At 40.4% G+C, this 491,109-nt stretch overlaps 5 protein-coding genes, 1 long non-coding RNA gene, 1 other non-coding gene and 4 pseudogenes across 15 annotated transcripts; 7 read left to right on the top strand and 4 right to left on the bottom strand.

Moving 5' to 3' along the window:
• Positions 1-24,117: 24,117 nt before the first annotated feature.
• LOC135269272 (histone H2A-beta, sperm-like) lies at positions 24,118-24,718 on the bottom strand (annotated as a pseudogene).
• Positions 24,719-24,789: 71 nt separating this feature from the next.
• LOC105721457 (histone H2B type 1-A-like) lies at positions 24,790-25,173 on the top strand. The gene has a single exon (XM_012458514.2). The coding sequence runs from the start codon at positions 24,790-24,792 to the stop codon at positions 25,171-25,173; it is 384 nt and encodes a 127-aa protein (XP_012313937.2).
• A 3,958-nt stretch (positions 25,174-29,131) lies between these two features.
• On the bottom strand, positions 29,132-29,515 carry LOC105721458 (histone H2B type 1-A). The gene has a single exon (XM_012458515.3). It carries the CDS (start codon positions 29,513-29,515, stop codon positions 29,132-29,134), a length of 384 nt encoding a protein of 127 aa, XP_012313938.1.
• A 386-nt stretch (positions 29,516-29,901) lies between these two features.
• LOC105721456 (histone H2A type 1-A) lies at positions 29,902-30,297 on the top strand. The gene has a single exon (XM_012458513.2). The coding sequence runs from the start codon at positions 29,902-29,904 to the stop codon at positions 30,295-30,297; it is 396 nt and encodes a 131-aa protein (XP_012313936.1).
• A 21,503-nt stretch (positions 30,298-51,800) lies between these two features.
• Positions 51,801-52,290, top strand: LOC105721443 (large ribosomal subunit protein eL21-like; annotated as a pseudogene).
• Positions 52,291-77,163: 24,873 nt separating this feature from the next.
• Positions 77,164-419,334, top strand: CARMIL1 (capping protein regulator and myosin 1 linker 1). 9 transcript variants are annotated; one of them, XM_064363056.1, is made up of 39 exons: positions 77,425-77,633; positions 83,023-83,120; positions 224,925-224,975; positions 230,422-230,481; positions 238,791-238,912; positions 252,669-252,766; positions 253,111-253,181; positions 253,403-253,476; positions 266,449-266,524; positions 271,888-271,976; positions 273,757-273,851; positions 282,338-282,424; positions 288,530-288,633; positions 292,191-292,268; positions 292,404-292,480; positions 295,455-295,559; positions 300,504-300,573; positions 310,154-310,235; positions 310,992-311,091; positions 311,193-311,247; positions 316,117-316,289; positions 317,883-317,951; positions 320,774-320,867; positions 328,643-328,741; positions 333,619-333,747; positions 335,522-335,653; positions 347,117-347,292; positions 350,255-350,342; positions 353,513-353,662; positions 372,423-372,440; positions 376,405-376,471; positions 376,724-376,920; positions 388,505-388,617; positions 399,594-400,026; positions 404,046-404,127; positions 405,286-405,480; positions 408,910-409,041; positions 411,648-411,797; positions 418,278-419,334. In XM_064363056.1, exons 1-39 carry the CDS (start codon positions 77,594-77,596, stop codon positions 418,412-418,414), a joined length of 4,266 nt encoding a protein of 1,421 aa, XP_064219126.1. In that variant the 5' UTR covers positions 77,425-77,593; the 3' UTR covers positions 418,415-419,334. The 9 variants fall into 9 exon arrangements, with proteins under 9 accessions (XP_064219129.1, XP_064219128.1, XP_064219126.1 ...); XM_064363054.1 differs by having other exon boundaries at positions 405,268-405,480; XM_064363061.1 differs by lacking the exon at positions 411,648-411,797 and adding an exon at positions 411,285-411,309 and having other exon boundaries at positions 405,268-405,480; positions 418,278-418,314.
• LOC105721477 (GTPase NRas-like) lies at positions 90,646-91,238 on the bottom strand (annotated as a pseudogene).
• LOC135269329 (U6 spliceosomal RNA) lies at positions 187,359-187,462 on the top strand. Its single transcript, XR_010337633.1, has one exon. It is a non-coding gene; the product is annotated as a U6 spliceosomal RNA (small nuclear RNA).
• On the top strand, positions 238,590-238,710 carry LOC135269298 (small nucleolar RNA U13; annotated as a pseudogene).
• A 21,106-nt stretch (positions 419,335-440,440) lies between the features above and the next one.
• On the top strand, positions 440,441-488,486 carry SCGN (secretagogin, EF-hand calcium binding protein). The gene is made up of 11 exons (XM_012458536.2): positions 440,441-440,719; positions 441,636-441,706; positions 449,538-449,630; positions 452,863-452,952; positions 457,341-457,397; positions 457,821-457,898; positions 469,027-469,082; positions 476,550-476,595; positions 476,850-476,909; positions 478,456-478,524; positions 487,917-488,486. The coding sequence occupies exons 1-11, from the start codon at positions 440,638-440,640 to the stop codon at positions 488,043-488,045; spliced, it is 831 nt and encodes a 276-aa protein (XP_012313959.2). The 5' UTR covers positions 440,441-440,637; the 3' UTR covers positions 488,046-488,486.
• Positions 468,948-484,887, bottom strand: LOC105721476 (uncharacterized). Its single transcript, XR_001108337.2, has 2 exons — positions 484,779-484,887; positions 468,948-469,673 (listed from the first exon to the last, which is right to left on the bottom strand). It is a non-coding gene; the product is annotated as an uncharacterized LOC105721476 (long non-coding RNA).
• Positions 488,487-491,109: the final 2,623 nt, after the last annotated feature.

Below are 491,109 nucleotides of genomic sequence, written 5' to 3'. Positions count from 1 at the left end.
TTCTCTGGTTTCTAATGTTGGTGTGCCCAAGACTCTGTCCTTGAACTTCCTCCCTATCTAAACTCACTCCCAAGGAGATCCCAGCAAGTCCCCTTTCCTTACATGCCCAATTCTGACCTCTTCTCTGGGCTGCAGCTTCCTCCACTTCTCCTTGAATATCCATTAGGTATCTCAGTCTTATGACCGAAAGCAGAACTCCTGAATCTCCCTCCAACCCTACTCCAGCCCCAAGATACCCCATCTTGGTTAATGGCATCACCATTACCCTGTTAATCTTGCCAAAAACAGCCTTCATTCTATACCTTCCCTCAACATTCATCTCAACAGCATGTTCTAGCAGCTCCACCTTCATCTCTTTCCATTATTATTTCCTCCATTCTTATTACATTCCTCTATCACCAGGGTAAATAAAATGATTATTTACCTGGCCCCACTGTTTCCACTCTCTCTCTTTTAATCCATCTACACATAGTGGGCGAAATGTTGGAAATGTACATATGATCATGTTACTTACTGGTGTAAAAGTCTTCCAGAGCCTTCCCAGAGAACTTAGGACAAAACAGAGAAAATTGACCTTCCTGAAGGTGCTCCAATACCCTATATCACCTTAGACATGCCAACCTTACTGACCTCTGCCCTGCTGCTATTCCCTCACTAAATTCCAACCACTTCTGCATTCTCCCAGAAGTTCAAGGCCTTTACACTTGCAGTTCCTCCTGTCAGTGACGCCCAACTCCGCAAGTTGATTTCAAGTGTTTTATCAATGTTATTAGAAAAGTAAAACACTTGAAAACATATTTTCCAAGAAGCCTCTAATATGGTCTTGATTTTGTGTCAGCGTAGGCTAACTTGTGTATTTGTGTCCTAGTTTTAATAATTTTTTTTATTTTTAAAAACTAAAAATAGATCAAAGCTGATAGAATAAGGGTATAAAGAAAATATTTTTGTACAGTAGTACAATGTGTTTGTGTTTCAACTTGTTATTACAAGAGTCAACAAGTTCAAAAACATCTGAAAGTTTATAAAGTAACAATGAAATAGTAAGCTAGAATTTATTATTGAAGAAAAAGACAAATTTTTTTATAAACTTAGTGTAGCTTAACTGCAGTGTTTACAAAGTCTACAGCAGTGTACAGGCATGTCCTGGGCCTTCACATTCACTCACTGCCTCACCCAGAGTAACTTCCAGTCCTGCAAGCTCCATTTATGATAAGTGTCCCAGACGTACTACTTTTTAATCTTTTTACTGTACTTTTTCTATGTTTAGATATGTTCAGATTCTCAAATATCACTCTGTTTTAATTGCCTGCCATATTCAGTACAGTAACATGGTACAGGTTTGTAGCCTAGGAGCAATAGGCTAGACCATGTAACCTAGGTGTACAGCAGGCTGTACCATCTAGGTCTGTGTAAGTGTGCTCTATGGCATCCACACAACAATTGCCGAACAGCACATTTCTCAGAACTTATTCCCATCGCTAAGCATCGCTTGATTGTGTTATAGCCAATAAACAGCACATGCTCTGTGGGGAGAAGCAGCAGTAGATGTGGCAGGCACTATTAATTGGCCAACTCAAACTACAGTTCCAAATTTCTGTGCCCTAGCTTGTATCTACTATAAGGAATATAGAAACAAAAATTTCATTGTTGTGGCTTCCTTGAAACAAATGGGGCCTACACATTTCTGGCCACTGATGCATAAAAAGAAGTAGACCTGTGTCTCATCTTTTTTTCTTTTTTCTTTTTCCCTGGCTTAACAGTGGATATCAGATCTAGAGGTGTGGCAAGTGTCTGATGCTCATGAGACAAGAGTCAAGATGAAAGCTAAGAAACCGCGGATGGCTGTCTCAGTCAGGATAAGCTAAGTTACATTGCGATAACAAATGACCCCAAAATCTCAGTTGCTTATAAAAACAAAGTTTTATGTACTGTTCATAATTCATGACCATTGTGTCTTGGCAATACCTTCTCACCATGTTTTCCTCACTTCAGGGCCCAGTTTGACAAATCAGGCTTTATTTGGAACACAGATGGTCTTGTGGAAGAAGTAAAAGAGAAATCATGGTGAGCCAAGTGCTGGCTCTTAAAGATTTTGCCTAGGTATGACCTCCACTCTTATTTCATTGGGCAGAGCAAGTCAGATGGCCAAACCCAACAGAACTAAGATAGAGAAATATAATTCATTCCATTCTCTGTTTAATAAATGGTGTTGGGAAAACTGGCTAGCAGTGTGCAGAAAGTAGAAACTGGACCCCTTCCTGACACCTTACACTAAAATTAACTCCACATGGATTAAAGACTTAAACCTAAGACCTAACACCATAAAAACTCTAGAAGAAAACCTAGGCAAAACCATTCAGGACATAGGCATAGGCAAGGACTTCATGACTAAAACACCAAAAGCATTGTCAACAAAAGCCAAAATAGACAAATGGGACCTAATCAAAGTCCACAGCTTCTGCACAGCAAAAGAAACAGTCATTAGAGTGAATCGGCAACCAACAGAATGGGAAATAATTTTTGCAATTTATCCATCTGACAAAGGGCTAATATCCAGAATCTACAAAGAACTAAAATAGATTTAAAAGAAAAAAACAAACAAACCCATCCAAAAGTGGGTGAAGGATATGAACAGACACTTTTCAAAAGAAGACATATACGAGGCCAACAAACATGAAAAAATGCTCATCATCACTGGTCATTAGAGAAATGCAAATCAAAACCACATTGAGATACCACCTCACACCAGTTAGAATGGCGATCATTAAAAAATCTGGAGATAACAGAGGCTGGAGAGGATGTGGAGAAATAGGAACACTTTTACACTGTTGGTGGGAGTGTAAACTAGTTCAACCATTGTGGAAGGCAGTGTGGCGATTCCTCAAGGACCTAAAAATAGAAATTCCATTTGACCCAGCAATCCCATTACTGGGTATATACCCAAAGGATTATAAATCATTCTATTATAAAGTCACGTACACACCTATGTTCATAGTGGCTCTGTTTACAATAACAAAGACCTGGAACCAACCCAAATGCCCATCGACAATAGACTGGACAAGGAAAATGTGGCACAGATACTCCATGGAATACTATGCACTCATAAAAAATGATGAGTTCATGTCCTTTGTAGGGACATGGATGAATCTAGAAACCATCATTCTCATCAAACTGACACAATAACAGAAAATCAAACAACACTGCATGTTCTCACTCACAGGCAGGTGTTGAACAATGAGAACACATGGACACAGGGAGGGGCGCATCACACACTGGAGTCTTTTGGGGGAGTCCAAGGGAGGGACAGAGGGGGGTGGGGAAGTTTGGGAGGGATAACATGGGGAGAATTACCAGATGTAGGTGACAAGGGGATAGAGGCAGCAAACCACATTGCCATGTGTGTACCTATGCAACAATCCTGCATGATCTGCACATGTACCCCAGATACCCTAAAATACAGTTAAAAAAAGGGGAAAAAAAGAAAATGTGGCACATATACACCATGGAATACCATGCAGCCATAAGAAAGGATAAGTTCATGTCCTTTACAGGGACATGGATGAATCTGGAAATCATCATTCTCAGCAAGCTGACAGAAGAACAGAAAACAAACACCACATGTTCTCACTCATTAGTGGGTGTTGAACAATGAGAACACATGGACACAAGGAGGGGAACATCACACACTGGAGCCTGGGGGGTGGGTGACTAGGGGAGGAATAGCAGGGGGTGGGGGGATTGGGGAGGGATAGCATTAGGAGAAATACCTAATGTAGATGACGGGGCAATGGATGCAGCAAACCACCATGGCACGTGTATACCTATGTAACAAACATGCACATTCTGCACCTGTACCCCAGAGCTTAAAGTATAATAAATAAATTTTTAAAAATAAAAAAATATATATAATTCTTTCCAAGGGAGGGCCAGGGAAATTTTTTGAACAGTAATATAAGCTATCATTGTCCAATCTTCAGTTCAGAATTATTTAGCTAACTATCCTTTCTGCACAAAAAATATACTTACTTCCATCCCATGAAAAGCCAACTCTAAGTCTCATTTAATTGCAGCTTCAGGTCTGATGCTGACAATTTTATGATATTATCTCATCAGGTTGAATATGGCTTTTCTTGCTCCAGAAACTCATAAACTAACAAGACAAGGCGTCTGCTTCCCCTACACACCCATGCACACCCAATGGGTCATGCTAGGACACAGAAAAGATAACTGCAGATAGAAGAACCACACAGTGCTTGTAGTTCCAAGAAATGTGAAATCATGAGGGTAGATATTGCAGTCTTCCTCCTATCTACCCACATGAGATAGTCCCTAATTAATCTGTGGCTCTGCACACCATGAGTAATTACCCCAGGATATTATTTTTTATGGGTCTTGGCTCCATGCTCTGGCCAGTCCTTCCTTTTCACCCTCTCCCCCAAAAGTGGCATAACCCTTGATGAGTCACAGCCTCCTTTATCCAGGTTAGTAGTCCTGTCCTATTATGTCACTTGAAATCTTAACCAGTTTCCTATGTAAGTACTTACTTGTGCCAATAGTTATACCCACTGCTCTTTTTGAGATTTGATATTCTCTCTTTCTCTCTCTCTCTCTCTCTGACTTGAGTTAATTTGAGCCTATCAGGCTTCAATAGAAAAGCCATCACCTTTGCTTTATTATTTTGAGCCATTTGCCAACTGAAGTTATTTACAGAACATTATCTTAGTCCATTCAGATATTTGTTTAACAATTTATGGATGGTTACCACCTTGATTTGATACTTGCACAAGGCCAAGCTTTAAAAGGACTTTCTTGCTTAAATCATTTCTCAGTTTTATCTTTAACTGTTTGTAGCTGAGAAATAGTGTCTTTCAACTCAGTATGTCTAGAGTTTTTAGTTTCTCTCAATTTCCTTCATTCTGATTTTCAAACCAGCTAATTACTTTTTGAGATTATGTCTTGTTTTATAACACTTTGTGAAACATAGTCAATAGTAAATCACACAGTTTACATTGATTACGCCAAGAACTTCACCAAAAATAATAAGCTCAATAGGGAAATTACCTATAAATTGATTTCTAAAGTTTTCTAAATGTTTCACCTGTGAAATTTGAGTACTACTGCCCTTCTAAACTCTAATAACGGTTTCTTTTTTGCTCCTATCCCATACCTGAAGCCAATGCCCAAGAAAAGGCAGTGCCTTGTTTTATTTTGTTTTTAGTCTATGGCAACACCCTATGCTATGCCTTGCATTAATTTCTGTTTTGGTTAGAAAAGGCAAAGTTATGCTGTGGTAAGAGATGAAGACTTAATTATTAGTGGCATACAATGTAATTTTATTTCCTGCTTTAAGATACATATTTAACACAAGCCAGCAGCAGCTCTGATCCACAACATCTTCATGTTGATACCAGGCATATGGGCCACTTGCATCTGAAACATTGCTGACAGTCTCACCACACAGAAAAGAGAGAATATGTGGGAAAATTTATGACTGGAAACATGTTATTTTTGATTAAATTACATTGATCAAAGTAAGTCACATGATCCAGATGTACATTAATGCAGCCAAGAAGCATGATCCTCCCCGCGAGGAAGGCAGCAAGTATATTTGAATGATATTCTACCATGGGATCGGGTAGAAAAATAAAAAAACTTGGGTCCTTCTGGCTTTATTGAACTGGTATACCAGTTCTGAACTGCCTATAAATTGGAAAAATAAAATTCTATTTGTTTAAGCCATTACCTGTATACAGTTCAAGAACTAAGCAGTGTCTAATTTGGTAGTAAACTCACTTGTATTGAGTTTTATTTTCAATGACTTCATTTTTTTAGATTTTATTTGTCCCCTCCCGTTTTTCCCCTTTTCTATCTAGTCTTTATAAATAGTTTATTGGTGTTTTATGTATCTCTTTTCCTAGTTTCTATAATTTCTTACGATATTTTATTATCTGAAAATCTGGGGAAAGATGTCCAATCATTTTGTGTTCTCCTGACTCTTGCTCACATGAGATTGTTTCAGATGTATTGTGTAGTTTCAGATTGTCAGCTCATATTTAATGAGTTTTACTTCAGCTAACCCTGCCATGGATTGAGAGATGGTTTCTCCAGAGAGATTTTGTGTTTCCCTCTGTTCAGTAACACCAACCTTTTGTGTTCCTGACTGTCATGGACATGGTACTGACATTTCACCATCAAACAAGACATTGGGGTTTAGGTTAAGGTATATTTGGCCATATATTAAGAATAATGGGCCGGGCGCGGTGGCTCAAGCCTGTAATCCCAGCACTTTGGGAGGCCGAGGCGGGTGGATCACGAGGTCAAGAGATCGAGACCATCCTGGTCAACATGGTGAAACCCCGTCTCTACTAATACAAAAAATTAGCTGGGCACGGTGGCGCGTGCCTGTAATCCCAGCTACTCAGGAGGCTGAGGCAGGAGAATTGCCTGAACCCAGGAGGCGGAGACTGCGGTGAGCCGAGATCGCGCCATTGCGCTCCAGCCTGGGTATCAAGAGCGAAACTCCGTCTCAAAAAAAAAAAAAAAAAAAAAAAAAAAAAAAAAAAAAAAAAAAAAAAAAAAAAAAAGAATAATGTTATTCTTGTTTTACTAAGCATTTAAAAATAGGTAACAAATATACACATATGCCCATCTAGCAAATTTTGAATTTTTTGAATTCACTTTTTTGAGTCTTTTGGCTTGGAATTATAAATTCCATATTATAGATTTCCAAATGTCAATATATCCTTGGCATGTTAGTCAATTTGGGCTGCTATAACAGAATACCATAGACTGGGTGGCTTAAACGGCAGAAATGTATTTCTCACAATTCTGAAGTCCAAGAAGCGCAAAATAGCGCCGGACTCAGTATCTGATGAGGGCCCACTTCCTGATTTGCAAACAGCTGTCTTCTCCAACTGCAGAAAGTTGTATCCTCCAGTGGTGAAGAATGGAGAAAGCATGCTTTCATATCTCTTCTTATAAGGGCACTAATCCCATTCATGAGCAATCCAGCCTCATGACCTAATCACCTCCTAATCTCATCACATTAGGGGTTAGGATTTTAACATATGAATTTGAGGGAGACTCAAACATTCTGTCCATAACAGTAGGTTTCTTGGAAGAATATTTCTGGCTAGAAGATACTGGAAGAATTTGTGCAGCTTTGGAGGTGTAGTGTTATTTGCTGGCTGATACTAATATTCTAGAGTCATACTCTCCAACCAGACAGTTGAACTGGAGGCTGCAAGTTTACATACCTCCTTTCATTGTTTCTAATCCAACTAGCATTTAAGTCTACTCTTATATTGTTGAAATGGAAACCCTAAAATAAGATTTCCCCATGGATCTACCATGATCTACATATTTATTCTTCTTTCTCAGGAACTGTGTTGTTATCAGAATGCCAGAACAATTGCACTTTGCTCCTTTACCCTAGAATAGCTCCCTGAATGCCCTAACCCAAAAGAATGGCAATGTTGCTGCAGAAATATACTGGGTTGGTTGCTCTGCTACCTGTAGGAGGTGCCAAAGTAGACTCACTTTGATATTGGCGTCCTCTCTGCAGCCTTAAACATCTTGAGTTTCTCTTTTGGTGATATTCTTGGTGAACTGCTTTGAGAGGCCCCTATCATTACGATCAAAGATACTTTTTAGCATACTGTGAACTTATAAAATAAAAGTTGTGACAAAGTATCTCTTTTTATTGTCAGTCTATAGCTGACGAATCAGTCAGTTGCTTTGTTGGCTCTGTTTCCTATTTTGTGACTAAAAGAAGTTGCGTTGTGTCTTATAACCTAACCTCCCGAGTGGCATACCATTAATTCTGCCCTACTGTTTTTCACTGGTTACTCAGCTCAACCCTTGTTGATATTTATCTAATATTCCACCACAAGGCATATGGTGGTGATAAAAATTTGATTTTTTTTTTTGCAGGTTTCTGATTCTAATGGCAATAAAACTATCTTACTACTGAACTTAGGATGCTGGGCCTTCTTTTGGGATGTATCCATTCAACAGTTTTTAGAATTTATCCCATTATTCCCAGTTTTAATAAACTGGGAATATGAGTTTTTACCCATATCTAGCATTTGTAATGCATTTTAGCAGCTATTGTCAGGAACGTAATATTTTATCTCTATTGACTTACTTGGTTAATTACCTTTATAAATGTTGTTATACTGGAATCCTGGACATCCAGGCATTCTGAAGAGGAGCTCCATGAGGCAGTCATCAAAAATTCCACCTGAAAATAAGCTGTTTAAGGATCATCAAAACCAAAGATTTTTCAGAGCAACTAAGTTTTAAAAATAAGAGCTGTGATTAACTATGGTTTCCATATTTATATGCTACTGGTTTCCATATTTATATGCTTTCCATATGTATATGTTATTTATGAATCATACAGTTAATCTGATAAGACAGTTAATATAGATAAGACATGATGTTTTGTTGTTTGCATCATGTCTTATCTATATTTTTGTTGAATTTATTCATTTTTGATTCATTTTTGTTGAATTTATTATTTGAAGCTGCAGAAAACACTTTTCACTAGATTGGTAACAGGTAATACTATTTATTGTTAGGATTGCAAAATCTGGTTATGAGTTATTCTCTGTCTTTTAAGTCAAATAAGTGAATTTACTTCCAAGTATATCTTTAAAGACTTCTGAAGCAATCTTGTGCAATGGCACTTTTTCTAGAAAGTCTATGAGGATTTGTTGGCTGAACTTTACAGATGAAACATGATGGAACCAATTTTTCATATAAGGGAGAAGCTCTAAAGAGACAACTAATAAATGCCCTGACGATGCCCTCGTGATTTTGGTCCCTCAGACCTTTCAGCCACAATATCAGAGTATTGTAAATAATGGACTAGTGCCTTCTAGAAAGAGGCCAGATCATCTGTTTTTGTTACTTTGATGATTCATTATTCTGCAAGTCTGAAATAGAAAGACCTGAAGCCTAAGAAAAGGCCTCCAACTTAGGAAAGTCTGTAGCGCAAAGACTGAGCAAGTTTTACTTTTTCTCTATCTTTTTTAGTGAAGGGAAAAGGTGTTCTTGTCATGATCTGGCCTTACTCTCATCAGGAAACATGTTTGAATTTTAGACCAAAGACCAAGTAAATGTTAATATATTACAAATACTCCTTTCTCTCTCATTGTCCTCTGTACATGTATTTCATCTGGAGGCCTTTCTCAAATGTATAGTTTGTAGATAGTTATGTGCCGGTACGTTTTTCACAACTGTTTCTAAGAGAAAAGTGAATATACACATATACACACGCAAAACATTTACACAACTATATCCATACATATATATGTTAATAAAATCCATGGAACCACTTGCAGGCTAATGTAAAAACGTCTGTTAAAATTTCTGTATATGATTTGAGAAATAAATTTTAAGCTAAACTGCTTTCTTGATTTTCAATTTAGTCCCGTAACTTTAGAAGAATTATTATTTCTTTAAAAATTTTATCCATTTTTATAATTTTATTACCAACAATAGTGTCACAAAATCAGAATGAAAACTGCTTGATTACTATCTGTTTGATCACAGAAGTCACTCACACATTAACTAATGGGTGTAGTCCTGACATAAATGTTGGTTATGTTCTTTTATTTCATGTTTCAAAAAAAAAATTGAAGGAAATGAAAGTATGTCAAATCTTTGCTCAGATATCAGTGGCATGTGCAGCTACTTGCTGAATTGGATAATAGTTTTCAAATACTGAAATAATATTTCCTTAATATTTGGGGCTATTCAGAATGTAATAGTTACAGATATGTCACACTTTTAAGTTTAATCTATATTATTAATATTTTCTTGAAGATTTTCTTACGTCAAGACAATCAACAATAAAGTCCTAGTTTATAGTGTTTGTTGATTTCATGGTGTGAGAATGTCCACCAGGCTGATTTCCAACTACCCACACGTTGGTGAATGCAGAGCTGGAAAGAGATGCACAATAGCATACCATTAAATAGCATTTCTACCATTCAAATAGAATTGAAACAAATAACCTCAAGAGCATGGAGAGCAAATAGTAAAATATACTGTATTTTTGCCTTTCTAATTTTAACTTTATTGTAATTTTATATAATTTAATTTTTAATAATGGTGGTGTTTAACAACCAGCTTGCAAAATTCCTGCAATTTTAACACTTGGTCCTTGTGTGTAAGTCTACATTGGTGACTGCTTATAGAGATTAAGATTAAGCCTCTTAAGTGACTACTTAAGAGAATCTCAAATTTCTGCCTCAAGCAAACTAGAAAGGTATGTTTCCTCATGCTTCACCACTTCCCCATTACAATCCATCGACATTGATGCCACCAGTTTCTTGATTACTCACACTTCTGACCATTTCACTCCTGTACTCAGAAGCCCTGGATGTCTACTTTAATCAGAGGTTCCAATCTCCTTGGCATGCCACACAGAGGTTTGTGTCAACTGACCTCAACCTGCCATCCAGTCATATCTCCCCACTGTATGTCCATGTTCTCTAGTCATATTAGATTAGTCTTTATTACTCACAGAAGCCATGGCTGGCCACGCCCTAGTGCCTTTGATGACTCTCTTCTATCTCCCTCAAAGGACCTTGCCCTTTTTTCTGCATGGCACTTAGTGACACCCTTTTCCAGAGCTGACTCAAACATTCTTCTCCTTGGGAAACTTTTCTCACCCTCTTCTCCCTCCAGTGAGAACCATACACTCCACCCAGTAGTTCTCATGAACTTTTGTATATATATCTGCTATAGCAACAGCTTTCTTTCACACTTATGATTTTCTCAAAGTATCTGGTTTATTTGTCCATTTTATTACACATAAACTCCTTGAAACATTACCTAATTTTCCCAGGCCAGAAGCAGTAGCTGTCACATGTGCGTGCTCAGTAGCACTTGTTTAATGTGGATGACATTTAAGACCTTAAGTATACTGGCATTGCAAGCATAAACCAAGTAATTTCACAATATATTTTTTCTTAATAAACTACATAATTTAATTTTATATTATTCTGTTTAGGACTTCTGCATCTACTCTAGTGGTTGAGATTAGCCTCAGGTTGTCTTGCGTTTCCTTCATCTAGTTTTGATTTCATGGTAACACTAGCTCATAGAATTACATAGAAGATGCTATTTTTCTATGCTTTGAATTGGTTTACAAAACCCAGAAAGTTTTTTTTTTTAAGTTTCTGGAAGAAATAGAAGTCATCTCATAAAGAATGTATCATCAGAGAACTGTATTCAAAAGTTGTTGGAAATAATCTATTCTCTGTGTAGTTATGTTACCAATACAAAATACAATTTGTTTCATTCATTTCAGTTTGCTTTCAGTGTCAGAGTTTGCTTATTTTCCTTGTGATTTAATTTTATTTCTTGAATCTGTAAATCATTAACATGGTTTAAATTGTTCCTCCTCTTTACAAAAAAGTAGTACTTAAAAAAAATACAGTTTTTTCACCTTTTTAAAAAAAACTTCAAATATATCATGGAGATTTCTGTAGCAACACATGAAGATGATTCTCATTCATTTTCATGGCTTCCCAGGTGTTCTACTGTGAGTCTGTTCCAGACATTACTCAACTTTTCCCCTGTGGATAGACCTTAACATTATTTCCAATTTTTTATATTAGAAATAATTTGCATGTACAATCTTGTACATCTTTTGTTGTTTCATATATGTGGATTTTCAGGGTAGATTATTAGAATTCCTAGGTCCATGGTTAAGGCATACATTATTTTGTTAGGTTTTACTAAATTCCCCACAAAATGTATACTTTATGTTTTTATTTTATTATTTTTTGAGAACTGGGGTTTTCCTCTGTTGCCTAGTGCAGTGGCAGGATCACAGCTAACTACAGCCTTGAACTCCTGGGCTCAAGGAATTCTCCCACTTCAGCCTCTTGAGTAGCTAGGACTACAGGTGTGTGCCACCATACCCAGCTAATTTCCTACCATATGTGTTATACCATTGTACACTTCCACCAGCAGCTGTATGAGTGAGCCTATTTCTCTTCCAGCCTTGGCTTCCCAGGTAACTAGGATTATAGGCACATGCCACCACACGGAGCTATTTTTTTTTTTAAACAGCATTTCAGTATGTTCAGCAGGCTGGTCCTCAACTCCTGGTCTAAAGCCATCCTTCCTCCTTGACCTCCCTAAGTGAAGGGATTATAGGCATGAGTCACCATGTCCCAGTAGGTTTTGATTTTATAACAAAAGTTTCCTGCCCAGGTTCCTAATCAGGCCCACTTATGCAAATAAAGAATTTAAATCTTCACTTAGTTCTGATTGGTCAATGTAACTGAGTTCTGATTAGTCAATACAGTCAAGCTCTGATACAGCTGAACTCTGATTGGCTACAAAAGCTGAACATTGATTGGTTGGCTTCCAAGTCAAGAAGTCTGTCAGATGATTCTTTCACCCTTGGGAGTGGTTTCAGAGAGGCTGTGGCTATAGTTTTATCTCGGCACCAACAGTGACTGGTTTGGCCTGAATACAGAAAGGGAGGTTTGTAATAATTTTATAACAGTTTTCTGAGAACACAGAGTACTTGAACACTCCCTCACCCAGCTATGGCCCTTTGGTTCTGTTTGACGTTTAAGAGCCTCAGTTTGTTACAGGGAGTCCATTTTGTCTGTTGGCCAAGTGCATACTTTAACAATGTGATATTTTGAATACTTTTTTTGTTGTTTTTGAGACAGAGTCTCACTCTGTTGTGGCATGATCTCCACTCACTGCAACCTCTCCCTCCCAGGTTCAAAGGATTCTCATGCCTCAGCCACTCGAGTAGCTGGGATTACAGGAGTGCACAACCATGCTGGGCTAATTTTTTTAATTTTGTATTTTTGTACTTTTGTTGTTCTTGTTGTTGAGACAGTCTTGCTCTGTCACCCAGACTGGAGTGCAGTGGCATGATCTGGACTCATGGCAACCTCCACCTCATGGGTTCAAGCGATTCTCCTGCCTCAGCCTCCCAAGTAGCTGGGATTACAGGCGTCCATCACCACACCCAGTTAGTTTTTGTATTTTCAGTAAAGGCAGGATTTCACCATGTTGGCCAGGCTAGTCTCATACTCCTGACCTTAGATGATCCACCTGCCTCAGCCTCCTAAAGTGCTGGAATTACAGGTGTGAGCCACAGTGCCCAGCCATATTTTGTATACTTTAACAATGTGATATTTTGATACATGCATTCAATGTGTAATGATCAAATCAGGGTAATTAGGATATCCATCACCTCAAATGTTTATCATTTCTTTGTGTTGGGAACATTACAAATCTTCTAGCTATTTTGAAGTATGTAATAAGTGATTGCTAACTATAGTCACCCTACTGTGCTATCAAACACTAGAACTTATTCCTTCTATTTTCTACCCATTAACCAATCTCACTTCATTCCCCACCACCTCCCCAATGTAGGAAATGAAAATAAATGAAAGGGTCCTTTTCAAAGTTTTCCTCTTAGTTCATTATGAATAAATAACAGTTTCTTCAAAGGTTAATTTATTTTAAAGCTTTTGCTAATAATCTTTAAGTAGCTATTAGTCATAATAAAGAAACAAGTGCATCCCATTTTCTTAGTTCTTACACTTTAACCCAGATATTTGCCCTGACATGCCTGGACAAGACCAGGCAAATCTTAGGTCATGGCTTATTCTCCTTCCTTATTTGGAAATGTTTTTGTTTCTCTAAGCATTCCTCAAGTCACTTCCTCTTTTCCTTTGCTCTCTTCTGCCTTTACTTGTTCAGAAAATTTCCAAGTTTTAGAAAATTTCCAACTTTTTAGTCAATCGGGTCAAGCATAGAATGTGGGGTCCCGCCGGGCGCAGTGGCTCACGCCTATAATCCCAGCACTTTGGGAGGCTGAGGCGGGTGGATCACTAGGTCAAGAGATCGAGACCATCCTGGTCGACATGGTGAAACCCCGTCTCTACTAAAAATACAAAACATCAGCTGGACACGGTGGCGTGTGCCCGTAATCCCAGCTACTCAGGAGGCTGAGACAGGAGAATTGCCTGAACCCAGGAGGCGGAGGTTGTGGTGAGCCGAGATCGCGCCATTGCACTCCAGCCTGGGTAACAAGAGCGAAACTCCGTCTCAAAAAAAAAAAAAAAAAAGAATGTGGGGTTCCATTCTGGCCAATGGAAACTGGACACAGTAGTAGGGCGACTGCATCAGGTTATGAAAGTTATAAATGTCCCTGTCTCCTTGTTCAGGTGTGCTCTCATGGCAAGACAGCTGGCGAGTTGCACCCTTCCTGCAGGAAGTAAACTAGCCTTGCTGAGTAGTCCATTGTCTCGGTGTGGATTTTTCCCGATGTTACAAACCCATTTCCAACACCAACCTTTCACAGTCGCTGGTAAATATAATTTTACTTTCTATGTCCATGAGATCAACTTTTTTAACTCCCACATGTGACTGATAACATGAGATATTTTTGTATGTCTGTCTTATTTCACTTAACATCCTCCTGGTTCATCCATGTTGTTGCTAATGACCAGACTTCCTTTTTTAAGGCTGAACAGTATTTCACTGTGTATATATAGCGTATTTTTAAAATCCAGTCATCCACTGATGGACATTTAGGTTGATTCCATATCTTGGCTATTGTGAGTAATGCTATAATTAACATAGAAGTGCAGATATCTTATACATTTTCTTAGTGTGTTAGAATTGAGATTCATTTTTTGAGCCATTTCATTTGCAGAATTATCTTTATAAAAATCTGAGAATAAACTCACTTTTCTGCGAAAGGAGCTCGTCAATAACATCAGTATCTTGCATCCATATAGTCCATTCTTTGGTGGTTAAGTTTTTTGCAACTTGTATTTTCTTGTAATTTTAAACCATCCCCATGGTTATTTATTCTTTTCCTAATGAAGTTAGAAGTTCAGTATAACTGTTTTAATCCAACAAATAATATATATTAATCAATAATTTCTAATATTTGAGAAACCCAAAATTTTTTTTAAAATGACTTTATAGATGCTTAACATTGTTATACCTTGTTATAAACATCCAGGTGTGTTGTCTGTTTGTTTTTTTGCATTGTCTGGAGAATGTGGCTCATATGTTAGTTTTCCAAGTAACTGAGGTTTAGGATCATTGTCTTCCCTTATGTCAGTCAGTTCCTGCTCCAGCCTGTGACTTTACATTTCTCTTCAAAAAATTTTAATTTATTTGTATAATGTTATTTGATCCCAAATTTCTCCAGCTCTGGCTTTTTTACATAGTAACTAATGGATATGAGTTATACTGTAACTTCATAGCTAAAAGGGACTGGTTTTCTTTAACTTTTTGCTTTGAAATAATTATAGATTCATAGGAAGTAGCGAGGCTAGTATACAGAGGTGCCCTGTATCCTTCATTAATTTTATCCCAGTGGCCATATTTTAATTACTATAGCACAATATCAAAACCAGGCATGTGACATTGGTACAATGTGTGAATAGTTCCATGTAATTTTATCATGTGTAGATTTGTATAACCATCACCACAATCAAAGTACAGAACAATTCCAGCATCACAAAGGTCTCCTTAATGGTACACCTTGATAACCACATCTCATGCTATCCCTGCCACCTCACCATCCCAAACCCCTGGCAACCATTAAATTATTCTTCATCCCTATGACTTTATTTTGAAATGTTATATAAATGAAATCATACAGTATGTAATCTTTTGATATTTGCTTTATTTTCACTCAACTTCCTGGGAGTCCATTTCACTTGTTCTGTTTACCAATAGCTTTTCTTTTTGGTTGCTGAGTAATATTTCAGGTTATAAATATACCACAGTGTGTTTAAACATTCATTCATTAAAGGACAATTTAATTGTTTCTAATGTTTAACTATTAAAAAACAATCTGCTATGGATATATCCATAAAGATTTTTGTGTGACTATAACATTTTAGACTGAAGGTTTGTGTCCCTTAGTTCATTTATTCCTGTCCCCTTAATTCATATGTTCAAATTCTAACTTCCAGTGTGATGGTATTAAGAGGTGGAGTTTTGGGAATGTAATTATGTCATAAGTGTAGAGCCCTCATGAAAGAGATTAGTGCCCTTATGAAAAGAGAATCCAGAAAGCTTGCTTTCTATCTCTCTTCCCTGTTTGCCATATGAGGATACAAGAAGGCTATCCACAAACCAGGAAGAATGCCGTCACCAGTGACCAGATCTGCTAGCCCCCTGATCTTAGACTTCGCAGATTTCAGATCTGTGAAAAATACTTTTGTTTATTTAAGTCACTCACTCTATAGCATTTTTGTTGTAGCAGCCCAAACTGACTAAAGCACATACATTTTCATTTCTTTGGATGAATGTTCCATAGTGGGTGTGGGAAGTAAAAAAGTTCCTCTTTAAAGTTTTCTTTCTTGTTAAAGAATAAGTGTGTTAAAGAATAAGAATTCTTGTTAAAGAACAACTTTGTTAAGCCCTATCCTACGTAGCTGTTAGACATGCCATGCTTACAGGCACGTAGTACATTCTCTGTCCTTGTTAACCAAGGTATCTGTGCTGGACATGCTGACAGGCATGTCCCAGCTCTCCATTGCTTTTACTTGTTTAGAAAAGTTTTAAGATTGTGAGGTGTGGCTCCAGCCAATGGAGATCAGACACAGCAGTAAGGACGACCCCAAATGCATAGCAGATAAATTTGTGTGTTTTCCTTTGTTCATTGTACTCTTATTGGCAAGATGGCTAGCAAGAGTACCCTTCCTGCAGTCCAGGAAGTAAAAATTGTGTTGCTAAAGGCACCTTTCTCTCAATGCTAATTTTGCTTTGCAGAATCAAGCAGCTATTTCTAACAGTGGGAATACTAGATCACATAGTATGTATACGTTTTGACTTTTCACAAACTGCAAAATATTTCCCAAGGTGATCTGTCCATTTTATAGTTTTACCAGCACTGTATGGGAGATCAAATTTTTCCATATTCATGCCATCATTTGATGTTGACAATTTTTTTTTTTAGTTGCCCAGTAGGTGTGTAGTGATATCTCATCCTAGTCTTAATTTATACTTTCCTAATAAGCATTAATGTTAAACATCTCCTCATGTGTTTATTTGTCTTTTTAGTCTCCTTGGCAGTGAAATGTCTCTTCATGAATGTTGTCCATTTTTTACTGGGATAGTTTGGTTTTTTACTGTTGAGATTTGAAAATTCTTTATATTAATATAGATCAAGTATTTTGTCATATATATGGTTTGCGAATATATTCTGTAAGTCTGCAGCTTGTCTTTTTTTCTTCATGGAGACTTTCACAGAACAAAACCTTTCACTTTTTTTTCTTTTCCGGATTGTTTTGATTTCACATCTAAGAACTTTTTGTATACTTCTAGAATCAAAAGACTTTTCTCCTAGATATTTTTTCTAAAAGGTTTATAGTTTTACATTTTTCATGTTTAAATGTATTATCTATATGACTTAATTTTGTGCAAGGTGTAAGGTTTAAGTAAGGATACATATTTTTGCCTATTGCTCTAGCATCAGCTATTGAGAAAGCATCTTTCCTTCATTAAATTGCTTTTTAATCTTTGTCAAAACTCAGTTGATCATACTTGTGTAGGGCTGTGTGTTCTCTCTTCTATTCCATTCATCTATCCTGTCATTACTACATAGTATTGATTACTATATTATATAATAAGTACTGAATTTGGTTACAGTGATCCCTACCACTTTATTCTTTTTCAAAATAATTTTAGATATTCTAGTTCCTTTATCTGACACTTTTTAAAAAGATTTCTTGTGATTTTTCACATAAACAATCATGTCATGTCATGTCATCTGTGAATATAGGGAGTTTTATTTTCTCCCAAATCCCTATGCCTTTATTTTTCTTGCCTTATTGTACTAGCAAATACTTCCAATATACAGTTGAATTTAATTTTGAGTGAACATTTTGCCTTTCTCCTGATCTTAGATACTAATCTAGAATCTGAGTAGACTCTGTATGGCTAGGATTAAGGAGAATCAGAAGAAATATGTTAGAAATAAAACACTTTATATAATGTAGGACTTATATTTCTCTGAAGTAACAAGGGTAGAGAAGACTCTTTTGAAGGAATTCCTAATTTTGCTATCATAATTTTTAAGGGAGAAATTGTCAGTGACCTGTAACATGGTTATATTTCATTGGAAGGCAGTCACTTATATTTCCAAAATCACATTATTTGGGTGCCATATGATGGGCATATATTACTGGTTGTAATAGCAGTTTTAACCACCCAATGAGTTATTTTTGCCTGCTGTCCAGATAAAGCCAATTTATCAATACAAGGAAATTGCAATAGAGAAACTGTTTAATACATGTAAAGTAGACTAGAAGGGAAACCAGAGTTTTATTATTACTCTGGTCTAACCTCCCTGAAAATTTGGAGGCTAGGGTTTCTCAAAGGTAGTTTGGCAAGCAGGAGGCTAGGGAATGGGTGCAGCTGATTGGCTGAGGATACAATCATAGAGGTGGGGAAAATGGTCTTCCTGAAGCTGAGTCCACTTCTGAGTGGTGGCCATAGGTGGGACCAGTTGAGTTGGGTCACAGGTCTGGTGGGGACATCCAGTCATGAAAAAGCCTGAAAAGTCATCTCAAAAAGCTAATCTTAGATTCTACACTAATGACATTATTCACAAATTTGAGAAGTTGTACATCTCGTCACCTATAGAATAATGGCTGGTAATGGAATAATGTTTTAACTACAAATTCAGACCTTTCTCATCCTTCTAACCTGGTAGGCTTTCATCAATTTTACAAAGGTGGTTTAGTTTCTTGGGAAGGGCTATTATAATTTAAACTATAAACTAAATTTCTCCCAAAGTTAGCTTGGACTGTACCCAGAAATGACCCAGGGCAGCTTGGAGGTTATTAGGTAAGATCTAACAAGATCTAGCAAGATAAAATTGGTTAGGTCAGATTTCTTCCACTGTCATAATTTTCTCACTGCTATAATTTTTGCAAAGGTGATTTCACAATGAGTTCAGCTGGATCATGTAATTTTGTACAACTTAAGATGGAAAAGATAATAAGGATTAATTTTATTTTTACTGTATAGAAGGACCTTGAGAACAAATTTAGTTAAATATGGTCCAGTTCTGATAAATTTCAGGATTTCAAAAGAATCTTAGTATAACAGGAGAAACAGAATCAGACCTGCCCATCCCACTGGTTTGATATGGGTTCTTAATAGCAGAAGGAAAGAATGGGTTAATGACCTCATGGAAGGGAGTTAAAATGTTCTGAGGATCCAAAAATCTTCTCAAAGTACCAGCCATACCCCTTTTTTGGCTTTAAATTTGTCTTTTAATTCCTTTATAGTATTAGAGGAAAAAGAAAAATTCCATCTTTTAGCTTAATTTCATGCTTCTTCCTTATTCTTCATTTATCCCTTATGGCACACCCTTGATTAAGAACAAGGCCATTTAATCTCATCAAAAAGAATACTGGGATATGGGGCCATGGTTAAAGACCAAACACATTTAATTGACTATGATTTTGAGATGGGGTTTTTATTGTGTCAAGTTGAAAATTTTTGTTTAGATTTGTCAGACAGGTGTGCTTACAAAAGAAACTCATTGAGATAAATTAAGGGGGAAAGGGTGGAGCCCATTAACAGTTCTCTTCTGGGGTAACCATAGACTAGAAAAAAAAGCTGCTGAGACTGAAATCCTCAGAGTGTGGAATCTAAGATATACAGACATTCCTCCTACCACCCCACCCCACCACCTATTTCAACAGCCACAGAAATATTTATTTCTGATGTCACCTTTTTTTTTAAAGTGCTCCAAGAGCAAGAGATTCAGCCACTGCCAGCTCTGGATTAACTTTCTAAAATTTTCTATTTGTCCTTCATCCTTGTTAATGTGTCTCTTCAATCCCCAGGTCTGAAAATATCAGGAAAGATTCTTACTGGCTCAGCTTGTGTGGTGCTCCCACCCTTTGAACCAATCATGGTACTCCAGTGAGTGCAGTTCCTTTATTGACTAAACCTGAGTGCAGAATGGACTGCCCTGATTGACCATTTCCATCATCCCAATCTTGTTCTGAAGAGCAAATCATGAACCATTTGTGAAATAGAACACACAAGAAAACCACAGAACGCAATACAATAATTCAGAAAGTAATCTCAGAATGCTTCCACCATAGCATATTGTTCCTGGAAACTTTTGTTTTAGCTCTTGGTATATGCATGTTTCCCTAACTGTGACTTTGGTCATGCAATAAAAGGTATTTCTTAATGTTTGTTGTAGTTAAAAAAAAAAAAAAAAAAAAAAGTGAAAAAGCTTTTAGCTCTACTGCACAGTTTGGGTACTTGAATTCTGTCAAGGCTGATGATTCCAGATTAGGCGTTTGTAATATGTTACAGCAGTAAGACAGTTCCCTTGTTTGATCTTTTGCAGAACAGACTGCATTAGAGCCTGATCGCTCACTTAATCCCTCTGCTCCTCATTCACCCACTTTAGAGAGTAATCAGATGTACTTATTTCCCTTCTGGGCTTTAACACCAAGTATTATGTGTCCTTGCTCATTCTCAATTTCATTTGTCTTTTATCCCCCTACATTCCCCTCCCTTTCACAGCATAATAACAGTAGAATATTGTCATTTCCTTTGGTAAATGTTTACTATGGCTTTCTGAATTTGCAAATTAAAAACAGCTAACACTCACCAAAAATGTTCTGTTTTACTTATTAAAATCCCTTCTCATATAATACAGTTTTCATGAACTGAGGATGACAGATTAATGCCATCATTTTGAATCAGCTGCAAGTACTATATTGAACATAAATGAGTTACTGAAATGATATGTTTTGAAACTTAATCACAGTTCCTTCTCTGAAAGGGTGGATGGCTCTGAGGAGAACTGTTGATTTCCAATATATTATTTCTCAGTTAATTGTGAGGCATTACCCTGCAGACGTTACTTACACCTGATTTTATTTTCTTTCTACTAGTGTAGGAGAATCTTTGTAATATCCTGCCCCCACTTTTTTTTTGAGATGGAGTCTCGCTCTGTCACCAGGCTAGAATGCAGTGGCACAATCTCAGCTCACTGCAATCTCCACTTCCCCGGTTCAAGTGATTCTCCTGCCTCAGCCTCTTGAGTAGTTGGGACTACAGGAACGCACCACCACGCCCAGCTAATTTTTGTATTTTTAGTAGAGACAGTGTTTCACCATGCTGGCCAGGATGGTCTCCATCTACTGACCTCGTGATCTGCCCTCCTCAGCTCCCCTAATTGCTGGGATTACAGGTTCGAGACACCACGCCCAGCCTTTAATACACTTTTTAAACATTTGTCTAATCATCAAGAACTTTTTCAAGACTTGTCTAATCATCAAGAACATTATTAAATAACAGTGATTTTAAAAGTCCTCTAATAATAACTACTAGTATTCCACTAAGACATAAAGATTATCCATCGAAACATATTAACAAATGCCTTTTAAGCATCTACTCCGTTTAAGATTTATTTTTCCTTTAGTCAATAGGTTTGCATTTTACTCCACTGATAGATGGATCCTGGTTTATCACTGTTGACTTTTTAATTGGCTACCAGAGTTGGTTGTTTATATTTAATGGAAGATGTGTGTATACTTACCTATAACAGAATGTGCTGAACTTAGTAGCATGAATGGGTGCTGAATAATGAGAACATGGACACAGGGAGGGGAACATCAAACACCGGAGCCTGCCGAGGAGTGGGGAGGGTAGGGGAGGGATAGCAGGGGGTGGGGGGATTGGGAAAGGATAACATTAGGAGAAACACCTAATGTAGATGATAGGGGAGGAATGCAGCAAACCACCACGGCACGTGTATACCTATATAACAAACATGCACATTCTGCACATGTACTCCAGAACTTAAAATATAATAAATACATAAAATTTATAAAGAATATATTTTCTTAAATATTAAAAAAAGATTTCTGTAATAATTTGAAACCATTTCATTAGCTATAGATTTATCCTTTTCTTAAATGTCTAAAAAGGAGCTGATATTTGAAGATGTTAGCTCATTGGTGACCTCATTTTTTTCTCCATTTATCTTAGTACTCACTCTTTTCTAGGTTTAATTTAGGCAGTTTCTATTTTTACAGAAACTCTTACACTTCTTCACTATTTTCAAATATGTCAACATAGGTTTTTTAAAACTATGTCCTTGAAACCTTAAAACAATCCCTAAATATTTCTATCTAAATTAAGTTCCCAGGAAGTTTAATAATTGTTTTCAACAAATAGCTCTTCTATCTATTTAATTCTATAGGTTTAGGTAATAATTTTCTGGACACAAGCATTATGAATAAAATAATTTTTGGCTGGGGGAAGAGGCTCACACTTGTAATCCCAGCACTTTGGGAGCCCCAGGTGGGCAAATCACCTGAGATCAGGAGTTCCAGATCAGCCTGACCAACATGGTGAAACCCCATCTCTACTAAAAATACAAAATTAGCCAGGTGTGGTGGCAGGCACCTGTAATCCCAGCTACTTGGGAGGCTGAGTCAGGAGAATTGCTTGAACCTGAGAGGTGGAGGTTGCAGTGAGCCGAGAAGGCACCATTGCACCAAAATGAAACTCTGTCTTAAAAAAATTTTTTTTAACTTTGTGCATTTTAAAGGGATTTTTGTAGCTATAAATGTGCAGATTTTGGTTTTGCTTCGTGTTTGGAGAATTTTGGTAAGTTCATTTTTGTACTGTAATTTTGTATTTGGCTGCTTTACTCTTTTTCATTGTGCTGTGGGTATGTACTAACAGGCAGTATACTAAAGGAGCAACAAGATATTCTAACTCATTTTCAATGGTTAGAATTCAGTGCCTACTACTTCTGAGAATTGATGAAAGAGAGCTGCCTTGTCACAGTACTCTGTATTTCATCATCAAAATGATATGAGGCCAGGTGCAGTGGCTCACGCCTATTATCCCAGCACTTTGGGACCCCGAGGCAGGCAGATCACCTGAGATCAGGAGTTCAAAACCAGCCTAGCCAACATGGCGAAACCCCGTATCTACTGAAAATACAAAAATTAGCCAGGTGTGGTGGTGGGCGCCTGTAATCCCAGCTACTAGGGAGGCTGAGGCAGAATTACTTGAACCAAGGAGACAGAAGTTGCAGTGAGCCGAGATTGTGCCACTGCACTCCAGCCTGGGTGACAGGGCAAGACTCTGACACCCACACGCACACACACACATGGTATTAGGCTTTGGTTTGAGATATAACCCACATGCTAAAATATTAATATTTTTATCTTTATACTCACAAACTTAAGTATTTGTATCATAGTGTGTCCTTTATATTTCAAACCAAAGCCTAATTATAGGTTTGTATCTTAGTGTGTGAGTTATAAACCTTATAAACATAAACTTTAACATAGCGTATTAAGCACTTTAACATAAATAAGGTATCAAGTATCTGTATGTACCTTTTATCTTTTCGTTTATTAACATGGCATGACTACGGTCTTCTAGACATACAATCATCCTAGAATTCCTGGAAGGAAATTATTTGGTAGAGGAAAACATATAGCCTAGGAATATGTTTAGATATGCCCATTCCTTGACTGACGTCATTACAGGCATACTCTCCCAGCAAGAGTCATGCTGAAAGCTGCAAGTTTACAAACCTTCTTCCTTCGCTTCTTTTACTCTAATTCGACACCCTAACTAAAATACAACCCCCGAAATAAGATTTTCCATCTTCACATTGTTTTTCTCAGGAATTACATAGGTTGACACAATAATGTCCTAATTTGTTCATTTTCCCAAGAAAGATGGCATTTCCCCTTCCAGGAGCCTGCTAAGATGATTGCCCTGCCTGCCTGAAATAGGTGCTGAAACAATTTCACCCAAAAACATCAAGTTCCGCGTTCAATACAAACGAGCATTAAAGGAAACTACTTCGGATATTCCGATAACCAGAACTGTTGAATCCTGTTTAGGAAAGCTGTAGTCAATTAAGTTTATTATTGGAGAAACAGCATTTTGTAATCCTTTTGTAAACTAGCTCTTTCTCAGAAATTGAGTGGCTCTGAAAAGAGCCTTTGATTTCAGCTTCGGGCTTTTTTTTTTTTCTTCTAGACATTAGACATTCAAACCACTCGCTGGCCTTTACAACTTGCGTAGTTACTCACACTGGTCTTTGTGGTAGTGGCTCCCAACCTTCTGGGACAGCAGCACAGCTTGTCGAGCAAGACGCCACCCTAAGCCGTCGTCACTCGGCCCAGAAGCTCGTTGAGCTCCTCCTAGTCGTTGCGGATGACCAGCTGAGGATGGCGAGGGACGATGCGGGTCTTCTTGTCGAGGACCGCGTTGCCTGCCAACTCTAGGATGTCGGCGGCCAGATACTCCAGCATCGCTGCTGGGTACATCTGCGCGCCGGCCCTGACCCGCTCGGCATGGTTGCCCTTGCTGAGCAGCCGGTGGACCCCGCCCACGGGGAACTGTAGGCCCTCTCTGAACGAACGGGATTTAGCTCCAGCGCGTGCCTTTCCCTCCAGCTTCCCTCGTCTAAGACATAGCTCAAAAATAAAATTTACAACGGAAAAAGCCGTTAAAACGGATCCTCAACGTATTTCTAGTCTGATGGCAGATTGTGGCTTATTATCTGATTGATTGGCTGATGCCCTCTATCCAATCAGAGAACCTTACTGCTATGGCCTTATTTAGGTACACACTCTATTATCCAATCAGATGTTGGATGTAAATGACGTACGTTGAGCGCCATGCCTATAAATACCACAATTCGCCCCCGTCAAACGTCAGTTACTGATCTCCCACAGAACTTGTAAAGTAAACATGTCAGAACTTACTTCAGAGGGCACTACCATTTCCAAAAAGGGCTTCAAAAAGGCCGTGGTTGAAACTCAAAAGAAGGAAGGCAAAAAGCGCAAGAAAAGCCGCAAAGACAACTATTCTATTTACATCTACAAGGTGCTGAAGCAGGTTCACCCCGACACTGGAATCTCTTCCAAGGCTATGAGTATTATGAATTATTTTGTTGCTGACAATTTTGAGCGCATTGCCAATGAGGCTTCCTGCCTGGCGCATTATGACGAGCTCGCAACCATCACCTCCAGGGAGATCCAGACGGCTGTGCGCCTGCTGCTGCCCGGGGAACTAGCCAAACACGCGATGTCAGAGGGCACCAAGGCCGTCACCAAGTACACCAGCTCCAAGTAAAACATGATCTAACCAGCAGATGTGCTCCACAAACCAAAGGCTCTTTTAAGAGCCACTGTAAAGTTTCTAATAGGGCTGTAGGCTGTTTTATGAGTATGCCTCATTGCTAGACTGATAGATTAGGCAAACACCGTTATCTTTAATTCTAAACTTAGCATTAACTATCTGCAGCAGTTTTGGTGAAAGCTAGTCTCACAGCTGAAGCAATTCAAAGGGAGCTCCCACAATCCTGGGTTCATGGGATATTCTTCCTGTGGTCACTGCTATGGGGAAATAAGGCTTGTTTTCTATTTCAAACCCTGTATGATGACAGCAAAAGAGGCCTGGAGCTCCCCACTTAGGGAAGTCTGGCATTGAGCATTAGGCTGTTTGCTTTCTCTTGACTTTGGCCACAGTGTGTGCATAACATCCACCAAGTCCGGGTGGATCTGTTTTAGCGCCTTGTAGATGTAAACGGAATAGCTCTCTTTGCAGCATCTCGTGCTTTTCAGACTCCTTCTTTCCTCACATATTATAAAAAAGTGATCAAGCTAACTGCCCTTGAACTGCCAGGATTTGAGGTCCGAAGTCCAAGGCTTCTGCCTCTCTTGTGAACTCCAGAAAGTCAACTGTTTATTCAATGTAACAGTTCTTATCTTGCTTAGCCATTTAAGAAATCTCTCCCCAGGGATTTCCAGTCAATCCCAACAGAAGTGTTCTTGAACTGTGTTCCAGATAACCATGAGTATCACCCTATTTGCATGGTTGTCCAAGCCCGAAATGTATTTTTTCCCTGATAGTCTAACCTCCATCCACTTCAATCTCTCAATATATGGTAATTTTACTTCCTACATATTTCTGTTGTCTGATTATTCACCATCTCCACTGCTACTATTTGTCTCTGCATATGCATGATGTCTCACCTGGATTACAGTTTCTAATCAGTATCGCTGCTCTTAATCTTGCCTCTGTAAAATTCACTCTCCACCCAACTATTTTCATTTTTTAAATTGACAAATAAAAATTATGTACTGTGTACAACATGTTTTGAAATATGTATACATTCTGGAATGGTTAAATTAATCTAATTAACATATGTGTTACCCCACATACTTGTTATGAAAACATTTAAAATCTACTCTTTATAATTTTCAAGGATACAATATATTGTTACCAACTATAATCACCATATTGTACAATAGAGCTCTTGAACTTACTCCTCCTAAGTGAAATTTCATAACCTTTGACCAATATCGTCCCACACTACTCCCCAACTGCAGCCCCTGGTAACCACCATTCTGCACTCTACTTCTAAGAGTTCAACTTTTTAATAAAAATTCCACTTATGAGATCATACAGTATTTGTCTTTCTGTGCCTCACTCATTTCACTTAACAACCTCCAGGTTCATTCATGTTCCTACAAATGGCAGGATTCTTTTTCTTTTGTAAGACTGAATAGTCTTCTGTTATGCATATATGCCACATTTTCCTTATCCATTCATCTGCTGATGGACATTTGGATTCTTTCTATATCTTGTCTATTGAGAATAATTCTGCAATGACAATGAATACAGATATCTCTTTGAGAAACTGATTTTATATTCTTTCAGTATATACCTAGTAGGATTGCTGGATTATATGGTAGTTCTTTTTTTAATTTTTTGAGGAAATTCTGTACTGTTTTCCATAATGTATGCACTAAAATATTACCATTTTAGATCTTATTTGAAGCACAAATATATCACACATTTTAAAAAAATTTTGAAAACTCTTTCAATCTGGTATTTTATTAATAGTACTAAATTTATATTTTATTGAATGTATTTAGAAATTTATATTAACATGTGTATAGGATTAGCTAGACTTGCAAAGAAATCCATAGTGCATTCAAAGTTTTTAATTTTGGAGCTTTTTGGATTACGGATGCTCAACCTGTATTGCAAATATGTAAAATCCAAGAAAATATACCAGGAAACCAATAGGAAAATAAATCAATTCAGTGAGGTAGTAGGATATTTAGAAAATAATGCACAGAAAGCAGTCTTACATATATAACAAAAAATATTTTAAAAATGAATAGTTACCACCTCATTTACAATAACAAAACAAAATACCCAGAACTATATTCAACTTTTTAAAATGCCAAATATATATTAAAGTGGGTGATCAGTTCACACCAATCCTGTGGTCTTCTGTAGGTGAGTGACTCAGGCAGCACCTGAACTAGGCTCGGTTCTAGAAAATGGACCTGAGAGGAATGGGATCCTCTGGGAAGACCCCAAGACCCAGAAGAATAGACTGACTTTTCCTGCCTTTACTTTATCCTATCCTCTCTGGGTGAACACTTGGAATTGTGTGACCAGCATGACGTCAAAGTCAGAGTAAAGAGAACAGACACAAGACTGCGGCAGTGGAGCCAGGGCTGTGATCATCCTATTAGTGGAACTTCTCTGCCTTTTAAGTATTCTGTTTGGTGGTATTGCTTATTATCTCAACAAGTCCAGCTAGCGTTTCCTGTTATTTAGAGCCAAAAATACATCTGATATAAAAGCTACATGAGGTTTGGTCTAAAAAGAGTTTTTGCTTGTATTCCTACTTACTGATTGCCCAGACATTCCTAAAAGTCCTTGGGTAATCAGGGTAGCCTATTGACAGTGGTCACAAACTTCACAAGTTTATTTGGCAGCTGTGTGATACCTGCTGTTTTCCAGGGTGTTAGAAAAGCAGGAATCCCCAATTATATATGATCCCATCACCAATACAAGGTGGGCAAAGATGCCCCTTCCCCGACCACTTGTCATCTCCTTGGAAGATGTCCCAGCTAAAGCATGCAGAGGTTGTGTAGGGGCTGTCTTACTGTGCACAAAAGTGTGGAAGCACTTATTTTAATGGGTCTTGCTGTACATTGATATATCCTATTAAATGGTACTGTTTCAAAAAAGCATATACGCATCCAAAATTTCACTGAAAGGTAAGTTAAACAAACATGAGTTAAATTGAGAATTCCAGCTAACCACAGGTTTCCAGGTAGTATTTGATCCGTTTTCAAGGCAGCTCCTATCAGTTGAATGCCTGTCAGCTCTTACAAATGTAGTCCAAAATCCAGTAACACAATGAAACTATTATAAACTGAAGAAAATTAAATACTTTAAATTCGTTTCAATCCTGCTAACCAGACTGGTGTGTTCTCCAGAGTTCCCCAAATCATTTCCACAGCTTGACTTACCTACGACACAAAAACGAACTCCCTCCCAACTATTCCTTTTGTAGGGTCTCAAAATTTGGAATAACCGTGCAAGTTGTCTACATCGCTGTGCTGTGCACCTTTACATATGGACTGCTAACCTTAAACTTACCAGTGTCAGCACGCGGCTTAGACAAAACTACCAGTCTTTTAACTAGTTGACCTACCTGCCCCACCCACTTTTTGAGACGCAGTCACTCGTGCTAGATTACAGTAGAGCTATCTTTGCTCACTGTAACCTCTGCCTCTCGGGTTCAAGCAATTCTTTTGCTTCAACCTCCCGAGTAGCTGGGATTACAGGCACTTAACATACTTTCAGTAGAGATGGAGTTTTACCATGTTGTTACAGGCTAGTCTCAAACTCCTGACCTCATAATCCGCCCGCCTGGGTCTCCCAAAGTGCTGAGATTAGAGACCTAAATCACACTCCCCCCACCCCGTCCGCCTTTCAAGACGGAGTCTCACTGTTGCCCCGAATGGAGTAGCAACGTCGACCTTAACTCCCACCTCCCACGCTTAAATGATTCTGCCTGAGTCTCCGAAGTGGCAGAGTATAGACCCCCACCACTATGCTCAACTAATCGGCCTCAAATGATCCACCAGCCACACGGCCCCCTCCAAAGTTAATGCCGGGATAAGCATGAGCCACTGCCCAGCTATGTAAATGCACAGTTCTTTCAAGGTATTTTAAGTGGCTCTGAAAAGAGCCTTTGGGTTCCGTTTACTAGGCAGACTTATTTGGAGCTGGTGTACTTAGTGACAGCCTTGGTGCCTTCAGACACGGCATGTTTAGCCAGCTCTCCCGGCAGGAGCAGACGCACTGCTGTCTGTATCTCTCTGGAAGTAATGGTGGCGCGCTTGGTGTAGTGAGCTAAGCGTGATGCCTCGCTCGCTATACGCTCAAAGATATCAGTGACGAAAGAATTCATAATGCTCATAGCTTTGGAAGATATGCCAGTATCCGGATGGACCTGCTTCAGCACCTTGTAGATGTAAATAGAGTAGCTCTCCTTTCGGGTCTTCCTCCGCTTTTTGCTCTCCTTTTTCTGTGTTTTCACAGCAGCCTTTTTGAAGCCTTTCTTGGATATGGGGGCTCCTTTAGAAGATACCTCCGGCATACTTTACTGCTTACTTCTGGACCGTTAACGGCTTCCCAAGTCTTAAACAGCTCTTTTAACGTGCTACAGTTCTTTTACTGTTACGGCTCTTTTCTCCACAACACCGTTGCGCCAAAGCACGTCCAGTAAACGGACAACTACTGAGACGCAAAACTGCGGTATTTATAGGCACGGTCCTCAACGGGCGTGTTGGGTATTCAAAATCTGATTGGACAATGGGAAGTGGCGTGAATGCAAATAAGGCGTTTCTAGTAAGACTCTCTGATTGGGTAGAACGGTCATTAGCCAATCAGAGAGCAAAGTCCAACCTCAGTTAGACTATAAATAGGGCCAGTGGTGACCAGGGGTACTTTGTTTTTCCGTTGCTGCGGTTTGGTCCCGAAGAAATGTCTGGACGCGGAAAGCAGGGAGAAACAGTACGAGCCAAGGCTAAATCTCGCTCTTCTAGGGCGGGCTTGCAGTTTCCTGTAGGTCGGATTCACCGCCTGCTTCGCAAGGGTAATTATGCAGAGCGAATAGGAGCGGGCGCGCCAGTATACTTGGCGGCAGTGTTGGAGTATCTAACTGCAGAAATTCTTGAACTGGCTGGTAATGCGTCTCGCGATAACAAAAAAACTCGCATTATTCCCCGACACTTGCAGCTAGCTATCCGCAATGACGAGGAGCTCAATAAGCTGTTGGGGGGCGTGACGATTGCACAGGGTGGAGTCCTGCCCAACATTCAAGCAGTACTGCTGCCCAAGAAAACTGAGAGTCACCGACATAAATCTCAAAGAAAGTAATTTATCTGGATTCTGTTTGGTACATTTGTGACCTAAGTCAAAACAAAAGGCTCTTTTCAGAGCCACCTACTATCTCAGAAAAGGCTGTGCACTACTAAACATACATTACTGCTGTCCTTAAGCAACCGTCTTAGCAAGCGCCTGCCAGAAGCAATACCTGTCAAAGCGCACTTCCGCATTGTTTGAGGGAATTTCTCTGGAGCACTGGGTCAACCATTAGTTTGTTGTTTAGGGGTACTTTAGCTTTAGAATTACGCAGACCTAACCATGTGTGGTGGCTCTCAGTTGCCAAAACTTGCACTTGAGGTCGAAGTGGAGGATCCCTTAAATCTAGTTTTAACTAACATAGTCGGGACTCTGTCCCCACAGAAATTAGACGGGCATGGTGGCGCAGGCCTGTAGTCCCAGTTTCTTGTGAAGTTGCGGTGGGAGGAGTTGTTTGATGTTGGGGGACGGCAGTCACATAAGGCAAGATTGTGTCACTGCACTCCAGTCTGGATGACATGAGCGAGGCTATATTTCAAAAACAAGTTAATGTCAGTTAAGGGTTATGTATGGAAGTGAAGATTGGATTGTAAGCAGGAGAGGTGTGTAACCTTCCAGTTTTAAGTTCAGAAAACATCAGCCTGGCTGGTTAAAGTGCATTTTAGAAAATTTCAAATAGGCAGTCTCAGGAAGTATACTTATTGGTATGTAAGTAAAATAAGTTAATAAAATTTGGGTAAACATATTTGATACCTGTGGCTTCATGGCATTTCGTTAAAGAATAGAATTCTTAAAATGTAAGAATGTTAAGAAACTATACCATATGTGATGGTGAGATACTAGAGTCAGGCAGGAATGAGACTAAAAGGCCTAACATAATTTGAGGTTTAGAAATTTGGGACAGTAAAAGCTTCAAAAGTTCTGACTACTAAAAAGAGGCACAATTGTGTTAGCTTTTTGTGCTGTAAACACCAAGAGAAATTGAAACGCAAAACCCATTTAGGAACGCTGCCAAATAACTAAAAATTACTGTATGGTATTCAACAGTTGACCTTACCTCAAAAAGAAAAGTCACTGCTAAACACTTGATATCTACACAGAATAAGGCATATATAGAAGCAAGTATGGAGAAAATTATAAAGTTCTATAAAATAAAACATGCCGAGTAAGGACAATCAAGTTCAAAGTCAATCTTGAATTAACCTGCATAAAGATTGAATAAGGGATGCAATTCGCAAGGCAAAAACAAGATTTTTGAAAACAGAAATGGCAACTATATGTTGAATAAAACTGGGTAATATTTAAAACATGGCAAATGTGAAACAAAATCAGGATATATAAGACAAATCTATACAGATGATTCCAAGTAATTACTGTAGATACTTCAAGTGGCACTTAACTCCCCAGACTTGCCAAAGCACAGAGTATAGAAAGGCCGAGGAGGAGGGACTTGACTTTACAGGAGAGAACCTGTGTGTTCTTTTACTCCAAATGCACAAAATAATATTTTCATGTCCAGTTCTAATACAAACCTATTAAAATTATATTAAACTAAATATTTAGATACAATAAGATGTATGAAAAATTGTAAATACATGTTAAAGGAGACATGTCCCTTGACTTCTGAAAACAATTTACTTATGTAAGTTTCTGATTTTCCTTATAGAATTTTCACACATTTCATATAATTTATCTCCAGGTCTTCTTTTTTATTACTGCATTTTGGGGAAATATTTAGGTTTTTTTAATTATGTTTTCTTATTGACCATGTTTTACAGACAGAATATTTTTTTATTTTTGGACTGTTTTGTATTTCCTTCCTTATTAAATTCTGTCATTTCTGTTCATCTTTTTTCCTCTGTGGTTTTCCAGGTAGGCAGAAAAACTCATCGAATTTCTCCCTGTTGTTTTAAATAGTTGACTTTCTTGTCTAAATGCATTGCCTAATGGTTATGAGTGATAATAAATAAAATGGTGATATTGACCTTTTTTTTTTTTTTTGAGACAGAGTCTTCCTCTGTCGCCCAGGCTGGAGGGCAGTGGCCCCATCTCGGTTCAGTGGAACTTTCGCCTCCTGGGTTCAAGTGATTCTCCTATCTCATCCTCCTGAGTAACTGGGATTAAAGTCGTGTATCATGACGTCTGGCTAATGTTTGTATTTTTAGTGGACACGGAGTTTCACCATGTTGGCCAGGCTGGTTTCGAACTCCTGACCACACACCTCGGCCTCACCAAAGTCCTGGGATTACTGGGTGGGGACGAGGGCTACAGGCACCGGCTCCGGGGACCTGGGGCTGCCTCAGCAGGCCTCCACAGGGCAGCCCCAGGGCTTCATGGGGAGAAAGCGAGCTGATAGTCTGGGGATTGCTGAAAAGGCAGGGAGGCCCAGAGGCGGCTTGGGAGGGGCTGGGGGCCCAAAGCCCCCAGCAAGGCGGCTCTCAGGCCCTCTCTTCCCTCCAGAAGCCGGTCAGACCTGGCCCCTGCCTAGCTCCAGAGTTTCGGGCCCGCACCATGTGGGGGTGAGTGCCTTGGGCGCTGGCCCAGGGGGCCAAGGGCTGCCGGGGCGGGCCAACACGGGGAGGCCGCGGACCTCTGGGGAAGCGCCAGGCCGGCGGGAGAGAGCAAGCTGATAGGGGATGGCTGGGCGGCAGGGAGGCCAGAGGCGGCTTGGGAGGGACCGGGGACCCAAAGCCCCCAGCAAGCCAGCTCTCCTAGGTTCTCTCTCCTCTCGAGGGCCCGGCCAGACCCGGCCCCTGTCTAGCTCCGAGGCTCCGAGCCCGCTCCGAGTTGGGGCGAGGGTTTCAGGCGCCGGCCGAGGAGGTTTGGGGCTGCCGCGGCGGGCCTCCACGGGGCGGCCCCGGGCCCCAAGGGAAGAAGCAGTGAGGCGAGAGAGAGTGAGCTGATAGAGAACGGCTGGGGCGGTAGGGAGGCCTAGAGGCGGCTTTGGAGAGGGTTGGGGGCCCAAAGCCCCAAGCAAGTCGGCTCTCCCAGGCCCTTTCTCCCCTCCAGAAGCCGGCCAGGCGCGGCCCCTGCCTAGCTCTGGAGCTTCGCTCCGGGCCCGCTCCGTATGGGGGTGAGGTCATTAGGCGCCCGCCCAGGGGACCTGGGGCTGCCGCGCGGGCCTCCACGGGCTGCCCAGAGCCCCAGGGGAAGCGGCAGGCCGGCAGGAGAGAGGGAGATGAAAAGGGATGGCTGGGGAGGCAGGGAGGCGCGCAGGCGGCTTGGTAGGCGCGCGGGGGCCTAAAGCGCCCAGCAAGCTGGCTCTCCGGGTTTTCTCTCTCAAGGGGGCTGGCCAGACTCCGCCCCTGCCTAGCTCCGACGCTCCGGTCCTGCTCCGGGTGGGGGCGAGGTCTCCAGGCACCGGGCGAAGGGGCTGGGGCTTCCGCGGCGAGCCTCCACGGGGCGGCCCCGGGTCCCAGGGGAAGCAACAGGCCTGCGGGACAAGGCGAGCTGATAGGCAGGGGCTAGCTGGGGAAACGGGAAGGCCCACGGGCGGCGTGGAAGGAGCCCAGGAGAAGCCGGCCAGACCCGCTCCCCGCCCCCTCCCCGCGCCTAGCTCCGGAGCTTCGAGCCAACTCCTTGTAGGGGAGAGAACCTTAGGCACCCGCCCAGGAGGCTTGGGGTTGCCGCGGCGGGCTCCCACGGAGCAGCCCCGGGCCTCGGGGAAGCGGCAGGCGGGCGGGAGAGAGCGAGTTGACAGTCAGGTGGTGGCTGGGGAGGCAGGGAGACCCGCAGGCGGGTTGGGAGCCGCCCATCATCACAGGCGTTAGCAACCATACCCGTCCGACTTATTTTTTATTATAACCAGGCGAATATGACACTTTCTAATGCCTATGATGGTTTTTTTTTTTTTTTTTTTTTTTGAGACAGAGTTTCGCTCTTGTTACCCAGGCTGGAGTGCAATGGCACGATCTCGGCTCACTGCAACCTCCGCCTCCTGGGTTCAGGCAATTCTCCTGCTTCAGCCTCCTGAGTAGCTGGGATTACAGGCACGCGCCACCATGCCCAGCTAATTTTTTGTATTTTTAGTAGAGACGAGGTTTCACCATGTTGACCAGGATGGTCTCGATCTCTTGACCTTGTGATCCACCCGCCTCGGCCTCCCAAAGTGCTGGGATTACAGGCGCCTATGCCGGTTTTAATGTGATATATGTAATTCCAAGACTGGTGAGAGTTGTTAATTAAAAATTAATATTGGCTATTAACAATAACAGTTTAGCAACAACTGGGACAAATATGTGCTATTTTTTTCTTTTACTTTTTATTAATAATCACATTGAAGGAATTCAGAACACACCACTCCAAAATATGTCACTCTGACATATTAACTATTTGGAGTTAAAGACACTTGAAAAACAGCAGGTGCATGAACACTCGGACATTTCTTTTGTTTCTTAAAAGCACGAAATGAAAGATGCCCTCCCTGTACCAGAGGGAAAGTATTATTCTCATCAAGGACAGAAAATTAAGGCCAAAGAAAATCTGTACAAGTAAACCTTGTTACACCAACCCTTATCTCTCTAATCACTTCTCCACCTAATTAATTACCCTAATGCAAGCCCCTTTGCCTGTCACATTTTCACAACTTACTGCACTTTGTCAAATTCTTCATATAAGTGTTCCATTCTTTGTCTTTGGGTCTTCGTTTCCTTATGAAGTCTCCTGTGCCACATAAAACTTGCATTCAATAAATCGTATATGCTTTTCTCCTGTTGACCTGTGTTACATCAGTTTAATTCTCAAGCCCAGCCAAAATATCCTGAGGGTAGAAGTAAAGTTTTGCTTCACCACTACAACATTATGGATTTCTCATCAGCAATCACAGAAGTCATAGAACGACGGAATAATATCTTTGAAGTTCTAAAGCAAAATAGCTATCAGTTTAAAATTCTGTGCTCAGATGAACTTTTTTTATGTAAGGGTGAAATAATTTTTGGACAAAGACCAGAAAGTTTTGCCACTCACAGATCCATCCTAGAAGAATTAATGCTAAAGAATGTGCTGAATTAAAAAGATTGAACTCAGAAGAAAGATTGAGATGCAGGAAGCAATATTGCCAAAGGAAGAGGTAAAAGTATAAGTCCATCTAAATGAATATACTAGTTGTAAAAAAGAAAAAAAAACCTCACAATCATACTTGTTAAAATATTAAGAAAAAAAATGAACCAAAAACACTAGACAGTAGTTACAGAAGATGAAATGGGCTGAAACAAACTAAAGCATTTTGATGTCCTTGTATTGTTTATAAGGAGGATATACATGCCGATTGTTATATTTTCTTAAGTCAGGTGTATATTTTATGATGTTAAATGTAACCACTAAAATAATAATATTCAGAAAAAAGGGATAATAACAAAAAATCAGAGTCCAAGTGGAAAGCAGGAAATCATAAAAGGACTGGCATGACAACTTAGAATGCGAAGTAAAATATAAAAAATTAATCCAAATACCAAAATGAAGGTTAATCGATTAAATTTCCCATTTAAAAGACAGTATTTGACTAGGAGTAAAAAAACACAGCTATACCTTGATTATAAAATACCTAAAATTTATTGGCACAGAACATTTAGAAGAAAAAGAATAGAAAAAATATATTCCAGACAAAACTGTTCCCCCAAATAAATTGTTTTGCAAAATTAATAGCAGAGATAATATGTAATGAAAAAATAATTTGAAAATTAAAAGCAGAAAAATTATCTAGGTAGATACACTGTTCTTCATTGTGTTAACACCCAAAAATAGATTTATAGAAAACAAACAACAGAAATATATGAGAAAGAATACATTCACAACTATAGTTTATATTTTAGTATGTCTGTCTTGGAAAAAGGTAATCATGCCTACCACATATTGGAATGTTAAAAACACACTAAAGCATAATTCATGAGTTAAGTAGCAAAACCATAAACCTCTGTCTCTGTCTCAGTCTACTACTATGCCTCTGTTTCTCTCTGTCTCTAAAATGTATAATATTGTCATTGTCATCTATATGCTTAACAGTCCTAAAGAGACCTATGAGTCCTCTTCCCTAAAATTTATTTATTTAAAATAATTTTTCTTTTTTTGAGATATGGAGTTTCACTCTGTTGCTCAGGCTGGAGCACAGCCACGCTATCTCAGCTCACTGCAACTTCTGCCTCCTGGATTCAAGCCATTCTTCTGCCTCAACTTCCCAAGTAGCTGGGACTACAGGCATGAGCCACTATGCTCAGCTTTTGTATTTTTAATAGACACGGGGTTTTACTATATGTTGTTCAGGCTGGTCTCAGGTGATCTGCCTGCCTCGGCCTCTCAAAAGGATTACAGGCGTGAGCCACTGCGCCTCGCCCTCTTCCCTAAACTTTACAGTCAAAGATTTATTACTTGTTCCACAAAAATTGAGAGCTTACAAAGTACCAGGCACAGTTGTAATCCTTTTACTCTTATAAACAATGCTAAAACAAACATCTACATGCATACGTTGTCTTCTTTCTCCTGCAGTGTTTCTTTGATAGATATTTCCAGCATTGAAGAGACAGTGATGTACAAATCAGATGAGATCCTGTCCTCCTAGAGCCCAAGTTCCTCATTCTCACTCACCACCCACATACCCAGCATCTTCAAGTCTTACATACATAACACCTCTCCCTTTGCCATTTCTCTGATTAACATCTCTCATCTGCTCCCTCTATCCGTCTTGAACCCATTGTGCTTTAATTCACCTGTGTCATTATGAGTTGTATAACTTTTCTAGAGTGTTCTTCTTGCCCTTCTTCATTTAATTCATTTCTATGTGACCTTCAAGGATACGCTCATACATTATGTCATTTGTGAAGCTTTTCTTGACCATTCCCCCCCACCTTAAGAGTCATTTAGATGTCCCTCTGGTTACCTGGTTACACATATTCCATTTAAAGTTGTTATTGTTTATGCCTGTCTCTTCTATTAAATATAAGGCTTTTTATATTTATAAAACTATAAAGCTTTTTATGAGAATGTTTTAATTGTTTAGCCGAATTTCACAGTGCCTAAAACACAGAAGACACCAATTAATGACTGGTTGAATACATAAATACACTTTTTTCTGAGTTCCAGTTGCTTACTTTTTAGTATTTAAATGATAGTAGCAATATAGAAAATTGAAAGTAGAAAGGCATCAATCATTTCCCATTTTGACATATTTATTCTATTTTTGTATTTTTTCCACCAACCTTTTGCTTATAGAGAACATTTTTCTCTTTCAATACCATGTTTTTTTAAAATACATTGTAGCATTAGATTTTTAAGTGGTTATATAATTTTGTAATTCTTATTTTTTAATTCTCAATTTTAATAGCTGCATCAAGACATACACTGAGCACTTACTTTGTACCACACATTTTGATCTTGTTTAATCCTCAAAACAATCCTATAGCTCGGCACTACTATTATAACCATTTCACTGATGAATAGATTAAACTTCTTTGGAGCAACAGAGCTAGCACGAGCCAGCATTTCAACTCAGACAGTCTGACTCTAAAACCCACCTTAACTGCTACTATACTAGAGTGATTGTACCATAATTTAGTTAAATATGTCATCTTTCATTGTTGGGGCTATTTTGTGGGGGATACTTTCTTTCTTTCTTTCTTTTGAGACAGAGTCTCATTCTGTCACCCAGGCTAGAGAGCAGTGGCACAACCTCCTGCTCACTGCAACCTCTGCCTCCTGGGTTCAAACAATTCTCCAATTCTCCTGCCTTAGCCTCCCTAATAGCTGGAATTACAGGTCCGTGCCACCATGCTGGCTAATTTTTGTATTTTTAGTAGAGATAGGGTTTCACCATGTTGGCCAGGTTGATCTCAAACTTCTGACCTCAAGTGATCCACTTGCCTCAGCCTCCCAAAGTGCTGGGATTACAGGCATGAGTCACCAGGCCAGGGCGGGTTGATCATTGTTATCTACTTAGGCTGCTTCCAATATTTTATTATTACAATCAATGCTGTAATGAACATCTATGCAAAAAATAGCTTTCCCTCCTTCTGAAGTATTTGTTTAAACCATTCCTAGATATGGGAAGATTGGGTCAAAGAATACATAGATTTTATGGCTTTTTCTGCATATTGTTACTATTCCAGATTATTGCACCAGAGGCCATTAGCAATGCATGAGAGTATTTCTATTTTATTTTGCCCTCACAGAATTTGGTGTTATTTAAAGAAAAATGTGTTTGGTAGAGTACAGGGTAACTACATTATTTTAGTTTGCACTTCTTTTCATCAAAGTGAGACTGAACATTTCCATTTATATGTGTCTGTGTACATATCTACCATACATCGCTTATCAACAGGGATACACATTCTAAGAAATTTATTGTTAGGTGATTTCCTTGTGGTGAACATCAGAATGTACTTATACATACTTAGATGGTAGAGGCTGCTACATACCTAGGCTATAGGGTATAGCCTATTGCTCCTGGGTTTCTGTACAGCATGTTACTGTGGTGAACACTGTGGGTGACTGTAACATAATAGTAAGTATTTGAATATCTAAACATAGAAAAGGTACAGTAAATATATGGTGTTATATGGGACCACCGTTATATATGTGGTCTGGCATTGAGCAAAACATTGTTATGTAGCTCATGACTGCATATATGTTTGTTTTTGCCGGGTACTTCCCGTAAGGTCTGTTCTCGCCAAGTTTAAAGTGAAGAAACTGAGGCCAGCACAAGAAGATCTGATGCGAAGGAATTTATTCAGGCTCCCAGACAAGGTTCTGCAGCCCGACAGGAGGGACTGGAGAAGTCGCGCAGACGTCTCTCAGGCACGGGGTTTTATAGGGAGTGGAGGCGTTTGATTGGCTGTGCCCAAGGTGAGTGGGACAAAATGGAGGGGAGTGGGACCCGGATGGAACAAAATGGAGGGGAGTGGTGCCCAGATAGGACAAAATACTAGGCAGGAAGACAAAATGGCAGGCATGGGATGGGGCCTGGAGAAGACAAAATGGCAGGTACGGAGTGGGGCTTGGATGGGACAAAATGGTATCAGGTAGGTCCTGATGGGGCTTTTTTCCCAGGGGGCGGGGAGGAGGTGTGTCCGAGCTCCCGGCGAGGGAAGGAGGCGTGTCCGAGCTCCCGGCGAGGGGAGGAGGCGTGTCCGAAATCCCTGCGAGGGGAGGGGGTGTGTCGAAACTCCCCGCGAGGGGAGGGGGTGTGTCCGAACTCCCTGCAAGGCAGCCAGCCTTACACTTCCATCTTCAGAAATGTCTCTGGGTCCATACAAAATAATTTAAACAACAAATTCAAAGTAGTTGTTTTGTAACATTATAAAACTTGAGTTACATTACGCCTTTGCATAGAATATTTGCAAAATCTGAATAAAGCAATTTTATAATGTCAATGAGAGCCAGCTGAATTTTTTAAACTTCCTCTTAGAGAAAGCTCTCATTAATTTAAAATGTAGTCACACATGAGCTCCTTTAAAAGTCAAATATAATCTAAGCTAACACCAGGGGGAGCCCAGTAGTCGTTCCGTGTGAAAATAAATCTGACTTAATACTATTTCTGAAGTGACACTGGAGAAAATGTACAGTGAAATTATGAATACTGCATTTAATAGATCTATGGAGGAAAAAAAGAAATATGTGCTTAAAATATCCATTCAGACTTCAACCTTTTAGTAAACTGAAAAAAAAATGAGAATGATGATTCCGTGAACAACAGTAATAGAACACCCACAAATGACTGTACAGAGCTTGTTTCGATTGTTATTTCTGCCTCCTGTCAGCATAGGAATCAGACAGGCATGCTTCAGAACCCAGCTCTGCTACTTCTAAGCTGAGTGCTCTTGAACCAGTTACTTAATCTCTCTGCCTCGGTCTCTTCACCTGTACGTGGTAATACCTACCTCACGGGGTAATTGTGAAGACGAAACTGAGATCACATCAATAAAGCGTCCAGCACATAGGACAGGCTCAGATATGTTAGTTCATTTCTTCATCTAAAGCAGTGATTCTCAACCAAAGGTGCTTTTGCTACCAATGGATATTTAGCAATGTCGGGAAGCGTTTCTGGTTGTCACAACTGGTGGCAGGCATCTCGTGGTCAAGGCCAGGGATGCTGCGAAACATCTTAATTGGGACAACTCTGCAAATCAAAAAATTATCTGCTCCAAAATGCTAAAAGTGCCAGGGTTGAAAATTCTTTATCTATCTAGAGAAATCTAACATCATCATTAACACTCCTTTGCTGAGAGTCTATTCAATGTTGGCTTCAATTTGAGTTTCTGGAAATATGAAATATAAAGATCTTGCCATGCAGGGGATTACAGTCTAATAGTGGGACTATAGCTTATCACAGTCTGCGAGTTTGGGAATCGGAAAGCGTAAGGAAAGTGTAGAGAACACTCTCTTTTTTCAGTTTAAAGTAAGCACCTTCAGCACCCCCATCTCTGTGAGCAAAATGTTGCAGAGTACCCTGGATGTCCTTTGGCTGTCTCCACGCTAATGGAGCAGTCCAGAGTTTCCTTCCTAGGGTTTGCTATCCCTTAATTGAGTCTTGCTTGAGAAAGATGTGCTAGTCACTTCTCAGCACTTCTTATTGAAGTGCTGGCCTCTGCTCTGCCCTTTCCTGCAGAATGGGACTATGTGAGGGTAGCTCTCACCTCCTGACCCTCAGCGCATTCTTCCCCTCAGCCCTGGGGAGTTTCCTGTGGTTAGCTATGGAAGAGAGTGAGAGCCACTTCTGCCCACCACACATGGCCGGTGGCTCATGAGAGAAAAGGCTTTTGAGTCAGAAGTCCTGTGAGAGTACTGGCTCTGCTTCTTTATTCTTGAGGAGCCTGAGGAAAGTCTCGACATTTCCGGCCTCCACTTGCTCCTTTAAAGCACAAAAGGAGGAATCTCTCATGAGGTTTGTATGAACTTTATTTGGTGCTTTGCAAGTATAAATCATAATTCCCCTCTGCTTTGCTTGTTGAGTCCTGCCTGCTCAAAAGTTCTGTGACCAAGCTCTGTATTTGCCACAAAATTACGCTAGTGTGGCCTCATGTTGATAGCTAGAGGCAGGTGGAATCATGCTTAAAAGCACCTACTGTGTGTCCATTCTGAATTCATCACTTTGTGCCCATTGTTTAAGACACAAGTACGGAGAAGCACTCTAAGGGAGGCTGTGGGGCTGAGTGAGCTGAATGCCTGGGAGCTCACTTGCTGGCTCCTCCACTGCCCATGCTTGTCATCAGCCAGCTAGGGAGCTCGGTTCTGAATACACTACTTTACTAGTTTCATGTTTGTCTAGAAAGAAACCAAACACCTATACCATGTATCCAAAATACATAACATTTGTAGTTATGACTGTTCTGTCAGATCAGAAACTTACTGGAAATGTTTAATGAAACAGGAATCCCAGTAGGGCTAATTTTATGGATGGTCTTCTGTGTGGTTTCTAAAAGAAATTGTGGGTGATACAATTTAAAATTATGTGTAGTGTTGTGCAACAATTACTACAAAGGAAGCCAATTGGTAGACGATCAGAGAAGGCCAGCAGAGGCAAGTTTTGGACTCCCTGCCTGTGGAGGGGAACAAGATCTGAGTCGGTCTGACTCCACGCCCACCCACGCCCGCAGGGAAAGAGCACCCTTGAATTTGACCTATTACTCCTACAGCAGATGGTGAGAGGAAATGTACAGGCATTTTACATAAACATGCATCTTAAAATGAAATTTGGAGTAAAATAAACATGCACTTGGAGAGGACGTTCTCTTCTTGCCACATCTCATGATTGACTCCACTGAAGTAAATCCTGTGTCCCAGGCAGCAGCTGAAGAACTGAGGGAAAGGCCACTACACCTTTCAAACATTAACTCACGAGTTGTGATGGGTCATCTGGTACTGCAATCCCTCCAATAGACTGTATTTCTCCTTGCCTAGCTTGGTGCCTCGCTGAAGGAAGCCATTATGGTGTCCCCACTTCCCCCCAGGGAGGAGTCATCAATTATGTTTGGGTCTTCTCTCCTCTCTGCTTCCACTCATATAGAAGTGTAAAAAGCATAATAAGACAGCAGAAAATAAAAATAAGATATGGAACTAACACATGCATCCACTGAACCACGGAGCTAGGTAACTACCTACACTAATCCTTCCAAGGATTCAGTGCGTAGTTATTTCTATTTTACCTCTATTTTACGGGTCAGGAAACCAAGAGGGATTTTTTTTTCCTATGAGCCCTGTTGAATTGCATACTCTCCAAATTCATATCTTGAAGTCCTAACCCTCAGTACCTCAGAATATGACCTATCTGTAAATGGGATCATTGCCAATGTAATTAGGTAAGATGAAGTCATACTGGCATAGGATGAGCCCCTAATCCAATATGAATGGTGTCCTTACAAAAAGAGGAAACTTGGATACAGAGCCAGACATGCAAACAGGAGGTGCCATGTGAAGATGAAGGCAGAGACCAGTGTAGCACTTTTACTAGCCAAGGAACACCAAAGATTGCCAGCAAACCACCAGAAACTGGGAGAGAGACATGAAACAGCTTCTCCCTCACAGCTCTCAGAGGGAAACAGCCCTGCTAACACCTTACTCTCAGATTTTCAGCCTCCAGAGCTGTAAAATGATAAATTTCTGTGTTTAGAGCCACCTAGTTTGTGATACTTTCTTAGGGAAGTTCTAGGAAACTAATACAGTCCCCTGGTGAGTTCTTAGCAAAGCTAGGATTTGGGTTCAGCCCTTCTGATTCTCGATCTAATGCTGTTTTCTTCATAGAGCAGCTGTCTTATTTCCTGAGGGGAACTGACCACTTCCATCTGATTATCAGAGACTGAATCCTGGAAGAAGTGAACTTTGAGCTGTGCTTAAAGGTGAGAATGTTTTGATATGTGAAAAAGAGAGTGGAGAGTGAGGATCACACCAAGAGTGAGGAAGGCTCCAGGCAAGTTAAGGCTAGAACAGAGAACCATATAAGGAAGTATCTGGTTAAAACTTGCATATGCTGAGTACTAGCAATATGGCCTTGCAGTGGTTTATAAATCTGCTGGAGATAAAAGTTGTGGCCAATACAAAGTCATTTAAGATTTCTGTGAACCTGAGCGTGCCAGTAATCAAAGGGTCAGGCTTTCATAAAACCAAGTTTTTTCTTCGTCTTCCTGATAAAGGCAGGATGGGAAGTAGAGAGGGAGAAGTTCCATTAAATATATCAAATAGCCCAGTCCTACTGCTAGCAGACACTCTCCTGATTCAGTTACTTGAATCTTTGACTATTACGAGAGATCTTCTGTGTCTGGAAGACCTTTTTGTGTACCCAGTTAAGGTAAAAATATTAGGCAAAACATTTGAAAATGAAGTTTTCTTGTCCAAAACAGCCAAAGGGTAAATTTTCAGACAGTGTTTAACGAATTGGCACAAGTGAATAATTTTGGTTAAACCGATCCTTGGGATATCCAAGCCTAAGCTTGCAGATGGGGCTGGCTGGTTTGGTCCTTTAAGAGATTGCAGCAACGACTTGTTGTATCTCAACAATAAGCCCAGAAAATGCTTATTCAAATGGAGATAAAAACGTGACGCAGCCAGCTACAAAACTTTGTTCATTTATCTGCGTTGGACTCTACGGTTTTTATATTGAGAATCTACATCTGTTAAAGGTCATCCCCAACTCTTGAGCATGTGAACCAGGCCTGCCAGCCCCCTGGTGACAAGCATATTTGATCTAATTGCAGGCTGCTCTCTTTGCCAGCTCTTTTTTATGGAACAAGTGCTGGCTGTTTTACCCCTGCCTTAGTTTGGAGTTGCACAAATGCTGTAATCCTGATGCAGCAGCTGAGAATGGCTCTCAGAAAATCACTCTGCAACACAGTATCATTAGCAATATTAACGCTTGCCTGTGGATTATTATCATTGTGCATGTAATAATCAATGCTGAGTCAGAATGGCACAGATTTATAATACAAGACAAAATGTGCACCAAGAACGGGTTCCACACAAACTATCCTTCCCTCTCCCTCCTCCCACCTGTGTACAACATTCCCTCACTCAATTTTGCTACCATCTGCACTCAAATAACTGGGGGAGTACAATTTTGCTTCCATGTCTAGAAGAAAATGGGCATTATATTTTGACAGATGAGGAAGAGCTGTTTGAGACTATTCGTTCTCAGGTTCTTGTTTGCTATGCTTGGGTCACAGGGAGCCCTCATGTGACACACGGCAGTCTCCCCTCCAACAGCTTGCTATTTCCCTGGATTTCTGTTATGAAGTTAGGTCCAATTCCACTGCTCTGGGACCCAGAGGTCTTTCTTTCTTATTCTAACTGAAGAAATTTTTATTTTTATTTATTTTGTTTTACTTTTTGGTTGACAGTGAGGAGTCCACGTTGCCCTCCTGGTTCTCTAAGATCTTCTGACTTTCCCCCAAGTCTTCTCTATTCTATATCTTCTCCACAGATGAAGTTCTTAGGAACAACCTGGGAGACTTGCTGACCAGGGCCATGAACTTCCAAAGGCACAATGGGGAGAATTCAAGCTGGTCATATTTTATTTGTTATTTTTTGTTTGTTTGGGGAAGTGGGGCCTCAGCTGTATCAATCAATCAAAAGCAAACTCGAATCTTTCATTTGCCTAAACAGACCTGACTAGGAACTTGGGTGGGGACTTTTGCTATAAAACCTGTATTAATGTATACAAGCCCCATGAAGCATGTTAGTGCATAAAAGCAACTTTCATCTCTGAATCTTCTCTAGGGCAGTTACAATTTTGCAGTGGTGGTTTCAATATGTTAGATATAGTGAACTCCAAGTTTCTCTTCAAAGAATCAGTATGTCAGTATGTTCAGCTGTCTTATTCTTTAATCCACTAAAGTTTAACTTCCTTGTAGTTCCAGTAAACAACATTTTCCACCAGTTCTAATCAGTAGTTCACATCTGTTCCCCTGGTCCCCCACCCCATCCTGACTCATCCTGGTCACCTGCTCTGGTCACCTGCTTTAACCCCTGCTTACCTGCTCTAACCTGCCCATAACCATCTTTCCCACAAAACTACCCACCCCATCACTCCGGCTCCTACCCCTGCTCCCTTTAAAATAGCCAATCAGAATTAGACTAGATTGTGTGGTCTAACCCTAGCCAATAGGGGAACAACACAGCAGTAGGGGCAACCTCTGTCAGGGTCTAAGTACCCTTTCCCCTCCTTGTCCAGGTGTGCACTCACCATGTTTTATCTGCGAGCCACACCCTTCTGTAGAAGTAAATTTCCTTGCTGAGGAAATTTATATTTGAGTGCTACTTCTTTTGCGGTATTGAAAATTCTACTTATAACAAATAGCACATAGCCAGTAAGTGGTGAGCTCAAAAATTTAACTAGGTTCAGATACTTTCCTTCTCATTTTTTTTCTATTGCATGATTTTTTTCCTATTACATGTTCTTTCTGATTTGAAATAGCCTAGAGCTTTTCTAACTTTGAATGCGTTTGTTTGGTCCAAATGACTTGCATCTACCTTGTTAATACATACAGGCCCCCTGAAGAATTTTAGTGCAGAAAAGCTACTTTCAGATCTGAATCTCCTTTAGGGCAACAGTTGTTAACAAGTAATTTTAAAGAATAGTATCTGTAATTAAAGTACAAAATGAAAATTTTGCTTACTTTTTCATCAGCAGATATTTCCATGGCATTGATACTGCCAGCTTTGCTAATTTACAAGCTATTGTTTTCACTAATAATGATATTTTCTTGTTCTGCAGACAACCATAAGCATGCATGCATGAGAGAGATAGAGAGCAGAACAGTCCATGTTTTAATATTCTCAAGTACTTTTTTTTTCTTCCTTGAAATAACCTTTTTTAGCAAGTGAAGGGAACTACAAAATTGTTTTCTACTTCTGTCTTAGAAGGAGTCAAAACTATAAAGGATTTTTCCAAATATGTCCTGACTTCTTCATGTTCTCAAAGACAGTTTGATTAAATGAGGATATTTACTCGACTTTTTTTTTTTTTTTAATTTTAGAGCATTAGAACCTCTTCATGAGGTTGTCTCATGATATTGCCTAGCCTTTATCAGCCAACAGCCAGCCTATCCCAAGATAACTGAGGCAGCCTAGCCAGAAAAAACACAGTGACCCAGCTAGCCCCCAGCTGATCTTGGACATGTGAGCAAGAAACGCTTTCTGTTGTGCTACTGGGGTTTTGTGATTGTTTGTTACACAGCACACACTAATTGATACAGCCCTCACTCCACCTTCCCCTCCACCCAAACTGCAGTGGCCCTAGGAGTATGGGCAGTAAACTTGTAGCTTATCCAGAATACTGATAAAGGGTAGGGAAAAGTCCACCTGGAATTTATAATTTAGCCAGCATGTTTTACAGTGGGACTCTACCATGTGACTGGCCAGTTGAGAGTTGAACACATTTCTATACTCAATTTCTATTTCTATCAGATGATTGAGAAATGTCGTGCCTTCCTTTACAGTTCCCTTCTCATCCTTGACACTTGTGGGAAGTAAAAAAAATTCCTCTTCAAAATTTCCTTTCTTGTTTAAGAAAAATTCATAAGTGTTAGAAATAATAGTTTGTTTTAAACAGTTTCTTCAAAAGTCTTCTTGCTTTTTGCTAGAAGACCTATCCTGTGTAGCTGTTAGACATGCTTACAGGTACATAGTACATTCTATGTCCTTGTACTTCAACCAAGATATCTGTGCTGGACGTGCTCACAGGCTGTCCCAGCTCTCAGCCTATGCCCCTTCCTTATTTGGACTTCCTTTTTTTGCTCTCCATTGCCTTTATCTGTTTAGAAAAGTTTCAAGTTATTAGCCAGTCAGGTGTTAGTTTAGATTGTGAGGTCTGTCTCCAGCCAGTGGAGATCAGACACAGCAGTAAGGACAACCCCAAATGCGTAAGAAATAAATGTATCTACTTCCTTTGTTCATAGTACTCTCAGAGCAAGATTGCTAACGGGAGTGCCCTTTCTGCTGGAAGTGAAAACAACTGTTTTGCTGAGAGATCCTTTGTCCCAGTACTAATTTTTCTTTGCAGCACCAAGAAGAAAAATTTTATACATAACAATACTCTTCTTTCTTTTCTGAAGAGCTGGACAAAGGAACACATACAGAAACCAGAGGAAGCAGTTATTTTATGCAGTGTGATGTTGGGAACTCTAAGATGCATCTGTGTCCCCTAAAATCTTTCTTACTGACCTGTGTTTTAGAAAGATCCACTTCTTTGGAAGAAAGCATTGTTTTCAAAAAAAAAAGTAACAAAAGAAAACTACAATACTAGTATACCCACCAAAAGGTGATTCATTAGGTTATTAATCCTTCAACATGGATTGTAATCAAGAATATAGTTAGAACTAGGCCGGACGCGGTGGCTCACGCCTGTAATCCCAGCACTTTGGGAGGCTGAGGCGGGTGGATCACGAGGTCAAGAGATCGAGACCATCCTGGTCAACATGGTGAAACCCCGTCTCTACTAAAAATACAAAAAATTAGCTGGGCATGGTGGTGCGTGCCCGTAATCCCAGCTACTCAGGAGGCTGAGGCAGGAGAATTGCCTGAACCCAGGAGGCGGAGGTTGCGGTGAGCCGAGATCGTGCCATTGCACTCCAGCCTGGGTAACAAGAGCGAAACTCCGTCTCAAAAAAAAAAAAAAAAAAAGAATATAGTTAGAACTGGAAGAAACCTTAGAAATCAATAATCTGGCCTTTCATTTTACATAAGAAATGTAATCCTGGGAGAGTAAGGTGACTCTGTCTGAGATAAAATGGCTTAAGCTGGAATTAACATTCAGGATTCCAGACCCCAGGTTCAATACCTCTTCCACCAGTGTGTTTATCAGGGGAAAGCTTCCATCCCCTCATAGAAGAAGACGCTGTATATATCAGATAGTCTCACTAGATGTTAACTTACCAAGCAACACTAACTACCAAGTGCTGCCCATTTAAAATTGAGCAGCCTTGTGGACCACTCATACACAGTGATTTATTCAGGGAAACATCAATCTGACAGCCAAAAAAAACTTGAAAATTTAAATCATTATTAAACTATTTTAATAAACATCAAAGGAGATTGCCCTAAGTAAAACCCAGTGAACTTTCTTAAACTTCTATTTCCCCATCTTCCTTATAACGCTCACACATGGCTGCCTCCATCCTCTCCTTCCTCTTTTGAGACTGTCCCAAACTTTCCCCAATTTCCAGGCCACACTGTGGTTCATTTATCCTCTTTTCTCTCCTCATTTGGATCTATCCCTCTCCTAGTGACTCAGGTGGCCTTCTTTCTTTGCGTCTGCAGTTCTTTCTCTACCCAATACTCTTATTCTGCATAAAAAGGCTTGGGAATCTAGTGAACAAAATAAACTCAGTGGGTAGGGGTGGGAGAGAAGCTACATATACACAGGACATAAAAGTGCCAGCGCAGGCCTTTGTGTCTTTGATGCTGCGCTGCGCTAATTCCCCAGAAGAGTGCTGATGTGTTGTATCTGCTAAATACATAAATATTTGCTTAATAAGGAAATGTCGCACATGTAATGAAGCATGCCTGCTTCAAGGGCCACAGGAGGAGCAAAGGAAACAAAAGCTGTAAATTTGTAATCCAAGACATGTAGATATAATTGCAGCAAAGTCGCTGGTGTCAAGGAGGAGATCTTACAGTCTAGCAAAAGAAACTGTGCAAAGATTTGGCTTTGATCCTGTTGATTGCAAATAATGAAGTCAAATTAGTAGTGAAGGATCATATTTTCACTACCATGAAGTTTTTCTGTACTAGATGGCAGGCAAGCCATTGATTATTGTGTCTCTTTTTATGGTGGGTATAAGAAAAAGGATGTTTCCTTGACTCTAATCTGGAGTTCAAAAAAAAGAAATGAAGTTTATCATTTCATGCTCTAACAATTAGTGAACACAGTTATTAAAGGAATTATGCAAGGTACAGGCTATAAATCCCTGGAAATTATTTCCTTTTGAAAATGATTACCTCACCTCGGTTGCAATGCCATCTTCATTTTTACATACAAAAAATTAAGTTGAGGCTGGGCGCGGTGGCTCATGCCTGTAATCCCAGCACTTTGGGAGGCCGAGGCGGGTGGATCACTAGGTCAAGAGATCGAGACCATCCTGGTCAACATGGTGAAACCCCGTCTCTACTAAAAATACAAAAAATTAGCTGGGCATGGTGGTGCGTGCCTGTAATCCCAGCTACTCAGGAGGCTGAGGCAGGAGAATTGCCTGAACCCAGGAGGCGGAGGTTGCGGTGAGCCGAGATTCTGCCATTGCACTCCAGCCTGGGTAACAAGAGCGAAACTCCGTCTCAAAAAAAAAAAAAAAATTAAGTTGAGAAAATGTTTAAAACTAATTAGATTCCAGGAAAGCCAATTAGGCAAGCACTAATTCTATACTTAAATGAAGATAATGGCTAGATTATTATGACAAGGTAAAGATGGAGAATGGAAGAGGAGGAATCACAGCAGAAGAAATGCCATAAAATGCATCAGGTTTCTTGAAGGTCAGTTCCCCACGGTCAACGTTCTCACAGCTCCATTGTCAGTCTCCATAGACAATTGGGAGTTTTTCCTTGTAATTTAACACAATGGAATAGAGTCAGGACAGACCTATTTCTCTTGCCTAAAAGACATCTCTAAATTGCTGGAATGCTACTTCTAAAATAGTGAATAATCTGATCTCCCCTTTGGGTATAATTTTTAATTCATTCCTGTTCACTTTTAGTAATTTTTTGTTTGTACTGTTAATGATCTTAAAATGTCATTGCACTTTTTTTTTTGAGTTGCGTAATGCTGATATAGAAGGGAAGCGCACTGTCCCTTTAAATGATGCCAAAGGGGGAAAGGAAGTGCTGCGTAGAGGAGGGCGTGGTCTTTAGCTAGGGCTCCACCCCTGGGCCTGGGCCCGCGGACCTAGGTGAAGACAGGCATCATTTTTTCCTGCCCAAATGCTGCGTTTCCCAGGACCACTTTGGCCTGCCACGCCCCCACCCTGTGCCTATAACCGGCCTCCCCACCCTACCTCTTGGGGGGGGGGGGAGGGGGAGGGGGAGGGGGAGGGGGAGGGGCGAGGGGCGAGGGGCGAGGGGCGAGGGCTAACCTGAGGTCAGGCATTTAAGACTAGCTTGACCAACATGGTGAAATTTCATCTCTACTAGAAAAAAAATTAGCTGGGTCGGGTGGCGAGGGGGTGTAATACCAGCTATTTGGGAGGCGGAGGCAGGAGAATCACTTGAACCCGGGAGATTGCGCCACTGCAGTTCAGCCTCAAACACGAGGCAAATTCCGTCTCAAAACAAAGAAAAAAAACCCAGTACCATAGAAAGCGGGGACACAGACAGCTGGTCTTCCAGAGGATCACGTTGCTGGAACGCATCAACAGAAACCCGCACGTCTCCTGCAAGTTATCTACTGGCAGAAGGAGCCAGAGTTTGGCCAGGGCAGTCTGAGGAGAACCGGGCTGTTCAGCACGCCCTGACTGCAGGGGAAGGCTTTACCACTCCATTCCCTTCTGTCATTTTCCACCCGCTGAGTTCTACTGAAAACCTTGTATTCATTCTCCAAGCCCACCTACCCATACACCAAGGCAAGAACCTGGGAGACAGACAGTTCTCTGTCCTTAAAGTAGATGGCTTAATTGGGCTGGTTAACATAAGTCGCCTATAGACTCAAGACTACAACGGCAGCACTATGTAACACGCCCACTGGGGCTTCAGGAGGTGTAAATATTCACCCTTTAGGCTCTGCCACGGGGTCACAGCCCCACAACCTGTCCCTCTGTATACTCGCCTAGAGGGTTGAGCAGTGGGGCACTGAAGAATTGAGTCACTTCCCCACAGCATGCCCTGCGAGAGGGACAAGAGAGCTTCTTTAATTTCAATACTAGTTCTTCCACCATCTTTTTGGAAGAAAAAAAATATATCTTTTAACCTCTACTGTCCCAAAATACGGAAAGTAAAATAAATTGCCACAAAGACAGTTTCTGAGATTATTATGTAATACATGAAAGACAGCTATTTAGGCTGGGCGTGGTGCCTCATGCCTGTACTCCCAGCACTTCGAGAGGCCGAGTTGGGCGGATCATCTGAGGTAAAAAATGGCGAAACCCTGTCTCTACTAAAACTACAAAAAATTAGCCAGGTGTGGTGGTGGGCGCCTGTAATCCCAGCTATGCGGCAGGCTGAGACAGGAGACTCACTTGAAGCTGGGAGGCAGAGGTTGCAGTGAGCCGAGATCATGCCACTGTACTCCAGCTATGGAAATTTGAACTGTATTTATGCAAAAAAATATATATCCAAGATCGTATTGGGGGCCAATTCTAATGGTGATGTTTGCTATTGTTGTCTTTTGATATCTCTTTAATTCGGCAGAAAACTTACCTGCTCATGATGGTTAGTGATATGTGCCTCAGCAGCAGCAGCAGCAGCAGATGCAATTACAAAGTCGAGACACTAAATAATATAACCTTCACAATGTCCATCATCTAATCCAAGATTCTCATGCAGAGAAGCCAGAAAATGTGACGCAAAAACAAAATCAGCCTTTGGCCAGACCCATCATCTTCCAGTAATTTGCCAAAATGACGAATACAAAGGGAAAGAGGAAAGCCACGGAATACATGCTTTCCAGGCCTTTGAGAAAACAGGGAGTTGTTCCTTTGGCCACATATATGCAAATCTTTAGGAAAGGTGATACTGTAGACATCAAGGGAATGGGTACTGTTCAAAAAGGAACGGCCCACAAGTGTGATCATGGCAAAACGGGAAGAGTCTACAATGTCACCCAGGGTGCTGTTGGCATTGTTGTAAACAACTAAGTTAAAGACAAGATTCTTACCAAGAGAATTCATGTGTGTATTAAGCACATTAAGCACTCTAAGAGCAGAGGTAGCTTCCTGAAATGCGGGAAGGAAAATAATTAGAAAAAGAAAGAAGCCAAAGAGAAAGGCCCCTGGGCTTAACGGAAGCTCCAGCCTGCTCCACCCAGGGAAGCACTGTGTGGGAGCTAATGGGAAGGAGCCTGAGCTTCTGGAACCCATTCCCTATGAATTCATGCATAATAGATGTTAAGTAAAATAAAAGACCTCTGGACTGTAAAAAAAAAAAAAAAAAAAAGAAAGAAACCATGTAACCAGTAGAGGGGTGTGTGTGTGTGGTGTTGTGTGTGGCTAGGGAAGAAAAAACAAAAAACAGGCCAACATTTATAATCAAAATATTATTTGAGGAAGATGCAATGGGAGGAGACAAGAAAGGCACACGTAGGTTACTTATTCTGATTGTTGGTTTGGATGATGTTTATTATTACATGGTATTGTGAATAGAACAAGGATGATGGCGTATTAACACCCAAAAGTCATGGTTAACACAATTCTGTGCATCTGACGTGCAGGAGAGCAGGGTGGGAAGTAAAAAGGAAGAGTAGACAAGAACACAGCATTATGAAGACTCTGGGGCAGAATACAATGTAACTTTCTAGAGCATAAAGAAAGGCCAATGTGAGCAAGGCTGGAACTGGAGGACATTATGTTAAGTGCAATAAGCCAGGAACAGAAAGTTAAACACCACATGTTCTCACTCATATGTGGAAGCTAAAAAAATGTTGGTCTCATAGAAGCAAAAAGTAGGACAGAGGATACAGAGGCTGGGGAGGGTAGAGGGAAGGGCGGGTCAGGGGCAGGACAGGGAGAGATTTGTTAAAGGACAAAATTACAGCTAGATAGAAGGAGTAAGTTCTAGTGTTCTATACCACTGTGGATAATATATAGTTTCAAATAGCTAGAGGAGGAGGAGGAGAAGGAATGTTCCCAACCCAAGAAATGATTATTGTTTCAGATGATGGATATGCTAATTACCCTGATCTGATCACCACACATTAAGTTTCAGAACATCACTATATACCCCCATGAATGTGTACAATTATTATTTGTCAGTTTAAAAGTTTTTTTTTTTTTTGAGATGAAGTTTTGCTCTTGTTACCCAGGCTGGAGTGCAATGGCGCGATCTCGGCTCACCGCAACCTCCGTCTCCTGGGTTCAGGCAATTCTCCTGCCTCAGCCTCCTGAGTAGCTGGGATTACAGGCACGCACCACCATGCCCGGCTAATTTTTTGTATTCTTAGTAGAGACAGGGTTTCACCATGTTGACCAGGATGGTCTCGATTTCTTGACCTCGTGATCCACCCGCCTCGGCCTCCCAAAGTGCTGGGATTACAGGCGTGAGCCACCGCGCCCGGCTAAAAGTTTTTAAAAGATTAAAATTTTTTAAAAAGAAAAAAATTTTTCTCATGCCTATAATCCCAGAACTTTGGGAGGCCAAGGTGGGCAGATCACAAGGTCAGGAGTTTAAGAAGCCTAGCAAACATAGTGAAACCCCCATCTCTACTAAAGATACACACACAAAAAATTCAGCTGGCCATGGTGGTGGGTGCCTATAGTCCCAGCTACTTGGGAGGTTGAGGAAGGAGAATTGCTTGAACCCGGGAGGCAGAGGTTGCAGAGAGCTACGATCGAACCACTGCACTCCAGCCTGGACAACAGAGCAAGACTCTGTCACCAAAAAAAAAAAAAAAAAAAAAAAAGAAAGAAAAAGAAAAAAAGGCAATATGCCTGACACATGGAAAATCAGCAAGATGTATCTCTCAGGGTGAACTCTCACTGACCCATACCATAGAGACTGTTACTTAAGCATTTATTAAATCATGATGTGAAATCTAATAGTCGTAAAGTCCGGAATGTTTAACCACTTAACATGGGTGAGGGTAGAGAAGTCACATAGTAGGACTCAGTAAATGTTAGTTCACATCCCCTTTATAACTGTAAAGTTCTGCAAAGGCAGTACTATTGTTTATTTTCATAAGGAGAAATAACAGAGAACAAGCATGATATCATGAAAAAAACACTTCAAGGAGGAGTTCTAGCTTTTCCAATAACTAGCTGTTTGATATTAGGCAAATTATTCTCTCTGGGATCCATCTGTAGCAACTGGAGTTTAGTATATGGGAAATTTCCAAGTGAGTTCCACAAAATACTAATACCCCTTAGGATGTTAATAGGAGATGAATGAGAAAGAATCTGTGATCAGGTGCTATTTGGGAAATGGACTGAATGTGTCCGCCCCAAATTCATATTTTGAAGCCCTCATCTCCTGTGTAGCTGTATTTGGAGATGGAGCTGCTAAGGAAGTATTTAAGGTAGAATTAGGTCATAAGGGTGCAGAATTGATACAATTGGATTAGTGTCATTAATAGAAGCGACATAGGAAGAGCACCCATCACTCTCTCCAAGCCCATCTTCCAAGGAAAGACCACGTGAAGACAAACAAGAAGAAAGCTATGTGCAAGCCAAGAAGAGAGCCTTCACTGGAAACTAATTGGTCAGCACCTCGATCTTGAGATCTTGGACTTCCAACCTCCAGATGGTAAGAAAAGTAATTTTTGTTGTTTAAGCCTTCCAGCCCATGGTATTTTTTTCTGGCAGCCCAAGCTGCCATATACAGTTTTACATATAACTCTTCTCAAAGATTTCTAATGCACAGTAGCATATTAAATACTCTGAGAAGTTCTACAGTGAAAAAACAAAAAACAAGGGAAATTTATCTAATATATTGTTTCTGGAACTTATTTATCTATAAAACACGTTTTAAAAATCACCATCTTTCCAAACAGGGCTTGGGAAACACTAGCCAGGATTTTTCAGGTCTTTTTCAGTTCTGAAACTAGGATTTCTTCTAAAGCCTATACAGTGTAACTGATAAAGTTAAATTTAAACACAAGAGGGAGACTCCACTTATAAACCATGTTATAGCAATGAAATGCAAAGCTTAGTGTAAATGTACAGGCACACAGTGAACGAAGTAAACACTTGAAAAACAGCATCATAGGCCGGGTGCGTGTCTTACACCTATGATCTCAGCACTTTGGGAGGTTGAGGTGGGTGGATCACCTGAGACCAGGAGTTTTAGACCAGCCTGGCCAACATGGTAAAACCCTGTCTCTCCTAAAAATACAAAAATTAGCCAGGTGTGGTGGCGCGCACTTGTAATTTCAGCTACTCAGGAGGCTGAGACAGAAGAATCGCTTGACCCCAGGAGCCTGAAGTTGCAGTTTGCCAAGACTGTACCACTTCACTCCAGCCTGAGCAACACAGCAAGACTCCCATTTCAAAAAAGAAAAAAGAAAAGTAGCATTATTGCTTTGTGTGGAGATAGCTTCTGTGTTCTTTCAGGACAACTTGAGAACTTGTACCAACAAAAACTCTCCTGGGATCTCTATTCCATAAGTACTGAGTGCCTACCAGATGTTAGGCACTGTTCTAAACATTAGCATGATAGATGGCATCATGCAACAACAATATGTTTCAGAGCAGAGCTCTCATTGCAAACACTAATTTGTACAGATTCTTAGCTACAGCATGAGCAAAAGCGTAGCAACTTGGCTAGCTACCAGCAGATGACAGTAGAAGTCACGTCTTGACTGGCATTTTAGATTAGGAAGGTGTAGAAGCACCACAACCCATAATCAGAACTACTCTGTGGTGCCAATGTGTGACTTAGGGACAGTTATCTAATCCATCTGGGGTGAAGCTTCCCTAATAAAATACTGGAGATGATAAAACACCTACCTCTTAAGTTGTCTTGAGAGTTACATGAGATAAAACATTTAAAGTGCTTTATCTTCAACATGAAGGAAGGGTTCATAAATGTTAGTTACTACTTAGTATGGTTGATACTGTTCTCATGCTATTTGACAAAATGTCAGTTTGCCAAAAGAGGAATAGAACCAGATGGATAAAAATAGGATTGCTTCACAGAGCAATAACAATATCAGCAATAAAGGAAAAGAAAATCTAAATACCTAAAAATATAACAAAGGGTGCAATACGATCTTAAGGTAATCATTAGAAAGAAAGCAAAAAAACTGAGCAGGTTTTTAAATTACTACTTGTTCCACAGGTCACTTTTAACGTTATCTTAGTTGTCTGATAACTCCCTACCTGCTCTAACTCAACATAACTGTGAATTATTTGTAAATTTCCTATTCATCAAAATGTAGCAGATTTGCAAACAGAGTTTCAGGCTAGATAGCCACGGGAATCATGGGCCTATTAGAAACCTTTTTTCTTAAGCTTATTGTTTATTGGACAAAGGAGAAGTTGTTTCAAGACTAGGATCTCCGGAATGACTGAACTAAAATGAGCCAGAATTTAGAATTTAGAAACCTCAGAGCCAGATTACCTCATTTCTTGAAAATATTTGGAAGAAAAACACTAGGGAACTGAGCTGCAATGGGGAGGTGGGTAAAAGGGCTAAAATCTTCTTATATACACTTGAGAACTGTTTGAACATCAAAGATTCCCAAAACAGAGACAAATTATTTCTAGGGATAATCTAAATATGCAAATATTACCATGTATTGAATGAATTTGTCCATATGGGAACGATTATGATGCTTCAGGGCATGGATGATTTCACTACAATCTCAAGAGTTCAGTTAAAGAGGAAAACCGTTTCCATTTGCAATCCAAAACATCCCACACTTTTCCCAAGTAACAAACAGTGATGTCTCACAAGATAGGTTACCGTTTTTAGGAGATCTCCACAGCCTGAACTGATGAGCAACTGAACAGTAATAATCTCATTTTTATGACAATTCATGTGATGACATTGAACAAGGGGAAAATAGAAGATAAGCAATGCCGATGAAATGTGTCTGTGGCTTAGAATCATTCAATGGCTATTATTGCTATTTTTACCGCTTATGTGGCCAGATTTTTTAAATGGAAAATTTGGAAGGATTTCTCAAACTGCTATTTTTTTTTCTCCAGAATATGTACTTTTATTTTTAGCATCTTTTTATTATTATTATTATACTTTAAGTTCTGGGATACATGTGCAGAATGTGCAGGTTTGTTACTTAGGCATACACGTGCCATGGTGGTTTGCTGCACCCATTAATCCATCATCCACATTAGGTATTTCTCCTAAAACTTTCATTCCCCTATCCCCTCACCCCTCGACAGGCCCCAGTGTATGATGTTCCCCTCCCTGTGTCCATATGTTCTCATTGTTCAACACCCACTTATGAGTAAGAACATGTGGTGTTTGCTTTTCTGTTCTTGTGTTAGTTTGCTGAGAATGATGGTTTCCAGCTTCATACATGTCCCTGCAAAGGACATGAACTCATCCTTTTTGTGGCTGCCTAGTATTCCATGGTGTATATATGCTACATTTTCTTTATCCAGTCTATCATTGATGGGCATTTGGGTTGGTTCCAAGTCTTTACTATTGTGAACAGTGCTGCAGTAAACATACATACATGTGCATGTGTCCTTATAGTAGAATGATTTATAATCCTTTAGGTATATCCCCAGTAATGGGATTGCTGGGTCAAATGGTATTTTTCGTTCTAGATCCTTGATGAATCGCCACACTATCTTCCACAATGGTTGAACTAATTTACACTCCCACCAACAGTGTAAAAGTGTTCCTATTTCTCCACATCCTTTCCAGCATCTGTTGTTTCCTGACTCTTTAATGATCGCCATTCTAACTGGCGTGAGATAGTATCTCAATGTGGTTTTGATTTGCATTTCTCTAATGAGCAGTGATGATGAGCTTTTTTTCATATGTTTACTGGCTGCATAAATGTCTTCTTTTGAGAAGTGTCTGTTCATATCCTTCACCCACTTTTTGATGGGGTTGTTTATTTCTTGTAAATTCTTTGTAGATGTCAGATTGATAGATTGCAAAAATTTTCTCTCATTCTGTGGGTTGCCTGTTCACTCTGATGATAGTTTCTTTTGCTGTGCAGAAGCTCTTTAGTTTAATTAGATCCTATTTGTCTATTTTGGCTTCTGCTACCATTGGTTTTGGTGTTTTAGTCATGAAGTCTTTGTCCATGCCTATGTCCTGAATGGTATTGCCTAGGTTTTCTTCTAGGGTTTTATGGTTTTATGTCTTAAGTTTAAGTCTTTCATCTATCTGGAGTTAATTTTTGTATAAGGTGTAAGGAGGGGTTCCAGTTTCAGCTTTCTGCATATGGCTAGCCAGTTTTCCCAACACCATTTATTGAATAGGGAATCCTTTCCCCATTGCTTGTTTTTGTCAGGTCAAACTGCTATTTTCTTTTATTTTAGCTTGATTTATTTATTGCCCCCACTTCAGAAATTACTTCTTGAAATTGCCCCAGATATCAGGTCCCAGAGGAGAGAAGCAAATAACAAAGGTTAATCCTGAGTATATAGATACTAATAAAATAGAAAAGGAATGTGAAAAATAATTGCATTCACTAATAAAAGTAGTTTAGTATTCTTTTTGTGATTGATCAATATGCCAAAAATACAAAACACACACACACAAAAGTTCAGTAAAACAAAATGAAAACAAATATAGACCATTATTCAGCTCCACAGCACAATGATTTGCTGTAATTTCTCTTAATTACTTCTCTCCACATTTTATGCTAACTTTATTGTGGTAGCAGAATTATAAAATCACCCCTCAAGGAGTCCTACGCTTTTATATTCCCTTCTCTAGAGCATGGAAGGGACCTGTAACTATGATGGGATCTTTCACGATTTGGTTGTGTTATATATTGTACAGTTGATTTTAAGAAAGAGAGACTAGGGTTGGGGGCAAAGGGAGGGAGAGCATTAGGACAAATACCTGATGCATGCGTGGCTTAAAACGTAAATGACAGGTTGATGAGTGCAGCAAACCACCATGGCACATGTATACTTATGTAACAAACCTGCATGTTCTGCACATGTGTCCCAGAACCTAAAGTATAGTAAATAAATGGAAGGAAGGAAGGAAGGGAAGGAGGGAAGGAAAGAAGAGAGAAAGAGAGAAAAGAGAGAAAGAGGGCCAGGCGCGGTGGCTCACGCCTATAATCCCAGCACTTTGGGAGGCCGAGGTGGGTGGATCACGAGGTCAAGAGATCGAGACCATCCTGGTCAACAAGGTGAAACCCCATCTCTACTAAAAAATACAAAAATTAGCTGGGCATGGTAGTGCACGCCTGTAGTCCCAGCTACTCGGGAGGCTGAGGCAGGAGAATTGCTTGAACCCTGGAGGCGGAGGTTGCGGTGAGCCGAGATCGCGCCATTGCACTCCAGCCTGTGTAACAAGGGCGAAACTCTGTCTCAAAAAAAAAAAAAAAGAGAGAGAGAGAAAGAGAAAGAAAGAAAGAGAGACAGAGAAAGAAAGAAAGAGAAAGAAGAAAGAAAGAAAAAGAAGGGAAAGAGAGGGGAGGGGAGGGGAGGCGGAAAGGGGAAGGAAAGGAAAAGAAAAAGGATAGGTGGGCTCAGTGGCTCATGCCTGCAATCCCGGCACTCTGGGAAGCTGAGGCAGGCAGACTGCTTGAGTCCAGGAGTTTGAGACCAGCCTGGGCAACTTAGTGAAACCCTGTCTTTACTAAAAATACAATTAAGTTAGCCAGGCATAATGATGTGTGCCTGTAATCCCAGCTACTCAGGAGGCTGAGATGGGAGAATCACCTGAGCCTAGGAGGTTGAGGATTGCACCACTGCATTCTGGTCTGGGCAACCAGAGTGAGACCTTGTGTCAAAAAAAGAGAGAGAGAGAAGGAGAGACTATACTTGGTGGTCCTGACCTGTCCAGGTGGGCCTTTAAAAAGGGCAAATCTCTTTCTGGTAAAAGAGGTTAGAAGTATGAGAGGAATTTGATGCAAGAGAGATTCTAGCTTTGCTCACTTTGCAAATGGAGAGGGGCCACATGCCAAGGAAAGTAATCTAGCCCTTAAGCTGAGAACAGGCCCTGAGTGACAGCCAGCAAGGAAACAGAGAGTTCAGTTCCATAACCACAAGGAACTAAATTCTGTCGACATCCTGAATGAAGTAGAAAGCAGATTCTTAATAACCTACAGAAATAAAATTTCTGGTAATATATATATAAATCTGAGCATTATTTTATCTTTCCTGATTTCCAAAAATAGAATCCCCATGGAATGTGGAGATAGACAAAATGTATGTATTCTATTACCACAAGTATGCGCTCTTTTGTATCTAGATTTCTTTTTCATAGCATAATGTTTTTGAGAGTCATCCATATTGCCATATATAATATTAGTTCATCTTATTGCGGACTATTTCTCTCTTATTTATTTATTGAGATAGGATCTCACTCTTTCACCCAAGTGGAAGTACAGTGGTGGGATCATGGCTTACTGTAGCGTCAACCTTCTGGACTCAGGTGATTCTTCCACCTTAGATTCCCAGGTAAGTAAGACTACAGGCACGCACCACCATACCCAGCTAATATTTTATTTTTTGTAGAGACAGGCTTTTGCCATGTTCCCCAGGCTGGTCTTCAACTCCTGGGCTGAAGTGATCTGCTCATCTCAGTCTCCCAAAGTGCTGGGATTACAGGTGTGAGCCACCATGCCCCACCGAGTATTTATTTTAATGTATGAATATGCTGAATCTGTTTATCCATTTATCTGCTGTGTGCATTTTGCTTCAGTCCAGTTTTTGGCTATTACAAATAAAAGTGCTGTAAACATTCATACATAAGTCTTTGTGTGAACATATGTTTTTATTTCACTTAGGTAAATATATAAAAGCAAATTGCAAAGTTGTATGTTAAGTATCTGCTTAACTTTGTAAGAAACTGCCAACATTATTTCCAAAGTAATTGTATTATTTTATATTCCTACCATCAATTGCATGGGAGTTCCAGTTACTCTGCATCTTCACCAACACTTAATATTGTCAGCATTCTACATTTTAGCTGTTCTGGTGAATGTAGTCGTACCTCACTATGGTTTAGTTTTTTGTTGTTGTTTGATTGGTTTATTTTGAGACACAATCACCTCTGTCACCCAAACTAGAGTGCAGTGGCCCAATCATAGCTCACTGCAGCCTCAAACTCTTGGGCTCAATCATCCTTCTGCCTCAGTTTTCCACGTAGCTACGACCGGAAGCACACCACCACACCCAGCTAATTTTTGTTTGTTTGTTTGAGACATGGTCTCGCTCTGTTGTCCAGGCTGGAGTGCAGTGGCACGATCTTGGCTCATTGCAACCTCTGCCACCCAGGTGCACTTCAGCCTCCCAAATAGCTGAGACTACAGGTGAGCAATATCACACCCAGCTAATTTTTTAAATTTTTTGTAGAGATGGGGGCTTGGCCATGTTGCCCAGGCTGGTCTTGAACTCCTGGGCTCAAGTGATCTGCTCACCTCAGCCTTTCAAACTCAACATGATTTTAATTAGCATTTCTATGATGACTAATGGTATTGAGCCCCTTCTCATATTCTCATTGGTCATCTGTATATTTTCTTTGGTGAAATGCCTGTTTAAATGTTTTTCTTATTGTTATAATTGAGTCATAAGAATTCTTTGTATATTCCATATACCATTTTTTTTTGTCAAATACGTGTTATTGAGAAAATGTTTTCCTTTTTCATTTTCTTAACAGTGGAATTCAAGGGCAGCAGTTTTTAATTTTGATGGAGTTTGATTTATCAGTTTTTTCCTTTTTTGACTTGTGCTTTATGAATGCAATCCAAGAAAATTTTGTATACCCCAAACCACAAAGGCTTTCTACCAAGTTTAGAGTAAATCTTTAAACTTTGGAAGGCCGAGGCAGGAGGATTGCTTGAGGCCAGGAATTTGAGACCAGCCTGGGCAACATAATGAGACCTTATCTCTACAAAAAATAAAAATAAAATTCATTAGCCAGGTGTGGTAGCACACATTTGTGGTTCTTGCTACTTAGGAACCCAAGGCAGGAGTGTCACTTGAACCCAGGAGGCTGCAGTGAGCTATGAAGGCACCCCTGTACTCTAGCCTGGGTGATAGAGTAAGACTCTGTCTCAATACATACATACATACATACATACACACACACACACACACATATATACAATAAAACGCCAATGTCACATAACATTTTTTTTAATTTTATAGAGATGGAGTCTCGTTTTGTTGCCCTAGCTGGTCTCAAACTCCTGGACTCAAGTGATCCTCCTACCTCAGCCTCCCAAAGCGTTAGAATTACAGGTGTGAACCGCTGCACCCCACCCCAATATCACATATCTTAATTGTAACAGGTTTATAGTAAGTCTCAAATTCAGATAGTATAAGTTCTATAACTTTGTTCTTTTTCAAAATTGCTTTGACTATTTTAACTCCTTTAGGTTTTCTATTCTTTTATCTTCCTTCCTTTCTCTCTCCCTCTTTTTTTTTCTTTCTTTCTTTCTATTTGACACCTCTCACAAATACAATGTTTGTTTTTGAGACAGGATCTTGCTCTGTCACCCAGACTGGAGTACAACAACATGATCCTGGATCAATGCAGTCTCAAGCTCCCGGGCTCAAGCAATCCTCCCACCTCAGCGTCCTGAGTAGCTGGGACTACAGGTGCATGCCACCATGCCTGGCTATTTTTTTTTTTTAATGTTTTGTAGAGAGGGGGTCCTACTTTATTATCCAGGCTGGATCCTTTGGATTTTCATATGAATTTTAGAATAATCTTAATTTCCACAGAAAATCCTCTTTACATTTTTACTGGGATTTCATTCATGTCTGTAGTGCAATTTAAGAATTGATAACTTAACCATATTGATTGAGTCTTCCAATTCATGGAAATTGATATATGGTATAATTATTTAGCTCTTCATTACATTGTTTTAGCAATGTTTTGTAGTTTTCACTGTACATCTTGCATCTATTTTATTAAATTCATCACCAGATTAAATACTTTGATGTTATTATAAATGATATTTTAAAAATTCCAGTTACCAATTTTTCATTGCTGGTATGTGAAAATCCAATTTATTGTCTATTGACCCATGTCCTGCATCTTTGCTAGACTCATTTATTATTTCTAGTAGCTTTTTTGGTAGTTTGCTTAGGATTTTCTATGTATACAGTCATGCCATCTTCAAATAAGACAGTTTTCTTCTTTTCTGCCCATTATGTCTTTCATTTCTTATTATTGCCTTATTAGAATGGCTAAGACTTCTAGCATAATATTGAGAATAAATAGGAAGAGTAGATGCTCTTGTCTTGGTTCTGATTTAAGGGGGAAAACATAAGGGGGACTGAATACTTTCACCATTAAATATAACATTAGTTATAGGTTTTTCATAGATTCAATATATTAAGTTGAGAAAATTCCCTTCTATTCCTAATTAATGGGAGTTTTTATTATGAATGGGTGTTAAATTTTGTCTTATGGTTGTTTTTGTGTGGACATCTATAGAGATAGTTGATGTGATTGTTTTTTCTTTTCTTTATAGAAAGGTTTTTATTTTCAAATTCAATTTATTTAGTAGATATAGGGCTTTTCAGATTTTTCTATTTCTTCTTGAGTCACTTTTGACATTTTTATCTTTCAAGGGATGTGAGGTTTCATTTAACCTGTCAAATTTATCAGCATAAAGTTCTTCACAATGTGCCCAATATTATCCTTTTTAATATTTGTAATCATGCCCCCTCTCATTCCTAATATTGCTCATTTGTGTCTTCTCTCTTTTGGTCTTGATCAGTCCACCAAGTGTGGCATAAAATTCAATAATGTTTTTGCAAAGCCCCAAATTAGGTTTTACTAATTTTTAAAATGATGTGTCCAACTTCAATTTCATTGATTTCTGCTCTGACCTGGATTATTTTCTTTCTATTATTTACTTTGAATTTTGTTTTCTCTTCTTTTTCCAGCTTCTCAAAGTCTCCACTAGATTCCCAGAATGAGAGCAGATGGCTTCCCACCTGGGCTAGTCAGAACTCAAGTCTCTCTCTGCCTGGGTGAGCTCTAGAAGTAGTTCACCTGACAACTCTCCAGTGGTTTTTGCCTGCCCTGTGGAGTTTCACCCTATGCCTGTCTGGCCAAGTACACAGCAAAGACTCAAAGAGACCTCTCTGCAGATTTCTGGAACTATTTTTAGCACCGCTCCCTCCTTCCTGGAACTCTACCTCACAACATTCAGCCCCCTTGGCCTCTCTGATCCCTACACCTCTTTGACTCAGTAGATTCTGTTTAGCATCACCCTCTTTGCATCAACAATCTGGTTATTTCCAGGAAGAAATGAGGGGCAAGTGGTCACCTTGTTTGTTTCAACTTCTTTTTTTTTTTTTTTTTTTGAGACAGAGTTTCGCTCTTGTTACCCAGGCTGGAGTGCAATGGCGCGATCTCGGCTCACCGCAACCTCCGCCTCCTGGGTTCAGGCAATTCTCCTGCCTCAGCCTCCTGAGTAGCTGGGATTACAGGCACGCACCACCATGCCCAGCTAATTTTTTGTATTTTTAGTAGAGACGGGGTTTCACCATGTTGACCAGGATGGTCTCGATCTCTTGACCTTGTGATCCACCCACCTCGGCCTCCCAAAGTGCTGGGATTACAGGCGTGAGCCACCGCGCCCGGCCCCTGTTTCAACTTCTTTTAGTAATTAAAGTCCTGTCCTACCTGATGTCCAGTGTTTGAAAAATAAGAGTTTTTAATGTTCTGTATCTTTTTCTGGGATTTGGTGGGAGAGAATGTCCAATCCTTGTTACTCCATTGCAGCCAGAGGCAGAATTTGTCTCACTACAGATTTCTGAAGTTTTCTTTCACTTCCATGCTCTTTTGTGTCCCTTGTTGGGGTTTGTTTGTTTTGGTCTCTGGCTTTCCTGGTAGAGGAAAAAAGGAAAAATTTTCTTTTTTTTCCTCAAATGTCAGTGTGCCTTTGATGTCTATATTTAACAGTGAGGCATAAGAAAGCTGATCTGAAGCTTACACGAATGGGCAGGGCTTGTCAACTGGTGGGTCTCAATTGAGGGGGACAGGTGGGGACTTCACCTATTCATTGGCCTGTCCCCATAGGTCAGTATCTCATAGGTTTTTCATTTAAAGATGATTAATAACATAGGATAGGAATTCTCCAATTCTCTGACTGGGATTATAAACCCTGCTGCTAGACTTCTGATAACTAAACAGAGAAAGAATTTTTGAGGATTTATATTTAGGAATTTTTTCCTTTCCATATGGTATGCCTTCTCACTTTCACCCTCTGCTGTTCCAAGACTAGGTCTTTTTTGGTTTAACCTCTCTGAAGAGTTAACTTCCCATTAGAGGCAGCTGTGCAGGGAGTGCGGTAGACTGGCTGTGTGAGGTAGGGGAGGGAATCTATGGAGTGTTAGAGCTTTGAAAGGCTTTCCCAATCCCCCTTCATTCTGTACTTCCACATTTAGAGATAACTTGTATATCTAGTTCCTGAGATTTTTCTCGGATTCTGATATAGAAATTAGCTTGCTTTTTCTTCCCTCTCTCCCTGGAGGGTTAGAGTTTATCTTTCACTAGTCTGCTAAGTCAGCTACCATTCATCTATTAGCTTTCTCTGTTCCAAAATGTTGAATTTTCTTGTTCACTACCATCTCCTATTTTCTTTGTCCTCTGGCTTTATACATTTTTATATAAATTATTAGTTTTCTTTTTTTTTTGAAAAGTTAAAAACTCCCTAATTATTATTATCCTTTTTTTTTTTAAGACAGAGTCTCGCTTTCTCACCATACCGCAGTGCAGTGCGCGATTTCAGCTCACTGCAACCTCTGCCTCCCGGGTTCCAGTGATTCTCCTGCCTCAGCCTCCCCAATAGCTGGGACTACAGGCGCGTGCCCACACACCCGGTTAATTTTTGTATTTTCAGTAGAAACGGGGTTTCACCATGTTGTCCAGGATGGTCTCAATCTCCTGACCTTGTGATCCACCCACATCGGCGGATCTCCCAAAGTGCTGAGATTACAGGTGTCAGCCACTGTGCCCGGCCCTTAATTCTTAATTCCTGGTACGGCTTCCACAATTTACAGGGCCATATACCTGATGTGATGAAAAGAAAAAGAAAAAGTTACAACAGATTAAAGACCTCAGGAATGTACATCTAATTGACACTACATTGCATTAATCAATAGCTGTACTTTTTGCAAACTGTGGCTATGACAGTCCTGAACAAGAAGGGTTTTCTGTTTAAGCCACAGTAACTTTTCCAACTATGGATCATTGTTCCTTCTATGGCAGATTTTTCCAATTTCTCTAATGCATTTGGGACACCTGTCTCAAAGAAACCTGCTGCTTTCCTGGTAACTCCTCACTCTCTGTCCTACTACGAACTGAAGCCCTTTCCGGCTGTTATTAGAACCTTCTGCTATCATATCCACCACTTCTACCATCAGATCCATAACCACCACCATAGGTACTGCCTGAGCTTCTTCCACCCAGAAAGCCTCCTTTCATGGGTCCATAATTTGATTGCTGTTGTCCACTATAATTTCCAAAATCATTATAGCTCCCACCACCACCAGTTACCATCGTCAAAATGTCCTCCTTCATTGCAACCATCACATCCTCCACCAATGCCACTGTATCTACCACCTTGTTTTTCTCATGTCCTGGTCTACCACCACCATAGCCCCTATTCCGCTATAATCAGGACCACCACCATAGTTGCCACCATCACTCTCAAATCCATCGTATTCACCATCACCTCCTCCACAACTACCTCTACTGCCACCACCTCAACCCCCATAGTTTCTTTTCCACCAAAGTTTTCACCACAGCCAAATTACCTCCACTGAATCCAGAGTTTCCTCTGTGACAATTACAAATTTATCAACTGTATTATGATCCTAAAAAGTTTTGGCAAGTCCAGGTGCAGTGGCTCCTGCCTCCCACACACTTTAGGGGCCAAGGTGGGAGGATTGCTTGATTCCTGGAGTTTGAGACCAGCCTGAGCAACATAAGGAGACCCCATCTCTACCAAAAACTTTAAAAATCAGCTGGGTGTAATGGCGCATGTCTTCGGTTCCAGATACTCGGAAGGCTGAGGTGGGAGGATTACTTGAGCCCATGAGGTTGAGGCTGCAGTGAGCTATGATCAGGCCACTATACTCCAGCCTGGGTGACAAAGCAAGATCCTGTCTCAAAATAAAAAATAGATAAAAGTAAATTTTAAAAAAGCAAATCCCCTCTTTTTTCCACTCTGCCTGTCTTCCATAACAGCTATGGTTTCAGTAGTGCCATACTTTTCTTTCTTCTTTCTTTCTTTCTCTTTCTTTCTTCTTTCTCTCTCTTTCTCTTTCCTTCTTTCCTTCTTTTCTTTCTTTTCTTGAGACAGGGTCTCACTCTGTCACCCAGCCTGGAGTGTAGTGGTGTAATCTTTGTTCATTGCACCCTATACCTCCTGGGCTCAACTAATCCTCCCACCTCAGCCTCTCAAGTACCTGGGACCACAGGCACGTGCCACTATGTGCGGTTAATTTTTGCTTTTGGCTTTTTTTTTTTTTTTTTTTTGTAGAGACGGGGTTTCACTATGTTTCCCACTCTGGCCCCAAACTCCTGGGCTCAAGCAATCCACCCACTTTGGCCTCCCAAAGCTTTTGGAATTATAAACATGAGGCACTGCACCTGCCCTGGCCTTGCCATACTTCTCAAAGTACTGTCTCAAATTATATTCTTCTCTATCTTCCTTAATATCACAAAGGTTTTCTTCACGCTTAGAAGGGCACCAGGCTGTATGGAATCTTTTCTAGAAACAGCTCTCTTTGGGTCCAGTGCACACCTGTCAGCCTTGTGTGGTTGAGCACACATTGCTGTATCCGCCTCTTCAATACAAGAGTAAGTCACAAAACCAAAGCCTCTGGAATGTGTTGTTTGGGAGTCTTTCATTATCACGCAGTCTGTGAGTGTGTGCCATTTTTCAAAATGTTCTCTGAAACTATTGTCTGTAGTTTCAAAGCTCAGAACCCCAGTAAACAGTTTGCTCAAGTGCTCTGGTTCCTTTGGATCATGTGCTTCCGTTTTGAGCCTGGACTCGCCTTTTCCAAATTGTGTTAAATATGGGACTGAGAGGAAGAGCAGTCTTCCTTTTTAAGAATAGTTTTAGGTCTACAGAAAAATCGAGCAGAGAGTTTCCACATGCTTCCAACCCAGGCGGTGTCCCCTATTATTGTTTTGCATCGTGTGGTACCCTTGTTACAAGTAATGAGCGAGTAATAATATTCATATAATATTATTAAAGTCTAAAATCTACATTAGAGACTTGATGCATGGTTTATTCTCCTCTCATTAGAAAGTGGCAGAAATAATGTAAAGCATTAAATCTTCCAAGGTTAACAGAAAGTCTTCTGTGTAGGTCTTTAGCTATTTCTCTACCTTTCTGTCATCCCCAAAGTTCTAGAGTCATCTGTATTCCCTTTTTCCCTTCATCTTTTCCATCTCCTAATCATGTTTCAACCCATTGCGCTTTATCTTCTCTGTCATTCTACTAAAATGTATCTGTCCACAGAAAACAATACCTCCTTTATTACTAAGTTCAAGTAACACATTATTATTTCTTATCAAATTTGACTTTGGAGCACCACAGGACACTATTAATCCTTTCTCCCTTTTTGAAATATTTTTTTTCTTTATTTCCTAACTTGACATCTTACCTTCCTGATTCCCAGCTACTCTAATGATTGATCCTATACTTTCTCTACATTAGCCATTAGCCATTTTATTTCTCTGTTTTTCTCTCTACTTTAGCTGTTCTCTAAATGGTCCTCAATGATCCCCACCTCTTGGTATTCACATTCTTGTGTGTCACCTTCCTCCACTGACCTGGGTTGATCCATGTGTCCAGTAAAATAGAACAGAAGTGATGGTATGTCATTTTCACGATTAAGTTATAAAAGATGTTGCGGCCAGGTGCGATGGCTCACGCCTGTAATCCCAGAACTTTGGGAGGCCAAGGCAGGAGGATCACGAGGTCAAGAGATTGCGACCATCCTGGCCAACATGTTGAAACCCCATCTCTACTAAAAATACAAAATTAGCCAGCAGTGGTGTCAAGCACCGATAGTCCCAGCTACTCGGGACACTGAGGCAGGATAATCACTTAAAGCCAAGAGGCAGATGTTGCAGTGAGCCAAGATCGTGCCACTGCACTCCAGCTTGGTGACAGAGCAAGACTCTGTCTCAAATAACAACAACAAAAAGTTGTTTTTAATTTTTTATCTTGGTCTTGCTCTCTTTCTTCTCTAGACTGCTCCATGAGGGTTACATGAAGTGGCCACATAATTTACTATTATAACCTCTGGCAAATACTAAGTGCTCAACTCATATTTGCCAAGTCAATTTATATAAGAACCTTGCCATATTTTAGTGCTTCTTCTCTCCCCCTCCTATGAATTTCTTTCTTTTTCTTTTATTATACTTTAAGCTCTGGGGTACATGTGCACAATGTGCAGGCTTGTTACATAGGTATATACGTGCCATGGTGGTTAGCAGCATCCATCACCCCATCATCTACATTAGTTATTTCTACTAATGCTATCCCTCCCCTGACCCCCACGCCCTGCTATCCCTCCCCTATGCCCCCACACCCCAACAGGCCCTGGTGTGTGATGTTCCTCTCCTTATGTCCATGTGTTCTCATTTTTCAACACCCACTTGTGAGTGAGAACATGTGGTGTTTGGTTTTCTATTCTGGTATCAGTTTGCTGAGAATGATGGTTTCCAGTTTTATGTCCCTGCAAAGGACATGAACTCATCCTTTTTTATGGCTGCATAGTATTCCATGGTGTATATGTGCCACATTTTCTTTATTCAATCTATCAGTGATGGGCATTTTTGCTGGTTCCAAGTCTTTGTTATTGTGAACAGTGCTGTAATAAACATGTGTGCATGTGTTTTTACAATAGAATGATTTATAATACTTTAGGTATATACCCAGTAATAGGATTGCTGGGTCAAATGGTATTTCTATTCCTAGATCCTTGAGGAATCGCCACACTGTCTTCCACAATGGTTGAACTAATTTATAATTCCACCAACAGTGTAAAAGCATTCCTATTTCTCCACATCCTCTCAGCATCTTTTGTCTCCTGATTTTTTAATGATCGCCATTCTAACTGGTGTGAGGTGGTATCTCATGTGGTTTTGGTTTGCATTTCTCTAATGACCAGTGATGATGAGCTTTTTTCATGTTTGTTGGCTGCATAAATGTCTTCTTTTGAAAAGTGTCTATTCATGTATCCTCCGCCCACTTTTTGATGGGGTTGCTTGTTTTATTCTTGTGAATTTGTTTAAGTTCCTTGCAGATTCTGCATATTAGCCCTTTGTCAGATGGGTAGATTACAATATTTTTTACCCATTCTGTTGGTTGCTGGTTCACTCTAATGATAGTTTCTTTTGCTATGCAGAAGCTCTTTAGTTTAATTAGATCCCATTTGTCTATTTTGGCTTATGTTGCCATTGCTTGTAGTGTTTTAGTCATGAAGCCCTTGCCCATGCCTCTGCCCTGAATGGTATTGCCTAGGTTTTCATCTAGAGTTTTTATGGTGTAACGTCTTATGTTTAAATCTTTAATCCATCTGTAGTTAATTTTTGTATAAGGTATTAAGGAGGGATCCAGTTTTAGCTTTCTGCATATGGCTAGCCAGTTTCCCAACATCATTTATTAAATAGGGAATCCTTTCCCCATTGCTAGTTTTTATCAGGTCTGTCAAAGATCAAATGGTTGTAGATGTGTGGCATTATTTCTGAGGCCTCTGTTCTGTTCCATTGATCTATATCTGTTTTGGTACCAGTACCATACTGTTTAGATTACTGTAGACTTGTAGTATAGTTTGAAGTCAGGTAGCATGATGCCTCCAGCCTTTTTTTTTTTTTTTTTTTTTGCTTAGGATTGTCTTGCCTATGCAGACTCTTTTTTGGTTCCATATGAAGTTTAAGGTGTTTTTTATTTTTCCAGTTCTGTGAAGAAAATAACGGTAGCTTGATGCGGATAGCACTCAATCTATAAATCACTTTGGGCACTATGGCCATTTTCAGTTTTTTCCTAACCATGAGTATGGAATGTTTTTCCATTTGTTCATGCTCTCTCTTATTTCTTTGAGCAGTGGTTTGTAGTTCTCCTTGAAGAGGTCCTTTACATCCCTTGTTAGTTGTATTCCTAGGTATTTTATTCTCTTAGTAGCAATTGTGAATGCGAGTTCACTCATAATTTGGCTCTCTCCCTCCCTGGTGTTGGTATATAGGAATGCCAGCAATTTTTGCACATTGATTTTGTATCCTGAGACTTTACTGAAGTTGCTTATCAGCTTAAGGAGATTTTGGGCTGAGACGAAGGGGCCTTCTAAATATACAATCATGTCATCTGCAAATAGAGACAATTTGTCTTCCTCTTTTCCTTATTGAACACACTTTCTTTTTCTTGCCTGATTGCCCTTGCCAGAACTTCCAATAGTATACTGAATAGGAGTGGTGAGAGAGGGCATTCTTGTCTTGTGCTGGTTTTCAAAGGCAATGCTTCCAGTTTTTGCCCATTCAGTGTGGTATTGGCTGTGGGTCTGTCATAAATAGCTTTTATTATTTTGAGATACATTCCATCGAAACCTAGTTTACTGAGAGTTTTTAGCATAAAGCGCTGTTGAATTTTGTCAAAGGCCTTCTCTGCATCTATTGAGATGATCATGTGGTTTTTGTCTTTGGTTCTGTTTATGTGATGGATTACATTTATAGATTTGCGTATGTTGAACCAGTCTTGCATTCCAGGGATGAGCTGACTTAATTGCGGTGGGTAAGCTTTTTGATGTGCTGTTGGATTTGATTTGCCAGTATTTTATTGAAGATTTTTGCATCAATGTTCATAATGGATATTGGCCTGAAATTTTCTTTGTTAGTTGTGTATCTGCCAGGTTTTGGTATCAGGATGATATTGGTCTCATAAAATGAGTTAGGGAGGAATTTCTCTTTTTGTATTGTTTAGAATAGTTTCAGAAGGAATGCTACCATTCGTATTCAGGGATTCGACTTCTTCCTGGTTTAGTCTTGGGAGGGTGTAAGTGTCCAGGAATTTATCCATTTCTTCTAGATTTACTGGTTTATTTCCATAGAGGTGTTTGTAGTATTTTCTAATGGTAGTTTGTATTTCTGTGGGATTAGTGGTGATATCTCTTTTATCATTTTTTTTATTGCATTGATTTGATTCTTCTCTCTTTTCTTCCTAACAATATTAACCTTAAATATAAATGGGCTAAACGTCCCACTCAAAAGACACAGACTGGATAAATAATGAAATGAAGGCAGAAATAAAGATGTTCTTTGAAACCAATGAGAATGAAGACACAACATACCAGGCCATACATACCATACCATATAAAAGGGCTTGGCTCAATTGAGCCTTTTAAGGGCGTTTTCCCTCACCTACTATGTGGCTGGCACTGGGCTAGTTGCAGGGCAGTCAAAGCTCATCTTGATCATCCTCCTAGAGGAGCTCCTTGTGGGCCAGTGAGGCCAAACCCTGGTCATCTGTATGCTTCCAAGGGAACCTAGCCTAGGAGCCTACAGAGGAGCATAAAAACTATAGTAAAATGGGCTGAGTGTGGTATCTTATGCCTGTAATCCTAGCACTTTGGGAGGTCAAAGCAGGCAGAACACTTGAAGTCAGAAGTTTGAGACCAGGCTGGCCAACATGGTGAAAGCCTGTCTCTTGCTAAAAATACAAAAATTAGCTGGGTGTGGTGGCATGCGCCTGTAGTCCCTGCTACTCTACTTGGGAGGCTGAGGCAGGAGAATCGCTTGAGCCCGGGAGGCAGAAGTTGCAGTGAGCCAAGAATGTGCCACTGTACTTCAGCCTGGGCGACGGAGCAAGACTGTCTCAAACCAAACCAAATGAAACCAAAACTATAGTAAAATGAACATTTACCTGGAAATCTCAAATTCTAAGTTCAGTCTTTGACTCTTAAAGTTCTGACTTTGGGCAAGTCACTCCACAAATGTGAACTTACTTCCTCATTGTGATAAAGATATAGTAACTACACTTTTTACCTAAGGAGTCACTGGGTAGTTCAGATGTGTCGAACCCTTATTTCCTCACTTGTCATAGGTAACTTCTTTTCAGATGCATCATGGATTTCATAATATATTTTGCATTTGTGTTGGGGATGGGCTGTGAGAACCATGATTTTAAAACTGTCTATACCAATTATAAAATGCATTCAGATTTCATTAACTTTAAAATGAGAAAATGTTTCTTTGAATGAAGACAATACGTTATCTATTGAAGTGTTCAAATGTTCTGAAGATGGAATACCATTGAAAACTGGGAGCTCTGATTATGGCACATTCAAACAGATGTGTTCTGAATTACTGAGTCGATTTTCCTCCTTTTTGTTCAGTCATATGTGTTAAGGATTCATTCTGTTTTATTGTTATGAAACATTTCAAACACATGTGAAAGTGAAAGCAGTGAATTCCCATGTATCTGATATCCAGCTGCAACAAAAATCAAGAGGGCCATTCTGATTTCATCTATTTCCCTACTCAATACTCTCCACCCCCCAACATCCCCGTGGGCTATTTTCAAGCAAATATTAGGTCTCATATAATTTCATTTGTAAATACTTTTTCATTTTTTTGAGATGGAATTTTGCTCTTGTTGCCCAAGCTGGAGTGCAATGGTGTGATCTCAGCTCACTGCAACCTCTGCCTCCTGAGTTCAAGTGATTCTCCTGCCTCAGTCTCCAGAGTAGCTGGGATTACAAGCGTGCGCCAACACGCCCAGCTAACTTTGTATTTTTTTTTTTTTTTTTTTGAGACGGAGTTTCGCTCTTGATACCCAGGCTGGAGTGCAATGGCGCGATCTCGGCTCACCGCAACCTCCGCCTCCTGGGTGCAGGCAATTCTCCTGCCTCAGCCTCCTGAGTAGCTGGGATTACAGGCACGCGCCACCGTGCCCAGCTAATTTTTTGTATTAGTAGAGACGGGGTTTCACCATGTTGACCAGGATGGTCTTGATCTCTTCACCTCGTGATCCACCCGCCTCGGCCTCCCAAAGTGCTGGGATTACAGGCTTGAGCCACCGCGCCCGGCCTCTAACTTTGTATTTTTAATAGAGATGGGGTTTATCCATGTTGGTCTCCTGACCTCAGGTGATCTGCCTGCCTCGGCCCCCCAAAATGCTGGGAGTACAGGCCAGCCCATTTGTAAATAGCTTAAAGGAGCGTTGTTTAATAGCCATTTACCTTCTATTGTCTTCCAGTCAGAGATAAACCAAGTTTTCTTAGAGGTGTTGTCAAGCTTAGTTCACATTGCATGCTCTCCTGAATGATCTTTATTAACCAAGTTGAAAAATACACTTTCTTAAGAAGGCCCCTTCACCAATGGTTACTGGGGGTGGGAGGTTAGTCTTAAATTCATTGCTTGGGGAGTAAAATGCTGGTGGGTTCCACATTTCTGAATACCTTTCCATTTTATACCAGTTCTCAATGCAGTAGACAGGATCAGAAACTGACCTAACTAAGTTTGTGAGTTTTTTTTGTTACAATGCCGATTTCTTCTTATCTTTTTTGTTTGCTTTGTCTTCATGGGTTTAATCATTATATGATGTAAGTTTAATGATAGTATGTTGGGTCATTTTAGAGACAGTATTTTCTGCAAACTTATTCATTCAGAGAGTGTTTTCGGATCTTAATGCATTACAAAATTTACTATATAGATGTGAATATATGCTCATGAATTAAAGATAAAAATCCATGGATAACTTCAAAATAACGTTGCCACTCAGTATATGTTAAATGTATTGTCACTATGTTTAACATTTTACAGATTCAAATGCAGTAGAGATTTTCTGAAAAAGTTTTCTCCTACTGACAGCTTTCAGATAAACCATACTAGTTGTATGGTTTAAACACAGCCACATGTAAACACTTACTTAGAAGAAGCTATGGCTAATTACATAAGTAATGCCAATCAGTTTCATGTAGCAGTTTGATCACTCTTTTATTCAAGACTATATAAGCAGGGATGAATTTAAGGAAGTTGGAGGGATGGTGGAGGGAGAAAAGGTTGTTTCTGAGGCAGTAGGAGAGGTAGACAGATTCAGCCAACAAGCACACATTTCAGAATGCAAACTGCATTCTCCAAGCTGGCACCATGGTTTTACCGGGCTGGGGATGTTTCCTGTTTGTTGGGTTTACCGCTTTATAAACAGTGCTCCTTGGAGTTCTCTGCTTGCTCTTCTGAAACACATTGGAGTTCTGCAACCAGAAGTAAATGACTTTGATTTCCAAAATCAGTCAGTCTTTTTTTCAGTGTTGTGATAGGAGGTTCATTTTAATTCACTTCAGAGACACAGGAGCCAATCAGGATCCTGTTGCAGTGAAAATGATTCTTTTACTGAAACCCCAGCTTCCTTTAAAAGAAGCCAAAGAGTACTGAATTACAGAACTGCCATACAGCCCTTCCTTTATTCTTTCCATCACCCAGGCCGCAGGAAAAAAAAATCTTTTGTTTTTATTTTCACAAGTAATCACATGGTTTGGAAACTTAAGGGTATTTCTGAAACTTCATTGGGATGTGCCAGAAAAGCCCTCTTTAACACACAGGGTTGAATGACAGTTTTGAGATGTTAATTTCCATTTATTGCAGAAAAAAGATATTTAATGCATCAAGGAAACGTCTAGCTTCAAGAAATTGCCCACTTTTGAAACAAATGGTTGGAGGCCTGAGGTCCAAAGCTCTAAAATCGTTAACAAATGTTTATTGAACACCTACTTTGCACTAGGCTGTTGAAGAGGTTCAAAAGTCTAAGATAAATTCCTGCTTTCAACTCACCTACAGTGTGGCTGGGCAGAAAAATCAAAACTCAGGGGACAATGAAAGCGTTAGTAAAACTAGACAAATACACAAGTAATGAAACAAGACACTGTATGGATGGGCTTAGAACAGTGTGTTTCAGGCAATATATATTCTAGAGGCTTAGGGATCACAGTGATCTGAAAATCCCTGGAAAATATTCACGAAGAAGGTAGACACTGGGATGGGTTTGAAAACACAGATGAGAATCAGATAACCTTAAGAGGAAGGAGGAACGAAACAGAGTCTGGTTGTAATAAAGTGGAGGGTGGGAGAGGTAAGGAGGGCGGGAAGGGGCCAGATTGGCAAATCCTTAGTGGTAAGGCCCGGCTGTGGGGCTGAAGATGATTCTAGGGGATCCAAGGTCAATAGCAGTGTGTAAAATTAGATTGCCACGTGTTTGGGATTCCCTTTCCTTTCCTCCCTTTCTGTGCTTTCAAAGCAGAACCTGACAGTCTGGGACATTCCCAGCCCTAGGCTAAAAATCCGCGATTGAGGCACAGTGTTCTTGGCCCTGAAGTTGAGCCTCCGGGGATGAAGCTCAGGGAAGTCACAGGGACTTTGGGCCCAGGTAGGATCAGACCTATCTGCAGGCTTAGTTAGCTCTCAGTGATTCAAGTTCGGCTTCCCGAATATGCCCCGAGGATAAAAGAGATCTTTTCGAACGAAAGGCATTTTCCAAGGCCTTCTCAATTGGAACGTCTGAGATTGCAAACTACGGCTGCAGAGCACAAGCTGAACACACACACACACAAGTGTTTTCTCACCATATGATTAGTGTTCACAGGTTTCGTCTAGCTCGCCAAAAATGAAGAAGAGCGCTGATGAAATGACATGTCACCGGGAGGGTTGAAAAAGGAAACGTGCGTGAGAGGTCTCAGAAAGAACCAGCTTCCGTGCAGACGGCTCTGCAGAATCTGCAGTCTCCCGTGCTCTGCGTCCCTCGGCCCGCCTCGAGGTGGGGACTAGGACTTGGGAAGCGCGGCTCACCCAGATCTCCTCCCTTGCAGCCAGCAGATGGCTCCCGGGCTCTCTCGCGCGCTCTGCTCGCTCGCCCCCTCTCCTCACACAGGGCTTTTGCGGTTTGGGAGGGAGGCTGCGAGGAGGGGCGCGGTGCCCGCTGCCGCCGCCACCGCAGCACCGCGCAGTGTCTCTCCTAGGGGTGCGCCCCGCGCCGGGGACCGCGCGGTCGGGCTCCGGAGGCTGGCTCTCGCGAGGTGAGGAGGAAACGCAGGAGGAGAAGGAGAAGAAGAAGGGCCGGAGCTGCCCCCGCCCAGCCGGATCACGTCGGGAGCGCAAGGAAAGCCTCCTCCCCCGCGCGCCGCTTTCCCCGCCCTCTCCATGCCTCCCGCTTTCACCTAGGGCGGTAGGTGCGGCGCGGAGACTGGGCGGGAGCTGCGCCGGCCGAGCCCCGCCGGGGACCTGCGAGCCGGGAGGAGGAGCCGGCGCCGCAGCCGCCCCACGCCCCGAGCCCGCCCGTGATCCCGTGCGCTCCTCATTGCGCCGCCGGGAACTGCGAGGAGGCGGCATGTAGCAGCAGCAGCAAATCCGCCTGGCATTTGCAACTCTTTTTTTTTTTTTTTTTTTTTTTTTTGTGGGGCGGGGGGCGCGCGGCAAAATTGTATCTCCGACCCCCTTTTCTTGCCCACTTCCATTTGCAAGCTGCATCTGCCTCTCTCAAAACATTGAGGAGTTCGGAGAAGGGCAGGGGGCCGTACATCAGAGTTGGACCTGCAATACGCCCCGCGCCTAGAGGGCAACCATGACCGAGGAGAGCTCTGATGTTCCCAGGGAGTTGATAGGTAAGATTCGCGCGGTGGTTGGATTTCCATCTTCCTCTGCGAACTCCTCACCTCCGCCACCCTTCCCACCTTCCCGCAGGTTCCGAGAAGTCTGGGCGCCCCTTAGGGCGGAGTGGTGTTGAGCAGGGTCACTGGGGGCGCCGGGAAGTTTGTTCCCATCCGACCGCTTCTAGAGCCAAGTGCAGCGAGGGAAGGCGTCGGGGAGGAATCGGGAGTCCTCCTAGGGGGGTCTCGGCTGTGAGCCTTAGGCACCTCCTCCCGCCCAGACGCGGGGGTCCGGGTTGGCGGAAGAAGGGGGCGGACACCTTACAATTGCGAGTTCTGCTAGCGAAGGGAGTCCTTTACGGCGCCCGGCCCACTGCCCCAAACTCGGGAAAGTCCGGGAAAGCTTACGGGAAGGACAGCTGGCTAGCGCACAGTAGGTCGTCTCCGGCACGTGTCAGGCACCTTCCTGAAAATGCCCCGCGGGAGGTGATCCTCTGACACGCAGACTGCGGGGAGTGGGCGCCAGTCTGGTAAAATGGGCCTGGCAAGGCGTGGCTTGTTGTAGCCAGCTGGGAGCGAAAGGGTTACAGGTCTGACGCAGACTCGGGCCAGGAAATTGAGGGTTAATGATAAAAGCTTTATTTTAATAATGATTAACCTACCGATTTTCCTTACCGGGGATCTCTTAGGGAACCTGTGTGTGGTACCCCGTGAAAGGTGACCCTTTGTTTGAGTCCCTTAAGGGTTATTTTTTTTTTTTTTTTGGTGGTGGTGGGGGCAGGGCTGGTTAAGTCTTGAGGTTTAACTTAATTATCTGGAGGGTTAAAATGGCAGAGCTGAAATAGGATGGGAGAGTATTCTGAAAAACCTAGCGTTTAAGCATGTGTATGTGTGTAGCATGTTATATTGTAATAAGGTGTGTGTGTCCGTGTGCAGATGTGTTTTGAGCCCTAGTGACCTACATTCCCTACTGTACCATTCTTGGCACACAGCACAGCGTACTGCTCACAAAGATGATGTTTAATCGGTGCTGACAACAAGAGGAAGTTCTGAGCACCCATTCATCTCCCTTTGTGGAATTGGCGCCTCTGTTGTTCCTTTTAGCTAATAATACTTTGGAGGAATTTGTGTATGCCCTTTCGTTGGTGACTGTTAACTCAGCAGGTAAAACTTAATGTAAAGAGGCTGTTGCTAGGTTTGTATGGAAGCCTCTACTTCTGCTGAATTACAGACAGACAAACCTGATCTTTTACCAGAATCTATAGTATGAAGTTGTTCACAGACGCGGGCGCGCGCGCACACACACACACACACCCACCCACCCATCATCTCTCTCCTCAACCTTGTGGAGTCTGCTCCTGAGATAAAAGTAGCAGCCTTTGCTGGAGTGAGTGACCCATCCGGTTCTGGGAGGCTGAGACCTTTCCAACACCCCAAGTAAAGCCCAGAGGCTCTGAAAATGCCTCCAGAAGTCCTGAGAATGAGTTTAGGCAAGGACTTTCCTGGCTGGGGGATGAGGATGGCTAAAGTGGGTGGCAGATTTTTATGTAAGGAATTGTCCTTGAGTCTGGAAATGGAAAGTGTAGGTAATTACTTAAAAAGAAAGAGTGAAAGATAGGGTGGAAATAAGGTGTCTGGTTTGTATTCATGATTCTCAAAAGGAATAGTTTGTATATTTTACAAGTTGAATTTGACCTTTACCTTGAAGTGGAAGTTTTGTTTTTAGTAAGTATTGCGTATGTCATATATCTTACAACCGAGTGACGTATTATGCCCGATATGATTTTTCTGGGTCTTTCAGTAGTCAGGTTAGTCTGGGATAGAGTAAATTCCTGCACCTGTTTTCCTCTCTAATTTCAAATGCTCACAAAAATTCTGCTTTGATCAATTCAAAATGGCGACCACACGGAAACCTCTATATTCCCTCAAGATACATAAAAAGTGTTACAGACTTTTCGTGAAAAATTTAAATGCAGAGTAGAATAAGAAGAATATACGTCAGTCCTATTACCGCTTAAAGGTAGTTATTTTAGATCTTTGGATAGATGGTTTTCTAGTCTGTTTGCGTGTGTGTATGTTCTTAAGTCAATTTCAGATGCCCATTTCCCACAATTCTTTTTTAGGGGAGGGAGGAGTAGCCCGTGCTTGTTTTGAGTTCTGATAAGATAGGAGCTGTGTAAAGAACTTGAAGTGCAGTGAGCTCTTCCACATGTGCCCTTGCCCCAAACATTCCATCTCCTTGGTGGTGCTTGAGCAGGCTGTGCTTTCTCAGGCAGTTCTTTATGTGTAGAGTCTTTTTCTCCCCTTCTTCACTCCTCTTATCTCAGTGGCCCTAAACTTTCGCAATGGCGTTCCCAAGAAGAAAATTTTGATTACCCTTTAATAAACATATATGTTAAACTACATACTGCATTTAGTGTGTATAATCTAAAACACAACTGAAACACATTGTAAGAAGTGAAAATCCTATTTTCTTCTTTCATCTCAATGGATTGTATTGTACACTCCACTTTGGAAACCACTGGTCTTATTTCCTATGCCTTCAAGATTTAGCTCAGGGATCCCCTCCTCCCTGAAAGCTTCCTATGCTTCCGAATTCATGATCCTCTGCATTGTGTCTTAATTTGTTTAATGGCATCTCTCTGTGACCTCCACTAGATTGCAAACTCCTGTGAAAAGCAAGGACCATCTCTAGCTAGCATCTCCTAGAGTACCTGGCACGCAAGAGATACTCCTATGTACCTTCATTTGTTGAAGGTGTGAATAGACCAAAATGATTGTAATACAGAATACAGAGGTATGGGAGCTATAGAGGAGGGGACTGTGTTTTTGGAGGATAAGTAAGAATATAACCAGGAGGACGAGAGGGAAAGGGCATCCTAGGAAAGAGAATAATAGATACACAATCCTAGGGGTATACAAGGTGAAGATGTTAGAGAGAATTTGATCTTTAGGTATGTGCTGAGAAATAACAATGAAAAAAAATGTGAAAGACCTTGAATGACATGCTGAGTTTTCGGTTTATTAAAAAATGACCGCAATTCATGGACTGGGAGAGACATGATGAGTCTCACGGTTTTGGAAGAGTCACTCTGGTTGTGGAGGTGACAGCGGGCTGATGGCTTAGAGCCCGAAGTGGTCAGGAGCTGTAAAGAAGGTAGATTATAGGAGACTGACTTCCTGTTTAAAAGGACGAGTTAGAGATCAGCAGTTTCCAGCCTCATTAGTGTAAGGTTTGTTCTCACCGAGTTTAAAACGAAGAAACTGAGGCCAGCACAAGAAGAGTCAATGCGAAGGGTTTATTCAGGCTCCCAGGTGAGGTTTTGCGGTCCAAGAGGAGGGGCCGGAAAAGTTGCAGGTCTCCTCTCAAGCACGGGGTTTTATAGGGAGTGAAGGAGCTCGATTGGTTGTGGGAGAGCAGGGTGTGGGTAAAGCAGGACTACTATTGGGTAAGGTTACAAGCCTTTGTTTGCATACAGGACTTGGCTGCTATTGGTTAGAATTACTTGGCTGCTATTGGCTAGAAAGACTCAGCTGCTATTGGCTAGAAAGACTTGGCTGCTATTGGCTAGAATTACAAGACCTCGTTTGCATACTGGGCTCTTTAAGGGAAGGCCAGGCTGTGCAAGAAGGGGAGAAGGGAACCTGCCCGAGCTTGCCAGATCACGTCTGGGCTTGTCCGAGCATGTCTGAGCTTTCGGGAGGGGAAAAAAAGTGAGGGTGGTGTGCCTCCGAGCTCCCGGAGAGGCAACCGGCCTTACAATTAGTGTCTAGAGTAGGAGATAATGAGTTTGATTTCAGACCTTTTCATTTTGAGGTTCTCACGGGAGTCCTAGGAAGACTTTCACTACTATCTAAAATGTCAAGTCTCTCTGGATTTCTCCTTCTGTTGCCCTTTGACCACTCTTCGTGGGTATTGTGCTGTGATTTGGAAGGACAGATGGCTGGGAGTACCCTTTTCTGGTTAAATCATTTGATACAGTTCTGGTTTATTTTTATTTTTTGAGACAGAGTCTCACCCTGTCACCCAGGCTGGAGTGCAGTGACTCAATCTAGGCTCACTGCAACCTCTGCCTCATGGGTTCAAGCAGTGTTTGTGCTCCAGCCTCCCATCTAGTTGGGATTACAGGCATGTACACCACGCCCGGCCAATTTCTGTTTTTGTATTTTTAGTAGAGACGGGGTTTCTCCATGTTGGCCAGGCTAGTCTCGAACTCCTAGCCTCAAGTGGTCCGCCTGCCTCAGACTCCCAAACTGCTTATAGTCGTGAGCCAGCATGCCTGGCCCAGTTCTGTTGTGTTTTGTTTTGCCGTATTCCCCAACTATCATGTCAAGACTTACTCAAAGAGAATGCTGATATTTGCATGGCACTGTGGTGAACCCAGAGGCTGCTGGGCACCAGAGGTAACCAGCCAAGGGTAGAGGGAGTTTATGAATTCCTGTTGTGTTCTGCATGCAATGTAGTGCTTCATCATACTGCCCAACTTTGCTGTTTGCTGTTTTTTGTTTTTTCTTGTATATGTATCTTATTTTCCAAACAGGGTTATGTTATGCCTTCGACGGGCTGGTGTTATGTCAGGCTTTTATGTTTGCCTCAGCATCTCAATGCACAGTACAAGGTACAAAGGTACAAAGGAGGTGTTTATTAAATACTTAATGGCTGATAACCGTCAGACGTTAAAGCAAGTGAAAAAAGACAAACGCCTGGGCATGGTGGCTCATGCCTGTCATCTTGAGGCTCTGGCAGGTGGATCACTTGAGGTGAGGAGTTCAAGACCAGCCTGACCAACATGGTGAAACCCCGTTTCTACTAAATGCAAAAAATTGGTCAGGCACGGTGGTACTTGCCTGTAGTCCCAGCTGTTAGGAAAGCTGAGGCAGAAGAGTCGCTTGAACCCGGGATGAGGAGGTTGTACTGAGCTGAGATCTCACCACTGCTGCAGCCTGGGTGACAGCGTGAGACTCTGTTTCAAAAAAAAAAAAAAAATAGCCGGGCGCGGTGGCTCACGCCTGTAAGCCCAGCACTTTGGGAGGCCAAGGCGGGTGGATCACGAGGTCAAGAGATCGAGACCATCCTGGTCAACATGGTGAAACCCCGTCTCTACTAAAAAAAAAATAATAATACAAAAAATTAGCTGGGCACAGTGGCGCACGCCTGTAATCCCAGCTACTCAGGAGGCTGACGCAGAATTGCGTGAACTCAGGAGGCAGAGGTTGCGGTGAGCCGAGATCGCGCCATTGCACTCCAGCCTGGGTAACAAGAGCGAAACTCCGCCTTGAAAAAAAAAAGAAAAAAAAGTAAAAACAACCAGATATACTCCTCCAAATCAAATGCTTACTCCTCCCCAATGTTTTTTTTTTTTTTCTTACTAATAGTATAATGAAACTATTCCTTTTTTTCCAGAAAGCATAAAGGATGTTATTGGCAGAAAGATAAAAATTTCAGTGAAGAAGAAAGTAAAGTTGGAAGTTAAGGGAGACAAAGTTGAAAACAAAGTGCTGGTAAGTCTTTTATTTTTATTAAAATGTTTGGAAATGAAGGTGTCTTTTCCCTTCATTGTTTAGATTACTTAACTTTCATGCAGCATTAGTTCTGTGTTTTATATGTTGTTCCAAAGTTCTGATGACCACCATTCTGTCTTAGGTTAATTGGGATATTTCTTTGTCAAAAGTTAAAAATAGGGTAATTTAAATTTTAAAGATCAAAGGCTTTTAGATTGTATTTCTCAAAGTTGTAATTGTCACCTATATTTAGATAATCTCCTAGAGCCTGTTTTCATAGTATTGGAAGTTCGATGTTAAATGGAACTTGTTAATAAGTGGTGGCTGATCCTATGACTTTATTCATAAAGTCTTATGGAGGAGTTTAAAAGTTCATCTCGGGTTGGTTTAATGATTTAATTAGATTTTCTGAGATGTTATCTGTGAGTCCATCTAAGGGGTGATGAGCTAACGAAACATTGTAATTTTATGTAGGGTGTTGGTGCTTTGGAGGGAAGCTCTTGCTGAAGGCAGTGTCTGCTAGTGTTGTGACTGGACTTGGGTTCCCTCCAGTTTTTGAGAGGAGATGCTGGAGGGCTGAGGGATTGGGCCCTGCTGCACAAAACCTCTTAGAGAGGTGTCAGTGATGGAGTTGTATCTTTAGAGAGGTGAAAAACGTTTTGTGGTATTTAATGGTTTCTAGGCAGAGATTGTGGCAAATCTAAATTTAAGCTTAGGTGGAAAGAATATTTTGATGGAGAGAATATTCTGTTTAACTTTTTATCATAGTTCTTTTCTTTTTTTTTTTTTGAGATGGAGTCTCACTCTCTTTCCCAGGCTGGAGTGCAGTGGTGTCACTGCAACCTCTGCTGCCTGGGTTCAAGGAATTCTTCGGCATCAGTCTCCTAAGTAGCTGGGATTAGAGGCGCCTGCCACCACGCCCGGCTACATTTTTGTATTTTTAGTAGAGACCATTTTTAGTTTCACCATCTTGGCCAGGCTGGTCTTGAATTTTTGACTTCGTGATCCGCCTGCCTTGGCTTCCCAAAGTGCTGGGATTACAGGCGTGAACCCTTGCGCCCGGCCATACCATTGATATTTTCAAACATATGCAAAAATCAGAGAATAGTGTATCAAACCCTGTGTACTTGTCCTTCCCAGCTTCAACCATTTACAGCATTTTACTAATATTAACTATCTTCCCCATGGCTTTTTTTTCCCCTCCTGGAGAATTTTAAAACAAATCCCAGGTATATGTTTTTGAAAGAGAATACTTTTTTTATTTTTTTTTTAAAGGTGGGGTTTCACCATGTTGGCCAGGCTGGTCTCAAACTCCTGACCTCGAGTGATCCGCCCACCTTGGTCTCCCAAAGTGCTGGGATTACAGGTGTGAGCCACCACGCCCAGCCAAGAGAATCCGTTTTTAATTTTTTAAAGTTTTCTTGAGACAGGATCTCAGTCTGTTGCTCAGGTTGGAGTGCAGTGTTGTGATCTCAGCTCACTGCAGCCTCAACCTCCCGAGCTCAAGCAATCCTCCCACCTCAGCCTACTGAGTAGTCGAGACTACAGGTGTGAGCCACCATGCCCAGCTAATTCGGTTTATTTTTTGTAGAGGCAGGGTCTCTCTGTATTGCCCAGGCTGGTCTCAAACTCCTGGACTCATGCGATCGCCTGCTTCGGCCTCCCACAATGCTGGGATTATAGGCGTGAGCCACTGTGTCTGGCCTGAAAAAGAATATTTTAAATGTTCCATTTCTTCAGTTAAAGTTGCCACAGAATTTGAAGTGTCTTTCTGATAACATCTGTCTTGAGAATCTTCTAAAATATCTAACCCCAGGATATTTGACTGTTAGTAAGGATTATGCTTGTGATGGATGACTTCTATTTCTGTGTTGTGTGTGTATACAAGTTGAGATGGTAAAGGCATTGAAGTGGGAAAACTTGAATGGCCTTTGCCCTGCAACAAAATGTGCTAATGTAAACGACATGATTAAGCTATCAATAGAATAAATGATTGGTGCCATTGTTCTGTTTTATTTAGCTTCAATAAAGATGAAATTTCCTGATGCTTTGCGTGATGTTGTTCAACCATGATTGTGTTATTTTTTTGGAAGTGGTAGTGTGGAGAAGAAATATTGTTTCTTTCATTTGCTTTTTTATAAATTAAAATAAGTTTCTAATGTCGTAGTAACTTTATAAGATGAATCAACTTGTCTGCATCTTAAACATCAAGTAGTGGTTGCTATGACGATCTAAAAAAATGGGGCTTGGTATTGTTTGATATGGAAATTATTATGATACTAAGAACAAACCCTTGTTTTGAGTACAATTTACCATGTTAAAATTTCAAAGACAGATTTAAATGTCCAATATAAAATAAACACTATTTAAAAATAGTTATGATTAGTACTTAATTGTAAGTTTTTTTGGGGCTCATCTAACAGCTGGAATTGATTAAAGTTGTAACCAAATTAAAAATGTATTTGAGTTTAAGCATTTATCTCCGCAAATATGGAATCTAAGCAGTTTCTAGGAGCATGGCCGGAACTCGCTGTGGCTGTTACTTACTGGCGTGGGCAGGAATTATTAATAGAAATACTCAAGGTCTGGCTTTTTCTGACAGGCTTCAAATTAGAGCAAGAAGACGTAGGAAGTAACTTTGAAGTTGTGGATTTCCGTGTTTCTGAGTTTAGAAAAATTGAGTTACTTCATTGTCAGCCTACTAAAATGGGTTGTGAATGAATCGGCTGAGTATCTGCGGTGCACTTTTTCCAGTTGTGCTTTTGTTCTTTTACCCCCATTGTCCACTATTCACTCCTTTCCTTCTTATAAAAGTGGGAGTGTGCTGTATGTTACTTGCTTCTTTCTTCTTACACTTTGAGACTTTGTACTGTTTATAGCTTATCTTTTGTAGAGGGTTTATCTTCATCTTCCTTCCTATAATCATAATAGCTCATATTTTTTAAATACTGTTTTTGAAGGCTCATCAAGTGAAGCAGTGGGAGTGGAGGAAGAGCAAAGAAATCTGTAATGAGTTGTGCTCAATTAGTTCGAGACACCCCTACACTCAGACTGGCCATGAGCATAATAGCTAATATTTATTAAACACTAGCCAAGTGCTAGGACTGTTCTGAGTACTCAGTTATGCATTGCCTTATTATATCCCCACTACAACGTTATGAGGTAGGCACTTTTTACATGTCCATTTTATAGATGAGGAAATTGAGATTTGGAGAGGCCAAAGTAAATTGCTTCACATCATTTGGCTAGTTAATAATAGCTGGGATTCAAACCCAGCTCTGCCTCACTCAGAGCCCCTCTGCTTTGCCTTTGGGGTCAGAAAGAAAGCAGCCGTTACCTTGTTCCATGGTTGCTGACTTCAAACAGTGATAGGCGAGATTTGGACTTTAGAGTTTCTGTCTTTGATTGATTTATACATTAGTTTTATACTTTTTGAGCTCCTGCTGTCTCAGGCACATGGTATATACAAAACAGTCAATCTTTGACTTCATAGGACTCCAAGCTTACAGTCTAGTAGGGGAGGTAAACAAGTGGCCAGGCAGTGGTTTGAGATGCGCTATGTGAGGATGAATGGGGGCTTCAGGAGCATGGAGAGGAACTTCCAACTCAGGCCTGAGAATCAGGGAAGACTTCCAGAAGGCAGGGAAGCTTAAGCTGGCATTCACTGGATGAGTAGGAGTTAGCCAAGGGAAGACAGTGGAGTCATGTTCTGGACAAAGGGAACGGAATATGCCTAGAAGCCTGAGAGAGCTCAGCATGCTAGAGAAACATATTAAGGTACAGCTGGGGCAACACACAGCAGGGTGGAGAATGGGCAGGTGTAAAGCCTGAGTCCTTTCTTTGCAGTCGGGCTAGCAGGTGGAAGTTGAAACTGGTTAAACAGGTCTCTTCTTGCCACCTGCATATAATGAAACATTAGGGCTCAATGGTTAAGGGCTCGGGTTTGGGGTTCACAGTGCTGCTCAGCGACTTTATGACAATGTTAAGAATCAGTTTTTTTCCTCTAATGAAACCTATGTTATAACAGTATCTATTGGTATGTGGTTGCTTTGCTTATTAAGTGAAATTTATTTAAATACTGCATAGCACAGTGGCTGCATGAGGCGCACACCTAACAAACGATAAGGCAAGAGGAACAAAGGGGTCCTGCATTCTGTTTCTCCATGGTACAGAAAATGCCAATGCTTCTGAAGCCCAGCTATCCGCTGCCTCCATTGACGGGTTGAGGTCAGTTTACCATCAGGCCAAGAAACTTTATTCATAGTTTGTGACATCTATTTAGCAGGATAGTGGGCAATGGCCTGGATCCAAAATTCTTAAGATATGCTCTGCTGAAATGAAATGAGAAATGCTAGATGTTCTGGAGCAAGAGTGTTTTATACTTAAATAAATTTGGCAATCAGTGTTAAAGATAAATCAGCTTCTTTACTGCATGACTGTTCAGAGCCATTAATACACCCCTGTGCACTGTCAATTTCTAAGAATTGGATAAAGTATTCTGTCTTTTCCAAACTTATTTGGCCAGAGACCCTAATGACAATCGGCTCAGAAGGAACAGGCCAGAGATTATGCCTCCTGGGACAGTTAAGAAAAGATAGAACAGGCTTGAATAGGCTATCCATCATTAGGAGTGTTCTCCTGAGGAATGGTCCTTTAGCCCGTGTTTTAAATTTTTTTTTATTTTTAATTTTTTAAGCCAATAACTTCTAGTATTTATTTTTTAAACATCATTTAACAAGAAAAACAACCAAATTAAAAAGAGTAAGGTTGGATTAATTTACAATAAAGTCAGCAACTTAAAATATCTGCTCTTCCATTTAGGGCCAAGGAAGCCAATAGTTCCTGTTTAAACAGCAGAATTGCATGATTATTTTTATGTATGTTACATGGCACAAAAAAATAAGTCTTAAAACTTCCACTGATGACCTCCCCTCCCTCCAGAGTAGAGTTCATACAGTTGGATCTTAGGTCAGCACTCAGGCTTTTAAAAATCATCTTACATTTTGAAGTACAATACAACTACTCTGGTAACAAGGATACTTTTAACTTTTAAAACTATTCTTATAGAAAACAAATACCTTAGATAATTGTGTGGCACATTAGACTGCTCAAAGAAACAGCAAAGATGAAAAATAATGTACAAGAATTACAGTCCCTTCTTTATAGAAACCATCCAAATACAAGATTTTTTCTAGTTTACCTTGCTTCTTATAATTAATTAGCAGAGATCATTTACAAGAAGCAGAATGCACTGGTTTTTGGTTTTTGGTTCTTGGTTGTAGCTGCCAGCTTAGGAGTTCATGACTGTGAATATAAAGCAAGTATGACTATGCTCACAAGTTCTGGAATGGGAAAAAACCCAGATACCTTTAAAGTGTTTCTCTATGCTTGCTTTCAAGTCATGACAAAAAAATTCCCAGCAGTTTAAAGGATGGTGAAAGACTAAACAGGGGACCCAGTAAAATAGAGGTTAATTTTACCTATATTACACTCCTATAGTAAAAATTGTAATAAGTATGCTATTGTATTTAAGTAACATTCTATAGTAAGCTGTTGGAGCAAATACAGCATTTAACAGGTTCATTTACGTACCAGGCATAGTAGCCTTTAGACAGAACATCTTATTTTCACACTCTTGAACATATAACCTTTAAAAAAAACTAAAAGGAATATGTAGTTTATGACAGCTGGCCAGGCACTTAATTTGGGGAAAGAGAAGGATTTTCAGGTAAACTAGAATTATTTTCAGCAATCACAAACATAGCCTAAAAACCACATTTTATACCACATTGAAGTTATTCAGCTTTTAAGTTTGACACTCTATTTGCCAAAAATTCACACTTATGTGTAACTTTTTTTTTTCTTTTTTTTTTTTGAGATTGAGTCTCACTCTGTCACTTAGGCTGGAGTAAAGTGGCGGGATCTCTTCTTACTGCAACCTTCACCTATGGGGTTCAAGCCATCCTTTTTCCTCAGTCTCTCAAGTAGCTGGGATTACAGGTGCGGGCCATCATGCCTGGCTAATTGTAACTTCTTAAGAAGCTATTCAAAGACATACTCAAGTCTGAATTTTGGCCCCATTTAGAAACTTCTGTGCTTAGAACATGCTTAAAAAACTTTAAGTACATACATACAAGGGCTGTTGGTACAAGAGGCCAAGATGAGTAACTATTTTTCTTCCTAATTTGACATCAAATTTAATAGATTTTTAAGAAAAAGAATCACACTGCCAGTCACAGACATTAAAAAAAAAAAAACGTCGAGTTACAGAAATTAAAAAAAAAAATGACTGAGGTGATAAGCCTCAGGAAAATTACAGAGTAACACTGCTCCAGGAGGGGCACAAATAGGAAAGCAGAATTTCTATTTACAAATGATGACAGTACTGTGAAAACTTTGAGAATTAGTAGTAAGGAGCACAACTCTCCAGGTTCATTATACTCTGGGCACAGTATATGTTTCTTCTTAATTTCAAGGTAATATGACATTTGCGTAATAAATGAAAATTAGTAACATAGAAGATGGAGGGCTGGGCGCGGTTGGCTCACGCCTGTAATCCCAGCACTTTGGGAGGCCGAGGCGAGCCGAACACAAGGTCAGGAGATCAAGACGATCCTGGCCAACATAGTGAAACCCCGTCTCTACTAAAAATACAAAAATTAGTTGGGTGTAGTGGCGCACGCCTGTAGTCCCAGCTACTTGGGAGGCTGAGGCAGAAGAATCGCTTGAACCCAGGAGGTGGAGTTGGCAGTGAGCAGAGATTGCGCCACTGCACTCCAGCCTGGCAACAGAGTAAGACTGTGTCTCAAAAAAAAAAAAAAAAAAAAAGAATATGAAGGACCTCAGTAAGTATTTAAATATTAGAAGACAGGAACAAAGTGGCCATTTTGGAATTAGTCTTTTACCAAAAGTTATCCAGGTGTATTTTTTATGAGAATTACCAGCATATTATCTGCAAATGAAAATGCCAAGCCTCCAGATCCTCATAACTATCAATTATATATTTTTTGTTTTGAGCAAACTTAGCAGCATAGACAGATTTATCAACATCTCACTTTAAACCCTTCGGAGAACATTATGAATAAAGAAAATTTAAAATATTTTTCAGCGGAGACATCCTCATTCTGAAATGAGAATATTGGCTTAATTTAGAGTTTCTACATGGCTTAAAAGGAAAAGAAAAAAAAAAAAGATTTAAATACGTGATACCGAGTTTTCCAGTTATGATAAAGAGCTTGTGCTAACTTACCTCTTTCTTTGCAGGGCTAACTGCAGGTACCCACAAAATTACTAGCTGGAGTTACTGTGCAATGAGCAAATGTGGAAGAATTTCTTTCTCATGTGATCCCACCATAGAGGGTGGGATCATGCTTTACTTAGCTGAAATAATCAAGCCCCTCTTGCTGTTGGGGGAGGTGTAGAGGGTGGGGTGAGAAGGGTTAGGGTTAGGATACCGTGATATACAGTGAAAATGTAATTTGTTAATATACTATATTTGAGGTTTGAAAATCACTGATCGCAGCTACTAAATAACAATGCACCAAAGTTTTACAATATTTGAACACCTGCGAATGTATCCTTGAGTCCCATCATCAGTGCTGTTGAGGTTTTTCATTTGGTACTGGTGTACTTCCCTTAGCAGTGTGTAAAAAGCATCTTCAACACCCTGTCTGGTCTTGGCTGAGGTTTCAGTGAATGGAATATTGTAACTCTTGGCCAGTTTGTGGGCTTGTTTTGTATCAACCGTACTTGTTGGCAAATCACACTTGCTTCCCACTAGCACTATAGGTACATAATCTCAGTCTTTCACTCGCTTAATCTGCTCCCTGTAGAGGTTAATATCCACAAACGACTTGCTGTTATTGTTGGTAAATACACAGAGGAAGCCTTCGACTGTCCCCATGTATTGGTCTCTCACGGCACTGGACTCTTCCTGTCTAGCTGTATCGAGAATGTCCAGCAGACAGGTTTCACCATCTGTAACCACCTGTTTTCTCTTAGAATCCTCTATGGTGGGATCATATTCATCTACAAAAACTGGTTCTGGATTAGCTGGATTGTCAGTGCGCTTTTCCCAACACCAGATGCTCCAAGTACCACCAGTTTGTACTCAGTCATTTCACTCCTACAAGAACCTTAAGCTCTGCTGCCTTTGCTGTGGACAGATTTAGGACCAAAATCAAAGCAAGAGCCGGGAAAAATGTTGGAGACTTGGGAACCGCCATGAACAGCCCCCACAAGGGAGCGGCCTAGCCCATGTTCTTAAAATCCAAGTTGTGAGTAGTTCCACTCTGGGCCACATTGGTTTGACATCTCCTGTGTTGTTGTAATACCTTTCTCTGTTGTCTTTAGAAACTGACTCTGTGTTTCTTAGACTCTTATTCCCTTCTCCCATTTGCTAAATGAATCTTCACCCAATTTTTGTAGTACTCGGAGTGTAAAAAATGTATTTTAACTTACATAGTTTTTAAAAATTAAAAATTTTCATTTTTAGATAATTGTAGATTTGTCTGGAGTTGTATCAGATAATACAGAGAGGATCTCTTATACCCTTTACTTTTTCCATTTTGCAAAGTTGTAGTATAATGTCATAACCAGGATAATGACATTGATTGATGCTGCAAAATGCAGATTTGCTTCACCATAAGGACTTCTAACATTGCCTTTTTATAGCTCTACCTAGCACTCCCCACTTCTCTGACCCCTGGTAGCCGCTCATCTGTTCCCCATTTCTATAGTTTTGTCATTTTAAGAACGTTATGTGAATTTACTCATCTAGTGCATGTCTTTTTGGGATAGGCTGTTCTTGCTCAGCAGAATTCCCTGGATCTTCGTCCAAGCTGTATCAGGTGTTTCCTTCTTAGCTGAGGAGTACTTCATGATATGGACGTACCATGTTTGGTTTGCGCATTGACTAGTTGATGGACAGATTAGTTGTTTCTAGTTTTTGGCTATTAGGAATAAAACTGATATAAACAGATTTTTTAGGGAACATACTTCTTCATTTCTCTGTGATAAATGCCAAGGAGTGCAGTTGCTACTTTGTATGGGAATTGCATGTTTACTTTTATAAGAAACTGGCAAACTGTTTCCCAGAGTGGCTGTACCATTATATGGTTCTACCAGCAATGTGTGAGTGATCTAGTTTCTCTAAATCTTTGGCAGCATTTGGCATTGTCTGGACGTTTTTTTTTTTCCTGAGACTGGGTGTCACTTTATCACCCAAGCTGGAATACAGTGGCATGAACACAGCTCACTGTAGCTTCAACCTCCCAGGCTTAAGTAATCCTCCCACATCAGCCTCCCAAGTAGCTGGGACTACAGGCATGTGCCACCACACCCAGCTAATTTTTATATTTTTTGTAGAGATGGTGTTTTGTCATGTTGCCCAGGCTGCTTTTGAACTCCTGGGTTCAAGCGAGCCTTCTGCCTTGGCCTCCCAAAGTGCTGGGAATTTTTTTTTTTTTTTTTTTGGAGAACTAATAGTGAAGGAAAAACAATGTCCAGAGGGAGCAAGAGCCCTGATGACCTCTTGTTCCTCACACTTCTGCTGCTGCTTGTTGGCGGGAGAGGAGCGTGGCAGTCCTCTCTCTCTCCAGGATGGTGGTCCTGAAGCGTGTGGAAGGTCATTCCTAGTCTCCACTTTACTTTTTTCTGTTTGATTTGGAATTGGGTTACATCATCTTTGCCAACCCCTTATCCTTCCACACCCTTCATAAAATGGGTCAGAAGCCGGACTTCCTTTCTTATTAAACTGAGCAGGGAAGGGAAGTGGCATACAAATTGAATCATTCTGTTTTATTTGTTATTCTCTTTAAAACGACCCATTTGGTGTCCATGTGTTTTCTTTGAAAAGTTAGTCTGAAATCCACCCCACACACACACCTTTTTTTGAGACAGGGTCTCACTGAGTTGCACAAGCTGGAAGGCAGTGGCACAATCACAATCACAAGCCTTGCTCAGGTGATCCTCCCAGTTCAGCCTCTTGAGTAGCTGGGACTACAGGCACATGCCACCACGCCTCCCTCATTAATTATTATTTTTTATAGAGACAGTCTCACTATGTTGCCCAGGCTGGTCTTGAACTTTGACTCAAGCAATTCTCCCACCTCAGCCTCCCAAAGTGCTGGGATTATAGGCGTGAGCCTACGAGCCAGGACTGAAATCCCTTTAACATCTTTTTTTCTTAGCTATTTATTTATGGCTTTTGAACATCTTAATTAGGCTTGATTGGAATAACTATAAGTTAACTTAAAAAATGTTGAAAGGCATAGGGGTATTATTTTGGGTGACATGTATCCCTAAATATTTTGGTGGTAGTGCGGTCTTTCATTAACAAAGTGTAATCTCTATTTCACCTGCTTGTTTTTTAAGAGGACGTGAAAAAAGAAATATCTCTTATACAGAGTTTTGGAAGTGTCTGACCTACTTAATCAGTTACAAATTATCTTCAATCTCAGATATTCTGCAATATGGAAACTGGTTCTTTTACAGTGGGCCATGCTCATTTTGCATGGCTAGTGTGTTTAATGCTTTTCTAGTTCCGCAGTCTCTAGTACCTAACTGAATTCAGCAGCATGCCCTGTGCCATAGTCACTTTTCAGACAGCATTCATGCTGGAATTTGTGTTGCGCAGCTTTTTTAAGGGAACATGAGCCTTGGCCAGTGGTTTTCAGACTTAAACATTTGGTAGTGCCATTTAAAACAGTTATTCTTTTTCATGGAACCCATAATATAGTGATGTTTTGGGATTGTATTTTGGGAGTTCATAGTTAAACCTATAATAGTGTAAACCTAATCACTGATTTCAGTGAGGCAGTTTTGACGAACACAAATTAGAAATAGAAGGGGAGATTTGATTTTTGTCCTGGTTGCATGGAATGCAGAGACTCCCTATTCACCAGTTAAGCAGGACGAATATCACAGTTTAAAATAGCTAGTCTTGCAATCTTGGGATGCTTTCCAAGTAAATAGAGATGGCAGAAGAAGCTTTATTCTGAGATCTGCGCAAAAGTGGGTTATCCTGGCAGCACAGTGTACCTCGTAGCTGTTCTCTGATATGTAAAATTCGGTGTAACACATCTGAGTGTGTGTGTTGGTGTTTTATTATGGTAGTTAAAATAGTCATAAGACAAATGCATATAAAATGCCTGTAGACTGCAATGTCTTCCGAAGAATGCTGTCAGAAAGTCATTATTCTATGCCCCAGCTTTACATGCCTCAGTGAGAGGCTCTTGTACCAGTCGTTGGGTAATTTGAACAGCTCCCTTTGTGGTACCATTAGGAGTCTCAACTTTTAAGGATCACTTACAATTCTGTGCATAGGCGATTTTCAAAGCACCTGGGTGAAGTTACATGGCTCCAGAAAATTGAGCTTTAGAAAACAGCAACAACATTTAAACGATCTTTGGGAATGAGTAATCACAGAACATGTATTGTTGCCAAGGATCCTGGCAAAAATTCGAGGAACTGCAAATTAAAAGAAGCCATATTTGAGCACTTCACAATTTACCTGAACTGAACACTGGAGTCAGTTCCTACCTGTTTCCACTCATCTCTGCGTAGGGGCTGGGGGCAGGCTCTGGCCCGGTGCATGCATTTTCAGGAGGCAGTTCTGGCGGACTTGTGCCTGTTACCTGAGCTCCATTTGCATTCTACTCTCTCCTTATCTGCAACTGCCCCAGTTTCTTCTGTAGTTAGGATAGGCGAGTCAGATGACCTTGGGCAAGGAAGCTGTTGAACATATACCAGGCTTGGTGTAACTTTTCGTTGTTCTATAAAGATACTCTTTTTCCAGTCTGGGATTTGGCCACCCCTGGGCTAAGGCAGTTAGGTATACCCTGGAGAGGGGAGGAAGGTAAGGGAGGAGGGAGAGTGGGAGCGTAGCATGAAAGGGACATTGTGGACATTAAGGAGCCAGGAAATCTACTCAGAATACGGAATGAATAGGGAGAACTCTTGTTTTTCGTAGTTATAAAATAGTTACAGAGAAAATAAAGACTTTAGGAAAAGGTTACTGTAGCAACTTTAGGTTTCATTTAATTAGAAACAATGTTAATATCTATTGTTAAAAGAGATTTAAAATGCAGCTAAAATCTGAAGGCTAAAAGATTTTTGTTCCTTTTCTTATCCCCTCTGCTTTCTAAAATGCTTTTTTTAAAAAATAGAATATGGGATTTTGGATTGGTATATATGGGGTATATTACTGTCTAAATCTTTACATTACTGTGTTTTATTTATTTTTCTCTCTCAATAGACCACTTTTCCCTGCTCTTTGAGGAAAGAGGGGCAAAGAGGGGAAAGAAGGATGCTTGGAGAGAGTGTGTGTGTGTGGGGGGGAGGCAGTAGCAGTGGGTAAAAGAGTGTTCACTTTCATTCACTGGGTTCTTTTCCTCATCTTGCTTCTTAGGAGGAGGCTTCCCTCCCTCCCTCCCTCCCTCCTGTCTGTCATCCAAAAGCTGGAGTGCAGTGGTTCAAACACAGCTCACTGCAGCATTGATACTCTGGGCTGAAGAGATCGTCCTGTGTCAGCCTCTCGGGAGCTGGACTACAGGCACATGCCACCATGCCTAACTGTTTGTTTTTTTGTAGAGATGCAGCTTTGTTGTGCAGGCTGGTCTCACTGGGCTCAAGCAGTCATTCCACCTTAGCCTCCCAGAGTGGGATTACATATGTGAGCTGGTGTTTCTTTTCTTTTCCTTTTCTTTTTCCTTTCCTTTCTCCTTCTCCTCCCCCTTCCCCTTCGACAGGGCCTCACTTTGTCACCCAAACTGGTATGCAGTGGCATGATCTCAGCTCATTGCAACCTCTGCCACCCAGGCTCAGCTCATTGCAGCCTCCCACTTCAGCCTCCCAAGTAGCTAGGACTACAGGCACGGGCCACCATGCTGACTAATTTTTGTATTTTTTTTTTGTAGAGATGGGGTTTCACCATGTTGCTCAAGAGGGTCTTGAACTCCTGAGCTCAAGTCCTCCACCTCCCTTGGCCTCCCAAAGTGCTGGAATTATGGGCGTGAGCCCCTCTGCCCAACCCGAGTTTTCCTGTTTTTTTGAAAGCGTTATCACTTGATGAACTTTGGCCAGCAAGTGTCTTGTTTTCTTTAGATATGTGTAGATGTACAGGACATCCTCTTAGAGGTAGGAAGCAGGCACGTACATATGCCTTGAGCTGTACTTACAGCCTCTCCAGCCTTTGGCAAGGGTTTGAGACAAATGTGCTTAGTTCCTGCTAAAGAGGCAGTGTGTCTATTTCTGCTGATTGCTGGGCCCTGGGGTCTCAGGAGACATTTATGGACATTGACTGGGATTAGTAGGTGTATCCATCAGATAGGATCTGGTGTAGACAGATTGACTCTGGGGAAATTTATTCAGACCTTGCCCTCATTGATTGCTGTCTAGAGGATCTTGGGGCTAGAGGACTCTTGGTAGCCATCTAACCATGTGTCTTAACCTAGGAGAAGTTTCTTCTATAGCACCTCTGACAGCTAGGTATCTGCTTTTTACTTCATTATTTCCAGTGACGAGAAAAGAGCCCCTCAAAGCCCTGTCTTCATTTGGCCTGGGATCTGCTTCTCACCCTCCACTTCTTCTTGCGTAGTCTACTGGAATGTCACAGAACAATTTTTCTCCCTCCTACCCATGAGTGCAGTTCAAGTATTTGAAGAAGCTTATCATACTTTTCTTTGGTTTCAGAGTCCTTCAGCTAAATAGGCTCACTTCCTGGGATCTCAGTCCTTGGAGGATGTTGTTTTCAGACTTACCACTATTCTGATCACCTTGCTTTGGAATCACCCTTGCTTTGTCTATGAACCTTTTCAACAACTATAGGTGTTTGGGGATCACACATGCTTGGCAAACACCCTTGAACTGAATTAAGTAGACTTTCTCAGTCTTCAGTGGGCTCCTATGGATTGTGCCTTTTGAGGAGGGTATGGAGCCTGTAGCATCACAGATTCTGTGCTCCTCCAGGCAGGGTGGGGAACATCAGTCCAGGTGCAAACTGTCTGGTGAAGAATACCACCTACACATTGCTTTGGCAAAAAGTTTTGTGATTGTTGTTTTAAATTTTGGAAGTATCTCTGAATTTACATTACTAAAACAGTTATAAAACATAGGAAAGAAAAAGCAAACATTACCTAATCCTATCAATTTAGATATAATCATTGGAAAAAAATAGTATTTTCCATATTTTTCTGTGCTAATTTACATATAAATATATATATATTTAAAAATGGAATCCTGAATATTTTGTGATATACTTTTAAAATTTAATTTTTGGGGTCAAAGCTTTCTATGACAGTAATTTATATCAGCTTGATTTTCTGTGTGGTACTCCATTTACCATGTAGGAGAGTACTGTAATTTATCTAATCGTGTCCCTTATTGTCAGATAATTTAGGTTATTTCCGATATTTTGCCTTATAAATGTCCATATCTTCATATTTATTTCTCCTGGATAAAATCCTGGTGGTGGAATCATTGCCATCATTGCCTAATAGGCATTTTGAAGGATGCATATTTTTACCTGATTGTTATTCAGGAAGTCTAAATAGAGAATAAATCCTCCACCTTGTCAATTTCACTGTCTTAAACAAGAGTCCACTTGGCAGAATGGCTTTTTCTCTTTGCTCGGATCCTGGTATTTCTTAGACCAGTGCTCCTTGGACCCTAGCTCCTGAGGCAAACCTTTTTCATATAATTTAGGATTCTTTCAGCTCTGCCCGTGTGGACATGCTGTCTTCTACTACAGTATGTTTGCTGGAATGAGAAAGTCCTGTGACTTCATTTATGGTTTCAGAGTCACAGTTCCCAAGTATCATTGTCTTGGCAGAATCAGCCAAGGATCCCCCCCCTTTTTTTTTTTTTTTGACAATCATACAAAATCCTTTTTTAAAAAAATGTTCAAAAGGGCTCCTTCTACTCAAAAAGGCTGGGTATCACCAATGACAATTTTTCACAGAGTTTAGCCACATGAATGCCATAGGAAAAGCCGTTAATAACAACCATGACACCAGCTGGCATTTGTAGAAGGCACCTTCTTTTCCAGGCTGTGCTAAGTGCTTTTATGGGCTCCAGGTCTGGTTGCCCTTCTCTGGACCCCGGTCCTCTTCTGCCTGTCACTCTTCTAGGGCACTGAGACATCTTTGTCTTATTTTAGGATTGTTTGTGGATATGTGCAAACTTATCCAGGGTCAGGGAGAGGGTTGAGCCTCCTCAATTGTTTGGTAAATGGTTGTGAAGGGACAGAGGTCTGTTCGTTTTTACCTTTGTGTAGTTTATAAATGGAAGATTCAGAAAAGGGCATAGGAGTTGGTCCACACTGCCTCCCAGGCCTTCCTCATTTGGCTCGCGGTGGCTCCCACAGAGTCGCAGGCCTCCCCACAGGCAAGCTGGCCTTGACCTCTCCTGGCTTCATCTTCTGTCCTCTTTCTTGTGTTTTCTCTCCTCTCGTCCCTCTTCTTTCCTTCTGTGTCTCTTCTCCTGTGCGTGGATCGACCAACAGACGCTGTGGAAGTTTCCAGAAAGCGCAGGGTATTGATTAGTTCTCAGCACGGGTGCCCCAGGAAGTGGGGACTGAACATGGGTCCCAAGGAACATGCTGGAAGACGGCCCTGCAGAGCGGGGCCAGCGTGGACCAAGGTGGGAGCGGGTCTGGCGTCCGCAGGGCAGGCTGGGTCCGGGGCGGGCCTCCAACCCGGGGCCGCTGCTCTGTCTCCCTCCCTCTCCACGGCCAGAGCCTGGCACAGAGAGGTATAGGTAGGTGTGAGCCTATATTATATGATCCTGATCTTTGCCCTTGCCATGAGACTTTCTTACCTTGGGTCTTTGAGGACTCTCATAAATGGTAGTTGAGTAGATTGGCCAATGATAAGGTGCATGACACTTTCATTAGAGGAAATGTAATTAACAAGAACCATAAGCTAATATGCTTGTAGAACTAGTCCAATGTCCTAGAAGATAATTTAGTATCATAATGAAAGGAGACATTGCTTTTCTTCCCAGACAATTCTGAAGGCAGTTAATTTCATCTGTATAGCTAACAACAATTTCTCAAGTCTTACGGTCCTTCCCCACTCCACTAGAAGCTTCAGAGTAGTCCTTCCCATTCTCATATACTGTCCCCACTTCCTGATCCTTTCACTGTCTCTCTGCCCAGGGAGAGGGGTGCCCAGGTGATGAGGACCAGTGGTCTCTCTTCTGCCATGAGGAGCTCCTTGTGGAGCGCTGTCCTCCTTGCTGAGGCCCCCTAGAGTTCAGCCTGCCTTTCTCTATCCTTTCAAAGCTACCATCGTGTACCATGTTGCTTGTGGCTGCCGTTCTTCCAGACTGACAGCTAGGATGACATTCCCCAGAGACCTCCTTATTTTCAGTCTCAGAAAACAAGCACAGAGGACTTCCTTAGTTACCCTGTGGAACAGACAAAGAAAATCAAGAGACCTCGACGTGGTGAAGCAACTGAGAACCTTGCCAGGTTCTTTTAAGGCAATCTGTCTGCTCTCGTGGCTACTTCACGGAGCGCAGCCACACTTAGTTGCAGAATCTGAGCTAAGGTGTGGCCAGGAGAAGTCCAGGCCAGTGGATGTTATCAGTGGTCATTTTTTTGTTTCCTGAGTCCATCTGTCCTAAATTAGCTGTCACTGGCAACCAAAGAAAAGATCTTATCTGTCCTAGGCATGACCTGAAGAGAAGCAGCTGTGCTTTGTTTTTTGCTAAGTCTTGGACAGTTCAGTTCAGCACTTAAGAGTATTCCAGCTTCTTATAAGAATCTGTCTGTCTGTCTGTCTGTCTGTCTGTCTGTCTGTCTGTCTGTCTCTCTCTCTCTCTCTCTCTCTCTCTCTCTCTCTCAAGCATTTTAAAAAATGGCCTCTTGCTGTGTTGTTCAGGCTGGTCTCCAACTCTTGGACTCAAACATTCCTCCCGTCTCGGCGTCTTGATAACTGAGACTACAGGCACAGGCCACCATGCCCGGCCTCAGCTCCTTTTCTTTTAAATTTCTTGGTCCAATTTGTATTCTTTGCCAGCATCCTTGGGACAGAACAAATGTTGCATTTTGGGAAACATTTTGTACAACTTTGTTCACTGAATCACAGTCACTGCTTGTGCTGTCGATAATCAAAACTAGGCTGCACAGAGTGACATAGTTAAATATTTGGCTTGGGTGTACAGATGTTTCCCTTCAAGTATCTTGAGTGTCCTGCTCCTTATCAGAATTTTATCTCCCCCAAATTCATTGTTTGTAAATTAACTGTGAAGTTCTGGGAGTGATTTCCTTTTCAACAGTTTGCCTTTCTAGAAAAAAACTTTGGGGTTTAAATAGCACTTAACCCTCTATCATTTTACTCTCTCTGAAGAGATCTCTCTGGGGAACATGTTGGGTCTTCTCTGTTCAATATTTTTCTCTTTCTTGACAAGGCCTGGATGCAAGAAGTTGGTCCAGTTTTTCCTGTCCAGGTTTGCTTGTTAATAAAGCATCTGGAGCAAAGGAAAGGCTATTAGCACCTTGTCACTTAGAGTTTCTTAAGCAGTGTTCCATTTATGTGTTCTTGCTACAGAGATTTAATGAAAGTGGTATCTGTCTTTATACCTGACATATGCAGGTTGTCCGCAGAACTGAACAAGTGATGTCCGCATCACTGTATATGCAGGAAGGCTTCATGCTCAGTTCCTTTTTTCTGTGTTCTCTGGGAGTAGGCAACTCTTTATTCATCAGAGTAGGGCTTTACGTTTTAATATTCTGGAGAGAGATGCTTGTGGTAATGTATTTAGCCTTAAATTCAGGAATGGCTTCTTTTTTCAGTGTCTTCACATTTTATACCTCCCATTTTCTGTGTTAGTAGGTAAGTCTGCCTACATTTGAATTTGGAAATGGCATTTGCTAACATTTAACCTTGGGCATTTAACTTCTCTGTGCCTTACTGTCTCCATCTGTAAAATGGGTGTAGTAACAAACTACTTTGTAGTTTTGTTTTGAAAATTAAGTGGGATATTAGATATAAAATGTTTTGTAATAGTGCCTGGCACATGGTAAGTCATCAGTAAGTCTTAGCTGTTATTGTCAGGGGTAGTGTAGTGATAATGCCAAATGCTTTGATTATAAGAATCTGATTGTATATTTGAGTCACAGATTATTTAGAGATAGTTTATATTAATATTTCAAAAGAAAGACCTCAACTTTGCATGTATTCCTGGCCCTGTACAAGGTACATGTTGTAATGTTTTCTCTGCTCAGAGCTATTTTAAGCCAGTACAGACTGTCTACAGAAACGGGTTTAGAATGTTTTTTTTCACTCTGCTGCTCTTAAAGAGGGTACACTGCTCTTGAGAAATCTTTTTTTTAAGAAAAGGTTCAAGTTCAGTATTGAGAAATTTGTCTCTGAAGACAGCACTGTGCATTTTCTATGGATATCCGTTTTTCATCTTGCTTTCATTGCAGATCTGAATGTATTCAGATACCTGCTCAAGCTCCTCTTTCACTTTCCAGTTACCTGGATTTAAAAAAAAGAAACTGTCAGTAGTTGTCACCTGTTCATTCACTTAGGGCCTTCTTGGTCCTTTTGTGGCGATGCCGTCTGTTCTGTTGCCTCACTCGGATTGCTTCCTCTTGGATTTCAGTCATGATTGCTTTTGTTTTATATCCAGTCCTTAATTCGGGGGTGCTTTACCTCAGTTCACTGGCTTGTGTGGTTCTGTGTCTCCATAGTCAGGAGGATTCCTGAGTATGCTGGATTCTTTTTTTTTTTTTTTTCTCTTGAGAAAGAGTCGTGCACCTGGCCCGTGCTGGATTCTTCATCTGCAGGCTGTGCTGGACCTTCACTTTCTAACCAGCCTTGAGGGTATCTCAGCCTCAGCACTGTTGACATTTTGGTCAAAACAATTGTTGTGGGGGCTGTCCTGTGCATGGCGGCATGTTTACTAGCCTCCATGGCCCCCGCCCACTAGATCCCGCACCATCACCCACTCCTCCCACAGTTGGGACAATTAAAAATGTCTCCAGAGGCTGAGTGTGGGGGCCCACACCTGTAATCCCAGCACTTTGGGAGGCCGAGGCGGGCAGATCACCTGAGGTCAGGAGTTTGAGACCAGCCTGGCCAATATGGTGAATCCTCGTCTCTACTAAAAATACAAAAATTAGCTGGACGTGTTGGTGGGCATCTGTAATCCCAGCTACTCAGGAGGCTAAAGCATGAAAATCGCTTAAACCTGGGAGGCAGAGGTTGCAGTGAGCTGAGATTGTGCCACTGTACTTCAGCCTGTGAGACAGAGGGAGACTCCTTCTCAAAAACCAAAAAATAAACAAAAAAATCTCCAGATATTGTCAAATGTCCTCTGGATTATAGAATTTCCCCCTGCTGAGAACCATTGGTTTAGATCAGTGGGTTTCAACTGTCAGAGAGCCGGTGTGTGTCTTATATTTAGCTTCCAGAGTTATGTATGAGTCTCAAAATTTGCAATTCTATGATACAACTATTGATTTATTTTTGAAATATTTAGATACCTAAATCTCTATGTAACAAAAGTAACAAATCCCACCACATAGAAATTTGTCTTGTTTTAAGATACCTAATATGTCAGACCAGTGGTTCTCAATATCTAGTCCTGAGTAAGAGCAACATTAACATCACCTGGTAACTTATTAAAAATGCAAAAGCAGGCCGAGTGTAGTGTAATCCCATGCCTGTAATCCCAGCACTTTGGGAGGCTGAGGAGGGCTGATCACTTGAGGCCAGAAGATCGAAACGAGCCTGGCCAACATGTCAAACCCCTGTCTCTGCTAAAAATACCAAAAAAAAAAAAAAAAAAACGGGGCATAGAGGCACACCCCTGTCTGTAATCCCAGCTTCTCGGGAGGCTGAGGCATGAGAATCGCTTGATCCTGGGAGGTGGAGGTTACAGTGAGCTCAGATCATGCCACTGCATTCCAGCGTGGGCGGCAGAGTGAGACTCTTTCTCCAAAAACAACCCAAAAAACAAAAAACAAATCAAAGCATAGGGGACCTAACCAGACCTACTAAATCAGAAACTCTGGCAGAGGAGCCCTTCCATCTGTTTTAACAAGCCCTTAAGGTCATTTCGATGCACACAGAAGTATGAAAAACACTTGGTTAGTTACTTAGGTAACTAGGTAACTAAGTATATTACTGAGTTACTCAGGTAATTAAGTTTTCTCCAGTCAGAGACCCTTAAAATAAACCTTTTTGAGAAATAAGTATAACTGGCTATATACAGAGCTTTGAAATCTGCTTAGGAAAATGACTTTTACCAGACAGGTCATGTTAGGTGTCTGCTAGTTAAGTTGGCTTCCCTGCAAGAGCCTGCCGTATCCACAGCTTTCTTTATAGGATTTCCTTTTGTCCGTATCCCCGCATGCAGCTCCACATTTTGGCTTTAACTGCTTGAACTAGGCTTGCTTATGCCTGATTCCCAATAAGCATGTATAGGCTAACCAGCAGCCTATATTGAGCAGAGATTCTTCCTCTTGGGAGTTTGAGACAGAGAGAGACACAGAAATGGGTAGACAGCAAAAGGCATGAGGCAGTGAAAGCCCTTAGTTAAGCAGAAGGCATGAGGAGATAAAGAGGCTCCTGATGAGCCAGTGCTAACAAGAACAATAGAAGTGGGAATTGGGTGACAGCACAGGATGGCTGTTCTGCAGTGCGTGATTTTAGAATCGAGGTTGAGTCAAACTACTTAAACTAATATGTCTAACTATAGTATGTTTTAATTTTCTAGAAGGCCCAACTGGGCAGCTGCTCGTAGGGGTTCCTGTTTTATACTTCCCTGTTTTGCTTGCTTGTCTAGGGAGCCTCATATTAGATCACCATTAACTGAGACAATTTCCTAATATGTCTATTCCTTGTTGCCTTGATGAGCCCATTGAATATATACCTGTACTAGAAGACCAAGTGGTTTAAAGTGGGTTGCAGGTGAGTTACATGGCATGCTGCTTCCTTAAAGCAGTGACTCTCAGCCTGGCCGTGCCTCAGAAACACCTGGGAAGCCTCTGCCTCTTTATTTACAAACACACTGTATGCGCCCTTGAAATCTATATTACAGGAGAGAATGGGAGATAGAAGCCTTTCCTTTCAGCTTGTTGATGGGTTGACTTTCCCAAAAGAAAGCTGCGTAGAGTATTGCAGAAAACCTCAGGCGCTGCTTCATTCAGTTCTTTAGATCAGACCAAATAAGCCAGCTCACCATATATATTCCAGAGATGTGTTGCTTTGCCTCCAATAACACTTTCTCTTAGCATTTCCTGTTAGAGCCTCTGGGTACCATTTCTTTTGAGGGAGATGCTAACAGTTTGAAAAGCCTTTAAAAAACCATTAAAAATACATGCAATAGAGGGTTGAAATCAACCTTGTGAATGATGTTCTGAAACTTCAGTAAGTCTAAAGAAATTTTTCTATTTTGAATGATTGCTATTGACCCTGTCCAGTTGGTCAGTGCTTCCCTTGTCCTGCTTGTCACCTCTTCTTCCTGTCTTTCCTTTTAGAACCAGGGAAATTATGCAAGTACCTTCATGCAGTAAATCCACTGGAGTCTTTGACACAAATCAATCCAGAGGGAAATGAGTGAAGATATGAATGCTTTACAATGTTGCTCAGATGGTTGGCTGAGTTCCATAGGGTAATAGATTCTGGGAATGTGGTCCAGTGCTTGTTTTCAAAGCCAGCTTAAAAGATTTGGGCCTGACTGAGAGCATAATCGGGATTCTCTTATTCTTCAACCTGGTATCCTTGAGGAGACTGTAAACTACTTGAGAGTCCAGGACTGTTTACCTATTGTACTTTTATATTAAGTACCTCTACCCACTGGGCGCGGTGGTTCACGCCTGTAATCCTAGCACTTTGGGAGGCTGAGGCGGGCAGATCACGAGGTCAGGAGTTGAAGACCAGCTTGGCCAACATGGTGAAACCCCATCTTTACTAAAAATACAAAAATTAGCCGGGCATGGTGGCACATGCCTGTAATCCCAGCTACTCAGGAGGCTGAGGCAGGAAAACTGCTTCCACTGGGACCTGGGAGGCAGAGGTTGCAGTAGGCTAAGACCGAGCCACGGCACTCCAGCCTGGGCTACAAAGCAAGACTCTGTCTTGAAGATAAAGATGAAGAAGAAGAAGAAAGAAGACGAAGAGGAGGAGGAGGAATAAAAGAAGAAAGAAGAAGAGGAAAAGTACCTCTGAAAGCAATCTCTTTGTGATGTACACAGAATATTTACCCAGTAAGTCTCTCAACCTAGAGTACAAATTTTAAGCCCAAACTATTTTCCTCAGGAGCCCGGCAAGTCTCTTTACTCAGCAGCCTTATCTGACGTAGCCCATCTTTAATTTAGCTTTGTGCAAGATGCAGGGATCAATAACAGCGATGCTGGGAGGAAAGGAGAATGGCCAGCTGCAAACAGCCGCTCATCTCGGCACTTGAACTGAACTCTGCCTTGGTCAGACTGATTAGTGCAGTCTGGAGAGCCATTAAATGCTCTCTGACTAGTTCATATGAGCTCTGCTTCCTATTACCCTCAACAGCTAACCCAGGAGATTACAGATACTTGAGGAGAAAGGGTGTCCTGTCTCCTGTTGTGGTACCGAGTAGCGTTGGTACCACTGTCTCAGGAATGTGAATCACAGTGCAAATGAGCTGCCTCTCTTGTTTCCGAGAGAGTGATTTGTTTTCTGTTTGCGAAGGCTTGGTCTCCTCATTTAGATGAGAGAGAAATTGCATGTACTCTCAGCTTTTGGCTGGTGATAGGCTTCTCCTTTGTTAGTTTTTCCCCATTGTGAGATTTGTTTACAATTGAATGAAAAGATTCGTTTTCTTAGGCTTTCAGTGATGACACTTCATTTCTTCCGTGTGATAAGATTATACTGCATGATTTTATTTTATTATTTTTAAAAAGTAAGGCTGTCACCTAACATTTCCTCTACAGTTGGGTAAAAAACTAGAAAGCATCTCATTTCCTATTGGTTCCATGAGCAGCCCTTTTTAGCATACAAATCAGAAGCCTTGTGCAGCTCTAAAACTATTTCCTAAATTGGGGAGGTAACAGACCCTGTTCCCGAAGTTAGGAATAGGTGTGCTGGGTGAGAACTGCTCTGTGATCAAGGCCTTTGACCCTGCACTTTCCGAACTTAAGTTTCTGCGTTTCTCTATTCTTAGAACCTTTGGTGTTCTTATGCTAAGCATATGTTGTACATTTCTTGAAGTGTCAATTATCATCTCACAGGACACTGGTGTTCCAGGGAACTTGGAGAAAAGCTGACAAGTTATTTTAGTGTTTTATCATTTACACAAAGGAATTGTGTTTTAGAATATGCCATATCTGCTTTAACGCTTTACAGATTAGCCAACTGGAAAAATATATGTCAAATACTGGGTGCACAAGACACGATCACCCAACCTACTTTTGGGAAGATTACTAAAACATTCCATTTAACAATCATTCAGCACCATCTGTTTGTAAAGGACACGTGTTTTAAAGGAAGAAGGTGGTGACTTGGGAATGGATTGGAGTAACACCAGAGAAGTCCTTTGTCCAGGGAACTTCTTCATTGGGTTTGACTTGAGAAGAACAAGTCGGATAAGGTTAATCTCCTCATTATAAATGTCTAAGGTGATTTCAGATCATTCTTTTTTACAAGTCTGGTGAAATGGTGTTGGGAAAGCTTCCTTAAATCATTTACTGTTGTTGATTGCATGCAGTTTATATTAGGGGCCTGCCTTCTCCACAGGTGCTGAGCTGCACTCACACATGGAGGGGCCATTGCAGAGAAAAGGACGTAGATTTATTATCTATGGTCCTCAACTACAGAGGAATGAGTATTGGCTTGAAACACAGAATAATCTTCCTAACAGAGCTGCCCACTCATAGAATGTGCTTATTTGTGAGGGTGGGGGATTGAATTCCTTGCAGCTGGGTAAGTTCAATTAAAGATTGCTTGTCCTCTTAAATACGATGTCCCCTAGAACAGCTGTCCCCAGCCTTTTTGGTACCAGGGACTAGTTTTGTGGAAGACAGCTTTTCCAGAGACCAGGTGGTGGGGGGATGGTTTCAGGATGAAACTGTTCCACCTCAGATCATCAGGCATTAGATTCTCATAAGGAGCGTGCAGCATAGATCCCTACCATTTGCATTTCACAGTAGGGTTCACGCTCCTGTGAGAATCTAATGCCTCTGCTGATCTGACAGGAGGCGGAGCTGAGGTGGTAATGTTTGCTTACCCACTGCTCACCTCCTGCTGTGCGGCCTGGTTCCTAACAGGCCACAGCCTGGAACTGATCCGCAGCCCAGGGTTGGGGACATCTGCTATAGAGCATTCAAGTTGGAAGATATGTCCTTTGGTCTAAGAATCTGAAATTTACAGTGTTCCTTGCTCATATATCAAATGATGTATTTTAGCTAGAGCTTACTAAATGTCACAACTTTACTGTCAAGAACTTAAAACTTCTATTAGTGAGGCCAGGACAGAGCAGTTGGTAAGGACAGTTGTGTCCCACAGTGACTGTTTGGATTGGTTCTATGTTCTAGGATTGAGTACATATCATTTTCATAAGGTTAAAATCCAATTAGGAGGTCTGTCCCTTTGGCTGTAGGCTAGGTTTGTTACTTTTTAGTTTCAGTAGAGATGTGAGAAGCTTTTTTGAACATGTTTAACAAGGTTTGATTTTTGTATTTCTGAATATAACTCTGAGAATTCTCTCCCTGCTGTCCCGGTGGCAGAAGACAATGGACTTTGTCTGCTTGTCTCTTTGGGGACAGATACATGGGGATTTAAAGAACCATTCTAGTTTCAGGAACTTGAGAATCAGGAGTCCTGAGAGTTAGTGCTAATGCTTTAAAACGTTCTTAGTTCTGCAATTTTAGTTAATAGTGTGGGGCTGAAAAAGCGTTTTTCCGGGAATATTGTGAGAGTAAGAGCTTTTAAAATTATAGGAGAAAGGGGCATGGCTGTTTCGGTTAATAATACATGAAGAGTTTTCTCTTTTCAGAGTCTTCCTTTCTTTGGTTTTCAAAAGGTAAGACAATCCATGGGTTTTTTTAGTTTGTTTTTCAGGTGAATTGTGGAGTTTTCCTCTAAATAGTATCTTTGCGCTAACTGACATGACAAATAGCAAGTTGATGAGGCAGTTAATTCACACTCTTCCTTCTCTGATATGGCCTGCAGTTGTAAGAATTGTTGTCTCATCCTCAGCTTTTGAACTCTTAAATTTTAGTGAGTCACATGCATCCCATGGAAACTATGGGTGATTTCTTCTGAAGTTTTTTGTAAGTGGTCCCTGCTAGCTGATGGTGCACAAAATAAAGCAATACAACGTTTCTCTTCTGTGTACTGGGAGGGAACTGCCATCCTTTATAAATATGTAGCTGATACATAGATTACTGGCCTAAGAGCTGCCCGGTGGGGAAAGTCAGGCCTGTGCCTGCCTCTACCACTGAAGACATGTTCATCAAGCCACTGTATGTTTCAGCCATTAAAAATACCCCTTTTATCATTTAAAAATAATTGCCATTAAGTATACGTAACATAAAATTTACCATTTTAACCGTTATTAATAAATATGTGTTCATTGGCATTAAACATATTCACAATGTTATGCAACCTATCCGTTTCCAGAACTTTTTCATCCCAAACAGAAACTGTATCAGTTAAACACGGACTCCTCATTCCACCTCCTCACTGCCCCTGACAGTCACTAATCTACTTCCTGTTTCCGTGGAAACAGAAAATATCCCTATTTGGGAAGTTTTATATAAATGGAATTATATAATACATGCCTTTTGTGTCTGGCTTGTGTCATTTAGCAGATGAGTCCCCAGCCCCAGGGCCAGAGATTGGTACTGGTCCGTGGCCTTTTAGGAACCTGGGTCACACAGCTCGAGGTGAGCGGCAGGTAAGTGAGCATTACCACCTGAGTTCCACCTTCTGTCAGATCAGCGGTAGCATCAGATTCTTACGGGTACGAGAACCTTGTTGTGAACTGTGCATGCAGGAGGTCTAGGTTGCATGCTCCCTGTGAGAATCTAACTGATGCCTGATGATCTGAGGTGGAACATTTTCATCCCAAAACATCCCTCCTACCACAGCTTCTACTGAAAAGTTGTCTTCCAGGAAACCAGTCCTTGGTGCTAACAAGGTTGGTGACTGCTGATTTACATGTTTTCAGGGTTCCTCTATGTTGTAGCATGTGTCGGAACTTCATTCCTTTTTAATCCTGAATAATATTCTGTTGTATGCATATACCAGTTTTTTAAAAAGTCATTTGTGCTTCATTGGACATTTGAATTGTTTTTCCTCTTTGGCTACTGTGAGTGGTGGTGTGAGCATTGCTGTCTTGCTGAACATTGCTGTATCTGACCTCCTGTTTCAGTTCTTTTAAGTATATACCGAGGAGTGGAATTGCTGGATCGTATGCCATTTCTGTGTTTAACCACCTGTTCCCTGCAGTGCCTTGGTCATTTTTTTTTTTCTTCTGAGAAGTCTTGTTCTTGTCACCCAGGCTGGAATGCAATGGTGTGATCTCAGCTTACTGCAACCTCTGCCTCCCTGGTTCAAGTGATTCTCCTGCCTCAACCTCCTGAGTAACTGGGATTACAGGTGACTGCCATCAGGCCCAGCCAGTTTTTTTTTTTATTTTTAGTAGAGGCGGGATTTCACCATGTTGGCCAGGCTGGTCTCGAACTCCTGACCTCAGGTGATCCGCCTGCCTTGGTCTCCCAAAGTGCTGGGATTACAGGCATGAGCCACCACGTCTAGCTGCCCTGGTCATTTTGAAACTGGGCAGTAATACCTGTGCTTGTAAGAGTATTCACAAATACAGTCTATTAACTTTTCTAATTTAAAGGTTGGAACTTTGTCATGGAACTTATTATTCCTCTTTCCCAAATGTCTGTTGTTTGGGTACCTGTGTTCCCTACTTTACTACAAGTTCCTTGACCTGATCTGCATTCTCCTTCTTTGTCCACCTTCTTTGTACCTTATACAGCAATAAATGTTTGTTGATAAATTGGTTAGATGTACAACATATTCTAAAGTATTATTTTTAAAGAAGACATCTGTTTACAAGAAGCACATTGGAATTATTTCCAGGTTTTGTTTTGCTAAAGTTAAGATCTGATATTATTTGTTAATTTCTCTTGGTTATGGAATGAAAAGTATTCCTGCTATTAAAAATAAATGTTAGATGAAGGGAGTAAACAGAGAAGTATTTAGACATTGGGGAAAGGCTTCCACTGGGAGCTGAAATATTGTGGGAAGAGAGTTGCTATTGTTAGAGTAGTTCTGTGCCATGTTAGTCTTTGTTTTGTTTAGACATTGCTTTTTTGGGAGCCCACTCTGCAGGCATCTAAATCTGAAGTTTAAGCCTCTTTTTTGATAAATGAGGGATAGGTGAAAGATGGGTTATTTTGGTTGTTGGTTTTGTTTTTAATAGACAACCAGAATTTTTACCTCTTGGGTCACTTACTTATAGCAAGCATGTGTTGTTATGGCAGGTGGCTGTGTATGTTGGCATTCAAACAGACACTGATAAGACTTTATTTAGAGATGGAGTTTCGCTCTTGTTGCCCAGGCTGGAGTGCAATGGCGTGATTTGGCAACCTCTGTCTCCTGGGTTCAAGTGATTCTCCTGCCTCAGCGTCCTGAGTAGCTGGGATTATAGGCATGCACCACCACGCCCAGCTAATTTTGTATTTTTAGTAGAGATGGGGTTTCTCCATGTTGGGCAGGGTGGTCTCAAACTCCTGACCTCAGGTGATCTGCCTGCCTCGGCCTCCCAAAACTTGGAGATTACAGGCGTGAAGCACCACGCCTGACCAATCATAAGATTTTAAACATGGTAGCCATTCAGTTGTGCTTAGGCTAAAAAATGGCTGTGTGCAGATTAAGCTACATGTTTCACATGGATATAAAGTTCTGCTTTTACTAACAAACATAAAAGTGCATTGCTTTTGTGTTTTTAGTTTCTCTGAGCCCTTATTTCTTGTCTCTTTCAGTGGTTGGCTGTTGTCCATAGCTGAGCTGAAACTCCGTGCGGGAATTAAGCTTAAAATATCAGTTTGAGGTTGTAGTCAGCTGCGGAGTATGATAAAATTTTGAGCAACACAGTTTTCAACAGCACTCCTTTGTCACTGTGCCTGAGAAAGCTTTTATTAACAGAATTTCATGTGAGGTTCCATGAGACAGACCATTGTACAACCATATTTTTTAAGCAGTTTAATAGGGAAACATAATATTTTTCTTGCTTTAAAAAAAATCCTTCAGTTTATAATTATCAGGAGTATTGGATATCTTGTAAGGGAAGGTGGAAATTCACCTAGTAAAAAGGGAATCTTAGTTTTCTTTCTTTGAATGGTTAACATGGGGATGCCCTAAGGTGGAAGCTTTATGTGACTGAGACAGCTCAGTCATTGTCATAGACATCCACTCATTGTCATAGAATCAATTATTAATTCAGCAAATACTTATGGAGCCTTTGCGATGCATGTGGGCTTTGTGCTAGAAGCCAGGGATAAGATCAGTTCTGCACCTGCTTCCTGCAACTTAGTCTACTTTCCAGGTCTTCCCTAGGTTTTTCTTCATTTTTATTTTTAAAATGGAGACAGGGGCTCACTGTGTTGCCCAGGCTGGTCTTGAACTTCTGGGCTCAAGTGATCCTCCTTCCTCAGCCTCCTAAAGTGCTGAGATTACAGGTATGAGCGTAGCCTCTCTCTCTCTTATTTTTGAGACTGAGTCTCGCTCTGTCACCCAGACTGCAGTGCAGTGGCCCGATCTCTGCTCAATGCAAACTCTGCCTCCCAGGTTCAAGCAATTCTCTTACCTCAGTCTCCCGAGTAGCTTGGATTACAGACACCTGCCACTACACTCAGCTAATTTTTGCATTTTTAGTAGAGACTGGGCTTCACCACCTTGGCCAGGCTGGTCTCGAACTCCTGATCTCAGGCAATCTGCCCGCCTCGGCTTCCCAAAGTGCCAGGATTACAAGCGTGACCCACCTCTCTCTTAAAAACAACTTTATTAAAGATGTACTTCATGCCAGGCATGGTGGCTCACATCTGTAATCACAGCACTTGAAAGTCAATTGAACCCAGGAGGCGGAGGTTGCAGTGAGTTGAGATTGTGAGTTGCACTCCAGCTTGGGTGACAGAGCAAGACACCATCTCAGAAAAAAAAGTAATTCACATACCATACATTTCACCTGTTTAAAGTGTACAACTCAGTGGCTATTAGTATATTCACAGAGTTGTGCATCTATTACAGAATCAATTTTAGAGCCTTTTTTTTTAACCCCAAAAAGAAACCTCTTTCCTTTAACGGTTATCCTCAGTCTGCCTATCATTCTCAGCCCTTGGCAATACCTAATCTACTTTCTGTCTCTGGAGTGACCTATTCTAGATATTTTACATAAATGGAATTAATGGAATTATATAATATGTGGCCTTCGTGTCTGGCTTATGTCCTTTAGCATAATATTTTCAAGGTTCCTCCATGTTGTAGCATGGGCTGAACTTCATTTTATTTTAATGGCTGAATGATATTCCATTGTATGAATATACCACATCTTTTTTTTTTTTTTAAGACAGTCTTACTCTGTCGCCCAGGCTGGAGTGCAGTGGTGTGATCTCGGCTCACTGCAACCTCTGCCTCCCTGGTTCAAGCGATTCTCCTGCCTCAGCATCCAGAGTAGCTGGGGTTATAGGCTCCCACCACTGTGCCTGGTTAATTTTTCTGTTTTTAGTAGAGACGGAATTGCACCATCTGGGCCAGGTGGATCTCAAATTCCTGACCTCATGATCCACCTGCCTCAGCCTCCCAGAGTGCTGGGATCATAGGCGTGAGCCACTACGCCCAGCCACAACTTTTTTTTTTTTTTAAATCTATTCCTTCATTAATAGGAGTAGTGGGTTGTTTCCACCTTCTGGCTATGTGAATAATGCTCTTGTGAGCATTCACACAAGTTTTCGTGTGGGCATATGTGCTCTGGTCCCCTAGATCCAGGCCTACCACAGAAAAATGTAGAAAGATCATATACCATGTAGAGCTAATTAAGGAGTCAGGGAAGGCTGCCCCTGAGGCCACCATATCCAAGCTGCAGCTTGAAAGAAAGGTTGTATAGAAGTTTTTCAAACTATAGCTGATCGATCACATATTAGTAGGTTGTGAATTCAATTTAGTGAATTATGGCCAGCATTTTTTAGGAGGTGAGCTAAAATAGAATAGTAGATATTAGAGGACATTCCATGTGGTAAGGATAAATATTGCTGCGTGAAATTTATTTTCACTAGTTATATGAGAGCATATAGCAAATCATAATGTAAGAGATATTTTATATTTTGGGTTGCAGTCAGAAAAATAGGAAAGCCATTGCTCTAGGCGTTTTTGAGAAGGAGATTATTAATCTGGAGCTTTAAATATGGTTCCACAAGAAGATGGAGAGAGATAGGACCAGGAGAGAGGAGAACCTAGAAAGCTGAAGATCTTTTGAAAACTTAAAGTTATGTGATTTGTACACTTTTAAAATGATTCATTTATTCAACAAATACTAAAATATCTACCATAGGCCTAGATTGCACTAAGTTCTGGGAGCATATGTAAATAAGATTTGTGTGATTTCTGTTCTTTTGCGATCTGGCAGGGAAGATGTTAAATCAATTAAAATGGCTTCTATAAAAGATGGTGGGTTGAGGCTGGGCATGGTGACTCACACCTGTAATCCCAGCATCCTGGTAGGCTGAGGCGGACTGAGGTCAGGAGTTTGAGACCAGCCTGGCCAACATGGTGAAATCCCATCTCTACTAAAAATACAAAAATGAGCCGGGTGTGGTAGCGGGCACCTGTAATCCCAGCTACTCTGGAGGCTGAGGTCAGAGAATCACTTGAACCTGGGAGGCAGAGGTTGCAGTGAACCAAAATCACGCCACTGCACTTCAGCCTGGGTGACAGCGCAAGACTCTGTCTCAAAAAACAAAACAAAACAAAAAGTAAAAACATAGTGGGTTGTGACATACATATCTTTAGTTTTTTTCAAAGTGTCTCTACAATGAGAAAGCAGTGGGCTAAAAAAGACATAGGCACCTCAAAGATAGGAGAATAGAAAAGGAGATCACAGCAGTTAATTGCCATCAACATGTTTTTGGAAGGAGTCACTGACGTGTGGCTAACCGGAGAAAGCTGAACTCTAAGGATCTCAAAAAGGATATCAGTAAGTGAGCCAGTTCGCTCCATAAAAGTCCAGAGAAGTCCAGGAATTGGAAGCCCCAGGTCTTGCATCAGCTGTAGGCTATAGAGCGGAAAAGAAGAGCATTAGATGAAGAGCTGTAAAAGCAGTTAAGCTGCAGTGCCCACCCCCACCCATCAGATCCAGGTGCCTGCCCCTCCTCCCATTCTGAAGGTTCTATTGTGAAAGCTGTAAATCATTAGCCATCCACCCCTGTGGGCGTGTCATGATCTTAGACGGGCAGGGGTTATATAGTTTGAAAGTTACCTCCAAGGCGATTTTGAAATGGGATTCTCCCATCCCACTCTTGTTTACCAGCCACTGATTTTGTCCACCGGAGGCATTAGCTGTCTATCAAACTGCTGGGACATTATTTTTCTCTTAGTCAATAAAAGTAGTTTGACATCCATCACATATATCATGTGCTAGGTCTTGTGGGAGGCAACCGTGACAACAAAAGGGTGAAATAGTGTCCTGTGCTCGTGGAACTTCAAATCTAGTTGTTGCTGATTATATACATTCTAAATTAAACACTTGCAAAATAAGACATCTTGTCAAGGTGAAGGGTTAAAAACCTTTCTGTCTCATCCTGTCCATATCTCCTCTCACCCCCTTCCATCTGGGTGTGCTCCAATAAACTTCAGAGCACCCAAGATTAATAGAACTCCTGGCAGCAGCCTCACTGAGGGCTGGGCTTCTGTGTGTCATAAACTTGCTGAAATTTTGTTTGACTGCTTTGGTACAGGAGTGTATATTCCCCAAGACAAGAGACCTGAGACCTTTTCTCTGGTTAAGATACCAAGGGTGGGCCGGGTGCGGTGGCTCATGCCTATAATCCCAGCACTTTGGGAGGCCGAGGCGGGTGGATCACGAGGTCAAGAGATCGAGACCATCCTGGTCGACATGGTGAAGCTGTCTCTACTAAAAATACAAAAATTAGCTGGGCATGGTGGCGCATGCCTGTAGTCCCAGCTACTCGGGAGGCTGAGGCAGGAGAATTGCTTGAACCCAGGAGGCGGAGGTTGCGGTGACCCGAGATCGAGCCATTGCACTCCAGCCTGGGTAACAAGAGTGAAACTCCGTCTCAAAAAAAAAAAAAAAAGATACTAAGGGTGATTTCCAAATTTTAGGCATCCTTCCACTTGTTCCACCAAAAAATTTTTTTTTCTTCTGGGAAAATAGCCAGGATGATTGCAAAACATAAGCTTCTAAAAAGGCAAAACTCCATGGATGTAAGAAAGTAAATTTTCTTCAGGGCCACACCCATAATAACTCTGAAATTTTCATTTAATCCCTAACTTATTTTTTGTTGTTTTTGTTTTTTTAAACTCAAATGTGCAAGTCTCTTTAATTGAGGTCACTTATTTGGTTGGGAGATTAATATTCTGATGTGGAAACTTTCCTTTTAGAGTTTATATTGTTTTATTCCTTTGGTCATTCAGTATTACTATTGGGGTAGCTTTTGGAATTCTCCATCCCCCGCTTTCAAATTCCTTTTGTCTTTTTTGTTTATTTGCTTTCTCCTGAGAAATTAGTGAAAACAGTTGGAAATGTTGTCAGGTTGTAGGAGATTTGCATTATTTAAGGAACAGCTGGGTGATCTCTGTAATGTCCCACCTCTGTTCTGCCAATGCCTGAAATTTCCTTTGCATGACTCAGTTAAAAAAAAAAAAGCCAGAGGAGGGGAATGAGTGGAGAGGAGAAGAAACGCTTGTTTCCCTTTCTGAGTGGAAAAAGCTTTTATGAAGGTTTTCATTTAATCATGCTTCTGTCCTCTAGGGGATAGCAGCATGTGATGAACTCAGAGAAACTCTCCTCCTAAATTGGCCAGTAAGAAGTCCGCAAACAGTGTGGATGAGCTGAGCTTACCTCCCACAATGTTTTCTGAAAATAAAAAATTTCCCCCCGCATAGTAAACACAGTTATCTTTACGAGTGTGAGAATGATTAAGAAGAAAACAAACCAAGCTTAGATTTGCAAGATGAGTGACTTGAAGTTTTACCTGCAGAGAAATACTGTTTCTTCCTCCTTTGACTGTGTCCTCGCCAGCGCCTGCCTGCCCTGGAGGAATGGGTTTTTTCTTCGGATAAATAGGAATTGCTGGCTCCTCCACCCGACTTGTCCACAGGCCTGGCTGTTTCCCTGGTGCACCTTCCCTGCTCGAGTTGCTGTTCTTATCATTTTATATTTTTGTGCCAGTCTAGATTTGGTCCTATAAGGCTGCAGATATATAGTGGGCAGAAAGATGTGGGGATGAGGGCACTGAGCTTACAGCCTATTTGGAGGGACTCTGAGCAGCATGAGGATGAGGGGCAGGGCCAGGGCCACAGCTGACTAGTTAGCAGTCAGGCAAATAGTGGAGGACAGAGACCTTCCTGTGTGTATGAATAGTGCCAGCATTTTAAAGATCTTTACCCAGGGAAGGCTATTTTTTTATGTTTTTAAATTTTTTAAATTGTTATTTGGGAGAAACCAGAAATCATGTACTTAAAAAAATTGTCTGCGTTAAACTTATAAATAAATGTGTTTTAGAGCTCACTTATCTGGAGGTTGGCTCATTCCGTTCCCTCTCTGACATCTTGCCTTTCAACTTTTTTTCACTTCTCAGAGTGGGCATGAGAAACCACAGGATGTAGAAACATGAAGTCAGTTTTGCTAAAGCAGGCTCTTGTGAGACTTGGAGGGGAAGAGGTGATGAAAACTAGCGAGTCCAGTGAGAGTTTAAAATTATGTGTTCAATTATTGATTCAATGTTTATATTCAGTCTTTTTCTAATTAAAGTGGGTAAGACATTTGAATATAGGGAGATAAAGGTGCTAGGTTAAAGGACATAGAAAATCCTGGAGCAAGTCTGAGCTCTAAACTCTTGGGCAAGCCTTTCTGCCTGAATTTTGAAGCCCACATAAAAAAAGATTATATATGTATATACACACACACACTACATATACATATATATGTATACAAACACACATGCATATATGTATTCACAATGATAATTCAGCTAGTTTTTGCTCTCCCTATCAGTATGTCATATCCATATTGTTTCCTGCTACATTGAGCTGTTTCCTTAATGAGACCGTCTCCATCTTTCAGCTATTTACCAACAGCGGAGTATATACTTGGCTTTATTGCAGGACCTGGCTATGATATAGCTATGTGTACTGTGTATAGATGCTTCCAAATAACTTATATTTTTATGATGGTTAGATTTTGCCTACGTATTTAAGGTTTTGCTTGTATATACTAATTTGCTTCCGAGTCAGAAAAATCGCAGTAAACTCTGAGCGGGGACTGAAAAACTTTCACTGAATTAGAGGACACTATAGTAGGAATGGAACAGCCTGTGCCACTGCTTTGTGAGAAAGCAGTGGAGAAAAATAGAATAGCTCCTATTTATTAAAAGCTTCCTATATGTCTGTGCTGTATGTATTATCTGTTTTAATCCTCACAGTAACTGTGTCAGGTGGGTCCTAATCTTTCTTTTACAGATGAGGAAAGCTAAGGCAGAGCCTTTAGGTGCTGCTAAAGTTGCAGAACATGGGAGACAGAGTGTGGACGAGGCTGTGTGTCTCACATTATAAGGACAGTGCTCATTTCCATTGCATTAAAGAAAATATCCTAGTCTGTCCTGTTTAATCCTAGGAACCCTGTGGTGTGGAGAGGTTTTCCCTTACATATCAATTCGAAGCCTTGGCTTTGATCCTTTGTTTTGGTAGGCATCTTCTCTTCTCATTTACTGTTCACTGTGTGAGGATGATAGGCCTCCCGAGTTATAAACATCCGTCTTGCAAACATAGCAGCTTGAGCACTCCCTCCGATGTCTACCATAAGGGCTCCGCATATGCCCACCCATGGCGACAGGTGCCAGACTGGGGCCTGAGCAGGGCACTGGCTCTCCGCAGCCTCCTCCATACCACTGCTTGCTTTTTTTCTGTCTCATCTCTTTCCCCCACCTGCCATTGCTTTTTGTGTTTCCCTCCAGGCAGATTAGTTAATTCCACCTCAGATATTCTCTTACTCTTTGTATGATAAAATGCATTCTTAGTTTCACACTAAGAAACTAAGTTTTTTTATGTTTTTTAATTGAAGGTACCCTTTCCCACAAATTGGGAATTGGCAGGATTTGATTCATTGGTATTCTAGGCTGCTATTTTTCCTTTCACTGTGCTCACCCAGAACCAGATCCAGCAGAATTAAAAACTAATAGGCACTGTCTAGTCCCTTGCTACTCAGATTGTGGCCGAGGACCAGCATCATTGGCATTACCTGGTGTTTGTTAGAATTGCAAAATCTCAGCCCCTCCCAGACCGACAGAACCAGGTCCTGTAGTCTAACAAGATCTGCAGGTGCTTATTTGCACATTACACTTAAGAAACACTGTAAGCCTACTCTATTTCTGTCCTTTTCTTCCTAGGCTAAATGTTGTGACTTGGTCACAGCTGAAAACCTTCAATTAGCAATGATGTTGGTGCTGATGAGGTCTGTAGATGACATTAAACTGAGAAATGTTTCTTGATATTAAACTGATAAATGCTTCTAATGACCAGGAAGATAGAATTGAAACTAGCCTTAATTAATTGAAGTGATTATTCTAAAACAGGCTAAAATTGTATCAGGAACACTGCCTTCCTGGCAAAGAACTGCAGGTGTGAGGAGTGGGCACAGACGCAGCACTTAGGTGTATTACGTTTGTGTAGAAATGCCGTCCTTTGAGTCCTCAAGCCTCACGGACAGCTGTTTCCCAGGGACTGTCAAGGTCTCAGTTTTGAATTGCCTTAGTGATTTTGGATGAGATGGTTTATGTTCCAGAGGACTTTTTATTGATTATTATTTTTTTCGAGACTGAGTCTCACTCTGTTGCCCAGGCTGGAGTGCAGTGGCATGATCTCTGCTCGATGCAACCTCTGCCTCCCAGGTTCAAGCGATTCTCCTGCCTCAGCCTCTTGAGTCGCCAGAATTACAGGAATGCGCCAGCCACTGCACCTGGCTAATTTTTGTATTTTTGGTAGGGACAGGGTTTCACCATGTTGGCCAGGGTAGTTTTGAACTCCTGACCTCAGGTGATCTGCCCACTTCGGCCTCCCAAAGTGCTGGAATTAAAGATATGAGCCACCACATCCAGCATGATGATGATTATTTTTTAAGACTAGTCAAGTATAGTAGTGAGAAGAGGGAAGAGAAGAACAAGAAGTTCTGTTTGTAACAATCAATCGAGATAATTCACAGCCTGCAGACTAGCCAGAGGGCCAATTGTTAAATCCTCATTATCCTGCTATCCTTCTGTCACGTTAGGTTACTAGAAAGCAGTGCACCTGGAGATGTGGCACTCTGGTCCTAGAGCTGTCTTTCTAAAGTAGCATTTAGCATTGAGCCTTTAGTTTTTAATGAGGAAGTTGAGCAGAGAGGGAACGTTTGAGGACTGTGTTACGACAATTTTAAAACTAAAAGCAGTTACTGAGGAGACTGAGCATGTTGTTTATTCTCCAATGCTCAGTTCCATGGGAGAAATGGATTTTTTTCCTAAATTCTTTTTTTTTTTTTTTTTTTTTTTTGAGACAGGGTCTCACTTTGTTGCCCAGGCTGGAGGGCTATGGCTCACTGCAGCCTTGACCTCCTGGGTTCAAACAGTTCTCCCATCTCAGCCTTCTGGGTAGCTGGGACTACAGGTGTGCATTACCATGCTTAGCTAATTATTAATTCATTTTTTTTGGAGATGAGGTCTCTAAAATAAATAAATAAATAAATAAGCTAAGACTTCTGACTATGTTGCCCAGTCTTGAACTCCTGGACTCAAGCAGTCCTCCTGCCGTGACCTCCGAAAGTCCCAAAGTATTGGGATTACAGGCGTGAGCCACTGCACCCTACCCGAAATGCTTTTATTTAGTGAAAGACTTAACATAATTTTATTTCCATACTCTTTTCATCTTCCAGGAAATTCCTAGGCTTTTTTTTAACTATATATTGGAAACTTTCCTTTATTTAGGGCTTTTTTTTTTTTTTTTAATAGAGATGGGGTGTCTCATTATCACCCAGGCTAGAATGCAGTGGCACCATCATAGCTCGCTGCAGGCTCCAACTCCTACAATCAACCCTTACCTCAATTCTCCTGACTAGGTGGGACTACAGGCACTCACCACCATACTGGGGTTTTTATATATATATATAATTTTCTGTAGAGAGGTGGTAGAGAAGTGGTCTTGCTGTGTCACCCAGGCTGATCTAGAACTCGTGACCTCAAGTCACCCTCCCTCCTTAGCCTCCCAAAGTGCTGGGATTACAGACAGGAGCCACTGCACCTGGCCTGTTTAGGGCTTCTAATTCACTTTCCTTTTCCTTCTTGCCTAATTCTTGTGTTTTTTAGAATCTGCATTTTATTTTAAGTCATCTCAAATTCCCTTTGGAAGTAGTGAGGAAGTAAGTGCTAACCTTGTTTAGAAACCGTAAAGCGTATTAGATTCGTTTCTGTTTTATTAACTCGACCTTGCGTGAGCATCAACCATATGCAGGGCTCTTGGGCTTGGAATGTGCCAGACCAAGCGGTCTCTAATTTTCTTCTCTCTGAACTGAAGGGCTGAGGAAGTTGTAGGCAGGAGTGAGGTCTGCTTGGGAGGGTTGCCTTGACAGCTGTGCGCGCAGTGGGGTGGAATGGGAGCAGCAGGGCATCCGTTTGGCAGCTGCCTTGGTGGGCTCAGACTACAGCATCCATGGTGAAGTGGGAAAGGAGAGGGTCGGGAAGGGAAAGACTGGTTTGGGCAACTGTGAGGAACAGGGATGAATATATGTGACCCAGGTTATCAGGCCTTGGTGTTGCTTTGAGAACAATCCTCTCCAGTTTTTGAGATTTTTTCCTTGTGTCTGGGGAGCTTGATAAACGAAGCCTTGGACCTTTGTTGTTTTGATCTTTCTGAGCTCTTTGTCTCAGTCCTACTGTGGGAAATGTGAAGTGGCTGCAGAAGGCTCCTAACCTGTTCTTGTTCCCTTTTCTCTGCCTCCTACGTCAAGTTCTCTACCACTAGAGGGGAGGTGGGCTGAACTTCCTTAGCAAGATCTCTTTCATTTTTTGGGAGTCCCATTTTCTAATACAACTCCAGACCCATCAACCACTCAGGAGACCCCACGTGGGAATCGTGTTCCCTTTGCCAGGGAGATGCTCCTGGGAGTCGCGTTAGGAAGGCGAGTCAGGAACAGATGGCTGTACTGGGGGCCTGGATGTCGGCCCAGCCTCATCTCCTCAAAGCCATTGTTTGCCCTGGTTTGTGAGGTGCTCAACAGCGGGGCCAGGTGCAATCAGAGAAGAATGAAATGCTCTTTTTCTTTGGACCTGAAATGGGACCCTATATTTAGTGTAGCCTCACTCAGTGACTACCAGAATTTGAAAATAGTGTTTTTCTGAGGCTGGGCTCATTGACTTCCATGAGCTCTTACTAGATGTTTACTCATGAATTAGGCAATTTAATGTGGGTATAGGAGGGCAAATCGAATGAGAAGGAGCTACCCTGTTTAAAATCACTAAGGGGATAGACTGTTCTTAAAGGGTCCTACTCGAGCCTACAGAAGCCTTCCTTAGCTTACATGTTCATTCATTAGACTAATAGTCAATTATTCTGATTTATTAAGAGAAATCCTTTACTCTGGGTATCACATGGCTGACTTCTTGTTCTGACTTTCTTTGAATGTTTGCAAGTAATAAAGTATCTTTTTTATGATTGAGACTTATTTAGTATAATAATATTTAACATTAGTATTTAATAATCTTAGGAAAATAATTTGGGTAAGGTTTTGCTGTGTATTGTAGCATGCATTCTTCTAAGCCATGCCCTTTGATATTAAAAGTTGTGCCAGTTTCAAACGGCATTTCCTTAACAGGAAAGAGTCTATAAATCTGGCAGTAGCTAGTGAAGGGAGAATGGTAGTCTTTTCAGTAGGGGAGAGTAGTGCGCACATAGAGTTAGTATCTGTTTTTTAGACTAACTGTCCTAATCTAGAGCCCATTAATCTCATGAAAGGTTTACATGCACGTTTAATATACCTTTTTCTTGGACTCATAACTTTTATTACATTTTCAAAGGAGCAGATGACCCCTAGAAGCTAGGAACTTCTGCAGAATATCTTCTTGAGTGAGATAACATTGTTGCAATTTAAGAAATGCTGAATCTCTACATATTTTCACTTTTCTTTTTTTTTTTGAGATGGAGTCTTGCTCTGTCGCCCAGGCTGGAGTGCAGTTGTGCGATCTTGGCTCACTGCAACCTCCGCCTCCCAGGTTCAAGAGATTCTCCTGCCTCAGCCCATTTTCACTTCTTTAAAGAAATATATTGTTATAGCTCCCTGAAAGTGGGTTAGTTAAGTACTGTTTACCCTGACTATCAAGGAAACGTACTTGCACATGTTATTTTCAGACACTTGCACATGTTATTTTCAGACACTAGTCAGTGAAGATTAGTTAATGAGAACTAGTCGATGAACATGGTCAATCTTGCTAAAAGACTCAAAATGTGCTGGAGTGTGGTGTTAATTGTGGTAGTTTATGACATTTTTCTGAAGAGAAAAAACATTCCAGCAAGGTAAATAAGATAGTATATTCTCTGTCTTCTTCCTCCTGGCCACCTTTCTATGTACATTAGAAACAGGTTTTGGAGGAGGAATGGGCATCATTGGGCGATTTCTGATGGGGTTACAGAAAGCAGTACCTGGCTTATTGGCTGCATCCACCAAAGCAAAGACCTCGACTTGCAGAAGAGGATATATTGTTTGTTTGTTTGTTTGTTTGTTTGTTTGTTTGGGGATTGTGATTTCTCAGGTTTGTTCATTTGCATGAGTGGCTGAATAATATAATGGAGACTTCAGAAGTAAGGAAAATGACTGTCACTGAAATGTCTTGTTACCTTTATGTGAACTAAATGGAAAACAAATGTTTACTAGCTAAGGCTGTTGAGTGCTTATCATTTGCCAGGAACTGCTTCTGAGCTTTTCACATATAATAACTCATTTTATCCTCCCCCTGCCCCAACAAATTGTGTGGTTTTAGTTGGCCTTTGTGAAGTATGAAAAGGAAACAAATCAGTGACCTCTTCCTGCAGGCTGGTCAGATGTTTGAGATAACATTCCTTAGCATTCTTTTTTTTTTTTGAGACGGAGTCTCGCTGTTGTCACCCAAGCTGGAGCGCAATAGCGTGACCACTGCTTCCCTGGTTCAAGCGATTCTCTTGCTTCGGCCTCCCGAGTAGCTGAGATTACAGGCATGTGCTACCATGCTCAGCTAATTTTTGTATTTTTAGTAGAGACGGGGTTTCACCATGTTGTCCAGGCTGGTCTCGAACTCCTGACCTCAGGTGATCCACCCACCTCGGCCTCCCAAAGTGCTAGGATTACAGGGGTGAGCCATCTCACCTGGCCCATTCTGTAGCATTCTTGATGGAAGTGGTGATTTTGTTGACAGCTGCTTCTCAGTTGCTCTGGAGTACAGGTGGGAGGGTGAACTTCGGCTTTTCCAAAGGTTTAGGGAAAGACTTTAAAGATCTACACCAGCAGTGTCCAGTCTTTCAGCTTCCATGGGCCACACTGTAAGAAGAATAATTATCTTGGGCCACAAATAAAATACACTAAGACTAATGATAGCTAGTGATCTAAAAAAAATGCAAAAAAATCTCATAATGTTTTAAGAAAGTTTATGAATTTGTGTTGGACCACATTTATAGCCATCCTGGGCTGTATGTGGCCCATAGGCCATGGATTGGACAAGCTTTATCTAGACCTTTCTGAACTACTCATCTGCCTCCCCCAGCCCCCACCCCCAACCCACACACAGAATTCTCCACACATTGGTTGTCTGGCCTCTGCTTAAATAGCTGAGTACCTGTCTTCTGCGAAACTACCCTTTGAGGGGAGATTTATAGCACCTTGTAGTATAGTATATGATATTTGGGTAGTAAAATGTGACCATTTAATAGTTTTCAATCTTTATTGAGCACCCACCCACAGGGTTGCAGGAATATAGGAGGTTCTGTGGCAAAACAAGAATAGAGTCTTTGCATTTGACTTGTTCTCAGACTTGAGGGACAGACAGGTAAAGTAGGTGTTCTGGTAGGCGCTGCTGGAGGCCACGCAGCATGTTTCCATAGCCCAGAGGAGGGTCCGACTTAGCCTTGAGGGGCAAGAAAGGTTTTGAGGGAAGTTGGCCTCTGAGTACATTAATGGCGAATGCATACTGTTATTATAAAGCTCAGAATGTTACAGCCTCTGATATTTTACATAAATAGAAAGGTTAAGGAATTTTCCAGATAAAAAAACAAAAATACCATCTAAAAATGATAACTGACTGAATCAACAAAATGCAGGAAATTTGAATATTTGGTACTGTTTTGAACCTTTCATTCTTTTAATTAATTTTATTTGTTTATGTATTTCAGTTGTTTTTTAAAGCGACTGGGTCACGCTGTGTTGCCTAGGCTGCCTTAGAGCTCCTGGGCTCCAGTGATCCTCCTGCCTCAGCCTTTCAAGTAGCTGTGGTACAGCATATGCCACCATGCCTGGCTCTCATTCAGTTAACTTTAAGGAAATCTAGTACACTCTGTCACCCAGGCAGGAGTGCAGTGGCATGATCTCAGCTCACCGCATCCTCCACCTCCTGGGTTCAAACGCTAGCCATGCCTTCCTCCTGATTAGCTGAGATTACTGGTACTCTCCACCATACCTGGCTAATTTTTGTATTTTTAGTAAAAACATGGTTTTGCCATGTTGGTCAGGTTAGTCTCGAACTCCTGACCTCAAGTGATGTGCCTGCCTCGGCCTCCCAAAGTGCTGGGATTATAGGCATAACCTACCACGCCTGGCCTCCAATGCTTTTATACAAAGGAATAAATAGAGTGCTTATTAAAGTGCTCTGGATCACACATTTACACACGCATACATGCACATACATAGACACCAATGCACACACTGTTTAGGTAACATGAATGTGTGTGGCTGTCAGTAAGTGCTGCATTTTCCTGAGCTTGTAAACTTCCCTTTACTAACTGGTCTCCATATTGTGACCCCCTGAAAAATGCTACCTACACACTGCAGTGGTACATTCTTTAGTCCAGCTGTAATTGGATCAAAGGAGTTACCGGGTTCATAGTCTTGGACTGAAGCTCTCTAAAGAGCAGAGTTTCTGTGATGTTCAGGTAGCTTACTGTTACCCTGTAAGATCCATTTTTACATTTCTTTGCCCTTCCTTCTCAGTATTCACAGGACCAATTCAAGTGTGAAGCCGGGATCTCATCTTTTAACAGAGTGTCATTCCACACAGTCCAAGGCATGATTCTTTGTGTCTAGGTTGCTCCATTTAGCTTCAAAGGCAGCATGATGATTTATGGTCCATGTGTATCAGGGAAGACTCAAAGGAGAGCTAGAATTGTGATGGTTGGATTAACTCATTCTTTCCACGTGCACCCTTTCCTCCCTACTCTTGGTTGTTCTGCAGATATTCCAAGTAATTCCAGCTTCATTTGGAAGGTTTCTCTCTCAGTAGTCTGCTGTCTAGGTAGTTCTCGAATTCCAACAGATAGACGCACAGACACAAAAATCTGCTTTTCAGTGACTTTTACTTCTTGCGACTTTTTAGTGACTTGTATCTTGTGTGCCTGACCTGGTTCAACATCTGGAAAAGTGTTGGTAGAAAAGAATATTCTCAGTGAGAAGGGAAAGGAGCAAGTAAAACAATGTGAACTAAAGGCCTGGCATAGTGGCTCGTGCCTGTAATCCCAGCACTTTGGGAGGCCTAGGTAGGAGAATTGCTTGAGGTCAGGAGTTTGAGATCAGCCTAGGCAACAGAGCGAGACCCTCCCTCTAACAACAAAAAAAAGGGCAAAAAAAGCCCCAAAATTAGTCAGGCATGGTGGCACATGTCTGTAGGCCCAGCTACTCGGGAGGCTGAGGCGGGAGGATTGCTTGGGCCCTGGAGGTTGAGGCTGCCATGAGCTATGATCATACCACTGCACTCCAGCCTAAAAAGCTTGATTATTTGTCTTAGTTGAAGCTGTCCTTAAAGAATTTACAAATGGTTGCAAGCATTTCTGAAAATCATAGAAGTATGGTTTCTATGGTTCCGGGTTACTTTATCCAGTAAAGTAACATGACAGCTTATTTTATGGATAGTCACTAGATTGTAAACCTTCGCATTCATCATCTTCACGTTCCGACTGTGCAAAGCACAGTTTGCTCATTTGTTTCATTGTTTCCCCTTTCAACTATAGTTTTCACATGTAAATGATCAAATTATAGAAGCTTAAAATATAGTTTAGGATTTAGGGTACTTTGATTTTCTAGCTCATAAAATAAGGATGGAGGAGCAGTGATCAGTTATGATAACTGACTATTATGGCAGAGGGAAAAAGGGCACAGAGAAAAGAGATAGAAGAGAAACCTATCTGGCTGGCTTCCCAAGTCCAGATACTCCATCTGGGAGCCCATGGCTCAGATCATACTCCAGGTAATCATGAATTGTGTGGGAGTTAACCCTGTTTAATGCCCCGCAAAGGCACAGACCTGTAGGATCACCTTCTCCTGTCTGCACCTGCCACAGAGGGTTGCAGATCCCATGCTAGGTGTGCACAGGAGACTTGAGTATGTCCCTGGAGGGACACTCTGCTGCAGTTACTTTACTTACAGAGCTGGGGAGGCCCTGAGTGGTGTCAGAGTCCACAATGTGAGAGTCCACAATGCAAAGCAGTAATTATGTTAAAGAATCTGACACCTCAGGATTCAGCAAGTTTTTTTTTTTTGGGGGGCTTAAATATGAATGCCTATTCAGGCATTCATATTTATAGGAGCAAAGCTCTCTTAGATATTAAACACCCTCATCAGAAGAAAATGAGAAGCAAATTCCTGATATCAGGAAATAGCAGCAAATTTTTGCAGAATGCTTACGCCTGGCACAGCAATCCTAAGAATGTTGTTCAGTTTTAAAGCTTTTCCTCTCATACTGAGCTGAATGTAGCTTGTCCTTCATTTATTTAACAAATATTTGAGTGCCTACTGTGAGTTAAGCACTTTCTCGGTGTTGAGAGTCAAGTAACAAGTAAAGCAAATCCCCAGGCTCTGGGGAGATGGACGGTAAACATCTGGTAAAGTATCTGGTAGTCATAGAGCCGGGAGGATAGGAGATGGAGTAGCGTGATGGGTACTGTTGGAAATAATGTGCCAGGGAACCGGGGATGTTTAGCAGAGAGCTGATGTGAGGGAGAAGGCATTCAGGTGAGGGCACAGGGGTGTGTGTAGACCCTAATGTGCAAGTGTGCTTGGCGTGGTCGTGGAAGTGAACTCTAAAAGGACCACTGGGCAGAAGTGGAAGAGCTAGGGTAGGGAGGTGGGGCTGAGGGTGACCAGAGGCGAGGCCGCGCAAGGCCTCTTAGCTTTCTCAGTGGTCCCCCCTTCACCTGCTTGCTTGCTTTCTGCTGTGGCAACATTAGTTCTAGTGTAATGAATATTAGCGGGAAAATAGAAAGTTCTATATAAAACTTACTTCTGGAAACTGAAGGATTCTTGCTTAGACCTCAGCTGTTGATGGGTGATAGATAAAAGGCCCTTTTCTCACTCCCTGAGCTGCGCCCTCAGATGAGCTTTCTATATCCATGTGGTAGAGAATTCATTGAAACTTAAATACTTGCCATTACATGAGGCAGAAGTATATATTCTATGAAAGGGTGTTGACATATTGTCACATACCATGAGCTGCTTAATCTGGGAGTATTTGTAAAAGTGTCATCCAGTGTGAAGGCTGCTATTTAACTATCTTTAAAAAATACTGGAAAAGACAATTTGCTTACACATTTTAGGGTTTTGCTGTAAGTCTGTTTTTGTGGAAATGATTTGTGTTCAGTAGCATTTTTTCCCCCACAGCTCTCATTTGGCATTGTTTTGACTTGTTTTGAAGATAATTTGCTTGGCTTAAAGGGAATTATTCAAATAATCTGAGAAGTTTTAAGTATTACCTTAGCTAGAAATGAGGTTATTGCCTCTACTGAAAAGTCCATTATTTATTCATTCATTCATCCATTTGTACAACAAAAATTATTCAGCATGTAATGTGTAGCAGACAGTGTGCTGAGGATACAGCAGAGGTACCAGATACGGCTTGATTAGTCTTGCTAGGCAGCAAGAGACAAACGTATGCATACACATACACACTGATTATGGTGAGGGCTAAAACTTGTGGAAAAGAGTGTAGCGATAGGGAATTTGGAGTGGGCTGGGGAGCTGTGTAGGATAGTTAGATGAGACATTTTAAAGAAAATAACACTTAAGATGAGGCCTGAAGGAAAACAGAGCCCGATCCATTTGAAGAATGAGGGGAAGGAGTTTCCAGGCAGATTCAACAGATTGTGCAAAGGCCCTGAGGAAGTGTGTGGTTTTAGGGGAGCTGAGGAACAGTGAGGCAAGAGCATCAGGGGATATTGAGGAAGTCATGCTGGGTTACATATACTGGTCAGTAAGGAGCTTGGATTTGATTTTAATAGGGAAGTAACATAACCTGCTATGTTTCAAATGATTACTGAGGCTTCTACTTAGAGAATTAGAGTGTTAACAGTGGGGGTGAGAAGTCAGGCTTGGTCTAGGGCAGTGTTTCCTCAATGTGTGGTCTCAGGATCAGCCCTATCAGAATGACCTGGAAACCTGTAACAAATGCAAACTCCCAGTCTTGTTGTGGACTTGCTGATTCAGAAACTGGAGGTGGGGCTCAGCAATCTGCTTCAACAAGTCCTTTGGATGATCTGATGTACAGAAAAGTTTGAGAACCGCTGGTCTAGGGATTGCTGGAGGGGATGGTAAGCGGTAGATGGATTCTGGATGTGTTTTGAATGTAGGAATGATAGGACTTGTATATGGGAGCTGAGGAAAAAGGAGAAATCAGTGATTAGTTTGAGCACCTGGGTAGATAAGGACCTTATCATTATTATTCTTATTAGTTTTTTTGAGACGGAGTCTCACTCTTTCGCCCAGGCTGGAGTGCAGTGGCACAATCTTGGCTCACTGCACCCTGGTAAGGAGCTTATTTATTTGTGATGAGGGAGACTGGTGGGGCAGCAAAAGGACTTAACTGTTGAACACATTCAGTTTGGAGTGTTCATGTAATGTCCAAGTGAAGATGTTGGCCTGTTAATGGCAAAATGAGCCTACAGCCCAGAGGGACGATATAGTTTCAAATATGGCTCAGAGGAAAGATATCGTTTTCAGAAAGGAATTTGGGACTTGCTAGTATATGGGGAGTATGTAAAGCAATTGAAATATAGCGCAAGAGTGGGCAAAGGACGGAACTGGAAGGAACTCTTGACATTCACAGGAGCGAGAGCCAGCAAAAGAATGGAAAGAATGGCCAGGGAGAAGAGTGGAATACCAGGAAAATGTGGTTTCATGGTGGAATATTTCAAGAACAGAGCGATCAGTGCACTTAATTCATATGATGAAGCCGAGATTTGCAGCATAGAGATCACTAGCTAGGCATTCTATTTGGACTGTCAGTGAAATTGAAATAAGAAGTCCAGACGCGACTTGATTTACATCACGGGTTTTAGATTAGGAGAAACCAGAGAAACACAGCCCCAATTTTCTATTTACTAGTTTTCCAAACAGCGAGTTTTCATTGATTTCACTGGCTCCCCTCTGGCTGCTACTTGCTGTGCACAAACAAACTCTGAATGAGCATTTTGTAGTCCTGAAAAGGAGTAGCATATGGGCTTCGACAGCCGGTCATGTTTTCTTTTATTACTATATTTAAAGCAACATTCAAGATTTTAAAAAAAAATTCCTGGCAACTAGCATATCAGGCTGCAGTAAAATCATTCCTGGCTATTGATACGGGCTACTTTGTGCCTCATGTCATGGTATTGAATCCAACTTCTTGGGACTGACTGTCTTTTAATCTGTCACTCAGCAAATTTATATTGGTGAGGAAGAAGAACAAAAAGATTTATAGCTTGCGTATCTCTTCAAGCTTCTGTTTAATATGGTCAATATTTTAGAATTTTGTACTTTTAACATTTTGGGTCATAAGCTATAGAACATGGGGGCTTGGGAGGATATGTGTATGGGGAGAGGAATGAATATTTGACATTATTTATGTTGGAACCACTGAGCTGGGGTCTTTAGGTTTATTGTTTCATTTAATTCTCACTCTGAGGTGGGTGGTATTTCCCCCATTAGTAGATAAGGAAATAAGCTAGTAAAGAAAATTCATATTTAAATCCGGATCTAAAATAGACCCTTATTCTGTGCCAAGCTCTTGGGGGAAGAGTGTGTGTGGAGGAGGAGTTGTGGGGACTCACAGAGCAGTGGCCAGGCAAGCCAGAGGTACAGCAAAGGGTAAAGGACTAACAAGGTACTTTAAAGGAGACTGAATCGTGGCAAGGCTTTTAAATTTGGTTTTGTTGGCAAGTACTGAATGGAACAGAAAGACTCTGTACATGCTCAGTGTAGGGCTTGGTTCTTCAAGACTGGCTAGGAGTTTTGTAGATAGTGCCTTGAATCTTGCATTAAAGTCACTACAGACCCTGAGCTCTGTGGACATTTCATTAAAAGTTTCCTTTCTACTCGGATGTATTTTTTTTTGTTTTTTGCTTCTTGCGTGCAAGCTTGATTTATCTACTATTCCTTATAGAGCTACAAGGCCTCGTTTCTTTTCTATAGAAGTTATATTTCTCTGAGTTCAGATGTCACGTTTTCATAAACTTGGGAACGTCATCTCTTTCTCTTCCAGAGTTATCTTCCATCATTCAGGGTTTGGAGGTGCTTTTCTCAGAGCCTCCATTTGCCTTCACCTCTTTCTGCCTGGCACCTTGTAAAAACAGTGATTGTGGTAATTAAATTGAGATAGGAGGAATATATATAATTATTATGTACTCATAATAAAAATTAAAAAAAAATGAAATGAGAGGGGGAAAAAAGTCTCCTGGATTGATGAGCTTGGCAAAGCTTCATGTTAGTTGACATGAACGCTTTAATCCAGCTGCTCCTGAGCCCGGGACATCAAATCTTGGGCTCTAAAATGAGTGCCAGTCTTAGGAGGGTCATATGTATTTCCAGTCACAAAAGATCTTTCTGTCATGTGGGAGAAGACAAAAGTATTTAAGAATCAGTGGCCATTTAAAATGATAATGAGCAACTTAGGCCTAAAGACAGATGTCACAAGCTGGTGGCTTGTGGCCTGCTCTACTGTGCTTTAAATATACAGCATTAAAAAAAAATGATGTTGGTTCCCAGTATTTATAAATTGGGAGATATCAGCCATAAATCTACATCCATCCTCCTTTTTTTTGAAAAAAAAGTCAGACCTGGGAACGCTAGGTCTGTGTCTGTGCTTATCAGGAGTAGGAAGAGCTGGGTTGTGATCAGGCTCTTTGAGCAGCGGCAAGCTCTCTCCAGTTTTCTGCCATCCCAGAAGCACCCTAGTGTTTCTCATTGGCCCTGCCCATGTTGACTGCCATTTGTCATTGTCCTTGAGGCTGTCGTTTTTTCCACAGAGCCGGCTTTGCTCTTTGACAAAGCTGCTTTGGCCTCCTAATACATTTGAGTTCACTGACCCTTAACCTAAATGATCAGGACATGGCACATTCAGAAGTTTGTATTATCCTATAAAAACACACGAGCAAAGTCTTTCTGTCTGCTGAGGGACATTGATGGTATTCAGACCAAGATATGGGTGAGAGGAAGCACATATTTAAATGGAGTGCATCAGGGATCTTTTGGAGAAGTTAAACAAGAATTCTTATCACCCCTTCAGTCACACCTAAATGCACATTTCTTCTTGCCTCAGAAGCAAGAAGAAAATTTTTCAAAGATACCCAGAGTATCTGACCTGTTGTTTTATTGTGTTTTGAGAGATAGAGTTGAGGAAAACAATGAAAAGATAACAGGGATATCTTTTCCTCCAAAGCGTTGTTCAGGTGATTCAGCAAATGAGAAGATATTTGCAAAGTTTCCGTTCCCAGTCTGGGCATCAGCTCATTATCATTAGTCTCTGATAGGAGTTTTTAATGATCAACTTGTGCAAAACACATGATCCTATTCAGCATCAGGGATTCATTGTTGAAAGAACACATTGAGGTACACTGTTGTAGGTCAGGAAATTAAAGGTAGGGAGTTGAGGGCAAGCAGGAGAAGAGAGTTTCATTCTGGAGTTAGTTCGGTGAACATCAGTGGAATGCCCCTGATGTGTCAGGCTTTACGCTGCTACTAGAGGCAGGAAGCTAAATAAGACAAAGAGAACATGCAGACTTGAACAGTCTGGTGTGTTAAGAGGTATGCCCACGGTGCTGTGCGATGATAGACTGGCAGTGGCCCAGTGCAGGGATAGAGGGATGTTCCATGGTGATGACTGAGTTTAGCCTTAAGGCCCGAGTGAGCCGGGCAGGCAATGACGACAAGAAGGAGAGGAATTTAAAGTGTGAAGTTCAGTTTAAGGAACAGAGAGAGACGATGCAGGGAGGCCTAAGATATGGAAGGCTTTGATGAAGATTTTGGGGAGCCAGGGAAGAAGGAGAGAGATGATCAGATTTCTATTTTGATTACAATTTGGTAACTGGATTACAGTGTGGCAGAAACTGGAGGGTAGGAGACCAGGAAGGTTTCAGCCAAGTTAGAAAATCCTTTTTGGTTTTAGAAAACAGTGAGGGGCTGGGCATGGTGGCTTATGCCTGTAATCTTAGCACTTTGGGAGGCTGAGGCAGGAGGATCGCTTGAGCTCAGGAGTTTGAGACCAACCTGGGCAACATAGTGAGACCCCCTAGTCTCTATTAAAAAAAAAGACAGATGAGGATGGGATCTGGAATGGCACAAGCCATGATTTACCCTCATGAGGTGAGATACTTTTTGGAAGTGGTGACTGTTATTTTGAAGAACCAGCTTAGATGCTCCATTATAGAATTAGACTGAGGAAGTTTGATCAGTTTTATGATTTTGCTGCTTTACATTTATATTTCAGGAGGTTTTTTTTTTTTTAATGTATTTTTTTGGTGGGGGAGGAGGAGGGAGAAGGAGAAAGGAACTTACTGTCACATAATTTTGCTAAAAGTTTCCCAGAAGTGAAACATGTTTATCAAGATAAATTGTAGAAAGAAGTTTATTTGCTTATAATATTGTTTCTGTGGGAAATCACTCTTCAACAAGAAGCAGCAAACTTCCTAGGAGGCACTTGGTATACTCTTCTGTCCTTAGGAAGTTGAGGATTGAAGTATCTCCCTTGCTTGCACTCTGGGACTAGTTGATTCTAAGCCTCCTTCCAGCCTCCTGCTGTGAAAACAGCTTTTCTTCTGTTTATTTTCATATAGGAGCTGCACAATTGAAATGTTCTGTGTTAGGCCAGGACCTCAGTAGCAGGTGGGGGGAAAAGCCCTGCACAGCATTTACTCAGAAAGGAATGAACATTCTTGGGGCCCTGCCTTCATGATAGATGCTCCACTGAAGCCATAGCCTGTGATAGGCTAAAGAGATTTTTGTGGGTACTAAGTTCTATTAAAATTTAGTTCAGGCTGTCATCATTGTTCTCCAGGAAACCTTCAGTACCCTTTTAATTAGCCCCTCCCAGGCTGTGACCTCACGCTGATCCATTGTCTATACAGCTGCAGGAGTGATTTTCTGAACTGCACATCCAAGTGTATCATTCCTCCACTTAAAATCCTTCAACAGTTCCCCAGGGCTAACCCATGGGAGTCAGAAGGCAAGAAGGTGAGTTTCTCATCCTGTAGCCTGTGTCTTTCTACTCTGCCTCACCACCCCCTGCAGGGCCCCGGAGGCATCCATCCCCCAAGGGAGTCAAAGTTCAGTTCTTGCTGTTAGATCTCTAGAAAGCTACCTGGCTGGACCCCATTATTCTATCCTCCCTGAAACCCACTTACTTTAATTTTTGTTGCTTGCCTCTGGCTTTTACAAAGTTGATATGAGAAGCCAATTGTGAAGTACAGGTCCATCTTGTTTGTTAAAGGAATCATAAGTCTGTTTTGCAATTCAGGGCTTCTTTGAGGACCTATGAATAATTGTTAAATGAATAGCTCATATTCTAAATTGCTTTTAGCATTTAGTACCAGGAAAAAAAAAACTTTTCTCATTTAAAAATCTTTTATGCTTCCTTTAAAAAATCAATTTATTAAAATAATAGGGTGTTTGGTTTTTTAAAAAAAGAAAATTTATATTTTTATTTATTTTTTTAGAGGTGGGGGGGTGGTCTCACTATGTTGTCTAGGCTGACCTTGAACTCCTGGACTCCAAGTGATCCTCTTACCTTAGCCTCCTGAATCACTGGGACTATTGTGTATTTGCTTTTTAACTTTTGTTGCCAGGAGCCTCAAATGTGAAGATTTATAATAATAGTCATAAAAACAGTGATTGAACTGGAAATCTGCTGTTTTTGTCTGTCCAGCCTAGGAGCCCTTTCCCCATTTACTCATTTGTTTACAAATATTAGTGGTTGTCAAGTGCTGGGCACTGAGAATGCTGTAGTGAATAAGATGGATAGGCAAAAATGGAAGTGGTTAGACTGTGCTCATTCACGTATGAGATAATGGTGGCTTGAGTGAGTGTTGGCAGTGAAGGTGTAGAGAATGAGTGGCTTCAGAATATATTTTTAAGGTAGAATCAAGTGAATTTGCTGATGATCAAAAGTGGGGAGTGAGGGAAAAAGAGGAATCCAGGGCGATTCCCAGGTTTTGATCAGGTATGTGATACTGACTTCTGCTGAAGCTGAGGGAGGAACAAGTTGAGGAAGAAGGGATGGAGAGCTGAAAACATTTGGGACATGTTAATTTGAAATAGTTGTTACATATCCAGATGGAAATTGACGTCATTTAGGTCTTCCAGAGCTCAGGGTAAGAGATTCTTTCTCCATTCTGTAGCACCACTCACCATGCACACATGCACACACACACACATGCACACTTCTTTTAGGGAACTTCTCATGTCCACAGCAACCATGTGATTCTGCTATGGTTCAGCTTCTTCAGCCACAGAAGTCCTGATGCTTCTGTGCCTGCCGGCCTTTGTGCTGTAGTCTTCTGGCCACAGTAATTAGTCCAGGGGGTGGACATATAACCCAAGAGTCCTTCACTGGGGTTTAGGGAAACACTGCCCAGAAGAGAGAGGTCCTCTCTTTCTGCTGGAGAGACTAAATGGTTTATACTCAGAGAGATGCCTGTGCTGTGATTCCTGCTATGTGGAGGAAGCCCATATGAATAGTACAGAGTGATGCCCTTGCCCACAAAAGCAGAGATTCTCCAGAAATGTGGAAAGATCCTTCCCTGCGGTTTGCTACACTGTATCCCTTGGAATGCCAGTGTTCAAAGGTGTTAAGTGAATAAAACTTCTTTGGTTAAATAAATTTAAAGAAATTTCTTGACAGCAGAACTTCTCAGAGTGAGTCTTTAATAATGAATATATGGCTGGGCATGGTGGCTTATGCCTGTAATCCTAGCACTTTGGGAGCCTGATGTGAGTGGTTTGCTTGGGCCCAGGAGTTCTAGACCAGCCTGGGCAACATCACAAGACCCCATCTCTGCAAAAAAATACAAAAAAACTAGTTGGGTGTGATGGGTGCACCTGTAGTCCCAGCTACTTGGGAGGCTGAGGCAGGGGCATCGCTTGAGCCTGGAAGGTTGAGGCTGCTGTGAGCCAAGATTGTGCCACTGCACTCCAGCCTGAGTGACAGAACAAGACACTGTGTAAATAAATAAATAAATAAATAAGAATATGCTTTTTTGCTTCTTTAAGAGAAGGATTAGCATACAGTGTCCCCCGAATCTATTTGACAGTGGAGGTTTTTTGTTGGTTTTAAATGAGACATCTGTAAGTATCTTTTAGTGGGAACCCAGCTTGAAATATTGCTTGAAATGCTATACCAGTTGTCATTTTTGTGGTAGTGGTGGTGGGGATGGGTGGGTTGTTTTTTATTTATGGGAAAACTGGTAGGCTCCATATAACTGTCATTACTTCCTGATATTTTATAGGTTATTAAGGAGACAAAAACCTTTTTTCTTCTCCTTGTATTTTAACATGTTAGTACCGCATATTGTCTATGCTTAGGTATGAATTTTGGCTCAGAGACTTGCTCAGCATCACACCAATGATGAGTTTCAGAAGTGATCCTAGAATGTACTTTCCCTGTATTCTTTCTCGACTCTGCTGGTGTCTTGTGAGTGCATGTGGATGTGTGGGCAGGACAACACTCAAAGTGGTTATTCTTTCCTCAAAGACTCAGCTGAACACACCCCTGCTGGCTGATGTAGCTCAGGGTTGAGTAGTGATTCTGTGTTAGAGATGAGAAATTTGTTAGGAGATCTTGCAGCTCGTAGTGGCTACTTCACGGAGAGGTGTCCAGAACAGAGTCAGGGGGCCCTCTGATTCTGGACACACAGAGTACCTCAGTTTCCCCACCCTTATAACATTCACTTATACTAATTAATTACTTAGAGAGAGTGAATGTATTATAGTTATGTGAACTTGTACTCCCTGGCTGTCTCTCTTCTCATGCCTTGGTGATTTGTGGTGAGGATAAATTGCTTTTTGACTTTTATAAATTCTGTTTTCTTCTACCAACTGCTAACCATTAACATCTCAATCAAATGGGGAATTTGCAGTTACCAGCTTACATAATCTCCATGCCCACACCGCTTGCTTCTCTCCCTGTTACCCAGATCCTTGATGATAATTGTAGATTTTATCATTTAAAACCTTTTCAACCAGGTACTTGATATAATAGTTCTTATTAATAATTTAATTTTAAAATTAAATAATTTATCATTTTATTATTTAGTCATTTGCTGACTTGGTAGATATTTATCTTGTGATTGCTTTGAAAAAAGTCTTAGTTCTGAGATGAACCTTTAACAGCCCCGTTCTGTGACAGTCTACTAAGCACAGTGTTAACCTGAGGTCTTTGGAAAGGCCAGCTTCTCACAGAACTAAGGGGATGTGATTTGCTAGCAAGTCTTTAGATGGCCAGTCTTGACTACATCTGATCAAAGTTGGGAAGTGAGCTGTTGGAGATGGTGACATCTTCTGAAGCATGAACAGTAACAGTCTGAAACCATAGGCTCTTCAGACCTCTTCTGTCATTTCATCTTTGCTACAGTCCTTGGAAATAGCCTGTCTTTACAAAGGGTTCTATATAGGTTAAGATACTCGTCTGAGGTCATGCAAATAAGAGCTGGTCTGGAAGAAAAACTCAGTTTCCTGTCTCTTCTGTTCACTTCACTGCCCTGCATGGGCTTATGCTTTTTTCTTTCAATGAAGTCTTTCTGGGAATCATATGAGCTGATCTCTGGGTGTGTGTTTTAAATTGCAACTTGTGTTGCAACCTGTAGTTCTCGTTCTTATATATTACTCAGGCCTTCTCTGTAGATGGGTAGTTAATCCGTGAAAATCTGGAAAAGCACGCAGCTCTGTTGATTTAATTTTGTTACAAGATAAGGAATGCATAATCACTCTGGGTTCCTGGCTTTAAATTATAAGGATGTGTTAAATTATGAAAATGAAATGAGGTTTCTGAAAATTCTGTATTCTGGAAAATGCTATTAAGCAATTTCCATTTTAGTGCAATGTATATTTAAAAAAATATATTTTCTGAGTATAGTTGTACTGTTATTTTTAATCTCCTTGTGATTTTCCTGAAGCTGTGCTTAAATGTGAACAATTGTTTAAATTAAACCAATAAAGGAGAGAAATAGAATGAGACATTTTGCATGTTTTACTAATTCTGACTTGTCCCTAATTTGTGGTATTCAGACAAATGGTATTCAGAGGCTGTTTGTACAAGAAGAGTTCTTTCTTTTTTTTTTTGAGACAGAGTCTCTTACTGTCACCTGGGCGGGAGTGCAATGGTGCGATCTCGGCTCACTGCAACCTCCAGCTCCAGAGTTCACGTGATTCTCCACCTTAGCCCCTGAGTAGCTGGGATTACGGGCGCGCACCACCATGCCCGGCTAATTTTTTGTTGTTGTTGTATATTTAGTAGAGACCGGGTTTCACTATGTTGGCCAGGCTAGTCTCAAACTTCTGACCTCATGATCTGCCCCCCTTGGCCTCCTAAAGTTCTGGGATTACAGGCGTGAGCCACCGCACCCGGCCTGGGTTCTTACAGTCCATTTCTAGACTGATTGTAGAGAATGCAGTACCTGAGTGGCCAGGTGAGCTGTGCTCCCTGTTGGGTGGTAGGGTGGGAGCTAAAGTCTTGAGTCCACGCTCAGTGCGCTTTCGCTTGCCCTGTGCTGTCATCCATATTTTTGCTTATTGTCTCTAGTTTCTGTATCCTTTGCAGGCATTGAAACTCGCCTTATATGGAAATGTCCACGTCTTTCATAGGAAGAGTGTGTGTGTCTAAGTCAATCGCTGCTGGTGGGCTCTCTGCCTGCTGTTACTGTGCTGGGCAGTCTCGGCCATTTGGCCACTTCAGTTTAGACCCTAGATTGTTTCCCAACTTGCTTCCTAGTTCATCCAACTTCAACCCGTCTTCCATATTCACAGGAGAAAAAACAAAAACAACAAAAACCTTCAGTGTGTCTCCCTATCCCCAGCTTTCAGGTACTGCTTTCTGCCCCCGCCCCTGTTTCTAGCTGTTTCTCCTGTCCTGCTTGCACGCACCTTTCATTCTGGCATTAGGAACTACTAGCTGTCTTGACAGTGGCAAGTTTGATCCCTCCATGCTTGTAGGTTGTTGCACCATCCTGTGACCAGAATACCTTCCTCTCCTCATTTCAGACTTTAGGACTCAGCTTCTGTGTATGCTTCCCTAGGAAGTCCTTCCAGTGACTCCAGCGACAGACTCTACTCACCACTCTCCCCTGTGAGCAGCTTAAGGCAGTATGGTAGCAAAGAGTGTGGGCTCTGGTCCCAGGTTGCCTGGGTTCGAACCCAGATCCCAGCTGTATGACTTTGGACTAGTCAGTTAACTTCTTTGGGCTTCAGCTCTCATCTCTGATTAATAATATTTAAGGTTATTTCTGGGATTAAATGAGTTAATGCTTGTAAATCATTCGTGAAAGTGCACATACAAACATCCCGTTGCTCACAATCTAGTGTTGTTAGCCTTTAAGCCTGAAAAACCAGTCTGATTTGATTTTTGCACCCTAAGGTCCCTTTTATAGTACACAGGACATGGTTGGCACTCAATAAATGTTGCTTACATGAATAAGTGAAACAAAAAGTCAGTGATCACAGAGCTATATTTTCGTGTTTGTTAAGTTATGCCCTGCTTTGTTCCAGAAAATGATTTATTTCAATTAGGGTGTTAGATGTATCCTTTATAGAGCAATGTTTGTATTTGTAAACTTTAAAATCTATATCCTCCTTAGAGTCAGAAGCCATTTGGAATTTCATTTTGAAATTCTCTTTCCCGAACATTTGTGGTTTTGGCATAGTTGCTCTTTAAGACAGTGTTTAGATTGAACATAAATATATTGTGTTTAAACTGTATGCCTGCTTGAATAAATGAAGGACTTACTTGTCAGGGCAGGTATTATGTTGGAATATGATGTCATGAGGCTTAAGGAAACTAATGCTTATCATTTATTTGTTCTTAAAAAACGTGGAGCTATCCAAATGCGTTTCTCTACTTCCTTATTGCCCTACAGTTCTCCTTTCTTCTAAGTTAATAAGTATCTTATTGCAAATCAGCCTCATATCTGTTCAAAATTCAAATATTGATGGTTCAGTTTCCAGTATTTTCTCCCACGTATTCACACTCAGTATTATTTCCTGAGGGTTGTGTAAGACCTATTTAACATTTGTGAACTGTGAGACTTCTTTGCACATTTCTGTTTCTTTAGTTGTATTATGATAATCGGGCACATTCTTCTGACCTTGATGATCTCACCTCTGTATAACATAAGGATGTTGAAATCTAGACCAACTCTGAAAAACTGAATGTCAAGTTAATTGTCTTATCACACAATGGTATAACCAGCCAACATCCTCTAAAAGGTCCCATGTCCGTAATGGCATCATTGACATCTGAACTGTGTGGTCTTGTTCTCTGAAAGGTGCTATAGAGAAGACACAAGTGTGACGGGCATTTGTGATGGTTGTGGGTCAGAGGCTTCTCAAGTGGAGTGAATGAGGCCAGCCAGGAATGAAGACAATGCAGTGAATGATTCTTTTGTTGCATAGTGAAATGAAGTACTAGATAATGTTCTCTTGACAAGGAATCATGTTTGGTCAGAGTGCATGTGATATAGTGAAGAGTTTTTGCAGACTCTTCATTTAGCAACAGATATTTTGGCTCAATGAAAGATAGGAAAAACATTAATAAAAAGATATGAAAAACATTAATAAAAAGGTGTTAGTGGCTGGGCTTGGTGGCTCATACCTGTAATCTGGTTTTAGGAACTAACTAGCTGGTTCTGACTAGCATATGAGGGTGGGGTTAGGTTTTCCCTATCTTCCTTTTTCTTCCAGGCGGGCGGACCACCTGAGGTCAAGGGTTGAAGACCAGCCTGGCCAACATGACGAAATTCCATCTGTACTAAAAATACAAACATTTGCCAGGCATGTTGGCACACGTATGTAATTCCAGCTACTTGGGAGGCTGAGGCAGGAGAATCGCTTGAACCCAGGAGGCAGAGGTTGCAGTGAGCCAAGATTGCACCACCAGCCTGGGCAACAGAGCAAGACTCTGTCTCAAAAAATAAAATAAAATGGTGTTAGTCTAAAAAAAAAGGGTACTGTATGTTGTAGTTACAAATAGTCATTAAACGTGACAAGAGTACAGTGCTCCACTTGCTGTGACAGTGCACTGCTAAGCTCTGTCCCCAAAACGTTTGCCCCTTGGTAGACTCTGTCTTACACAGGTTACTTGTCAGATCAGAGTCCTCATTTTCTGCGCATAAGTTGGAAATAGCATGCGGATTATTCCACAGATTGTCCTAGTGGTTCTTTTGTAAGTTTTACTAAAAAAAGCTGGTCCTACTTTTTAAAATTTTATTTCCTGGCTGGTTTTGTTAGGATAATTTACACTTTTGGTAGTAGTTTTGCCATTATGTCATTACTTATGAACAAATGTAAATTGTTGCATTTACTTTATAGAGCCAGCTCAGAAAATTTCATTTCAATGATAAGGAGGCCCATTGATTCAGTTATAACAAACTATTTTTTTTCTTTTTTTATTTTGTTCTCTTTCTCTAGAGATAAACTGTTTTGATGAATGAGTTTGTTCTGTTTGTGGAAGGATTTTACACTTAAATGTCGCTTCTTGGGTTGTGCTATTTTTGTGCTTTGGAAGTTATATAAAATGAAAAGAAACAGTACATAAGTTTTACTGCTGAAAGTTGAAGGATGATCCCATTGTTTCAGAATTTGAGTCTCTGCCAGCATGAATCCTCCCACAGAGAGCCCCTAAAGGCTATATTATTGTTTTGATGAAATTTATACATTCTATGAATGAAAAAAATATATAGAATTTCCTTTTCATGATTTTTTTTCTTATTTTGTTTCCCATTTGTGTCCCCATCAATATAAAATAAAACGACCACAACAAACTCAAGGAAGTGAAAATCAAGAAATTGTTACTTGTGTTATGGACAGGTGAGTAGCGTCACCTCTCGTGTGCACACCCACTGTCTTCAATGAGCCTAGCCTGGGAAGGAAAGTATTTTCCTGTGCTTAGCTATTTTAATCTTCTTGGGAAGTCATTTGAATATGTGAGTTCTGGACATTGTAGATAACTAGCTGCTTCCAGCTAGTGTATGAGGGTGGGGTTAGGTGTTCCCTGTCTTCCTTCTTCTTCCGTAGTGAGATTTGTGGAGGGCCAATTAGAGTCTTCCTTGACACAAGGTTATTCCTTCATGTAGCATACGGGAAGGACGTCTTTTTCTTTGTGTGAATTCTGCCGGATCCTTTTCTGGATTGACTTTGATTCCTATCATGGAGTCTGTCCAGTTTTTAGTGTTCTGCCTTGTTTGGTGGGTATTCCGGTAGTAGGTATCTCAGATATTCTTCCTTGAGTATAAAAGTATCTCCCAGCAGTGTGGGTTAGGCACATTTGTGGTCATTTTGGCTGTGATGGCCAGTACTGGCAAGGACACCAAGAGAAGCTTCAGCTCTCAGCAGGGTCAGGTTGCCTCTGGCTGGGAAGAGGGTGTCCAGATGCAGCGATGCTGGGGTAGACGCAGGGAGGGATGCTGGTATAGATGCAGGGGTGCTGGCGTAGATGCAGGGATGCTGGTGTAGACGCAGGGGTGCTGGCCTAGATGCAGGGGTGCTGGCATAGACGCAGGGGTGCTGGCAGGGATGCTGGCGTAGATGCAGGGGTGCTGGCGTAGATGCAGGGATGCTGGCTTAGACGCAGAGCTGCTGGCCTGGATGCAGGGTACTGGCGTAGATGCAGGGATGCTGGCGTAGATGCAGGGGTGCCGGGGGTGCTGGTGTAGATGCAGGGGTGCTGGCATAGATGCAGGGGTGCTGGCGTAGATGCAGGGGTGCTGGCGTGGATTCAGGGATGCTGGCGTAGATGTAGGGCTGCTGGCGTAGATGCAGGGGTGCTGGCGTAGTGCAGGGGTGCTGGCGTAGTGCAGGGGTGCTGGTGTAGATGCAGGGCAGTGATTAAAGGCTTTGAAGTTTGAATCCCAGCCCTGCTCAGTGTGACCTTGGGCAAGCAGTACTTACCCATATTAAGCCTCAATAATCTGTGCCATTGGGGCCTTTATAAAGATTAATGAGGTGTAATAGAAAAGACTCTTCACATAGTCATTTTCTGGCATGTGCTCAGTACACGGTGGAGATTGTGGTGATTTTATTGACATAGAATTGGCTGTAGATGCCCCTCCCACTTTCCAAGATCCCAACATCCTGCCCAGTCTGCCTGCATTGTTGTCCAGCATAAAGAAATCATTGATTTTGTAATTTATTTGGCTCCTTATTACTTTTCCCTCCTTGTAAATTCATTGTCCATATCCTTAAGACATTTTCTTTAGCCTTACCCTAGTCAGAGACTATTTTCTAAATAGAAATAAAAGAGAAATTTGAGCATCTGAATCTGACCCTCTCCCCAATAAACCCAATAGGGCAGACCTTCATTTAGAGTGGCATTTATTTTTCCGGCCACATGGTAAAGAAGTAGAGGGTTCTCCTTACTTCCAAATTTAATTTCCATTAAAATTTTCAGTGTTCAGGGTATAGCTTAATGTCTTTTGAAATGATTGCTATTTTTGAACCAATGTTTTTGTCACAAAGTTTTGAGTGTACAATATTTCTTATTTGACAACCCTCAACTTGTAGGAGTTTCTAAATGGCTAAGAACAATATGATTAGAATGTATTGCTTTTGGCTGGAGACCAGGAATATTGGATCGTTGGTTTAGGGTCTGACACTTAAAGAGGCCAGCCAACAGAAATGTAATGCTCAGATATGCCAATGCATGTCGCTTTGTTCCATAACTTCAGATTGAACCCAAATCCCTGGCCACCTATCTTTGAGATGTATGCTGTTGGCCACAAGAGCATTAGTTACTCTCACCAAGGGACTGGGAAGATCAGCAGACCCTGAACTACGTGCTATGAGGAGAAATTCAAATGCCCCAGTGTGCAGGATGGTGGGTCAGTAGAAGCAGCCTCAAAAAGAAATGCTGGAGAAGGCTGTCAAGGAAGGCTTTGTTTTTTTTTAAAGTTGTATAAGAATTGCCAAGCAACAGATCAGAGTCCAGAAGTCAGGAGAGGAGTTAGGAAATTTTCAGATATTTAAACTCTGACCATGTAATAAGTGATTCCCTTGTGGAAGATAAGAGGTAAGTTCGGAAAGGAAGGAGTGTAACAATGTGGCAGTTTTCTAATGAACTTAGGTCTTAAAAGGAAACACACACAGCATAGAAGGTTCACAATCAAGAGGGACCAGCCATGATCTTAGCTCCTGTTAACAAACAGCGCGTCAGGTAGTGTTCTAAGCACTCCACATCCTTGTTTGATCTCATGAGAACTTTATGAAGTAGGTGCTATTATTATTGCCTTTTTACAGAGGAGTAAACGGAAGCTCTGGGCTTTTAGGTATTTGCTGTCCTTCACACACAGCTAGTTAAGTAACTGTGCTGGGATTTAAGTTGAGATAGTCAGATTCTAGAGAGGTCTGAGACTTGCAGAAGATGCCAGGGACAATAAAAAAGGTTGTTGAAAGAAGTGTTCAGATGCCTCTGAGAAGGAAAAGAATATATTTGCATCTGAGCAGAACTGATGGTGGCTGTGGGTAGTCATGGAGCATAGCCTTTCAACTCCTCTTATCTCGGCTGGGTGTGGTAGCTCACGCCTGTAATCCTAGCACTTTGGGAATCTGAGGTGAGCAGATTACCTGAGGTCAGGAGTTCGAGACCAGCCTGGCCAACATGGTGAAACCTAGTCTCTACTAAAAATGTAAAAAATAGCTGGGCATGGTGGTGCACACCTGTAGTCCCAGATGCTTGGGAGGCTGAGGCAGAAGAATGGCTTGAACCTGGGAGGCAGAGGTTGTAGTGAGCCGAGATTATGCCACTGCACTCCAGCCTGGGCAACAGAGCAAGACTCCATCTCAAAAAAAAAAAAAAAGAAAGAAAACTCAGAATGTCAAAAATATGTTGGAGAAGTAATAAGACAGACCTCATTTTTCTAAATAAATTAAGCCTCTTAGCCCAACAGAATTTCTCCACAAGCTTCTGAGAACATTTAGATCCAGACTGTTCAACCAAGTCCATGATGATCTGTGAGGAAGAACGGAGAACAGAAACAACACTGGAAAGGCGGAGGAGGGGGGCACATGTGCACTTTGGTGAGGAAAAGGTTGGGATGCATTGTTGGAAAGAAGGTGCTGTCTTTAAATATTTAGGGCCTACTGAGGCTAGTTGTTGAAAGCGGCAGTGAGTGTGTTCATTAGCTAGTGGGCAGCCCACATTTAGAAGAACTCAGGTGTAAAATGGGCGAGTCTTCGGCGTGGGAATGGTTCAGATGGAATGGGAACGTCGGGGTGATTTGATCATTAAGATTTCCTCTGAGAATGCAGCTTAGTATCTTTGAAACCAGGCCAGAGATTTATTTGGATCTTTGGTTTTCCATTTGTGAAGAGGTCATTTAATCTCATTTCCAGATGAAGAAATCTGGGTTCAGAGAGAACGGGAGTGACTTTCCCAAAGCCACTGAGCTGTCTGGTGACCAAGGCAGGCTGGATGCTCACCTGCTCCCTTGCTGCTCTCCTCTTACTGCAGCTCACCTGTGGATGGGCCCTCGGGAGCCTTAGGAGGCAGCACTGATTCTGGGATAGACCTACCTGGGTTTAAATGCCAGCTCTGACACTTCAGTTTGTAACCTTGTTACATTATTATGATTAGTAAAAAGGGAGTGCTTAGCATATAAGAAGGGCTAAGTGTCCGTTCTTGCCTCTCTAGGTAGGCTTGAAATCCTTCTTTATTTTATGTACTTATTATTAAGTTTTCTACCACCTCCCAACTCATGACCAGAAAGTTTCATTTTCACCTTATTTTTCTCTTTGGGTGATTTTTATAAGGGTATTTCTTACAGTTTCTCTATATTTAAATACTTTATACCATCTAGGGCATTTGCGCAAAGGATTCAACTACAGGGCTTTTAGAAATCCTTTCCAGCCCTAAAATTATCAGATTTAATTGTTTTTGAAAAAGGTGCCTTCTACCTTCCTCCTCCTCCAGCTGCACGTGTAGTTTACTGGTTACTGTGGTAACCACACTGTAATGATCCTGTCAGGAAATAGGATGCAACTATCTGTCTAATCTTATTTTCCAGACACAAAACAAGCACACAGTTTCCTTCTAAGAATCCTTCTAAAGCGCTCCAGCCTAAGCACTGTTCCTTCTTGTTCTGATGCTTTTTAAGATTGCACTTGGAGAAGAACGCACCTCACTGGGTGTTTCCTCAGTGTGCAATGTTTTATAATACCCAGAGATCAATGCATCACTCTAAAGCTCTGTGTGCTTTCATGTACTCTCCTGAAGTTGATGAAATTTCGGGGAGTTTGAATTGTAATATTAAAAAATGCAGAATAGTGGATTAGAGAGGATTTAAATTTATTTTGCTCATCGAGGATTGAAGGTAATTGCTAGGAGAGTTAGCTAAAAATTGGTATTTTTGCTTCTTTTTTTTGGACAAGCCAAATTTTATGAACGTCCCTCTGCTAATCCATGAACAAGGGATAAGTCTGTTCCTCTTCAGCCTCCCTCTCTTCCTCAGCCACTCACCTTCCTTAGCAGAGGTCTAGTGGGATCCCTGTGATGCTCCTGGCAAGGACCCTCTGCACTCCCAGCCCCTCCACCAGTCTCTGCTTGACCATCAGAAGCAATCTCATCACACTTCTTATTCCCATTTATGTCATAGGAAGGCAGGACTCCCACATTATCCCTCACTCCCCTCTCCTGGTCCTCATTTGCCTGTTTACTTCTGCTTTTCTTTCTTTTCTTTTCTTTTTTTGAGACGGAGTTTCGCTCTTGTTACCCAGGCTGGAGTGCAATGGCACGATCTCGGCTCACCGCAACCTCCGCCTCCTGGGTTCAAGCAATTCTCCTGCCTCAGCCTCCTGAGTAACTGGGACTACAGGCGCGCACCACCATGCCCAGCTAATTTTTTTTTGTATTTTTAGTAGAGACAGGGTTTCACCTTGTTGAATAGGATGGTCTCGATCTCTTGATCTTGTTATCCACCCGCCTTGGCCTCCCAAAGTGCTGGGTGCTCCCACTGCGCCCGGCCTACTTCAGCTTTTCTAATCCTGCCTTCCTCCCCTAGGGAACTCATGAAGCCCTTCACTGTGTAGTTTGTGTGCCCACCGTCGGTCATCAGCCGAATCCCCCACTTCCTCACCTTGTCTGGAGCGTGCCTTTTTCCCCTTGTTTTATTGGACACTTGGGTCTCTCTGGCTGTAGTGCCTGTGCTTCAGCCCTCTCAAGTGGTCACCCTTTTCTCACCTTTCCTGTGCACCCTGGGTAGAGCTGGGGTAGCATCCTCTGTGCTGTTTTCATACTGCTGCTCCTCCTCCTCCTGAAGCGCCTCCTCTTCTGACTTTCAGGTCTCTGCATAGCCCACTTTGCCTCCTTGTCACAAGTCCTCTGCTCCTCCACGAATGGCTTCCTCTCATTCTTTGAACTTTTTTTTTTTTTTCTGGTTCACTGTCCCTGTCTCCAACACTACTCCTGTGAGTTCTCCAGGATTTCAGTCCTTGTGTTCACTCCATCCCACAGTCATGTTTTAATCCTCTCATCACCAGTAACTTAAGTGCCTCCATCACTCACTTTCAAACGTCCCACTCTTATCACCATTTCCTCTTTTCTGGCAAGCCTCGTGTGGTAACTCCAACCTCTGTAATCCATTGACCCACCAGGATTTTCAGTCTGTTGAATCCATCACCTCTTCACGGCTCCACACTCGGGCCGTGTCCTCACTTTGCCCTTTCCCCAGTTTGAAGTCCACAATCAACCACTGTAATCTCTTCCATGGCATAGATCCTCATCACCCTTGACCCCTCATACTTGGTCATTCTCACTTGACTAAATCACAGTTCTGGTTAAATCCTTCTCTGTCTCAGCCTGTTCTACGCTTGCACCCATGAGGCCAAATGTGCTTGGAGAAAACCACACCACCCTAAGGGTTGTCTCTAAGCCCATCACAGATCTTAAGTGGGCCCTTGCTACTTGGTAGTCTCATGGTGTTTCCGGCATCTCTTAATTCCCACCACTCTCTCAGACAACTATTGCGTGTTTTCTCCTTGCTCTTCAAACATCCATGGTCTCCTTACTCTTAGCTGTTTCCTTTTTCACCAGAAACCCTAGAAATAATCAGTAGAGAATGCCACGTGTTTCCACCAGCTCACCCACCACCTGCCTGCGTCTGTGCTCCCACCTCTTTGGGCATGACATTCTATCTCCATTCACATATACCTTCTCAAGGACATTGCTTCATGAAATTTTCCCTCTTCCCTATAGCATCAGTTTTCTTCTTTCTACCAAATTCCCACTGGCACATGAGTTATTATTTTTCTCATTAGGTAAAAACATCCTCTCTTGACTCTCATTTCTCCTCCAGCTACTTGCCAGTTTCTTTTCTTGCTTTTACTGCAGAATGTTTGAATGAGTCCTCTGTGTTCATTAGGTCCAACATCTCCACTCTCATTCTATCCTGAGCCCATCACAGTTGAGTTTGCACCCTAACTCATCATACTTCATTGGCACTGTGCTTTTTGGGGTCACTGGTTGTAAGGTTTGTTCTCACCGAGCTTAAAGAAAAGAAACTGAGGCCAGCACAAGAAGATCCAATGTGAAGGAATTTATTCAGGCTCCTGGGTGAGGTTCTGTGGTCCGACAGGACGGGCCAGAGAAGTCGCATGGACTCCTCTCAGACATGGGGTTTTTATAGGGAGTGGAGGTGTTCGATTGGTTGTGGGAGAGCAGGACTTCTATTGGGTAAAGTTACAAGCCTTCATCTAAGACTTGGCTTGTTGTTGGTTGGAATTACTCAGCTGCTATTGGCTGGAAAGACTTGGCTGCTATTGGTTGTTAAGACTCAACTGCTATTGGTCAATAAGACTTGACTGCTATTGGTTGGCAAGAGGCTAGGGTTACAAGACCTTGTTTGCATACTGGGCTCTTTAAGGGAAGGCCAGGCTGTGCGAGCCTGGGAGAAGGGAACATGCCTGAGCATGTCTGAGCTTGCCCGAGCTTTCGAAGAAAAGTGGGAGTATGTGCGTCCGTGCCCCCGGCGAGGCAACAGGCCTTACACTGGTGACATTCCCTTGCTGAGGCCCATGGTCAGGTCCCACTCCCTTCTTACTTCATTTACCAGCAGCATTTAACACAGTAATTTCCCTCCATGAAATACATTCTTTTTTGTTGTTGTTGTTGAGATGGCAGTTTGCGCCGTTGCTCTGGCTGGAGTGCAGTCGCATGATCTCGGCTCAGTGTAACCTCGCCTCCCGGGTTCAGGCGATTCTCCTGCCTCAGCCGCCTGATTAGCTGGGATTACAGGCATGTGCCACCATACCCAGCTAATTTTTGTATTTTTAATAGAGATGGGGTTTCACCATGTTGGTCAGTCTGGTCTCAAACTCCTCCTGACCTTATGATCCACCCGCCTCAGCCTCCCAAAGTGCTGGGATTACACATGTGAGCCACCACCCCCGGCTGAAATACCTTCTTTACAGGACTGCTTGGACACACATGCCCTCATTTTTTTGGTTTTCCTGGTCTTTCTCAGTATCTTTTGCTAATTCCTCATCTCTCCAAACTCTAAACAGTGTTTCAGGGTACTTGTTCCTGATCTGTATCTACACTCAGCACTTTAAAGATCACCTGTATGATGACTTCCACATTCATGTTTGTAGCCTGTATCTCTCCCTTGAACTCCAGACCCCTTTATCTGGCTGTCTGCTGGATATCTCTCCTGGGATGTGTGTAACAGGCATTTCAAACATAACATGGCCGGTCTCCAATCTGCTTGCTCCACAGTCATTCCCATCTCCATTAATAGCATCCTGCTGTTCCACATACTTAAGGGAAGACATATGGTGCCATTCTTTTCCTTTATTTATTTTTTGAGACAGAGTCTCACTCTGTCACCCAGGCTTGAGTGCAGTGGCGTGATGTCCACTCACTGCAACCTCCACCTCCCAGGTTCATGCAGCTATCGTGCCTCAGCCTCCTGAGTAGCTGGGATTGCAGGCATGTGCCACCATGTACAGGTAATTTTTGTCTATTTAATACAGATGGGGTTTTGCCATGTTGACCAGACTGGTCTCGAACTCCTGATCTCAAGTGATCTACCCACCTCAGCCTCTCAAAGTGCTGGGATTACAGGTGTGAGCCACTGCGCCTCTCCTGGTGTCATTCTTGATTTCTCTTTCTCAGATACCCCATCAGCAAATCCTATCGGCTCTACATTTGAAATATATCCAGAGTCAATTTCTTATCATGTGTACTGCCATCACCCTGGTCTAAGCTGCTATAGATTTTCACCTGGATTAGGAGAGTATCCTTCTAACTGGTCTTTCAGCTCCCAGCCTTATCCCCTTCAGTCTGTTATCAACTGTGTGCAGATTATGTCACTGTTCTTCCCATCTCATTCAGAGTAAAAGCTGCAGTGATTACCATGACTGACAAGCTGTGGTGTGCCCCAGCCTTCCATTACCCTCTGGCTTCATCTGCTGCTTCCTGCCCACTTGCTTCCTTGCTTCCCCCTCTCTGGTCTTGCTGTTTCTTGATGACTTCTGAGTGTACCTCACAGCTCTTTGCATGTGTTCTTCCCTCTGCCTGGAATTCCCTTTCACTTCCTGCCCTTTATGCATGTCTTCATGATCCCTTATCCCACTGCCTCACTTCCTGCAGGTCTTTCTTCAGATTTTCAGTGAGGACTTCCCTGGTCACCCATGTGAACTTTCCACACCCCTGCCGACACTTTCTCTCTCCCTTGCCTAATTTACTATTCCTTAGTATTGAGTGTAACCTAATCGAGTATATGTTTTATTTATCTTATTCCTTGCCTCTTTTCTCTTGTACTGGAGTGTTAGTTCCATGAGGCCGGGGATGTTTGTTCTGCTCACTGCTTATCCCCAGGACTAGGACACAGTTTGTGTTGTGGTACGGCGTCACAAGTATTTGTGTAAGAGAAAAAGAACTGTTTTTGCTCTAGGCACATTTTGGCTTAAAGTCACTGTAAATCTGCTTGCCACAAAGCACTAATAAAGCTAATTATTTTATGTCATGTTCCCCCTTAAAGTATATTTATTTTACATGTCAGATTAATTTAAAAGCATAATATTAGGCATGACAGAATGCAAATAGAGAAGTGTTCCTACAGCTTTTCTTGCCGCTTTAAGTGATCCCCATTCATGGTAGAGTTCTCTCTACGTGCATTTCAAATTATGTCAACTTATTTGTTTAAATTTATCTTGCCTTATTAGAAAAACAAGATTTAAGGGGGCTGGGTGGAAATGTGATGATGTAAGGATGGTGTGACCTCACGTGCTGTGTCAAATGTGGGTGATCGGAGTAGACTGTACATTATTGATGTCAGTAATCTCCTCTCTAGGAGGCACAGATATCTGTCTGCTGTGCAGTTTGCAGCGCTCCATGCCAAAGCTTTTGTATTGATTACTTCAGTTCTGCTTCTCTTGTTTGGGAAATAACGTCTCCAGTCCTCTAAATGTAAGCTAATTTATATTACAAGGCAAAAAGCAATTGAGTGGCAATTTCTCAAACTCGAGTTAATCACAACTACCTAAATGTAGTCGTGTGATATTTTACTAACAGCCCAGTGATCCCATCCCCACTGGCTACTGCGTATAACTGCAGAGCGAAGGACGGAACTCATGGTGGTGCACTCTGGGCTTTCTCTTAGTCTTTTCTGGGCTCCCTTAGTCTTATCGTTAACCAGAGTGAAAGAAGTTTCAGAGCAATTCATATTTCTGTTTCCTAGTAAGTTTTCAAAAACATTTAAAAATATGCTATGAAGTTAACATTTTTGAGTGGGGTGGGGTATGGTTCTCTGAGTTTTTGAAAAGTCATTTTACTTGGAAATAATTTCAGATATATGAAAGAATGGCAACGGTAGTTTAGAAAGTTCCCATGTACCCTTTACCCAGCTTTCCCTAATGTTAACATCTTATTTAACTGTAGTTAATTGATTAAAATTGAGAAATCAACAGTGGTACAGTACCGTTAACTACACTACAGACTTTATGTGAATTTTAACCAGTTTTTCCACTAACGTCCTTTTTCCATTTCAGGTTCTTATCCAGGATATCATGTTTTAGTTATTCATTTGTCTTTTAGTCTTACAGTCAGTAGCACCACTTTCAAACTTATATGGATAGAGAAAGGGGGTTAAGTTAATGCTGTGGTGAAGTCATGAGTGTGTATAGTAAGTCCTTGCTAAACGTCATCAATGGGGTCTTGGAAACTGTGACTTTAAGCGAAACATCATGTAAGGAAACCAGTTTGACTATAGGCTCATTGATATAAACAACAGTTAAGTTTCTACTGCAGTTTTCTTTTGTTTTTTTTTTTGTTTTTTTTTTGAGACAGAGTCTTGCTTTGTCACCCAGGCTGGAGTGCAGTGGCACAGTCTCGGCTCACTGCAACTTCCACCTCCCAGGTTCAAGCAGTTCTCCTGTCTCAGTCTTCCGAGTAGCTGGGACTACAGGCTTGTGCCACCATGCCCGGCTAATTTTTGTATTTTTATTAGAGACGGGGTTTCACCATATTGGTCAGGCTGGTCTCGAATTCTTGACCTTGTGATCTGCCCACCTTGGCTTCCCAAAGTGCTGGGATTACAGGCTTGAGCCACCATGTCCAGCCTCTACTGCAGATTCCTAGTTACAAAAGATCATCAAACTTCTATATAAACATAGCACATTTTTTTATTTTTTGAGATGGAGTTTTGCTCTAGGCTGGAGTGCAATGGTGTGATCTTGGCCCACTCCAACCTCCGCTTCCCGAATTCAATCAATTCTCCTGCCTCTGTCTGCCGAGTAGCTGGGGTTACAGGCATGAGTCACCACACCCAGCTAATTTTGTATTTTTGGTAGAGATGGGTTTTACCATGTTGGACAGGCTAGTTTCAAACTCCTGGCCTCTTGTGATCTGCCCGCCTTGGGCTCCCAAAGTGCTGGAATTACTGGTGTAAGCCACTGTGCCTGGCCATTAAAAGCACTTCTAATCTTAAACATAGAAATAAATGTGAGTTTTACATACACTTAAGAAAGAGCAATAAAAACAAGATAATTACCCAGTTTTTGGTGAATTAGTGAGTGATAGCAGTCATCTTGGTGATGGGTTAAATCGAGTAGATGTTTGCAAAGTGAAAATGGTAAAGAGTCTTCCCTACCATCGTGTGTTTTAAAAACAAGTATATTAAGCTTGCTGTGTGGTTTTGTACCTCATCTTTATTGTTGTGTATTTGTGTGATTATTGTCTACTTGGTGAATCTAAATTTGACAACAATTTGTATTCCTTCCTTCTTCCTTCATTTTTCCACCTGCTTGTTTTAGTTCAGGCTTGAGGGTGGCTGGAGCCTCTCCTGGCAGGCAGGGTACAAGAAGAGAACCAACTCTGCACAGGAACCCACTGCAGGGTGCACACACACACACATGCACACGCACATTCTGTCTCAGTCAGACTGGGGCAGTTAGGCATGCCAATGAACTTTATGTGCATGGCTTTGCAATGTACAAGGAAACTAGAAACCTGGAAAACCTCACTCAAGGGTGGGAAAAACATGTAAATTTAACATCAGAGAGTGATCCCAGTCAGGACTTGATTTTTTTTCTCATCAGTGTCATTAATCAAATGAAATGATATTATTCAAGGATCTGCTGTACAGGTTTAAGGCAGGTAGACTGTTGGGGCTGGGAGGCGTTCTGATCCAGGGGCTATTGATGGGTGACCCTGTGGGGCTCATATAGTGTTGGACATATGATTTGAATTTGCCAAAATTTAATGACTAAAAGGTTTTCTAGAAAAATTTGTGTTTTTGGTTTCTCTTTAAAAGATTGGTAGTTCCTGCAGCCTGAGGTCTGTGTTCACCAGCAGGGATGATCACGTGGCCCTGAGGGGGCCCTTCACCATGGGCAAGGATCCCACCCTTCCAATACTGCTCTGATGGAAACCAGACTTCTCATTTCATAGATGCCTCAGGGGATCAGCACAGTGACAGAAAGCCACCTCACCTTGTCTGGGCTTTCCCTGTTCCTCTCAGTCTCAGAGAGAGCTGGGCGGGCACAGTTTTGTCTTCTTTGGGCAGCAAAGATGATAGCTGAAAGAGGATGCAGTATTAACTCCCCTCCAGGCCTCAGCCCACTCTTAGTATTTTTGCTTGTGTCCCTCCAACACTAGAGTTTGCAGACTGGTGCCTGGGGACTGCATTTGCTTTGTAGTCACTTCCTGTTTACCTGTATGTGGGTATCTAAAATATTGTGAGTTACTGATGGTAAAAATCAAGTGGTAGGCTTGAGAATCCAGATTTGTGACTTATTTTGAGAAATGAGATGACCTGCAGCACTAGGGCCACCATCTCACCAGGCAGGGGCTCCTGGGCTAGGGTCAGGGCTGCCTCCTCAGATGAGCACAGCCTCATTTGGTCCTTTATTCTCATTTTTGGGACCTACCCGGGTTCCTGTGGGCATTTGAGTTTGCAGTGTTTGCCTCAAGTTATTAGGTTGAAAATCAGAGAAGCCCCAGGAGTTTCCTGTTTATGTTTCTTGATAACAGTTATTCTTACAGGAGTTATTGAAATAATTCCTTTAAAGTTCTTGAGGAGAGAAGAAATTTGGAACATGGACTTGTAGTAGAATCTGAGATGAGGTTTGCCAAAAGGCAGCCATCTGCTTTTTGTCTTCTGTGCCCCCACTGGCCCCCCTGGATGTGCTGTCAGTTCCCTTCATGTAAGCTAAGGTTTAGTGATAGACAGGTATTAGCTTAGAGTATTCCCCCTTTTGGGGCATTTTTGTTTAAACACAACTCAAAGCACACTATATTTAAACAATTGAGTGGAAGCTACCATGGTGGAATTTCAGGCATTCATTAGATGGTATTCCTGAAATTTCACCCCAGAAGTGTGTAAGCATAGAAATGAGAGTGGAGCGCTCCCTCTTTGGATCATTATAGAAAACATGGAACAGATTCCTAAAGGTGTGTTGTTTGTGTATGTAACTCTTAAGGGTCTAGATCTGTGTGGCCTTGTATGGTAACTGCTAGTCACAAATGGCCACCGAGCAATTGAAATATGCTAGTCTACATTGAGTTGGGCTGTGAGTCTAAAAATACACACCAGATTTCAAAGACCTACTGTGAAAGAAAGGATGTAAAATGTCTCATTAATATTTTTTTATGTTGATTACATGCTTCAAGGATAATGTTTTGGATATAAGAGGTTAAATATTAAATATTACTAAAGGCGCTTTCGTCTTTTTAAAAAATGTGGCTACAAGAAAATTTAAACATCTATACACAGCACACATTCTATTTCTTTGGGACAGAGCTGCTCTAGATTCTATAGTATTTGATGGTGAGAAAGGGTGAGCAGCCTGTTGTCTAGACCTTGGTCAAGCAAAATACAAAGAACAAAAGTGGAGAGACTGCACATGGCAAATTGTCTTGACACATCTTGCCTTTAATAAAGTGTGTACTGAACTGCTCATCTCAGGGCTTTTGGTGCCTTTAGATGGATGCGAGGTTGCCTTTTCATTTCGTTAGTTGCATTCAGGGTGTGGCAGTGCTACTCAGTGGTTCAGAGCAAGAGACTTGGAGTTAAACAGTTGCTACTTGGAATTCCAGCTCAGCCACTTGACCTTGAGTCAATTATTTTAACCGCTCTGAGCCTTGTCCTCCTCTGTAAGTAATGGACAATGATGATCCACCCCATTGCGTGATGATTAAGGAAAATAATATAAATGTAACATGCCCAGTGTTACGATTATTATTCCTGATGGTATGAAAATAAAATAATCTTATTCAGCTCTTCTGTGTGCTAGGAGTAAGTCTGCCCCCGGAATCGGGAAACGGCTCCTGTTTGCTTCTGTGATGTGATCCTGGGTCTATCACGAACCATTTATAATAAATGAATTTTTTTTTATTCACTAGTTTCATGGCATAGGTTTTTATTATATGAGTCTCTTTTTGTTGTCAATGTTCAATATTTATCAAAAGCCAGCAAGGACTAAATGTTTAAGAAAATAGGCCGGGCGCGGTGCCTCACGCCTGTAATCCCAGCACTTTGGGAGGCCGAGGCGGATGGATCACGAGGTCAAGAGATCAAGACCATCCTGGTCAACATGGTGAAACCCCATCTCTACTAAAAAATACAAAAAATTAGCTGGGCATGGTGGCGTGTGCCTGTAATCCCAGCTACTCAGGAGGCTGAGGCAGGAGAATTGCCTGAACCCAGGAGGCGGAGGTTGCAGTGAGCCGAGATCGCGCCATTGCACTCCAGCCTGGGTAACAAGAGCGAAACTTCGTCTCAAAAAAAAAAAAAGAAAGAAAGAAAGAAAATAATTGGCACCTTGAATTTTCACAGAAGTTTAAAACATGTGGCCGAGCGCGGTGGCTCACGCCTGTAATCCCAGCACTTTGGGAGGCCGAGGCGGGTGGATCACGAGGTCAAGAGATCGAGACCATCCTGGTCAACAAGGCGAAACCCCGTCTCTACTAAAAATACAAAAAATTAGCTGGGCATGGTGGCGCGTGCCTGTAATCCCAGCTACTCAGGAGGCTGAGGCAGGAGAATTGCCTGAACCCAGGAGGCGGAGGTTGCGGTGAGCCGAGATCGCGCCATTGCACTCCAGCCTGGGTAACAAGAGCGGAACTCCGTCTCAAAAAAAAAAAAAAAAAAAAGTATTGGATACAGTAAAAAAACAAAAAAAAGTATTCATGTATAGGTGACTACATAAATGACTCCAGATAACAGGAACTGGACAGTTGAGGATCGGGGCAGTCACTGAAACCACGCCATGGGGGCATCAGCCTATCATCTTGCTCTTTCTCTTTGTGGTTTTCCGGCACTGTGGGGCACTTTTTTTTTTTAAGATAAGGCTAAACTTTGATTATGTGTCTTCAGGCTTTTATTATGTGCTTGTGGAACTTATTAAACTTAGCATATGACTGATGCATATAACTCAGGGGAGCATCTGTGCAAGTTAACTACTAGAGAAATCTTGACAGGAAAAATAGGATACCAGGAAGATAGTTTTGAATGGCCTTTATCTTCGTCCCTTGATCATAAAATAGTTGGGACCTGGAAGCTGGGAACCTGGGACTCAGAAGGCCCACTGGTGGCCTGCTCACATGTAAGAGTGCACAGATTGGTAAATGTTTTTTGAAGCTTATTTATTTTTTCTGTGTCTGTGAAAGATACTACATGAATCATTCTCTGCTTCATCATGTCTCTTGTGCTAATAGAAGGTAAGTCTTGTATTTCCTACTTCTTGCCACTTTGCTTGGCAGTGACTTAGTAATTAAGAAAACTGTCTTGCTACAGTAGCTCTTTCTTACCTATGGATAGTCTTGTTATATCCAAATCAATCTGTTAGTGTATGTAAGAATGCTTTGTGAGCTAAAATCACTTAATAACTACGGTCTTATTACTAACCTGGCCCTGGCTGCTGGCCAGTAGCTCACTTGATTTCATGAAGCTCACTTGATTTCATCCACAAGTTCCAGTCAGCGCCTCCTGCCACCATCTCTTGTAGGAGTAGATGGTGCCTCTGTGTGGCTTCTCCTGCCACCCTGCCTAGATCTCACCTGGTATCTTGTGGCCATCACAAGCCTGGCTTTACCCACCAATTACAGGTTCTGGCTGTCCTGCTCAGGATACGACAGCTGCTCCCTAGCAAGAATTCTCTGATTCCTGACAGATGACCCCTCTTCCTGAATTATGATTATGTTAAATAATATGATATATAAGTGTAATAATAGAAGCTAACAACTGATTGCTTACTGTATGCCAGATACTCTTATAATTAATTTGCTCTCTTTTGAGTCTCTCAACAATCCTAAGACATAGATGTTATTATCTCTATTATTCAGATGATGAAACTGAGGTGCAGACAGGTTAAATGCTGTCCCAAAGTCTCAGGTTAGAATCCAGGTCTATCGGAGAGTAGATCTTGAGGTTTTAAGTGTGCTTATTTTCTGATCTTTGTTTATATTGTTTTCCTGCTCTCTTGCCATGTGTCTAAATATTTCTAGTCTTCAAACACAAGCTCTACCTCTGAAGTGACATTTTCATTAAGTACTCTGAGCTACACGTTATGTGCTTACTCCCATTGATCTGAGCCAGCTGAAGGATGTCTTGCTTGTCTCTATGGCTTAGCTAGTCTTTTATAGTGTCTTTTTTTTCTGATTGTTTCTTGTGCATCATTCTTGATTTTCCAAATTTTATTGTTAGTATTTGTAAGATGAAGGCACTTTGTACATTTCTCTTACATTCTTCAACATACTTAGCATGGTAGTAAGCTCATTAATTAAGAAAAATTTAAGAAACAGACATAGAGAATTTGCTACTGACACTGTTGATTGACTGACCCTGCCCCATTCACCACCCTTTTCATTTTAGCTTCTGGAGTGATTAGCCTAAGAGTGTTTCTTCATTAGAAGCAGTTTTGCCCTGTAGGGGATATTTGGCAGTGTCTGGAGACAGACATTTTTTATTTTCACAACTAGGAATGGGGTGCCACTGGCATCCAGGGGGTAGAGGCCAGGGATGCTGATAATGCACAGATAAAAATAGATAATCCACAGATAAAAATATTGTCTGGTTCCAAATGTCAGTAGCGCCCAGGCTGAGAAACTCTGGACTAGAAGTGGCAATATCAAATGTTCTGGCCAATTAAATATAAGTGGAAGGGTCTGCTTTGGCTTTCTTCTTTTTTTTTTTTCTTTTCTGGGACAATATTTTGCTCTGTCACTGAGGCTAGGTTGCAGTGATACGATTATAGCTGACTGCAGCCTCCGGTTCCTGAACTCAAGTGATCCTCCTGCCTCAGCTTCTGAGTAGCTGGGACTGCAGTTGTGTACCACCACACTTTCCTTATTTAATTTTTTTATTTGTAGAGACAAGATCTTCCTATTGCTAAACAAGGTCTTGAACTCCTGGCCTCAAGTGATTCTCCCTCCTAGGCCTCCCAAAATGCTGGGATTACAGGACTGAGCCACCATGCTTGGCCTGGCTTTCTAGGAAAACTATGCTTTCAGGAGACAGGATTCCCTCTTGAGGTTTTCAGCTTCTTCTGCTTTCAACATGAGCTTGAACTTGGAGGTAGAATATCCATGCATCTCGTGACCTAAAGGGAGCAAACAGGAAGATAAAAGTTAGCATGCTAAGGGTGGTGACATGAAAAGGTAAAAAAAGTTTGAGCTTTCTTTTACTTGTAGCCAAACACATTCCTGAGCTAATAGCCTGCAGAAACTTGAGTTGGGAAGGAATGAAGCCCAGCCTGATTTCGTCGAAGACTTCTCCAACCTTTCTGGTGACATAATCCACTGCCTAGGGACGGAGTCTAATCTTGTTGCAGATCTATCGCCATTCAGCAGTTCTCCCTGACCATGAGTGAAATTTGACTCCCGAAGATTCTGCTCATGGACCCAGTCTGCTGACCTTGGAGTCATATGGACGGGCACTCCCACACTTTCATAGATGTCAGTGCAGAGTCGTCCTGATCAAGCTGATGAGTCTACAGACAGACACCCTTGTTCAAATATTCTGGAGCATGTACATCTAGAACCAAATATTGTCTTCCTGGGCAGCTCTTCAGTGCTACAGTCCAAAGGCAAGGCCATCAGTAAAATAAAAAGATGTAACCTCTGGGACCCCGAAGCTCTTTGGTTTCCTACATAGGACTTTAGAGTCAACATAAATATACTAGATGCTTCTGATAGTATAACCACATGAATGAGCCAAGAAAGAACTCTCAGTGGCTTGACAGCCCTTATTTTTCCCTCTGTGTCTTGGGTAAGACACCAGGAATACTGCTTTCCTCTTGATTACCTTTATTTTCAATCCAGTTTACAAATAACTAAGTGCCTCCAAACCTCTCAGAGTAAGGACGGGCAAGGTGGCTCATGTCTGTAATCCCAGCACTTTGGGAGGCTGAGGTTGGAGGATCACATTAGGCCAGGAGTTTAAGACTAGCTTGGGAAACATAAGGAGAGTCTGTCTCTACAAAAGAAAAAAAAAAAAGTTAATTGTGTGTGGTGGCATGCCCCTGAGGTCCCAGCTGCTCTGGAGGCTGAGGTGGGAGGAGGATCACTTGAACCCAGCAGTTTAAGCCTATAGTGAGCTATGATTACAGCAATTTAAACCAGCCTGGGTGACAGAGCAAGACCCTGTCTGTAAAACAAACCCGCAAACCTCTCAGAATAAATGTATGAGAGCTGTTTCTGCTAAATATCTTTCTTTTAATTAAAAAAAATTTATTCTGGTTAAAAAAAAAGACACCAAAAAACCACATGAAATTTGTCACCTGAACCATTTTAAAGTGTGTAGTTCAGTAAAGTATATTCACATTGCTGTGCCATAGATCTCTAGAACCTTTCCTTCTTGTCTGCTGACTATCTTTTATGGCAGTGTGGGGTAAGCCATGGCTCCACGTACTTGTTCATTCACTGCTTGCCCTACTGCTTACACTCCTCCCACAAATGCCCCAGCTTATAGTAGGAGGAGGAGGTTCCTTTGGCCGGACTTTCCTCCTTCTAAGACTTCTGTGTCAGCCGTTCAATGAGTTTGCTCAAGTTCTTTTACAGTCCTCATTATTTCATTAGGTGAATGCTTAAATAGAGGTGGGTTTGAAAAACCGGAGATTTGGTTTAAAAGGGAGGGAATGTCAGGAAGCAGCAAGGCTTCTGGGTGGTTAGGGTGTAAACCTCACCAAGTAACTCAGCTGAAAATATTTTCCCAATTCAGTACAGGGTCCCCCATGGAAAGATGTACAAGGTTGTTTTTCCTGACACTTCTCCCTTCCAAATGGCCCATATGTTAGTGCTCTTAGTTCTTCATGCCCTCTAGCAGCCAAGTTCTTATTGTGGGGAACTACACCACAGGTGTTGGGTACTGTTTAATTTTGAGTTAATTGAGCTTTTTGCTGCTAGAGTCTTGTGTGGTATTTTCTTGAATTCATGAATTAGTCATTAATTTGTGTTTAGCAGGCAGGCACCCTGGCAGTCTGTGGTCTGTGCAGCAGACCTTCTTTTGGACGGAGGCTCTTTGTGCAGTCTTTAATGAATGACAGTGGGAAAAACAGAATCCTCTTCAGGGTCCCTTAAACGGTAGCCTTTTCTTTACTTCCAGCTCTTACCTTGCAGGTGGGTATGGGTCTTAACTTCAGAATGACTTTTAGTGGGGTTGACTATTAGGGTGAGATGGAGACTGTGTTCTGAGGCTCCGGAGAAGTGATTGTGGGTTTGTGTGTGTGTGTGTGTGTGCGCGCGCGCGTGTGTGTGTGGCACTCTATAAGGTTGAGGAAATTCCGTGATTTGAATGAGTTTTTCTCAGAAGGGCTCACCTCTAAAATACACTTAATTAGATAACTGGAGTTTCCTACATAGATGGTTGTCGTCAGATTCTGTTTTCTTGCTACAATTTGGAAAGCATTTGAAATTTCAGATTTGTGAATTTATACCGCAGAAATTCAAAACAGTCTAAAAGTACATAGATGCTCATGCCTGTAATCCCAGCACTTTGGGAGGCTGAGGCGGGTGGGTCACTTGAGACCAGGAGTTCAAGACCAGCCTGACCAACATGGCGAAACCTCATCTCTACTAAAAATACAAAAAAATTAGCCGAGTGTGTTGGTGCATGCCTGTAATCTCAACTATTCAGAAGGCTGAGGCATGAGAATCGTTTGAACCTGGGATGCAGAGGTTGCAGTGAGCCAAGATTGTACCACTGCACTCCAACCTAGGGGACAGAGTGTGATTCTGTCTCGAAAAGAAAACAAACAAAAAAAATAGATATTTATGGAGTCATGATTCAAATTCTTTAATTTTAATAAGGCTTGAGAAGCTGCAGTTTCCTCCATCGTGAGTAGGGATAAGCTTCTCAGTGTAAGCAACCTGTAGTTCTGAGATTAATGAAAGAAGAAGCTTGAACTACTTTCTTAAGTTAAAACTGCCTTTCAACAAGTAGATGGTCAAGTAAGTTGGCATAACTATTTCAACTTTAATCAATAATAATGCATTATGGCAGGTACATTACTTTTTAATTTATGATTGTTTCAGTTTTCTAGGTGTGATTGTCTAAGAGTTTGAAGTCATACATTTTAAGATTTTGTGTCAGTGAAGGATGAACCTTTTCAGTTACCACTGAGCTGGTTGTAAGCATTTAGCCTGACAGTTTGGGCTGACTTATCTTTCTTGCTAGTTTTGTCCATATAAGGAGTACCACAGAAGTGCCTCACACACATTTTGAAATAACTTTTTTTGTGGGTGAGAAAAATTATACTGATTAAGAAAAAACTTATCTAATGCATGGGCCAACGATTTCTGAGCAAAATTGTGAGCGCAGTTTGTCTTGTGTCTTGGTTGTGGTCTTAAAAGCACTAGCAGACAGTGTTATGTGGACTGTAGTATTTCTTCCACAGAGTAACAGCTAGATTTCATTTCTGGGTGAAGCATTGTAATTGTCTTATACATTTGTTTCTGGCCATGTTAAACAGACAGCAGAAAAGAAGTGGGAATATACAGGAAGGAGAAGTGTTACTTTAATGTGATGCATATATATAGTTTTCTATTGTTTTGGGGGATGGGGTTAGAGAACATGCTATAGATAAAGAAGAATCAAAATTAGAAAATTAAGATGTTTCCTATTATATTTAAGCATTGCAATACTTATAAAGCATAAGGTGTATACAAAGTGGTCATTATGAACTTTCTTCACCCAGGTCAAGCAATGTCTCTAAGGGGGAAAAATAATTTGGTGAATTCCCATACTCCATGAAAGTTAGGGGATATAGAGCCATTTTATTATAAAGAAGTGATGTATTGCTGAAGTGAGTACTAAGTAGCAAACAGTGGAAATGCGTACCATGCATTTCTGAGAAATAATGCCTGGAAATGCACTGCAAAACAGGTGGACTTGATGTATATGCGTTTATGTAATATGACTCAAGGAGGATTCAAATATGAGAATAGCTATCCTGTGAACGAAGGCATTGCACTGTAGAAATATCTTGCTATAACGATTTTATTATATGGTCATTGTGGCCAAGAATACTGATTATTTAGCTCAGTGTTGGAAGCTAAATATGAAGTACCATCATTCTGTGTACAGTGTATTCTGTGGTGGTTGTGCATTTATTATTGGGATCACAGCTTGTCCTTTTTCTGCCAAGATGGACACTGGGTACCATGGTCACAGGCTTCTTGAGTGCTGTTAATGGAAGGCTCTCTCTTGGATTGCTCTGCTGGGCAGAGGTCTGTGAATGCCACTGTAGCTAAGACTCTCCCATTCTGGCCAGGAAAGGAAGCCGGAAGGACTTGGACCCTCTTATTTATGCTGACACCCATTCAGCCCTGCTGTTGGAAGCCTTTAATGTTCTCTTCAGTGAGCTGGTGTTTCAGAACCTCATGACAGGGCAGGCTGATTTCTCAGATGCACACTTCTCTGATGTCTGGCTTCCCCTAGCGCACTGAGGCTTGCTCTGCCTGTTGATGAGGCTCTCCTGGCAGATTTGACACTGGACCCAGGAGGGCAGAAGCATCAGCCGTTAAGCTGGTCCAGGGCTCAAAGATAAATAAGAAGACACCCAGCAGAGCAAAACTTCGAGGCAGGCACAGAACCACTTGGCTCAGTGTAGCATTTAGGGCATGTGGGTTTGTGTTTGGAATTTGAGAGGAGGCACTCTGATGATCCAGCAGCCTTTGCGCTCCACTGGCATGCTAATTTTTTTCCTAATATTGGGATTGCATTCCCTTGACTATTACAACGGAGAAACTGAAAGGAGAATCATTTCCTGTGGGTGCACTGATGTGCACAGTGGGTGGAACCGGGAAGGCAAGTCGGAGGCATTTTTCTCATTTCTGAGTCTGTGAGTCTGGCTTTTCCCTTAGGGGTATTTTGGCCAATTGTTACAGTGTGTCCCACTGTGTAAATTGCAGGTTTGGCCAAGTCTGGCTGAATGATTTAGTCTTTTGCAAAAACTAAAGCACTTTATTAAAAAAAAAAAAAAAGTTTCACCTTTTTTTTTTGGACATGGCATTATTGGCCTAAATGATGTTGGGCATGTTAACAGACTAAAAGGGCGAACTTTTTTCTGCAGTTTGGCAGGGCCTGTCACTTCACAGGTGGTGTATCAATGTCCAAATGGGGGCTGCCAGATAAGACATCATTCAGGCTCCCTGAGGGTGGGGGAGTAGGCGTGGCACAATGCAGTCATTGTTCATTGTCTTTCCACTTACAGTATTGTAAAACCTGCACTGCATTAACAGTCCTATTAATAGAACATTGGATTAGGAAGAACACTTAGGCTTTTCCCTCCTTCCATCAGTTTTAAAAGGAATTTAGAAAAATCACCATTTCTTCTATGTAGGAGTGGGGGAGGGAAAGAAGGAAGCAAAGAGAGACTGACTTTGCCTTTGAAATAGAGAAGAGAGCACCTTGCAGTGAGGAGTGGGAGTTTAAAAAGATAGCCAGGCTCCTTGTAAGAAAACTTTTCCTAGACAGTTATTCAGCAGGCAGATTTTTAATTTTCTTATCTCCAGCTTGTTTAGTCTGTGGGGACTTTGATTTCTGAAAGCCCATTGGGATCGCTGCTAAACCTTACATACATTTTTTGTTGTGCTAAATTCAGTTCAACTACCAGAGATTTTTTTTGCCAAAATATTTTTTTCTCTGCCATGTTTTTTGGCCAATGAGAGGAGAAGGCTGGGGTAGCCAAGGCAAATGCTGTTCAAATTATTGTGCCCAAGAGGAGAGATTTGGCCCTGTGATACTGCAGGGGGACTGTTGAGAAAGAGTAGCAGGGACATTGGGAAGTGGGCAGCCTGGCCTTCCCAACTCATGTCTTAGCTAATTTGAAATGTTGTGATTAGTCCTGCCCTTATTCATTCTGAGGAATGGATATGCTGACAGCCATATGCATGTGATTTTAGGATCACTCAGTTTTACCAGCATGCTAGGGAAGCATGGCTCTCCCAGTTAAGTTGAGGTTTTATCTGAAACCCTTTTTTGTTTTCAAACATGTTGAAATGTTCCTAAAGATGTCTGAGTATGCTTTGTGGGATGTGCTTGGCAAGTATGCTTTCTTACCTTTGAGTGTTTGAGAATTTTCTTTCATTATGTTAGGGACTTATGATAAAGTCTTCCTTTCTGGAGCTTTATGTAGAAGATATATATAATTGAGAAGATTTTGAAGTTTTCCTCAAATCTTGTTTGTGTTTAAGAAAATTTTATCTTATTCATTATTCTGATTAATTTTTCTTTTAAAAGTGGCAACATTTTGCAGTCGGTTTACGGTTTTACAAGATAGACTATGGGTTATTCATCTACATAGTAACAGTATCTTTGGTCCTGATGGACCTGTGAATTGCATGAAACTAATTTTCCTTTTCTTCTTCTATTTCTAGGGGAAAGTCTTTACGTTTCTCCCTCTGCACACTCCTCCCACCCCACCCTTCCAAGCGTGATCTTTGACTTCCAAAATTCATTTATATGACTTTAGTCTTAAGTCATCTTTATGAAAATGACTTATCTTTAACTTACTATCTGTTTTAGGAATAGTTGCAGGGTTTTTTTTTTTTTTTTTTTTTTTTTTTGTATGAAAGCCTTTGCATCCTGCTAAAGGAATTTCAGGATTTATAGTTATAAGTAGGGATATTTTTAGTCATGAGCTTTGCTATGGTTTGAATGTGTCTGCTAAATTTCATGTGTTGGAAACTTAATCTCCAAATCCATATGTTGGTTGCATTTGGAGGTGGGGCCTATGGGACATAATAAGGGTTAAATAAGAGGTCATGGGGGGGTTCCCATTGATAGTACAGGTAGCTTTATGAGAAGAGAGACCTGAGCTAGCATGCTCTTGCTCTCTCACCACATGATGCTCTCTGCTATGTTATGACATAATAGGAAGGCCCTCACCAGATGTGGCCCCTTGAGTTTGGACTTTTCAGCCTCCAGAACTGTAAGAAATACATTTCTTTTTCAGGATGCATAAGACAGAGCAAAAAATAAAAATTTAAAAAAAATTTAAAAAAGAAAGATAAAATATTTTTTAAAATTCTTTAAAAAAAATAAATTACACAGTCTGTGATACTGTGTTATAACAACAGAAAATGAACTCAGGCCTGTTCCCAGAACCCTTATAATCACATTAGCTTGTGAATGGCAGTTCCACTATGAGCAGCTCCCCCTCAGGCCAGATACTACGGGCATAAGTAGAAAACCTTGGCACCTGAAAGTTTCTGACAGGCTTTCAGAAAGTTCCAGAAAGGAGTGCCTTTGTTTTCTTCACTAAGTAAGAGACTAAAAAAATTAGTGAAAGTCACTTTCCCTAATGCCTCCAGTTGTCATCCTGGAATCGTACTTTTATTGACTCCAACTCAGCAAACATTTATGGAAGACCAGCTGTGTGTAGTTAAAACCACTACATGAGCTGTGGAAAAGCCCATTTGTTTCTCTTCTAAAGTACATTATGGGGCTGGGTGCGGTGGCTCATACCTGTAATCCCAGCACTTTGGAAGACCAAGGCAGGCACATCACCTGAGGTCAGGAGTTTGAGACCAGCCTGGCCAACATGGTAAAACCCCGTCTCTACTAAAAATACAAAAATTAGCTGGGCATAATGGTGCATGCCTGTAGTCCCAGCTACTCTGGAGGCTGAGGCAGGAGAATTGCTTGAACCTGGGAGGCGGAGGTTACAGTGAGCCAAGATCGGGCCACTGCACTCCAGCCTGGGTGACAGAGTAAGACTCTGTCTCCAACAACAATAAAAAAAGAAAGAAAAGAAAGCAAGCATATAATGGGTGAAGAAATGAGGTAGTGAGTACCTGACCAATGTAGAATGACTTTTAAAATTCCACACCTGGGAGCATTTCTCAGGATGCCAGTAGATATTAAAAATTATTTTTGACCAAGTAAATTTGGAGAAAGATGGGGTAGGTGAATTTGGATGGGGATTTTCTTTTTTATTGGTGGGTCCAAAGGGGGATGGTATATGCAGCATTTCCCACATTTATTTGACCAGGGGACATTTATTGATTTATTTGGGAGCATCTCAGGGGATTAGTGTTCCACGGAGAACACAGACAGAGGCTGCTCTAGACCACGGAAGATTTTCTTTCTTCTCTCTCTTTTAGAGGGCTCTTTTATTTTGGTGCATACTTACAGAGACAGCAAACTCTGTAAGTTTCTCGATTGGTTACATAAAAAGTGTTTGCATTTTCCTTGGATATTAGTGAGGTTTTGAAGGGCCAGGATAGGGAGCACCGAGTGAGCTTTTACTTGGTGCCAGTACATTGCTGAGCATTTCCTCTAGAATCTCATTAGTGGGAAGTAGGAATTAGCACTTCTGATTTTTAAGTGAGATAACTTGGCCAATATGCCATTTATGGATCACTTCTAACATGCCAGACATTTTAAGGTGAAGAGATTTTAAAAATCACATGTAGTTTTATACATAGATTCATATACAGTTGTAAGTTATACAGAATGATTTTGTGTCCCTTTCACCCAGTTTCTCCCAATGGTAACATGTTGCAAAACAGTATTACAATGTCACAGTCAGGCAATTAACACTGATACAGTCATGAAAACTTTAACACTTTTTAGATTTCTGTCTTTCTTTTTTTTTGGGGGGTGGGGGTGGGGGAGACAGGGTCTCACTCTGTTGCCCAGGCTGGAGTGCAGTGTTAATAGCATGGTTCACTGCGGCCGTGACCTCCTGGGCTCAAGTGATCCTCCCTCCTCAGCCTCCCATGTAGCTAGCTGTGACTGCAGGCATGCCCTACCATGCCTGTAATTTAAAAAAAATTTTGTAGAGATGAGGTCTCACTGTGTTGCCTAGGCTGGTCTTGAACTCCTGGGCTCAAGTGACCCTCCTGCCTGGTCTCCCAAAGTGTCAGGATTACAGGCATGAGCTACCATGCCCTGCCACTTTTTAGATTTCATGGGTTTTACATATTTTCTTCCTGTTTGTGTATATGTACATTTAATTCTGTGCAATTTCTCACATGTGAAAATTTGTGTGACCACCACTGCAGTCAAGATGCAGAACAGTTCCATCACAAGGGTTCCAAATGGTGTGCCTTTATAACATAGTCGGCTTTCTTCTTCCCCCTCACATCCCTAACCCCTGACAGCCACTAATTCTTCATCTCTGCAATGTTGTCATGTTAAGTAGTCTCTATAAACGCAACTATACAACATGTAACCTTTTGAGATTGGCTTTTTACCATCCTAGCTACTTTTAATCCACTGTTTCCAATTTTTACAGCAATCCTACAAGGTGGGATTATGAATTCTTTCTAGTAGATGAGGAAGTGAAACCCCGGAAGAGTACAGTATCATGTCCAAGGCTATACCACTAGTGGACCAGGAGGCGAGGGGGAGGCCCAAGCACCCCTGATTCTCAGCCTTGACTCCTTTCACTCAGCCTTGGCCTTTCCCCATCTGGATTCCCAGTGTTCACATTCATTTTTACCGACACAGTTCTCCTTTTCTCTTCCCCTGTACTCAGAATAAAGTCTCTTTTGTTTTTTATAAATCTTAAATTTTAAGAAAGAAGCTTGGATCACATTATTATTTAGGAAGTGCAAAGATTGGATATTTTTTCTGTCCAGCTCGATTTTGGTCTTGTTACCATTTTCAGTGTTTTCTGTGCTGAGCTCCTTCAGCACCTTGATGCTGCCACAAATGTTGAGGATGGTTGTAGTGGCAGAGATTCTTGCACATCATTTCTTGAATCCATATGTAGGCATCTTGGGCTTGCAGCCCACCCGAGTGCTGTATTCAGCCTACTAGCTTTGGTTGCTCTGGTGCTAAACATACTCCCAGCACCTTTGGGATTTAACTCCCTACAGACAAGAAGCTGTCAGAGCACTGAGGGACAGTGGGAAAACAAAATACATACATTTCTATTTATCACAGTAGTACCAGATGCTGTATATTTAAGAAAAAACTTTCAGTATTCCAATATTGGAGAAGCATTACTCCCCACACCCCATTTTTTTTAAGACAGAGTTTGGCTCCGTCACCCAGACCGGAGTATTGTGATGCAATCTCAGCTCACTGCAACCTTCACTTCTGGGCTCAAGTGATTCTCTTGCCTCAACCTCCTGAGTAGCTGGGACTACAGGCATGAGCCACTGCACCTGGCTCATTTGTCTATTTTTAGTAGAGATGGGGTTTCGCCATGCTGCCTACACTGGCCTTGAACTCTTGAGTGCAAGTGATCCGTCTGCCTTGGATTCCCAAAATGCTACCATGCCTGGCCATAAGCCTTTTGAAATCTCGCTGTGAGATGTAGTTTTTAAGAAGATTAGGAAACAGTAAAATGTGTAGATTTTTGTTGATCATCGAACCTCCCAGACATTCTCTTCTTACAGCGTCCATTTATGAATGTATACATGTATTATGTATTTAGAGACGGTGTCTTGTTACGTTGCTCAGGCAGGAGTACAGTGGCACTGTCACAGCTCACTGAAATCTCGAACTCTTGGGTTCATGCAGTCCTCCCATTTCAGCCTCCCAAATAGCTAGGATTACAAGTGTGTACTACCATGCCTGGCTAATTAAAAAAAAAAAAAAATTGTAGAGATGTGGTCTCACTGTGTTGCCCAGGCTGATCTTAAACTCCTAGCCTCAAGCCATCCTTTTATCTTGGCCTCTCGGAGTGCTGGGGTTACAGACATGGACCACCATGCCTGGCCTTTTAGTGTCTTTGAACTAGTTGTTCCCTCTGTCTGGAAAACTTTCCTGAGATTTCCTTGCAGTTTGGGGCACTTCCTCACCTCACCTTCTTCAGATCTCTGTACAGTGTTACCTTTTTTCTCTGTCTTTCCCTGACATTTAAAATTATAACACCTCACCCTCATCCCATCCTTCTTAGTTTTTCTCCATCACACTTTGATCAGCTTTGAACATGCCCCTGTGTCCCTTTACGTGTCTGTGCATTGTTTTCCCTTTCCGAGAATGTGAACCTCCTGAAGCCAGGGATTTTTGCCTGTTTTGCTCACTGCCGTATATCCAGTCCTTTAGAATAGTGCCTGGCACATGCTAGATCTCATCATACATTACGTAAATAAATGAAAGTTTTCAAAGATAAAGATTCGTTTGAATTAAGTTAACCAACAGCACCCTCTTACAGGACACAAGAGAATAATCATGTCTGTACAGGTCAGCCCCTGGTAAGATGCTCATTTAAAAATGGTTGCGTCAGTTTAATACAAGTGTGCTCTTTTCTTGCCTACTTAAAACATATTTCTAACTATGACTTTTCCTTTGGAAGATGATTGACTTTGGGGGAGCTCTTTCAGAGGTAAAAGAAGTTAACTTGCATATCTTCTAGAAATGTTTATACTTCTGCACAACTGAAGCACGAGTCCAGTGTTTGCATAACCACCTGTGTAATTACTCTTATTAACATTCCAGTATGTATTTGCTGAGCTATAGTCTTCCATTTTGCAATAAAAATATTTTCACATGTTGGCTGCTACTGTGAAAATTGGTTTCTCTCCTATGTTTGGAAAGCTTGTGCTGCAGTTTTGATGTGGGGGGTATGGTCTAGTGCTGCATAACATTTGCTTTTTTGGTGGAAGGGGGATCCGTGATATAAACTCTCGGTTTCAGTTTCTCTCTTTGGAGCTGTTTTTGTTAGTGCTAAGAATACTGAGGGTATCCCTATATATGATAGTTAAAAAACATACATAGCAGGCTGGGCACTGTGGCTCATGCCTGTAATCTCAGCACTTTGGGAGACCAAGGTGGGCGGATCACAAGGTCAGGAGTTCGAGACCAGCCTGGCCAACATGGTGAAACCCTGTCTCTACTAAAAATCCAAAAAATTAGTTGGGCATGGTGGCGGGCGCCTGTAATCCCAGCTACTCAGAAGGCTGAGGCAGGAGAATCTCTTGAACCTGGGAGGTGGAGGTTGCAGTGAGCTGAGATCTCGCCAGTGCACTCCAGCCTGGGCAACAGAGTAAGACTCCGTATCAGAGTGTGACTCCATCTCAACAAACGAACGAACAAAGCAAGGTTGTCATTGACAAAGTTGGGTCAAGTGGGATGGAAGCTGCTGAGTGGGGTGAAGACCTGGCCTTCTTGGGGCTGATTTGTGGTTGGAGAGTGGTTTGGAGGGTGGCTGCCGCTGAGGAGCAGGAAGTGGGGGCTGCTGCTGTGTCTGGAAGGACCTCCTAGGGGAGAGCTAGCAAACCAGCACCATCAGTGCCCTCAGAACACTCAGCTGTTTGTGGTGTGGCTGTGTGTGCCCTTGCTGGTGCATAGTCCTGTTAAGGCTTGAAGAGGAAGGTAAGGAGGGTAAGACTAAGAGAGGGAAGAGTTAAGGAAACAGACTGTTAATGCAGTAAGGAAGTAATTCATATTTTGGGATAGGCTTCCATGTGTGAACACTTGACTTCCAAACAACCCACGCTTACCTTCATTATCCACAGACCACCTCTCCTGTGCTACATTCATTCAGACTCCCCACCGCCCACCCCAGGCAGATTCTCGCTCTGTCGCCCAGGCTGGAGTGCAGTAGTGCAATCTTGGGTCACTGCAACTTCTGTCTCCCAGATTCAAGTGATTCTCCTGCCTCAGCCTCCTGAGTACCTGGGATTACAGACACGTGGCACCACGCCTAGCTAATTTTTGTATTTTTAGTAGAGACGGAGTTTCACCATGTTGGCCAGGCTGGTTCCAAACTCCTGACCTCAAGTGATCTGCCCGCCTTGACCTCCCAAAGTGCTGGGATTACAGGCATGAGCCACTGTGCCCAGCTGCATTCAGACTTTTCCATGTCAGCTGAACTATCAGGAAAATTCTGAGCACAACTCTGAGAGAAATTCACATTTCAAATCAGTTGGTTGCCAAAAACAGAGAATCCTGATCCTCACTGGAGCTGACTAGAACACCTTGTCTTTGTTAATTAAAGGTATGGCTACATTTAAATAGCTAATAGAGGTCAGACACGACTTATTTAGTTTCTGAGACTAGTTGTTAGCTCTCCTTTTCCCAAGGGAAATAAGCTCAGCTGAATTACTTAAATCACACTTTTTCCATTTCTTGAAATGATTTCCATTTCCCTGCCCTAGAAAAAGTAGGCGGCTGCAGAGAGGTTGTGACAGAACTATAAAGCTATTTGGGTTAAATTAGCCCAGTACATCACTCTTAGAGCACATTGAACAGACAGCTAACACCTCCTAATAATCACCAGCTGCATACAGATCAATGTTTTCAAATGAAACCAAAGGTGTGCATTCAATTTAGGGAGACAAAGTAGACACGACTCAGGAATCTCATAGAACCCCAGATGAGTAGATATAAGCAGTAACATAAGAGTCACCTGATTGGTAGTTCTGTGAATCTCCCTAAAAATCTCTACTGAAATGTTTAAGTCCTGTGCTCTCTACTCTGGACTCCTCTATCCTTCAGAAATGGTTAAAATATCTAGATGTGGAATTAATGAGATTACATGTCTGCACTCTTTATGTATTTTAATGTGATGAATGGCTTCATGTATGTATATTGTTCTGTGTCCCAGACTCATGTTTTTTGACTCAAATGTTCAATTGGTTAAAATATGTTGTATTGATCAATATGTTATATAGAATGATGTACTTTATTGATTTACTGGAAAGAATTACAATGGAGCAACTCTGTTTAGGAAGGTTTGTTTTTGCCATTTCAGCAAGGAAAATTTGCCAGTTACTTTGGCTGAATTTAAAACCCCTTACATGATTAGATCACATGTCTTTCTAATTCTGCTGTAATAGAGGAGTGTAAGTAACTAAGTTTATCTGAACTTTTAGGAGTCTCCCTTGAGGCTCAAATTAGTCTGGTGTCTCCACAGGGCCTTTGTTAAAGGCTGGATTTAAATATTGGGTGGATCTGTCTTGGATCCTGTTCTAGGCAGTGCTTCTTGGAAGTCCCAGACAGGGAACTCATCATAACCTGGTTTTACCCCGTAGCATGGTCCTGTGCCATCACACCACTAGAGCAAGGCTCAGTGTCTCAAGCTTTAGTTTTATTTTCAACCCATTGATCACTCTTGCAGTCAGTTTAACAGTTGAATGCAAGGGTGTATTTTCTTTTTTTGTTTGTTTGTTTTGTTTTGAAGCTAGTTCAGAAATTACCACAGCTGCTTCTCAGTTAATCAGATGCTTAAGACTCACTCTTGTTTCCACACTGCTTGGCTGCTACATTTTTATAACACCACAGCTGTCTGGGTCCAGCTCGTGCCCCCCACCCCGCTTACCACTTCCTCACTTACTATGTATCCAGGTGGCAGACTCCCAAGTAAACTGCTGACTTTCCTCCCCTGCAGAAATGCTGGGCCTTTGGTTCACAGTAGCCTCTTTCATCAGGAGAACTCTCTTAGGCTAGGAACCAACCTTGGAGTACTGTTGCTCTCAGAAGTGCCGACGTTTGCCTCTGGAGCTAGCTGGCTTTGTACATTTGGGTGTTGAATTTTCCCCTTGACTTGGAAACTTTTGCAAAGAACCTGAAAGGTGCTTTCAGATTAAGCAGCTGTGGCTCCCCATCCCAGCCACCCGCCTTGTTTTTAAAGCTGAAAGTCTTATTTGAAGTGATGAGAGGAGGTAGGTAGGTTGCAGGCCAGGTTTTCCTGTTTGTGAATGGTGTTGCTTACCTTGGCCAATTCCTCTTCCTCATGATGGTGCTTCTAGTCTCCGCCTTTTGCCAAGTGTGTACCATCCACTGGGAGCTGTTTTCCCTTGTCCTTTAAAGCTTATCCGACTCTATCTCCAGTGCTCTTCTAGCAAGCTGTTACAGTAAGCATAAAAACAAGCGCATTAAACAAAGAATAAAATGCCAAGTTTCTATCTCCTTGCCAACCTCATTAGAAAACAGTGATAAAGTGTGTATGCGTATAATTACAGTAATTAAACATTTGAAACCACCTCAATAGGGGACATCTTAATGCTTTTTTGTGTGTGATATTTTCATTTCAGAACTGGACTCTGGGTGGCTTCTGTTTTATTCAAGACCTTCATCTTTATGGGGGTAGGAGGAGGAAGGTGGCTTTTGACCACAGCGCCAAGCTTCTGCAAAAGTAGCTTTATTACAAGTGTATTAGCAGGGAACAGAGCAACCTTTCCATCACTGTGTTTATTTTTGAGGGTGTGTAGCCAGTTGTCAAATAAAAAGACATGAGTGGCCTGGCTAGTAAAGACATGTGGAAAATAATCATAAACTGCCTGCGTGATGTGCTTGCTCTTAGTAGTAAAGGACAGGAATAGTTTGTCTTTTGTACTGCCGGATGGAGTCATACAGCCACAGCATTTGTGTGGGATGACAGAATATCACCATGGGGTTTGTGTGCCTCATAGCTCTTCCACACTGAGAGCTGTTCTCATTTAGGAAGTGGAAAGACTAAAGAGCCAACTGTAGGTTGAACCAGGAGTTTTATTCACTAAGTAGATGTTTTTAGTTGAAATGTGTATACATGTATATATAAAATTTCAATAGCTTTTGAGGTACAAATGGTTTTTGGTTACATGGACAAGTTGTATAGTGGTAAAGTCTGAGACTTTAGTGCACCCATCATCTGTGTAGCATAGATTGCATCCAGTATGTAGTTTTTTATCCCTCATCTCCCTCCTCCCCTCCCTCTTCTGTGTCACCAGAGTTCGTTCAATGACTCTGCATGCTTTTGTGCACTCACAGTTTAGCTCCCATTTGTAACTGAGAACATACGGTATTTGGTTTTCTATTCCTGAGTTACTTCACGTAGAATAATGGCCTCCAGCTTCATCCAAATTGCTGTGAAAGATACTTCATTCTGTTTTATGTCTGAGTAGTACTCCATAGTGCATAGACTATATTTTCTTTATCCACGCATCAGTTGATGGGCACTTAGGTTGGTTCTCTTTCTTCGCAATTGTGAATGGTGCTGTGATAAACCTATGTGTGCACATGTCTTTTTGATAGAATGACCTCTTTTCCTTTGAGTAGATGCCCAGTAGTGGGACTGCTGGATGGAATGGTAGATTTACTTTCAGTTCTTTAAGGAATCTTCAAACTGTTTTCTACAGAGGTTGTCTCATTTACATTCCCACCAGCAGTATATAAGTAAATGTTCCCTTTTTACCACATCCATGCCAGCATCTATTGTATTTTAATTTTTTAGTAATGGTCCTTCTGACTGAACTTAAGGTGGTGTCTTGTGATTTTAATTTGCCCTTCCTTTGTGATCAGTGATGTTGAACATTGTTTTGTGTATTTGTTGACCATTTGTATGTCTTCTCTTGAGAAATGTCTGTTCATGTCATTTGCCAACTTTTGGATGGGATTTTTTTTTTCTTGCTAATTTATTTGAGTTACTGTAGATTGAGGATATTAGTTATTTGTTGGATACATAGTTTGCAAATATTTTCTTCTACTCTGTGGATTGTCTGTTTACTTTGATGATGATTTGACGTGCAGAAGCTTTTTAGTTTAATTAGGTTCCATTTGTTTATTTTTGTCTTGTTGCATTTGCTTTTGGGGTCTTAGTCATAAATTCGCTACCTAGACCAACATTCAGAAGTTTTTCCTAGGCTGTCTACTAGAATTTTTATGGTTTCAGCTCTTAGATATAAGTATTTGATCCATTTTGAGATGATTTTTGTATATGGTGAGAGATAGGGACCCATTTTCAGTCTTATACATGTGGCTATCCAGTTTTTTCAGCACCATTTATTGAATAGGGAGTCCTTTCTTCAATCTATGTTTTTGTATACTTTGTCGAAGATCTGTTGTGGTTGTAAGTATTCGATTTTATTACTGTGTGCTCTGTTCTGTTATATTGGTCTATGTATCTACTGTTATACTAATACCATGCTGTTTGGTTAACTATAACCTTGTAGTATAATTTGAAATTAGGTAATGTGATGCCTTCATGTTTGTTCTTTTTGCTTAGTATTGCTTTGGGTATTTGGGTTCTTTTTCGTTCCGTATGAATTGTTTTTTCTAATTCTATAAAAAAGATGTAGATATTTTGGTAGGAATTGCATTGAATCTCTAGATTGCTTTTGGTAGTGCGGTCACTTTATATTGATTCTTCCAATTCATGAGCATGGGATATTTTTTCCATTTGTGTCATCTATGATTTCCTTCAGCAGTATTTTGTCATTCTCCTTGAAGAGATTTTTCACCTTCTTGGTTAAGTATATTCCTAGGTAATTGATTTTATTTTATTTTTGCGACTGATTTGTGTACATTGATTTTGTAACCTGAGACTTCACTGAGTTCATTTATCAAATCTAGGAGTCTTTTGGAGGAGTTTTTAGGGTTTTCTAGGTATACAATCATACCATTGGCAAACAGACATGGTGTAACTTACTCTTTCCAGTTTGGATGCCCTTTATTTTTTCTGTTGCCTGATTGCTGTGGCTAGGGCTTCTGGTGCTTTGTTGAATAGAAGTGGTGAAAGTGGGCATTCTTGGCTCCTTCCAGTTCTGAAGGGCAATGGTTTCAGCTTTTCCCCTTCAGTATGATGTTGGCTGTGGATCTGTCATATATAGCTTTTATTATTTTGAAGTATGTTCCTGTTATCCCTAGTTTGTTGATAATTTTTATCATAAAGCGTGGCTGGATTTTATTGAATGCTTTTTCTGCATCTATTGAGATCAACAGATTTTTGCTTTTTTAAAATTCTGTTTATGTATGTATAAATGATGTATCACATTTATTGACTTGCACATGTTAAACCATCCTTGCATACTGGATGAAACCCACTTGATCATGAATTACCTTTTTGATGTGCTGTTGGATTCAGTTTGCTAGTATTTTGTTGAGGATTTTTGTATCTGTGTTGATTCAAGGATATTGTTCTGTAGTTTTCTTTTCTTTTTTCTTTTTTTTTGTTATGTCCTTTCCTAGTTTTGGTATCAGGGTGATATTGGTGTCATAGAATGAGTTATAGAGGATGCCCTCTTTCTAAATCTTTTGGAAAAGTTTCAGCAGATTGGTACCAGTTATTCTTTGAATGTCTGGTACAATTCAGCTGTGAATCTATCTGGCCCTAAGCTTTTCTTTTTTCTTTTCTTTTTTTTTTTCCAATTTTAAAATTACTGATTCAATCTTGCTACTTGTGGTTGGTCTGTTCAGGATTTCTATTTCTTCCTTATTCAAGTTAGAAGGATTGTATGTTTCCAGGAATTTGTCCATTTCCTCTAGATTTTCTAGATTGTGTGCACGAAGGTGTTTCTGGTAATCTTGAGTGATCTTTTATATTTCTGTTGCTTACAGTGTCTCCATTTTCATTTCTAATTGTGTTTACTTGAATCTTTTCCTGGTTAATCTAGCTAATCATCATCGATTTTATCTTTTCAAGAAACTAAGTTTTTGTTTCCTTGATCTTTTGTATTTTTTTGTTTGTTTCAGTTTCATTTAGTTCTGCTCTAATGAGAAACTCTTTGTTATTTCTTTCATTCTGCCAGCTTTGGTTGGTTCTTTTTTCTCTAGTTCCTTGAGGTATTAGATTGTCAGTTTGTGATCTTTCTTACTTTTTGGTGGAGGCATTTAGTGCTATAAACTTAACTCATAGCACTGCTCTTGCTGTATCCCGGAGGTTTTGATGATGTGTGTCACTATTATCATTCATTTTGAAATATTTCTTAATAGTCATTTTGATTTCGTTGTTAACCTAAAAGTCATTCAGGAGTAGGTTGTTTAATGTTTGTGTATTTATATAGTTTTGACAATTCCTTTTGGAGATGATTTCTACTTTTATTCCACTGTGGTCTGAGAAGATACTTGGTATGATTTTGATTTTTTAAAATTTATTGACACTTATTTTGTGGCCTATCATATGGTGGGTCTTGGAGAATGGTCTATGTTCTGATGAGAAGAATGTATATTCTGCAGTTCTTGGGTGGGATTTTGTGTGAATATATTAGTTTCATTTGTTCTAGAGTGTAGTTTAAGCTTGATATTTCTTAGCTGAGTTTCTTCCTTGATGATCTGTGTAGTGTTGTCAGTGGAGTATTGAAGTCTGCCACTATTATTGTGTTGCTAATTTTTTTCTTAGGTCCAATAGTAACTGTTTTATGAGTGTGGAGTCCTAGACTTAGGTACATATATATCTAGGATTATAATACCATCTTGTTTGATTGATCCTTTTATTATTATATAATTTTTTTTGTTGTTCTTGTTACTGTTTTAAAGTCTGTTTTATCTGATGTAAGAATAGCTTTTCCTTCTCACTTTTGGTTCTCATTTACATGGAATATCTTTTTCCACCTCTTTACCTGGAGTCTGTAAGAATCCTTTCATGTTAGGTGATTTTCTTGAAGATAGCAGATAGTTGATTTGTGACTTTTTATCCATTCTGCCAAAGTGTATCTTTTAAATGGAGTATTTAATCTCAAGATGCAAGGTACTGTTCAGTTATGTTGATTGTAACCTAGGTACTTGATTTTCTTCATTGTATTATTCTTTGATAAGTCTTGTAAGTTTTATGCTTTCTAGAGGTTCTATTCTGGTGCATGTCAATCTTTTGATTCAAGATTAGTAACTTCTTTTAGCATTTCTCGTAGGGCTGGTCTGGTAGTGACAAATTCCCTCAGCATTTGCTTCTCTGAAAAAGACTCCTTCATTTATAAAATTTAGCCTTGCTGGATAAAAAAATTCTTGGCCGACAGTTACTCTGTTTGAGGCAGCTAAAGATGGGACTCCAATCCCTTCTGTATTGTAAGGTTTCTGCTGAGAAGTCTGCTGTTAGTCTGGTATGTTTTCCCCTGTAGGTTACCTGATACTTTTATCTCACTGCTCTTAGAATTCTTTCCTTCACGTTTACTTTAGATAGCCTACTGTATGCCTTGGTGATGTCCTTTTTGCATTGAATCTCCCAGGAGTTATTTATGCTTCTTGCATTTGGATACCTAAATCTCCAGCAAGGCCAGGGAAATTTTTGTCACTTATTTTCCCAAATAAGTTTTCCAAACTTTTTGCTTTCTCTTCTCCCTTAGTAACACCACTGATTCTAAGGCTTGACTGTTTTACATAATCTCATATTTCTTGGAGACTTTGTTAATTTAATTCTTTTTTCTTTTTTCTGATTGGGTTAATTTGAAAGGCTTATCTTCAAGCTCTGAAATTATTTTTTCTACTTGGTCTAGACTAGTGTTTAAACTTTCTGCTACATTGTGCAATTTCCTAAGTGTATCTTTAATTTCCAGAAGTTCTGATTGGTTTTTCTTCAGAATATCTATCTCTTTAGAAAATTTTTTGTTCATATCCCGAATTGTTTTTTCAATTTCTTTATGCTGGTTTTCACCTCTCTCTTGTATTTCCTTGAATAGATTTAATAATCCACCTTTTGAATAATTTATCTGGTATTCAAAGATTTTGTCTTGGTTTGGATCCATTGCAGAAGAGCTAGTGTGGTCTTTTGGGGTTGTTATAGAACCCTGTTTTGTCATATTGCCAGAATTATTATTTTTTGAGATGGATTATTATTATTTTTTGAGATGGAGTTTTGTTCTTGCCGCCCAGGCTGGAGTGCAATGGCACGATCTTGGCTTACTGCAACCACTGCCTCCTGGGTTCAAGGGATTGTCCTGCCTCAGCCTCACTAGTAGCTGGGATTACAGTGCCCACCACCATGCCCAGCTAATATTTTTATTGGGGGGGTGTATACAGGTATTCATTTTAATAATCTTTATTGTTTGACAATTTTTATAAAAAAATTTTGGGGACAATAAGGTATGGCCCTGGAATATGACTGTGGCACTCTAAATTATAAATTAACAAAAAGAACTTAGCCATAAGGCAAGCTCCTGAAAAATTTCCTATTTAAAATCTGTGGTTCTCAAACTAGGGCAATTTTGGAAGGTGTCTAAAAAGCTGTGGGAGCATTCTTGACCATCTCTATAACTCTCAGTAAGGGCAGGGTGTTATTGGCACACAGGGCACGGTCCAGGGAAGCTACTGCAACCACGCAGCCTCTCCTCAGGACTTACCTTTCTATACTAAATGTTAGAAGAATACCAATTTAAAATGAAAATCTTCTCTTCGTATCTCTTCCTTAATTTGCTTGTAGCACATCTCCAAATGGACTGTGACCCACTTCTCGAAAGTGTGTTACATCTCCCACTTCCCAGTGCAGTGCACCACGCAGGTCTGGCCAGTCTCGTCGGGAGGTGGTTTCCACCTGCACTCCCACGGCAGCAGCGGAGGCGGGGCAGGGGGCGGGGCGGACAGCTCGAGGGGCGGAGTTGACTGACAGCGAACTGGCAGTGGTTCCGCAGCTCTGCCTAGTCCCTCGGCGCATTGTCTGCGCACGCGCACGCCCCTGCACGCGCACGCCCCTGCACGCGCACGCCCCTTCACGCCCAGCCCTGCGTGCGCACCTCATGGCGCGCACGTCCCGGAGGCCCAGGCATCCGGAAGGGGCTAATTTTTTTATTTGCTTTTTGTTTGTTTGTTTGTTTTTTCGGAGACGGAGTTTTGCTCTTGTTACCCAGACTGGAGTGCAATGGCGCGATCTTGGCTCACCGCAACCTCTGCCTCCTGGTTTCAAGCAATTCTCCTGCCTCAGCCTCCTGAGTAGCTGGGATTACAGGCACGCGCCACCATGCCCAGCTAATTTTTGTGTTTTAGCAGAGATGGGATTTCACCACATTGGCCAGGCTGATCTCGAACTTTCGACCTCAGGTGATCCACCCGCCTCAGCCTCTCAAAGTGCTGGGATTACAGGCGTTGTGAACCACCGCACCTGGCTGCCAGAATTATTTTTCTAGTTCCTTCTCATTTGGGAAGGCTATGCTAATTATTCTTAAATTTATTTTTGATTTGACTTAAAAACATTTTTTTCGCCCTTAAGGATGTGACTTTAATGTTTATAGTGTATTGTAGTCTAATTCAGCTCTTGGTGCTTTCAGGGGTGAAGACTGTGTATGAGTTCCTTGGTTATAGAGAGTCTTTTTGTATGATAGCTTCTCAGATGCTGGTTGTAGTAGCATAGTGCTTGGTATGTGAGCAGGTTCACTGTCTTCCCTCGGGTTGGAATTGCAGAGGTCTCTTGAAGCTTATCTCACCCCCAAGTGGTGTGTACTTTTTAATTAATTTATTTTCCCCCCAGAACTTTATTTAATGAGTTGAGCAGCTTAGGCTTCAGGCCAGTAGGAGAGATATCCATGGGTAAAAATCGGTTGTGGCTAAAGCAAGTTGGTAAATGCAATACTTAGTGGTGGGCAGAGGTCCCAGCCTTGATAGAAGCAGCTGGGGCAGCTCTCAGTGAAATGCACTGAGGTCTTTGCAAGGGGAAGGGAAGAAGCCACCTCAGCTTTCCTGTTAGGCCAGCAGGAAAGTGATCCACCTCCCAGTTACACTCCTGATCCAGAGTTCCAGCTATTCAGATCAGACAGGCACCTCTTTTCTGCAGGAATGTTGATGTTCAACATGGAAAGGGATTGTGACTGTACTCTTCATCCAAGCTTGACCGTAGGGGACGTGCATTCTGTGTGGATGCAGTCACCCTGAAGTATTCCAGAAAGGCTGTCTACAGGTGCATCCACGCTGAGCTCCTATGGGGGAAGCCTCAGCTGTGTCGATGGATGGTGGATGACAGGGAGAAGAAATCAACTTCTCCAAGACCCTTCATGAGCACCAGGGCTGACTGGCTGTTGGGTTAGAGCCACAGACTTTTTCTGCTGAGCCAAGCACTGCAGCTGTGCCCCTGCTAAAAGAAACTTCCCAGAAATGAAAAGCTCTGGGACTCAAGGCCTGCCATCTTGATTATTTTGTTTCATGGAGTGCTCCCTTCATGTCATGCACTCCTTCTTCCCCTAGGAGTAGAAGTCCCTGAAATCCAGACTACTGTGGATGCAGCTGTTATTTGGGTCTAGCTGCCTAGTGGGGCTGCCACACTCCAGGGTGGTGCTGGGGATGTCTCCTAGGGATCCAGTGATGTGACCTGTTCTCAGATCTCCCAGCAGTGGGTACCAGCACCAGTTCTGATGAGGATGGAAGGGGAGTGCTGTGAGATTCCTTGGTTATAAAAAAAACTTTAGTGTTTTGGTTTTCTCAAATACTGGTTGTAGTGGTAGATGAACTGGTCACATGGACAGACCTGGGACCTCTTGGTTAGCCAGGATGATGCAGGCAATGGTGATTGCTGAGGTCACGTATAAGTTGTCTCCTTCCTGCGGGCTATGTTCTTCTGCCTGAAGGTGTTATAATGGCCTGTGTCAGTTGGCCTCTAACCAGGAGGTGGTGCTTGGAAAACAGCACCAGCCGTGATGGTGGTACGATTTGCACTTGCCTTATGTATCCAGGGAAGGTACTCTGGTCTCTCAGGCAATTGGTGGGGCCATAGAGCTCCCAAAAGTTTCTGTCCTTTGTGTTAAGCTACCAGGATAGGTGGAAAGGCAAAGCCATGTGGGGGCTGGGTCAGACAAGTCTGTGCTCTGGCTCTCCATATGCAGGCAAAAGCAGCAGTCCCAGTGGGGATCAGAGGGCAGCTCTCTGGCTGCTGGTGTACATTCAAGGGAAGAGCAAAGCCGCTTCTGCTGCACAGAGAGTCTGCATGGAGACTGGAGAAAAGCAGGTCGCAGTAAGCTCTACCCAGTTTTCATGCACTTGGCAAGGCAGGTCTCACAACCACAGTGTTCCATGAACAGCAGCTAGCTGGGTTCCAGGCAGCTGGCACTCAGAACTCAAAACTGCCCTAGGCCATTAGCCTTTGCATGGCTTTCAAGCCACATTTCCGTTGGTCTGCCCACACAGCAGGGGCACCCAGCTCCTGTGCTGTCTTATGGCTGCAGCACTTTTACTTGCCCCTCAGTTCTGGCCAAGGGAACTTGTTCCCACTCAAGATTATATTTGGAATTTCGGTTGAGCTTCTCTCAACATGTGATTGCTGCCTGAGTTAGCTGGCTGACTTCCACAAGGTCCCCTGTGAAGTAAGATCAGCAGTGGCTTCCCTGTGTTCCTGCTGGAGACTGGGAGTGCACTGAAAGCATGTCCACTGCTGCTGCTTCTCATGTACTCCCCACGGCTCACTCGATCAGCTCTAGTGCTGGGTAGGGTTGAGGGCTTCCCTTGTGGCCTGGATTGCCAGGTTCTGCAGTAGGAGTGTACATCCCAGAGGCAGTTTATTCTCCTCTCATACTCTGGGGACTTAGAGTTTTCCATCTGCCTCATAGTAAATTCCTGTGTTTCTTCTTGGAAAAAAAAATTCACAGCGTGAGTCTTTCCACACTGTTTTGTCTTTCCAAGGGGTGGAGGCATGCTCACAGTGCCTCCAATCCACTATCTTGGGATTTAAAAAAAAAAAAAAAAAAAAAGCAGGTTTTATCGGATACTTTTGGTGTGAGAGTTAGTGTACAGTTTAGGGACATTATTCTTCAAATCAGACAGACCTTGGTCAGAGTCCTGACTCAGCCATTTTCTGGTTGTATGGCCTAAGGCAATTTTAAAACTTTGTCTCAGTTTCCTCGTTTGTAAAACTAAAAAAAGTGGCGGTCACACATATCCATAAGATTATTTGAGACTTAAATAAGATAATGCATGCAAACCATTTAGCACAAAGTTTGACTCAGTAGGTGCTATTTGGTGTTAGTGCCATTATTAGCTTTGTATTAAAGAACTACATATTGTCTTATCTTCTAGGAGCTTACAGTCAAGTAGGGCCATAACATACATGTTGAGGAAAGAAAGAGGGAATATTAGCCTGCTGTGATGTGGTGGGAGAGACTTTCTGGAGGAGTTGGGATTGGGGCCACTGTGTTGTACAATGCCAGGGAGCACCATTTACTTCATCTTTGAGAATGGGTCCCTCTCTTGGAATTTTGAATGTGACCATGAAGGATGTATAGAATTTGGATAGATGGAAGATGAAGGGGTTTGGGCTTGGGTTTGGTAGGCATAAACAAGATTGTTTCAGAGGATGGCGAGACCTCCTAGCTGTTCAGAGAGCTTTTCGCATTGAGCAGAGGTAGTCAGGCTGTGTGTCTCGAGGTGGCTCTGGGGCTTTGCTGCTTCTTTCTGTGCACTGAAAGGTGGATGGAATGAACCTTCTGGTGAAATGGGTACAAGTCAGGGTGAAGTGCCTTTGATCCCTTCACATGGTCTTCCTTGTGTCTCCTCAAGGGCTGAGATTGCTGTATTTCCAAAAGGGCACTTTTTTGTGAATAGCCTTTTAGCCTGGTTAAGTAAACCAAAAGGCTCACTTACTTTTTCTGCCATTTCTTTTTCTTTAACGTTACTCTGAACTCATTTTGTTAAATACCACGTTTACTCAGTATGTGGAGTGATCAGGATGTTGTGTGTGTGACCCTGTACTTGGTTCTACTTTGTATAGCCTTACATTTCTTTTGAACTTCTTTATGCACTTTTTTCTTTCCTTTTCTTACCTCTGTGGCATTTATTCTGCTCTTTAAGGACTCTCAAAGCAGAGTAGATCATGGCATAAATTAGGTGGCAAGAAAAGATTTTATCATTAGGCTTCTATTCTTTTGAAACTGTGTCTTTGGTAGATTTTAATTGTGAGGATGTCAATAAAGCCATATGGACCTAAAGTGAATAGCATATCCAGTTATCTTGTAAATAACTTTAGCTTAGTAAATCTCCCAAGTTATTTTAAAAACACAGTATTTTATTGGATATTTAGTATTATATGATACTCTAAAGCAGAAGTCAGCAAATTTTTGCTCTTAAAGGGCCAGATAGCAAATATTTTATGCTTTTGGGCTGATTCTGTTATAGATATTTAGTTCTGCCATGGTAGTTTGAAAGTAGCCATAGAAAATATACAAACTGATGGATGTGGTTATTTTGCAGTAAAACTTTATTTACAACAATTGATAGTGGGTCAGGTTTGGCTCTCTGGAGTAGTTTGCTGACACTTGTCCTCAAGGAAAGATTTTGTTGGATTGGGAAGGTAAATGGAAAACTAAAATTACATGATTTACAAAATTTCCAGATAAGAAACTCTATGAAAAACTAAAAAAAACTTTTATCTCCTATTGTTTGAATTAGATTTCATGTTTGATAATGAATTTGTAAATAAACCCAAATACCTTTATCAATAGTTCTTCCCTTTTTTAAGTGTAAGACCGACAGCCTCTCTTTATTAATCAACCATTTATTGTTTTCTTTGCACCAGGAACTGTGTAGGTCATTGGAAATTTACAAATAACTTAGACACATACTTTTCCTTTAAGGAGCCACAGTCTAGACGGTGTACTCTTTTTTGCCAGATGTGGGCTCATGCTTTGGACCACATGAAATACTTGGTCTAAAGTAGCAAGAAAGCTGCATTGCAAAAGGGACTTTTAGGGGGTACACTCATCTTTCTTTCTGTTTCTACTGTATGTGTGTTTGGACAGCTATATTTTTGTTTCTCTTTATTTTTGTATTATTAGAGAAAGTCTGCCAGAATTTATAAATGGTGAAAATATTTTGATAACTTAGTTGCCAGAATTCCTAGTCTTGATTCCAGAGATTGTGTTTTCCTGACCTTTGAAATTTTAGCTTAGTCACCTTTATTAAGTTTGTGAATTTCTTGAAGTTCTGCCTACTAAATTATAAAAAAGCACCACCAGACTGCAGAAGGTTATATCTTAATAGTATTGAAATAGGCAGTTATAAAAAATTGTGTCAACTAAGTCTAACAGCTCTTCTAGAATGTTTTCCTTGAGACCTAAGCCATTCTGGCCCTTGCATGTTGGGTGGGTCTGGGATCTGTTTCTCCTCACAACACTTCTAACAGAAATGGCTGGATTTTTTCCACACCAACAACCAGTTCTTCGATTTTGACACTACCCAGAGTTAGCACAGACCCCACAGGTTATGGGCTTAGACCCACCGGACTCCTCCACATTAAATGCCAGTTTTAAGTCCAGACCTCCTATACGTCTGACCAAGAGATGGTAAATCTTGAGTTTCTATGAGCCCCACTCTTTGGATTCAGTAATTCCCTATAAAGACTCACAGAACTCACGAAGTCACTTTACTTCCTATTACTGGTTAATTGCAAAGGTCACAACTCAGGAACAGGCAAATGCAGGACATGCAGAGGGCAAGGTATAGGGGAAGGGCAGGTCCTCTCTAGATGCCACCCGCCCAGTACCTCATGTGTTCACCAACCAAGAAACTCTCCAAACTCTGTAACGTAGGGGTGTTACGGAGCTTCCATGACATCGTCATGGTTGACTAAATCACTGGTCATTGTGATTAGTTCAGTCTCCATCCCTTCTTCCTTCCCCAGAGGTGGGGCAGGGGCTGCAAGTTCATTCCTCCAATTTCATGGTTGATTCCTCTGGCAACCACCAGCCCTCATCCTGAAGCTCTCTAGGGGCTCACCAAGAGTCATCTCATTTGCCTAAACTCAGGTGTGACTGAAAATGGGCTTATTATGAACAAGAGACACTTTTCTCATTCCTATCACCCAGGAGATTCAAAGGTTTTAGAAACTCTGTGCTAGGAACTGGGGATGAAGACCTTATTTTTATTTTTTGAGATGGCATCTCGCTCTGTCACCCAGGCTGGAGTTGAGTGGCTCAATCTCAGCTCACTACAGCCTCCACCTCCCTGGTTAAACCGATTGTTGTGCCTCAGCCTCCCGAGTAGCTGGGATTACGGGCGTGCGTCACCACGTTGGTTAATTTTTGTATTTTTAGTAGAGATGGAGTTTCCCATGTTGGCCAGGCTGGTCTTAAACTCCTGACCCCAAGTGATCCACCTGCCTTGGCTTCCCAAAGTGCTTGGATTACAGAAGTGAGCCACCATACCTGGCCTTATATTTCTTATTATAAAATCACAGTGGAGTTGGATGGGGCGAGGGAGGGCAGTGTATGAAGGAAAGAGGCTCTAAAGTCCACACGAGGGTAGAATGTGGACTTCTCTGGCTCTGAGGAAGTGGGATGGGTTGAGTACCATGGGGTGATTTGATTGGACATGTTCTGGTGAGTCTGGTAGTGGGTGCCTCAGGAGCCATGAGGACATTTAAATGTGACAGTGTCACAGAAGAGATAGAAGATTGTTCCGTAACTTGGGTAGTGGCATGAGAGAGTGGGTCTGGTGTTGGGAATTAAGGTAGGCTCAGATTGTGGTTTTTGAGGATGCCAAGAAAGGTCTTTATAAGGTTTGAGATGTACATAGATGTAGAAGGAAGAATCGTGCCTTTCTAAAGTTCCTTTTAAGTGAAAAACAAAAATATTTTAAAGATATAAATAATTTTCATAAGTATATAACAATCCACAGAGAAGAGTGTAATCTCTTTCTGGCAACATTAATTGAAACACTTTATGACAGGTTGGATGAAATTTGTGTTTAAATATATTGGTATCAGTATTTTGGCATTTTCCTTTCAGTAAGATAATCTTGATAACCTTGATTTCTTGCTTTTTGTGTCCTGATTACCTTGAAATTAACATCTTGAAATAAAAAAACTGTGGTCCTCACTTTGGTAGTACTTATACTAAAACTGGAGCAATAAAGACATTAACATGTCTCCTGTGCAAGGATGACACACAAATTTGTGAAATGTTTCATATTTTTTTAAAACAAAACTATGGCTTCTGTGTTTTTAAAACTTTGTATTATGCAAAACTCCTTGAGAATAAATCATTTCGGGAATTTTAAATACATATAAACATAGAATAGGACAATAAACTTTCAATCTATGTATGTGTGTATATATATATAAAATTATTTTTTTTTGAGATGAAGTCTTGCTCTGTCACACAGGCTGAGGTGCAGTGATGTGATCTCTGCTCACTGCAACCTCCGCCTCCCGGGTTGAAGCGATTCTCCCTGCCTCAGCCTCCTGAGTAGCTGGGATTACAGGTATGTGCCACCATGCCCAGCTAATTTTTGTATTTTTGGTAGAGAGAGGGTTTCACCATATTGGCCAGGCTGGTCTGGAACTCCTGACCTCAAGCAATCCACCTGCTTTGGCCTCCCAAAGTGCTGGAATTATAGGCAGGAGCCACTGCACCTGGCTGGTTTTTAAGACTGCATTTCAGAATGTTTGTTTTCAAGAAAGAAAGTCCAGTTGCCCCAGTGCTTTATTTGAGGACAGAGCCTGAAGCACAGGAGAATAGCATCGGGGAGGGCGGGGGGAACATTACTGGCACCATTGCCGACACAGCCTAGCTGTAGCAACAGCACATTTCTTCGGTTTTGTCCCCACTGATGCTCAGATTTCTCTGTGGCCAGCGATAACCAGCACCTGTGTCAAAGGTGGCTGCCTCCATTAAGACACAAACCAAAACTTCTAATTGTATGGTAGCTTCTGCAGTACCAGTCAGGTGTGCAACAGGTACTTAGGTGTGATTTGCTTTTTCTTCTACCACAAGAGTGGCTTTGGACTCGTATGTCTGTTGGGTGATGGTTGAGGTTGCTTTGAGCCAGTCTTCTCCCCTGGTCCACTCAGTGGAAACTGTGTATGCCCACATGGCACTGTTTTTCTTAGCGCTGGCTGAAAGCCATTGCTGTTTTTAGAATTTGCTTTCAGAATGCTACCTATGGGGCAGAGAACCTAGAATGTATAGCTTCTACCTAATCACTTCATTCTCGGGGAATTTAAGCCTCACTGCCTTGAGACATGAAGCAAAAGTTTCCGCAGGTACCATCTTACATGATGACCGTAAATTCTGTGATCATTGCTAATAATAGAGAATATTTCATTCGAGTCACTTAAATATATTTTCTTTTCCTCTCGGCAGGCCTAACATCATCATCCTCAAATGCACGGTTGCCTGTGAATTTCCTTTTGGATAGATGTAATACTATTTACTTTTGCTCATCCATTCATCTATCCAAGCATCCAGTAAACATTTATCGAGGACCCACTATTTGTTGAGTACTCTTCTAGATGCTGGAGGGACAACGATTAATAGATTATCTTTCTTTACAGAGTTCATATTTAGTGAGAGAGGAAAGCTGGACGTTAAAGCAGGTAGTAATGTGGTGAGCTAAGTGCAGCTATAAAGATACGTACAACTTATCAAGACAACAGTTATCTAAGGCATCCAGTTCACAAAAGGTAGGAGAGAACACCCTGGAGGCATGGCGAGTTTCAGTGTTACTGCCATATATTCAAGGCCAAGAACTGAGTGGTGAGAGAATGAGCTGGAGATGTAACAAAAGTGCTCTGTGACAGAGTTTGAACTTTAGTTTGCTGATGAGGTGTGGGGAAGTCTGTGAACAGGAGTGACATGATTATTTTTGTGTTCTAGAAGAATTCCTCTGGTGGCTCTGTGCAATGTGGTTTTCAGAGAGGAGGACTGGAGACAAAGTAGATAAGTGAGAATGCTGAGGGGCCTAATGATTCATTCATGCATTTCATTTAGTAAACATTTATTGAGCACTTACTTTGGACCATGCCCTGTTCAAGTCATTTGGATTTTATTTTCACATAAACAAAAGAGATAAATAGTAGTAGCTTTTTTGGGATAAACTGATAACAAATAAACCACAGTGTTTGCTTTGATCATGACAAACTTTTGAAAACATGTTTTCCAGAGGAATATATTGATTTGGTGGTATTTTTATCTTGGATTTGGATCAGTCAGCAGTAACATAAAAAATGGCCTCTTTCATGGTGCAAATTAGTAAGGCCTATTTAATTTCAGCTCTTGAGTTTTTCTAAGACTGATTATTTCAGTCTGTAGATTATTCTGAGCCTTAGACTCTCATTTTCTGCTAATTAGCACCTCAAAGAATGGAGAGGAAGGAAGAGAGAGACTTCAATCTGACTTGCCTCTTGTTAGAAGGTTTGGGAAAGAAGGTGATGAAGTTAATATTTGGTTTTCAAAATCAGGTTACAGATTGTTTTGAGGCTTATACTTGCCGGAAGTTCTTGCTCTCTCAACCATAGCTAATGTGCTGTCTGGATGTATATCTGAGTGTGTATGCCTCATGCACAGTGAAGGGTGGGATTCACTTTGGAAATTTGGTATGAGCAAATAGCCTAAGAATTAATACCTTTAATTATTTTACCAATCACATTGGTCATTTGCAGTATCAAAGCAGTTACCTTGGTATGCTCTAAGGACATGGAATTAATTTTGTTGTTTATGCTCTTTTTTTTTTTGTGGTGAAGGGGGAATCTTGCTCTGTTACCTAGGCTGGAGTGCAATGGCTCAATCTTGGCTCATTGCCTCCTCTGCCTCACAGGTTCAAGTGATTCTCCTGCCTCACCTCCCAGGTAGCTGGGATTACAGGTGTCTGTCATCACATCCAGCTAATTTTCTCTATTTTTAGTAGAGATGGGGTTTCACCATGTTGGTAAAACTCCTGACTTCAAGTGATCCACCTACCTCGGCCTTCCAAAGTGCTGGGATTACAGGCCTGAGCCACCATGCCTGGCCTGTTGTTTATAATCTGATATCTTGCAACTTGAACTTTGTTAGTATAGTTTAGAAGTAGGAACTTTAAAATGAAAACAACTGCTCCCCAGGACATTGAAGAAATAACTGTACCTACTTCATAGGGTTGTTAGGAGGGTTAAATGAGTTAATAGAAGCAAGGACGAAGGTCCAGCACATAGTAAATGTTACATAAACAGCTGTCATTTTTATTGATTTTACTTTTGAAAGTCAATTAGAATTTGCATGAAAGTAATAAGCAATAGGTGAAAATCATAATAATACTAGATTATAAGGTATTACGAAGCTGGCCGTGGTGGCTCATGCCTGTAATCCTAGCACTTTGAGAGGCGTAAGCCGGCAGATCACCTGAGGTCAGGAGTTCTACACCAGCCTGGCCAACAACATGGTGAAACCCCATCTCTATAAGAGTACAAAAATTAGCTGTGCATGATGGCAGGTGCCTATAATCTCAGCTACTTGGGAGCCTGAGGCAGGAGAATCACTTGAATCCGGGAGGCGGAGGTTGCAGTAACACTCTATGATGTCACCTTTTACTTCACTAACAACACGTTTAACCTACAGACTATACACATTTTTAAGTGCTCCGATTCAAGGAAAGTTGGAACTGTTTATAGTTATAGGCCTACATTTGAAAAATATTTGTCATTAACTGAGGAATAGGCAAATCCAGCATTTGGGCCTTAACTTTTCTTCGATAGTTCTCCACATCATAGCCTGAAGAGCATATACAGAGAAATAAAAGTCGACGAATCAGTGGATAGCTGAATCTGTTGAACACTATGCTCAGTTTCTAGTTCAAGACAAATGAAACATAAACATAAATTGATCTGAATTTTCTAAGTGAAGAATTCTACCGTTCCTTAAAAGATTTATAAACTTTTAAATAGCAATATATATTCTGCGATTCAGCAGCTTTTCGTTCTGTGATTTTGAAGACCATCTTTTGAAGATGCAGAATTTAGACTTCCTACTTGGGGGCATTTCTTCAATTCAGTGAGCCAATCATGAGATTCACCCAATGGAGATATTAAACACAATGAGAGTGAGGGAGGAAACTGAAAGTGCTTTGTTCTTTGGTTGCAGTGACTTCTAATTGAAGCAAACCAGCTCTACATGTGGATGCTCATGACTTTATAATGACAATTAAAATATTTTCAGTAGAAGACTGAGGCCTCAGGGAAAAGCATGTATGAAATGGAGAATAATCACCAGATGTGATTATGGGCCCCTTTTCTTCGTGGGTAATGATTTCTTTGCCTCTGGCTGTGAGTTGGCAAATGGACTCTGTCATTGTGGGTATCTATTGGAAGAAAGAAAAGGAACAGAGCTATGAGACAAACAGTTCATATGAAAAAAAGAGAAAAGGCTCCTGTGCAGATAGGCAAGTGGAAGTAACACTCACTGTGTGGGGCCTCCAGACCTGGGTGAACATGCTGTGATTGCAGCATTACGCCTGCAGTGTGCCCACAGGTGTTCCGGAGGTTTTGAAACCCATTTGATGTAGAGGCATTTTTTTGATATCCTCAAGTTGATAAATGTTGGATTTGGCATCGTTATTCTCTCTATAGCAGGAGAGTAAAGGCTGGATAGTATTGAAAGGCCCGTGTTTCTTTTGGTGATGTCTGCCTTAGTTAAAACAGCTACTGTTATGTGGTAGAAATGAAGGTATTTAGCACAGACAACAGTTTTATTATGTTTTCTCTTTTAGATGTGGATTTCTCTCTCTTTTTTTTTTTAAGAGACAAGGTCTTGCTCTGTCACCAGGGCTGGAGTGCAATGGCATGATGCTGGTTCACTGCAGCTTCCAGCTCCTGGGCTCCATCAGTCCTTTCACTCCAACCTCTCAAAGTGCAGCAGCTGGGACTACAGATACTGGACACCACACCCAGCAAATTTTTACAACTTGTTTTGTAAAGATGGAGAGGCCTCTCTTTGTTGCCCAGGCTGGTCTTGAATTCATGGCCTCGAGCAATCTTCCTGTCTCCAGAAGTGCTGAGATTACAGACAGGAGCTAAGACACCTGGCCTCTACTTAACTGGCACTACCGAGAAAGTAGGAATGACTGCCCTGAGGGGAATTAGTTTTCACTCCTTACTGCTGGGGATTTCCTCCCTCCCTTACTGGAGAAGCCCACATTTCCATGTTTATACAAATTGAGTGCTCATTATGCATTTCCAAGTGTCGGCCGCTGTGCTTGTCTCATCCATAGATACTGTGCCAGCAGAAAATGGAATGGTTTTAATTGAGAAGACGTGAGGAGGACTTCTATCTCTTAATTGGAGTCTGTAAGCAAACTTCAAAAGAATCTGTGTTTCAGCTTCTTGTTGTTTTAGAAATTATAATACTGTCCATTATATGTTTTGCATAACTTTAAATCTTCTTTTAGTCAATTCGTATTTTTTTTTTTTTTTTTTTGAGATGGGGGGGTCTTGCTGTGTTTCCCAGGCTGGCCTTGAACTCCTGGGCTCAAGCTATTCTCTTGCCTCAGCCTCCCAAGAAGGTGGGGCTACAGGCATGTGACATAGTCAAATTGTTTTCCAGAAGTGTTAGCTGCTTGAGATTTTAGGCAGATTGGAAGTTGTTGATCACTTCTTTTCTTCAAAGTATAAAATGGAATAATTGCTGGAATGAGATGTCAGTGTTTTTTATTCTAGACACTGTGAAATATGACTAATGATGTTAGGAATACTTTTTTTTTTTTTTTCCGCTCTTGTTACCCAGGCTGGAGTGCAATGGCGCGATCTCGGCTCACCGCAACCTCCGCCTCCTGGGTTCAGGCAATTCTCCTGCCTCAGCCTCCTGAGTAGCTGGGATTACAGGCACGTGCCATCATGCCCAGCTAATTTTTTTTTTTTTTTTTTTTTTTTTTTAGTAGAGATGGGGTTTCACCATATTGACCAGGATGGTCTCGAGCTCTTGACCTAGTGATCCACCTGCCTCGGCCTCCCAAAGTGCTGGGATTACAGGCGTGAGCCACCGTGCCCAGCGATGTTAGGAATACTTGAGTCAGCCTGTGAAAAGGAAAAGGCAGTGAGTTGTTTCTGCTCAGCGATCAGAGCCAATTAAGCAGGGGAAGGCAAGCTAATGCTGGTGTGGGCCACAGCAGTGAAGGTTCTGTCTGCCTTGTTCTGTGTGTGTAGGACTCATAATAATTACAAGAGACATGCAGTATCAGCAGAATGCAGTTTAGGAATGAAGAAGAATCAGGTGACGCTGAGTTTCCTGCCCAGGAAAATTTTCTGTGTGAGACTAGCCACTGGTGTTGAACTATGTGCTAGGAAGCATTTTACTCTGTTGTTATACATTATGAACCAATCATCTGTTTACGATTTTTCTGGTGGCAGTTGCCTAGATTAAGAGAAAAAAGAAAAAAACAGACTTTAAAACATTGCAAAAGTAAAGTATTGCAAAAATAATGATACTTTCCTAGATGCACTATGAACTTCTTTGTCAAATTAGTTATGATAGGCAGGTCACTGCTCTTTCACATGTGCTATTTTGAGATGTCATTCTTTGGTGCTATAATGATTGATATTACTAATATATGTAAGTAAATTTGTTGCTAGGCTTCCCTTAAGCCTCAGGAATATGGCTATTTTTGACATTTCCTGGCAATTTTTTAAAAATAATTTTTTCTAGACATGTGTACACACATATATATTAATACACACACACACACACACACACACACACACACATACACATATATATTTGAGACAGGGTCTCTGTTGCCCAGGCTGGAGGGCAGTGGCACAGTCTTGGCTCATTGCAGCCTCCACCTCTTGGGCCCAAGTGATCCTCCCACCTCAGCATCCCAAGTAGCAACAGCTACAGGCACGTGCCACGAAGCCAGGCTATTTTTGCATTTTTTGTAGAGATGGGGATTTACCACATTGCCCAGGCTGGGCTCCAACTTCTGGGCTCAAGCAGTCTGCCTGCCTCAGCCTCCCGAAGTGGTGGGATTACAGGCTTGAGTCACTGCACCCTGCCTAGATTTTTTATATATGTTTTAAAAACAACCTAGGCAACTCTTTAAAAAGTCACACTTTCTGGCTTTTTAAAAATTTTTATTTTTTTTTGCAACAATCTTGCTCTGTCAGCCCAGGCTGGAGTGCAGAGGTATGATCTCTGCTCACTGCATCCTCTTCCTCCTGGGTTCAAGTGATTCTCTTGCCCCAGGCTCCCCAGTAGCTGGGATTACGGGTGTGTACCACTACCTGTAATCAGCCTGGCTAATTTTTGTATTTTTAGTAGAGACGGGGTTTTACCATGTTGGTCGGCTGGTCTCAAACTCCTGACTTCAAGGTCTCCTAAAGTACTAGAATTACCCCTGTTTGGCCTCCCAAAGTGCTAGAATTACAGATGTGAGCCACTGTGCCTAGCCACTTTCTGGCTTTTAGTATTTGTGTGTTTTTAAGCTTGCGAAAGAACTTTAAAAGTTGGTCACGTGATTTGATTTGAAAGCTAAAATAATTTGAATGCTCTACTTCGTAAGAGGTAGTTAATTTGAAGGTAGCTACTCTACAAGAAGTATTATTTTTCAATAATGTTCACTAATTATTCACAGATATTTCACTAATCCACTAATACCGTCATAATAGCGTAAATGGCTGGGTGGGGGCATTTTCCATAGGACATTGTTCTATACATGTCGTCTTTCCAGGAAACATTGATAATTACACTGCTGTACTTGGATGTGGATCCCAACCTGGATAGTCAAAGCTAAAAGGCTACCAGGCTGTCTCTCCTAGGATAGGGGGTGATGATGTATGGGCTAGACAATAGCTGACGGGAGCCCTAAGGATCTTCTGAGGTTGAGTCTCAGGTTTTTTCTCTTTTCTTTCTGTCACAGTTTTCTCTATGGTATCGAGATCTTGCAGAAGATGCTGGGTTGAGGTTGGTCTGGAATTTGACTTTCTTCTTCAGTGGCCTTGTCAGCAATCATTAGAGAGTTCTGTTCAGTGTGATAGCCACTAGCCACATGTGGCTGTTTAAATTTAATAAATTAATGACGGTGAGATAGAATTAAAATACTATTTAAGTTACAGATTCCTTAGTTGCACTAGCTATATTGGCAGGGCTTAATACACTGCATATGGCTAGGGGTGACTGTAGCAGGTCCCATGTTCCCTTGGACACTGACATCTATCGGGGTGCGGTGGCTTGTCCAAGGTCACATGGCTAGTCAGTGCAAATCAAGCGTTTGGACTAGTTGAGCAGTTACTCTTTTACATCATGCAGGCTTTCAGTTTTGGGTGTTACGACTTGAACTAAAAATGTGTCCCTGGCATGCCACATTCTTCCAAACTGTGAGAAACTCAACGACAGAGTTAGAAATTAGTTATTACTACATAATTTTAGTTTTACAAATATCTGTGATTCATCTTAGGGTGGCTTTTTTGTGTGTGTCTGCATGTGCGCGCGTGTGTGTGTATCACATGTGGTGTGGTGGGCGTTTGCCACCTGTGCCATACATTGCTAACCTGATATATATGATGCCCACCTCATAGATGTATATGGGATTTAGAAACTGCAGGTTATTGCAGTTGGACAGGACTTCTGAAGGTATCTAGCTTACCTTGAATGTATATATAATGCTCCTGGCAAGGCTGTTGATGGCGAGAGCTCTGCCTTATAAGATAGTTCACTTTTTTCCACAACTTCAAATTGATCATTTTCTTTATATCAAGCAAAAATGTTTCTTCCTATGATTTCTACACATTGTTCCCAGTTGGCTCACAGGAAAACGTTTATTCCCTCTGACATATGCAGCCCTGCCAACATTTGAAGACTGTTTTCCTGTCATTCTTAGTCTTTTCTCCTATAAGAGAAGCAGACGTAGTTCCGTCAGCTTTTCCTTGTGTGACATGTTTTGCAAACTGCTCACCACCCTGCTTGCTTCTGCCTGGACCGACTCCAGGGCATGGCTCAGATCTGTGTAAGTTTCATGTGAATGGATGTCATGCTAGATACATTTGGAAAATCTGAATAAGTCTTTTTTGAGGGAAAAAATGGCTACCAGTATCCACATGTAGGAAATACATTGATTTTATTTTCTTTGGTAAGAGAAATTGTAGTCTGTAATGTGTTATTTTTATAATTAGAAACTATTATATACCATTTTAATAAAAGTAATGGTCCTCTTTATAATCACAATTTGGTTAGAGTTTGGGTCTAGTGGGTGGAAAAAAACCCACAACAATGTTCCTTATAAAAATGGAGGGAGCTCCCTCCATTTTTCCCTCCCTTCATTCCATCCATGCAGCAATCTTTGTGGGCCTGTTATTTGTCAATAACTATGGCACTGGGGCCACAATGATGAAGAAGAGAGTGGTTTCTTCCATGGTGAGAGGCACGAAATGGTGTTAATTATTCTGGCAGTGGGAACGCTGCAGTAGAACTCTGTTCAGATCTCCACAGTAACTTATGAATTACATGATCCTCAGTAGGTCTTTCATTCTGTTCTTGTTTTTCAGTTTCTGAAATGGCAGTGATACTTGGAGTAGCTTCCTTAGATTGTTGTAAGACAGAAACAGAATAATAGGTGAGATTTCTATAAAGGTCATGGTTAGGTTGGACGTAGTGGCTCATGTCTCTAATCCCAGCACTTGCGGATGCTGAAGCAGGATGATGACTTGAAGCCAGGAGTTTGAGACCAATTGTGGCAACATAACAAGACCTGCTCTACAAATTTTTTAGTTTTTTTTTAATTAGCTGGATGTAGTGGTACACACGTGTAGTCCTAGCTACTTGAGAGGCGGAGGCAGGAGAATCGCTTGAACCCATGAGTTGGAGGCCGCAGTGAGCTGTGATTGAACCATGCATTCCAGCCTGGGCAACAGAGTGAAACCCCATCTCTTAAAAGGAAAAAAAATCATAGTTATGTTGCTATTGTTATTGATGAATAATACTTTTGTGGGGAGATAGTGTGGCTGATCTTCTATGCTAAGTTCCCTTTTCTTTTTCACCTATTTCTCTCCTTTATGCATTTTTTTTGCCATTTTCTTATGAAATTTTTCTAACACACAGACAAGTTGAAAGAGTGTTAGAGTGAGCACCCACATACCACCACTTAGTTGCTACCATTTACATTTTACTTGCCTTACACAATATCTGTTCATGTCTCAGTCATTGCCCACTGTTTACAAACTTGTATTTACAGAGAAAGATGCATGGTAGTTATTTTCTCTGGGAAACGGAGCCCTTCCTACTACGATTGTGTTCATCTTCTCAGTGGTGATGATGACAGTTGTGATGATAACACAGTAGCCAGCACAAAGCAGCACACTGTTAACTCACTCAATCTTCGTAACACCAGAACACAAGTGCTAAAATTAATTTCTATTTTACAGAAGCCGAAACTGAGGCACAGAGAGGTTAAATCATCTACCCAATATCACACAGTTGGTGAGGGGCTAAGTCAGAAATCTGGTAATCACTTGAGTAAGCCTCATTTGTTTGCTTTTGATCTGTAAAATCAATGAAGAAGAAAAAAAGACACCATTTAGGAATAGGAAAAATAACCACTGCAGCTGTTTGTGATTCAGGTTGGTTTAATGACTACCCTGTGGCAATTGTTGTACCAAGTGCTGGGTTTGTGCAGGTGGTTGAGTCAGGGTCTCTCCTCTTAAGCCAGTCTAATGGACAGAGCACTATGAGTTGTTGGATTGATGTTTTAATATAAATAACCTTACAGGAATTGTTAGAAATGAAGGGTTTCGGTAAAGGAGAGTTACCTATCTAACTTTACTTAAACCTTTATTCTATCATACACTGAGCGAAAAAAGAAAAAAGTAAATTTAAATGAATTAAATTTTTGTAAAAAAGAAAGAAACCTTTATACATTAACAGTTACTATTTTTGGGTAACTATTCTTTACCCAGCTTCTGTGAGAAGATTAATTATTCTAGCAAATGAGTACTACCTATTTGGAAATGTCTTACTGTTTACTGATTTCTTTCCTTTTGCCTTAGCAGAGAAAAATAATTTGGGAAAAATGCACCCAAGAAACCTTAAAATATATTCTGATTAATGGTAACTCTTAGATTATTTATGGCAAGGTATATATCTAATTACATTTCACAAGGCACTTTAAAAAATATTGTCCCTTCAATTTTTTCCCCTTTATTTCTCTCCATGATTTTGTCTAAATTTACCAGCACATCACACACAAAAAAAGAGACAATTAAAACCCTCCTGGGGACTAGGAGCTCACTGAATTGGCCTGCATCATTGTGAGCTCGGACATATTTCTGTGCGTTGCTGTCCCCAAGCCTGTGTGCCGTAAGAATATGCATTGTTGGGACACGGGGACACGGTGCAAGGAGAGACGTCCTAGAGAGGATGTAGAGGATGCAGAAACAAGTGACTGCTGTGGCATCGTTAGTCAGCGTGGGTTGAGTGATGGAGTAAGTGAAGCATCTTCTGTTACAAATGCTTGACACCGCTGCTTAAGCATTGCAAGTGAGTCTTAGCATTCCTCTAAATTTGCTGTTATAAATGACAATTTTACACAGATGATGGAGGAAATGAGAAAACCGCATTTGTCTCCCTGTTGAGGTAAGACATAAGCAAGTGGAAAGGTGGTTTCCAGCTGGGGGATGGAGCCTGTTGTTCATGCTGTTGTGTGTTGACTTGTCCACCTGGATGGCTCCTAGGATCATGGGGGGTCTTTGTGGCTTCTATATGTCATGGATTCTGCATGGAGTTTCTGTGCCTTGCCCTCTTCCCGGTCTTTTCTGCGCTGTGGTTATTTCTCTACTGCCACTGCAGGTTGGCTCTCAAGCTTTTCCTTATTTGAGATTCATCCCCTTCAGGGCATGTGGACTCTGTGAAAAACCTGAGCAGGTTTATTCTGACAGCACTGCCTGGAGGGCTTGCCCCATTTCTTTCCAGGAAAATTTAAAATTAATCTGCTTTTTTTTTTTAAGACTGTCTATTCTATAATTTCATAAGCCACAATGTTATAAATACATCTAAATTTAATAGTAGAATTATAACATTGCTTTCAAAATTTCTTACTGGGTCAGAGAATTATAGAGCTGAAAGAGACCTTCACCAGAGCAAAACTATTCTGGGAAAATAAATTTCATGTTTTAATCTTAAGTAGTTTCACTAACTCATGGTAACTTCGTTTGTTTTTTTGTATTAATAACGTTTTCTGTCAGCAGAAAAGTAAACTTTTCTACAATTTTTTTTTCTACAATGGAAGTTGTGGCTGTAGCTGCTAAGCAAAGTATGTTTTTACACACACTTTTCCACTGGTTAAGAACACTTTTCTACTTCTAAAAATGCCACGGAATAATAATGGAGCCACAGTGTCCTTAGAGATGAGCGTTTTCACTCTGTGCAGAGATGCAGAAATGGGGTCAGAGAAGACAAGGGGCTCGCCCAACACTGAATGGCTGTTTAAAGGCAGAGTGAGGATGAGAACTTGTCTTCTGATTGCCCATTCAGTGTCTTATGTAACACATGGGGCCATTTATTTTAAGCCATCTTGTCCCCAGCTGATTAAGAATTTTCATGTGCAACCTAGCTCATGAGAGCTGCATCATGGAGGAGGTTGCAGTTCAGCAAACACTTGTTGAGGGGGGATACCAAGATGAAGATGATTAAGACGTTGCCCTGCCCTCAGGGGGCTAACACACCAGAAAAGTGTTTGCAGACACATTTACATTTAAGTACAGCAAATAACTAAGCATTCTTAAAGTTCCTTCTAGCTCAGTCATTTGAATTTCTTTTCCCAAAAAATCCCCAACTCCACAAAAACAAGTCCCTCTTGGTTAAATCCTCATACAAAGTGAAGTACTGGTGTCTGCCAAGAGGGCCTTGCAGGCTGATGGGCTAATTGTGGTCCAAATCCCATTTCAAGAGGGCGTCTTCAAGCAGGTGGTCACAATAAAAAAAAAAAATTTCTTTTGAGACAAAGTCTTGCACTGTCATCTGGGCTGGAGTACAGTGGCATAATCTCGGCTCACTGCAACCTCCACTTCCCGAGTTCAAGTGATTCTCCTGCCTCAGCCTCCCGAGTAGCTGGGATTACAGGCACACACCACCATGCCTGACTAATTTTTTGTATTTTTAGTAAAGGCAGGGTTTCACTATGTTGGCCAGACTGGTCTCAAACTCCCGACTTCGTGATCCACCTGCCTCATCCTCCGAAAGTGCTGGGATTACAGGTGTGAACCACTACACCCAGCAGAATAAAAATCTTGATTGCTTTGGTAAATGGCAGCAAGTAGACCATGGGGACAACAGTCAATAGGAATGAGGACATCTGGTGCATGGGCTGGGGCAGATAGGGCGTCTGAAGAGGTAGAGGGTAAGCAATGAAAGTTGTTTTCATAGCTGCCAGACAAAGGGTATTTGTACGTGCAGTTTTTTCACTGGTTATCTAAGGAACCTGCCGTCACAGTGTCTGTGAAGAGACCATTATTTGACACATGAGGGTTTTCAATCAAGTGAACAGCGTGGTATTCACAGGGCTGCTTAGGGAAGTGCTGTTATCTGGATAAAGGATGGTGGTGTCTGGATTAACTCTAGTATAGTTTCTAGTATAGCTAAACAAAGGATGTTTTTACACGCACTTGGGACATCATCTTTTTTTCACTAATGCATTCCTAGGGATTCCTTCACTCAGCTTAGTTTTCTCGGAGAATCCATGACATGTGAAATCTTAATTTTAGACATCTAAAATTAGGCAAATAAGCCTTTTAACATATAGATTTAAACTACATTAGGTTTTTCTATTTTTATTGAAATAGCGCACATCCTCTGTGTTGATGTGTGTGTGTGTGTGTGTGTGTGTGTGCAGCAAGAGGAGATGCTCACATCTTTTCTGGATCATTTAATATTGATGTTATTTAGTGCAAATTTGAAGGTTTTAAGAATATTAGAGGGGAAAAGATTACATTTTCTAAACAATTAGAAAAGGGGCCATGTCTCTGAATGTTAGATTTTACTGCAAAAGGAAACAACTGGGTAAAGAACTATTTAAAAATTAATGAAAAAGATAATTGTAATTTTTTTCTGATATGGGTGGAATTTTGTACTTCCTGTAGTGAGTGAAACCCAGTGATATCATGACTAGGACCTCAGCCACCAAGAGCTCTCAACTAGGGATAATTCATTTGTTTGTGTTCAGAATTCACAACTATGATAAACCTCTTTGATGACCAGCGGCAAAGGAACATCATCAGTCATGAAAACTCACAAATAGAGAAATCAGCAAGTATATTAAAATAAAGCATATTTATCTTCTCCCCCAAAGGCCTCACATACAGGTGTGTCATGAGTGTCCTTGATTCTAGTTAATCCCTTTCTCTGTGTAAAGTGCTTGGCGGTGACAAATCAGTGTGGGTTTCAGTTACCAACTAGCCTGTTAGTCAGTGGGAAGAAGTTTGTTTTTCAAAGCTTGATGTTAGCAAGTCCAGTTTATGTGAAATCATATGCAGAGGACACAGGCTGGCTGTATTCTGGTTATAGGAATAGAAGATTTGGCTCAGACAACTGTCTTCTTTGTACCGGACACTGCGCTGCCTGAAGTGTGGCATGAACAAGCCCTTCAGAGGCATGCAAATTATTGCTCCCCACGAGAAGACTTTTGTGAGTAAATAATGTAACTGAGGATATGAGTGAGCCTCAAGAGCTGGTCTAGGGTATTGATGAGAAGCATTAACAGGGAGAGGCTCACTTCATGGGGTGCTACAGGAAATTTGGCTTTTGAAACATAATTGAGGGTTCAAATTCTAACTCTTATCAGTGTTGTTGGGACAAGTTAAATTACTATAAACCTCTCTAAGTCTTGGTTTCCTCATCTATTAACAAGAGAATCATGGTACATTTCTCACAGGGTTAAGTGTGATAAGGTAAGTGCCTTGCCACTCCTGGTTTACAGCAGATTTCAAAAACATCCCCCTTCATTTCTTCCCTGCTCACAGATGGTTCAGAAAAGGAAGAGCTATTATGAACTGATGTGTAGAGAGAAGACATCTATCTGGAAGGATACCTTTTGATAGTTGTAAGTGATCTAGGATAAACAGCCAATGGTTGTGGTTAGAAAAAGGCCTTAGGCCCCTGGTTTTGCAGGTATAATACAGATGGTAGGGGCTGCACAGCTGCTAGGACAGCCATTGCAAGTGTGTCTGCTCAGGATCCTGAACTTCCCATTGTCTGGCTCTGCCAGAATGTGGTTATCTACCTGCCCAGGTGAGGATGGAACCCTTGCATTAGAGAAGGCTCTCAACAGCCATAGTCTCTTTGACTGGGGAAGCTAATAGGAGACCCAAATGTTCTAAGTCTGTTGCGGATGGTTGTACCTTTGGTGACTGGATATGAGGCAGATTTCTGGGAATGGTTACAAATTCATCAAGTTTTACCAAAATATTAGAGGCATTGAAACCATATATCAAACTAAGCCTTAAAGCATTCAGAAAATGTAACAGGCGGACTTCTAAGAAGTGAAAAATGCAAGTTTTGCTTAACTTACTGAATTAAAAAATGACAGTAATGAATGTGGAGGGATGATGTGGATAGAACCTGTTCTGTGTGGGGCCTTCATGTAATCGCTAGAGAACATGTACATCAAATTATGCCTGGAAGAAATTTTATTTCCAATTTCAGTTGATTTACTGATATGTTAAAGGAATTAAAAAATATTTAGCTTGGGCTTTCAGAGAGCTGTTATTAATGTTTGAACTATGGATGTTATTTTAATTATCATTAGATGACTACTATCTATTGAGCTGTTGTTAGCTAGGCTCTGTGCTAAAAAGTTTTTACATACATCCTCATATTTAATCTTCATGACACTTAGGAGGTAGATACTGTATTGTGTGTGTTTACAGCCAAGGGTAAGGTATAGGGGAACTGATAATTCGCCCCAAATCACATAGCTAGGAAACAGTGGAGCTGGCCCAGGCGTGTCTGTCTTGAGAAGTGCTGTACCATCCACCTTACAATTATATCTGTAGGAATTATCTGACTTGCAGAATCCATGTAGTACATCTGTGCAGCTTCCATTTCTGTCCTTAGCCTCAATTCCTGTTTTTAGTTCTCTATCTTTACCTTAAGATCTCCATGTAAATCATGCTAACCTAGCACAAACCGTGGTGCACCCACGTGGCGTTTTCAGGGAAAAGGGGTAAGGCCTGTAAAGGAGAGTCCACACGCAGTGCCTGGATCTCTCCATGCCCATTCTGATGGCTTCATCTTCTGTGCTTTAGATGAATGTGCATCTTCCTGGATGCTTTTCCTTCCTGTATGATTTGGAAGAGTTAGAATCCGTCTTCCCACCATAAGTTTCCCAGGGAATTAGAGGGACTTTTTAAGCATAATGATGGAATTTTTACTAATCACATTTTATTATAAAATGCTGTGGAGATTAGAAATAAATAGATTATATCTGTCCCCCAACCAGCTGTGCTTAATGGCAATGGCCAAAATAATGTTCAGAATTAACACTGAGAACTTTTTTTTTTATTGCATTTTAGGTTTTGGGGTACATGTGAAGAACATGCAAGATTGTTGCATAGGTGCATACGTGGCAGTGTGATTTGCTGCCTTCCTCACCTTCACCTCTAACACTGGGAATTTTTTGAATTCATGTCCCAAAGCTCTTTTAAAAACTTGTAACTTGGGGAACTAAAAGTCACTTTAGAAGAAATGGGTTTTTCTCTAATAGTGGCCATTAGAATGATTACCCAAGTGATGTCACACAGCTGATGGCCTTCTTTGGGCAGGTAGCCTATAGCAGAGGGAAGTCTGCCTTTTTCTGTGTTAGCACTTCAAGACCCCTTTGCCCCTAGAATCATCACTGTCATCATGAAACATACATGGAGCCTCTGCCTGTTGTTTGAATGTCTCCTCTCACTAAGAGGAACTGTCAGTTCATACTTGCCCATTCTTATTGAGGGGACCAGGCTAACCAAGCCACCCTTAAGAAATCTTTCTAAATTCCAAGCAGCAAAAGAATTTTTAAAAATTTTTAAATAGCTAACATGCTTATTTTAGTTGAGATTTATGATCTAGCTCTAGTTTTACAGTTTTTCTACGTATTGTATGGTACTTTTATCTCCATATATAATATATTCAATATATTTATGCTTATTTCACAGGAACTAACATTTATACAGTTTTGAATTATTTTAACAATTTACATTTGTTTCACCTTTGCTTTTATAACATTGTTATGTCTCAGCTCTTAATAATGTTGTTCAGGGATTGCTAATTTTAATATCCCCAATGGAAGAAATGTTTTATATATACAATACATACAATGTATATGTCTATATACATATATACACATAAAATGTACGTGTATATAGATACATATAAAATGTGTATATGACATTGTGTGTGTATATATATTGGAGTAAAAAGCAAAGACAGCTCCTACGTTTGCTTATACAAGGCATAGGAACTCAAGCTCACTTGCTTATAAAGTGAACAAAATTATGCAAGTGTTACAGTCTTCCTGGGACTCAGTTTCCTCATTCTCAGAGAAGGAGTTTAACTGATGAATTCAAGGATAAACTCTAAACTCATTGAATTGCCCTATTAATCTCTTGGGTCATGCAATTCAGTGATATGACTAGGGTTAGCCTGAGCGTTTCAAAGGAAGATTAATGAAAGCTCATTCTCCAGCTGTTGGGTTAGGAGATTATTCACAAATGTTGCCCTGTCATTTGAATGTGGTAGGGTTTGCTGATGAATAAATGAACCCCATTATACTGACAGTCACCTCACTAATCGATCCTAACTAAAGCACCTTATCCTCTTCACCTTCCGGTTGTGTAGCCAGCATCTTGCCAGACCTCAGGGACGTTGGTGGGACATGTGGAACGTCTGAGACAGAGGGCCAGCAGGACAGACAGTGCCATCAACTCTATTTGTTCCTCAGTCTGCATTTCTCAGACCTGGCTCTCAGCCTACTGAATTTGACAATCAAGGATTTGCATGTAGGTTTTTTCTCATTTTCAATTAATTTCCCTTTTTATACCTTCCTAATTTCTCTTCTTCTTTTCTGACTAAGCTATATATTTAACCGCTCTTTCATTCATGGTGATCTTGGGAGGGAAAAAAAAGAGGTAACTGATGTCAGAGAGTGCTTTGAACTTAGAACAGGGGTGTAGTTCAATTATAATAAGACTCTTCTATCTTTATTTTTATGTGACATTTAAAATGTTAGCATTGAATACGCATTAAGGAAGAAAATCCCATTTTAAATGGCAGTGTTAGAATGATGGCTTGTAAGATACTGGAATTGCTTGCAAAAAACAAGAAAATGTATTCAAAAACTGTTAAAACCAAGCCAGCTACTGTTTCTTTTCTCAAAGAATATATGCAGGAATAGGAGAATTAGGTGATAACTCTAGGGCATAATAAAAAAAAACAAGAACACGTGCTTTCTGATCTTGCCAATCTATTTTTTACTTATTTTATAATTCAATTTTAGGAAGAAAGTATAATGTATGATTCATGAATGTTTTACATTTTAATTATTAAATAGCTAACATACTTTAGATTTATGATATAGTTCTAGTTTTACAGTTTTCTTACATGTTTCATGATACTTTTATCTCCATATATAATATATTTAGTATATTTATGCTTATTTCACAGGAACTGACATTTATACAGTTTTGAATTATTTTAACAGTTTACATGTGTTTCACTTTTGCTTTCATAACATTGTTATGTCTCAGCTCTTAATTAATAATGTTGTTCAGGGATGCAGTTGCTAATTTTAATAGCCCCCATGGAAGAGGTGTAGTAATTTTTTCTTCTTCTAGAGCTGTATGGTCCAGTATGGTTGCCACTACCCATAATAGCTATATTAATTTAAATTAAATAAAAAATTTACTCAGTCACACTTAAGTGCTTAGTAGCTACGTCGTGGCTGGTGGCTCCTGTATCTGAATGTTGCAGTTACAGAATATTTCCAGAAAGTTCTGTGAGAGAACACCGTTCTAGGGGAATGGAGAAAAAGTAAAAGGATGTTCCCATTGTCCCTTTTCCCAAAGTTGCTTTTTAGAATTTAAATAGAATCTCTGGTTATATGTTACATGTATGATATTTACAGTATACAGTTGAAATTATTAAAGCATGAGGATGGTGGTTCGGCAGGAGAGCACAACTCCAAAAGATCATTTTTTCCTCTACTGAGGACAGAGACAATTTGATAATCTTCAGAATAACACTTGGAAAATTCTGGAACCAATTCTTTGCTCTCAAGTTGAATTTCTTCCATAAGAGGTTTTTTTTTTTTTCCTTTACCCGGGTAACATAGTACCTAGACCAATCCAGGAGTCACTGAAATTGAATTTGCTATGTAATTATTTCATGGGTGTGAACCAAACTGTTACCTTTAGCAAAATAACTAGTTTTCTCTTATATTTCAAACTCACTTCATCAGCAAAGCCAGTGGGCCCCATCATCAGTGTGTATCTGGTCTGACCAGCTCCAGCGCCCTGCTAACCCCTGTAGCTTAACCATCACCATCTCTCACAACCTATTGTCCTTAGCCCCTGCCTGGCTGCCTGCTTCCACTCTCCTTTTCTCACCCACTTTCAGTCTGCTAGCAACATGGCAGTCAGAGATTGGCCTTCAGGGCAATTATCAGTCAGAATAAAGTATGGACAACGGCCTGTGAAGCCTCACAGACCTCCTGGCTGCCCTCACCCCCACCTTATCTCCCCTTTGACCTCCCCTGTGCTTACTCCCTTCAAGCAGCAGCTCTTCTTTATTTTTCAATTGCTGCAGGAATGCCCTTGCCTCAGGGCATCTACATTCACTTTTCCCTCTGCCTGGACCATGCTTATCCCAGACAGCCATGTGGTTTATTCTGTTACTGCCTTTCATTCTTTTCCAACCTCACTTCATAATTAGGTCTCACCAAGCTGTTTTAAAAATACCACCCACCTAACCCATCACTCCTCTCCATAACCCCCAGGCATCAGGCACTCTCTGTTCTCTTTTTGTACTACATTTTTCTCCATGGCACTTTACCTCCGTAGAGATACCATATGTTTTACTTATTTATTTGTGTATCATCTCCTTTGAGTGGAATATAAGCTGCTTGAAGGCAGAGCTTTATGTCTTTTTATCCTTGGTGCCTAGCACAAGATAGGCACTCAGTAATTACTGGCTGAAAGAATTACTCAAATATTTAACGACAGTATTTGGAAACCAAGAGTGCTAATCTAATTGAAATTCATTTTAGCAAGAGATGGAGAGTCAGGAAGACACATCCTCTGGTGTAACCTTGCCTCACCCGACTTCTAAGATTACTCTGGTTTCAGGCTCTGCTTTCTGCCTGGCTCAGCAAGGGGCCTCCATTTCTCTCCTGCCTGCATTTGAGAAGCCACATAGAGTGGAGGTAGTTTGAACCAGGGATTTGGGGAGTTGTCTGTGGACAACTTCTGAGAGAGAGAGGGAAGTTGGGGCTTCCCGAATCCACTGGTCCCTTTGCTGGCTGGCCAGTCCTTTGCCGCCATGCCAGCATACTCAAAGGAGGCAAAAAAGGATCTTACGGGTTTTGGAGCTGGGCTGCCTTGGGCATATGTTTGTTTGGATGGAGTAGGGATTGTAGGTGAAGGATCCACCTGGAGTTTGCTGCCTTGGGAGGGGAGGTGATGAGCTTTAAAAATAATAGAGGCTGGGTGTGGTGGCTCATGCCTATAATCCCAGCACTTTGGGATGCTGAGGTGGGCAGATCACCTGAGGTCAGGAGTTCGAGACCAGCCTGGCCAATGTGGTAAAATCCCATTTCTACTAAAAATACAAAAATTAGCCAGGTGTGGTGGCACACACCTGTAGTCCCAGCTACTAAGGAAGCTGATTCAGGAGAATTGCTTGAACGCGGGAGGCGGAGGTTGCAGTGAGCTGAGATTGTACGATTGCACTCCAGCTTGGGTGACAGAGCAAGACTGTCTCAAAAAATAAAAAATAATAATACTAGTTGAGTGTTCCCTGCTTCACGCTAGGAAGTGGTTAATGCCAGACTGGGGCACCTGGCCTGTTTCTGGCAAAGTGCAGGGGAGGGGAAAGGTTGGAGAGGGATCTGTAGCAACGAAGACAGAGGAATCACTTACAGTTTGCTGGTTCCCACTGAGGCAGGGAGGAGGAGGCACAGCTGTGCAGAGAGCCCGAGTTGCTAATTTCTACATTAAAAGGTGTAGCAGCGGCAGTGTTTATGACTAAACCCGTCAACTTTTTGCTTCCTCCCGTTGTATGAAGGCTGGGTTTGGCTTAAAAAGCTCTGCCTGAAATTTCAGTTTATTTTCAAACTTTGAGATGTTTGGCAAAGCACTGGATGGAGTTATTTCAGTAAATGAATGATGTTTCTGTGTTGCCTGAGTGAAACACTAGCTCATCTCATTTACCTGAAGCTTTGAAAACGAAAATATTCTCTATTTTTAAAAATAGCGTTGCTCCCTTGAGCATGTCCTTTCTGTGTGCCCTGGCTTTAGCAGATGGGCTGCCTTATGTTTCAGTTGTTTATTCATTGCCACTAAAATAATATATGATGATTTGTATATCTCATATAAGGTCTGCCTCATCGGTACCCTAACCCACCCTTCACAAATTATTTAGTTTTGTGGATTTAACCCTGTAGCCCTGTTGGCACAGTCAAGAGCATAATCAAGATCCGGAAAGTCATCAGATACCTGAAATCCTTTACTAAAGTGGATTTTGCTTACCTTACATACATTGTTAGAAATGATATTCCCAGACCGTAATAGCTGCAGAATTGTGGAACTGGAACCTTTTCTTTCTGTAATGAATTTGTGAGAGAAGTTCTTTGAACACAGTAGGCAAGAGGCAGAGATGTCAGCACTTGGCACTTCTGTGCCTTTCCTCTACTAGGCTATCTCTTTATCGTTCTATTTTTATTTTGGCAGGTGAGTTGGGAATTCGCTAGTAGATCTGTTTTAAGTCGGTAAGCTGCAAACAATGGATTTTTAGGTACTTCCCTTGTAGGATATGGCTGTTAAATAGGAAGGATGTGTAAATTATGTGGTGGGCAGCAGGAGAAAACAGGCAGAACAGAATTATTATAATCAGATTCACAGACTGTAGCAACTTTATACCTTCTAAAACCCTGAATTTTCAGAGGTGGAAACAGGGTGAGAAAGAGCAGTAAAGCTTGTTGCATTAATTCACTCAACAGATATTTGAGCACTTACTTTGTGCCAGGAACATACCGGGCACTAGAAAATAGAGCTTTGAATAGGACAGATGTGGTCCCTGCTCCCAGGCATCTTGCAGTCTAATGGGACTGGTAGATATTAGATATGTAATTCCACTGTTAATTAAAACTGTGATAAGTATTCAGAAGATAATGTGCAGATATGGTGGGAGTATATCACAGGGAGACCCAGTGTAGTCTGGACTTTCTTAGGGAAGTCCTTTAGGCTGGGACCTGAAGGATGAGTAGGCATGAGCCAGGTGAAGGTAGAGCAAGGGGGAAAGGAGAGCACCTAAAGCAGAGGTGAGGCAGGAGCCCTCCTCTTGGGAACCAACAGAAGGCCAATGAGGCTGGAGTTGGAGGCAGGGGCCAGTGGAGTGGTGCAGAGCCGCAGAAGAGCTTAAGCAGAGAAGGGACATGACAGTGTTTGGGTTCTTAAAAGATCACATTCAGATCCTACATGAGCAGGTGATTTGAGGGGCGAGTGGATGTGTTAGCAGGCTATTGCAGGTGGCCCAGGAGCAAGATGGTGGTGGCTTGGAATAGTATCATAGTCGTAGAGGTGGAGAGAAGTGAATGGACGTAAGAGGTGTTTAGAGAGGTAGACTGCACTGAACTTGGAGAATGACTGAGATAGGAAGTGAAGGGGACAAGCTTGGATTTCTGGCCTCAGAAACTATGTGGATGACTATTCTTGTTTCTGAGCCAGAACTCTTGTGGAAAGGGCAGATTTTGAAAAAAAAAAAAGATCATGGTTTAGTTGTTGACATGCTGAGTTTAGGGGTTGGAGTGACATACAAGTGAAGTTAAATTAATAGATCTGATGATAGAAGGGAAATCTGTGCTGTGCATAAACTCGGGAATCATCTGGGATGGACTGAAGTTGTGAGAGAGAATGAATGGTAGCAGGGAGTGGGGAATGGACATGTAACTAGGAATAACCAGAGAGGCTGGTTGAAAATGTATGGAAATGAGAACATCAAGCATGAAGGGCTGTGCCCAGTGCTAAGGAGAAATCTGGTTAGAAAATGCACGGATTTAGCAACCAAGATTGGCACCTCAAGCAGGAGCAATTTCAGTGGAGTTATGGGGACAGAAGCCAATTTTGAACACTAGATGAGTAGATTTGAGGCAGGTAGATGAGGACACTGAGTACAGATGTCTTTTTTGAGAGGTTGGGCCCAAAGGATGGAGACAGAGGGGACCTGCAAGAGGTGTGTAGGATCCAGGCATGTAGCTCTAGGTCTAAACATTTCTATGTTTGGATATTTAGAGATGGAAGGGAAAGCATATTTAGTGGCCTAAGTTTCCTGCAAAGACAGGTGGGAGGTAATCCAGATCCCACATGAAGGGATGGGCGTTTATTTCCAGCACTTCAGAAGGAGAGGAGGAGGGGATGGATGCAGCAGCAGGTGCAGGCAGGTGTGGAGATTTGGAGTGGGATGGTAAGTGATACCCTTCTGATAATTTCTGTATCTCTGTGAAGTAGGAGGGAAAGTCATCTTCCCAGATGAAAGGCATAGAATCAGCTTGCTGGTTAGATCAGTTCTCCAGCTGTGCTTGGCAGCTCCCACTGCAAGCATGGAACAGGCAGCTAGGTAAGTTCAGCCAAGGTTGAGGTTTTACTCTGTGAGAGTAATAAAAGGACAAGAAACACGAAGCCTAAGGGCATTAACACATGGAGGAGTGATTTCAGCGGGGTTTCAGTGGGATGAGGATAGGTTAGTGCTGATGGAGAATGACCTGGCCGCGTTGTGGGGGACAATGAACAGGGTGGGGGCGGTGCCTGAATAGGGGTACTAGCTATGAGTGCTTCTCTAACTGTAATGCTAATGTAAATCACCTGGGGATTTTAATAAAATGCAGATTCTGATTCAGCAGGTCTGGGCTGAGGCCTCAGATTGTGCATTTCTGACAAGTTCCTAAGTCATGCCAGTCTCTCCCGCTCCTGGATCACAGTTTGAGAAGAAATTAAAGAGTGTGAAGGCCAAGTGTAGTGGTGCATGCCTGTAATCCAAATTAAAGGGTTGTGGGGGCCAGGTGTAGTGGTGCATGAATGTAATCCAAATACTTTATGAGGACCAGGTGGGAGGATCACTTGAGCTGAGGAGTTTGAGACCAGCTTGGGCAATGTAGAAGTTACCTCTATAAAAATTTTAAAAATTAGCTGGGTGTGGTGGGTCATGCCTGTAGTTCTAGCTACCTGAAAAGCTAAGGCAGGAGGATCGCTTGAGCCTGGGAGGTCGAGGCTGCAGTGAGCCGAGACTGCACCACCACACTCCATGTACTCCACCTTGGGTGGAGAGCAAGATCTCATCTGTTAAAAAAAAAAATTGTGGGTGGAGAGGGGGATGCCTGAATTGGAAATCCTTTGAAATAGTATAATTTCAAGCAATAACTAACATGGCCTAGGGTATGACAGAATGAACAAGAAGGCCCAAGAATTAAAAGTCTTCCTGATCATCCTGTCTTTAGGGATGCAAGATGAATGATGACTTGCTCTGACTATTGCCAACACTTTTCTGAGCACCTTGTGTGTATTACCTTCTTTAATCCTTATGAAAACCTCCAGTGAGGTGTGTATTGTGATCTCATATTTTGCAGGTGAGGAAAGTAAGGCACACAGAGGTCTTTCTCAGGATCATTCATGCTTATAAGTGGTAGAGCCAGAATTCAAACTGGGGTGGTAGAGTTTCAGAGCCTAGCGCTCTGTGCAATTGGATGCTATATTGTACCCTGATGAGAGAATTTGGGGCTATATAGAAAGTGTGAGGTGGGAGGATCATTTGATCCCAGGAGTTTGAGACCAGCCTTGGCGATATAGCAAGACCCCCATCTCTACATAAAATAGAAACAACAACAAAAAAAAGATTTAGAGCCAGGTATTAGCATCACCTATTAATGAAGTTCAGCATATCTAAGACAGTGCTAGGCATGGTACTGCTAGAATTTTTACATGTTATCCCATTTAACCCCCACAACTGTCCATCAGAGTCTATTTTATATCCGGTCTACAGGTAAGAAAAATAAGATTCAGGAGGTTAGGTAGTTGATAATGGAGGAGTTGGTAATTAATTGGATCTAAACTGGTCTGGATTCAAAGCCCATTCTTCCATTATACCAAAATTTATCACGTCACCGTATAGAAATGGAAATTCTCTTCTAGTTCTTAAATAGGTTATAGTTACCATGAGAGTAATCTCCCCCTTGCACTGACTCAAGCCACATGCTGAAGATGATGTTATGAACAAGGCTGAGACCAGGAGACGAGGCTCCTAGGCTCAGCTCTGTTTCTCACTAGCAAGTTTGCACACTGTCTCTGTAGGTCTCAGACTTTTAACCCTGTAAATCATTTTGAGAGCTATATTCTATAAGTTTGAGGACAGTTATTACGGCTCCTTTTATATTAGTATCTGCTGTATGCTCGGCACTTGATAGGTTTTCTCTAGTACTTACACTAAGATTCAGATTGTCTCCAATTTAGAAGAGAAGCATCTCCAGTTTAGAAGCTGAGGCCTGAAGATCTCAAGCAACCTGCCTAATACCTCCACAAAATGGCAAAGCTGAGATTTCTCCTGAAGTGTCTCTGACTCTAAAGCTCATGTTCTTGCCATGTTACCAGCTGCGTCACCCTCATCTATAGCCGCATGGTGGATCCTGCTTACAGGTGCATAGGGTGCTTATGCTAGTGTTTATCAAACTTTCAAAACCCGGACCCAGAGTAAGACATGCATCTTACATTGATTTCGAGAAGTGTGCACACACATTTGCTTGTGAGTGCCATGTGCATACTGACATCACTCAAACAAGTTTTATAAAGTTTCCGTTTTCTACTCGCTGTGCCTTGACTTTCTTTTCCTTTTCACTTTAGTCTGTTATATTCTCATTAAACGCTAATGAACTGATTTAACCACCCACCAATGGGTTGTACCCCTCGTTTGAAAAGCACTGCTCTAAATTATATACCTACCTTAATTTCTTGATAAGATTCCTCCAGATCTTCTATTCTCCTTCTTTCCTTATTTTTTAATATCTGAATTTAATGAAGACTGTCTCTCTGATTATTTATGTAATGGTGTTAGATCTAAATCAACCTCCCCCGCCATATGCCAACCACTTTGCTGCAAAGTGGGAAACTATAACTTTGTTCTGAAAGAAGGAAAGAAAACGTGTATTTTTTCATTGGATGAACATGCTAATACAACGAGGGAGGGAGAAAGAAGTGACATTTGTGTTTCCTTGGCTTGAGAAGATGATAAGGTAAGGCGGGGAAGCACAGACAAGTTGAAATGATGTAGGTTGGGGAGGGATTGCAGCAAGAGACTTACAGCTGAAAGAAAAGTGAAACTGATTTCTGGTTCCAACTCTGCCATTTAGTATTTGTTGGCTCTGTTCGTGTGCCAGGTATTTGTATTTTGCATATATCATCTCAGATGAGGACACAGAGGCATGGGAGGCCAAGTTTCCTGTCCAAGGTTGTTGCGTGACTGGTAGTGAGTGGTCCTGTGGGAATTCAGACCCAGCCACCCTGGAGCCAGTGCTCACTGGCACTAGGCCATAGCTACCACTGGTCTCAGTTTTTGAGCAATTCCATGTGGTCTTTATTGGGTACCAGGCCCAGGAAGGGGAGTTTTACCCCCTAGATTTTGAATCTTGAGAGAGATCATGCTAGGGTGTAAGATTGGAGTCAGTCATTCCACAAGGGCAGCCAGAGGAACTCCTTGTTAGTCCCTGCTTCTCCCATCTGTAGAGTTGATTTGGTTTCTGTCTCTATTGAGGTCTGGTTGTTCTTTTGATTATAAGAACTCAATTTCCTTTGAGTAAATTTATTTTTGCTTAAAATTCTGTGGCTCGAAACCAAGAATGAACCCTAATAGGCACAGAGGAACAACTTAACTCTTCCTGATCTGTTTCCTCATCTGTAAAATAAAGGAAAAGGGCGCACACATCCCCTGCTCCCTCTGAGCTCTCTCATCTTTAGCTAGAATTGGGTTCTAGCGATTCTCAAATGGATGTGTTCTAAAAGAGGCTGGCTGACCCTGTGTTGGGGAGGCAGAAGTTTTAATAATTAATTAGGTTAATATGAACTGTGTAGTTATAGTTTTTCTTTATTCCCTGAATAACTGTGATTGTTATTTGTGAATTTATTTAAAACATAAATATGACAGTGATGATCAGATGAGGTCTCTTAACCACACATGCCCTATGCAGACCTGTGAGTCCCTTGGTCTCTGCTCACCCAATAGTTGCAGGCCTGGGTAGGAGTTCTGTCACGTGTGAATTCCTTAACACAAAACCCTCATGGACCCTGTGGGCCTGGAGCTTGGGCCTCATGCTAAGAATTATCATCCTGTGCCCATTCATGTTTGTGTGTCACTGCTAAAGTGCTGTCATTAAAGAAGATGTGTCATCACTCTGACTTTGAGATACTTTGTTCTAACAGCATCACTATGGGAGATTCCAGACTTCTGTATCAGCTGGTGCTTTGAAAAGAGGATCTGATACGTACTGGCCCCTTTGCTCACCTATAGGGAAAATTAGACATGTTTGTTTTATGCTTTGATAACACCTTACAACTTGCAGTAGTGGGATTTTGGGAAGAACGAAGTGACTGTGTCTGGCATGCTGTATGTAAACATTCCATTTCTACATAATGTGAAAAGAAATGAATTAGGTGAAAAGAAATGAATTTGCACAGGTGTTAGAGAACATAGATTTCCTCTGAAACAAGACATCCAAATAGAAAACTGAACTCAGTGACTTCTTGCTCCCCTATAGAAGGAGCATCTGTTTGTCCAGGGAGCAGAGTCCTAAGGGGGAATTAATTCCTGTCAGCAAATATTTACTGGGGACTTGTCATTCCTAGAAGTCTACACAAAGGGAAGAGTGGGAAGGAGAATCCCAGAGAGAAGAATCCCAGAGATGGCCTAAGTCATGGACTCAGAGTGTAGGGAGGTAACTTTGAGACCTATTCCAACCCAACCTCTTATTTTAAATTTGGGTAAAGTAAGGTCTACAGAAACTGTACCTTGTTCATGGTCAGGCCCCTTGGCTAACTTGAGGCCAGACTCAGGCTAAATCTGGATACCTCTCTTCTTGTTCTAATACCATTATGGACATAAAATTTTATTATGATATTAAAATATAAATAACAGTAACAGACACCATCTAGCACTTCTCAGGTGCCAGCACTCTTCTTAGCACTTAAGGCATATTAACTCATTTAACCCGCATCATTCCATGAAGTTTAGATGATATTTCTCTCATTTTTAAAGAGAACAGGGCCTGGTGTGGTGGCTTGATGGCTCCTGCCTGTAATCCCAGTCCTTTGGGAGGCCGAGCTGGGAGGATTGCTTGAGGCTACAATTTTGGGACCAGCCTGGGCAGCATAGCAATACTCTATCCTGTAAAAAATTTAAAACTTGCTGGGCATGGTGGCACATGCTTGTAGTCCCAGCTACTCAGGAGGCTGAGGCCAGAGGATTACTTGAGCCCAAGAGGTTGAGGCTCCAGCGAGCCCTGATCATTCCACTGTACTCTAGCCTGGGTGACAGAGTGAGACCCTGTATCTTAAAGAAAAAAAAGGAGGAAATTGAGGCACAGAAAAGGTTTAGTAATTTGCTTTGAGCCATGTATCTAATAAATAGTGAAGCTTGGTTTCAAACCCAGGCAGTTTAATTCCACAGTTTGTTCTCTAAACCACTAGACCAGGGGTCAACAACGATATCTTGGGCTTTGTGAGCCGTAAAACTGCTGTGTGAAGGCAGCCAGAGACAGTACGTTACACAGACGGGTATGGTCGTGTCCCAACAAAACGATATCAGAAATACTTCTGCGGGGCGGGGGTTGGGGGCGGCGGGTAGTGGGAAGAGGCTGGTTTGGCTTTTAAGCTGTAGTTTGCAAACCATACACTAGACCTTATTGGGGCACATCCATTAATGACAAGGTGTCCCATAGCTGCCCATGAAGAGTGAAGCCCTCATTCATTCATTCATTCATTCATTTGATGGAGTTTCACTCTTGTTGCCCAGACTGGAATTCAATGGCACAATCTTGGCTCACTGCAACCTCCACCTCACAAGTTCAAGTGATTCTCCTGCCTCACATTCCCAAGCAGCTGGGATTACAGGCATGCGCCACCACACCTGGTTAATTTTGTATTTTTAGTAGAGATGGGGTTTCTCCATGTTGGTCAGGCTGGTCTAGAACTCCCTACCTTAGGTGATCTGCCTGCCTCGGCCTCCTAAAGTGCTGGGGTTACAGGCGTGAGCCACTGCACCCGTCTGAAGCTCAATTTTAAAAAGGAATTGAGGTCAGGAATTACATTAAAATGTGGTACTTTTTGGTGTTCCTTTTGGGTGAAGTGTCTTCCTGCTAGAAAGGATGGTGTTCATCATAGCTGAGTCTGGTGTTAGGCTAAGACCTAGGAGAGAGGTTTTATTCTCTTCAGTTTTCTGGATGACCTTGTATAAGTCCCTTATCATCTGCCACTTACAACTCTCTGCAGTGGTGATAACAAACTCATCACCCGCCCTTCTCCCTCACCTAGGTATGTGTCTTGGATTAATGAGGTTTTATCTGTAATGCACTTATGCACTTAGAGCTGGGAGTTTGGAAGGGGACAGTATTAAGAGCGGGGAATGACGGCATTCATCATTTAGTTTGCTTGCAAATTAGAGAGTACTTCAGGGGTACAAGACCATTTGTTGAATGTTGGGCACGTAGAGCCCAATTTTAAGGAAAAGGCACTCCTGGTAATCTGCATGAGAGAATGTGGATTTAGAGAGCATGAGTTGATGGATTGCCTGTGCTGCAGTAAGCTTTAGGCAATGAAGTTATTTTAGATGGCAAAACAAGTATTTATTTCAGTTTCTAATAAGTGTGCAATGAGCAGATTCCATAGTTGACCTCCATATCATCTCCATAAGAAAATGTAGTCTTCTCTGCTAAATTGTGAAGCTTAACAGTAAGGAGGACTTTCATAAATGTTTCTAAGTGAAATTGCGAAGTTAAAAGTTGAACCAGGAAGCCTCAGGGAACTGGCTGCTGCTTGCATTTCAATGAAAGGGAGAGGAAACTCATTACAGAGGTTGAAAATGTGGTTTGCATGTTAAGGCTGTAGTGGAAAAATGGGACTTCCCAGGGGAGGTGGGAGGGAAGTTGTAGCTTACCCTTTGTGGTGAAGGTTCCTCTGCTAAGCACATATACTCCTTCTGATGCACGCTATTTTTTTTTTTTTAACTTTGCAAGAAAATTTTTCTCCTTCAAGCCCACAGATGTGTGTTGAACAGAAAATTTCATCCTAGTTTCAGGCTGGGAAAAATTTCAATATCGCTGGGCACGGTGGCTCACGCCTGTAATCCCAGCACTTCGGGAGGCCAAGGCGGGCGGATCATGAGGTCGGGAGTTCGAGACCAGGCTGACCAACATGGTGAAACGCTGTCTCTACTAAAACTACAAAAAATTAGCTGGGCATGGTGGCACGCACCTGTAATCCCAGCTACTAAGGAGGCTGAGGCAGGAGAATTGCTTGAACCCGGGAGGCGGAGGTTGCAGTGAGCTGAGATCACGCTGTTGCACTCCAGCCTGGGTGACAGTGAGACTCTGTCTCAAAAAAAAAAAAAAAAAAAAAAAAATTCAGTATCTTTGTGGGGTTTTTTTGTTGCTCTTTTGACCAAAACAATTATTTAAAAATTCAATGGGTGTAATCTAACTTTGCAAATCTAAATCTAAAATACTGTTAAGTTAAAGAAGAGCTGGTATTTAGCAAAGATATAGGTTCTGGGGTACAGCTTTATCTGCATTTGTATCTTATTTAATCTACACAATAGTAATAGTCCTGTAGAGGAATATTCTTGTTTGATCACCTCTTGTATGGGCACCCTTGCTAATCTGTAATTCTGTAATCTCTAACTCTCTAGAGATCAACAAAAGCCTGTCAGGTTTAAGTGGCAGAGTCAGAATCTGAATAGAAGTCTTTCTGATTCCAAAATTCAAGCTAGTAGATTGACCCCCAGTCCCAGTTTTCTGGGATGCAGGATTCTCAGCCCTGAAACTGGAAAGGTCTTGTACAAACAGAAAGAGCTGGACACCCTACAAGCAGGATGCCTCCTGTCCCAAGCACTGAAAAAGGATTCATTATCAGAAAACACTTTCTGGCAAGTCACAGAGGATGTGTCCTGTGCAGCCACCCCGACCCTGCTAGAAACCACGTGTGTGCACTAAAAATCCTCTGAAGATATAAATCCCAGGGCAGTTTTGGAACCAAACAGCCTGGGAGACTGAGTTGACTAGGGTTTCTAGTATGAATGTAGCCTCATTAATTGGCTTAGTTTGTGTTGATAAAACAAGAGTCACAGTCTGGCTTGTAACAGTAGTATTTGTAATTTTCACTCTTGCTTTAAAATGTTGCTGCCGTGTTGTGCTCACAAGTGGGTACAGTCTTAGGAAAGACTGGGTCAGCTTTGGAAGATTTCATCTATTCCACCTCCCATCTCCTTCCACATTTTCTGCGAACTCCCTGTGCCTCTGGAGACCTTTGCTGACCACCGGAAATGGGGACCATCCTGCACAAAGCTTCCGTGGCTTAGCAGTCTTCCTTCAAAGCCTGGGCTCCCTTATGGATGTGTTTCTTTTCAGACAAATTATTTTGATCTGTATCCAACTTCTGAAGAACACTGTGTACTTCCACCGCCTGTAAAATACCTTTAAAGAAAGGGACTTGACCCAGAGGGGTACAGATTGTGAACCCTATTATTGCTGGGTTAAGGCAGAAATGATCATTAGATCCTTATGTAACCTATCGTTACAAAGTTGATCTTTACTCAAAAGGTGAGTCCACATGACCATTCTGGTTTCTTTTTTTCCCTCTTTTTATTTTTTATTTTTCTTATTTTTAGAGATGAGGTCTTGCTGTGTCACTTAGGCTGGAGTGCAGTGGCACCATCATAGCTCACTGTAACCTCCAACTCTTGGGCTCCAGATCCTCCCACCACAGCCTCCCGAGTAGTTGGAACTACAGGTGTGAGCCACCACGCCCAGCTCTCCGCTTGTTTTAAATATTCTGACCCTAGTTCATACCCTGTCAGTGGCCTCTAGAAACCTCTTGTGGTGATTGTTCTGGAGAGGGCAGGTCACCTGACCCCCCCACACCGCTGGCTGGTAGTGGGAGAGTTATTCCCTAAAGGGCAACAATTGTCAAAGGGAGGAATGGCCAGCTGATTCCTTGTGCTAGTTATTGCTGTTGTATTTCAGTTGTTTGGGTGCATGTTTGAGATTAGTTTTTAAGACTAATTAATGGCCGGGTGCGGTGGCTCATGCCTGTAATCCCAGCACTTTGGGAGGCCGAGATGGGTGGATCACGAGGTCAAGAGATTGAGACCATCCTGGTCAACATGGTGAAACCCCGTCTCTACTAAAAATACAAAAATTAGCTGGGCATGGTGGCGCTCGCCTGTAGTCCCAGCCACTCTGGAGGCTGAGGCAGGAGAATTGCTTGAACCCAGGAGGCGGAGGTTGCGGTGAGCCGAGATCGCGCCATTGCACTCCAGCCTGGGTAACAAGAGCGAAACTCCGTCTCAAAAAAAAAAAGAAAAGACTTATTAATTAGATTCTCACAGGGGACCTTGTAATCACTTAATTACCAGTGTGCTCATTGTGTAATGATGTCAAAAAGTATGTGATTATTTTGGGTTCATATTTTGTTCAAGTTTTTCTGTGACTGTGTTACAAATGAAATACTTTTCCAGAATGCAGTCTTTCTTCTGTGATGGGTGTCTATTGTCTTGCAAAAGGAATAAATAAAATGACAAGCTCTCAATTGATTCTCATAGAGAAAAGGCTGGGGAATGGAGGGCAGAATGAAGGCAAGGGAGGAGGGCACCAGCGGAGGGAAAGGAGATGAAGCAAGATGGGGTGGGGTATGGGGGACAGTGGCAGCAGTAGCAGAGAGGGGCGTCAGAGGAGGGGAGGGGATCCAGTGAAGAGAGGCACAGATGGACTGAGCGGTGCACGTAGAATCATGCAGACAGGTACAGAACAGAGAGGAGAGAGACATTCAGACAGAGAGACAGAGACTAACAGAAGATGGGGTGCATAGAAAGAGACAGAAGGAGACACACAGACCAGTAGGGATTGGTCCTTTTCCTTATGATAGCCAAACATCTCTCATTGTACTGCTGGTCCTTTTACCTATTTGCTTCTTTCTGGCTGTAAAGGTCCATGACTCATCTATGTTTCCATGTGTGTGGACTATTGAGGAATCTAGTTTTTGGAAAGTTGAGATTTGACAGCCAGTATAAGTCATTAGGAACACCGTCTCTGGAGCCAGACCATCCAGGTTCAAGTCCCAACCCTGCCACCTCCTTGCTGGGTGACCTGCACAAATTACAGAATCTGTATGTGCCTGTTTCTTCATCTTAACATGGAGATTATAATAGTGTTTTCCTCATAGGGTGCTGTGAAGATTAAATATGGTAACATACCCAAACCTATGAGAACAGTGTACCCAACAAATACTGGCAGTTATTACTATGTTTGTGAGAGGATCCTGGATTCCTTTGAAGGAAAGTTCACAGAGTTAAACATATTTTATGAATACTGAGGAGGCTACAGGTTCCTGTCTGTGGCTCTTGGCCTTGGACCTTGTTGCTAATAGGAGGTGAAAGTAGAGAGTTAATAGACTGAGAGTGAGGAGTTGCAGCTCCTAGTTCCAGCTTAGCCACCTGCTAGCTGTGAGTCGACGAGTTTCTCTGGACCTGCTGTCAGGTGATATACAAACTCAGGGAATTTTAGGTCTTTGACCATGTGATATTGGGACCTTTCTGCCTGTGAGTTTTATGATTTTTTGGTTATTTTACCTGTATGCAGAGGTTTTGAGGACCTAAGCTTTTTGGAAAGATTGCGGATTGATCATACCAGTACCCCTGGAAGAGAGAGAAATGTGTGTGCCGCTTTGTAAATACTAAAAAGGGCGACACGGTGAGAATAGGGGACTGGCTTCCTGTAGCCATGCTTGTGATCATGGCTGTCAGTATTTTTGTCTTGTTTCTTTTTCTTTTCCGCTATGGGGAATGAGCAATATTTGAAAGAGGGGTCATATCCTGGGGCTGAACTGGAGTAGAAGGTGCTAGATGCACTGTGGAGCTTAGTTCAGGGAAGGTGAGTATTTCATCCTTTAAGATGAGCTCTAAACTTGTATCCTGCTCCCCAGGCCCAGGCAAATGGCCGTGCAGGCCAAGCCTGTCTCTGGTGCCTTTTATCTCCCTTTCCCCATTCCTCTTCATTACTGTCATGCTTCTTTTGACAGTCTGATGCCATTTATCCAACCCTGTGTGTCTTTTGCAACAAAATGATCTCTTGCCCTTTTGCAAAAGGCCTGCAAACTCTTAATTCCCTGAGTACTGCAGTATTAGCCAAAGAGTAACCAGTGCTGATGACAGAAGAGTTCAGTTCTCCAGGGCATACTTGGATTTAAAAAGAGCATTTTAGAAACTAACTTGGAATGTTGAAAAAGGTACTCCGAGCTGGGAGCTTTGTGGGTCTCTCCCAGTCACGGCTGCCCTGGGCTGTCCCTTCCTACCTTCACTGTAACTGATCTTCCAGGGGCTAGAATGCAAGGAGGCAGGATTAGGTGGTAACATGTAAATATAGCCTGGTGGTTAAGAACATCAGTTTTGGTGTTAATGAAGCTGTGAGATTTAAATTATACTCTTCTTAAGTACCTTTTATACTCTGATGCTTTTATAAATGATTTCTGCTCTAATTGAATGACCTTGAAGTGAGTTACATTGCTGAGTCTCAGTTTATTCATTTGTAAAATGGGAGTAATCACATCAAGCATAGTTGTTGTGAGGATTAAGTATGTCACTCTACTCAAGGTGTTCACCTATTCATGGTACATAGAAAATGCTCGACAACGGGTAGCAGCGACTCAGGGACAGCTTTATGGCCTGCAGCCTGTACAGTTGCACAGGACACGTCTGACAGGGGCTAGAGCACAAGGACCCTAACCTTAACCCTAACACTAACCCTAACCCACCAGGGGCTAGAGCACAGGGAGGTGCGATTGAGTAGTAACGTGTAGATACAGTGCAGTGGTTAAGGACACAGGCTTTGGCGTTAACAGGTAGATACAGCTGGAAAGTGGCAGAGCCAAAATCTGAATGTAAGTCTTTCTGATTCCAAAATTCAAGCTAGTAGATTGACCAACAGTCCCAGTTTCGCGGTATGCAGGATTCTTAGCCCTGAAACTGGAAACATCTTGAGCAAACAAAAAGAGTTGAACACCCTACAAGCAGGATGCCATGCCTTCCGCCCCAAGCATGTGAATTCTGTTTCTCCCGTAAAATGACCTTGAAGTGAGTGACGTCACTTCCCTACACTGGGTTAATACCTTATTGTTATCATCTTGAAATTCTTAATCGTAGTTGAACAATGTCCCTACAAATTATGCAGCCAGTCCTGCTACCTGGCTACACTTGACCTGCACGCACTCATCCTGGACGTACTTCGTCCCTTCCCTTTCCTTTCTACTACCTGTTGCTACGTCCCATTCCCTTGCCCCCAAGGCCTTAGGAGGGTGTAAAAATAAGGATAAATTCCTCAGGGAAAATCTGCGGTTTGGTTCACAGCATATGGAATATTCAAAGATAGACATCATCTGTTGCCTACACTTTTATGAGACTGACACGCTGCCGTGGCATTGAGAAGACACTTGCTGCCTACACTTTTAGAAGTCATTTACGAGTGCTTTCTAGAGCACACCAACTCTAAAATCAGGTCGTGAAAATGATACCAGGTAAAAGTATCCTGATCCTGTGAATAACCGTGACTGTGGCATCTGGGTGAAAGGTCTTGAAATGGGCTGTGTCTTTTCCCTCAACTTTCCCCACCTGCTCTTACCACACTTTCCCAGCCAGTGTCAGATTACTTCTCTTTTCATCTGTCTCATAAATACTTCTGGCTTGAGTTATCCCCTACAGTGATGACATATGATTATTCAAAAAGGATTTTATAGAAAATGTACTGTTTCTATTTGGAGTTGAGAGACTAGGGAAGGGCCACAGGGGCATAGCCTTGATTCACTTTCTGTACTCAGATTAGCCGTTCTTGCCCTGGGTTGTGTCTGGGTAAAGCTGTTTGACTTTGGATAAGTCCTTTAGCAACCTGAGGTCCCAGTGTTTTTGACTTTCTACAGTTTTGCTCTAATCTAGCATTCTTAAACTAGCACGTAAGCATAACTTGCTAAATACAGGCTTTAGTGACAAGGAAGTTATTTGGAAAATGAAAAAAGGGCAGTTCTCCCATCAGGACTTGAGAAACCTTGTAGTTTTCTTTCTTTTCTTTTTTTTTTTCCTTCCCTTTTTGAGACGAAGTCTCACTCTGTCGCCCAGGCGGGAGTGCAGTGGTGCAATCTCTGCTCAACCGCGACCTCCACCTCCTGGGTCCAAGCAGTTCTTCTACCTCAGCCTCCCGAGTATCTAGGACCACAGGCATGTGCCACCACGCCCAGCTAATTTTTTGTATTTTTAGTAGAGGCGGGGTTTCACGATGTTAGCCAGGATGGTCTCAATCTCCTGACCTTGTGATCTGCCTGCCTGCTTCTGCCTCCCAAAGTGCTGAGATTACAGGTGTGAGCTACTGTGCCCGGCCCCAGAGTTTTCTTTCTTTATTGAAAAGACTTATGAGGCCTGCCTGAATCTCAAAGTTGCAGAGTGGAAAGTTTTGCAGTAAGCCTTGTGGATGTACCATCCTGGCTCAAGATCTGAACTTCTAGCTCAGCCCCTTTGTATTCACGTAGGCCTCTGCTAGGTAAATGGAACCTATAGGCATATGGGACCCCACAGGCTGTATGTATGTTCTTAGCTGAGTGTCAAAAAGGAAACTTCCATAAATGTTCTAAGACTGAGAGAGGGACAGCTGAGAAGCAAAGTTAGGGATGAGTTTTTGGAAGCTTAGCCTGATTTCGATCTGTGCATTATTTAAATGTTAGCTACAGTACAAAGAATGGAAAGCGAGAGGGCAAATGTGGGTGGTGGTTGTAATTTGGGAAGTGCAAATGAGTACTTAGTTCTTGTTTTTTTCCATTGAATTGACTGTTGATATAGTGAGACTTGTGACTCTGTATTTTACTATCACAGAGACCTGTTTTAGTTAATCTGAATAACCTGTTGGGTTTTTGGGCTGCTGCCTGACTTCCCCTCTAGAGATTTCACCTGCGATTCATTCTGAAAGAACTTTGATACAGGGACTCTTTAAGTTAAAACTCGTTTTATGAGACCAAGAAGCTGTCCCAGGTCTTAATTCTTCTTACATGACAGGAGCCAAGCCTGTGGCCTTCTGCGGCTTTGGTATCATTAAACCCCCGTAGAAGCACCAAAGCCCACTGGGCCCACTTTTTGGTGCTTAAACTGATGCTGCTGCTTCTGTCTTACAGGTGCTTACGTCATGCCGAGCCTTCCTGGTAACAGCGCGAATCCCCACCAAGGTAAGTGTGGATGAAGTCCTCCTTTCAGCACTCACGCGCACTCATTGCAGACACACACACACACACACACACACACACACTTATGCATTCTTACATGTGTGCATGCACAGACACTCACATACTGCAACACAGCACACACATACCTCACTTACATAGACTTCTGATTTCAGCTGTTTTCAGATTTCTCTTAGCACTTTCAAGTTTTCCTTCCTTCTTCCCAGAAGCACCTAAAGGTAACGACAAACATTTTTTTTTCTCCTTTGTTCCTTCTCTTTTTTGTAAAGGCATCCCAAGAAAATCAGTGACGGATTTTGTGCTCCATGTCCCAGTTATTTTTCTCTTTCGACTAGGGCTTGATCTCCACTTTAAGTCTACTTCTTATTTCCTTCGGACCAGTACTGGCAGATTTTTCTAAGACTTTAGTCATGTGGGAAATAACTGTCATAACTTTAAAGAGTACACTACCAGAAATGTAACCATCTCAGCTGTTCTCCATCTACTCTGATGTTGCTTATAAAAAATAACAAGGCACCACTCTGCTCTCTAAAGGAGATATATTACATTTTTCGTGAGATGGCCTTCATGATTTGGTGCAAAATTTGAACGGATAGTTTGTGAATTAATCACAATAATGACTTCTTTTATGTTAACTAAAAGGGGTTTATCATTTTTATAGGATATGGACTGAATGGTCATAAGAAATTGGGATTTTTTTTCTGAAAAGGTGATAACATTTACTGGAGTATTGTTTTAGTAAATAATCCTTAACAGAATCTTATGAGAGCCTTAAGTCTTATTATTATCTTTTTTATTGTTGAGAAAACTGAGGCACAAGGAGGTTCAGTAACTTGACCAAGGTTAAACTTCCACTCATATGTGGCACATGTGTGATTCTAATCCGGAGAGGCTGGCTGCAAAGCCTCTGCTTAACAACACTGCTTCCCCTGACCACATACACAGGAAAACGGGTAAGGTCTGGTAGAAACTTTCAGCCTTATTGTGCTATGCTGTTTGGGCTGCAGTGTTATTTGCTCATTAGTCCTTTCTTGTTTCTTAAAATTTAACATTAGCCACTGTTTTGTAAATTCTGACTTATGTGCCAAGTTAGGGCGCTATAATGTTTCTGGTACAAGTGAAATGGATCTTTTGGGACTTCTAGTCTTACAATTTGCATTATTTGCACTGACTTTTGGGGAGATGCCACTGGCCCAAACCCCTTTAGAGAATATAAAGTGAGCCTGTATGTTTATTATGTTTTATAAATAAATTACTATGTCAATGAAGTTGGACTAAACTATGTGTATGTTAAAATACCTGAAGGCATGATATGAGGAAGTTAATTAGACATTATCCCACTGGTGAGAAATTAATTACAGAAGGAAATTTTATGGGTTAGGAAAATATTCAAGCACTCTATTAATAGAAGACTGCTAAATAATATGTATACCCTACCGCGTTGTGACACAGGGGAAGTGTGTTACCTTTTGTGAAGTCACCTGCCTGCCTTTTGCTGGATGACCTTATTCTGCCCCCTCCTTGCTCTGCCCCTGAGGAAAGGCTTGCGTCCGTCCCATGATACACATAATGTTTCACAGCCAGCCTGGCCAGGGTAGTTTGAACATGGGTTCTGGTTGCTGATATGTCAGCATCAGAAATAAAGGAAGGCAGATTTTCTTCCACAGTGATCTGCTTGCAGCTTTCCCCCTTAGAGAAGGCTGGTTTTCATGTGCCAGCTTAAGACTTGACTGAGAAATAAAACCAATGTCAATGATAATAATTTTCTGGAGAAATAATTATATTTAGAACATTAGCGTAGGCTGGGTGTGGTGGCTGACGCCTGTAATCCCAGCACTTTGGGAGGCCAAGGCAGGCAGATCACAAGGTCAGGAGTTCGAGGCCAGCCTGACCAACCTGGCGAAGTCTCCTCTCTACTAAAAATAAAGAAATTAGCTGGGCATGGTGGCATGTGCCTGTAATCCCAGCTACTTGGGAGGCTGAAGCATAGAATCACTTGAACCTGGGAGGCAGAGGTTACAGTGAGCCGAGATCACAGTACTGCACTCCAGCCTGGGCGACAGAGTGAAACTCTGTCTCAAAAAAATAAAAATAAAAACAAAAAAGTGCATTATTGTAAAACGCTGACTGTGACATAGACGTCTTCTCTTTTCTTTGGTGGCTGATTAATTAAACATGTTTTCTTTTGTCATTTTATTGTGAAATGTATAACATATATAGTCAAATGCACAAAACAGAGATACACATCTCAGTAATTAACTACAAAGCAAGTACTTCTGCAGCCACACCCAGATGAAGAAATAGAACTGTGCCTTCACCCCAGAAGGCCCCAACTTTTCTTTCAAGGGGTGGGTCATTATGAGATCAAGGAAGGGTTTGCAGAGAGGACAGGCTGAAAAATCACCCATCAACCAGGCAAATAAGTTTTTATACTGGTCAAAAGGCTTAGCGGTTTGAAAGACCACAGTGCATTTGGGGAGCTGGAGTGTGGACTGAGGGTTGTGGAGGAGGTGGTGGTGGGAGGGAAACAACTCAGAAAGATGGACCTGGCCGAGGCCTGGCTGAGGAGCTGAAGTGTGGACTGCTGCCTGGGGAAGAGTGGGAGTTACTTAAGGACAGTCTCTTGGTCACGTTTACATCTGCTCTGTTGCCGGTGGGATGGACACTGTCTCGCTAGGGTTTGGGTGTGAGGTGAGCAGGTGATTGGTGGAAAAGCTATTGACAGTCTGGGTTCAGTTTTTCGTCTTATCTGATAATTCACTAATTTCTGTTGTGAATTATCACTAATTTCTGTTGTATAATTTCTAACTAAAAAATGTCCTCAGGTCTTCATGCAGCCTACATCGGTCTCAGCTTCCTAACTAGCCTTCCTGCCTCTTCTTGCCCATAAATGTAACCCAGTGACAACTGTCTTTGTGTGGTTTGGAGTAGATGATGGGTTGTGGGGACTAGGAGCAAAGCCCTAATAAAAATAGCCATAGATGAGATAAGAGAATGATTTGAATCTTGCTGTGATGTCTTTCAGTGTTTTAGAGACTTCCTTTCTCACTGTTAATAATAACCTGGACCTTTGACTAATCACAGGCTCGGCCAGACACCCTAATTGATTTGCTCCTTTTAGTTTCTTCCTAAATTCTTTTTCTGCTGCGTGAATTTCCCTCTACACTCCTTGTTTGTTTGAGGGACTTGAAGTCATTCCTCAGGGCCTAGATGAAATGTCACCACTCTTTCCTCGCTCCCCAGCACTGTTACTGCTACTCCAGAGACAGCACGCAGGTACAGTAGAAGCATCTTAATTGACCTCCAGCTAATCTGCCTGAGCTAAATTGACCAAAGGTGGCCCTGGATGCTGACTGATGCTAGCTCTCTTCCTGGCTGTTAGCCTGTAAGAGAGGAAACCTGTTCACACCTATTCACACCTGCTCCCACCCACTGAATGAGATGCTCATTGAGGGTCATGGGTTTATTCCTAAACCTGTTTAAGGTAGTCATAATAGCAAATATTTTTAATGAAAGCTATTTTATGCAGCAATGAAATATGAGTGCAAAAGAAGAGTATCTATGACATATTGAACATTGATGAAAGTGAATTACTGAAATTGCTGTCTTAAAGACTGGACAACTTTATTGTTGGGGGAGGGGTGGTGAGGAGTATAATAATCTAGAAAACGTTTGCCCTCATACTGCTTTGCAAGTATTTTGCAGTTCTGCTTTTTTGTTTTTGTTTTTGTTTTTGTTTTAAATAGAGCACCGGTCTCGCTATATTGCCCAGGCAGGTCTCGAACTCCTGGGCTCAGGCTATCCTCCCGCCTCTGCCTCCCTAAGAGCTGGGATTAGAAGCATGAGCCACAGTGCCCAGCCAGTTCTGCATTTTTAAAGAGACTTAAATTGGAAGCAGGAAGCCATGCTTGTGGGTATGGCTTATGCAGAAAGGCCATTGGAGGGCCAGCCAGTGGGCTTAACTGAAAGAAAAACTTTGGCGCAATATTAAAGGGTAATGAATATCTGTTCATAAGCTTTAAATTAAAATAATGAGGGAAGGTATGTATACTTTTTAGAAAATAATTTCCTGCTTTAAACGACTTTTCAAAACCAAATTATGTATACGTCTTGATAATGATAGGCAAGAAAACTTCAACTCTAATTGAATGCTTTTAAACACGTGCCTTAAATGCTGCATTTAACTCTTGGAGGACGAAACACATGTCTCATTCCTGTGTGTGTTTCCAATACTGGCACATAGTGGGCTTTTGATAAGTGACTGTCAGTTGATCAAGTGAATAATGAAATGAGTTGTTTTTCTACCTCCACAGCTCATCAGTATACTTTGAGATGTTTAACTGGAGATTCAGGGGTTTTCTACTCTAAAATGTATCCTACCAAGGTATCATGGTACAACATACCACTGGGGAGCAGAAATAAATCTCTCGTGGGTTTGGTTCTGGGTGTGTTCTTTTATCATTATATTTCTAGGTTTAACGCGGGAGGGTAAAACACATTGACCCAACTCGTTCTCTGAATGTCTCTAGCTTCTTGCCCTGTGATTATTTGCTGTAATGGGAAAAACCGGGAAGAAAGAATAGTGGCTGTTTATCAGGAAAAATAGGTAAAGAGTGAAAGACTGGAGATATTTTAAAGAAAGAACTGCTGATGATTATAGGAGACGGGAGGTCACTTGTTAAAATAGAGAGGAAACAAATCATCATTTATCTACATGCAGAGACAGGACTTTTGTTTAACTCTGATTTCATTTAAGCACAATTTAAAATTCTGAAGTATTGTATTTGTGGAAATATGGATTTAATTTGGATAAATATAGATTTATTTCTCTAAATCCATTCAAACTATGAATTGTTATGGAAGACAGTAGTAGGATGGATGACTCTGATAAGTGGTCAGAGTGTAACAAATAACTAAAGGTTTAGAAAGAAGGGAAAAACAACATTGACTTTATCCTGATAGGACTTTCTGAGGCAAAATTTTGAAGTGAAAAAGGGAAAAACGTGTTTAGATGGTTTCTTCCATACATTCATTTTTCAATGAATAAATAGTGGATAAGTGCAAAAACTTTTTAGGTTCATGCAAAAGTAATCACGTTTTTTGCTATTACTTTTAATGGCAAAACTACAATTACTTTGATACCAGCTTCTACTATTAGGTTTGTCCCAGGATGAAATTTTAAAAGTCAGGCATGCAGCTTCCTTTCTTTTCTTGTTAGTAAAGTAAGTAATACTTTTTCTGAAATTTGATAAGTCATCTCCATCTTGTGGAATGAATGGAGATATTAAACCAAGTTGCTTTCAGAAGATACCCAATGTCTTATTTGCTCTTGGGGTGTTTCTAGTTGTAGCATTTTTTTTTAAACCTTGAATTATATGTTTTGAAACCCTCATTACAGGTCTTTTCTTTCCTCTTTTCCCCTCAATTGCAGCTCGAGTTAACCTTCAGCTACTTGGAGATTCATGGCGTCGTTTGCAGCAAGTCAGCTCAGGTGAGTGTAAACAACAGAGCTCTCACTGCAAGGTCACCATCTTTCTTGGATTCCTGGAACCCTAAAATGTTCCGTGAGACAATGTGGATAAAAAAAGTCAGGGAAGATTAAATTTTCGGAATGAGAGACTTAACACTGGCTGTGTGGACAGGAGTTGGGAATTCGTTCTCATAAGGAAAACACTCAGTTTGTGAAGAATTAATTAGCTCTTCTCTTAACTAACAATGTAAAGGTGAGAATACTGTTCCTTAGAGAGTATATAAGACATGCTTTAACACTAAAATGTCATAGCAATTAAATGGTACTATATCTAGGCCTTAGTGGGAATATAGTGATAAATGCATTCTTTGGAGTTAATAAAATGCAGGTTAAAAAATAGTTTTATTGGGCTTTAACTGCAATAAATTAAAGTGTACAATTTGCTAAGTGTCGACACATGTATGACTCTCTTGGCCCTCCTCTCCATCTGCAGTCAACATGCAAGTATCTGCTTTTGGTTGCTGTAGTTGGCATTTTAAAGAATTTTATATGAATGGTGTCATACAATGTATACTCCTTCCTGTCTGCCCTGTTTCAGTCAGTTTAATTATTACTATGATTTCAATTTTTAATTTTGTTTTTAGTTCTGGGAGTGCAAGTTTATTACATGGGTAAACGTGTGCCATGGTGGTTTGCTGCACCTATTTACCCATCACTTAGGTATCAAGCCCAGCATGCATTAGCTGTTTTTCCTAATCCTCTCTCTCCGCCACCTCCAGTTTCATTATTTTGAGATTGATTTATTTTGTTGCATGTTTCAATAGTTTATTCTTTTTGTTGCTGACTAGTGTTCAATTGGGTGGCTTTATTACAGTTTGTTTATCCATTCACCTGATGATGGGCATTTGGGTTTTTTCCCATTTTGGCTGTGATGAATAAAGCTGCTATGAATATTTAACTACAAGTTTTTGATTGGACATGTATGTTCATTTCCCATGTGTAATTACCTAGAATGGCTGAGTCAAATGGTAGTTACATGTTTAACTTTTGGAGAAACTGTCACACTTTTCCACAGTGGTTGTACCATTTTACGTTGCCACCAGCAGCATATGAGAGTTCTGGTCAGTCTTTTTAATGTTACCCATTCAACAGGTATGTAGTGTTTTTTCATTGTGGTTTTAATTCACATTTTCCTGATGACAGAACATGTTGAGGATCTTTTCATCTGTTTATTTGCCAGCATGATCTTCTTTTGCCATTATAAAAATTGGGCTGTTTTGTTATTGAATTTTGAGAGTTTAAAAATATATATATTCTGGATACAAAGCCTTTGTCAGATAGTTTCTCTTAGTCTGTGGCTTGTCTTTTCATTCCCTTAACAGTTCTTTCAAAGAGCAGAAGTTTTAAATGTTGATGAAGTTCAATTTATCAATATTTCTTTTATGAATTGTGCTTTTAGTATCATACTGAATAAATCTTTGCTTAACTCAAAGTCACAGAATGTTCTTTATCTTCCAGGAGTGTTGCAGCTTTAGGTTACATGTGTGGGCCTATGATCCATTTTGAAGTAATTTTTGTATATAAACCTATGTATAGATTAAATTTTTTTTTAGTTTATCTTTTTTTCCCCTCATATGTATAGTATATTCACTTGTTCCAGTAACATTTGTTAAAAAGACTATTGTTTCCTTGCTGAGCTTATTTTCACCTTTGTGGAAATTCAGTAGTCCGTGTAAGTGTGAATCTGTTTCTGAACTCTGAGCCTGTCTCCTTGGTCTATTTGTTTATCTTCATGCCAGTCTCATACTCTCTTTATTATTGTGGCTTGTTTACAACAAAATTTGAAATCAGATAGTGTTAGTCCTCCAGCGTTTTGCTGCTTTTTCAAAATTGTTGTAGTGATTCTAAGTCCTTTGCAATTCCATATGAATTTTAGAAACACCTGTTTATACGAAAAGCTTGCTGAAATTTTGGCTGATATTAAAATGAAATTTTAAATCAATTTGAGGAAGAACTGGCATCTTAGTAATGTATAGTCTTCTAACCTAAGAAGACTATATTATTTCTCCATTTGTTTGGGTCTTTTTCAATTTTTCCGAGTCTATTTTGTTGTGGCTTTCAGTGTTCAGGTCTTATACATCTTTAAATTTATTCCTAAGTGTTTAATATTTTTTGATGCTAGTGTAAACTGTGTTATTTTTTTAAATTTCAGTTTTTAGTAGTCTCTTGCTGGTATTAGAAATATAATCAATTTTTGCATATTGACCTTATATCCTGCTATCTTGCTATACTCTCATATTCTAATGGCTTTTAAAAATAGATTTCATCATTTTTTACAAAAGTGATGTCGTTTGTGAATATGGATAGGTACCTTTTATTTTTAATATGGGTGACTTTTATTTCTTTGTCTAGTCTTACTGCTGTTGGGATATTCCTCCATTACTATCATACTCCTACATATTTTGCTGGGTATGCCAAGAATTGAGTGCTGTGACTGCTCTTTGCCCAGGCTATTTTCCAGGGTTATAATTGCAGTGAGCATCCTTGTGGGATGGTGGAATAGTTCACTGTTGAACAAAGAACAAGTTTGCTTACTTCTTACCATGAAAATAGTAGATTTCCAAAATCCAAGGATTCCTTTCTTGTAAGCAGCCTCTACTGTGTGTGCAGGCATCCATCGGAATCCCTTCATGTTGCCCTGTGGGACTTTCAGGGCAGGGAAATCTACGCAAATATGGTGTACATGCCTTTTGTTGTGCCATGAATCATGAAATCCTAGGTCTCTGACCCAGGCGTCTCCTGTCTTCTGCAGCATCAATGAAACAGTGATAGGCTAACTTACTGGCTTACACGTAGGGTAAAATCTCAGACCATGACAATTCTTCTGGTACCTGCAAGACAGTACTAAATGAAAGTGGCAAGAGCAGATCTTCTTGCCTTATTCCTAGTCTTTGAGGGAAAGCATTCATTATTTCACCACTAAGTGTGACGTTAGGTGTAGGTTGTTTAAATAGATGCCCTTTATCTGGTTTAGGAAGTTTCTTTCATTTTTAGCTTGCTGAGGGTTTTTATCAGGAATTAGTGTTGAATTTTGGCAAATGTTTTTTCTATTGAGATTATCATATGGTTTTCTTTTTTTTTAAGCTTCTTAAAATGGTGAATTATATTCATTAGTTTTTAAAATACCAATCTTTCACTCCTGAGATAAATCCCATTTGTCCATGATATATTGTTCTTTTTTCTTTCTTTCTTTCTTTTTGCCTTTTTTGAGATGTTGTCTTGCTCTGTCACCAGGCTGGAGTGCAGTGGCACAATCCTGGCTCATTGTAGCCTCCGCCTCCTGGCTTCAAGCGAGTCTCCTGCCTGAGCCTCTTGAGTAGCTAGGATTACAGGCATGCACTACCATGCCCAGCTAATTTTTGTATTTTTAGTAGAGATGGGGTTTCACCATGTTGGCCAGGATGGTCTTGATCTCCTGACCTTGCAATCCAGCCGCCTTGGCCTCCCAAAGTGCTGGGATTACAGGCGTGAACCATGATATATTATTATTTTTACATATTTTTGAATTCTATGTGTTATAATTTTGTGAAGAGTGTTTTGCATTGACTTCTGTGGGAGTTACTGGTTTGTCATTTTTTTGGTGAATGTTTTTGGCTGGCTTCTCTATTAGAGAACCATGGATTTATAGAATGATTAGGAAGTAGTTCCTCCTCTTAAATTTTTTTTTGTTTAGATAGTATTAATTTTTTTCTTAAATGTTTAGTTGGATTTACTGGTGAAGTTATTTGCCTTGAGTTTTCTCAAAGAGAAGGTTTTTTTTGTGTTGTGTGTGTGTGTGTGAGACAGGGTCTCGCTGTCTTGCTCAAGCTGGAGTGTAGTGGCACAATCTTGGTTCACAACCTTGGCTTCTCAGGCCAAAGCGATCCTCCCACCTGATCCTCTCAAGTAGCTGGGACTACAGGCTTGTATCACCACACCCAGCTAATTTTTGTATTTTTTTCTAGAGACAGAGTTTCTCTGCATTACTCATCATGAACTTCTAAGCTGAGCTCAAGTGATCTACCCTCTTCAGCCTCCCAAAGTGCTGGGATTACAGGCATGACCCACTGTGCCTGACCTGGGAAGGTTTTAAACTGCAAATTCTGTTAATATTTCTTAATGACATAGATGCATTTATATTTCTCTTCTTGAATGAGCTTTGGTAGCTTGTGTCTTTTAAGATACTTAGGTAAGTTGTTGCATTTATTGATATAAAGTGGTTAATAGTATCCACTTGTTATACTTTAAATACTTGTAGAATATCATTCCCAATATTGGTAATTTGGTTATCTCTTTCTCTTTCCATTTCAGTCAGGTTAGAGATCTACCAATTTTTTTGATCTTTTCAAACAACTTGCTTTTTGGTTTCATTTATTTTCTTTTTGATTTCATTGATTTTCTGTTTTCCTGTTTCATTGACTTTTGCTCTAGCCTTTATCCTTCTACTTTTTGTTTTAGCTTTTAAAACTACAAAGAGTGTGTGTGTGTGTGTGTGTGTGTGTGTGTAGTTTGTTGATAATGTTCTTAACAGTTGTTAAAATTGTCATCAAGATTTTTGAGATTGCATACAAACTGTTGGAACTTTTCCACAGTTCATCTCAGAGCAATGTTTTATCTTATGTGTTTATCATTCTCCAGAAACTGGAGTTTGAAAGAAAAATCACAGCACCATATGTTTGCCCAAATGGTCAAACATATGCAAGAGTGAATGATCACTCGTGAATGATGACTTAATGACATAACCAGGGTCTTCTTGCTGATCTTAATTCAGGAATGTTTATGTTTGTGATTTGAGAGTTGGGATGGGAGCAGAAGGGCATTAGCGAAATGTTAATGCCAAGGTTACGTTCATAATATAATTTCACTATGATATTTAATTATGAGGAAGGGTGTTGATGCAGCAAGACTAATTTTCCCATGTGGCTGCCACAATCGATCTTACCACGCTTGTAGTATGCCTGCCGTTCAGAGGAACTGTGTGTAAAGTCGTCTGCCTCAGCCCCATGGAGCGATTCTTTCAGTGTCTGTACCAAAAGAACAGCTTTACAACAGTGCTTCAGTTTAACTTTGTCCCACAGTGTGGACCTTTGAGATGAAATTATAGTGAACATTGGTACTGCTTCTGTAAATGGCCTAACATTTCAGAGACTGGCAATACCAGTAACCTAATGGTATTGAAAATTTGCTGTGTTTTAGAACTTCCCGTGATGGTTTTTAAAAGTATACCTCAGCAGTACCCTTCTCTCTGTCACATCACACCTCCTCATCCTCCTCATATACACACAACATACACACAGGACAGTTATGATTCTGTACGTCTGTGGTGGACGGTTTTTTTTTTAAAACAAGTACACCATTTGATTCTGTGGCATCCCAGAGGTTAAGAACCAGTGACCTGTGTAACCTCCGGTTCCTTGAAGTCTCTAGTTTTGATTTCCTTTTATGTAAAATCATAAGGATGGAACTGTTAGCAGTGGCACTCAATCTAGCCTTGATTAAGAATTTGTTCCTTATGTGCTCTGGGATTTATTAATTCATCTGTCCTTGCTATTTTTTCATTATAATTTAATTATAGTTTGTAAATTCAGATAAAATTCTTGAGACATACCTACAGCATTTTGTGTGAGAGTGGGTGATTGTTCTATTGAGTTGGTGAAATGTGACTTTTACTATTGCTGTTTTCTCCTTTCTTCAGAAATATGGGAAACCTTTGTCTTATTTTAGAAGACTCAACACCACAGTATTTTCTGGTGTTCGAGTTCTCTTGCCCTCATGATTTTTAAATGGAGGCCAGCAGTTATGTAGTTTTATAGTTATACAATTTTTGGAACATTTCTTGTACAACCGAATACCTGCTATGATTTTTTAAAAAGAATTATAGGGTTAATTGTTTGCTATGTCACAGAATGATATTTAAACCACCTTTTGCCCATGGCTATTTCTGATAGAGGAAAGAAAAACACCTCGCAGGTCTGTTGGCTGGGGTTTAGTAAAACATGCTGCCCTTAGAGTTTAGTCAGGTTGTTCGACCTTAAAAAAGGCAGTGGAGTAGGGTGGGAAATTGGAATCATATGTAAGTTACTACGGCTTATATCACTGATTATTGTTTTAAATGTAGATTAGATGTCATGGGTTACATCCTGTTAGGTGTCTAAGGAAAACGTGTTTCAAACATTCTGTTCCTCCCCAGCTGAAGTGGGAGGAAAAAGGGTATTCAATAGGGAGCTCTTTTTTCTTTTTTGATGAGGTGACTTATTGTGTTGGTTCCACCTCCATCACTTCTTTGCAGTCTTTACATTATGCAGAGGTGGTGACATCTTACACAGGGTTGTATGAGCGCTTGCTTGTAAGGTTGAATTGGAGGGCTCATTTCTTCCTCCACCTGTCACCTTTTTTTCCTTCTCTGTCATTCTATTCAATCCTGTGCAATTAAAGATGATTAGGTGTTAAGATGAAGTGGAATTAGAATAAGCTAATTACTAATTATTTGCACCCAAATTGTGAACTGAATAGATGCGCTAGATGTGAAGAATTTAAAAGTACTCCTGGAGAGAAAAATATAATTACCCATGGTGGGAAGGTTGAGGGTGGGGTGCAGAGTACAGACACAATGGCACATCTGAAGTGTCTGGCTTTTAAAAACATATGCACATATATGTGCACATGAAAAATAAGAGCCTAATTGCACCAAGTAGATTTAGTCTTACTTGAGACATCTTATAGACTACTGGGTTGGTTAGCCTCCAGGTACAATAATGCTTGCTGCCTTTTGCAGGGGAATATCTGTTGAATCAGCTTTTAGAAGACAAACGCAGGCTTTGCCTATAGAATTTTAAAGGCTTTACCTTTCGTTTCTTGAGGAATGTGCTGAAAAATAGGACTTTTAATTTTTTTTATATGCACCTAACTAGCACAGAAGTGGTATTTATTAAATACTTGTTGACAGATTGTTTTAGAGGTTTTTATGAAAAAGTAACACCTTAAATGCTTACATTAGTTATGTCCTTTTCTTTGATCTCATCGTTTTGGCATCCCTTATATTTTCCTTTTAACATAAATATGTTGAAAGACTTTACAGTATTATTTTCGGTTTGGGCTAATTTTAGGAAAATCTAAGGCAAAAATCTAAAAATTGCTTTGTTAATACAATTGGGTAGTTTCACTTTATAAGCAGTGTTCTCCCATCATATTTTTGTATAGATAAAGTAAGAACAGGAAGTAAATGTGTGAGGGTATTTTGATGTAGTGATAATCTAAGAGGATTGTACTTTATGTGATTTTTTTGGGGAGGGAGTGGGAAGATGGGTTTTTGCTGTGCTGCCTAGGCTGATCTTGAACTCCTAGACTCAAGTGATCCTCCTGCCTTGGCCTCCTGAGTAGCTGGGATCACAGGCATGCACCACCGCGCCACCTTTTTTTAAGCAGTTGAAGTTCTTATTTGTAATGTGTACATCTCCAACCTCTTGTCCTTTTTGTTCACAAGTTAATTGATACTTACATAAAGGACTAGCAGTCTCAATCTTAACATTTTTTGACATATTATTTTGGACATCTCCAGCAATTAATTATAGGAATGAGTCTTAGCTAACATGTTAGTAGAACCTAACACCAAACATTTTATTAACATGTTACTTTGGTATTTCAAGTATCCCCTCTTCTTAGAAAGATCTAAACTTTTATAAGCATTTCTCTTTTGCTCCCAAGCAAAAGGTTTTAACGTTTTATTTGAACATATCATAAGGTTTCTTGTTTTTAAAACGTTTGTGTGTGTGTGTTAAAGGTAGCTTTTAGATTGCCTATGGGTACTTACAGAAAGATATAGTCGGACTTACACTAGATAGCAGGGATTTGACAACTTTGTAAGACTGCAGCTCAGGACAAAATGTTGTTAAAAGAAGAAGTCATATTTGAATGTGGAAATTCAATCTCTGTCATATGGCAGTTAATTTGAATCTTCCAGCTTTGCTCTTAGAAATATTTGCTTCAGTTCCTAAATATTTCTGACAATACCTCCACCCTCTACCCAAACACTTCTTTGAGGCTTAAGAGTATCATTTTAAGAAAGTGTTTCTTCAAAAGCTAATATTGTGATCCCCTTGTAGTTCATGAGCTACTGGTTGGGAGTTCATGCATGCATGTGAGATGTGCTACCCTCGAACCTTGTTAAAAGAAAAGGAAGTTAATATTGTATTAGTCTATATCTGTGTGACGGTGTAGTTTACAATATTTTACATAATTAAAATGAAAGGAATTGGACTCATTCCTAAGAAGTATCCCACCCGTTCTTGCAGATGGTTGTGGAAACTGAGAAGGGCAGCATCTCCATGAAGATGGCGTCGCCTGAGGACGTGAGTGAGGTGCTGGCTCACATAGGCACCTGCCTGAGGAAGATATTTCCTGGCCTCTCTCCATTGTGAGTTTCCCTGGGCAGAGTGAGGAGAGCTAAGAACCTGTTTGCCCCCAAAATGACAAATACTAAAACGCCTTCTTTTTATCCTTTCATGTAGTTTGTCTCTCAGACTTTCTTGTCTTAAACATTAAATATCAAAACCCTCACTCAAAACCCTTGTGTTTTGGTCTGAGGATTTCTACAGGGCTGTGTCTTACTCTTTAAAGAGCTTGAGTGGTGAAGGATTTGGCAGTCCTTTAACTTGTACGCGTAAGACTAAAACAGCAACCTTTTAAATATAACTCCACGTTTACGTGAGTGTGAATTTTACTCACAGCTATTACCAGAATGCCCGGGGCTGCACACTTTGTGTAGAGGCACCGAGAATAATGCTGATGAAGAGAGTGCTTTGTTTTCTTCGCTTTTTTCGTTTCTGTAACAAGAAACCTAAAAAAATTGAATGTAAAAATCGCTTTCTTTCATTGTCTTCTTACATATTCTGAAGTACCCATTAGGTATATTAGTAAGTTTTGTTCATCCATGCCCTTATATTTTTTGTTAAGCTTTTAACGTCAGGATTATGGGCTTGGATATCTGAGTTTGTACTTGGGGAATGTGTGGGTTGTTGGTATGGAGGAATTAGATTGGCTGAGGTGAAAGGCAGAGATATGCTTATGTCTGAAAGCTCCCTAAAATGATAGTTATGGTCAAAATGCCCTCCTGATGGAAGAAAGGATTCACGGATGGCAGAAAGTTTCCCTCCCATTGCTCCACAGCAGGCGGAAGTGTATAGAGGGGAGGTCTGGAGGCCCTCGTAGGCAAGTGTGCATGGTAGCTGTATACTTTGCATGGTAGAGGTGGGAGGGGAATTTTGGGAACGGGTGTCCTTTATAGAACATGTTCCTCCTGCAAGTCCTGCCTGCAAATTGAGAGACAAAGCAGCAGGAAAACCTAGGCTTCGTGACATTTAAACCTTATGGATGCCTGAAAGTGGCTCAGTGGGGACAGGCACTCCCCTTCAGGCCTTGGCCTTAGGAGGCCTGCTGGGTTCTCTTTACAGCCCTTCTCAGGGCTCCCTCCCTTCCCCACGTGGTGGGAGGCCCTGTGCTTGCTGGTTGTTCACCTTGGGCTCCCTCCTCTCTGAAGCTTAAGTCTTGTGCTTCTCTGATAATCAGGGTAGCTGGTTGCTGGGGGAGCTAAGTGTCCCTGGCCTCATCTCGGTGGAGTGGAGACAGCGAGCTGGGGTTTGCCTCTGACCCCTGCTTGGCTAGAGTTTCAGGTGTGAGGTGTCTTCCAGGCAAGCTCTCCTGGTTTGTAATCACACACACAGGCGGTTCTGGAGAAGAGATGTGGGTGGCAGTGGGTGGTAGGATGGGGTAAGAAGTGAATCCGTGGTGGCAGTGGGAATTGCCAAGAAGCATAACCTTCTTAGGAATGGTTTCCACATCATCCTTAAAGCTGCCAGAGAACTAGTAGGGGTAGTCATGAGTTTGCAATAGCTGCAACCCATTTTCCTTAAACTACATTTCAGTAATGTGGCTTTGTACATGTGTTTCTTTATAATGTGCTCTCTTTCCTTCCAAATTAACGCTGATGAAATAATGAAATTATTGAGCACAACCTTACTTGGCAAGAGTTTATAATACCTTGAACTTGAAAGACACTTCAGAACAATACTTAGAATCTATTTTCTTTAAAAGGCAGCCTTCTTTGTTTAGTATTCTAGGATTTAACCATTTTTATTTTTGGTTTGGATTCTTCCATTTTTCTCTTTCCAGAGAACATTGAGTAAGAATAGTATTTTATATATCTTCAATTTAACTTCTTGCTAAAATCTTCAGGTGAATATTAAACAAGTATTAATCATCTCTGTTTCTAGGAAGAAAATGCCCATGTGAATGTTGATTCCTAAATCTGTGACCTCTGCGGTTCCCAGGTCTTCACGCCCACCTGCCAGCTGCCTGCTGGTCATGTCCACAAGGACAGCCCCAGGCACCTCACACTCGTGGTCCACACTGAACTCCTCACTTTCCCCCTAAAACTCGCTTATATTCTGTATTTCTATCTCAAAAAAAAGCTGAGCCATGTTCATCTCTTGGTCCTTACTCTCATATTCGATTGGTTGCTACGCTTTTAAAAATATTTCTTAGTATCTCGTGGTCTGGTTCTTTCTCCTTGCCTTCATTTCTGCTGCCACAGTCACTTCCTCCCGTGCAGCGTCTTTCTAGTTAGTCTCTCCGCCTCTAGTTCTTCCCTTGCAAGTGATCCTCCATACTGTCATCAGTTATCTTTTTGTAATTCAAACAGTATCTGTTCCTTGCCTAAGCTCTCAAATGGCTGGCTTTCTTGATAAATTGTAAGTTGTATACCTTTGCCCAAAAGACCACTGCTTTCCTATTCCTGAACACAATCAGGCTCTTTCATATTTTCAACACCTTTATGTTAGCTCTAATCTTGACAGATTCCAAAAGATTTAACTCAGGTATCTTCTCATCTGTAAAGAGTCTTTATTCACGTTCCCATAGAACTTTGAATTGCTTCCCGTACTAGTACATATCATACTGTGTTGTAATTGCTTGTTTATACGCTTTTGTATTCCATGAGTATTACTGAGTTTCTACTATACGCTAGGCATAGTGATAAGTGTTGAGGTCCAGCAGTGAGCATGGTCCCTGCCCACATGGAACTTATATTTTAACTTGGGGCAACAACCCCCCACGCCCGCAAGAAGTAAATACATAAATGAAGTAGAGTACCTTTGAGTAAGTGCATGAGAGAAATAGATGAGACTAATACAGAGTGAACTGCTGTCTCCAAAGGCCTCCCTGTGGCCATGATAATGTCAACAGACCTAGTGGAAGAGAAGTCTGCCCTATAAAAGTGGGGGCAAAGAATATTATCTTCCCAGGGCTTTTGTTCATGCCATTTCTCCTGCCTAGAAAGGGGTTGGTGTCTCTGAGGAACTGAAAGATATCCACTTTGGCTGGGGTATAATGAAGAACAAAGATGGAAAGCGTTGAGGAATGATGCACGAGGAGGCTGGCACCATCACCGGCCTGTTGTTGTAGAACCTCATGGGCAAGAGGCTGGAATTCAGTAGCATTCTCCTGGGAAGCCGCTAGAACCTCGTGGGCAAGAGGTTGGAATTCAGTAATATTTTCCTGGGAAGCCACTGTAACATTCTAGGGGTGGGACATGAATCTTCAGATATTTTATGATTTTTTTTTTTCTACAAGAGAGAATGGTCTGGGAGGGGCAGGAGTAGAAGTAGAAAGCGAATTTGGACCCTTGTAGTCATCTAGGCAAGAGGTGACTGTGGTCAGGAGAAAGGTGACAGCACGAGGGACTGAGATAAGAGAGGGCAGATGCCAACTTCATTTTGGATACAGGACTTGCTGATGGATTAGGTATGGCTCCTTGGATTGTGGTTTAGTAACTTGGTGACCAAAGTGACCTTTCAGAGAGACAGAGAAGGCCTGGGGTAGGTAGGGGACAATTTTTTTTTGGGGGGGATGGCATCCATAGCCACTCTGTTTTAGGCATGTGGAGTTTGAAATCTATGTGTCTAGGGCCTCCAAGACCTCCACAGACTTCTCCTCTAAGCTCCATCTAGGTGAGGCTGTCAGGTAGGCAGATAGGTGAGGCCGGCGCTTGGAGAAGGGGTCCGGAGATGGAGCGGAGGTCAGCGCCATGAACACAAGATGGTCTTCACTGCATGGCAGTTGATAACATCACCCAGACAAAGATGTGGACCTCGTAGAGGAGGCATACTGGGAATGAGCTCAATACCTAGAGGTCAAGCAAACTAGGAAGAGCCACAGATGGAGTTGGGTAAGGACTGGCTGTCCAGGTAGGAAGAAAACCAGTGAAAAACCAGGGCCTGGGAAGGAGCGGCAGAATGATGCTGGGGCTGAACAAGCTGCAGGCAGAGCGGTGTCCAGTGGGTTGGTGGATACCATAGGCACCTTGATGAGAGCAGGTCTAGGGGTCTGGTTGGGAGGCGCAGACTGCTGTGGTTGAAGGATGAACTCAGAAGTGAGAAAGTGGGTGTGGCATGTGTGGACAACTTCATAGAGAAGGTCAGCTGTCCAGGGGAACTGACAAATTGTATGTAGCTAGTGCACTCTGAGGAATTATGGGGGATTTATGTTTGTATTTAAAATGGGAGGTAAAAGCATATGCTTAAACCATATGGCTGTAACAACGGGGATGATCAGTAGAAAGAGAGATTTGTTGCTGGAAACTGCCCTGATAAATAAATCAGCAATATCCTTGAGAAGGTGAGAGGCAAAGCCCAAAACACACCTGTCTTTCCTTCTAAGCTGGGAGCTGCTTAAACAAGGACTGTGTTTGTATTAATCGTAAATCCCTAGTTCTTGGCACATAGCAGACACTGACTGAGATTCTGGATGAGCACATACACTTCACACTTAATCCGTGCCCAGTACCTTGTTGGATGATGTGCCATGGGGCATGGAGAAGTCAGAAGACAGCAGCCCTGCCTTCAAATCGTGGACTCACTAGCTGAAGTAACCTGAAGCAGAAGGGACAGGAGATGAATGAGCACAGGATGGCTTTGCAGAGAAGATCTACTGCAAATGGAGAGAATTCAGAGGAGAGAGTAGGGAAAGGAGAGGCAGTTCACGTGAAGGGACCAACTGGGGAGAAGGTGCAGGTTCAGAAAATGCCTGGCAGAGAATAATCACCTAAATGTATCTGACTTGCACTTCTCTTTCCTACCCAACACACACAGTTAGCTTGTCACAATAAGCTGAATATTTTCTGGTTTTTAAGTTATGCCTTTACTCTTGAAGTTCCTTAGATTGCCTTACGGAAACATACAATTATATTGGTATTGGTTGTTGTGAGTAGAGAGGGTGGGGAAGTGGGTAAACTTTTCTTTTCTCCATACGCCTTAGGTCAAAGCTATCAGTCAGAAGAATATTTGCTTTACATAAATAATGCACAACAGAACATGCAAAATTAAATATGTTTCCAGTGATGTCATGTATCCCATTCATGATAAATTGGAGACTATGAAAGTGTATTTAGAATCTTTAGACCTTGTGTGACTCATTTGTCCTATCAAATTTATTTCCTGAACCTGTCATGGGGACCCTCATCTCCTTCCTTGCTTAGGGGACTTCTTGGGGGGACTGATGAACAGAAAAGAATCTCATGTGCAGGTATAAGGAACCAGGTGAATCAGGAGGAGTTAGAGCCAGGAAAATTATCAGTCTGGGTAATCAGTTCTTGAATACTCTACATTTGACTCTATATAAATGAACCAATGCCTCCAAAGATCTGAATTTCTGATTTTACTGAAATATAATTATGAAAATAACATCCAGCATCTGAATCAACTATATGAAAACATACAGCCTGGGCAACATAGTGAGACCTCATTTCTACTAAGAAATTTTAAAAATTAGCTGGGTATGGTGGTACACACCTGTAGTCCCAACTAATGGGAAGGATCACTTGAGCCCAGGAGTTTGAACTTGCAGTGAGCTATGACCACACCACACCACACTACATTCCAGCCTGGGTGACAGAGTAAGACCCCATCTCAAAACAAACAAACATACACACACACACACACACACACACACACACACACACACACACACACTATAATCAACCCTCTTATAGTCAAGAGAATGCAGTTTGGAAGCAAATGGAGGATTTAAATTACAATTTGTAGTATTAACATGTCGTATTTTCTTCCCATCTCCTGTCTCCAAATATATGTTAGGATGTTTCTCTCTCCTTCCCTTCTAAAATGACATTTTCTGCTTATTAAATATGGAAAGTTTAGTTCAGAATATAGAGAACATGTAAAGAATAAAGAAGAAAAATCATCCCAACTCAAATCACTTGTTAACGTGGGTTTTGTTAACATTCCCATCTGTGCTGTAGACTGTCCTTGGAGGCCTCACCTCTCAAGACAGTGACAGCCTTAGGAGGTGAACTAGGGAAGGGTTTAGAGCCTCAGTGTTGCCATCTGTTTTCTCAGGGTGGTGTGATGGCAGTTCCCTTTTGGAAGCCGTTCTGTTTTATGGCCTTCAGCTTTTCTACTCTCAAGAACTTTTGCCGTTCTCTGAAACAAAGCTAGATTTTTAAAAATATTAAATGAAGTTTAAATACAGGTATGGGGTATGAAAATGTGAAGTTACTATGAAGAAAGGCGATGAAATAGGATTTTATATATAAACAAGAGAAAGCTGGTTGCCATGTTTAGGTTGTCTCTTCACTTTGCAAAGCAGTAGGTAGCCTTTTGCTGTGGTGCGGTTTGCAGCAGTAAAGCATGTGCTGCTCTGGAGACAGTTACCGTGTTGCATAGGCTGAGCATTGGAATTGAATTTTAAAGAAATCAATTACTTTAAGTAGATTAAAATAATGTATAATTTTTTTGTGTCAGTAGTTTATCAGGAGATTTGCAGGGAGAAAGAGCTGATGTGTTTGCCATCCAGTTTGCTGTTTCTTGCTGCCACATGTAACTATTTTCTGAGTCTTGTGAACATTAAATGCATATAATGCAAATGTTGAATCAACTCCAGTGCTGCCTGCACACGAGAGACATGTCTTGCTTATCTGTTCTGTTTTAGGATTTTGATTTACCTTTTACGGTACTTTATTTGGACAACAGATCCTTTGTCTGTCTGTCTCTGTGACACTGCATGTGTGTGTGATAATGAGCCCATTATCACTCCACTGCACTCCAGCCTGGGCAACAAAAGTAAAACTCTGTCTCAAAAAAAAAAAAAAAGAAAAAGAAAAAGAAAAACAATCTTTTATTGTCATTTCAACCATGTTCACAATATCTGCATGTGTGTGTTAGCAGGTGCCCTGTAACACATATGCTGATAGGGCTCCTTGCTCTCATTTAACTACAGCCAGAAAACAACTTCTGTAGAGTGGATTCTCCTCTCACTCAGTCTTTCTGTGCACAGCGTTAGCATAGATAAGAAACAGTTCCCACCTTCTGGAAATTTAGTTCCTACAACTCTATCTCATATGGAAATGAATAAACTTGTTTCATGAGACTCCTTTAGCTCCTGAAATCTCAGTTAATAAAAGAAAAATGAGAACTGTAAAGAAGCGGAGCTACTTGAAAACGCTTCGCCGGACACGTCTGCAGGTCTGCTGTAGCTGTTGCCTCTGTTACTCTGATTGATTTCCCCTTAACCCTGAGTGTGAATGTCCACTGTTGTTTTTCAGGGAAAACTGAGGCTCTGGTTTCCAAATCTACCGTCAAGATTAATTTATTTTTTTCTGTACATATAGACTACCAGTTTCCTGTTTTTAATCCCACCAGCTTCCAGTCAAAGATCTTTGCCCTATTTTCTTCCTGTGTTTGAGTAGCTAAACGCTATCCTATGTATCATCAAAAGAGCATGCCCTGTAGTTTTTGTGGAAACAACGCAAGAAGTGATCCTAGATGAGGTCAGACAAAAGTCCAGCTTTCTGTGTCCAAGGTTTACCTAATTGAGTTGAATAATGGCTGAGCCTACTTCTAACAGCCTTGCTGTTTCTTTGCATAATATCTGCTTCATTGTCTTGATGTAGACAGAATATAATGCCATTAAAATGCCAGATGAATGCCAGATGATTGAACCAAGATGAACCATTCCGAATCACCAGATTCTGTAATATCACTTTAATTATAATGTCTTCTCAAACGTGGTTACCCCCAAATTAAGGACTTTTATTAGAATAATGGTACTTAATCACAGGTTCCTTTGAGTAAAATAGATGACAATCATGGTACACTTGTAGATCTTGTGTATTTACACAGATTTTGAAGAAGTTAATGACATCTGACGTGAATTAGGTAAACAGGCATAGCTTGGAGATACTGTGGGTTTGGTTCCAGTCTATTGCAATAAAGTGAGTCAATAATTTTTTGGTTTCTCAGTGCATGTAAAAGTTATGTTTACTATACTGTAGTTTATTAAGTATGCAACAGCATTATGTCTAGAAGAATGTACATACCTTAATTGAAAAATACTTTGTTGCTAAAAATGCTAACCATCATCTCAGCCTTTAGTGAATTGTAATGTTTTTTACTGGAGAAGGTTCTGCTTGCATTGATGCTGATGGCTGCTGCAACTATCAGGGTGGTGGTAGCTAAAGGCTGGGGTGGCTGTGGCAGTTTCTTAAAATAAGACAACAGTGACGTTTGCCACATCAGTTGACCTCTTCTTTCATGAGAGATTTCTTGGTGATGTGCAGTGCTGTTTGATAGCATTTTACTCACAGTAGAACTTGTTTTGAAATTGGAGTCAGTTGTCTTCAACCCTACCGCTGCTTTATCAGCTAAGTTTATGAAATACTCTAAATCATTTGTTGTGACTAAAGGGACATAAAAAAAAAAAAACAAGGAGGCTGGGTGTGGTGGATCACGCCTCTAATCCCAGCACTTTGGGAGGCCAAGGCTAGCGGATCACCTGAGGTCAGGAGTTCGAGACCAGCCTGATTAACATGGAGAAACCTCATCTTTACTAAAAATACAAAATTAGCTGGGCATGGTAGTGCATGCTTGTAATCCCAGCTACTTGGGAGGCTGAGGCAGGACAATCTCTTGAATCCAGGAGGCAAAGTTTGTCGTGAGCCCATGATCACTCCACTGCACTCCAGCCTGGGCAACAAAAGCAAAACTCTGTCTCAAAAAGAAAAAAAAGAAAAGGAAAAACAGTCTTTTATTGTCATTTCAACCATGTTCACAATATCTTTACCAGAAGTAGATTCCATCTCAGGAAACCTCTTTCTTTGTTCATCCTTAATAAGCAATTTCTCATTTGTTAAAAGTTTTTTTTGTATGAGTTTATAGCAATTCATTCACATCTTCAGGCTGTACTTTTAATTCGAATTCTCTTGCTGTTTTCACCACATCTGCAGTTACTTCCTCCACTAAAGTCTTGAACCCTTCAAGGTCATCCGTGGAGTATGACCTTGCATATTTTTTGAAACTCCTGTTGATGTCGATATTTTGACCTCTTCTCACGAGTCATGAATGTTCTCAGTGGCATCTATAATGGTGATTTTTTTCTGAAGGTTTTCAATTTACTTTGCCCAGATGTATAGAGGAATCCCTATCTATGGCTGCTTACATAGCCTTACAAAATATATTTCTTAATAATAAGACTTGAAAGTCAAATCTGTTCCTGGGTCCATGGGCTATAGAATGGATATTATATTAGCAGCATGAAAACAACGTTGATTTTTTTGTACTTCTCCATCAGAACTCTTGGATGACCAGGTGCATTCTTAATGAGCAGTAACATTTTGATAGGAATCTGTTTTTCTGAGGAGTAGGTCTCAACAGTGGGCTTAAAATATTCAATAAACCATGCTGTACACAGATCTGCTATCACCCAGGCTTTCTTGTTCTATTGTGGAGTGCAAGCAGGGAGATTTAGCATCATTCTTAAGAGCCTGGGGCTTTTGGAATGGTACATGAGCATTGATGGGCCTTAACTTAGAGTCACCAGTTGCATTAGCTACTAACAAGAGAGGCAGCCTGTTCCATGAAGCTTTGAAGCCTAACATTGACTTCTCCTGCCTAGCTAAGAAAGTCCTAGATGGCATCTTCTTCCAATATGATGCTGTTTATCTACATTGAAAATCATTTGTTTAGTATAGCCATCTTCATCGATGATCTTAGCTCTATCTTCTGGCTAACTTGCTTTAGCGCTTCTCCTTCTGCTTCATAGTGTACTTTTATGTTATGGAGACAACTTCTTTCCTTAAACCTCATGAGCCAACCTTTGGTAGCTTCCAACTTCAGCTTCCTCCCCTCTCTCAGCCTTCATAGAATTGAAGAGAGTTAAGGCCTTGTTCTGGATTAGGCTTTGGCATATGGAATGTAATGACTAGTTTGATCTTCCATCCAGACCACTAAAACTTTCTACATCTCAGCAATAAAGCTGTTTCGCTTTCTCATCATTCACGTCTTCATGGGAGTAACACTTTTAACTTCCTTCAAGAACTTTATCTTTGCATTTGCAATTTTGCTGATTTTTTGTCGAAAAAGGCCTAACTGTCAGCCTGTCTCAGCTTTCCCTGTGCCTTCCTCACTAAGCTTAATTGTTTCTAGCTTTTGATTTAAAGTAAGAGATGTGTGACTCTTCCTTTCACTTGAACACCTAGAGGCCTTTGTGGGGTTATTAATTGGCCTAATTTCAACATTGATGTATCTCAAGTAATAGGGAGCCTTGGTGAAAGGGAGAGAGAGAGAGAGACAGGAATGGCTGTCAGTGGAACAGTGAGATCACACACACTTTTTTTTTTTTTTTTTCAAGACAGGGTTTCACCATGTTGGCCAGGCTGGTCTTGAACTCCTGACCTCAGGTGATCTGCCCGCCTCGGCCTCCCAAAGTGGTGAGATTACAGGCGTGAGCCATCGTGCCCGGCCTTTATTTATTTATTTATTTATTTATTTTTATAAACACACACACTTTTAATTAGCTAAGTTTGCTGTCTTATATGGGTGTGATTCATGGTACCCCAAAATAGCTACAACAGTAACGTCAGAGATCACTGATCACCTCAGCAAAACAGATACAATAATAATGAAAAGGTTTGAGATATTGTGAGAATTACCAGAATGTGGCACAGATAAAGAAGGGAGCACATGCTGTTTGAAATATGGCACTGATAGACTTGCCCAATGCAAGGTTGCCACAAAGCTTCAATTGGCAAAAAATGCAGTACCTGTGAGGCACTCACAATACCTGTGACTGTCATGTAATAAAATGAGGTATGTCTGCGCCTGATTACGCCTTAGTCATAAAACTTACAAAGATGTAGGAGGAATATTTTCCATGCTAACAGAATGTTTGTATTTAAATAATTTGGTATGAATTTGAGCTTTTCTCCAGGAGTAGAACAACCCAACCAGGCAGCCTCTCAGGCCCTTGCATATTTTATATGGAATCCATCCATTGAATCAGAAAATGTAAATAACTGGGAACATTTTCTTCCACTGTCTACAAGGTGATTGAAATTCGTAAGAATGACTGAGAGTATTGTATGTAGCAGAGTGCCTTGAAATCATTAAAGATGAAACTATATTCAATATGAGTTAATATATTTATTTTACCACCTTGTACCCAAGTCCTGTCATGGTTCTGGGTGACTGATCCCCTGACACCATTCCTCAAGGCTCATGGCCTCTCCACCTCTACCTCATTTTATCAATTGCCTTTGTAGCCACGTCCTCGACCTTGTCATCTCCTGGAACAGCTTCTTCCATGGTGAAAAAACAGTTTAGCCTTCCCCCTCTAACCACAGCCTTTCATGTCCTCTCCCGTGGAAGTACCAGTATTTGGACTTTGTCAAGGCCTCCAGACTGGGAATGGCTCAGCTTTTCTTCTGCCATCCCCATCCTGCCTTCCCTTCCATTCTTAACTGCTCAGCCCACAGCATCCATGACTTCACCTAGGCCTTGTCAATATCCTCTGCTCCTTCTGTCCCCACCGTTTTTCTGACATACTCACCTGGAAATCCTGCATCCTGCTGCTAGCCAGCTGCCCACTTCTCCATACACATTTGGCTGCTGATGGCTGCGGAGAAAATCCCACAGCTATCTAGCCCTGAAACGCCAAGAATTCACGACCTTCGCTCTCAGCTGGACTCTTAACAGTCTCAGAAAGTTCTTTTTTATTTCTCAAGCTGTGTTTTCTATTTCTCAGTTTTGTAGAAAATTGAGAACGAATACCTACACAGTCAGACATTTGTTCACAGTGCCCATCTAATCATCACATCTCCTCTGTTTACAGTTTGCCATGGCTCCTCATTGCCCCGAGTATAAAATCTAAATCCTTTTATTTGACCTTTGAGACTCATCATGGCCTGGAATTTTCTTAGCTCCCCAGATTCTTCTGTTACTCCTCTCCTTATCACACATTATTTGCCAACTGTTTTGAAGTAGATTGGGTTTCTGGTAAGCGTGGGCTTTCTCATCTCTGGGGGTGTGCTGCTCCTTTATCTGAAACGCTTTCCTGGCCCCTAGCTCACACCTCCTCCCACCGTGCTTCACCTGATTGTCTCTTTTTGCCCTCCTGTGGGTCTTAGCAAAGATGTATTTTATACCAAAGAACATTTCCAAACTCCCTATGTCGCACCCCTTCTCCTCACCGGGGAATAAGCTCAGCGCCACTTCTTTGCCTTCCACCCTGAACTTTCCTTGTGACAGTTCTCTTCCACTAGTGCCTGGTGATTTGTCTGTTTCTCACAATAGACTGCTCACTTTGTGAGGGCAGGGGCAGTGTCTGTCTTTACTCACGGCTGTATGCCTAGTACCTGGTTTTGGGTCTTGGCACTCTGTAGATCCTTCTTAAAAATTTTTTGAGTAAATCAATCGATTGGTAAACTATTCATTAAATGATTACTATGTGATAACTCACGACAGTATCAGTTAACATCTATTGACATTACCACAGACAAGGGATTCTTTTTTTTTTTTTTTTTTTTTGAGACTGTCTCCCTCTGTCACCTAGGCTGGAGTGCAGTGGTACAATCTCACTGCAGCCTCTGCCTCCCGTGCTGAAGCATTTCTCCCACCTCAGCCTCCAGAGTGGCTGGGATGACAGGCACATATTACCACACCTGGCTAATTTTTGTACTTTTTGTGTAGATGGTGTTTCACCATGTTGCCCAGGCTGGCCTTAAATTCCTAGTCTCAAATAGTCACCTGCCTTGGCCTCCCAAAGTGCTGAGATTACAGGCTCTGTCCTGGGGGTTATTCTAATAACTTTATTAATACTGTTTTTTTTTTTTTTCTCACAGTAACCCTATGGGATAGCATCTCAGAAACTGACAAAATCAGAAACGTATCAGTTCCTGAATAAGGAAACCTTGGAATGGTTGGCTGTCATTTTTTTTTTTTTTTTTTTTTTTTTGTCTTTTTTTTGAGATGGGGTTTTGCTCTTGCTGCCCAGGCTGGAGTGCAATGGCACTATCTTGGCTCACTACAACCTCCGCCTCCCGGGTTCAATGGATTCTCCTGCTGCAGCCTCCTGAGTAGCTAGGATTATAGGCACCTCCCACCACGCCCAGCTAATTTTTGTATTTTTAGTAGAGACAGAGTTTCACTATGTTGGCTAGGCTGGTCTTGAACTCCTGACCTCAGGAGATCCACCCACCTCAGCCTCCCAAAGTGCTGGGATTACAGGCATGAGCCACTGTGCCCGGCTGCTTGGCTGTACTTTTAACCACTTCTCTGTCTTGTCTCTGCATGTGTGGGCGAGTACTTTGTTAGGTTCTGAGGAGGAGGATGGGGGTTGTGAGGAGTCGCACATGTTTCCTGCCTCAGAAGAACCATGGCCCAGGGGAAGACACAGCAAAAGGAACAACTATTCCAGTATGACTTGATCAGTTTCTTGATTGACATCTGTGCAGGGCACTATAGAAGGACAGAAGAGATTTTTTACTTCTTTGTACATTATCATTATTAACTTGTGTGTATAAGTAATTTATATTTGGTATACACATAAGCTGGAATATACTTTTCAAACTACTGTAACAAAATCTAACACTATAAAACTATAACATGGAGACTATATTGCCAAATTCCTTCATCTACAAAGGAAAGTTAAAGAGATTTATCGTTAAGTTTTCTAGATTTCCAGGTCTCTAGTACTCAAAAAATAAAATTATATTTACTGAAATTGAAGTGACATTCATCTTTGTTTTAAAAAAAGGAATGTGACGAAATATATTGATATGTGCAGTTGAAAAACATGATTTGTGAAATGTGTTGTTGTTGATCTTATAGGAGAATCATGAAAAAAGTCTGCATGGAGCCATCTGAGCGCCTGGCTAGTCTCCAGTCTCTGTGGGACAGCCAGACTGTGGCTGAGCAGGGCCCCTGTGGTGAGCATGCATTTTAAAACTGAAATGTGAATAGCTGGATGGGTATCCCCCTGCCAGGAAGTTAAGTCTATTCCTAGTGTGCTACTGTAAAGGTGCAATTAGTTTCAAGGTGTAATTAGCAGTGCACAGACTTTAGATTGGTGGACAAAAGTCCTATATTTAAGCTGTATTGCATCCTGCTGTATACTTACTATAGAACAGGGAGGAGAATCGTTGCTGCTTTTCCCCCTGAAAAGGAAAAGGATAATCAGCATTGTGAACATCGGCCATATTTTAAGCTTTTAAATTTTAATGTAAAAATCAATTTACCAAAAGCCTGTCAGTGTTTTTGTTGTATGTTTCAGGTGGATTTTCTCAGATGTATGCCTGTGTTTGTGACTGGCTTGGATTTTCATACAGGGAAGAAGTACAGTGGGTAAGAATATCTGTGTACATGTGCGTGAGCACACACGCTCCTGGAGAATATTCTAATATTTGGCTGGCTTAGTTTTGTTTTCTTCCCCTTCATTTATTTTTCACTTAAAATATTTCTCAGATTACATAAAAACCTACCATTGTCATTATCTAATTCTGTCTCTCTTGCATCCTTGATCATCTGCATGGACTGATTACATGACTGAATTATATTTCAAATAGGATGTGGATACAATTTATCTTACCCAAGATACCAGGGAATTGAATTTACAAGATTTTAGTCATCTTGACCACAGGTAAGCCACTTCTTTCTTTCCTTTCTTCTACTCCTGTTTTTTTTTCAGAGCTGCAGTTCTTCGTTGGCACTTAAGGCTGTACATTATCTCCAAAGAATCATTTTATAAGAGAAATCAGGAGAATCTAAGAATCTCTGGATTTTGCCTTTTAAGTTACAGTTTCAAATGTGTTTATCACTGTGGATGACGTTTGGAGGTGCATGTGTGTATCCAAACTCCAGAGTTCATAGTTAGAAAATGTGCTGAATTTTACCATAAAAACCGTATAATTCTTAGGTTCTTATATCGGCCTACAAAAGTCTGTTTACCCTATCAATAAAATTTAGTATTGTTTTACCTAATTGCCATTTAGAATGTTTTTTCAAGGGTGAACTTTTATACTGAAATTCTAAGATATGACTTTTAGTTCAGAGTTTCTTTATGAATTGGGCATTGGTAGGGTGTATATGTGTATGTTGGTGAAAATCAATTTGCTAATATCTGCCTTGTGATAGTGCTAATAAAGTCATGAAACCTGTTACAAGTTATTAGAGAGACTTTTAGGTTTAAGATCTTGACTTGAACATATTTAGGACTATGGCTTGTGAGATTCAGGCCTCAGAGAAAAGCTTCATTTGGTTCCCACATGTCTTAGCAAGAGTAGACCTGGCAAATTTATTTTGTTCTGTAACAGAGTCGAGCCTGGCCCTGTTCCAGAATGTCTGGTAATTTATCCTGGCCTATCTCAATCTCCTTAGCCCTGGATGTGCTGCTACTTATTGTAGGTAGGGAGGGATCATCCCTACTTAATAAACTTCAGCCCAATAAATCTTTTCTCTGATTGGAATTGAGAGAGAAATTTGTGATTCCAGCTCTATCTTTTCTGCCATTTAGACAACGGGAATGTCACAGAGGATTGCTGTTGCCTGTATGTCATCTCAGCACCAGCATCTTGCTCCCCAAAATACCGTTTTGAATTATTTTTCCACCCACCTGGCAGGAAATCCGGAATTGCAGTGTGGTCCCTGAAGAGTTCTAGCCATCTGAATCTTCCTCTTGTACAGCAGCAGAAGAAAAAAGACAGACATTTGTTACCTGTCACTGCTGATCTTATCAGAAGGTTTTTTTAAGTACTTCAAAGCTGTTGAGCTCATAGGAGCAGATAAAAGTTTTCCAAAATTCAAATTTTTGCTTGAAGGATATAATTTTACAACTTGACTATTTGGGAAAAAAACCATATTATCAAGTGAAGTGATATCTTGAAGTGATCAGATTGCTTCTTAGATTTTAGAGGGAATGTCTACCAAATCCCAAATCTGAATAACTATACGTTGTACTTTTTTCATGATAGTTCATTGAAAAAAAGAAGCTGGTTCTGCTTAAAAATGCAACTGTCACACAAACACTTTACTTTGAGACAATGATCGCTTTGATATATAGAGGAGCATACTTCTCATTTTGAGGATACTTCTTATTTTGTTACACGGGATATTAAAATGTTTGTACTCAAGGACTAAAATTTAATAAAATGAGTAATTTTTACCGCTTCACCGAGAACATTCTAAAATGAAATTGATGTTTGTTTAAAACACTAGGAGCTTGTGTCAGTGAAGATCCCGCCTTGGCTTGTGCTGAGGTGCTAGCAGTTTTCCCCACCATTGCTTTTATACCTTCCATCCAGAGGCTGACGCAGTGAAAGGATAAGTTTGTTGTAGTGTTGTCATGAAAACAATTTGAACCTGTGAACCTCCTGAATGAATCTCAGGGTCCCCTGAGGGTCCAAGAATCATCCTTGGAGAACATGTGGCCTATGGGAGTGGAGAGACTGTAGGGCACTTAGAGGCATCGTTTTGGATTTACTTTATTATGCCATAAAGATTTTTATACCGTTGATAGGTATGTATAGGGTCAGTGCCACACTTTTCACCCAATCCACCATGTTTAATTTGGTCTCATCTACCAGCTGACCCACCATGTTTAATTAATCTCTCAGCAAAGGGAAACTATATTTAAATAAGCCACTAAATACAGTTACCTGAAATGTATAGCATGGTATTCAAAAATGAGAAATTTGTCAAACCTTTTAGAATTTTTCTAAAAGGATTTTCTAATTCCTTGGTTGGAGAATTTTCAGTTCATCAGTCAAGACTGCATTAGTGGGGTAGACCCCAATCATCTACTTTTCTTGCTTAATTAAGGAGTTAGAAGGACATTTGTCATTATTGGGACTCTAGATGAATATTTGGAAACCTTTTTTTTTTTTTTTTTTTGTCAAGGACCAGATGGTAAATATTTTAGACTTCATGAGCCAGACAGTTGCTTTTGCAGTTATACAATTCCACTGTGGTAGCTTGAAAGCAGGCCTAGGCAATACATGAATGATTAGTGCTGTGTTCCAATAAAACTTTATTTGCACAAATAGGTGTTGTGGGCTGTAGTTTGCTGATACCTGCTCTAGATCAGCCACCTCAAAGAAAAATCCAAGATGGGCTACAAAAAAGTAGTAGAACTTTATATTTATTATTGACTCATTTTAATATTTCTTCTTGTTTTATAATCTGTGTGTAAATATTACTATTGTAGTCTTTGCAGTACAATAACTATTAAATAATAGATAGTACTCAAAAAATTTTTTTACTGTTTTTTACTAGTCTTACTACTAAAATTAGAGCCTGGTTGTATATAAAGAGAGTGTTCTCAGTCCTTTTAGATGGGTTTTATTGATAGTATTTTGCTAATTGAGTTACAACAAACTTTATTGGCTGAATATTTCTATGTAGTAGAAGCTTGGATATGCTAATGCATGAAGGAATCAGTCGGCACTGAAATAGTATAGTTGTCTGGTAGGGTTCATTGTGGCATAACTTGATGTGAGGTGTGGGTCATTCTCCTACCTCTGCTGGTATTTTTCTCATTGAGTGCGAGTTATGGAGAGGAGGAGTTAGACAATTTGGAGGTGTCAGAGAAGACATTAAATGGACTGTGTGTTGGGCTGGAGTTTGTTAGCAAATATGGGCAATCATAGTCATATGTATACCTGAATTTTCCCATGATGACAGTTGGTTCCTGGCTTCCCTGTTTGCACATATTTGACCATATGTTCCCTATTTGAACATAATTCAGATACAAGCAAGCAACCTTGTTTGTGATTTATATTTATTTATTTATTTATTTTATAGTGTCAAATGGTTATACTTTTTATATCAATGATATTTGTCAATTATATTTTATTAGAGTTTTTGTGGGGTTTTTTATGATTTTTATTTATTAAAATGAGACTCTACATGCATTTATATGTAGAGATCTGTGAACTTCATATTACAGCTAGACTTCTTTCCAGAAAGCTGTGCCTGTTTCAGAGTCAGTAAGAAAGCTCTCTTGATTGGCCATCATTCAAAACTTCATTTTTTCATGCCACTTTTTCTCGCCATTATATTTAGTCTTCATACTTAGAAACATCCATTTGTAACAGTCCTTAAAAGCATTAGTTAGTGCTTCTGGAAAGGAAGTTCAGTGAGGACTAGCCTGTGTGTGTCTTCCTATTGCTGTGTGATGTGATACTCTAGAGTCAAACCATTGTCCAAGAATGAAGGGTGTTTAAGGGACAGTGATCTGCTCTAGAGGAGCAAATCAGAAACCTGGAAGGGAGAGAGGATTGTTTCTAGAAAGCCGTCAGATTTCTCAAATATTTTCTACCACCATGCTCAGGTTGGCAGTTACAGCTTTAATGCCATTCTTAACCCCATTTTGCTTCAAGCCATGGCTAAATTCTGTCTGGATTTTCATACAGTTCCATTTGTTTCTTTTAGTTTACTTATCCAGGTCATTATTTTCCTCTGCCTAGAGGTTTGTAACTACCGTTTTCCCAGGACCAGTTCAGATTCATAGTGGGGGATTTGAGTCATGGGAGAGGCACTGATGTTAATGTTACAGGTCTAAGAGGAAACATGGCTTTGGCAGCTTGCTCATCTGAGAGCACACAGATGGGACCAACCAACTGTTTGTGTGGGACCCCCATCACCACACATGGGACATAGTTTTAGAAGGTACAGGTGTGGTGACAGGACAGTGCCTTGGTCACTGTTCTATTACCAAGAGCCCCTACTACTGTCCTCACCCCTCTGATTGGCCTAGGATCTGCTCTTCTTCAGACATAGGCCGAGTGTTAGGACACTGTGTCCTTATATCATGTGATCTGTAGCCTCTGGAGCCGAAGGATGTAGAGGCACGTGCATCGTCCTGTCCTGGGGCTGCTTTATCATATATCCAGCATGCTGTTCTCTTTTCATTGTGAACTTGGCTTCCTATTTCTATATATCTTGCTACCTCGCTAAAACCTGTAAGATCTATCTAGGTGCTTGAAGGTAATTTACAAGCAATTTGAAGGTTGTGATGATGTTTTCTTATTTACTATGGTTCTATCAGAATGGAATCTAGGACCAGTCACACTGTTATTGCTGAATAAGCATTCAGAAGTAAGAATGACAGTGATCGTGCTACATCTAGCCAGTTAGTCTCTGGAGGACAGTAATTAGGAAGTACTTGGAAAAATGCCCACTCCAGTTGTTATTTATAAAATGTCCAGTTGGCATTTTATTTAAGTATATTCTTTCCGTTCTGTTTTAGGTTATCAGTGGGCCAAAAAAGAAGAAAGCACAGATTGAAAATTTGTTAGAAATTTTTCATGGATTTCTCAAAGATCTGTGAGCTGACATGTTAAAAACAATTTAATTACACTGTAATTTGGAGTGGTAGGGAATTATGAAGGTAGAGGTAATGGTGCCAAGGAAAAGAAAATATATAGCTTTAACTACATCAATTTCTCTTGTACCTGGAAGATTTTTAAGAGGAGCTAATCTCATCAATTCTTTGTAGACTCAATGACATGCATCATTGAGCTTCAACTTGGCTCATAAGAGTCCAGGCAGCAGATTCATGCTTTTGTGTTGTCATATTTCTTACTGATCAAGGTGACATTCTTGAGTGTGATACTATCAGGAAAGACTTGTGAGTGTGGATTATGTTTGGCAAGGTTATCCTAAGGACACTGCTATCATTCTTTTCTAATCAAAGCTCCATTTATTTATTCCTTGTCTCATCTTAAAAAGCATTGCTGTTTGGAGGGTGGAATCAGGTGTGAACAGCATTGGCTTCTATTTCGATTCCTGCATTTGTCTCAATGGTTCTGTAGAACAATGGTCCTCAACCTGATGAACTCTATGGGATGAATAAGATGATGATATGTTGGGGATGTGATGCTAATGGTAGAACTTGTTTTTGTCTGTTTTTTTCTCATTTTTCTTGTTTTTTCCTCATTTTTATTTATGAGTGTATGTTTTATACTGCGCTTAATATTAAGCTGTGGTGCTATAGTACATGGATATGATCTATAGATTAACACATTTTTTAGAGAGGGAAATACTCAAAATTCTTTGCTTTTGGGAATAAATGATCAAAAAATGTAGAGACCACTCATTTAGACCTAGGCATGTCCTTGTCTGCAAACTGTTTTAGGTGTTTACATCCTTCGTAGTGTTGGTGAGTGGTTGCACTAATAATTTAATAATATACAAGACATGTCTCTATGTAAGTTAGGATGGCAGGAAGGGATAGCTAATTTGTGGCATTCTTAACTTTTTAAAGCTCTCCAAATCCCATTTTCAAAATAGATGGAATGGAGAAAAGTCTAAATTATTCCCAGAAAGGCTATCAAATGAATATGTCCTGAAGTGAGAGTGCTGGGCTCTGAGTTTTACCAGCCTTTCCACAAGCGTGCATAATCCATTGTCTGCATGCATGGAGCATGAAGAGTGGCAGGGCTGCATTCTTGCATTAAAACACTTCCTTTGAGCCTGTAAATGTTTGTAAGATTTATTAGGGGGAAATCTTCACTCCGTGGTATGTAGATATGCTAAAAATAATCATGGTGTTCATTGAATTACTGCTCTCTCTCTGTGTGCTTTTCTCACATTGCAGGTTGTGGGGCTTGCTAGATGTCCTTCAAATCCATCAGTATTTTTGTTCTTTAACACTTTCCTGGTGTATTTAACACTGTCTATTTAAAAGTCACAGTGTTTTTAAAATTTCAGGGAGATGGCAGGCAGGAGAAAGGGACTAAGGACGGAAATTTGGACTGATAATAACTAGGAAAATTAAAATCTTATAAAATGTCACGCATTTCAGAAAGATGGAATCAGAACTAGGTTATCTAGGTTTAATAGGATATTTAGAACCTAGAGTAGCAAAGAATTTGGCAAGAGATCTAGACTCTCAATCCCTTGACAACTTCTTTGTTTTTGCATTTTAACTTTTTATTACAAAATAGCCCCCATGTATTAGCAGTTTATTTTTGATGTTCAAAAAAAAGAGGACTGTACAATTGTCACTTTAGAATGCATCTTGATAGCCTTCTAGAAACACAAAAAATTAGCTGGGCATGGTGGCACATGCCTGTAATCCCAGCTACTCCGAAGGCTGAGGTAGGAGAATCCCTTGAACTTGGAAGGTAGAGGTTGCAGTGAGCCGAGATTGCGCCACTGTACTCCAGGCTGGGTAACAGATCAAGACTCTGTCTCAAAAAAAGAGCCGGGCACAGTGGCACATGCCTGTAGCCCCAGCTACTCGGGAGGCTGAGGTGGGAGGATCGCTTGAGCCCCGGAGTTCTGAGCTGTAGTGTGCTATGCCATTGGGTGTCCGCACTAAGTTCACATCAATACGGTGACCTCCTGTGAGTGGGGAACCACCAGGTTGCCTAAGGAGGGGTGAACCAGCCCAGGTCGAAAACGGAGCAGGTCAAAACTCCCGCCTTGACCTCCTGGGCTCAGTTGACTTCCCGCTTCATCCTCTTCAGTAGCTGGGGCTACAGGCATGCACCACCGTGCCTGGCTAATTTTTATTTTTTTAAATTTTTTAACATTTATGATTTATTTGTAAAGATGGGATTTCACCATGTTGCCCAGGCTGGTCTTGAAAACTCCTGTGTAAAAGCTATCCACCTGCCTCCGCTTCCCAAGATTCTGGGGTTACAGGTGTTAGCCACCACACCTGACCTGGATCCCAACATTTTTTATACTCCCCAACCAGTAATTAGTTTAATAACGAAACCAAAAAAGCTCTATGTGTAGTAAATTTACATCAGGAAAAAGGTTAGTGAATATTAATCGTCTCATCTCTCTTCAGTGTCTTGTAAGAAATGACTGTGCCACGTGGCTCTAAAAGATGTTAATACTGGATCTTTCTCCTTGGGGTTCATAGTCTTAAGATGTTTTTGCTACCATTTTAAAGAAATGGTAGAAGTAATGTTTGGAAATGTACAGGAGAATGCTATGTTGCCATGTTGCCAGGACTCAAGAGAGGGTACCCTCAACTGTTACAACTCCTTTTAAGGCTGACTTTACTTTTCAGATCAAAGGTTATATTATAATTAGGAGTTTCTTGAGCTGTCAAAGCAAAACACAGTGGGGGATGCACAAGAAATGTCATGGACTGAAGATGGTGAAAAGCTGTTACAACTTCCTACCAAGAGAAATCAGTTAATATGACAATGGCTGATGTTTGGAAACCCTTCCTCTTATGTCAGTTAACTGCATCAGCACTTAGTGAAAACATGAGGAAGGGTCAGTCCTGCCATAAACTCCATCAGGGAAAATCAGGTAGTCCTTTGCAGTGAGTTGGTATCAGCACAGCAGTAGGGACATCCATGCAAATGTCAGATTAAATATTTATTTGTGATCTGCTTATGTGCTCACTTATTACTGTGTCCTAAGAAAGCCATCCAGGAAAATGAACTCTCAGAAGTGAGATTAGTTACATACTGTCTTGTGTATTTTGTTATTTCTGCTAAAATGAGACCTCATCAGAATCTTGATTATTACTGGCTCCATAATTTGTTTATTTTATGCAAACTTGTTTGTTCCATGCAGGCCTGAGTTTCCTTGATCTTTGGAATTCATGTTTGTTCTGGCTGTCATGGTGGCTTGATGCCCAGAGGGTAATGAATTCTAGGGGTCCTGATTGTCACTCTAGACTAGACCTTGCCTCTTACATAAAGCATTTGCCGAAGTACTTCCTGGGCACTTGGTCTTATAGTGCAAGCCCCTCATTCTCAGCATATTGCAACCAGGCTGAGAAGTATTAAGCATCTGAGAAACTGAGGTTTTACATGTTGGTATGATACCTAAGGTATGAACATTCCATAATTTATCCATTCTACCGAATGTTGGTCAGACATTTTGGTTAGTGAATTGTCTATTATCTGCAATGCTGCTGAGGCTATCCTTATACCTGTCTCCTTAGAGAAAATTGTGCAGATAGGTACCAGGATGCAAATCACTGTAAATTGAACCTCTATGTTCACCATTTAACACAAGAAATAGGCTACTGCCTCACCTTAAAAGACTTAACATATATCAATTTTCAATCACGGTTCCCTCCTTCTCCGCCTTCACCACCCAGTTATAATAATGACACCAGTAATTCTTTTGCTCCTTTATAGTTTTATCACAAAAGTATGCCTATTCTGATCGGCATTGCATTACAGCTATAAATCATTTTGGAAAGAATTCTTTTGCCTTGGCCCTCGTTCTAGCCTCTAAACCCACCTTCTGCCTTAACTCCTCCCATGTATCTCATACATCATGTCTGCATTGCAGAGACTGTTTCCCTGCCTCTGATACTTCCCACTGATACTGCAGAAATTAACTTTCTGAAACGTTTCTGTTTAAAAGCTTTCTATGACTACCTTGCATGCATGCTATCATGCCCCCTAACTGTAGCTTTCAGGTCTTACTTCTAGGTGCTAAGTGTTCTGGTTATCTACTGGTATATAACAAAGTACCTCAAACCTAATGGCCATAGCAAGAACAGTCAGGAGACGCAATGAAGGCTTCCTCATTCCTGTGTCTGGTGCCTGATGCTGGCTGTCTGCTGAGAATGTGGCCTGGACTTCCTCCCAGCAAGGCAGCACTGGGTTCCATGGGTGAGCTTGCCGTAAGAGAGAGCTGGGTAGAAGCTGTATTACCTTTTCTAATCTAGCCCTGACAGTCCTGTAGTTTGAAGGCCATCTGTTGTTTTTAGTTTCTGATAATCATGAATGTAGCTCTTAAAAATAAATAATTATCTACATTTTTATGTGAACATAAATTTTGATTTTTCTTGGGTGATTTCCTAGAAGTGGGATTGCTGGGTCAGATGTCAGGTATCTGTTAAACCTAATAAGATGCTGTCAACCTGTTTTCTACACTGAGTGTATCATTTTGCATTCTCATCGGCCATATTTGAGAGTTCCAGTTGCTCTGTGTCCTTATCAGCACTTGGTATTGCCAGGTTTTTTTCCTCTTTTTTAAACCATGCATCTCTGTTTGGTTTTTCTCTTAATGTATTTTTCTTATGGCTAATAATTCTGAGCATCCTTTCCTGTGCTTATTTGCTATGCATATATTTTATTTAGTGAAGTGTCTGTTTAGATCTTTTGCTTATTTAAAAAATTGGGGTGATTTTTAATTTTTTAAAGTTCTTTATGCATTTTGGATATAATTCCTTTTTCAGAAATGGGATTTGTAAATATTTTCTGTCAGCATGTGGCTTGTCTTTTTCTTAACATCTTTTGTGGATCAAAAGATTTTAATTTTGAATGAAGTCCAGTTCATCAGTTTTTTTCTTTTCCTATCGTGCTTCCTGGAGACCTAAAAACTCTTAGACTAAGCCATACCTTACTCTGTTGCCCATTTCTTCTGCTTAGAATATGTGTCTCATCCTACTCCTTCATCTCTGAGGGCTCAGTAACATCCTCTTTCACAATTTGCTTGTCTTGATTAGCACCCCTTTTGTATGCACACATAGTATTTTGTATTCCCCCACCTCACTAGGGCTTGTTTCACTGTATTATAGCTGTTTTTCCTTCCTGAGTCTCCTGCTAGACTGTGTCGGGCCATCAGTCTTACAGGGCGATGGGTGACCATTTTCTGTGTTCATGTTTGCATCAGGCCCAGTGATTGATATAGGATGGCTGGCATTTGTTGAACATAAGAATGGATGGAATTGCTGGATATGCTCAGGTTCGGTTCCCATGCTGTTATACATGCTATTCCTAATTTCTTAAAATACTCTGTTCCTGTCTTCCTGGCTGGTTGGTTTCCTTCTGATCTTTTAAGCGGGTGACCCATTTCCCCATTTACTTCAGGCTGAATTACTTGCTGTCCTACTGTGCTCTTAGGGCTTTTTCTTTGTTTTTTCAACATTCCCCCCATTGTACTACAGATGGTTGAGTCGGGGTTTTTCTTTACCACTGGAGTGCGGAAGAGGAATAAGAGCTACACTTCTTTTTCATCTCTTAGCTCTCAGAACCTAATAACCGTGTACCTAGTCCTAAGGACTAAATAAATATTTACTGAGTATGATATGCGACTGTCTCTTTCTAGTTGTTTTTTAACATTACAAAGCCTGTGCATTAACATAATTTAGAGAAACATGGTAGGCAAACCATGCCAATATGCTTAGTCTCCATTGTCCTCGTGAATAATTTTTTCTAGAGCAAAAGGTTGTTTATGTCATTTGAAGATTTAATTTTGTAAAATGGATTATGAATATTAATCACAGAAAAATTTAAAAACTAAGAATTTTGTTAGAAGAAATTAATATCACCTTTAATGCTAGCACGGTATCCTTATGACATTTGGCTATATTTCTTTCTTTTCTAAAAAAAAAGTGCTTATTTGCTAGCATTTATATCTTATTTTATATGTAGATTTTATTACAGTTGTTGATTATATCACACAAATGTACACTTTAGAATCCTGTATGTCTTAAAAATGTAATATTGTACCATAAGCATTTTTGATGTTAAGTGTTGTATGTAGAGATGATGCTGTTTTACCCATTCATTCATGTGAAACCTGTTTCTGTAAAATGATGTGCCTTTAAGTTCCTGAAAATGACTTCATCTATGACAAAAGACAGTTATACTTCAAATCAGATCATGTGACAGAACAGAATACACGTTCTGAAGTGTGGTTACTCCTTGATATTAAATCCACAAAAAAGATGAGATGAGACTGCTTTGCCATAGTTCTGAATGTTGAAATATGAAAGAGAACTCTCAGCGTGGGCTTTGGGGGCAGTCTGCAATAAGACGGAATTCACCCGTGGAGAAGCTACAGGCTGCAATTAGGCAGTAGGGGGAGATGCAGGGAGCTGTTGTGAGCAGAGAGCATGTCGTCAGTGGCGGACGAAGAGAGTGAAGACTAGAAAGCAACTGTTGAAAGAGTTGTTGTTCTCCTTTTTAATCTAAAACTTAAAAAAAAATTTAAACTTAGGGAAAGTTAGTAAAGAGGCTTGTCAGTAGAAAACCTGGGATGTGGAAACACGTGACTCAATCTGCCTGTTTCTCTGGATTTTTTTTTTTTTCTGTTACCTATGGGCACTCATCTTTTGAAAGCATGTCTGTTGAAACTTGCACACGTGGTGCCTCAGAGCCAGGGTTCTGACTGTCGTTCTGTCCCTTTGGCCTAGTTTCACTTTATTTTCTGAGCATCTGCTCCTTCATCTGTAAGATGTAAACAGCAGTAACTCCTGGGGTTGTTTTGAGATTTAAATGAGCGAGTCTGTGCAGAGTGCCTAGCATAGGACCATCACCCACAGCTATGAGATACTATTTCGTCTCAGGCCTCTTTCCACCTTCTGCCTTTCTTTTCTATTTCAGTAAAAATTTGAGTATCTGCCACTTGTCCTGCACTGAGTATAAAACTGATATGGCCTCACTAAAGCTAAAAAACTGAAGTACACAAAGTCTTGATTTTCAGAGAACTCAACAGTTGAGGGTGGTAGAGAACTGATGCTTAAAGCAACAAACTATAAGACAAAATAAATAAGTGCTGAATAGAGAGGTGGGATTTGACCAGGGGAGGACTTAAGGAGGTGAGAATGTGTGATAGTGGCATTTAAGGACACGTAGATTTTCTTAACTAAACAGAGCAGTAAAAGATTATTCTAAATGTGAAATTGCACAATCATGTTAGATGAGTAACGAGTTGTCAGCTTTTTGTCTTGAGCATGGGATGAGTTGTGGGAGCTTAGGCTGCAAAATTGGAGTGGAGGCAGATCTCTCAGGCAAATAGCTTCACTCCATGGTCAGAGAGCTGATATGAAACCTAAGACAAAAATGCACCTGGGCTATCTTATGGATGTAACCACTACTAGAGCTAATAAAAACACGACCAAATGGTTGCAAAATACTTGCTAAGCATTGGGAATCCATCCAGTGCCACTCACTGTCTGGGTGGGCAGTACCTTGCTTGCAGTATGAACTCCTCTGACTAGAGAATACTATATGAGATAATTGATGGTTGAAGAATTTAGGAAGGAGGCCAGGCATTGTGGCTTACACCTGTAATCCCAGCACTTTGCCGGGGCCGAGGTGGGTGGATGCTTTGAACCCGAGAGTTTGAGACCAACCTGGACAACATGGTGAAACCCCATCTGTACAAAAATTAGCCAGGTGTAGTGGCATGGGCCTGTAGTCCCAGCTACTTGGGAGGCTGAGGTGGGAGAATCACCTGAGCCTGGAAAGTCAAGGCTACAGTGAGCCATGATCACATCACTGCACTCCACCCTGGGTGACAGAATGAGACCGTGTCTCAAAAAAAGAAAAAAAAAAGATTTTTTGAAGGAGAGGTGTAAAGAAATAGGACTTGTTATTGGCATGGAGTTAAAGATATGATTTCTCTCAGAGCAAGGGGTTTCTTCAAGCAAATTCTGATACCAGCCTCTTTTCCTTTGGAAATAGAGTCCCTAGAGGCAATTTGCTTCAACTTTTGGGAACTTTGAAGGTCTGTCTTTGAGAACTTAGTTGTTGTCTAGTGGCCAGAATAGCACTAGATGTTGTGTTTGTGAATAATAGAAATTAACAAGTGAACTTGGATGTCATGGATTAAAAATGAAGCGTCAGCACGGCTCCTGTAAGAACACTTTCACGCACTTTGTTTTTTCTGCTTCCAGGGACCTAATACCCATCATTGCTGCCCTGGAATACAACCAGTGGTTCACAAAGCTGTCCTCCAAGGATCTAAAACTGGTAAGTAATCAAACATGCGGCAGATGTTGCTTGGCTTTGCTGAATTTCAAAACCGAATAATTGTCAAAAAAAACAAGAAAAACCCCAACACTATTTTTTTTTTTACTATACTGATAAACTGTATATATTTTATTTCTTGAGGAGATATTTTTCTTTAAATGATTTGCATAACATTTAGCAACTTTTGTAATATGAGATGCTTCCAAGTATATCCTCATGTATTCAGCTGCTTCAGGCAATTTAAGAAGATAAAAAGATAGATTTAGTGTAGCCTTTAGTACAAACTCATTCAGTTGACAAAAACTGTTAAAGTTATGTTTGCGCAGCTGCAAATAGCAGATTTTATACTCTTGTCTTACATTCTGTCTCCACAAAGTTTCCCTTCCTAAGAATTTAGGAAAACATTAACAGGTAGAGTTCCTCTGGTTGAGTAATGATAGTTAGGTTGATTTTCTAGATGGGTTTTTGGGTAGATTTATGTGAAAGCAAAGTGAAATTAAAGTGAAATCTGTTAGTTTTCATAAGGTATGAAGAAGAAAGCTATTTGATCTATTTTATTAGTGGAAATAAGATGCTGTGTTGTGGTTTTTACCAGTTCATATCAGTCCTATAGACAGATGCTTATCCATAAATTTACTCTCTGGTGTTTGTTATGGGATAAGAAAGAATTTATATGTTTTCCTGGAGACTCTTATGTTTAAGCCTCCAACTTTCAGAGGTCATAGAGTGTGGGGTTTAAGATTTTCATGGTGAATACATCAGACTTGGATTGAGACATGGATGTGTAGGAGATGGAGGGCTGAAACTGGCCAGTGGGCAGGTGACTTGGTGCTCTGAATTTGTCTGGGGTAGGGGTGGCTTAAAACATTATGTGTATGAAAATGGACTAAACTCATTTGAGGTCCCTTACGAGCTAATTTGGTAAAGGAAAATGCATGGACTTGGAATCAGAAACCTCGGTTTCAGATTCTGATTTTTATTACAAGGCTGTGTTACCTTAGATAACTTACCTGACCTTCCAGGGCCTCAGCTTCCTGCATTCCTGTTACTGTGAGCTAGTTGCAACCATTTCTTATTCATCTCTAGCCAGTGCTTATCAGAGTGTGTGGCTCCTAGTAGCTATTTAATAAAAATTGGTTTAATAAGTAGATGTCTAATAAGTTATCAAAGAGGTTGAGAAATGAACAAATACGTGAGTATGAATTATGTGAACTATATTATTCAAAGAAGAGTTATGTCTGAGCAGTCATGATGGAGTGACGGTTGGCATGATTGGGAGCCAGGTGAGCCCTCTGGGAGTAGACAGGTAGCTGCCTAAGAATAGAAGTCCCTTGTTTGCTGCTTGCTGGAATGGGGCCATTTCTAGGACTGAGTCAGCAAAGAGTACAGGTGGGAAAGGGAAGCCATTGGAGGAACGAGAAGGAGATTAGTCCAGGGATTGTGGGATCAGAGAGAACAATAGTTTGCTACCACGTTAGTTTTTCTGGCTCATTCAAACAGTCACATAAGCTTTTGAGTTTCAAAATGGGGTCTCAAGAGGGTTTCAAGAAGGTTGCGGATATCTCGCTTTTGGAGATTGTCCCAACCTGCAATTACAGGAAGGTGTCCAGGCAATTGCTGTTGCCATTCTGTCTTTATTTCTCCCAGGTATCATCTCCTTTCAGCTGTCTTAGATGTTTAAGACATAAAATATGCACCTAATCATTTCAGTCCTGGCAAAACAAAGCATGTAAGTGCTTGTATGCTTTCTTGGTTGTCCTGGGATGGAGGGAAGTGGAGTGACAGGATTTGAGGACTGCTCATTCTGCTTTTCTGTTAACTGAGATTTAAACACAAAAATATAGTTTGCATATATTTTTAATATTTGGTATTTTAAAAGGAAAAATTATCTTTGTGGATATTACTCCACGTCTTTAGAAAGAATACTAAATTCTTTGTTTTTCACCCAAAGTTAAAAAGAAACGATTCTTACCCTTTTGATGGGTACTGTAGTCTCAGAGCACTATCTAACACTGGGTTTATTCAAAGGAAAGGACAGTGTGAAAAAGCACTTCTTCGGATTTTGGTAAACATGAAGTGCATGGCAAAAAATAAGTGGCTGCTTCTCAAGTTATATTAGCTCCTTGGGTTAAGATTGTTCCTAGCCCGATGAAAGCCTCCTGTGCCAAGGTGCTGCAAAAAAATAGGACTTGATGTCGATCTTTGTGAAGCAACTATTAGCACCTAATTAGCAGTCTATTTCTAACTTGAATAAAAGATTAAAAAAAACCAAAAGATGGTACCGAATATGCGAATAGGACCATGTTTTTGGCCAACATTCTTGATTCATTAAAAAAGCAGTAGAATTGGGGTCTTGCTCAGCTTCTTCTGCTTTGCAACTCAGGCACATTGGCAAGCATCGTCGCATGTTTTTTTAGTCTTTAGGGAATGACACTGTGGTACCAGATAATGTAAATGGTTTCTTTCAGTTCTAAAGTTCCCTGTTAAAAAAAGAATTTTATTGTAGTCTGCACTATTCATTTATTACTCTATACTGATTATAGTTTTTGTTGTTTACATTCAATTTTTAACTGAATACAAGCTCTTGGAGAGCTGTTGCATCCAGTTTTTAAAAAATTTCCTAAATCCATGCACGTAGTGCTGCACATGCTGTAGACGTTTGGAAAATGTTGTTGGAATTATCACATACCTAGTAGCGAGGTTTGAGTGTGTCTCCCTTTAAAAGTTTCATTTCCATATATTCATCCCTGTAGAAAATGATGCTTTCAGGGTAGTTGGTACTCCATAAAAATTAGTAGAATTACTTTAATCATGAATGATTTGTTATGCATCTCCCCTACTGGCATTTTAAAAGTTGGACACACTTTCATACATTTTCTTTAATAAATTTATATTACACTATTTTTACCCGAGTGGGCTCTAAATCTTCAAAGCATTATGGTAAATTACTTTTCCGACTGCACTGCAAGGTAGCTCAGAAATGGTAATGATCCCAAGAATTATTTTGGGTAATTAGAATAATCTCTGCAAAAACATTATCTAAGTCATCACTTTTTATCATGACAACACAGAATAAGATGCATTCCCTTGTATGTACATTGTGAGATAAAGAATTATACTGATATGGGGGTTACCATTTTGAATATCATCAGTGTCAGCATAATGTAAATTGCAGGCATTGGGTCAATTGGAATTAATTTTTTCTCTTTCCTTCTTAATCAGTGGAACACGTTAGAAACCCAGGAATAGTGTGAAAGTGGCATTATAGGCTGAATGGAATCAAACAGTAAACAAAAATTATGACAACCTTACATGCTGTGGGACTTGGGGTGTTTCCGAGTTAGGTTTTCTTAAAAATACTTGGGTAGAGAACTTCTGCCGCATTTCAGACTCTGTTTCAATTATGGTTAATCCAGTTGGGTATTTGTGATCTAATAAGTCAAAGAAATGTAAGGAAAGAAAGTGCTTTGATATTATATGCCATGGCACACAGCACATGCCTTCTTTCTCTCACTTTTTTTTTTTTTTTTCAAATATCTTGAAGTATTTAGTACACCCTAGGTTGCAAGGAGAATTTTTAAATCACTTTGTATGTGTGTGTGTTTGTGTGTGCATGTGTGTGAGTGCACTTGTGAAACAGGGTCTCACTCTGTTGCCCAGGCTGGGATGCAGTGGTTTGATGATAGCTCACTGCAGCCTTGACCTCTTAGGCTCAAGTGATCCTCCCACCTCAGCCTTCTGAGTAGCTGGGACTAGACGTGAGCCACTACCCCACTCCTGCTACTTTTTGTATACTTTGTAGAGATGGAATTTCACTATGTTGCCAAGGCTGGTCTTGAACTCGTAAGCTCAAGCAGTCTGCCTTCCTCAGTTTCCCAAAGTTCTGGGATTATAGGCGTAAGCCACTGGACCTGGCCTAAAATCAGTTTTTAATGTATAAGTAATATTAAGTTTAAGAACTACTTTAAATTAGTTTTGGAATGAAGCAGGTCACAAATAAATAGAAAAGTAGTAATATTTTAAAGAAAAAAATATGCACAATTCTACCACCAGGGAACAACTGCTTTTTCATCATCCCCTCAAAATTTTGTTCTGTTTTATTCATTTTAATTGCAATCTTGTTTAACATAGAGGCATAATAGTTATGTAATTACATAATGTTTTTCCAAAAACATAATGTTTATTAACATGAGACAATTATTTATTAAACTCTTTCCTATCATTAGGTCATTTCCCACTTTATCCTGTTTATGTTCCAGCAGGAACATCCCAGTACCAGCTAGCATTCATCAAGAACATATTGAGCCTTCCTCTTGAAGTTCATGACATCTTTAAATTTTTTTTTTTTTTTAAGGTGGGGTTTCACCACGTTGGTCAGGCTGGTCTTGAACTCCTGTCCTCAGGTGATCCGCCGCCTTGGCCTCCAAAGTGCTTGGATTACAGGCATGAGCCACCACGTCTGGCCACCTCTTTAAATCTTAATTTTCTTATCTATCAAAGTGGAATAATAATCTTTAATGGTTTTACAATGAAGTACACATAGAGGGCTTAACTCAGTGCCTAGCACATGGTGAGAACTCAGCAAAGATGTTTTCATCATTAGCATCATCACTAACACCTGATCTTCAGTTCTGTGTTTTGAACGTCACTTTCTTTGGGAAGTCCTCTTAGTTTCATGAGCCTGGATTAGGTACACGTCTGTGTATGCATAGCACTACCAAAATGGCCTTTTTATTATTTTATTATAATTGTGCATTTTTATCCTATTTCGTTCAGGCTACTATTACAAAATGCCATAGTTGGGTAGCTTATAAACAACAGGTTTATTTCCCACAGTCCTGGAGGCAGAGAAGTCCAAGATCAAGGCTCCAGCAGATGTGGTGTCTGGTGAGGGCACTCTTTCTTGTTCACAGGTGGTGTCTTTTAGCTGTGTCTTTACTTGGTGGAAGGGGCAAGATAGCTCTGGGGCCTCTTTTACAAAAGCACTGATTTCTTCATGAGGGCTCTACCATCATGACCTAGTCAGTTCCCAAAGGTACTAATTGCTGATACGATCACATTGGGGATTAGGTTTTTAACTCTGAATTTTGGCGGAGCGGGGAGCACAAACTCTGACCATAGCATTCCTCTTGCCTGTTTCTACTGCTGGTTGGCACACTCCTGAAGGCAAGGATTTTCTCCTTGATATTATTATATTGCCAGGGTGTTCATCACGGTGGTGCATAGTAGTTGATGCTCTTTCAAGGTTTATTGAATGAGTGAATGTTTCACTTAATTAAAACTTTGCATTGCATGGATTTATAACAATAAAGTTTTTCTTCTTTAGAGCTATGGAATAGTCAAAAGAATGTTTTCTGTTACAGTCCACTGATGTCTGTGAACAGATCTTGAGGGTGGTGAGTAGGTCCAATCGACTGGAAGAATTGGTGTTGGAAAATGCTGGACTTAGAACGTGAGTATCTTCCTAAATCTATGAATATGTTCCTTTAAAATCCTGTGCCATTTGCTCTTCTAAGTAATTCATAGTTTTGTTTGTTTTTAAGTTGGGCAGATCACATATAGGGCAATATTTTTCCTTCTGGGAAAAAAAAAATCCCTATGATTTTCATCATCACGAAGGCTAAGAATTTGGTAACGTCTCTTGATACTGTATCAATTGATTTTTTTTTTTTTTTTTTTGATACTGAGTCTCACTCTGTTGCTGGGTTGGAGCGCAATGACACAATCTTGGCTCGCTGCAACCTCCACCTTCCAGGTTCAAGCGATTCTCATGCCTCAGCCTCCCAAGTAGCTGGGACTACAGGTGTTCACCACCATGCCTGGCTAATTTTTGTATTTTTAGTAGAGATGGGGTTTCACCATGTTGGCCAGGGTGATCTCTATTTCCTGACCTTGTGATCTGCCTACCTCAGCCTCCCAAAGTGCTGGGATTACAGGTGTGAGCCACTGCACCCGGCCATGTGCAGGGTTTTTTTGGTCTGTTTTTTGTTTTTTAAAGACAGAGTCTCTGTTGCCTAGACTGGAGTGAAGTGGTGTAATCTAGGCTCACTAAAACCTCCAGCTCCTGGGTTCAGGTGATTCTCCTACCTCAGCCTCTCAAGTAGCTGGGATTACAGGCATGCACCACCACACCTGGCTAATTTTTGTATTTTTAATAGAGACAGGATTTCACTATGTTGGCCAGGCTGATCTTGAGCTCCTGATCTCAAGTGATCCGCCCACCTCGGCCTCCCAAAGTGCTGGGATTACAGATATAAGCCACTGCATCTGGCTCACTTGATATTTTTGAGAGCACACAGTGTAGTTGTGAAGAGCATGGATCCTCGAGCCAGATGCCTCATGGCCTTGCACAAGTTGTTTAAGCTTTCTGTGCCTTAGTCTCTTCAGTTTTAAAATGGAGATAATAATAGTGCCTCCTCTATAGAATTAAAATTGTGAGGGTAAATGAATTAATATATAAAGTACTTGGCAAAGTGCCTTTTACTCTGTCAATGGTATATGCAGGTTTTATTATTATCATTACTGGTGGACATAGTGATAACATATTTCATATGACTTTACTGCTTTGCTTTCATCAGTTTTAGTCATTTTTCTCCCTTTTCAGGTTACACTTGCATAGTCTTTATCTAATGGTTTAGTAGTCACTACCTAAGCCTACTGTTAGGAGCACAGTAGAATCTAGTAGAATAAAGGTTTTACTGCTGCTAAGTGAGGAGGGTTGACAGTTTCATAATCATAGCACTTAGTACATTATTTCAAGTTAAACATAACTAAAACTGGTTTTAATTTTTGCCAAAATGTAGTGCTAGCAGTTGTAACCTTTAAACTCAATAATTAGTGTAATCAGTTTTGCGTTCACAGTTGCACAAAATGAGGAATAAGATACAGTGAATACTATAATTTTCATGAAAAGCAGGTTCAATCCAGGACTTTTTTTTAAATTATTGAGGGTCCAGGAAGTACCATTATAGCATGCAACAGAGTGTCTTTAAAGGGGCAATTGTATATTTTCTTTTTGCTTTTGGCTAATCAGAATGAGCAAAATTCTGGCTGTGGCTTTATAAATTCTCTAATGAGGTGTTAATGGGTATTAACAAATATATGATATATAGACTAATATTGTAAGGGAGGTTTCTCTATATAGATTCACTCTGTTCTAAGCTTTAAGTGTTCCGTTTGAATGGTTTTACATTTTGTGTTATTAATCTTATTATTTTTTTTTTTACGTGCAGAGATTTTGCACAAAAACTGGCCAGTGCTCTAGCGCATAATCCCAACTCAGGACTCCACACGATTAACCTTGCTGGCAACCCGCTGGAGGATAGAGGTACTGCAGAGTTCTCATTATCATTGATGCCAGAATTGTAAGAGGATTAGAGGATTTTAATTTAGCCGTGCCTGAAGAGTAGTATCAAGCTAAGTTGTGATGATAAGTGCTGTTGGTGTTTCTTCTGGCTTCCAGTTCTTTCCACCCTTTCTTATAAATACTTATGTTAAAATTGCATGATCTGCTTAACCTTTTTTGAAGTGAAACAAAAGAACAGGAAAGTATTATTTTGTATATATTTTATTAGTTATATATTCCTGCATAACAAATTGCCACATTCTCGGCAGCTTAAAATGATACAAATTGATTCTCTCATGGTGTCCTTGGCTCAGGAGTCTGCGTCCAGGTTAGCTGGGTTCTGCGCCCTGGGTGTCTCTCTCAAGACAAAGCAAGTTGTCAGCAGGGGCTGTGCTCTCATCTGTGACCTGGAGTTCCCTTAAGTTCACTGGTTGTTGGTGGAATTAATTTCCCTGGAGCTATAGGCTTGAGGCCCCCAATTTCTTGCTAGCTGCCAGTGGGTACCATTCCCAGCTCCTGGAGGCTGTGCTTCTAGAAGGGTCCTTGCCATGTGACCCCCTTATCTCACAACATAGCAGTTTGCTTTGTGTCTGAGGCCAGCTGGAGCACATCTCTCTGATACTTTAGTGTCTTTTACACAGTTCACCTGACTAGATCAGGCCCACCCATGACAATTTCCCTGTTTTTCATGAACTCAGAGTCAAGTGATTAGTAACCTAATCATGGCAGGGCTGCCCCATTACTGTTGACCCTTGAACAATACAGGAGTGAGGGGCACTGACCCCAAGCAATCAAAAATCCACATGTAACTTTTGACTCCCTCAAAACTTAACTACTAATAGCATTGTTGACGGAAGCCTTGCCGATAACCAGTTGACTAACAGGTATTTTGTGTGTTATATGTATCATATGTTGTATTCTTAAAGTAAGCTAAAGAAAATAAAACTTTATTAAGAAAACCATAAGAAAGAGAAAATATATTTCCTATTCATTAAGTGGAAGTAGATCATCATAAAGGTCTTTTTCTTGGTCACCTTCACATTGACTAGGCTGAGGAGGAGGAGGAAGAAAAGGAGGCCTTAATCTTGCTCTCTCAGCAGCGGCAGAGGTGGAGAAACATCTACGCATAAGTGGACCAATGCAGTTGCAACCTGTGTTGTTCGAGAGTCAGCAGTATATTTACTGCTCCCCACCCCCATGTTCAAGGAAATTATACAGGGCGGATATACCAGGGGGTGAGAATCTTGGGGACTATCTTAGAATTCTCTGTACCAGTATTATATTTTAATATTTAACAAGATTTGAGTGTTAGAATAGGGAGAGGATGAGGACTAGAGTTCATGAAGAGTCTGAAAGTTTTATTAAAAGTGTTTTGATGGGTAGAGAGAGGAGTCAGTAGGTTTAGAAAGGGAAACTCAAAAATTTGAATTCTTAGTAGAATATTGATGGACAAGGTTTAGGAACTAATTGGTTTATCTCTAGTGGGACTATTTTGTTTTCATTTTCTGTTGCAAACGTTTTCCAGATTTATTGAATAAGGCCTTTCACCTTTCAGTGTTATACTTGATGAGCATTAATTATTAAACTGAGCTGAAGATACTGATATAGATGTTCAGGTTTTCTTTTTGTCTTTAATGTGATCATTGTTCTGGGCTGACAAAGATAGCTAAGTTGTATTCAAGCAAAAATCTCCAGGGTAACTTGTCATCATGTAAAGAAGTGAATCTACAGGAAGGCTGAGACTCAATTAGAAAACTAGATCACACAAAAAACACCCTCATATAATAAGCCAAAGCCGAAATTAATGGATGAATAGTACTGGAATAGTAGTTTCTTTAAGATATACTCAATTTTTAGGAAAAGCAAATGTTTCTCTATTAGTCAGATACTACAGAGAGGTGAATGTGACAAAGTAGAAATCATGGAGAGCACAGTTTTATAGACGGGAGGGCTATTTTGGTTTTGTTTTTTAAGATGGGAGAGAATCGATCATATTTATTGACTGACAGGAGGAAACTCTGTAGAGGGAGGTAGTTGTTTGAGGAAGGTTCTTAAGCAAATGAAATCCAAAGTTCAGATGGACCAGGAAGGGGCCACTTCTCTGTGTTTAGGGAAATGCAAATTAAAACCACAGTGAGGTACCATTTCATAAGCAGGAGTGTGGCAATAATCAAAGTAAGTCTTGGAAAGGGTGTGAGGAAATAGCAATTCCCACATTGCTGGTGAGAGTGTTAAATGGTGCAGCCACATGCAAAACCAGTTAGACAGTTCTTAAAAAGTTAAACTCAAATCTGCCATATAACCCAGCAATTCCACTCCTAGGTGTATCACCGAAGAGAAAGGAGACTTATACCCACACAGAGACTTACATCCACAAAGGAGACTTACTAGTTCGTAGCAGTGCTAGTTATAATAGGCAAATAGTAGAAACAGCCCCAATGTTGGTCAGTGGAGAGTGGTTCCGTTAATAAATGTGGTATAGATAATATGTACACTGGAATACTACTCAAAATAGAGTGGAGTTCTAACTCATGCGCCAGCACGGACGAATCTCAGAAACACTGTTACTCGAAAGATGCCCAACCTAAAAGACCACACGTTGTTTGGAGGGTGGGAAGGGGAAGAAGGAATTGGAGGCCCTTTGTTTTCTGTCTCATTGTTTACCTCATGTTCTCTGAGGTGCAGCCGCATTGCACACCTTGTCACCGCAGGTGCCGTTTCTTCTGTCTTGCCCTCACTTTGGAGCTCCTGTGTAAACTTCCGTAACAGCACTAACTTCATTCCGCTCACATGGTAACTAGAGGTGGACGTTCCTTCCCCCAGGCTTCAGCGGCTTGCTTCCTCTCATCCTCACTCCCTGGCTTTCTGTCTCCCCTTCCCTCTTTCCTAAGATGCACAGCATCTAATGTAAGACTTTGTCCACAATCCAAAAATGTTTTCTTTAAGTTGAATTTGCTTTTATTTAACCTTAATTCTCTTGTATAGTTTTTTTATTTGCACTTGAAAATTATGGTAAAGTGTATAGAGATTTCTTTTGTATACGGTCAGACCATGTGTTCAAAGGTGGTGTTTGCCTGCTTTTCCCTCTGCTTTCCTGCTTCTGAGACCTGACTTTGTGTCTTTTCATCTAGCTGCAGCGCGTTTACCAGCATTGTCATCAGGAGTCATTCCAAGGATAGCCTTGAATGTTCCTGGCAACTCTCCAGTGTGGTTTCTGCTCACATACCCTCAAATTTTGACACCCTGAAAATATGTTCACAGGCCAAGACTCTTCTCATTTCTGCCCTTCTAGATTCATTCATTGCTGTATTCGCCAGTGCTTACAGACAGCTGCCAACACTTGTACCTCCCACCTTTCTTTACTCTTTGGGATAAGCCTCCTGAATACAAATTCTTTATTGTTTTTTTTTTTCATTCAGGCTACATACCTAAAGATGATTGGGAGCTTTTCTGCTCATGGATGGAAATTCCACAAGAAATCTAATTGAGTGTAAAATATTTATTGAAATTTCAGTCTAGAGAAAACTTTTAGTAATTTTTGTTCCCAGGCTTTTCAGTGATGGTATTTTGTGTTTGAAACTAATAGAAAGGGTGAAGAAGGAGTCTGTAATTGAGTTATACAGTATATAAAAAGACCAAGCTGGGGACTATTATTTGTAAGAAAGCTCCAAGAAATGTAAGGGGCTGGGTACAGTGGCTCACACCTGTAATCCCAGCACTTTGAGGGGCTGAGAAGGGCGAATCACCTGAGGTCAGGAGATTGAGACCATCCTGGCCAATATGGTGAAACCCCATCTCTACTAAAAATACAAAAATTAGCTGGGCTTGGTGGCGCATGCCTCTGTCATTCTAGCTACTCAGAAGACTGAGGCAGGAGAATTGCTTGAACTAGGGAGTCGGAGGTCGCAGTGAGCCGAGATCCTGCCACTGCACTCCAGCCTGGGTGACAGAGCGAGACTCCACCTCAAAAAAAAAAAAGGGAGATAAGATCTTAACAGTTAAGTGGCCAAGAATTCTGAGGAATTTAAACAGTAAATGGAATGTGGTTTTGTACCTAAACCTTATACTCAGGGGCATATTTGGAAACTTTCAAAGAGTTTATGATATGAATGTTGATGCAGCAAATCTCTTATTTTCACATCTATGTAGCGGACAGACCTGCAGTCTTCCGATTGCTGAGGGGCTTGTGGTAAAGGAGACTGGAGTATGACTTAGTAAGCACAGGTATAATGTGTGCAATGCTTCAAGTGCTGATGCCCTCCTGCTCTCCTTCTGCAGGAGCCACACGAGATGAACAGACCACACACGTACATAAGCTGTGCCTATCCTTGTTGCAAGGCCATGTCTGTTCCCAGCTTGCTCTTGGTCTTCATCTAACACAGTGTTTTTCAGGCTGTGGGTCACGACCCATTAGCTGGCCATGAAATCAGTTTAGTAGTTCTCGACAAGAATTGTTTTTTTTTTTAAAGCAGTGGTACAGAATAGAAAACGTCAGAGTACATTGTTCAGGGGAAAGTTTGGTTTTAGTTTTCTAATACTAATATGAGTGTGTACATTTATGCTTTACTTCTCTAAGCATTACGGATTCTGTGTTCTGTTCTTCCTAGTTATCCGTCCCAATTACCTTAGTTTTTATGATTTCAGTCTTTTCAGAAATGTCTCTCCTCACTTCGTCTCCTTGCATTTTTTGTTTGTTTTTTGAGAGAACGCCTCTTTCTGTTGCCCAGGCTGGAGTATGGTGGTGCAGTAACAGCTCGCTGCAACCTCGATTTCCTGGGCTCAAGCCATCCTCGCCCCTCAGCCTCCCAAGTAGCTGGGATCACAGGTGTGCACCACCACACCTGGCTAAGTTTTAAATTTCTTTTGTAGTGACATGGTCTTACTATGTTCCCCAGGCTCCTCCCCTTGCTTTATTTCAGATTTGATTATTTCATTGACAGACCATTTAGAATCCCACCTCTAATGTTTTTTTTGACCTGAAGTATGCTGATGTTTTTTCCCAGCTCTTTGGTGGTGGCTCTGATTTGATCTTCTAAGTAAGACAAGAGAGATATAGATTCTAGGATTGCTGCTTACTTTTCTTGGTGTTTTATATCTCATGTCTCTCAGTGTATATCAGTGAGTTCTGGAGTCAAAATACATGGGTTTAATTCCATCCGGGCTTCACAGCTTTCTAGCTAAGTGGCCTTGAGCAAATTACCTACCTCCTCCAAACTTCAGCTTCTTCTTTATCTTAAAAATAGATAGTCATAGTACCTACCAAATAAGAATATTCTAAGGATTAAGTGAGATAATTGATATTTTTGTGGTTAAACAGGTAAAGTAATGTTTAAAAATGGCATAGATTTAGATTTTAGGGCATTCAAAAATTAGATGTGTTGACTCAGTTTTTTCCAGTATCCCTATATTCTTTTTATTTATTTATTTATTTATTTTGGACATGGAGTTTTCACTCTAGTTGTCCAGGCTGGAGTGCAATGGGGTAATCTCAGCTTACCGCAACCTCTGCCTCCTCAATTCAAATGATTCTCCTGTCTCAGCCTCCTAAGTAGCTGGGATTACAGGCATCTGCCACCACGCCCGGCTAATTTTGTATTTTTTAATAGAGACGGGGTTTCTCCATGTTGGCCAGGCTGGTCTCAAACTCCCAATCTCAGGTGATCCACCCACCTCAGCCTTCCACAGTGCTAAGATTACAGACGTGAGTCATGGTGCCCAGCCTCCCTATATTCTTACATTCTTGATTCCAAGTCTTTTTCTCTTGGCCTTATTTTTGAAACAGAAATACTTCTTTTGCTTCTCTTTGTGGGGACATTTTTTAGTAATAAATTTGTTTCCTTGAATAGATAGCAAACTATTGAGATTATTTACTTCTCCTTAAATTAATTTTGGTCTGCCATGTTTTTTTATAAGGGATTTGTTTCTTTCTATTAAAATGATAGTTTTTTGACTTACCGATTTGTTTATACCCTCCAATTAAAATACAGTGCCTGTAGGATCTTTACAAAGATAAAGATCCTGTTTTCATTTGATTTTGACATTTTGATCTCTTTCTCTCTCTCATTTATTTATTTTACCAGTCTTGCTGGAGTTTACTGATTTTGTTAGTATTTTTAAAGAACCAACTTTGTTAAAATTTACTTATTTTTACAGCTGCTATTTATTTAATTGGATTCTTCTCTTTTCTTTATTTTTTTCCTTCCTTCTGTTTACAGAGGTGAGTGAGGATTAATTTGCTATTTTTGGAGATGGATAATTAGGTAATTATTTTCCAGTTTTTCATCTTTTTAAAAATTATTTTCCAGTTCTATTGATTTCTCTCTAGCCATGGCTCTAGTTAGATCCCCAAATTTTTAATACTATAGTTTTTAGATTTAACTCAAAATATTTTTCAAATTCCCATTGTGTTTTTTTTTTTTTTTTTCCTGAACTCTTGTTATTTAGAAATATATTGCTTAAGTTATTTGGGGATTTTCTAATTATCTTATTGCTATAATTTCTGTTTGAACTGTTATGGTGGTAGCAGAGAACATACTGATATTCTGTGTATGAATTCATAGTACTAAGGAACATTTTATTATTTGTTGAGACTTGCTTTATGGCTCAGTATATGATCCCTTTTGGAAAATATTCAGTGTACACTTTGAAGAAACGTATTCTGTAGTTACTGGGTAGAGCGTTTTAAATATATCAATCATTTATTTTTTCATTATGCTCTTAATATTCTCTGTATCTTTACTTTTTCTGTTCATTTATTAGCTACTAATAGAAGTGTGTTAGAAAACTTCCATCATTATATTTGTGTGTGTGTTTGTGTAATATATGTGTTTTCCTTTTGTTACTGTCAGATTTACTTTATTTTCAGATGAGGTTAATCAGAACATCGATTTAGGGTAATTGTATCTTGTTAATGAAATCTTCCATTTATCTTTAGTCATCTTCTAAAATTTAAATTGTCTTATTGCAGCTACATCAGGTGTTTGTGGCATATCTTTTTTCATGTTTTTATGTTCACTTCTGAGTACATGTATCTATAGGTGAATCTCTTGAAAACATTTGATATTTTTATTCAAATAAATCATCTTTGACTCATATTTGAGTCTGTATATTTTTTAAATGATATAAATAAGTTTTAATTAAATATTCATATTTAATAAATCTGTATTTAATATTGAAATATTTGGGTGAAAATCTGTATTTCTGTTTGTTTCCATTTTTTTCTTTGTCCCTTTTTCCCTCTCTTTTTTTGCCTTTTGGATTAAGTTTTAACAGTTTTTCGGTCTTCCTCCCTCCTCCCATCAACTTGTTAGTAACTTTTTTTTTTCTTACAAGAATATATCAGCTAAATATCAAGCCTGCCCTTTTCTTGTAATTTACAAAATGGATTAGCACATTCAAGTCTCTGGAAAGACTCAAATAAAAACTTGTTTAACATGATTGAATCTAGTGATTTTCAAACTTCTTTGACTGTGGAAACACACTGGGGACATAGAGGCTCCCAAAACACCCACTATTCTTGGGGAGCCACCCATGTAGAGGCTTAGTCAAGCCGCATGACTTCCATGTTGTTTCTTCCAAGTTGTGATTAGATTTGTTGATAATTTGGGTTATATAATAGGGCAGCAACCAGCACAGTAATTTCTTATTGCTCCCTGAAGCTTGAGATTAGTCTAAGGGAACAGAAATTAATATTGTTTAAGGAGCCTTCTCAAGAACATGCGCCTGGGGAAATGTTGGCTAGTCTACAGCAGGAGGTCGGTTGAAGGACCTGTATGCAGGTCATACATTTATCTGTTACTTATTTCCTCCCAGAAAACAGTCTATGCTCACTGCAGTCCTTGGATGAGTGGCTGGTGTTTCCAATCTCCCACTCTGGCCATTAAATTTAGAAGATACTTGATTTTAAATACTGTAACGTTCTGGTGCCTTACACAAAGTTAAAAAATCTACGTTTAAGAAGTTAAAACATGCTCTGAAGCTCTGTATGAGGTTGTTAGCTGTAAGCCAATTAAGTATAGGAATCCATCTACCGTTATCAGAATAGTTAATATACTCCATTCTTCTTGACAATAATTAAATAGCATACATCTGCTCATCTAGAAGAGAGATCAGCTCATTAAGACAGAGGTTAAAAAGAAAAGGGGTTAACAATTATCCTTTCCAAGAGGATTTGCATTTTAAATAGAACTATGAGAAAAAAGAGTGACACTTGGCTCTAAGAAAAATATCTCCAATGGAAAAGTTTCAGATACTATACGCTTAATAAAACAATATTCCCCTTCTCTTACCCTGTAGGTAGGACAGAAAGAAAAGGGGGTTTGGGGGTGAATGGTTAGAAAACGGAGTGTGATGTTAGAAAGAAAAATATGATATCTTCAGTCAGAATCAAAATTAAGTTTTCATGCATTGTAAAAAATATAATTCTGAGAACCTGAAAATTCTAATAATCTCTTTTTTTCCCTTCTCAGGTGTGTCCTCTTTAAGTATTCAATTTGCCAAACTCCCAAAGGGATTAAAGCATTTAAATTTATCTAAAACCTCATTATCACCTAAAGGTACAGTATTTCTTATTTACCTAACAGTGTTTCTGAAATATTTCTGCTGCACCTTCTACCTTAGAATTATTTGTTCTGTACTTACATTTAAAAATATATGTATTACATTACTCTAGCATTACTCTGGCGGATAAAGACATTATGTAATTCAGTTTCTCATGCTCTGAAGCGAAGTGCTTTCAGAGGAGATAATAATTTTGATATGTACATCTGGTCTTTAACTTTTAAAACTTTGAGTCAGGGAACACTCCCCTGGCTGCCTCTACCCTCCTGCTTCACATTTCTAGATGCACCTGGTTGTGTTTCTCTTGGTTCAACAAGCTGGCCTTTCTAACTGTCAGATAGACTATCTGCTCTACAGAAAACTGTTGGGCCTAACTGCGGGTCATCACTGTAGCACCACTCCTTGTATTTCTGTCTTTATTGATTTCCTTATCTTATCCTCAGATCAATTCCTAACTTCACTCACCTTCATTTTTTCCAATTACTCATCAAATCCTGTCAATTCTATTATTATTTTGCCACAGCAGCACCTCAATAATAATATTAGAATTTATCCTACATTCATTGTACCTTTGTATATCTTCACATTTTGCCCTGGATGCCTGAAAAAAAAATTCTTTTATCCCCAAATATTCTCAGAGAGCTTCAGTTTGTTTTGATAAAACTGTTTATCTGTGATATACTCTGCTGAGATGTGTTCCCTCTTCCCAAGGCCACAACAGAATCAATGACTCTTCCTTTATATTACTTCAAGATCACGTATGTAACATTATTGTATAAATATTGTGTGTTTCTTGCTACACTGAGGCTCTTGTGGCCTGTGCGTCTCTCATCTTTCTGTCTGCAGCACCTGGCACCTGCCTGCACTACCATTTAACAAAAGTTTCTTGAACCTTTTGCGATTTCTTAAGAAAGTCGCTGTCTTTTGGAAGCAGCCTGTGTAGTGGATGAAAGTATCACTTCTATAGTCAGATCGCCTAAGGTTGAATGCTGACTTTTCTACTTATTTATGAATATGCTTTTGTTCCCAGGTGCCTCGTTTGTAGGACAGAAATAGCAGTATTTCTGCACAGGTAGTTAGGGTTAAATGATTTAACATACATACAGTATGGTTTCTGTCACAAAGTGCTTAATAAATGCTAGTAGCAACTGTTACGTCACCCCCACCAGTACCAGCATCACTGCCATCACCATCATCATAATTATCATCATCCTGAGCTGTCTTATGTCTTTATATGCCTCAGTTTCTACCTGGAGCAACCTTAGTGTCCATACCTGGAATGTCTCTTGAATTACTGTGCATCCTGTGAGATTCAACTTCTAGTTCTCTCTCTTTTTTTTTTTGGAGACAGGGTCTCACTTTGTCACTCAGACTGGAGTACAGTGATACAATCTTGGCTCCCTGCAGCCTCTACTTCTTGGGCTCAAGCGATCCTCCTGCCTCCGCCCCCAAGTAGCAGGGACCACAAGCATGCGTCACCACACCCAGTTAATTTTTGTATTTTTTTGTAGAGACGGGGTTTCGCTATGTTCCCAGGCTGATCTTGAGCTCCTAAGCTCAAGTGATCTGTCTGCCTCCGCCTCCCAAAGTGCTAGGATTACAGGCATGAGCCACTGCGCCCAGCTGTTTCTGTCTTACTTTCTCTTTGAAGCCTTCTCAAACAAACCCCCTTACCATATCCTGAATAACTAGATGCTCCTTTCTCTGTGTTCCATAGCTCTTTGTAAATTCCTCTGTCTTAGTGTGTGTCCATTGCATTTGATTGTCCCTTAGCCTGTACATTTCTGGACAGTAAGGGCTTCACCTCATTCATTGCTGTGTCCTGGAACTTCTTAGTGTTTCACTGAATGTGCCTTGGATAAATGAGTGAAGCAAAGCCACCTCTTGATGATTGTATATCCATGCCATCATACATTATTCTGAATATGCAGTTAAATTAAGAATGGTTTGAAATTGGAATTAGTTCCATAAGTACCATGATTTTATGTGCACACGTTTATACACACATATTTAAGATTAAGGCATGAAAATAAATTACCAAAGGGATTTCCCCAGGAATCAGTATTTTCAGATCTAGTGCCTGAAACCGTGTAAAGATCTTACAGCTAAGTTTAACTCCTTTACGTTATCACTGTTCCACTTTAGCAAATCCATTTTATAGAAACCCTTTTGTGATAATTACCATTGTAGTACACATTTATGGTAAAGATTTAGAAGATGCTAAAAAGTGTAAATAAGAAGGCAAACCCACTCTGAATCCCCTTCTTCCTTAGTCATTTGTATTTCTTTTAGAGAAATCACTAAGTTTATATCTTTTGTTAGTGTTAATCTTTTTAAAAAATTTGTATGACTTCTATACATATTTAAAGCATTATTTATTGTGTGCTCCATAGGTCGACAAAGGTGGTTTTTAAAAGCCTGATTATATGAATTGCATCTGTAATTCTAGCCACTCAGGAGGCTGAGGTGGGAGGATACTTGAGCCCAGGAGTTTTAGGTTGCGGTGAGCTGTCACAGTGCCACTGCACTTCAGCCTGGGTGACAGAGCAAGAACCTCTTTGGAAAACAAAACAAAAAAACCTGATTATATTAATAATCCTTGATCATATTTATTTTAATTCATTTGTTCATTACTATATAACAAACAAAAGGATGTAGTGATCGTTTATCCTTCTGAGGGCAAGCTTGGTTCTGAGGACCCTCAGTGCCACCTTTTCTTGATGCCCCTGTCCTTTTAGTATGGTAACAGTGGGAAGGTCCCACGGGCACAGCTGGACTTCTCCATCTACCTCCTTATGACGAGGACAGCCCCTCATTGCCTGTACCCTTTACAGAAAAGGGTCCCCGCATTTATCTCTTACCTGCAATAAATTATGTTTATATTAAAATATGTGTTTTAAGAATTAGCATTGTTTTATAACATGACTTGAAATTTTTATTTTATTTTATTTTTGATTTTGATGAGCTCTTGCTCTGTTGCTCAGGCTGGAGTGCAGTTGCAGTATCTTGGCTCACTGCAATCTCTGCCTCACAGGTTCAAGCAATTCTTTTGCGTCAGCCTCCTGAGTAGCTGGGATTACAGGCTCCCAATATCACACCCAAGCTAATTTTTCTATTTTTAGTAGAGAAGAGGTTTGTATTTTTACTAGAGAGGAGTTCCTGACATCAGATGATCCACCTGCCTCAGCCTCTCAAAGTGCCTGAGATTATAGGCATGAGCCCCCACTCCCAGCCTGAAGAATTTCAAATTGCCCTAAGACAAAGATATCTTGAAATGTTTATTTTTTTTTTTAAATCGACTTCTTGACATGATTTTACATAGGATCTGAAAGGGTCACAGATTTAAAATGACTTGAGTTACATTGCAGTGTTAAGCTTCTGCTGAATTTGACTAGCATTTATATTCATGGATGGATAATTCAAGGCAGATTAAAAAAAAAATCTCCCCATGGCATCGCCACTGCCTCCAAATACCCTTTCTTTATCTCAGCTGTTAGCTAACTGATAGTTTTCTGGATTTCCAGCGAATGTCCTGCTGGTTGCCAGATTATGTCAAGGCAGAGCCATCTGGTACCACCTTTTTCCAGCTGTAAATGCTGCAATAGTAAGAGAGAGAATGGTCAAAATCACTAGACAGAATCAAGAAAGGCATGTAAATGTGTTTAGTTAGGGCTGTATGAGCCTTACATATTTATTTATTTTTTAGATTTATACTTGTATAATTCTCCACTCTTTGTGGGCTTATTAACACAGGCCTCATGTGAACATGGGCTCAGGGGGCAGGAGAGGAAATCCTTCGTGCTGTTTCAGTAGCATGAAGCTGAGCTGATAACATGATTCTCTCTCGAGTCTATTCAGATGTTGGACAACTGCCAAGCGCCGGCACTTGTCAAGGAGCATTTTGCTGTCAGGACTAATTTAGCCTTCTAATTTTGGAATTTATTTATTAGTTTTGTTATACCTCACTAAGGAAATGATTTTACAAATGATTTCTTGGTGAGAATCTGGCATTAGTGGTATGTTTTGGACTCAGTTGTTCCATTAAGAAATACGTTAATGCTAATATCAGGGCAAACTAAAGGAAGTTGGTTCTTTAAACAGTTATAGAAAATAATCTCCAGAAAACAACCTTTGTTAATAGGCCACTGTGTGTTTCTCTTCTGTAACACAGTTAATCAAATCTCCTCCTCTACTGCCTGCTCTTTTTCTTGCCCCATTGATAGCTGTTGCCTCACTGGATAGTGATTATTCAGCTGTCTCTGTCTCCCACTCCACTGGTCTTCAGCGAGTCAGATGGTATCTCTGAAGACTCTGCCTGGTACACAGTAGGCTTTCAGTAAACGTTTATTGAAATGAGTATTCCTTCTGTAGCACTGACATTTCATAATTTTGGAATTTATTAGTTTTGTTATACCTCACTAAGGAAACGATTTTACAAATGATTTTCTTGATGAGAATCCTTGCAGCCCTTGCATATCTGAGGACTTTGGTTTACAAATTGATATTCCTCCACCAATGATTCTTAGTGAATAACATAGGATATGGAGTTTTTCCCTAACGGTCTTTGTGATTTTTGAGGGTAAAAAAATGATCTTATTTATATTTATCTCCAAATCCCCAGCATTTTGTTAGCATTTAGTAAATGGTGAGTTGACAACCAAGAAGTTCTTTGCACTTAAATATTTTATTTTCAAAGTCTCGGTCTCCTGTATACTCACCCAGATGTGCACTCACCCTTGAGAAATGGCTCAGTAGCCTTTATCAGGCACACACTAGAATCAGTTGATTATAACTCTGAAGCTGGAGGGGAAGACAGTGGCCCCTTTATCACTCCTACACTGAACGTTCTAAGCTCACAGCAGGGAGGTGCTCCAGTGGGAGGTTGCATCTGCACCCCACAGCTCTTGTATGTCCTGCTGCTATGACCAGAACTGGCTCTTACTGGCAGACTTGACCTTGGTCCCTCTTCTGCATGAAGGGTCTGCCCAAGTGTGGAGGCGAAAGAAAACCTTTTCCTGATTCTCTTTCGAGTAGTAGACTTACTTTAGTCTCAGTTTTGATATGTTGGGAGTTTTGAGAAATTTTGCTGAGAAATAAGACAAAATAATTTCTAAAAGTATACCCAATTTAGAAATAGCCGTATTTCTATAATGTATAATTTGGAACCATGGACTTTTGGCAGACACATGAGGAGCTTTGCTATCTCTCACATTCCCATTGTGCTAAGAAAGATCATCCATGCTGTGGTGAGTGATTGAGTCTCGGTGAATGAATGATTAGATACTTCTGGGCTCCCATGTTATAGTGACGTACCTCAAAGAGCTCCTGTTCCCATCTGAAAAGAAGTGGCCCCCTAGACAGCTGTGACCAGCGGGCCTCTCAGTGACTGTTAGCCATCTATGAGAGAACTTAATTCTCTTGACACAGAATAAGCAGCCTCTCATATTCACTCTTCGTTTTCTGAGGTGGATTTGTCAGCTTAGTTCAGTTTATGTTAACTTGAGCCATCTATGTATGTGAAGAGTTTAGAGTGTTAATAATAATTTTCCTTATGATTGCATCTTAGGTGGTGTACAGATCATCTCCTCATTCTTTGTGAAATCCATTTTAATTCAAATTTTTTCCTTGAATATAATACATTTAAGAAGAGCTGTATACTTCTCTTTTTAACTTCCCAATACTTTAAATAGCCTACATTATCTGAATTCGGACATGCATTGTTTAAACACCATGTACTAAGTCAAGAATCACCTAGCAGGATTAAGAGAAGTATAAACATTACCAGTTAGATCACTTTCATCATTCTTAGGCTTCAGATTAAAATCCTTTCTGTCCTTGGACACATCAGAAGACGTGGAGCAAAGGGAAGCCGATTCATTACTTCTTCTGATTCAGTGAGGCGGTTTTGCCTTTGACCAACCTGTTCTTCCTAAGGGTGTGTCAAAAGGAGACACAGTCATAGCATCACCTTTCGGGGACGGTGCTTATGGTTAGCCTGAGTCCTGCAATTTAATGGAACTGCTGGGCCGTTTATAGAAACAGAAGCCTCAGATTTTGTTTCCTGGAGTGGAACCTGAGCCTGGATTTTCTTGCTGTTGCAGGGGTGAACAGCCTTTCTCAGTCACTCAGTGCCAATCCATTGACCGCCTCTACCCTCGTCCACCTCGACCTCTCAGGGAACGTCCTTCGTGGAGATGACCTCTCCGTAAGTTCTCCTTTCTTTACTCCATCTTTGAAGGACCTGTGTTTAGTAAGCCTGGAATAATTCTAAACGTGACTTTGCAGCACATTTCCCTGCCTCTCTCTTTAGCATTACACCTTTGAATCATTTATTTTTTTATTTTTTATTTTTCGAGACGGAGTTTCGCTCTTGTTACCCAGGCTGGAGTGCAATGGCGCGATCTCAGCTCACCGCAACCTCCGCCTCCTGGGTTCAGGCAATTCTCCTGCCTCAGCCTCCTGAGTAGCTGGGATTACAGGCCCGCGCCACCATGCCCAGCTAATTTTTTGTATTTTTAGTAGAGATTTCACCATGTTGACCAGGATGGTCTCGATCTCTTGACCTCGTGATCCACCCGCCTTGGCTTCCCAAAGTGCTGGGATTACAGGCGTGAGCCACCGCACCCAGCCTGAATCATTTATTTATGACTTATGAAGCGTTTTACTGAAAGTTCCAGAGCCTTCCTTAATTAAATCTCATATATCACCCAGTTATTTTTTTTTTTCTCATTTAATGATGCTGAAGTTTAGAGTTTTTTGGAAGTAATGCTGCTGAAGAATTTTTTTTTCTTCATTTAAAAATATTAGCTTACAGGGGCTGGATGTGGTGGCTCACACCTGTAATACCAGCACTTTGGGAGGCTGAGGCATGTGGATCACAAGGTCAGGAGATCGAGACTAGCCTGGCTAACATGGTGAAACACCCATCTCTACTAATACAAAAAATAACCAGACATGGTGGTGGGCACCTGCAGTCCCAGCTACTCGGGTGGCTGAGGCAGGAGAAGCACCTGAACCAGGGAGATGGAAGTTGCAGTGAGCCCAGATCATGCGACTCCACTCCAGCCTAGGTGACAGAGCGAGATCCCATCTCAAAAAAACAGAAAACATTAGCTTACAGGTTTAAATTGTCTGGTAAGGAAGATTAGGAAGATGAACTGAAGTTTCTCATTATTATTATTGTTACTGGGAAGATTGATGGTTATTTTTATAGTTTACAGTTGAAAGGGAGTATTGGGTTAAGCCTGAGTCCTCCTCTGTTCCATGAATAAAATAGGGAGAAGAGTGGTGTGCATATAACCTGGGGCCGCTTCTTCAGAGTTTGAGTGTGAAGGCAAAAACGACTTCCTCAATTATAATAAGATTTTTAATGTAACTGAATCAATAATGTAATATTTGGCAGATCTTTGACACAGTGGCTCAGGCATGATCTCATTTCATGTGTGGCAAATGGTCCCCTCTGGTCACCAAGATAGAATTTAGAAGAAATGTTTCTTTAACAACAGGTCTACAGTCAGCCGCCATCTTTGGAGGGCCTTAATTTGCATTCCACAGCTTTGCCACAGGGCTGGAAAACACTGTGAAATTTATTCTTGTTTCTCTTGTTTTAGTTTACCTGTAAGGCAGGGAATACAAATGAAGCCCTTTTTGTTTTTGTTTTTTTTCCTTTTCCTCTCCCTTGCACTTAAAATTATTTAAATAATACTTGATTCCTGATGTGCCAAGATTTTTTTTCAATCCATTTTTCAGTTTCAGGTGTTACCTTCACTGATGGTTCATAAATCTGTTCTCTCCCAAGATAAAACGGGGAGACCAGTGTGAAACCACCAAAATAATACTGTGGCAAAGTAGAAGAAGAGAGGGAAGGATAAAAGGAGAAGCTAAGGATTAATAAGACTTAGCTAGGAAGATTAATAGTCACCTAAGACCACAGAATAGCTCAAGATTTCTGTTTCTGGCCAGAGTGGATCCTGTTGTAGCTTGCTTCTGGAGAGTGGCACCATGAGGCTTGAGTGAGAGTGGGCTGGAAACGAGAGTGGGCAGGAAAGGCGAAAGTTCTAAGAGCCTGGCGGCAGGTGCGGGGGCTCACCTGACCCTGTGCCCTCAGGGAAAGCAGCCTAGTAGGGCCTGGCCTCTTTGGAGAAGTGTGGCCAAATAGTCTTGTCACCATTTTATGGTGATAAGAGCTCCCCCAGCTGGTGGTTGGGAGCAAAGCCACACTAAACTTAAAAGTCTCTTGAGATTTTCTGCCAGGCAAGAGAGTTAGAGGATCTTCAAGTGAGAACAGAATGACTTTTCTGAATCTGAAATTTTCATAACAAAATCTGTTCTATGGCCGGGCACAGTGACTCACACCTAGAATTCTAGCACTTTTGGAGGCTAAGGCAGGTGGATTGCTGGAGTGCTGGAGTTTGTGACCAGCCTGGACAACATGGTGAAACCCTGTCTCTAAAAAACACAAAAATTAGCTGAGCGTGGTGTCACACACCTGTAGTCTCAGATACTCAGGAGGTTGAGGCAGGAGGATGGCTTGAGCCTGAGAGGCAGAGGTTGCAGTGAGCTGAGATCACACTGATGCAGACCGTGTTTTCTGAGATCACACTGATGCAGACTGTGTTTTCCTCTTCTTCTTCTTTTTTTTTTTTTTTGAGACAGAGTTTTGCACTTGTTGGCCAGGCTGGTTTTGAACTCCTGACCTCAGGTGACCCAACCGCCTTGGCCTCCCAAAGTGTAGGGATTACAGGCGTGAGCCACCGCACCCGGCCAACCCTGTTTTTAAAAAATCAATAAATAATAAAAATAAAAGTCATTCTATGTGTATGGCTGTTTTAAAGTGTTTACAGGCTATTGTTTTGGCTCTTCTGAATTCTTTGATAAGATTCTTTTGAAGTACCATGTAGCCAAACTGCCACACATAGTAAATGTTAGCAAGGGCATACTCAGTAAAAGCTTGTTGGTTTTTGCAAGTATTCGGTGGCATCTGGTGAAGCAGAGGAGAATTTAAGCTGTTTGCCTGGTGGCAGGGCGCTTGGACTCAGTTTGTTATGGATGGACTCTGGCAGTTGCTACACATACAGGGTAATTCCAGAATAACATCTTCGTTGATGTTCAGCATCTCAGTTAAACTGGTGTGTTGATCAGTTTCATTATTTTGATCACCCTGAATGAGAGGACTGGGGAAGTTTAGGCATTGTGACCCCCTGAAACCTGAAGTTTCTTAGCTGTTAATGCGATTTTTTAAAAAAAGCACTCATATTGCTGCCAAGCCATTCTTGTTAGCTTTGAGAAGTAACTAAGGGTAGAAAAATCATTATGTTGGACAGAAAAGAGGATAGCCTGAGACCATCCTATGGTTCAAATTCAAATTTGTAGTTCTGTGAACACTTTCAAAAGTGATTAGCATTTTGATAGAGTGACTGCAGTTCAGGTGGTATTTTAATCTCAGGAGTTAAAATTAATTAGCACTGTTCTAAAATCGTATAATAAAAATTGAGCTAATCAGGAAAACTAAGTCATGTATCACAAAAAGGGGGTTTGGTTTTCAAGATTCTATTTGACCTTTTTTACTCAAACATAATTTTAACTTCTTGGGATTTTCACTGTCAGGGAAGATAATGGAATGACGAAAATTCTGGTAATCCTCTTGGGAAGAGCAGAGAATGATCTGAGAAATTCTGGCAACTTCCTTTTAAAACATTAACTTGCATTGTGTATATATGTGTGTTTCTAGAATCCTAACATTTCTCTTTTTTTTTTTTCAAGCACATGTACAATTTTTTGGCCCAGCCAAATGCCATTGCTCATCTGGATTTATCCAATACAGAATGTTCCCTGGACATGGTAAATTTTTAAAAAAAATTATTGCTCTGAGGGGTTTCAGAAGAGCTATTTAGATGGGATGTGGGGGACCTCTAATTAAATACTCCTTTGGACCTAGAAATATTTAAAAATAAGAGTGCCGTATTTCTTTTTCAGGTCTGTGGAGCTCTTCTCCGTGGATGCCTTCAATATTTAGCTGTGCTCAATCTGTCCAGAACCGTCTTCTCTCACCGGTATAGATTCATTTTTGCTCTCATTGTCATCTAGAAGTATCTTTTCTGAGAAAAAGTTGTAGTGATAAGGAAAACGGAGTTATAAAAGGTGAATACTGTACATGAATGAAGCCAGCCTTAAGCATTATTTATGAATATTAGACCTTGAATGTTCAAGTTTTTGTTTTATAATTTTAAATGTAGGTTGTTCTTATCAATAATTCCAGCTTGCCTACATCAACTCTGTGATAACGCAGTATTTCTCATGTGTGGTCAGGCACTCTGTCTTAATATGGGAAAAACCCTTTTAGAAACTTTTATAGGTATTTCACGTGGATGAACTTGGAAGTAAGTATAAACTACTATTGGAGAGCAGAGAGCATAGTTATCTCAAAGCTCATGTGTTTTCATTTGTAGAAGTAATGGAAGGCCAGGTGAATACTTCTCTAATACACTCCTGACTGTAATTGTTTGCAGAATAAGGCAGTAGGTTCGAAGCAGCAAGGATTCACAAATAGTAGCAACTTAGAATGAAAAGAGACTATAGTGGAATTATCAGAGGAATTATGAAAAGTCCATGGATTATATGGGTACAGAATCTGGGACCATCTAAAGAATTAATACAGCTCAACACTTAGCATTTATAATTATGACCATACATTATAAATAATATTTTAGTTATACATTTTTTAATAACATGCAGTATTGCTTAATATTCGAAATATTTTTATTTTAATTGGTTTTTAAAGGCCTTATATATTTAAAAGGATAACCCTCACTTATTTGGAAAATTTGGTTTTGTGGCATGCTTTATTCCATAATTGTGCCTTACCAGTCAATTACTTTGTATCTCAAATTTTTTTTATTACTTCAATAGAGATTAAATCTTTACAGTAGCAGAAATATGCCACAAATACCTCCATAGATTAAGATTAGGGAGTGTGAAGCCTGAAAATATAGCGATGGGAAAAGTTGAATTTTCCATGATAACTTTATTTTGGGGAACATTTGAGAATATTAATTGAAACCTAGTCAACTCAAATATTTGAAGGCAGCTTATAAAGCCATGTTTTGGTGGAGCAGTAATTGACTGGGGAACTGGGTTACAAGATGAAAGCACAGACTATAAAGGTTTTTGTATAATCAGCACTTTTGAGTTCACAATACTGTGAATTCTGTGATAACTGGTCTTCAGTAGAGCTGTTAAGCTTATAGAACAGAATTGCGCTAACAGATTGTCTTATCTTCCACATGAAAGGTTGTGATTAAACTGTTTAATACCTAGTATCTTACCTAGGTATAGTTGTAGAAAGCCCTTAGTAATTTTGTTGAAATTACTGCATTTACATTGAGGTGTGGATTGTCAGCCAGGCTATTCATTCTTTTATTCATAGATAATTTCATAAGTGTCCATCGGGGTAAGTTAGATTGTTCCACAGTAACAGTGACCCCTTTTCCCCAATGTCCATGGATTTCAGCAACAGTGGTTTTCTGACATGTCTGTTGTGTGCTGGCATATAACCTTCACTCCGGGAGGCAGAGCAGCCTCTATCTAGAACATTCTCTGTCATATAGCAGAGAAAAAGAGATCATGGCAGTGCATATACTGGCTCCCAAGGCTTCTCTCTGGAAGGCATACACATCATTTCTGCTCATGTCGCCCTGGCTAAAAAGAGTCACATGGCCAAGCCTGCTGTTCATGTAGTGAGGAAGCATCATCCTCCTTTAAAAAGGGGCAGTGAATACTTGGAAACATTGGAAGAGTCAACACTAAGACAGAATAGCAGGAGGAGAAATATATTTAGAGTAAGTTAACAGTATTTTCTCAGCAAAAAGTGAACAGGAATGTACAAGCTTAATTTGTTCCACTACAGGGAAACAGAGTTGTTTGAGATGTCTTATATCACAAAGTCTACCAGAATTCTCTTTCCTCTTATTTTTCATCTTCTCAGATAGAAATTTTGGTTATTTAGACTTTTCTTCTCAAAGAGCCTTCAATTATCCTGTTGTAAAACATTTTTTAAAATCTGCCAAATATTGACAGATTTTCCCAGATCTCTGTACATTAAATATTATTGAGTATTATGTGGTTGAACTAAACCACTAGGATGCCCTCTGCTCCGAGATTCCATGAGTCCCTCCACAGAATATGAATAACTATCATTAAGTGACTGTTTACTTCGCATCAGCCTAAGTGCTTTACATATGCTGACTTATTCGATCGTTTCATCATTTCTATTAGGTAGAGCAGAATACGCAAAGTGTTCAGATTCCATCTCGGACTCTTGAATCCTATTTTTCTTAAACCCTTATCGTGTAGTGTTGATGCTACCTTATTATTGAGCCATATGATTTGATCCACATACTTTCCTCTGTAATAGCAAGGGGACGTGTTCGGAGGTTATAGCCATTTCATTTTGTAGTTTTGTCTTTAACTGTTCTAATACTTGGCCTGAAATAATTAGGTTTGTTGTATGGACGTAGTAGCTGAACAGGCTATTTGTAATGCAGGCGTCATGCCATTTGGACTTTCTGTGCTGTTTTAGCTCAGCATCACATCACAGTCTTGTTGCATGTGAAACCTGCTACATCTAAAAACATCGCCAAATGCAGGTATTCATCTCTAGCATTTTGTGCCACCCAGTGGGAAAGCTTTTAAATTGGTGAGAAATACACATCTTCTCTGACTTCCTATTTTTAAAAATTCTAAACATGGAGTTTCCTGAAGATCAAGAGGTAAAACACAGTGAATTCATTGGCTGTGAAGAATAGCAATGAATTGTTTTATGGACTAAATATTTCTTCACCTCCCTTAAGTGGTTCCTTTAATGATATTGGATTTATGACTTTAGGTTTTGGACATTTTTTCATTTCTATTTAGTTTTAAATTAATACTGAAAATATGACTGATTTATAGATTTCACAGTGTCTGAGTAATCAATGAAGATGTTTGATGAAGGTGTAACCACTTGTATGACTCTTGTGTTTTTTTTAGAAAAGGAAAAGAAGTACCTCCATCTTTCAAGCAATTTTTTAGTAGTTCTCTGGCTTTGATGCACATCAACCTTTCCGGCACAAAACTGTCTCCTGAGCCCTTAAAGTGAGTGGTTAATTCACTTTCTCCAGAGCATTTAAAGTTCAACTTGTTTTCACAGATGTGCTTGAGGGAAGGGAGAAAGATATATAATCCAAAGACAAAAAACACAGATGAGAATGCCTTTTTACTCTGGGGCAGAAAAATAAATTAAAATTGTAAAAAATACATTGTGCACTATTGATATTATTGCATCTTCTGAGAAAAAACATCTTTTGGTTTGTGACCTTGGCAGGAGTTACTGATCTACAGAGGTTGTACTCCCAGGTACTTACTATGGCTTTTATTTTAATCTCTGTTCATTGAATTTCAGGCATATTTGTGTGAGAGTGTGTGTGTGTGTGTGTGTGTGTGTGTGTTTTAATCAGCATTTACTCTGAATCTTTCTACTAATAGTAATAAACTCTAAACACATTGTATGTATGCAACCAAATGAATTTTCAGCTGCTTTGGTTTCTGAATTACTGAGGTTAGTATGGGCTACTTGGCACTTTTATTTGACAGCCTGCTTATGGGTTAATATCCCTAGTGTAGGTGTAGTGGTGAAGTTAAACTTGTTAGCTAAATGGAATTTTAGAATAATTTATTATCCTTAAGATTTCTGTTCACTATTGCCAGAAAGAGTCAAAAGTTTAGTGTACAAGTTCAGTGAATTTGACTGTAGGGTCAAATTCTCTGAGTCTAAAGAAGGCATTTTCTGGCTGGGCACAGTGGCTCGTGTTTGTAATCCCAGCACTTTGGGAGGCTGAGGCGGGTGGATCACCTGAGGTCAGGAGTTTAAGACTAGCCTGGCCACCATAGTGAAACTCTCTCTGTACTAAAAATACAAAAATTAGCCGGCAGTGGCGGTGGGCGCCTGTAATCACAGCTACTCAGGAGGCTGAGGCAGGAGAATCGCTTGAACCCGGGAAGTGGAAGCTGCAGCGAGCTGAGATTTGGTCACTACACTCCAGACTGGGCAAAAGAGTGGGAGTCTGTCTCAAAAAAAAAAAGAAGGTATTTTCTATTTTCAAGCAGTTATGATTACAAAAGTTGTCAGATATGCTCAAATGTATACATGGATTTCTCCCTTCCCCAGCTGACTGTAAATCAGCATTTAATTTTTTCCCTTGTAATGTGTATAAAGTGTTAAAGTTAATGTCTGTATTCATCTTACTAGAAAATTAAGGTTCATTTAATTTATAAATTACCTTTTTCTTTTTTATTTCTGTTTTGAGAGGTATGAAGTTCTTGATTTCATATAGTACCAAAATGACCCAGACAATGGATGCCTTTAAAAAAGTAGATCCAGTCAAGTGCTTATAAAAAGTCTGATGTTATGTTACAGAAGGCTTAAAAAATGTTGAGTTAACATATTAGGGAATCTCTAAATCTTAACAGCCACAAGTAATAAACATCTCATGATTTGGCTCTTTGTATGGATATTAAGAAGGCTATCAGAATAGTGTTCTGGTTTTATTATAATGGCCCTCATTTACTTATTCATTTAAGTAATATTTACCGAGCATCTACAGTGTGCTAGATACTGTGATGCCACAGTAGTAAGCAAAACCAGAGAGGGTCCTCATTCTGGTGATGTATCAGCAGGAAATTAGCACATTCAAAATAGTTTTCTATTTTTAATTCTTTCAGTATTGTTGAATTTTGCATAGTATAGAATAGCATTTCCTTGGTTAATGTAACTGATTTTATGGAACATTTCACATTGCAACAAGGCTGGACTTACTGTGCTTTGTTGTACGTACATACTGTACATGTTGTGCTTCAAAGATACTTTGTTAAATCTTGGACCTGATGTTGTTGATGTGAATGCTTGATAGCATTAAATCAGTAGTCTCTTCAGCTCTGTGTTTTAATCAGTAAAAATTTTAATACAGGGAGAAAGGCTTCATGGCTGAAGATTGTGTAAATAAAATTCTGTGTATACATTTAATGTGATACAATTAATTATTTGATAAGACAACACAAAACTGAAGTTCTCAGGTTTACGTGTGAGAGGGTGAGGATGAAAAGGAATTTGCACAGTACTACCCTAAACTAGAAACTGCACTGGGTGCTTACATATGGCCTGTCCCCTTTAATGTTGATGACAGTGATGAGAAGTTGGTATCATTACTCTCATTTTACAGTTGAGGATATTGAGGCTTAGAGAAGCTAAGTAATTTGCTTTAAATCACTGTTGGAGGTTGGGTTTCCTGGGACGCCTACTTTGAGATGGAGATTAGCAAGTAGGATATTTATAAGGACATTCTCTTGGGATTACCACTTGTAGAGAGGGATGGGGGCTAAGCAGGATCAGACAGAAGGGAGAAGCTGCTTTGGGAAGCTCTTCCAGTGACGAGGAAGAACCCAGAGTGGGTTCTGGGCAGTGCCTTGCAGTGTCCACTGCTCCCAGCCAGCTGTCATGGGCTCAGCAGTGTTTCCTACCTCATTCTGCCTTCAACTGCACCGAGAGGGGCAGAAACCCTTGTTTCTTGAAGGATTAGTAGCTATAAGAGAATAAACTAAAGCAATACAATTTCTTTAGAGAGAATGCTTTAAATTTGGACTTAACAATATTTTTTCCCATAAGTTTTCCTTCTATTTGAGATTCTTTTACAAGCAAATTGGGGAAGTAGAGTGTTTTGCGGGTGGGGTTGGGGGAAGCAAGGCAAAGAATACGACTGCTTACCTCATTATCGCAATTTTCCTTTGAGGCCTTTTTTGGTCCATGTTAATGTATTTCAAGGGCATTTAGAGAACATGGTGATGCTGTTCTTTGGTGTTTTCTAAAATTGCCAGAATAGCCTGGTTCACGTGTGTCCCAGGGATGCTCCTTGCTCCAGCATCACTCAGAGTGCAGCAGGAGTTCCTCCTTACTGCTCATTCTTGGTCTTTTGTTTTCCCTCCCCCAAGCCTTTCTTCTTGGACATCCCCTTTCTCCCTGCCATGTGGGACCCCTTCTCCATGACCCCATCCTTCTGGCTGAGTATTTTTCATAAACCTGTCGAATGTGCTACCCTGAAATGATAACTAGTGCCACTGATCTAGAGCTGTAAGAATTAAATACAAATTGTTCTCTTAAGCAATTTTGCAGTAGTGATGGAGGATCTAGAAGATGATTGTTAAGGCAGTCTTGCCATCACTAGGTTAAAATAAACAACATATTTTGCTATGAATGTTTCCCCAGTGCCCACTATGCTTTATTGTGTTTGTTTGTTTTATTTTACTAGAGGCAGTCTCTGTGTGTTATTCATTTTTACTAGTCTCATAAGTTGTTGCCTCCTAATCATTGGCCTTCTATAGTTAAATGTCTTAAAGCATATCATTTGTTTTCTTGGCCTTAATTCACACATGAGAAAAGTAGGGAGTCTTTTCCTTCAATCTCTAAGCATCATAAAAATGCAGTGTTGAAATACGTGTCTAAGTCCTAGAAACTTAGCATAATAAAAGGGACCTCTTTGGTAATATCCTAACTCTCATTTTACTGATGAGAACTTGAGACACACACGAAAAGTGATGTGCTTAAGGTCATTCAACCATTAGTCGCTGGGCTGGGATGTGAGGACTGGCCTTTTGGTTTTCAGTCCCCAGAGCTCTCAGTGACTCAGTACTGCCCTCGTGAAAGAAAGGGGACATACGTAATTTTTAGGAAAAGAGAAGCAATTTAATAAGTAATTCAACAAGTACATAGATGAGATATACCCAGCCTTTCTCACAGGACAGTGTTTTAGAATAAGGTGAACTAGTGAACAATTTAAAAAGTGAAAAGGAAGGCATTCACCTTCATCCTCCTGACGGGGTCAGGGAGTGAGGGGAGGGAGGTCTTCATAGCTGGAGGCAGCCAAGCCCCTCTGTGTTCCAGTCCACTGCTGGAGTTCTCTCTTAGTAGATAAAGCCAGAGAATCACTAGCAGAGAAGATTTCAGGGACTTGGGCATAACATAATTCCCTACCTTCCCACCTCACTCTTACCCTAGAATATTTTTGAGTATGCTAAGTGGAGGTCGTTTCCCTGGGAACGTGGAAACCAGGTAGTCACCCCCAGTTACTGAATGCCTGGGTCTCACTTTTCTAGCACTTAACCCTGGGAGCCTTGTGTTAGAGTCATTGCCACACGTATCTGCTTTCCTTGCTTGAGAGCAGGAACCATCTTATGCTCGTCTCTGTGTTTTTCACAAAGTCTGATTTAGGGTCTTCTGTCCACTTAGTGTAGTTTAGTGGTTGTGTGTGCATGTGTAAATTTTCTGTTTCAAGCTTGCTTCATGGTGTTGGATTTTATAGGACTGACTTGTAAAAGTGGATCCAAGTGATTAGTCTAATCTCCTCAGTTTGCAGATGAGAAAATTCCTTTTCAGAGTGGTGATATGACTTGTCCCAGCTCAGCAGGTAGTTGGCAGCATCCTGGACCCAAGACATGTGCCTTGTTTTATACCCTTGGCCACCTGCTACTGTAGGTCGTTTAATAAACTCATTTAGATATAATTTCACATACTTTCACATCCTGGAATGCTTCGGAGTCTGACTTCCTCACTTACATATTCCTTAGGGAAAACTAGCTTTACTTTGCAACTCTAATAACAATTGCTTAATAATATTCTAAACATTATTAAAGCTGTTCTCAAGCAGATGCAGGTGGGAGTTTATCTGTGATGAGCACAATTTAATTTCAGTATGCAATTAGGTGTGCTGTTGGTTTATTTGCATAGGAATGACAATCCTGCCAGGTTTTACATTTATGATGGGCTCAAGCTGCCTGTCAGGCAGAAGAATGCTGCAGAGTCAGTTTTTTACCATTGTTGTGAGGCAGAAATGCAGTTGGCATTTTAAAAAAGTAAGAGGGTGCTTGGTGCTTGATCTGTGATTCAGAACAGGCATTCTTCCTTGTCTAGGCTTTATTCAGTGTGCTTACACTTTTTCTGTTGGGCGATGTGTGGAATGTGTATCTAATGTGTATGTTTCCTCCCCTTAGGGCGCTGTTATTGGGCCTGGCTTGTAATCATAACTTGAAGGGGGTTTCTCTGGATCTCAGCAACTGTGAGGTAAGAACACCCTTAGATTATATACTGGAATAGGTAATAGCCTCAACCGCCTTGTCTTTTTTGTGGACAAAGTGTGATAGTCTGATTCCACGAGTGTGAATGAAGCAGAAAAATACATTATACAAGAAACGAGAAAGCTTTTTCAAGTATGTTTTTAATGATTTTGGTTTTGTTGTTGTTCTATTCTTGGTGCTGGATGGCTGAGTATTTTACAATGAAGCCTTGAGATAGAAAACCATAGACTCGCTTTGCCTTCATGAAAAGGAAACGTACAGCATTTGTTGCAGGGGACAAATGTGTACAACCTAACTTGGATTTTGTAGAGCATGAAAGAGAATGGATGTCGTATCTTTAATTTTACTTTTTAATATCTTGATTTAAAACAAGAAAATCAATATACCTCCAGAAAGTATAGCAGTTTCAAACACTTCCTTTCAAAGAGCTCGTAGAGAAGAATTGAGACCAAAGTGTCCATATTTTACAGGGCATCTAAACTTTTACTATCTTGAAGCCTTTAGTTTGTGTGACTAGTAATAAAATACCGGCGTACAAACTATGTGGCCTGTTCAGAGCCCGACTTAAAACGTCAAGCTTTATCTCTTCTTCTCAGGAAGGGAGGTGGAAGTGTCCTCATTCCTGTTCCCCAGCCTCACTCACTGTTTTCTCTTCCCCAGCACTCCTACCGGGTCTGTCTTCCTCCCCAAGACCTCCCTCTCTTAGATGAATTAGCTCACCTGCAATCTCCTGCATACGTGCAGCAGCCTCCTCGGCTATGCTGTCCTGGTTAATATCACTAAATCTCAGTTTCAGTGCCTGCAAAATGGAGATAATAGTACCTCTCCCAATGGGTTGTTATGAAGTTTAAAGGAGCTCCTTTTGAAAAGTGCTTCTTAGGGTATCTGGGAGCCAGAAAACTTGTTTGCTCTTGCTGTTTTCCTGTCTGTCTGCCAGTGTCTTCCCTGACTGCTTTAGCGCTTTGTGATCTTGTTCTTTTCTAATTGTCTAGCACTTAATGATAATAGCATGCACTAGGACACTAAAGTGCCAGTAATACCTTGCACAGTTATTAAATTAACTCCTGTATGCTTGGATGTAACTTCCTGGAGGGCAGTATTTATGTCATACTTTATTTTGTATTTCCCTTATCTCCTAGCAAAGTGCCGGGCACCAAGCCAATACTAAATATTGAATGAGATTAATACTTTGCCTCTGTGAAAGTTCTAGATATGGACAAGTCTGAAGTTGTACCATATAAATTGTTAGTGTAGTGTTTTTCACTAGTTCCAAGCTGGAGTGAACACCAATTATATGATTTACTAGTCTTGTTGTTTTGAAAAAAGCAAAGCAAAAAAAAAAAAAAAAAAAAGACACATTTCAAAAAAAAAACCAAACCCAAACAATAGAATCCTAAAAAACTAACTTTGCATTGTGGAATTTTCTTTTTTATTCTTTTGTTCTTTTCTTTTTTTTTTTTTGAGACGGAGTCTTACTCTGTTGCCCAGGCTGGAGTACAGTCGTGCAATCTTGGCTCACTGCAACCTCTGCCTCCCGGGTTCAAGCGATTCTCCTGCCTCAGTCTCTCCCCAGTAGCTGGGACTACAGGCATGTGCCACCACACCCAGCTGCATTGTGGAATTTTCATATGCAAATTAATGATTTTTCATTTATAAAAACAGACTATAAAGTAGAAACCAAATCTAGTAATATGAATTAATTATTTGTTTACCAGCACTTTACTGAGGGGCATGCCAGTGATAATTTTATTTTTAATTGAGGGAGGAGCGAGAGATGAAGGTGTGGAATAGGTTATTATGTTAAAAAAAAAAGTGTCAACTTGACTGCTCTGTCAGTCAAGCTACTAAATTAGCAGTAACTTCTAATATGGTTTTACCATCCTGATTAAATCATGACTGCCAGCAGTCTAGCATCTTTTATTCAGTTCTGTGATGAAGCTGAATGGGCATACGTGATCATCTGGTTCCTTAATTATAGGTAAACTGAGGTCTAAAGAAGTGGAAATAATCTAACTCGCCAGTGGCAGATCCACAATGAAAATCCTCTGTCCTGATTCTCTGTTGCTAATAGTAATATTGATTAGACAACTAAGTATGGCTGGGCATTTTCTTCTCAAATAAATTGATAGGGGCCATGTGTCCAAAGACTGCTATAAACCTTGTTCCTTAAACTAGCCTTTGTGATCTATTGGGAATGACTTTCAGATAGTTATAGTAGATGAACCATATAAAACTGATATTTTGCCTGTCAAAAATTATAGACAGTTGGCAGTTTCATAAAGTTCAAACTAATTACTAGTAGACTTTATCTTTTATAATCTTCTTTTTAATGAAGGCAGGAATTCAGGTCAAATGCTTAATCGATGCATCATCATTGATGATAGGATTGAACAATATTACGACAATTTCGACTTCATTTTGGACTTTCACTTATGCATTATATGATAAATTAATGCTGCCAACATGGAGAAGTCTTAAAAATATTGTAGTACCATTTTCCCCCACCGCCTTATAACTTGAATCACAGTACTGGTGACCACATTTATAAAGTCACATGTTATGTTGCTGCTCATGAAAGTTGGTAACATACAAAATTATTTTTCTAAACTATGTTATAGTGTTTTATCATATTTTGTTCCTTAGGCCTAGATGTCCACATTTAAGTAGATTTCAGTTTGCTTCTCTTCATGATATGCTAAATCTCCCCCCAAAAGTGTTTGGGTTTCAAATATAATTCATGCTAGAATGCTTGACACTTTGAGTGTGAACTGTTTGAGTCTTTAATCATCTGTATTTGATATTGCACAGTTTATGTAATCCCCTCAGAAAGAAGCTCTTACTATCATGGAAGTTTAAAATCATGGATATGTATATTTTCTTTCTACCTGTTCTCTGTTTAGCTACAAACCCTCTCCCCTCTTAGCTATACCATCAAAATCATAGCACCTTCAGCCCTTAACTTTCCCCGATGATCAGATAAATCTAGTCTTAAAATCCAAAAGGTGGTGAGAAATGAAATTTCTCCTGGATACCATTGTCATCTTGGGAGGTTACTTTTCTGAGGATGACTTACTCAGGATGAGGGGCTGGGAGACCCGGGACAAGTCAAGGTCCACAGCATCCTGCTGGCAGGTGTTGAGAGTCGTGCTGGCAGGTGTCGTCCCACAGTTTCTGATGTGGGCTCTGTAAGAGCTCAGAGCTTCCTGTGGGTGCCCCTCACACAAGTCCACCCCAGCCAGGGAAACAGGAACTATTGTGAGATACCTTGAAGTCTTCTGATATTTATATATAGGTGATTTACTTTAACATAAAACATCTACTGTATAGAATTTTTGATCCACAGTTATTTCTTCTCCTAGTAGGGAGAATAAATCCAGTGATTAATTTAAAAATCAGGTTAATATGAGTGTTGAAATCCAGTGATTAATTTAAAAATCAGGTTCGTATGAGTGTTGTAGAGGATAAATGAAGGTAAAAGATGGTGGTTGAGATTATTGGAAGGAGAGAGGAAAATAGCCTTAAAGTAGAAAGTGAAAGTGTCTGAATAGGGAGCTTAGGATAACTTAAGGAAATTATTTTTGATTTTGCTATATGCTGGTTTCTTTACTGTTCATTCTCACCTCTCCTAATGAGTTGCCTTGTAGTTCTTAGGGTATTCTTTATTCCCCTGAAATAGGCATTTCACACTCGTTAATTTGAATGAGAGAGGAGATTTATACTTCATACTATTAAATAAAAGTTCCCAGTAGGTATTTAGAACTTCTGGAGTTGCTTTCCTACAATACAAACATCATCGTTATTCAGAAAATTAAATCTAAAACATTGGTCTATATTCTTTTGAATCTGTGATAGCTAAGGTAATAAGCACTGAAATTAACCTTACATTTACAGATAACTTCTGTACTTATAGGAAGAAACTTCTGTGTTTCTTAAGGCATTTTGCATTAATTATATCATCACCTCTCTCTCTTTCCCTTGGTCTTTTAGTACTGAAAAGGAGTCTCTTTTGTATGTGAAAATGACTCAGAGTAGTTATGGGAGGCAGAAGAGTGGGCCAAGGGTGAGGACTTTGGAATCAAAAGGCCCCCTTTGAAACCTGGCTCAGTCACTTGGCTCATTAGGTGACTCACCTTCTTTCAGCCTTTGTTGCTCATCTACTGAATGGAGAGAATAGTTTTCAGGGCTAGTGTCTAGTACAACATGACTATGCCAGCCCAGCATACGTGAGCCATCATCTGGGGAGTAGAAGGTTTGCGATGGAAGAACTTTATTTGGAATGTCAGAATTGACAGCATAGGTCACTATTACCCTTCTGAAAATGTTTATTTTTAGAAGCTTTATAAATATTCAATCTTTACCAAAACATTTTTGGGAATTGCCTTCAAAGCTGTTTTACCTCTTTCAAGAAGAATTACTCTCCTCCGCTTATTGGTAAGACAAATTCTTCTTGAAACCTGATTTTGTGACACAAGACCGTATTATACTTCACGGCCAGATTAGCTTCAGAATAGCCTGTGGCTGATCCTTATTCATTCTCACAGGGTAAGGATTTAATATCAGTACAGATGTTCAGAGAAATGCCCTGTAGGTTAGTTCCAAAGAGCTTCAGAACCATTTATATGGCAGTTGCGATGTTGGCATTCATGAGTATTCTTCCCATGTATCCGTGTATCTGAAAGGAGGCAATGGATCTACACATGCTTTTTTTCTTTTTTTCTTGAGATGAGGTCTTGTTCTGTCACCCAGGTTGGAGTGCAGTGGTACAATCTTGGCTCACTGCAACCTGCATCTCCCAGGTTCAGCTATTCTCCTGCTTCAGCTTCCTGAGTAGCTGGGATGACAGGCATATGCCACTGGGTCCAGCTAATTTTTTTTATTATTAGCAGAGATGGGGTTTCAGCATGTTGGTCTTGAACTCCTGATCTCAAGTAATCTCTGCCTACCTTGGTCTCCCAAAGTGCTGGGATTACAGGTGTGAGCTGCCATATGCATTCTTGTCTGTTTTTTAAAATCTTAGAACTTCATAGTTATACATTAAGGGAAGAATTGGTAAATGCTGGGACTAAATTCTTCAAACTTAGTCTCCTTCCAAGTGAGAGACAAAAATCTCTAATACTTCAGAGATGATGCAAAGGCTAATTAATTATAGCTGTGGCCTTTGCTGCAGGCTTGGCTGTGGGAATTAATTTCTTTAAGTGAAAACTTTTCTGAAGATGCTCCTACAGTTTATTGCAATTGATGATGAATAGAAAAAAGAGCACCAAATACAGACATTTGTAATGAGTTTTGCAGCAATGAAATAGAAACTTTTGAGGCAGTTTTATTCCGTTTGATATTCATTCAACCAACCTTGAGGCGAGCATCATTGTAGTCCTCCTCACCTACCACTTCCCTGTCAGGCCGGGTATGGAATGCAGAATTGCCAATGTTTCACATGACAGGATGCATGTATGAAAGCAATGAATATCGGCACCTATTTCCACTTTGAAAATGACTGTGTTTGCCTGGGCACAGTGGCTCATGCCTGTCATCCCAGCACTTTGGGAGGCCAAGACAGGCAGACCACTTGAGATCAGGAGTTCAGGACCAGCCTGGCTAACATAGCAAGACCCGTCTCTACTAAAAATACAAAAAGCAGGCAGGCATGGTGGTGCACACCTGTAATCCCAGCTACTTGAAAGGCTGAGGCAGGAGAATCGCTTGAACCTGGAAGGTAGAGATTGCAGCGAGTCGAGATCACGCTATGGCACTCCAGCCTGGGAGACAGTGAGACTCTGTCTCAAACAAAAAAACAAAAAGAAAGAAAACGAGTGTGTTTATATACATCCTTCTTAGGTACTAGATTGTTACTTGGCATCAAATCCTGCTAGAATGTGGACATTATGAACTGGATGTTGTCCAGTGATTTCTTCTGTCCTTGGAGAAACCTACACTATTCAGTTTTATCTATGAAAATTTCCCAGGATAAAAATTAATTTAAAAAAATTACTATTGGAACCCCTATGAAAGAATAGTAGATAATTTGGGGGTCATTTTATATTTTTGCCATATCTTTTTAAATGAAAAATGATATAAAGGAAGGAAAGTAGATTATCAGAAGTTTCTTCTTGATTTTAATTTTCCTTCCTGTCCTTATCCCCATTATGAATATTTGAGTGTTAGATATAACTTTTTGCCTAGAATTATGAGTAAGATCAGAAATGTTCCACCTTCATTGAGAGGATACTAATCCCTTGAAAGAAATGTGATTTTATTTTTAACAGTTCAAAAAGTATTCAACATTTTATTCACATTTACTTCTTTGATCTTGCTTTCTTTTAAATAATGCTAGTGTGTGGGATCCAAATAAGGGTAATTTAAAAACCAGTTTTACATGCACACATGCAGACAGCCTCTAATTATGCAAATTCATTTAAAAGGATTTTCATTTACAGTAATGAAAAAGCTTTTACTGTTTTAGGAAAGCTTTAGCTTTGGGGGAATTTTAGACATTTAATAACCTGTGACTTCAACTGAATCTTCTTGGTAACTAAAGCTCAGTTATTTTCTTATCTAAATTTTTGTTTTGGGAGCAAATTTTAGAAGTATTTTTTTCTGGCTCTTTGCTTTTTTATATTGAGTACTGATAGAGACCTTAGCTGCTGCTTTATTCTTGCTGTGCTTACTGCTGATAACATTTTTTTGTTTTTTCTCCTTGGGCTTTCATTAGCTTGGCCATTGTGTAAGTACTTTATGAATTAATTAGAATATATTGATACATTTGATTATTTTTTAAGCATTAAAAAGTATGTTTTATGTGTATATACTACAAATATTACCAGTAAGGAGTATGTAAAATCTAATTAAATACTTAAATGTTACCTATATTTTCTTTTTTTTTTTTTTTTTTTGAGACGGAGTTTTCGCTCTTGATACCCAGGCTGGAGTGCAATGGCGCGATCTCGGCTCACCGCAACCTCTGCCTCCTGGGTTCAGGCAATTCTCCTGCCTCAGCCTCCTGAGTAGCTGGGATTACAGGCACGCGCCACCGTGCCCAGCTAATTTTTTGTATTAGTAGAGACGGGGTTTCACCATGTTGACCAGGATGGTCTCGATCTCTTGACCTCGTGATCCACCCGCCTCGGCCTCCCAAAGTGCTGGAATTACAGGCTTGAGCCACCGCGCCCGGCCTATTTTCTATTTCTATAAATGGAATATTTTTATGTTACAATGATACAACATGGAAATTTACTCAGCCGGGCGTGGTGGCTCACACCTGTAATCGCAACACTTTGGGAGGCCTAGGTGGGTGGATCACCTGAGGTTGGGAGTTCGAGACCAGCTTGGCCAACATGGAGAAATGCTGTCTCTACTAAAAATACAAAAATTAGGCGGGCATGGTGGCGCATGCCTGTAATCACAGCTACTCAGGAGGCTGAGGCAGGAGAATCACTGGAACCCGGGAGGTGGAGGTTGCAGTGACCCAAGATCATGCCATTGTACTCCAGCTTGGGCGACAGGAGCGATACTCTGTCTCAAAAAAAAAAAAAAAAAAAATTCTCAGCAAGTAAATCAATATCAGCAAATAAGAAATTGTAAAGACTTATGCATTTATGTTTATCTTCTGAAAAGCATGCTTTTTTCATGCTCTAAAAATCAAATTTTTTTTGAGAAGTGTTTGCTTAAGTGAGTTCTTAGTATATGTATACATTAACTTATTCAGATATAAACAAGCTATGACCTGGAGCTGTGCTTTTCAAAACTGTCTGTAGCAAATAAACTATTTTTTGGTTTGTTTTTAAAAATTCCAACCTATCATAAACCAATACATTTATAAAACATAGTAAGAATAAAATACAAGAAAGATTTAGGGAGATACATGCAAGCCCCCAATTTTTATGATTAGATGCAACAGACCTAAAATTTTTACTACTGAGGTTTCTAAAAATGTTTATACTCAATTTCTGTACTTACTAATTTTGAGTAACAAGGTGCTGGGGAAGACATAGAGGTGGCATCATGAGACAGGCTGTGTAGGGTGTTTAGGTAAGCTGGAGAGCTCCTGAGGAAACAAGCAGGGGTAGTGAAATGGGCCCGGCACACATTCCTGAAGTAGCTTCACACACAGGTTAGAAGCCCTTCAGCTGTGGGGTTGGTACTGTTTTTCCTGAAGTATGTAGACCAGTCTCTTGGAGAGGTCTGCCTCTCTGTAATACTCTACTTCAGAGCTCACCTTAGAGTAATCTGTCACTGTATAAAGTAGAAATGGCCAAGTGTGGTGGCACGTGCCTGTAATTCCAGCTACTTGGGAGGCTGAGGTGGGAGGATTGTTTGAACCTAGGAGTTCAAGACCAGCCTGAGCAACACAGTGAAACTCTGTCTCAAAAAAGTAGAAATGACTGAATGTAAACATACCAACTGAGATTCTCCCAAATAAAGAGCAGTCTCAAAGATCTGTGCAGAACTCCACTTACCACGCAAGAAGCCAGAGAATTTGGCAAGCTTTTATCCAAGGAACCAGCAAAATACTGCATCCAAAATAGGGAAATGAAGGTTCCTCTAATTCTTACACCAAAACTTAGACAGGTGGAAAATAGCACCTCATATTATAAGTTTATTGTCAAAATTCTTATTTTCCTACATGAGGAAAGGTTTTGCCATGTTCCTTGGTTCATAGTAGGTTTCCAATAAATGGTAGTTTTTTTTTCCTCATTAGATAGTAAGTTTACTGAGCATATGGGCCACAGCTGAGGAAATTTTGCATCCTTCACAACCCCTTACACAGAGTAAGAGTTCAACAGATATTTGCTGAATGGAAAATACAGAGATATTATGACTGCTATAAAATATGCTTTGGTTTCATAGGAAAAGATGAAAAGTACTGTATTGGGTTTTTCAGGTTATCTTTCTCTTTTAAGTAAAATAGCAAATGAGGTGAGAATAATCATTTGCACTTAGTTTTGCTCTAAAAGAATCATAATAATATTTTCTATTAATTCAACATTTTTTTCCCTCCGTGGCTCGAAGGTTTTGTACAACTGATTTTGCAATCATCTTTAGTTAGCTAATATCTGCCTTATTAGTGAGAACGCACACTCATTTCTGTAGAACAGGTAGGGATAGGTCCTTCCTGAAATGTTTGACAATCAAAGTAAGTCTTCATTGTCTCCTTTGGTGTGGTGGAGAGTTTTTCTATCTTGGGATCAGTAACAGTCAAATAAAACAGTAACTCTCATGTGTAAAGGAATTTATTAGATTTCCAAAAGTCAGAAATGAAGAAGTTCTTCTGGGTTGGTATGTATTGCTTTGCTAGTAGTAGCCCGGGTGGTGGTCATCTTGTTTCTCCATGTTTTTTCCTAATGGTTTTAGGATTTAACGTTGGATCACATGGTGTAGGAAACCGCAGCAATGGCTAGTGATAGGCTGTTTTCCCTTTGATATAATAGCTTCTTTGGAGTTGATAAGCTTTCACTTTCTCTGTGGTACTAAGCTTATTTTAAGACTGACTATCTTTCCTATTTTTATTTTTTTATTACACCTCCAGTAGAGTGAAGACTTTACTTTGTGTTTGGTTTGTGTTTCTCTAGCTGAGATCAGGAGGTGCTCAAGTATTAGAAGGTTGCATTGCTGAAATACACAACATCACCAGCTTAGACATCTCCGACAATGGTAAGTCAGGTATCAGAAAAGAAATGAAAATGAAATATTTTTTGAAGCAAGTTAATAAGGGGTAAATAATCTACCCAAATCCAGACAATACCTTAATAAAAATATTATTCTATTTCTTGACTAATAGGGCTTTTAAATTTAACAATAGGATTTATTTATAAAATAAATCTGTGCCACAGTCTTACTAAGTTGATTCCATGGGTAACTATGCAAAGCCTGTGCCATAAAACAACTCACTTATAAAAATATCACCAGTAGATGACAAAGTTCTGAGCCCAACTTTGTGCATCCTTGCTGATAATAATAAAATTGTACTCTTGTTTATATTCAGAAGTTTATTTCATGAGCTTCCTTTCTGCTGATTGTAGTATCATGTTAGTATGAACCTGTGAAATTTGCATAGACAACTTTAACTCCACTTACCCCCCAGTGAACAGTTTGTTGGAATCTTCTTTCACAGAGAGATGAAACTTACGGCCGTTATTCATTCCCATTTCCTGCTGACTTGGCTTAGCCCCTGATTGTATTAAGAGATTTAGATAAGTCTTTGTAGAGAATGAGTTTATCCCTGTGAAATAATAGGACATGAAAAGAGAGCAAAGAGTGCCTTTGAAAATAAAAGATTAGAATCCCAGGGCCCTCAGGAAGGTAAAGGAAGTCATCAAACTACATGTCACCTTTGCTTAATTGTGTTCCAGCTGAGAATTAATTTATACACATGTGTTTTGATTCTCTACTTACTCTGATTCTTTCCAGGTTTAGAATCTGACCTCTCTACCTTAATAGTCTGGCTCAGTAAAAACAGATCAATACAACACCTGGCGTTAGGCAAAAATTTTAATAATATGAAATCCAAGTAAGAGTTTTGAATTTTTTTATATGACAATGATGAAAATAACCAGCCTCCTGAAAGCTTTTGATTTGATTCCACTGTCCACATCTTTAAAATCTCTTTAGAAATCTGACACCTGTATTGGACAACTTAGTACAGATGATTCAAGATGAAGAATCAGTGAGTATTATGTTAAACATTTTGGACTAAAATCTTGTGTTTGTTGCCATTCTTACTGATTATTTCTACTGGATTAGTGCTGAAGTGCTTTCAGATAGTTTTATCAATGTGTATGTTTTCTATTATATTTTAAAAAATAGAATAAATATACTTTAGTAAAGTTACGGGAGGTATTCAAAAACTCACTTTTTTACTTCTTTAACTCACTGACAATTAAAGGAAGATTGTAACTAATAGGTAAAAAGAAGTATAAGTTGACTTCTCAGCCTGTCTTCTAATTGGCCTTGCTACTTCCTAACTTCAGCTAATAAACTAATCTTAGGCATGAATTTTTATAATCTAGTTGACTTTATGACCTTATATAATGCTGAGAAATATCCTATTGCTAATTTGAATTTCATCTAATAATTATGCAGAATTATAGGAGACAAGGAAATTTTCTTCCATCTTCAGTTGCTTCTTGAAGTCTAATAGCACTCTGTATTTTTAATCCCCTTTAGTGGCTTCTGACCAAGATTTAGTTCAGGGTAAAGAAGTTTAATTTCAAGTAGTATCTTATTTTGCTGCCCTTTAAAATGCATTAGGTGCAAAAAAAGTTATTTTACGGACAAAGTAAGAAGCACTGTACTGTGAATGCATTTAATTTAGAGCGGGTGTGTTACACCTTATACTTACTGATGCTCTTAAAATTTCATCCCTTTCTTCTCAAAGTCCTCTTTGGTCACCAGACTCAGCTTTTCCAGTTCCTAAAACTCACCTCAATTTGTATTCCTACTATGAAGAGTCACATTATTCATGTTTTGTAATAGCTGCTTTTGTAGGTCATGAGGGTGATTTTTATATGAATCACGTGGAGTATGTCACATTTTGAAAAAGTACCATTTTCTCTTCTCAATTTATACCAGGGAATAGCAAATTCGATTACAGCTGTAAGCTGACTTTTCTGTGAAAGCTAAGAGGCCAGGAGGGATGGACACTGGGCTTTTCCTCACCTCCCCTTGCCTCCACTCTTTGGCGTGACTCTGAGCTGATGGGCAGGAGAAAATTCTGTTCTCTTTTCTCTTCATTGTGAATGTAATTTTCAACCTGTGGGCTAGAAAATGAATCTCATTATTATTTAATGAATTCAGCACTTCTCCTTACCCTCATTTGCTAATAAACCCCACATTCTGTTGCTCTTATGCTGGGTTATTGAAATTAGGGGTATAATTAGAATGTAATTTAGACTTCTCAGAGTTTATGCTGTTTGCTTTACATATTAATTTGACTTTACATCACTCTGCCTTGTTTGAGTTTCTGATTTTCCAGTATTGGCCCAGTTTTAACAGATTAGGGAAACTAATATTACAGAATTATACTTACTATTCACCCCAAAATGTTTGTTTCTTAACACATATTTTAGGAAAACGTTTATTTTCATGAAAAGTATATAAATTTTATATTTTGCTTATTATGTGAGTTTCTTCAAACTGTATCTATAATTCTGGAAGTCTGTTACCTAAAGATGATGGTTAAAATATACCTAAAACCGTATTTGCAGATGATAAAGTTTGCTATGTGAATACGAATTCTGTCAACTTACAGATTTGAATAGGGTGTCTCTTGTAATGATATACAATGAAAAGCTTTTTATGTTCTTGCCATTGAAAAATAGATGGCTTTTTCAGAAAGCAATTACCTTCTATTTTTTCTACTTTTAAATGGTAATATGCAAAACAATTTGAAATGATTAGGAGATGAGTCTTGTGATGATAAAAATTTTACCAATACGTCGTACAATTGGGATCATTTTTTAAATTTATTTATGAGTTTTACACATGAAAAGGTAATCTCTTTGCTTTTTACATTCTGACCTTGTGTTTACAGAGCTTGTTCTTTGACTAGCCTATGGAATACCTTATTCACCCAGTATTGTACATTCTGTTCAGTTGAAAAACCTAGAAGCCGGTGGGTTCCAGTGTCACCTTTAGCTATAGACAGTGGTTTTCAGGCTGCTACACCCAGTGTCGTGAGAGAGTCATATAGAGAAGCTAAGATGACAGGGCGTTTTGTTCTGAAGTGTTACATATGAACTCATATTGTAACCAGTAGAACAGAATGTGTTTCTCCTGGGAGTGCCTGTAGCCAGGAGACAGATTCTCGGATTAAGCATGTTCAGCTATGAAAAAGAAATAGTAAGATTTCAAACAATAATGTTACACGGAAGTACAATAAATCAAGAACGGATGACCTTATAAATATGCATGCAATTCAGGCTGTTCTGTTCGCATTAATGACTCTGCCTATTATTTTTAAGTATTAACTGGGGTGTATTAGAATTTGAATATAGTCCTGGAATTGACGTTTGATGGGTTGGAGAGTTGGCAGTTTTCCAGTATTAGGAAGAAGCTATATCATTTTCGTAGTAATTGAATCGAGATTATTGAAATGATGAGACATGTGATTACATCTTTTTATTAAAGCATACTGTGTTTGTTTTTTATTTTAAACATTAAGTTTCCTGAGCCTGGAGTATTTTTAGTTGTCGTTTCCACTCACCTGTGTGAAAATTGAAGAAACCATGCTAAAGCCACTTGGGTCTAAATGTATGCAGACTTTTTTGGCCCAGGTTTTAATTGCCTTAGCACTTACCAGGCCATTAACTGTTATAAATTTGCTTCTGATTAATACAGCATTACCTTTTGATTTGACCATAAATGTATTAAGTTTGAAAGCCGTGGTAAATTTGGACGGTAAGGACACTAGTACACTTACTGTCTCTTGGTACCAACCATTTGCACAATGATGCCTTGTTGATGTCTGAGTCTTGAAACTATCAACACCCTTGTTCTGTCTCCTGTAGCCCTTTGGTAGATGAACCTCTCACAGGTGTTGCTTTGGAAATCAATGTTAAGTGGTTAAGTGGACACAGATAAACCCCAGGCTGTGTGTAGGGGCTGTCATTTAGACCACCCAGGCACACTTTGAGAGCTCCAATCCTCCGGTCCTTTGTGGAACTTGGTCGTAGATTAACCCAGAAGCCACCTCTATCACTACTTCCTGTAATATGGGGGCTACTTATGCCATAACCATATGATAATTTGTTCAGTGTGGCTAGGACAATATAGAGCACTCCACGCAATCCTGGAGATGACTAGATCTCCCAGGGAAGTCTGAATTCTGACATTTAGAGCCACATTGGTTCAGCCTGGTCTACCTGGAATTCTTACCCCACTTCAGTAAGTTATGACTTAAATCAAGGAATGCAGACTCAAATGCCCACAGGGCTAGGAAGGCAACGTAAACTAGGAAAGTGAATTTGGTGTAAATAGGAAGCTCTATTAATTTATTATTATTATTCTTTGGTCAGATACGGTGCAGAACAAACAAAACCTGCAGGCTGAGTGGCTTTCAGTATCTGGTTTAAATGGACAATGAGTGGGCTGATTTGGATTCACTGTACAGCTTATGGTCAAATAAAAAGGTCACACAAGGCCTGGCATGGTGGCTCACGCCTGTAATCCCAGCACTTCGGGAGACTGAGCTGGATGATCACTTGAGGTCAGGAGTTTGAGACCAGCCTGGCCAATACGGTGAAACCCGGTTTCTACTAAAGATACAAAAACTAGCTGGGAATGGTAGCCGATGCCTGTAATTCCAGCTACACGGGAGGCTGAGGCAAGAGAATTGCTTGAACCTAGGAGGCGGAGGTTGCATTGAGCCAAGATCACACCACTGCACTCCAGCCTGGGTGACAGAGCAAGACCTTGTGTCTTCCCCCCCGCAACAAAAGCCATACAGGTTTAACTTAAAAAAGGAATTATTTTCTGATTGATACTTAACAGATAAACTTAAGGCCAGGTGTGGTGACTCGTGCCTGTAATTCCAGCACTTTAGGAAGCCATGGTGAGAGGATTGCTTGAGCCTGGGAGCTCAAGACCAGGCTGGACAACATAGTGAGACCCTGTCTCCACAAAAAATATTTTAAAATGAGCTGAATGTGGTGTTGCACACTTGTAGTTCCAGCTACTTAGGAGGCTGAGGTAGGAGGATGGCTTGAGCCTAAGACGTCAAGGCTGCAGTGAGTGGTTATTGCCCCACTGCCCTTTAGTCTGTGCATTCTACACAAAGTGAGACCCTATCTCAAAAAAAACAACAACAAAAAAAACTAAAACTAAAAGAGTGATCAAGAAGATCTGGGATAAGCTAATTGGGAGATGTGGTATAGATTTAGAAGCATGAAATCTGGAACCAGTACCTCTGAATTAGAATCCTAGTTCAGGTGCTTGTTAACAGTGTAACCTTGGTTGAGTCCCTTAATTTTTCTGTTTGTTGGTTTGGGAAATGGGGTAATAGTAGCATCTAAGTCATGGGTCATGGGAAGATTAAGTGAATTAATACACATAAAAAGCTTAAATGGTGGTTAGACATAGTCATTCTTCAGTAATTGTCAGCTATTAGTCTGGCTGGCTTTTATCTTGCATTTATCCTCTATTAGTATTTTAAGGTGCTATTTCACCTTATGTAAAAATAAAATGGGTATAAAGGGTGATCATATTAAAGCTGAGAAATTTCTGTTATGTTTTTATTTATTTCATCCTATCCTCCACTTAAAGCTGGCATTTGTCAGCCTCCATGTCTTTCCCTGGCTTTGCTCAAAAGAAAAGTGATAGGTATTACGCATTAAAACACAAGTTCTCCATCTTTTACTCCAGCGGTCCATTTTGTGCCAGAACCTTCGGTTTCTATCTGTGAGTGTCTTTTAAGTAGCACTTCTAAAATCAGACATGTGCAGTGGGTCCGTCCCTGTCATTCTCCATGAAATGGGTCGTGGAGAGTGGGTGCTGCTTTGATGAGACTGCTGAGTGCCGTGTGTCATTTGCTCCACAGCCTCTGCAGTCCTTGTCCCTGGCTGACTCGAAACTCAAGACTGAGGTCACCATCATCATCAATGCCCTGGGAAGCAACACCTCCCTGACCAAAGTGGACATTAGTGGGAACGGAATGGGGGACATGGGAGCAAAGATGCTGGCCAAAGCCCTGCAGATCAACACCAAGCTCAGGTAGGCAGATCCCGCCCTCCCTGCACATGAGGGAGGCTTGTGGCAGTTTCTGAACTGCAGGCATTGCAGAGCTGCTGGGCCCAAGGGGACCTGAGCTTCCCTTGAGGCCAGCTGAGGAGAAGAGGTGACAGTGTCAAGACTTCTGTCAGAATAATGAGAGGGCGTTCCCAAGTTTAGACAAAGTGATTCCTTCAGTCTGTTGTCTTACAGTTCTGTTGCCAAGTAGAACCTGACTGAGAACTGTCACGATTTCCTATTTGACATCAGCATTGACAGCTGGCCAATGTATGGGTAAAGGCATTGAGAATTGTGCCACTGCACTCCAGACTGTGCATTCTGCACAAAGCGAGACCCTGTCTAAAAAAAAAAGTTAAAATTAAACGGTGATGATCAAAAATATCTGGGTTAAGGTAACAGGGAAATGTTTTGTAGGCAGCACTAAGTGAGCAGAGCCCATGCTTTGCTGTGAGCCCAAGGTCTTAACCCCCTTGCTCATCCCGGCCAATATAAAGACTTAAAAACAAGGGGCACAAAAGGTCCGCTGGTTCAAAACCAGGCTCACACTGGGTGCTAGCTGTTTATTCCATGTTTCCTAAGCGTGGCTTTTCTTAAGGACTAGCTCCACTGTCTCCCTGTTGCCATCCATCATTCAGACAGATTGGAGTTGCTACCTAGGTCAGCAGTCTGGTGCATGAAGAGTTAATTCACATTGCTCCTCAGGGGCTCTTTCATGATGTTTTTATATTGTCTGGCATAAAAGTTGAGTTTTCTGTCTAAACTGAAGCCAAAAGCCAAAATCTGCAGCAGTTTCTTTGAAGGTCAGTGTGTGTGTAAATAAGGTCATCGAGATCAGGAAGGGAAGGTGGTGAGAGTTGTGAGGCTGGGATCATCCAGACAGATAAAAGTTATTTTATGTGTCAGGGTGAATTGAAAAATCCTAAATACGTCCCAAGTATACACATTCTGAAGGTAAAATAATATTTTTCTCCCCAAATAGATTTTGTGTTTAAAAAGCAAACAATCTCCTGTTTATAGTAAGTGACATTTTGCCAGCAGAGTGAGGAAATTCCTGGATTACCAATTAAGCCATGTCAGGGAAATAATGAAAACGCAAGGAACTGTGACAGATTCACTGTAGTGTTTTAGAAACACTAGTGTTTTACTGTTTAGGGGGAAAAAAACTCTCAGTAGCTGAAATTCTTTATATTGGGCATGGAACTGGTTAGTATCTTTTGTAAATAGCTTCCACCTCAGACATAAATACCAGAATACTATTGGGAGAATATCAGAGAAATCAGAATTTAGAGTGTTCTGTCTAGTGAAAGTTAGATAACATGATAGTAAGTTAATTTATGTGCCATTGCTTTTAAGCAGTTTTTCCACGCTACTTGCCTGGTAAATGTGTTACGAATATGATATTGGGGGAGGTGCTTATCCTCGTTTGGTTAGAAATAAAGATGAACATTATTCCTTGCTCACTGAAATAAGTATCTAGACAGTCAGTGCTGTCTATGAGAGATTTATATTCAGTGTGAGAATCCTTTTCTCTATTCCCAAGTGTCTGATCACTTATGTGATTTGGTTTTCAAACAGGACAGTAATATGGGACAAGAACAACATCACTGCCCAAGGCTTTCAGGATATAGCTGTTGCCATGGAAAAGTAAGTTTGAATTAGGATTCCTTTCTAGGAAAATACCAAAAAGACCCCAGTGGTGCATGTGTTATCTGGGGGGTAATGGAAGCAACTGTTCATTGGGGAATCAGAAGATCTGGGTCTGAATTTAATCTACTGCTGACCAGCTATGGGTTCTTGGAAGACACCGAATTTCTCCTGGTGGGAGTTTCCTTGTGTATGAAATGAGGGCTCAGATGCCTGTTCTGCCAGAGACACCACACTGTCGTGACAATTAAATAAGATCACAGGAAAGGGGCCATGTGACACTTGCCTGTTTCCTTTCCCCTCTGTGGTTTCACAGTCTACACTGGGTCTTGTTCTTTTGCTTTGTGACACCTTTGAATTCGCTGCTAAGAAGGAACCTGAGGTCCAGAAAATAAAGGTGAAATTGATCAATGGTAAGCCCGGGGCCAAGTTGTCTCATTACTTTGAAAGGCTTTCTTCATTACTTCAGTAACTAAACCCTGCAAGTATTATTTATTGTTGAATTTATATTCCCAGGAAGCTAAATGAGAAAATAATAATGCTACACATAGTAGAAAGTAATACTAGGAATGTGGTTCTTTCTGGGCTTTTCCATCCTCATGTTATATTATAAAGGCAGAAATGGACAAAGCAGATGTATAGCATTAAAAATGAGAGTCTATAAAATGTGGGTGAAAAATTAGGGTCCGATAGTATAGAAGCTGTTTCCCTGGGAAAGAGGAGGAAATGCTCACTATTTTGTGTCTTTCCGGATTCCTCGTATATATACGTGAGGCCTCCCAGGAGGGCCTCTCATGCCTGGTATGGTGTTGTGGTACAACCCTAGACTGGGAATCAGGAGTCCTTCATTCAGTCTTCAGCTCTGTCACCCACAAGCTTGTGACCTTGATCAAGGCATTTTACCTCTGATTAATTCCTTTTTCATAAAGTGAGAGGATGAGGATAAATGATCTCTAAGTCCCTTCCGTTTCTAAATCCTGTTGCTCTGCTTTAGACAGGAGTTCAAAGTTACTGCTGCTAGAAAATCACAAAGACTCATCTCTCAGCCCCTTCTTTGTACTGACCCCAGGCCATCACCAAATAGGGGTAAGGCAGCTTAGACCATCGGTTTAGCACGTCCACTGCATGATTACAGAACCCCCTATGGTTACTCCTGTTGCACCGCAAACCCCAAATGGAGACATTTGTTTACACTGAGCTGCATCTGGATGCTAACAGCACAGTTGCCACCCTGATGTTATAGACTGCCAGCCCAGACTGGTGTTTGGAAGAAGCCAGGAGCGTGCACGACCAGTACTCAGCATTTCCAGATTGCCTGTTGGACTCCCTTGATCACAGTCAGTTATGTATGCTCTGCTCCAAGATGCCAGTGCTTCAAAATCACATTTGGTTTAAATAAACTGTGCTGGTCTGTAACACGATAAAAATTAGATGAGGGAAAGGAAAATTGTCAAGGCCGTGAAAAAGACATACTGTCTCTTAATTTCATTTGACTGGATTTTCTGAAAGCAAACAAAAACAATTTTGCTAAAATAAATCTAAGATAAAAGTTAAAGCTACAGAAATTCCAGGTTTCTCTTTGATTATTTTACATGAAGCCACCCTGTAAGTTGGGTCTGGGTGAATTTTTTTTTCCCATTAGATAATGCCCATCTAGACTGCTACTATTATTAAGAAGATGGTTTTCTTTATTATTTCTTCATTATTAGTACCTTATTTTAGGAGTTAGTTGGTAATTTATTATTCCGGTAGATCTTGTCACGTAAATATGCCTGAGAAGCACACTGTGAGTGCTGCTGATAATTAAGAGTCCTTAAACAAGGCAGCTGACCATGCAGTTTTAATGTGCCAGTTGCCACCAAGTAGCCCAAGGTGAAATTGATCTCTTCCTGAGCACCGTGTTGTAGAAATGGACAGATGCATTTTGGGATGGAGGACAGAAGTCATCTCTAATACTGGAGTTTGTGGTAGATGAACAGGTGTTAATGGCCATCTGAGCACATAGTAGTTTGCAGGTAGGTCAGGATCAAAGACCAGGAACTAGATTCAGAGTTCTATGTGTTTTCCTCACACAAAAATGGCTCTCTCCTGCATGTTTGTGTTTAGTAGGCCTGCCAGTAGCAATGGGATAATATACAGCAGTCAACAGTTGCTTCATTTGGTTTCTAGAGCCTGGTGGATGGCAGCTCTTGAACTCAAGCTGAAAGGACCTGCAGAGGTCAGAGTGTTTAGCCAGGCAGCAGACCCTTTCCCAGCAGCTTTAAAAGAGACCATCTCTCTTGTATATTGGACATCTTCGTTTACTGGAGCCCAGAAACTTTAGACTATTTTGTGGATGCTGATGGCTTGCTTTGCAAGGAAATGTTTTGTTTTTATTTCTGTTTTTTCCTCTACAAGTTTGGATCTGGTCACCACACATCAGCACTGTGAGGACCCAGGTACAGTCAGGTATATCGGTTACTAAAACCCATGTAGCAAGTTGACGTTGGACTTTCCTTAGGCTTTCTCTCAATTCATCTTTTCAATCCCAGTGTGAAAACTCTGTCCTTGATGGAATCCAAAACTAAAAACAAAACAACAAAATTGCATTCCTCCACGTTGTGTCAGTTTTTTAGGTGGTGTGAATTAATGAGGTTGCCTGAGGTATTGCACGTGTGGTTATCACAAAGGATAATCTGCAGTCTAGGGACCCAAATGGTCTGGTGGTTTGGAATTTTCTAAGCCTTTCTTGCAGCTATCCTTTTGGATTTTAAAAAAACAATGCTGAGTTAAGGTAATAGGAAGTTATTTTTAATAAGTACATTATTTTCTCCTTTTCCTAGGAACTACACGTTAAGATTTATGCCAATTCCTATGTATGATGCTTCTCAAGCCCTGAAAACAAACCCTGAAAAAACAGAAGAGGCTCTCCAAAAGGTACTAAAGAATCAGTAGCTTAATCACAAGAAATTCACATTTGAATTGTGGTCATGTTCCTGAATGTATAAACAGTACTTTGTTATTTTACTTTTTTTTCTTTCACATTGTTTTGTGTTCTTATGACTACAGCTGGCGTAATACATGACTGAGGGAGGAGAAAACTAAGGGACTAAAACTTGTCATGCAGTTTAGGTGGAATAAAATAACATCCTTACAACTTCAACATGCCAGAGCTTACGAATAGTTAACTTCCCGGATTGCTGTTGGAGGAAGTTGTGGAAGTGACTATCAGTTGACACAACTTCCCTCCCCTTCATTCTTAACAGATGGAACCCTCTCTTCTTTTTTCATCAAGAAATTTAGAGTATTATTGAGCTCTCACTTTACCATCCTTATCTATAAATGTAGGTAAATCCACACCCATTCCTGCCTCTGTACTGGCAAACTCCGAGGTATCTACCACTTCAAAGCCCAGCCATTCCCTGGTGCATTTGACCTTCTTGTTCTTCCCTGTGCTGGAAACCTCTGAATCATTCCCTGCCCTCCCGTATCTTCATCCTTCTCTTTCTCTGGCTACCTTTCTCTCCATTTGAGATGTGCTCAGATATTTCCCATCTGAAGAAGCCTGTTCTGCTCACACTGTTACTTGATGAATCTTTGAACTTTTCCTCCCCCTTTGTTCTTTCTCCTTGGTGATGTCATCGAAAAGACCACCAGGATGGCTAAATTTAGAAAGGATAGCTTTATCAATGATACTGGTTTGCAAACCGGGAAGAGACAGTCTCTGGTGTGTGCTCAATGTGCTCCCGTCTTAAGGGAAAGGCAGGTTGGATTTTATGCCTCACAAGGCCTGCATCACCCAATCCAGTTATACATATGCAGCAGGTGTAGGGGGAAGCTATACATGTTCATGAGGGGAGCAGAGTGCATGTGCAATGGATAAAAATGTAACATACCTCTCATATTCACTTTGGGGTGAAGTTTTAGCATTAAAATGAGGGTGACTGTGATTATGTTAAAAGGTGAACTATAGTACACAAAGACAGCTTGTGTGCAGCCTCTGTACACTGGCTGAAACTGGTTTAAGGTTTGCAGTTACTTATCAAAAAAGAGTTATACTGGTCCGAGTTGTAAATCAGAGTAGAAGGAGTGTGATAGCTCCTGTTGTTAGGGAGTTTCGAGCTGTAGGAATTTAGAAATTTCCCTTGCCACCTGGCCCTGAACCCTTACCCCCGGAGGTGACTTTGTTTCCTTAACCTTAGGGTCCATCTTGGTTGATGGAGTCTCAGATCACAGTGCTACCACCTTCCATCCAGTCTCCCAAAATTGACTTTTTTCTCTCATTTCTTCCGTAGCTAATCAATCACCAAGTCTGCCATCCTGTAGCATAAATCCCTTCACTAGCTTTCCTTCCCTCTGTTCCCATTACGGATACCTTTCTTCAAGGCTCATCATCTCTTACCAGGATCATTGTCACATTTGCCTCCTCTTGTCAGTTTTCCATGTTGCAGTAAAAAATAGCCATCCTATTTTGGGGTAAATCTGAGCAGACTAAAATTTTCACTCTATCCCCTCCTAGTAGCTTTCAGAACAAATAAAGCTGGGTCTCCTTAACACACCAGGAAATTCTGTCCAGGATCTGACTCCTGTTCACTTCCCACTTCATCTTTGGCCAACTCTTTGTTTTGGCCTGTCTCAGGGAACTCATTAAAAGTGCAAATTATTGAGCCTCAGAAACTGAGGTAGGACTTAGCATTTGTGTTTTCACAAGCTCTCATGGTGTTTATAAAGTTTTAAGAATCTCTGCTATATTCCAGACATCCTTTCTCTTTCCTGACTGCCATGCAGGTCTGTTGAGATTGAAATCCAGTGTCAGCTCAACCAGGAAAACCTCTCAGAGGCCCTTTCCTTCCCTAGGTGTGTGGTCTTGTTAGGATTTCCCATGCTCCTCTCTGTCATTGGCCTTGTGACATTGATTTAAGTTACCTGGCTACATGTTTTTTTTCTCCTAATAGACTATGAGTTATTTGAAGGCAAAGCTTATGTATTTTTTCATCTTGTTTATTCCCACAGCTAGCACAGTGCCCGGCATATATGATTGGATACTTCATTAATTGATTGATTGATTGATTGGTTGACACAGTCTCGCTCTGTTGCCCAAGCTAGAGTACAGTAGTGCAGTCATGGCTCACTGCAGCCTCAACCACCTTTCCTCAGGTGATCCTCCCATCTAAAGCAGGACTACAGGCATATGCCACTGTGCCCAGCTCATTTTTAAAATTTTTTATAGAGATGAGTTCTCACTATGTTGTCCAAGCTGGTCTCAAACTCCTGTGCTCAAGCAGTCCTCCTGCCTTGGCTGCCCAAAGTGTTGGGGTTGTAGGTGTGAGCCACCATGCCTGGTCACTTGAATACTTTTTAGGCATATATTGAATAGAAGAGAATACGATTAGAGATGAGGGAAGGAAAAGCTGTGGTATGGCAAAAGAAATCAAGATTTCAATTTAGAATATCTGACTTAAAATTAAACTCTTCCCATAACCTTCAATAAGTTATTCAATTTTTCTGAACTTCTTTTTTTCAACTATGTAAGTAGGAAAAATAAAACTATGTAATAACTATGTTTAGCTGACAATATATAATTCTTACTGGGTGTCTGGCACTATTTTAAATGTATCACATAAATTAATACATGTAATCTTTAAAAGAAATGATGCAGAAGGTTCTGTTATTGCAGATACGGAAAACAAAGAGCAGGAAGACTAATTTGTCTAAGGTGACCACGAGGATCCAGTGACACAGTATATGTAAAAAGGAGTTTGTGAAAAGCTACATAAAAATATTAGATGTCTTTATAGTTTCCAATAGGATACTAATCAGCTTTGAATAAAAGACATGTTTCTAGAGACACCAGGTTTCTGGTTTCAGATTTAATCTCTCAAGAACTTGAAAGTTATCAGTCCCATCCTTACAACAAAAAATCTGAACAAACAGAAAATCAATGACTTTTCTTAGATCTATCAAAGAACTGAAGCCACAAGGAAAACTATCACCCTGGAAACTGGAGAGTGGAGAGAAAGGAAAGTACAGAGAATCACAGTGAATCATAGCCAAGATCAGCTTGCCAGGAGCAGAAGCTAGTAGAATGATAACTTACAGGAGCACTTAAACAATAAGTGATGAATTGCTAGAGGCTTAGCATAGACTAGCTTAGAGCTAAAAACTCCCAGGGGTTCAGTTTTAGGGAAGTCCCCACCCTTTCATGGGTTTTACTTCCATGAGTCACACCAGGCTATCACAGTAAAGATTGGAGAAAAAAAAATTTTTTTTCTGGCTGGGGGAAGGGGAAAATAACCAGTTTGAAACACACCCAGAGCATTCTGTTCTAAATAACAAAGGTCTACCAGCCAGAGAAACTACTTTGGTGGGGTCTTATTTGAATAGGGGAAACACAATTAACCCAGCCCTCTCTAGCCTTTCTGTCTCACATAAGGGGTAGGGCTAAAAAGGATAAGAACTGTTTTTGAAGGCCATAGCCCAGGGACCAGGATTGCTTAAAAAAAAAAAGACTAATTATAATGATTATAAAATGCTTCTCCTTCCTAACACCTTATCACCAAGTTAAGTAAAATAACAGTGGATTACAACCCAGCAAACTGCAAGACACAGACTGTAATCAAAGAGTTTCTAGGGAAACCCCAAACAACAGGGGATACAAAACCAAGGACACTAGAGGACATCGAAACCTCTGGCATATACTGCTAAAACAAATATTCAACAGAGCCTAGCTCTTAGCCAGTTAATGTATAAAACCTCACACTAAAAGGCTACTGACTTTAGTTTGTATTACCAGATACATCATTTTCAGCTTTCAGCGAAAAATTGCAAAGCATGCTAAAAAGCAACAATAAAGCACAGTGTGAAAGAGACAAAACAAGCATCAGAATGAGACATATATGATACCAATTTTGGAATTATCAGAGCCTTTAAAATAACCATGATTAACTTGTTAAGGGTTCTAGTGGAAAAAACAGATAACAGTCAAGAACAGATGGGTAATGTAAGCAGGAGATGAAAGTTCTTAAGAAAAACTAAAAATACTAAAGATAAAAAACCTGTAACAGAAATGAAGAATGCCTTTGATGAGGTTATTGGTAGACTGGACATGGTTGAGGGAAGAATCTTTGAGCTCTAGGATTCTTCAATAGAAACTTCCCAAATTGAATTGCAAAAAGAAAAGAACAGACTATCCCAGAACTGTGGGGTAATTATAGAAGATGAAACTTGCAAATAATGGGAATACCAAAAGGAAAACACAGAAAGGAACAAAAGAAACATCTAAAGTAATAATGGCTGATAATTTTCTGAAATTCGAACAGACACTAAACCACAAATCCAGAAAGCTCAGAGAATACCAAGTAGAATAAATACCAAAAAAGCACACATAGGCATAGCATATTCAAAATGTGGAAAACCAAAGACAAAGAGAAAATCTTTAGAGAACTTAGACTAAAAAACACCTGTGTATTGAGAAACCAGGATAAGAATTACATCACTCTTTTTGTCAGAAACCATGTAAGCAAAAAGAGAAAGGAGTGAAATAAAGTGTTGATACAAAACACCCCCAGCGGCCTAGAATTCTATATCTAGGAAAATTATCCTTCAAAAGTCACGCAGAAATAAAGACTTTCTAGGATAAACAAAAACTGAGGAAATATATCACTAGTAGATCTGTCTTGCAAGAAATGTTAAAAGTTCTTCAGGGAGAAGGAAAATGATATAGATTAGAAATTGGATCTGCATAAAGAAAGAAAGAGCATCAGAGGGAATAAAAGAAGGTAACATTCTGTGTTTCTTAGTTGATATACTAGATGACTAGTTTTTAAAGTCATAATAATCACAGTATACTGGGTGAATGTGGTATAAAGGATAGAAAGGGAATTGACAATATTCTGTTACAAAGTACCTGCACTACTTATGAAGCGATATAGCGTTATTTGAAAATAGACTTGGATTATTTATAAATGCATATTGCAAACACTAAGACAAGTACTAAGAAGTTTTTTAAAAGGAGTATAATTGATAAACTAGGAGAGAAGAGAGATTTGACCATACAAAATGCTTAATTAAAACCAGAGACAGTGGAAAAAAAGGGAAGATAAAAGAAACAAAGACCAAACGTAATAAATAGAAAACAGTTACAAACATGATAGCTATGAATCCTCCCATATCAAGACACAATTGACAGGTCAGGAAATTGAAAGTAGGTACAGAAAATGAACACTCAGCACAAAGTATGCAAATATGTTAACTGTCACATTTGTGCTTTGTTAACAAAAAGTTGGTGACTTTAAAGCTTATATTTCCTTGTTTCTCTTCTCTCCCTTCCCCTCTCCTTCTCCTGTCCTTCTCCCTTCTTCTCTTCTCCTTTTCCTCTCATCTTCTTTTCCTCTCCTCTCCTTCTCTTCTGTTCTTTTTCTGAGACAGGGTCTCATCTGTCACCCAGGCCAGAGTGCAGTGGCACAGTCATGGTTCACTGTAGCCTCGCACTCCTGAGCTCAAGTGATCCTCCCACTTCAGCCTCCTGAGTGGCTAGAACTACAGGAGTGAGCCATCGTTCCTGGGGGAGTTTTAAATTTTTTTGTAGAGATGAGGTCTTGCTATGTTGTCCAGGCTGGTCTCAAATTCCTGGGCTCAAAGGATCCTCTTGCCTCAGCCTCCCAACGTGTTGGGATTCAAGCATGAGCCACACACCCAGCCTATAGGTTTTTCTTGTAAAACTTGCTGTGTTCTTATATATTCAAGTTTTTATTTTAACAGGTAGATTTTTATCTTCTGGGAAAAAATAGGACTATTTACTTTTACTCTATTGAATTAGAAAATATGGTGATTCAATACTCAATATATTAAAAAAAAAAAACCCACAAGATTCTTTACTAAAACATAGATTTTGTTTGTTTTTGCTTCTTGTGCTGCTGTTGTTTTCAGCAGTGAGACCAGAGATGTCTAACTAGCTCTGGATTATCTCCCGGCTTGCTCTCAGCTGTCTAGGGGAGCCCGGTAAACATGATAATGACCCCTTTGGTCCTTCAGGAGGCGGGTTTTCTGTCCTTAGTCTGAAATGGTGCGTGCAAGCAAAGTTTACCCTATTACTCTAAGATGCAAATAATTTCGGTGGTGGTATATACAGGCCTGATATTAAAATCACCTGAAAATTATTACAGTTTCTTCCTTTTGAGCTCGTTTTTAGAAACAAGCTTTAGAGTATTACGTTTCTTTAAAAAATTCCTTCCTGGCTTAAGTCTGTAAAGCACCACTGGTGCATCTGGGGAAATGTCTGGAAGGCATGAGCCATCCTTGGATGCACCGCCTGTGTGTGAGATGAGCCTTCTGAAAAACCAAACTTGTCTCGGATCCAGCTACATTCAGTGCTGCAGTGAGGCCAAGTATGTAATAACTAATAGAGCAAAAAGACTGGAAGCTGGGTGGTAGTGTGTGCCTGTCACATGTTTCAGGCAAGAATCTTTTCAGCAAAATATTCTGCACTGATAGTAATGTCACCTTGGAAAGAGATGACTTCTTGGGAAGCAACAAGAGAAAGTAATAGAATATAATATCAAGGCATTAATGTGTCACTTTAATGATGTTTCATTTCAGGTATCTTTTCGTTTTTATAATTTCTTCATTTATGTTTAATGGAAAGGTACATTTTGTTCTCCTTTATATTTTCAAGGGATGATAGTAATTATAGTCTGTATTTTAATAATTTCAAATTGATATTAAGTAGTAGTCATTTAAGCATATGGAAAATGAAAATTAAAATGTAATAATACTTAGAGCTTCACAGTTGTTAGAAGTTCTTAACCAGGGAACTGCTGTGACAAATTAAAAGCCAAATGGTTAAGTGATGTTATTAAAAAGAAACAAAAAGAACATATTAAAAAAAAAGATGACAAAATTTACCAACCTCAGAATATTCCTGAAAAAACATTTTTATAGGTATTCATCATTCTTAATACTTAACCTTGCATTTTTGTTAAATGTATATTTATTGCGTATTGTTATTCTTGAATGCTTTATTTTAATCTAGTTATCATTTGCACCTTTGAATTTTTCATAGGATATAATCTATGTTTAAAAATACAGAAATCCATTTTTTATTTGCTATAATTTTAATAATTCAGTCCTGTTTTTGAGAAGATATGGAAGTCTGATGGGTTAATGAAATTGGTATGTATCTTTGAGTTGTACCAGCCTGTATCCTTCAAATTTTGTAGCTCTTCTTTCTGTCTCTCTCTCTTTTTATGTTAAAATAAAGAATTTTTCTAAGTGCTGATACATTCTACAACTGGAATAAGGCTATAAGAGATTCAGAGAGCACCATCCTTATTCCTTGGGGATATTTATTTAACTTCTGAACTGTTGGGTGGTCATGCGAGAGAAGGATTGAGATTGTGTGCTGAAAGTGATGAAAAGTCACAAAGTGGGGTTTCTAACCCTACAGGCAATTAAAAACTTGCTTATCTTTTTCAGTTACTGAGTTACATGCAAATTACTCCAGTTACCTGCAAGTTGAATCTCTCACTAAAAACACAGTAGTCACAGTAAAAGCCAGTTTTCTCCATCCCGTGTGTTTTGTGGCGTCCAGGCACTGGCAGGCTGTGTGGATTTGCGCTTCGGTTTTTAAGTTCAACAACTGACTGTTTCACTTACACTTTATTCTCTGCTGCGTTGAAATGTGTTCTTGAGGGATACCTGTGCTTTATTTCCAGATAGAAAACTACCTGCTACGCAATCACGAGACTAGAAAATACCTTCAAGAGCAGGCCTACCGCCTGCAGCAGGGTATTGTCACCAGCACCACCCAGCAGGTAAGCCAGCCAGTGCCTGGGACTTCTCCTATTCTTAACTGACCTCTGAGAGCAAAGGACTTCTAGCATTTGAATCATTTCCAGTGGGACAGTAAGAACTATTTTCTGAAAATGACAACAAATCTAAGTAGAGTTTGAGGGAAGATGTTGAAGGAAGAAAAGGTAGGCTAATTCTTATGCTAAATATGCATGTTTATTGTCAATCAGCAGTTGCCAGTAAGGTGTATTTTAGGTTTCTATGCAAATATTAGGAACTTTTGATTATAATTGATGATAAAGTCTGAAAGTGATCGAATTTGCTGCTTTGGAGACATTCTGTACCTTTCTCTTTATTCCTTCACACCTCCATGGGTAGAACACAGATTCCCAGATTTTGTGTTCACAATGGCAGGTTTATTAAAAAAAAGGAAACAAATTTCAAGATTCTTTTGAATAATTAAAAGTTTGATGAATATTAACACTGCTAAAGAGAAACTGAGGTGTTTTTCTCTTTTACTGCATTCCTCTTCTCTACCCAGCTTTAGCGGGGAAACGGAATTATAATAATAAAAAAAGTGAAATATTTCTCTTCAAAAAATTAACTTAAAACCAAAATTCACAAGCTATTTGAGGAAAACAATTTGTGTGTCAAAGAGCAAGATGAACAAAGGAATTGAGCTCAGATAATGCAGAGGACAGCAGAGAACTTTAAAAAAATTGTCATTGTAAGTTCACTGGAACAGAGAATGATAGGTGAATAAAATCAGAAGAGGCGGCTATGAACAGGAGTAGTCAGAGGATAAGAAATAATGCTTAGCAATTAAAATTGTGATACTCTAATACAGAATTAAATAAACTGATAGGACACAAACTAAGGTTCTATTTTAACTCTCTCATCTGTGTAACTCCTGGATCTAACCATTCAGTCCCTGTTTCTTTCCAGAGTTCCTGTCTTCCCAATTACTTTTTCAGCATCTCCACCCCTTTGGCATTCTGAGAGATCATTGTTTAAGACCAGATTCATCCTTTTGAACCCTTGATTTTGCCATTTCTTTCAGGGACACCATCATCCACTGAGGGTTGAACCTTTGGAGCCATCTTGAACTCCAGTGCCCACTATACCCTCATTGGCTGCAAAAGATACTTCTTTTGTTTCTATTTATACTAGCAGTCCTCTTGCTAAGAGGACTAACTCCCTTCCACATTTTTTTTATACAAGAACTACTTTTTTCATCTTGCATGACTCTTCCTGCTTTCCGTAGCCCATGTCCTTTGTATCAGGGAAGCTGAGCCACCAGGAGTGTTTATGGGGTAAGGGATTTCTGGAGCTTACAGTTGTGGGGAAGAGCTGGGTGCTCTGTGCCTTGGACACTATGTTCAACCTCTTTGCCTGCACTGGAGTGCTAACAGTGTCCTTCCTTTACCCATCGTTACAATCTGATCTCCCATTGTGAAGCACCTCTGTTCATAACCAGGAGATAGGAGTCACAGTGTCTGGATGTACCACTGCTTGGGTTCATTATTTTGCTCAGCAATCTCTTCTGTTTTCTCAATCTGTAGAAATCTTTCAGGACTCAGCTGAAAAAAAAAAAAAAATGTTATTTTTGACCTCAGCTAGGTATGATTCTTCTTTTGGCTAAAAATTTTTTAAAGCTTTTATCTTTTGTCATTGAATAAACAGTTGTAAATGTCTATGATATGGCAAGCACTATCATAAGGAGTAGGGATTCAGCAGTGAAGGAAATAAAACGCTCATGTCCTTGTGGATATTATGTAGCACTTTATATCTGTGTTACTGTTAGCTGTGAATATTTCTTCCCACTTCTGTGTTTTTAAGTTGCTTGATGACAAAGGGTCATCTTTTTCAAGACTAGCTCCTCTGTGCCAGGTGTTCAGTAATTTCTCTTGAATGGAATGAAGAAACAGATGTGGAGAATGATAAAATTTTCTGTGAATAAGCTATTTGCTGGAACTAAGAACAGTTGTATCAACTTGTGAGCAACCGCAGATGGCATTTATTGCTAATGGTTGTCATTCTTACACAACATGGGTTCAATAGCGCAGTATATTTTAAAAAGCCTAGGTAGTCACCAGCAAGTGTGATACGAGTTAGTGGTGTGACGTGGTTGCTAAAGAAGCCATTTTGACTTGTACCGTACTAACGAAGGTATGCTTTCTACAGTAAGGAAGATGATAGCTGTGTTCAGCTCAGCTCTGTGCTTACCAGTCCACTCTTGTGTTACAGTTCATTTCACTGAGGAGGGTGGACTTCATGAGGGTCTAGGTAGAACACAGAATGCAGAAGTGACCTGTGGAAAAGGAGGTCAAGGACTGCGCAACTGTGTCAGTGTAGGCATGGGAAAAGGAGATGGGACTGTTAAACCTGAAGAAAAGATTCAGGAAGAAAAGATAGGTGTGTTTAAATACGTGCAAGACTGTCACTGGAAGAGAGCGTATGATTGTTCAGGGTGTTCTCAAGGGGAAGATATGGGACCTGCAGGAAGGTTGTAAGAAGACAGATTAACACTCAAAACCATGTCCAGGAATGACAGGGTGCATTTTCTTGGAAGGAATTGAGCTTCATAAACTACGGCAGTCAACACCTTTTCTGTGTTGCTTTACAGAAACTGAATGCTATAGACTTGGGTTGAAGTAGAGGTTAAACAGCCCTAACACAACCATCTTCTATGAGGTCTTCTGACAGGATAATCCAAGAGATTGTAGCCTTTCATATTGCAGCTCTTTATTTTTCATATTTATCTTCTTGAGGGATGAATTATCAACCAATCAACCTCTTGATTTAACTTTTTTAAAAATTTTCCATTTGTACTCTGTGTAATCATTCCATGTCATCTTAAATAGTTTACCTTTTCTGAGCTTTGAGCTCTTTCACAGTAAAGCATCCGAATGTGGTCTGTTGAGCTATGCTCTGAAGAATTTGGGAGACCTGAGATTTTATGTCTTCTTTGAATTGAAGAAGTTAATTTTAATTTTTCTTTTGGATGATATTTTAAAATGTTCTACTTAAAGACCATTTTTGGTGAGTTCATGTAAACCCTCTCCTTGGTGAATGCTTAAGGGCATACATTTCAAGTGTCTCTTTGGTCTCTATCAATGACAATCAGCCCTATGGTGCTTCATTCACGTGCCTCTCACATCAGCCTTTTGCGGCCCCAACTGTATATCAGTTTCTTTCTTAGTGTGTGGTTTATTTGTCTCTTGAAATTAGGCATCCATTCTTGGTTAAGATATGAATTATTGATGAGCATTTTTGCTTCAGGAAGCACAGATCAATACAGTAGTTAGAACAGTTATGATTTGTATCAATTAGGATTTTAAAAAACTTATAGTTAGCTCTGTGCAGGGCATTGTATAATACAGAAAAATATGACTTCTGCCTACAGTCATAGGCAGGAATCATAACTTTCTTATCTTAGATTTGAGGGATTTTAGGCAGAGAGAGAATTTGATGTGAGAAGCAATATTCGTATAACTTCCCTTTCCTATAGGGATCTCAAGATATTAACTTGTGTAGCCTCAATATATTTTACAGCAATAGGAGCTGTTTTTATTGTACATAAACTTTGGCATTACTGGCCCTTTATCAGTAATAGGTGCTTTGAGAGATGTTATTTTGCTGAATTGTCTTCATAACACTCTAGTAAAGAAGGTGCGGCAGATATTACGAACCTGATTTTACAAAGGAAAAGGGAAGAGAGATTGTAGTGCTGCAGCAAATAGACATGGACTCTGTCATCAGACCTGAAGTCTCTGAATAGTGTGTAAAGTCTCTATCATTTTGAAATTGATGGGGAAAGAAGGACAGACTTTAACTTCCTATAGTTGTGATATCAAATAATTCAAAATCGAGAAGTGTGAATTTAACTTAAAAAGAATATCGTTTGTGTCTTCTACCAAATGAATTACCACATGGAAGGGGACTCTTGACATGTAAGGTCTTTGAAGAATGAATAATTTTTTTAAGAACATGAAATAAGTAGACAACCTACAGCTCTGCTGAAAATGTTGGAGACACTTTTACAACCACACTGTGGTTATCCTTTTCTTCAGACTTCTTGGCCTCCTTCATGCTTTTTTGTATAAGTACAAATATAGAAGAATATAATCTTAACTTTCTGTAGTATTTTTTGTCTACCAAAGGGATCTGCCATCTCCCATTGGGTTTTGTATTTTGTATCCCTAAAGCAATTGAGAATAATTTAGGTGCAATTAACTTGGCAGAGGAGACATCTTATTGTAATAGAAAGTAGATGATATTGACTTTCTTATTACCTGTGTTAATATAATAAAACCTCAACTTGCTTTTGTTTTTTGGTGGCTCTTAATTTACAAAGAAAAATACTTGATGTAATTGAATCAATTTTTAAAATACCAGTTTCTAAGGGATGTTCCGGTTTCTATAATATTGAGACCAACTGGCTGTTGGGCATCATTTTTTAGTCATTGCAACAGTCGAAGTGTTGCACATTCTTTGTGTTTCCTCAGTACCTAATTCTGTGTCTAACGCATGGAGGGTGCTCACTAAAAGTTAATGAAGGAGTTAGTATCTAGCAAAATGTCACTGAGTGCAGTTCTGAATCATCAAGAAGTGTTCACTTTTGTTCTACTGCTGCATTTCCTAAGGCAGGAAAGGGAACTGAAGTGCCTTCAGTTTTTTTCTGGGGTTAAAGTTGCCAAAGGTTAGTTGCATGAATAAAGTAAATTAATAATTGCTTATAAGCGGCATTCTTAACCATTCCAGTTAGAAGGGTTTGATTTTTTCATCTTCGTGCCTTCTGTGGTTTGCTGAAGTTTTTTTTCGTGCTCGTCTGTGTTTCCTTCTATCTGAATATCTGCTGGGCTGACCTGGATGCTTGCCTTTTTCTGGTTTGGAGCAGATGATTGACAGAATATGTGTGAAAGTACAGGATCATCTCAACTCCTTACGAAATTGTGGGGGAGATGCTATCCAGGAAGATTTAAAATCAGCAGAGCGGCTCATGCGTGATGCTAAGAACTCTAAAACGGTGAGTTTCACTTCAGGCAGTGTGAGAGTCTGTATAATAAAAACGTTTTATAAAATTTAGTTTTAGAAACTAGTTTCAACTTTCTTTATCTCTCTACCTAATTCCGAGTTTACTAGCAAATGGCAAAGTGAACTGAATTAGCCTTGACCTCCTTTCTGTACCTGTGCTGATGACCCATAATCAAGATACAGAATAAAAAGCAAAGGGCCAGTGTGATTTTCAGAGGGTATGATTGGGCCTCAGTAACTGAGAGGGAGCTGTAATTTAAATGCGTAACAACTCCTTTAAAGTGATTCTGTTTCTAAGCTGATAACATGAAACTCCCCTCTGTTATCTCTAAACTAAAACTTCTCTCACAGACTTTGGTTCCCAAAGTGTGACTTAGTAGAGCAAGGACTTAACTGTGCGTCAGGAAAAGGGGGATCTAGTTTTGGTTCTGCTGTTAGAATCACACAATCACTGAATGTCATGAAAGGAGCCTGTATATCAATCAGATACTCCTGTGATACAATAAGAAATGTATTTTGGCCTTTGTTCCCAGTTCCTGGTATGGAGCTTCTAAAACCCTTGTAATTTCCTGAGTGATCGGGATGATAGGAGCATCTTCTGTTATAACATTTGGTCTTTGTTCCTGGTTCCTGACAAAGAGCTTCTAAAACCCCTGTAATTTCCTGAGTGACAGAGATGATAAAAGCATCTTTTGTTATTAATAAAAAGCCCCTCTCACCACACCAGAGTTTATCCTAATGAGATGACTCTTCCTGAGCCCTTAGATAGCTGCAGGATAGGGGAGGTTGCCAGAGGAACCAGCCATGTGATTAGTGAACTGAATCTGTCACCCCACCCCCAGGCCCCCCGGAAATACAGAGGGGCTGGAGACTGAATGGACACCAATGGCCAGTGATTTAATCAATCGTGTCTATGTAATGGGTCCTCCATAAAATCTCTAAATAGTAGGCTTCAGAGAACTTTTGGGTTGATGAACTCATCAGTGTGCTGGGAGGGCCGTGTACCCCGACAGGGCATGGAAGCTCCCCTGACCTCACACTTTACCCTGTACATCTTCTGTTTGGCTACTGCTGAGCTGTATCTTTTATAGTAAGCCAGTGATCATAATTAAAATGCTTTGCTGAGTTCTCTAAGTCATTTTAGCAAATTTGGGAAGCTGAGGAAGGATTCGTGGGAACCCCTTGAATTTATAGCTGGTTGGTTAGAAGTACCAGTAACAACCTGGGACCTGGGACTGGCGTCTGAATCGGGCGTAGTCTGGTGGGACTGAGTCTCTCACTTTTGGGATCTGAGGCAAACTCCGGGTAGACAGTGTCAGAACTGAATTGAATAGATTTGTAGGATACGCATTTGGAGTATGCAGAAAACTGGAGAGTTACCTGGTCTGGCAAACACCTACACTTTTGATGACAGAAGTGTTGTGAGTAAGTGACTCAACTTTCATACCCCAGATGAGGACATTAAGATGTGAGAGGGTAGTGTATTATTCCTGTGGTTTCAAAGCTGCTTAGTGACAGAAGTGGTCAATGTGAAAGTCTCCTAGTACCCAGTCTAGTGTTTCTTAGGGTTGCTGTGACTCATTGAATAAAAATGAATGCCCATAGTCATGACCTCAGTTAATTAATCTGTGCAGAGAGCCTTTGACTGAGAAGAGATTATCTTTAACAGTATTTCTTCACCCTTCTCATTCACTCTGCAATGACTTTGATGCTTATTAAAATATTTACTCGATTATAAAGAGGTTATTTTTACATTTTTCTTACAGTTGTTACCAAATTTATACCATGTTGGTGGTGCATCTTGCACGGGAACCAGTAGCTTATTATCCAGTCCCATTCAGGACACCCTGGAATCAATGGCTGGAGAAGTTACAAGAGTAGTAGATGAGCAACTAAAGGTTTGTGGGGTTTGTTATTTGGGAACTGAAATTGTTGAGATTTAACTGTGTATGATAGCATTTCATTCCATAGCGGTCTGTGTTTTATAGATTTGTATGTGTGCATGCTGCAAAGATGCACTTGTAGTAAAAATCGAATACTGTGTCTTTTCCAGCTTCATTATAAAATTTGGAAAGACTTCTTACATAAAGAATTTCATTTTTGACAGTAAACCTCTAAATATACCTAACAGATGATGGGTTGCCACTGATAAAGGAATGACTGCTTTCTACTTAGCGGGTAGAAAGAGAAGTTCGCTTCAGGAAGAAGTACCTCCTGTTGTTAACATCTCATTTAGAGAATGGGAAAGATGATGGTCACTACATTGACAGTGTCTAAATGCTGCTTATGCGGGGAGTCTGCCACTAGGCAAATAGATAATAATCCTTGTAAGGAGCTGCTTCAAAGACTAAGGAAAGGTATTTAAATGTAATTACAAGGTACCTAAGGTTGCAGAGACCTGCCTATAGATTGACTGAAAAAAGGTAAAAAAAGAAAAAGTCACTGAACTCTTATGGGAATAGAGTAATCTAAGACCAGCTTTTGTTTAAAGTAACTTCAAGAAACAGCTACACTAGATAAATTTCACATTCAGAAAGTTTTCATCACTTCCAATCTGCCTATCAAAGGTGCATTTAAAAACTGTGTCTAAATTTCTATAATTATTTAGCCTGTTTTCTTCTGAGAACACAACTGCTGCAGCATATAGGGAGTTTGGAGTGCAACTCATTAATGATGAGTTTGCAGCATGTTAATGACTCTCTTTGAAAATTAAGTTAATGAAGGAGAAAATGTGGGATTTTCTTTTTAAGGAGTTTAAGTCCCTGTCTTCCTGTGCGTGTAATACAGAAGGACTCTGTGTGTCATGTTTATTTTATTTAATCATGGTTGTTTTGAATCCATTCTGAGCAGAGACAGATGGGCAGAAAAAGGACTGTGGATGGTAGAGTTCTGCTAGACCATTTGTTACCTAATAGAACTTGTTTTATCCTCCATGGCACAAACATATTTAAAACAAAATCGGCTTTGTTGTTTATTTTTAACTGTAAAAAATGAAACTTACTCTTCCTGAAATGTTTGAACAATACTAACATGTAGAAAAAAAAGAAAGTAAAAATCTCCTGAAATCCCAGAGATGGTGTCTCTGTTAATATCTTAGTGAATTTCTCGACATTCTGTGCCTATATACACAGTTTCTTGTGTAAGTTATCATACTATACATACTGGATGGTAACCCTTTTCTGTTTGGTACAATGTCATGAATGCAATTCTAGGTTGATGAATAATCTTTTTTTTTTCTTTTATAATTTTTTTTTTTTTTTTTTAAAGACAGGATTTCACCATATTGGTCAGGCTGGTCTTGAACTCCTGACCTCCGGTGATCCACACACCTCAGCCTCCCAAAGAGCTGGGATTACAGGCGTGAGCCACCACGCCCTGCTCAATGAATAATCATTTTTAATGGCTCCGTGGTATTCCGTTGCATAGCTGTATCAGTGTAATTTATTTTACAATCTCTGATTAATTTGGTTAGGGTAAATTTCTATAATTGACCCATTGTTATGTTAAATAGTATTATAGTTTCATATGTATTCACACGCTGCTATTCACTGGTGCAGGCAATTGCTGATTTTGCCACATCTTCAACAATACTAAGTTTATCAACCTTTTAATGTTTTTCAATGTAATGGGAAAAAAAGTTTCATTGTGTCTTTTTGTTTGTGTGTTGGTTGGTTTATTGAGACAGAGTCTAGCTCTGTCACCCAGGCTGGAGTGCAGTGGTGCGATCTCAGCTCACTGTAACCTCTGCCTCCCAGGTTCAAGCGCCTCTCATGACTCAGCCTCCCAAGTAGCTGGGACTATAGGCACTGCCCACCAGGCCAAGCTAATTTTTGTATTTTTTAATAGAGACAGGGTTTTACCGTATTGGCCAGGCTGGTCTCAAACTCCTGACCTCAAGTGATCTGCCTGCCTCAGCCTCCCAAGTGCTGGGATTACAGGCATGAGCCACCGCGCCCGGCCTTATTGTGTCTTTTGGATTTCTTCAACGACTCAGTGAAGCATCAAGTAATTTCATTCTCCCTTTGTATTTCTTCTTCTGTAAATTATGTATTCATATCTATTGCCTAATTTGTTTCATTAAAGTATTTGTAAGAACTTATTCCATACTGATAATTGGCTAGAATTTAAATGGGCATAAAACACTTGTGAGAGAAGCTTCCCTATTAAATAGCTTCAAACTGTTAATTGTCATTTCAGAAATGCTCTACAGGAAAAATCATCCCGTATACCTTTGCTGTTCATTTTCTTCTCATTGCATGGAATTGTTGAAATGGACTCTTGCCAGTCTTTCTTAAGAGAGAGTAGAAGGAAAATTTCTGAAGTAAAATACATTTGAACTTTTAAAAGCCTAAAATAATATAAATATATTTAGGATCCAAAGTATCTTCTGTAAATAGGCATTTCATACAATTTTTTGACGTTGATTTCTCTGACCCCTTTTTAAACATCACCAGAGTTCTCCATTCATCATTGCCTCCTTATCTGCAAGTATCATAGTGTGCTTTTCTCTCATTCTCACTATTTCTAAGGTCCCCAACCTCCAAATGGCCTTTCTCCCCACCATCCCCCCACCTTTTCCTGTTCCCTACTCACTTGTTTTTATTATTCTCAATCTTTCTGAGTTTCAAGTTTCTTTTTCTTTGGGGGCGTCTGGAATGAATCAGAGACAGTCCTCAACCAAAATTTCTTAATTAAATGTATTTTAAAATTTTCTTTCAACTCGGTGCACCTTTCATTTTTGATACTTTTAATAGACTTCTTTATATTTTTTTCCAGTTTACATGACAAGTGGACAGACAGCCTTTTACTATTTTTAAGAAATTACCATTTGTCTATTTATATAAGCTATGAAATGCATTGATTTTCTTAAAATTATGTAGGGAAAATGTATTTTTAATATAACCGGTATTAAGTTTTAGATTAAACTATTGTGGTTGTTATTGAATTCACTACTATATCAAATTTTCCTGTTTAAACATTTTCCTTTTTCTGTTTCCCACATTCTCTAAACTTAACATGTTACACTCACAAGCACTAAAGTCGATGGATTATCTTGTTTAAATGTTATTTTGTAAAAATAAGTTTTTATTAAAGGGAGTGGTAGAATACAAAGGGAAACTAGCAGGCCTAGATTCGCGACCTGGGTTTCTTGAGACGTGCTCTAAGCAAGTTGCCTACATTTTCGGATCAAGTTTCCTTCTGCGAGATTATCTTGGCCTCATGATAATCAGGGGATTTACTTCAGCTTTAATATTTGGTCCTTCTGTACCATGGCCAGTCAGAGACATTTTGAATATTGGATGAGAATAAGTTCAAATCGCTCTTTAAGCCATCTTTCTAATTATTTCAGAAAGCAAAATAAATGGCTAGATAAGCCAGCCTTCTTAGTATACTTCCTGGAGGAAAATAAAGCAGTAACACTGGAGAAATGCCTTCTTTGAAGGAGGTGATGTTTTCTCTAGGCTGGCCTTGCTTTAGTATTTCGGAATGACAGCACGCCTCCTGTTTTCCCTCTCTTGATCCTAACATTTGTTCCTGGAGTAATAGTAGAGGAGCAAGTAGGATTTGAATGTTTTAACATAAGGAAACATTCATTTTTCCCTTCTGGCCTTAAAGTCTAGGGTGTTTGTGTTGGCCTAGGAAATTCTTGATTTCATTCAAGGCTTAAATGGTAAAATACTTCACTGGTAAATTTCAGTTTTACTTAGGTTATGAAGCCTGAGGGGTTTAGGTGGCATTTTTTCAACTATTAACTCATTTTGGCCAGAAGAATTCTCTGAGTTTTCCTTTTTCTAGACTTTATATTTTCCAAAGCAAAAGAAAGGAAGATTTCAGGGCATTTTAGTATAGAAGTTGTATTTGCTTGTAATGAACTGCAAATCATTGGCTCATTGCAAGAATCTAAGAGCATAGCTGCCATGTTAAGGATATTAATCCAATTCACCTTACAAATATTAAACAGCTTTCCTAAGTACCATTAGTTATTTTTACGGTTAAGAACTATAGACCCTCATAACTGTCACTAGAGAGAGATACAGGCAAAATGATATTGGATTGTCATATTTCAAAAACATGGTCGGTTCATTGCAAGTTGTCTGAAGGTAGTCAAACAGAGAGACTAACAAAATGAAGACGATATAAGAAAAGTTAGGAAATATGTGAGAAATTTAACATAAGCCTAATTTAGATTTCCCCCAAAAAAGAAAATAGAGACTAGGGGAAGGCAACATTTGAAGAGATGGCAGCTGGGAATTTCAGAGATGAATTAAAGACCAGAGTCTTCCGATGCAGGAAGCCCAGTGAAACCTAAAGCAGGATAGATAAAAGCAAACTTACATCTAGAATGATTGTAATAAAAAGTGAAGAACACTGAAGATAAGTATCTTAAAAGGAGGCCAGAGTTATTTGGTGGTAGGGGTCAGGGAGAGGTTCTTTTTTATTACTCAAAAAAAGACATATTAAGACTGACAGCTCACTTCTCAGTAGTTAATGGAATCCAAAAGACAATGAAATAGTATCTTTAAACTTTAGAGAGAACCTAAAGTATCAATCTAGAATTATACACCTAGTGGACCTAGTTTTTATGAATGAAGATGAGAGCATTTTCATCAATGCAAAAACTGAGGTCATTTGCTGTCACTACACTACACATACACACACACACACACAGACACACACACACATATATAAAACAGACACTAAGGATATGCTTTAGAACAAAGAAAAATTATCTAAAAAGGGAGTCTGAGCTACAAGAAGACTAACGAGCAGGGAAGGTTCAAATATGAGTAAATAGTAACTTTACATGAAACAGTGACATTAATGTTTAACACCCTATAAAATAAAAAGCAAATACGGAAAGTGAGTATATAAGTTAGTAGAAAGAGAGTTAAAGCAGTCCAAGGTCCTAGTTTTATTCTAGAGAAGTGTTAAGAACTCAGCATTAGACCTGCATGGTCCATTGTGTTACCCATTACGACATGTAGCCATTAAAATTACAATTAATCAAAAATCAGTTTCTCAGTTTCAAGGGCTTAGTAGCCACATGTGGCTAATGGCTCCCTCATTAGACAACACAGATATTCACATCATATCAAAGTTCTATTGGACTGTGTTGCTTTACGCATGAAGTAAAATATGCATATTAAAATTTGTAGTATAATCACTAAAACAGAGGCTCTAAACTAAAAGTTATACTGCATTTCTAGAAGAGTATTAGAATATGTTGGGTTATTTTTGGTGTCTTAGTGACTGATTTGGGCAGGTGACATTGATCCTAAATATCCTGCAATACAAAGTTGAATTCCAAGCCAGAAGAATTGATCCCACCCAAATGGCAATAGAAGAGGTATCACTAGAAAGAAAACAGGTCCATGAATGATGACAAATGGTCCAGTTTTCTAGAACTACATAACAATTTCAAGTGTATAAGCATCTAATCATATGGCTTCATATATAAATGAATGAATCAGTGGACAAAATTACAAAGAAAAGTGGACGAATTTGCCATTTTTGGCTCTGCCATTGTGGTAGAGCTTTTTTTTTTTTTTTTTTTTTTTTTTTTGTATTTTTAGTAGAGACGGGGTTTCACCATGTTGACCAGGATGGTCTTGATCTCTTGACCTCGTGATCTACCCACCTCGGCCTCCCAAAGTGCTGGGATTACAGGCGTAGAGCTCTTTTAAAATAACTATCCATAATTGATAGATCAAGCAGAACAATGATGAACAACAATGATCTGAACAACAAAAATCTCAATTGTGATCTAATGCAACTATATAATCAGTGCACAACAAAAGGAGAATGTCAAATTTTTTTTAGGTGTTCATGGAATATTTATGAAGAATTCTCATGAAGTCATAAAGGTCATCTGCACAATTTCAAAGACCATATTCTCTGGTCTCAATTCAAATAAGTTAGAAATTAATAACAAAAGATAACTAGAAAAAGACCCCACATATTTATAAATTTAAAAATTACTTCTAACTCATCAAAGGGGATGGCATAATGTAAATTAGAGGATATAAGGAATTGACAGTAATGTAAATAGTAATATAAGACCCTGTAGGATGCAACTAAACCAGTACGTAGGGTGAGATACATAATTTTAGCTACCAATGTTGGAAGTGAGGAGAGGCTGAAAACTAATGAGCTAAGCATAGATAATTTAAGAAGTTAGCAGTGAGGGTCATGATGCCTACAACATGCTTTCAAGTATTTCAGAGAGAGGGAGAAACAAATATTCCAAATTATTAGCAACTGGTAAATTTTAGGAGTAGGATGTAGATGCTTATTGTCCTATTTTTTTTTTTCAATCTTTATAGGTCTAGATTTTTTTTTTTAATGGGGAATTCCTTATTCCTGAATTCCTTTAAATTCAGGAATAAGGCAGATATGTTTATTATCATCACTTCTATTCAACTTTATACTGAAGGTCTTAGGCAGTGCAATATAACAAGCAAAAGAAGAAATGTAAAAATTAAAAAGGAAGAAAAATTAACAGAATTTGCAGATTTTATGATGGCCTACATTAAAAAAAAACCCAAAGAATCTGCAAGTAAGTTATTTAATTTGTGTGATAAGGTTTCTAGATGTAGAGCAGTATGTAAAAGATTAGGCCAGGCGTGGTGGCTCCCACCTGTAATCCCAGCACTTGGGAGACTGAGGCTGGAAGACCACTTGAACCAAGGAATTTGAGACCAGACTGAACAACACAGCAAGCCCTTGTCTCTACAAAAATTTTAAAAATTAGTTGGACATCGTGGCCCGTGCCTATAGTCCCAGCTCTTCAAGGTGTGGGTGAGCTATGATTGCGCCACTGCACTCCAGCCTGGGTGGTGGAATGAGATCCTGTATCAAAAAAAAAAAAATTGTGTTTCTCTATGTCAGCAACAATTAGTTAGAAAATGTTGTTAAAAATAGTCACCATCTGAAAATGTCATTAAAAACACAGTCACCATCTTAAATAGTAGCGGAGGGCCTGGCGTGGTGGCTCACACCTATAATCCCAGCACTTTGGGAGGCTGAGTGGAGTGGATTGCTTGAGGTCAGGAGCTTAAGACCCCAGCCTGGCCAACATGGCAAAACCCCATCTCTATTAAAAAATTACAAAAAAGTTAGCCAGATATGGTGGCAGGTGCCTGTAATCCCAGCTGCTCGGAAGGCTCAGTCAGGAGAAAAGCTTGAACCTCAGAGGTGGAGGTTACAGTGAACTGACATCACGCCACTGCATTTCATCCTGGGCAACAGTGAGACTTAATCTCAAAATAATAATAATAAAATAGTAACAGAAAAATCTAAAGCACCTAGGAAATAATTCACAGAAATCTCTAACGCCTCACTGGAGAAAGTTTATTGAGAGACTTTAAAGAAATTCTAAAACAAAAATATATGACATGTTTATGGGTAGGAAAAGTTATTGTTACAGTTGTCAGTTTTTCCCCAAGTTTGTCTGTTATTTGATAATTATAGTAGACATTCTGATAAGTTTTTAATAGAACTAGACGAAGCGGATTCTAAACATATGGAAAAGCAGTACTCAAGAAGAGCCCAGACACATGTAAAGAAGAACAAGAAGGTTGGTAGTCTCATTCTGCTACATGTTAAGACTTAGGATAATTAGAACAATATGCAGAGGTAGATGAACCAAAAAAACAGATCCCAGAAATGGAGCCATTCATATATTCAAATGTTAGAAATGACACAGGTAGCACTGAAGTTTAGTACAGAAGAGATCGACTATACAGTACCCATACTCAGCAAGTCCTTGGACCTGTAATACTTTTTAAATGTTTTTTTTTTTTTTTTTTTTTTTTGAGACGGAGTTTCGCTCTTGATACCCAGGCTGGAGCGCAATGGCGCGATCTCGGCTCACCGCAACCTCCGCCTCCTGGGTTCAGGCAATTCTCCTGCCTCAGCCTCCTGAGTAGCTGGGATTACAGGCACGCGCCACCGTGCCCAGCTAATTTTTTGTATTAGTAGAGACGGGGTTTCACCATGTTGACCAGGATGGTCTCGATCTCTTGACCTCGTGATCCACCCGCCTCGGCCTCCCAAAGTGCTGGGATTACAGGCTTGAGCCACCGCGCCCGGCCTTAAATGTTTTAAGAAACATGCCAGGCCCTGAGGATGTAAGGTGGGACTTCACAATTGCCACCAGGTTCAAACTCTGTTTCTGGAGTCTGATAACTCTAGCTCTCTGAACTTCCAGGATTCTATTAAAATCGCATATAAATTTTTCTGAATGAGTGTTTAGATTCTCAAAGGAGTGTCTTGACCCAAAAATGGGTAAAAGTCACTAACTTCTTGAGCATTTTATTTTATTTTTGATCACTGAGGTTCCCACAGTTACGGCATTACAAAAGAGTGCACGTCATCAAATAGAGGTTGGAGTGTGAAGAGAGTAGGGGAAGAAGGTCTTCTGAAAGAAAATTACTGAGCTGAGTATAGAGGAGTAGAGATGTTTTATCCTGGCTCAGGGGGGAAAATGGAGGAATCTAGGCCAAGAAAACAGTGCACAAAGCATGGAAACAGAGCCTGGATCATAGGAAAACTGCAACTATGATTGGATTATGAATAGTTACAAAGGAAATACAGAGATATGGCGAGAAATGGGCTGGCAAGCTCAGCATCTACCAGCTACTTCAGGGATTTTTATTCTGTGCTAAAGAGTGATAATTTTGACATATTTCTGCTTTTGAGGAAGTATCTAGGAATAAATCTAGCATGTTTGGAGATAGATGTGGTGGAAGGGGTTGAGGCAGGTAGAGTCTAGTGAGACGTACACATTTCTCACCTAGTTGGGTACCATTCTTCACAGTAAAGCACTTAGCAAGAAAGGTTGATTTTTGCTGTTGTCGCTGTTACTGTTTGAGTGGAGAGGGGAGGACAGCATGTTGCAGCTGACCTTTCCATGGCAGAATATTCAGGTAGAAAGGTTTCCTAGGCTGTATTGTATGTGTATTATATCATATGTATCGTATAGGTGATTGTAGGTAAACATTTGGTTGAGACTCATTGGAATACAGTTTGAAGCCATTGGAAGGATGGATGTTGAACAGGATCTGGCGTGCAGAGCTCCATGGGGCATGAAGGAAAGGCTGCCATCCTCTCTCATCTCTCTCCCAGCCCTGCCACTACAAAGTTCACCCTGGCAGCCTTAGATACTGTTTACCTAAGAGAACAAGGGAACAAACTTATAGGTAATGAAGCAGAGACGAAAGGTACATTCCTTTGGACACTGATGGGGGCCATTAGATGAGGATGGATAGAGTAGGAGGCAAGAGTAGGAAACAGAAGACATGAGTCCCCATCTCACCAACTCCAGGGACCAGCTGAGCGACCTCAAACAAGTCACTCAACTCCTGTGAGCCCAGTGCCCTCATCTAGTCTCCCTTCACCTGCAGAGTTGTTATGTAGATCAAAGGAAATCCTGGATGAAGTTACTTTTACAGTGCTGTATTGTACTGTTGGGATAGCGGTGGTAGTAAGGAACTAACTGCAAAATATTTATTGAATTAATTGAATGCCTGAGGCAGGCTGAAATTCCTTTTTATAGGGTCAAAGTTATGTGATCATGGAGCAGAAAGAGACCTTAAATAATTTTACAGATCAGAATGCAGAGATCTGCAAAGATTATTCACTGAACACGACTCATTTACCATTCCACAGAAATTTCATGCCAGAGTTTACATTGGAAGCCAGGCCTCTTTTCTTTAGGTCTGGAGTTCGTTCGAACTGAATTAGCAGTGTCATACAGGGGGACCTTTCAGAAAGTGACTGCTATGTTGAAGGACATGACAGAATTAAAACAGAGTATTGATACCTGAGGTTGTTCATATCAGGAGTGCCGGACCATCATTCCATCTAGAAGAAAATATGCTTATTTCAGTGTCAAAGAGGAAACTAGTTTGCCTTAAACTGACTTATTTGTATCTCTTGCAGATGGTTGGTATAGGAGCTTTCTTGGAAAATATACTAATTCGGTGATTATTCTACCAGAATTATAATGGGGACAGAGCACTGTCAAAATAGGAAAGGCTTTTGGAAACTTTTCACATGGCTGCCTCCCTCCCGGTTTTCCACATGATCCTTATAAACAACCTGCTACTCTACTGCTTATCCTGCACTGCGATGAGAAATTTTACTGGTGGGATAGTGCTTTGCATTTTAATATGTGAGCAGACAGACCACTGTATTAGTCTTTCGATAATAGTGCTTCATTGCTTTGTTCACACTGGGCCATTAATAGGATCCGAACTTCACTTTCAAAAACTGTGTTTCTTATTAAGAACAGTCTTTGAAATCAGATTAATAATAATGTCTGTGATATATTGAGCTTTTAATACCTGCAATATACTGAGCTTTTACTGTGTGCTACACACTCTTCGGAACACGTTATAAACACATGTAATATTTTTTATCCTCAATAATCCTGAGGTGAAAACTTTTTTATTGTCATTTTTTGGGCAAGGAAAGTAAAATGGAGAGGTCAGTAACTTTGTCCAGTGTCACTCAGCTAGATTTCAAATTTAGGTCTCACACTAGCACTGGTGCCTTTTCCACACTTTGCAGCCATATCACCCATCTCAGACAAATTATTTAACTTCCCTTAGCTCAGTTCTTCAGTGGTGATCACATGAAGAGCTGCCCTACCCATCTTCACAGGCGTTGGAAGGATAAAATGTGCAGAAACACGTTTCAACTCTAAAGTGCTGTATGAATATGTTTTGACTGGTATTATTACTGCAGTCTCTAAAGTGCTGTTAATGTTTCTGTTATTTTTCATGTTGTTTATTGTTGTCATAATAATTAATATCGTACCTAACACTAAAGTGTTTCTTTTAAGAGTAAAGTTGATAGTCGTTTCTGTGATTTTTCTGCTACGGCCACTTTGATAGAGCAATTGAATGGTTCACTCTAATTTGGGGTTTCTGTGATTTGCAAAATCTCAAAAGCATTCAAATCTATTTTCTAGGGATATCTGTGACTTTATTTTCTAGTACCAGGGAAAACAATTTCTTGTGGTAAGTGGGTGTATAAAGTCTTGATATTTGTAATTTTTAATCTAATTACTGGCTTGGTGTTAAGTACAGCTGCCACACCATAGCACTTCAGATGCCAGCGTGAAGCTTGCCTGGTTCTGCCAAGTGTCTGATTTAAAGTGATTACCAGAGATCAATGATCATCCAGCAGTCGCAAGTCACCCCGGGACAGCTCTGAATTCTTGGCTGCGCTCTGGGAATCCATTGTGCCCCTGTTCTCTGAGGGCGCCGTGTCACATAGAACCACCTTTCAGTTTTATGGCGGGCGCCTCGGCTGCAGTGTCATCATCCCTCCCCTTCACTTGTGCTGCATTGCAGGCGTTGCTTGAGTCCATGGTTGATGCTGCCGAGAATCTTTGTCCCAATGTGATGAAAAAAGCCCACATTCGGCAAGACTTGATTCATGCCAGCACCGAAAAGATTTCTATTCCACGTACCTTTGTTAAAAATGTCCTGTTGGAGCAGTCTGGAATTGATATCCTTAACAAAATTAGGTAGGTTTATAATGTTAATAAACCTAGGAGCTGCAGTTTCTGTGAATGCAGTTGAGGCAGCTGTAAAGAGGGTTATTGTTGGCTATATCCATATATAATGTGTTTAGGCATGTTTAACAGGCAGAAACTGTATATAAATAAAACTGTGCATAAATCCATAGGTTTTATACATTTCCAAAATAAGGCGATCACGTATATGCCTGCATTACTTAAGGATATAGAATTATGTGCTCTGTTTAAGGGTTTTATATTTAAAAGGGGGTACATGTTTGTAATCCCTGTTTTCTGTTTCTGAAGTTTGTCTGTCACCTTTATAAATCACTAGCTTGAAGATTTGAGATCAGTCTGCTTTTTACCACCATACACTGAACAAATGCACAGCCTATAAATAGGCAGAGGCCCACCTTGACTTTACCATATTTTCCTTCTGGGTTTTTTTGGTGGTTCTGTGTATTAATGGTGTCTTTGCAGTATTTACATAGATTTCTGTTTGGAAAAGTTTGAAAAATATGACAAGATATAAATATATAGAAGCCGTGATTACTGATAGACTTTTCTGAATTTTTACATGGAGACTCTTGGTCCGTCACCAGAGTTACATTATAGCTCAGCTAATTCTCATAATGTTTCAGATAACTAAAAACTTAAGTTCAGAAACATTTTTAAATTTTCCCTTTTAACCATTTTTGAATATTGATAAAGATTTAGATGTAGCAGAAATAATAGCTCCTGTCTATAGAGCTGGGGCTGGTGCTAACACACAGTGATGTAGCTAAATGACAATCCATGAGAAAAATGAGTCGAAAACAAAATAAACCATAAACTGTATTATCATTAACTAGATATCAAAGGCTTATGACTTTAAATCCAGATGATAGAACTTTGAGAATTTAGAAATTCTGCAGTAACTGAATAATCTCAGGTCTGGTTCTTTGGGTTTTTTTTGTTTGTTTGGTTGGTTTTTAATTTATTTTACTAAGCCCCTAATTCCTACTCAGCTGACCTGTAAGACAATTGGAAGGACTTGAGGAATTTTTAAAAAGACTTCTAGAGGGTTTATGGGACCCCACAGATTAGTGACTTTATGAACTCTAGCTCTTCACTAGGTATGCTTACATATTCTTATAACTTGTGGTTTCAGAATTTTTTGTCAGAGGTGCCTAAATATTGAGGAGAAAATAATGATTCCATTCCATTCTAGAAATTTGAAGTGTGTAACTTGAAATCCTTAATAAAACCTGTATTTAATTTTATTAAAATTAATAATGTATTGGTCACTATTCCTTCATAATAATGGTTTCAGCCACTAATAGATCATATTCTGATAGATTTGCTTGAGTATCAAATTCTGTCAAATAGGATAATTTCCTTTGAAAATGGGCAAATTCTGCAAGTTGAGCAGTATAGAACACACATCAATGAATCAATTTTATGTCCATTAACTCCTCTTACAATGCATTATACTGAACACTGATAGAATGAAATGTATGCATACATTCTTACAATATACATGTTTGCATGAGCAGGTTAAGTTGACTCTTTTCCTCTAAAAGTTTTGCAAACTGGAAGCTTAACCAGTAAGGAAGTATAGTATTCAATAGCAAAATGATAGAATGATCCTGAGATATTAAAAAATAAGTACATTTTTAAGACGCTATCCTTTTTGTTGCTACAATTTGGAATAGATAAACCGCTCCTCCCCACTTTCAGAGAGAAGGAGAGAAAGAGAAACTATTGAACCTATAGTTTTATGAGGAAGTATAATTTCCAAGCATGCCTAAAGAGAAGCAGAGGAAGTAGTTAAATTTCAGGTGACTCTGAAAGTTTGGGGTGGGACTCAGTAACCTGTATTTTCATATGAGACCTGGGTGAATCTTATCAGTAGATACCTCTGGGGAATAGTGAAGTATCAGAAAAAGCAAATAGGTAGTAATTCCCTGTTTCAGGGGCAGAATTTAAAGAAATGTATTTTGATCTTTAGCCCATGATAAATCCTGTTAAGCCAAAGAATAGTAAGTACTTCTATTCAGAAATCTCCCTGGGCAGAGAAATCTCCATGCAAATTACTGCCTTTAGGTTGGCAAGATTTTTTCCATGTTACACAAATACATTTTCAACGTTAGCTTATGAGACGGTATTGGAATCCAGGTATGTATTTCTCTCACATATTTAAATGTATTGTACTTAATGTACATTTGTACATATCTGCATTAAGATACTCAAGACTGAGAACACACATGGAAGTTGAATTCTTGGGAATACCCCCCGATTGCTAAAATGCAAACAAAAATACCAGCCATCTGACAGAACCTTAGTGACTGAGTCTGTTTATTAGTAAAAACAACAAACCACTTTTCTGCTGTGTGGACAACTTTCTGAGGTCTGGCAACAGGCACTAGAACTGAAAATTTTAGCGACCTCTCTTCATAAAAGATAAGGGTAGGTGATTTTGTAATATTCAAAGTAGCATGGCCAGTCAAAGCAGAAGCAGGTATGGTATCATTTGATTGGTGAAAAGCTTGTTAAAAGGGTTGGTGATATGCATACTAAAAGCAGTAACTAAGACTTAACAACCAGACTAGGTTTGTTTTAATTCACTCCAGCCCAGGTTTGTTTTCCTTTATGTCAATGGGTGAATTGTTCCTCCCCACATGGGACATGTGGTTCCCATTAACTTCGTCTTTATCCAGATGTTTTTCATTTCCAGCATTAAATCTTGAGTTTTGAAATTGCAGAGCGAGGTTGAAATTGGTAAAGAAAGTCTATTACTTGTGTGTTTATGGCAGTGTTTAAGGTTTATTTTTGGAAATCCTTAGTCCTGTTCACACATTCTGATATTCCACTTTCAAAGACAGAAGTGGAATCACAGTTGACCTTATCAGTATAGCAGCAAAGGTGAATGATTTTTTTTCTCCCCTTGCACAAATTAAAATGCTACTCTGTCCTTTTGATTTTCACATAGTGAAGTAAAGTTGACAGTGGCCTCCTTCCTGTCTGATCGAATTGTGGACGAAATCCTGGATGCACTCTCACATTGCCATCATAAACTGGTGAGTGCTGTGCACATCCCAAGCAGGACCTCCTGCTTCATCTCTGCTATGAGGCAGGATGGCTTCCAGTGTGGGGATGTGATTTGTTTTGTACATTTCACACCATTACAGCTTTATGGTTTGTGATCTTGATTTTCCTTTCTCTTCTATGTTGCTTCTAGCCATTCTGGAGCATGTTAAAACTGCTAGAGGGAATGGCAGGGGAAAGCAGAAGTGATTGTATCCAGAAATCTTATTGTTCATTTATAATAAAGGTCAAAAGTTTCGGGAAGAGATGTTGAGACTGAGGTGTGAAATTCACATTTTAATTGTCATTGCTCATTTTGTTGCTCTCTAATATGATTATTTGATAATGGACTGTTCTAAAAACAAGGGAGAAAATAAAAAATATTTGAATTCCAAAGAAAGTGCAAGAATAAAATGGGCATAATTTAGTGATGGATAGTTGCTGACTGTCCAACGATTGCCTTGGATATAACCAAGGTGAAAAAATATTTCCTTCATCTAGAGACTGGTTCTGCATCAAGGTAGGGGACTTTACCTCCCAATATCAGTGCATATGAAAAAGGGTATCAGAAACTCAGTGTTTCACAAACTTCAGGAAGTCCTTTGAGGCACAGATGAAGCTTTTGTAACTGGTTATATCTTACGTCTCAATATGATGCAGTGTAGGAAAGTTATAACAATGTTTCCTGCAAGAAAATAAGTTCTGTCGCTCAGGTTAGAGTGCAACGGCATGATCTCGGCTCTGCAGCCTCCTCCTCCTGAGTTAAAGCGATTCTCCTGCCTCAGCCTCCCGAGTAGCTGGGACTACAGGTGCACACTGCCACACCCGGCTAATTTTTTGTATCTTAGTAGGGACAGGGTTTCACCATATTGCCCAGGCTGGTCTCAAACTCCTGGGCTCAGGTAGGTCCGCCTGCCTGGGCCTCCCAAAGTGGCGGGATTACAGCCATGAGCCACCACGCCTGGCCTCTGTCTTAAAAAAAAAAAAAAAAAAAAATTCTTCAATGTTTTCTTAACTGTGTGGGATGGAGATAGCAGTTTTATGGCATTGAATTGTTGGGTGACACTAGAGAATCCTGGAATGAGAGGAGCAGGAACGGCTTCAACATGAAGCAGACAAAATGCGTGTTTTGAAAAATTCACTGGAGAAAAATGTGTAAGACTGTCTTCTAAAAATCTGAAAGACAAGACAGACATCTCTGGTAGCACTACTCAAATGCTGCCTGTGGACCCGAGGTGGCCCACTAGGGGATGCTTCCCCAGAGGAAGCATCCAGTAGCTTCTTGAGCAGTTTGACATGGCCACAGTATCCAAACACATGTCATTTTTCCAATTTTTCTTTTTTACTATATTTTAACAGTACATTGGTTTGTGCTAAATTGGAAATATGAAAAACCAGTTTATCACCACATTGAATGTAAGAAACACTGTTCTCTATTTCCTGGCACGGTGAAGAGCTGCATTATTGTTTAGAGGTCTTAATTGAGCCTTTTCTTTTTCTAAATAAGTCCAAACAAAATCAATAGAGCATCCACCTATTTATTTAGAGATGGAGTCTTGCTTGCTCTGTCACCCAGGCCAGAGTGCAGTGGCACAATCTCAGCTGTCTGCAACCTCCACCTCCCAGGTTCAAGTGATTCTTCCACCTCAGCCTCCTGAGTAACTGGGACTACAGGGGTGTACCACCATGCGCAGATGACTTTTGTATTTTTGGTAGAGGTGGGGTTTCACCATGCATGTTGGCCAGGCTGGTCTCAAACTCCTGACCTCAAGTGACTGCCTCGGCCTCCCAAAGTGTTGGGATTACAGGTGTGAGCCACCGCGCCTGGCGTAGAGCATTCTTTTAAAATAAACTGTTTTTAGAAACAGTTTACTGATACCAGAGCTCCAGGAATGGCCTTAAAATGCTTACTTACGGCACAAATACTAGCTACGGTACTAACAGAAATCTGCACGTGAGTACTACACTGAAAGTTTGCATTTTTCACTTTTTTGTTTTGTTCTTTCTTAAAGAACTTACTCAGAAAAAATTGATTATTTTTTAAATGAGAAACAAATTTACTGAATGCCCTTTTGGTTAAAGCTTCATTTGAATGTTAATAGTGCTGCTTTAGATTATAAGGAAAGAGATTACGTGCCATGTGAAGGAAATACTGTCTTCAATATGAAACTTTGTTTACAATGACTTTCAGATACCATTTGCTCCAACGTAAGTTTGTCAGTGTTCTCAAAGCTTCCATGGACTTGCCAACTGGTTCTCATTGTTTCAAAAGAATTAAATCTAAGTTCCTGGTGTCAAATCAGCTCAGCACTGAAGTTTATTAATTTCAGCCAAGCTTATTCTACTTCTTATTTAATTTTATGTTTACCTCAAGTATAACACTGGAAATTAAGAAAGCATATCAAATATGGTATTCATTATATGAAAACAGTGAAAGCTAGCGGTAATTAAAATTTTGCCAGTAATATCCTTCCTTTCAGACCTTTAAGAGTAATGAAAGGTTAGGCGCAGTGGCTCATGCCTGTAATCCCAGCACTTTGGGAGGCCGAGGTGGGCGGATTGCGAGGTCAAGAGATCAAGACCATCCTGGCGAGCACGGTGAAACCCTGTCTCTACTAAAAATACAAAAAAATTAGCCAGGTGTGGTGGCGCGTGCCTGTAGGCCTAGCTACTCAGGAGGCTGAGGCAGGAGAATCGCTAGAACCCGGGAGGTGGAGGTTGCAGTGAGCCGAGATCACACCACTGCACTCCAACCTGGGCAACAGAGCAAGGCTCTGTCTCAAAAAAAATAATAATAATAAAAAATAATGAAAGTTGGAATTGTTTTATTACTCTATTACTCTCAGATACTTTTTAAGTACCAGATATAGAAGGAAATTTCTTCAAAGGAGATATCAAATAAAATTAATAAAAAGAACAGTACCAAGTTGTCTCTTTATTTACCAAAAGAGATTTATAATTTATTGCTTAAAACACGCTGTCCTCCAAAGAAAGATAATAAAAGAAGTTACAGTACTTTGAATATATTAAGAATTGTTCTTAGCACTCGCCAACGTTGTGCTCCACTGCGCCATCTTGTGGAAGACGGCTTCAGGAATTCAGGTAGCCAGCACTTCCCGTCTCTCTGCTTTAATTTCTCCTTGTACACGTCTCGACCTTCTAGGCTGACCATTTCAGCAGACGTGGCAAGACGGTTCCTCAACAAGAATCCTTAGAGATCGAGCTGGCTGAGGAGAAGCCAGTTAAACGCTCCATCATCACAGTGGAGGAGCTAACAGAGATAGAGCGTTTGGAAGATCTGGATACCTGTATGGTAAGACATCCTCTGACGTCACCGTTACCCTGTTCACTGGACTGTGCCATTGTTTTAAAAAATAAACAAACAAACAAATCTAACCTTTTGAAATCAGACTAAACAAAACACTCTTTCACGCCCAGACAATTCTTTCAGAAACATCCTGAAGAGGCTGCTAGTGAAGTGAACAAAGCTGAAGTTTCAGCCCCCTTAAGACCCTGTAGCCACAGTGGGGAAATTATTAATTAGGAGAAATAGGTTAAAAAACTCTTAAAAGTTTTCGTGACAGGGAAATATCTTCAAATGAAATTATAAATAAGCCATTAAAAATGTGGGGAAAGACTTTTTCAAATCAAAAATGTATATATATATATGTATAGGGTGACTCGTGGTCTTACCAGTTTTCTTTTGTTACACAATTTTTTGACAAACCCTTAAATTTGGGCTTCCGTTTAGATGAGATTCTGTTTCATTAATCTGATTGGATGTACTTTAGAAGATAGAATGCACACTGTAATGTTTACCTAACTGGGGGCCTTAATTCCTTACCCATTTTTTAACTTTGCCGTAGCATATCCATCTGGCCCTGTAACTAGACTATTTAGGTTGTTAATACCTTTTCACTCTGAGGAAAATTTTATCTGAATTCTATTATTTTAAAAATTTATACTGATCAGCATAGCTACTTCTCAGTTTACCATGAAACAACTGTATGTGCCCGTGTCATCCTCTGTGTTCAATATGTTTATGTTTTACTAAAATGTTTACTTCTTAGTAATTCCTGATCATCTGAGAAGGTGGTGGTAAGACTAAGTTTTGCTTACTTATATGTCCAAATGTTTCTACATTAGCTTTTAATTTTAGTAATTTTTAGATGAAGCCATTGTTAAGGAATAGTAGTTGTTTTAACTTTGAAAACCAAGGATCTGATATGGCCAATATTACTTTTCTAGCCTGGGAGAGAATGTAGTATGTTAAGAAGTTTATTTATTTATAAGCCACTGTTACATGTTTTAAAGTCTGTGAATAATTTGAGTGTTCTCCATGGAAAGTCCTGTCCTTTACAAGGAGAACAGCAAAGAAAGCCTAATGTATAATCCAAGATTTCGAACAACATTCTAATGATACTAAATAAAGCTGAAAAATAATTTTCTATATAATTATATAAATCTGCAGGTGTATTTAATCTGTGTGGAGGAAATTGTCTAGTTTTTAAAAACTTGGTTGTCCAGCTCATTGTAAAATTTGTATTTTGTAAGTAGGTTGAGTTTGTTTGCATTTTGAGGCGTTAGAAGTTGGACACTGTGTTATCATAGGATAATTGTTCTGGAAAGCTCTTAAACTAGCCTAAAAGCACTGTGTTATCATAGCATAATTGTTCTGGAAAGCCCTTAGACCTAGCCCTAAAAGAAAATGAATAATAGGAAATAGATTTGAATTAAAAATTTGAAATTCACTCCACATATCACGTTTCCTGCCAGATTTATTTGGTCACGTGTAAATTGGAAAAGGAAACACAAGCTAGTGAAATGTGTTTTATCGGGTTTATAGATGATATGGTTTGGAATGAGGAAATGTTGGGTTATGAAAGATCGGCTCAGCTGCTGTAACAGTGGTTTTAAGTTGTGTAAGCTTTGTTTGGAAGTAAGGTTTTTTGTTTAATTAATTTGGTTTAGTTTTGTGAAAGGAAGAAAAAGGTGGTTTTTTGTTTTGTTTTGTTTTTTAAGTGAGTGAGATGAGGGTGGGGGAAAGGGAAAATTTTTAAAAATGCAGTTGGAAGACTACCATGAGAAGCTAAGGAACAGCCCTGTAGCAACAGGCACAGCCCCCATGAGGCAGCTTCCATTATGAAAAAATTCACGTTGCCATGATGTCTAAAGAGGAAGGAGGAGATGTAGATCTCTTTGAACCCAACTCTCAGGACAAGCCAAGTTGGGAGAGTAGACTTTACCTGGCTTAAACGGCCCAGGAGGTAAGCAGGGAGGGCCATTCCTGAGACGAACACATGTTGAGTCCTGCGGTGAGGAGCAGGGCCCTGGGTGTTGAGGGAGTGACAGAGAAACACAAGACTGAGCTCTTCATCAAAAAACGAATGAGGAGTTATAATTGCACTAGAGGAGGTGTAAGGGCATAGTAGGTGTAGAAATTTACATTAATTTGAGTTTTAACATTTACCTTCCTGCAGTTGGAAACAATAATCCATACAATTGACTTTGAAAGAAATTCATCACTTAGCAACTGTTAAAACATTTGCTTTGACTAAGCGAAGGCCAAAGTAAGAATGACTGAGGGATTTCCTGGGACCTGTTATCTACTGGGGGATAACTGAGCTGCTAATTAAACTTAATTTTATAAAGTTAAAGAAAAAGGCTGTTCTTTTCAAACAGAGTGTCAGAAAAGGGATTTTTTTTTTTCAATAAGATAAATGGTGTTTTAACTAGAAGAAACTAAGAGATAATCTAGTTCCAGTGGTAGGATGTAGTGGGGAGGAAGAGGATAAAAACTATTAAAATAACCTGCATTGTTTTTCAGCCTGTATCTACTCTCTTAGCCCCAGAGAGTCTGACATCTCCTTAACACTAGGGCAGAAGATCAGATGGTTTAAAAAGCCGCCTTCTTCATGTATTTAATACTTATATAATACCTGTGATGTGCTAGGCACTATTCTGAGCTCTTTATGACTGTTAACCAGTTCAATCTTCATAGCAACCTGAATAATTAGGTCTTATTAATATCTTCTGTTTAATAAAGAGGAAACTGAAGGAGAGAAAAGTAAGTAGCCCAAGGTTAACCCAAGGCAGGTAGTTTGCTGCCAGAGTATACATTTAACCAGTCTGCTATAATGAGTATATGGATTTCTTCTATGGTATTTCTTATAATCAGGATTAAAATTCGCATTCAATTTAGTTATACTGCATTGATTTCTGTAAAATAGGTGCTTACTAGTGCCAGATAAAATGAACATGTGAACAGAAACACGAGTAAAAGGCATAGTGTCGTATAATCATAATGGAAGGCTGTAGTTTTTAAACGTTGTTGGAAACAGTTGTGTCACGTATCTCCTGTGCTCAGTTGTTACTCAGTTGTTAGCAATGGAGTCGCCCACTTTGGGCTTCCCTGGGACCTCCTGTGCCTCTCTGTGTTATTTTGTTGGTGACGATGATTAATTAGTTTTCCTGTATCCTGCTTATCATTTCATACCACGTGCTTTATATGTCATGCTGAAACATGTATTTCTTTAGAATCTTTATTGTTCGTAGACCATCTGTTGTTCTGCAGTTGGGTGCTTTTAGGAAATCAGTATTCTGAACTGTGTCTTTGGACTGTGGTGTCTCTTTGGTCCTTGGGTATTGAAGGATGCAGTTTTAGTTCTACTGATTAGTTATCTCTAGATATTTAATTTGTCACCATATATAGTATACCATCTTTAAAAAAATAGCAGAAGTTTGGGATTTAAGTCGTAGGCCAAGTGAGTGAAGAGCCAGTGTCTGCTCCTTAGGCATAACCAGCTCACTAATTGTATATAACTCTTTCGATTATTTTAATGAGCACCATACCAGTTTTAAATCAAAAGATACTCATGCAGAGGAGTAATTTGTCTGCTTATTGCTATTTCCTAGGAAAGGAATCTTAAAAGGCTTGAATTATTACAGCATGCATCTTTGTGAATCCTGTCTTCAGTGATAAAATAGCAATTATTTTCCTTAACAAATTCAACTTCAAATTTCAATATATATTTTTTAAGTTTTTTAATACAGACTAAAATTCAGCAAAAGACTATTTGACTTGGTCAATGTACTATCTTTTAGAAGAAATTTAAACAAATTGACTCACTGTTAAGTACCAACAGTTATTAATCTATTCACCGTGTTACCAGGCACAGACTGTTGAGTCAGTATCTCTCATTTAAAATAGTTTACAGTAGTATTAAGTATGTGCAAGGGGTTGTTCAAGTCGTAATTGTTAATTTTCTCTTGTAAATTTATTCTGTAATATCTTTTTCTTATTGATAAGACTTTTGAAAACCGACAGTTAACTTTTTAACCAGTAGAAAGCAACTGACTAAATCCCCTTTATTTCCAGATTCTAAATTTAAAAACTGTGGCGCACTCCCTGAGTCCAGCTAAAATGGTCATAATAATTGTTTTATTTGTTATTACTATTATTTCTTTCCTCGGAGATCCTGTTCTAATGTAACAATATTTGTTGCAGTCCTTTGTCAAAATGCCAGGAACACATGTCCCATCCCTGAAGAGTTCATTGTTGCCTCAAGATCCAGAGGTCATCTTTTAATTTTTAACTGGCATGAATACCACTATCAGAGGCCCTATTCTAGGGAGCTTCCAGAGATCTGACCCATACATCTTTTTTAGAGAATTAAAACAAGGCCTAAGGTACATTCTGACTGACCTCACAGGCCACCCAAGAGAGATTTCTCCCTTGTTGCAGTCATTTCTAGAAAGAGAAGAACCCTACAGCTTTGCTCTGGAGATGACAGAACAGGCTTCATCCCCTGCTCCTACTCCCTTAGGAGTTTAAAACTGGGAGTCCTAAAGTTCCCAGTAGGTGCTAATCTCCTAAGGGAGAAGATGGGACATACTAAATAAATTCCTCCACAAAATAACTTCAAACATGAACCAGTTGTGACTAGTCAGGGTATTCGAAAACCAGCACCCACACTGGGCATCTGACTTGTTAATTGGAAATGGTGAGTCTTAATGAACTCAATTTTGACATGTAATTATCATTATAAAAGGTAACTTTGTAATCATAAACTAAACATGAACTATATTAAATGCCTCTAGTGACCTGTAGATTTATGAAACAGAAACCATTCCATTGATTAGTTCTGTGTGTGTGTGTGTGTGTGTGTGTGTGTGTGTGTGTATGTATAACATAGGAGTATACTTCTCTTAAGAAGAAAAAAAGTTTAAATGAAGTCTAAACAAATTAAGTTATTTACAAGCAGCCACAGATTTAATGACTCCTAGGTATAGTACAGTAGAGCCAGTAGTAAGTGAAATAATTTCTCTAAAGTGAGTCTCACTTTTCCTCCCTTAGAAACCTCATGCTTTTCAATGTACCATGATGACTTTTGGGTCAACAACATTTCTCTTAAGTCAAAAATCCTCCAAATTATCACTGTTTTCCGATTGGAATCAGAGATCAAATCCCTGCAGGGTGAAAGGATTTCTTTTTAATTTCTGACTTAAACAATATTCAAATTGGAGAAAATAGTGTTTTTAGATACTAAGGACGTATCTCTTGTCTGTATATATGTATGTGAGAGAACCTGTCTAAAGAGGAAGGAAATGGGAAGTCCTGAAAGAGGATTTGTTTACTTAGGAGTTGGGGAAAAGAAACATCTGGAAGAACGTGGCTGCTGGCTCTCTACAGAGCCCAGGAGACAAGGCAGTTGTACTTGATGTTGAAGTTTTATGTAGCAGTGAGCTATCAGAATATCCCTTGAGCAAAGAATAGGTTAGATGGCCATTCATTTTTTCAACAAATGTTTATTGTTCATTCATTGTGTACCAGGTATTCTTGACTTCTTGCTAGGAATGGAAGGTAAAAGAACCGTTGTATCACCTAGCAGGCTTGCTATGTTGAGGGGCAGAAGTGGCAAGCTAGTTTTGGTGGATCATAGAACTGCCATCTCTGTAAATCCCACACTTGAATTTGCTTGGATGCTTGAAGCTCTGAGTCTACCACTGACATGAGGTCGTCAAGGAAGGCTTGAATTCGAACAGGTTACATCTTCAAACCCTTGGTCACAACATGTTAGTGAGTCATGAAAATCAGTATGATGGTTGCAACCAGGATTTAAAAAAAAGAAAAATGATCTGACATAAAACCAAGCATGAAATACTTTGTGTCATATTAAGTGTCCTAAGTATCATGTTATACAAAATGTATCCATAAGTATCATATTATACCAAATGTTTGAGTTATACATACATGTATGTGGATATTGAGGTGTGATGTAACATGTATGTCTTACAAATAAAAAAAATTGAGAAACTTTCATCTATAATAACTCTCTCTACCTGCTGTGTTTCAGCCTTCTGAAAATATTAGGCTCACAGCAGCTCATGCATTGATCTTATTCTTTCTTCACTGCACAGTTCAGGTCCAGAAAGGGCCTGAGCAGAGATGCAGGAGGAGAAGAGGATTTGGTACCCTGGAGAGTCTCTGCTTCACAGGAGCGTCGTGTTTTCCATTGTTTTGGGCTCCCATGGAATCATGTTTACTGAAGTGTGCTTTTGCCTTATGTCCTTGATATTCATGAAGGACCACTTTAATAAATAGCCTTATGAAATTTGTTACCATATGTACTCTTCACTGTCTGTACCACTATTGTTGTCACTCTGTTTTATCTTAAAGGGCAGTTGTTACAGCTATATCCAGGTGAGGCTGCAGATCTTTATCAAGAGTAGTAGACGTTCTAGTAGTTTGCCTTCCGTCTTAATGGACACGATGGATTGTGCCGTAACTGTGTCTCACATTGGTATTGTCAGTTGAGAGGCTCAGAACTGAATGTGCATTTGACCTATGAAAAGCATGCAGTGCCTGAATAAGTATAGTTTGTTGTATTATCATTCTGGCTTCATTTTTTTCCTGCATTGCTTTGATTTACTCATTTAAAAAAAAAAAGCTGTTAAATATGGGCCTCGGGTCATTTTCAGACTGAGGTGGTTATACAGTAGTAAAGTGAAAAATTAGACATGCTGGGAAACTGCTCTGATAGAGAGGTAGGCAGGTTGCCGCGGAAGCACAGAGAAGTGGTATCCAGCTTACCCCGGGGGAGGGGTGTTGTCAAGGAAGGCTTCCTGGATGAACGGTCTATGCATCATGCCTGGCACATACGAGGCCCTGAGTAGCTGCTGGTACAGTGAGAGGCGGCTGGAGGAAAATGAGTAAGTAAATTTAGTAGGGAGAGTAGCATAGAGCTCTGGAGTGAAGGCAGAACAGTGCAGTTTGAGGAGCTAGTATAGTATTGTGGTGTAACAGGAATAAAGGGTAGGAGAGAGGGTTAGGTGGGGAGGCTGGAAGGGAAGGCATGAGCCTTATCCCCTAGAGCCTTGTAGATCTCACTTAAGGGTTTGTTTGTTATTTACGTGGTTTTTTTTTTTTTAAGGAGCAAGCAGCCGCCAAAAGTGAGGAGGCTGTAAGATGAGCTAGGTTTTGCAGAAACAGTAGTGACTTCCGTTTTGTTCATTGAGATTGAGGTATTCACAAGGCCCTGGTTGAGATGTCCAAGAGTAGCTCTGGGGCTCAGTAGGCAAGTCTGAGTCAGGAGTCAGCCATGCCCAGGTCAAGCCGCAGTACGGATGTGCTCACCAGACTGCCTTCCCTGAAGTGATTGTTGCCTTTCCAGCTCCATCAGCCCTGTTCTTTTTTCACATTCATGATACCTATCTCAATGTACCTTCAACTATAGATACATATATTCAACTTCTACTCGACATCCCCAATTAGCTGTTCAAAAAGTGTCTCAGACATAGTATGTCCCAAATAGAATCACTGAGTTCCCCCTTTCCCTCCCGAAGGCGTCACCATCCAACTTTATGACTTTCTATTTCAACCCGTTTGTTCCCAATTCTGCCTGTCAGCCTCTCCATCTCTCTAGTTCTTTCACTGTCCAAATCTGTCTTCCCTCCCTCCTCCAAGGCATGTTTCGTTCTTGCCTGGACTGTTGAAGCAGGCTTGTAACTCACACTCCTGCCTTCACTGTTGCTTCTGCAGTCAATCCGTCCCCTACTCAATATCCAGAGGAGTTTTCTAAATGGAAAGCAGATCAGCATCTAAGGTATCAAAGCCTCTGTTAGCTTCCCGTTGTACCCAGAAAAAGGCTCGTGGTGCATAAGGTCCTACATGGTCCACCTTCTGTCTCTGTCTCCTCATCTGATTCTAGATGGAGGCTTTCTTGCTTTTCCCTAGAACTTGTCCAGGCTCCCATCTCAGCTGTCGTTCCTTCAGCTTGGAATGTTCTACACCAACTTGTCCCATGGCGGTCGTCTTCTCACTGTTTAAGTCACAATTCCAATGTTTCTCTCTCAGAAGTTGCCCTTGATCCACTGAGCCAAAGAAGCCTTCCAGTCACCTTTCAAATTATCCTATATTATCTTAGCACTTACCAGGACTTAAAGTGATCTTACTTACTCTTGAAGGTATAAGCTTCTGGCGGGCTGGGACTTTGTGCTGTCGACCACATATCCCCAGTATCTAGAGCAGTGCGTGGCACAAAATTGCTCAGTAAAGTTCGTTTCCCTTCTCCTGGCTTTGAATTATAATCACCTGCATGGTTTTTCTTTGCATCCTTCTTGAAAGAACAGGACTTATGTGTTACTGATTTCTATATAGCTAATGCCATCAATAAATATCAGTAGTAGCAGATTAATCTGGGAGCTATAGAAAATAATTCTTTGCATGAAAAAGTTGTCTTTAAACCGATGAGGGTCGATTAATGAGAACATTATAGATTACCAAGGTCAGCAAGTTGCCTAGGAGAAACAGATTAAAACTCCCCTCGTACTGTGGCTGGTGCTTTGTCATAGCAGCCAGGTGTGATAGCTATTTTAACCCATTTTTCAGATGAGACTCTTAGAAGTCAGGGATTTTTTTTTTTTTTTTTTTTTTTTTTGAGACGGAGTTTCGCTCTTGTTACCCAGGCTGGAGTGCAATGGTGTGATCTCGGCTCACTGCAACCTCCACCTCCTGGGTTCAGGCAATTCTCCTGCCTCAGCCTCCCGAGTAGCTGGGATTACAGGCGTGAGCCACCGTGCCCAGCCTAAGTCAGGGATGTTAACACACTTTCCTCCATGACATTACTAATAAGGACTGGCTGCGGCTGAGAGCTCAACTCCACATGATCTGACTCTCATTCTCTCTCTCTGGAATTCGTGGTCTTCCGGCTGGCCAGAATCACAGGAAACGAAGACCTGGGGGAGATTTGTGGTGGGAAAGAGCCTTTGCACTGAGGGCTTACACGGAGTGTTCGGTGTCTAGTATCTTTACTTCCTCTAATTCATTCTTTATAGAGGTTTATTCTTATTCTCAGCGGAACTGGGGGAGATGCTAACCTGTGGTAGCAAATCCATACTTCCTCCAGTTATGGAGCAAGCAATGGCTTGAATTGTAGGTGCCTGAACTGATGGAAACAGCAGAAAGATCTGGGGTAGAGGACTCTGCTTCTGGAATCTGCCCATATGCATAACACACATGATCCTTCCGCATTCAGCCCCTGAGGTTTACCAGGCTGCGCTTCTTGCCCTGACTTTGAATTTGATAGTTTTCCTTCCTGCCTGATAGAATCTTAGGTTTAACCAAATATTCCCTGAGATTAAAGACTTTCTGAGGAGAGAAGAAGTAGAGCGGAATTACTTGGGCTGAAATTTGGGAATGACAAAAAGAAGTGGCTTAAATGTCGGTGGAGGGAGGGAGAAAACTAGGGCATGACTCACTCCACGTGGTGCTTGTGACCGTCTAAGGTTAGCTCACAGCAGGTAAATTAAGTGATTCTAAATTTCTAACTGTACTGTTACAGTTTAGAAGCATCAGTTAAAGTTGGGATGAGTTAAGCTTCATTCTTTAGCTCACGTGTAGACATTCAGAGAGTGAAGTGGGCCTGTCAGATTCTCTGTTTCCCTAAATGTGCTTCAGAGGAAACCTCTTGTCACTACTGGAATTTATATTTAAGATTTCTCCCATCTCTCAGGACTGAGGCCAAATCTTTATCACAAGCCTATCCCTTAAAAAAAAAATCAAAATATAAAATAAATGGTTTTTAGCTTTGGCCTTTGATGTATATGTTGAAGAAAATCACATTGACTTTCATTCTGAAAAAAATCACACTTGGAAACTAGACCAAAAAATTACTTCCATGCTCCAAATATAACTGCAAGGGATTTCTTTTATAAATTCTTGTCTAGATTATGTAGCCTTATATAAATGGATTTCTTGGATTTATATGTGTTTCTGACTTCTTCTAGAAGCTACTTTAGGTAGCAGATTTAGTAATTAATAGAAATTAAATAGATAAAGTGGAGTGAACAGAGTTGAGAGGAAGGAAAGCCTGAGGGAGTTATAATATAGCAAACTTAAGGGTCAGTGCCCAGGCTACAACCAAAGGGTGCTCTATTCTGCTTGCTGGCCAAGAGCGGAGCCTTAACCTGGAAACTAGTGCTGCAAGTTTTAGATCTAACGTTTGATTATCCAGACTGGGATATGTGATCATTTCCCATGTCCAGACGGAAGACTGTCTAGCCAGAGCCGAGCTGTAGGGTGGGTACGTGCAAATCAAGACAGGGTTTTTCTATGAAAGCAGCTTTAAATCCACTTCAGCCCTTGAGCCAAGTACTCAGTGGCAATCCCCAAATGCCAAACTCAATTCAGCATGGCCAAAATAACTTTTTTCTGAAAAAGATTTCAGAGTATTCTTCATCGTGGCCATGAAAACCTTCGTAATGCTTCTCGTCGTGCACTGCGTGGCCTCTTTCGCTCTAGGTGACTGAATGAATTGGCCACCTGTATGCAGTTATTTGATATTGAAACTTTCAGTGTTGGAGAATGTCAGTGGGAGATGCTTATGGGGTTTGTTACAGTTAACATTAAATCAGACAACAGCTAAGAGACTGCACTCATTATGCTCCGAAAGCCGGTTTTGTTTTGTTCTAAAATAATGCCCTAGTGGCATATAAGTCATATGTTTGATAGAAAATGTACCAAACTTTTCATTATACCTTGGCTGTAAATCGATAATTCATTTTAAAACGAAATCAAAGCCACAAAAAATCAAAAGCAGTGAATGATATTGCATGTTGTTTTCGACAGATGTTCTCATAGGTAGAATAGAGTGCCTGATGATCCGAAGTTATAAAAAAATAGCTATCAGAATAATTGGTCTGTGATTTAGAGAGAGATAGCTCAAGAATTCACTCTTTTGAGAATCTCTTTAGAATTCATTGAGAAGGGATGTTGATTAAAAGGAGTTAAACTGAGCATGATGAAAATCTTGGTTTCCAAGCTGGAGCAGGTTTCAGAGTTTCCCTGAAGCTCTGTTTGAGGTTGAAGAGTTGGGATTTTAGGACCCAGTCTCAGTAAAGCTTGGAGAGCCAGTTGCTCTGTGATTTAAACGTATGGGAAACCAGATCTGCTGGTGACTGATCGATAACCACAGCTCTGTAACTGGGATCCTGAGTCGCCGTGCCCTAGGATCACTCTCCATTCTTTTTACCTGGCACCCTGTAGTTTGTTTGCCTCAAGTTTGTTAAAGCAGTAAAATGAATTGTATTTAACCTGGTGTTTGTTGGTGGCAGGATTGTTGTTAACTTAATTTTTGTCATTGTTATAAAGCTGATATTTTATGAAGGGGGCAAAGGTGTTACCTGAAGAATTTAGGCTAATTTTAATTATTCATGTTGATATCACTGAACTGTGATGTCCATTCTAAAGGAGAGTATTTAAATCTTCCCTTAAATTCCTAATTTTTGTCTTGCATTTTAACATGCGTTTTCCAAGATTCCAACTTAAAATATCTCGTTTAATACTCATTGGGGTTTCCCCCTTTATTATTTTCATAATAAATAAAATATTAAAATGCTATTCAAGTTTTTATGACCATTGAATTAACATTGTGCTTAAGAGTACAATAAAGTAATTAAAGAATTTTCCCACTTGTTAAAAAATCATAACGCTACAGGATATGTACCTGACCTTGTAGTAATAAGCCTCATGCTTCCGTGCCCAGCAGGAGTCATACAGGTTGCAGTGGCAAGATATTTGCTTGAAATCAGTGCCAGAGAATTCCATTCTTTGGACTGCTCGTAAGACAAATGTATTAAATTTTATTCACTTTTTAAGGAGAACATTCAAATATGAAATTTCACTTTTGTGTCAGTTGCAAGATGATTTAAGAGGAATAAAAAGTGAAATCTTTACTGTTTCCTGGAGAAACGTGACCAAGTTAAGAAGATAAATATTTTTGTTGTATAAAAAAATTATGCAGATCTGGAAAATAAGGAAACAAACCATTTTAATTTCAAAGTAGTTCTCTGTCATGATCTTTACAATAGTGTGCCGTCAGTGCTGCTCCCTAAATATTTTTGTTTTAACGTCATGACGCCAGTTTAACTTTTATGTGAAATGAGACTCTGGATATAAAAGTTAATGAGTGTCGCGTGAATGGCTGGATTTAATGTTGTGTTTAGTAGGAAATGTGGCACATCACTAAATCTCTACATATCGTTTCTCCTTTTGTCCATCGATTTATTGCCTCTTTCTCTGAGTTATGACTTCCCTATACCTTTTCTTCCTAGGCTTGCAAAGGAAGACTTTATGCTGTCCAACAGTCATCTTAGGAAGAATTAGGTATCTCTTTTTCTCAGTGAGATTTATACCATCTCAGACTTTTAAAAATGGAAATGCACAAAAATTACTTTTTTAAAAACTACAGATGTGATGATACTGTTTGACTAGATATTGAGGGTATAAGTCAGTTAAAAATTACAGTTTTCTTCTTGAGCTGAAAATCTAGTAGTAAGTATTTAGTTTTTGTGATCTAGATCATTAAACAGGGAAGGTAGGTCTAGGATATTTTGTATCAAAAGCAATGATTGGCTCTACATCCAATGGGATCATTTCAAAGCTCAGAAAATCCAGTTGAAATAATGTCACTGAGACATTCTGAGCACCAAAAAAGAATAATGACTAGTAGTTTAAGATACATTGAAATAATGAAGAGATCCATGCGTTCATAGTAATACTCAGAAAACGTCGAGATGCCAATACACAGGATTTGAAGAAAGAAGATGTTTCTCTTTTCAGAGAAATGGCAACTAATAAATACAAGAATAATGAAAGAAGTAGCAAGGTATAATTTTGCAGTTCTGGTCATATCCATTAATTCAGGCAAGGATTACCGATAGTTGCTTTAAAACCCACATGAATTAAAAGTATCACCTCATAAAGTTACTATTAATTACCAAAGGAATGAGTACTTTACAAAGGAGCTCATTTGGAAAGTCCCCATTTTAATCACGGGATCAAACTCAGCCTTACCAGTGGTGGAACAAGCTGACATCGGTGCCAATCGTTGTGATTCAGTCAGTAGCTTAGTTTACAGCATCCCCTGTGTGACATTCATGCTAAAAATGTTTCCCTGAATCTAGTTACGAGGAAACCATCAGACAAACGTAGAATGTGAGGCAGTCTATAAAATAATTGGCCTGGATTCATCGAGAAAGTCAGTATTATGAAAAAGAAAGGTGGGGATGGGAGTGCAGAGGGAGGATGTACTAGGTGAAGGAGACTGAAGAGACATGACCATGTATAATGAGTATGTTCTCTAGGAAGATCCCAAAAGGGGAGGGGATGTTTTAAGGCACTTGAGGGGCAGTTGGGGACATCTGAATATGGACTATAGTGTGTATATTAGATATTATCCAATTGTTGTTAATTTTCTTAGATGTTGATAATAATGTATGGTTATATAGTAAAAATATAATCCTTAGGATATTCGTGCAGAAGTATTTAAGGGAGAAATGTCAAGATGTCAGCAACCTTTAAATGGTTCAGAATTTTTTTTCTGTGTTTGTGTTAGATGAGAATGAAGGAAATGAAGTAATTTTTTGTGATAAAACATTAACAATCGGTGAATCTAAGTGAAGAATATACTTCTATTTGTTAGACTGTCTTTGTCCTTTAAATTTTGCTAAATGAATATGCTCAAAATAAATGGTTGGGGAAAAAGGGAGGTTGTATGCATTCGAAAAGTGTATTGTTTAGGGAGGTGGACATTATGACCCGGCACGGCGGCTCATGCCTGTAATCCCAGCACTTTAGGGGGCCAAGGCAAGAGGATTGCTTGAACTCAGGAATTGGAGAGCAGCCTGGGCAACAAGGCAAAACCTCGTCTCTACAAAAAATACAGAGTTTAGCCAGGCGTGGTGGTGCACATCTGTAGTCCCAGCTATTCAGGAGACTGAGGTTGGAGGATGGCCTGAACCCGGGAGGTGGAGGTTGGACAGTGAGCTGAGATTGAGCCACTGCACTCCAGCCTGGGTGATAGAGCCAGATGAACCTCTAGGGTCTGTGAGGAAGCTTTTGTCCATGTAACATGAAATAGGAAAAATACAGACATCAGAATAAATTTTTCATGACAATAAATGTGTCTAAAGGACTACTGTTTATAATAAGTATATCCTCACTATTTTATCTTTGTGCCTAAATGCACTTTTCGGCAACAGTGGTTCGTACTAGTAATACTTTGTTTTTAAACAAGTCTATAGAATCTGAATGTGAGGAGTGCACTGGATTAAAGCAGTGTGATTCAGTTCATTCATTCAAACACATACTTCTTGAAGGCCCATTATAAGCCAAGCCTTCTGTGGGCTCGGGGATCCAGAGGTGAACAAGACAGAAATCCTGGCTTAGGTTTTCCACCCAAGAGATGTTCATTTTATCTTCCCCAGGGTTTACCAGGGGTAGCAGGATGGGGAGGGGTACATAAAGGAAACCTTTTGAGTCACTCTCTAGGCATCCCCCGTGTCACCCAGGTTTATCCTGTGTAGTCCCATGTATCTATCATGTATTTTTCCAGGGTTACCCAGGGGTAGCAGGACAGGGAGGGGTACGTAAAGGAGATCTTTTGAGTCACTCTCTAGGCATCCCCGTGTCACCCAGATTTATCCTGTATAGTCCCCATGTATCTATCATGTATTTTTGACACACTGCTTAAGATGTTTCAAAAAGTGTTGTGCTATATATTACATGAAAACAATTTTCATCTCAGTAAAATTAAAAAAAGCAGAATTTTTCATGTTAAAAGATGCTACAGTAAATTTATTGGCCATTAGCTTGTAAAAAGAATATATCTCTGCCTACATACCCCCTCTTTCCTTTCTAAACTCATTTTAAAAAATAAACATACTTGACGAGGTAACTGTAGTTGAAATTCTGGTAGGTTTGCTGCTTTTTCTTCTGGAGACTGAGGGAGGACTGATGAGATAGTGGCCAAAAGGCTCCTCTGCCAGTTTTTTTGCTAGCAATAAGAAAATGCAAAAAAAGCAAAAAACAAACCCTTTTTTGCTTAGAAATAAACCCTTCACTTCCTTATTTTTCTAACTGGCTTTTTTCCCCTTCACCCATTCGGTCCAGTTTTGACTACTATATCTCCATCTCTGTTCTGTATTAAAAGGAGGTCTAAAATAACTGGCAAAACATTTGTGTTTTTCTGATACAGTGAATTCTATTAAGGTTAATATTAATATTTTTAAAAAACATTCCTTATGTGTGAGGTTCATGATAAAGAACATGGAGAGGGAGAATGTGGCACTGGGTTTTTATTTAATTTGAATTCTTGGGCTCTGGAAAACGGTAGCTTCTGAATGTCAGGAAACCAGCTATTTTTTAACACTTCCATGGGGCAGCACTAATGCTTATCAAACACTTACACATACAGAGCAACTCAGAGTTACTTTAAGAAACATTAAAGTTTCTTTCCATGTGTCATAGTTGGTCACTTTCCACCCCCAAGCTATTACGATCTGGTTGGCACCTTTGTCATTGTTATCCATCAGGAGGTAGCAAAGGTGGTGGAAGTATATGGTCATTCACATAGGCTCCTATTAGAGTGTCTGCAGAGTAGTAAGTCCAGATAATCGGTCATTACCATGACCAGAGTGATTTATTTAAGTATTCCTAAGTAAACTTTTGGGGGCATTCCTAAGAGATTATAAAAATTACTCACAAATGCCAAATATCTGTGTTCCTAAGAAGAGCCACCTGATAACATGTTAGAATCTTTGCCAGTGTACACTGGAACACACACACTAGAGTGCAAGAGGTCTTCTGTCTTACGCACTGCTGGACCCACCCTCTCCAAGAATGCCTGAAGCACAGTAGGTGCCTGGTAGCATTTGTTGAATCTTGAGTAATACAAGGCATCACAGATAATGTAATAGCATCATTTGACCCCTACTAACAGTCTCACTCCTTCCCCCTTTCTCCAGAGGTACTCTCGTGATTTCAGTTGGACACTTCCTGTTTGTTTTTTGTGTTCAAACATACATGTATTCATGAAGTGTTTAGTATTGTATGTTTTCGAGTTTACATAAATGGCATCATACCACGTGTATCTTTTTTGAAACTTGCTTTTTTTCACTCAGTATTATATTTTGAGATTTGTTCATGTTGCTACATGTAGTTTTTATTTTTTAACTGATTTTCCTTCATTTAAATATACTTCATTTTAGTGTCACATAAAACACCATGGAATACTATGCAGCCATAAAAAAGGATGAGTTCATGTCCTTTGCAGGGACATGGATGAAACTGGAAACCATCATTCTCAGCAAACTAACACAAGAACAGAAAACCAAACACTGCATGTTCTCATAAGTGCATGTTGAACAATGATAACACACTGACACAGGGAGGGGAACATCACACACTGGGGCCTCGGGGGTGGGGCACTGGGGGAGGAATAGCAGGGGTCGGGGGATTGGGGAGGGATAGCATTAGGAGAAATACCTAATGTAGATAACAGGGCGATGGATGCAGCAAACCACCATGGCACACGTATACTTATGTAACCTGCACGTTCTGCACATGTCCTCCAGAACTTAAATTATAATAAATAAATTATATATATATATATGCATGCCTCATTTTAGTTATTCATTCCTCTACTGATTGACTTTTCAATTGTTGTCACTCTTTTGCTTTTATAAATCTACTTCTTATTAATGGTCCTCCTCCTTATTACTCTGTCTTTGGGAATAGAAGAATTTTAAAAATAATATTAACCTCTCATAATCACAGCTAATTTTTGAAGCACTGGGAGGCCACTGATTGTCACTGTTTTCCAGACACTGTGCTAAGCACTTTGTATTTATTATCTTATTTAATCCTCACATTTTATTTTACAAACTAGAAAACTAGAAGCCGACTTTGCAAAACCATCGGTCAAAGTCCCATAACCCAGTAAGTGGCAGGTGCAGGATTCAAGCCCAGTTCTTGGATGCCAAAGCCGTGAGCATGAGACAGACTCCTTCCCTTGTCCTAATGGGAGGATGTTGAAGTCAGTATAGCCTAAATGACTTCCAAAAACTAGACAACAGTAGTGGAGTGAACTAATGATCTTTGTTCTGTCAAACAGTTGAAATGCCTGTTGCCATGCTTTCCTTCTTCACAGAAACATCTTTTGCTTGCCTGTCATTTTAGGAGGTGAACCGATTGAAAGGTTTCTCACCATCACTTATAATGATCTTTAGGTGGATAATTGGGACAGACCACTTGTCTTGTAGAATTAACCTTTCACAAAGAGAAAGAAAGTAAAAAGTCATCTGTGGGACTTAAGCATCTGCCGTAACGCTCTTATGTATGTATTCATAGTCGTGCCTTTAAGAAAGCTGCTGAGGGGATGTGTGTTAGGAGAGGGCAGGAGCTTTTGTTTTGGGCAATTGAAGAAAATATACTTTATATTTTTACTTTTTCTCCTTTCATCCAGCAAGGATGTTTTCATGCTAATTTGATGGGTCGTAGAATGAGTTATATTTGAAGTAAATTGTCTAATCAAGTATGAAATCAGAGATGTGAAGAATGAGAAGTTTTCAGGACTTTGCCAATGGAAGCCTTTCTGATAGGCACACAATATTGATGCCAGTGGTGGTGATGGTTATGCGGAATGTTTTTACTTATGTGCTGCCTTTACTTTAAATAGATACAAATCATTTACAATCACAAAGAGAGGAACCCTATATTTCCTTTGCATTTTATATTGAAAATGATTGACATGAAAAATAAAGAACTTGGGAAAAGAAAAAAAGTCAGCCCCGCCCCAGGTGGAGGGAGTAGGTGGCCTTCCTCAGGAGGTTTGGAAAGGATTCCTCAACCCCTGACACTTTGCTTTCACAAATACTGACATTCTACAACTGGACTTCTTTGTTTTTTATAAATGTACAGAATAAGAAGAGGATGTCCTGACAGAATTTAATGATGACCAATGGAGTTTTAGAAATTATTTAGAATTTTTTTTTTCATCTAAGGTGAATGGAGAAGGAAAAATTTAAAAAGAAAAAAATTATTTAGAGATGTAATGTAAAATGTAAGGTGACCTAAATTCCCAATAAGTTATAAGGTATCATCAATATTGAATTACACTGTGGGTAGGTAACTTATGCTGAATCCTGGCATTAGATCTTTTCCTGAAAAGTTTTAATGACTGAAGAGGCAAAGAATTCAAAGCTGCTGCTCCTAAAATGCATTGGGAGCACAGAATGATGTAAATGGCCTCAGAACAGATGCCTGTGCATACCCGCAGGTACATTGTCCGCACTTAGTTCTTGAGACTGGTCCTGTGGTCCAAGAGCCAAGACTTGCGTGGGGTTCTTTAATAACCATCTGCTGCTCTGTCCATTATGTGTTTTGGGGCTGATAAAGTCATTATTCCCCAAATGAGATTAATGTCTTGTGGGGTTGGTAAATATCACTTTTCACACACCTAACAAAAGAAATAATATCTGTAGGTTAGGAGTTTCTGAAATTTTTCAAGCTGTAATTGTGCTTCTGCTTTGTAAAAAGCTGGATTGGATGTCTTAAGCCATTAATATGTTAGCCTCATTCCTGCCTTATTCCTCTGCTGTGAAGGCTTTTTATGTGCTTTAGCGTCTCTGTTCCTTTCTTTGTGAGTGGTATCCCTCTCCCGCCCTTTTCTAGTAATGCTGTTGCTTTATCTCTCTTCCATTCATATTTTTTTCTTTCTTTTTGCTGCATGGAGACTCTCTGCTGTACCAGTGTAAGTATTTCTCGGTGGCTCTGCGGTTTCTGGCTGTACTGCTTTATATTCTTGTGCTCCATTTGCTTCTGTGCTGCTGGCTGGTCTCCCAGGAGACTGTAGTGTCGTCGTCCATCTGCAGATCCTGAATGAAATAGGCAACAATTTAGAGACAAGATTGGATTTCACAAGATGGTTCAGCTAGCAAAACAGGCGATGAATTTAAAATATCTCCAGCCATGTGCCTGAAAGCAAGCAGAGTGTTGATGAAGAGGATACAAACATTCAGGAGGAGACAAGTGCTTATTCCACTCATGTAATAATAATAAAGACACGATTGCCTTTAAGGTTTTTTCTTGATTCTTGTCGTATTACTTGTTTGGGGCCCAGGGTTGTAGAAAATCCACATTATGATTTGCTTCTTGTATTGGAAGAACTTTCCTAATCTTTTTCCCAACTGCTTTTGTTATTATTATTTTTTTCTTTCTACAGCCTTGGTGGTGAGGGGAAGGTAATTATTAGATTCTTGAGCTTGGAGCAAGAGTGTTATTTATTATTATTTGTGCCTATTTGGCAAAAACAAAGCACCGCTTTTTTCTATAGTGTCATAAACAATTTCACTGTTTTTTTTTTTTAATGTATGTTTAGTAATTACATGTTAAAAGTGGGCTTGACAGGAAAAAAATGTTACATTGTTTTAAGGTTCCAGGATGAGTCTTTAACTTGTTGTAAAAGTAGACATATCTCAGTTGAGTTGTATGCAGAATCGTTTAAAATTCGCTATAAAAATTTGATCAAGTGAGTACAATTTCAGAGTAATGAAGATGTTGATGCTGCTTTTAGATTCTCAGAAAACAGAGCTATGGCATTTCTGTTCACAGTGTCTGCCACAGTGGGGATTTATTGATGATTTGTGATGTTAGGGCAAGAAAGAAGTCTGTGTTTAAGATTTTCCCTCTAAAATTACCTTTAAAACAAAAGTTTAACACATTTTTCCTCATATTTCTTTAGGATATGGGCATTGAAAATTATACTTTATTGATTACAAGATGCATTTTTTAAGATAAGTTAGTTTCGTCTAGGCCTCAAGTTGACAGTGTTAACCGTTGATTGATGAGAGGTCCATTTGCAGTGTGTACCTCTTCTTTTTCAAATGCCCACCCCCTTCATCTGATGGACAGTTTGTGATTTCCCTGACTCAGAAAGTACTTAGGCATTAACAGATGTCAGGGGAAGGTCAATAAGGACTGAGGAACAGTCTGAAAAAATTGATCCTTTCATTTTGGTACAAAAAGCGAAGAGAGCTAACAGTGTTAAAGATGATGGTAAAGTCAGATTGTTTTTCTTTTTCTGGGATGTAATTCATCAACCCAACAGTTGTGGAGAGAAGGAGAAAGGAGTGTGAATAAACCAAATTTCCAGAAAAACATTAAATATTTTCTCCTAAATATACACTTAGGTGGATAATTATAGTACATTTTTATATTTCCTCTTGCTTTAGGTTTTTATGTAATGGCATTGTAGAAATAAGCCAATAAAATGAAGGCAGTTCACATTTTCTGTAAAACTAAGGAAGAATTACTTCCAAAGAAAACTAAGAAAAATAAGAGAGAAATAAAACTTTTTTTTTTTTTTTTGTCTCTGTTGTTATACTTAAATCCCATAAGGGAAAGATACAGAAACTGGGTTGCAATCTTAATATCACTTGCAGAAACTAGCCTGATTGCAATTTCTCTTCTAGCAAAACTCCACTGGCTCTGTGGGAGGACTTCAGAACTAAAAGATAGGACAAGTATAGTTTTATGGGAAATGTAATTAGAAGTTGTTTGCCCTTGTAAAAAGCACACGAAGTAAAGGAAAGCAGTGAAATATATTAGAGTGAGTTTTTCTGATAGTCAAACTTTGTATCTTGGGCTTTGGAGCACTGGAAAACAGAACCAAGAGGAGAAAACTGGCTCCCCTTTGAGTGATATCAACCGTCACAATATCCTGATGATTTTGTGTGTTTCTTAAATTGAGCTGAATGACCTAGTCACAGATGGACATCAGTTTGTAAATGTGATTCTTTCTGTATGTATGTTATATTGTTTCTTTTACATATAGTACATATTTTTTATGTTTAAAATTATAATTTTATATTTTATATAATTGTAGTATATTTGAAATGTCATAATTTTTATATATTTTACATGTATTTGGTATCTATTATAAAGGCTTTCATGATAGGGAAACTTAAACCAGACTATTTTTGCCCATGAATATACTTTCTGTAAAATCTAATCAAGAGTCGGGGGTAAAAAAAGATATCTTCAGTCAATGCATTTTTAAACATCTTTTCTCTTTATCTGTCACTATCTGAATGAAATTGGCTAAAAGTTACATCTGAAGCTGCTTCTTGATTATTTTATCTACCGTTGTTGTGCACAAGATGGATAGAATACTGAAGAACTTGTTGCAACCGAACACAGCATGTATTTTGATAGCTTGTATCTCCTGAGAATTAATTATTTTCAGAGATTTTACTTGTGAATAGACCAGGCAGGGAACTAACTTCTTCAGCCAACTGCAAGGCTAACTTTGAGGAGAACTGCCTTCAAACTGGATTCCTTTCCAGTTGCATGGAGTTAGCTGAGTTTTTATTAAACCTGCAAAGCCAGTTACTTTATAAATAGATACTCCTCGGATTGTCTGCCTTTAACAAATCCTTGAATAAAGCTAAATCAGCCATTTTCATTTTGTATGTCAGGAAAACCAGTCTGGATTTCAATATAATTGCTCATCATTTTTTTTCTCTCCCTTTTCTCTCAATGATAAATAATGACAAAATGATACTATTATTAAAACTGGCATAATTGTCAAAACTATAGATTTGTTTGCTTTAAAGATCAGTATCAGCCAGTTTCTCCTTGGAGGTAAAGAATGTTTTTCAATCATGTAGGTTTTCTTTTGAGGAAGCATTAGATGAAAGCCTATTAAATGAAGTGAAAGTATGCAAACTAAATTCTTTCAGTTACATCATCTCTTCATTTATACACATACCAGTTTCCCGATATCAAACCAGTGAAAACATACCTAACATCCATCCATCCATATGTGGGTCTTGAATGGTGTAGGAGGAAGGAAGCCATCCTGACCCTGTTCACTGGGTTCTGGCCCTGGCTCTGCTCCTTCTGACAACAGGAATGTTAGCCTTTGTCACTTTTGTGACTTGGTTTCATCCTTGGAGTTTACTTGTGTAGATGATGACAAAGGTTCCCTCCATCTTTGACATTTGTGTGATCCTATTGAGGGAGAAGATAGTGCCTTTCTGAGGGTTGACTTTGCACCATAAACAGTCAACACCAATGCCAGGAAAGTGCTCTTCAGTTTCAGTCTTCGGTTTGAGTTTGGGTTTCATTTTTTAGAGGATTAACAAGATCAAAGACATTTCACTGAGAAGTGCCAGCAGATACAGATGTTTGAATCCTAGCACGTTTTCCTGGTCTTTGCCCTTGATGTAAAGATTAAAATCTTGGTGGCAAAATGTGAAATAAGAGATTGAAACTACTTAAAACATTGACGTGACACAGAAAGAGGTCAGGGTTGCTTATATTGATGTCACTGTGACAATGATCAGTGAATAATAGTGTTTTTGATTTTTTGTTACTGATTTTTACAGTCTTTGATTTTTATTTTTGCATCCATTTTAACATCCTCATGTACAGCTTGGACTTAATTTATTGTTCTTTTCAGCTGTTTAAATGGAATTTAACTGGTTAGGGCTGAGGGAACAAACGAAAGAGGTTAACTGTTATCATTTGAGAAATTGTAAATCATTTAGAAATAGATCTTTTCAGTCAGGCTTTCAGTCATCCTCTAAAGCAGGGAAACAACTACTGAGTTAAACAATCTATCAGAATGTTTCTGAAGTTTGAAAGATGAGTTTTCTGTGGCTACCTGCCTAAGTCGTGGTGTTTTTTTTTTTTTTTTTTAATTTTATTGCTAGATGACTCCTAAATCCAAAAGGAAGAGTATCCATAGCCGAATGCTGCGGCCTGTCTCGAGGGCCTTTGGTGAGTATTTTGCTGCTGCCAGTCATTTCCTTGGAACTGTGAAGCACCCTCAGCAAGAACCTTAGACCATTTTAGGCATGTTCCTTATGGATGCGCTGTGTGGGTAAATACTGAGAAAGAGTTAAGTGATCTGTGAATGGGTGTTTGCTGCTCCATGCTAGACTTAAAACTACTTGTAGGAATTTTTTATCCATCTCTATGCATTAAGCTTTGGCCGTGGGCTTTTTTGGTTTTGTTTTTGTTTAATTTTAGAAATGGAGTTTGATCTCGATAAAGCTCTGGAAGAGGTACCAATTCACATCGAAGACCCGCCCCTCCCATCCCTCAGACAGGAGAAGCGGAGCTCGGGATTTATCTCTGAGTTGCCCTCCGAAGAGGGGAAGAAGCTGGAACACTTTACCAAGTTAAGGCCAAAAAGGAATAAGAAGCAACAACCCACCCAAGCTGCGGTAAGTGGGCTCGAGAGGCCTCATCGCTCCCTCACCCTTTTCTTCTCTGGGGAAGGTTGGAGGTTCTTGCTGAAGTGCTTTGCACAAACACTAAAGCTATGGGTAAGGAGACTGGAACCACTTTGCACATGCAAAGTATCTCAACTTGGTGCTCGACAGTTTTGGAGAATGAACAGATTGTGTCACTTAAAGAAAAAATAAATAAAACAACATAGTTTTGGACAAGACGATGTTGTAAATTTTCCAATTCTTCAGAACAGAGCTGCCTTTGGAAATCCTTAGATAAATAAGGATTATCTATGATAGGAAATCCTTATTCTTGATAAATGCTAGAGACATTTTTTTGATCTCACCTATGTGTCTGAAATCTGATATATGGGTGAGATAAATGTCTCTAGCATTTTACAGTGTCTGGGCAAAAAAGATGGAAGTACCAAAAAAATAATCGTTAATTAGGAATGGTTTGAATCTGGAGTGCGCACTGCCTCCCCTCCTCTGCACTCTGACCTGCTGTGGTCCGTGTGCTTGAGAATCTACACACTGATGTAACCGAAGGGATGGAGAAGAGCCCTGAGTGGGAGCCCCGGGGTGTGACTATGACATCCTGCTCTTTCTCCTTCAGTAGGAGACTCAGCTGTGTGTGCCGATGAGCCTGACTGTAGCATACCCGTGTCTCTCTGGTTAATGCCTTTTCTCTCCTTTATAGCTAAACTTCTTCAAAAAGTTTGCCTGTGCCACCTGTCTCTACTGTCTCTTCTTCAGCTTCCTGTCACTCCACATCTTAACCAAAATCTTCCTTCTGTATCTACCCACCCTTGAAACCACCCTCCCAAGGTCACTCCAGACCAAATCCTGTGGACTCTTTTGAGCTGTCCATCATCTTCCTTGATGTTTCAGCAGTTCATCAGCACAAAGTTCTTCCATTCCTGGCAGGAGGTTTCCCACTGGCCTCTGAGTCATCACGCTCTTCTTTTCCACCCATCTCTCCAGCATTGTGCTTTCAGTTTTCTTGCCAGACCTTTTAAGTTTTTTATTGTCTGTCTGGGTGGTGTCATCTGAACTCATGGTTTTAGTCTCTGTTACTGACTGTAAATTTCTGGATATCCACTTGCCTCCTAAACTTGAATGAGTACCTCAGGCTCAAAATCTGAAACTGAGATCCTACCTTTCCCTGTAAGCCTGCGCTTCTCATAACCCGTTTTTCCTGGGACGTGGTCAGTTGACAGGTTAGAGAGCGGAGTGTGATCCTGACCAGCAGCTCTCCCTCTTCCTCCTCGCTGTCTCTTCCTCCCTTCCTGAGCTCCAGCCCTCTAATGCTGCAGCCCTTTTCTCATGGCTTCTTCCCATCTCCTGGTCTGAGAACTTCCTTCAGATTTTGTACATCTCCACTGCTTCTCCATAACTGTCCACTCCTCTATACTTCTCAGCCCACTGGTGCTCCGAGGAAAAGCCAGATCTCTAGATCTCTGGCCATAATACATTACTTTGGAACTTACCTTTTTGTTACACAGTCCCTAAGGGAAAACAGCCTAGAGCACGCCAAGCCTGTGAGTCCTGGCTTCATTGTGGATAAAGGTGAAATCTCTCTAGAACAGATTGATGAGGTTGGGACATGCTACCCCAAAATATGCCGCCTTGGCATTCGAGAAAATACAAAAGCAGGAAGGTCATTCTCACCTTCTCCTTGCCTTTCTCCCTTGAGGCAGGTCATAAAAGCTTCATTCAAGAAGTGCCCTCCCTGTAGCCAGAGGAGAGAAATGTCCTTATTTCTTAAGACATGGGGACAGGGGGAAGAATCTGAACCAACAGACCTTGCTAAGTGCCTCCAGTTTATTATCATTAGGCCATACTTGTTTCTAAAGAAGGCAAGACTTCTTCCAGGAAACCCTCCCTACCCATCCCACTGTGTTCCCTCAGAGCTAGGGTCACATGACACCAGGGAAGTTGTTCTCACAGACTGGTTGTGCACAGTGCACAGCCTGAGCAACTTTCCATGGAGGCCCTGTCTCCTCCAGTGCCTGATGCTTACCCTCACAGCTCTCATCACATAGTGTTTTCTCAGCTTACTCCTTGTCTCTAAGTTCTGTGTAGGCAGGGCCTGCGATTTATTTATTATTCATGGTAATATGCTCAGGGCTTACATTGGGTTTGAAAATACAGTAGGGATTTAACAGTACTTACTGGATAAGTAGGTGGATAGCTGGAGACATAGATGGATGAGGGTTACAATAACTTACCTGCTTGGTTGATAATATCCTCACTTTAGATCAGGCTTTCATTGTGTTTGGTTAATTTCTCTCATTTGAATCCAGAGATCTTGACACAGTTTCAAAATACAAAAAAAAATCTAGTATGTTGTTTTCTAATTTATTAATTTTTAACTTTTTTTAGTGTATTTTTACATATTCTTACAGGAATACATGTTCCTTTAAAACACTTTTGTAGATAGATAAAAAGGCACCCCCTCACAACAACCCATACTTTAGGTTCTAGAATGTTAATAAATGGGTTCTCTATGGCTCTTTCCATATGGAATAAGATTAGCAATATAATTCGTCTATGAAATGGCTTAAGTTTATCCTTGATAAAACTGGTGACTCGTGGAAAGAGATAATCTTGAGTACTTTTTCCCTCTCCCCGCCTCTCCCCTCCCCTCCCCTCTTTTTCTTTGAAGAACGGGGTCTCACTCTGTGGCCCAGACTGGAGTGCAGTGGCACAATCCTGCCTCACTGCAGCCTTGAACTCCTGGACTCAAGCAATAACAGTCTTCCCACCTCAGCCTCCTGAGTAGCTGGGACGACTGGTGCATGCCGCCATGCTTGGCTAATTTTTTAAATAATTTTTTTGTAGAGATGGGGTCTTGGTATGTTGCTCAGGCAGGTCTTAGAACTCCTAGCCTCAATTTGTCCTCCTGCTTGAGCCTCCCAAAGTGCTGGGATTGCAGGCATGAGCCACCATGCCAGCATTTCTTCCTTAAATGTTTGAAAAATAGAGAAGAAGGGAAGGAAGCTGAGGCAGAGTCCCACTGGAGGCGCACGCTGTATATTGTGAGTGATAGTGATTTCTCATGTATCACTAGGGCTCATGGCTGAAGCACCTGTAACAAAAGGCAGATTAACAAGAGAAAAGTACAACAAAATTCATTTAATGTAAGTTTTATGTGATATGGGAAACTTCAGAAACGCCGACTCAAAGAAACAAGAGAACCCTGTGTATTTTTATGCTAAGTTTGATGAAGTGGATATAGAGAAGTCGGATTTGACAAAGGGAGTATGATCTGATGGTAATAAGCTGGGGGCAGTGAGCAAGAACTGTTTGTTCAGATTCTTCTCTCTTATCCCATGTCTTCAGAGACCTTTCTTTTCTCTGGCTATGGAGAGGACGTTTCTCATCTCTGCCAATAGGGAGGGCGCTTCTTGAATGAAGCTTTTATGACCTGCCTCAAAGGCAGAACGGCAAGGGGAAGATGAGAATGACCTTCTTGCTTTTGCTATTTTCTCGAATGCTGAGGCACCATATTTCGGTGTTTCATGTCTCTGCCTCATCCGTCTGTTCTAGAGAGATTTCACCTTTGTCCACATTGAAACCAGGACTCACAGGCTTGGCATACTGTAGGCTGTTTTCCCTCAGGGACTGTGTAACACAAAGGTAAGTCCCAAAATAATGTATTATGGCCAGAGATCTAAGGAGATCTGGCTTTTTCCCAGAGCACCAGTGGACTGAGAAGTATAGCTTAGCACACCTTTACTTGAATTCATAGTGAAAATATATTACCTTACGATATCACCCTGCTTACAATTTCTAAAGTGCTTTCATGTCTAACAGCCCTGTGAAGCTGCCACACAGACACCATTATTTAAATTTTTCAGGTAAGAATGAGGAGGTTGTGGCTTACTTTATTACTAATGTTTAGTAAGAGCAATTATTAACAGTTATCGTTGTTTTTCTTCCTAGCATTGAGTAGAATCAGTGCATCCACAGTCTGTCTTAGCTTTTCTGGAGTTTGTCCCTGAACCCCAATGCCTCGAATGAACTTTTCCAGCTGTCAGAATTCTCAAAGCCAAGGCTAAGTTAAATGCCAACATGCCAGTTTCTTCTAGGCCAAACATGGTGTTGTAATGACCGATTTCTGTGCCAAAAAGGTACCAATAAGTATTTATGTAAATATAAAGAGTAGATAACCTATTTTAAAAAAAAGCAACTAGGCACAAAAATTTAACCTTAGATCAAACCACAGTCATTTTAAGGACAACGGATATAGACATTTTAGCTATATGTTTTAATTCCACCTCTGCCACTCCAAAAATGAAAACAAAAGATTTTTTTTTAAATAACAAGAGATAAAATATGTTTCTTTCTTTTTTAAATTAAGTAGATAAAAGAATTTTTAAGCATTACATTATAGCTGCTTAGCCCATAGAATTTAACTTGCTACTGTAGTACTAAGAGTAGGATGTGTAAGACCACTCAGCCATTGGGCTCCTCCACTCCCTGGCCACGTGTATCTGGACAAAGGCATGTGGGTTTTTTTTTTTTAAGCCTGAGCAAACGTGTTTCTAAATACCAGCATTGCCTACATTGTTGAGTTGTCATGAGAAATAGGATAAAAGTATGCCGTCCTTTACTTTAAAATATTGTTCTTCAAAGCTAGTATTTCCATTTTATTAGTATTAGTTATCTTTACAATATAAATCTCATATTTGCTTTTGCCTTTGGACCTAGTCCCCCTTTTCTACACTTAAATGGAGGAGGAAGAGCAAAAAATTCCTGGAAACTGATGTAATGCCATGCTCATTTACCCTCAGTAATTCAAAGGGTCCTTACCCATGTTGACTAAGAAACAAATTAACTAACTTTACAAAAATTTTTATTCAAAAATTATTTCCTCATTGACTTTCAGAAAGTCTTTGGTTTTGGGAAAAAAGCATCATATAGGTAATTGAAGAGTGGAAATGCCATTTTTGAAGGTACCAGAATGTTCCAGCTGCAACAGAGAAAAGGGGGAAGCATGTAGTATACGCACAGTGAGCATCTGAGGGGGTTGGTTCCAGGACCCTTGAGGATACCCTTTTCTTCTTTGCCTAAGGGAAAACAGCCTAGAGTATGTCAGCCCTGCGAGTTCTGGCTTCATTGTGGACAAAGGTGAAATCTCTCTAGAACAGACTGATGAGTTTGGGACATGCTCCATATCCACACATTCTGCATTTCAGCATTCAACCAACTCTGGATTGAAAATACTTCTTTAAAAGGCAATAAAACCACAGCAGTAAAAAATTATACACATTTTAAAACACATCAACAGTTATTTAGATAGCATTTACATTGTATTAGGTATTAAAAGTAGTCTAGAGATGATTGAAAGCACACAGGAGGATGTTTGTAGGTGATATGGAAATACTGTGCCATTTTGTAGCACGGACTTGAGCATCTATGGATTTTTGTATCCTCAGCGGTCCTGGAACCAATCCCCCTCAGATACTGAAGGACAGCTGTGTTAGGTGGGGTAACACTAGCTACTATATGAGATAAACTTTTGCTATGTTAAATCTCTGATATTTTGGAGTTTATTTCTTGTTCGTGTCATAGTTCATTGTGGGTATTTCTGGTCAGGGAACCGTACAGTTGTCAGGGATCCAGGCTACTTTTACTTTGTGGCTCTGTCCTCCTTTTTGATCCTTCAAGTCATAGCCATTCAGCGGGAGGATGACATAAAGCCTGAGGATTTATGGGCCAGGTCTGAAAGGATGAGCTTCACATTCATCTGAGTACCACTTTCCAGAACTTGGCCACGTGGCCACCTAACTGCAGGTGAGCATTCTAACCACGACACCCGACAGGGATGGAGGTGTGCTCATGCTCATCCACTGCCAGTTAGCTATTACTTCTTTCTGCTTTTTCCTAACATAACTATAGGTGAAAAATATTCCCTTAAAGAAAAGTTATGAAAAATTTCCATAGAAGAGTGGAAAGAACATTGAACTGGGATATAGTGCTGACTCTACCACTAACTAGAATAATCTCGTGGAAGAAATTTTAAAGATTAGCTACTCAATATTCAAGGGAATATGAAGCCCAGGGCAGATAACTGATTTGCCCATGATCCTTCTCTGATATATTATACCGTGCAGTGGCTTCACTTTGCTGACATGTCAATATCAGTCATTTTGCCTTATATTCTTGGTGTAGGGCATAGCCCCACACTGGTTGGCTCAGTGATGAAATAAACCAACTCAAATTAAAATGGACTAAATCCTGGGTAATAGGTTTTCTCCTGTATGCATTGAATCGTGGTGTCATAAGGCTGAAAAGGATTTTGAAGTCGTCTTGTCCAGTCCCTCATCAGGTGCTTAAAACCCCTACACAGCCATTGATGGGCCATTCCATCTACAATGACTTCTTTCTCTGAAGCTGCCATTTTCTTAAACCTCGAATTATTAGCAGATTATTTTTTGTGTTTCTTAAATTCTTACTTTAACTTAGCCATCTTGTATCTGTCTTCTGGGGTAGCACATGGGATCTAAGTCTGTTCTACTTAGTAAACAACAATTTTTGTGAGTCAAATCTTAATTCTTCAGCTCTTTTGATGTTCTTTAGATGAAACTGTCTAGAATCTGTTCTGAATAAATTGCAGTGTGGCACCCAAGACAAAATACAGTACTTTAGTAAGATCAGCCATGTTGCTTCTTTCTAGTTATTTATTTATTTTTGAGACAGGGTCTCATTCTGTCACCCAGGCTCACTTCACTACCACCTCCTCCTCCCAGGCCCAAGTGATCCTCCCACTTCAGTCTCCCAAGTAGCTGGGATTACAGGTGCGCACCACCACACCCAGCTAATTTTTGCATTTTTTTGTAGAGACAGCGTTTTGCCATGTTGCCCGGGCTGGTCTTGAATTCCTGAGCTCACACGATCCACCTGCCTCAGCCTTCCAAAGTACTGGAATTACAGGTGCTAGTCACTACCCCCAGCCCATTGCTTCTCTTCTTTTAAGTAGGATACTTCTGTTTATTCAACCACAGGTTGCATTCACGTTTAAAATGGCTGTATCATCCAGGTGACTGGTATTGATCTTATTCTTAGGCAAGGCCTTTAATCTGTTTTTATACAAGTATTTCAGACAGAGGAAAAGAGGGTGCATGCATCAGGGAATCTAAACTACCCAGAAGTCCTGGTGTGCCTCCAGTTGCATCTTATTGGCCAGAAGTGAACCATATTTCCATCCCCAGCTACAAGAGTATCTAGGGAGACAGGTAGCCAGTTGGTCACATTGATACTCCAAGTAAGTCAGGGTTTTGTTACTGAGTAAACAAGAGAGAATAGATACTAACTAGACACAAAGCAGTTTCTGCTGTTATTTATTGAGTTGAGAGAGTTTTCTTCTATTTTGCTGATTTTATTTTGGAATGAATGGTTGTTAAATTTGATTTTTTTTTTTCAGTATTTGTTGAGCCTGATAATTTTTCTTTTTTAATGTGAAATTTTGGCAAATCACATTAACATTTCTACTGTTATAACACTCTTAATCGTTATTTTTTTTTTTGCTTTATTTTAATACACTGGTAGACTTTGTTTGCTACTATTTTATGAGAATTTTTGCATGTATATGCATAAATGAGAGAGACTTAACATGTTTACTTTTCTTGTCTAAACCTTCCATCTAGTTGAGTTTCAGAGTTATACTATCTTCATAAAATTGGTTGGGGAGCTCTTTCTTCTTTCCTATTCTCTGAAATAGTTTACATACAATAGAGATTGTCTCTTCCTCTCCTGGGACGCCATCTGGGCCCCAAGTGTTGTCAATATGCTTGTGTGCATGTGATACTTGTATGTAGATGTTTTACTAGGGATTTGATTTCTTTTGTCATAGATCTTTTCAGGTTACCTAATCAAGATCATTTCTATAGTTTATGTATTTTTAGTATATCTTCCATTTAGTCTAATTGTTCATTTAGTTGTTTATAGAATTCCTTTAAGTTTTTAATTTCTTATACCAATAGCTTTAATCTCTTACAGCTATGTCCCCTTTTTTATTTTAACATATTTTTAATGCCTTTTAATGTTGTAATTATGTCTTTTATTAGTCTTTTTCTAAGAGTCAACTGTTAGTCTTCTCAATCCTCTCTGGGTCATTAATTTTTTTATATTATTGTATTTTTGTCGTTTTACTTTCTTTGGGCTCCTTATTTCTTGATTGCTTAGCAAATTAATTTTCCATGTTTTTTACATTCTAATGTATGCACATAAGATTCCATGATGATTCAGTTCACTAATCAGCACTCTTTGGTATATTTGTTTGAAGCGTTACAATACACCTAATCATCCTTACTTCCTACCCATCCCTCTCCATCCAACCTATGAAGGCATCGTGAGAGACTTGGCAGCTGCCGCGTCAAAATCCAGGCACACCGCCTACTGTCTTTCCCTGGTGTATTCACTGTAATAATCCTGGCAGAGGAAAAACAGAGGGTGGTCTGAATTACCTTTAGTCCTCACAATCACCAGCTTATTTTCTCAGCATTCACAAATTATCCTTTTAGCACTTACACACTGGAGGTGCAAAATCCACCTTCTTTATCAAATATCAACAACAGCGATTCCTGGTTTTATCTGTAAAACCCTTTCTCTGAGAGCAAAGGCAGTGGGTTCTGGCCGCAGGCTCCCGGCTGAGGTTTCTGCTCCCTTCCTTTCCGACAGCTGTGCTACCCTTTTCAGTCTGAGATGTACTCTCTTTGACAGAAAAGACCAAAAGCAAATGGGATTTTGAGAACTTCTCATGACTCTTTGTCCTTTCCTTTGCTTTTGTTAGAAAAGGAGCTGAAACAGCATGTGCATTTGGCCTTGAACTCGTTTGCAAACTACATTTCAATTCAATCTTCAGTTTTTCTACTGCTCTTCACATAGGCTAATGCCACCTCCTGTTCCTATTTTAACAGATGCGTTTTAAACCGCGTCTCATGGACCATCTCTCAGTGATACTGGACTTCTCTTAACCTGTCTACTCTCTGTCTCTTTATCTCTAAAATGACAGGGTTGGACTGGAGGATCTGTAGGGGCCTGTCCTGCAGGAAAGCAGACTGTTCTGTTCAGCTCTGTGTCTCCGTCTCTGAAACCCATATCCCCAGAGAACCTTTTGTGCTGGCTGTGAATTCTGTTTCCAAGCAGGAAAAGGGAAATTTTTCCTGAGGGGAGAAATTACATGAGTAAAACTTAACTTGGTTTTTTTTCTGAAATGGAAGGAGGAGTCTTTAGGGTGAAGCTGGAAGGAAGCCCTCTGTTAGGACTGTATGTCCTGGGATCACATCTTTCTTCATCCATCAGTCAGGTGACTGGGGTGGGTGCCCCTCACCTTCCGAGCCACTGTTTGATCTGTGACTAACCAAAAAGTAGGATAGTACTACCTCTTTAGTTTAAAGGGTGGACGTAAGGGTGACAAAACCACGTGTAAAACACATGTCAACTATCAAGCACTATGTTAACCTAAGGGGCTATTACTGCTCTAGAGATTCTATCCTGCGTTCTTTTCCAAAAGAGAAAAATAATACGATACAAGCAAGTTCTGTACTACTTTATCTTTTGTAATCAAAATAGAAGTTATTCAGTGAGCTTTTTTCTCTGCATAACAGAATGATAGAACTTTGCTGATAGTCTGCTCTTTTGCAACACGTAGGAAAACCTTGCTCCAATATAAAGCACCATTCAGATAAGAGGTATAGTTGTTATTTCGTAGGGTTCTTTGTCTATTACCTGCTGTCTCCTCGCTTTTCAGCATGTCACAAACATGAGCTCAAACACACAGTTCGTTTTCATAATGAGAGGTTCCCGATGAATGAAGTGGATGATCGTTCAAGGGATTTTTTCCTTTAAACAATTTCCCTACAGACATAAGCCGTGTTCCCCCTAGGCACCTGGAGACTTGCAAATCAGGATTACAGCAAATGACTTTCCCACTACTCTGTGGCGAGACATCTAGACCAGGTATCCCAAGCACACAAGAATTTGTCCTTGCATCCAACAGCATGGGCAAGATGCATGCTCTTTCTCAGCTGTCCACAACCTGTCTGTGAAATATTAGTCTACGTTGCAGACACAAATCAAGCACCTGACTAAGCCTGCTATGAGTTGGCCTTTCAAAGAGACATGCTGACTTGATACAGCTTTATGATAGCTTCTCGCCAGCCTCTCTCATAAGGTCTGAGTTTTTGGCTGCCTGCTGGACACCTGGTTCTGAATTTCCCACAGTACCTCAAAGACTCAAGAAGATAAAAAACATCATTTTCCCCAGATACGATCTTAGTAACGTGTTCCCTAGAACCATGCTCCCGTTTACCCGGCCTGGAAACTTTGACTGTATCTTAGGCAGCTCTTTTCTTTCCATTCTCACTTTTCCACTTCATTAGTCACTCCTCACCCCCATATTAGATTAAATTACTACAGGAGTCTTTGATTTGAGCTCCCGAACAGGTTTTCCTACTTATATTCTCTTAAATCTCCAATTGGTCCTTCATGCTACCCCAGAATTGCCTTCCAGAATTCAGGTTGGGCCGTGCTGCTATGTTGGTGGCTCCCTGTCATCTAAGGAGCCGGTTCCATACTCCTTAGCATAAGGTTCAAGGCTGTTCCTTAGGGGTTTTAATATTGTTAGTCGGAAAGTATTCACCTGGATATTATGAAATACTCAATACTCACTCAAAAGTGACTTAAACAATAAGAAATACTTATTTTCTCACCTAACAAAAAATCCTGAGGCCTCAGGATCCAGGCCTGGCTTATTCAGCAGAAGAGCACAGGCACCCAGGTGCTTTCCCCATTCTGTTTTGTGATTGTCGACCCGCATGAGCCCTTTTATCCTTGGGCCTCCCCATTTGGTAAACAACAGTGGCCTGCCTCAGCTCAGACACAACGTCTCCCATGCATAACTGCGGAAAAACACATTCTCTCCTCTTGACAAAACCTGCCCCCATGAACTGCCTGGCAAAGTTTTCCATGTATCTCGCAGACCAGGATTATATCCCACTCCCATGCCTATCAATCACAGGCAAGAGGAGGGGTTGTAGTGTTCAGCATAAGCAAATCAGTATCCATAATCTGACCCTAGGGATCTTCCAGCAAGAAAGAAAGTAGGCTGGGGAGAGGGGTAGGGAAGCCAGTGTTAGCATCTGCTGTGCTCCATTCTTAGCCCCACCCACACATCTCAGGCCCCAGGGCTATCACCACTCTCAGAAGTCAGTGCGTGTTTCATTTCTCCATGTATTATTTTGTTTCCTCTCACCACATGCCTGCAGTGCCTTTCTCTGCCTTTAGAAACACTTGACTCTTCGTATCTGTTAGGTCCAAGCTTCTTCTGATGCACCAGTCAGCATGAGTCCTCCACAAGGCATGGTGTTTCTAGTGCATCCCTCACTTTTGTTTCTTCCTGTCTGTGTTATGATTGTACACATGGCTTCTATTCCTGTAGATTACGTGGTCCCTATTTTAGTAAGCCTTGTCCCTCCCATAGCCCTTATCACAGTGTCTTAAATCTAGTAATAAATGTTTGCAAAGTTAAGGTGCACGTGAATTAACATTACATCTGTTTGTTTTGCAGGTCTGTGCTGCCAACGTAGTCTCCCAAGATGGTGAACAGAACGGTCTCATGGGGAGAGTGGATGAAGGTGTAGATGAATTTTTCACCAAGAAGGTGACCAAAATGGATTCCAAGTGAGTTCAGTGTAATTTCATTGATAATGCTATTTAATTCATATTTAAATTACTGACAGTTACAATTAAACTTAGTATACTGTGTTTCATTTTATATATAGAAATTACTATTCAGACAGTTTACAGACTATGGTCTTTGGGCCGGCGACACCAGTGTCAACTGGGACCTTGTTAGAAATGCAAATCCTCAGACTCCTACCCCAGACCTACTGAATCAAAAACTCTGGAGGTGGGGCCCAGCAGTCCATATTTTAATAAACCTTCCAGGTTATGCAGAGGCAGGCTCCGGTTTGAGACTCATTGTACGAATCTAAACCAGACCACAAAATGTACCACCCCAAGATTCTTTTAGGGCTTCATCACTTGGACAGTTCCATTACAGGGTAATGATCATGGGTGTGCTGGAATTACTTACTTTGAACTTCTCCTTGTTCATAATTTGATATATTGGATTGGGGGGCTAAGTCATTGTTAAATGGCATAATTTAACAGACAGTATCAAAATGACAGCAGAATTAGTAAATAGCTCTAGAGTTAGCATTTTCTCAAGAGTTTTCTCCACGTTTTCTTGCTATGGAGACAGTTTCCTTAGAAGGTAGTTCAGTGATACTTTTGTTAACAGTTCTTTAACTTGAAACATTCTAGTGTTTAGTAGTGATTTCTACCAGGTTATTTAATCCTCAACTAAATACAAATCTGTCCCAAAATATACTCTTAACATGGATTTGTCTTTATGAAGTATTTTTAACCTTGAGATATCAAATTCAGGAACAAATGTAAGCCAAATAAGCCAAAGGCAGCAGGCTGGGCACAGGTAGGGGAGCAACTAATCAATTCTGTTAGATTGATGTGTCTTATTTTGCCTCTGCAGGATGGTAAGGTGGCAATGAGTTATATTTTTATATCCATAACAGTGTAACTTACTGAATCTTATAACCTTTAGGACCCAATTATTTGTTTTCTTTGTCCCTGGCCTTGAAGCTTAGCATACTATACTTGGCAAAATTTTATTCTCCTATCTTTCAAGAAGCAACCTAATGTCATTTATTCTTTGAAGTTTTTCTGGGACTGTTGCTCCCGCCCCCGAATATTAATTGCTGTTCCTCTGCTGCTGACTTAATACTTTTCTTTTTATCCTTTGCACACATCTGTTAGAGCCCATGTAATCCTTTAAGAGTTTCTTTGTTTTTTGTTTTTTGTTTTTTTTTTACAACTTAAGGAATAGATGAATGTGTTTTCAATATGAAAGATTCACAGAAAATTAACAAGGACATTCAGGACTTGAACTCAGACCCGGAACAAGTAAACTTAATAAACATTTATAGAATTCTCTACTTCAAATACACAAAACATACATTACCACCTCACACCTATTCCGAAAGTGACTACATAATTGGAAGTAAATCACTCCTCAGTAATCGCATAGCATTTCATAGGTTTAAATGAAATATTGGTTGGCTGCTTGTTTGTTATTTTCTTCCCTTATTCCTTCCTGTCTACATCAAGTATAATTATTGGTATAAAAGAGGTTTTCAATACCCATTATTAAACTGCATTCTAGCCTGGGCAAGAAAGCAATACTCCCATTCTCTCTCTCTCTTTCTCTTCCTTTTTCTTCCTCTTCATTTTTTTTTTCTTTCTTTCTTTCAAAAAAAAAAAAAACAAAAAAAAAAAGAAAGATTCAAGAAAAACCAACATAAACAAAGCAAAATGGGAAATCACTGTTAATGATTTGCTTTCAAGTCTTTTTTCCCAAATCAAATGCTATTCTTCATGAGCAATGCCTGGGTCTTGTTTTGTTATAGTGTCAATGTCTAACACAGCCCATAATATATAGTCTGCCCTCAATTAGTGATGGTTGATTGAATGGAGAAAATCTTGACTGTCTCCGTATAATTTACAGGTACCATTGTTTGCTCTTGTCTTTTTAAACTTCTGAAATTTATATTCAGTTAGTGGGGTGGTTTGTAAGCATTTGATCTGAACTGTACATATCGTTATACCTGCCCCAGTGGGATTTCCTCTCCTGTTAACGCTACTTCCTTCTTTAACAGACTCTGAATGAAAGTTGCGTAAATTTTGTAAGGCATAAAATACATATTTTTTTATGAAGATACTGGTCAAGGAAGATTCTGTTTATGTTTCAGTGCACAAATAGAACTAAACACATCAATTTTCATCATCAAGTATTGTGACGGAATCTGCTAAACATTGTAATTTTAAAGTTTTTTATAAAAAATAGATTATTGTCGGTCTGATTTTTTAAAGGGCAAGGCATAGGTAAAATCATGAAGTAGTACAAAGAAAGTTTGAAAATCAGAGTTATAAAGTGTCAAGTGTTCTACAAAGGCTTAAAGTTCCTTATTATTTTCCCACTCCCTATTCCCCAGAGGCAACTGATTTTTATTCCTTTAGCTGTTTCTTCCGTTTGTCTTCATAGCATGCTTTCTACTTTCTGTTTTCTGTGTTTCGCTTTTAGATAGTACTATAACTATTAACTTCTTACTTAGATGATGATAATACAGACTGAGTATCTCTTATCTGAAATGCTTTGTGACCAGAAGTGTTTTGAATTTGGAATTTTTTTTTTAATATTTGTATTATACTTGCTAGTTTCACATCCCTGATCTGAAATTCAGAATGTTCCAAATGAGCATTTCTTTTGAGCATCATGTCGTTACTGAAAAAGTTTCAAATTTTGGAGCATTTCAAATTATGGATTACAGATACTCAACCTATATACTCTGTCACCAAAGACACACACACACACACACACACACACACACGTGTACTTAGATAACACACACTTTCCTTTCCTCATCTTCTTTACTTAATTTTATCATAATTGTTGGTGTCTTAGGCTGTTTTCTATTGTTATAACAAAATACCTGTGAGTGGGTAATTTATAAAGGAAAAGAAGTTTATTTAGCTCATAGTTCTGGAGGCTGGGAAGTTCTAGTTTGGGTGGCCACACTGGTTGGCTTCTGCTGAGGGCCTCGTGCGGCATCATGGCATGGCAGAGAAGTGAAAGGAGAATCGACTGTGTGCAAAAAGAAAGGAGGGATGAAGGAGGCTGACCCGCTTCATGCCACCCATCTCTCAAGAACATACCCACTCCCATGAGAACTAATCCAGTCTCACTAATCAATTTTAATAACCTAATCACCTTTTAAAGGTACCGCTTCCCAATACTATCAAAACTCATGTTGAGCCCAAGCCTGGGTAGAGCTTCTCGACTGGTGGGCTTCAATGTAGGGTGGTCTTCTGGACCATTTTGTTGGGAGAGAGGGTATTTTTGACTTCAGGTCTTTTCTGTTGAGCTTCGGAAACTTTGATCTCCCTCCTGGTGGGTGTAAACCTCCCTGCCTGATTCTGGCATGCAAAGTGAGAAAAGGGGTCCTGTGGGTGTCACTGCTTAGTGTGCAGGCTTTCTTGAGCCTCCCTGTTTTGTGATCCACACTCAGCTCAGCTGCATTTCGTGTCCCCCAGCTCATCTTCTTTGCTTCATTCTTTCCAGAGAATGGGGAGATGTTGGGATGGGCATCATTGGCTCTGTGGTTTAGGGAAAGGATCTGATGATTTTTTGAATGGGCTTCATAAGGGAAAGAACCTTTCTGTCTTCATTTCCCCTTCACTTCCACTTGCAGAGGTGCCTGTATCTCCTCATTCTGGAGCCAGCACAAATCACATGCTTCTGGGTCTCCCCGACTGTTGGCTTAGGTTTCAGCTTTCGCTTGTCTATTAAGTCATTTTTCACACATAGCTATTGTATTTTGGCTTCCAAATTTTGTTGCTTTTGCCTTTTCTCCCCTGTAGGGCTTATGCTTTCTTTTATAAATCCTTTGCTGTTTTTTTTTTAAATATATATAATTTATTGTACTTTAGTTTCTGGGGTACATGTGCAGAACATGCAGGATTGTTGCATAGGTACATATATGGCAGTGTGATTTTCTGCCTCTATCCCCGCGTCACCTATATCTGGCATTTCTCCCCATGTTATCCCTCCCCAACCTCCCTACCCCTGCTGTTCCTCCCCATTCCCCTCCAGCAGACCCCAGTGTGTGATGCTCCCCTCCCTGTATCCATGTGTTCTCATTGTTCAACACCCACCTATGAGTGAGAACATGCGGTGTTTGATTTTCTGTTTTCGTGTCAGTTTGCTGAAAATGATGGTTTCCAGATTCATCCATGTCCCTACAAAGGACACAAACTCATCATTTTTTATGGCTGCATAGTATTTCATGGTGTATATGTGCCACATTTTCCTTGTCCAGTCTATCATCAATGGGCATTTGGGTTGGTTCCAGGTCATTGCTGTTGTAAACAGTGCCACAAAGAACATATGTGTGCATATGTCTTTATAATAGAACGATTTATAATCTTTTGCATATATACCCAGTAATGGGATTGCTGGGTCAAATGGTATTTTTCGTTCTAGATCCTTGATGAATCGCCACGCCGTCTTCCACAATGGTTGAACTAATTTACACTCCCACCAACAGTGTAAAACTGTTCCTATTTCTCCACATCCTCTCCAGCATCTGTTGTATCCAGACTTTTTAATGATCACCATTCTAACTGGCATGAGGTGGTATCTCAATGTGGTTTTGATTTGCATTTCTCTAATGACCAGTGATGATGAGCATTTTTTTCATATGTTTGTTGGCGTTATAAATGTCGTCTTTTGAAAAGTGTCTGTTCATGTCCTTCACCCACTTTTGAATGGATTTGTTTGTTTTTTTCTTGTAAATGTATTTTAGTTCTTTGTAGATTCTGCATATTAGCCCTTTGTCAGATGGGTAGATTGCAAAATTTTTTTCCCATTCTGTTGGTTGTCAGTTCACTCTAATGATTGTTTCTTTTGCTGTACAGAAGCTCTGGAGTTTAATTAGGTCCCATTTGTCTATTTTGGCTTTTGCTGCCAATGCTTTTGGTGTTTTAATCATGAAGTCCTTGCCTATGCCTATGTCCTGAATGGTTTTGCCTTTTCTTCTAGGGCTTTTATGGTGTTAGATCTTATGTTTAAGTCTTTTATCCATCTGCAGTTAATTTTAGTGTAAGGTGTCAGGAAGGGGTCCAGTTTCAGCTTTCTGCACATGGCTAGCCAGTTTTACCAACACCGTTTATTAAACAGGGAATCCTTCCCCCATTGCTTGTTTTTGTCAGGTTTGTCAAAGATCAGATGGTTGTAGTCTGTTCTGTTTCGTTGGTCTATATCTCTGTTTTGGTACCAATACCATGTTGTTTTGATTACTGTAGCCTTGTAGTATAGTTTGAAGTCAGGTAGCGTGATGCCTCCAGCTTTGTTCTTTTTGCTTAGAATTGTCTTGGCTGTGCAGGCTATCTTTTGGTTCCCTATGAAGTTTAAGGTGGTTTTATTCCCAGTTCTGTGAAGAGGGTCATCGGTAGCCTGATGGGGATAGTGTTGAATCTATACATTTCTTTGGGCAGTGTGGCCATTTTCACTATATTGATTATTTCTAACCATGCGCATGGAATGTTTTTCCATCTGTTTGTGTCCTCTCTTATTTCCTTGAGCAGTGGTTCACAGTTCTCTTTGAAGAGGTCCTTTATAGCCTTTGTTAGTTGTATTCCTAGGTATTTTATTCTCTTTGTAGCAATTGTGAATGGCAGTTCATTCTTAATTTGGCTCTCTTTTAGTCTGTTATTGGTGTATAGGAATGCTTGTGATTTCTGCACATTGATTTTGTATCCTGAGACTTTGCTGAAGTTGCTTATCAGTTTAATGAGATTTTAGGCTGAGACGGTGGGGTCTTCTAAATATACAATCATTTTGTCTGCAAATAGAGACAATTTGACTTCCTCCTTTCATAACTGAATAGCGTTTATTTCTTTTTCTTGCTTGATTGCTCTGGCTAGAACTTCCAATACTATATTGAACAGGAGTGGTGTGAGAGGGCATCCTTGTCTAGTGCCAGATTTCAAAGGGAATGCTTCCAGTTTTTGCCCATTCAGTATGATATTGGCTGTGGGTTTGTTGTAAATAGCTTTTATTATTTTGAGATACGTTCCATGGATACCTGTTTTATTGAGAGTTTTTAGCATAAATGGCTGTTGAATTTTGTCGAAGACCTTCTCTGCATCTATTGAGATAGTCATGTAGTTTTTGTCTACGGTTCTGTTTATGTGATTGATTACGTTTATAGATTTGCGTATGTTGAACCAGCCTTGCATTCCCGTGATGAAGCCTACTTGATCGTGATGGATAAGCTTTTTGATGTGCTGTTGTAATCAGTTTGCCAGTGTTTTATTGAAGATTTTTGCATCTATGTTCATCATGGATGTTGTCCTGAAGTTTTCTTTTTTTGTTGAATCTCTTCTGGGTTTTGGTATCAGGATGATGTTGGTCTCATAAAATGGTTTGGGAAAGATTCCTCTTTTTGGATTGTTTGGAATAGTTTCAGAAGGAGCCACTCCTCTTTGTATGTCTGGTAGAATTCAGCTGTCAACCCATCTGGACCTGGGTTTTTTTTGGTTGGTAGGCTATTAATTGCTGCCTCAACTTCAGCCCTTGTTATTGATCTGTTCAGGGTTTCAACTTCTTCCTGGTTTAGGCTTGGGAGGGTGCAAGTGTCCAGAAATTTATCCATTTCTTCCAGGTTTACTGGTTTGTGTGCATAGTTATTTATTGTAATCTCTGATGGTAGTTTGTATTTCTCTGGAATCGGTGGTGATATCCCCTTTATCGTTTTTTATTGCATCTATTTGATTCTTGTCTCTTTTCTTTTTTATTCATCTGGCTAATGGTCTGTCTATTTTGCTGATCTTTTAAAAAAACCAGCTTCTGGATTTATTGATTTTTTGAAGGTTTTGTTGTGTCGCTATATTCTTCAGTTCTCCTCTGAGATTAGTTATTTCTTGTCTTCTGCCAGCTTTTGAGTTTTTTTGATCTTCCTCCTCTAGCTCTTTCAATTTTGATGATAGGGTGTCAATTTTAGATCTTTCCTTGCTTCTCATGTGGGCATTTATTGCTATAAATTTTCCTCTAGACACTGCTTTAAATGTGTCCCAGAGATTCTGGTATGTTGTGTCTTCATTCTTGTTGGTTTCGAAGAACATCTTTATTTCTGCCTTTATTTCATTGTTTATCCAGTCAACATTGAAGAGCCAGTTGTTCAGTTTCCATGAAGTTATGTGGTTCTGAGTTAGTTTCTTAATCCTGAGTTCTAATTTGGTTGCACTGTGGTCTGAGAGACTGTTTGTTATGATTTCCATTCTTCTGCATTTGCTGAGTAGTGATTGACTTCCAATTATGTGGTTAATTTTAGAGTAGATGTGATGTGGTGCTGAGAAGAATGTATATTCTATGGATTTGGGGTGGATAGTTCTGTTTTTGTCTGTTAGGTTTGCTTGGTCCAGATCTGAGTTCAAGTCCTGGATATCCTTGTTAATTTTCTGTCTCATTGATCTAATATTGAGAGTGGAGTGTTAAAGTCTTCCACTACTATTGTGTGGGAGTCAAAGTCTCTTTGTAGGTCTCTAAGAACTTGCTTTATGTATCTGGGTACTCCTGTATGGGGTGCATGTATATTTAGAATCATTACCTCTTCTTGTTGCATTGATCCTTTTACCATTGTGTAATGCCCTTGTCTCTTTTGATCTTTGTTGGTTTAAAGTCTATTTTATCAGAGACTAAGATTGCAACTCCTGTTTTACTTTTGCTCTCCATTTGCTTGGTAAATCTTCCTTCATCTGTTTATTTTGAGCCTATGTGTGTCCTTGCATGTGAGATGGGTTTCCTGGATACAGCACACCGATGGTTTTTGAATTTTTATCCAATTTGCCAGTCTGTGTCTTTTGATTGGGGCAATTAGTCCACTTACATTAAGGTTAATATTGTTATGTGTGAATTTCATCCTGCCGTTTTGATGCTAGCTGGATGTTTTGCCCATTAGTTGACGAAGTTTCTTCATTGTGTCGATGCTCTTTACCATTTGTTATGTTTTTGGAGTGGCTATTGGTGGTTGTTCCTTTCTGTTTACTGCTTCTTTCAGGAGCTCTTGTAAGGCAGGCCTGGTGGTGATGAAATCTCTCAGTAATTGCTTGTTCGTAAAGGATTTTATTTCTCCTTAGCTTATGAAGCTTAGTTTGGCTGGATATGAAATTCTAGGTTGAAAGTTTAATATTGGGATGTTTAATATTAAGGATGTTTAATATTGGCCCCCACTGTCTTCTGGCTTGTAGGGTTTCTGCTGAGAGATCCGCTTTGGGTCTGATGGGCTTCCCTTTGTGGGTAACCCAACCTTTCTCTCTGGCTGCCCTTAGTATTTTTTCCTTCATTTCAACCATGGTGAATCTGATGATTATGTGCCTTGGGGTTGCTCTTCTAGAGGAGTATCTTTGTGGTGTTCTCTGTATTTCCTGGACTTGATTATTGGCCTGCCTTGCTAGGTTGGGGAAGTTCTCCTGGATAATATCCTGAAGAGTGTTTTCCAGCTTGGATTCATTCTTTCCATCACATTCAGGTACACCTATCAAATGTAAATTAGGTCTTTTCACATAATCCCATATTTCTTGGAAGCTTTGTTCATTTCTTTTCACTCTTTTTTCTCTAATCTTGCCTTCTTGTTTTGTTTCATTGAGTTGATCTTCAATCTCTGATATCCTTTCTTCTGCTTGGTCGATTCGGCTATTGAAATTTGTGTATGCTTCACGAAGTTCTCATGTTGTGTTTTTCAGCTCCATCAAGTCATTTATATTCCTCCCTAAGCTGTTTATTCTCATTAGCATTTCTTAAAACCTTTTTTCAAGGTTCTTAGTTTCTTTGCATTGGGTTAGAACATGTTCTTTTAGCTCAGAGAAGTTTATTACCCACCTTTTGAAGCCTGTTTCTGTCAATTCATCAAACTCATTCTCCATCCAGCTTTGTTCCTTTGCTGGTGAGGAGTTGTGATCCCTTCAAGGAGGAGAGGCATTCTGGTTTTTGGTGTTTTCATCCTTTTTGTGCTGGTTTCTTACCATCTTTGTGGATTTATCTACCTGTGGTCTTTGTAGTTGGCGACTTTCGGATGGGGTCTCTGAGTGGATGTCCTTTTTGTTGATGATGAGATTATTTCTTTCTGTTTTTTAGTTTTCCTTCAAACAGTCAGGCCCCTCTGCTGGAGGTCCACTCCAGACCCTGCTTGCCTGGGGACTACCTGTGGTGGCTGCAGAGCAGTACAGGTTGCTGCCAGTTTCTTCTTCTGTTATCTTCATCCCAGAAGGATACCTACCAGCTGTCAGCCTGAGCTCTCCTTTATGAGGTGTCTCTTTGGATATATAGGGGTCAGGAAGCTGCCTGAGGAGACAGTCTGTCCCTTATAGGAGCTCAAGTGCTGAGCTGTGAGCTCTGTTGTTCTGTTCAGAGCTGCTGGGCAGGTACATTTAAGTCTGCTGCATCGGAACTCATAACTGCCTTTTTTTCCCAGGCGCTCTGTCCTGGGAAGGTGGGACTTTATTTGTAAGTTCCTGACATGCTGCTGCCTTTTTTTCAGAGCTGCCCTGCCCAGCAAGAAGGTAGCCTAGTCACAGTCTACCAGCAGAGGCGTTGCTGAGCTGCCGTGGGCTCTGCCCAGCTGCTGTGTCAACTTCCTTGCAGTTTTGTTTATAGAGTTAGAGTTAGAACTGCCTCGGTAATGGCGGACTGCATCAGTAATGGCGGACCGCCTCGGTAATGGCGGACGCCCTTCCCCCCACAAAGCTGGACTGTCCCAGGTCCAGCTGCGCTTGCTGTGAAACTCTCAATCCGGAGTGTTTCAGATTGCTGGTCTTTGTAGGGGTGGGACCCACTGAGCCAGATCACCTGGCTCCCTGTTTCAGCACCCTTTTTTTCAGTTGAATGGGCAGCTCTGTCTCCCAGGCGATTCAGGTGGCAGTTGAAACGGACATCCAGATTTGTGTGAGTTTTTGTGCGGAGACCTGCTGCACGGCTGGAAACTCATGGTGCTTTCTAGCCTGGGAATCTCCTGGTCTGTGGGCAGTAATAACTCATTTGGAAATGCAATGATCACTCACCCTCTGTGGTATTTTCACTGGAAACTGCACTCCAGAGCTGTTCCTATTCGGCCATCTTGGATCCCCCTTTGCTGTTATTTTAATAAAGATTGAGGGGAGCTAAGTGGATATTCAGTCTGTCAGTGTTAAATGAGACAGTTGTCTGTGATACTTTGTACTTAGCTCATTTTGTTGACTGTTTCTCCCCTTTCATTTCACAAGTTTCAGCATATCCTCCTGAAAACTGTCTCCCAGAGCATACTCTCCGCCTGTTTGAAACCAAACTCAGGTTTATCTGCTTGCCCCTCAAAAAGGCAAACACATGAGAAGTGAAGTTTTGTTTATGGAAGTGCCGACAGCTTGGGAGATAGCCAGAATCAAGTCCCAAAAAGCCGTCTCAAATTTTCAGGCTGGCTAAAGTTTTAAGGTGAAAGGTGGCTTGAAAACTATGTGCAGGAGTGGTGTGGAGTGCATATCTGTTGGTTGTTTTCTGACGACTGTCTTGAGTCATGGACCATTCGGAGGTCTGGTTGGTTTCCTCTTGGCAGGGGTTGGGTTATGGATTAACTGCGTACCAGTTTCTTCTCGGAAGGGAGAAGATTGCCCCACCACCTTTGCTTTATGCCTGGATTGTTTCAAGATTACCCTTTGGAATTCTCAAACAGAGCAGGTAGTTAGATATATATATAGCAAGAAACAAAGGGAGGGAGCGGTTACTTTTAGAATAAGCCAGCAAACTGGCTGTGCCGGGTTACAGGTTCATCTTTCATTCTTGATGTGTGTGCCTCAGTTTCCTCACATGTGAATATGATGATAACATTCTACATTCCTTTCTGTTTCCTAAGGGCAGTAACTCAAATCTGCCTTTTAAAATGCTTCCAAATGGTTACTGTATAGGCAACAGTCTTCATATTTATATTTTGACTGATTGTGCTGGAACTTACAGTAGAAACAACAGATCTGTGTTTTGGTTTGAAATACAGGAAATGGTCAAGAAGAGGCTCAGAGTCGCATGAGCTTAGTGAAGGAGGAGATGAAAAGAAAAAGCGAGATTCTCGGAAAAGTGGTGGCTTTCTCAATTTAATCAAATCCCGGTCCAAGTCTGAGCGGCCACCGACGATCCTGATGGCAGAAGAACCCTCCTCACCGAAAGGGGCGGTCAGAAGTCCAGCTGTGGACAGTCCCAAGAAGGACACCAAGGCCGCTGAGCACAATGGCAGTTCTGAACGGATAGAGGAGATAAAAACACCTGACTCCTTTGAAGAGATTCAAGGGGAAGACACGGGGAAGGTGGAACGGAGTGACAGCAAGAGCAGCCCACAGGGAGGGCGGAGGTATGGGGTCCAGGTGATGGGCAGTGGTCTGCTGGCAGAGATGAAAGCCAAGCAAGAGAAGAGAGCTGCCTGTGCACAGAAGGTAAGGGTGGGTCTGTTTTTAATTCATTCATTCATTCATTTGATATATAATAGTTGCACATATTTTCATGGTGCATGTGATATTTTGATATATGTCCATCATCTTATAGCATTTAACTTTTCTTTATGCTGGGAATATTCAAATTATTCTCTTCTAGCTATTTTGAAATAGATAATAGATTATTTTTAACTAGAGTTACCCTGCTGATCTGTCCAATACTAGGTCTACCGTGTTTTTGTACCCATTTGGTACCTCTTTTCATCTCCCCCTACGCCCCCACACTTCTGCCCTCTGGTAACCCCCAATCTACTCCTTGTCTTTGTGAGATAAGCGGGGGTTCATTTTTGACTTGGTGGTCCTCATTTGTGGTTTTGCCCTCACTTGACTTTTTTTTTTTATGTGAGCAATAAAAATTGCCTGTTGGTTAAATAGAAATCCAAAACCAGAACTTACTGCTAAAGAACCTGGAGCACACACCCCAAAGCAATGGCCACGTTTTCACTTTGGCTGGAGGGTCACACTCTGTGGAGTGCTGGCGTTCTAAGGTAGGCTTTGGAGACTCCAGGCTTCTCCCGCCTGCCCAGGGGCCTCCTGTGCGTGTTGTGGAAGCATGTCAAAGATGTTCCAGGGTTAGGGGAAACGCTCACATCTGGGGGAAAACACAGTCAGCTGAATCTAAATGGAGGACTGAGGGTAATATTGAAGATAGGTGAACTAACAGGGAAATAAAAATACTGAAACTAGATGACATATAAAAATGGAAACTATTTTCTAACTTATTCCCTTTTCAAACCAAAAAATTGTTCTCTTTTGAAACCTGAGAATGCCTTGCTATATTCCAGATTTAAAAGACGAAAGGAAAAACAGTCAAGGTATTCTGTTAGAATTCATTGAATATTTGACCATTGATATATATCATCTGTTGCGACAAAGGAAAACTTCATGGTTTAAAATTTGCTGAGTTCCCCCAAAATGCGACTTAAAATATTGTTTATTGTTTGAGCCTCCTTTTGTAGTGTGTCTTTTTTTCTTTCCTTTTCACCTCTGTTTGCTCCTGTCACTGTATGAAGGACTGTATCTGTGTGATAAGGTGAACATACCCGTGTTTAAGTCAGGTTATGATTTCTATGCATTATCATAAGCTCTTTTATTTTTATACAACTGGTGCTTCAAAGAAAGGAAATCGCGTATGTGTTTATTTGAAGTATCACAATAAAATTCTTCATCCCGGTGAGCCCTGGATTTTCAGAAAGTAAACAATAAGCTACGTACCAGGTGTGGGGAGCTCTTTTATATTGCTTCTAAACAACCAGTGTTTAGAAATTAAACTCCACTTCCCACCTGATCTTACAACTTTTTCCCAAAGTTCTCCCACCAACAGCAACATTGTTTAGCAGTTCTCTAGTTGCAGATTCCTCCTAACTCACTGAGGAACCTTAGAGTTGGAAGAGACCGTAGAACTATATTCTGCTCACTCAGCAAAGGAGGCATGGTGTGGCCTTCAGTGGTCAGAATTCTGGATAATACTACAACCATGTCATTAGTGAGCCAGATGCCCAAGGAAATGTTTAAATTTTAATCCATTTTGTGAATGTCTTTATAACAATGAATGTGCGGTTTTCATTAATATGCTGTGCATTTTCAGTTTTTCATGATGAACGGGTTTTTTTGGTGTAAAGATGACACATGCTAGAGTGTTTTATTCATGCACTTCGGATTTGATATATAAATTGGCTTAAAGTGACAAAATCCTTATGGTTTTATATTTGTTTAGGGCTTACACAGTATTAATGATCTATTAATGCCACCTAGTGTCAGTTTAAAACAACCATTGTAAAGAATTCTTGCTACTTAAAATTCAGACCAATCATGGGTCTTCTATCAAAATCATAAAATAATAGTTTTTCCAAATTAGATTTAGAACATTTTTTCCTAAAGTACCATGACTGTTTTCTTTATAAGATAGCAACAGTTAGCATCAGTGATCAATATACTGTTGATAAAATATATGATGTCTTCACCCTCCTCTGAGTAATTCTCTTTGCATTGTTGGCATTTGATATATATATTTAAAGAAAAAGAACTGTAAGTATCAGACGTGACACTTCATTTATTGATAAAAGAGAGAAACAAGAAGCGAATACTTAGAGTTCATATATTTTTCTCTGAGGCCACCAAGTCATCTGTTTACACACAGAGGCTATGGGCAGTTTATTGTTTTATCCTTATTCCCTACAGTCATTTTGGGATTTATAAATAACTTTAAAAATCTGGGAGGAAAAAGAAGACAAATCCCTGGATTGTTTTAGAGATGGAGGGAAATGAGGTGCCCCAGGTACAGAATTTAAGGAGGTCCTCATGCTCAGGTACCCACCCTGCACTTGAAGGAACCGGAAAGGGAAGGATGTGGAAGGAGACTTCATGGATGGTCCCCAGCCCTGTTCTGCAGACACTTGTCCTGGGCACAGAGGGCTGGCATGGGGCTTCCTTTTTGGGGATCACTTTGCCATAGTGAGGCCAAATAATGTGCCTATTTTAGCTGCAGTGCTTGTGTACACATTCGCTCCTGGAGACCTGCTCACACCTTGCACTCATGACAGTGGAACTTCTGTCATCTTCCTAAGAGATTCCTCAGCCTTTCCGTCACTTGGTGCTTCCTTTTGATAGGGTCAGTGCTCCTGGGGAATGTGTGACGGGGGTAGAGTGATGAATTCAGGGAGTGAGGCTTATCTCACCTGCGTTTCAAACAATCCTTCCTCTGTCATCAAACACAGTTTAAAGCCAGGAATTGGCTGCAGAGCTTTTTAGGTTTGTCAGAAGCATGAGATGAGCGGAAACCAGCAGTCTGAAGGACAGTCAGACTGTCTTGGGAATCATGATCCCTCCTGGTCGACTGGTCCACCTTGTTTTTGCTTGTTAGACAAGAGGTAGATGTAGACCACCTTTGTAAATATAGTTCTTAGATATTACGAAGCGAACACCAGACTTTGTATGTCTTTTTTTATATCTAAATGCCTCAGTCTAGTGTAGACTTTCTAAACTTTCCACTCCTACCCCAAGACAGTGACGTTTCACTTTCCCCACCATCACTGTTGTCACTGTCACTAATTCCTTCCACCTGCAGATTTTTAAAACGTATTCAGTCCTGGTCATCTGCATTTGCCTCCTGAATAATCGATTTGTGTCCTGTGGTTCTACCTCAAAGCAAGGAAGACCCTCCTTATTTCAGGACCCTTTTCACCTGTGTTATAATTGAGGTTGGAAAGGTTTCTGCAGCTTTGGAAATCAGGGTTTTTTTAAATAGATAAGGTTTTGCTCTGTCACCCAGGCTGGAGTGCGTTGGCATGATCATAGTTCACTACAGCTTCGAACTCCTGGGGTCTGTCAGGTGATCCTCCTGCCCCAGTCTCCTGAGTAGCTGGAGCTTCAGATGCATACCACCGTGCCTGGCTAATTTTTCCATTTTTTGCAGAGATGGGGGTCTCACTGTGTTGCCTAGGCTGGTCTCGAACTCGTGACCTCAGGCAATTGTCCCATCTCAGTCTCCTGAAGTGCTGAGATAGATTACAGATGTGAGCCACTGCACCCAGCCAGAACTAGAATTTTGGAAACCAAACCTAGAGCAGGTTCTGTAAATTTCTAGTGTGTAAGTGCCCTCATCACATGAAGCGTCAGGAGCTGCAAAGCCTGTAGAGATGTTCAACAAGAAAAACAGGAAAGGTCACCAAGCTCACTGACTTTCCCCAGCCCCATATACCTCTCACCTGTGAAGAGCCTTCCGAGGAACCAAACAGGCCATACTTTGGACCCCAGAGCCCCAACTGTAAATACAGAATAGAATGTATTTCTCACAGCTTTGTCCCAGCAGGAGAGCCTACAGAGATGGGTCAGGCACAGTCACCATGACAGCAGCCGAGTGAAGGAGCCCTTATTTGCTGTCATTTATTATCTGCTCTGTTTTTTTCACTTTTGCATTAAATAAATGTGCATTTTGGGGGGATGGGGCTTGAATTTTTTAGAAGCTTGGGAATGATGCCGTATCCCAGGATCCTTCCAGCCTAGCCTTGGGCAGCGGAGAACGGTTGGATGGAGGTGGGGCAGGTAAGTCAGGCCATTGCCTTCACCCCCTTACGAAAAGCACTTACCTTCTGATGGCAGGAGTCACATGTGACCGACAGAAGAAAAATTTAAATGGGGAGCAAGAACTGATCTCTTTGTTGTGCGTTCTCTGAAAGACCACATCCCTTCACCTGCCCCACCTTCCCCTGGGGCGCATCCTGTAGCCTTGTGCCTGGACAGGGCACTTTTTGATTTCCCAAAGGGAGAAAATTCTGCTTTTTCATTGCAAACTCTTAAACTTCGAGCATTTTGGCAAAGTTGGGGGTGGAAGCGGCACACAGGATCATGCCTGATGTATTTAAGAATAAGCCGTGCGTGATATATGGAAGATGGGTGGCTATCTTGTTTGGTATGAACAATATGCTTCCCTGGCAGCTTGATTATGCATGAAATCCAATATCCCTTGTTCCTCTAACTTTTTAGATATAATAGAATAAGAAAATATCTTAGATGAAAACTGGAGTGTAACGTGTTAACTATGGGATAGAATCCTCATTTTGCTCTTGAGATTCCTTTGCTTAGCTACAGTATCTTTGTGCAGTAAGAGTTGGATGATAAATCACATTTCATGGGCTTATTTTTACTAGTTGTCTTGTTAAATTAAGGCAGCAGCGTGGATGGAGGTGGGGAATGAGATGACATTTCTGGAGCTGTTCTCACTAAACATGAGATTGCAGCCAAGAGCATCACCCTCCTCACTCAGAACCTGCAGCCAGAGCCCCAACTGCTTGTTGTCCAGAACCGAGGCACTTACATTTGGTTGTACCTGTACCTTGTGCCAGATCTGAGAAAGACCCGGATGCTTCAAATGCAGGAAGAACCACTGCTTTCCTTGTATGTGATTACAGCACTGTACGCTATTAAATGTAAAAGCTTGTCATCTCTGGAATAGTCAGGGGTGATCAGAAAAGAACCAAAAAGTTTATTCCTTTTCTGCAAAGACCATTACGCTTCCTTCAGATGTTTTGATTTTTAAAACATGCTACAACTGCATACTCTGTCTTAAAATATCCATGATGAGAAATGATGGCAACTGATTACAGCAGTTTGCACCAGACTTCTAGCTTCAAGTTATTGGCTTCTTTGAGCTTTGATTTTTTATAGTGTCCTTTTTCATCTTAGTGCCTAAACTGCACCCAGGTCTTCCAGAGAACCGCTTTGGTTTGGGAACACCAGAAAAGAGCACCAAAGCAGAACCCAGAGTGGAAGCAGCCTCCAGGTCTCGTAGCTCGTCTGGCACGCCTACCAGCCCGAAGCCCCTCCTGCAGTCCCCCAAGCCCAGCCTGGCAGCGCGGCCCGTCATCCCGCAGAAACCGAGAACAGCCTCACGGCCTGGTAAGAGTTTTGCAGTTAGGGAGTTGCATTGTGAATGGGTGGCTTTCCAGAGCTAGCGGGATCAGACTCTGCAGGTGGTTTCAGGGTCTGCTGGTGAGCAAGGTACATCAGCATCTGCAGGAAGGGATCACAAGAAACCTGTGCAAAGCTGTGAAAGTGATGAGAGCTGAGGGATTCCTTTCTTCAAGGCTGAGGCCCACCATGTGTGAAAGCTGGGGACTCTGAGACTGTCCTCGCTTTCAGGGGTACAGGCTGGTTAGTAGGCAAGACAGGGAAATCAGTCTTTTGTCACGTTGACCCATCTTCAGTGCTTGGCTTGGCGTTCAAATCTCTGTCTCCAGGGTGTTCAGACACTTCAAAAAGCAGCAGTTCAAGGATGAAGGCTCCACATGGGGAAAGCACAGGCTCTTCAGTTTTTATGCCATATTCTGTGATCTATCAAGGGTTTAGAACAAGACTGGGCAAACAATGGGCCTGTTTTTGTAAATAGTTTTGCTGGACACAGCCATAGGATTTGCAATGGTGTCTCTGTGGCTGTGGCTGGCTACAGTGGCGGAGTGGTGTACTTGCAAGAGGGCCATATGGTCTGCAGAGTGTAAAATATTTACTCTTGGGCCCTTTACAAAAAAGTTTGCTGACTGTTAGTTTAGAGCATCAAATGATAGAAGAAACTTAAAAAGATTAGAAATTGATTGGCCTTCACCTTATTCTCTCCTGCACAGAAGAAGGCCAGGTGTGGTAGTGCACACCTGTAGTCCCTGCTACTTGGGAGGCTGAGGTGGGAGGATCGCTTGAACCTGGAGTTTACGCTGTAATAAACTGTGATCACACCACTGCACTCCAGCCTGAGTGACAAGACCCTATCTCTCTTTTTTTTTTTTTTTAAAGAAAGACCATGTTAGGGTTTTTTCTTTCTTTTAACTTTCCATTATAAGAATTTTCAAACATATACAAAAGTAGGATAGGTAACATAATGAAACTTGTATCAATTCTTTAACTCTTCCCCTTGTTCTCCCACAAAAATAAGGCAAACAGGGATAAAAAATATATAGTCAATCATCATGGCTCATCTTTGAGCACTTAGCTCTGTCCTTGGCACTGTTGTAAGTGCTCTATGATGAACTCTCAGTATCCTCATCCTCATCACTGCTCCGTTTTACCAATGAGGAATATGAGGCACAGAGATTCTGAGTTTGCCAAGCCACGCAGCTGGTGTGTCTGTGCAGCCGCCAGGTGCTCGGACTCCACCAGCTGTCATGGTAACTGTGTTTCTATTGACCTCTCCCCCATGGACATGCATTTTGTAAAGTAGGATGCACAGCTCACCCTAATAATTGATCCACGTGCAGATGATTTGGGTAGAATGAGAAAAAAGGTAGAATCCTGTGTGTCCAGACTTCTTCCACTTGTGGGTCTTTCCCATATTCCCTCATGTATTTTTTTCATTTCCCTAGTGGCCAGCCTGGACGATACTCCCTGGCCTTCATAGCCCATTGATGCCTTGAGAAAACCAGTGACCCATCTCCAAAGAGAAGCCGCAAAGAAAGGACTAGACTGACTTTACCTCAAGGAACTAAGCCTTGAAGCAAACCCCTTAGGACTTCTTAATTTTACTCAAAACTTTTTCACAAACAAAACACCAAAAATTTCTTGGTACACACAAAATGTCATCATATAGAAGGAGTGGAGAGAATGGAGGCAGAGAAAATAGAAAAATTTTTTAATGGAAAGCGAATAAGTACTCAGAAGGAGGCTTGCTCCTAACATTGTCATCAGCTAGGTGTGTCTCTCGTCTGCAATTAAGAAATACTTCTTGTAAAATGACTCTAACCTAGTCTGTAGAGTACAGTGGGCCCCTCTTATCCAGGATGGTTTTGCTTTTTTCAGTTTTCATTTCTTCATGGTGCAGTACAGTAAAATACTTTGAGAGAGAGAAAGACCACATTCAGATAACTTTTATTACAGTATATTGTTATAACTATTCTGTTACTGGGTTTTACTGTTAATCTCTTACTGTGCCTTATTTATACATTACACTTTATTATAGGTGTGTATAGGAAAAAACACAGCTTCTGTAGGATTCAGTACTGTCCCCGGTTTCAGGCGTCCACTGGGGGTCTTGGAGTGTATCCCGTGTGGATAAAGGGGGAGCACTGTATATTAGCTCCCCATTTTCTAATGCTGAATATAAAACTAGCCGAATCCCCAGTGTTCTGCTGCGAGAAGTTTTGTTTATTTACTGAATGTATTCATTTATTTCATAGCTCTTAGTCTGTCAAGAATGATGTTAAGAAACTTAACGTTTTTATAGAGCTTGAGACTTTAGCAGCCATTTTCAAATACACCATCGCATTCCCTCTCCGCCACAGCTCGGACAGATTGTGAAGGTGGATTGCGTTATCTTCACGTGTCTTATCACATCCCTGCTTATTTGGTTAAGCAAGTTGGCGACTGGAAGTTTAAGACTGAAGAGAACCTGGCTGTGGGTTGTCTTCTACGTGCACAGGCACACACACCGACTTAGAAATTGCCTTGCTGGTAACAGCAGAGGAAGGAGCATGATCCAGTAGTCAGGGGTGTCCGGTTTTTAGCTTCCCTGGGCCAACTTGGAAGAATAAGAATTGTCTTGGAACACACACAAAATATGCTAACACTAACAGATGATTAGTTTAAAAAAAAAATCATGTAATGTTTTAAGAACGTTTACAAGTTTGTGTTGGGCTGCGTTCAAAGCCATCCTGGGCCACATCCTTGTCCAATCCTGTTAGGATGGTTTGGACAAGCTTGTGGTAGATCTGTCCTTTCAGTTAGGATGAAACAGTGCTGGTTTTTGAATTAAGAGACTAGAATTCTAGTCCTAGTTATTTCGTTATCTTTTTAGTTTTTAATCTCTTCATTTGTCCAGTGACCAAAGTCTTTTCTGGTTCTAAAAGGCCATGATTCCAAATTATTGTTAGTGACCTACATACATACATACGTGCATGGGTACACACAAACACACACACACACACACACAAATGCACACACACACACAATATGCTGTTGTACTGGATTTTACAACGGGTAAAGACAGTGGCTTGTAAATATTACTTATTTTATGAAAACCAAACAGCCTTGGTGTTTAAGTCAGAAGGAATATGAGATTCACTTACAGTCTAATTTTCAAATGTCAGCGCATTGAAATTCTTGATCTACAGGGTAGATTCATATCTGTGCAGATGGTAACTTTTTATAAGTATTCATTGTTTTTCCCTTTTGTTTGTGGATGTTACTTCACTGAGCCAAATCACAAAATTAATTTTTGGCCAGAGAAATTCTATGGGACTCTATTTTTTTTTAATGATTTATTTATATATAGATTTACCAGGCTTTATGTTCTTGAAATCCAGTTTGTGGAACAGTTTGATTCATGTGTTTGTGTCTCCTTAGACGACATTCCAGACTCTCCCTCTAGCCCGAAAGTTGCCCTTCTTCCACCTGTCCTGAAAAAAGTTCCTTCAGACAAGGAGAGAGATGGCCAGAGTAGCCCCCAGCCCAGCCCCAGGACATTTTCACAGGAAGGTAAGGATTTCTTTTCTCTGGGTTAGCTCCCCCCAGTGAGGGGCATTTCAATATCAAGAAATTCATCCTGGACTTCACTCATATCTTAGAGTTTGTTAAAGTCAACATCCCTTGGTTTAAACTTTTAGAAATGGAGTAGTTTCTTAGTTCAGAAACTTGATTCAGCATTAATGATGACATTGGATCTTAATGACAAATGAAAAAAAAAAACAGCCGAGACGCCCAACCCAAGGGTCTAACTTCTTTGCAAGAATAATTCCTAGATGTTTCTGAATTGACTTCCACCATGTTAAGAGCTCCTTAAACATGATGTTGTGACGTATTTGAGGCTACCTATAGATTTCTGAGTCCCATTATTTTCAACAGAATATTTTCCTCATTGTGGTAGGTCACCCCTGCTGTAGTTCAGGAGCCGCACTCCCCGGCCTGAGCTACCTTGCAGCTCAATGTGCTGGCTCAGTCACAAGGTCAGACACTCCTCACCCTCCGAAGTGTGGTGCAGACATGGACATTCTCAGGGTGTCCTTGCACCAATTTGCTCCTTCTGGTTTGCTGAGGTAGAAGCACAGCAAGCTAATCCTGTGATGAGAATGCTTTCTTCCCAAATCAGATTGAGCTGTCACCAGTCATTATCAGAGGTGAGGCATGGTTGTGGCTTCAGCGCACATGCCATTTCTTTTATAAGGAATAGTCTTATCCAGAATAAGTTAATCATAGACATCATCCTGATGTGTTATTGACTTTTGGGTCCTGTCCTATGTAATGTGTAGTGTAAATGCCATCTCTGAGCCCCACCTATAAGGAAATTCTAGAGCCACACCAGTCATCTACACCCAGAAGGCTCTCATTGTGGTTTGGGAGTTGCTATGTTTTATTTTAGATTTATTTAATGCTTTAGAATTCTTTGATCTCTCTGACTCTGTTCTCTTCCTATATTGGCCTATTTTCTTTTATTGGTAATAGTATTGGGTTGAAGTTAGTAGAAAGTGTGACTGAATACTGTCTTTGTGGCTTGGAAATCTAATGAAAACAGTAACACTGCCTGCTTTCTCATCTCCATCCTACAGATTTATTTGGTGGGTAGAAGTTTCACTCACCTATTTGCCATAAATAAAAGATGGTGGGTTGGAAACCAAAGCTGCTGAACCACTTCTGTCAAATAGAGAAACTAAAGCTTTCGAAAGGTAGCTGCTATCTATAGTCATTTGACATGAGGCAGATAAATACAGCATTCAGTATAATAGGCAAAGCCTTTGGAAGACTTGGTATAACAAAAGGACCTTTGTTGGTGCCAGTCAGAGAGACTTGAGATGGCAAGTATTCTGTGACAGTCCAGTTCTCACCACCAAGTTCCTCCCCATTCCTACCCTAATTTTCCATCCTTTCTGCAACTGCTGACTTTACATCTTTGCTTTTAAGGAAGCGTTGAAAATGCCCAAAAGATTCAGTTGAAGAGAAGAAAGAAAGTGAGGAAGAGGTGGCAGTGCCAAGTAGGAATGTTCCTTCATCTTGTCCAAAGCAATTGAAATATTGAAGGATTTGCAAAAATAGAAGAAAAATGATCAAAAGGTTGAATTCAAAAATCATTGTTTTAACATTTCTGGAAAATGATGTTTTCTAGATGTCTATAGAGATCAAAACAGGGCCTAGATTAACCCACTAGCCTCACAAGTACAAATATGTAGCGTGGAGCCTCTCTAGTTAACAAAGTTGGGGAGATACTGGATACCACTGCAGGCTTTTAGCTGCTCTGAAGAAGTCGAGTGTTCTTTCCTCAGGAAGTTAGAAATAGAATGTGTTGCTCCTTAAACGTTTTAGGGGTAGATGTTTGATTTCCTTCCTCATCCTTCTCCCTCCCCCAGTAGCAAGTCTTAGGAATGGCTCACACTCCCTTCTTTCCATTCGGGCAGTAGGGATGGCTGAGCTGTTGAGACCATCACTTTCCTATCTAGGATGCAGAGTAAGGTAATCATAGACATCATCCTGATGTTATCACTTGGTATTAAAATTGAACTGAAAATATACATAAAGTCTGGGAATAGTCTGTAAATGTCTGAGGTGGTAAGATTTTGACTTTATTTATCAGCTTGTCTGCTAAGGTGGCCCAGAAATGGCAGCCACTTGTGAGTTCTCTTTTTCTTAATAAACTGTCCCTATTGTGCTCTTTTCTGTTTTCTAATCTATTATTCATGCTGGTTATTTCATTACTTCATTTCCCTGTTCTTTGCCTCCCTTTGGACTAGCGTGCCCAACTAATTTCTGAAACAGGTAAATTGCTATGATTCTTCTAGATTATTCTGTAGTGAATGTGATTTTCATTAATCCATTGTGGAATCAAAATGGTAATACTGGGGCCTTTTTATTAATACTTTTTTGGGGCAGACTCAGAGCTCACCTCATTTTACACGACATTTCCATAATGTTGGCTGTTGAATTCTGTAGATAATGATATATATCTGCCCAGGACCAACACTGTAGGTTCCTTGAATCCTGAGTGGGGTGGGTAAGCTGATATTTAATTTTTAATATTTATATTTTTAAATATTAATGTCAACACATTGATGTCTGTGCTAATATAAAGGGTAAAATAAATCCCTTTTCCTCAGTAGTGCAAAGAGGAGATTATTACAAAAGACATTCAGATCATGACAGTGGCAAGCCTTCCAGTAGAGGGAAAAGATCTTCAAAACTGTCCTCCACCATTGCAGAAGAGGAAGTGAATGCATTTGGGCACAGGAAGTCACAGCCAACAAATGGTTAGAGCCTTCGATTATCATCCCTCACTGACGCGAAGCTTATGAACTGGCACTAACAAAAACAAACTTTAATTGACTAACTTCTGTCATGGGACTGGGTGAGGGATTAGTCATACAAGAGAGTTTTGTTTGCTTTTTTGGTTTTTCTAAATCTCAACAGGATGGTCCTTTTATTTGAGGCAAATATATATATATATATATAGAGACTTAAAAATCTAAAATTAGAAATTCTTATGAAGAAGATCAAGTTACTCTGGTGACTTGTCCTTTCAGATTTTGGTGATCATGCAAGTTTATTTTTATAATTGGGGTGACACCTCCTATTCTCTTCCTTTATAGCTTTACTCTCCTGTTAGGTTTTAACTGTAGTTGGATCAGAGATTTTTAGAATGACAGAGGTTATATCCTTAGAGAATACTGGCCTAACATCTTACACCCTTTCAGGAAAGGATCAATAAAAAGTCACTGAGTCGATGCAGACATTGGGTTATGCACATGATCTTTCAGTGGCCATTTTATCACCCTTAGTAAGAAAGAAAAAGTACCAGTTAACTTGTCAACCTTCAGAAACAATTTATTCCGTTTTCTAGGAGTTAACTCGCTGACTTCTGTCTTTCATCTGCCCCTGTAGTAAATTCTGTAAAGTTCTGTTCAGGTGATAACAATCCCAAGAGACAAAAAGGAGACAGATTTCAAATCGGCTTTGCCATCCAGTGGGAGATTTAAGAACGAGTATTGCTGACTCAGAGAAAAAAAATGTCATTTTTGTACCTAAAGTACTCATCTCCTCCCTGGTTAATAAAACTTTTTATAAATATGACTTAAAAAATCCTTTAAAGGAAATCTTAGTATCTTTAAAGGACTTCTGCTTTTGATATGAGGCTCTTTTCTTCCTATAAAACCATATGGGGATAATAGATGTGTATATTTAGGCTCCCAGGAATTATATGTGGCCCAACGTTCAGGCTGTAACAGCATGCCCTTCACTGCCTCCCAAGAAAGCATTTCAGAATACAAGCTAATGGGAGTGGCCTTATTATAGGAATACCTTCTCTTTATTGCAAAGGGATAAACCATTCTCGAATTTTCACTCTTTGCTATTGATAATAAAACACTTCACAGCTTAACACCCAGTGAGTTATGATACTTGAAGTGGAAACTGTTGTCTTTGAGAACTTCCCTTGATACAGGTTTTAAAACAAAAAAGCATCTACCAGCTGCCTGCCAGGGACAACATTTGGAGCCTGCCTTATCAGCCAGTGCCATGAGATCAGCCACGTGTGCTCACTTGCCTGGGGTTCCAGCATGTACTAGATAGGTGGTGGGGTGGGTTAAAGACACCACTCAGAGCGTAAAGCGAAGTCTATAGGACACATAAGGATAAAACATTCTGTTTGGGCCAGGTAGCTCCTGCCCTAGAGAAAGCCAATTGAGTTGACCCTTTACTTTTTCAGAAATTCCTATGTATTAGATTTGCTTATAGACATGTAGTTACGATAACTCCTCTCTACATGAAAGTTTCTCTCACATTACCAGAAAAATCTCTTATCTTCAGTCGTAGAAAAGTTACATAAATAAACACCTAAGACATTTATTTTCTGACGACTTACTTTTGAGAATTTATTAGGCCAGAATCTCTGTCTCTGTATTGCCCCTTTTGTTAAGAACACCTAAGGCTGCATAGATGTTTTCAGATTCTGGAGCTTTACATTTGAACTGTTGTTTTCATTGACTTATGTCACTAGCTTATTAACAAAGCACCACTGATGCGATGTTCCTTCTTCAAGAGGCCACTAAAAGCACTTTATACAACACAAAAACAGGCGCACCCTCCTCGCCCCGCCACCTGCCGCCCAGTGCCCACTGATATTCAGTGAGGTTTTGTGTTAGAGTAAAAAGAGGACAAACACAGAGATAACCCAAATTACAGAAAAGCAAGGAGAAGAAATTCTGTATCTGTCTCAGATTCGTTCATCACCTGCTTAGCTTAAAATTCTCATTGTCAGGGGCTGGTCAAATGATGGAATTAAATAGGACCATCTTGTATTTACTTTTCTGCTTTGATTTCTTGAAATAATGACAGGCATTAAGAAGTAATTTTTACAGGAGCTTCAATTTAAGTGATTTTATGAATAATATTTTAATTATGCTTTGTTAGTGCCGATTCCTAGCACTTGACTGTCTTCACCTTTGAGAACTGCGTAGCAGTCTGCTTTCTGAATAGTTCCTGGTTAAAAAAAAATGACATTTAGCAGATCAATTCTATTAAATAATTGCATGTACTTTCTTTTAAGTCTTTTAAGAGCAGCTTTGTGTACACTAAAATGCCTTCTTATTTTCCTAAATCATGTATTCATGAAACAAACAGAGGCTATTCTCAAATACTGTTCTCAAAGCATGCTGCATATTTTTATCATGAATATTATGTTTTAATTGTGTGGCTATTATATTGATTTGACAGTTAAAATGCTTAATTTCTTTTACTAGAAATATTTGTAAGCACATTTTTTTCATTTCATATCATTTCCTCTCTACATTTAATTATAAGTTGTTATGTTTTTGTAACAGTATATCCTATTTTCTTGAAGAAAATAGTGCTTTTGGCTTTGAATGCATTGTAATGGCTCCTTTTGTGCAGGGCATCCGATTCTGAAATTCCTTTTCTATGTCACTTGTCTCTTCCATAATCCAAGCTGCAGCCAATAAATACTTGGCTGTGACTTGCAGACTGTAAGCCAGTGCTCTGCTCTAGTTTTTCCACCAGATTCAAGTTCAGCTTCCCCTAAGTGAGTTCTTGAAGATAAATTTAACGGTTGGCATTTTGGGCTCTTGCTAGAAAGTATAAAAAATCAGGGCCAACTACTGAATGCTATTTTAAGGTCATAGTGTTTTTCTTATGGAAAATATGGATGTCAGTGGAGCTCACAATGGAGAAAATACCAAATTTTCATGATTCTCTAATTCTCCATTTATATACATAGTTCAGATTCTTTAAAATTATCTCATATATGCAATGTCAAATCATCTTCAAGAATGACAGATTTCATGTTCAAGCCTCTCTATAACAATTCCTGCCACTATAGACAGGATGTATGCATACATGGCGTGTTTGTGTTGAATAATTACCTGTTCATTTACTCAGTTAACTTTAATAGTGTGTAAAATGGTGATAAACGTGTGTAGACACATGCTTAGAGATGCTCCAGCTCTCTTAATACTTGCATTGAGGAAGTGTTTGTGGAATAATCAGATTTTTTTTTCACCCTGTTAAAATCAAGCATTAAATCAGGCTGCCTAAGAGGAGCTCTGTTGCAATCTGTAAAAAGTCTAAATCTTATAAATATTTAAAAAATAAATTCTAGCCAGGCATAGTGGTTCACATCTGTAATCCCAGCACTTTGGGAGGCTGAGACTGGAGGATGGCTTGAGGCCAGGAATTTGACAGTAGCCTGGGCAACAAATGAAACTCTGTCTGTACAAAAATTAAAAATTAGCTGGGTTTGGTGAGGTACACCTGTAGCCTCCCCTGCTCTGGAGGCTAAGACAGGAGGAGCACTGGAGCCCAGGAGTTTGAGGCTACAGTGAGCTATGACTGAGCCAAGTGAATTCCAGCCTGGACAACACTCAGTATCTATAAATGGATAAATGCATAAATGCTTGCATGCTTACATAGATGCATACATTCATTCTGGAGTTTTAAGTTTCAAACAGACATAATTCTGTTTAGACCATCCTTTAATAGAGGCCTGACTAAACCTACTTCAGTATAGTTGTGGTTAACATCTTAATTACATGGAATCAAACAGATGTTCCCTTAGGGCTGGAAAACAAACAACAAAGAAGTTCCCCCTACAAAGTTGTTCACGTTAGGGATCTTAGCCCTTAGTGTTAAGGCTGGAGACTAAAGGGCAGACTGCTTTGACTTTCAGACTCATCACATTAATTGCATAACTGTAGCTCCTTGATCTCATAAGTTTTTCTGTCCTTGAGTGGTGCTTACCTCCTGGACTATGAACATGTCATCCTGCTACCAGTCTCATCACATGCACAGTCACAATTGGTAGAGTTTAATCAATGGAGGTGGATATACTTAGAATGAATTTCTAAATAAAGTCACCACCATAGTGAAATTCTTTGACAGCCACCTTGAAAGAATATGTCATCTTTCCCCCTACAGCCCCTGAGTCCTGGAGAATTCGGAAGCCCAGTGTCAGTGACTCAAAAGAATCAACATTTAGGTGGAGACTGAGGGACAGCCTGCTTTTTGCAGGAAGATTTCTATGTTGGATGTCTTTGAATTTTAATCATGCCTGCTCTAATGACCCTTGTCTATAGGGTTGTCTCAGTTTTCTGTGACATGAACATTGTTGGTTACTTGAATTTCTCCAGTTTTACACCGTACTCTTATGTCGTGTCATACAACATGAATTAGACCTGAGATTGCCAGGAAACAAAAATATTGGGAAGAATGAAAAGTTTGATTATCCTTTAAGAATTAGAACAAATGTATTTGCTCTGAAGACAAATGAGCTGTATATTATATTTATTTCTTCCCTTGAATTTACAGTGTGTTTTTGAGTCATTTGATAGAGATTAACAACTTATTTTGGTTTTAAAACAATGGAAAACTATTTTCTAGCAGATCTCACAAGATATGCTCTAGTTTGAAGTTGGGTTTATTGCAAAATGTTTTCAGGATAAAGATAATATAAGTCTTCCCTACTTTCTTTTGTTCTTAGTATTTAAAGGATTCCTATCTATTAGTATCAAATTGGTTTTGTGATAAAGGGCCAAATATTTATAGACATTTACTCACCTTCATTCTCCAAACCTGGCCTACTGACAGCTTTGAAAGGACCAAACAAATGCATTTAATTTTTTTTGCCCAACACAAGCTTAAAAATAGAAATTGCACTTCAGTTTGGATGACAGAGCAACAGCCTGTTTCTAAAAAGAAAAAGAAAAAATAATAGAAGTCAATGATAATATTTCTTCGTTGCTTTCTTCCCCCACTTTGAGATTTTGCCTGAAGCTGTTAGACAAGGAAGACACAATTTAAGAAATTACATACTTTATTATCAGATTTGAAAAGTTTTTTCTTTTCAGAATTTTGAGTCATTTCCATTTAATTTCGTTAGCTAAAAATTTAAATTTTTATTATCTAAATATCAGAATCTGGCTCTAATACCAGTATTGGTAAGAGAAGTACTCTATTAGGTTTGCATTTTGACAGTTAGGTTTAATGAGCTTTCACTTCCTGAAATGCTCTTCCGTGGGTTAAACATTTTAATAGCCAGATCCTGGCAAGATGAGTTTTTTTTTTTTTTTTTTTTAGCAGAATGCAAAAATCAAGTGATTAGAAGCATCAGATGAATCCTGTAGCTTTTAAAGGACTGATGAAGTGCGTTCCTGTTTGGATCGTTTGAACTTCCAGTGATGAGATAGCTGTACTCTTCCTTCAGGCTGCACAAAGTGTGTGGGTTTAGTATTTTTAGCTCAAGAGCTGTCTATACAATAGACAAGATGAATAGTGTTTAATAATCCTTAATAGCTATGCTGGAGTACAGCATTCGAACCTTTTCCGCAGGTATCATAGCAGTGAAGTCATGTTCTCACTGGAAAGAACATGGGCTTTGGAGAGACAGATCTTGTTTAAATCCTGGTTTCAGGTTTTACAAAACCTACCTTACAGAAGGTAATTGTGAGGAATAGCGATAAAACAGTGAGTGCCTAACATACAACAGAGGCTCCGTTCCGGTAATGATTCTCCCATCATTGCTTTGTAAAGCCTCAGTAGATTCCTCATATTTATGTGTAATCAGAGCAGGCAACAATTATGGTCATTCTTTTACCTGAAGGGTGATTCCAAAATGGTTGAATGTGTCATAGGCAATATTTAATGCATTTTCACTTGACTTCATTCATTTCCTAGAGGGTGAAACTAAGGTTTTCTGAGTCACAGAAAGGTCTGACAAAGATTTCTGGGGACTTTGCTGATATCCTGCCCCACAAGCAGGAATGACAAACCCTAAATCATCTGCAAAAGGCATCTAGTGGGATATCTGTCCAGCCAGCTTCTCGTCAAGTCTATGTCTGCCCTGTTCTCTCTGCTGCGTGAGGGTGCAGCTGCACTGAGGAGGTCACCGGGGGCAGAACAGCTTCAAAGCCGTCCTCCCTCCTGGCATCCCCCTCCACTTCCCCACCGTCCTTGCCTGAGGGGTCCTCACCTCGGATTCTTGTCCACATCTGTAAGAGGTTCGCCCTGTCGTAGACTGTGTTTTTGTGTGTGTTTTCTCGTTTTGTTTCTGCTTTGTTGGTTTGTTTTACATTTCTGTCTAGAGTCTCCAAACATAATAGCCAGTTTGTTTCTGAGAAAGTTCACCCTGACCCCCTCTCCTCCCCCAAATCTTCAAGGCTCCTGCATCTCAGCCATTGGTATTACTTTGTCAATAAACTGTGCGACTTCCCTTTCTATTTCAGTTTCAAGGAGAAGCTGGGGCCAGCAGGCCCAGGAGTATCAAGAACAAAAGCAACAGTCCTCCAGTAAAGATGGCCATCAAGGCAGCAAATCTAGTGACTCCGGGGAAGAAGCAGAAAAAGAGTTTATTTTTGTGTAAACGTCACCCATGCAGAAGGCTTCCTGTGCGGGGTGCTTTGGTAGCCATCAGAGAGGAACAAGGGCAGCACCGCTTCTTCCCAGGGGCTCTCTCGGTGCTTTATTCTCTTGGTTTTTCTTCTTTTTTCTCCCTACCCCTATCCCCTGCCTTTTTTTTTTTTTTTTGGTATAGAAACAAATTCATTTCTTGGTAATCAAAGCACATTTCTTTGGTCTTCCTCCAACCCTTGGCATTTGATTTCTAAACATTCCTTCATATGCCTTTAATGAAAGCCAGCAATTATCCCATGGGCCCTACTTGAATTTCTCTGAGGCAGCTACAGATTGCCCTGCAAGATGAGTTTTTGGAGATAAATGAAACAACTGGACACGCACTCACAGCAGACCACGGAGTACTGCTGAGTGTGCCTGTATTGAATCCGCACGGGACTCCATATAGCAATTTATTCTTGATGTATGCAATTGCACATTGTAATTATATTAACAGAGCACACTAATAATTTGTATAAATTATATATATTAGATCTTGGATATGGTTTTTACATTCTCCCATGGGAAACTTCTTCCTTCCTGGTGTAGAATTGTGCATTTAAAGCTTGGTCGGTGACCTTTGCATACCATCAGCGAGCACAGCTGAGAACAGAGTGAGAAAGGCCCACGGCTGATTTTACCATGTGCCCGGATTAATGTATATAGTTGATTGGAATGAGGTTTTATGAATATTCATGTTTTTGAAGGCCTTTAATTTCTGTCTGCATATTAGCTTTTAATGTGTGATTTTAAGAGAGAATACTTTGACACCTGTAAAAATCAAAATACTACTCTTTATAAGACATTTCACAAATATTCACTTACATTACAGGCTGGAAGTATTTTATTCATATGTATATTTATACCAATAAAACGATTTTACAAGTGGAATTTGGACCTTCTTCAGTTACATTTTTAGTTTGGACTAGCTCAGGGTGGTGACCTTTGGTTTTGTTTCCAAAATCCAAAATAATCAAACTTCTCAGATAACCAATCTGGGAACCCTTACCTTCAAAATAATGCCACTGCCTGTTTTCACCTCTGGGAAAATGATAAAATTTACCAGAAGAACATAGAATTATGAGTTTGATGGAGCTCCCGTTACCATTAGTAAGGGTCCTATGAGGGATGCAAGTATGCAGAGAAGGATGGTTTGAAGAGTTTCAGTCAGTGGTCATCTATTGGAAAGAAGAATGACAGAAGGTGGGTTGACATGACATGGCTGTTTCCCTCACCATCCTTCTCCACCTGGGTGCCTGGCATATGAGTAAGTGCCCATAATGTAGACCGGATGGCTTGCTGCCTTTGCATGACCTCGTGAGGGCAGAAAGACACAGGATTGGTTCCTCCAGCTGTAGCTCTGCTGTCATCAGTGCTGATGGGAACAAGCACCCTCGTGGCTGCCACACTGGGAGAAGCATCAGAAGACAGATGGGCACGACGCCTCCATGAGCTAAAGGCTGTGGGAAACAGACCCATAACCCAACCAGAAACAATACAGTATGACAAAACCATACTCATTACAAACAGTGGTGTGGGAAGGGGGTTACATCTGCCTGTGCTGCTCGGGAACCTCAGAGGAGGCAACGTTTGTCCAAGGCCTTGAAGTCATACCTTCCTAAGTACAGGAGCAGTGTCTGATTCTTCATCATACCCCCTGTAAATGTATGATGGGACCCATGTTAGACCATAGAGAATAATAGGAAGATACAGAAGGTGCTCACAGAGCAGTCAGGTTCACATTCACTGAGACCACTTTGTGGTAAAAGGCACACGTGCTGCTGGTTAGGACCTGTCTCTGGGTTTCAGTGTAAGAACTATTCTCAGACAGTCGAGAGAAGCCCGGATAGTGAGTAGCCTTGGTGCTTTACTATGTAGTTGGATCCTGACTCTATGCAGTAGAAGCCATTGCATTTTTTAAAGCAATAATGTAATCAGAGCTAAGATGTATAGAGATAAACCCTATAGATTAGAGGCAGGCATCCAGTGAAGTGGCCGAGCAAGGATCCTTAATCATTTTCCCTCTGCATGTGGTGGTCTAGAGGTGTCCACTCAGATGCTCCTTCAAGAGAACTTGGCTATGGGGAGCATGTGGGGCCGACCATGGCTAACAGGATCCAGCTGCCACACCTTCAGACCCTCTCCAGTGGTCATGCTGCAGCTAGGCCACACACACTCCCCTGGATTCTCCCTGCCAACCCCCAAGGATGTTTGGTTCCCTAGGGCTGCCCAACACAGGACTCTGCTGGGCAGCTGTTTCTCTAGTGCCCTCCTGCGGCCTGGCCAAGGCTTTCTCAGGGCTGCACCAAAGCTCTCCCTACCCACATCTCCTTTCCTCATTCCCCATCTTCTTTTACAGGTGATCAGCCTGAATGTGGTTTGAAGGCAGTCCCTGCTACGGCGCCCCACTTTAATTCTTCACAGCCATTTCCCCCAGTAAATAAGTATTCTGCGGTCTAATCCCATCTTGGCACATGCTTCTTGGAGAGCCTGGATTGACACACATCTCCATATTCTGTCAGCCATCAATCAAGAATATATGCACTTTGGGAAGTCAAGGTTGGTGGATGAACTTTGAGGTTGGGAGTTCGAGACCAGTCTGGCCAACATGGTAAAACCTCATCTCTACAAAACCTACAAAAATTAGTCGGTCGTGGTGGTGGGCACATGTAACCCTAGCTACTTGGGAGACTGAGGCAGGAGACTCACTTGAACCTGGGAGGGGGAGGTTGCAGTGAACTGAGATCATGCCACTGCATGCCAGCCTGGGCAACAAAGACTTTGTCTAAAAAAAAAGCATGGAAAAGCAGCTTTACCATGTACATCTGCTGAGCTGGTGGCTAGCAGATCTTTCCTCAAAATGTGTGGGCTTTTGTGTTTGTGTTGTGAATATATTAGAATTTGTGACATGTCCCTAAAAGAAAGATGCCCTTAAGGCAGAGTGTACTAACTAACTTCTCGAGGTCCTTTGGGATTTTGACACAACAGACACCACCTTGATTCCTGTTACCCTTGTAAAGTGCCAGTAGAAGTGAAGAGAGCCATGCCTGCCTCGGGGAACCCAGTGAAGCTAAGTGCGGGAGCAGCAGTGGAGCCCATCGGGAGCTGTGGTTCCCAGAGAACCCACTTGGACCAGCCAGATGAGCCAGGCTGCTCCTGGAGCAAGGGTAGGAGCCTCCCAGAAAACCCCTAGAATACTAAACCACAGATACTCTTTTCTTTATGCCATGTATAAGACTTGAGAATGAGAAGGATTTCATAATTCACCTCTCGGATATACTAAGCAGGGGCCAAATAATCTAGGAATTGTTTGATCACTTATTCTGGGGATGCATTCATTGTGCAGCTTTTGAGCACGCTGACTTAATGAATTTTATTTTTATTTAACATTGGTCAGTTTGGGTCTACTAGCAAGGGACCCAGCTGGCCAGCAATCGGTGGGCATGTGTCAAGTGTTGGCGAGAACTCAATTGTAATTAAAAATTGGCCGGAAGAGGACAACAGACACATGATTCAATTAGGAAGGGCCAGACAGCTCATAGTGGGTAAGACATTCTCATGACTTTGCCCTGCCCTGTGTCGGCTTATTTCCCCAGGTGATCCAGCTCCTTTTGTTAGCTGTTCACTTTAACACTCCATCTGCAAAACAGCATTCACAGAGAAGAGAAAAAGAATCCTTTTTTTTTTTTTTTGCAGAGAAGAAAGAAATGGATGGCAACAGGAAATCTCCGTAGGCAGGACAACCCTGATTTTCACCTGAGGTATTACACCTGTTCTCAGTCCCAAGTGTGAAAATCCTAAATTGAGGTGTCCTTGAAAGGATGTTTCTGTTTAACACTTTTTGACTTGCTAGATTGAAAGCTCTGCCCCAGTGTGGCCCTGCAGTCAAAACCACGTGGCCCTTATTCATTCTCAGTCTTTCTTTGCTTTTTCCCTCAGAGCAAGAACATGAACCAGTGCCTTCAATAGCCGTAGGCTATAATGCTGGCCTTCCTTTCTGCTCTCTTTAAAAGGTGCTAAGAAAACAATAGAGGTTTCCTAGATGCTCACTGTTTTCTCTGCCATGTTTAGGGTCCTGCTCTTCCTGAATTATTCCAACTAAAACCCTATCTTCCTAAATTCTTTAGCCCAGAACCCTACCCCTTGGCCAAACTGCTGAAAACCAGAGCAGGGAGGCAAAGTAGTGAACACAAAGAGCAATGGAAGGAAGGTAATTTTTTCTCTCCCTCATTCTGGTGTTTGGATTTTTTGTTTGTCTCTCCTGAGTTTTGACTGAATGAAGCAAAACTGTAACTAAAAGCCATGCTTTGAGGCAGCCTGGTCTGTCCTCCCCGCTGATAGTATAGGCTGAGCAAACTGTGCTCAGTGAGCCACGTCATTTTAACATCCCAGCCTTCTGTGACTCTTGGCTCTTACACACGACAGGTCACAACGCTGAGAATAGGAAAAGGCTCTGCTCAGTGAAACAGGCCATAATTTAATCTGCTGGGGCTATAATCAAGGTGAGTTAAGAGGTATGCAGTGTTTGCATCACATACAGATATGGGAGAATGGGGAAATTCAGCTTCTCTGCAAATGGTTATCACTGGTCCAAAGCCAAGGTGGTCTGCCTGGGTTTTGAAATATTGATCACTATCTAAATCACTAAGCCTCAAAATGTAGGACAAAGCATTTGAGACGTACAGATTGCATCTCAAGATTTCTTAGTCTGAGGTCAGATTGTATGTTATTTCAAAATCACAACTGAAAGTTGTAGTTTCCTTTCCTTTTTAGGGCAATTTAATAAAGATTAAATCTCTAAGCCACACTTGAAAATCTGTCTCATGAAGAAACTCTCTCTAGTCAGAGATTTCTTGAAATCAGTAGAAGCAAAATGTGTTTTCTTCAGGGACACTGTCCTTGCTGTTACTGCCCAGTGGCACGTTTGAGTAGGACCAGGGTAATCCATGTACACTTTCCAGTTACAGTTGGTATTAGGTTTAACTCACAGTGAAGCTATCACTTACACTGGGTACACACGACTTACACTGGGGCCTGTTTCATGCTCCACACCAAACCACTACTTGTAGGATTGCAGGATTAGGCACAACTTTGCACCTCCTGTGACATATAGTGATTGTGAGGTCTCATCTAACAGTAAGAGCATACACTTAACCGTAGTTTCTGGAGATGTGAAGAAAAGAATTCTCTCAAAGACAGAAGCATTGTCAGGGTGGAGGTCACTTCAGGTTGCCTATCATGGGACCACAGTGGCCTGGATGCAGAAAACCCAGTGCTGGGAAGATGTGCTTGACCTTCTAGACATTGAATCCCTGCAGAGAATTCAACAATGAACTGCACAGGCATTCTTCCACGCAGGAGTGTCCTTACCCACAGCAGTGAGGACATGGGAGGTGTCCGTGCAGGCAGAAGCTCATCTTGGGGAGATTCCTAGACTGTTCCCAAAGGGTCAGCAGGTCTCCCATGCTCTTCCCTCACATCCTCAGAGGAGTGGGGAGAAGAGACAGACTGCTTTCCACTTACTGAAAGTAGAGAATTTAAGAGGACATTTGACCTTTTGGCCTGACCAGTCCTCACTGAAGCCTGTCCTCTCTGTGATCAAGTCGTTTGGAGGCTGGCTCATCATGCACCATGTTCTCCTTTCCCCAGGTGACCTTCCTCCCTTCCAAGGCTACAATCCCCACCTTTGCATGATGTTTCCCTCATCTTTTGCTTTAGTTCCATCTCTTTACAGCATTGATAGGGTGACTCATGGGCATCAGAAATTCAGTATGTAATACGGATAATTCATGGGCATAGGGTGGCCAGACGCCTTGCCTAGAAATGAGATAATTCAATTCTGTGACACCTGGACAGATCTCTCACTGGAGATAGAGGACCAGAACCCCCCTGCCTTTCCATTTCTACAGAGCAGAGACAGATTTTGTCCAAAGGGCACTTAGCTAGTTTGCTCTTACTGCATCCAGGCACCTTGATGGAGCCTTCTTTGCCTATAATGACTAGGTGTGAGGGAAGCGGGGACCATTTGCAAGTACTAATAGGATTTGCTGGCTGAAACCACTGGTGGACACTTCTCAGCTGAAGCTCCAGGTGGGCACTCCTAGCTGAAGCCAGCACTACCGTGGCTCAGGGACACTCAGCAGAGGAGAGCAGTTCCTCCACCTGCTACTAATTTTCAAAGCTCTAGACAGAGTGTGTATCCTGCATGCCATGGGCTGGGGAGAATGCCGGGCATCTGTCTGTGAGCTTGAATTGTGAAAAAAAAAATGGCTTCTTTATTTTCATTAGCCTCCTTTGCAATTTAGAATTTCTTTCTAGCATGTCCAACTATAATAGTATTAACAGTGCCTGGGACAATGTAAATCATAAGCATTTTTAGATCAGTTTACAACCACTGCAGATATTGTGATACATTCTCCCATTCACCACTGCTTCAAAATGATGTACTTATAAGGCTACATTGTGTTATTTAAAGAATTAATAAAGCAGTGCATTAACTTCTAAATCAAACTTTAACATAGCCTAATAACTGTATTTCAGTATTATTAGTTTCCTCTATAATGCCCTGTATTCTACATTATTTGTATGAAATATTTGCTTTGAGAAGGAGTCCTGAGACTTCATCAGACTACCAGAGAGATGATGGTCCAAGCAAGGATAGAAACCAGCTCGGCCACCCCAGGCCTAGCAGGGCTGGACAGGAGTACTTTTTGGAAATGAACTAGAATCTTCTTGTGGATATGTATTCCTTTCTCTTGTCTTCCAAGCTGTCTCCTATCCTCCTGTACCATATGTGCTCATGAGGATTTTCTTTAATGGGTCTTAAAAATGTGTAAAAATTAAGTTAATACCTATGAGGAGAAAATGATTCCAAAGTTGAAACAGGATCTGAAACTGCATTGCCAGGCATGGTCTTCCTGGCTGATCGAGAGGGAGAGTGAAGCAGGCTCGGCTACGTGTGCCTTCAGCCCCTGTTCAGACACAGGGAGAGAGATGGCTTTCCTCCACCACGGTGAATGGTTACAGGACTTTGTCTTCCAAGACAGGGACTAGGAAGCTGTTTTAAATGTAGGTTTTCTTAGTAGTTAGGTATAGTGAGGTCAACACCATCGAGAGACAACTACTGTTGAAAAGATGAGGCCGGGCGCGGTGGCTCACGCCTGTAATCCCAGCACTTTGGGAGGTCTAGGCGGGCAGATCACCTGAGGTCAGGAGTTCGAGAACGACCAGCCTGACCAACATGGAGAAACCCCATCTCTACTAAAAATACAAAATTAGCAGGGTGTAGTGGCACATGCCTGTAATCCCAGCTACTGAGGAGGCTGAGGCAGGAGAATCGCCATTGCACTCCAGCCTGGTCAACGAGAGCAAAACTCTGTCTCAAAAAAAAAAAAAATCTCCAGTTCCTCACAGTTCCCAAGAAAACAGAGCACACCATACCATGCAGGGCCACATGGAGAAGCGCCAGGTTTGGTCAGGAGGCAGCAGGAGGTAGTGGGAAATGCGGGCAAACGCTCTTACTGTGTTTCCCATGAGAAAGAATGAGTGAGGTCAGGTAAGCAGGCTTAGGATGGGCTAGTTTGAATAATTTCAGAGGGCTCAGGGTAGAGCAACTGTCCTGAGCTGTCTAGTACCTGACCTTGGGGTGTTCATGGTGGGAAATAGTAGCCTGAAGTGTGAGAGCCCACTTCCACTTAAGGGAGGTTGTGAGGTGCGGAGACACTGGGTTGGTTAGTTTGCATAAGAAAGGCACGCTTCCAGGTGATTCATATACTGCCTCTGAGAAGTGGCTAGCCCTGAGAAAGACAGTCCCTTTAGTGTCAGCAAAGCCCCAAGATACAGAATTACAGAAAATTGGCCCGTCGTGGTGGCTCACGCCTGTAAATCCCAGCACTTTGGGAGGCGAAGGCAGGCCAGATCACTTGAGACCAGGAGTTCGAGACCAGCCTGGCCAATATGGCTAATATAAAAATTAGCCAGGCACAGTGGCGCATACCTGTAATCCCTGAAAATGGGGAGGCTGAAGCACAAGCATTTGCTTGAACCCGGGAGCCAGAGGTTGCAGTGAGCTGAGATCACACCACTGCACTACAGAGGCAACAGAGTGAGACTGTCTCAATAATAATAATAATTACAGAAAATAAATCAAAAGGTGTAATTAATACAGAGGCCACCTAGCATTCCTGGCTGAAGGGATGGTGCATTCTGGAAAGAATGCGTGCCCTTGCCGCCTCTTAGGTGAGTAAGTTAATATTCATTAGTAGAGACCTGAGCGAAGACAAAAGCAGGACGTGCAGAGCCTCACGTTCAGATGGAAACAGGTCTCCCGAGCATCTTTCCAGCACCCTGGCCTCTTCCTGCTCTCCACCACACCGCTTACCTCCTGCGGGTGGAAAAGAAGCTCAGCTTTCCTGGCTTTTTGGGTCCCAGGTGCCTCTGAGGCCTGAGCAGAGGGTTAGAAACCAACACCCTTGAGTCCCTTAGGGTCTGAGGGCAACCTTACGGTCCAGAAGTGGCCGGCCCAAAGAAGACTGGGGTGACTGTGTTTGGCCTGTCCAAGAAGGAAAAGCAGTGGACTCGCTCCTGTGGCTACAGGAGCACCCACTCTGGGGCGTCGCTGTGCAAATGCCTTGTTCTGAATAGGCCTTGCGAACCGCTCCAACCTTCTGATAACTTAAAAAAGAAATCAGTGTCACTAATGAGTTTAATTGAAACAGGAGGGAGAGATTTTAAAGAGTTCTGGGGGCATGAGCATGTTAATTAGATTGATTATTCCTGGAAAAGGCAAAAGGAAGAAACTTGCTCTCGCTAAATCTAATCTCATTTAATTGAACTATGGGAAGAAGTTAGCTCTCCAGTCACTGGCGAAAGGCAAGCAAAGCAAGACCCTGAGGTTAATGAGGGGATGTCAGTGCAGCCCAGACGCCTGGCACTGCCCATTGTTAGCATTAATGCATAGGGAGCCCCAGTGGCAGCAACTGACACGAGCTAAGCCGGAAAACCCACGTGTGGTTTGAGCTCTGTGCTCGTTTTACACTAGCATGCTGCTTTGGAAATGCCAGCTGTTCAAGTTACAAGGAACAAGGCTGAATGTCCACCCGTGCTGAGATTTCCCCTTTGATGGTGGACAAGACTGGGGCCATTGTTACCATGACAAGATGTGCTGCGGATTAAGGGGGAGGAAGACTGTGTGCCTTATTGTCTCGTTCCCTTCTCTGGAGAAGCCCAAAGAACCACACAAGACATCTGAAGATTGAAGGGGCAGCCATCATTCAATCACAGCATCAGACTTTGCATGTCTGTGACCCAATCTGTTTCGACGATTCTCTCAGGCGTAGTTCCATTGAATCTGGCTTTGGAGCGTATTCCCTCTCTCTATACCTGACTCCTGAGAATATCTCAAATACAAATCAAACTTCTTGCCAGTTATGGTTTCTCATTTTGTTAGCTCGTTCAATATTTGTTGAGCACCTGTTATGTAACAGGAAATGGTCTGAGTGTTCATCTCCTAAGACCAAATCCCCATCCTTTGGCTCTTGGAGTTTGATTAACGGAGCTGAGAGAACATAAATTAGTGAATGACATAGTTTCACACATGCTCTGCACAGCAAGGGACTTTATTACTTTTTTTGAAACAGAGTCTTGCTCTGTCATCGAGGCTGGAGTGCAGTGGCACAATCTCGGCTCACTGCAACCTCTGCCTCCTGGGTCCACACAATTCTCCTGCCTCAGCCTCCTGAGTAGCTGGAACTACAGGCACATGTCACCACGCCCTAATGTTTTTTTTTGTTTTGTTTTGTTTTGTTTTGTATTTTTAGTAGAGACGGGGTTTCACCATGTTAGCCAGGGTGGTCTTGATCTCCTGACCTCGTGATCCGCCCGCCTCGGCCTCCCAAAGTGCTGGGATTACAGACGTGAGCACCGCGCCCAGCTGCCTCTTGGCATTTCCTGGCCTGAGTCAGGATGCACTTTTTGGAGAAGGTCTTCTCCTGAAGCCTCCTTGGTAAGCAAACAGATTTTTCATTAGCAGAAGCTGCATAGGTTAGATTCTGGAAACATCCAGGAGTTTCCTTTCACCTCAGTGCTGCTGCCATCTCTGACACTCTCTAAGAGGCTGGCAGTGCTCTCTTCATTAAATGTTAGCAAATATTTACAGAGTGTCTTCTATATGCCAAACACCAGCCTACGAACGTCTCTTCTCCCTAGAAGTCATACCTGGTCCCACATTACCAGAGACCTGTCCAACCAGGTAGTGGATTTTACAAAAAGGGTACAGATGAGCCTAGGAGAAAATTCAGGAGCCTGTCAAAAGTTTGGTCAAGCAAAGAATCTGTCAGAATCCAGCTGCTATGCTATGAGAATCCCAGGTGAGCCATCTGGAGGGAAACTGGGCCATCTTGCTGGAAAGCTCCAGCTGAGCTCCTGGCTGACAGACAGCACCACCTGCCAGCCAGGTGAGAGAGGCCTTTCTCCCAAGGCCATTTAGGCCCCATCAAAGTGATGCCACAAGCAGCAGCAATAAGCCTCCCCTGCCGAGTCTGGGCTAAATTACAGCCTTGTGAGCAAGTAAATGACTGCTGTTCTCTATGCGATGTCATCCAGCAATCAATAATGGAAGAGAACATTATGTAGAAGTTGCGGTTCAGATGAAGAGATGGGACATAGCACGATTGCCAAGTTTCTTTTAGGCCAACTGTGAGGCAGATACCAGGCAGGCTTTGTTGGAAGGGAGCCACAGACGGAACAGAGAGCACGACACACGGTGTTGAGGAGGGAAATATCTGGCAATAAGGAGCAAAGCGGAAAATTAGTTTTAAGTCATCCTGTAAGCAAGAAAAGATTTCAGTGTTTGCTGTTTCGGAACAGGAAGTTTTATCATTGTAAGTAATTAACTTGGATCTGGTTCTTTTTTATTTGAAACTTCACTTGTATTACATGCTGTTTATTGTCGAAAAATCATTGAAAACGTTACGTTTAACAAAAAGAATGTCTTTGCAGATAATTCACTAATTAGTAAGTCATATGCACTATATCTGCTTTTCTTGGTTACTATTCCTTGAAACCCCATCTTCCATGCCACAAACTTCAAGTTCTCTATTTTCAGTTGAGTACCAGTTATCTGCTGCCAGCAACTGTCTCAGACTGGCCTTGAAAGGTGCCTGTCACTGGGTGTGCTATCAGTAAATATTTAGACAATTGAACCGCTTTGACCTCTTGAATAAATATAATGTGGGTTACCACTGTCCTAAGGGATTTCAGAAAGCCAGTATTTTTCTTATGGACCAGCTAGAAATAAACTGACCATTTTAAATAGCTCTATAAACTGAGATCACTTGTGAGAAGGAGTTAACACAAACTTTGAAGTGCCCAACTTCTGTCCTTTGAGACAGAATTATCCTTCCTCAGCCTCCCGAGTAGCTGGGATTGCAGGTACCTGCCACCATGCCCAACTAATTTTTGGATTTTAGTAGAGATGGGGTTTCACCACGTCGGCCAGGCTGGTCTCAAACTTCTGACCTCAAGCAGTCCAGCTGCGTTGGCCTCACAAAGTGTTGGGATTACAGGCGTTAGCCACTGCGCCAGGCCTCTTTCTTTTTTTAAAAAAATCCTTGTCAACAGCTTTACTGAGGTAGAGTTTATATAAATAACATTCACCCACTTTAAATATAGTTTGACGAGTTTTAGTAAATCATCTGATCACCACCACCATCCAGTTTTTTTTTTTTTAACACTTCCATCACCCAAAAAGGTCCATCCTGCCTGTTTTTAGTCAAAAAAGTAGGTATCTTTGATGTCTCTGACTATGGGTCTCCTTTCGGTCTGTAGAGTTTTGCCTTTTTTTTTTTTTTTGTAGAAATTTCATATACATTGTAATCATATAGTAGGTGTCTTTGTGTCTGGCTTCATGGAAAAATAGTTTTGCTGATTTTCTGCTACTTCTCTTACACTTGATCCTGTCATATTCACTGGCAAATGTGGGAACATGGCCGCAGGCAGGAGTATGGAAGTTGGAGATCAGAGTGAAGATCCTGAGTCTGCCGCTCTCTGCCTGTGGACCATGAGCCAGTCACGGTTCTGTACTCCGTTTCCCTGCCAGGAGCGTTGGGGTCATCACTCTTTCTCAGTCTAGAAAGAACTCAAATTCAAAAGATCCGTCAGGTGTTCCCACAACAGGTGATACAATACTGAAGTAGCTCCTTGTCAATTGGTAATAGCCACTGTGACGAACACCTGCGGGCCCCCTCCCCTACCAGCCCAGCAAACTCATCCTTCCCATCAGGACCCCTTAGACCTTTCTGTAATCTAACCCCCCTGCTGCCAAAAAGGAATAAAGCCTGGTACAGCAGGGGCCCAGCCTGGGCACCTCCCTTAACCCCTGCACTGTGGTTAGCAACCTTTCTGATAGTTCAGTGCCCACACCATACCCAATGTTAAATATTAGGAATAGATCCTCTGTTTACAGGAGGCAGGAGGGTGGAATGAGAAAGTGGAGGGGAGGGGAATTTGGAGCTGGGGCTTTGAAAGAAGGGTCTGAAATAAGACTGGAACCAATATGCTAAAATACATTCAGAAAAAAAACAAAGTCTTACATTTAGGTTTAAAAAAGGGAATATTTCTGTGATTCCATGGATACAAAATTTTAAAAAAAAAAAGAAGAAGGGCGTATTAATAGAGTAGGGTGACCTGGGGATTCTGGCCAAGGGCAAGCTCTCTGTGAGCTCTCAATAATATGGCTGAACATTTGCTAAGAGGTGAATAACAGACCAAATATTTACTTACCTGAGACGCTTGGCCAGGGGCCTCTGAGCCCTCAGTTGGGCACCAGTGCATACATGGCTCTACATTCAGAGCATGAAAAGAAACTACTCAGCCTGTTCAGGGCTGCAAGTACACCTGAGTCTGGCCTCAATGGTGGTGTAACAACTAAGGAGCACAAAGAATTTGCCCCATCCCCTGTCTAATCAGACTGAGCTGAAGTAATGATCAAGGTCCCCACCAGAAGGACCTAATGGCTAGAAACCCACTAGACTGTCCTGGGGACCACCTGGTGCTATTAAGAGACCTGTGTATGTTTAACTTAAGAAAGGGAAGAAGGCCGGGCACTGTGGCTCATGCCTGTAATCCCAGCACTTTGGGAGGCCGAGGTGGGTGGATCACTTGAGGTCAGGAGTTCAAGACCAGCCTGGCCAACATGGTGAAACCCCGTCTCTACTAAAAATACAAAAAAAAAAAAAAAAACTGGGCATGGTGGCAGGCACCTGTAATCCCAGCTACTTGAGAGGCTGAGACAGGAGAATTGTTTGAACCTGGGAGGTGGAGGTTGCAGTGAGCTGAGATCATGCAATTGCTAAAGATAAAGGAGAAGAAATTGACTTATAAAATTTGTTTGTTATGCATGCTTATGAAAGTATGTATAATCACGTATGCATAATTATAATGTCTTTGTCAGTCTTGAAATTTTGGAGATATTATTATTATAGGCTGAAACATTTTCTGCAAACCTTCGAAGACTTGAATAAAGCCAGCTGGTGTTTTTCTGCCTGTTTTTATATTCTGGCCACATTGGCAGCTGATTAGATGGTGCCCACCCAGATTAAGGGTGGGTCTGCCTTTCTCAGCCCACTGACTCAAATGTTAATCTCTTTTGACAACACCCTCACAGACACGTCCAGAATCAATACTTTGCATCCTTCAGTTCAATCAAGTTGACAATATTAACCATCACACCAGTCCACTGAAGAAAAACTGAAAATGCTGGATAGACTATTTTCAAACTCATAAAAATACATTGATGCATGGACCATTTAGTAAAAGATACTAAGGGTCTTAGCTAAGTGAAAATAGACATGCAGAGAAGTAAGCGTAGGCTGAATCTAGTTTCTGCTTTGAAGATATTTAGCACATCAGATTTGTCCTTCAAATTTCACAGCATCAAGAGAGAAAGCCTAAGGAGGAGTCCCATCAATGTTAGTGGAATCTAGAAATAATAAAACCCAAGTGACTTCATTTAAAAAAATATCTATTCCAAACTGCGGTGCAGATGGAAGGGAAAAATCATCTAACTTTCCTAAGAATGTCTAACCACAAATTGGCGCTCATACATGTTTGCTGCCTGAATTCATTCTAACTGGGTGTTAAACAAAACAAAACAAAAAACCTCAACCTATGAATTTACTTTAAAGTTGCCTTGGGCAGATAGCGCCATAGACATCTGGTAAAAGCAATTGCAAATCCTCTCTAGAGAAACTCACCTTCAGCCTAGGCTTTAAAGTGTTCCCATAGACAAAGCTCCAAGAATTATGAATCTATACAGCCAAAATTATGGAAATAACATAAGAAAATAAGTCACTCTTTGTGAGATCTAGTGGGAATAACACACAGTAGAATCAGACTTCAGAGATGGGAAAAATAAACAGAATGTTCAATAATTAAATGTATTGGGTTTAAATCATGAAGAGATGGAAAATATGAAAGAAGAAGGAACTATGACACATAGTCAAATATATTTTAAAAAGAACAAAATATATAATGTTAAAAACTTAAATGGTGACTTTAACAATTGATTAAATACAGCTGCACTGAGCATTAGTGAATTAAAAGATGGATCATAAAAAATTTGCAACATGCAGCACAGAGAAACAAAGTGGTGGGGAGTACGAATAGTAATGAAGAGGAGACAGCGTGAGAAAGACTAATCTATGTCTTAAACGATCCCAGGAGAAAAGCGGAGAGAGATGGTTCGGGTGAGGGAAGGAGTGGAGAGGAGAGATACTGAAGAGTAAATAGCTGAGACTCTTCTAGAGCTGATGAGAGAGATCAAATCACAGATTCAGGTAGCCCCATGAATCTTAAGCAGGATTAAAAAAAAAAAAAAAACACCAACTCTAGACATATTGCACTGAAACCGCAGAACTCCAAAAGACAGAGAAAAATCCTTAAAGCAGCCAGAGCAAAACCACGGAGACCTACAAGGGAAATGCAGAGACAAACAGCTGACTTCTCAACAGCAGCAGAGGAATTCAGGAAGTCCTCAGGGAAAAATAATCTCAGAGTTCTGAGAGGAAATAGCTGTCACCATAAAAATCAGTATCTGGCAACATGATTTGTCGAGTGCAAAGGTGAAATAAAGACATTTTCAGACAAATGGTGACTTTCCCTCCACCAGGCATCGAATAAAGGGGATTTTAAAGGATGCTCTTTTGTAAGAATAAGAGTAATTCCAGATGGAATTTCTGAAATGCAAGAAGAATTAGATGAGCAAAAACAATGACAATTATATGGGAAAATCTAAACAAATATTACTAGATGAAAAAATAATGGTAATATTTTGTGAATTAAAAATATATTTGCGGCGGGGTACAGTGACTGACACCTGTAATCCCAGCAGTTTGGGAGGCGGAGGCGGGTGGATCACAGGTCAGGAATTCAAGACCAGCCTGGACAAGATGGTGAAACCCCATCTCAACTAAAAATAAAAAAACTAGCTGGGCATGGCGGCACACACCTGTAATCCCAGCTACTTGGGAGGCTGAGACAGGAGAATCGCTTGAACCCTGGAGGCGGAGGTTGCAGTGAGCCGAGATTACGCCATTGCACTCCGGCCTGTGCAACAGTGAGACTCAGTCTCAAAATAAATAAATAAATAAACAAATAATAGGCTTAAAATACATGATAACAACAGTATGTAACTTGGAATGGGATGGACAGTTCTAAAATATTCTATGGTTTTAATGTTACATGCAAGGGCTGTAAATGTATTAATTTTTACTTTAAAAATCATGTATGCATATTGATAGCTCTAGGATTAAAAAAAACCGAAACAGAAGATGAATGTATAATTTCCAAGTTAATAAGAAAAACGAGAGAAAAAACTTTATCAAGCAAAAAGCAGAGAGGAAAGAAAAAATAAACATACAGAGGCAAGCAAATAACATAAAAGAAATCCAAATATATCAGTAATTACGATAAGTAAAAATAGCTAAATATTCTATGGACACAGTCTAAAACATGCAAGATGATGAATGAAACGGATGAAAATGCTAGATGAAGTAAACACTACGAAAGAAAGCAGATGCACCTATAATAATATTAGATAAAATAAACTTCAATAGAGAAAAAAAAAATTACAAGAGATACAAGTCACTACACAATAACAAAAGGAATCCGTTCACCAAGAGCAGATAACTTTTAATCAATATCCACCTAGTCACATAGTCTCAAAATACATAAAACAAAAGAAAATGAAAACAATGACAAGAAGAACCAGACAGATCCACCATCAGAATGGAAGACTTAAACATGTCTCTTCATAATTTTTAAATCAAGCAGGCTCAAAATCAGTAAGGACATAGAAGTTTAAATAACGTAACTAACATATTGATGTGATGGAGATACAGAGAACACTTCATCCCCAAATAGAGAAATTCATGTGTTTTTCAAGCACATATTAAAACGGTATGAATATTTACTTTATAAAGGGCCATAAAGCAATCCTCAACAAATTTCAAAATACAGCTACTATAGAGCACATTTTCCACCTACAATGCAATTAGATTTAAAAGTGAATTACAAAAAAAAAAAAAAGTTACATAAACCATGTGTATTTAGAATTTAGGAAACATTTTAACTTATGGACCAAGGGAAATCACAGTGGGACTCAGATAGAAACTGTAATTAAACAAAACTCATAGGATGCCTCTTAAGCCTTACTTGGAGGGAAATTTATAGCTTTGAAATGATTATATTTTAAAAAGCTACAAATTAACAAGGACATATATAAGTTAAAATGAAATGGTTATTAATGTATCAACATTTTGTGAACAAAATTTACAAGCTATTTGGGAAAAAAAAATAATCTCCTTATTCTGTGTAGACACCTAGATTTAGCTATGCTTACCATTAGTTTAGTAAGTGCTATGTATCAGACTTGGTGCTGAGATAAAACATGGATGTCATTTAGGAATGTAGACTCAGAAGGGGAAAATATAAGGAAGAACATAAAAAGCTACACTATGTATTTGTATTATTAAGTTTGTAAGAAGATGGCTGTATAAGTGGCTGGAAAAGTATTTACAGTTTGAACTTATTTTAATAGACCTAGAGCTTTTAAAGAACTGGTTTTGTGCTTTAGCATAGGTTATAAAAGTCTTCCATAATTTAGTGATGTCAGCTCGTTAAGAAAAGATGCTGTCATTGCGGTGATATAGAATACTAAATAGCTACTGTTTGCAAGACACTGTGCAGATGCTATGTTGTGTGGGGTAGGAAAGGGAGAGAGGACAAGAGATTTTGAAGAGCCATTTGAGAGTGGTAGGCTTTAACTTTAACACATAGCCTAACTCTTAAAAACTCCTAAACTTTCCCAAACAACTACCATAAAATCGCTATTAACTACTATAAACTATTCAAAGATTTTTTATTTTTGTTGTTAAAAATGGTGTAAAAAGGTATCTCTTCCACTGCTAATAGCAGTATAAATCAGTAAAATTCAGACGGAGGCCATTTTTAACCATATGTTACTAAAGACTTAAAATGTTATACATTTTTTAGCCCAGCACTTGTGCATTTAGAACTTTATCCCAAAGAAATGTTCTTCATTAAAATGTTATACATTTTTTAGCCCAGCACTTGTGCATTTAGAACTTTATCCCAAAGAAATAATTAGTAGAGTGTGCAAACATTTAGCTGTAACAGCAGAGATTTGTGATAGTAAAAACCTGGGGACAATTAAAAAGTCTAAAAAGAGGATATTAGTTAAATAAATTATTATCATACCAGCATTAAAATAATACCACAGAAGAATATTTAATGACATGCTTCATAATATTAAGTGAAATGAGCAAGTTACAGAGCAGTATAATCTACTTTTTGTGCATATAAAAAATTGCTGAAAGAACATAAACCCGTATATTATTATTGCTCGTTATTGCTAGCTGTTAAAATTATGGGGCAGTTGTTCTTTATTGTTTACATTATCTGTACTATTCATGTGATTGCAAAGGAAACAATGAAATGTATGTATTTTAAACGTGTTAACTCTGTTTCTAGTGTTTTCCTGTTTTCTCATGAAAAACATTCTCCAGTTTCTTTTGTTCTGCTTGCACAGCCCTTTGGAACAGGTGTGGCATTAAACCAAGGCTGTCTTTTTTAATTCTAAGGTCTACTGTACAGTCTATGGGGTGTCTACGATGCTTGAATGTTCAATAACTATTGGAAGATGAGCATTGTTTATTTTTCCAGTTAGAAATATCATTCTGAGTTTGTAAAAAGATGGAGATATTTTCGTAGAACTAAATGCATGCATCAGGGTTAATTAGCAATGCTTCAAATTATAGACCACTGCTGCTGCTTGTACAACTAACCATCAATTAGCTATGCTAATGAGAAAAGCAGGAAATGATTGCAGGAGAAAATGAAATCAGGATGGAAAAAAGAAAAACAACTCGTTTTAATCTCTAGTTTCAGCCATCAATTGTCAAAACTTACCAGAAAGACATAAATATTCTAACCTTTTTTTTGAAAGAGACAGTGTATTGATAAGAAAATAATGTTAATTCTTTAGAAGTTTTTCCCTTTTCTCGATTATCCTTCAGAGACACCATACCCAAATAATAAAGTGACCAAAATATGAGCAGCAGAAAACTTATAGACAAAAGGTTAATCAGTGGTTCTAATGTAATACCTAAGGGAACTCTTAAAAAAAAAATCAATGCAGAGGTCTTACTCCAGACCATTTAAATCAGAATCTCCGTGGAAGGTGCTAATTAATCCATAAGATGCATAATGTATTTCAAGCTGATTCCAGCTGCTGAATATTTGCTTTACTTAGAGTTCTCTTTTTGGACAGGAAGGGGCTCTGATAACCACCTCTGGTTCTTTCATCCCTATCTCCATACCTATCTCCATTTTTAGGTAGAACTTTTCCAATGAGACAGTCTTAGAGGTGTCTCCTTCCTGATACAAGATCTTTAAATACCTTCCTACTGGCTCTCTTCCCTGTTAAGGGCTTGGATGATTTTCTCAAAGAGAAACCTTTATATGAGGGAATGCAGGATACCTAAGCAGTATCTACCTAGTGCCATGATAAATATTTGGATGTGAAGAAAACAGGAAATAAATCTTCAAATGGCGATTGCAGCTCCCCAGAGAACTCCAGATGACAGGCTCCTGGAAAGTGCTCCAACCTCTGTTTGTTCTCCAGTCCTGAGAACAGTAATTTTTGTGGCTGTACTTTTCTTCTTCTTCCCCTAGATTTAACTTTTACAGCTTAAAAAAGTATAATAGCTTGCATTATGTGCTTATGCACAAAGTTTGAAGATAAAAGAATTACAAATAGCAAAATTAAAATCATCTGTGAGCCTCCCTCTTCCCCACTCCAGAGAAACATATCATTAATGTCATTAGTGTTTATCTTCCAGGTTTTCTCTGTGTGGAAACACGTATTTTATTTTACAGAACTGAGTCATGATGTATGTATACCTTTGTAACTTGCTTTTTAATCTTAACCTTATGTTTTGAGAATTTTTCTGGATCATCTTCAAAATCAAGGTTTTCTGTGTATGCCGCAAAGCCCATCATAGAGATTTACTATCATTTATTTAACCATCCCTCGCATTAGATCTTGATTATTACTTCTGCAATCCGCCTTGTTTTATCTTTTTCCACTGTTTATCAGAAAACAAGATCAGCCCTGGTAAGTTCATACCAATTCCTTTTCCTAACTGGTGCTTGATGTTGTATCCAATTATTTCCCATAGTCACAGATGATAATTACGGATACTGAACTCTTTCGCCCTTCTTTGCTACATACGCTTTTCTCCAGTTTTTGTACCCAGCACTTTCTTCATCGGTGATATTGCTTTTCCTCTTTTAGCCTAAGCCACACTCCTCAGAAATCCTGAAGTTTACCTCACCATCTTCCAAACATGTATGTAGGGAAGATTCATCATTTTGGTAGCTAACTTATGCTGAGCGTTACTGTATATACAATAGGTTTATATGATTTTTTTGTTTGACCTGATAACACAAGGTAAATACTACTATCATTCCCATTTTATAGTGAAAGAAAGTGAGGCTTCTTTTGAGTAACTTGCCCAATATCACACTCAGCTAGTAACAGGCAAAGCTGGGCCCTGAACCCAGAGCTGCTGAGAAATGCTGAGTGTATGATAAAATATGTTGTTTGCTGAGAATGATGGCAAGGAAAACCTAGCCTCCCCCGCACAAGTGGAAAACAGCTTGGGGCATTCTAAAGTAGCAAAACAGTCTATGTATACCATAAACCGGTTGAAACAATTCTTTTAAGCACGGGATATGTGACCTGCCCCCGTGGCTCCCTCGTGGAGAATACTTTCTGGTCTGTCCTTGATCAGTGGTAAGCAGGCACCAGCTGCCTACCTAGTTTATCTTGGTTCTATGAGAAAACACAGAACACCTGTTTGTTAATAATATTCACCTGTTCAGAGAGAATAAATACATGGGTCAGAATCTGCTTGAGGCCCTCAGCCTGGCAGGATGCTGTCAGCCCCTGAGGCTCAGCTCAGAAGGCTGTTGGTCCCTGGATGGTCCCACTTTGCTGTTCTCTCTGGGTGTCTGCTTCTCAATGCCTTCAGCACCACCTGGGTGGGGGACTCTACGGCCGAGCTGGTCTCAGTACAGAACTGTTTTCTTCTAAACCATTTTTTCATTGTTATTAACTAAAGTCCTTATTTATTCAAATTTTCTTAATGTTTTATCTAATGGCCTTCTTCTGTTCCATCATCCCATCCAGAATAGATCATTAAATTTCTTTATCATGTCTCATTAGGTTTCTCTTGGCTGTGACAATCTCTTAGACTTTACTTGTTTTCTGTAATAGAGTCACTCCTCATCAGCTACAACACCATAGCAGCTATGATTCATTGTGCATTACTATGTATGGCTCTGATCTTCCAAAGCAGTTGTTATAATCCTCATTTTATAGATAAGAAAATTGAGGCTTGGGAAGATGACAGCTAATGGTGCAGGTCACAAAGCTGGAACTGGGATCCTGACCCAGGACTATCTGACCATGAGTGCCGTGTTCTTTTCACTACTGTGGTTTAGATGACTTGTGCATGTGTGCTTTTTCTAAATCAATCTGAATGCTAATACCAGAGTCAGGGTGCCATAAACAAGATCTACATCTGGTTCAAATTTCTTATCTAATATCCAACCACTTTCTATAGATTATCCAACAAAAGGTTCTAGGCATATAGTCAAAAGGTGTCAGTGTAGTTTGTACATTTTTTCAGAAAGCATTGCCCGATTTTGAACAGTCCTGAATATTAGAAAGCTCTGTGTTCCTGCAGCTGATTTTTATCCTTTGGTCTTAATGTGGCTCTTAGGAGCCAAACACAATCATCTAAACCGTCTACGTAAGTACCCTGCAGCCAGGCACACCTCCCTTAGACTCTCTTTTCCTAGCAGAGTATGGCTTAGTTTATATTTCCCTTAGCATCCTAATGATGCTACTTTAAATCACGGTGACCTGTAGTATCTCTGTTTAGTTCCAATTCCTTATAATGCATTATGGTACATCAAGGTGTATGTTCTATACAATCAGGATTCAATAATTGCTGTTGACTTACTCCTTGCTTAAAGGCAACCACTTACCACCATCACCATCCCTCTCCCTTCCCCTCCTCTCCCCTCCCCTCCCCTCAGCACACATTACATTTCTAAGTCTTCAAGTCCAAAGGGCCCTGACACTCACACTTCTTGCAACCCTTTAAATGAGGCAGCTCTCCCTAGAAAACCTCCTGAGACACAAGTTTGGAAGGTGAGTCAAGCGTAACAGGGATGTCTTCTCTGAGTCTGACAAACAAGTTAAAGGGCAAAAGCAGTGAGCCGTGGACGCCTGGAGACAGTTTCTTTCTCCCTGAATCTCCCACAGCGCAGAGACAGACAGGATCTGCTAGGACGGCACGCTGGGCGGGGCGGGGACCCGCGCGCCAGGAAAGGGGAGGGCATCGAGTAGCTGGTTTTGTTGAGGGCTGAGGGACTGCTCAGCGACGCCACGGCCAGCAGCCCTCCCATCCTTTCCAGAGGCAGGTACTCAAAGCTAATCAGACAGCGAAAGCAGCAGGTGAGGGAGTCAAGAAGTACTGTAGAAGAGTCCGTGCCAAAGTTGTTCAGGGTCTTCCGCGCAGGTGCCTGGTCGTCGTCGTCAGCACCATGGACAGCGCCCGCGGCCCGACTCCGGGGCGCTTGGATGCCGCTGGCTTCTGGGAGGTCTGGCAGCGCTTTGACGCAGATGGTGAGTATAACAAGCCACTTGCACACTCAGTAGACGTGGCTCCAAGCTCAGCCCGCTGAAAGGACCTAGAGTTTCCCCTTTTCTGTAGGAAAAGTTATCTACCTGGGTTGTTAATGCAGTGTACCTAATACAGTATCCTCAACAGACTCTTGGCATAGGGGTGATACACATCTCCTTGTTAAAATTCAGGGTGGGAGAAGGGACTAGTGCCCTTTCCAATCTCTGTGTGTGTGTATGCTCATGCCATATATATGGTAGATACACATATATATTGTATACATAATGTATAATACATAATATTGTATATATATTGTATATATAAATATTCTATATGTTCAAGGCTTGTGGGCTGAGACTCGGGTATCTGAAGTCATCCTTCCCTAAATGTGCTTACTTTTACGCAGTGACTTTGTTGTACACCCCTCACTCTTTCAAAATGAGGACAAATTTTATCAACTTTCAAAACGACTCCTCCACCAAAAAACTACTTGAAAGTAAAATGGAACTACTTAATATTTGTTTTTATTAATAAAAAACCAAAATATCTAAAAGGTGTGTTCTAACCCTGCAAACTGGGGTTCAACACTTACACCTGTTAAGTTTCTCCAAGCTTCAGAAATCCTTGGGTTAAATTTTATTGTAAAGTTCATGTTTATTCGTTGGTTAAAATTCATGTGCTTAACAGCCTTCCTTTTCCAAATACTAATATAAACCCCAGCATAAGGCACTTACTCTGGAACAGTGTTTACTGCTCAAACCCATGTCGGCAGGTGTAGGTACTTTGTTACTGGAATAACAAACAATAGTGTTGATGGAGGCTTTATAAATTGTGAGATTAAAAAGATACTTAGATAAATACTAACCGTCATGTTATTTTATATGTTACTATTATTTATGTTTATTTTCTTGCATTTAGAAAAAGGTTACATAGACGAGAAGGAACTTGATGCTTTCTTTCTCCACCTGTTGATGAAACTGGGTACTGATGTAAGTACTTACACACTAAGCCTTAATGTATGCCTCTTAGTAAGATACATGCATCCAAGTCCTAGTTGATTTGTACCTATTAATTCCATATGGCCTCTTTTCTTCCTTGCATGTGTGTAATTTCTCTCCCTCTCCTAGCAACATGGAAAGATTTAGGCAGGTTTTATAAAAGGTGCTACCGTAGCATTAGACATGCTGGTCTCACTGGCTTTCGGTGTAACATCTGTCATCCACTCAGAGATCCTAACTATAGACTCAGTTAACTTGGTTTTGAATATCTCCTTGGTTATATCTCTGTTAATTGATTTATACCTGGGGATAAAGTAGCCTACTTTGTTCAAAAAGCTGGAAAAGATGTTAAGCACATTAAGGTTCTGGATGTTTAATACATGTGATACTCCTCTGATAGCAAACTGCAAATAAGTCATTTAAAATAATCTTCCCAATATTCATTTTATTACAAGAGGTTACAGATTTTTCAGAGAATGACAAAACAGATAACAACCAGCATACCCAGAGCCCAGATATAAATGGAAGCCAATCTATCTCATGTCCATCTGATAGTAAATCTGGCCTTGGGAGATGTAAATGAATTCTTGAGAGTCTCTGTACCAAAGCAGAGAAAAATTTTACCCAGAGACACCTGAGTGGAGGCCAGCCTGGGGATGGGCTACATCTGGTGAAAGCTCCAGTAGGGCACGCATAGTAAAAGGAGGAGCTCTAAGGACAATTGAATTTAAATGAATTATGGAGCTAGTTTGTCCTTATCCATCAGCTGTTTATCTAGAAGAATAGAAGTGCATCACATTCTTATGGAGAGCTCAGTGAGGGAATGAGGAGCTCTTCACCATTGTTGAGAACACAGGAAGGGTATGGGTGAGCAGAGGAAGCCAGTTCAGAAACAAAGGGGCTGGCGTCTGCCTCCTTCAGCCACACACATCTCTTGGTCTTTCTCTATTTCTGTCTCCCTGTCATATTCTGTCTCTCTCTCTGTTTTATGTCTGTCTCTGTCATTTTTCTGCTCACTTCTCTTTCTCATCTCTGTGTTTCAGGGCTCTCTTCTCCCGTTGTCTGTTGCCTTTCTCTCTCATCTCTCTCATCTCTCATCTCTCTCTGTCTCTCATCTCTCTCGTCTCTTCTTATCTCTATTTCTCATTTGTTTCTCCATCTCTCTGTCTCTTTCTTTCCTCCTACTTTTTCTAGTCTCTCTGCTTCTCAAAGCTCTTTTGGTCTCTCCTCTCCTCAAGTCTTTTATTTATCTTTTCTTTCTTTCCAATCTCTCTTCCTGCCCTTCATTTCTTATCATTTTCTCCTTTACCCATTTCTTTGTTTCTTATCTCCCCTTTTCTGTACCTTTTATTGTTCTTTGCCTGCCTGCACTCCACCCCTTACCCTGTGCAGCCTGTGAAGTGAAAGGATCAGCAGATGAGAAGGATGGAGACATGAGCTCCTTCTTTCCTCTGGTCAGATCACTTGCACACACTTTTCTTTGACCTTCATTCTTGTACTTATACAAGCTTCAGGTAGAGTTGAGGAAGCATCCCACAAGTGAGGCTTCTGCTTCAATCTTGCCAGCAGGTTTCACATGCCAGCAGCCTGTGGTGAATCCCACCAGCCTTGTCCAAAGGGCTTCCACTTATGTCTGTAAATACCAAGGCTCATCGTGTTCCAGGAATCCACCTTACCTACCATGGACAGGGGTATTTGAGGACAGTAAAACAATTCAAAATCTTGGAATAAATGGGATGGCCAACTCCTAAAAGTCTATCCCCAGGGACCTGGAACTTCTTACCTTTTCAGAGGGCTCCTTGCTCTAGTGATTTATGAAAGGGAGGAGAAAAATTGTTTTCAATGTTGAAACTGGAGTATCTAATTTTCATTCATCAACGTGGAGTCTGCTCTAAGCTGAGGATGCTGTGAGGTATCTTCATCTGAGGTCTTGACTAAGCTTAGAGGCATTGTTGCCACTGTGAGAACAAAGAGGGATGTCATCTCTTGCAGCCTGGCTGTTTTTATTACTGTCCCTATCTCAGATCTGGTCCATGGACTAACCCTCTTAGATAGGGGCAGGCATAATCCTGAGGAAAGGGGACAACAAATGACGGTGTTCTGTACAACTGCATTCAGTGCAAATGTCTCTGAGGCTGGAAAAGGGGTTGATAGGTCTCAGAATCCTTAACGTAGTGCAAATCAGATTTTGGTGTGCCTGAGAATTATATTTATTTGTTAAAATGCAGACCCCTAGGTCTCATCCTGTACGTATTTAAGTACATTTGAGGTCTGGCAAGGATCTTTTATTTTAAAAGCACTCAAAGTCAGATTGCATGTCTTTTTACCCTCTTTTCCTCCAGGAACAGTGACTGTTGGAGAGTGGATTCTAATATAATGAGGCCAGCCCCACTGAGCTGTAGCAACAGTCCCAGGCACATCTCATGAGCACTTGGCTGGGGAGAAAGCTTTTTGAGCCAGAGTGATAAGTTTGAACTCTTAACTAGAAATGATATCCAGAGTGATAAGTTTGAACTCTTAACCAGGAATGATATCATCTGCCATTGGTTGCCTTTCAACATGCTGAGGCATTACTCTGGGGAGTGTGTTTGCAGGGACCTTCACTGCGCCCTCCATGCTACCTGGACAACCATGATTAAGGAAACTATTCCTAATTTTGGGCTTTTTCCCTGATGAGTAATAAGTAGGCCTTTAGCAAGTTCTTAACAATAGGGCAGAACTTCCAAAGAGGAGGCCCCCTTCAGCTGAGGAACAGTCACCCTTTGATTGTGACACCTGCTTTTGATTGCTAATGCCCAGTGTGCACAGAATCCAGCCGCAGGGAGGCCTCCACAATCAGGCAGCCCCTCGCTCTGGTGTTCAGCAGTGGTAAGCCATCCTTCAGAGACATGAATAGCTCTACTTCCCTCTGCTGATTAGTGGGTCACAGAGATCTCAGAAGAAGTTATTTTGAGGTTTCTAACAGCAAGCTGCCTGCAAGTCTATCCAGGAGAGCAACCAGCCTGGTTGTGATTACCTGGTCCTCAGAGCCTCCGAGGGGATTGACTTAATGGAACCATCAGCGGTAATTGCTGCTGTTTCTGTTTCTCCCTGCAAACCTTTTCTTTTCAAATGCCAGTCCATGGCTGAGCATCAGATTCTATGTGTACATACCCCTCATGTACAGACTGTACCACATCATGGGCCTCTTTCAATGCTTCAGGGATTAGAGGTATCCTGCTGGAGCCTAGAGTCTCAGATAAGGGCTAATGGTAAATTACAACAGAGGAAGCCCCAGTTTCTTTTGCTTTGGGTCTCAGGGATAGTCATGGGCTTTGGGGTTAGGGGCCTCAGAGTACAGAAGCCTAGATTCTGTGCTCTCACACTAAAGGTAATGTAGAATCTGGCCACTGCTTCTTTGGCTTCACATTTATTTACTTTAAAATCTCATTGCTCACCAACATGACCAATGTTAATTAACTTCCTTTGGGAATGCCCAGCCCATCATAAAGAATCATTTAGTCATCCAACAGATCCTATGTTCCAGAGATAAAGAAATGAATGCAGTACTAGAGAGTTCTTAATCTAAAAGATCAAGCTGAAATGCAAAGTGAATTTCAACCCTGTTGAGTGATTTCCTTTGTGATTTTCCTGTGTGGTACATGAACACTCAAATGTAAGCACACACAAAATCTATGGCGCTGAGACTATATAGGTTAATCCCACCACGATGAGTGGGGTGTCACATGAGGAAACCTGGTTAACAGAAGATCTTGGAGTGTCAAAGAACCTGTTCACCTTCCACAGAGAATTAAAAAATGTACCTCTTGTATCTGAAGGTCCACCCCAAAGAAGGCTCAGGGTGGGGGGAAAGGACAGCTATGTGTGGAGGCGGAAATCCCATGCTCATTCCCCAGCTCTGCACCTACGGCTGTGTGATAGCAACATGCCATTTAAACCTCCTGGGTCTTAATTTTCCCATCCATAAAATATTATTATTATAATGTTTTGGCCTGCCTGTTTCATAGTGAAGACCAATAAGATAACACAAGTGACAGGCACTATTAGTTGCAAAAGCACCCAGCATATATGTTCTTACAGTGATGCAGTATCTTCTTGGGTCCTTAGTTTTCCCAGTGTTTATTCTGAGCCCCACTTTGCCTCAGATCCACTAAGGGGTTACCCCACACAGGATCATTGAAGCTTACTCTCTTAAACACTGAAATGCTTTTAAGATCATATATATATATAGAGAGAGATCATATATATATAGAGATCATATATATATATAAATTATATATATACATATATATATATATATATGATTTCCAGTTTATGAAAGCAAGTTTCCCAAGCCAGGGTAGCCTTTGGAGGATGCCTTAAGTCATACCCACCGCCACCCTTTGGTCCTTCAGGAATAAAGGAGACTACTCAAAGGAAGACAGAAGACGACAGACAGACTGTCACCTCAGGGACCTGTTACACTTGCTCTGTCTTAGACAAATGATACAGGCATTATCTCTCATTTCTTCACTTGATGCTTTGGTTCCAAATGACTAATGTCATTTTTTCATATTTTTAGTCTGGTGTGTGTTCATTTAGGAAGGTATTCATTATTATTATTTTTTAACCAGGCCCTTCACTGTTCCCCAGTTATGATCACCAAATGAATACATTTGGTTGATGTTTACAGAGTCAAACTGTCCAAGCCCTCTTATTTTAATCATTTGGGGTTTCTAAATACAGGACTGAAGCCACAGATACAGCAGATGACCTTGATATGGTCATACACAGATCTTGACATACACAGATGTATTTGATTGCTACATCATCTCAATCTTAAGTGCTAGTGGTTTGGGCTTACAATTTTAAAAAATAGCTATAAATATAGATGCTAATTTTTTAGTTCTTACTCATATAACTTTTTTTTTTGCAAAGAGACTCACCTTCACTGCAATTTATTTAAAATAAAGTTTATTCCTCATTATTTATCCATTTGGGAACCATACATGCCAATAATTAATTAACCTCTTTCTGTTGCATGCATTTCATCTATTTATCATCCCCTGCAGCGAAAGTCAACAACTGAAAAAAGTTTAAAAAAGGAAGTACAATTCTATCTTTATACTTGCTGACAAAGTCTGTGTACGATTGAGCAGGGAAGAGGCAAACTGCTGACTGACGTGAAACTTGGCAGTTCCCTATATTTCCAATATCCACACCAATCCTGGAAGTTTACAGAATCCTATATTAGAGGATCTGATATCTTAAATAATATCAGCTCACAGCATCTTTTCTACCTCACTATTATAACCTGACATCAAACATTTGCTATGCACCCACCTCCTGCAATAAGTTAGTGAGACAGATGCTGATGTCGGGGGCCAAGATCTAGCAATAATGGCCAGGAACTCCACTAGCGTTAAAATTGTTCTTGCTGACCAAGGTGTTCCCTGGCTTTCTAAGAATAGGCTTTCAAACCTTCAGAGTCCTATAATATTTAAAGCATCTGGTTCTCTAACTAGTTGCCAGAACCTATCCTGAAAAACCCCAAAGCAAGTCACCAAGGAATCCTTGAATTTTGTTTGAACCATTTCTCATTTATTAACGACTTGATGTTGGAATGCAGTGACTCCACTAGGTGCTCTCCGCCTCATCCCAAGCAACAACACGGTGTGGTGGAAAGTGCACTAGACCAAGTATCAAATGTGCTGGTTTCAAGAATGTTCTGTCAGTATTCTGCTGCCTCACCCTTCTGGCCTGTTTTCTCATAAGTAAAATGAAGGGGCAGTGTCTCAGATTCTTAGAAAAAAGTGCCAAACATCCTCTGATTTTTTTTCTCCTTTACTCTTTTTCTTCTAAATCATAAAGACTAAGCTGAAGGAATCATATGTTTTGATTTATAGAGCATCAATGGATACAATTATCATAAATCTGAGTATTAGTCTTTTCATATGTTAAGATCTGAAAGGTGAAAAGTTTGTATTACTCTTCTAGATTTTCTGCTCCCTGGAAAATATTTGCCATATGCATCTTCGCTGGGTTTTATGCATGAGAGCAACATGTTGTGCCAGGCTAAAGTGTTTCAGACATTTTGTTCTAGGAAGGACTAAAACAGAGCCTGGGTTGTTCTGGCAAGTTCTTTACCATATGCAAAAGGTCAGCTGAAGAGATGACAGCCTAATGGGAAAGGGTGAGGATTGACAGCCCCTCCAAGTCAAGACTACAAAAAGCAGAACATTTTCTCAGCCAGTGATGGGAAAATAATAAAAAAGAATTTCTATGTAAGAAGCTGGAACATACACACACACAAACACACCAAAGTTCCCCAAAGAGGAAGAAACTAGCAGGCCAGCAAAGAAGCCAGGGGCTGAAGGGTATAGTAACTTTTTTTGTGTCTCCCAGGGCCATCGTGAAGATCCAGGGAGACAATATTTGTTAAAGAGCATGGCTTAGTGCCTGTCCTCTGGCTGGCACTCCAGAAATGTTTATTCACCTGGTCTTCTTTCCTGTTCTTGTGAATTGGTCATGGCAGATGTTAATTTTCCACCACACTTCTCTTTCCATCACCTCCTCACTTTTTTGTAACCCATTAGGGAGAGGTGCCAGTGGAAAGGAAGGCTGGACAAAGATGTCTTCCACCAGCCTGTGATGCAGGGCAAAGACCAGGTCTCTTTTGCTGACTATAATACCACCAGGGGCCAGAATTGTGTTGGGCATGTGGTAGGTGCTTGATAGAAAGCAGTTTTTTCTGGGTTATATACCTGAAGGCAACATGTTGTGCTTGGCTAAAGTGTTTTGGGACATCTTGAGCCTGGGTTGTTCTAGCAAGTTCTTCCTTAACTTAGGATGTTGCATTCCCAGCATATGCTAGGGTTCTTCTTGAGAAATACAAGTGAGAAAGCAGAAGAGCTGAGTCAGTCTAAGGCCACCCAGAGAACTGTCCTGTACGTGTGTGCATGGATGATGCATCCAGAGCATGTCCTGGAGGCTGAGTCACCTCCACCCCCAACACCAACAGGGAGGGTAGTGAGTCAACAGGATCACCTCTTCTCAGCCCTCCTAACTCACAGCTGGAGAGCTTGGGACCAGAGATAGCATGATAGTATTAGGGAGAATGAATTTAGCATAAATTTCAGCAAGTCTAGAATCTTAGAATTGGGCACTGTTTGGGATTATCTATGTTTCTCAACCCTTGCATCACAATTCATTCTTTATCGTTGGTTACATATATAACTTTTACTGTAGTAACCCTAAAATCCACCAAAGAAGATAACTTCTTGTGTAGAAAAGGTTGTACATAAAAGGGAGTTGTAACATCTGTGGTTAACTCAGCAATTACCTTATTACTTTGGTCTTCCTTTTAATTATTTCTCCCTTCTCATTATCTTTTTCCTTGGAGAATACAAAAGAAGATTAAAAATGAGTTACAGACACCTGGGGGCCCAGAAGAACTGGACTTTTCAGTTAAAAGATGTAAAACCTCTGAGTTCTTGGGAAGAAAATCTGTAATTACAATACAGTCTTTTGTCACAAACATAACACTGTTCGAATTTGTTCTTTCAGCACCCTAGTCTCTCAGCTTCTTTGCTTCAATATTTTAGTAACTCATTAACTGTGAATTGTACCTAGTCAAGATTCTGATTAGTGCTTAGTTGCTCAAGAAATCTCCAGCATTGTTCTCTCTTCTACAAAAGAGTAAAATGACTTTAAATGATCAAGAAACCTGCTTTCCAGGTTTGAATAACATAATGATCAGGCTGTGTGTTTTGAATATTTGCCGTCCTAACTATGTGTTTGAGATCCCAGTGGCTTTGATATGGCTTTGTTTCGTCCATCACAGGACACAGTCATGGAAGCAACTGTGTACAAGGTGAAACAGCAATTTATGACCACCCGAGATGCCTCTAAAGATGGTCGTGTTCAGATGAAAGAGGTACCTTTCGTGACTGTATCTTTCATGACTCTACCTTTCTTGACTGTTTTTTTCTTTACCTTGTCATGTTGGGCTGTGATATTCTTTGAAAGACAATGGAATCTTTACAGTCGATCAGGAAATTAGAACTTTCTGCAAGACAGTTGGCCTAGATAACATTTTAAAAGTAATCACCTCTCCTTTTTCATCTACTTAGTAACAAAGAGTGTGCAATTCTTTCATCATTTTGTTTAGGTCAATCAATATTTGTACCTATTTTATAATTGGGAAATTGAAATGATAGAGGCCTTTCAATTGATCCACCATTTGTCTCTTTATACAGCATCCTGTTCAAATTGAACATTGATATAAGGAAAAACTTACGATAAATAAGGTTAAACTTCAGCATCAGCTCTCAGTAGAGGTTGGAAAAATCCTAAGATCTGAACACAACAGAAAACAGCTGTCTTTACTTCAACTTAACCCACTTTCATGGAGCATGTACTAAAACAAGTAATCGTGCTATGCGTGCAGGGCTGTGGATGGTGTACAACCTACCTGATTATTTCTCCTTCCAGTTACAAAAATGTTTACAGTTTAGAAAGGATTTCCACATATATTTTGTTATTTTATTCCCATAGTAGCTAAGACGATGATAAGCGTGGAATATTATCCCTATTTTGCTGATAGGGACTTGAGTTACTTTCCTAGAATAACATGACCAAGTAAGGGGCAATGGTTTAAGTGGAATCCTGCTTATGAATCTGTGCAGGTTCATACCGGGAAGCTATAGTATGTGAAAATGAGCCAATCTGAAACGAAGATATTTTTTCAGTCAAAATTGCCTGTGAGACATATTACGTGACACTGGGAGAGCCAGTCTCTTGATGCTGTGACACTGCCATATTTGAGCTGTCAATATTATTGAAGAAAGTAAAAGGGCAATTTCTTGAGGAAGTTATGTTAATAGGGCAAGATAATGTTCCTTTATAAAAGGTGGACATGTTCAGCAGGAGACTGCCTTTTCAGAAAACTAATAAACTAAACTCTAGGTTTATGAATGTAGCTGTTTCCAAACTTTTAATCAAAAGCAAAAACTGTGTATGTAACCAAAAATCCTCATTATAATGGATGTAAAACTATCAATATATGCACCAACAGCAAATTAGATGCACTAAACCACATGTTCACTGTTGTAATTCTCCAGACCCGGGAACAGAGCTTAGCACATACTGGTGCTCAGTGTTTCTTAACCTATTTAATGAATGAGCAAAACATAGCAAATAACTATAGACATTCCCGAGTAATCGGCCAACCATTTGATCATGTAATCCTGCTCATGAGTGTCACTGAGGTTGTTTGCACAGAGGCTGATGGTGCAAGACTGCATTGTTCCCAAGGCTCCTTCAAGTCTAAGAGCCTGTGAGCCTGAGGAGCAGCAAGGCCTGCTGTTTCCCTACATTCTCTTGCTGTACCATTGACCATTTCACTTACTCCAGTTACGGTAGTCGTGACATAAAAATCAGCCACTTTGATGCATGTTGAATTTTCTAGTAAAAAATAAGGTGGATAAAAGGCCTCCCTTAGTCTCAAAGAGCATTTCCTAGTTCCAGCTGACCCTGTGTGGGTTGATGCAAAAAGCGTGAAGTCAATATGGTGGAATATGAAACCTTGGGCAAATTACTTAATTTCTCTGAGCCTCAGTTTTATCATCTTCACCAAGACGGCGGTTATCAATTATTGACTATTTGATATGTACCCAGTATTTTCCTAAACAGTTTATAAATACTGGCTCATTTTGCTCCTTAGTCTTCCCATCAGTACCAGAATATCAATATCATTATCTCCATTTTCCAAATGAGGAAACTGAGGCACAGGTATATTAACTAAATTACCCAGGATCAAATAATTAGTAACAAAATTACCCATGATCAAATAGTAAGTAATGGAGAAGAAATTTAATTTCACTATAAAGCCTATCACTTATACATTGCACTGCACTGCCTCCCATTGATAAAAGGGGATATTTATACTCATCCTAAAAACTTGGTGGTGAGGATTTAATGAGATGATGAATGAAAAGCTCCTTGCTGGTACCTGCCATGTAGTAGGTACTCAGAATCTGACAGTTATTGTTAACATGATGTGTCCTTGAGCTGACTCATATCCAGTAGAAAATGTGAATGATGATGTGAGCTAATCACACCTAAAGCCCTCCGGGAGCATTTGCTGTGGACTCACTCTGTGGTATTGTACAAGACACTGAGCAAACTACTCAGTTATAGAAGAAATGACCATTGTTTATGGGGACAGCTCAGAAAGAAGACAACATACACTACAATCCTCTAGGTTTGGCAGTGGACACAGCCAAACCTGCATATGTGCTGAAAATAGTATTATTACTACAGAGGGGAACAAGGTATTATTATACCTTTGTTCAAAAGAGTGCATGAAGTAAATCAAACTGGTGCTCGTACAAAAAGCTGATTGGCTGAATTTATCATACTTGAGTCAACTATTGTAGCATCTTATAGACACTAATAATGTAAAAGAATATAAACCATAGCTAACACTCAAGCATCAAGCCAGACAGCAGTCATTCCGGCTTCTGCACTGAAGTACTGTATATATACAGCATCTCACCAGCAAAGCATAGTGATTAAAAGTGTGGGCTTGAGATTGCCAAGGTGAAATACTGACTTCATCAGATACTGATTACACAACTTTGGCAATTTCCTTGTCTCTGTATAGCTGTTTCCTTAACTAGAAAATAATAGTAATGGTACGTCATGTACCCTACAGATTGTTATTAGGATTAAATGAATTAGCATACATAAGCATTTAGACCAATGCCTGGCACACATAAGCCTTATTTGCTATTTTTATGTTGTGTTATTATGGAATTAAATTAATTTAGAATTGGAAGTTCTTAGAATAGTGCCTGGAACATATCAAGCACTTAACAAATTTATTATTGATATTAATGTTGTAGTCATCATTATTTTAGATTATAAGCTCATGGAAGGCAGATATCCATAGTGATTTATACTTAACAGGAGTGTGATACTTTCTGAAAGAATCAATGAATCAAAGAATGACAGTCAAGAGCACAGAACTGCAGACTGAGCTGTTCGTCCTGGGAGATCTGAGCCCTTCTGCCCTGGAATATGTACCACCATGCCTTTTACCAGGGAGCCCTCTTCAAATGGACATTGGCCAGGGTCCCTGACTGTCATTCTTCCTGTTCCTTTAGCTTGCTGGTTTGTTCTTATCTGAGGATGAAAACTTTCTTCTGTTCTTTCGCCGGGAAACCCCACTGGACAGCAGCGTGGAGTTTATGCAGGTGAGTGCTTGTTTGTGTCTTTTTGGAGAAAGAGGCTTGAGACAAGACTACGATCTTAGCCACCTGCTCTAGCTGCCACCACTCCTGCCCGGTGCTCATGGGAGAGCTGAGCACAGAGGATAGGACCAAGCTAAAAAGGCCTTAGTGATGAGCCAGGACTTTGCTCCCAAACCCCAGTGTTCTATTTCAGTGCTGATCTGGGGTGCTCCTGAGTTGACAGGCTCCTTTAGCTTGGGCTGGAGGAAACTAGACAACAGGCCAGGCAGGTACACTGAAGAATGGAGAAGAAGGGCAGGTGATAGACTATGGGAACTGGAGAGCATGTGCCCCGTCTGAAGCCTTTTGAGAATGCTGTCTAGAATCTAGACTCTAGAAAATAGTGGCGACTAATTTTAGTTTTGAAGGCGTGATGATACAGTGAAAACATAATTTATTAAAGTGCCGGTCCAGTCAACGGGCCTTCTGTTTATAATCATGGGAGAGTAAAAGTTAAAGGCAGAATCAATGGGCTCTCTTATCACTTTCCCGCTGGGCTACCCCATCTCTCAGCCTCTCAGTGTTACTGCTCTGTTGGAGAAAAACAAGCAGGGAAGGGCAGATCAGGGTTTCTCCAAGGTCAGAGCAGCAGATTCAAGATAGCCATTGCATCCGGGGACCCCCATTAGAAGAGTTACTATGTCCCCATTTAGGAGATAAGTTATTATCCTTTTGCACTATTTTGTTTACCTTCATGTTTAATTGGGCAAGTACGTGTGTAGGCAATTCACAGAAGAAATTCTGAATGAACCATGTATGGACCATGAATTTATGCCAGTAACTCAAGAAATGCAAATTAAGACAATAATTTTTTGAAGCAAAGTGGCAAAGATTTTAAGAAAATTCACAAAAATTTACAGTGCTTTCAAGGAAACCTAGCGACCGTCACTGGTTCTGTTGGTAGGCATACACTGTGGAATAATTTTATGAAAAGCAATTTTATAAAAATTCAATCAGGCTCCTTTAAAATTTCATTATCCAGAGTTAATTATAAAAAAAACCTTTGTCCTTTGACTAATAATTCTACATTTTCAGGCATCTAACATATGATTATAATCAGAGATGTAGACAAAAGTTTTCTGTATAATAATATTTATATAATGTTGCAGTGTTACTTATAGTTCAAACTGAAAATAACCTAAATATCTAACAATAATGGAAAAGTTAGGTAAGTTATGATATATTCATATAATTCATTCATTCTACAAATTCTTATGAGCACTGTAATATGCAAGATGCTACAGATTCATTAGAGAAAATCCCAGTATTGAACATTATGTATCACTGAAGATCAAGTTTTCAAAAAATATTTAATGACATGAAGGAAATGTAATACAATGTTAAGAAACAAAAGTGTATATGGAATTTGTTCTTTGTTTAAAAATTATTTACCTTAAAGCCTGAATAAATAATAGGTAAATGTACACAAATAAATATTGGTTGTTTGTAAGTGGTAGGATTTAAGGCAATGTTATTCTTTGTACTTTTGTATTTTCTGGTTTTGTATATAGTCATAATTATTTAAAATTTATTTTAAATGACATTTTCAAAATGATTCTAATTGTGTTTTAAAACAGATAACATTTTTAATAAAAATAATAGACTGCACAAGTGTCTAGACAATATGATCCCCAATTCTGTTTTTTAGCATATGTTATAGAAACATGATAGAAATGAAACACACAGAAATAATGAGTAATTATCTCAGGATAGGGATTTCTGGACAGTATAAATTTTTTTTTGTATTTCATTACTTTTGTACAGTAAACATAATTCCAGAAAAAAATCATGAATATAGAAAAAAGTATTAAAATGTTAGGCCTTGTGTAGTCTTGAATAATCTTGAGAACTGGGGAAAGCACATGGCCCTATGGAGCCTTCTTCTTTTTTTTTTTTTTAATTCCACTTTTGGACCTTTCTAGTTTGTCAACTTTATCTGTAAAGAAGAGCTTTCCCTTTCTCTACCCAGTTTTTAGAACTATCATTGTGAATTCTTGAATTTATTTTTTAAGATTAACTATCTTATATCCCATTATATCTGATATATATGGGATATAAGATATATATATCCCGTTATACATGTCATATATATATGATGTGTATATATATTGTATTGCATTTCCTTCATGTCATACACATATATATATGTCATGAAGGAAATGCAATACAATGTTAAGAAGCAAAATATATTTATATAGATAAAAAAAAAATGTACATATATTTTTTGAGACAGAGTCTCACTCTGTTGCCCAGGCTGGAGTGCAGTGGCAGGATCTCAGCTCACTGCAACCTCCACCTCCCGAGTTCAAGCAATTCTCCTGCCTCAGCCTCTCTAGTAATTGGGACTACAGGCACCTGCTACCCTGCCTGGCTAATTTTTGTATTTTTAGTAGAGACAGGGTTTCACTATGTTGGCTGGGCTGGTCTCAAACTCCTGACCTAGTGATCTGCCCGCCTCAGCCTCCCAAAGTGCTGGGATTACAGGCATAAGCCACTGTGCCCAGGCTTTATCCAATATATTTTAAGGAATTCTAAGTTAATGTCTTTACATTTACTAAGTTAATGACTTTTACTTTTTCACAGGATCTTAACACACTATAACTCTTAACCCACATCTACCAGCTCATGTGCCATTATTGTGTAGAATATTAGTTTTATCTTGTTTTCTTTAACCCCACAATTGTTATGCAGTCAAGATTTGTTTCAATTTGCCCATGTGTCACGACATGTCACATTGCTACCACTGTCTTTGTTCACCATTCCGTTTTGTATATCTTAGATTTCCTTCTTCCTGTTCCTTCTTCTTCCTAGAGTATATCTTTTACTGAGGGTCTGCTGGTAATAAACTCTTCTTCTGTTTGTCTGGAAATGTCTTTCCTTTGTCTTTATTCTTTAAAGATAGTCTTGCTGAATATTCACATAAAAATCTTTGGCTCTCCAATGGCTCGTCTGTAGTAAAACTATACGATAATTTACATGGAAATTGCTTGGTGAATGGCATTTAAAAAGCATTCAAAAAATTGTCAAAATTATTTGAAATTCTCAAAGTTTTGGCATATTCACACGATAAAAGTTAGAATATAAATCACATTTATTTCATTGATTTTGTAAATTGGACTAAATTCAGACATAAATGACAGGGTCTGAAAGGAGTGATGTTTCTGAATTGTTATCACTAAATGTCAGTATCGGTGTCGACACAGCGTTAGCATCAGTCCCTCCTACTATCCCTGCAGAGTCTGAACTCCGGACGCTGAATGTGGTTAATCATTAAGGTTCCTGCAGGTGGTAACACAGAACATAGGCAACCCATTTAGGATCCAAGAAAAAAACAAAACAAAACTTAGTCTAACCCTTTATTTTGTACAAGAGTGAGGTAGCTTGTCAATTGATGTGAGGCTTGTTCGTGGAATAATCAGAAGTGGGGAGAGTAATAGCATTATTAAAGAAAGCTGTTCATTGCTTTCCTCAAAGATTTTCAGCTGTTCTGTCTTCCAGTTCAGTAACTGCATCTTCAGCTGGATGAATGCTGGCCTCACACTAATGAGAAGAGTAGCTTTTAACTGGGAATTATCAGAGTTACTTTATCCCCTCCATCAGAGACAAGACCACACAGGCAAGATTTCTTAGGGGACTTCACTGCAGTGTGATTTTTTCAAGTTCATCTTTCATTAAGGCTTTAGTTTTGAAGCTTTAGTTTAAAGCAGGCACCTCAATCTGATTTTCCACCTGTGTGGGTCCCGTGACTTATTGCCTGTAGACCGCATGTGCAGTTTTCTCATAAAACTGCAGGCTTTGTTGCCAGGGACCAGCAGATACTCGGGACAGGCTTTGGTTTCAGTCCTGTGTTACCTCTCTAAGTTTGTGCTTTCCTCTCATGTTGGTTCTCTTAGAAGTCCTTTCACTTTTTTGTGATCTAAGCTATATAATTAAAAAGTCATTTTCATAGCAGTGTTTTACATTGCTGCAATATTTTCATATTGCTGCATTTTTAGGTATTTAGTACTGAGGAGGTTTCTTAGTTTGTCATATTGCCCCAAATTAAAGTTCATCCCTTTTTATCTTTTCATTTTGAGCTTTCCAAAGGACCCTTTCAATGAAAGTCCATTCAATGGGCTTTTTTTTGAAAGCACTGTGGCCCTCCTTAAGTGGCTCCAAGTGAATGCAGTGATCCATTTCTGATGAATTCTGCCCCAAAATTGCTGTCACCAAAGAAAGCCTAAAGCTTCCCATTAAACGTGGAATTTCCATTCAGTTAAGTACTGTTTTCAGATGCTGAACTGTAGTAGATACCACATAATTATTCTAAGTTATCTGAGGATAAATGAATGAATGAATTTTGTGTATTTCAGATTTGGCGCAAATATGATGCTGACAGCAGCGGCTTTATATCAGCTGCTGAGCTCCAGGTAAGTGTCACTGGGAGAAGGGTGGGTTTGTTCATCATTGGGAATTTGGTATGTGTGTATCATGAGTTTGATTTCTGTGAGCCCAAGAAATATGTATGTGAATGTGTTACTCAAAAAATACATATATACATATATATGTGTATATAGATATTGATTTTTAAAAAGTTTAGAAAGTGCAAGGCACATTGGTCTTTCTGGAAAAGAAGCATAATTGAGCATTTATGATACCTTTTTCATGCTGTAGCGATTCCCTGGGTCCCATGAGCTCCCTATGAATAGTGACAGCCCTCCATTCTTGGTTGCTAGCTAAAAGCATTTTATTTCCTCCTGGAAACAACCCACAATTCTTGAATTAAGGCCTTTTAAGATTTTGCAGTTTATTTTCTCACTATATAAAGTATGATTCTTCTCTTGGCGCAACAGAACTTCCTCCGAGACCTCTTCCTTCACCACAAAAAGGCCATTTCTGAGGCTAAACTGGAAGAATACACTGGCACCATGGTAAGTAATGAGTAACGTAATCTCCGTGCGGGCAGCTGCCCGACTCCCTCTCTAGGGCCCAGAAACAGTGTCTTCCAGAGAGTTTGTTTTTGAGAAATTTAAGACAAATGAATGCAAGAGGAAACCTTATCTCAGAAAAACGCTGGCTAAAACTGAACTGTTTTAGCCTTTCTTTTGGGACGAGGTTGCATCTGTTTGAGAGAGAAAGCCGTTCCCCTGTCTGTGGGGAAACTAGAATCGTTCAGTCAACATTAGGTTTCTAAGCACCAGGCTAATAACCTCAATGCTAATCGAAGTCACGTGGAAACAAGTAAACACGGACTTAGACGATCAGGACCAAACAGATGGAAGCTGCTTCTCACCACAGCAGATGATTCCGCTCATTTGTCATGTTGATTTAGTGCAGCTGGAGAGTCAGATAGACGGAGGATGCGCGTTCTACCTCTGCCGCTTACTAGTCATGGTAAGAAAACTTTCTGACGATGTGGCTTTTGTAAGAAAACTGTCAAGCCTCTCGACTTTACTTCTCCTGTAAAATGGGGATGAATAGTACCTAATGCCCGTGAGGGCAAATGAGCTGATGCATAGGAAGCATTTTTCATACTGTCCGGACCATAATGAGTCAGCTCTTACTGCAGTAGTTGCTGCGGTCCTTGTCATTATTTCATGTTCTCCTCATGTCATCCTTGTTCCGAGTGACCTTGAGATTATTTTTGTGTCAGGCTCCATGGAAAGCGGTTAAGTAGGAGGCTGCCTTTGGCGAACTCATCCTCATGTTCTGTTTCGACACCTAACTCGATGCATTTCTCCCAGTACTCGTCAATGATTTGCACTGAATTGTATCCGGCTCCTCTGTCTTTTTCTCTGCCCCTACCCCTTTCTAATCCCTAGGTGTGTGCTTCATTCCTATCAAAATCTTCAGGTTTCTTAATTAGTAAGCAAGGAAATTTGCTGATAAAGCCTTGGTTACTTGTAGGATTGTTCTCTTTATTATAGAAAGAGTTATTGAGCACAATCACCTCACTGAGCCTTATGGTGAAGTCAGGGATACATATCCCTGAGAGGAGTTTGTTAAAATGTGTACCACCAGGTTGACCTATTTAGGCTTTTAATTGGTGTTTTCAAATACTATATTATTTCTAACAACTTCTCTACTGTGTATTATTCATGCAATTTGATGTATCTGATGACTAAGGCTTAGAAAGGGTAAGTGACTAAGTCACCACCAGGTTGAGTTCTTAAGCTCATTTTAAAGATAGGTAACTGAGAACGAATGTTCCTTAGCTTAAGGCATCTGTGAAGCTGGAAGCTAAGCGCCCCTGGTTTTCAGCCCTGGAGCCTTCTCTGCTCTCCCTCTGTACTCTGATTGCTCTGAATGTGCCCCCAGTCAAGTGAGTCTGCTCCGGGAAGGAGGCAAGTCCTCTTTACCCTGGTAACTTGTAATCAGCATAGACAGGTGAAAAGTCAATGCCTAGGAGAGAATGAAATCTCGGGCCAGGATCTCAATTAAGGAAATTATTCGGCTTCTCACTATGTTGATTTGTTTGAATAGCATGAAAAATGATGTCCGGGATCCTGAGTCAATATGTGCTCAGCACCGAAGGGGGAAGGGGGAAGTCCCCGAGCAGTGGGCAGCAGTTCCAGCTGCAGGAGGACCTCTGGGTGCCTTTTGACCTAAGCTCCAGTGAAGCCCTCTAAGAGAATGAATACTATGACAAAGGAAGTTGGACTGAAACTGCCTGGGGTACAAAACAGTAAGGAGGTGGTTTTTCCAGTTCAGCATATTTTTAACCTCGATTGAACAGAATGTTAGCACAGGCTGTTGTTACCTCGATTTGACTGACTTAAAAAACACGGCCTACTTTATGAGTATATATTCATGTAGAATCTCCAGCGTGTTGCCAGTGTTTCTTTGACTATCTCTGACCCTGAGGGGCTTGCCCCCACCTCCGGCTAACCATACATACTAAACCATTACTCTTTTATTTCTTAATATAGCTCAGCGTTCCATCCCGCACTTTTTTCAGCTGCTTCTTGCTTATCCTTCTGTATTCAGTTAGATGTCAACTTACCCTAAAAAAGAAAAATCTTCTGTAGCCTTCACTGGACGATGAGCCCAGTACCCCTTCCCTGTGCCTGTTCAGTGCCTTGCGCACTTCACCATTTTAGCCTCTTAGTCATTTAATTCATTCCACAAATATTCATTATATATCTACTATGCCCCAGGCTTATTCTAGTCACCAGGGATTCAACAGTGAGCAAAATAGACAAAGGGGAGACTGACAACAAATAATAAATGTAATTAATAATACATTATACTGCATAATAGAAGGTGATGGGTGTTACGGAAAAAAATTTAGAAGTGGAGGTGGGCCGGGAATGGCAGTGCTAGAAGGAGCAGTTGGGGTAGGGGACTGGGAAGAAGGGATACTTTTCAATAGGGTGGTCAGGATGGCCCCTCTGAGAAGGTGAGATGTGAGGAGGGACTGAGGGTACAGGGGGCACAGGGCCCCTAGTGCAAGAGCGCACCTGGGATTTTTAAGAACGGGGAGAGAGCAGTGTGTCTGGAGTGGGGTAAGCAAGGATGAGACTAAACAGCGGCCAGACCTTCATGGGACTTTTAGGCTACTGTGAGGACTTGGGGTTTTAGTGAGGTGGAAAACCACTAGAGGGCTATGATGCAGAGGATGTCAAGATTTTCCCACTGGGTTGAGAAGAGCCCTTAGTGGGCAAGAATGGAATCAGGAAGATCTGCCAAGAGGTCATTGCTGCCATCTACGGGAAGGAGGATGGCAGCTTGGACTCAGGTGAGGTGGCAGAAGAGGTGAGAAATAAATATAGTTTGAAGATAGAATTGAGAAGATTTCCTGATGAATCAGGTAGGAGTCAAGGATAACACTGACATTGTCTGTTTATGGGTCTTGTACCCCACTAGCCTGTGACTCTTCAAGGGTGATGACAGCATCTCATCTTCCTGTCCCAGCACTCACATGGGGCCTGACACATAGTAGGCTACTTAATGCAAATTAAACTGAACTTTCAGTTGTTACCTAAGAGGCAGCTGTGATGAAACCATGACAAAACAAGGAATGTTTGTCTGGGGGACCCTCCTCTCTCCACTGTCAGTGTTTCTTCTGACCCTGTGCCCCTATTGTGGCTCTTGCTCCCTCTCGGGGTGCTTGGAGGGTTGCATATTGTACATTTTGGCATCTTGCACAGACCTAATCTTCCCCAAGCAGAGCTTTATGCTCTGGAATTCTCCTTTTCCCCTCCCCCTTAAACTAAACCCTCCAGGGCAAAATCAGAAAGGGTGCAGTAAGTGGCTGAAAAAAGATGATGCACATCACACATCAGGCCAGCAGCCCTCGTTGCCCAGAGCGCTTCTCTTCACAGCCTTCAGGCTTAAATTCAAGAAACTTCAGGGCTGGCAGCATCTTACAATGGGATGTCCTGAGCTCCAGAAAATTTGGCAGTGTGCAACATTTTTAGCTTAGTTTCGTAAGTCTAGAGTTCTGGGAAGTAACTGAGGGAAATCAGAGGAATCTTACCCATCGTTTAAGTATCTGTGTTGAGCACTGTCCCTGGGCCAAGATGGTCCTGTTATTCTATGTCTGTCTCATTGCCAGCACCTCACAGCTCTTCTGCTCATGTGTGCTGCAGTTAAGTACTCATTTTGGTTCTAAATTGTCCCATGGAGACAACTCCATAATCAAGCAAACTTCAAATGGCCCCTGTGTTAGGTCATTCTTGTGTGACTATAAAGAAATACCTGCGACTGGGTAATTTATTTTAAAAGGTTTAATTGGCTCATGGTCCTGCAGGTTATACAAGCATGGTGCTGGCATCTTGTTGTGCTTTGCTTCTCGGGAGGCCTCAGCAGCTTTTACTTATTGTAGAAGGTGAAGCAGGAGCAAGCACATCACGTGGCCAAAGCAGGAACAAGAGAGAGAGAGCTGAGGAGGGTGCCACACACTTTTAAACTACCAGATGTTGAGAGAAATCATTCACTATAGCAAGGACAGCACCAAGGGGATGGTGCTAAACCATTCATCAGAAATCTGCCCCCTTGATTCCTCACCTCTCATCGGGCTCCACTTCCAGCGCTGAGGATTACATTTCAACATGAGATTTAGAGGAGACAATATCCAAACTGTGTTAGCCTCTCATTGGCTTTTTATGCAATGAGCCAAGTGTGGAGAAAGCTGGTGAAGGAGTTTCCACCTAAAGATCTGTGTTTGATCAGAGGACAAAAGGAGTTCAATGACTTTGACCAATCTATTTCATTTTTCTTCCCTAAGTTGTAGAGGTGACTTATACGTTCCAACAAACAGGTTTTGGAACTGGACAGTTGCTTTTTTAAAAGACTGTTTACATTTCCCTAGAAACCTTTGGATGTACTAACTTTTAGGAACTTAACTTTTTCAAAAAAGACTTCTACATCCTGTACTGTGATACACCAAGCACACAATCACATTATTTCTGCTTTAATGGACTTTTATTGAGTGATGGACATAGTCATGGCAATACTCTATGAAAGATTTTGTTCTGAGGTTTAGCATCAAATGCTTTACTTAAGAAATGTAACTTATTAAATGATTTCAAATTGATTTGAATAAGGATTGGCACATTTAAAACTGGCTGAAGCATGACTAATGACTGAGTTAAGCCAGAATGACCAATCAGAAGAGAAAAGCTGAGGTCTGCACACCTTGTCTTATCCTGATTCCTAATTAATGTTCTGAACAAGGAAGGAGACGCCTATTATTAAAATGGAATTATGATACTGAATTTAGAGGTGCTGCTAACACCAGGCAGGAGGAAAGATTTAGCTGTCTGGCTAGAATACTTTTAGATAATATTTACTTTTTAAAAATGTCAGCTATTGGTTCTGGCTGATGTTAAATCACGAACTAAATTAGAGCAGGGAACTTGAACTTGTATAAAACAACAAATTTAAATCTGAGACTATGGCTGACAAAGAGAAGGATATGAGTTTTTCCCCATCCATGCTGCTGGTCTTGGCTCTCATACTTCATACCTGGATTAAAGCAGCTCAGATCTGCTTGCTTCTCTAGGTCTGGACATTCATCGCTGTGATCCAGGCCAACCTGATGCTCATCTGGGCTCAGTCCTCAGACCTTTTCTCTTCTATGTCTACTCTCTCTCATTTGGTCATCTCAACCAGTCTCATGGCTTTGAATACCCATTAAAGGCTGATCACCCTTGATTTATGTGTCTGACTCAGACCACTTCTCTGAAGTTCTTGGATACGCTTGGATGTGTATTTCCACTTGAATTGCATGCCTAATATCCACTTTCAACTTAGCATGTCTCAAATTGAAATTCTGACCTTTCTGCAAAGACCTGGTCCACTACTGGTCTTCCTCAAGCTTTCAAGCTGCTCAAGTCATGACGCCTGAAACCATCTTTGATGCCTTTTCACTCCACATCTAACTGGCAAATATTATTGAATACATTTAAATTACATTATAAATCTGACCATTTCTCACCCTATTCCAAGCCACAATTATTTCTCAGCTGAATTGCATGATGCTTCCCAGCATCTCCCCCTATTTCCAGTCCTGTCTCTTACCATGTATATGGAACACAACAGCCAGGGTGATCTTGTTACACTAGGAGTCAGATTATGCCATTATTCAGATTGAAACCCTCCAATGGCCCTGCCTCTGAGAAGAAGCCAAAGTTCTTACACTACCTGTTCACACACCAGGTCATCACCTTTCCCGCCTTCTCTCCTTTTATTTCCTCCCCAGCCCTAGTCTTGCCACCTGGCATGCTTTCTGCTACTTTGACACACATGTATGTGCTGCCACAGGTCCTTTGCACTTGCCAGATCCCTGCCAATATATTTTTAACCCTAGTATGAATTGGATTTACTTTCATCTCTTTCAGGTCTTTATGAAAAGCCACCTTTTCATTGAGGCTTTCCATTTCCATCCTATTTAAAATTGTACCCCTCAACTTGCTATTCTATATGCTACTTAATTCTTCCTCCAGAGCATTTAACATAGGTAACCTATATATTTCACGTTACATATGTAAAACAGTCAATTTTTTACTTATTTGTCTTATTTTCCATCCCCACTTCCATCTCCTCTTTCCAAATCAGCTCCATGCGAGCATGAATCTTTGTTCAGTAAATAGAACAGTGCCTGGTACCTAGTAGGCACTCAATAAATATTTATTGAATGAACGCATTAATAAATGAATGAATGATGCCACTCACCTGTGCATGGTTCACAAAAGATTAAACTCCTGTTTGTGACTTTCAGTCTTGCGTCGTCTGGTCCCATTTCCCTCTCCCTCTCTAACTTCTCTTCTCCACTCCCACAACACCCTTCATCCTCCCTGGGCACTCTCTATGGCTATCATGTGAATTTCTACCTCGGTGCCTTTGTTCTTACATTTGCTAGTCTACAATGTCTTCCTCTCATCTTTCTACCTCATGTCCAAATCCTATCCCTCCTTCAGAACTTACCCGAATTCTCATCTCCTTCTTCAGCCTCCTCCAGTATTCGGACACATTGCTCTGTCTTTTTCTCAGGGTTAGAGACATAATGCTGAATGTAACTTGTTAACCTCTATTTCTCTTTAATTACAATTGTATGCTCCTAAAATCATGTACTACCTTATGAAATTGTTTGGGATGTCCCATAGTGCGTAGAATGTTATTAGACAAAAATTACCTGACAAGTAATTGTCAATTGATAATATGGAAGGGGGGTTCTAAACCTTTTTTGGAATAGCATATGGCAATAATATCCAGGCAGGAATGAGGATCTCCTTTAAAGATTTTTTTTAAAAAATGAACTGCTAAAGAATGATTTCCAGTAATTCATTAAATAAAGCAAGCTGCGAAATAGTATATTGCATATGGTCCTATTTGTCAAAAAATTAGATGTGATACGTGTGTGTACATATATATACATATGCTTAAAAAGTTTCTGGAAGGATGCAGAGAACTCTGTGAATGGTAGTTACCTCTAGAGCAGGCAAGGGAGAGACTCACACTCCTCACTCTGCTGAAGTATTTGTATTTTTCATCTTGGGCAGGCATTATACGTAAGTTCTCCAATAAGAATTGTGTTAAAAAGTCACAGACTTTCTCTCCCACCACGTGACAGTAGTTGTACTTTGAATCAATTGTTTAAGAAAGTATCTATTGACATTAAGACTGAAAAAGTAAAAGATCATTCAACCTCAGGAGAATTCCGAGTAACTCCAAAGTCCCTGAGGAGTCTCTTGCCAGAGAATGAGAACTACCACACATAGAATTTTAAGACATTTCTTAATAAGACATTGTGTTTCATTTCTGGGAGCCTTTATAGCACCTTTCAGGTAGTTAATTCTCAAAAATGTGTGGGTGGAGTGTGAGTGCAAGTCTTGGAAAAGCAGTGGTAGAGGTGAGAAGAGTGATGAAGGGCTCTTCACCGTTCAGCAATTGCCCTTTAGAAAGGAAGGGCTGCCTCCTGTCGCCATCACTGTCAACTGCCACAGCCTTCATGGCGTGAATTAGTGTAAGGAGGGAGGAAAAATTCAGGCCTATATTTATTTTCTTTTCAAAAGATTCAATAAATAATTATTGAATGCCTATTACTTACTAGAGATGTACCAGGTACTTGGTGGCATATCACAAAACAAAACAAAGATCCCTGCCCTCATGGAGTTTGCAGTCTGGCATTATTACCAATTTACCTGCATCCTGTGCAAGTCACACCTCTCTGTGCCTCTGACTTCAGCTGCCCAATGGAGAAATGGCAGGACTGGCTCAGATATAAGTATGCCTGGTGTTCTGTAGATGCCAACAGGATATCCACCCTCGACCCACCGCCCAGGCAGTGGGTAGGGCTGGAAGTAAGTTGGAAAAGGACAGAGGAACTTGAACCAGGTCCTCTGGGGTACTGCGGCGGTGGCGGGCAGGGCCCAGGCTGGCTCCAGGGACTGCCGCTGCGGCTGCATCTCGGTGGTTGCCTTGCTCGCCAGGTCCTCGGCCTTCTCCACAGCTGTCACTGCTGTCTCCTTTGCCTTCCCCTTGACTTTTCTGGCTGTCTCAGCAAGTATTTTGGAAGGTGCATCATCTGGCAGCTCGGCCAAGATGTACTCAAAACTTCTCACTGTTTCGGTCATGTTGCTTTTGAAAAGAGCATGACCAAGTTCCTGGACAGCTTTGGAGACACTAGGTTAGCTAGGGAAGACTCAGCCTTCCCTGAGGATTTTGGACTAGCACTGTTCTCAGAGTTCACAAAGTAAATGCATCATCCCTCCACCACCATCAGCTGGGCGTGGTTGCTGCAGGTAAAGGTGGTTCCGTCTGATTCCATGGGTGAGCAGTAGAGTCCGCCAGGATGGACACTGGGTGAGCATCATTGGTAAGAAATAGCCACTCAGTCCAGCAGGACATCCCTTTGGTCTTGGTCAGGAGTCACTGGGACAGGAGCTTCTGGGCAGAGGTCAGCTCCTCATATTCTTTGTTTTTGGTCAGAACATGTTTGCTATAGGGATTTGAGTACCAGTGTACTCAAGGTAGTGAACATTTGGATTCAGAAATTCTGGAGGCTGTTCTGGCCTAGGAATACTTTATCATTATTCCAGCCAGGGTAAATGAGCACCCGTGCAGCTACAGGGCACAGCCCAGTGTGCAGGGATGTGTGTGCAGGGCATTGAAGGGGAGCTGGGTTGTGGGCCGGGGGCTGGCAGAGGTGCTTGCTCATGGAGCTCAGGCTGTCACCAACCTGCTCCCACTGCCTGGAGCAGTTGTCAGGCACCAAGCTTATATCTCTTGCTTTATATTCAAGGGTGGGGAAAATAAATAGAAATGAACTATATAAGCATGAATGCAGTGAAGTGAACATTGGCAGTCTTAGAGTTGACTCAACTATCATGAAGTTTTTATTTCTTTAGGGAAACTCAGACCACTAAGTTGGAGGGAAATACACACAGAGTCTTTTTTTGCTTTCCTAGGGAAAAAGAGGCAGTTAGAAAAGGTAAATACCACATCTCTGGCATAGGCTATAGCACCAGATGTTTTACTTCATAACCAAACATGAAGCAAACCAAATTCATGATGAGATACCCAGACTTCATAGAGCTAAGGGTCTGGTTTTATGGAAAGAGCTCTGGTGACAGATATGCTTAGATTAAAATCTTGCTTCTTAGACAACCTACTTAGATCTTTCCAAATATCAGTTTCCTTAGTTGTTACATGCAGATTTTTTTTACCTTATAAGAATGTTGTGATAATTAAATGTAATAACGTAGAAAGTATTGAGCCCTCATACAGATTAAGTTAAAAAATTAAGAAGCCATTATGTCTGAAACAAATATGCCAAGCATTCAGAATTCACTAAAGATTGTACTTGCAAAGAAGCATAATGTCTTAACGTCACACAAGATCTGATTTCTAGTCTTGGAATGTGCTACAGGCATATTCCAAGCTTCCCTTCTTGTTACTCTTTGAACTTACAGCTACAGAGGCCCCAGGAAAGTAGAAAAGCAGATGCAGCCGAATATGCCTGTCATTCATCTCCATGGGTATACACTCAAAGATGGAAAAATTAGGCAAATGATTTTTTTCCTGATTCTCATTCTTATGTGTGCCATAGCCAATTTTCTGATAGGTAGAAGCATAATTTACCACACTGGTATTTAGTTTATCCCCAGGCCAATTTTGAGCAAAGGATTGTTTTCTCTTGGGGTAAGTTTGCACAGCAACGGAGTTAGCCCCACGTCTTTCATGGTGAGTTATTACTTGCTTAAAGCTCAAGCTGATCTAGGTTTCTATTAAAATAGAGCATCTCATAATGATGATGTCACAGAAAATAACTCATGGCTCATCTTTTTGCAAAGTATATCCCCATCAGACTTTTTATGGGATACTGTATAGTGTTTATGCTTAAGGGACATAATTGGATATATAATATGTCCAAATGTATAAAAATATAACCTGTGTTTTATTTTGTAATGCACATTTTTGGTGCCAAAGTAGGGAGAATGGGTTTTCAAATTCATTTTAAATATAAAAAGTAAGCTGGATTTGGAGAAGAAGGATGGGGGACTGATATATTTTTTAAAGCAACAATCTGTTGGATATATTTTCAGATTATCTCACTCCCTTTTTTTCCCCCTGTGCAGCCTCCTTATATGGATATGTTTAGAGATATTCTGTAGCATTAGAATGTTGTAAAGTCACAAAATGCACTCACTTTTCAACTGAGATGTGAAAAGAAATGTATCTCTTCTATTTTGCCTAAACCAATCTGGTCTTCCTGATTTGTGGTTAGCGCAGAAATTTTTAACTTTGAGTTCTAGCTCATTTAAATTTAGTCTGATCTAATAATGTAAACTGCTTCTTTGGACAATGCTAAGTCTCTATATGAAAGGAAAGCCTCAGCATCAACACCTTTTGCCTTCATGGAAAAATGAGATGTTTCCTATACCCTATGGGAGTACCATATGATATGGGCCCTTCGTGGTTGGTGGTTGATATGCTACATGGGGGCTATAAAAAATTTTCAGAAAACCTTGACTCAAAGCAAGAACCCACATTTCAAGCTTATGATCTTTATAATAATCCTGTTTTGCCTGTCAGAGATTGTGGTAGTCATTGCTGCTATCCTGCAAATAATTAGTTTTCTCCTTAAGCACATGGTAGGATTGTATTATTCTGTCCCTTTGAACGTAGGTGTGGCCAGGGATCTGCTTTGGACAATAAAATTTTAATTAGTAAATTGTTCATCAATCTTTTTTCCTGCCATAGCAATCAGGAATGTGGCCAGATGGTTACTACTTTGTCACTCCATGTCGCCAGAGTGTAGACAACATGAAGCAGAGCTGCCAGCTAACCCTTGATTCGCACATAACATGAGTGAAAAATAAACCTGTGTTGTGTTAAGCCAATGACATTTAGGACTTTGGTTACTATGACTCATCCTAATGCAGAAACTGACAGGCAATTCCTTCTTGGCAAATACTAATTTTCTCCCAGGCAAATGGTTCTTCAGCCAATTTAGGCAAATATGTCATCAGAAGAGCAAATAGAAAAGTGCTTTAATAACTTTCAGAATTAATTCCTGTTACAAGTACAACCATTTTCCCTTCTGCATTTCAGATGAAGATTTTTGACAGAAATAAAGATGGCCGGTTGGATCTAAATGACTTAGCCAGGTGAGTTACACGGAAATGATATATACATTCAGAAATACCTTCCTTGGGGTCTGATGACAACAGATATTTCCTTTTGAGACTAGAGATCAAGTCTTGCCTGGAGTCTAAAATAATAGGCACATTTTACCATATAAACTGAGTGATTCTGAATCTTTTAGGGTGATAGATCCCTTTGTGAAGATAATGAAAGCTCTTCTCTCCAAAATGTACAATGCACAACATTTTCACAAATTTTATGAATGGGTCATGGCAAGATCCTACCCTCAAAGGCAAGACATTTATAGTCCCATATTGTGACTTCATGACAAAAATGTCCCAAATCCCATCATTGGCTCCAGGAATGTCGAGCGGTTATTTCAGGACACAGGACTACTGAGCCAGAGTCCAGCAGCACTCTGTGGTCTTGGAGTGTTGGCATATCCTCAGGGAGGCACCAAGTGCCTGACGACTAGAAGTGGAGGAGGACGGGATAAAAGCAGAGGTGGCTCAGTGTCCATGAAAACGTTGTCTGTGAGTCTGGTGTTGTGACATGTGATTGGTGTGGCCGCATATTTTGTGAAATCCAGCTGATTCCAAACACTATGGAGTTATCTACAAAAAAAAAAAAAAGAGAGAGAGAAATTCTGAGCAAATAGTCAGAGTTGAAATGATTGGATCTGGAATATACAGATATGCCTGTTAGAGGAAGCGTCTATAATAGCGGTGCCCAGAGCAGGGCTCAGTGGTAACTGTAAGCGCGGCAGCAGTTACAGGCTGAGGCACTGCAGCAGGTTTAGCTGGGAGAGAGGAATTCCAGCAACTGAGGGCAGGTTTTTAATGATGAGGAGGTAACTCGACAAAGTCACAGGAAGATGGTGGTTTTGTCTCTTAGTTGACATTAACCTGAGTCCAGAATCATGGAATCCCACACCAGCTGTCTCCTTTCTTGGCAGCTAGCTCAGCCAGGTTTTGATATCTGTGAAAGGGGACTCACTGGGAAGAGTATCTTCTCATTAACGGCCAGGATGTGGAGCCCAGTACAGCACATGGCCTTCTATCTGTGCCTCTTCGGAATTGTGAGACAGTCTGTGAGTCCTCCTTGGCAACCTTTTTAAGGACCTGTGTTCTAATTTTGGCCACATTAATACAGAAGAGCCACTGAGGGAGCAGCTGAAGAGGGTCAAAGCGTTTCTCCATCTGGCCTGGGGCAGAAGGGATCTTGGCCTTCTTGCCTCTGCTCCCTGGATCCCACCTGGTTCTCTTGGTCAATGGAGGCAGGGCTCTTCTCAAGTAGAGGTTGGAGAGCTATGTGAGAGAGCCAATCCCAAAGCGACCAAAGGATTCCTTCAATAGATGACAAGATGAAAACAAAAGCTTGTGATCTCATGGTTCCCTCCACCAAAAACATCTATCCACCTGTGCCTTGACTCAGTTGTGCACGTCTCAGAGGTAGTGAGAGATGAGGAGCCTTGTGTGCCATGGGGTTAAGAAAGGGCTCAGAGCAGCTGCTCTCTGCCTTCACCGTCCATATGCAATATGACCTACCTATGTACACAGCGCCAAAATAGCTAACTTCATGCACAGACTGTAACATAAAGGAGAAATAAAGGAAAGCAGTAAATTATGAAATAATGCACATTTCAGTGTGTAAGTGCTTGCAGTGGTCAGATGCTTTCACCTGTGTAGAATCACCATACATGGTACAGCTCAGATGCTGACTGATGTAACTGTGGCATTTTGGTAACTCAGATGAAATAATAAATAAGTCTTGACAGAGTTCCAAATGAGACACAGTACATTCATCTCTCAACACAATTCATAGACCATGTGGAAAATTTATGTAAGTAGTATATTATGCATACCTTGAATTGTTTTGTTTTGTTTTGTTTTGTTTTGTTTTGGTCCCTAACCAAATTGGAAACTCGGAAATGACAGATAAAGAATTCTAAGCGGGGCCGGGCGCAGTGGCTCACGCCTGTAATCCCAGCACTTTGGGAGGCCGAGGCGGGTGGATCACGAGGTCAAGAGATCGAGACCATCCTGGTCAACATGGTGAAACCCCGTCTCGACTAAAAATACAAAAAATTAGCTGGGCATAGTGGCGCGTGCCTGTAATCCCAGCTACTCGGGAGGCTGAGGCAGGAGAATTGCCTGAACCCAGGAGGCGGAGGTTGCGGTGAGCCAAGATCACGCCATTGCACTCCAGCCTGGGTTACAAGAGCGAAACTCCGTCTCAAAAAAAAAAAAAAAAGAAAAAGAATTCTAAGCATGAATTGAAAAAAAGCATACGTTGAGTTTTTATACAAATAAGAATTCATTTCCAAGCACAAATAATTAAAAGCGGGAATTTTACAGACACCATTGCCCTCCTGGATATTTGAAATTCAAGTGAGACATAAGACAATTCTTCATTCTGTGGAAATTTCTGTGCAGTGCCAGAAACCTAATATCCTTGGCGCTATGTACAATATACTGGTTGTTCCCCCTCTATCACTGTGATAACCAACAGGGCCTCCTGCATATGTCTAAACACTGTGTAGAGGCGGGGTTGCTGTGGGATTGCTACGGTCCTGCTGGTAGGGCAGGGACTATGCCTTAATCCCTTTAATAACTTCTCACCTGGTGAGAAGTTGTGTACTTAGGAGGATTCAATGAGTAGCTGTGAATTGATGGAGTGACAGGAGCATTGAACAGAGATGCAAGGCAGCCAAAACAGTTAGCATAGTGCAGTCTTCCCTCAGTATCTTCTGGGGATTGGTTCCAGGACCTCCTTGGATACCAGATACCCAGATCCTCTGATGCTCAAGTCCCACAGTTGGTCCTGAAGTACCCATAGATATCGGGGGCAAGTGTATTTCAAAACCAGTTTGATACGGAATTTGAAAATGAGAACTGTGGTAAGCAGAACAAAGATGTTTACATCCTAAGCTGGGTGTGATGGCTCACACTTGTAAACCCAGCACTGTGGGAGCCTGACGTGGGTGCATCACTTCAGGTCAGGAGTTCAAGACCAGCCTGGCCAACATAGTGAAATCTAGTCACTACTAAAAGTAAAAACAAAACAAAACAAAAAAAAAGCTGAGTGTGGTGGTGCACACCTGCAGTCCCAGCTCTTCAGGAGGCTCAGGCAGGAGAATTATTTGAACCCAGGAGGCAGAGGTTGCAGTGAACCAAGATCACAACACTGTACTCTGGCCTGGATGACTAAGCGAGATTCCATCTCAAAAAAGAAAAAAAAAAAAAAGATGTCCATGTCCTAATTTCCAGAACTGGTGACTATTTTATGATACATGGCAAGAATGAATCAATTAGAATTAAACTTAAATCTAATTAGAATTAAGTTTGCTAATCAATAGACTTTAAAATAGAAATTATTCTGGATTATCCACATGGGGCTCCAATGTAATAACAAAGAGCATTTAAATATGGAAGAGGGAAGCAGACGGTCAGAGTCACAGAGAGATGAAAATGCTGGTTGCTGGCTTTAAAGTGGAAGAAGAGGCCAAAGAGTGCAGGCGGCCTCTAGAATCTGAAAAAGGCAAAAGAAGGGATTCTCCCCGAGAGCCTCCAGAAGGAATGTTTCCAGAAGGAAACTGATCTGTAGATCAGTTTGGGAAGTACTGTCTCTTTAAAAATATTAAGTCTTTCAATGTAGGAACATGGGATTTTTTTCATTTTTTTAGGTTTTTTTACTAGGTTTTAAATTTCTTTTAATTTCTTAAATTTTAATTTTAACCTGTCGACAGCTCGAATTTTGCCCAGTGAGATTGACTTCAGACTTCAGCTTCTAGTACTGCCAATTATGGTTTCTTTAAGCCACTATGTTGGTGGCAGTATGTCGCAGCAGCAGCAGGAAACCAATACAACAACAAAGAGATCTTAAAACATTTGAGGATAGGAATTTTCTCTCTCCTTTCAGCTATGAAATGCAGCTCAATTCCTCTACATAAAAGCACCTCCCAAGTATATGTGCTCTGGCTGGCAACATGATTTAGGCTGCCTGGTGCCAGCAAATAGTAAGAACAGTATTCCTTGCAGACTTCCAGGATATTCTGTCTTCTAATTGGCTCAAATTAATTCCCTCTACTCTGAGCATTTAGAGGAGCAAAGAGTTTCACATAGTTATATTACATTTTTTCTACGTTTTCTATATGTTCTCATGACTATGAGTACAACATGAATCTAATGTTGAATCTACCAAAATTATCTGTATTCTATTAAAGTATAATTATGATTACACAGAAAAGAGACAGATATTTTTGCTTTCTAAAACAAAAACAAGATTATTTTAAAATTGAGATATAATTTATGTACCATAAAATTTACCTTTTAAAGTATACAATTTGGTAAATTTTAGTATATTCATAAAGTTGTCTAATCATCACGAGTATCTAATTTTAGAACATTTCATTGTGCCTGAAGGATACCCAGTATCCATTAGCAGTCACTCCCCTCTTCCTCCTCCCACAAGACCCTGGCAACTGCTAATCTACTTTCTATCTCTATCCACTTACCTGTTCTGAGCATTTCATTAGATGGAATCATACAATTTGTGCCTTTCCTGTCTAGCTATTTTATTTGGAGTAATGTTTACAAGGTTCATCCATGTTGTAACTTTATCCGTTTTTATGGCTGAATAATATTCCTTTGTATGTACATACCACATTTTGTCCATTCATCAGTTGATATTCATTTGAGTTGTTTTCACTTTTTAGAGATTATGAATAATGTTGCTACATGTTTTGGGGCAAATATATGTTTGTGATTCTCTTGGTTATATATTAAGGAGTGAAATTTTTGGTTCATATAGTAATTTTATGTTTAATTTTCTGAGGAACTGCCAAACCGTTTTCCAAAGTGGCTGCACCACTTAACATTCTCGCCAACATGTATCAGGATTTTAATTTCTCCACATTCTAATCAGCACTTGTTATTGTTTGCATCTTTTTTAAAAATCATACTCATCCCAGTTGGTGTGAAGTAGTACCTCATTGTGATTTGCATTCTGAACATATTTTTATGTGTTTATTGGCCATTTGTATATCTTCTTTGGAGAAATGTCTATTCAAATCCTTTGCCCATTTAAAAAATTGAGTGATTTGTCCTTTTGTTTTTGAACTGTAAGAGTTCTATATATATTCTGTGCACTAGACCCTTATCAGATACATATTCAGCAAAAACTTTTTTCCATTCTGAGAGTCATGTTTTCATTTTCTTGATGATGTCCTTTGAAGCACAAATGTTTTAAATTCTCATGAAGTCCAATTTGTCTAATTCTTTTTGGTTGTTTGTATTTTAGATGTCATATCTAGGAATCCATTGCCAAAATCCAAACTCATGGAGATTTACCCCTATGTTTCTTTCTAAGAGTTATACAAACTAAAGTTTCTGTTTTATGTAAATCCATTTCATGTTAATTGTTTAATATGGTATACGGTGGGGGTCCAATATCTTTCTTTTGCATGTAGATATCTACTTGTCCCAACACCATTTCTTGAGTATTTTTCCTTACTGAGTGGTCTTGGCACCCTTTCTGAAAATCAGTTGACCATATGTATGGGTTTATTTCTGTACTCTCAGCTCGATTCCATTTATCGACATATCTGTCCTTATGCCAGTATCACCCTATCTTGATTCTGTAGATTTGTAGGCAAATTTTGAAATAGAAAATGTGAGTCCTCCAACTTTGTTCCTCTTTTTCAATATTGTTTTGGCTATCCTGGTTCGTTTGCATATTCACGTGAATTTTAGGACCAGATTGTCAATTTCTGCAAAAAAGCCAATTCAGATTTTGATGAGGATTGTTTAGAATCTGTAGATCAGTTTGGGAAGTACTGTCTCTTTAAAAATATTAAGTCTTTCAATATATGAACGTGGGATTTTTTTCATTTTTTTAGGGTTTTTTACTAGGTTTTTAATTTCTTAAATTTTAATTTTAACCTACTAGGTTTTTAATTTCTTTCAACAATGTTTTATAGTTTTCAGTCTACAGATTGAACCTCTTCTGTTAAATTTATTACGTATTTAATTATTTTTGATGCTGTCATAAAAGGAATAGTATTCTGAATTTCACTTTTGGACTGGCCATTGTTAATGTATGGAAATGACATTGAATTTTTTTATATTCATCTTGTATTGTGCCAACATGCTGGATGTGTTTATTAGCTCTAGTAGTTTCTTGTTGGATTCCTTAGGACTTTCTATATACAAGATTGTATCATTTATAAAGAGATAGTTTTCCTTCTTTCTATTCTGCCAATCTCTGCTTAATGGAGTATTTAATGTGTGTATATTTAATGTGATTACTGAGAAGGTAGAATTTATATTTGCTATTTGTTTTCTCTTTGTCTTAAGCTTTTTAAAAATGTTTCTGTCCTTCCATTACTGCCTCCTGCATGTTAAACAGACATTTTCTAGTGTACTAATTTAATTCCTATATTATTTCTTTTGCTATTTTTTTGAGTTATTTTCTTAGTGGTTGCCTGCTAGATTACAATTAACATCCTAATTTAAAGCAAATCAAATTGTGGATTAATATCAACCTAATTTCAATATTATACCTCAAATTTTACTTTTGTATAGTTCAAATGCCTTTCTCCTCCTTTCTGTTGTTAAAATTATATCTTTATGTATTGTGTGCTCTGCAACATAGATTTTTAGTTATTGTTTTATAAAATTGTCATTTAAATCAAAGAGCAAAAAAATTACACCCAAAAATACATTTATACTATATTTTATATTTGGTTATATATTTACCGCTCCTGGCACTCTTTATTTTTTCATGTGGATTTAAGTTACTGTCTAGTGTCCTTTAATTTCACCTGAAGGACTCCCTTTAGTATTTCTTATAGGTCATGTTTCTGGTTTATTGATGATTTTTGTTGTTGTTTATTTGTTTGGTGACTTTTCTGAATGAATTCTATAAAGTCTGTATTCTTTGTCAGGTGTGTCCACTGAAGTCTCTGCCAGGTTAGTTCAATGGTCAGTTCATAATGGGACAGAGATTTTCTCAAATGTCTGGAACCAATAAGTCTCCCTGTCTTTTGCTAACAGGCTCTGTGTATGCATTGGGGCAAGTTAAATGCTATGATAGTCATTGTTATCAAGATTCAGGTTTTTTTTTTTGTTTTTTTTTAGAATAAGCACTCCCCAGATTGCTGTAAGACTTTATTTTCCAGAGCTCTGAGAAAGTTATTTTGACGAATTTTTTCCAGTTTTCTCATTGCTTTATGGAGGAGAGAATTTTCAGAAGCCCAGACTGTGTCATTTTCCACCAAGACGAACTTTTAAAAGTCTTTCTATGGTGACTACTAATCCCTATAAGATTTTTCCAATTAATTTGTTTTTGTGATTTATGAATTTTTGTTTTTCAAGTACCTATTCCGTTCTGCAGGAAATTGCCTGCACTTTCCACATAGCAGAGCTATACGTTTTTATATAAATGAGAATTGAACAATCCTTATGTGGATTTTTTTTTTTTCTATTTAGGATTCTGGCTCTTCAGGAAAACTTCCTTCTCCAATTTAAAATGGATGTAAGTAGTGACATTTTCTAGATTGGTTTATGTCATTTCTGTTTCTCTATGGATTTGAGCAGGAGAGAAGAAAGGAAGGCGTCTATTTGCCCTACTTTTTAACTTATTTAGAAACAGACAAGGCTCAGCGTGGAATCAAGGGATCTTAAAGGTCATTGACTCAAAGTTGACAAAAGTTGCCCAGGACCCTGGAGGGATTGTACATCTGAATTGTCACATTGCTGGATTGACATAATGTTTTTTTCCTTACACAGGCTTGTTCTAGTGAAGAAAGGAAAAGGGACTTTGAGAAAATCTTTGCCCACTATGACGTTGTAAGTGTGTTTCTTTATATTGTGCTGGCCATCTTTGAGCAGGAAACTGGTTTAGCCCCTATGTGGAGCCATCTTACCCAACAGACCCTAAACTTACATGATGAATACGAATCCCATCTTTGTGTTGCTAGGTCAAGGTACTCTCAGCTTCTCTATAGACCTTCTGAAAATAAAGTAAAAATAGCCACAGGAGTACATATGGTTGAGAAAAGAAAAAAATGACTCTTTTTTTTTTTGGCATCTAGGGCCCAAACTCCAAGTTTTCTCCTTCTCGTAGAACTAGGAGTTCGTTTATTATATCATGCACAAAAACAAAAACAACGCCCCTGCCCCATATTTCAACCCAAAGAAACAGAGGAAAAATCATACCTATTTATCATAAAAATGATTTTTCTTGTAGAACCAATTATTTGATGAAGAGGGGAGAAGATAAAAATTATAAGTACAAAATATGGCCAAGAGATTGAATTTCCTAAGGACATGATAGTATGATGTAAGAAGGAAGAAAAGCAGAAAAGTAGAAAAAAAGTTGGGAAAGGTTATAAGGATGGTTCCCTGAAACTAATCATGCTAGATAAGTATATGTCATGTTCTCAGTAGAAAACAGTATCACCTGGGAGAGGCAGTGTAGCATAGCGGTGATTAAACCTGTGGCTTCTGTGACCGCTTACGTCGGTTTGAATCATGGCTTATCAGCTATGTGATCTTGGGCAGGTTCCTTAGCTTCCCTGTGCTTTGTTTTCCTTATTTGTAAAATTAGGGTGACAAGGATAATAATACCTACCTCCTGGGGATGTTATGAGAGTTAAATTAATTCAGGTTTATAAAGCATTTATGAGAATACCTGACATATAGCAAGTACTATATTAGAGTTTGGTAAGTACACAAAGGGAATGGAATCTTAAAAATGATATGTTAAAGGCTCAGGAGTGAGAAATCACAAAGAGAGAAGATGAGTTATTATAGTGAAACTTTACAGAAGAAACGTGTTATTATGTATTGTATTTTACAGATGTTCATGTTTGCAAGTGTTATAAAATGGGTAGAAAAAAAAATAAAGGGTCTCAAGCACAGACCAAATGATAATTCTAACAGGCTCATTCAGTGTAGCTCCCTGGATTTAAAATAAATATTTTAATAATCATCATATTATTGCCAAATAGGGCAAAATAAAAAAAGTTTCAACCTATACCTCAAAGGATTAATATTATGTACAATTAACACCTATCTGAACTGAAACCTAGCACCTGGTAAGCAAATAAAGTCAACATATAGCATGCTAATGCAATCTGCAAAAACCAAGGAGCTCAAAAGTATGACTTTTCATTTGGTTATATAGAGCTTTTTCCAATGAGTGATTTTAATTCATGTGGAACATTCATGTCCTGCGTGGAGAACAGAAACTGGAACATGCCACTTCTAAATCTGTTTGCAGCCACACAAGAAAACGGATACGGAATACAGAATAAATTATTCATCTAATTTATTCCTTTGCTTTTTGGCTTAAGAGAATGATATTTGGGCAATTGGATCTTTTCTTTTTCAGAGTAAAACGGGAGCCCTAGAAGGCCCAGAAGTGGATGGGTTTGTCAAAGACATGATGGAGCTTGTCCAGGTGCGTGCAGGTTCTTCTTACTATGAACTGGGGTTGTCATTTGATTGATTCCATTGTTTATTTGTGGGAATCAGTGAGACTGAAGGTTAATGTCAAAGATAAAATCTAGGGATGTCGTTTTTTTAATAACCTTTGAATTGCTATGAAACCCAACAAACCTCCCTTGCTTTCTTAAGATTGTAGTTTAAATTACATGAAGCTATCATACAGGTATCTTTTTATCATCATTTTAAGGCCAGCTATTTTACCAAAGGTGCACAGTTCCACTGAATATCTTTCTGTTCTGTTTTTTGGTCACAGAAAGTCCTTTTCCTCCTTAGACTTGGTTATTAGAATAACTAAAACATTTAATTTAACTTGATGTAATAAAACTTATTTTCAGACTTCTATTTTATTTTTAATTTTTACTCAGAGGCTTCTCTGATCCCTAGCCTAAGATGGTTATTTATTGGTTAAGACGTTGCTGAGGTTGGGTTTAGATAAAATTTAGATTATAGTTATATCACACAGCTGTTTTTATGTAGGGTAGATGATGTTTAAAAAACCTCTCTTGAGGTCCTGGTGAACTGTATCGACCAGCTATATAATCCAGTTAAGCAGATCATTTCCAATTCCTCTTTTTCCATAGGATTCTGTAGACAATAAGTTTAGTAGTCTTACATCCTTAGGGATTTTTTTTATTGTGTTCTGGTCAGCCCAGATGGCAAAAAATTAGAGTAGCAGTTATGAACTGTTTGTGGAATTTCAAACTTCCTTGAAAATCTGATTAATACTGTGGTGCCTTGCAGCTGAAAAATGTCCAGATAACAATTTTTGCATGAATCTCCAGGAAGTTTGTGTACTGTGATAGAGCAGGGATGGATAAAACCCTTTCTGATGTCTCATCAGCTGATGAGACGTCTTCTGTGACTTCTTTCTTTTGTTATTCCCATCCCAGTGGATCTCTTGCCTCTTCTTTTCCTTGTTCACTTGTTGCTCCTGTGGAGATTTCAAAGGCATTTGCACAGCCAGAATAATAGATGGGTACTGGTGTGGTATTGCTTTTTATATTGATTGCTAGAGGAAAATCCCATTTTACTCATCATCTATTTAATGCCAGAATGGCTTCTGTAATAGAAACTGAGCAATTATCTCAGTTTAATAGGATATTAAAGTTGCAGGGCAGAATTTGCCAAATTAGAGTTTTAATTTGCTTTTGAGAGAATGAATGGGACAGTCAGTCTGTTTTTGAGAGCTGCCTTGGCTTCTATGCATTGGAGCCAGGGGCAGTGACTGCCTGAGTGTAGCGCCTGGGGGCTTTGGAACCTTCCAGCACCTAACCCCCCAAGAGAGTCTGGCCTTCTGCTCCTCCATGGCCTGCATTCACAGCCCAGCTGTGAGTGTGGATGCATAGTCAGGGTGAGCAATCAGTCATTCACCAAATCAACCTCCCTTCTTCCTTCTTTGCTCCCCCTTTTCTTTAGTCTCAAACTTGTGGGAAACAGATTTTTTCAGATCAGAGGTGTCATTTGTTGCTGAAAACAGTTTTGTGGCATCCCACATCTTCACCAGGCTGCTGGAGGCAGCTGGGCTGCGTGGAGGAATTAGGCTCTGCTTGAATCAATACATCCGATGCACAGAATTTGAAGCAGCTGTTCCCAGAGGGGCTGCCTTGTTGGGGGGTGGTTGCTGCTCCTATCCTTTGGTAACTTCATTTTGGTTCTCTTCCCTTCTTTCTCTTTTCCCTCGCTATGAAAAGAACTGATTGGAATTTGTTTTATAGACGAGGCAGTGTAAAATGGGAGACAGTGCTTTGGACGGACAGATCTGAGCTTTAATTCCAGATCAGCCATTATTAACTGTTTTTCTCTGGGAAAAAAGTTACTAAATCTCTCTGATACTTGTCTTGTCATCTGTTAAATGGACATAACGATATTTACTTCCCACGGTTGTGTGATGACTAGAAATAACATGAACACTGACCACAGTCTCTGGGATATCAAATGATTTCCAAAAGTAATAGTCTTTATTATTTTATTAGAACAAAGCTGCTGTAATCTTTGAGTACATTTTTGATCTTGAGAATAGTTAGCATTTGAAAGAGAATTTCATAAAAGGAATCAACAGCTCAACGCATGGCTATGTCATTCTACTGGATAATCCTGTCCAAAATAATAATGTAAAAAAAGCCAATGCAAAAGAAAACTTCTAAAAGATAGGTATAATTATGTCAGATGGCAATTAACTGGCATATTTTATAATGCATAGCTCAAAAATTTTTGCTTCCTTTTCTGATTTTAAAAGTATCTCTGCATACTGTAGAAAAATGCTAAAAATAAAGGCAAGTAAAAGTTAAGAAGCTGACGAGAACTCAAGCTAAGAATCCAGATTCTATGCTAACCCCCTGGGGTTCCAGGCATCATTTTATCCCACCCTGCCAGTGAGACTCTGGGCAAGTTATTTTGCAAATCTAGACCTCAGTTTCCTCATCTGGAAGATGGAAATTGTCATAGATCCTACTTCCATAAAGTTGCCATGAAAATTACGGAAGGAAAATCTGCATAAGGCAATTAATATTGTGCTACTTCACTGAGTAATACCATAGTAATAAATTACTATTGAAAACTCAAAAAATATTAGCTATGTCACATATTGATCTGGAAAGTGATAAGGCTCTCTTAACTTCGGTGACTATGATCATTGCTATTTCCATATGGTTTTTCTAAGAGAAAGCCCAGATATCCACAGCCAGTGTAAGTTTGCCGGATCCCTTCTTAAAAATCATGATTTTTGAATCTGGGTAATCTGACTAATCTTTAATAACTCTGCCTTTCAGTTGTCACTGAGTTTGGCAATGGTTTCCAAAAGCCAGTAGAAGGAGATGGAAGTAAAAGCCAAACCAACAGTGTAGCAAACAAGACTTTTTTTTCAGAGAAAAATGAGACGGAGAAAATTCTAGGGCATGAAAAAAGGTTAGTTGGAAGCAGAGATCAGCCCCATTCTTCAGTGGATTTATATCATCTCTGCAGGAAGGTAAAGATCCCAACACTTTTGTCCTCGCCTCTCTGTTTCTGTGGAGGTGCTGGGGCAGGACAAAGGCACCTCTCAGTGTCAGCACCAGCCAGTTTGACACAGAGCTGGTTCCTAGGGACCAAGTCAGACTGTGGTCAGTAATTCAAAAGAAATTTATTGGGATTCTCCAGATGATTTGTTGACCTAAACATATGTCCACAGGAGTTCATTATTAATGTTCTGCTCTGATAATTGAAGGTGCATACCTTTATCGTGTCTTTCCTAGTCTGTACTGGATCTTTCTTTATCTTCTAGGTTTCTTTAAAAATATTCACCATGTAATTTGTAAGCTGTAGTCAAAGGAGGACCATTAGTTGAATTTCACATTTCTTGGCTTTACAAACAGAGTATGTCCTGGGACTTTTTTTGTTTATTTTCATTTTATAAAAAAGGGCCATGGGATAAGTAAACAAGTCAATACCTGGAATTTATTTTAAAAGCAATTGTCAGAGAGCATATACCATGGGGTCAGCAAGGAGCTGGCCCATGTTTCCAAGTTTGGGTCAGGGTTTTTGGTATTTGCAGTAATAACTCTGAAGTAAGTTATTTTATAGTCTTTTAATTCTTGGACAATCATATATGATATATATGTTGACTTTAAATGGACAAGATTATTTGGTTATCAAAACACCTCATTCCCCAAGCTCTGAAAATGGCACCCTGGCACCCAAGTCTTTCCTCTGTCAATCCGATAAGATAGCAGGTCCCTGAGGAATAAACATGATTTCTTTTTTTCCAACAAATGTATTGAGATATGATTGACACTTTAAAAAAGCACTGTATATACTTAATGTATACAATTTAATGCATTTGGAGGTAAGTGTACACCCATGAAACCATCGGCATGATCAATGACACAAACTTATTTATCACCCGCAAACATTTCTCTAGCCATCCCCTGTCCACCCCCATTGTTTTTGGTCTTTTTGTTTTGTTTTCTTTTTTGTTTGTTTCTTAACATAACATTTACCCTCATAGCAAATTTCTAAGTGTCAATAAAATATTGTTAATTATATGCACAATAATTTCTGTACAAGTTTTTTTTTTTTTTTTTGAAATGGAATCTCACTTTGTTGTCCAGGCTGGCATACAACTTACTGCAACCTCCACCTCCTGGGTTCAAGTGATTCTCCTGCCTCAGCCTCCTGAGTAGCTGGGATTACAGGTGCATGTCACCATACCCAGCTAATTTTTATTTTTTTAGTAGAGATGGTATTTCACCATGTTGGCCAAGCTGGTCTCAAATTCTTGACCTCAAGTGATCTGCCTACCTTGGCCTCCCAAAGTGCTGGGATTACAGGCTTGAGCCACCCTGCCCAGCCTCACTCAGCGCAGCATAAAAGTCAACACAAGAATCTACAGCTTAAACTAGAAAGTAGAATGGCAAGAAATTCAAGATCTCTCAAGAGAAGGTAGAAATGTGAATAATAACATTGGAAGCCAAATAAATTGGCTGCCAGAAGTGACCTGATGTCTGCCTGGAAGTGATGGGAGTTCCTGTCCACAGGCCTCTCTAAATTTCTATGTTTTCCTTAATGGACACCCCATTTGCTTTTTCTCTGCTATTGACAGGAAGAAGGTTGGCAAGAGGGGACAATACCTAACGTTATTGATAGACTCAATAAAGGACTGCTTCTAACGTGTGCCTCTCTAAAGAGCTTGTCCTTCGCATAAATGTTTCTTTTCACTTTTAAATTGTAAAAATGATACATGTATCGTAGAGAAATCAGAAAACAGAAACCAGAAAAAAACAGAAGCATAGCCTCTATGTTCTAACAGACTGACTATGAACTGACTTATTTCCTATGTATGTTTTTATATAGTTGAGATTATAGTGAATAATAGACATTACAATATAATAGTATATTATATATAATGTAGGGTACACTATAAATAGTCTGTTACAGAATAACAGTAAGAGTCATTCAGTAACCACATAATATTTCACCTGTGGTTAAGTCATAATTTGCTTAAACATTCCCCTCCTACTAGTAATTTAGATGGTTTCCTATGTCTGTGATTCAAAACACTAATGTAATAATATCCTTGTGCAAAAATCTTTTTCTATGTTTGACCTCATCCCAGGAATAAAATGACTGAGTCAAGTGGTTTGCATGCTTTAAAATTCCTGGGAACCATTGTCAAGTGACAGCAGACACCTCAAGAAAGAGCAGGTGTGCTTTCCCGTGTCCTTCTTCAATGTCCCTTCCTCCAACCTGACTTTTCTTCCCCTCACTGCCTACCCAGAAAGTTGATGATGACTTCATTCTGACCTTGCTTTGTCTATCAAGAAAGATAGCTCTCTGGTATATATAGTATATGTTTTCACACTGTTATGTTAGTAACTTAATGTGCCATCATCTCTTGGGTGATGAAAAACTTTTAAAAGAGAGGATAGGTGGCAAGGAGAAGGCAGGGTAATCCGAAAGAGTGAATGTCTAACAAAGGAGTGTCTGGGGTGGTGGGAACCTGGCGATGAGAAGAAAGGGGGCAGATTTAAAAGGTTCTTCCTGGAGCTTCTCAAATTAAAGCACTGCTGGGTACACCACTGTCTAGGGGACTTCCCAGTGTCTGAGAGACATTTCCATTTGCCTAGTAAAGAGATCCTAGGCCGGGCGCGGTGGCTCAAGCCTGTAATCCCAGCACTTTGGGAGGCCGAGGCGGGTGAATCACGAGGTCAAGAGATCGAGACCATCCTGGTCAACACGGTGAAACCCCGTCTCTACTAATACAAAAAAAAAAACTAGCTGGGCATGGTGGCGCGTGCCTGTAATCCCAGCTACTCAGGAGGCTGAGGCAGGAGAATTGCCTGAACCCAGGAGGCGGAGGTTGCGGTGAGCCGAGATCGCGCCATTGCACTCCAGCCTGGGTAACGAGCGAAACTCCGTCTCAAAACAAAAAAAAAAAAAAAAAGAGAGATCCTAAAGGAACAGCAATGTAATTTCTTATTTTCGCTTTACAAAGCAATGTCAGGTAATAATTTGTAGACAAGCCAAGGCTTGTTGGTAGAGACCTGGATGGATATCTTAAGCAATAATGTCTTAACTTTTGCCTGTCGCCTCGTTTCCAAGCACTAGCGTGGCCAATAAATAGCAAGCTGGAGACAGAAAACATGTTGCAATGTTGCGTGATTAGAGAATAAGGTTCTGGTTAATTAAGTATGAGAGAATGGTTTTAAGTGGATTACAATAAAACGCACTTACCATCAGTGAAACTCTAGTTCACCTCCTCTAGTAGTCAGAATGTGGTGCAGTGCCTTGGAGTCATAACGACTCCAGGATAGAGATTTGGGGAGTGCTGGTTAACAGAAGGCTTGGACACGAAATTTAATTATTTTAAGAGAATTGGAATGAACAGGAAAGGGTGGGTATATGACGTGAAATTTAATTATTTTAAGAGAATTGGAATGAACAGGAAAGGGTGGGTATATGACAAAAACAGGAAGGCTGCATTTGAGGACAGTCATTCACTAATTTCCTAGATGGAACTGAGCACCGACTATGGGCAAGAAGTGGGAAGAGAAGGCCAGCCCCAAAGGTCCCCTGTTGCCAGGATTAAAGGGAGACCGATCAGCATTTTTCAGTCAATTTTATTTCAGATCCACTCTCACACTGTCCCATGAGATAAATGAGGAAAAAATTACATTTTTACATGAAAGGTTATGATACAGTGTAGTGATAAAAAATATACACTCTGGGGCCTGCCTGCCTGGATTTGTATCTTGGTTCTGACATGTGTCAGCTGTGTGACGGTGGGCAAGTTAATTAACTTCCCTGAGCTTAATTTACTCCTCTGTAAATTAATGAAAGTAGATGCCACCTCTGAGGGTTGTTGTGACGATAAGCATTAATATATGCTTACCTCAGGAACCTTTCTGCACTTATATTAGTGACTTGTTGTGAAAATTCTTATTCAGACTGAGGCTCTGAGGGTTTCCGGTGATTTGTCTTCAGTGACGTGCATTTTTGAGCTGTGGCATTTAGGTCTCCTGACTCATATTGAGTTGCCCAACATTAAAAACATGACTCAAAAGGTCCAAAGAAACTTCCCTTACATACATCCACATTCATTCCCACATCCCCCAACACACATACATTCACACACCAAAAACATTTTCTTATCACTCGAAGGAAATAATTACTATCACGGGAAACAAAGCCCATTATTCTTTAATTAGAAAAACAAAACAAAAACAAACAATAGTTTGAATGAGGTAAATATATTGGGAAATTAATTCACTAATGTATAAATGACTACGACTTGAGTATTTTCTAATAGTGGGATTTGCCAAAAGAATCCTGGGGCCGTTTAGTGGAGAAAAGTTTTAGCAACATCATTGAAGACGCTGAAAAGCGCACATCCCCACATCGCGCAGGACAACAAATGAGCTCCCAGCAGGGGGTCTCAGAACGCAGCCTGCTGTTTTCAGGACCTCTGGGCCGCGTGTATACTTGCCTGGTACTGACAGAGCAGACCTATTGACAAGGCCGAGTTACATCGTAGCCTCAGAGTTTAATCATTCAGGGGACTCTCCACAGAAGAGTGAAGTTGATCAAGTTTATCTTCCAGTCCTAGAGTCTTCCAGCTCCTGAGATCTCTCTGAACACCAGCGCTACTCTGCTGTTTATTTTTTCTGCTCTGACATCTGGCTCCCAATATCTGTTGCTCTTTTCTCCTTCCTCCTATTTAAAACCTGCTATCAAGGATAGATTTGGTGTCATTTACCCCATTGGACAGTGCAAAGTAAGGAGTATTAATGTGGCTCGTTAGTTAAGGAACAGTTTTTTTCCTCCCTACTGACGGTATTTTTAGTGATTTTGGTTTTGGAAGCGAGAAAACCTTGGGGGAGGGTTGGGTAATGGGCAGTGCTTCCCAGAACCCCTGAAACCGAACCCTGGGGGTCGCTGCCTTCTCTGTTCACTCGTAAAACTGCTGCAATAATCAAGGGGCTTGGAAATTTGACTGATTTTTTTTTTTCTCTCTGGACATTGACCTTTAAATTTAGATTTGTCAACAAAAGTTTTCTGAAAAGGAATTTGGTGGAAAGCCTTTATTCTCATTAATAGGTTTACACTGAAAGGAGGACACGCCTTTCAGTGTAAACCAGGGTGCAAAGAACAAAAGGAGGTTTTGACTTTTACAGAGTCAGCGCCCACCCACGTTGCCAGTTAGTTCTGTTATGCAAATAAAGGATTCAGACTTGCTTAGTTCCAATTGGTTGTTGGAGCTGACTTCTGATTGGTCAATAGAGCTAAGACCTGATTGGTTAGTTTAAGTGAGTTCTGATAGGTTGGCTCAGGCGAGCTCTGAAAGTCCCAAAAAGAAAAAGGTGTTAGTTTTCAGTGAACTTGAGTAAGCTGTCACCTCTAGTCATAAAAGGGTCCTTTGGATCCATTTTAAATTTAGTGCCAGTAAGCCATTTGAGATCCATCTTGAAGGATGGGCTCTTTCATGTTGACATTTATTCATGGATTCATCACCGCTCATGTAATTTCATTAGGCCAGCCTTTCCTCCATGAGAATGTTACAAAATTTTGCCGTGAGCACTCAGTTGGAGTCAGAGGACTAGAGGATTGTCTCCCATAGTCAGAGGACTATGTGCTTGGCGAGCTCACATGGCAAGGGAGGTTGTCTGACTATTGGGGACAGTACTGTTCTTGGGCTCAAAAATGCTTTCTCTGCACCTCTGTTTCCTAATCTGTAAAAGAGGTGGCATTATTTGCTTCCCAGCATTGTTGTGAAGCTTAAATGAAATAACCTATGAAGAATCAATTTGTTCAAGCATTCCTCACTTTTGCAGGCCTTTAAGCTTGAAGTAAAAAACTTTTCCTAGCTAACAAGTATCACATTTCTAGCTAACATATCCCTTGGAGTAAATCTTACATCCCTAGCTCAACCACATGTTTTAAATTTACATTCAGTATAACCATATTTTTTTTTTAACCAGAGACACAAAAATCTCCTGCAGGGAGATAACAAAATATATGTTCTCTCATCAGTGAAGCAAGGCAGAAATTTATGATCATGATTCACTACTTTGAAGCAAAGTATCTTTACCATGGTTGCTAATAAGGCAGGCTTTCTATAAGAACTGCAGGGAAGTGATGTGCAAGTAAGCATTTTTTTGGCCTGAAGGGACATGCTGAGAAATTAAGCTGTTGGCAGAAAACTTATCCTTGGCAGCATATTTCATGGGATGAGGCGATAGACTCATTCTCTCACTACTAGGGCCAGTCTCCTCCAAGGCAGGACACACCCTAAGTCTAGAGAGCCTCAGAGGGTGTTAAAGGGTGGGACCACCATTGACTTGCCTGTTGACATATTACTTTTGTCGCCCTCAGCCCAGCATCAGCGGGGTGGACCTTGATAAGTTCCGTGAGATTCTCTTGCGTCACTGCGATGTGAACAAGGATGGAAAAATTCAGAAGTCTGAACTGGCTTTGTGTCTTGGGCTGAAAATCAACCCATAATCTCAGACTGCTTTGCCTTTTGCTCTTACTGCGTTTCTGTGCTCTTGCTGCTAGAATTGTATCTGTGCATTGCTGCTGGGGACACAGCGGACAGACTCACAAATGGCTTGCTGTTCTTGGGCAAGGGGAGGGGCGCTAGGGCCTTCCTTCCACCGGCATGATCTATCCCTGCCTCCCCGAAAGCCCCCATGCAGTGTCTGTGTTGTTTCCCCTTGACCCTGGGCTTTCCTTTCCCCGCAAAGACTCAGCTCCTCTTTAGGTGACTCTGCCTGTCCTTGTCCCATCACCAGGGGGACAGGGCAGCTGAGTCCATTCATTCTGTGCTTTTCTTGTGGGCTTTCTGCTAAGTCCGAATGGTGTGTGGCATTTGTGGTAATTCTGTAACTTCAACATAGATTGTGTGTGTGTGTGTGGAAATAAAGCTGCAATTGGAAACAAAAATGTACCGGTAATTGCTTTTGTTTTGTGACATTTCAAATGTCCTACATGATGATTTGACAGAAAAACCACTAATCTAATGGGGGTTGGGGGAGGGTAGAGAAGGAGAGTGAAGGGCAATATCTTAAAAGAAATCCACACCACCAATCCTTCCATAGTTCTCACACGCCCTCACTGGGGCTGACTTCCTGGTGTGTTGAGATTCACTCAGGGTGGCTGGCAAAATATTAGCAAAAGTTATAGATTGTAATCTCAAACCTTTTGGAAAGCCAAAAGGTTTCACTGGGATGGCTGAAGGCAGCCACCTCATTTACATTGGCATAGGAAAGAGAGACGAAAAAGGCTTTCCCAGTTTAAGTCTGTTTACCCCACATCCCTTTGTCTCTACTCTGTTTATTCATGTAAATTTTGTGCTGGATGGTCCTCTCAAAGGGAGATCAAAAGGGTATTACCTGTTAATCATGTTTACTCTGGGCCCCCAACCTAAAGGTTTTATCATTCATAAAACCATTCTTTTAACCATGTTAATTATCCCCAAGTGTGTTAACTTAGAACCCTTGTTGTAAAATCTGACGGAATAAATATGTGGATAAACAGGTAGTCTTGGTCAACTGGCTGCAGTTCGCCCTCTGAAAGCAGCCGATGACCATCCCTAGCCCACTTAAATCACTGTTATGGTGTGAGAGTGCATTTATTCATCTGTCATTGAGACAGGGTCTCCAGGCCAGACCTCTGCAGGTGGTGGTCAGCATCTCACTGGTGAGCTGGCATGAAAGTGGGAGCTGCCAGTGATCACTTTTTATTGGAAGGAGGAGACCAGAACACTCATCCTGGACTGGGTTTTGTTCCTAAGTGCTTGGTGAGCTCACATGGCTAGGCAGGTAGATATACAGAAGAAATTTGAAGAAAAAGTTTCCCAAGTAACCCAGGTGTCTGCTCCCTGCTCCATCCCTTCCTTTTCCAACAGGGCTCTCCAGCAAATCTGGGACCACGGCAGCCTTCTCCTAAGTATCTGAGTGCCTCTCATGGGTGCCTCTGCATGCTCCTGGCCCCAACCTGTGCCCTGCTCACTTCTCTCTTGGAACCCTGATGCCATCCCCATGGAAAGGAGACTGCTGGGGCAAGGGCAGAGTTTCTGTGGGGCAGGCCTCACTTTTCTTTACTGTCTTCACCCTTTATAGTTCATAACACCCCTACCTTATACTAGACTGTACAGTAATTTCAGGCTTAGTGAAATGTTACAGATAATTCAGAAAAATTAGTGTAGAACAGTGTATTTGGAGCTGTTCATAACCCAAGAATTCTGCTGTTTACAGGGATTCCCTTCATTGCACACCCTGGTCCTAATTTGATTTTCTTCCCCTCAGGTCTCCCTTCCAACATATAGATCATTAATATTAAGAACTACTATTTACTAAGTGCTTTCTACATGCCAAGTACTTCCAGGGGCTTTCAATACCTTAAGTAATTTAATCTTTACCTAATCTCTGTGAGATAGGTACTATCATGATACTCATTTTAGAGATTAAGAAACTGAAGTAGATAGAAGTTAAATAACATGTTCATTATTGTAGCTTTTAGCAGTGGGAAGTCAAGGAGTCTGACTCTGGAGTCCTGTGCTCCTAACCACCACTTTATTTTTTGTTTTTTGTTTTTTTTTTTTAGTGATGGGCTTTTGCCATGTTGCCTAGGCTGGTCTCAAACTCCTGGGTTCAAGTGATCCACCTGCCTCAGCTTCTGAAAGTGCTGGGATTACAGGCATGAACTACCATGGCTGGCTAACCACTATTTAATTACAGACAATTTTCGTGCACCTTGCAGGAAGCCTTGGCCCCTTCCTGTAGGTTCACTCTCGGTGGGATCTGCCACACCTCTCAGTAGGATAGTTCTCCAAGTCTGGGCCATTTAGCCTGGAGTACACTTTGTGGGAGCTTAAAGAAAATCCAGGAAGCACCACAGCATGAGCCAAGCATGCCAGATTCTTCTGTTGATTGTCCAAATGGTGAGCTAACTGTGCACACATACATCCTTCACAGGCCAAACCACCATTTTCAGGATTGAGGCCATCTGAACCCACAAGGAAGGAAAACATTCTCTATTTCCAGGACATCACATTATTCTGCAGTGATTAATTCCTCTTAATCTCCTGTTTTCTTGTTGTATTTTAAATAACAGAAGCCCTTCATTTTTAACATAGTTGAATTTATGTTATATTTATTAATTGCAATATATTTTATGTTTGGTTTGAGAAAACCCACTCTGTCACAAATCCATTCTCCTCCACTATCACTTTTTTAAATGTTAAAAAAGTTGTAGTCATATGTGTGTGTGTGTGTGTGTGTAGCCATTTAACTATTTTAAGTGTATAATTCAGTGGCACTAATTACATTTAGAATCTTGTGCAACGATTACCACTATGTCTAAAGTTTACTTATCACGCCAGACAGAAACTCTGTACCCACTAAACAATAACTTCCAATTTCCCTCTTCTGCATTCTCTGTTAACCTCTAATCTATGTTCTATCTATATAAATTCATGTATTCTAGATATTTTATATAAGTTGAATCATACAATATTTGTCCTTTTGTGCCTGGTTTGTTTTACTAAGCATCGTAATTTTATGAT

The sequence above is a fragment of the Aotus nancymaae genome, unplaced genomic scaffold, assembly GCF_030222135.1.
Source record: "Aotus nancymaae isolate 86718 unplaced genomic scaffold, 86718_ANA_hifiasm-v0.15.2.pri h1tg000051l, whole genome shotgun sequence".
Lineage (NCBI taxonomy): Eukaryota > Metazoa > Chordata > Mammalia > Primates > Aotidae > Aotus > Aotus nancymaae.
The sequence above is the reverse complement of the archived record's forward strand: the minus strand, read 5'-3'. Positions and strand labels throughout refer to the sequence as shown.

Excerpts from the sequence above, each read along its gene's own strand:
- LOC105721457 (XM_012458514.2), top strand. The coding sequence starts at position 24,790 with ATGTCAGAACTTACTTCAGAGGGCACTACCATTTCCAAAAAGGGCTTC.
- LOC105721458 (XM_012458515.3), bottom strand. The coding sequence starts at position 29,515 with ATGCCGGAGGTATCTTCTAAAGGAGCCCCCATATCCAAGAAAGGCTTC.
- LOC105721456 (XM_012458513.2), top strand. The coding sequence starts at position 29,902 with ATGTCTGGACGCGGAAAGCAGGGAGAAACAGTACGAGCCAAGGCTAAA.
- CARMIL1 (XM_064363054.1), top strand. The coding sequence starts at position 77,594 with ATGACCGAGGAGAGCTCTGATGTTCCCAGGGAGTTGATAG. Across the intron at positions 271,977-273,756 it reads GAAAATGCTGGACTTAGAAC|AGATTTTGCACAAAAACTGG; the intron begins GTGAGTATCTTC and ends TTTTACGTGCAG. Across the intron at positions 295,560-300,503 it reads CTGTCTCCTGAGCCCTTAAA|GGCGCTGTTATTGGGCCTGG; the intron begins GTGAGTGGTTAA and ends TCCTCCCCTTAG.
- SCGN (XM_012458536.2), top strand. The coding sequence starts at position 440,638 with ATGGACAGCGCCCGCGGCCCGACTCCGGGGCGCTTGGATGCCGCTGGC. Across the intron at positions 457,899-469,026 it reads AAGAATACACTGGCACCATG|ATGAAGATTTTTGACAGAAA; the intron begins GTAAGTAATGAG and ends TCTGCATTTCAG. Across the intron at positions 476,596-476,849 it reads TTCTCCAATTTAAAATGGAT|GCTTGTTCTAGTGAAGAAAG; the intron begins GTAAGTAGTGAC and ends TTCCTTACACAG.